The 467,486-nt window shown below is 39.9% G+C and overlaps 2 protein-coding genes across 2 annotated transcripts; one reads left to right on the top strand and one right to left on the bottom strand.

The window, feature by feature from the left end:
- The first annotated feature begins 73,291 nt into the window (after positions 1–73,291).
- On the top strand, positions 73,292–348,879 carry LOC126236773 (phenoloxidase 1-like). Its single transcript, XM_049946348.1, has 13 exons — positions 73,292–73,332; positions 165,426–165,584; positions 179,889–180,078; positions 187,340–187,563; positions 189,425–189,627; positions 238,794–238,944; positions 239,034–239,135; positions 251,351–251,515; positions 289,433–289,561; positions 310,606–310,794; positions 345,507–345,642; positions 345,958–346,181; positions 348,067–348,879. Exons 1-13 carry the CDS (start codon positions 73,306–73,308, stop codon positions 348,283–348,285), a joined length of 2,118 nt encoding a protein of 705 aa, XP_049802305.1. The 5' UTR covers positions 73,292–73,305; the 3' UTR covers positions 348,286–348,879.
- Positions 348,880–370,096: 21,217 nt separating this feature from the next.
- LOC126235229 (uncharacterized) lies at positions 370,097–370,699 on the bottom strand. The gene has a single exon (XM_049943960.1). The coding sequence runs from the start codon at positions 370,697–370,699 to the stop codon at positions 370,097–370,099; it is 603 nt and encodes a 200-aa protein (XP_049799917.1).
- Positions 370,700–467,486: the final 96,787 nt, after the last annotated feature.

Below are 467,486 nucleotides of genomic sequence, written 5' to 3'. Positions count from 1 at the left end.
AGGCAATCTTGAAGAAATGAGGAGAGCTATATGGGCTTTATATTTCCACACCGCATCCACGGATGAGCATCCACAACATGGTTTGTGCCCCAAAGGTGAAAACAGCTGGTGTAAATACAATAGGGGACTAACAACAGGAGAGAAATACATTCACCACCACAGTCTACCATCAGCCATCATGGCAGAAATAAAGCCCATTTTCAGAGATCTGGCTGACAGAAGTCTTCTGATGAAATGTCTTCACGGAAAAACGCAGAACCCCAACGAGTGCTTGAATAGTGTGATATGGCATCGTCTCCCAAAAACAGTGTTTGTCGGAATTAATACACTACATTTTGGTGTGTATGATGCTGTGGCAACCTTCAATCTTGGAAATATAACTAAATGCCAGGTCCTTCAAAAGTTGGGTATGTGTGTTGGTTCCCGTACGGTACGTGCTATGTTCTTTTTAGATCAGCACAGACTAAGGCATGCTGATAATATAATCAAGACATTAGTGAAAAAAGCAAGACAGGTGCAGAGGGGTGCCAAAAGAAGACTTGAAGATGATTATGAAGACTGTGAAGGGGGTATTAGCTACGGATCAGGAATGTTTTAATCTTCTTTCTCCGTTTCCCGTAAGTTTACTTTTTACTTCATCTAGGAACATTATCTCAGGTACTGGTCAACCTAGAAGTCTGAAATTTTTATGACGTAGTGACATAGGTCCCTATTACATACTGAAACAACGATTTTTTAATTACTTGATTTACAAAAGACTTAGGGGTGATAGTCTAGTAAAAAGCGATGGAAAAAATTTACTTAAAAATAAATGTACAATATCTCTGTAAGAAAATACTTTGACAATAAACTGTTGTTTCAGTATTGTTGTAACATATGAATGCACATACAGTAAAATTTTTACCTCTCTGTCTCCAGTAGTTTGTGAGAAAATGTTCCCTATAGTAGGCATATATTAACATTGCGGGGATAGGTGATTCCGTATCCCCTTAAATCATAAATATGTAAACCAATCTGACTCTGAAAATACAGTGCTGATCACACATAATTGAATTTGCACTGGATTCACCATGTGATACATTCATCACGTATACATGAATTTTCCCTAAGAGACAACCATTTAACATTGTGTGTAAGTATTACAATATTTTGAACTATGTCTATTTTATGTATGTGGTTAAAAGAACCTGTTTATTTTTAGAATAATGATTTCTTTAGATTTAATGGTTGTTTTGGGCACAAGCCATGCCATAAGGTATTTTATTGAACCACTTATATTAAAAGATTGTGAGAGATGCCTGCATTCCACAGTTCACTTAATATATTCTAAAGAAACCACTGACAATGTTTCCTGCTATCAGAAGAATGAGGTTAACTAAGATGCATTAAGTCAGTATTGAAGTAAACTTGAGTTTATGCACATACTATATAATTATGTACCCATCTTAACACGGCTCTGCAGCTACCATGATCAATTAAATATAAGGGCCATATTTTATTGTTAGTTATAAGCTCATTACACTTATTGCTCAATACAGCCAATGTAACCTTCAAATTGTATATCATGGAAAGCATATACTGTATATATCTAACTAAGATCACTTGGGAAACCAATTTTATTACTAACTTTCGGAACTGGAAATTTTATTATGATGTGTGTATTAGATATATTTTATTCCATAGTGACACAAAATCCCATGCATGCCATGCATGGACTTGTCTGGGGGGGGGGAGGGGGTTATTATAACAGAACGTAAAATCGTGTATGTCAGTAATTTCTTTACGTGTAATGTTTTATGTAAATATAGCCTTTGACTCCGAGTTTAACAACTAAGAGATGGTTATCTTTGGTCATGCGGGAAGGAAGTCGATCTTTGGAAGAGGTGGTTGATGGGCTTGGGATCGGTAGCGGGGGTTGGAGGAGGTGGTGATACAGATGTGGTGTAAAACAATGTTTTATTTCATATTATTGTAGAAGTGTTAAATGTGAATAAATGAATTAAATAGTGATGTGCAAAACTAATGTAACGTTTGCTCTCTAAAAATCAAAATACCACATCACCCTACAAACCAGTTAGTCTCATCCAAACACAAAGAAAACCACGGGAACATCACAGTGGAATCACCTCTAGACTTCACGAAGACAACAACGCAGCCATCGATATGAGTTAAGAACCATCTGTTCATACTTGTTAACGACCTCGGACTATAAATTTGAATCTCCTGTAGTGCCTGAAGTCATCATGTGGACAAAGGAGTAGGACAACTTATAGACTGTGGAAATCTTAGGAAGAGGTCTGTTAAAAAGTGTCGCTGCAGCAGAAAGAAAATACTTCTCTGCTCAGGGCCCAGGAAACTGGAATGCGGCGTCTGCTGCCAAGAGTACCCTGCCAATACACATCAGAAGGGAACAGTAATCTGCACAAATAAGGCTACAGATGAGAATGCCTAGGATGTAGGCAATATTAACTTATTCTGTAAGTGACTACACATATGAGTAACAAGATTAATAGTCCTTTAAATTAGTTGAAAATTAACAAGGTGAAATATCAGCACCTGCAAATCCAATTACTAGAGTGTATTCATCTATAAAAGGGTGCCTTGCCTTCAAGACACACTATGTTACAATTTCAATTTCATCAACTCAATTTATAATAGAGAATGCTCATACACTTGAATGGAATATAGCTTGGAACAACAAATTATCATCAGTTACACTGACCAATCACTCAGAGGCACGTTAATACGACAGGTCCAATTCCACATTAGCACAGGCGTGGCCTTACACCAACAAGTACCAATAAAAAAAACCAACACTCCACTAAGGTGTGAAGGAGCCGTGACCTCCAGGATTCCAAGCAGGGGTGCTATTGCCTCCAATCCGTACAGATGACGTAAAATTTAAGTTTGCAGAGTTGGCCTGGAACTTGCCAACCAGGTTTCACGAGACATCCACTGCTCTTCCTGCAACTCACTGCAAGCAATCCTTAATCCAGCTGCCAAGGCTTGCTACAAGCAATTTAACCACTTGTAGCTTCTCAAGGTCCATACGAGACAGCATTAATCTCTCAAAACCAGCCACGTACCCTCCAGATAACTTCCCAGGCCAGGGCCCACCAGAAACCAACAACACACACCTCAACCAAAGACGCTGGCTCTTGTCATATGATCAGGACCAATATTGGCAGCAGCCCAAGTAGTTAGTGGAACCAGCGGAATGCCATGCCCATGCAAATTAAAGCTGTCATGGGTCACAATCCTTTTTCATTATGAAACATTTCTGGGAAAAGATTTGTTTAAATGATGAAAACATTTTTGGCGGTGGTGACAAGTAGCTTGTTATTTTTGTCAACATCAGAGGTCAAAATGTCATCTTTCACTTTCATCTTTAAAGGCCAGACCACACGCAACAATCTGTTTTGAAAATGTCTGCGCATATGACATCTGCACATACAGATTGTTGCCTGTGAAGGGGAGATTGGCGAAAATATAAGATATGAGCATACATGGGAGTTGTATTTGGAGGTTTGAGCAAAATTGTTCAACCCTGTGATCACTAGTCATGTCAGTGCAGACAAATCTTATTGCATGGGCTTCATATCACAGTAAATTTTGTGTAAAAAATGTGTTTGAATCAATGGTTTCTTCAGGCTACTGTTTCTTGTCTGTATCTGCACTTTGAATTTTAGAATGGCAGATACATATCAGTGTTCTAAAGAGTTCATTGCTAAATTTAGTGAAAGGCATAGCAGTCAGACTTGTTTGAGGAAAATTAAGAGCAATGAACAGATCTACAGTGACTGAGATAAGAAGGCAGGTGCTTATAATTGTTTAATAGAGAAATTATGAGCAGTTCACCCCATGGGAGATGAGAAAGGGTTTTTTACTGACTGTTTACTGCAAAGAGCTAAGCAAAGTATATCTATAACAAAGTCTATTCAATCTGTCACCATGGTTGGTGATGTATATATGCAGGGTGATTTTTTCCACCATGTACAAACTTTAGGGACTGATCAGTGAGAGGATACAGAACAAAAAAGGTCTAATGAACTTATGTCTGGAAATGCATAGATTCCATGCTAGACCCATTTGTTCAGTCATGTATTGTTACAGACACTGTGGTCTACAACATGCTGAACCATGTAGCAACAGTTACAGTACACGCTAAAAATGGTATCCATGTTACTCAATGTATGTGTGTACATGCCGTAGCATGTTCTGTCTCACACATTCTCACTGGCCAGGCTGCATCTGAATAGTGTCAACAGCAGTGTGAATAAGCTGCTCCAGTGTCTCCACATCTGGAATGGGTTCTGTGTACATGGTACCTTTGAGACAGCCCCATAACCATAAACTGCATGGGCTGAGGTCTGGTGAATGTGTAGGCCTTGCTGCTGGACCCCCTCGCCCAACCCATTGACCAGAGAAGACACGATTGAGATGCATCCGGATGTTCATGGTGAAGTGGGGCGGAGCACTGTCGTGTAGCAGCCACATAACCCTTCAAATCATCAATGGCACATCATTCAGCAGGTTAGGCAAAGTCACCCGCAAGAAACATCGATAGTTCCAGCCTATTAGGTGATGTGGAAGGAAGACTGGTCCCAAAATATAGTTGCTATTTATTCCGGCCCACACATTCTGGCTGTACCAATGCTGATGATCACTGTCACCATATCACTGGGTCCTGCATACTATTTCACACATGACAATTGAAGACATCACTCTGCATAAAGGTGGTCTCATTGGTGAACAGGATGGATGCCACAAATCCCGGAATGATGGTTGCCTGGTCAAGAAACCAGAGACAAAACTGCTCCCAATGTAGAAAGTCTGTTGCTAGTAAGCCCTGCACATGCTATAAGTGACAAGAGTAGTAATAATTGTCATGGAGAATGTTTCACACGGTCTTCTGACTTAACCTGTACTGGCAGTCCAACTACCTGATGATGACATGGCAATCACCTTCCACAGTGATAATCACATTTTCCTTCAAGTCTGGTGTCCGAGGATTTCGGGTACATCCTTCATGTCTTCCTGCTTCCTGAAATGACCGTGTCTCAGACAAACATTGAATGTTGTGCTTGTTGTTGGCAGGGACAGATCTCCTAATACAACCTTGCTCACCACTGCACGTTGCCATTTGCCTTTCCATACGTAAACACCATGTCACCAATCTCTCGATTTGAATACAGAACCATTGTGTTCAACATCGTATCACATCCACTACAAGGCGAGTCAGCAAGAAAGTGAATCGGACACAACCTTACCAATTACTACGGCAGAAGGCACTAGGACATGACGCATGAGGAACAGTACCACCCTCTAGGAGGAAACCATGCATACTGGAGCTGTGGCTGCATGGTACAGCACGTATTAGACTGCAGTCTCTGTAACAAAGTGTGGGTGTCACCAGAACATCCGTGAAAGCACAATGAAATGCAGCATTATTCTGTAGCAACAAGTGCATGGACAATCTGCTTTACTCTTTGATTTTTATTAGTATCGTTTGTATTGGCTTAAATTTTTCAGTTGATTGGTGTTCGAGCTTAAGGAAATTAAAGTTTATTGCCTGACTACTATGGAGATAAGCTGTAGTTGGCTAAAGTGGTGATCCTGTATACTGAATTCCATTATAGACAAGCAAATACAGCATCCTTCGGTATCATCTACTGCAGAGGCGGCATGTCCGCTCAACACAGGGTTCTCCAGATTGGAGCCACATTGACAACTTGCGGCGACAGATATTAACGTTGCCTGGAGGCAAAAGAGCCACATACAAGAAGAGCAAGGAAGATGGCAATGTGTCTAAGGAACGTATCTGCTGGTACCACCGTTGCTTAGGAAATAAGGCGATGCGATGCCCATCACCCTGCAATCACCCAAATGGCGACAGTGGCTGGCGATAGGCACCGCTGGTTGCAAGCTGGAGCACCAGCACCTCTGCCACTGTGAGGTGAGAGCGTTGACGGGGAACTACTGGTGAGTGACTTTCTTCTTGACCCTCACTGTCCCGCCGTCTTTTTCTCACAGATGCTAGATCCAGCCATGCTTATCTGATCGACTCAGGCTGGTACGTCAGTGCATTGTCTGTAAGAAGTTGCGATGTGAAGCTTCCTCCATCTCAAAGCTCACAGCAGCAAACCAGACTTCAATAATTACTTATCGAAAATGCCAGGTAGACGTACATCTCGGTTTCCAAGATCGTTTACCATGAATTCTCGTGACTGCCGATTGTCAGACGCAATATTGGGTGCGAATGTCTTGTTTCATTATGCAGTTGAAGTAGATGTTGGCTCGTCAAGCATCCACTGGGGTAAGCAGAGCATTAAAGGCACCCTAGGAAGAGATTCTCCGCCTATGTTCAATGAGAGATAGGGAGTGACGCCACACGTAGCAAACTACAAATCCGTTCTGTGTGCACAGACAGTTAAGCACAACACGGTCCATCACATCAAGAATACACCTGGTCAGTCAGTATCCCAGTACTCGTGCCATTTAGCTCCAGATCCTTTCGCCACAGCGAAGGCAGAATTCGAAGAACTCTTGTGCTCGGGAGTCGTCCGTAGATCCGACAGCCAGTGGTCATCACCACTTCATCTACTAGAAAGACGGGACCTGGAGACCATGTGGAGATTACCGGGCACTCAATACCCCTACTATTCCTGATCGCTATCTGATACCAGATATTACAGATTTTATGCGTGCTCTGGCAGGTGCGACGCCTTTTAGTGTCATAGGTTGCTAGAAAACACATTACCAGATACCAGTAACTCCTGCTGATATACTGAAGACGGCTGTCACGACACCATTTAGCTTAGTCAAATACCTCTGTATGCCGTTTGGTTCGAAAAATGCGGTGCAAACTTGGCAGTGGTCTGTCGACGAAGAACTATCGTATTTACCGTATCGCTTCGCACCCTGGTCTTTTCAGTGTCTGAGAAATTGCACGAACTGCATCTAAAAACTGTTTACCAATGCACGGATGCATATGGCATTTCAGTCAATGAATCAAAGTGTTTACTTCGACGGAGTCAGGTGCCATTCTTGGAATACTCAGTGACAGTAGCCAGCATCAGCCCACTGCAAGATAAATTATCGAAGATATGGTTCAGAGCGCTAATAGAACGCAGTGATGCTAAAATCGTTATAGGCACTGAAAGCTGGCTAAAACCGGAGATAAGTTCAGCCGAAATTGTTACGAAGGACCTAATAGTGTTCAGAAAAGATAGGCTAAATACAATTGGCAGTAGCGTGTTTGTTGTTGCTTTTAGAAGTAGAACATCTTGTAGCGAAATTGAAGCAGATAGTTCTTGTGAGTTAGTATGGGTATAGATTCCTTCTCGGAAGCAGAAATAAAATAATTGGATCATTTCACCGACCTCCCAAGTGAGACAGCAAAATCTCTGACTAATTTCAAACACGTACCCGACTCACACAGTTGTAATTGGTGGTGACTTTACCCTCGATATGTTGGCGAAAATACTTATTTAAATCCGGAGGTACGCATAAAACGTCATCCGAAATTGTGCTAAACGCCTTCTCTGAAAATTATTTCAAGCGATTTGTTCATGAACCCACTCGGATAGTAAACGGTTATGAAAACACACTTGATCTCTAGCAGCAAAGAATCCAGAGTTAATAATGAGAATCAAAACGGATACATGGATTAGTGAACACAAGTTTGTGGTAGCGAGACTGAATACCGTTAACTTTTAAATCGTCCAATAATAATCGAAAAATACAGCTATACAAAAAAGGAGATAAAAATTCGCTTGACGCCTTCCTGAGAGACAATTTCCACTCCATCCAAATTAACTGTAAGTGTAGACCAGATGTGTTCGAATTAAAAAGAAATAGTATCGACAGCAATTGAGAGGTTTATATCAAATAAATTAACAAAGGACAGAGCTAATCCCCCGTGGTGCATCAAACAGGTAAGAACTAGAATGCAGAAACAACGGAAAACGCGTGCCACATTTAAACGAACACAAAATCTCCAAGACTGGCGATCTTTTACTGAAGCTCGAAATTTAGCGTAGACTTCAATGCGAGATGCTTATAACAGATTCCACAACAAAACTTTGTCTCGAAACCTATCAGAAAATCCAAAGAGATTATGCTCGTACGTAAAGTATGCTCTCGGCAAGACACAATCAATGCCTTCTCTGTGCGATAGCAATGGAAATGCTATCGATGGCAGACGGCAGTGCTGCTAAAGCAGAGTTACGAAACAGAGGCTTCTGAAATTCCTTCACTAAAGAAGACGAAGTTTTTATTCCAGAATTTGAATCAAGAACAGCTGCCAACAAGAGAAACTTCGAAGTAAATATCTTCGGGGTAGTGAAACAATTTAAATCAATTAATAAAAGCAAGTCTACCGGTCCAGAACCAATTCTTTTCCTTTTAGAGTATGCTAATACAATAGCTCCATACTTAACAATCGTTTACAGTCGCTCGCTCGACGAAAGATCTGTACCCAAAAACTGGAAGGTTGCACCGGTCACACCAGTATTCAAGAACGTCAATAGGAATAATCCATTAAATTACAGGCTCATATCATTAACGTCGATATGCAGTAGGATTTTGGAACATACATTGTGTTCGAACATTATGAATTAATTCGGAGAGAATGGTCTCTTGATACACAGACAACATGTGTTTATAAAACATCGCTCTTGTGAAACATCTCTAGCTCTTTACTCACACGAAGTTCTGAGTGCTATTGACAAGAAATTTGAAATTGATTCCGTATTTCTAAATTTCCAGAAGGATTTTGACACTGTACCTCACAAGGGGCTTGTGATCAAATTACGTGCTTACGGATATCGTCTGATTCAGTCATGTGCCTGGATTCATGATATCCTATCAGAGAGGTCAATTGATGGAAAGTCATCGAGTAAAACAGATTTCTGGCGTTGCCGAAGATAGTATTACAGGCCCTCTGCTGTTCTTTATCTATATAAATGATTTAGGAGATAATCTGAGCAACTGTCTTAGGTTGTTTGCAGATGATGCCGTTATTTGTCGTCTATTAAAGTCATCAGAAGATAAAAAAAAATGCCTAACGATTTAGAAAAGATATCTGTATGGTGCGAAAATTGGCGATTGACCCTAATTAATGAAAAATGTGAGGCCATGCACGTGAATGTTAAAAGGAATCCGTTAAACTTCGGTTAGAAGGTAAATGAATCAAATCTAAAGGCCATAAATTGAACTGAACATCTAGGAATTACAATTACAAACAACTTAAACTCGAAAAAACACATAGAAAATGTTGTGGGGGAAGGTGAACCAAAGACTGTGATTAACTGGCAGAACACTTAGAAGGTGCAACAGATCTACTAAAGAGACTACCTACACTACACTTGTCTGTCCTCCTTGCTGCGCGATGTAGGATCCAGTTCAAAGAAGAACAGCACGTTTTGTATTTTCGAGAAATAAGGGAGAAAGTGTCACGGACGTGATACAGGATTTGGGATGAGCATCATCAAACAAAGGTGTTTCTCGTTGTGGCGGGACGTTCAAATGGCTCTAAGCAGTAAGGGACTCAACATCTGAGGTCATCAGTCCCCTAGACTTAAAACTACTTAAACCTAGCTAACCTAAGGACATCAAACATATCCATGCCCGAGGCAGGATTCAAACCTGCGACCGTAGTCAGCCAGTTTGCCGTGGCATACGGAGCTCCATCGCAGTCTTTAACACTGGTAGCATGCCGCGACAGCGTGGACGTGAACCGTATGTGCAGTTGACGGACTTTGAGCGAGGGCGTATAGTGGGCATGCGGGAGGCTGGGTGGACGTACCGCCGAATTGCTCAACACGTGGGGCGTGAGGTCTCCACAGTACATCGATGTTGTCGCCAGTGGTCGGCGGAAGGTGCACGTGCCCGTCGACCTGGGACCAGACCGCAGCGACGCACGGATGCACGCCAAGACCGTAGGATCCTACGCAGTGCCGTAGGGGACCGCACCGCCACTTCCCAGCAAATTAGGGACACTGTTGCTTCAGGGGTATCGGCGAGGATCATTCGCAGGTGAGCGCCACAATCAGGACTGCATACGACCGAGGCACACAGGGCCAACACCCGGCATCATGGTGTGGGGAGCGATCTCCTACACTGGCCGTACACCACTGGTGATCGTCGAGGGGATACTGAATAGTGCACGGTACATCCAAACCGTCATCGAATCCATCGTTCTACCATTCCTAGACCGGCAAGGGAACTTGCTGTTCCAACAGGACAATGCACGTCCGCATGTATCCCGTGCCACCCAACGTTCTCTAGAAGGTGTAAGTCAACTACCCTGGCCAGCAAGATCTCCGAATCTGTCCCCCATTGAGCATGTTTGGGACTGGATGAAGCGTCGTCTCACGCGGTCTGCACGTCCAGCACGAACGCTGGTCCAACTGAGGCGCCAGGTGGAAATGGCATGGCAAGCCGTTCCACAGGACTACATCCAGCATCTCTACGATCGTCTCCATGGGAGAATAGCAGCCTGCATTGCTGCGAAATGTGGATATACACTGTACTAGTGCCGACATTGTGCATGCTCTGTTGCCTGTGTCTATGTGCCTGTGATTCTGTCAGTGTGATCATGTGATGTATCTGACCCCAGGAATGTGTCAATAAAGTTTCCCCTTCCTGGGACAATGAATTGACGGTGTTCTTATTTCAATTTCCAGGAGTGTATAAAGTGCAATAGCTACATCACGAAAGGTATCAGGTTATGTGCAGTGTCGCAAAAATGGAAGTGTTACTGCACCGCTTCAGCGAGACCTTGTGCTTGTAAATCGTTACGTAAATAAGTTAGAGGAACTGATAAACCAACGGAAAGGTGACGTTTAAAAAACGAAATCTTTCTAACGGCATGAAATCGTCAGTAAATAGAGAGCAACGAAAAACAGGTGATAAAGACACGACAGGACGAGATGTGAACTGAAAAAATAAGATAAGTGAAAGTGAATCTAGATCATATGTGTATCCTAACGAGAGAAACGTTTCTTCAAAGTGTACTATAAAGTCAACGGAACGAGGGCACTTGGAGAACAACAAATATCAAGTCTTTGTATTAAGTGATAGTCATGCGAAGGGTGTGGCACAAATAATAAGTGATAGGCAGTCCAATTTAGAGTAATGGTTCAAATGGCTCTGAGCACTATGGGACTCAACATCTGAGGTCATCAGTCCCCTAGAACTTAGAACTACTTAAACCTAACTAACCTAAGGACATCACACACATCCAAGCCCGAGGCAGGATTCGAACCTGCGACCGTAGCAGTCACGCGGCTCCGGACTGAAGCGCCTAGAACCGCACGGCCACCGCGGCCGGCCAATTTAGAGTAACAGGCATTGTCAAACCTCGCACTCCCCTTAATTAAATAGTAAATAATTGTGAAAACTTAGTTAAGACTGGAACATGCTGTGTGCTAATTGGTGGAGCAAATGACATATACAAAAATGAAAGCCAACTAGCGACAAGGGCACTTCAAACAACTTTTAAAAAAGCTGTCAGATCTAATTTTAAAGGTTCTCATTGTAAGTGTGCCACATAGACATGATCTAATCGAGGAATCATGTATAAACAAAGAAATAAAGTCAACAAATAATACATTTAGGAAGATCTGCTGTGCTTTTAAGTGTGCAACTTTTGTGTATGCAAACAGCTCAGAGAGAAATCATTTCACAATGCATGGACAGCACAGGAACTATTGTGGAAAAAAGATGATGGGTGAAAAGATACTAGAAGAAATAAACCGTATATCAATAGAAAAGTTCCCTAAAATCCCACTCCAAATGAGGGCAGAAGCAGAAGAAATGAAAACCTTAACAAGAGTAACATTTGCTGAAGCACCAAAAATGTCAACATCTGCTAGTTAATATTAAAATATCATCAGCTGCCACAGCTAGTATAAACAATCAGCATCATCCATTTCAAGTAGGAAAAGCAACAGAAACAAGAAACCTCTGGTACAACAGGATTGTTGGTATCCGGCCTTAATGAAAATTCCAAGTTAACAGTGTTATACGAAAGGAGAAATACCGTCAGTGCTCACCCCCCTGTTCTAAATATTATGACTCTAAATGTGCAGTGTCTCAAGAACAAATATTGTGAACTCGAAATTACAGTAACACCCAACCTGATGTCTTGTGTATTACTGAACACTGGTGTAAGGTCCATGAAATTAGTAGTATTCATATTAATCCATTTTAACTGGCAAATAATTATAGTAGGAAAATTGCAAAAGATGGTGGAGTCAGTATTTACCTTAGACAAGAGTTAGAATTTAAAAAGAGATGTGAAGAAGAGAACTTAAGTATTGAAAAGTTCTTTGAAGCACATGCTGTCCAGCTATATGGCCTAATGAAAAAAGTTATAGTCATAACAGTGTATAGGTCACCATGTGAAAACATGGAAGTCTTTTTTGATAAATTAGAATTGTTGCTAAATACTTTTTACAAAAAAAAGTTTTCATTCTTTGCGGTGATTTCAATATTAGTCTTCTAGTTGAAAGTCAACAAAAAAGGCAATTTTTGGACATATTAAAGAGTTTCAACATGTCACCACACATAAACAATTAAACTAGAATAACAAACACCTCCAATACCCTCACAGATAACATTATCTCAAATATGTCAACAACTGACATAGAGGTAACAAACATAGATTTAGGATTGTCTGACCACAATGCTCTCACCACTGAAATCCTTTTAAGGTCAAAGGAAGATAAATGTGTAAATAATACTTACAAAAGAAACTTTTCTGTGGACGGCTGTCATCAGTTCATAAGTATCTTAGAAAATGAATATTGGTTAGATGTTATGAAACAAACAAGTTCAGATTAGGCATATAGTGTATTTGAATCAAATTATATGATGAACTTTGAGATGTGTTTTCCAAAGAAACTGACCAGAATCAAGTCTACTGGACACATAAAGTCAAGTTCTTGGATGACTTTTGGCATTAAGAAATCATGTGAAAACATGAAAAAACTCAATTCAGAGTTGAGGGAGTGTGCAGATACTGATTTTATAGAATATGTAAAAAGGCATAGGAAAATATACCGCAGAGTAATTGCAAATGCAAAGTTATTACGTAATAACATGGAAATAAAACAGTCCAGAAATTAAAGTAAAATAGCATGGGAAATTGTGAGAATAGAAACTGGGGTACCTATCAGAGATAAGGAAATTATTCTAAAACATGAGGAGAATAAAATAGTAGATAAATATGCCATGCCTAATTATATAAATAATTACTTTTAAATACACCCCAGACATTAAGCAGGAATTTTGGGGAGCAGATTAAGATAGCAGCACCCAAGGCAGCCAGCAGTATGATGGCAGTCCCAACAAACGAAAAGCAAGATTTAAAAGTGATTAAAAGTCTGAAGTCCAAGATGTCAGCTGGAGTAGATGAGGTGCCAATAATACTAGTAAAGAAAACAGCTAATCGAATAGCGAAACCATTGGTGCACATAGCAAACTTGTCAATGGTTGAGGGGGTGTTCCCACAGAAACTGAAAATTTCTTAAGTCGTTCCCTTTGAAAAAGGGTGATAAGCTTAACATAGAAAACTACAGACCTGACTTACTTCTCACAACTTTCTCTACAGTTTTAGAGATACTAATGAAATATAGAGTCACACATTATCTTAATATCCATAATATGATAAACAGTAATCAGCATGGATTTCAAGCTGGGAGAAGTACCGAAACAGTTGTACTGGAATACACAAAAGAAATAATCAGTAAATTGGAAGAGGGAAAAAGTGTAATCACGATAAATCTAGATGTGTCAAAAGCCTTTGACACTGTTGACCACAGCGTACTTTTGGAAAAACTTGAAGCTATAGGTATCAGAGGACCGGTAAAAAAGTGGTTTGAGTCGTATCTGGAAAAGAGGGTGCGGGTGGTTGAAATTACAGCACCAAATATTAACCAAAAAATTAAACTAAGATCAGATCCAAGGGAGGTCACAGTAGGAGTACCCCAAGAAAGTGTATGAGGCCACTTTCTGTTCCTCATTTACATTGCTGATATTCAGGTGTCAGAGAGAAAAGCTAGAATCATATTATTTGCTGATGATACTAGTTTAATAGTTTAGTGATATGAAGCAGTCATTGTACAGTACTGTGGACCATGTCCTACAAAATATACAAAAATGGTTTAGTGCAAACAAGCTAACACTGAATGCAAAAAAACTAATTATGTGCAATATGGAAAAATAAGTGAACATGACAACCTAAATCCCACCATGTAGGGCAAACAACTTGAAAGAGTACAGAGTTGAAAATTCCTGTGTATTCACATTGATGAGAAGATAAAGTGAAGGACCTTGTGGTGAGCTTAGCACTAAAACTATATTCAGCATGTTTTGTACTTAGAATAATTTCAAGAGTTTGTAGTAATGACTGTAAAAGATTAGTATATTTTGGCTATTTTCAGTCCATTGCATCCTATGGGATAGTATTCTGGGGAAAAGAAATTGTTGTCTAAATGAGATTTTCAAATTACAAAAACGCGCTATTCGGATAATGACCCAGAGCCCACCTCAAACACATTGTAGGCCCCTTTTTAAAGCATTGAAAATTTTAAGAATTCCATCATTATACATTCTGAAATGTCTGTTAGTGATCAAAAGAAATCAGGACAAAATGAAAACTAATACAGACTACCATAATTACGATACACAGCAATGTAAAGATCTCCACTTACAAGCTGTAACAAGGACCCAAAGTCAGAAATATGTGTGTTATCAAGGCATCAAACTTTTTAATACACTACCAAAACATATCAAAGAGCTGGAAAATGAATGTTATAAATAATCACTTGCTTGACTAGTGTTATTACAGTGTAAGTGAATTTCTATGCTCAACTGTATTAGAATATAAAGAACGACATGCTTGACAAATGTTATTACAGCATAACTGAATATCTCTGCACAACTGTATATGAATATATGTTTTAATTTATGTGACAAATGAAATTACATCAATGAATATGTCTGTCAAGCACATAAGAAGATTAAGAACCACATGCTTAACAAATGTCACTACAGTATAAATGAATAGCTCTGCTCAACTGTATAAGAATATATGATATCATAAATGTGACAAATGCAATCACAACATCAAGGAATAGGTCTGTCAAGCACATAAGAAATTATGTTATAAAAACACTTATTAGTTGTATATTGTATTAAACATGAGATAGATTCATATGAATTCAGAATAGAAAATTTTTTTGTAAAGATATTATATAGTTGTTGAAATGTATCCTGACAAATTCTATATCACAAATGTTATCATTGGGATGATAATAAATAAATAAATAAATAAAAATACTAGATTGTAATAGGACACAAACGTACTTTCTTCAGCTCCCACGAACGCACGTCTCTAACACTAAGATCACACCAATCACAAATGATTCTGAGCATTAATGTCGTTTATATTAGTATGTCCTAAAGGCATTTTACAGCCGATGCATCGTTAAATGACATTTTATTGTAACAATTCGTATCAAGAATGACTTCTGTGATAAGTCTTCAATTTGCCATTGCCTTGAAATGGCATACTGTCATAACACGCAAGTTATAATACAGAAACAACAAACACTATGCTGTCTTCAAAGTAGAGAGTGTAGGACGTCACTTGACCCGGCCCGAATGCCAATTCTAGCTTCTGAATTTTAGGAGTCACTCATGTCGTGTGTGAACACACCACAGTTGCAGAAGAAGAAAAGAAGAAAATGTGTGAATTTCTGAGGGACCAAACTACTGAGGTCATCGGTTCCTAGACTTACACACTACTTAAACTAACTTATGCCAAGAACAACACACACACACACGCCCGAGGGAGGACTCGAACCTCAGACGGGAGTGGCCGCGCAGTCAGTGACATGGCGCCTCTAACAGCGCGGCCACTCCGTGCGGCCCAAATTTGCAGAGGTTTACTGATTGCACAGACATTTGCATGCTTTTCTGCACAAACAGATCATTGTGTGTTTGGACGGGTCTTAACATAACGAGTATCAATACTGAAACATCGATGTTTAAACTCTCAACAGCGATATTTTATAAATATCACAATGGCCTATGCGGACAAATCTACGTGACACATCCACATGCATCTACTGCAAACGTAAAGTTACACAGATGCGAATGTGCTCTTGGGATTACTTTTAAGAATACTTTGAAAGACTAAATCATCGCCGGAGTGGCCGTGCGGTTCTAGGCGCTGCAGTCTGGAACCGGGCGATCACTACGGTCGCATGTTCGAATCCTGCCTCGGGCATTGATGTGTGTGATGTCCTTAGGTTAATTAGGTTTCATTAGTTCTAAGTTCTAGGCGACTGATGACCTCAGAAGTTAAGTCGCATAGTGCTCAGAGCCATTTGAACTAAATCATCAGCTTCAGTTTGGAACCTAAAAAGGAGAACGAAAAACCCCATAAGTAATTCGTAGCCATATGAAGTTAAATTTCCCAGAGCCAGTTCCTACCGATTACAAAGGATCACAATTCTGACACTTTACAGAAACTCTTTCCTATGTTCTGCAATCTGACTTGTTCAGCTGATGCTCAACTGATTTTATCTGCTTCTGTTATCTTCGAAAAATTGTCCGTTGATGAAACGCATTTCAGGTGACACATTGTTCCTGTATGAGCAGCAAAATCGTCGAGAACTTTCTTCCAGTTAATGTAAGGCCTCGTTACTAAGTTCGATATACAAGTAATATCCGTTCTTTATGTACATATTTATAATTTTTGTCCGTGATAGTGTGGCGCCTACAGGACATTTCCTTCAGTGTGGATGCTCCAATATCGATCGAACTTCTGTGGGAATCAATAATTTACCGATAGGGGGTTATAGACGAGGGACATTGCATTGCAGCTTGCGATAATTTGGAAGTTTGGGTCTGTCAGAGACCGTGTCCTGATGTCCGAAGTAGTTAACGCAATCGCTGATAAGAAGCGGTAAAATTTTCGAGTATAAAAAAAATGGCTCCAAGCACTATGGGACTTAACATCTGAGGTCATCAGTCTTCTAGACTTAGAAATACTTAAACCTAACTAACCTAAGGACATCACACACATCCATGCCCGAGGCAAGATTCGAACCTGCGACCGTAGCTTTCGAGTTTCGCAATTGCATTTCCACAATGCTCTGTATGGCTGGAAGTCACTAGTTTCCCACCTGCCCTTTCCCTCCGATTCCGCTACTTCACATGCAATACGTCCGAAATATTGCTGACCATGTTTCCCGACAGTGTTGTAGTTAAAAACAACGCTACATTTGAAACACTCTCCCTGGTGTACCCAGAATTCACCAGCCAGCGGTAGTTTAGAGGCCACTGTTTGTGAAAACGTTTCTCTCGGAAAGTGACCCGTATAGCATCCACAGGGGTTTCAGCAAATGTTCTTTACAGCAGACATTTGTATGAACTTTATTCATATCTTGTCCGATTTCCTACTATTGTTCAGTAGAAAGTCACTTGTGTGCAAATTAATAACAATGCCAACAGAAGCTGATTTCGAATTGTATCAGAACGTAGTTTTTTGTCTGATAAATCAATACAATCGACTGTTTCTCTGCTGTACACACACTGAACTTATCGCACAAAATAGGTTACTCACATCATTCGCTTCCTGGATTCCAATCGACTATGAAATGTTGTTGCTGTCGCAGAGCACTGCTTCGAATATAATCATAAAATGAAATACGATGAGATCGTATCGTGCAACAAACGCCAAGTTTCTGTGGCGGCCTCTCAGTGTGTGACTGTGTACCGTACCTTCTTTCAGATACGGCTACCCATCACTCCTTGAGTGGTGGCAGGGGAGGGTGGGGGAAGCTAATGAAGCATGTTTCATTAGCTCCATGCTTTTCCGTGCTTGCCGTCGTGTGAAATATGGTAGGTTGGTTCAAATGGCTCTGAGCACTATGGGACTCAACTGCTGAGGTCATAAGTCCCTAGACCTTAGAACTACTTAAACCTAACTAACCTAAGGACATCACACACATCCATGCCCGAGGCAGGATTCGAATCCGCGACCGTAGCGGTCGCGCGGTTCCGGACTGTAACACCTAGAACCGCTTGGCCACTCCGGCCGGCGAAATATGGTAGGATCACTGACGTTGCTCGCCCTGGAATTTGTCTGCGGCATCCGAGGAAAACTATATCCAAACCGGAGTGAAGGGGCGGTGGTCAAGCTAACGTGCCACGTCAATATGCAAATGTTCGTATGTGGAATGAAGCAGGATATCCACTTCCATCCCGGCACCGTCACGTGGTTGGAGCTGGGTCCCACTATTGGCGGCGAGGTCAGGAGCGTCTGTTGGCTGCAACTGTAGACCCCCAAGACAGCTGGCAGCATCACAGTTGTACGAGCCTCTGAAAGAAAATAACTGAGAAGTTCTATCAACATATGCATACATGCGATGAGGCTGCAGTTGGTTTCTGCGTTGCGTTATGATACCGTTATTAGCTTGGGCTCCGTACATTATGTATTCTAGCAGTTGCATCACTTTGAACAGTACCCATGATTTCCTTCCATTTTTGTACATGGTAATGTGTACCAAACAACTGACGTAAAAAAATGTCTGTCTCGACATTGAGTACGCATGAGTGAATGCACGAGTGGCGTTATAATTAACATTTTATGCAGTGAATCTTCCATGAAATTTTTTCGCTGGAGATTTCGATCATATGGAGTGTCTCTGTATGGCGATAGAAAAATTAATAATGCATTTAACTTAATCTGCCTCTACGTTAGCTTCGACATGTGAGATCTAATGTCCTCACAAATCGTCCATCGAGTCCGTTTGCTTCAGAGTGGGTGCTGTTTTGACTTGTGATATGCCATTTCGTTCATAAAGAAGTCTTAACTCTTGCGATGAAAATTCAGTACCATTATGTAACAATTGGATGTGGCAACCCTTCGATTAAACAAATTCTTGACGAAGACTGGATTGTTTTCATAGAAGTTATAGATTATATTTGTATTCCACATGGAAGTTAAGGTGCATCTATGGAATCAGCCAGTAGCTTCCTAAAATGGTCCACCGTAGTTTATGTGCAAACGTGACCAGAGTTACGATGTCTGCCGTCATGGAAAATATTCCTGCCAGGGAAGTGACTGGAATTTTTGGCAGAAGTTGCACTACAGTGTCTGTGTTGACGTTTTCCCAACAGCAATGTTCTCTGCAAATGAGTTCGGTACATACGACGCCCCAGTGTCATCGATGTAGCATCTGAAGCATTTTCTGTGTTAGTACTTCTGTAATCACCATTCGTGTCTGACCAAATTCTGAATGACATTTTCACAGACATTGAGACCACGTCTCGTGTGTCAATCATTTGTGGACGATTGATTAATGTTTTAGCTAAAGACCACTGCGACTGAACGTATTTCTTGATTTTGGATGACACTGGATGCGGGTCAGGTTAACCCATGAGAAGACCCGGGGCAAGAAAAAATACGTGGCTCCTTGCTGACTTCATGTAAGCCTAATGAGTTCTGTGAAAGTACAAAAGGAAAGTTAAGGGAATATACATTGTTCTACGACATCAGCTACGCCCTGCATTAGATGATATTACATACCTAATGGAACTTTTCAAAGGCATAAAAAACACAGAAAGTTGCCCTATTAAATAAATGTACTTACTTTGTGTTGTCCCTTACGGCAGGTCTTGTCATGGGAGAAGCCTCGTCAGAGAGGTCCACTGCATGAGCGTCTAGGAAAGTGATTTCAGTGGTGGTTTCCCGTTGCCTTCCACCGGTGATGATGAAATGATAATGAGGACAACACAACACCCAGTCCCTGAGCGGAGAAAATCTCCGACCCAGCCGGGAATCGAACCCGGGCCCCTTGGCGTGATATATCAATGTAATAAATAAAAAAAATGAATACCTCAAAAATTTATCCTAGTTTTCATCCTAGCAAAGTCCTCATCATAGCCTGGAAATTGAGGGGACTGCTCACATCATGTTCAACTGACATCAAGGCAAGAGCGGAAATGCGTTCTTCTTGCATTTTAGCACGTAACTCTCTTTCACCTACCCAGTTTGCGATGGGTATTGAGAGTAAAATCCGGCAAGCATTAGGAAAAACTTCACTAAGATTATTTTCAAACATTAATTGTATAATTCGACTGATGAAACATTAGCAGCCTTTTCTTTAAGAGAACACTTCAGATATTCACTAAAATGAAGAACTTCAAAACGAAGACTTTCTTCATCGAGATCACCTCGGTATTTTTCAGAAGTTTTGACGTTTTTGTTAGACGGGAAAATCGACTATTTCGCAGTACTTTCCTTCTTCCTTTTTTGTGTCTGCTTGTAGTTTATCAACAACTGTAACAGATACCACACGAAATTTGGAATACACAGCCATTTCTCTCTTTTTTTCTCCATTCAGCAGTTTCCTAAAAAAAAAAAAAAATTGGGTGCGCACCTTTTTTGTGATTTGTAGCCGTGTTCACATGTAGTTAGATCATTTAAATTGTTCTTTGAGTAGGCTTCCGCGGCCAGAGTCAGTCAACATAAAAGTTTTCTGGATATGGTACCGCGTCATAATGTATAAAACTACTGTTGCTGGGGCCGGCCGAAGTAGCCGTGCGGTTAAAGGCGCTGCAGTCTGGAACCGCAAGACCGCTACGGTCGCAGGTTCGAATCCTGCCTCGGGCATGGATGTTTGTGATGTCCTTAGGTTAGTTAGGTTTAACTAGTTCTAAGTTCTAGGGGACTAATGACCTCAGCAGTTGAGTCCCATAGTGCTCAGAGCCAGTTCGTACTGTTGCTGGAGAAAAACGAACGTTTCGGCCACGGCTGCAGCGGCCGACCGTGGCCGAACCGTTGCTTTTTCTCCAGCAGCAGCAGTTTTACACATTATGACGCGGTACTATACCCAGAAAACTTTTATGTCGACTGTTCTTAAAATAGTCTAAATCTGTCGCTTAACACAGTTCCACAAATTCATTTTCTCACGTTTTTCCATTTCGCTGCATCTTTCTTCATTGTAGGCGGGTTCTATAATTCACCGTCAGTATTGTCATCGGTTTCGGTTTCTGACTGCCTAGTTTATCGCTCGCATTCAACACCGCATCACTTACACAATATTGTTGTACAATGATTTCAAAATCACCGGAACTTGTCAGACATCCTTTAGAAGAACTAGGAACAGACTCAGAGGTTCTGATTCAATGCAAATTTCACTAATGTTACCAATGGAGTAAAATTTCTTCGTAATATACGAAGTCGCTTTTGGCAGTTTCTTCACAAATGCAGCTGCTTCTCTCTTTCTTTTGTTGGCATCACTGGCAAACTTTGTCAGACGACAAGGTTTCATTTCGAGTCCCGAATGCCAGAAATGACATTAAAATACGTGCTGTGCACTAAGTGCATGGGCTAAACAATATCACCCCACTTACTAACCACACCCAATCTGGAAATAACTGTACTTTACAACACTCTAAAGCCTAAACAATCCTGTCGCACGAATTAACAGATCCACTTTGTAACAATACACAAGCGATACAAGCAGCAATCAAAAGAAGGAAGGGCGAAGTGTGAGTGTGTATCACAGCACACAAATGTGTTTGAAATAAATCGCTTATTATTGTGGTCAAAAAAATTCTGCCCGTCTCCACGCATACAAACCTGCTTTATGCTAATTTATTAAGATTCTGGATGCAACAAACGAAGAAATTTGTTTCATATTTTTACTCATAGTTCATCTTGGCATGCTCATTGTATCTTGTATGATTCTTTTTAGACAGCCAGCTGATCAAAGTGGAGCTAGCACCTCCCCTCCCCCGTCCACCTGGAGGCCCGGATCGAAATGTTTATCTTGCCCTATTTCCATTGATGATAGCAAGTCTGTGTTCACGTGTTGAGATGTGAGTCTCTAAACTACGTTTCAATCGTAAAGTCATTGTGGAAAGAACATAATTATTACAGGCAAACAAAAAATTTCCATTCGAAGGCCGCACTGTTCAGAACAGGTATGCCAATCACACAAAATCACCATGGGCATTAAGGAAATCATCCTACCGACGCAACAGGCTGAAGATCTCCATAGGGTAAGGCTCCAGCTCTCACCTGATACACGTCTACAGAGCGGCAACTTAAAGTGTTTATCTGTGTTTTCCACGTAGTATAGTTATTAAATTTCGTGCAAGTTTCTCTGTTTAAGAGATTTAATCTCCCGTTTTAGTACGTGTCAATTATCTCAATCTTTAGCGTAATAGCTGCTCACTGAACAGCTACGTCACTCATTAACTTATCAGCGTCCATTGGTGACACATCAGGAGGATAGCAAGTTTCATATCCAGGACTATCTGCTTTTATAGTTCACTTCTTCAATTAATCTTGCTGGGATTGCTGCGATGTGTGTATGCAGCTTGCGGACGCACGAGGAGCTGGCCGCAGTTCGCGAACAAGCTGAATGTGTTTCTGGCTACGATCAGCCACTTTCAGACGGATGCCTAGGCCTAGGGGTGTAGTGATGGCGTAGAATCTGGCGCGTCGCATGGGACACCTCAAGTGTTACTTGTTTTGCCCACGGGCTCTGCTTCCGAGGCACTTCCTAGTGCTCCCGACGTGGTGGATTCGCCCTCACAGCAGGGTGAGTGGCGGGTGGTAACGCGTTTGCGTCGCCCGAGACGGAGAGCCAGTGTGGAGACTGGTTGTCTGGCCTCATCCATATAGCATTCAGGGCTGAAAAGAAAGCCAATGTGCACTCGGTACTTCTGCCGGGGGGCCTCATATGAGATGTGAAGGCGGCCTTGCCTGTGGCTATCGAGCATGCAGGATGCAGTCGTCTGCATGTTGTGGCTCACGTCGACACCAACGATGTCTGTCGCATGGATTCTGAGGCGATCCTCAGTTCGTACAGGCGGCTGGCAGCGGTGGTTAAGACTGCTGGCCTCGCACACGGGGTGCAAGCAGATCTCGCAATTTGCAGCATTGTTCCCAGAGTTAATCGGGTTGCTTTGGTTTGGAGCCAAGTGGAGGGTCTCAACCAAGGGTTTCGTCGACTCTGTGACGGTCATAGTTACAGATTTCTAGACCTGCAATATCGTGTGGGGGTTTGTACGACTCCCCTTGATAGGTTATGGGTGTACTACACAAAGGAACCAGCTACTCGGGTAGCAGAGTACTTGTAGAGTGCGTATGAAGGTATTTTTAGGGTAGGCAGTAGGTAGAGGTGCTCTGATGAACATTCGCCAGTCGATATGCAGCAAGAGAACTCAAGCGGCATTCAGAATAAAGACACATAGACTGCCACAATTTTATCAGTAAACCGTCGAAGTACTCGTAATAAAGTTCCAAAATTTACTGCCCTCCAGGAAAGTTCTCGCATTCAAATTATTATTGGGACCGAGAGCTGGCTGAAATCCGAGATATTTAGCGAGGGGCAGTGTTCATAGTAACTGACAACAATATTGTTTCTATTGATGTCGAAGTCGAGTGTGACAGTGAAGTCATCTGGGCGCGTAAAAGAAGTGCAGGTGAAACCAAGTTAATTGCTGGATATCTTTCCCAACCACCCGATTTTGCTGTGACAGTTCCAGTCATTCAAAGGAAGTCTACGGTCAATAGCGCTTAAATACACAGATCATGCAGTACTGGTTGGAGCCGACTTTCACCTGCCGAGTATAGACTGGGATGTTTGTAGATTCATCGTGGGGGGTTACAGACGGACAGTCATACGAAATACTTTTGAACACGATTTCTGAAAATTGTCTTCAGTAGCTAGTTCGGTAGCCCAGAGGCAAGGGAAATATCTTAGATCTTGTAGCTACAAAGAGGCCGCACCTTATCGACAATGTCAGCACAGAAATGGGGATTAGCGATCAAGTTGTCATTATAGCAACTATGAAATCACCCAAGAAGGCTAGGAGAGTGTATCTGCTAGATGTAGCAGATATATAGTTATTAACATCTCACTTAGACAGCGAATTGGCATCAGTTAGTTCCAGTAAGACGGATGTAGAGGAATTATGGACAAAGTTTAAGAAGATTGTTAATCGTAGTCTGGAGAGTTACGTACCTAGTAACAGGATAAACGATGCAAAAGACCCACTATGGTTTAATAATGAAATTCGGCGGATGCTGAGGAAGCAGAGGCTGTTACACTCTCGGTTCAAAAGGGAACGCATAAATGACGACAAGCGAATGTTAGTAAAGATTCATGCGTCTGTGAAAAGATCTATGCCCGAAGCATACAACTACCACTGTCACACCTTAGCAAAAGATCTGGCAGAGAACCGGAGAAAATTCTGGTCGTATGTAAAATCACTAAACGGTCTAAGGCTTCTGTTCAATCACTTATTGACCAGTCTGGTGTGAAAGTTGATGCTGAAGTTTTAAATTTCACGTTCCAGCAATCGTTCACACGTCGGAATTGTACAACGTACCGTCATTTGACCATCGGACACACTCCCGTATGGACGATATAGTAATAAGTATACCTGACGTAGAGGAACAACTGAAGGATTTGAAAGCAAATAAATCAACATGTCCAGATGGAATCCCAATTCGATTTTACATAGAGTACTCTACAGTATTGGCCCCTTACCTAGCTTGCATTTATCGCGAATCTCTCCCACAGTGCAAAGTCCCAAGCGACTGGAAAAAAGCGCAGGTGACTCTAGTATATAAGAAAGGTGAAAGAACGGATCCGCAGAATTACAGACCAATAACCCTAATTTCTGTTTCCTGCAGAATCCTTGAACATTTTCTCAATTCGAATATAATAAACTTTCTTGAGACTGAGAAGCTTATGTGCATGAATCAGCATGGTTTTAGAAAGCTTCGCTCGTTCGAAACTCAGTTTCGCTTTTCTCAAATGATATATGAGAACTATGGATGAAGGGCAACAAGCAGGTTATATATTTCTAGATTTCCGGAAAGCATTTGACACAGTGCTGTTAACGAAGGTTGTTAACGAAGGTACGAGCATATGGAATAAATAATAGAACCCAGAACATTGTCCTCGACGGCGAGTGTTCATCAGAGACAAGGGTGTCGTCAAAAGAGTCCCAGGGAAATGTGATAGGACCGCTATTGTTCTCTATATACATAAATGATGTGGTTGACAGGGTGGGAGCAATCTGCGGTTGTGTGAAGATGATGCCGTGGTGTACGGTAAGGTGTCGAAGTTGAGTGACTAGGTAGATATAAGACGACTTAGGCAAAATTTACAGTTGGTTTGATGAATGTCAGCTAGCCCTAAATGTGGTAAAATGTAAGTTAATGTGGATAAGTAGGAATATCAAACCTGTAATGTTCGGATACAGTATTACTAATGACATGCTTGACACAGTCGCCGGCCGGGGTGGCCGAGCGGTTCTAGGCGCTACAGTCTGGATCCGCGCGACCGTTACGGTCGCAGGTTCGAATCCTCGTTCGGGCATGGATGTTTTTGATGTCCTTAGGTTAGTTAGGTTTAAGTAGTTCTAAGTTATAGGGGACTGATGACCTCAGAAGTTAAGTCCCACAGTGCTCAGAGCCATTTGAACCATTTGACACAGTCAAGTCGTTTAAATATCTGGCCATAACAACGCAAAACGCTATGCGTTTGAACGAGCAGGTGAGCACTGTGGTAGGGAAGGCAAGTGGTCGTCTTCGGTTTACTGGGAGAATTTTAGGAAAGAGTAATTTATCTCTAAAGGAGACCCCATACGGGATGCTGGTGCGACTTGTTCTTGAATACTGCTCGAGTATTTAGGATCTGTACCAGGTCGAAATGAAGGAAGACATCGAAGCAATTGAGAGGCAGGCTGCTAGGTTTGTTATCGGTAGGTTCAAACAACAAGTGTTACGGAGATGCTTCGGGAACTCAAATGGGAATTCCTGGAGGGAAGGCGACGTTCTTTCCGAGAAACACTATTGATAAAATTTAGAGAACCGGCATTTGAAGCTGGCTGACAAACGATTCTACTACCGCCAACATATATTTCGCGTATGGACCACGAAGATAAGATACGAGAATTTAGGGCTCATACGGAGGTATACAGGCAGCCATTTTTCCCTCGCTCTGTTTGATAGTGGAACAGGGAAGGAAATGACAAGTAGTGGTACAGAGTACCCTCCCCCATTGCAAAGAATCTGTGTAGATTCGGAGATTCTATGTAGATTGTGAGGTAACGGGCGAGTTGTGGCAAGTAACGCCCAGCAACGTATTTCTAAAATGTAAATGGTTCATCAGATTTTGTCGATTGACATGTCTTTAGAAAGCTATTACTGTAAACCTAAATTGGTATAAATTACAGGCATGTAACTTGAATAGTACATGAGTTATTGGAGGTCAAAGTGGCTGATTACTATCGATCGCACCAGGCCATAAGTACTCCACAGTTACACGAAAAAACGGTAGAAACATGCTTATAAATGTATTTATTCGTCTATGTCTTTGTTTGTATCCGATATATATTATTCATGAAGAAATTGGTTAAATATTTACTGTGTTTTAGAAAGCAAAGAGACATTAGGTTACTGCCCTAACTTTTGTTGCTATTCCTTTGATATATGTTTATTTATTTGTTTATGTATTTATAAATGTGTGTTAGAGCGTGTTTATGGTCCAGCCGTAGGGATATTTATTTAATTTCAAGTTATTTAATGTAAATCCAGTATTTCGAATGTGTTTCAAAATGTTTGTGAGTGTGCATTGGCTTGGGGACATGACAGGAGCGCTATCGCCAATCACAGCGCTCGTTACTAAGGGAGGCGACTATGGAAGTGAATGGAGAGGAGTCCTGGACAGAGCGGCGCGACGGACGCACAGTCGCGGGAAAGACTTGAAGAGTGGAGCAGTTTGCGCGTGGTCGAGAGAGATAGAAATATTTCGTAGTGCCGACTTGCACACTTTGAGATTTCCGTGGCTTCTGCAGTGAAGACGTAGTATGCGCTTAGAAGTGAATATCTCGCGAGCTATGTTGTTGCTCATAACTAATTACGTGAAGTAGGAATCTATTGTTTTCCTGTTATTCAACTTATTTTTATTTAATTGCTGGACCATCGACACCAATAAGTGTTTTACAGTAATAAAGGACATTCTTAAAGGTACTTCTGCTATCGTACTCATCATTTAAAGTCGTTAAAATAGTACCTGCGGAATTTATTTAATTGCAATGTTTCATGTATAAATGTTTATGTTACGTTCAAAATTCGCAATTGCCCAGTGATAGGAACCTTCGACCATTCGATTCTTGTGTATATCCATATTGTGTACTGTGGACTCGGAAGTATTTGGCTTGTAATGCGGCAACTACGTATCCCAGCCCCTAGACAACGAAACCAGCCAAAACTTTCAGTATTTCAACTCTGAGTCGGACGGTACGTAGCTGAGGGCCACCACATCACCTCATCATTTTTATCATTTGAAAGCTCACAAAATGTGGATGTAGATATGGTAAAACACCATGTCCTGCTGCGTGAAGAAGTCCGTAATTGCGTGCTGTACATCCTCGTACGACGGGAATCGTCGACACTTCAAGACCCTTTTTAAGGGAGCGAAGGCCTGATAATCACATGATCGCATAGGAAGAAATCAGGACGATAGAGCGGGTGCTCGAGTGTCTTCTACTTTGAGTTGACGCAACTTACGCGCTACGAGTTTTGTGATCTCTTGTCGTAGTTTTCCCGGACGTTTCGCCCCAAAGGCTCTCACATTCTTCATTCTAAAATGGATGTCTATCAGTGTGTTTTCTTCGGCAGCCAAGAAAGGAATGACAGCACGTTGGTCCTGTTTGGACGCATTAGGTAAGAATGTCGCCATATACACTCCTGGAAATGGAAAAAAGAACACATTGACACCGGTGCGTCAGACCCACCATACTTGCTCCGGACACTGCGAGAGGGCTGTACAAGCAATGATCACACGCACGGCACAGCGGACACACCAGGAACCGCGGTGTTGGCCGTCGAATGGCGCTAGCTGCGCAGCATTTGTGCACCGCCGCCGTCAGTGTCAGCCAGTTTGCCGTGGCATACGGAGCTCCATCGCAGTCTTTAACACTGGTAGCATGCCGCGACAGCGTGGACGTGAACCGTATGTGCAGTTGACGGACTTTGAGCGAGGGCGTATAGTGGGCATGCGGGAGGCCGGGTGGACGTACCGCCGAATTGCTCAACACGTGGGGCGTGAGGTCTCCACAGTACATCGATGTTGTCGCCAGTGGTCGGCGGAAGGTGCACGTGCCCGTCGACCTGGGACCGGACCGCAGCGACGCACGGATGCACGCCAAGACCGTAGGATCCTACGCAGTGCCGTAGGGGACCGCACCGCCACTTCCCAGCAAATTAGGGACACTGTTGCTCCTGGGGTATCGGCGAGGACCATTCGCAACCGTCTCCATGAAGCTGGGCTACGGTCCCGCACACCGTTAGGCCGTCTTCCGCTCACGCCCCAACATCGTGCAGCCCGCCTCCAGTGGTGTCGCGACAGGCGTGAATGGAGGGACGAATGGAGACGTGTCGTCTTCAGCGATGAGAGTCGCTTCTGCCTTGGTGCCAATGATGGTCGTATGCGTGTTTGGCGCCGTGCAGGTGAGCGCCACAATCAGGACTGCATACGACCGAGGCACACAGGGCCAACACCCGGCATCATGGTGTGGGGAGCGATCTCCTACACTGGCCGTACACCACTGGTGATCGTCGAGGGGACACTGAATAGTGCACGGCACATCCAAACCGTCATCGAACCCATCGTTCTACCATTCCTAGACCGGCAAGGGAACTTGCTGTTCCAACAGGACAATGCACGTCCGCATGTATCCCGTGCCACCCAACGTGCTCTAGAAGGTGTAAGTCAACTACCCTGGCCAGCAAGATCTCCGGATCTGTCCCCCATTGAGCATGTTTGGGACTGGATGAAGCGTCGTCTCACGCGGTCTGCACGTCCAGCACGAACGCTGGTCCAACTGAGGCGCCAGGTGGAAATGGCATGGCAAGCCGTTCCACAGGACTACATCCAGCATCTCTACGATCGTCTCCATGGGAGAATAGCAGCCCGCATTGCTGCGAAAGGTGGATATACACTGTAATAGTGCCGACATTGTGCATGCTCTGTTGCCTGTGTCTATGTGCCTGTGGTTCTGTCAGTGTGATCATGTGATGTATCTGACCCCAGGAATGTGTCAATAAAGTTTCCCCTTCCTGGGACAATGAATTCACGGTGTTCTTATTTCAATTTCCAGGAGTGTATGAGTTACCGAATTTTCCGTTGTCACATTAATTCCTTGTCTGCACGTCGGTGCTTATACATTCGCATCGGAGTCGCGCTACATTGCATACACGATGCAACAACGCCTTCAAAAGGAAATGTTTTCATTATCCCTTATATTTTGTCCAAATACAGATATCAATTGCTTATGAACCATAAGAAGAATGAATCTTTGTCGTCAATGCGTTCATGAAACTTCGTCACAGAAAACATAACAAAGAGAGCTTCCTTCTTTAATCTGACTATTATTCCTCAGAGAAATTGTCAGTGTTTTAGACACAAACGTGTTTGGCTTTTTGCTGTCTCTCTGACAAGACTGCACAATTCTGTTTTTGAAAGCATCTGCTGTAATATTTAATATTTTAGTCGGATCATACGTGGTGAGATATTTGACGTGTAGTAAAAGTTGCTTTAATTTGTCAAATTCACGTTGGCATTCATTCTTACAGACCTATTTTCTTCCCTTTCCTAACAATTATGTAAAGTGATTCACTTTGCATTCTGCATGTAGAATAAACTTTCTGTACTATTGATAGTTGTTTTGACCTACAGCAGCACGTAATTGCCTGAGATCGTTGAAAGCCGAAAGATTCTTAATTGCCTCAATATGTTCTGGTGTTGACCTGATGCCTTATTGTGACAGAATGTGTCTTTAAGTATTGGGCTTCTCGCTGTACCAATAAGCAGTTTTCCTTGTAACATTGTAAGGTGGCTGCTTGTGAAATTTGAAATATACAGTACTTTCCAAATTACTAAACAGCTCTTCAAGTGTTTTCCCGAAACAGAGATGTCATCTAGATAGTTCGCGGTGTTAGGAGATTTCGTAATTAGTTGTAAGTATCGCTAGAACAGACTTGGTGCGCTGGCGATAAAAGTCCATATGGAGTATTTGTGACCAAGAACTCCTGTGCTTCCTCAGTCAGAGGTATTTCTAAGTAGGGATCCCTCAAATCTAGTTTTGCGAAATACAAGCCACCAGCTAAATTAGATATTAATCTTCTCGTTTCGGAATTAGACGTAAATAATGTGGATATGGATGATGTGCACTGACTGTTGCCTTTAAATCAACGCAGATTCTCAACGTACGGTACCATTAATTTTTTGAACTACTAGTGTTACGCTTGGCTACTAGTAATTGGTTCTATGTCGCCTTTCAACCTAAGATGATCTAGTTGTCGTTTCGCTTTGTCCTTTAATGCGAACTGAATACTGTGTGTTCCCTATAGAATATTAAAACAGCAGGTAGCTTGAACGAGATCTTCACTTTGTAGTTTTTAATGGTAGCTGTAATTTCAGAAGAAAATGATACTATATTTTTGCTACTCTTTGTTGGGAACATGAGCGTGAATCTGATTCGCCCTTTCACGGATTGTGAATCCTAGTTTATTGAATACATCACTATCCACTAAATTTGTTGCTTTGTGTGAATTTACTACTACAATTGTGGTCCGTTTTGTAAATCGCTTGTCTGCAACATCCATTGTGAATTGGCCTTTGAACAGTATTTTTGTCGCTGTAGCTAAATAGCGAATTTTAAAACTGAGTTAATTTTGGCGATCCCATTTTCTTATAGGCATACAGATTAATGAGAGAGATACAGTAGCCCGTGATCATTTGAAACCTCAATGGTAGCTCATTTACTCGGGGTGACACAGATAAAGCTTTGTCATTAGCTGAGAAGATAGCGTTCTCTTTACACTTTACATTTTATTTGTATGCACATGTGCGTCTTGAACATCATTTTTATGATCAGTATTGTTAGTAGGAACCTCTTTCATGTGCTTTAGTGTCTTATTCTGTTGCTAAATTTGCTTATGTTGTACCTTTAAGATTCATTAACTTTCTTTTCGCAGTAGGTGCATTGTGCTTTTTTGAAGAAACAGTCTTCGTATTTGTGATTGACGTTATAGGGTGCACATGAACGTAATTTTCCTCTACTAGGCCTGTTTCCAAACTGCTGTACCTGTTTGTGCCCTGTGTCTTTCTCACACTGTTGCACTTAGAGCCTGCACGTGCGCTGTTACACTTCGTAAACACACTAGCATCTTTGAACTGTCACCGGGCCTACTTCAGTACACGGCGCATCAGCTCTGACAAATGCGCCTTGTATGCCCAGATTAAAGCAAACATTCCTACAATTACGGGTCAGACAAAAATTCTTTCTTTAATTTTTAATCGGGCGAGGGCATTATGAGCATGTCACGAATGAGAGAATCAGCATGATACTTTTTGCGCGTCTCGGCTTCGCTCAGAAATTTCAGTCTCTACAGAGTCACTGTCATTGTGCTATCGACGATTTGTGAACTCGACTGGGTTTTTCAAACACAAAATTTATGACTGGCTGCAATTATGTGCACTTGAGCTTCAAAATAAGTATCTAGCTTTTCTTTAATTCGTGGCTATGGCTATGGTAGTGTCACCAGGCCTACTTCAGTACACAGCTTCTGAATCAATTTAAAAATTTCCACGCCAGCTTTAGAAACAAGAAAACCTTTTGGATCAAAGTCACCTGTTAATTCGTGCACCATGAATTTTGCTTCAGTCCTGATACGTAATGTGACCAGGATTCTATTTTGCGGTTCTTAATGCTGGATTAGGAGGTGGCAGCATCTTGAAATTTTAGTGAAGATCTGTTTTCTCTTCTAATTTTGATAGCTGTGCCATCAAAGGATCTTGTGTTGTAGACAGTCATTGTATCAACACAAGCATTGGCTGCAATTTGTCTAATTGAACCATTTCTGAAAAATAAAATTCTGAACAGCATTCGAAATTCCAAGATATCTTCCTCATAAAGGAAAGAGCACTATAGCAATAGTAAAAACTCTGTAGTAATTGGATTCTATCTATCGTGTAGCCAGAAAAGTTTCCATTTCATTCGTTTATCTTTAGTCTGGTTTAAACTCCTTTTGTTGTCACTAACAATTTGTTAAGTTTTCATTTTTTCCATGCCGCCAGGTTTTAGTCTATTTTCCTCGTCGTCTCACTTTTAATGCGACTCTTTTTCTTTTTTCATCATCAGATATTTATATTTTGTTCGCTAAATGTACTTTGTGTCAACATAAACAGGTGGCAGGCAGAGAACCCCTTACGAGGAGTCAAATGAAAACCTTAAAAGTGTAATTAAAAGTCTACATTTCGTGGCTTTGTTCTGTGAGTTGGCAGCACCGTTACCAACGACGTAAGCAATGCCTTACAGGCGGAAACATACTACAGACAAGCGAAACGCGTTCCCAATATTAGATAGAAATGGATGACCCATTTGTGACAAGCACCAATGAAGAACAGCGTTTTGTCATGTTTACTGATAAGTGAAGGTACGAAACCTATTGAAATTCATCGGCGAATAAAGGTCCAGTATGGTGATGCTTGTCTATCATTGCACCAAGTGTTATGAGCGGAGGGAAAGTTTGGAAATGGCTTGACTTCTGTGACAGGGGAGCACCTGGGTCCGACACAGCACATTGTGACGGAAGAGTCTACTGCAGCAGTTGAAGCCACTGTGATGGAAAATAGTTGTGTGATGGAGGAAATCTGGACATTAGTCATGGCTCAGCACCTCACATCATTCATGAAATGCTTTACGTTTCGCAAAGTGTGTGCAAGATGGATGCCAAAGCACCTCACACCAGCACTCAAAAACCAATACGCTGACATCTGTGACGAACTTTTGAGACGCTTTGAAGCAGAAGGGGATTTTTTTTTTTTTTTTTTTTTTTTTTTTGCGAGAAGCATTATGGGAGACGAAATCTGGGTACACTACTACCAACCTGACACAAAGAGAGAAAGCAAGGAATGACACCATTCCTTATCACCAAAATCCAAATTTTCTACGTAGCCATCTGCAGGGAAAGTTTTACTGACTTCCTTTGGGATGAATGAAGCGTTGTCTTGGAACGCTGCACCACTAGGTACTTGTCAATAAATGACAATGGTCGCGGCAGCACCATGGAAAACCTATTAAGGTGTCCTTTTGACTACTGTACGTAATATTTGTCAGTTTGGTTGTAAGGGACACACAGGCTGAGATCAATAGGAGTACTTTGTGTCGTGCAGTCATCAAGGGTACACGAGTGGGCCTTCGGTTCGGAAAGCCCTTATCGATGATGTTTCGTTGAATGGTTCGACTTGACACTTGTTGATGTTGTTGGTCCCGTTCTTGCAGGATCTTTTTCCAGCCGCAGCGATGTCGGAGATTTGATGTATTGCCGGATTCCTTATAGTCACGATACACTCGTGAAATGGTCGTACGGGAATATCCCCACTTTATTGCTACCTCGGAGATGCTGTGTCCCATCGATCGTGCGCCGACTGTAACGCCACGTTAAAACTCACTTAAATCTTGATAACCTGCAATTGTAGCAGCAGTAACCGATCTAAGAACTGCGTCAGACACTTTCTTATATAGGCGTTGCCGACCGCAGCGCTATGTTCTGTCTGTCTACATACGGTATCTCTGTAACTGAATGCGCATGCCCTTACCCCGTTTCTTTGGCACTTCAGTGTATCTACTGTGTAAAGCAATAGTCCTGTTACACTCCCTGGGACACGCCCGAATCTGCTTGTACGTCTGAAGACATCTCTCTCCGTTCAGAAATTACATGCTATGTTCTGTATGTTAGAAAGCCTTCAGTCCAATCACACATTTGCTATAATATTCCGTACGCTCATATTTTGTTCATTAGGCGCCACCGCGGAATTGTGTCGAATATGTTTTCCCGTCAGGGGTTCAGTATCCATTTTCTGGGTAAGGGCAGTCCCCTTTCACCTTAAGCTCTGGGCATGCTTCAACGCCACTGTACGGCGCGGCAGTGGAACGTTATGTGTCACAGGGAACGGGGATCTTGGCTTGACCGCCCGGATCTACAAACAAACCCTCAATCACGAAGTGTGGTGAGAACTGCTGAGATGCATGACTGTTGAAATGGAACAGTCGTCAGAGGGCAACCTCTAAAGATCCTGCCGAACATTAGTTGCGTAAGGCTTACCTAGGCATGCGGAGCTCTGCCTTGGTGGACTTTTATTTCCCTAATTGCTCATGGGGCCGAGATGGAACTGTCGAAATTATCTCTTTCTCCTCTCGGCGGAAAGGGTAGGCCGCCGATCGGTACTAACACCCAATCAAATAAGAGAGTTCTAGTACCCAGTCCTTCTGACTCAGGAGTAAAGTCATTGACGACCATCATCCCAGTGGTCACTTCCCACTCTGCATTCACATACTGGAGGGAGGATTGCTTGAACAGACGCCACCAAAATGGATGGTGAGCAACGTTGTTCAGCCAGGTGTCTCTGTTTGACCACCGTGACACCGTCCAGAAATGGCTGGACCACATCAAATGAGCGAGCCATAATTCTGCTGACTTGTCCATCCCAAAGTCTTTCAGTCATCTTAGGTCGCGACCTGTATCTTGGTGGACTGAAGAGTGCCATTCAGCGATCCGAGACAGACGTGTGGCTCTACGCCGGTTTAAATGCTGCCCAACAGCAGACAACTTCACATTTCGAGTTATAAGAGCCAAGGCTCGACACGTAATTAACGAGAGAAAGAAAAGATAATGGTAAGAGTTCCTAGACTCCATCAACCGTTCCACTTGTTCTACAAAATTATTGAAAGCCATCCAGAGGATTTCTGGTAAACACAATCGTTCAGCAATAGCAGCAGTGGTGAAACAGGGGTGCCTGCAGACAACCTCCAGAGACATTGCTCAGACACTGGCAGAGTATTTTGAAAAAACTACTGCCAATGCTAGCCATGATCTGGCGTTTCGTCGCTACTGTGTGGCTGCGGAGAGGGGAAAGTTGGACTTCAGTTCCAACAATTCTGAGTATTACAACTACCCTTTCTTCATGTAGGAGCTGGAATTAGCGCTGTCTGAGACACATGATACTGCACCCAGTCACCATCAAATCCGGTACTGCATGCTACTACTACTGTCTCCTCTCACAATCGTTGCCCCTCTCTTGCGTCAAAGAAAATCACCTACCTATGTTTTAATTTGATATGGCAGTCAGGTCACTTCCACAACCCGTGGAGAGAGGTAACTTTCATACCCCTCCACAAACCAGGAAAGGACCTCATGTGTCCCAATAGTTATTGGAGTATCACCTTAACTACCTGTGTAGGAAAGACCCTGGAACGAATGGTTAACCGTCGTCTGGTCTGGTTGTTAGAGACCAGGCAACTCCTTAGCTGCTCTCAGTATGGATTCCAGAAATTTCGATCCACTGTTGACAGCCTGAGCCTGCTAGAGGCGGCTATTCAGCAGGTTCTCCTACTTAAACATCTACATCTACATACATACTCCACAATCCACCATACGGTGCGTTGCGGAGGGTACCTCGTACCACAACTAGCATCTTCTCTCCCTGTTCCACTCCCAAACAGAAAGAGGGAAAAATGACTGCCTATATGCCTCCGTAAGAGCCCTAATCTCTCTTATCTTATCTTTGTGGTCTTTCCGCGAAATGTAAGTTGGCGGCAGTAAAATTGTACTGCAGTCAGCCTCAGATGCTGGTTCTCTAAATTTCCTCAGTAGCGATTCACGAAAAGAGCGCCTCCTTTCCTCTAGAGACTCCCACCCGAGTTCCTGAAGCATTTCCGTAACACTCGCGTGATGATCAAACCTACCAGTACCCCCTGCGGGTCCGGGGTAAGCATAGGCCCGAGGTATTCCTGCCTGTCGTAAGAGGCGACTAAAAGAAGTTTCAACCGTTTCGGCCTTCCATGTGATTGTCCCCCTTGGGGTTTGACCTCCATTTTTCAAAATTCTACAGAAGTACGAGCCTTTTGGGGAAGGACGCCTTACGTGGTGTACCACTGGTCCTCAGTGCACTAAGACCTTGGCACTCAGCATTGTACCGGCGTTGTAACCATACCCACTATTCCTCAAATTGGGCCTAAACACCTGATGGGTTGTACAAGTTACGCCCATAGTGCGTCCCCATCTGCACCTACGATCATGATGGACTTTCCATGGCACCAGAAATCTAGCACGGTAGCCAGCCCGTTGTGTGGGGTCGTCATGTACCCTCTAGGTTGTAGCCCCCTGACAACACAGGGATCGTACTGCCGATACCTGAGCTGCACCCTCCCCACGTCGGCCAAGGAGTAGATGCCCATCTCCTTGGGGCATCAGGACTCCCGGCAATGGTCATCCTGCCAGGTGGCCCTTGCTGAGGCTGGGTGGCGCCCGTGGGGAGAGCCCCTGGTCGGAGTGGGTGGTATCGGGGCGGACGTTTCGCAGATGAAACGTCAACACGTATCGGGTCGCTCTGCGGCCGAGTCTTTCAAAAGGAAAGGTACTGTCTCTAGTTCTGGTTCTCCTGCCCTTTCCCCCTTGACCACTCCCTGGGAGGAGGGACAGGCCCGCCGGCTTGGGGCGAAGTACTTCCCCCGCTATTTGGTCTGTTCTCGAACCGATGGGGGGACGTTCGCCACCTCCAAGCCCATGTTCTTTGTTCAGCACATTGAGGACATCTTCGGAAAAATCGAGGCTCTCAGTAAGATGCGTTAGGGGTCCGTTCTTATAAAGACCACCTCCGCCACACATTCGGCGGCGCTCCAGGCGTGCGACCGCCTAGGGGATATCCCAGTGTCCATTGTCCCGCATCTGGCACTAAATATGACGCAGGGGGTTATTTTTCATCGGGACCTCCTGCTGCAATCTGATGAGGAGCTCAGGGCCAACCTGGAGCGCCGAGGCGTACATTTCGTTCGGCGAGTCCAGCGCGGCCCCAAAGACCGTCGCATCGACACCGGGGCCTTTATCCTCGCCTTCGAGGGGGACGTTCTCCAGGAGAAGGTAAAGGTGATGTGCTACCGGTGCGACGTGCGACCTTACGTCCCGCCTCCAATGCGCTGTTTTCGGTGTTTGCGCTTTGGGCACATGTCGTCATGGTGTGAGGCTGAGCCCCTTTGTGGCGATTGTGGGCGTCCTCTTCGTGAGGAACATACATGCACCCCACCACCTCGGTGCGTTAATTGTCCTGGCATCCACTCGCCTAGATCCTCAGACTGCCCCGCATATCAGAAGGAGAAGAAGATACAAGAACTCAAAACTCTGGATCGTCTCTCTTATTCTGAGGCCAGGAAGAAGTATTACCGCCTCCATCCCGTGCTGTTGACCACTTCGTTTGCTTCAGTTGTGTCTCCTCCTTCCGCGGTATCCTCACCCCTATCCTGTCCCCCCTCCACCTCCTCCCCCCATCCGGGGTCTCTGCCTCCGCCTCCCAAATCCCTCCCTTCCAAATCCTCCCCCCCGTGGCCCCCGCCCCATCTGCCCCAGGGGCCACCATTTCTCCTCCTCCTCCCCCCCCCCCCCGCCGCCTGAGAAGCGATCCTCTTCTCAGGCGTCCATCGGGGAAACGTTCCGGACCCCAGCTTCCGAGGTCCGGCGTTCCAAAATGGACCCCGCGCGTGAGGACCTTCTTCGGGTCCAGCCCACCATCCCTGTGCCTCCTCAGACTTCCAAGAAGGCCTCCAAGAAGAAGTCTCTATCCCCCTCTCCACCCCGGCGCGTTTCGTCTGACGCTCCATCCGTGAGTCGCTGCTCCCAGCCGTCCTCAGTTTCGCCGGGATGCTCTGCTGCCAGGCACTCAGCTGGCCTCTCATCGGCAAATGATGCTGCCCCTCCTACACAACCCAGAACAGCGGCCGCAGCTGGTGATGACTCGATGGAGCAGGATCCGCCTCCCACCGGTTGTAGCGTTCTTCCCTCGAAACCTGGCCCTCCGCAGCCATCGAGGTGACCAGCTCTCCCTCCATCTCGTTCCCCCTCTTTTTTGACTAGCGATGGCCTTGTTACATTGGAACATAAGAGGTATTCGATCTAATCGGGAGGAATTACAACTGCTCCTCTGCCTGCACTGTCCACTCGTCCTTGGTCTCCAGGAAACGAAGTTGCGCCCAACTGACCGTATTGCCTTTACCCACTATACCTCGGAGCGGTATGACCTCACCCCTGTGGACGGTATCCCAGCTCATGGTAGGGTCATGTTGCTCGTTCGGGACGATGTCTATTACCATCCCATCCCATTGACCACCCCACTCCAAGCAATAGCTGTCCGTATTACTCTTTCTGCTTTTACTTTTTCAGTTTGTACCATCTACACTCCATCGTCATCCGCAGTTAGTCGGGCTGACATGATGCACTTGATTGTTCAGCTTCCTCCGCCGTTTTTATTGTTTGGCGACTTCAATGCCCATCATCCCCTTTGGGGCTCTCCTGCATCCTGTCAAAGAGGCTCACTCTTGGCGGATGTCTTCAACCATCTCAATCTTGTCTGCCTCAATACTGGCGCCCCGACTTTCCTCTCAGACTCTACTCATACCTACTCCCACTTGGACCTCTTGATCTGTTCTACCACTCTTGCCCGTCGGTTCGAGTGGTATGTCCTTTCTGACACCTATTCGAGCGACCACTTCCCCTATGTCGTTCATCTCCTGCACCACACCCCATCCCCACGTCCTTCGAGCTGGAACATACCAAAAGCTCACTGGGGACTTTACTCCTCCCTGGCGACCTTTCCGGACCACGATTTTCTCAGTTGTGACAGTCAGGTCGAATACCTCACGGCTGTTATCGTCAATGCTGCCGAACGTTCCATTCCTCATACTACCTCTTCACGTCGCGTTTCCGTCCCCTGGTGGAATGAGGCTTGTAGAGACGCTATCCGGGCTCGACGACGTGCTTTACGCACCTTTCGCCGCCATCCTACGTTGGCGAATTGTATTGGATACAAACGACTCCGAGCGCAATGCCGTAGAGTCATCAAAGACAGCAAAAAAGCTTGTTGGGCTTCTTTCACCAGCTCCTTTAACAGTTTTACTCCCTCTTCTGTCGTCTGGGGTGGCCTGCGCCGGCTGTCGGGCATTAAGGCCCACTCCTCGGTACCTGGCCTGACCTCAGGTAATGAGGTCCTCGTTGATCCTGTGGCTGTCTCCAACGCCTTCGGCCGGTTTTTCGCGGAGGTTTCAAGCTCCGCCCATTACCACCCTGCCTTCCTTCCCAGGAAAGAGGCAGAAGAGGCTCGGCGACCTTCCTTCCACTCGCTGAATCTGGAAACTTATAATGCCCCCTTTACTATGCGGGAACTCGAACGTGCACTTGCACTGTCCCGGTCCTCTGCTCCGGGGCCCGATGCCATTCACGTTCAGATGCTGGCACACCTTTCTCCGGCGGGCAAAAGCTTCCTTCTTCGTACCAACAATCGCGTCTGGACCGAAGGTCAGGCCCCCATGCGTTGGCGTGACGCCGTCGTTGTTCCTATACCCAAACCCGGGGAGGATAGACACCTTCCGTTACCGCCCAATTTCTCTTACAAGCTGTGTCTGTAAGGTGATGGAGCGCATGGTTCATGCTCGGTTAGATTGGATTCTTGAATCTCGACGGCTACTTACCAATGTCCAATGCGGCTTTCGTCGCCGCCGCTCCGCTGTTGACCACCTTGTGACCTTGTCGACATTCATCATGAACAACTTTTTGCGAAGGCGCCAAACGGTAACCGTGTTCTTCGATTTGGAGAAGGCTTATGATACCTGTTGAAGAGGAGGTATCCTCCGCACTATGCACAGGTGGGGCCTACGCGGTCGCCTGCCCCTTTTTATTGATTCCTTTTTAACGGATCGAAAGTTTAGGGTACGTGTGGGTTCCGTATTGTCCGACGTCTTCCTCCAGGAGAACGGAGTGCCTCAGGGCTCCGTCTTGAGCGTAGCCCTTTTTACCATCGCGATCAATCCAATTATGGATTGTATTCCACCTAATGTCTCAGGCTCTCTCTTTGTCGATGACTTCGTGATCTACTGCAGTGCCCAGCGAACATGCCTCCTGGAGCGCTGCCTTCAGCGTTGTCTAGACAGCCTATACTCATGGAGCGTGGCAAATGGCTTCCGGTTCTCTGAAGAGAAGACGGTTTGCATCAACTTTTGGCGATATAAAGCGTTCCTTCCGCCATCCTTACATCTCGGTCCCGTTGTTCTCCCGTTCGTGGAAACAACTAAGTTTCTAGGGCTCACGTTGGACAGGAAACTGTGTTGGTCTCCGCATGTCTCTTATTTGGCGGCCCGTTGTACACGTTCCCTTAATGTCCTCAGAGTTCTTCGTGGTTCATCTTGGGGAGCAGATCACACTGTCCTGCTTCGCTTGTATCGGTCCATAGTCCGATCGAAGCTGGATTATGGGAGCTTCGTCTACTCGTCTGCTCGGCCATCCCTCTTACGCCGTCTCAACTCCATCCACCATCGGGGGTTACGTCTTGCGACCGGAGCCTACTACACTAGTCCTGTTGAGAGTCTTTATGCTGAAGCTGCCGAATTACCATTGACCTACCGGCGCAACGTACTGCTGTGTCGGTATGCCTGCCGGCTGTTGTCTATGCCCGACCACCCCTCTTACCAGTCCTTCTTCGCCGATTCTCTCGACCATCAGTACGGGTTGTATGTGTCTTCCCTGCTGCCCCCCGGAGTCCGCTTCCGTCGCCTGCTTCGACAATTGGATTTTGAACCTCCCTACCACCTTCAGAGAGGGTGAGAGCCCGACACCACCTTGGCTCCAGGCTCCGGTTCATATTTATCTCGACCTCAGCACACTCCCGAAGGAGGGAACTCTGGCTGCAGTTTATTGCTCATGGTTTGTCGAACTTCGTGCTCGACTTGCCGGTCACACCTTTATTTACACCGATGGCTCCAAATTTGACGATGGTGTCGGCTGTGCCTTTGTCGTCGGGGCCGCCACCCTTAAATACCGGCTCCTCGACCAATGTTCCAGCTTTACGGCCGAGCTTTTTGCTCTCCATCAGGCCGTTCAGTATGCCCGCCGCCACCGCCATTCATCGTATGTACTCTGCTCTGACTCACTCAGTGCTCTTCAGAGCCTTGGAGCTCCCTATCCGGTCCATCCTTTGGTTCAACGGATACAGCAGTCCCTCCATTCTTTCGCTGATAATGGTTCTCCTGTCAGCTTTCTCTGGGTTTCCGGCCATGTAAGAGTGCCTGGGAATGAGGCTGCGGATGCTGCAGCCAAGGATGCAGTCCTCCTGCCTCGGCCAGCCTCCCATTGTGTCCCGTCATCTGACGTACGTGGGGATGTTTGTAAGAGGCTTGTGTCGATGTGGTGGGATGCTTGGTCATCCCTCCAAGGAAACAAGCTCCGGGCAGTAAAACCGCTCCCAACTGCTTGGTCAACCTCCTCCCGACCATCTCGGCGAGAGGAGGTCCTTCTGACCAGGTTGCGGATTGGGCATTGCTGGTTTAGCCACCGCTACCTGCTCTCCGGTGACCCAGCCCCGCAGTGCCCTTGTGGTCAGGCATTAACAGTGCGCCATGTTTTACTGTCGTGTCCCCGCTTTAGTCACTCTCGTGTTGTCCTGTCCCTGCCATCTACTTTACCGGATATTTTAGCTGATGACGCTCGAGCAGCTGCTCGTGTTCTGCGTTTTATAACTTTGACTGGCTTGTCCAAAGACATCTAACCTTTTTACTTATTTTATCTACATCTTTGTCAGGTCATTCTGGTGTCCCACCTCCCCTTGAGTTTTACTAGATTCCATGTGCTCTAACAACAGTGACTGGGCGCTAATGACCTCAGTAGTTGAGCGCCCTTAAACCCCACCAAAAAAAAAAACCTACCAGTAACAAATCTAGCAGCCCGCCTCTGAATTGCTTCTATGTCCTCCCTCAATCCGACCTGATAGGGATCCCAAACGCTCGAGCAGTACTCAAGAATAGTTCGTATTAGTGTTTTATAAGCGGTCTCCTTTACAGATGAACCACATCTTCCCAAAATTCTACCAATGAACCGAAGACGACTATCCGCATTCCCCACAACTGCCATTACATGCTTGTCCCACTTCATATCGCTCTGTAATGTTACGCCCAAATATTTCATCAACGTGACTGTGTCAAGCGCTACACTACTAATGGAGTATTCAGACATTACAGGATTCTTTTTCCTATTCATTTGCATTTATTTACATTTATCTATATTTAGAGTTAGCTGCCATTCTTTACACCAATCACAAATCCTGTCCAAGTCATCTTGTATCCTCCTACAGTCACTCAACGACGACACCGTCCCGTACACCACAGCATCATCAGCAAACAGCCGCACATTGCTATCCACCCTATCCAAAAGATCATTTATGTAGATGGAAGCCGGCCGCGGTGGTCTCGCGGTTCTAGGCGCGCAGTCCGGAACCGCGCGACTGCTACGGTCGCAGGTTCGAATCCTGCCTCGGGCATGGATGTGTGTGATGTCCTTAGGTTAGTTAGGTTTAACTAGTTCTAAGTTCTAGGGGACTGATGACCTAAGATGTTAAGTCCCATAGTGCTCAGAGCCATTTGAACCATTTGTAAATGGAAAACAACAGCGGACCTACCACACTTCCCTGGGGCACTCCAGATGATACCCTCACCTCCGATGGACACTCACCATCGAGAACAACGTACTGGGTTCTATTACTTAAGAAGTCTTCGAGCCACTCACATACTTGGGAACCAATCCCATATGCTCGTACCTTAGTTAGAACTCTGCAGTGGGGCACCGAGTCAAACGCTTTCCGGAAGTCAAGGAATATGGCATCCGTCTGATACCCTTCATCCATGGTTCGCAAGATATCATGTGAAAAAAGGGCGAGTTGCGTTCCGCAGGAGCGATGCTTTCTAAAGCCGTGCTGATGCATGGACAGCAACTTCTCTGTCTCAAAGAAATTCATTATATTCGAACTGAGAATATGTTCGAGAATCCTGCAAGAAATCGATGTTAAGGATATTGGTCTGTAATTTTGAGGATCCGTCCTTCTACCCTTCTTATATACAGTCGTCACCTGCCCTTTTTTCCAGTCGCTCGGGACTTTACGTTGGGCAAGAGATTCACGATAAATGCAAACTAAGTAAGGAGCCAATGTAGTAGAGTACTCTCTGTAAAACCGAACTGGAATCCAATCACGACCTGGCGATTTATTTATTTTCAACCCATTCAGCTGCTTCACAACCCCAGGGATGTCTATCACTATGTCCTCCGTACGGGAATCTGTACGAGACTCAAACGGCTGTATGTTTGTACGATCCTCCAGCGTGAAAGATTTCTCAAATACTAAATTTAAAATTCCAGCTTTCGTTTTGCTGTCTTCCGTTGCCAGGCCAGACTGATCAGTGACTGGATGGAAGCCTTCACCCCCTTACCGATTTTACTTAAGACCAGAATTTCCTTGGGTTTTCAGCAAGATCTTTTGCTAAGGTATGCTGTATTGGCATATTCTTCGGTATCGTAATAGGCTGTCGGATCGTTTTGAACATGAGAATGGTGTCCCTCAGGGCAGTGTTTTAAGTGTTACCCTCTTTGTCATACCCATGAACAGTATCACGTCTATGGTAATGAGTCCTATACAGTGCTCCTTAATTGTGGACGATTTTGCTGTTTTCTGTTCCTACTCCAGTGTTGCTACAGCAATCTGTCACATGCAACTTACAGCGCGGAGGATAGCGGAGTGGGCTCCAAAGACGGGTTTTCAGTTTTCTCCAGGTAAGTTTGTGTGTATTCTTTTTAATCGTTCTCTTCGTATTTTTAACTTACTGACATGCTCATGAGGGACGCTATTCTACATTTTAGAGACTTCGTGAGGCTTGTGGGCCTCATTTTTTACTCAAAATTATCTTGGTTGCGACACCGGAGAGACCTGAAAGCCACAACCTTGAAGCCACTGCGTATCATAAAATGCCTTAGCCACAGGTCTTGGGGAGCAGATAGGGCGCGTCTGTTCCAGTTTTACAGTGTTTTCGTGCATTCACAGTTAGACTACAGACGCACAGTGGATGCATCCGCGAGGCCTCCTTATTTGGAGATCATCGACTCTGTTCACTTTGAGGGGATCAGTTTAGCCACTGGTACTTGTACGACCAGCCCCACACCCAGTCTCTGTGCTGTGGCTGGAGAACCACTACTTACAATTCGACGGCAACTCCTCATGGTGTGTCAGGCATGTAAGTTCCTCACAGCTCTGAATTCATCTGCATACCATATTGTTTGTTGTTCATCCCCCTCTGGAACGCCTTTTCTCCAACTGTCCACGAGCAACAAAGCCATTTGGGATCTGCGTGTGGCGTGTGCTGGAGTCACTTGGCGTGGAATAAGTACAACCGCAAAGGCAGGGTTTTGACAGTCTGCCACGCTAGTTACTGCAGAGCCCGACCATCATTTTAGACTTAGTGCAGTGCAGGAGAGAGTGCACCTCTCCTATTTTTAATGCGATTATTTCTGACATTTTACATGAGCATCACAACTTTGCAACTCTCTTTACAGATGGGTCTAAACAGGGGGACTCCGTTGGTTTCTCTGTCTTTTTTGAGCATCAAAACTTTGTAGCTCTCTTTACAGACGGGTCTAAACAGGTGAACTCCTTTGGTTGCTCTGTCTTTTTTGCAGATCGTGTCCTCAATGTCCGGCTACCTCAAGAAATCACTTCCTTCAACGCAGAATTATATGCAATCTTGCAGGCACAGGAGCAGATGAGACGTTTTGACAGTGCTAAATTTCTTGCCTGTTGCGGTTCTCTGAGTGTCCTTTACTCTCTACGACGTTTGTTCGCAGCAGATAATCTTACAACGACTGGGGAAGGAGGTGTCTTTCTGCTGGATACCAGGGCACATGGGTATTGCTTGGAATAAAAGGGCGGATCTAGCAGCCAAGAAGGTTTGTCGTGATCCTAGTTATTTCAGAGTGCCATTCTCCTGCCTGGCATGCTATCACCTCGCTGTTGAGGTATAAAGAAATGAGTCGATGGTAAGACGAGCGGCTGGAAGTGACAGACAGTGAGCTCCGTCTAGTAAAGCCCACAACGCAACTGTAGAGTACCGCCTTCCAGCCACATCGACGGGACGAGGTCCTTCTTACTCGTTTTCGCATAGGTCACAGCCATGTGACGCATGGCTTCCTGCTCTGGCGATAGGACCCTCCAATGTGTGGTGCTTGTGGCGTACAGATCACTGTGCGCCACATTTTATTGGAATGTGTTTTATTTTCCAACCAGCGGGCCGCGGCGGATCTGCCGAAAGATCTGCCCTCTATTTTACGTAACGTTGAAACGAATGTGATTCGAGTTTTAAAGTTTTGTGATTTTAGGGAGACTGTTTTAATGTGTTAACGGGTGACTGGCTCATCCAAATTTTTTTGTAAGTGGTTAGCCAGTGACATTTCCTTGTGTTTTTTTTAGGTCCTTTGTAATTTACTAGTGTTTTAATTTCATTTACAACTCCTTTTCCTCTTCCTAAACTGTTTTAGTGCATGTGAGATAGAGTGACTGTGTGGTCATTTCGAGAGCATGAGCGCGCAACAATTTTAGAGATTATCTCCACAGTCGTTTGTTTTAATGAGTGTAGGGGCGCCGATAACCTCGCAATTGAGCAACCAGAAGACCCAAACACTCTCTCTCTCTCTCTCTCTCTCTCTCTCTCTCACACACACACACACACACACACACACACGCTCGAATGTCTTCCGGAAGTCAAGAGACACGGTATCAATCTGGGCGCCTGTATTTACTGCTTCCTGGGTCTCGTGGAGGCATAGAACGAGCTGGGTTTCACACGATCGTTGTTTTCGGAACCCACGTTGGTTCCTACAGAGATTTTCGGCCTCCAGAAATGTCACAGTAAACGAGAACAGGATATTTTCCAAAATCCTGCAACTGGCCGACATTAGAGATATGGACCTATAGCTTTGTGCGTCTGTTCGACGACTCTTCTTGAAAACGGGAATGACCAGCGCTTTCTCCAGTGATCAGGAGCACTTTGCTCCTCCCTCTTATTCTCTCCTATTGCTGCTATCTCATTCCTTCCTTCCTGTTGCCGCTGTCCCTTCTAACTGTTACTAACTCTCCCTTCCTGCTTGGCATTGTCACAGATTCTATCTCTCATGATCACTGCTGCTAGAAGAGGGGCATGTTCGTTCGCATATTCCTTGTGGAATCGTACTGGTATCTGTCAGATGCAGTGACCTTCACTCCGTTGGGCGATTTCAGTTGCTTTTCTATTCCATGATCACTTATTTCGATATCAGCCATTATGTCGTTCGATTTGAAGGAGACACTGCAGTGCGATGTTCTTCTGTGAAACAGTTTTGGAAAGAGTCTTTTAGTATTTCTGTCTTTCCTGTGTCGTCCTCTGTTTTCAATGCCATTATGGTCACATTATCTAGTCAGATGGCTTCGATCCGTTCACTGATTTAACATAAGACCAAAACTTCTTAGATTTTTTTGTGATGTCGGTAGACAGAATTTTACTTTCTAATTCCTTGAACGCTTGACGCATGGCTCTTCGTACACTAGTTTGGGCTTCGTTTATTTTTATTTGTCTGTGAGGCTTCTGCTACGTTTAATTTGCAGTGAAACTCTCTTTCTTTCATAGAAGTGGCTGCCGAACCACGGCAGGTCTTTTCCATCCCTCACAACTTTGCTCGGCACACATCTGGCAAAACCGTATTGTACAGTGCTCATGAACTTTATCCGTTAATATACAACATAGCAGCAACATAGCAGCAGCATAGTGCTGGAGACGAAATTTTCCTGCTGACCGCCCCGGTAATCTGAAATCTGTTTGTTGTCACTTTTGCTAAGCAAAAAGATTTTCCTGCCTTTTATTCACATTTATAGCCGTATTCAGTGATGCTGTAACGGCCTTAATGATGACTGATTCCCTGTTCTGCGCTAAGTGTGTCAGAAAGTTCGGATCTGTTAGTCACCAGCAGGCCTGGGATGTTGTGTCCGTGGCTCAGTTCCCTGATTAACGGGCCAATGTAATTTTCGGATAAAGCATTTACAACAGTTTCACACATTTATCTGCTCCTACCACTCATCCTAATCACTTTAGTCACCCAGTATAAGCGTATAGCTCCACCTAAATCTACTAGCTGAAACATTCTCCTATCGGAGCACAAAAAATCGAAAATCGAATTTGTTTCTGTTTAAAAGACTCTGGTTGAAAAGTGAGGTACCAGCCGCTAAATCCTACTTTCCTCAGTACCTTTAAAAAATTTCGCAAAAATTTTGGCTTGCGAACATATTCGCGCCTTTTTTTTCTTTTTTTTTAAATGTGCATCTCACCTCCAAGAGTTCCCATAACTGCAACTTGCTCACACCTACTAGTCCATCGCTCATAGCCATCTACTCCCACTTGCCCATACTCACTCTCATTCAGCCCAACTAATTGTCATTCTCTCTTTGTGTCTCTTTAACTGTCACTATCTCCTGTCTCTCAGCCACAGTCTCCTTCCTTCTGTCCTACCACTACTGTCTCCTCTCACCCTCACTTTCTCCATCTTGTTCTCTCTTGCTGCTGCTATCCCATTCATTCCTCCCACTGCTGCTGTCTCTTCTCACTGTCACAATCTCCCTCTTCCTCGCTGTCACTGTCATAGACTCTGTTTCTCATTATCAAAGGCTCTCATCAGCTTCCACTTTCTCCTTCTCTTTACACCTCTTTCACTGGCATTGTCTCATTCACTTCCTAGCACTGTTCCCTCACTGTACACTGTGTTTCACTGACACTGTGTCCCTCTCTTTCTCTTACACTGTCATTGTCTCCTTCTCTCTTTCTATACCACAACTAATGCCTACTGTCCTCCAGTATTTATTATTTTTCCGTCTCTCTCCCATTGCCACTACCTCCTTTCTTCTCAGCAAATAAAAGCACGAATATGTTCACTTGCTAAAATTTTTGCAATATTTTTCAAGGTGCTGATGAAGGTAGAATGAGGCAGCGGGTACCGCACTTTTCAGGACCATATTCGCCTTTTTTGTGCTTCGACAGGAACATTTTTGCGCTGGTTTCCGTCACTTGACTATCTTTCGCACTACTTGGGATTTTACGTACATAGTTTAACTTCAAATCTATGTATCTCGGAAACGGATAAAGATACCAAGAAAATTTTTGAGTTTGTCTCAGATCGGGATCTTAGGAACATATTATAAAAATTAAAGCTACTTGCTGTGTTTAGCCGTCCTGGAATCTGCAGCTCAATTTTGGTACACAGAAACCATGTTTTAGGTATGTTTATCGTCAACGAATAGATATTTTTGAAAACAGGGATATGACACTCTCTGTATGAAAGCACAGAGAATGTACCGTTAAAATTTGAGCAATTTGCTGCGGTTAGTAATTTAGAAATCGCTGCTGACGTTCGAAAAAGCTGAAAAACGGCTTAAGACGCACCGTCGGTCACCTCTAATGCAAAAAGAACCAACCGATTTGCTCCATTTGCCTAAGTTGGAGGACGTGTGTAATACTCAAAAATTGACCCTGTACTGTAGGTCAGGGTTTGACGACCCTTTGGCTACACAAATGATACCTAGCCCAAGGTGTATCCAAACACTTGACCCTACCTTTCTGTAACCAACAGACACGAGGTATGAGCCCCGGAAAAATCCCATTTTTACGTGCGGCGCTATGGAACACCTGTCGCATGGGTACCATTAACATGACGTGGAAATTCACGCGACCACTATTGGTGCTTAGGCAGGATGTCTACAAAAGCATGCAATGACCACGTTTGATCCACCGTTAACACTTGTCTTCACCCAGATCATTTCGCTTTCGGAACTTGTGCTAAGCTCACTAGATATCGTATTTCTTGTAGTTATAAACACGGCCGCACCACTAGCGTTCAACCTATCTTTGCGATATACGTTGAGACCCTCCCGCTTGCTTATGTAGAATTTGTCGCTTACCACCATCATCAGTGATGACAACTTACAACAAAGGGAATAAAAATTTACTAAATAACTCGCTACGATCACGTTTAATGCTCGCAATGACTAAGCCATACACATCAGAGCGCTGAGAGAATGCGTGACGAAGCTGCGTATTGCGAGCCTAAACTCGACCGCCATCGTTTGTGACTCCAGCACTCGAGGCAAATTAGTCACAATAAACGCAAATGGGAAAAATAATTTCTAAAGTTTTGAAAATTCAGTCGCATTAAGAAACAGATAATTTCTCGCCCCATTAGAGAGGGCGCGCGCCCTCTTTTCTCTCCCATCAAAAGTCAGTTTCATAGATTTTTTAAATTTTTGTACAAAATGGCTCATTTTTAGAATATAACTGTAATTACAAAAAAAAGCATTTCTCGTAAAATTCTACACAAAAAGTTCTTGTTCACATCTTAAGTCAGGCGAATAATTTTGTAGGTATAAGAGTTGGAGCCGGATTCTGTTAATGCATACTTTTTGCAGCTATTGTTGCTTAGTGTTATGTCAATAGATGATATTAAGCAAACAGTGTAAACTCAACAATTGTTAAGTATGATACTGCGAGTTTGTTATCCTGGCATTACATTTCATCCAGGCAGAGACCATGGAGCATTGGAAACTCCATACACTATGTTTGAAAGTTATGCTCGCCATCTTCAATGCAACTGGACACTTTCCCTATGCTAAGGAGTGCCGGCTGTACCTCCAAGACATGGAATAGCTGAAAGAAACTAGGAAACCCGTGAGGTTTGATAAATTAACCAAGGGCAGCTTTTTCACAGTTTGACACTAGTTGATGCAGCTCAGTTATTTCAGAAAATAGTGCACATGATTCATTCATCTGAAGTTTTAAAAATTTGCTTCGTGTGTGAATTTTTTCAGTCAAGTTACTGGATGGATTCGTGACAATAACGAAGTGAAATTCTTCGTTATAAATGGTAGGCCTCTGATCCACCATGTCGTGTGGTCTAAACACGGAAACTACTGGTAACTTTCACGAAAGCTTAATATTCTGTATTCAGAGATATTATTAAAAAATTGCAGTTGTGTTTGACGGATGTCCAGAAAGTTCGCTGAGTACAAAAACTATTGAACGTCAAAGGCAATCGATGAAGCGGATATCACGACAAATTTTCCTTAATGGCGAGACATGATGTGTTGACTCTCAGCGCTTCCTTCTTTCGTATTAATCTGAGCCATAAAGAAAAGTTTGTTACACAGCTTGTAGAAGAACTATACGGTTTTGGTACTGAAATCAGTACTGCAGACGATAATGCAGATTTTCGCATTGTTGGAAATGCATTAAGTGCCGCCAAAATGTACCGGAAAGTTGTTTTTGTCCGTCGAGATGGTGATCTTCTTGTGCTGCTTATAGCTCTTGCTCCAGGCGACAAAGATATTATAATGAAGGAAGATAACGGCAGCGTCAGAACGAGGTGTTAACAGTTCTAAAGATACAGGTAAATCCTCACCCTTCTACGATTAGATGGAATCAATCTTATTTCTTCATGCAGTAAATGATTGTGACAGCACTTCGGCCTTGTTTGGTAAAGGGAAGTTGCAGTTTTTCCAGCTATTCAACAGATCCCCACATCTTCATAATATTCCACAAAATTAATGTTCAATGACCCAATTTCGTCTCTTGAAGCAATTGCAAAAGCAGGAGAAAAATTCATCCCTTATCCCTATAAAAAAGAAGGAAAGACTCGTTGTGATGACACCTTATATTACATCAGATTTCAGGTTTTTCAGTGCAATTGTGGGTCAGCAAGCAATGCTGTGGCAGTCTTCTTTGCCACCCACTTCTGACGCAGCATACCTCCACTCCTTCCGAGAATAATATCCACATTTCCAGCTATGGTTGGGAACAGCTTCGACCCCAGAAACGGGGGTTGAAGGGAATCAAACTCATCCCTCTCTCTCCAATTCACGTGGAACTATCACCAGTCCCAGACAGTATATTACTACTGATTTCATGCATCTGCACCCTAAGTTGCGGAAGAAAATGCTATAGTCCGATAAAATTACTTGGTAGTTGACACTTGACGGGCTGGAGCTGGTTTCCTCCAGTCAGAGCGCTCAACTTCAGGCTCGAACAGTTCGCAGTTGCCAAACTGCCACAACAATTGGTTAGTTCACCTTGTCTGGCTATCTTTCTTGTATTTGGATCCCGAATCCTGGACCTGGCCCTTTAATTTCGTATTGCATCACAAATGATAGCCACAAAACCATACACGCACTCAATGTGCTAGGATATACGTAAGCTTCATACACAGCACTAACCAAACACTAATGACCCTTCCGTACTAGGCGCGATTCAGCAGAGATCAGCTTACGTTAGAAAAGTTTCGCACATTACGCGAAGCCAAATTTCTGAAGGCTGTAATTCATCATTGCTACTGGAACGTTAGAGTTTACAGAATCGTAGCGGATGGTCAGCATAATAACTTGTGTAGAAAATGATAGTTTCGAAACATGTGAGACAACGAATTTTTTTAAAAATTTATAAACCTAATCAAAAGACTTTCATTATTATTTTTATTCAGTTAATTGATTTAAAAGTTTTTTTTAAATTTCTAATACTTTGTCGCGTCATTTTCATTAGGTACTGACTTTTTTATTTGCCCTTATTTCTCTTCCTGTTATTCTTTTTTTTCGTATGGAATCGTTTATAATCTTCAACAAAGTGCCAGCCAGGACTGCTCATCGGCTGGTAAAGCGGCAGACCGTGTACCAAGTCTGAGGTTTCAGGTAACCAATGAGTCATAGCGAAAACTTAGTTTTTCTTTAGCGTGAAACTGAAATTTTTCTGTCTTGAGCTTGCTCGTAGAGGTTAGCGTTAGTCGCCGAGAACAAAGCTATCGTGATTTTAGTCCTGTCGCTTATTGCTGACTGTTTTCTCGGAAACAATGCACTTCACGAGGTTGTGCTTAAGTCAGGACATAAGTTTAAATTCAGGGCTACAAAACGCGTCGTCCGCCGTTGTTCAGTCACTGGTCAATTCAAATCAGCTGTCGACAGAGCATCTCTGATTTCCGTCATAACTCGCGGCGACCGCTTCCTCATATGCTCCTCGTTACACATTAACAGCATTTGCGAAGTGACCGGCCGTTTTTGTGTCCCCTACGACCAAGCGGTGGCGGGCAGCGGCAGAGGATGCAGCGGCAAATGCCAAACGCCAAGTATCAAGTAGTTTTAATCGGACTACAGTGTGTGAAGGCTGTCTTACACTGCACAGCAATGTGTAAAAGCTGTAGAGGACAAAGCTGCTCTAACGTGACTCGCAGTGATCTGACAGAAGATTTAGAAGATGGTTACGTGCAGCAAGCTTAGCTGCTCAGCAGACATTGTGGTACTGTATTTTAGTTGTGTAGTAATTGTACATTCGAGTATGTTAATTTAAATATATTATAAAGACATTGGTTGTTAACTGATTCTACAATAATTCTCAATTTTCATAACAAATGATTTTGATTCCAATATTAATGTTAAGGTGCATAATACTGAATAAAACTCTGTATGGCGGAATTGTTCTTCATTAATAAATAGGAGCTTTAAAAGGAACAAAACATACACTCGCAATTCGAAGAAAAGCGTTTCTGATTAAGAGAAATTTGTCAATATCGAATATAGATACACGTGTCACGAAGGCTTTTCTGAAAGTATTTGTATGAGTGCAGCCTTGTACAGAAGTGAAACAGTTTACAAAAGAAGACAATAGAAGCTTTTGAGTTTTTGTGCTACGCAAGAATGCTGAAGATTAGCTGGGTAGATCACGTAACTAATGAGGACGTACTGAATAGAAATGGGAACAAAAATCTATGATGCAACCTGACTAGAACAAGGGATCAATTGGTAGGACACATTCGGAGTTTTCATAGGATCACGAAGTCATAATTGGAGGGAAGTGTTGGGGGTAAAAGTCTTAGAGGGAGACGAATATATGAATACGGTTAGAAGATTCAGAAAGACGTAAGTTGCAATACTTATTCGGAGATGATGAGGCTTGCACAGGATAGAGTAGTATGGAGAGCTGTATCGAACCAGTCTTCGGACTGGAGACTACAACAAGAACAACATGTATAATAGGCAAGAAATTGTGGAGAAAAAAAAAGAAAGATCAACGGAATTAAAATAGAAGTTGAAAATTATGCAAAACTCATAGAATAATAGTTTTTAATCATCCAGACAGGATGTCTCGAAAACTGGTTATTTGCTTAAACCACGCATACTACCTTCTTTGAGCAGAATTTCACTAGAAATATTATTTGTCATAATAGATGTCTTCGAAAAATGAACGGTGTTAAATAAAAATTGAAAAATGGTAAAAAATTGAACTATGGAGTGGGGAAAGGGATTCTCACCCGCTTGGGGAAGGAACATGTCTGTTCCTTATTACTACAGTGCCTATTAGTGTTTTCCCAAAATATCAAAACTTTATAAATTATTCCGCCAGTTTTTCCTAATTTTCCTTGAGTAAAACTATAGTAATGGTATCTAGCAGCCCAGCAAGTAAGAGTTGTTACTGTGCCAACATGGTAGATGACAGTCGAATCGTTCTGCGTGACTCATTTGTTTTTATCCAGTAACAATCAGTCTGAGGGTTAGTTTTGTGGAAATCATATCGTTTTTAATTGGTATTTTTCTTCTATGAGTCTCGTTTTTCTGTTAGCATCTGTAAATTTTTGAATGTAAGCACAAAACGTTATATTTTAAATCTATCATGCAGTTCTAAAGACATAAATAGACGGAAACGCCGGAAGTATGACGACAGTTACTTGAATTTCAGTTTTACGTGTAGTGCTATTGGAAATGAAAAAGAACAGTATATCACAAGTCCTGTCTGCTGAAAGCATGCTTCGTAATAAAATAAAACAACATTTGGAGTTAAGTTTGGAAAACAAAGTACGAACTCTTGCCATAAGTTATAAGAAATGACAGGACAGGAAAATTACTTAACAAGCTGCAATTCCTACATAGCCTCTTCTTTCGTCCGTCAAAGTTGCCTACCGTGTAGCAAAGAGCAAGAAACCTCACATCACACCGTAGCAGAAGATCTTCTCTGTACATGTTATTTACAATTATAGGTGCGCCACCTGCCAAGCAACTTGAATTCTTGGAAGCGTTTCTTTAAATCACTTTCTGAAGCAGTAAACGTCACTTGAAGTCGGCCAGTTAAGTCGAAATGTTTTCAAGATACGTGATCTGTTATGGCGCTGAGCACATCTCCCTAATTTAATGCAGCAATTCTCTCTAGCTTTCACGTGGGAATGTATTGAAAGGATGTATGAAATCAGGAAAAAACTTTAGACTTATCTTGTTCCATCCAACGGCCTTGGCACATTGATAACATCAGTTTCCGTCAGATCATAGAATTTAAGCACTGTCGGGACTGCCTAGCACTTAGATGGGCGACCGTCCGGGTCCGCCGAGCGGTGTTGGCAAGTGAGATACGCTCAACCCTCAACCCTTAACTGAAAAGTAGTGGCCCCGGTCACAGAAACACAACGGCCGGGAGAGCGGTGTGTTAGCCACATGTCTCTCCATATCTGCATCCAGTGACGCGTATCGGCTGAGGCTGACACAGCAGACGCTCGGCACCGTTGGGCCTTCCAAGGCCTGTTCGGGTGGAAAGTTCGGATTAACCCCATTCTAGAAAAACATTTGAGTTCTGAGAAGTTTGTAGGTAGTGAATTTATTTTGAAGATTACGTATCTTCGTGGCATCTGTGACAGTGTGGTCCTAACACAAGAGGGTTAGTTGCGCCAGGCAGTCATGTGCCATAATATGCTAGCATGACAACCCACTACAGCGTTATCTTTAGTGCAGCAGCACGCCTTTTTAATAAACTCAATGGCTGTTCGGCCGGACTGGTCAGCGAATCGACGAGTCAACGAATGGGTGTTCGTTATAGAGTTGGCTTCCGCTGTGAGGACACTACCTCTCTACCGCCATCCTGTCAGGGCCGCCTGCCAAGGGGTCCAGCTGTAGCATTGATGGGCCGAGGGTCGACCTGAGTACCCACCCCACAGCGACCGATTCAATGGCTGTCCGCCTGCACCAGACACCGGCAACCTGAAACAGTTCCGGGGTTCGTACCCTGGTGCCTCTGTCAGCCCACAACAGACCAACCATCAAACCCCCAGCTTCGCTTCCGGACGAGCCTACACGTCACTTAGCGATTTCGTCCAAATTTATGACGTATACAGGACCTGGCCAGAAATGAAAGAGACAGAATTGGAAGCTACAGATGGCCAAACGTTTAGAAAAAAATAAAAAATAAAGCATTTTTACGTGAGTCGGCTGAAGCATAAGCCATTTATGTTACGGTAGGTTCTACGTGGCCGTCGGCGCAAAGGAAAATGGAACAGACTGGTAACCGGTGGGTAATGGGGTCGAGTCCCTATTCGGATTTTTTTTTAATTTTCAGTTTTTACGTTACTTATACAACAAACGAACCGAAACAATGCATTTATTAATATTTTCGTAAAAGGTTTGAAAACGAAAGGTAAAGAAAAATTTTAGAGTGGAAATAAACTTAGAAGAAAGGATAGTACTTAACAGTGTCCACGTGGGTTCTAAACTAACTTTCCACCAAGGGGTTGTAAATAAAGTCTACTCACTCGTCGATGTCAATCAAAATGCTCTTTGTAACGTCATGTATGATAAAATATTTCATTCGTGTTTTATCTTTCCAGGTTGCTAGTATCAGCAGACCTATAATCAAACCATCGACCATCGAAGGACAAATGAGGTAGTCGTGAACGACAGGATATGAACAAAGTAACCCTCTTACATACAGTGCAATATGCTGTAACTCTTTTCCAACAGTCTACATATGATACACGAGAGTAGTGGCTCGTTTGGACCGAGGATTCAGAAAGCGTTGGATGAGTACGAAGCAAAATATAGGAATATCATCACTACTTCGTCAAAATCTAGAAAACTTACAATAATGGCCTTAAAAAAACTTTTTGACTGAGGTCATGAAGCACTACGTGCTGAGTTGACTGGTCAGAAGGACAAACAAATCCACAACTATACTAAGAGATTTTTCGAAGTGAAGAAGGAGACATTATTAACAGATTCCTCCGTATGCACTATGCTAGTGCAACCTGCGATCTCTCTTTTTAGTGTCAGGTGCGGGATTGGACCAAAATGCTACAAAACTCCTCTTATCTCGTCAAGAAAGAACAAAAAATCACATTCCGGCAAGACTGCATAGTTTTACATCACCAACTGTCCTCACCAATATTGACAAAATAATGTGTCACACGTGCTTCGCTGCCTAACTGTGCGATGAGAGAGGACCATTTGTGAACGTAAACCAAGTTAGTTCTCTACAGAAACTTTAAAACAGTCATGTCATTGTAATAATGCGGCGTTTGTGACGTGTGCAAGACCTCGAGAAAATTACTGTTCCCTGTTTTAACAATGAATATCAACCAGTCATGTGTATATCATCAACTGTAAAACAATAAAAAAATTTTATTTCATATATAAGATTGTCGTGTGCTCCTTACAATCCCTTCCTGGAAATTCGTTTGAATTCCAAATTACTCTTTGCTTTTCATTTGCATGCCTTTTATGAAAATATTAATAAATGCAATTTTATTTTCATTATAGTAACACAAAAACTGAAAGCAAGAAAAGTTCTCGCCCCTAGGATCCTCGTTCCGCTAGCCAACAGGTGCCTGGATACTGCGCTGATATAAACGGTCCATGCCACGCTCGATACTATGACGCTCTTCTTACTCTAGTTTCGTCCAGTTTAAGCGTTGTCAAGAATTATTCTAACCATTCTTACTTAGAGATTCCTATAAACTTTATTTCCTCACCCTTCATTAGCATGACACATCTGCAATTTGCACTACATAATATAAAGTCACTGTACATTTGGATAGATAAGTACGATATGGTCCAAGCATCTTTAATCTATAGACTATTTATGGTTCAACGCAGTGTTAAGAACAGTCCATTGTCTCCAGCAAAACACTTGCTTTTCTGCCTCCAGATGTGTACATTTGTAGGTGTATAATTTCGTAACGGTTTTTTTAGTTTAATAAACACAACAGGTACACATAACAGAGACTTAAGTATGTCAGTAATATATTCTCCACCACTATTTACAACAGTCTGGCAACGCTGGGGTTAAATTCTCGATTCCGCGACTGTAAAAATTCACGTGATTTCCAGGTAAAGAATTCGTCGAGCCATGTCCGCACCCCATTTTCATCCGAAACGACCAGGTTCCTTGTCGTTTGCACAATAGAGTGTGGAAAAGTTGAAAATCTGAGGGCACAAGATCAGGTGAATAAGGTGAACGCGGAGTGACATCCCCCCCCCCCCCCTCCAATTCTGTATAGTGTTTTTTGTCTGTCTAGCAGAATGCGTTGACATGAAACAGCATCACTTCACGCAGCACTCTTGGTCGTTGTTCTTGGACTGCTTCTGCCAAGACGTCTCAGTTGTCGACAATAGGCTGACGTGACGCAGTTCCTGCGCCTGGTGACTGCGGACCGCAGTCTCCTGTACGCAGTTTACTGCGAGGCTCACGGTGGTTCTGGCTGTTGGTAGTTCGAAATGGAGGAAAAGCTAATTGAAGCCGTACGTGTTCGCAAAGTTCTGTATGACACAAGCCACGAAGATTACTTGAAAACGAATCTGAAAGCTGAGAAGTGGGAGGAAGTGGCCAAGGAAACGCACATACGAAATGGTAAGTTGCATTGTAATTCGTTGTTAACATTCTACATTGACATTGTTAAGACACTGTAGCAAATTTTCGTGATGTGCTCTGTCCTGGTTATATATTAAGAGAATGACGTAGCGTTGCATCCCTGTCTGTCAATTTCATTCTTGATGAGACCATACACTTCTTGGCATTGATCACTGTTTAATCTAAAATAGTTCGTGAATTTTTCATCAACAAATTCCTTAGTTAAAGCGAATTCCCCATGACTTAGTCTTCTTTTCATGTACACACTTTTTTCTGCTTTTTGTTTCATCAAAGCGATGTAACACACCGTTTGAACTTATATCTATTAACATAGCAGAAGTAGTCGCCATCTCTGCCAGAGCCAAAGTTCCTCAGCAAACTGCGTATTGAAACTTCGATCCAACTTGCGATGATAGTCGCCGTGACTCACGCTGCCGTGAGGAATTTGGCGTGAGCCGCCCTGCGTCACCTCACGGGCCTGCGTCTCATCTTGCGGCCCGCCTAAATGTCAGCAGTTATAGTTTCACCTCGGGTTAGCTATTCGTAGTACGCCACACAGTCCCTGCTCAAACAGATTCATAACATTATCTTCTGTGAATGAGCGCAGGTCTTTGTACGGGGAGTTGCTGCTTTGTTTGGACTCAACCATTCTTTTCTCTTCCTTATATTATCATAAAGACATCATTGGTCGCCACAGTAACGATAAAGAGTAGGAATGGTCGGCGTTGTTCACCAGCCAATTGACGACGAGCAAGCAAAGATACTCACATTGCCACCCGCTGATTTTTGTGATTTTGGCTTAGAGTGTGCGGTAGTCATAACCCCGATTTTTGAACCTTCCTCATTGTATGCAATTTTCGCACAACGGTGAAATGATCACAGTTCATCACATTTGCCAGTTCTCGAGCAGACAGATTCTGCGGCCAATATAGCTACTGAAGAGTTTTTAGATGGTTTTAGAGAAACTAATGCATCCCAGAATAGTTAAGCATCTCAGGAATCAAAATTTCTTCAGCGAAGGTCAGTCTCGATTTCAGAAAGGTTTGTCAAGAGAAGACGCAATATTTGCATTTGTTGGAGAAGTCTTGGAATCTATCAACAAAAAGCTGAAGGTGGTTGGGATTCTTTGCGACCTAACAAAAGCATTTTAGTGTGTCAGTCACCATATTCTTTTACAAAAGGCTGCACGTCTCGGTATAAGTGGTTCATCAGGAAACATAAAGTTGTAGTGGACAGTCAAAATGGCGTCCCATTATCTTCAGAAAGAGGTACCATCACACGTGGAGTGCCCCAAGCCTCAGTTCTGGCCCCCTACTTTTTATTATCTTTTAAATGATATGCCTCTCTATACGGAATATTGTAGATTCACCATTTTTGCTGACGACACTACACTACTTATTCATAATTCAGTAGATAAACTTGAGGAAACAGTAAATAAGGTTTTAGGTGAAACAGTGAACTGTTTTAATATTAATGGCCTTTCTTTAAATTACACTAAAACGAACTACGTTCAGTTCCACACAACATTCAAACATGAAGAAATAGTAGTAAAAATAGGTGAGCAGGTGATAACAAGGGTGGGTACTTCAAAATACCTAGGCTTGCAGACTGACAGCAAACTGAACTGATCAAACCACATCCTGCAGCTGTGCAAAAGATTGAGTTCAGCAACTTACGCATTACACATTGTTTCTTCTTATAGAAATATGGAAACCATGAAGTCAGCCTATTATGGTTATTTTCACGCCATTATGGCATGTTGTTGTTGTGGTCTTCAGTCCTGAGACTGGTTTGATGCAGCTCTCCATGCTACTCTATCCTGAGCAAGCTTCTTCATCTCCCAGTACCTACTGCAACCTACATCCTTCTGAATCTGCTTAGTGTATTGATCTCTTGGTCTCCCTCTACGATTTTTACCCTCCACGCTGCCCTCCAATGATAAATTTGTGATCCCTTGATGCCTCAAAACATGTCCTACCAACCGATCCCTTCTTCTAGTCAAGTTGTGCCACAAACTTCTCTTCTCCCCAATCCTATTCAATACCTCCTCATTAGTTACGTGATCTACCCACCTTATCTTCAGCATTCTTCTGTAGCACCACATTTCGAAAGCTTCTATTCTCTTCTTGTCCAAACTGGTTATCGTCCATGTTTCACTTCCATACATGGCTACACTCCATACAAATACTTTCAGAAACGACTTCCTGACACTTAAATCTATACTCGATGTTAACAAATTTCTCTTCTTTAGAAACGCTTTCCTTGCCATTGCCAGTCTACATTTTATATCCTCTCTACTTCGACCGTCATCAGTTATTTTACTCCCTAAATAGCAAAACTCCTTTACTACTTTCAGTGTCTCATTTCCTAATCTAATCCCCTCACATCACCCGATTTAATTTGACTACATTCCATTATCCTCGTTTTGCTTTTGTTGATGTTCATCTTATATCCTCCTTTCAAGACACTGTCCATTCCGTTCAACTGCTCTTCCAAGTCCTTTGCTGTCTCTGACAGAATTACAATGTCATCGGCGAACCTCAAAGTTTTTACTTCTTCTCCATGAATTTTAATACCTACTCCGAATTTTTCTTTTGTTTCCTTTACTGCTTGCTCAGTATACAGATTGAATAACATCGGGGAGAGGCTACAACCCTGTCTCACTCCTTTCCCAACCACTGCTTCCCTTTCATGCCCCTCGACTCTTATAACTGCCATCTGGTTTCTGTACAAATTGTAAATAGCCTTTCGCTCCCTGTATTTTACCCCTGCCACCTTCAGAATTTGAAAGAGAGTATTCCAGTTAACGTTGTCAAAAGCTTTCTCTAAGTCTACAAATGCTAGAAACGTAGGTTTGCCTTTTCTTAATCTTTCTTCTAAGATAAGTCGTAAGGTTAGTATTGCCTCACGTGTTCCAACATTTCTACGGAATCCAAACTGATCTTCCCCGAGGTCCGCTTCTACCAGTTTTTCCATTCGTCTGTAAAGAATTCGCGTTAGTATTTTGCAGCTGTGACTTATTAAACTGATAGTTCGGTAATTTTCACATCTGTCAACACCTGCTTTCTTTGGTATTGGAATTATTATATTCTTCTTGAAGTCTGTGTGTATTTCGCCTGTCTCATACATCTTGCTCACCAGATGGTACAGTTTTGTCATGACTGGCTCTCCCAAGGCCATCAGTAGTTCTAATGGAATGCTGTCTACTCCCGGGGCCTTGTTTCGACTCAGGTCTTTCAGTGCTCTGTCAAACTCTTCACGCAGTATCTTATCTCCCATTTCATCTTCATCTACATCCACTTCCATTTCCATAATATTGTCCTCAAGTACATCGCCCTTGTATAAACCCTCTATATACTCCTTCCACCTTTCTGCCTTCCCTTCTTTGCTTAGAACTGGGTTGCCATCTGAGCTCTTGATATTCATACTAGTGGTTCTCTTCTCTCCAAAGGTCTCTTTAATTTTCCTGTAGGCAGTATCTATCTTACCCCTAGTGAGACAAGCCTCTACATCCTTACATTTGTCCTCTAGCCATCCCTGCTTAGCCATTTTGCACTTTCTGTCGATCTCATTTTTGAGACGTTTGTATTCCCTTTTGCCTGCTTCATTTACTGCATTTTTATATTTTCTCCTTTCATCAATTAAATCCAATATTTCTTCTGTTACCCAAGGATTTCTATTAGCCCTCGTCGTCTTACCTACTTGATCCTCTGCTGCCTTCACTACTTCATCCCTCAGAGCTACCCATTCTTCTTCTACTCTATTTCTTTCCCCCTTTCCTGTCAATTGTTCCCTTATGCTCTCCCTGAAACTCTCTACAACCTCTGGTTCTTTCAGTTTATCCAGGTCCCATCTCCTTAAATTCCCACCTTTTTGCAGTTTCTTCAGTTTCAATCTGCAGTTCATAACCAATAGATTGTGGTCAGAATCCACATCTGCCCCTGGAAATGTCTTACAGTTTAAAACCTGGTTCCTAAATCTCTGTCTTACCATTATATAATCTATCTGATACCTATTAGTATCTCCAGGATTCTTCCAGGTATACAACCTTCTTTTATGATTCTTGAACCAAGTGTTAGCTATGATTAAGTTATGCTCTGTGCAAAATTCTACAAGGCGGCTTCCTCTTTCATTTCTTCCCCCCAATCCATATTCACCTACTATGTTTCCTTCTCTCCCTTTTCCTACTGACGAATTCCAGTCACCCATGACTATTAAATTTTCGTCTCCTTTCACTACCTGAATAATTTCTTTTATCTCGTCATACATTTCATCAATTTCTTCATCATCTGCAGAGCTAGTTGGCATATAAACTTGTACTACTGTAGTAGTCATGGGCTTTGTGTCTATCTTGGCCACAATAATGCGTTCACTATGCTGTTTGTAGTAGCTAACCCGCACTCCTATTTTTTATTCATTATTAAACCTACTCCTGCATTACCCCTATTTGATTTTGTATTTATAACCCTGTAATCACCTGACCAAAAGTCTTGTGCCTCCTGCCACCGAACTTCACTAATTCCCACTATATCTAACTTTAACCTATCCATTTCCCTTTTTAAATTTTCTAACCTACCTGCCCGATTAAGGGATCTGACATTCCACGCTCCGATCCGTAGAATGCCAGTTTTCTTCCTCCTGATAACGACGTCCTCTTCTGTAGTCCCCGCCCGGAGATCCGAATGGGGGACTATTTTACCTCCGGAATATTTTACCCAAGAGGACGCCATCATCATTATGGCATATAGAATTATATTTTGGGGAAATCAGTCCCTGGCTAAAAAAGTACTGTGTGCACAAAAAAGAGCTGTAAGGATCATGGAGGTGTCCATCCTAGAACCACATGCAGTAATCATTTTAAGAAACTTGGAATCCTTACATCCACTGCGCAATATACATATATTCTCTTTGATGTGCTTCAGAAGGAAAGAAAAATCCATTTTTAAACAGAATAGTGAATATCATAGTCATGAGACGAGAAGAAAACATGATATCCACTATGAACAGGCAAATCTAACAAAGGAACCTCCCCATCGCACCCCCATCAGATTTAGTTATAAGTTGCCACAGTGGATAGGCCTTGATAAACTGAACACAGATCAATTGAGAAAACAGGAAGAAGTTGTGTGGAACTGTGAAAAAATAAGCAAAATATACAAACTGAGTAGTCCACGGGTCGCATAGGCAACATCATGGACAAAGTGAGCTCTGGAGCGTCTTGGTCCCGTGGTAGCGCGAGCAGCTGCTGAACGAGAGGTCCTTGGTTCAAGTCTTCCCTCGAGTGAGTCACTGTTATGGGCCTTCTTGCCCCAACATCCTGACAAGACCCAATTTTGTACCGATATTGCAAAAAACTGTTGCTAGTTTCGCTCAAGTACCTAAGTACGCCATTTGTTAGTTCAATTTGTAAATGCTGCCTCAATTAGTTTTATTTATGTCAAGAAGTTTACGTTGACAAGTTCGCCTCACGGATGGCGTTGCATGTTGCGTATCCTGCAAGCACCTTCTACATCTAGCGCCATCACTCGAGAAAATACCAGACTTCTCCAGTAGTACGGGGATAGAACTATTTAAGAAGAATAAGCAGTTCACGATTGAATACCGATCTGATTATGCGATTCTTTCTAAACGTAATACGAATAACGAGTGCAAGTTTGTATTGTCTGATGTGTTTACTGCGGATATATAGGGCGTGAAGTAGCCTATATAGTGGTGTTACTTCGACGACTAAAGTGTTATTGTCGACTTTTTGCCATCTAATCCCCCATGAACCATGGACCTTGCCGTTGGTGGGGAGGCTTGCGTGCCTCAGCGATACAGATAGCCGTACCGTAGGTGCAACCACAACGGAGGGATATCTGTTGAGAGGCCAGACAAACGTGTGGTTCCTGAAGAGGGGCAGCAGCCTTTTCAGTAGTTGCAGGGGCAACAGTCTGGATGATTGACTGATCTGGCCTTGTAACACTAACCAAAACGGCCTTGCTGTGCTGGTACTGCGAACGGCTGAAAGCAAGGGGGAACTACAGCCGTTATTTTTCCCGAGGGCATGCAACTTTACTGTATGGTTAAATGATGATGGCGTCCTCTTGGGTAAAATATTCTGGAGGTAAAATAGTCCCCCATTCGGATCTCCGGGCGGGGACAACTCAGGAGGACGTCGTTATCAGGAGAAAGAAATCTGGCGTTATACGGATCGGAGCGTGGAATGTCAGATCCCTTAATCGGGCAGGTAGGTTAGAAAATTTAAAAAGGGAAATGGATAGGTTAAAGTTAGATATAGTGGGAATTAGTGAAGTTCGGTGGCAGGAGGAACAAGACTTTTGGTCAGGCGAATACAGGGTTATAAATACAAAATCAAAACGGGGGAATGCAGGAGTAGGTTTAATAATTAATAAAAAAGTAGGAATGCGGGTAAGCTACTACAAACAGCATAGTGAACGCATTATTGTGGCCAAGATAGACACGAAGCCCATGCCTACCACAGTAGTACAAGCTCTGCAGATGACGAAAAAATTGATGAAATGTATGATGAAATAAAAGAAATTATTCAGATAGTGAAGGGAGACGAAAATTTAATAGTCATGGGTGACTGGAATTCGGTAATAGGAAAAGGAAGAGAAGGAAACGTAGTAGGTGAATATGGATTGGGGGGAAGAAATGAAAGAGGAAGCCGTCTGGTAGAATTTTGCACAGAGCACAACTTAATGATAGCTAACACTTGGTTCAAGAATCATAAAAGAAGGTTGTACACGTGGAAGAAGCCTGGAGATACTGACAGGTTTCAGATAGATTATATAATGGTAAGACAGAGATTTAGGAACCAGGTTTTAAATTCTAAGACGTTTCCAGGGCAGATGTGGACTCTGACCACAATCTATTGGTTATGAACTGTAGATTAAAACTGAAGAAACTGCAAAAAGGCGGGAATTTAAGGAGATGAGTCCTGGATAAACTGAAAGAACCAGAGGCTGTACAGAGTTTCAAGGAGAGTATAAGGGAACAATTGACAGGAATGGGGGAAAGAAATACAGTAGAAGCAGAATGGGTAGCTTTGAGGGATGAAGTAGTGTAGGCAGCAGAGGATAAAGTAGGTAAAAAGACGAGGGCTAGTAGAAATCCTTGGGTAACAGAAGAAATATTGAACTTAATTGGTCAAAGGAGAAAATATAAAAATGCAGTAAATGAAGCAGGCAAAAAGCAATACAAACGTCTCAAAAAGGAGATCGACAGGAAGTGCAAAATGGCTAAGCAGGGATGGCTAGAGGACAAATGTAAGGATGTAGAGGCTTGCTTCACCAGGGGTAAGATAGATACTGCCTACAGGAAAATTAAAGAGACCTTTGGAGAAAAGAGAACCACTTGTATTAATATCAAGAGCTCAAATGGAAACCCAGTTGGGTCTATACAAGGGCGATGTACTTGAGGACAATATTATGGAAATGGAAGAAGATATAGATGAAGATGAAATGGGAGATATGATACTGCGTGAAGAGTTTGACAGAGCACTGAGAGACCTGAGTCGAAACAAGGCCCCGGGAGTAGACAACATTCCATTAGAACTACTGACAGCCTTGGGAGAGCCAGTCCTGACAAAACTCTACCATCTGCTGAGCAAGATATATGAGACAGGCGAAATACCCTCAGACTTCAAGAATAATATAATAATTCCAATCCCAAAGAAAGCAGGTGTTGACAGATGTAAAAATTACCGAACTATCGGTTTAATAAGTCACGGCTGCAAAATACTAACACGAATTCTTTACAGGCGAATGGAAAAACTAGTAGAAGCCAACCTCGGGGAAGATCAGTTTGGATTCCGTAGAAATATAGGAACACGTGAGGCAATATTGACCCTACGACTTATCTTAGAAGCTAGATTAAGGAAAGGCAAACCTACGTTTCTACTTAGAGAAAGCTTTTGACAATGTTGACTGGAATACTCTCTTTCAAATTCTGAAGGTGGCAGGGGTAAAATACAGGGAGCGAAAAGCTATTTACAACTTGTACAGAAACCAGGTGGCAGTTATAAGAGTAGAGGGACATGAAAGGGAAGCAGTGGTTGGGAAGGGAATGAGACCGGGTTGTAGCCTTTCCCCGATGTTATTCAATCTGTATATTGAGCAAGCAGTGAAGGAAACAAAAGAAAAATTCGGAGTAGGTATTAAAGTCCATGGAGAAGAAATAAAAACTTTGAGGTTTGCCGATGACATTGTAATTCTGTCAGAGACAGCAAAGGACATGGAAGAGCAGTTGAACGGAATGGACAGTGTCTTGAAAGGAGGATATAAGACGAACATCAACAAAAGCAAAACGAGGATAATGGAATGTAGTCTAATTAAGTCGGGTGATGCTGAGGGAATTAGATTAGGAAATGAGACACTTAAAGTAGTAAAGGAGTTTTGCTATTTGGGGAGCAAAATAACTGGTGGTGGTCGAAGTAGAGAGGATATAAAATGTAGACTGGCAATGGGAAGGAGAGAGTTTCTTAAGAAGAGAAATTTGTTAACATAGAGTATAGATTTAAATGTCAGGAAGTCGTTTCTGAAAGTATTTGTATGGAGTGTAGCCATGTATGGAAGTGAAACATGGACGATAAATAGTTTGGACAAGAAGAGAATAGAAGCTTTTGAAATGTGGTGCTACAGAAGAATGCTGAAGATTATATGGGTAGATCACATAACTAATGAGGAGGTACTGAATAGGATTGGGGAGAAGAGAAATTTGTGGCACAACTTGACTAGTAGAAGGACCGGTTGGTAGGACATGTTCTGGGGCATCAAGGGATCACCAATTTAGTATTGGAGGGCAGCGTGGAGGGTAAAAATCGTAGAGGGAGACAAAGAGATGAATACACTAAGCAGATTCAGAAGGATATAGGTTGCAGTTGTTACTGGGGGATGAAGCAGCTTGCACAGGATAGAGTAGCATGGAGAGCTGCATCAAACCAGTCTCAGGACTGAAGACCACAACAACAACAACAACATACCATCTAATGAATTTATCATAGTTTACGAAGAAGCCCATGAATGAAAATGGATGATTACATAAAAGAGTGGTCTTTTGTCAAGAAAGGGTGGAAGCGTTGTGTGAGATTGTATTGTATTGTATGTTAACTGGGGACCTAGAAACGACGGAGAGGCTCCGTCCCCTCCGCAGCCTCAGTGGTCCACAACCCCACGACGACTACCGCAGTCCACTTCACCCCTCCGCCGCCCCACACCGAACCCAGGCTTATTGTGCGGTTCGGCGCCCGTTGGAGCCCCCCCCCCCCCCCCCCCCCCCAGGGAACGTCTCACACCAGACGAGTGTAACCCCTATGTTTGCGTGGTAGAGTAATGGTGGTGTACGCGTACGTGGAGAACTTGTTTGCGCTTTAATCGCCGACATAGTGTAACTGAGGCGGAATAAGGGGAACCAGCCCGCATTCGCCGAGGCAGATGGAAAATCGCCTAAAAACTATCCACAGACTGACCGGTTCACCGGACCTCGACACAAATCCGCCGGGGGATTCGTGCCGAGGACCAGGCGCTCCTTCCCGCTCGGAAAGCCATGAGTTAGACCGCACGACCAACCGGGCGGGCTTGTGTGAGATTTGTAGCTGTTTCATCTCAGTAACTCACAGAGGTAAGGCAGCTGTGAGGCATCACATTTCCACAAAGAATCATACAAGCAGATTCGCGGCGGCCTCGATGTCAAAGCCTATTTCTACATTCTTGATTGAAGAAGACTCCCAGGAAGAATTGGTTGCTGCTGTTGCAAAAACCAACAACGGGTTATAAAGTTGTCAAGCATCATCAATGCTTCCGTACTCTTGACTATACCGTGTAACTGAATGCAGCGATGTATTATGACTCCAAAGTCGCCGCAAAGCACTCTACAGCCAGGACCAAACTACAGTGATTGTTAAAAATATTCTCGCACCATACTCCGTGTCAGAATGTATAAAACCGAAGCAGGAAGTTTCATTTTACGGCATAGACACGGTTGCATCGAACCATAAGAATGAAAAGATGTTTCCTTCATTTGTTCAAAACTTTACTGAAAATGACGGAATCGAACAGAAGCCTTTGAATGTTAATTCGCTGAATAACGAAACGTCGGAGACAACTGAAAAGTTTTGTATAGACCCTTTAAGCCCACTGCAAATTCCGTTAGAAGTTAATCGCTTTTTATGGAGACAATACCAATAACAACTTGGGAGGACTTCATCGACACGACCAGCGGAATGTGTTTCATCAAATAAAAGAAGAACTAGGAAAATACTTAGAAGGTATTGGATGCCCTGTCCATATTCTCTACAATACTGTATCAAGCGTTGCTGAGTCTTAACAGTCGACGTTGAAATAATCGTAATGAAAATAGTTAATTGTTTTTCAATATACAGGGTAAGGCAGAGAAGCTGAAAGAGTTATGCTTAAAAGTTGATGTCAATCATCAGACTCTTCTATCTCACTCAAAAACAATATGGCTGACGTTAATGAGAGAATTATTAAGCTTCGGATGTCATTAAAACAGTTTTTTGACGCTGAAGACAGGCCACCTAAAATAATTTAACATTTTTTCAGTAGTAGGATCAGTGAAATTTACTTCAAGTTAGTACAGTCAAACTTGGCTTTGCTTGAAAAATATAAAAGACTTGGGGAAGAATAAAGTCTCGATAATTGAAATACAATATATATTGATCGATACTCAAACTTCGTCTAATCGAAAGGAAGACTGCCAATTTTACTGGTATGCAAACCAAGAAGAGTTTGAACAAATTAAAGAATTAGAACCCTAACCAAGAAATAATTAATTTGATTTCGAAGTTTGAGGAAGAGACACTGGCTTTCTATACCATGACACTTGAATCCATAGAGAAATGGGCTATTTCTTTCAATAAACATCATCAAGTATTTGGTTCGATGACGCTATGTGAAACACCAGATTGGATGATGATTGGAGACACTATTGTATACCTGATTAAAAATGGTATGAAGATTTCAGGCAGCAATTGTTTTCAGAAATATAGGTATCTGCAGAGCTTTTTAGGAACTAAACGTGACTCAGAAGAATGGAAGTCTAATCACTCCATGGAAGAAAGGTGGATTTATGTTCTTAAGGAAACCGAAAATCCTGCACGCAAATACCAGCTGCTGCATTATACGAGTATTTGTTTTCTATTCCCGCACACAAGGCCATTGTTGAAAGAGTATTTTCGCTGATGTCGGACCAGTGAAGTGGTGAAAGAAATCGACTGCTGGCAGCGGCTGTGGAATCCATCTTACTGTGCCAGTTTAACTACAAGCTAACTTACATGCAGTTTCATAAATATGTAAAAGGGAAAAAAAGACTTGCTGAAAAAGGTGAAATCTTACGAAAAATATGGTGTACAAATTACTGCCGTATCAAGTTCCATGTAACTGTGTTCTAAATAAAAAGTGATTTTATTACATAATTTTTTACTTCGTTTCTACATCTCCATTACAGAATATCCCGACGAAGTCCCAGTTAGATAAGGCAACCCTAAAGTGATCACATCCAGTCTTGCTTACCCGAGGTATTGTACAGAGGCACTGTTGTGCCTGAAACACGCCTCTTTTTCTCGACTTTCACGTTAGTGACCAAAGGCATGTAACATTGGTGCAGTCTCGTTTGGTAACTAAACATATGTTAAAAAACCCACAGTAAAGACAAGAAATCATATATTGAGGAAAAAATCTCTCTTTTCCGTAATTTTATTGGAAGTTCACCGGGGAAATATTTGGTCGATGAAGTGTAGACAACAGATATGAGCATGAGCGTTTAACAAGGGTTTCTTGTTGTTCCCATCATCTAGTGTTGGTAGCTACTACGAACGCCAGCGTCGGTTTTTCGAGTTCCGTGGGATGGGGACTGTTCTCCAGCCTGGCGATAATTGGGCCGTCTTATCTTAATCCGGTTAAACATGTTGTCGTCTGGGCCGACTATGCTGTTTCCCAAGGCAAGTGACTTCCACTGGAGGCCCGATGTTTCATAACACGCTTAGGGAAAGAAAATGGTTCAAATGGCTCTGAGCACCAACATCTTAGGTCATCAGTCCCATAGAACTTAGAACTACTTAAACCTAACTAACCTAAGGACATCACACACATCCATGCCCGAGGCAGGATTCGAACCTGCGACCGTATCAGTCCCGCGGTTCCGGACTGAAGCGCCTATAACCGCACGGCCACCGCGGCCGGCACTTAGGGAAAGAAACTTCTGAAAGTCCTGACAGGAAGTATCACCTTACAGCCATACCGGAACGTGGCGACATCAGCTAGCTGGAATTTACAAGGCGGACTTACCGAGATTTTATTGAAGAAAATATATTCCACTTGTTCCAGTGGAACTCGTGGTGTTCGTGTGTGAGGCATTCTCCTTTTTCAGTTCAGACTGTTAATCCGTATCGTTCATAGAGGAAATGCTAGAAATCGCTTAAGGGCGGTGTATTGACTGTTTGCGGTGTTCGTTTTCCATTCCAGTGGTCAGATCTTGTAAGGGATCCACAGTCCATTACTCAAAGATAAGCATATTTTACTCGCACAGGTCGAGGACAGGCCAAGAATCGAGAGCCAAGAACCGAGTGCGCCCAGCGAGAGATATTGTAGCACGTGAGATGCGGCAGAGCAGTGTGGAGTGATTAAGTTGTTATAATTGCGTAGCGGGAGGAGTAATAGCATACCGGATGAGAATGTGTCCCCAGCATCGTAGGTTGACACCCAGACACTCGAAATATACTGGTTAGTGATAACGTGTGTCCATCAAAATGTGGTAAAAAATACGGAGTGCCGATATTATGCGTTCGCGTCTATCGCTTCGGTCAGTGGACAGCAGTGAGGATAACGTATACAGATTGCTACAGCTGCGTGTGACGACATCGCAGTATACGAGGATGGTAAATTTCCAATAAGGACTGGAACATTTTTATTGCGCCGTAATGGTTGATAAGCTTGATTATTCTAAGGACCATATAAAGAATTTCAACAATGTTCAGCGTAGAATTCATTTTTGACAGCTTTCTGAATTGGTCTGAGTGTCGACTGCGTCTGAAAAAGGAGAAAACCGAGTTTCGAGCAGTTATTAAACACATTCGTTTGAAGGGTTGGACTGCTGCACAAATCAAAACAGAACTATATGAAATTCACGATGTCTCTGCACCGTCATTGAAGACCATTTGCGAATTTAAACGTGGTCGGACAAGCGCCGAAGACGATGTTACCACAAAGGAAGCCATTGAGAAAATCTGTGACATTCAAGAGACTATGGACATCTCAGGTGAGCGAGTGCATAATATACAGCACAGAGAATTAATAAGGGTGCGCGATTTCTCACGGTCGTCCGAAAGAGCATACGGCACAATATTTCAACACAATGTTTGGCTATGTTTTATCGCAATCAGTAAGACATTCATTCCTGATTTGTGACTGTTGATGAAACGCGGATCCATCATTACACCCCAAAGTCAAAATGGTAGTCAGAACAATGGAAAACGCTGGTGAAAGTGCAGCTGGTAAGTAAATGGCCACGGTTATTTTTTGGGATTCTCAAGGAATAATCCTCATACATTACTTGGAAAAAGGTATAAGCAAACTGGGCCTTATTATGCTTCATTGTCGATCGTCTGAAACTAGCGCTGGCTGAAAAAAGACCAAGGTTGACACACTCTTTCACCAGGATAATCTACCAACCTACACATCAACGATAAAAATGGCGGAAGTGCAAGAACTGGGCTTTGAACTGGTTCGTCATCCACCCTGTTTACCAGACTTAACCATAGGCAACATCTTCCCGTTCCCAAACATGAAACTTCGGCTTGCTGGGAAGAAATTTTCATGAAATGAGGATGTGATAGTTGCAGTCGACGAGTATTTTGCAGCGTTTGACAGCACCTATTTTTCCGATGGGATGAAGAAGCTGCCCGAGTGTGTAGCCCGCAAAGGAGAAGAAAGGTGAGTTGTTCACGAAACAAACCTTATTTTCTTGCTTTTTTACCATTACCGGACTTAACAAACCACCTTCATTTGACATGTACACCATGTGATCAAAAGTATCCGGACACCCTCCCCCCCCCCCAAAAAAAATACGTTTATCATACTAGGTACATTGTGCTGCCACCTACTGCCAGGTAATCCATATTTGGTGACTGGGTGTCACTTGCGTCATACGTTCGTACGCGAGATTTCCACACTCGTAAAAAACCCTAGGTCCACTGTTTGCAATGTTATAGTGAAGTGGAAACGTGAAGGGACACTTACAGCACAAAAGCGTACAGGCCGACTCCGTCTGTTGACTGACAGAGACCGCCGACAGTTGAAGAGAGTCGTAATGTGTAATAGGCAGACATCTACCCAGGCCATCACACAGGAATTCCAAACTGCATCAGGATACACTGCAAGTACTATGACAGTTAGGCGGGAGGTGAGAAAACTTGGATTTCATGGTCGAGCGGCTGCTCACAAGCCACATATCACGCCGCTAAATGCCAAACGACGCCTTGCTTGGTGTAAGGAATGTAAACATTGGACGATTTAACAGTAGGAAAACGTTGTATGGAGTGACGAATTATGGTACACAATGTGGCTGTCCGATGGCAGGGTGTGGGTATGGCGAATGCCCGGTGAACGTCTTCTGACAACATGTGTAGTGGCAACAGAAATTTGGAGGCGGTGGTGTTACGGAGTGGTCGTGTTTTTCATGGAGGGGCTTGCACCCCTTGTTGTTTTGCGTGGCACAATCACAGCACAGGCCTACATTCATGTTTTAACCACCTTCTTGCTTCCCACTGTTGAAGAGCAATTCGGGGATGGCGATTGCTCTTTCAACACGATCGAGCACCTGTTCATATTGCACGGCCTATGGCGGAGTGGTTACACGACAATAACATCTCTGTAATGGACTGGCCTGCACAGAGTCCTTACCTGAACCCTATAGACCACCTTTGGGATGTTTTGGAACGCCGACTTCGTGCCAAGCCTCACCGACCGACATCGATATGTCTCCTCAGTGCAGCACTCCGTGAAGAATGGGCTGCCATTCCCCAAGAAACCTTCCAGCACCTGATTGAACGTATGCCTGCGAGAGTGGAAGCTGTCTTCAAGGCTAAGGGTGGGCCAACACCATATTGATTCCATTATTACCAATGGAGGGCGCCACGAACTTGTAAGTCATTTTCAGCCAGGTATCTGGATACTTTTGAACACATAGTGTATCAGCTTAGCCATGAACAGAAGTAAATGACAGTGGTAGTGACTGTCCCCAATTGTGTTTAATGTGAATGTATAACTTTAGTTAGTGCTCACTTTCGCGACTTTCATTAATGCAAAATCCTCTGTTCATTGAATAAAGCACTACTAAGCAGTCAAAATCCGACTGAAACAACTTCCGCAGTGGTCAAAACCAATTAGCATTTATTCACTAGTGCACGGTAATTTAAATTAAAAGTTTAGGCTGATACATTATTCGGTCGCTAACAATACCAACACTCAGTCGCGGATGTTTCTGTCTGAGAGGCTGCTGAAAGCTGCTGGGTTGCTGCAGGGCACTGTCTAATGGCACAGGAGCACTGACAATTAGGTGACTACGCGCTGCCATGCGAGCTTCGTGGACTGCGCGATGCCATACAAGCTCCGTGGACTAAAAGTAAGTAACGGTTCGACCAGTGTGTTAGAACGTAGGCTATCTTATTTCCTAATGTTATCCATCTGCTGGGCCGGACGTTGTAATTGTGAAGATAATAGTCACAATAAATTTAGCATACTAGCACTAATGTTATACAAGTAATCCTCACTAACACGTTTTGGGAGTCAAGCTTCCATCATCTAGCTGTCTGCGTTAACGCTGCACTATAACTTCAAAAGCACACAAAATCATAAAATAAAAACATATAAGCGTATTCGGATGTAATGTCATCGTCTTACTTTCATAGTACGAGAGCCCACAACTAACACCATGCCCCACCGTTTTACGGTCAAAACTGCACAAAATTGTTAGAGCAGATTATCCTGAAAACGACTAGGAAGGTAGTAACAAACAAAAATAGCTCCACGAGAGTCCATTTCTGCTGTGTTAAAAAAGAGATCCTGTTATCAGAATAAGTGTGATGTTAAAAATGGAGATAGTTTCCGTCATTTCATTGCGAAAATGTTGGTTTCCAGGCATTTTCGATGCCACCTATACTTCTAAAAACGAAAACAACGTTCCAGAGCTTTTTACCCTGCTATGTTGGGAACTGATTTTATTTGCTAAGCTCTTCTCCCACTATTCACATCTCACGACCGCAACAAGTTACATTCGGATTTCGCAGAAAATTGAAAAATATAAAATTTAAAGAAGCTCTCTCTGGTCGAATTTTTAATTAATAATTGCTCAAAACAAGACATGGTGCATGTATCGCGAACAAAACAATACATATTAAACACGACATATGCTATGAATATTGGATGAATATGGCACTGTTACTCAAATAATTAATGAAAATCAGATTTGCCAAAAACGCGAGGAGGCAGATATTAATATTGTTTGCCATGTTTGTCAACGTTGTTAACAAAGTCAACACTGACATTATAATTATAATGGTTGGGAATATATCTGTAAAAAGCTCCTTAAAGATTTGGATGAATGCTCTCGTTGGTTTACACTGATATTTCACGTCTGTGTGAAACAATCGGATAGCTCTAGGAAACTCTTTTTTTGCTCTTCATGCTATGATCGGCCGCGATTACAAATTCGCATTCTATGGCAAGAGAAAAAAAGGCCATTGATAGTGCTGAAAAATTCTACATGATGCCAAAAGACTTTCACAGATCTGGCAGATATACTTTTGATATAGGGAATCTATTGAGCGTCTTAAAAGAATTCACGTGCAGGTAAAACAACGAAAAAAGTAATAATGAACATTTTCTTCAGGCAGTTGACAATAGCGCAAATATGTTTCACAAATTGATAACACAAAGCTGTTTGGTTCTGTTAGTATACTATAGGTTTCGGTTGCAAACGCGAACAAAAACTTGTTACACATTACGAAAATGGGAACATAGGAATGCAGCTATTGACACATTCATTGCCAAAAATACACCAGTCAGATTTTCGACACATTGATTGGCAATAATACACCAATCAGGTTCATGTTGAAAAATAACATTACAAGGTATCAGAAACCGACAAGAAGAGCTGCATACAAATAGGTGATGTATAAACATGTCAACTGCATAGTAGTGTGGAACACAGTGCTAGTGCCAAACACTAGTATGCAGTTGATCTGTTTATACATCACCTATATGTATGCAGCTCTTCTTGTCGGTTTATAATACCCTGTAATGTTACTTTTCAACTTGAATTTGATGTTACGATTTGTCGTGATTCTATAGTAGCCAATTGCAGAAGTGAGGGACGTTATTTCAGACGAAAAAACAACGTCCACAAAAGGTATAGATGATATGAATTTCACTGTAAGATTCTTATAAAGAAATGAGTGATTATCACTAACTGTGGTTTCCAGGACAAGAAATAACGAAATTTGTAGTATCATGGAGACTGATTTCGATGATGATAATATTGATGAGTCCGACAGTGATTAAATTTTTGAACATTTTTTTCTCTTTAAATAAATTGCATTTTTCGAACTTTATCCCACTTTCCTTTCGTGCTATTTAATTACAAAAATTCTTCAGTACGGTGTTTCGAGTAAGCTCTTTATTAGTCATATTAGAATTTGAGGTTTGCAGCTTATTCATTGGCTTGCAACACAGGCTTTCGTACGCATCTTTTCAATGACTTTTGAGTACCGTATTGAAACATTATCTAATTTGTAAGGTGCTGCACTAAATTTGCCTGATGTCATTTTTTTCTGCATCTGGGCAACTTATTTTATCATATTCAACAGTATTATTTTGTAACATTTTCATAACGATCTCAAAATAGAAGATGCTCATTGTTTTCCTCTCAAAAATCATTTTTGGACAGTAATTGACCCAAATCTACTAGTAAAACAGATTTTCAGACGGTTGCTTTGTTTTTTTAATTTTTTTCAAATGGTTCACCAGGTTTGCACTACGCTACAGAAGTCTGAAAAAACTTATTTCTGGTATCTTAAATCCATCATTCAACTACATTCCTAAAAACAAGATTTATCGCTATGATACAAAAAAAAAAATGGCTCTGGGTACTATGGGACTTGAATTCTGAGGTCATCAGACCCCTAGAACTTAGAACTACTTAAACCTGACTAACCTAAGGACATCACACACATCCATGCCCGAGGCAGGATTCGAACCTGCGACCGTAGCAGTCGCGCGGTTCCGGACTGAAGCGCCTAGAACCGCTCGACCACCGCGGCCGGCTCTTTAGGATGTCCATTCGTCCGGTTTTTCCTAGGACAGTCTCTTTTTTTCCCATAATGTACCGTCGTCCCGAAATTTTTTGGGAAGGACACTCAAATGTCCCGCTTTTTTGTGATTCCGCTTGGCTAAAATATTTTACGCTATTGGACGTCTAATTTGCAATGTACTGTGCATTGCGCAAGCATAAACGCAAGGAAACGCCACTTGTACAACTTGCTCTACAATCTTCGTTTACCTTCTGTTCAAGTTTTACACTGTTGATAGACCGATTCATGTTCACTAGGGAATTGTTTTGGCACATGTGGTCATTTTTATCTACCTCATTTACATAAATAATACGACAGAGCATAAATCATGAAGTACCAATATCAAATGCCTATTAGGCCTACTACAAGAAAAAAAATGTTAGGAAACAGTTTCAATTTTCATTCATATACTCCAGTTTCTGAAACATGAGATAAAAAAGTAATAAATGCTCCCGTTTCTTCTCCTTTCTCCTTCTAACAAACAATCTTGTCATCACTAATTCTGTAACTATTCCTGCCATTGTCAAAACTTATTTTCCGTTTAACTGCACTAACCCTGCCAGAATCTGCGGTTGAGTTATCCAGCATTTATTCTCCGGTTAGGAGTTATTATGTGTACTTACAACTCGTTTTCTGCGCTGTTCCGAGAATAGAATTAAGCGACTGCTAACCGGGGACTGTACAACTGGCCCTTAGTAGTGTAGCGATCTTTAAAAAATTTTCTCTAAAAATTTCATTCTCCTGGATTCACCGAGAAGATAATACGTTATTTTTCTTATTTGTTATTCCTGTTAGTCGTTTATTTCCACTGTGGTTGTCTGAATGTGTGGATTTAGCTACTACGTATAACAACGCTCATCATCTGCACACCCAATCAACCCCATAAAAAAAAAAAAAACTGCGATTGGCATTCACCAGTTCGGGTTTATTCGGCTCAGCTCGTTTAGCCTCGTTCCCTTTCATTTGCGGAAAGGTTTTAATTTCTATATGCGACGGGGACTCCCGTGGAACAGACATCACGTATGATATGAACGCATTCAAAAATCATGTTATAATTCGTTCAGAAGTCAACTTAAAATGTGTTCAAATATATTCAAAAACCAACAGGGTTGTGTTTCAAAATCATATGAACAATCGATAGACCTGATCGTTTTTGTGTGCACACTATCCTCTATGGATATTTGTATGAACTCGTTGAAAGTAGTCGCAGCAGGGGTGGCTGTTTGGGTAACGGGGTCTTTGGCTGTAGTGTACAGTCCATGCGAGTGATGTACGTCAATGGTTTATTCTCACCACTGGACGCCGAATCGTGGCAGTCAGTTCCCCCACTACAATAGTCCATCAAAACTGAAACACGGCGCTCGACTTCGGAGCCATCGGAGAGCTACTGCCTTTTAAGCGCTCTGTCCTCTACCATGGCGTCTGTGGTGGGCCTCGCAGAAGCGAAACTTTAGATGCCGGCAATCCATTGCTATGGTAATCGAATATAGCCATCTCTGCTACGACTTCTTTCGTCAAGTTCATGCAAATGCCCATACATGGCAGTCTACATATTAAAACGATCTAATCATGCCTGTTATTTCGTTTCTTTACTTTAAATTAATTATGATGGGATTTATTGTGAACCTATATGTATGTAATTCTTGCATGTATTTCTATATTCACCTTTTTCTAAATTCGACTACACCATTCAATGTAGCATACGTCACGTAAGAAGTACATGACTGGTTGTCAATGATGTAATGCTGTGTGGAATGGGCAGTGCGTACAGTGCGTATTCTCGAGTTATACTGCCTTATTCAGCAGTTGACGTTGTGCTTTTGTTGTTTTTGTTCCATTTACCGCCACCTGCCGCCATCATAGGCATAACGTTGTACTTTCTTGTTGTTGTAGCTTTTATTTTAGATTTTTTTTAGCCATATTACAATCTCTTTGTACTAAATCCTTTTGAATATGTACTGCTCAAGTACTGCAGTTCTTAAGGCCTGAAGATGATCTAAATTATAGACTGAAACCGGTTGCCAACATAAACTTCTCTTGCGATCAGAACTGTTCTACTGACTTTTAATATTTTATGCAGATCGCTTTTTACGCTCCATTGATTGAACGCTTGCTACAATTTTTATTTATATATCATAATGTTGATTAATTTTTCATTCTTGAGTACTTACATTGTAATACTGGTTATAAACACCGACTGCAGGAACTTAAATCGGTTATAATTATGCTGTAATTTTAATATTGTATTTTGTCCCCAATAGAAGTATGAAAACGTAAATAGAATCAGTCTTACATTATAAATATCCGACTTGACAAAAAATATTCAGGGTTTTGTTGTAATATTTTGAATTTTTATTGCCGACAAAATATAGAACATTTAAATCTCAGAACTACCAGGGACGTAACATAAATTTATTACTTCGCTTCCTATGATCTTTCAAAATATTATTAAATCAGATAAAAGTATAGCTACAGTGACCTAAAAAGGCATGGTGACTACCTATTACTTATTTTATGAACGACTGGTTAATGGCGAGGCCTGAAAAAGAGCTAGTTTGTTCCAGTGAGTGTGCACTTGTGATATCTGCAAAGAACGGCCTTTTCCATCTCTAAATTGCCAACACAGTACAGAGGTAAAGGGGGCAGTGCTTTCTAAATAGGCTGGCGAAGTGCGCCAGTCCGGTTGATGCCAAACGCCCACACCTAATCCTCGACCAAGAAAAGCAGACGGTTCGTTTAATGGCCGCTAACAATATCAAGTAAACTGGACTCAGCCACTCTTGGCTGTCAACACTTCGCAAGCCAACGAATCACGATGCACCATTCGAAAAACTCAAAAAACGCCATGAAGCTAGGCTCATAATCCACCAGAATCTGTGTCTTTTGTACCGAAATTAAACGAAAGTGGAGACAAGGAGTAACTTCATCAGTTGACGAAGACGCGAGCTAGGAGTCACTTGGTGGAGAACCGAGCTAGGAAGTACAGAGTAACACAGAATAACGGGAATGTCTGAAATGAGTAGTGGCAGCCATGTGCAGGTGGCAGCACTGCAGGTTAGTGACAGTTAGCGAGTAAACAGTCCGCCATTTCAGTAATCATGGATCAGTGTAATGGACAGCAGCGTATAGTAACCATAAAAATGGTTTTAAAAACAATGATAGTTTGGTAGCGGTGCAGAGGAAGTATCGCCGTTTTATAATTTAGGACGTCATGATCCCATTCCGTCGAAACACGCGATAAAATGTCGGATTAATAACTTTGAAGAGACTGGATCTGCCCTCAAGAAGAAAGCAACAGGACGACCAAGAAATGTGTGTTCTCCAGCGAACATTGATGTTGGACGCGAGTATCTTACGGAGCCCAAGGCGTTCAATTCGTAAGCAAGCAGCAGTGGGTGGAATGTCCCAGGACAAATTTCACAGAATTCTTCATTTTGATTTAAAATTTCATCCATACAAACTACAGATGATGCAACAATTGAAGGGCAACGATTACCTCCGGCCGGTGTGGCCGAGCGGTTCTAGGCGCTTCAGTCTGGAACCGCGCGACCGCTACGGTCGCAGGTTCGAATCCTGCCTCGGGCATGGTTGTGTGTGATGTCCTTAGGTTAGTTAGGTTTAAGTAGTTCTAAGTTCTAGGGGACTGATGACCTCAGATGTTAAGTCCCATAGTGCTCAGACCCATTTGAACCATTTTTTTTTTTTTTGAACAACGGTTACCGGTTTCGATTAAGATTCTGTCAACAAATGATAACAAAAATTAACAATTACAATTTCTAAACAAGTTGTGGATGTCAGATGAGGCACATTTTCGTCTCACAGGTTATGTAAATAAACAAAACCACCCTTACTGGGCAAATACAAATCCTAATGACGTTCATGAGCGCCCTTTACACCCAGTAAAGTGACATTATTGTGCGGTGTTTCATCACTTAGGATTATCGTACCATATTTTTTCGCAAATGAACAGGGAAACACAAAAACTATCAATGCCAATTGTTACATGGAGATGTTAGACCTTTCGTTATACTTGCATTGAACAACTTTCGAAACGTTCAAGAAGCCTGGTTTCAACAGGACAGAGCGACATCACACATTGCACGGCAGTCAATGGCATATGTGCGAGAATTTTTTGGCAACCGTGTGATATCACGATTTGGTAACATTCCCTGGTCCCCTAGAAGGCCAGATTTATCCGTTTGTAATATTTTCTTGTGGGGCTACCTCAAGAGCAAAGTCTACAAGACTTGACCAAGAATCCTGGATGAGTTAAAACAGAGAATTCGGGATTTAATTCACAGTATCCCAGCTGAGATCTTGCAGCGTTCAATGAGGAGAATTAACAGCAGATTTCACAAATGTATTCATACAAGAGCACGCCATATAAATGGACGTATTTTTTTTAAAAAATGATAAATGATATCAATGTTTCGTAAGTGGCAAAGTTGCAAGGTTTCAATTACTATGAATGCAATTTCTTTCTTTCATCACTTCTAGTTTTATTGTATTGTTGAAATGTGCCCATTTTTCTGTGTTACCCTGCAGACGTGCATATCTGGAACTTGAAACATCAGGGATAATAGTGGCTTAGGCAGGTATGTATTTCATACGCATCTGACACATTACAGGAAGTGAAGTGACTAAACCTGGAGTCACAGTGGAAGCAAGCAGTGGCGTCTCCTCGCTTCCGACAATCCGACTACAAACGAATTATGCTGTAAACTATCTAATTTCTATATCTGTATCATACTCCGCAAGCCAGCTAAGGGTGTGTGGCGGAGGGTACTTTTCGTACCACTAAGTGAGCCCTCCAACCCTGTTCCACTTGCGAATAGTGCGTGGAAAGAATGATTGTCAGTAAGCCTCTGTATTGGCTCTAATTTATCGAATTTTCTCCTCATGGTCATTACGCGAGATGTATGTGTGTGTGTGGCGGTGTTGGCGGGGGGGGGGGGGGGGGCTGAGTAACATATTGTCCGACTCTTCTTGGAAAGTGCTCTCTCTAAATGCCAATAATAAATTTCTCCATGGTGAATTTGGAAATTTGTGGTAAGGCCTTATGGGACCAAACTGCCGAGGTCATCGGTCCCTAATTTTACACACTGCTTAAACTATCTTATGCTAAGGACAACACACACACCCATGCCCGAGGGAGGGCTCGAACCTCCTACAGGGGTAGCCACGCAGACAGTGATAAGGCGCCCTAGACCGCGCGGCTACCCCTCACGACTCTCCGTGGTGAATAACGCCTCTGTTGGAGAAACTACCAATGGAGTCTGTCACGTTCTCGTGCCGACTAAATGATCACATCGCGAAAAGTTCCGCTCTTTGTTGGGTCTTCTTTATCTCTTCTGTCAGTCCTACCTGGTAGTGATCCCAGATATAAACAATACTCAAGAATCGGTCGAACAAGTGCCTTATAATCCACTTCCTCTGTGGACGAGTTATATCTCCTTAATATTCTTCCTATGAATCTACATCTGGCATCTACTTTTCCTACTATTTGTTTCATGTTGTCATTCTACTTAAGGTCGCTCTGGATAGTTACTCCTAGATATTTTACAGCAGGTACTGTTTGCAGCGGTTTGTCATCAATAGCGTACCTATACAGTAGTGGATTTCTTTTCCTGTGTGTGTGCGCATTATGTTAGATTTATTTACGCTCAGAGTCAACTGCCAGAGCTTGCACCATTCATCAATTCTCTGGAGGTCATTCTACAAATAGTTACTAGCTGCTGGCGTTGCTACTTTGTTATAGACAACCGCATCATCTGCAAACAACCTTAGAGAGCATGCAACGCTTTCTACTAGATCATTTATATATACTGTAATCAGTAACGGTCCTATCACACTTCCTTGGGGTACACCGGAAATTACCTTTTCATCTACATCGACATCTACATTTATACTCCGCAAGCCACCCAACGGTGTTGAGAGGTGGCATGAGCCCCCTCTCATATTTCTATCTTACGATTCTCCTCTCTAGTTGCATGCGGTGGGAAGTTGCTATTCCTTCACACGCGGACTTCCCACGCAGCGTCTCTCGTCACCCGGGTGGTCCAGTGACAGGCGGGCTCTTCTGACTTTGAAAGGGTAAGCCGACAGGTGTGAGGGGTCGAGTGAATGCTTTCCAGACGCCGACATTGTCAAGAGGCACGCCCGCAGAGGCCGGAAGTAGCGGCTGGGCTAGAGGTTCCGTTACTTCGCAGAAACTTAGCGAAAACACTTTCTGGCGGGCTACCAGCGAGGCGTGGGAATGACTTATGTACCCAGGCAGCTGTGGCGGGAAAATTCCCGCGCTTTCTGCAAAATAGTAACTGGGATTGGCTTGCTCAGGGCATAGCTCCGTGACGTAGCAAAATCAGCACAGAAATTGGCGCCAAGAATCTCCATTGGTGGAGTGGTAGTGCTCCGGCAATGGAGTGGAATTTCCGCCGGTTTTCGGGTTGCTGATTGGAACGTAACCACGGCCACTGTCGTGGGGGCGGGAATGTTGTGTGTTCGGCCTGTACGGGTGCTCTAGGTAGTCGGCAGTCGCCTTTCGGTCGAGGACGTCGAAGCAACCAGCCAACGGCTCCGGTACGCGAGATCGTGTCCTGGCAGTCAAGAAGACAGTTTGGTAATGTATGTCCGCAGCACCGGCAGACAGGGATTTTCCTAGGTGATAATCAGAGCTCAGCAGAGCACGCCTGTTCGTCTTTTTGTAACTTTGTTCTGTCTTGAGTAGCAGCAATTACTGTTGGGTTAGCTGTGTGTCTCTCTTGAGATTTGAGTGGCAAGGAATTGGCTCCACATACCACCTCGTCTTAAACCTCACGATCTAGTTTAGGGACAACTTCACCTTTACAGTGTTTGTATGAATCTCCAATTTGAGCCAATTTGATGTTTTATAAATATTTTCTGTGTTTCTTTTACTATTCTGTGTTTAGTCTTAATAAATCATATTGTTATTTTGGACAGAACTTTCATTCTGTTAATCGATAGAGCAACCCTATCATTCCTCACTATGCTAATGAAACCTTTGTTTATTTAACTTATTTATCAAATTAAATTATTGCAGGTGCCAAACTCTCTTCTACTCCACTAGCAGGGTTGATTAGAGTCAGTTCGCGTATTTTTTTTATCCTTGTGCAACAGCAAAAGTCGGAGTTAGAATAGGGGGGGCTTAGAGCATGATTTACATATGTGGATTCTAGTAGAATTTAGTGATAAATACACTGCTAGCCCTGGCACCTCGCATAATATGGCGACCCTGCCAGGATTGGATCTTTCCTGGAATCTTCTTATAAGCAAGCAGTAATATTAATAGGGACACTCAGAATTTTTTTTGCTTAATTTTTATTGATTATTACCCTAGTTCTTTTTCTTGTAGTTCCGCGATTAGTTTTTTAAGTAGCGGCGCATGATTACAGTTTTTGTTTTCAGTGTATATATTTTTTTTGTTCATTGTTTTTTGTGTTTCGTTGATGTGGTGTCCGTACCACATCGCACTTTGTCGGATTTGTGTGCGGTTTCTGTACCACATCAAATTGTGTTTGTGATTACAGCGTTGGAACAGCGTTGTTGAAATTTTATGTCTATGTGTAAAAATATATGGAGTAGATTAATTTAATTGTGCATTCTAGATAAATTTGTTTTTCATGAATGATAACGAGAAGTAAGGCACGACTATTATCGATCGAAGCTAAAACAAAAGAGGATAGAATAATGGATAAGGGGCAGTTTACTGACGGGAATAGGTTCGGAGATGAGATGGGCACATTTTTAGCAGGACAGGACGCCAGGGTCATTGATGAGGAAGGTGATTTGGACGCGATCTTAGAGCAGCGTTGCGGCCGTGATTATGATAGTGAGGTAGAGGATGAAACAGAGACAGTCACACAGGTCGAGACGGTAGCAGAAGTTTATAATCAAACGAACGAGAGCAGACAGGGGCCAGCTCGGCCACGTCAGAGCTCTAGCGCCCAGGTGTCCAGAGTTACATCACCCATGTGTGACGAGGATCTAATTGATGACATTAACCCAATACTGAGCTTCCTACGATCAATGAAAGAATAAGCTGACGAACAGCGTAAGAAGGAGAAAGAAGAAGCTGACGAACAACGCAAGAAGGAGAAAGAAGAAGCTGACGAACAACGCAAGAAGGAGAAGGAAGAAGCTGACGAACAGCGTAAGAAGGACACTCAGGCAATAATTTCGCATATAGGGAAAATTCGTGGGGAATTACTAACAATAAAGAAAGAATGTGGAGAAGCCAAACAAATGTCATTGGTAGCACAAAAAGTAGCAGGCCTAGCCAAAACGGCAGCAACAGGGGCAATGAAAATCGCAAAAGTAACTTCTCAACTCGCAGGTCGCTTGCGACGTACAACACAATCCCACTCAAAATCCCTAGCATTCTTAAAGACTCAAGGTAATATTGTGGTTACGAACATCACGAAACGAATGAAAGAAGTAGAGAGTCGGATAGCAACACTAGAACGAAACGGGCACACGAGCACTGCGCGTTCGGATACCAATGATGGAGTACACAGAATTGTATCTCCGAGGAAAAGCCCGCCGTGCTCTAGCCCAGTGACAGAGTGCGGAACTAACAATGCACACGCAGAAACAGAGAGTAATAGCTCCAATAATTGCAGCCCACTTAGAAGAGCGAATGCTGAATGCCACTTTCACTGTGATACAGACGTAGCACATCACAGTTATCAGCAAGTTAGATCAGGACACTCAGCAGACGTGCAAGTATCGGAAACGAGTGACAACACCAGTGCGAGGATCGGACAGAATTTTGATCACAATCACTTCCTGTCGATACTAAAATTCCAGAAATTCAAAGATAATGGAGGGTCGATGCATCCGAAGAGCTGGGTGATGCAATTTACAAATTCATTACCGTCGTCATGGCCAACCCAGGCCAAATTAGAATTCATGTGTGGACACATCGAAGGCCAAGCTGCGGAAAAGATGCGGGGCGTGGCAGTGACGTGTCGGACTTATCAGGAATTTGTTGGTGCATTCCTGCGGACCTACTGGTCAAAGGAAACGCAAGACAGGATTAAAGAGGAAATAATATTTTGTCCTGAACTGGAAGTGTCCGGGCATAGAAGCGCAACCAAATTTTTTGATGATTTACTCAAGAAGAATCAGTTTTTAGATAGTCCATATAGCAACGGAGAAATCATTAAATTTTGCTTTTCCAAATTGCCAGTTAGGTATCAACAGACACTTGTCGGGAAGTGTGGATCTGACATAGATGCATTCAAGAGTCTACTGCGCGAACTCGAAGTAGTCTTCGATAAACAAGACGCAAAGGACAGGAAGAAGGCGCAAAATAACAAATACCACGGGCCAGCAAGGGAAGACGACAACAGATCGCATAATCGCACTGGTCAGTTAGGAAACCAGGGTTACGGAAATCAAGGTTACGCTATTCAAGGTTATGGAAACCAGAGACACGGAAACCAAAACGTCAGGGAACAGGGTCAATCTAGACAAGCAATCTGGGACAGGAGGAATGACGAACGGCAAAGCGACCGTAATTGGTGAGAGCGAAATCAAGGACAACAGGAGAACCGGGAGATAGAAATTAGACCTCCAAATCCTAATGCACGTCAGAGGAGGGGGAGTCTAAGAAGGGATTGACGCTAGTCCATAGGACTCCACCACTTCTCTCACACAAAGAAGTTCGTGGAATAATAGTAGTTTAAGTGGTGTACATAGTAGAATAGACAAATATATGAACCTTTCTTCGGGGAACGATAATCGTTGCATTAATAGATTAAGATTGTCAAAGTATTAACACGCTGCATAAGAATTAACTGCTGTTAACGTTTTTTTTGTCTATGTTCGCGATCTCCTCTGTCTTTGCGATAAGAGGTACTACCTTTCCATGAGCAATGTTTTTGTCCTTTCCTATCTGGTGTCCATGTTAAGGGATAAAGATGAGTGACGAGTGTCGCACAAACGGGCGCATACAAGAACGTGCTCTCAGAAGCGTTCTGAGAAGTCGTGTTACGCTCCATAGCGGCCGCAACCAGTTCGTGAATCGTTCATACCAATGCTTGCAGGCACGCGTCAGTGCACTGCAAGATTGTGCTATATTGCGTGATTTCGAGGATGAATATGGGCAGTATAGTTTTTCGCAGAGCTGCGCCAGCATCGTTGTCTTGCAAGTCGGGGTGATCCTGTGAGCGTTTGACTCCAATGGTGCCCTAGACGAGAGAAATGCGAGCATAAAGCCTACCATGCCAATGTGCTGGTTGGGGATTTAGCGTGCTGCTCGTGACTGTCACAGATGAATAACCAGGGACTTATACTTGGATATTCGTGACATACTGTGTAGCTGGCGTGTGTTGGGCGACTGAATCCTCAACAGGAACCAGTCCTGGCTTGGTCGTATTACATTGCTTCTGGAAAGGTGTGCTTTGATCGCGAAAACCGCATCACATAGAGAAGGAAGTTGCAACTATAAATTTATTGTCGTGTATAGCCATGGCTAACCCAGTCTCTGGAGTTTCAGTGAGGCGTAATGATAACTCGGAGGTCATGTCGTACGGCGCGCACATCACTGTCGGCAATAGCGGCGAGCAGCGAGACATCTCAACGTAACAGGAATTATGTAAGAGTATTGTATAAGGTAAAAAAAAAAGGTACGATTACTAGGATAAGTTAAACTGGAGGATTTAACAATAACTAGATTAATATTGTGGGGGTTTTCTACCACAAGTGTTGTGTTTGGCGCGCGCCTGTTGGGATGTTATTTTTCAGGTCATCAAATCACAGACCCGAGATGGAGGGACGACCGGCGAGTGAACGTAGAATAGTTGCATGTCTTTATAGTTCAGTAAAACTTCAGCCTGCATAATAACATAATTTATTCAGAAGACATAGAAGGTAGATCGTTGACATATGGTAGTTAATTCTTGAGCATGTCTACTGTCGATCTATATAATTAATAGTAATATTAGTGCGGGCCCGCACATTTAGTTGTTCATCCATTACATAGCATCAGTTATCACACACCACGTACAATACTGAGATCGGTCTCTACACATATATCAAAATAAATTATTTCCATGTCTAGATTAGATGTTATAATGATTGCCATAGATTAATAACTATAAAAGTAAAATAAGAGTGTCTGAAATGACAGACCATCAATGTTTCATTATGTAAATTTATTATAACATAGAAGGTCATGGGAAAAAGTTAGGCATAAGATTTTTGTAAGAATTGTGCAGATGACGGGGATCGTGGCAATGCGGAGGCCGGCCGGAGCGGGAACAAGAGGTCTGCGGCTACCTGCAAGAAAAGAGCGTCAGCACCCCACCTGACGTGAAGGGCGAGCACATCCGGTCCTACAGGCTGACAGTCACGGGGCCTTATACCTGAGGGATTACGCGGGACCCTCGCCGGGCCACAAGCGAAAGTGAGGCTGGCCGTTGACACTGACACGCGACCCACACGCGACAGCCTGCTAGCTCTCCAGACGCGGCAGCCGTTTGGAGGGATTCCCTGCGGCAGACCACGTTGTCGTGAGTACACGAAGAAGATCACATATCGTGTCAGAACCTGCGCCTCATGTGCCTCAGGACAGAAAGGGACGCTCTATACTCACCTGTTTGGGTTTTTACAACTCACTAGCATTGGCCGATCTGCATACACAAAGCAGTATCGTGCCACACTAACAAATGTATGGTCTCATTTCTTACTTCTCCTCTCTATTAGAGAGCAGTTTTAACAATAGTCGCTCCTAGTTCGATCCTGTATGGATGACCTCACACACTTGTGGAGTCACTCCACGTGCCATCATCCCTCGTCGAACTGCAATATTGGGAAACGTAAAGTTCTGTCCAGCGAGAGAAGAGACCTAGACTAGTGATGTATCCCAACGAGTAGACCTCAGAGACAATTAATCGACGTGAGGAGAGCCTATCACTGTGTCTTCCTACCGTACTGCCGTGATCATATGCGTGGGTCTGACTACAATCTCAACAGCGTACTGCAGACACTCCAGAACTCCCTATTGCTGTTGCCACAACGTAGCAACAACACCCGACGTTTAGCCTTATGTGATGTCAGTACTGTGGAATTAGTGAAGTGCCACGGATATTTCTAACAATGTGATTTAGTGCCTCATTCTCAGCACAGTCGTGAACTTTGTGCAATGTGCACGCACAATTTGATGCCCCATGAACCTTGTTTTTTTTCTTAAATTTCTTTCTCTTATGTTGTTTTTGTAAGGTATGTTATACCTTGTATGCGTTTGTGTTTTACACTGTAACTCTTATTACAGATTACTGTATTGTTCTCCACATCATGTTTTTTTTTGTATTTTGTGTTTATTGTTGTGTGTTTGCAAACAGTGTGCCTGAAGTCCCCATAAACTGAAGCAGATACCACCACTGTCATTGTGAATGGACCATCAGTTCAGGGAACATTTTGTAAAGGTTATTCTTGCTGCAGGGAGACAGAATGAATCGGAGGTTGTAACTAGATTCTGAAAGCTCACAAAGAGATTGTTAACTTATATAGTATCATGTGTGAGTGAGTTCAGGTTAGTTTAATGATTAAAATTGTTGTAACATCTTGGGCATTTAATTGCGGAGCACTCCAACTCTGATTGTAAAGAATAAACTGCTCCATATTTGGCTCAGATGCCCGGGCCATATTTAGAGCGTGAATGTCTGCGTGAATCGGTGTTTGGGAAGGGGCTCCCTGGGTATGGATGTGTGATGTGAGTGTTAGTGTTCCATATTAAGAAGGTGAAGTTGGCTACATCATAAATAATCCTCCCTCTATGAGCTGCATTTTTTCAGTTGCAATGATTTTTTTTATAGAGTGCAGCATGTGGAGTCACTTTGTAAGATTGTTCTTGGGCGATTGACTCACTACCTTGCTCCTAAGTGAGCCAACCGCTCACCAATTACAATCTAAAATGGCGTAGGGGCAATGAGAGGTGGCATGAGCCCTCTCTCATATTTCTATCTTACGATTCTCCTCTCTAGTTGCATGCGGTGGGAAGTTGCTATTCCTTCACACGCGGACTTCCCACGCAGCGTTTCTCGTCACCCGGGTGGTCCAGTGACAGGCGGGCTCTTCTGACTTTGAAAGGGTAAGCCGACAGGTGTGAGGGGTCGAGTGAATGCTTTCCAGACGCCGACATTGTCAAGAGGCACGCCCGCAGAGGCCGGAAGTAGCGGCTGGGCTAGAGGTTCCGTTACTTCGCAGAAACTTAGCGAAAACACTTTCTGGCGGGCTACCAGCGAGGCGTGGGAATGACTTATGTACCCAGGCAGCTGTGGCGGGAAAATTCCCGCGCTTTCTGCAAAATAGTAACTGGGATTGGCTTGCTCAGGGCATAGCTCCGTGACGTAGCAAAATCAGCACAGAAATTGGCACCAAGAATCTCCATTGGTGGAGTGGTAGTGCTCCGGCAATGGAGTGGAATTTCCGCCGGTTTTCGGGTTGCTGTTTGGAACGTAACCACGGCCACTGTCGTGGGGGCGGGAATGTTGTGTGTTCGGCCTGTACGGGTGCTCTAGGTAGTCGGCAGTCGCCTTTCGGTCGAGGACGTCGAAGCAACCAGCCAACGGCTCCGGTACGCGAGATCGTGTCCTGGCAGTCAAGAAGACAGTTTGGTAATGTATGTCCGCAGCACCGGCAGACAGGGATTTTCCTAGGTGATAATCAGAGCTCAGCAGAGCGCGCCTGTTCGTCTTTTTGTAACTTTGTTCTGTCTTGAGTAGCAGCAATTACTGTTGGGTTAGCTGTGTGTCTCTCTTGAGATTTGAGAGGCAAGGAATTGGCTCCACATACCACCTCGTCTTAAACCTCACGATCTAGTTTAGGGACAACTTCACCTTTACAGTGTTTGTATGAATCTCCAATTTGAGCCAATTTGATGTTTTATAAATATTTTCTGTGTTTCTTTTACTATTCTGTGTTTAGTCTTAATAAATCATATTGTTATTTTGGACAGAACTTTCATTCTGTTAATCGATAGAGCAACCCTATCATTCCTCACTATGCTAATGAAACCTTTGTTTATTTAACTTATTTATCAAATTAAATTATTGCAGGTGCCAAACTCTCTTCTACTCCACTAGCAGGGTTGATTAGAGTCAGTTCACGTATTTTTTTTATCCTTGTGCAACGGCAAAAGTCGGAGTTAGAATAGGGGGGGCTTAGAGCATGATTTACATATGTGGATTCTAGTAGAATTTAGTGATAAATACACTGCTAGCCCCGGCACCTCGCAGTGTGTGGCGGAGGGCACTTTACGTGCCACTGTCATTACCTCCCTTCCCTGTTCCAGTCGCGTATGGTTCGCGGGAAGAACGACTGTCTGAAAGCCTCCGTGCGCGCTCTAATCTCTCTAATTTTACATTCGTGATCTCCTCGGGAGGTATAAGTAGGGGGAAGCAATATATTCGATACCTCATCCAGAAACGCACCCTCTCGAAACCTGGCGAGCAAGTTACACCGCGATGCAGAGCGCCTCTCTTGCAGAGTCTGCCACTTGAGTTTATTAAACACCTCCGTAACGCTATCACGGTTACCAAATAACCCTGTGACGAAACGCGCCGCTCTTCTTTGGATCTTCTATATCTCCTCCGTCAACCCGATCTGGTACGGATTCCACACTGATGAGCAATACTCAAGTATAAAATGGTTCAAATGGCTCTGAGCACTATGGGACTCAACTGCTGAGGTCATTAGTCCCCGAGAACTTAGAACTAGTTAAACCTAACTAACCTAAGGACATCACAAACATCCATGCCCGAGGCAGGATTCGAACCTGCAACCGTAGCGGTCTTGCGGTTCCAGACTGCAGCGCCTTTAACCGCACGGCCACTTCGGCCGGCACTCAAGTAAAGGTCGAACGAGTGTTTTGTAAGCCACCTCCTTTGTTGATGGACTACATTTTCTAAGCACTCTTCCAATGAATCTCAACCTGGTACCCGCCTTACCAACAATTAATTTTATATGATCATTCCACTTCAAATCGTTCCGCACGCATACTCCCAGATATTTTACAGAAGTAACTCTTGCCAGTGTTTGTTCCGCTATCATATAATCATACAATAAAGGATCCTTCTTTCTATGTATTCGCAATACATTACATTTGTCTATGTTAAGGGACAGTTGCCACTCCCTGCACCAAGTGCCTATCCGCTGCAGATCTTCCTGCATTTCGCTACAATTTGCTAACGCTGCAACTTCTGTGTATACTACAGCATCATCCGCGAAAAGCCGCATGGAACACCTGTCGATTTTGTTCCTTTAAGAATGACGTGTTGAGTTACGTATGTAAGGAAGTCTTGAGTCCAGTCGCAAATCTGTTCCGATACCCGGAAATGTCGTACTTTTTTCACTAAACAACAGTGCAGGACGGTGTCAAATGCCTTCGTCGAGTCAAGGAAGCCAGCACCAACCTGAGCGCCGTTGGGCACAGCGCTATGGATCACGAGGAGGAACAGAGCGAGCTGAATTTCGCAAGATTCTATTTGCGAAAGCTATGTTGATTTTTGTAGAAGAGATTTCAGTTCTCCAAAAACGTCATAATTCTTGAACTTTAAATTTGTTTCATAATTATACAACAGATGGACGTCAACAATAAAGGTCTATAATTGTGTGCATCTATCCCACGGCCCTTCTTAAAAACAGGAATGACTTTCGCTTTTTCCAGTCGCTAGGTGCCCTTCGTTGCTCAAGTAATCTACGACTAACTACTGCTAGAAAGGGAGCAAGTTCTTTGGCATTGTATTGTATGGAACTGAGGACCTAGAAAAGATGGAGAGTCTTCGTCTCCAGCGTAGCCTGCAGTGGTACACAACCACGCAACAGACTACAGCAGTCCATGCATCCCACTGACGCCCCACACCGAACCCAGGGTTACTGCACGGTTCTGGCCCTGGTGGACCCTCCCGGGAACTTCTCACACCAGACGAGTGTAACCCCAATGTCCGCATGGTAGAGTAAATATGGTGCACACATACGCGGCGAAAGTGTTTGCGCAGCAATCACTGACATAGTGTAACTGAGGCGGAATAAGGGGAACCAGCCCGCATTCACCAAGGCAGATGGAAAACCGCCTTAAAAACCATCCAAAGACTGGCTGGCACACCGGACCTCGACACTAATCCACCCGGCGGATTCGTGCCAGGGACAGGCACGCCTTCCCGCTCGGAAAGCAGTGCGTTAGACCACATGGCTAACCGGACGGGCAGTTCTTTGGCATAATCTTTGTGGAATCTGATAAGTATCTCATCTTGTCCTGGCGGTTTCATTTGTAAATTTTAATGTAGTACCGGTATACGCAATCAATCTAGCTAACCAAAGATTCTGTGTTATTCGTCTCCCTTTTTATTTGTTGTGGTCTTCTGTATGAAGGGTCGTTCGATGCATCTTCCTAAGCTAGTCTATGTGGTGCAAGACCCTTTATCTCTGTAAAACTACTGACCCCACTACATTTATTTGAAACAGCTTATCGTAGTCAAACGTTGGTCTGCTTCTGCAGGATTTAACTACTGCACTTCGTTGCACTGCCAAATTTACGATGCCTTCATATCTAGTGATATGTCATTTCAAGCAATCCTTTCTTTTGGTCAACTTATGCAATAAATCCTTTTTCTTCCCAGTTTGATCCAGACCCTCTTCATTAGGTATACAAACTACAAATGTAGTCCTGAGCATATTCTTGTAGTTTCATATTTCTAAAGCGTCTGTTCTCTTCTTGACTGAACGTTTTCTCGTCCACATTTAATTTCCATGCGAGGCTATACTACAGACAAATTTTATATTCGATATTTACAAATTTCTCTGTTTCTGAAAAGCTTTTCTTGCTGTTGCCAATTCGCATTTTACATTGTCCAATCACATTAATGTGACCATCTGTCAAAAGCCTGAATAACCATCTTTAGCAACAGGGACCGCTGTGAGATATACAGGAAGAGAGTCAATGAGGTTCTGGAGGATACCATTGCGCGAACTACGAAGTCTGTCTAAAATGTATCCGACCTTTGATTTTCCCGCGCAAAATAGAGACGATAGCGCGGCGCCACTGTACACAGTAAAGGAAGAGACCTTTATGCGCATGTGTCAATTTTGTCCCCGTCTTTCAGCGCATCAGTCGCTGCCTGTCGGTTACTGAGTGAGGTGCTACACGTATTCGTCAGATGACCGATTCTCTCAAGATGATTGATCGTGTTGAGCAAAGATACTGCATCAAATTTGGTCAAAAGCTTGGTGATACTCAAATCATAACATTTCGTAAGATTCAGCAGGTGTTTGGAGAAGATGCGATGGGTGTAACACAAATTAAGGAGTGGTTCAACTGATTCAAAAATCGCCGCACATCAGCGTAGAGTGACCAGCGTTCTGGCAGCCCCAAAGTGCTCCAAGTGCAGCTGTTGTTGAGAGGATGCAAAATTTGGTGATGGCAGATCGTCGTTTGACCTTGCGGGAGATTGCCCAAGAGGTTGGAGTGAGTAAAGATTCTGCACATGCAATTTTGATGATTTGAACATGCACCGAGTGGCTGCGAAATTCGTGCCCAAGTTGTTGTCGCTGGAACAAAAAGACCTCCATTTTGACGTTGCAAAGGACTTCTGGACACCACCAACACTGATTCTGGGTTTCTGAACACCGTGGTAACTGGAGATGAATCATGGGTGTACGGGTACCACCCAGAAACAAAAAGACAGTCGTCGCAATGGAAGCATCCCGAGTCTCCAAGGCCGAAGAAAGTGCGGCAGGTGCGAAGCAAAATCGAGGTGAGGCTGACTGTCTTCTTTGTTGTCTGTGGAATTGTGCATCACGAATACACACCGGAGGACAAACAGTGACAAAGGAGTACTATCAAGATGTTCTCCAGTGACTCCATGACACAGTTCGGCGCAAAAGACCAGACATGTGGGCGGCGAAAAACAGGCAACTGCATCACGACAACGTCCCCGCACATTCATCCCACTTGATCCAAAATTTCTTGGTCAAATATGGAATTACAGCCGTTCGCTAACCCCCCTACTCTTCAGCCATGACTCCTTGCGATTTCTGGTAATTTCCAAGACTGAAGACGCCACTTAAAGGATCCTGTTTTGAGAGTAGAGAAGAGATAATGCGGAACACGACAACGGAGCTGAGCGAAAAGGAGACTTCTATAGGTATTTCCAGTAGTGGAACAATCGATGAGCTAATTGTGTGCAGCCACAAGTAGCATACTTTGGAGGGGATTAGGGTCCCAACCCCGTCAGAATTAGAAATACTTTTTGTGGCCAAACGTCGGATACCTTTTAGATAGGCCTAGTATCTTCAAACTGACCAACTAATACTACACAAGGTACAGCGCGACTCGTGAAATTTTCAATATCTTCTCGCTCTCTTCATGCATACTATTAGTCCTAGAGAAAAAATGAGTAGGAGATATTTTCTAGCAAATTTAACGTAATTTAATTTTGTACTGGGATACGTTTTCGCTAGAGGCCGCGTTTTTCTAATTATCCAAGAAAACGTACAAAAGTGACCTTCCAACACACCCCATCCAAAAACTAGTCCCTTACCAAACAGGTTGGGCTAGTACACCACTGGCGTAATAGTGAACTTTCAAATTGTAAAATTGGCGTTTGTGTAAATTTTACCTCGCAGTTTTATGCATTTTACCAGCATTAAATTCTGCATCTACATCATACTCCTCAAGCTACCTAATGGTGTGTGGCGGAGTGTCCTTTGGGTAGCATTAACTGATCTCCCCTACACTGTTCCGGCCGTTGAGCGTCATGACGATAAAACACACACTCGTCAGCCTACACTATGCCACACGTGAATGGCTCGGGGAAGAATGTCGGTAAGCCTCTGTATTGGCTACCGAGCGAGGTGGCGCGGTGGTTAGCACACTGGAGTGTGTGTGTGTGTGTGTTGGGGCTTATGGGCGCTCAATATCGAGGTCATCAGTGCCCCAGCACACTGGACTCGCATTCGGGAGGACGACGGTTCAATCCCGCGTCCGGCCATCCTGATTTAGGTTTTCCGTGATTTCGCTAAATCGCTTCAGGCAAATGCCGGGATGGTTCCTTAGAAAGGGCACGGCCGATTTCCTTCCCCATCCTTCCCTAATCCGAGCTTGTGCTCCGTTTCTGATGACCTCGTTGTCGACGGGACGTTAAACAGTAATCTCCTCCTCCTCCTCTGTATTGGCTCAAACTCTTGGAATCTTTTTGTAGTGGTCATAACGCGAGACGTATGTGGGAGGAAGTATGTTGTCCGACTCTTACTGGAAAATGACCTTTCGAAATTTCACTACTGAACTTCTTCGTGGTGAATAACGCCTCTCTTCTAACATCTGCCAATGGAGTTTTTAAGTATCTAGGTAACGCTCTCGCGCCGACTAAACGATCCCATGAGGAAACGCGCCGCTCTTCGTTGAATCTTCTCTATTTCTTCTATCAGTCATGCCTGGTAAGGCTCCCACACTGATGAGAAATACTCAGGAACCGGCCAAAAAAAATGTGGTCAATATGCTTAAGGTCATCTGGATGATATACCATAGATACTGTTTCCAGCAGTTTCTCATCGGTAGTGGAGTTGTACAGCAGTGGCTTTCTGTTCCTACGTATCCACAAAATGTCATTTATTTACGTTCAGGGTCAAGTTCCAGAGCCTGCACAATTCACCAATCCTGTATCAGCATTCCGCAGGTCGATACTGTCTTCTGGCGTTGCTACTTTGTTACAAACAGCCTTAGGGGGCGTTCGCCGACTTGTACTAGATCACTTCTATACATTGCCAACAGTAACAGTCAAATCACATTTCCTTGGGGTATTCCGGATATTACCTTAACCTCTTTCGATTCTGTTTCTTGAAGAATGACGTGTCGAAATCTGTCTGCAAGGAAGTCTTGAATCTAGTTACAAATCTGGTCCGATACTTTGGGGGATCGCACCCTTTTTCACTAAAAAGCAGTGCGGGACGATGTCAAATGCCTTCCTGAAGTCAAGGAACACGGCATCAACCTGAGCGCCGTTGTGTACAGCGCTGCACATCTCAAGGAGGAACAGAACGAGCTGAATTTCACAAGATCTCTGTTGCGAAATCCGTGTAATTTTTACAGAGGAGACTTCAGTTCTCCAAAAATCTCAAATTCTTGAGCTTAAACCATGTCCCATAACTATACAACAGACCGACGTCAACGATATAGGTCTATAACTATGTGCATCTGTCCTGCGGCCCTTTTTGAAAACGGAAATGACTCGTGCTTTATTTCAATTCCTAGGTACCCTTCGTTGCTCAACAGTCTATAACAAACTGCTTCTAGAAGGGAAGCAAGTTCTTTCCCATAATCTTTCTAGAATCTTACAGGTATCTCATGTGGTCTGGATGCCTTAACTGCAGTTGCTTCTCTACTCCGTGATCGGTTATATCAAGATGTGCCATTTCGATGTTCGTAAGACAATTGAAAGGAGGCACTGTCTTACAAAAAATGGTTGAAATGGCTCTGAGCACTGTGGGACTTAACTTCTGAGGACATCAGTCCCCTAGAACTTAGAACTACTTAAACCTAACTAACCTAAGGACATCACACACATCCATGCCCGAGGCAGGATTCGAACCGTAGCGGTCGCGCGGTTCCAGACTTAAGCGCCTAGAACCGCTCGGCCACTCCGGCCGGCGCACTGTCTTACAATCGAGGTGGTTCCACAGTGTCGATTGGGTTTAAATCCAGGGAGTTTGGTGTACAGGGGATTAAAGTAAACTCATCCGGATGCTCTTTGAACCACCCATGGACACTGTGATCTGTGTTACACATTGCACTGTCCTGTTAGTAAATGCCAACGTGCCGAGGAAAAACAAACTGCATGTAGTGGTGCACATGGTCCCAAAGTATATATGCATACTTATGTTGATCCATTGTGCCTTCTAGAATGATGAGATCACTCACAAAATGTCATCAAAACATTCACAAGATCGTAACACCACCTCCTCCAGCCTGGAACACAGCGAGGATTGTTGTGGAGCATTTGCTTTCGGAGGTTTAACGCCGATGGAGCATAAAATGTGATTCATCTGAAAACACCTCCTGTCGCCAAACAGTGGACGTCTAGTTGCAGCACTGATATGCAAATTGCAGTCTTCGTTGCTGATGTGTGCATGAACCAGGGGCCTGATGCAGTGGCCTATAAACAGCAATGTTTGCTGAGTGTTGATATAGGAGGCACTGTTGGTAGCCCCTTGGTTTATTACGGCAGTCACCCACTCAACAGCTGCTCGTCTATTTGCCTGTACACAACCCCACAGTCACCATTCATCCTGTTATCTGCGACTCATTATGTATCACAGTTGCCTTGGTGCCAGTTTTGGATAGTGCCATTTCGTCATGCACGGCATGCTTTAACTATGGCTCCACGAAAACAATTTACAGACTTAGCCATTCTGTAAATGCTACCATCCTTGGCTCAAAAGCCAATGATCATACCCTTTTGGTCATCACATAAATTGCTCTGTCTCCACTTTACAACAACAACTGCACTGTTTTTCATGTCCCCCCGACATGCTTTATGTACCCTCCACTGCTGTTGGTGCCACCTGCTATCTGTGAGTGGTTATTGCATATTGACTTTGAACATAAGCGGTGATCACCTTAATGAGACTGGACTGTGTATATCCTTTCTACTTCTGCTTCTTTCAACCTTTACAACCGCAAACCTGTATCTGTACAAAGTGTAAATAATCTTGTGCCCCTGTGTTTTATGCCTGTTACCTTCAGAGTTTCAAAGATTGTATTCCAGACAACATTGTGAAAAACTTTCTTTAAATCTACAAACGCTATATATGTAGGTTTCCCTTTCTCCAGTCTATCTTCACAGATAAGTCGTAGATCAAAGTCGTAGGTCAGTATTTCCCTGTGTGTTCAGACTGTAGTGGTTCTAGTGGTATGAGCAACCACTACTTGTTGACTCGAGCCGTCTTTTGTGAGGTGTCTTGAGTTATTTTGATGATTTGGGAGACAAGAGTGAAGTTGTCAGCAGCTGTAAAGAAACAAATGCTAAACATAAACAATTCTTTATCAGTTCATTAAACTTGGACATTCATCTGTGTTTGTCCCCTTATCTCTCAAATGGGTTAACATCGACTCCTAACATTCCCACTAGTAGCAGCATGCAAGACATGCAACTTCCGGTGTGCAAGCGCTGCTGGGCAGATGGAGCACTGGGCTGATGTGATGGGCACTAATATATCACCTTTCATAATGAGAGGACGGAAGCACCCAAAACATATGAAATTGTAAAGGCATAGCATGACAGTGTGTAATACTTTAGAAACAAACAATTTGAAATATAAAAATTTACATTGGTCTGAGGTATCATTTACAATAAAACATCATAAGAGCATATATGAGATACTCCCAAGATATGAATCAAAACAAAATTCAAAAACATGTAATATAGCATTCCTATCTAAGTAATACAATATACACTTTTACATTCATTTTGAAATTTCATTTTCCTGTGTAAGTTATTTCTTCTGATGGTTCTCCAAAAAAAATGTTCGAATGTGTGTGAAATCCTATGGGACTTAACTGCTAAGGTCATCAGTCCCTAAGCTTACACACTACTTAACCTAAATTATCCTAAGGACAAACACACACACACATGCCCGAGAGAGGACTCGAACCTCCGCCGGGACCAGCCGCACAGTCCACGACTGCATCACCCTAGACCGCTCGGCTAATCCCGCGCGGTTCTGATGGCTCTCCACCCTCTACATTCATGTGGCATTTCGGGTAACACTGTCTTTTCAGTGCCTGAAACCAAACACAGTATAAGTTTCCATCCTAATGGATGAAATCACTTACAATAAATAAAAGTTTCTGCCATTTATGATGATGATTTACTAAGTAAGTCATGTTTCACTTCAGAACGTAGTTTTTGAAATAGGTCATTTCACCACAAAACTAGACAAAACATGTAGTAGAAATGATATATAAGTGATAGTATCAAGATGATGACTTGGATAGGCATAATCACCATATTATACATCACATTAATATCCTAACATTGGATAGTTTTCCTTTTCCTGTATATACAGAATTTCAAGGGCAACAGACAAATCTAGTATGAAAGCAAACAGGTAGACCAGCAATGACCTCACAAACAGAAAAATCCCGTGAGACAAAATGCTTGCTCACTCTGAAGTCTGCCTAACGTCTCAAGTCGCGAGTTTTTTTATTGCACGAACAGTCGCGGGGCGCATTTTGTGCGCCACTTTCGCTGCTCAGTTCTTTACTTATTTTCATATTCTCTCACGCTAGTATTAATATTAATTAGTTTATTGTTTTAAGAATAGATTTAGTATTACTCAAAATGATATTAACCATATCGAAAAAACAAATTTTATTGTGCAGTTAATACAAATAATTTATTATGGGTACAGTGGAAAATACTAAGAAATAATGTTACATGTCCAGCCAAGAACTGTCTATACACTATTGTTCACTTATAGAGGGAAAGAATGTTGAGTTGTTTAACATGGCTGTTAATTATACCTTATTTAGAAATCTAAACACACAAATGACATAGTTCAAAATTTTTTTATTATCGTGTCAGCATTGAAAATTAATATATTCGTTGTGAATGCCTACAGAAACCACATTGTAACAGCTTACATACAGGCCATGTTCACTACTTGGTAATTTAAGAGATGTCAAGATCCAAATCACTAGTCATCTGAGCCTGCAGGTGTTACTTGACATTTTTCACAAGTGTAACTAACACCCATATGCTTCCTGCAAAACAAAATTATTACAAGAATCACACTTTATATTGTTGTGTTTATATTCTTGGCCATTCCATAAATAAAACAGCGTCCACTTTTCTTAGCCAAATGCGTCTCAACCTGCTCAGATGGTGTCCGGTACCTTTGAAGGAAAAGCGATATGTCCTTGGGAAGGCACTGAATTTTGACTCTTTCTGTTATATGTGGTTTCACGAGGTCATAAGCCAGGTTCTCCAGAAATACTCTTCTCGCAACCTTTCAATTTTGTCCATTTGAGTAAAAAAGGATCTGGGCGTTGATACCAGCAATGTTCATTAGAGCGAGGAAGATTACACCAAAGGCCACCTTTTCATTATACGAGCCACAGAATATGTGTCACACATCTGGTCGACTGTACCAACGCCACCATTAGTGGCATTGTAATGTAACACAATCTCTGGCTTTCGAGAATCTTTATCGATCGTACCTGACTCATGCATGTTGACGACAACAAAACCTCTTTGTTCTTCTTCGGTACATACGAAACCAACGTCAAATCGTTTTTATATCCAAAGAGGAATGATCAAGGTACTCTATTTTTCTTAGGCAGGAATTCCAAGGGAATTTCTCGTTTATTCTTTCTGAGTGCCCCAATACATGTAAGCCTTTAACTTAATAGCGACATAGCCAAGGGGCAACTTGTATACCAATTGTCCATAGTTACATTCCTGTTGGGTTCCTCTATATGATGCAGAAGTCTGTGAACTATTTCCGACTCTTAATTTGAGACTGCGTAAGGTCCTTCAGGCTGCTTTCCACAATATACAAGGTTGCTTGTAAAAAATGTTTTCGCATCACAAGGTACAAAAATCTAAATGCCATATTTGGCAGGTTTGTTGGGGATATGTTGCACAAATCCACAACGACCACGAAAAGCTTGAAGTTTCTCCTCAATTGTTACAAACCCACCGATGTTGTACGTACTTTTGCAGTTGGTTCAGACTCATCCAGAATCGACTGCACTGCGGCCAACTTACCAGATCTTCTCCTCTCTTCTCTTGTGCTTTTATCGTCGAAACGAATACAACGCAGCCAGAATAGAAACCGCTTGTAGCTCATCACAGCTCTTACAATTTTGATTTCTGAAAAACAATGGTTCAAATTACTCTGAGCACTATGGGACTTAATTTCTGAGGTCATCAGTCCCCTAGAACTTAGAACTACTTAAACCTAACTAACCTAAGGACATCACACACATCCATGCCCGAGGCAGGATTCGAACCTGCGACCGTAGCGGTCGCGCGGTTCCAGACTGTAGCGCCTAGAACCCCGTCGGCCACAACGGCCGGCTTTGATTTCTGAACCATCGGTATTCCACAGTTCCATTACATTCGTGTGGCTAGCTTTCTTCATTCCGAGGAGGTAAAGTAACCCAAGGAGTGCCAGTATTTCACTTCTCGTCGTTTCATTTTTGTCTCTTTCTGTCTGGTAATCAGAAAATTCTGGTTTGAGATGAATATATTTGTTTGTATATTTCACAATAGTATCGATCATTTCCATGTTAATCATCTTGAGAAATCCAGAAATCTCGGTTCTCACATCCCTGGAAATAGTCTAGGGTACAAGAAAAAATTTTACAACATTTTTCCTTCTGGCTTTGCTTGTGGCAGAGTTAGTACTTTCCTTCCATTTAGAAGTTTTGTCTCTTCCCACAAACCAATCACCAACAGAACCTGGTCGACAATTGTTGTCTTCATTTTCATCTGACTTACTTTTGTCCACTTTCAGTGTCATGGTCACTACGAGTAATTACCTCCACTTCTTCATCAGTATCATCGTCCTATATAGTGTCTACATCTTTCGTAGAATCTGGATCTTCAGTCAAGAACCATTCGAGTTTCTCGTTAGTTAAGCGCTTTCTTGCCCTAAAATAAAAAATTATATTGAACATAGCAGCAAACTCAAATCCAATATGCAAGATCTTTCTCGTATTTCCACACAGTGGGAGGCGCATTCGCATTATGCTACGGGCCGTGGGACGCCCCAACTTCAGACAAGTTTCAGCTATGACGTAAAGCGTGATTTCACCAACCACGCCTTTCAAAAATTGCAATTAAGGCCATGGGAACGTTGTGTAAAGTAAGCACTAGAAGTAACAGCATTACACTAAATTCTCCGTTTAACAAATTCCTTAGCACCGACAATTACTGTACTGCACATAACAGTCGTCAGAACAATAATGAAGGAATACGTCGAGTTTCAAAGGTCTCCATTGTTGCCAACACATTGTATACGCCGATTAGATAAATTTGCTTGAGGATTAAGCTAATATTCTGCTTCAACCTACGTCCAAACCTACGTATCCAAACGTTTATTGCACTTCATTCCAATTTAACGTTTGTTGCGTGCAGCTTTCATTGTGTTCCAACTGTAAAGGTCAGCTGTGTATAATATGATTAAACATTTTATTTCCTCCCAGCGAAAACACGGCTACAGGCTGACCATTTACATGACTGTATGTTTACTGTCATCTTCATCAACAATTACTGTGGCCTTAATGATTGTAATACGAACACACAATCCATTTAGTATCTATTTACCTCGACCTCTTGTCACACACAAAATTACACTGCGCAAAGGAATTAAAGGATCACTTTTTCTAAACCCCGTAAGTTTTAAATTTGGCTCAAATGTGCCTACAATATTTCTCTGTAATGCGGTGCAAAAGCGTGGCGCCCTGCGACGCCACTCTCGGGTTCGCAGACGCTTCAGACAGCAAGGTGTCGGCACGTGAGACAAAAAGACAACAGCTCAGAAATTCACGTGACTTGTAAGGTGGATTAATGATGTCACATCGGCACCAAATTTCACCACATATCTGCCCAGTACCACAGTGGGCGTATCACGCGATCGGAAGGTTGTCATGTCCCCTCTTAGCCACATTTCACCCCTTCTCCTGACGTCTCTTCGATGGAGGGCTGAAACGCGACGCCCAGCATTGAAATTACTCAGTTTTCTTATGAGTGGCCGAAAAAAAAGTTTCCAGACGGACCCCCGCTCAGAATCGGCACGAAAAGGGCGCAGGGTGTGGCATAAAGGGAATCAATGAAACCACCACTTTCCCTGGGGCGTTCATTCCCACATATTTCACAGTGCGGTGAGCAGAAGCAGGTCGTTCTACTACTGACTCCCTCGGACGTTTCAACCTTTCTCTACGGACACTGAGGGGCTGCAGCCTCATACAACACAGCGTACCTTTTGGGCCGCAGTGTGGGCGCAATTTTTGCTCTCGTGTACAGGCTGGAACCAACAGGGACCGAACCTCTTTCTGGTGCTCGTCGCACTGTGAACTGCCGTTTTCGGTCGCGAATTGCGTGGAAATTGACGCCCCAGGGAAAGGGGTGGTTTCATTGACGCCCTTTATGCCACCCCCCTAAGCCCCCCTTTCCATGCTGATTTTGAGCGGCAGTGTGTCTGGAATATTTTTCTAGACTCCTCTTAAGAAAACCTCGTGATTTCAATGCTGGACGTCATGGTTCTGAACTCCATCGCAGAGATGTCAAAAGACTGGGTAAAATATGACGACCTTTCGAACGAGTGACACGTCGACTTTGGCACTGGGCAGAACTGTGGTGAAATTTGGTGCCATTGTGAAATTATTAACGCACCTTGCACATCACGTGAACTTCTGAGCTGTGGCCTTTTTTTCCGCATCTTGCTGTTTGAAGTGTCATAGAGCCACACTTTTCGCACGATTACAGAGGAAAGTTACCTTTGAGTCAGATATCAAACTTAGGCGTCGCACTGCGAGGGAAATACAGGGTCCTTTAATACTGTTGCACAGTGTACTTTATATCTGGCCTTGGAAAGAGTGTTGCATACTCCAAATTCTTTTTAGAGTTCTTTCACATAAGCGCACGATTTTATTGTGGAATATGGAGGTGGGTCAAAGTGGTAATAATGGGCAATAGTAGTACTAATACTAGAAGTAGTAGTCGTACCTCTATTGCTCAGATTTGTGGTGTTCAGTATTTATCTCCACAATGAATTTATAGCACCAGTTTAGTTCTGAGCCGTAAGAAATCTCAGTGGTGCCTGAGCAGATAAGGTGTCATAGGAGGAAGGAATTTCCCATCTCCCCTGATTTCACTCTGGCTCAGCAAGAGCAGATCATTATTATATATTTTTGCCCTTATGATTGATGGTGCGCATCTGCTAAAACACTTTATTTTCTCCAGGTACATATTCATGAATAGCGATGTTATTTGTCATACTCAAACGTGTTTCAGCCGAGTTTTGATATCGGCAGTGGTTTTTAGATAAGAAATGAGTTATGCATAAATAAGAAGACACTATTTATTATGTTTTCTGTTAATAATTAAATGCTGACGTGTAACTTCGCTTTTTTTCTTAACATGTGGCATCATTTCATTGGTTTTTACAAACTGATAGAGTTTTATTTGATAGTGCAACGTCTCTTCTGCGACTTGAACAATTATTCCGATTGTAAAGTGTATTGATCGGCTTAAATTAATTGTAAATCCCTAACTTCATTTAGATTCTGGTCACAGAAAAGAAAGGAACAAAAACTTTTAAATTGTGATTGTTATTAATTAATTAATGAAGTTAATTCATGCAGACTGACAAATTCCACGAACTAAATAAGCGCTCATGTTGCAAGTGTCGTGCTGTAGGTGTCAAAACCACCTACATCAGTTGCTAAAAGTATGTACGTGACAAAGCCCAAATTTTCAATGTGTGGTTAGCAATAAAATAGTATCTTCCTTATTTTCAAAAACGAAAAAAAGAACAACTTGCTGACAATGGCAAGCCTTGCTGAGACATTTTTAGGTAAGACAAATCACTGATTGGCCACTACAGAGGACCTATAAATTTTAAAATGTACCCTGCAGAAAAAATGCTTCAAAGATGTTATGGGCTCCCTTCTCCCGCTACGAAATCTGATGATGGATGCCTCATTTTATCGGGTTCTTAAGTTTTTTGGAATTACTGAACACGAGTATAAGGTGCCACTGATTTTCAGTCTTAACTGTACCTCACATCGTTCCTTGCTAGGCGTCCTTTCCATGACGACATGAAAGGAGCTCATATCCCGTAGCGGCCAAGATCTGCCATGAGAATTTACCATATCACTCCCTGTCCGAGTTTGTACCCCATCTCTAACCTCTTTTTTGACGGCTCTTTTAACCCAGATAGTCCTGAAATAAAATTTTAAAAATTTTTGGTTTATATTCTAATATTATATTATCGTTTGTTGTTATAAACACAGAAAACAGATTTTACAAGTACATTTATAGTCTAGTCACAATAGGTCTTCCTTCTGGAAGGATGGCAGGATAATATGACTACATTTTCAACAATATTGCATCAACTACAATTTTGTATGGAAAGACAGAAAACATGACACATGGAGAGCCAAATCACACTTGAGGCACTTAGTGGTGGTCTTCTTCTGGCACATTCCGCATTGCAGTTGCATTTTCTTGTTTGTTTTGCCATCTACTGGTAAATCAACAACATAATGTTACTTGAAACTTCCTGGCAGATTAAAACTGTGTGCCGGACCGAGACTCGAACTCGGGACCTTTGTCTTTCGCGGGCAAGTGCTCTACCGGCTGAGCTACCCAAGCACGACTCACGCCCCGTCCTCACAGGTTTAATTCCGCCAGTACCTCGTCTCCTACCTTCCAAACTTTCCCATAATGTTCTTTCCCATCATAGCGTGATTCGATTTTATTTACTCTGGAATGTCGTCCTCTGCTTTGGACAATCCTCTTATTTTCGTCAAGTATGGCAGTGGCAATACGGCGCCTAAATGTGAGATGATCAACTGGCTCCTCATTGCGCTTGGACAGATTCCAAGCATTTTGTTCAACAACCGATTAGATGAGCTATTATAGGAAAATACCACTTTTTTCCTCTAATGTATGTTCTATATAAGGATATATTTTGAGCTACGCAATCTATTCCACCCATATGATTATTATATGCTTGGAACAGTCTAAGTTGAGGTACTGACACTTTCTGTTTCTTCTCCCTGGAGAATCGGCCTATCAGTCTCTGTGGCAGAGCCTGGACGTAATTGGTAGCCAAAGTAACGACACTGGTATCATTCAACATGATAACTGATATTCCTGAAACAAAAGAAAGTTAATTAACATGTTGATTTATTTCAGAACATAACATTATATGTATATGTTTAGACTTTTACCAGGATTTTTATCTGAACAGGACTTGTGTGTTCCTCTTTTCTCCTTCTTGAATTTTTCTGGTGGAGACAAAATGCAGCTTTTCGGTATTCTGTTCCGGCGAATTGTCCCAGTAGCTTCAATGCCCCTTTTCTTGAGATCTTGCAGAAGCTGAACGCTGCTACACAGGTTGTCAAAGAAAAATCTGTATGGAATATTGTGCAGCAGCTGATCAACATATAACTCCATACCCAAGATCCTTGCCCTCATACTTTTCGCTGCAAGTTCTAGCTCCCTGATAGGGTTCCAGCATTACTAAACATTCATCGCCGGTACCTCCACACCAGAACTTATATCCATATCGCCGGCCGCGGTGGTCTCGCGGTTCTAGGCGCGCAGTCCGGAACCGTGCGACTGCTGCGGTCGCAGGTTCGAATCTTGCCTCGGACATGGATGTGTGTGATGTCCTTAGGTTTAAGTAGTTCTAAGTTCTAGGGGACTGATGACCATAGCAGTTGAGTCCCATAGTGCTCAGAGCCATTTGAACCATTTATATCCATATCGAATTGGTTTTCCTGAAACATATACCATTATAAAAACACTTGAAATTATTTGGACGTAATGCAATTTTTTAAAATGAGTTATTCCCCTTTGCTGAACTGTTTACACCCATGTCGTCCAAAATATGGCACAATAGACTCATCAACTGAATGATGGCGCTCATGTGGTGCCAGTACCGTAAGTCTCTCATTGAGCATGGATAACGATCTTCTGATTTTTGCAAATCTAGCATTTGGATCCAGTTCATCATTGTTGCAAACATGAAGAGTGTTCATAATAAAATCGAATCGGTCCCTTGATATGGCATTGGAGACAAGTTCATTATGGCTGTCAGTTTCTCCTTACCAGTACATCTTCCTTCTTTGGACCACAATATACCCACTAAGGATAAAAACAGCTATAAAAACCCACATTTCATTTCCAGTGCAGTCTCCCAATCCGTTCCTTTTCGCTGCATACTGATTGGTATATTTAACCATCAGGCTAATAACCTTTTCATCAAATAATTTTTAATAGTATTCTAAAGGACTTGTACCCTTTTTGTTAGGTACAGTATTCATTAGAGGCCAGTCTACAGCTGATTCAGGAATGCTGTCTTTTGTCCAGTTACAACTCTCTTCTTTCCTATAATTGTGTTTTGAAACAGAATCCCGTTTATATTTTTTTGAGGAAGGAGAAGTAGCTGACTGAGATATCTGATGCTCGTTACCAGTATCATTTCTGTTGCTGCTACACACTGAAGATGTACCAGGTATTTGTTCTTTCTGAAAAGAATTTGTTTCCAGTGGTGAATCTAGAGTCAAAGTCCGAAAATATGGGTCAGTAATCAAAACATTTGCATTTAGCTGACTTGCAGTTAAGTTATCTATACAATGACTATCCTCAGCACCTAAATCTTCGTCAATAATGCCATCTGTGGCATTCAGAGGTGGAGTAAGGGCCACATCTACACCATTATTAGGTAAATCATCGTTGCTGCACAGAATTTCGTATAGTTCATTTAGTGTAATTCTTTTCCTGCGAGTAAATATGAAAGATATCACATAATCCTACCATCCTTCTGGAAGGATGTTTAGAAATACGTCCCTAAATACTACCTATGAAACTGTTTTTAGATAACATTTTTACCACTGTATGTAAGATTAACCATTTAAGATGTTGTTAACATAAAAATAATTTAATTATAAGCATTCATAATAAAGTTTACTCACCTGTGCAAAACTATGTCAGTCAGTTCATCCATTGCTGCAGAAGAGTGATTTTCAAAGCACAACACAGACGACTGTAGCACCGGTATGACACTGTCTGGCTACACTATGTCAACATTCGACATAAATTTACGTTTCATTGTTTGAAAATTGTTCCACAACTCCAACAATGTTAGTTATTTTAAATATTGTAGTTCTATTCATACAATCCTTCTGGAAGGATCATAGGGTCATCTGGCTTAAATTGTAATCATTCCTTTTTCCACGTTATAATAGTATTTTGACAATGACAATTACGCAAAAAATATGTGGGAGATAGATATTGGGTGGATTGAATTTTTGCAGTTATTTCTGCTATTTTCATTTTGTTTTAATCCCATTGGAACTTACTTCGCAGATGTCCATTGAAAACTTCATTTAGATTTCTTGAAATGGGTACACAATACTGCACACGTACAAACTATTGGGATCATCCTTTAATAACTGGAAGGAAAACAGAAGAAGCTGTCATAAATGTTTAATTATAACGTAATTATTTTTTTATTTTCTGGTACATGCCTGCAGTGCTGATAAATACTGAAATACACGTACATGCATATTCTGCAAACCACTCTCTCTGCGTGGCAGAGTACTGGACACCCCGCTTCAGAAGCCAGAACAGAATGGCAGTCAATTTCCAGTTTATCAACACGCTGCAAGTATGTACCTGATAAAAAAAAAAAATTAGGTAACTTTGCCTTTGATGGGGCACCAGAAATTAAAAGAATGTGACTATCCATTGTGGGTTATTCGCAGACCGTTGAGGCGTAGCAGATTGATGGATTAACTGAATTTTGATCCTGCTTTAAAGGAGCGTAATTTGAATATTATTGCAATTGTTATTGCTTGAGTTAACAGGAATATATCGCGTTACCGTACATGAACCCTTCCACTCCGCAGTAGGTCACTTGAGGTGATAACCCCGCGCAGTGCTGTGTGCGCTCTTACACTGCTGCTTTCGGAGAGTTACAAAGATATCAAAGAAAAGTAAGGCTCACAAATTCTTGTGCAATCTTCACATACAGGGTGTCTTTGTGTCCTATCAGTGCCCTGTATCTCATTTCAACATGGCTGATCAACTGCATTTTGTGAACGAGTCTATCGGACTGCAGTGAGCGAAATGAAAGTTTAAAATACGAGTACCCACATGTTGATATCTTGTTACGAGTTCTACATCTACGTGATTATTCTGCAATTCACACTTAAGTGCTTGGGAGAGAGTGTATCTAACCACTTTCGAAACATTTTCCTAGCTCCACTATCGAATAGCCTGCCGTAAAAACGAACACTTAAATATTTCCGAGCGAGCTCCGATTTCTCTTATTTTATTACGGTTGTCACTTCTCTATGTGTGGGTGGGAGTCAACAAACTATTTTCGCATTCGGAGGAGAAAGCTGATGGCTGAAATTTCGTGAAAAGGTTTCGCAAAAACGCCTCTGTTTTAATGATTGTCGCCCTAAATCGCGTATTTGATCCGTGGTACTCTCTCCATATTTCGCGATAGTACAAAATGAGCTGTCTTTCGTTGAACTTTTTCGATGTCCTCCGTCAGTCCTATATGGTAAGGATCCAGAAATACTCTAGCAAAGGATGGGCAGGCGTAGTGTACGTAGTCTCTTTGGTGGATTAGTTGCATTTTCTAAGTGTCCTGCCAAGAAAACCGTCTTTGGTTCATCTTCCCCACAACTTTATCCATGTGATCGTTCCAATTTCAGTTGTTCCTTGTTGTAATACCAATGTTTCTAGTTGAACTGACAGCTTTTAAATTTGTATTATTTATCGTGTTACCTAAATTTAACAACTTCCGTTTAGTACTCTTGTGGCGGACCTTATACCTTTTCACTCTGGGCCAATACTGCCACTTTTCGCGCGATACAGATCTGTAGTCTACATTATTTTGTAATTCATATTGCTCTTTTGATGACTTTACTAGACAGTCAACGACATAATCAACTAACTGCAAACGATCCAACAGGGTTGCTCAGATTGTCTCCTAAATAGTTTATATAGATTAGAAACAGCAGAGGACCTGTAACACTTCCTTGGGAAATACCAGATATCGCTTCATCTACATCTATACGAAGAGCTTATTTCAATAGTGATACAAGTCCATTTTTTTTCATTTTGAGATACAGAGTCCCAAAGTTAGATGAGCGCTGAAAAATCTGCAGTTAAGGTACCAGAAATATTCAAGCATATGGCTTCTTGCTAGAGATGAACCTTTCTTTCTGTTTGTTTGGATCATTAATTTCAGAAGCATTATGGACAGAAAAGTGGAGGTAATGGACTTGTACCACTATTGAAATAAGCCCTTCATATCTACATGACTACTCTGCAGTAGTGCCTGGCAGAGGATTCTTCCAACCACCTTCAGACTGTTTCTCTACTGTTCCACCATTCTGTACGAGCTCTGATTTACTTTATTTATCCCTGTGTAGGTTGGCGACAAAAGAATATTTTGACATTCAGAGAAGAAATTTCGTGAAAAGATCCCGCCACAACAAAACACCCCTTTGTTTTAATGACTGCCATCCCAACTCGCTTATCACATCCAGGGCACCCTCTCCCCTATTTTGCGATAATGCAAAACGAACTGCCCGTTTTTAAACTTTTTCGATGTCCTCCATTAATCCTGTCTGTTAAGGATCACATACAGGATAGCAATACTCTAGCAGAACCCAACAAGCGTAGTGTAGGCAATCTCTTTAGTAGACTTGTTGAGTCTTCTAATTGTTCTGCCAATAAAATGTGGTCTTTTGTTTGCCTTCCACATCTATATGTTCGTTCCAGCTTAAGATGTTCGTAATTGTAATTCCTAGGTACTTAGTCGAATTGACAGCCTTCAAATTTTTTTGAATTATCGTCTAACCGAAATTTAACGGACTTTTTTTGTACTCACACTTTTCCTTATTGAGAGATAACTGCCACTTTTCGCACAATTCAGATATCGTGTCTAAGTGATTTTGCAATTTATTTTGGTCCTTTGAGGAATTTACTAGACGGTAAACGACAGCATCATCTGCAAAAAATATAAGACGGCAGCTCAGATTATCTCCTTGGGGAACGCCAGATATCACTTCTACTTTACTCGATGATTTTCGGTCGATTACTCCGTACTGTGACCTTTCTGAGTGGAAATCACGGATCCAGTGCACAACTGAAGTGACACATCCTCTTGTGAGGACCAGTGTCAAAAGCCTTTTGGAAATCTGGGAATACGGAATCAATTTGAGATCTCCAGTCGATGGCACTCACTACTTAGTGCGAATAAAGAGCTAGTTGTGTTTCACAAGAATGATATTTTATGAAACAGATCTTACTGTGTCTCAATAGACCGTTAATGGTTAAATGGCTCCAAGCACTATGGGACTTAACATCTGAGGTCATCAGTCCCCTAGGCTTAGAACTATTTAAACCTAACTAACCTAAGGACATACCACGCATCCATGCCCGAGGCAGGACTCGAATCTGCGACCGTAGCAGCAGCGCGGTTCCGGACTGAAGCACCTAGAACCTCTCGGCGACACCGGCTGGCTAATAGACCGTTACCTTCGAGGTAATTCATAATGTTCAAATACACTATATGTTCCAAAATCGTGCTGTAAATCACCGTTAATTCTATGAGTATGTAATTCAGCGATAACTCATTCTTTCTTGAGTATTGGTGTGAACTGCGCATTTTTTTTTTTTTTTAAGTTTTTGGTAAGGAACTTCCGTTGAGCGAGCAGTTACATGTGATTGTTATGTATGAGGCTATGCTATCAGCATACTCTGAAAGGAACCTTGGTGGTATGCTATATGGACCAGAAGACTTGCCGTTATTAAAGGCTTTAAGCTGCTTCGCTACACCGAGGATACCTACTTCTAAGTTATTCATGTTGGCAGTTGTTCTCGATTCGAATGCTGGAATATTTACTTCGTCTTCTCTGGTGAAGCAATTTCGGAAAACTGTGTTTAATAACTCCGCTTTAGTGGTTCTGTCATCGGGTAATATTACCATTGGTACTTGTGTTTTACTCGATGACTTTCAATAAGTTACCACAAACTGTGATCTTTCTGGCACGAAGTCACGACTTCTGTCACACAACAGCAACGATACTCCACAGTCACGCAATTTAATTAACAGCTGTTTGCAAGGAACGGTGTCAAAAGCCCTTTGGAAATGTAGATCTATGCAGTCAGACAGTAGCAGCCGACCGAGACAGACGCAGCAAAAGGGAAGTAACCGCTTTTGTGACATTTACGAGTTCCTAACCAGGAGCGAATTTTATTATATCATCTGTGTGCTTTAATAGTTTAGTTTCTTGAGTTTCTGCGTGTAAATTTAATAACTAACAGTCACAGTTCTCGCGTTTTCGTTTGCGTCGGAAAGTAAACCGATTTTGTGACATATTACAAGTTCCTAATCAGGGGCTAATTATTTAGTTTCACCTGAGTGCTTCGGTAGTTAGATTTTTTAATATCTGCGTATTATTAGACGCAGTTCCTGCGTTTTCGTCAGCGTCTACAGTAGAGTTGCGCAGCACGTGCCGATAGTCCGTGGATGACATCGGAAGTTCACTGAGGCTTTTTGCAGATGATGCTGTGGTGTATCGAGAGGTTGTAACAATGGAAAATTGTACTGAAATGCAGGAGGATCTGCAGCGAATTGACGCATGGTGCAGGGAATGGCAATTGAATCTCAATGTAGACAAGTGTAATGTGCTGCGAATACATAGAAAGATAGATCCATTATCATTTGGCTACAAAATAGCAGGTCAGCAACTGGAAGCAGTTAATTCCATAAATTATCTGGGAGTACGCATTAGGAGTGATTTAAAATGGAATGATCATATAAAGTTGATCGTCGGTAAAGCAGATGCCAGACTGAGATTCATTGGAAGAATCCTAAGGAAATGCAATCCGAAAACAAAGGAAGTAGGTTACAGTACGCTTGTTCGCCCACTGCTTGAATACTGCTCAGCGGTGTGGGATCCGTACCAGATAGTGTTGATAGATGAGATAGAGGAGATCCAACGGAGAGCAGCGCGCTTCGTTACAGGATCATTTAGTAATCGCGAAAGCGTTACGGAGATGATAGATAAACTCCAGTGGAAGACTCTGCAGGAGAGACGCTCAGTAGCTCGGTACGGGCTTTTGTTAAAGTTTCGAGAACATACCTTCACCGAAGAGTCCAGCAGTATATTGCTCCCTCCTACGTATATCTCGCGAAGAGACCATGAGGATAAAATCAGAGAGATTAGAGCCCACACAGAAGCATACAGACAATCCTTCTTTCCACGAACAATACGAGACTGGAATAGAAGGAAGAACCGATGGAGGTACTCAGGGTACCCTCCGCCACACACCGTCAGGTGGCTTGCGGAGTATGGTTGTAGATGTAGATGTAGATATCTGTATGGTTTTGTTTTCCACGGTGTTTAGTATGGACAGGGACTGTGATCGTTGCGTGCAGATACGAGCCGAGTTGGTGACACTTCGCTCTCAGCTTCAGGCTATGATGGCTTCGGTTACACAGCTTGAGGCTGCAGTGGATGGGCACCACTGTTGTGGGCCGACCGTGGAGATCGCACGGACGTCCAGCACGTCCGAGTCCTCCGATCGGTCCTCACCGGTGGCCAACCCAGTTACTGCTCGCACGGAGGCTGACCGCTCACCTGTGGTCGAGTGGGAGGTCGCCCCCGGGCGAAGCAGGCGGCGAAAGACTTCCCAGGCGGCCGCACGTAAGGCCTCGCCGGTTTGTCTGACAAACAGGTTCCAGGTGCTGTCTGTGACTGACACTGCCGCTGAGCCAGATGTTGTCGCCTGTCCTGTTTCAGAGGAAACCACCCAGCCTGCAAGATCCGGGCAATCACAGAGGGTGGGATTATTGGTAGTTGGGAGCTCCAACGATAGGCGCGTTGTGGGGCCCCTTAGGGACTTGGCTGACAAGAAGGTTAAAAAAACTAATTTGCACTTCGTGTGCATGCCGAGTTGAGTCATTCCGGATGTGGAAAGGGTCTTCCCGGATGCCACGTCGGTAGCAATGATGTGTGTCACTTTCGATCAGAATAGATTCTCTCTGGTTTCGAGCTAAATCTAAATCTAATCTAAAAGCCGTAAAGCAACTAAATACCTAGGTATTACAATTACGAACAACTTAAATTGGAAGGAACACATAGAAAATGTGGGGAAGGCTAACCAAAGACTACGTTTTATTGGCAGGACACTTATAAAATGTAACAGACCTACTAAGGAGACTGCCTACAATACGTTTGTCCGTCCTCTTTTAGAATACTGCTGTGCGGTGTGGGATCCCTACCAGATAGGACTGACAGAGTACATCGAAAATGTTCAGAGAAAGGCAGCACGTTTTGTATTATCGCGAAATATGGGAGAGAGTGCCACAGAAATGATACAGGATTTGGGCTGGACTTCATTAAAGGACACGCGTTTTTCGTTGCGACGGAATGTTCTCACGAAATTCCAATCACCAACTTTCTCCTCCGAATGCAAAAATATTTTGTTGAGACCGACAACCATAGGGAGGAACGATCACCACGATAAAAAAGGGAAATCAGAGCTCGTACGGAAAGATATAGGTGTTCATTCTTTCCGCGCGCTATACGAGATTGGAATAATAGAGAATTGTCAAGGTGGTTAGATGAACCGTCTGCCTGGCACTTAAATGTGATTTGTAGAGTATCCATGTAGATGTAGATGTAGAACCAATTTGAGATCCCCTGTAGTCAGGCACTCATTACTTCGCTTGAATAACGAGTCAGCTGTGTTTCACAAGAACGGTATTTTTACAATCCATGCTATGGGTCAATACATCGTTTTTTTTTCAATGTAATTCAAATGTTCGAACACAGTGTATGTTCCCATATCCTATTGCAGATTGTCGTCAGTGATATGGGTCTGTATTCAGCGGATTATTGCTATTTCATTTCTTGCACGTTAGAATGGGGGGTGTAGCTTTCCAGTCCTCGGGTACATAACTCTGGTGGAACGAGTGGCTGTAAGGGGAGGGTGGGCATAGTGGCCACGCAACGGAAAACATGTTTTTCGTTAAGTAAAAAATGATAGAAACAAATAAACATTAGGCATTAATGAGCTTAATTACACTCCTGGAAATTGAAATAAGAACACCGTGAATTCATTGTCCCAGGAAGGGGAAACTTTATTGACACATTCCTGGGGTCAGATACATCACATGCTCACACTGACAGAACCACAGGCACATAGACACAGGCAACAGAGCATGCACAATGTCGGCACTAGTACAGTGTATATCCACCTTTCGCAGCAATGCAGGCTGCTATTCTCCCATGGAGACGATCGTAGAGATGCTGGATGTAGTCCTGTGGAACGGCTTGCCATGCCATTTCCACCTGGCGCCTCAGTTGGACCAGCGTTCGTGCTGGACGTGCAGACCGCGTGAGACGACGCTTCATCCAGTCCCAAACATGCTCAATGGGGGACAGATACGGAGATCTTGCTGGCCAGGGTAGTTGACTTACACCTTCTAGAGCACGTTGGGTGGCACGGGATACATGCGGACGTGCATTGTCCTGTTGGAACAGCAAGTTCCCTTGCCGGTCTAGGAATGGTAGAACGATGGGTTCGATGACGGTTTGGATGTACCGTGCACTATTCAGTGTCCCCTCGACGATCACCAGTGGTGTACGGCCAGTGTAGGAGATCGCTCCCCACACCATGATGCCGGGTGTTGGCCCTGTGTGCCTCGGTCGTATGCAGTCCTGATTGTGGCGCTCACCTGCACGGCGCCAAACACGCATACGACCATCATTGGCACCAAGGCAGAAGCGACTCTCATCGCTGAAGACGACACGTCTCCATTCGTCCCTCCATTCACGCCTGTCGCGACACTACTGGAGGCGGGCTGCACGATGTTGGGGCGTGAGCGGAAGACGGCCTAACGGTGGGCGGGACCGTAGCCCAGCTTCATGGAGACGGTTGCGAATGGTCCTCGCCGATACCCCAGGAGCAACAGTGTCCCTAATTTGCTGGGAAGTGGCGGTGCTGTCCCCTACGGCACTGCGTAGGATCCTACGGTCTTGGCGTGCATCCGTGCGTCGCTGCGGTCCGGTCCCAGGTCGACGGGCACGTGCACCTTCCGCCGACCACTGGCGACAACATCGATGTACTGTGGAGACCTCACGCCCCACGTGTTGAGCAATTCGGCGGTACGTCCACCCGGCCTCCCGCATGCCCACTATACGCCCTCGCTCAAAGTCCGTCAACTGCACATACGGTTCACGTCCACGCTGTCGCGGCATGCTACCAGTGTTAAAGACTGCGATGGAGCTCCGTATGCCACGGCAAACTGGCTGACACTGACGGCGGCGGTGCACAAATGCTGCGCAGCTAGCGCCATTCGACGGCCAACACCGCGGTTCCTGGTGTGTCCGCTGTGCCGTGCGTGTGATCATTGCTTGTACAGCCCTCTCGCAGTGTCCGAAGCAAGTATGGTGGGTCTGACACACCGGTGTCAATGTGTTCTTTTTTCCATTTCCAGGAGTGTATTTACGTTCACGAGAAAATTTTCACTACTACTGTATTTTAGTTATTGTTTGTGAAAAAACAGTTTTCAGCATGCTCTGCGAAATTGCCACTTTGCCTTGTTGCTGACTGTGGAGCTATACATAAGTATGCTCTGAGAGGAATCTAATTAGTATCCAATCTGAACCGGAAGACTTGCCTGAAGCAAGTGATTGCAGTTGCTTCCTGTTGGCAATTCCGGTTTTCGAATCCTGGAACATTTACTTCTCATCACTATTTTCGTTGATTCTGCAACAATGCCCTTACTTGTCTTGTGTACCGTTTCTTATTATCTGTTAGGTATATCTCTCTCAATTGTCGTCAATACTATATCTTTGATTTAAGCTTGTCTGGTCTATGCTTACATAGCAAATTTTTATCAGTTTTTTTTAAACATGTTATTTTTGCGGAGTTGGGTGTTACGGTCCTGCTACAACGATCCTTGTATCCGCATGATTGCTCAGGATTAGTTGTTGTAAGGGGGTTAAGTAAGTATTTGCAACCATTTACAATTCCTTTGGGCTCCTGAGCTGATCGCTCGAAATAATTATTGGAGAAAGCATTTAGTACAATTTGGAATGCTATATTACGTCTACCACCGACTTTAAACAATTAGTTTCGAAAACCTGTCGGTGGCATTTAGGCATAATTTTTTTCAGATGACTGTCTCCTTCCTTCTTGTCAGATAATTTCATTTTGATAGACGTCTGATTTCGATTACAAATGTTAAATATCAGTACAAGTTCACAAAGTATGATTTAGTTTTCTGGATTAAGAGTAACTGTTTGTATAGGGGCCACAGTTGGACCAAAGTGCTCAATTCGTGACGCTCTTTCTCTTGAATAAATCATCTAGTTTTTCTGAAACTGTGATTCTTTGTTTGTCTGTACGTGTACATCATATCGTTTTACTTTTATGTCTTAGAATGTATTATACATTTTAACGAGAGTGTGGATGTCTGTCTTCCGGAAGTCAAGCAACACATCAATTTCAACATCTTCATCTACGGCGCTTTGGATCTCATGAACGAACAGGTCGAGGTGAGTTTCACAAGATCTCCATTTGCGAATTGTATGTTGATTTTTATGGTGGAGATTCTGGTTCTCCATAAACGTCATAATGCTCGAGCACAATACATGTTCCACAATCCTACAACATATTGTCGTCGGGCCTCTGCCTGACGACAATTCTTTAAAATGTGGGTGATACGCGCTTTTTTCGAATCACTAGGTACTTTTCGTTGGCTCAGCAATCTACGAAAAAATACTGCTAGAAGGGGATCAAGGCCGTTTGCATAATGTCTGTAGATCCCACAAATACATAATCCGTTCCAGCTACAATGCCACTGCTGAGAAGTTTTAGTCAATTTACTATCCCGCGGTCGCTTACCTCCATATTTCGTCATGTAAGAGATTTCCAAGAGAACTAGAATAAAAATTTCTACGTTTTGTACCTGTGATTCAAATTCGAAGTCAACTTCTTCTTCTTCTTCTTTTCGTTCTATACAGGATGACCGAAGTCATTTTCCCTACATTTCATGCGGTGATTGAAAAGTTGTTTTCCAGACCCTTTGATAGATTCTGTGACAAGAAGCGCTCCATTTAATTTGTTGGTTTGTAGTCGGTTTTTGGTTTTGATTCTCATGAGATTTATCTGAAATTTAACGTAAAATCTTAATAACCTAAAAAGCATGAACACTTGTTATTAATCAGTTTATGAGCTTAATGCATTACATATCTATGAAAAACTCATTCACAATCAACAGTTGAATGAGTTAAACTCAAAACTGAGAGGCGAAATCGGTCAATTCCTTGAATTTTTCAGATTCATGATTTAATACGTTCCACGTTTTATCTAGTGATAACTCCTTTTGTAGTGAGTGTGGGAGACAAGTCAAAACCAAGGGGAGACGTCTCCATTGGCCATCTGTAGTTTGTGCTAAATCCACATCTATGGGATGAATAACACGTGGCAAAGGTACCATTAATGGCATAAGCGAAGGAGTTGTATCTCTGAAACTTTGAGACAGAGCATTAAAGGTTTCAGAGCCACTAGTTTGGGTAGCACTTTATCACTTATGTCATCTTAATTTGATCTGGCACGAAGCCAGTAACATTTTAGAATTAACAGCACTCATTATTTACGACACATATAAATATACAAATATATAAAAAATATGAAACAGTAAAAATACAGTGTCACATATTAGCAGCTTTTATGTGTGCTAAGATCATGATATCCATCCCTGCTCGAAACGAGAAACATTCCAGTAGAAGTAAACAAAATGTTGGGATATTTCTGCGTAAAATTCACTGTAAGATAAAACCGAACGTACCACCTATTCTAGATTTTACAGTTAAAATAAAAGTACAGTTTACTCACCACAAGAAACTTCCTGCATCGATGACAAAAACCCTTAAGAGGGTCCTGGTAATTCTTTATTTCTGGTGTCCCAATGCTCTTCGGAAGTTTTACACCTAAATACATTTATGAATCATACACGTGATGAGCTACATTTTTTAGGTCAACGTCTTTCAGATTTCTTCCCATGACATAAGATCATTTCATGAAATGCAGACGTATTTCTGTATAGCGAGTTCAAATCTTGTCGTGAGAATCCAAGAACAAATAGTATATTTTTGCAAAGGAGTCGTGTAAACAGTTAAAAATTTGTTCAGCACTTAGAACTCCTCAGGTTTTTTTTTTTTTTTTTTTTTGGATAGAAAGCAGAATTAGAGTATCCAATTTTGCAGCACTGTCCTAACAACTGCGATCATTGGCAGCCAACGTGCCTGCGAAGTATGAAACAATTTATATAGTTCCAAGTTTAAAAACTCCTGGAAAAAAGCATTATGTTTAGCCTACTTCCACTGAATCTGACGTAAAATAAAACATATAAGATATAAAATGCTGCAATGCTTGAAATTTCTTTAAAGCCGCCTGCCTCTTGGCGTTCAGTTTGAAAAATCATAAATATTCCTCGCGAGGCCTTCACAAACCCTTGGAAGGCTTTGCACGTCTCTCTGGCGTACATATGCATCGAGTGGCAAACACACTTCATTACAAAAATTCCCGGGCAAGTACCTCGGAATCTGCTTGGCACCGAATTATGAACTCCCAGCTTTTGCTCCAAAGCTAGTAACATTTTCAAATGAGATGCGTCGATTTTGGAACATTTTTAGTAGAATAGGTCATTGTAGAGATTCTCTGCAGTAGAAGCTTTCTCAATATTTACGTGTCAATCATCATAAACTAATATAAGTCCCAAAACTTACTTTCAGTGCAACCTGTAAAAGGAGAAGTGATACAAAATTATAACCTAAGAGCAAATTTTATTTTAGGTTTTAGTTGATTTTATTTAGAGAGGAGCTTTTATTATTACTCACCGGAATCTTCGTCGTAAAAACGGATCACCACAGGAATTTTTTACAGTTCCAGTATCGGTGGATTCGTCCGTCGTTATGCAGAAAGTTGGCACGCTGTACCTTTTTCAGCATCACTTCTTTGTGTGACAGTCCAATCACATTAGAAACTATGGTCCATGCTTAGGGCCGTTTAAGAGGCATGGCCGGTACAACACCCGAGTGTGGAAAATTTCTTTCAACAAATCGGGTAAATGATCAGCTGCTAAAAATGCCATGTTCTGCTAAGAATGCTGATATTTCAGCTTTAGCAACCTTCCTCTTAACTGTTTGCGCGTTTGAGACAAATTGAGAAACTTAAGGTTGCCATACAGTAATTTATTCTTACTTTTTGAAAGGTTTTTAATATTTTGAACTTCAGACTCCATACTTGTGTTACAGTATCTGAATCCTGTACGGATCACTACCGCGCAGCAGCCAATTACGGAACTCGGGCACATTCTTTTAGAAATATTTGGAATATATACATAGGATGTTCAGTTTTACATATTTAGCCTCTCTCTAGAAGTTTTTTTTCGGCGTGGGTGACCGTTAGGTGCTAGGGTTTTCTTCCGATTCGCTAACTTCTCGTTGTTCACGCAATGACATGGATCATTTATAGAAAATAGATAGTAAATGAATACAACTGAGCATACTGCGACTGCGAAACACTTACTGTTAAGATTATCGTTTGTTGAAGTCAAAACCAGGCCGCTTGATGCGATGTCATTCTAAAATAGTTATTGGTATGACAGTTGTTAGTATTTAACAATTGCACCTGGATTTATGAGTATTGTATGGTAAACGCCAGTTAATTGTTTTCCAATTGTATGAGAATATAGTTTGAAATGACATTTTAGTGCTTTGAGATTCAGGTGGACGCCCTGTTTCTAAAATTTAATAATCCGAACTGAGTGCAAAACGTAACACGAAACAAAGTTATTCATTATTGTTAGATTTTTAATTTATTTTTCCAGAGTCAGACTTTGAAGCTTCATTTTCGACCTTAATTCTTAGGCCAGGGTCGGCGTCTCGCCGCTCGGTCTCTGGCTAAAGTTGTTGATTGACAGAGACTGCACTGTCTTTAATCATGAATCCGTAACAACTAATGAGCATTTCAGTAAACATATCCGGTGAATTAATTTATTTCCCCAACAAATGTGTGTAATATATTGTGATCGCTTCTCGGTTTTGGTTATTGATATCTTAATATCAGTGTCTTGAGTTTAATTTGCACAGCACTGAAAATGATCACTATGTGATCGAAAATCGATTCTGCTATCAATAAAACATCAATATTACGGCCAACGCTGACCTTCCTTTTAATTTAATATATATTTGGTAAAAAGAACTTAGACAGAATTCTCGTATGTTTGCGAACGATATGCTTTTGACTCGTACCCAGCGTTGCCACTTTGTGGAGAATTCCTCAGTCTGTGGGGAATTTCAGTTCGATTGGGGATTTTGTGGGAACTGGCATTATAGGGTGAATACGTGAGGATTTTAAAGTTTTGTTATTTATTAATATATTGCAGCTGTTACATCGATAATTTGGTGGTTGGTAAGTTTGTTGCTAGTGTTGATTCTAATGATTTTCAAGACCTTAAGTTCAGAATGAGTTTCATAGTGAAGATTTCAAGCAATATCATATAAACAGGATAGATAAATACTCTTTTATATACAGACATTAGTTAAGAGAGAAAATGCTGTTGAGAGCAAGCGTAAATCTCTGTTCCTCTTCAACATTCTGTTTGCTGGGTAGTTCTCTCTCGCCCCTCTTTAGCTCATAAAGCGTGTATTCTAATACGTTCGACTGTTTACGTTTTTTTTCTTTTCTTGAGAAATAATAACGATTTTGTGTTAAAATGGATAAACGGTTGCTGAAAGGTGTAGGTGAAAAGACAGAAACTGATCCTAAGGTAGATTACTAATTAAATCTGTTTGAATTCTTTTCAACAGCTCATATACAGCTTGTTCACCTTTTTAACGATACCTGTGCCTACATTGTGATTTGGAGTCGTCGGTGGCAATTCGGAAGTTACCCTGTTACTTTCCAACTTCTGCCAAACTTTACCATGTATCAATGTGTGACGGTATGTTAGTCATTAAAGCAGTAAAAGGTTTATTGTTGTTATTGTCTGTTTGTTGAGCGTTGGGAATGCACGTGATACGCGATAGCGAAGAAAATTTCATCTACGTCTTAAACGCCTCGAAAGCGTGTAATCCAACTGTAAAGGTTTAATAAATAAATTAAATATCATACCTGTCTTGAATACCTGTTTCGGAATCGGGTTACTTTAATATTATATTCTACGTTGCAAACAAGTACCATACCGTATGTGAACATGATCGACTTTGAACAGAACGCTTCCACAAAACCTTCTTAGTTCTTACTTTTGTGGGTTACATAAATTGCTACCATAACAAGGACCTTAAAAATAATACGGTTTGACAACTACCATTTTTGTCATCGGTTTGCTGTTGTGACGTCACCAAGGAACGGCGCATTCTAGTAAAAGACTCGGTCTAAGCATTTACGGGGAGTTTTTGACGTAAGAGTTTGTTTCTGTCAGATCATTTTGAAATTTTAAGCGCTTTTCTGATGCTGAAGTTTATTGTTAAATCACTTGTATGACATTCGATTGTAGATTTAAGCTCCATTCATCAGTAATTACCAGATCATAATCCATTATGCCATCTTTTAAAACTATAATGTGCGGCCTCTTTCGGTTAATTTAATGCCACAATTTTCGTTTTAGACGCTCACGTTTTCGTTCTGTCATTTTCAAAGTACTTGGCAACTGTCATAAGATGGTATAGCTAATTAGCTTTACACTGTGTGCCGAGGAAATCGTATTGCTTACTTCCGATGTTGCAGCGAAAATGGTTTAAGATAATTGTTTACGAAGAAAACCATTAGCTTTTCATATGTATTGAAAACTGTCTTAATACATGTTACTGCACTAATAAACAGCACGGAACGTCTGAAGAATATGAACGTCATAAAATAAAAAATTACAGCTAATTAAACTTAAATAGCAACTGCTACATTGAGTTCAGTAGAAGACTATAACACTGTTGAAAATTACACTTCGCAGAAAACAAAGCTAGTTCGTTTACAATTTTGTCTTGTTGGTAAACCTACATCCATTGCCTGAAATATGGAAAACTTGGCCATAATCAGCCGTGGAGATAATACGGAGAAATGTTGAGAACTCTACTTCCAAACATGCTATTGCAGTAGCTACGGAGCTTTCAATGCAGTTGCATCATGAATCAAAATTCCTGCACCGGAAAGACCGAATGCTTCGTACGAGCTGCAAACAGTACTCTTAAGTCACTCTAAGCGACAATAGCGCATTTAGTCTACATATTTTCACCCATTTGTTTCTTAAAAGCATTTAATAGACTTTCCAAAATTTCAGTTGTTGCATATCGGTAGTCTAAGGGCTCAGGAGACTACGCTTTTGAGACATTAACCACTGCCGTGACATACCGGGAAGTATTATTTCGGTAAAATGTATATATAAAATTATACCTGTAAATTATATCAAGCAAATTATTCAAGTTTGTCGCAGTGCAAACTGATACTTCCGGCGTTGTTACATTGTATTAATACACTGCATATTCATCAAGTGCTCTCGATAATGCTGTATTTTTTTTTTCGTATCAAATCGACAACAGTTACGTTGCCAGTGTAAGGCCGCTTTCACACTATACGGTTTTGACCGTACGGCAAAAAGCCGTACGAGTTTTAGCCGTGCCTGTGTTGCTTTCACATTACACGGCTTTTTGACGTGACCAGTTGTTGGTGTCTATTCAGTTTGCTTAATGTGTGTATCAAGATGAACCGTAAACGAGTTGTTGCTTTGTGGTTGCTTCATCGTCGCCGCAAAAGAAAAGGTCGTCTTTTGTGGGTACACCCCATTAACCAGAGAAGAGACGAAGTGGGTTTATTTTATACACTCTTTGAAGATTTGAGGAACGACGGAAATAAATTCTTTAACTATTTCCGAATGTCTATTACCTCGTTTGACGAATTACATAGAAAACTAAAGGATGTGTTACAACGACAAAACACACAATTCCGCAATTGCATCCAACCTGTTCAAATGCTGGCTATCACGTTAAGGTAATTTAATACATAAAAACTAGTTCTGTTTATTTACTTATTTATTTGTGTTTTACATTTTTATTACGCTCAGATTATGAAGTAGAAAAGTCAATATCAATATCAGCAGTTGAAACCAAAGAGTTTGTAGCAGGACTGACTGTACTGTCACTTTGTGGCGACAGGCTCTCTGCAAAAACGTTGTAGAACTGCGTTGTTGATGGTGGGCCTTCATGGCTACTTGTGGAAGGCGAAGGGTATGGTGGTGGCACTTTATTAATTCGTTGATAAGAACTGCGACCTTGAGAAGTCTGTAATGGTTGTTCGAGAAAAGTAGTTGGGTTTGGTGCAGCTGGAGGAGGACGAATCTGATGCGTATGGTAAGAGGATATTGGAGCAGCATTTTCCATAGGTGAATAAGAATAAGCTTGAAATCTATTATTATAGGGCATGGGAGGTGTGTAATGGGTAAATGGAGGAGGTTGAGCTGTCAATATATTTCTCCTTTCATATATATTTTCTATAACTTTGAGGACTCCCATCTGAAACTGAAGATAATCCTGTTCATCAAATTTTTCCAGATGAGGCTTCAGACTAAGTAAAAATGACATTTTGCTGCAAGGTTTGTCTTCTTCCAGAGCTCGTAATATTTTCATTTCGATTGCATCAGGTTTTCTATGTTTTCTGTTTGTATGGCACTCGCTTTTGGATGTTTGTTGTGTGGGTGCTGTATCAAATGGCCCAGAAACATTCTCAGTATTTTCGACGGAGCCCTGCGTTTCTATATCTTCTTCCAGTCTGGCGGTGCGTTCCGATTGAAAACTGTCCTCCGTCTCTCGAGCATCATACAGCTTTTTTAGAAACTGCAGCTGATCAGAATATACATACTTTTTCATTTTCTTTGCTGCTGAGCCACTTTTTTTCGCAGCTTGAATTTTTATGTTTGACTTCACAAAGGAGTCTCGTAGATTGGTCCACCTCCGTATTACTTCTATACCTACATCAAAAGAAAACAAAACTGTATGAAAACATTTTAATTTTGTATAGAAAAAAGCAAAACTGTAACAAAAAATGTCCACTGCAAACTAAATGTCACTGATTTTTTTTCGTTTTGTTCAGGTATCTGGCAAGCGGTTGTTCCTTCACTGACTTACATTTCCAGTACAGAATTGGGATTTCTACAGCAAGTAAAGTGGTTAATGATGTATGCACAGCAATTTGGTCATCACTGCGGGAAGAATGTATACAAAGACCGACCAAAGAGGTATGGGAATCAATAGCGGCTGGATTTGAACGTACTGCTAATTTCCCCCACTGCTTAGGAGCGGTGGATGGAAAACATATCCGTCTTACTGCCCCATTTAATAGCGGATCAATGTACTTCAATTACAAAGAATACTTTTCTGTGGTTCTGATGGCTGTAGCGGATTCCAACTACAGGTTCATTTATGTCGACGTAGGAAGTTATGGCAAAGACTGTGACTCTTCAGTGTTCAGACGGTCCAGTTTATGGAAGTCAATAGAAAGTAATTCCCTGGAATTTCCAGACGTCCAATGTCTGCCTGGTACGGAAGGTCCAAAAGTACCCTACTTCTTCGTGGGAGACGCAGCATTTGGCCTACACACGCATTTGCTCCGGCCTTTTGGGGGAACAAACTTGACAGTTGAGAAACGTGTATTTAATTACCGTTTGTGCAGAGCAAGGAGGTATGTGGAATGTGCTTTTGGCATCCTCACCAATAAGTGGCGGTTGTTTCACCGACCTTTAAATGTTCATCCAGATTTTGCAGTAAAAATGGTTAAAGCTTGCATTGTTTTACACAATTTTGTACGTCAGAGAGATGGATTTATAATTGAAGACACCACATCCTTCACTGGTTTGGAAGACTTAGCCCAAGATGCCAACATAAGAGGAGGACTGACAGCCAACGCCATAAGGAACACTCTTTGTAAATATTTTATGACAAATGCTGGAAGCGTGTCATGGCAGATGTCAAAGATATAAATTAACAAGCCTTTTCCTTTTTGTAGATTGTTTGTGAAAGCCTGCGACTGTATAGTAAATAGTTTTCTTTATAAATAAATTACTGCTACCACTCACGTTTTTAATCGTTTTGTTTATATTTTGTACGACGCGTTTCGGGAAATAATTCCGATCTTCAAGTGCGTTTTTTTCTCTAAGTTTTCATTATGTGTAGTGTTTTTTTATTTGTGAGGTCTTGTGCGTGTTTCTCTTATAAATTACAGTAAAGAAAACAGAATGCAAGACCTGACACATAAAAAGACACCACACATGATGAAAACTTAGAGAAAAACGCACTTAAGGCTGGGAATTATTTCCCGAAACGCGTCGTGCAAAATATAAACAAAACAAAAAAAACGTGACTGGTAGCAGTAATTTACTTATAAACAAACGATTTACTTTTAGAATAAAATTTATAACGTTAAATAAAAACTGTTTAAAACGTATTAAATGTAATATTAATATATTAAATAAATACTTACCAAACGCATTTTTATCTTTGTCTTCCATCTCATCAAAATCTTGCTTCAGTGCTACGCAAACTTCCCGCCAAGCATTCTTTGTAGCAATACGATCTCTATACGCATCTAGAGTTTTGTCCCACAGAACAGGTCTTACTTCCACCAAGGTTATCAAAAGTTCAGTATCAATTTCATCCATTCTTCTACACTTTTCAGTAAACAAGAATAAACACAAATGAATAAAACGACACTACAACGAACTAGTCGACGCCGTACGGCTCAAAACCGTCCAGTGTGAAAGCATGCACTTAGTCACGTAGGCCACTGTTGTCGAACTTGCCGTACGGCGACCGTCTGTTGTAGTGGCAAGACACGGCTGCAGCACGGCACGGCAGCGGCATTTTGCCGTCGCCGTATAATGTGAAAGGCGCCATACATTTCTTCACACCTACAGCCGTACGGCTTTTTGCCGTACGGTCAAAACCGTATAGTGTGAAAGCGGCGTAAACCTAACCCCTAACTCCCGTACATAATCAAATATTAAATGACTGTAGCAGATCAGCGCAATTCTAAATTTTCTTCATTGGGAGCTAATTGAATACTACACTCCAGGAAATTGAAATAAGAACACCGTGAATTCATTGTCCCAGGAAGGGGAAACTTTATTGACACATTCCTGGGGTCAGATACATCACATGATCACACTGACAGAACCACAGGCACATAGACACAGGCAACAGAGCATGCACAATGTCGGCACTAGTACAGTGTATATCCACCTTTCGCAGCAATGCAGGCTGCTATTCTCCCATGGAGACGATCGTAGAGATGCTGGATGTAGTCCTGTGGAACGGCTTGCCATGCCATTTCCACCTGGCGCCTCAGTTGGACCAGCGTTTGTGCTGGACGTGCAGACCGCGTGAGACGACGCTTCATCCAGTCCCAAACATGCTCAATGGGGGACAGATCCGGAGATCTTGCTGGCCAGGGTAGTTGACTTACACCTTCTAGAGCACGTTGGGTGGCACGGGATACATGCGGACGTGCATTGTCCTGTTGGAACAGTAAGTTCCCTTGCCGGTCTAGGAATGGTAGAACGATGGGTTCGATGACGGTTTGGATGTACCGTGCACTATTCAGTGTCCCCTCGACGATCACCAGTGGTGTACGGCTAGTGTAGGAGATCGCTCCCCACACCATGATGCCGGGTGTTGGCCCTGTGTGCCTCGGTCGTATGCAGTCCTGATTGTGGCGCTCACCTGCACGGCGCCAAACACGCATACGACCATCATTGGCACCAAGGCAGAAGCGACTCGCATCGCTGAAGACGACACGTCTCCATTCGTCCCCCCATTCACGCCTGTTGCGACACCACTGGAGGCGGGCTGCACGATGTTGGGGCGTGAGCGGAAGACGGCCTAACGGTGTGCGGGACCGTAGCCCAGCTTCATGGAGACGGTTGCGAATGGTCCTCGCCGATACCCCAGGAGCAACAGTGTCCCTAATTTTCTGGGAAGTGGCGGTGCGGTCCCCTACGGCACTGCGTAGGATCCTACGGTCTTGGCGTGCATCCGTGCGTCGCTGCGGTCCGGTCCCAGGTCGACGGGCACGTGCACCTTCCGCCGACCACTGGCGACAACATCGATGTACTGTGGAGACCTCACGCCCCACGTGTTGAGCAATTCGGCGGTACGTCCACCCGGCCTCCCGCATGCCCACTATACGCCCTCGCTCAAAGTCCGTCAACTGCACATACGGTTCACGTCCACGCTGTCGCGGCATGCTACCAGTGTTAAAGACTGCGATGGAGCTCCGTATGCCACGGAAAACTGGCTGACACTGACGGCGGCGGTGCACAAATGCTGCGCAGCTAGCGCCATTCGACGGCCAACACCGCGGTTCCTGGTGTGTCCGCTGTGCCGTGCGTGTGATCATTGCTTGTACAGCCCTCTCGCAGTGTCCGGAGCAAGTATGGTGGGTCTGACACACCGGTGTCAATGTGTTCTTTTTTCCATTTCCAGGAGTGTATATATGATATGCTGACTTATATGGGCTTATAATATGGAAATGATCCTCACACAAGAAGATACTTGAAGTCACAAGCAGCTTTTCACTTTTTATAACATTCAGAAACAATTTTCCAGAGTTGTTACAGATTTATTTCTACAACATGCGCATCATTTGTAGCTCATTTTTCACAATGTAATTTCCAAAACAGTGAGCTACTTGAAGCGACTTTTCGACTATAGTGAGAGTTTACTTAATCAAGATGTCACTGGCCTCACACCACATAAATGTTTCTATGTCCTTTCGAATTTCTTGAATTTGTGCTTTCTCTTGTAAATACTTAAATTAATGGAAAATAAAAGCATATTATGAACATGGAATAATGTAATTAATAACGTAGTCAAAACGAGTACCAGAAAACACTAAAAAATTGTATTAAGTGGGGAATTTGCGGGGTATCGGGAAATTTTTCTTCACAAATTTGGGGAATTTCACCTAGATTTTTGGGGAATTAGGAATATTGGCATTGGCAACGCTGCTCGTAACTCTAGGATGTGTACGAGAATTCTGGTACCTATCACAGTCCGTCAGCAATGAACCGGGTCTGTGTTAACAATGCGCCGCTGCCGCTTGTAAACGTTTCTCTCGTGCTTCAAGAGTCTGGGCTATAACACCATTCCCATTTGAGACTGAAATTATTTGTCATCGATAAAATAATCAGAAGCACTTCTTCCTAATAGGGCAAAAATTTAAAAAATCGTACAAAGTATTTTAAACTATAAATTCGTAAAGTTTAAAACATCAGACACTTTACGAAATTTCCTGATGTCTGTGGTACACAAACAAAATGAGATAAAAAGAGGACAGTCTTCCTTTTGCTAAAATGATTGTAACCCTAATGTGTTACATCCCCACATCCCTAACTGAGACAGGCAGGGGGTGCTAGATAGATGCTGATATCCGAAGGCGAAACATTTCCATGCTACGAAATGCAACATGTGAAATGCTGCATTCTGCTCTCCACTGTCTGCTAGATAAAAGAACGACATCACTTTTCTGTGTCAAGTAATCGCTACATTTGTAGCCAACGAGCTGATGTGTGGTAGCAATTTACGTTCCTGAGATCCTGGGATAAGGAGATAGTTTCTCGGTTTGACAGTGTTTTGTTGGTCAAATACCACTTATCTTTCGACACGTCTCCTTCCAGGTTAATGTATTTTGTCTGTAGTTTGTCTTCCCTTCCCGGAATGTATACAAAATACTCATCTACCGTTGCCGTAACTCTTTAAGTGGTCGCCAAATGTTTTGCAGCCAAATATTTCTATACATGTGCGACTGCGAACAGATGAGTCAGGGTGTGCCAGATATTGTACACGGGGGTGGTGGATATTTCATTTGCTGATACTAAGAGCCTCCCAGTTTTTTCGTTATGAAAGCACTCGTGTGAGTAAATGCATTATCCTGGTGAAAGGATACTTTTCTGCCAATTCTGACCGCTTCTCATATATTTACTATACAGTTTTCTTTGACAAACATCTGCTAAAGACCTGACGTTGTCAAGAGGACCCCCACTACACTGTCAACTTCTTTGTACAAGAATACGTTCGATGTAATTATATTTTGTTAAACCACTTGTTAGGTATAATAAACTGGCACAGTAGTTTTATTTGCATGTTTTTTTCCACTATGGTCTCCTGTAATTTATTACGGACCTGCGGCTCAACGTTGTCGGCAGATTGTTTTTTTCATTGTAACAAAATTCACCTAAATATTGTTAGTTGGTGTACCGTCGCACATGTGGTGCGTCGCAATATTTTCTGTGTGACATAATTTGCGCCGGGAGTATGTTAAGGATTGTGGTGGTCGGCGGGCGTCGTATGCAGGTGCCCGCGACCAGTCGGGCCGTGGCAGGCGAGTGTGCGAGGCAGAACCGCGCGGTTTCACAGTGAATTCTGACGCAGGTGTGTGTGACTGATCTTGGCGTGGCAAGCGTGTGTGCGAGACACGATCGGGCAGTTCCTCGAGAAGGCTTTGCCCAGAGTGTTGTTCGATAACGTTCGTTTCGATGTTCACGCGTGTGAGGCTTTCGTCTGTGTCACTAGTTCGACGTCCATATCCTCTAAAAAATACTGTTGCGTAGCAAGATCTGACACAGAGAGACATCCCAGCGTGGTCGTCATGGTGGTGATGTGAGTTTACCCTGTGAGCGGGTATGGTAGGAGACTTTGCTCGTTGGAGCCGCCCACATATTGCCAAGGTTATTTCGACTACACTGCAGAAGTTTCGCTGGGAAGCTCTTACACGTCCTCTGTACACCCCCAATCTCTCTCCATAGGATTTCCGTATTTTTGGTGCCCTGAAGGAAGACATTTGTGACCGTCGATTTCCTTGCTTCGGACGAAGAGGTGCGGGCCTGGTTGAAATAATGGTTTCGTAGGCAGCAAACGTTTTGCCATGAAGCCATTGACCGACCTTGCCCCACAGAGAGATAAATGTATTAACTGTTACGGCAAATACTTTTGAAATAATAAACAATTTAGTTACTTTTTTCATATATCTCATTTTCATTTGACTGTCCCTCATACTAACAAAGAAATTAAGACCTGATATTCAACAATCCTTGAACAAGCATAACACTATGTTAGAAATTCATTGTTGTCCAAAAAAGGAGTAAAAGTCCACTGCTACGTGTACCACTAATGTATCGCTGGGCACTGATGGGTCCAGTGATCTCTTAGACCACTGGTTAAGGCCCAAGCGACGCAACCGGGCACTTGGGGCGCCAAGCTGAGAGGGACGCCCACCAGACGCAGCCCTGGTGAAAAATTTACACACAGAATTAAAATAAGTCACTATCGAAAACAGTCCGTTTCCACACTCACTAGATTTAGGTTTATTTTTAAAGGTCATAAGAGCCCAAGGAATGACAACTAACGTATGTGTGAGGGCGGAAGTAAGGGAGGTATGTAATCCACGAATGATACATCATTTGTGAGCAAAATTGGTTTGGATCACCCACTCAAGGATATCGCCTTTAAATAAAGCCAAAAGACATTATCCATGAAACAAGATCTTGTGCAGTGTGTTCAGTATGAGGGGAAGCTAAATGCAATATTTGTACATTTAATGATGGCGTAATTCGACCAATCCTGCTCATAACAGTTACACAAAATTTGATGTAGATTGTTTTGTGCACGAAATAAGTACAGTATACCGTATTATGAATTATCTGGAACAAGATGAAAATTGTATAAAATTATGGTAGCAAGTGGATTTTATGTTAGCGCTCATTTCCAAGTTTACACGCATCCCAGACATCCAGGCAGTAAGGGTCACATATTTCCGTGACATTTCTGATGGCGTGGGGCCTACATATTGCATTCTTCAGGTGATCCCTGGTAAATGACTGACGCTAAAATAAACCAAGAACAATAAACAGTCCAGAATGCAGGGAGCTCTCAGTAAGTATTGGATTTTACATATTTTTCCAGAAATATCCTAAAATCTAGAGCTATATTGCTTTCTCATCATATACCGCGAGGAGCCACAATAAAAATGGATTGTGGGTATTTTCCCTGACTGTTTGCTAATCATGCGTACACAAATAAACATTCAATGACCCTTCAATGGATTATATACATTCCTTTGTCTGTCAGAAAGCTATTAATGTAACTGTAATTTTTTCTGTTTTATAATATAATTAATGTTCTTTCTGTTTATTCCTACAGCAACATTCAAATCTGTAATCCACAAGCCATCTTACTGTGAGTATTGGGTGGGGGGGAATGTTACTGCAGGTATCAGTATAATTTCACCTCTGGACTTCTTTACGGAGTGAGGTTATCTGGAGGCTCTGGACTTGCATACAGGAGGATGGTGGTTAAAAACCCTATCCTGCTGTACATATTTAAGTTTTCATGCTTTCCCTGAATCACGTAAAGCAAATGCCAAGGTGGTTCCTTCAAAAACGACATAGCTGTTCTCCCTCCTATTCTTTCACATCGGTGCTCATGTTCCATCAGTAATGACCTCATCATCAATGGGACATTAAAACCTAACTTCCTTCCTCCCATGTCCAATTTGTTAATGATGTGTGGAAGAACACTGGTGGATAAGCCTCATTACAAGGTCTAATTTCACTGATTTTTCTCTTCGTGGTAATTTCGTGAGACCTCTGTGTGGAGAGCGAGGTTGCTCAACTATTCAAGGAATTTGTGCTCTGAGAGTTTTAACAGCGAACGTTTTATTTGCTCAAAAAAATCAGATAAAAAATTCAGAATCTGTCCAAACGGATTCAGTGAGGTCCTTTCTGGGTACAAAGTTTGATGAACGAGGCCTTCCCATGCTATTTCGAGACCAGAGGTACCTCTGCATTGAACGTGACCACTTCGTTGTGAAGAATGAGTATTAGTAAATTTTATGATTATTGGCAATTAATCTTTGTTTTTATAACATTTTCATTGTTGTCCGTGCCAACTGACAATAAAATTGTCTGTCTGCTTATATATTTTTAGAAAATGCCTTTCCTTTTTTGTGCAGTGTATCCTGGTAGCAACAAGTACAAGTGGCATTCTTCTGAGTCTTCCGTAACGTTTCTGATGGAATGCACATTTACTAATGGGAATAGCTTGGATCCAGAAAACACAGGAGGTTTCTTTTACTGTGGCTGTGACTTGCCTCACCACATGCTATATTAATGACAATGTGTTTTGGACTGCCTCTGCTCGCTGTACAGGTGTGAGCACCTTCTACTTTTTCAAATTTGTGATTATTTTTTAATATGATTATTTTCAGAATTTTTACCTTCTGAAAAGAAAACACATTTTCTTATACTGTGTTTAACAACTTTTTCTTTTACGAGTCCTAGGGTTGTTGTTGGAATCTTTTTCTTTTCTTACAATAGTCACTTGAGTTTCAATACAAGCCAACGCCTTGGTTGAATAAGATCTAGGTATTCTTTTTGTTATGTTGCTGATCATAATTTAGGTCTTCAGTGTGTGTCATATTGTGCAGTTTTTGGTCTTGACCTTAGGCTCTATTAACCATTCTGTTAGTTTGTGTAGTCTGTGATTTTGGTCCACCACAATACTAGGTATCTCAGTCCCTTGCCACTTTTCCCAGTAGCGTGAATGATACTGGCTATGCGGTTGAGTGAGATACTTCTAATTCAAAGGTTTGATGGTATACCTGTGGTTTGTCCAAAGATTATCTACCAACACAGCTATGAGGTAGTCCGAATTGCACATTATACTGTCAGTCAGGCTCAACTAATTACTGCTCACATAATAACCACTTCACGTGCAAGTACACGAAACATGACACCAGTTCTGTACACCCTCCAAAGTTATCAAAATTCAGAGAATGATACAACTAATTGTCATATTCTTTTATTGCAAATAAGGACCCAAAACTGGAGTTCACAAAAGAGTTACTTCTTTTGTTCTTTTTGTTTGGCATTGATAGCCTTCAAGGGGATGCTAAACTGTCTAATTGAAGGAGTTTCTTACTTTATGTAAACAGGCTCCTTTGCACTGCAATGAGTAAATGTTATGTCTTAAGTTTTTTAATATAATGTGGTGTGTGTAAACTGCACTTCAGTGTTCATTGACAAAGAATGATGGACACAGTCAATGGATCATTACCAACACATTTCAGTTAACATTAATACGCCCATATGAATGATGGCTGAAGATGTCCTCACTTCATGAGATACTGCCCAGGAATTGCATGGAACCTTTAATCTGCCCATCGTCAGCCAATAAAATTTTCTGTTATCAATAACACTCAAAGCTTGTGCAGGACAGAATAGCATGGAGGGCTGCATCAAACCAGTCTCTGTACTGAAGACCACAACAACAACAATAAGACTCAAACTAAATTAGTTATGAGCACTTTTGCATGAGCAACCCCTGCTACAGAAATAAGTCTATTAAAAACATGCCCCAATACAATTTTTACACCAAAATAGGCATGTCATATGCATTATGGAGCTTGGTCATATTCGCGTAAACTATCTGTTAATGCAGAGAAGTGTAAAGTTGTGAACCTCATGAAATGTGCAAATATAACAATCTTTGATTAAATGATTACAGAATTGCAACAAATCTAAATGTTGTACAAATACCAGGAAGTAACAATATATGAAGCTGTAGTTAAAGCAGGTGTCAGGTTTTGGTTCGTTGATAGAATGTTGAGAAACTGCAGTTTGTCTACAAAGGAGATACCGACTGCTTAGAAAAAAAAAATTATACAACTATTATGGAAGTGTTGCTCACATGTGTGGCATTCATGTAAGGTTGGAGAAATGCAGGACATCAACCATATTCAAAGGAAGGTGGTGCATGTGTTTGAATGAAGTGAAAGTGTAACAGAAATGCTGAAAAATTTTAATTGGCATGTAATCGGAGAAAGAGACTTTATGCCACATGAAAACATATGTAGGGAATTTCATGATACAGCATACATCATGGAAACCATGAATAATCTTCAACACCATATGTACCAATCCAGAAGAAATCATGTCAGTGGAATTATACTAATAGTGGTTCATACAATGGAGATAAATATCATCATCTGGAAATGAAATTGGAAGAAACTTTAATAACATATCAGAGTGGCTCCTCTGGAATGGCTACAAAAGAGACAGATTTCGCACAGAAAAAAAAGTAGTTTCACTTTGATCTGTCTACTGTTTCCTGTAGGTCCTTAGGAGCAGTTTTGTGACGATTGTTTGACCACAACTGTGGGTTCTTTGATTGCTCAGTGAGGTGGCACATTAAACTGGAACACATGAGATATTAGTCTGCTTTATTACATAAATGAATAAAAGATTTATTTAACTTTGACACACTTCTTTGGTACTGAGTAATTTACAACTGTCACAGACTAGCAATGCATCACTAGAGGCACTAATTAACAAACTGTTCTCTCAGTAAAGAAAGACATTGAAAAATTTGGGGAGGGGATTAATGTTCAGAAAGGATGAATAAAATCTTTGAGGTATGTTGATGACATTGTAATTCTATCAAAGATTAGATTAGATTCAGTTTTCATTCCTTAGACCCAAAAATTAGATGATTCTCATGGATGTGGGATAAGTCAGAGAATATAACATAAAAAATAATAGTATTTGAATATACACTCCTGGAAATGGAAAAAAGAACACATTGACACCGGTGTGTCAGACCCACCATACTTGCTCCGGACACTGCGAGAGGGCTGTACAAGCAATGATCACACGCACGGCACAGCGGACACACCAGGAACCGCGGTGTTGGCCGTCGAATGGCGCTAGCTGCGCAGCATTTGTGCGCCGCCGCCGTCAGTGTCAGCCAGTTTGCCGTGGCATACGGAGCTCCATCGCAGTCTTTAACACTGGTAGCATGCCGTGACAGCGTGGATGTGAACCGTATGTGCAGTTGACGGACTTTGAGCGAGGGCGTATAGTGGGCATGCGGGAGGCCGGGTGGACGTACCGCCGAATTGCTCAACACGTGGGGCGTGAGGTCTCCACAGTACATCGATGTTGTCGCCAGTGGTCGGCGGAAGGTGCACCTGCCCGTCGACCTGGGACCGGACCGCAGCGACACACGGATGCACGCCAAGACCGTAGGATCCTACGCAGTGCCATAGGGGACCGCACCGCCACTTCCCAGCAAATTAGGGACACTGTTGCTCCTGGGGTATCGGCGAGGACCATTCGCAACCGTCTCCATGAAGCTGGGCTACGGTCCCGCACACCGTTAGGCCGTCTTCCGCTCACGCCCCAACATTGTGCAGCCCGCCTCCAGTGGTGTCGCGACAGGCGTGAATGGAGGGACGAATGGAGACGTGTCGTCTTCAGCGATGAGAGTCGCTTCTGCCTTGGTGCCAATGATGGTCGTATGCGTGTTTGGCGCCGTGCAGGTGAGCGCCACAATCAGGACTGCATATGACCGAGGCACACAGGGCCAACACCCGGCATCATGGTGTGGGGAGCGATCTCCTACACTGGCCGTACACCACTGGTGATCGTCGAGGGGACACTGAATAGTGCACGGTACATCCAAACCGTCATCGAACCCATCGTTCTACCATTCCTAGACCGGCAAGGGAACTTGCTGTTCCAACAGGACAATGCACGTCCGCATGTATCCCGTGCCACCCAACGTGCTCTAGAAGGTGTAAGTCAACTACCCTGGCCAGCAAGATCTCCGGATCTGTCCTCCATTGAGCATGTTTGGGACTGGATGAAGCGTCGTCTCACGCGGTCTGCACGTCCAGCACGAACGCTGGTCCAACTGAGGCGCCAGGTGGAAATGGCATGGCAAGCCGTTCCACAGGACTACATCCAGCATCTCTACGATCGTCTCCATGGGAGAATAGCAGCCTGCATTGCTGCGAAAGGTGGATATACACTGTACTAGTGCCGACATTGTGCATGCTCTGTTGCCTGTGTCTATGTGCCTGTGGTTCTGTCAGTGTGATCATGTGATGTATCTGACCCCAGGAATGTGTCAATAAAGTTTCCCCTTCCTGGGACAATGAATTCACGGTGTTCTTATTTCAATTTCCAGGAGTGTAATTCTCACTACCCTGATCATTTAAATAAGTCTTATTGCACACTTTCGCACACTATAAATTGCTTGGTTTGTTGAGTTATCCCAGAATAGGATCCCATATGACATAATAGAATGAAAGTGAACAAAGTATGCAAGTTTTTTTATATTTATATCTCCTACATCTGAAGTCATTCTCAAGCCAAATACAGACCTATTTAGGCACTTATTATTGAGTTGTAATCCCAGAAATTTAACACTGTTAACCTCTTCAATCTGCATGTCTCCACATGTTATACACATGCTAGAAGGAAATTTCTCACTGGTTCTGAACTGCATAGCTTAATGACAATGACTTAGCTTTAAACCATTTATTAAAGTCAATGACAATTTTAATTAGCAGCCATTTCTAAATCTGTACATTACTTTCTACTTATTGCAATGTTTGTATTATCTGCAAACAAAACAAACTTAGCATCTGGCAATGTAAAATATGGGAGGTCATTAATGTACAGAAGAAAAAGCGATGGACCCAAGATGGAACCTTGAGGAATGCCACATGTAACTAATTCCCATTCAGATGAAGACTGACTGCTTATTGACGGGTATTTTGCAAAAACATCCTTTGCTTCCTGTTACTCAGGAGAATTTATGTCAGAGAATGCTGTGATTCATACAGTCAAAGGCTTTTGACAGGTCACAGAAAATGCTAGTAGCCACTAATTTGTTATCTGTGAACTAAGTACATTCTCACTGTGCGTCTAAATAGCTTTCTACGTATCAGAACCATTAAGGAACCCTTACTGTGACTTGGACGATATATTGATTGCAGTCAGATGCTTAAGAAGACGCTTGAACACAACCTTTTTGAAAAAGCCGACAAAAGTGAAATTGGTTGATAGTTTGATGGCATCCCCTTATCCCTCTTCTTGTAAAGAGGCTTAATGTCAGCATATTTTAGCCAGTCTGGAAGTGTTCCTCTGCTAAGAGATTGATTACATGAATAACTTAAGATACAACTCAACTCGTATAAGCAATCTTTAATTAACTTCATTGATATGTTATCATAACCACTAGAATACTTTGATTTTAAGGATTTTATGATGGACAATACTTCTTTTAGAGACGTGAGCATCATTTCGATTTTACTGAAGTTATTTGTAGCAACGAAAGACTTGGAAAAGCAGTTGACCAGAATACCGAGAATTAGATGGATTGATCATATAATTAATGAGGAGGTTCAATAGCGGAGAAAAGAAATTTATGGCTCAGTTTGATGAAACGAAGGTATCAGTTTGGGCATTTAAAGTCATAATAATGTATCTACAAAAAGTGTGTTTTGAGGTGAAGGCAAAAGAAATTTTGCAACATCGAATAGGGGAGCAGAGAAATTTATGGCTCAACTTGATGAAAAGAAGGTATCAATTCATGTGTTTTAAGTCATAATGATGTATCTGCAAAATGCATTTTTTTGAGATAAAGGCACAAGAAATTTTGCAACATCAAGTAACTAATGAGGAGGTTGAATAGGGGAGAAAAGAAATTTATGGCCCAACTTGTCAGAAGATATAATTTTGGGTGTTTAAAGTCATTATGATGCATGTAAAAAATGCATGTTTTGAGATGAAGGCAAAAGAAATTTTGCAACATCATGCAGCTAATAAGGAGTTTGAATAGGGGAGAAGAGAACTCTATGTCTCAACTTGATGAAAAGAAGGTATCAGTTTTGGGGTTTAAAGTCATAACTATGTATCCACAAACTGCACATTTTGCAATGGTAGAAACAATATCGCTGCTACCACCCAAGTTCACATTGCTGATAATTGTGACACCTTGCAGTTCTTAGTGTGTATTTAAATCCACACAACAATTTCCCAGCTTGAACATTAAGACCCTGGTGAAACAAATTTGTTAAAATGGCCTGTTTCCTAGGTACTTCATTATGACCATAAACCGTCAATAGGACACATTCTGAGGCATCAAGAAATTGTCAGTTTGATATTGGAGGGAAGTGTGGGTGCTAATAATTGCAGTGGAAAACCAAGTGTTGAAGTGTTGAATACAGTAAGCAGGTTCATATGGATTTAGCTTGCAGTGGTTATTAGGGGAGAACAGGCTCAAAATGGGATAGACTTAACATGGAGAACTCCATCAAATGATTCTCCCTAATGAAGAAGAAAATGAAAACAACAACAGCAACAACAACAACAATAGGGATAAAGTACAGGGAGTGGAAGACTATTCTCAGCTTATACAAAACCCAGAGTTATAATTGTTAAAAGACCTGGGGTTGTGACCTATCCCTGATATTATTCAGTCTGTTCAATAAGAGAGCAGTAAAAGAAACCAAGAAGAAATTTTGAAATGGAATTAAAGTTTAGGGAGACTAATATTAACTTTAAGGTTTGCTAATGACATTGTAATTCTCAAACAATGGAAACTCCAGGTAGGAGTATCAATGTAGGAAAAGATAGATTGCTACTTACTGTAAAGAAGACACATCAAGTTGCAGACATGTACAGGTACAGGTAGCTTTCCGCCACAGCCTTCATCAGTAAGGACAGAAAAACACACACACACACACACACACACACACAGAAGCAAGCATACCTCATGCACACACGACAGCCAACTCCAGTATCTCAGGCTGGAATGCCAATTACAACTGACATTGTAATTTTGTGAGTGATGGCAAGGACTTGGTAGAGGAGCTGAATGGAATGAACTGTATCTTTGAAAGAGGATATAACATGAACATAATGAAAAATAAAACAAGTGTAATGGAGTGCAGTCAAATCAAATCGGGTATTGCTGAGTGAATTATACAATGAAGAGCCAAAGAATCTGGTACTCCTGGCTAATATCGTGCAGGGCCCCCCGAACTCGCAGAAGTGTCGCAACACAACGTGGCATGGACTCACCTAATGTCGGAAGTAGTGCTGGAGGTAACTGACACCATGAATCCTGCAGGGCTGTCCATAAATCCGTAAGAGTACGAGGGGGTGGAGATCTCTTCTAAACAGCTTGTTTCAAGGAATCCGAGCTACGCTCAATAATGTTCATGTCTGGGGAGTTTCGTGTCTAGCGGAAGTATTTCAACTCAGAAGAGTGATCTTGGAGCCACTCTGTAGCAATTCTGGACATGTGGGGTGTTGCATTGTCCTATTGGAATTGCCCAAGTCCATTGGAATGCACAATGGACATGAATGGATGCAAACGATCAGACAGGATGCTTACGTATGTGTCACCTGTCAAGAGTCTTATCTATATTTATCAGGGGCCCCACATCACTCCAACTGTGCACGCCCCACACCATTACAGAGTCTCCACAAGCTTGAACAGTCCCCTGCTGACATGCAGGGTCCATAGATTCATGAGATTGTCTCCATACCCGTATACGTCCATCCACTTGATACAATTTGAAATGAGACTCGTCCAACCAGGCAACATGTTTCCAGTCACCAACAATCCAATGTCAGTGTTGACAGGCCTAGGTGAGGCGTAAAGCTTTGTGTTGTGGAGTCATCAAAGATACATGAGTGGACCTTTGTCTCTGAAAGCCCATATTGAAGATGTTTCATTGAATGGTTTGCATGATGATGGCCCAGAATTGTAATCTGCAGCAATTTGTGAAAGGGTTGCACTTCTGTCATGTTGAATGATTCTCTTCAGTCATCATTCATCCCATTCTTGCAGGATCTTCTTCTGACTGCAGTGATGTCACAGATTTTGTTTTACCAGATTCCTGATATTCACAGTACACTCATGAAAAGGCTGTAAGGGAAAATCCCCATTTCATCACTATGTCGTAGAGGTTGTGTCCTATCATTCATGTGCTGATTATAACACCATGTTCAAACTCAACTTAAATCTTGGTAGCCTGCCATTGTAGCAGCAGTAACCAATCTAACAACTGTGCCAGACACTTGTTGGCTTATATAGGCATTGCCAACTGCTGCACTGTACTCTGCCTGTTTACATATCTCTTTATTTGAATACACATGCCTATACCAGTCTCTTTGGCACTTCAGTGTATTATGGAATGAGACAGTAAAAGAAGTGGTTGTGTTTTGCTAAAAAGAAGCTAAATAACTTTTGATGCCTGAAGGAGGAAGAATATACAAGGTTTGATTGAAAGCATTGTCACTAAACCCATAAAAATTACACTGAGGTCACGAAAGTCATAGAATAGTGATATGCACATATATAAATAGAGGTAGTGTCAAGTACACAAGATATAAAAGGGCAGTACATTAGTGGAGGTGTCACTTGTGCGCAGGTGATACATGCGAAAAGGTTTGCTGTGAGATTATGGCCAGACGACAGGAACCAACAGACATTGAACTTGGAATATTAGTTGGAGCTAGACCCATGTGACATTCCGTTTTGGAAATCATTAGGGGATTCAATATTCTGAGATTCGCAGTGTTAAGTGTGTGCTGAGAATACCATATTTCAGGTATTGTCTCTCACCATGGGCAGTGCAGTGGTTGACAGCCTTTGCTTAATGACAGAGAGCAGTGATGTTTGCATAGAGTTGTCACTGCTAACAGACAAGTACCACTGCATGAAATAACCCCAGAAGTCAATGAGGAACATACGATAAACATATCTGTTAGGACAGGGCAGTGAAATTTGGTGTTAATGGGCTATGGCAGCAGACAACCAATATGAATACCTTTGCTAACAGCATAGCATCATCTGCAGCACCTCTCCTGGGCTTATCGGTTGGACCCTAGATGAGTGGAAAACTGTGTACTGGTCAGATAAGTCCTGATTTCAGCAGGTAAGAGCAGATGATAGGGTTCGAGTTTGGTGCAGACCCCAAAAAGTCATGCACCCAAGTTGTCAACAAAACACTGTGAAAGCTGGTGGTGGCTCCATAATGGTTTGGAATGTGTTTACCTGGAATGGACTGTATAGTATGGTCCAGCTGACCCAATCATTAACTGGAAGTGGTTATGTTTGGCCACTTGGAGACCATTTGAATCCAACTGTGGATGAAATCTTTATGGATGGCAACGTGCAGTGTCACTGGGCCACAACCGATCAGAATTGATTTGAAGAAAATTCTGGAAAATTCGAGCGAATGATTTGGCCACCCAGCTCCCTCAACATGTATCCCATTGAACATTTATAAGACATAATTGAGAGGTTAGTCATGCATTAAAACCTGCAGTGGCAACAGGTTTGCAGTTATGAATAACTATAGAGGCAGCATGGCTCAGTATTTCTGCCAGGGACTTCCAAAGACTCATTGAGTACATGCCACATTGAGTTACTACACTACATCAGCCAAAAGGAGGTCCGCCATGATATAGGAGGTACCAAACTGATTGTGGCTTTGTGTGTGATGCTTGTGTAAAGACATGCATAGCACAGGAATTAAAAATTGTTAAAATACAATGCTGTTACATTTTACGTCTTAACATAAAATATAGCAGAAAGTAAAAAATACAAAAACAAATCTGGCAGTGAAATTACATTGATTAAATGCAAGCTGTATAATCAAAAAATGCCCAAATGGTAACTACTGTTTCATGAGGTGGAAATATTAATGATATTAATGTGGATTGGAATTCAAAAGCCCACAAAGAATCTTCTAGAAAGTTAATTTTTATAATTTGAATAATTCATAACCTAAAATGTTATTTAGAAAAATTACACATTTTTCAATCAGAAAAATTGGGGATACAAATTTACAGTAGTGCACCTTTGGCAGAATTGCATTTTGAGCCATTCCGTGCCAAGTGGTCTAATATCGAGAAATGTTCCCACATGACCATCATGGATTTTGATGAAATTTTGTATGAACATTCACACATGTTCTCAATGAACACTGGTAAAGCTTCAGTTTCAGAAATTCAATACTTGCAGAGATATAGTCACTTGTTTAAGACCATAGCACAGCTTCCAATAGTGCATCCTTGAATTTTCAGCAACTTTGAGATGAGATATATCTGTAATTATTTGCATGAAAGAAACAAAACTTGGCCATCTTATACAACTTTTACAGCTACTTAAAGTAAAATATTAAGGAAAGGATTTCTGAGCAATTTTCATATAGATAATTTGAAGCAAAGTTGGGCAAAAAAATAGCTGTTTAAAAAAATGCGAACTTTAGTTTTTTATATCTCCAAAAGTAATTGTGGGATGTACATGAAACTTTGCACACCATAACTCACCAACACAAGGTCTTAGAATATAAAATTTCATTCTCCTATTGCTTTCCATTATTTTACAAATGGGTATTTTTAGTCAAATTTTTCAAAAAAGTGTTTTCTCAAAACTCCTCTACACTCTGGTCATTAGAAAGAGCATATTCTAAACTATCTAGAAAAGTGGATTTGGTTTTGCAATGCAAGCATATAAGGCCCTAAAAAGTAGCATCATCAAAGAGGTGCACTGGAAGTTTGGACACATTTTTCTGGCACTCAAATTACACCTGAAACCTTTTATTATGCCTAATAAATGTTTATTAGTGCCTTGAATAATTGAAATAAAAAGATCTGGTAAACAGAGAATGAGACTGTCAGAAAAACATGAAAACTATGAGAAGTAGCCCTTCTGCTTTTATTGTAAGTGTTCATCTGCATAAAACTCTTCTCATTTGTAAAAAAATCATAAAGAATTCAATGAATAATAGCTTCATATTTTTTGTACTTCTCAAAATTGTAAATATTTACAAGTGGAAAATGAAGACCTAATTTTTGGATTCAATTGTATAAAACAACCCTTATCAGGCTTAGGATCCAGTGGAAAAGAAACCCACCCGTGGCTGTTGTTGCTAAGCTATCGGGTGTGGCCCCTATGGCAGTGGGAATGCTGGTTTTCTCAGGTGAAATGAAACTAGCAGTGGTTAAGCCACCATGGACCATAGCAACTCATTTATATACTTCTTTTCCATCAGTAAGCTATTGTTCATTAAACAGGCAACTAATAATTAGATGATTATGCAAATAAGTTTTACAGTTTACATTCATTCTTAATAATAATTGCGTGTGTATGTGTGTGTGTGTGTGTGTGTATGTGAGAGAGAGAGAGAGAGAGAGAGAGAGAGAGAGAGAGAGAGAGGGGGGGGGGGGAGGTGGGAATTAAGAAATAACATTGTTTCTATTTTTATTCTTTTGTTATTCGGACTTAAGCTAGGTCCTATTCATCAGGACTTCTTATTTCACTTATCCCAGACATTAATAAACATGAATAAGGCAAAATAAACGATTTCAGATATAATTTGAGTGCCAGAAAAATGTGTTCAAACTTCCAGTGCGCCTCTTTGATGATGCTACTTTTTACGGCCTTATATGCTTGCATTGCAAAACCAAATCCACTTTTCTAGATAGTTTAGAATATGCTCTTTCTAATGACCAGAGTTTAGAAGAATTTGGAGAAAACACTTTTTTGAAAAATTTGACTAAAAATACCCATTTTTAGCACTTTTTGAAAAATCGTCAACTTCACCCTAGATTTGTGAAATAATGGAAAGCAATAGGAGAATGAAATTTTATATTCTAAGACCTTGTGTTGGTGAGTTATGGTGTGCAAAGTTTCATGTACATCCCACAATTACTTTTGGAGATATAAAAAACTTAATTTCGCATTTTTTTTAAACAGCTATTTTTTTCGCCCAACTTTGCTTCAAATTATCTATATGAAAATTGCCCAGAAATCTTTTTCTTAATATTTTACTTTAAAGAGCTCTAAAAGTTGTATAAGATGGCCAAGTTTTGTTTCTTTCATGCAAATACTTACAGAGATATCTCATCTCAAAGTTGCTGAAAATTCAAGGACGCACTATAGAAAGCTGTGCAACAAGTGACTGTATCTCCGAAAGTATTGAATTTCTGAAACTGAAACTTTTCCAGTGTTCATTGAGAACATGTGTGAATGTTCATACAAAATTTCATCAAAACCATGAGGGTCATGTGGGAGCCTCTAGACCACTTGACATGGAAACACCCTTTTAAGACTTGTTCATTCTGGAATACCAACAATCCCTTGATATTTAAAAGAAATGAGTAAAGGTGTTTAATATTTGATATTAAACAAGTAAACAAGAAAAAGTTTAGAAAAGTTTTGAAATTAAGTTTATAGTTTGTTGGAGATTGCTGAGAGCTCTTTTTATCAAACATTGAGTGAATAGAGTCTGAGTAATTTGCTCTCCATTTTAAGTAGAAGACACTGTTAAAGACAACCTCGGACTGAGGAGACCAGGAATATACAAGATCCCATGCCAATGTGGGAAGTCTTATATTGGCCAGACGTGTAGTACAGTTAAAGACAGATGCAACGGACATAAACGTTACATGAGGTTGGGTCAGTCAGAGAAATCTGCGGTTGCTGAACACTGCCTTGACATGGGACACGGCATGAATTATGAAGAAACCAAGATCCTCTCGCATGCTTCCACATACTGGGACTCCATCATCAAAGAGGCGGTCAAAATACGTATAAGCAGTGACCTAATAAACAGAGACATGGGGTTTCACCTGAACGAAGCCTGGGAGCCAGCCTTGGTGGCACTAAGGAATCGTCAGCTGCAGATTAGCAACTGTACTGAATCAACGCAGATGGGAAGCCTTAGCGCAGATGCTTAAATCACGTGCCAACACATTGCGCGTGTGAACTGGGTCCGTCACTCCCAGCCACATTTTCCCATGTCGCGGCACGCTTCAGCAGACCGCGACCTGTTTCTCCAGCAGAGGGCTCTGGTATTCGATGCTGTCTATGATTGGTCTTTGATGACATTATGTCCCGCTGGCACCTGCGCTGTTCTAGGAAGCCAGCATATAAATTAACGAGCTTCTCAGCGACGCGACAGTAGCACCAGAAGATGGCGGGCAGTTGTCTCGCTGAAATATTGTGTGGTTTCTACAATATTATCCAGCGTAATTCCTGGGAACCTATCAAGCAGCAAAGTTTTCTTTTTTTTTCTGAAGACACTTTAATACCTGTAGTAATCCGAGGTTTCTTTGAAAACTGTTTGGTGTTGCACTTAGTAATTTTTTTGGGCAACAATGTTCAAAAAGGAATATAAATTTATCAAGAAATATTTTGCATTTCTCATAGTATTTGGCTCATTATATACATCTCCCCAATTAACATTTCTTAAACTTTCTCCGAAGTGCTCTTTAGATACTGGGATGAGCAGCTTTACACTCTTACTTAATGGTTTCTGAACTGTGCATCCTGCTAGGTTTTGTAAGTTAATCAATTTTGCATCATGGTCTGTTGATCCATTTATCACACAGACAGCATGTGTTACTTTTACATCCTCTTGCTGTACAAATACATTATCTATTATACTACTAGTGTCTTGAGTTATATGTGTAGGGAAACTGATTACCAATTCTAAGTTATATGTCATTAATAACACTTCTAGTTCCCTTTTCCTATCAAAATGCTTAGGAATTTTACATTAAAATCACGACCTATTGATAACATCTCCTTTGTGTATGGCATACAGCATAATAGGGAGTCAAACTTTTTTAGGAATAGCTCCCAATCTCCTAATGGGGTCCTGTACACTGTTGCTAATATCAACACTACATTATCTAGCTGTAGTTCACATGCATAAACTGGAAAGTGCTAATCGACACAAAATTTTCTTGCTTCTACAGTTTTGTGTTTATACCCTTGTTTTGTGTAAATGGCAACTCCTCCTTTATCCATACTAGATCTGCAAGAGTAAGAAACTAAATTATACCCATTTATACTGACACGTTCCATCCCCATAGTTACTTGGTGTTCAGACAGACAAAGTATATCAATCCCTTTCTTATTTTTGAGATCATCTGAACACACTAACAGTGCATCTACCTTTTTTTTTATCTGATATTTTGATGAAGTAAGTTCATACTACCCTTAGCTTTATCCCTATTTAGTGTACATGAAGCATCTTTTATTCTATTTTTCTTGATTGTTGCCTCTCTGGACTTTGGCTTCAACCTAAAAAACTTATCTGCCTGGTCCTGTTAAACACAGCTGTGGCCCCCTTGCAGTATCTGCTAATAAAGAAGTTATCTTTCCCCTTCCTATTTATGCGCAGGCATGTGAAGTGTATCCCCACCTACCAATAACATCAACTAGAACAACATATATGTGAGATTTTGCCAGCATCCTGTTCAGCTCAGTTTCAACATGCTTTACAGCAGTGTTTACCCAGGGCTGATCATGGTGCTGAAAGACCTCCACAAACCCACATTTGTGAGCCCACTTTCTGCTCATATTCTATACAGTTCACTTCTAGTACTAAGTCTTGGATTCATAGCCAGGCTGTTTCCTGCTCCCCCAACTATAATTACCTGATCTTCCTTCTCAGAGTCTGTGCGTAGCTGACCTACATTTTCTGTTACATGGCTAAGGCTAGCACTTGGTTTCACAAGACTTGTGACCTGGTATGCTGCACCTAATTTCTCCTGAAGCTGCTGGTTTACTGCTACTGGAAGCAGAATTCATCTTTTCTTAATCTGATTTCATTCCTACCTGTCTTTTTTTTAAAGCTAATATTCTGTTTCAATCTACATTCAACTACATCTGGATGAAGCCCTTCCTCCACTACTTCAGATAGTGAGCCAAACTGATTCACTAACTGAATATAGAAAGTTTTTCCAGTTTCCCTTTTTCACTCTTTGCTTGCTACCTTTTCCCAGCACCCATCTCTTTTTCCTCCCTTAGCCTACGTAATTCCAAATTCACATTTTCTAATTCAGCCTTAAGGGCACAAATTTTTGCCTCCAGTTCAGTGATTTTTCTGTCTTTTCTACATAGCCTGCATTGCCATTGAAGAGGTTCTTTATCTTCCCCGTTTCCTTGCTGCTACATTTTCCCCAATGAAACCATAACCTACAGTCTTCACAGAATGTCCCCTCCTTCAGATTTCTATGGCAATCACCACATTTGTCACACCCGGTTTGATAGAAAGATTTACACAAAAGCAGAGAATAACTCGGAACAAGAGCACTAAAGTTTTGTAACCTGTTCTAATACATAACTAAATGCTAATATAAAGAAAGTTTTAAACTTACTTTCAAAAGTTTTAATAAACTACCTAAACTCTGCATGAGAGACATTTAAATTTTCACCACTAAGTCTAGTCAAAATGTGCATGTGAGTTACTAATAACACTAACACAAGTAACTGCATGTGGACAGAATATATGTAAATCTGTGCACAAATGAAATGTGTGTATGTGTGAGTGATTTGACACACTGTTCTACACTGCTGGAGGATAAATTCATTCTTAGTTACCCTGTATGGTAGCTATAGCATTCTTCCAAGAAAGGCATCTTCTCCACAGTGTGTGTGAGCCAACAAAATAACTTCACTGAGTTTGTGTTTATTTTGTATTTTGAAGAATACTCTTAAGGAAAAGAAACTGTCCAAATTTAGCTGCCAAGGTGCAATGCAAGTGATTTTTAATAAATTTTATAAATACTCAGTTTCCTGCATGTGGAACCAGTTATAATAGTAATTTGTACAGCCCTTCCTGCCTAACACATGACCTGTCAAATAAGCAGATGTAGAGAACCTAGTGCCACACATTGCAAAGTCCAAAGTGCACACATGCAAATTTTATGCACTTACACCACATGAAAAATATCTCAAATCAATAACTTTTTGAGCAAGTTGCAGTTCATATTAACATCCAAATTGTTGCAAATGCAATTGTTACACAAGTGACTAGCAGAGGAAAGAATATCAAGGTAGTGTTTGATGTTATAGGTGACTTCCATCAATCAGGACTTTTAATTTGTTTATTTGAAATATTTTATAACAATTCCTCTTGCATGGTTCTTATGAACATGTAATAATATGTATATGTTGATAACAACTCGCCACATTTACTTGAAGTAAACTTCATAATTTTGTGACTTCCTGTTCTGTATAATTTCCTGAATCTGTTTAACCAGGTCAAAAATGCCATGAAATCAATGATGTTCTTCTTACTTGCAATTAGCACAACAGTCACCATTTGACCCACAATTCATGGAATTGTCAGAGCTATTTCCTGTTTCTTCAATGTTTCCACAATTTCTAATGAAATATCAACATCATTTGAATGAATATCCAAGAAATTAAGTAAGCAATAAGACATATGTAGGTCTTTAGGAGAAGTAGCTGACTTCAGTTGCATGCTATGTTCATCATATTCATCTCTGCAAAGTTGGAAACATTAAGTGGATTTTACATTACTGGTAAACTCTGAAACCTGCACAAAGACAGTTGCTATTAACAAGCATACACCAAGAAAACACAAAGAAAATTAATTCAGTTTTATCTCCAGTGTTAACACCTAGCGATACTGCAGAGGCAACTGCTAAATATTAAGGAGATTAAATGAAATTGAAAATTTGAGTTAACAGTAACTGTGAACAGTTGTGTCAGTGAAACTACTCACAGAAACTAAAGTTCACTTTCAAAATTACAATAGTGTTGTGCCATATTATCTGTTTACCTATGTGCTGTCAGGCAAAGACATGTGCCTGCCATGTTGCACATACAGTGTCTGCTACAGCTATGGTAGGGATGGGCAACTCTCCAGTGCCTGGAAGCTATAAATTTGATTATTTAAAACAATTTTTTTTAAAAAATACTTGCAGTGCAGTGTAGCAGCTAAAATTCTGGGACTGCGTTTCTTTTGGTGTATTCTTCCTGCATCAAAAATTTCAGGGTAGGTTTTGACATGTTGCATTGGACCACTCCTTTATGAGTATGTAATATATAGATCATCTCTAACATCAATTGATACCCTTGTGCAGTGCTTGTTCTAACCATTGATCAGTGGGTATCCATATAGGATGGACCACTGTGTACCTGAACTGTTTAGCCAGTGTTCATTAATGTAGAGCAGGGTTGCACAGACTGCAGCCCACAACCCACATGCGGTGTACCATTGATCTGATGGCAGCCTGTACTTTGCCATTCATTCTCATAATTTTTATTTTCTCATCTTCCAGTCCCTTGTGTAAAGGATAGTTCAGGGCATTGTGGAACTTAATTCTTTTGTTCCCAGTCTAGGGAGCATTGAGGCAGGGGGATCCCAATTTGGAATGATAAGTTCTCTCACACCATGTTATTTTTTAACCTGCGGCCCTTACACAATCACAGTGAGGGATTGGCAGCCTATGGTACTAACAAGTCTGTACACCCCTGATATAGAGTATGTTACAGTTGGTTTGGTGAAGCCATCCTTAAGTGATTGCTCATGAATATGAAGTAGAATTGTCTTATTTTTCTTACAGTGAGGTACAGTCCTTTCATTGTAATTTCGTTTTTTTTTTTCTTGTACCTTTACAAATTGCATGTTTGATTTTTTCTGATCAAGTCTACTAACAGTTTACTCTAAAACAGGAGGTACATGAGCTTCTGCATAATGACTATGCTGAAAAACAAGACTATTTCATTTATACACTTTGGTGTTGCACTAAATTAGATAAAAATATCTTCCATAGCCCTTTTAGCTGTAAACTCTGTGTTTTATAAAATCTGTGGCCCGTGCAAATTATATCTGTAATACCTTTTTTTTTTAAGAGTTTACATATTGTCTCAAAGTGTTTATATGCAGCACTAATTTCCTTGGTTACACAGGACTGCTTGGTAAATCATGTCAATGTGGAATGATAAATAGTAGTACATTGGTCTGACATAGGAGGCTCAGATGTTTTGTTAATTCTTGACAAGCTGTAGGCATTTTGTTTTTGTAACATCATTCGTGTTGCTCGGCAATGCAGTGAAACACCCCAGAAGTTAACTTACTGACTTCTAATAACTTCGCGACCTTATGAATTTCAGTAAGTGATGCACCTGGTTTGATGAATCCTGGTACACATAAGGCAGTTTCTTCATTAGTTTATACAAAGCTTTTCATTCAGAATTGAAGCTGCATGTGAGATTGTATGGGCCAGAATCAGTATCAGGGGTAGCATAAAATTATGATTGGATTCTTTTGTTACCCACCAGACTCATCTCTTGATGTAACCAAAAACATAAGAGAAAACCTCAGTTCACTTGTACCTAAGTTCCCCAATCATGCTGTAATTCTTGGTGCAGACTTCAATCGTCCAACAATTAATTGGAATTATTATAGTTTTATTAGTAGTGGATGTGATAAGACATCGTGTGAAATACTACTAAATGTATTTTCTGAAAACTATCTCGAACAGATAATTAGGAATCCCACTTGTGACAGACATATACTGGATCTAATGGCAACAAATAGACCTGACTTCTTTTGAGGATGTGCACATTGAATCTGGTATCAGTGACCATGAGGCAGTAGTGGCAACAATGATTACCGAAGTACAAAGGACAACTAAAACAAGCAGGCACATATATATGTTCAGTAAACTAAATAAAAAAAATCAGTAGTCTCATATCTCAGTGAGGAACATGAAAATTTCAACACAGGGCAGGAGCACGCAGAGCAATTCTGGCTCAAGTTTAAACGAATAGTTGACTATGCTTTAGATAGATATGTACCTTGTAGAACAGTCCATAATGAGAGGGAACCTCCGTAGTATACAGTCACTGTAAACAAATTTCTAAAGAAAAAGAGATTACTATGTAATAGGTGTAAAACAAACCTTAGGTTAATAGATAGAGAGACGCTGAATGAAACACATTTGGCTGTCAAGAGGGCAATGTGTGATGCCTTCGGTGACTACCATTGCAAAAAATTGTCAGATGATCTTTCACAAGACCCAAAGAAATTCTGGCTATATGTAAAGGCTGTTAATGGCATCAAAATTAGTGCCCAGTCCCTAGAAAATGAGACAGGAACTGTAACTGAGGGTTATCAAAGCAAGAGCTGAAATGCTTAATCCTGTTTTCAAATGTTCTTTTATAAACAAAAACCCAGAAGAACTGTCCCAATTTACTTCCCGTACCACTGAAAAGATGAATGAATTAAGTATTAGTGTCAGTGGTGTTGAGAAACAGCTGAAATCAATAAAACTGAACAAAGCTCCAGGGCCCAATGGAATCTATGTCAGATTCTATATGAATTTGTGGCTGACTTAGCTCCTCTTGTAACTATAATGTGTCATAAATCCCTCGAACAAAAAACTGTGCCCAGTTTGTGGGAAAAGGCAAAGGTCACACCCATCAAGAAGAAGGGTACGAGAAGTGATCCACAAAACTACCATCCAATATCCTTGAAATTGATACTTATTCTGAGCTCAAACATAATGAGATATGTTGAACAGAATGACCTCCTCAGAGCCAACCAGCATGGATTCTGAAAACATCAATCATGTGAAACCTAACTCACACTTTGCTCACTTGACATACTGAAAGCTTTGGATCAAGGCAGTCAGGTAGATGCAGTATTTCTTGATTTATGAAAAGCATTTGACTCAGTACCACACTGTGCTTACTGTCAACAGCACAGTCATATGGGGTATGAAGTGACATTTTTGACTGGATTCAGGATTTTTTGCTAGGGAGGACACAGCATGTTATCTTGGATGGAGAATGATTACAGATGTAGAATTAACTTCAGGTGTGCCCCAGCGAAGTGTGTTGGGACCCTTGTTGTTCATGTTGTATGTTAATGATCTTGCAGACAATATTGACAATAACCTCAGACTTTTTGCAGATGATGCAGTTATCTATGATATAGTACTGTCTGAAAGATCTTGATAACATTTCAAAGTGGTGCAGAGATTGGCAACGTGCTTTAAATGTTCAGAAATGTAAAATTGTGCACTTCAAAAACAAAAATAAATAAATAAATCGTACTGTCCTATGATTATAATATGAGTCACTATTGGAATTGGCCAACTCATAGAAATTCCTGGGTGTATCAGTTTGTAGGGATATGAAATGGAATGAACATATAGGTTCAGTCATGGGTAAAGCCACTGGTAAACATCAGTTTATTGGTAGAATACAGGGAAAGTGCAATCAGTCTACAAAGGAGATTGCTTACAAATCACTTGTGTGATGTGTTATAGAATATTTCTCAACTGTGTGGTACCTATACCAAACATGACTAACGAGGGATATTGAACATATACAGAGAAGGGCAGCATGGATGTCACAGGTTTGTTTGCTCCATGGGAGAGTGTCACAGAGATACTGAAGGAACTCTTGAAGATAGATGTAAGCCACCCTGAGAAAAAATTTACTAACAAAGTTTCAACAACTGGCATTAAATGATGGTTCTAGGAATATACTACAATTCCCTATGTATTGGTCACAAAGGAATCATGATAATAAGATTAGAATAATTACTGCATATACACCAGCATTCAAACAATCTTTCTTCCTGTGCTCCATATATGAAAGGACCAGGAAGAAACCCTAAAAACTGATACAGTGGAATGTACCCTCTTCCATGCACCTCATATTGGTTGGCAGAGTATAGATGTAGATGTATATCTTTCAGAATAAGATATATAATGCAAATGTTCCCATAGCTCATGTAGTAACATATACGAGGTGTAGCTAGAAAAAAACCGGACTAGTACTGGTGAAACAATAAAACGAATGCAATAAGGCTGAAAGTTGCATGGCCTGTCACGTGACTCTCGCTCCGCCTACTGCTCGAGTTTCATCTGCCTCCTGCACTCAGTCTGCCCGTGGCGTCTGTTTTAAGTAGTTGACGTTTTGTCTGTGTGTCGGAAAATGTTGAGTGTACAGAAAAAACAGCGTGTTAACATCAAATTTTGTTTCAAACTAGGAAAATCTGCAAGTGAAACGTTTGTAATGTTACAACAAGTGTACGGCGATGATTGTTTATCACGAACACAAGTGTTTGAGTGGTTTAAACGATTTAAAGATGGCCGCGAAGACACCAGTGATGACACTCGCACTGGCAGACCATTGTCAGCAAAAACTGATGCAAACATTGAAAAAATCGGTAAACTTGTTCGACAAGATCGCCGTTTAACAATCAGAGCAGTGTCTGAGTTAACAGGAGTTGACAAGGAAAGTGTTAGGCAGATTCTTCATGAAAGTTTCAACATGAACAAAGTGTGTTCAAAAATGGTTCCAAAGTATCTCACAATTGAACAGAAGGAACGCCGAAGAATGATTTGTTTTGACATCCTGGAAAACATTGAAAGTGATCCCACCTTCTTACAAAATGTTATTACTTGCAATGAATCGTGGTTTTTTACTTACGATCCCGAAACTAAACGCCAATCGATGCATTGGAAAACTCCTGGTTCTCCACGACAAAAAAAAGCACGAATGTCAAAATCGAAATTCAAGGCAATGATGATTGTTTTTTTTTGACATCAAAGGGATTGTGCACATTGATTGGGTACCAGAGGGACAAACAGTAAATCAGCATTACTACATTAGCGTCCTGGCTACCCTACGTGAGCGAGTACGGAGAAAACGGAACGATTTGTGGAGAAAAAAGTCATGGATCCTTCACCAAGACAATGCCCCAGCTCACAGTGCATTGTCAGTGAAGACGTTTTTGGCAAAACACAGCATTCCCATCTTAGATCATCCACCCTACTCACCTGATTTGGCCCCCTGTGACTTTTTTCTTTTCCCTAAAGTCAAGTCAGCTTTGAAAGGAACTAGATTTGAGACTGTTGAAGCAGTAAAAGAAAAAGCGACGGAAGTAATGTATGGACTTACCGAAAATGATCTGCAGCATTGCTATGAACAGTGGAAAATTCGTATGGAGCGGTGTAGAGACCGAGGAGGAGAGTACATTGAAGGAGATAACATGAAATTGTAAATAATTGTAAATAAATGTTTTTTCCAGCATCAGTCCGGTTTTTTTCTAGCCGCACCTCGTACCTGACAGACAGTCTTTCCTAAATGAAACTCCTTATCATCCCGCATATTTCAATCAATGGAATCCATTAAATAGGAAACAACTAATGTATATTTTATATATACAGGGCATTCAAAATGTAAATATTTAAATGTTGACAATTCAAAACAAAATGCCATGTATTGAGTGTTTATGAAGCCACACAAATCATTGCTTTGATTCTGCAGTCGTTTGAATGTAGGTAAAGGCAAACGGGATCTAAAGCTGCACAAATTTATCTGGAGAGATGTTAGTTTATTTGCCTATGGCAATGAGTGAAAGGAAGGGTATATAATGGTGATGAGACTATAAAAGTATGCATACAGTTGTGCAAGATGAAGGATGGGCTTGCAGGACCAGGATCCAGACCAATGAAATTATGCCACAGGTGAACCAAAATTCTATGATCTGATTGATGATTGGTGCTCTGACTGATGCATTTTCTCGTGCTGGATACATCACTACTTACATGATTACCGTATTTACATGAAAATAATGCACCATCGTATGTAATGCACACCCCAGTGTTAAAAAATTAGATTAATAAAAAAAAGAAGAAATTTTGGCTCATCGCTGGTAGGATATTTTAGTATTGTTGAAATTTGTTTTATAGCACTAGCTTTATTTCAAACAATAGTGAAGTATACATGAACTATAAAAAAAAACAATAATTTATTGTTAAGTTACTTATTATGGTAATAAGTGACATTTTCATTATTAAAACAGAACACCTAACTTCATTACCTACATGACATACAAATAAACATACTGTAAATTACAAGTGTTACTCATCATTATTCACTAATGTCATCATTACTGGAATCCTCAGAAGTATCTTCAGCAGAAATAGATTCATTTCCTCCTTCCCTGCCATCCTCGGTGTCATTCCAGAGCACATCATTTTCACTGGCATCCAGAGTATTTGAAATACAGCATTTATTGAATGATTTTATGATCATTGGTGCTTCAATGCATTTCCAGGCAGCCGAAACCCAATGCAGAATAATGTAGGGTACAATACGTTTAATTTTTCCTGTCAGATTCAGTTTGTGATTTGCTTCACAAAACCATTTTTCATGCTGTTCCTGAATGTAACCTTTGAAAGGTTTATGTATACTTATGTCCAGGGGTTGTAATACAGAAGTATTTCCTCCAGGAATAATAACAAGGTCACTGGGTAGGCTGTGGATCTTCTTTTTTATGTCGTCAGTGAAATGACAATGAAATGCATCAAGACAAACCATTAATGGTTGCTTGGAAAGCCCACCTGGACAGAGTTCCCACATGTGTCAGAGCCAATGAAGTATCAGAGTTTCAGTTACCCATCCATTCTCTTGATTCCAAACAATGACATCATCAGGGAATAGCTTTTCATTTTTTGGAGTCTCAGGGCTTGTTTCTCACTTGAAGATTAAAAAAGGGGGAAGTTTGTTCCCTTCTGCTGTGATTGTCACCATTACTGTTATGTTCTGTTTTTCACACCCAGATGTTTTGATGGTAACTTCTTTTCTACCCTTCTTGTCAATCTTGTAATTATATGTCATATCAAACCAAACTGGAGTCTCATCAGCATTGCCTATTTGGCCCATCGAAAAATTCTTCTCTTTCTGAAGTGTGATAACATACCACTGAAATTCTTGAAGTTTCTTCTCAAAATCCTGTGGAAGCTTTTGCCATCGACACACTGTTGCCCATATCGGGTATCAATCTGAACAGTGTTTTGGCAACTTCTTGACACCCATCGAATTCACACCCATTGACTATTACCTCTCTTTGCAAGTGAAACCTTGGCATGGGGGACAATGGCATGAAGATGACAAGAAACTTAAGACCACCATTGTCAACTGTTTATCCTCCAGCAGAGAACTTCTATGCCGAGGTATTTAAGAAGCTAATCAGATATTATCAAAAGTAAATGATGATTTTGTGAAAACAAAAGTGGGTTTGTAGGGAAGTAAAACCATCAATAAAGCTTTTTATAACAAACAAGTAAATAAATATTTGATTACCAAATGGCCCTTGATTTTTGAATATGCCTTGTATTTATTGAAGGATCGATGCAGTTTGAAAGCAAAAATTTTCTTGTTTTATGTTTTCAACAAATGCCAAGCTTTATAAGTATGCATATAGTTCCAAATAAATTTCCATGATACTTCATTCATAGCTGATAATGCTGACAGCAGGTCCAGGATATGCAGGATCTGGGCACTTAACAACGTTGCTACATAAGGACACAGAAATTAAATAATCCTAAAGAAGTGCCTTGGTTTTTTCTTCATTGTGCTACAAACAGCAGAAGTGAAAATCATGGTATGTGTAAATTACTTGGGTAGATGCTGCCTGGTTTTATAACTACACTGATATTTCTCGTTGCTGTGGTTCTCATGTAATAGATACTGGAATATATGGAATACGTCTTTAATTAGTGGTTTAATGATGCTGTGAAGATAGCTGCTACACATATAATCTTATGTTACCAGTACCCAATGATTATTTTGATCATTCCATCTGCACTTACACAGTGGATCTTATATCTGTTACTATCACAATTCCAAGCCAAATTAGGTAAATGTTTTGAGCAGTCCATTCCTGAAAACAAAATACTACTTTATCTTTGGTTTTACTTGGCAGACTTGGAGGAATATGCTTGCTCTGTAATAGTAACAGGCATTTCTAACAAACATCACCTCACATAAATGTCTAGCAATAACTTTCCCATAGTCAGATTCATCAAATTCTTGTAATACAGGCTTTCTTGTTGTGCAGTTCATCATTACTTTCGTCTGGTCATACTGTGACAAATCACAAAGTTCAGTTAATTACCATCTGAAAATTTAAAACTTTGTGCAGTTGTTTTCATTATAATAAGTAAATGCTGTCTGTTGTTAAAATATTCAATGTTAGTCTGTCCCCCCCCCCCCCCCCTGCCCATCCCCCATCCTATCTCTTCTACCCAGCAGCAAATGTTAAGCCTTGGCAATAAAATGTTTTGTCTGCAAATAGTGTTGTCAATATGCCAAAGTCAAGACAGAGAATTCATGACCTAAGCAAATCTGCAGATAATATTATCACTACAGTTGCAATTTTCAGCTGGTCTGCTTGTGCTTAACATTGCCCCAGATGATCTTTGGGGACAAAGAGTTGAATGTAAGTAACTATAAGAATTCAGGTTTAAGCATTTTGAAAGCTTTTTATGTTGCTTATGGAAACTTTATTTAACAATGTACACTACTTTGCCAGTCTTTTTTTAATTAAATAATTCCTTCTTTAAACACCTTTTACTGTCATTTCAGATATATGTGGAGACTGAAATTTGCTGTGTATGTCTGTAAGGTCAAATACAATTAATGAGTGCAAATAAGAACTGGCTTCATAAAACTAGTTCAAAATGAACACTAAATATTTATGTCTAATTTTTGGAGTGATATGGTGCAACAGTGTACTTAAAGTAAGTGAAACTCTGATAAATATTTCTCTTGTCATATAATACATGTGCTTCGTAAACACTGAAATATTAAATGATTTTTTAATGTGTAGCATGTGGGGTATTTCTACAATTCTTGAACACAGTAGCCTCAGAGTATATCACTATGTACTTTAAAGTTTTTTATATCTTGTCAATAGTGTAATATGGTGAACATATTTTCTGTACTTGTACTTAATATTGTTTTCATAGACCAATGAAGTCTTGTGCCACATAAGTAAATAAATATGAACAAGAGACCTACATTGTTTATCAAGCCACTGTTTCAGCTTTCTCCTCATAACAATGTTTATTTCAGGGAGAAGCTATTAAGTAGGATCATATTTTGATGTGATTCTCTGGGAATTATGTTTCTTTATTTACATGTTCTGTACAGAATTATTACCTGTACTTATAAGCTTGTGACAATAAATATTTTAATCTTACATACATATGACAGAGCAAAAACTTAAAAATTAATAAAATAAGGCAACAATTAGCAGGAATTCCCAGTTCTATAAGCAACATCAGAGTTTTAAATAAAAAGTTTTATTTGTTACTGTAACAGGATTCTTCTGTAGAGTGAAATGGAATGTTAAGCAGTTACTATTGAACACTTTTTTCGAGAGACATTACTTCTTGTGCCTTTGATATTATTAGATTGTGAATTGAATATTTTAGCTCCCATATATTTTACTCCCTTTTGTAAACTGGTGTGTAAACATAAACACCACTCACAGGTTAGGCCTGTACTGTACTGATTGACTGACTGAAGGGATCAAGTACAAGAAGGGATCTATGATTATGGGACATGAGATCAGCATGTCGCCAATCCCTCCAGCCGTTATTCTATCTACATCTACATTTACATTTATACTCCACAAGCCACCCAACGGTGTGTGGCGGAGGGCACTTTACGTGCCACTGTCATTACCTCCCTTTTCTGTTCCAGTCGCGTATGGTTCGCGGGAAGAACAACTGCCTGAAAGCCTCCGTGCGTGCTCGAATCTCTCTAATTTTACATTCGTGATCTGCTCAGGAGGTATAAGTAGGGGGAAGCAATATATTCGATACCTCATCCAGAAACGCACCCTCTCGAAACCTGGTGAGCAATCTACACTGCGATGCAGAGTGCCTCTCTTGCAGAGTCTGCCACTTGAGTTTGCTAAACATCTCCGTAACGCTATCACGGTTACCAAATAACCCTGTGACAAAACGCGCCGCTCTTCTTTGGATCTTCTCTATCTCCTCCGTCAACCCACACTGTTGAGCAATACTCAAGTATAGGTCGAACGAGTGTTTTGTAAGCCACCTCCTTTGTTGATGGATTACATTTTCTAAGGACTCTCCCAATGAATCTCAACCTGGTACCCACCTTACCAACAATTAATTTTATACGATCATTCCACTTCAAATCATTCCGCACGCATACTCCCAGATATTTTACAGAAGTAACTGCTACCAGTGTTTGTTCCGCTATCATATAATCATACAATAAAGGATCCTTCTTTCTATGTATTCGCAATACATTACATTTGTCTATGTTAAGGATCAGTTGCCACTCCCTGCACCAAGTGCCTATCCGCTGCAGATCTTCCCGCATTTCGCTACAATTTTCTAATGCTGCAACTTCTCTGTATACTACAGCATCATCCGCAAAAAGCCGCATGGAACTTCCGACACTATCTACTAGGTCATTTATATATATTGTGAAAAGCAATGGTCCCATAACACTCCCCTGTGGCACGCCAGAGGTTACTTTAACGTCTGTGCATGTCTCTCCATTGATAACAACATGCTGTGGTCTGTTTGCTAAAAACTCTTCAATCCAGCCACACAGCTAGTCTGATATTCTGTAGGCTCTTACTTTGTTTATCAGGCGACAGTGCGGAACTGTATTGAACGCCTTCCGGAAGTCAAGGAAAATAGCATCTACCTGGGAGCCTGTATCTATTATTTTCTGGGTCTCATGAACAAATAAAGCGAGCTGTTTCCGGAATCCATGTTGATTCCTACACAGTAGATTCTGGGTTTCCAAAAACGACATGATACTCGAGCAAAAAACATGTTCTAAAATTCTACAACAGATGGACGTCAGAGATATAGGTCTACAGTTTTGCACATCTGCTCGACGACCCTTCTTGAAGACTGGGACTACCTGTGCTCTTTTCCAATCATTTGGAACCTTCCGTTCCTCTAGAGACTTGCGGTACACGGCTGTCAGAAGGGGGGCAAGTTCTTTCGCGTACTCTGTGTGGAAACGAATTGGTATCCCTTCAGGTCCAGTGGACTTTCGTCTGTTGAGTGATTCCAGTTGCTTTTCTATTCCTTGGACACTTATTTCGATGTCAGCCATTTTTTTGATTGTGCGAGGATTTAGATAAGGAACTGCAGTGCGGTCTTCCTCTGTGAAACAGCTTTAGAAAAAGGTGTTTAGTATTTCTGCTTTACGCGTGTCATCCTCTGTTTCAATGCCATCATCATCCTGGAGTGTCTGGATATGCTGTTTCGAGCCACTTACTGATTTAACGTAAGACCAGAACTTCCTAGGATTTTCTGTTAAGTCGGTACATAGAATTTTACTTTCGAGTTCACTGAATGCTTCACGCATAGCCCTCCTTATGCTAACTTTGACATTGTTTAGGTTCTGTTTGTCTGAGAGGTTTTGGCTGCGTTTAAACTTGGAGTGAAGCTCTCTTTGCTTTCGCAGTAGCTTCCTAACTTTGTTGTTGAACCACGTTGGGTTTTTCCCGTCCCTCACAGTTTTACTCGGCACGTACCTGTCTAAAACGCATTTTACAATTGCCTTAAACTTTCTCCATAAACACTCAACATTGTCAGTGTCGGAACAGAAATTTTCGTTTTGATCTGTTAGGTAGTCTGAAATCTGCCTTCTATTACTCTTGCTAAACAGATAAACCTTCCTCCCTTTTTTATATTCCTATTAACTTCCATATTCAGGGATGCTGCAATGGCCTTATGATCACTGATTCCCTGTTCTGCACTTACAGAGTCGAAAAGTTCGGGTCTGTTTGTTATCAGTAGGTCCAAGATGCTATCTTCACGACTCGGTTCTCTGTTTGATTGCTCGAGGTAATTTTCGGATAATGCACTCAGTATAATGTCACTTGATGCTCTGTCCCTACCACCCGTCTTAAACATCTGAGTGTCCCAGTCTATATCTGGTAAATTGAAATCTCCACCTAAGACTATAATATGCTGAGGAAATTTATGTGCAATGTATTCCAAATTTTCTCTCAGTTGTTCTGCAACTAATGCTGCTGAGTCGGGAGGTCGGTAAAAGGAGCCAATTATTAACCTAGCTCGGTTGTTGAGTGTAACCTCCACCCATAATATTTCACAGGAACTATCCACTTCTACTACACTACAGGATAAACTACTACTAACAGCGACAAACACACCACCACCGGTTGCATGCAATCTATCCTTTCTAAACACCGTCTGTGCCTTTGTAAAAATTTCGGCTGAATTTATCTCTGGCTTCAGCCAGCTTTCTGTACCTATAATGATTTCAGCTTCGGTGCTTTCTATCAGCGCTTGAAGTTCCGGTACTTTACCAATGCAGCTTCGACAGTTTACAATTACAATACCGATTGCTGCTTGGTCCCCGCATGTCCTGACTTTGCCCCACACCCTATGAGGCTGTTGCCCTTTCTGTACTTGCCCGAGGCCTTCTAACCTAAAAAACTGCCCAGTCCACGCCACACAACCCCTGCTACCCGTGTAGCTGCTTGCTGCATGTAGTGGACTCCTGACCTATCCAGCAGAACCTGAAACCTGACCACCCTATGGCGCAAGTCGAGGAATCTGCAGCCCACACGGTCGCAGAACCGTCTCAGCCTCTGATTCAGACCCTCCCTCGGCTCTGTACCAAAGGTCCGCAGTCAGTCCTGTCGATGATGCTGCAGATGGTGAGCTCTGCTTTCATCCCGCTAGCGAGACTGGCAGTCTTCACCAAATCAGATAGCCACCGGAAGCCAGAGAGGATTTCCTCCGATCCATAGCGACACACATCATTGGTGCCGACATGAGCGACCACCTGCATATGGGTGCACCCTGTACCCTTCATGGCATCCGGAAGGACCCTTTCCACATCTGGAATGACTTCCCACGGTATGCACACGGAGTGCACGTTGGTTTTCTTTCCCTCTCTTGCTGCCATATCCCTAAGGGGCCCCATTACGCGCCTGACGCTGGAGCTCTCAACTAGTAGATGAATCCTGATAACACTGCTGGTTCTCCTCATTTGGCCTCACAGAGTTCAGTGCACCCTCCCAACATCAGAAAAATCTGGCGAGTTATCGGAAGTCAAAACCGGATCCTTTTGCACTAACATGTGTGATGCTAACTGTTTTGCTACAGAGCCAGTCATTCCCTTTCGTACAAGTACCAAATGCTTCAGCTGAGAGTTAAGATCACCTTAACTTCTAGTTTTGTTTCATAATGAGAAAGAAAGATTATTTATGAAAAAATATATTGGGATCACATGTACTGAAATTTTGTAGTGATTATAACAAGTATTTATTTATTTATTTATTTATTTTATTTATCCAATCCAATAAATATTGTATGGATATTGTCAAGGGTACATGTAAGCCATTTCAAAGAAATGGGGCACAAACAATATATACATAAAAAAGTACAAAACAAAATAATACAATGAAGTTAATAATAATACAATGAAATTAATATAGCCTATATTAATATAGCCAAGGTAGGATTTAGCAAGCTTGAAGACAAGAGTAGAAATTCTCAATTCTCAATCTTGCTGAAGTGTGAGCCCAGAATGATTTACCATGAGGGGCAATAAAATGGAGCCTAGAATATTACCAGGGTACTGCTGTGCTGTGAGGTTGCTGCAGGTGGCAATCAGAGGGGTCATGCTATGAAATGAAATGGCACTCCAGATCATCACTCCTGGTTGTCAGACTGTATGGCAGGTGATAGTCATGTGGTTGGTATCCCACTGTTGTCTGGGGCCTCTCCAGACATGTATTTGGTTTGAAATCTCATTGACTGGAATAGATTTGTCTTCAGTGATGAGTTCTGCTTCAAGCTAAGCTCCGACAACCACCAAAGATGTGTCTGGAGATGCCCCAGACATTGATGGGATACCTACCTGACTGGCACCCACCATACAACCCAACAGGCAGGAGTGATGATCTGGGGGGCCATTTCATTTCATAGCAGGACTCTTACAGCAACACCCTTACAGAATAGCAGTACATGATGATATTCTACACCAAGCTCGTCACGCTTTGTGGCAAACCATCCCGGGCTTACATTTCAGCAAGACAATTCCCACCTTTACATGGTCAGAGTTTCTACTGGCTGTCTTCATGCTTGCCAAACCCTATGTTGGTCAACAAGGTCACCAGATCTCTCCCCAATTGAGAACATTTGGAGCATCTGTTCCACTTGAATAATTCCTTAGTGGTGCATCATTCTTTATGTCCTAGAGTGTATTTTTTTATTTTTAGTTGTTGCACAAAAATATAGAGTGATAACAAATTATCAAATAGAAACAGCCAAAGTATGCTGTGTTCCAGATACTGCCATTACTAAAATGGGAAATTAGTCTTAGAGCATACCAGTAAACCCCCACCCACTATTCTTTAAAGAACTGAATTTCCTTGAATATAATGTCATATCCCATGTATGTCATACAGTGGTTTAATTTTGCAGGTACATCCAGTAATATATGTGGATACTGACTGAAAAAAAGTGTTGTGAATAGAGCTAGTAGTAAAGATGTAATAAAAAAATGTCATGCCTGATGCTGCAGTTTAATTGCATGAACAGTGAAAATGTACCAATAAACTTTTTTCCTATCACCATTTTGTGGGGTGTCGGCAGGAAAAAGTTTTTGAAATGTTTGAAATTGTGTATAAAGATTATTGGAACTCACTATGAACTCTCAATCTCAGAAACTGGATGAATATTGTCTGGGTAATTTGCACTCTGTGAGTTATGCTGCCTCAAGACATATTCACAGTTTCTAGCTGTAACACCTACTTGTTGTGTTTAACCTTTAACATAAGATTATAGCTCTTAGGCAATAGATTATGATAGCATTTTAAATTTTGAAGCTCGCTGAATAACTTCATGAACTATTGAAAATCAATTTTTTGTTCATCCTGGAAGATGTTAGTTAAGCTACCTGCAGTTGAGTCCATGCCCTGGGTTCACCATTTAGTAACATAGATATTGCTGATGACAACCATTTTTGTGTCTAGAGAATGTATTGTTCCAAATAAAGCTTGCTTGCTATCAACATGAACATCAAGACGTTCTGAGAAGTACATTTTAATTTGCTATCTGGTCATTAAGCACAATAAGTACTTTATCAGGGTCCTTATGATTGAAATGTGTGAAAATAGTCTTTCTTAGCTTCCTCCAATATATTGTTGATGTGAGACTAAAAGTTACTAACTGATTTACTATTGACCACAATGATTTTGCCATCGGTGAAATTTCTTTTTTTTATGATGGAGTCATATTATCCACATACATTATGAATGCAAGGGTGCAAAACTTGAACCCTAAGACACTCCATACACATTACCACATACTGCAATATGACATCTGGAACATCCATAACTGTCTTTTGCCTTTTGCCATCAAGATATGATTCTGATCATTTATGTTCATGTTCTTTGATTCTATAATTCTAGAACATCTTTAATAGTATCTAGGATTCACCACAATCATAGGATTTTGGAAGACCACACAATGCAGGATGAGATATGGAAAGACTCTGTGTGTATATTAACACGAGAAAAAGAAATCACAGAATTTTAATTTGCATACTATACTATAGTGTACGGCATTACGTGTCCTCAGTTATATCACCTGACATTAAATCAAACATTAAAATCTTTACAAATAATAATCCTCCTGTTATATATCCATAACATTATGCATTTCCTCTGGATATAAGGACAAGAATCTACCTCCTGCCCATCTCCCCCTACTGATGCAGTGTTAGACAGTCACGGAGAAATAAAATGTAACTGCCATACAGAGTAGATGTTGGAAGTGCATACAATGCTGATCCAATACAGAATCATGTCCAACTAGAACATTTATTTTTAAAAATTATAATAAACTCGGCTTTCATATAACACACTCTTGATATAATTTACTGATATGATAAATAAAGATTTGGACAAAAGTTATATTAGTATTTATATTATCAAAGTTGTGAACAAAGTCATGACAAGATTTATTGAACAGAAGTATTTTTCTTTAGGCTCAGAGGCCACAAATAAAACCAGTAAGAAAGCAGTCGATGCACCCAAGGGATAAAATGAAATTTTTTCATTTGGTGATGGAACGGCTCAATGAACCTATTTCTGTGCGGAAAGGAATTGATAGAGATACTGCCTTCAGTATTCCACCAGGGTACCATGTAAGTAAAATTCTGTTTGTCGAGTTAGTGTATTTTCAACAAGTGTGGAGAAATTTTTGTTATTTGCCTTGTGCCATATTGTTTGAGAATGTATTTTCATAACCACTCTGCTTTATTTCTTACTAAAATTTATATCTGCATCATTGCATTAAATAATGTCAGGTCTTCTGCATTTTGTAGTGAGAAAATTTTATTTGTGCTTTCATGGTTTATTTTTCTTTATTTATCGAAGGAACATTCTTAATTTTGAAACAGCATCATGTTTCAGTGCAATAAATGTGATGTCAAGTTTGACATTACTTATCAATCCCAATAAACCAAAATATATTCACTGACAGAAATTATTAACCAACCTCCAACAGAAATGTCTTTGAATGCTGTAATGACTGAAATGCAGCAATCGAAAATACTGTCCAGGGCTAAATAAGTGACTGTATGGAAAAATTTATAAATTTGTTCTTTAAATAATGCTGTTCTACACCCAAAAATGCATAACTCAGTTATACTATGTTATGTCTTGGAAAGAAAAATTTTCTCTTGGTCAAATGTTAGCCTTGGTTTGGCAGTTATATAAATAACTAAAAAGAATATTCCTTGTAATAATTTGGCTTTTGTTCTAGAATTAAAAATTAATTGCTGGCTGAGAACCTCTAAAAGTCATGCATGCCATCTTGTCAACAGAAGAAGTTACTTTCACATTTTCTGTAAGCAGTTTGTCTTTTTAGTCCATTGTTTTATTATTGGTGCGTCTGTGAAATTTAGTAGCATTCACAGATGTTATCACTGGTAATACATGCTTTGAAGTCATTCCATTATACATATTTACAAAATTCAACTACAGAATCATGAAAATGGCTTGATACATATTGTTCTTGGCAAACTTGAAACCATAGGTGTCAGCAAAGGGAGAACGGGGCAGGCAAGAGAGAGTACTTGCTCCCTCCCGGACTTTAGATGCAAATGTTTTATTGGTTACAGAATTTGTAAAAGTGACTGTCTGTGACTCAGCAAAACTGCAGATTTAACACTGCTGAGTATGCCAGGAAATTCTACGACTTACACAGTTTCTGTTTATTTTTGTTAATTTGTTTTCTTACTTGTTTTCTTATGCTGTTCACGGAAATTATGTTGATTCCTGGTGCAGTGGTGGTTTTGGTGGCATTTTACAGTCAAGATAACTGTGCTGAAGTAGAGCCCTCAATCTTTTCTTTATAGCTTCTTTGTACAGCTCCTGTTTAGCTGCAGAAAGGATCTGACCCAACATCATCACATGCTGATTCCCAGTACAACATAAACATGGGAGCAGTATATGCTTGTCATTTGTTCCCAATTCCCAAGTATTCCCCTTCCTCTTGCTGCTCAAAGGAGTCACAATAGCGTTCCAATATTTCTCTGTGGACAAAGAAGGCACATGATGGCTTACTAATTCTACATTCTGTTCTATGCACCAGAGGTATTGTAGTAGGCTTCGGAGAACATGACCATTTAGGTGTCCACATTTATATTTAACCTGGGGGCCAAAATGAACCATTCCTAAAAGAAAATACCATTTTATTCATTAGAAGAGAGGGGAAAACGAGTGAAATTCAAGGTTGAAAAGATGTTCTCTTCACAAATTGGGACCTTCTCAATTCTAAGATGTGTAACACCATTCAACATGCTGTCATAGTGCTACAAATTATGCAGTCCAGACGGCATTGCTGCACAATAATGTGACAAAGCGGAAAAATGAGAATTGACTGGGCTTAGCCCTAGACTGTTAAAAGTTGATTCTGCTGGCCAATTTGAGGATGCTTTTGTGAGATTTTCCATGTTCATCCAATCTGTACTGCCTCTAGGCTACAAATTACCTAACCACTGAAAAAAAATGTAGCCTTCAAAGCACACTGTGTTCTACTTTACTTGTTCCAGTCAACATTAAAAAACTGCAGTACTGTGGAACATGTAAACATACAATAAACAGAAAATACAATTACAGAAAGCATGAAAGTAGTTCGTACCCATTAATGTGATTAAGTGTGATATGTTATAGGTGGCATGAAATTGAATAAGACCTTTTAAATTGTTTATCCCTGTTTCTCCACATTGAGATGTCTAACAATTCTCAGTTGTTCTTACTTTTTTTCCTAGTTCAGTGTTTTAATTTTCAGTTTCAAATTAACATTATAGGAGTACGAACAAGTACTTATTGTGAACATTTTCTGGGCTAATTATGTAACTCATTAGGTACCCTGGATTTAATTGTACAAGGTTGTGACTTTTTGAATCAAGAAGTGCCATCCATATTCATATTAATAACATAAAAAGATGTACTTTGTATGTGCTGTTGAACTATGCTTACCGTTTAAGCATCAAAGTAATCTACCTTAAGAATACAGGGTGTTTCAAAAAGAATCATCTGATTTGGCACATCTTTATTTCTGAAATTAATAAACAAATTTAATGGATTTTGTTTTCTGATGAGCATGTCTTGAGCATGTCTTAAGTTACAGTTTCCACAGCTGCTGTTATGCGATGTCTCAGTTCATTCATTGTTGTTGGTAACAGAGGTACATTAACATAATCATGTACAGGCACTTCCAGATGCCATTATGGTGGTGTCCCATCCTGTTCTTTAATGAAGTTGTTCAGATCAGTCTCCAACTGCGGGAAAAGAAAGTTCTCAAGCATATCAAGATATGTGCTTCCTGTAACAGTGTTCTCAGCAAAGAAAAATGGACCATACTCCTTTTCCTGGAACGTACAGCTTTTCCCGTGAAACTGCACAAAACACATTACATTTTGGAGAGTCCTTCTCATGTTGTACAACTTCATGACGTTGTTCCATACCTCATATTCTCACATTATGATGGTTTACCTTTCCTTTTTAATGGAATGTTGCCTCATAACTAAACACTAAGCGTGGAAGAAAACTGTCATCCTCCATCTTGTCAAGAATGAAACTACAGAACTCCACATGTTGTTGTTTGTCACCTTTTGTATGGCTTCATGTGTAAACATTGATGCAACACACACTAGATGGACATCGGGGTATGTTGAGCTGTCGAGCTGCACGATGAATGGATTTCTGCAGACTCCTTGTGAAACTATGGTGGATGCATTCAACATGTGTCAGACACTCAGGGACAGCCCAGCGATTTGCCTTTACACAAACAACCTGTTTCTCAGAGTTGTTCATGCCATTGTCTAATGCTCTGTACTGTGGGAGGATCCACACATCATACCTAGTACAAAAGTCACACTGAATATTTATTATTGACTCGCACTGCGCAAAACATAGAACACAAAATGCTTTCTGTTGCCCTGACACCATTTTTACTATAACTGAAGTGGGCACACACTGATGCTACCTGGCAGGAACCATGTAAAATTTACAGTACACCGTTCACACACATATCTCAAATAACATAATAGTTATGTTTTTCTTTTTTTTTAACTGGATAATGCTTTTTGATACATCCTGCATTATGTGTAAAACTATCAGTCATTTGAGATACAAAATGTTTTGTGCACTTACTTTCTAGTTTTTGGGTTATGGCTAATTTTCAGACTCACTCACCTAGATATATCAAAACTGCCAATTTTTTAATCTTGCCCCTTCTAGGAAAAATTTCTGTGGTTGCCCATGTTTGTAACCATTTGTAGCATATGTTGTCATCCTTCTCTACTGCTATCAAAGATATCTGATTGTCATTCATTATTATTTGCTGAACAGCTTTTGGTGCCCCCCCAACCCCCCCCCCCCATCCTCCCCCTCCCAAGACCACTACATACCTATTTACATACCACTTAAGTTTCAAAGCATTCTCTGCTCGAATTCTAAATTCTTCCGTATTCAGACTCAGAGCTGAGGGTTTTTGCACAGTTGTTAAATACAAGCAACATGTTGTATAGTGTACATAACAGAGTTTGAATTTCTGTTGACAACTCCAATTTGAATTTAAGCAATTTTATTTTGTAATACCCTAATTTATCTATTCTTCACAATGTGATAAATTTAAAGTTTATCAAAAGCAACCTAACTGTAGAATGACAGCCAGTTTAAAGAAAAAGATTGATCACTACTCATCATAGAGATAACACATTGAGCTGTGGACAGCCACACTGAAAAGACACTGACACATTCAGCTTTCAGCCAAAGTCTTCTCCAGAAAAAGAAACACACATACATTCTTTCTCACAAAGAAGCACACCTCAGGCACAGATGACCACTGTTTGTGGCAGCTTGGATCAGAACGCCAACATTCATTCTGGTCCAAGCTGCCAGAGATGGGAGTCATGTGTGAGTGAGGTATGCTTTCTTGTGTGAATGAATGTGTGCATGTTTCTTTTTCTGAAGAAGGCTTTGGTCAGAAGCTAATTATTGAACTGTCTTTTTGTTGTACCTGTCCGCAACTCAAATTGTCATCTTTACAGTGAGCAGCAGTCTATCTTTTCCCTATATTGTTGCCTTCTGTAAATTTTTTTATTGTTCTCATTCTGGTTTTTCCTTTATTGTAATACATTAGGTGTGTACCGTATAGCTACAAGTAATTTGTTAAGTCTGGAAGCAAGTACGAGTTAAGAGACCAAAGCTCATTAAGAACTAATGCTTCACAATTAACAGTTTATTTAAACTATGTAAAAGTACAGATGGACCTAAACTACTTACCTCAGCAAAAAGTGCTCATATCTAAATATCCATAGATTGTTTTAGTACTTACTTTCAGAATGCAAAATACCAATACTACCATTAGGCCCATATGATGGTATCCCAGCTTTCAGAACTAATACACAGGGAGAAGAAAGGGAAAGGCTGGAGAAGGTTAAAAAGGAAGGGCAGGTCAGTCAGGCCCCAGGATGAGAGGTGCTCACCTTCTTCTGAGGTTGAGGGAAAATAAAGATTTTTGATCCACATTATTTCTGTAGTGAAGCTGGGCTAGTGCTTACGAATATTTATCTTTGACCTCACTCTCTCTCTAATACCTCCATTTTCATCTTTGCCTCCCCATGTCCTCAAAGCAGATGAGTCCCTCCCATCCTCTGGCATGACTTGTTCCTTTTTAACTTTTTCAAACCTATCTCTCTGACCAGGATGTGGAATAGTGTCCTGTATTTTTTTATATATTCCTATTGTCAGTACTGCTGAAAGTAAGTACTAGCCAGCAATTCTGTCTCATACTATCATAATTTTTGAGCGGGCTTTCCTTTTGATGTAGTAGAACGTTCTACTAAATTCCACTATTCCATAAATAATTAAATCCTATAACCTCCAACGAATTACAAATCTAAAGTGATAAATAACTGCAGGAGGCAGTAATCAAACTGCTGACATGCACCCTGCAGCCAGTAGCTATAACTGATACACCACAGCAATATTGATCCTTGAGTGTTTGGTTTGTTTTCTACATAGAATTAACTTGAATTTAGATTAATTACATGAATTAAGATTGAATCATTTTAAATACATACCATGTATGTCTGCGTTAGGTATGTTTGCAGGCTCTCATAAATTAAAGTCATGAGTACTTAGCATTTAATATCAGTGAAATAAGTAAGGATTATTATTATTATTAGTAGTAGTAGTGGTAGTATTATTATTAGTAGTAATAGTATTATTAACTCACCAGCCAAGGCAATTTTCCGATTTTTCTATATAAAATTATATATAATTATTTGATACTTAGAATAGATTGTATTAAATGAGTGTAGCAATAAAACCAAAAACTAACTTCAAAAATGATTTTTAATTAACATTTAATGTACATAATACAGAACTGTGAAAATTGCATTCTGTGTTATAAATACAGGAGAAACTTCTTGATAATTTTTTTGAGTGTAAGATCCATGCACAAGCTCAAAAAAATGGATACAAAAAAGTATATGATATGTTTAAGCGTGTGGGACAGACTTGGGAGCATGTAAAACACAACTCCCAGTGTTCCAGAGCAAAAGACAAATATTTACTGGGAAAATAGTGACTTCCAGTATTCTAGAATAACAGAAAAATTGAGGACTGTCAAAATACAAGACATATTACATATAAGTATGTACAAAATATAAGCACATGTAAGTTATAACATTATGTCTAGACCTGTAGCTTTCTTATTAACTTAGCCAGATTGATTGCAATCAAATAAACCATATTATACTTAATTAAGCATAAGAGAAAAAAGAGTTTTATGTAGGACACACATATAGACACTAAAGACACATATCTGAGATGCTATTAACATCTGTTGATTGATTGTACTGAAGTACACTATATTCTAGGTAAATAAGTCAAAGAAAATAAAATTCCATGCCCACATACACTAAAGAGCCAAAGAAACTGGTACACATGCCGAGTATTGTGTAGGACCCTGCGAGCATGCAGAAGTGCCGCAACATGATGTAGCATGGACATGACTAATGTCTGAAGTAGTGTTGGAGAGAATTTACATGAAGATTCCTGCAAGGCTGTCCATAAATTCACATGAGTACGAAAGGGTGAAGATCCCTTCTGAACAGCACATTGCAAGGCATCCCAGATATGCTCAATAATGTTCATGTCTGGGGGGTCTGGTGTGGTGGCCAGCAGAAGTGTTTAAACGCAGAAGCGCATTCCTGGAGCCACTTTGTAGCATTTCTGGACATGTGGGGTGTCGAATTGTCCTGCTGGAATTTCCCAAGTCCATCAGAAGGCACAATGGACAAGAATGGATGCAGGTGATCAGACAGGATGCTTACATACGTGTTACCTGTCAGAGTCAAATCTAGAAATGTCAAGGGTCCCATATCATTCCAACTGCACATGCCCCACACCATTACAGAGCCTCCACAAGTTTGAACATTCCCCTGCTGACATGCAAGGTCCATGGATTCATGAGGTTGTCTCCAGTCCCATACATGTCCAACAGCTCAATACAATTTGAAACAAGACTCGTCTGACCAGGCAATGTTTCCAATCATCAACAGTCCAATGTCAGTGTTGACAGGCCCAGGTGAGACATAAAGCTTTGTATCATGCAGTCATCGAGGGTACATGAGTGGGCCTTAAGCTCCGAAAGCCAATGTAAATGATGTTTCATTGAATAGTTCACACACTGACACTTGTTGATGGCCCAGGATTGAAATCTGTAGCAATTTGTGAAAGGGTTGCACTTCTGTCATGTTGAACGATTCTCTTCACTCATTGTTAGCCCCATTCTTGCAGGATCTTTTTCTGGCCCCAGCAATGTCATTGATTTGAAGTTTTACCAGGTTACTGATATTCATGGTACTCTCATGAAATGGCCATATGGGAAAATCCCCACTTCATCGCCACCTCGGAGATGCTGTGTCCCATCACTCGTGCACCAACTATAACACCACATTCAAACTCAAGTTAAATCTTGATAACCTGCCATTGTAGCAGCAGTAACCAATCTAACAACTGTGCCAGACACTTGTTGTCTTATATAGGCATTGCCGACTGCAGTGCTGTATTCTGCCTGTTTACATATCTCTGTATTTGAATAAGCAAGCCTATACCAGTTTCTTTGGCGCTTCAGTGTATATGAACATGGAATACATATAACTACACGCATTAATTAACAGGAGTACATTAGCAAATGGTATTTAGTTTTATCTTGACATACTCTGTTAATTAGCAATATTCCAAATATTCATTAACATGGTAGAAGTTATGCATTATTTGTTGATCTTTAGAGGATGTCATTCTTTTGATGAAATCTGATAATACATTGAAGAGAATTTTTGGTTTCTATAATACATTGGCCTGGTATATTGTATTTTTATGTACGTCCCTCTAAAAATCATACCTATTCTTTGTTTAATGATAGCTCACCACATTGTTTAAAGTTAAAAAGTTCAATGAGTCTTAATATTCTTACTCACATATTTTATTTATTTATTTTTAGCTCCTTGTTCCATAGATTAAATTCATGATACAAATTATGATGTGAAATGTGTCAACAAAACAAACATAGAAACTGTATATAAGTATGTATTTTTGAAAAAACTTCTGCTATCTGTGAGATATTTTATTTCCATGGGTAGACTGTCAAAGCCTTATATAGCTGCATATTTCAACCTTTTTTGTTCCAAAGTTAGATTTTTTAAAGAAGAATGCAGATCATTTTTCCTCCTAGTGTTGCACTTCTGAATATCTCTGTTACTCTCAAACTTAAGATGGACTGTTGATAACATATTTCATATTCATGAATAAATGTACTGTGAGGCTGTGATTAATATTCCCAACTGCTTAAAGAGATTCCTGCAATGTGTATACAAGTTAACTTAACACTTCAGTCTATTTTTTGGGTAATGAGTACTTTTGTGTAAGCGAGAAGTTACCCCAGAAAGCTCTCCACCCTGCTCACTTCCTAACTCCTGCCTTGGAGTACCACTGTTCACCACCTCTACAACAACTTCCAAATCTCCCCCACGCCCCCTCCTAGCTGACAAACCCTGTATCGTAGAACCACTACACTTACCCCACCCTCCAAATTTCCCTCCCACCACTGCACAGAATCCAGAACCTAAACAGACCCATAACACTGTCATGAACCTTTCCTCCAGAAGCCTTAGCCCCACAGAAATATCAGTCCTCTCCAAAGGCCTCACATTTTGCTCCACTCCCAAATTCAATCGTGCAGGACTTGTTAAAGTCCTTCTCTCCTTATCCTGGTCTCTACAGTGGAAACACTTTTTTGTCATTAACCCTACTAACCAGACTCAACCAAAGACCAATGTTGAACCCTGCCTAACTCAGTTCACACCTCCATCCAACCGTGATCCACCCTCACTGCCCCAAATCATCCCCTATTAACTTTCCAGAATTTCTTAATCTTGAACCTTTCCTTACCATAATTTCCCAAATCCCTCTACATGCAAAGTAACATTACATCCACAGAAAGAGCTGCAGTCCAGTATCAAAAAACTGATCCCGACCTTCTAATCCTACCTGTGGGCAAAGGCTCCACCACTGTTGTTTTGAACTGCAAGGATTAACCGGCAGAAGGACTCTGCCAGCTGTCACATACTTCCACCTACAAACCTTGCCACAGTGATCCCATTCCAGAAATCCAGCAGGATCTCCAATCACTGCTGAAAACCTTAGGCCCATACCAAATCTCTCCCCGGAGTCTATCTCTCTGCTCACTCCTACCACTCTCTGCATTCCTCTCTTCTACATGCTTCCTAAAGTCCATAAATCCCACCATCCAGGATGCCCCATTGCGGCCAGTTACTCTGCCCCCACTGAGAGAATCTTTGGTCTCGTAGACCAACACCTTCTACCTATTTCCCGGAATCTACCCTCCTCTATAAAAGATAGTAACCACTTCCTCCACAGGCTCTCCACAGTTCCTGTCCTTTTAACACACAGTGCCCTGCTCATCACTGTTAGTGCCACCCCCTTTACACTAACATCCCCAATGTCCATGGCCTTACTGCTATTGAACACTATCTTTCCCAATGCCCGATGGATTCCAAACCAACAACCTACTTCCTAGTCATCATGACCAACTATATCCTTTGAAGGCATTACCTACAAGCAAATCTGGGGTACAGCTATGAGCACCCACATGGCACCATCCTATGCCAACCTATTCATGACCCATCTAGAGGAGTCATTCCTAAACACCTCGAATCCTAATCCCCTCACCTGGTTCAGGTTCACTGATGACATCGTTGCAATCTGGATCGAGGGTGAGGACAGCCTATCCACATTTCTCCAGAACCTCAACAACTTCTCCCCCATTTACTTCACCTGTTTACTCAACCCAACAAGCCACCTTCCTAGATGTTGACCTCCACCTCAAAGATGGCTACATCAGTACTTCCGTCCATATCAAACCTACTAACCATCGGCAGTACCTTCACTTTGACAGCTGCCAGCCATTCCATACAAAAAAGTCCCTTCCATACAGCCTAGTCACCCATGGTTGTCACATCCGCAGTGATGAGCAGTCCCTCTAGAAATATACCGAGGGTCTCATTGAAGCCTTCACAGACCGTAATTCTCCTCGGAACCTTGTATGAAAACAAATCTCCTGTGCCTTTTCTTTCCAGTCTTCCACCACCACCAAAAGTCCCACTGTCCAACCACATAGCAGCATTCCCCTTGTAACTCAGTACCACCCAGGACTGGAGCAACTGAATTACATTCTCTGCCATGGTTTTGACTACCTCTCATCGTGCCTTGAAATGAGAAGTGTACTGCTCACTATCCTTTCCACTCCTCCTTCAGTGGTATTCCACCATCCACCGAACCTACACAATATACTTGTCCATCCCTACACAACCCCTGCTCCCAATCCCTTACTTCATGGTTCATACCCCTAAAATAGACCTAGATGCAAAACCTGTCATATATATCCTCTCGCCACCACCTACTCCAGTCCGGTCACAAACATCACCTATCTCATCAAAGGCAGGGCTACTTGGTGAAATCAATCTACAAGTTAAGCTGTAACCATTGTCCTGCATTCTATGTGGGCAAGACAACCAACAAGCTGTCTGTCTGCATGAATGGCCACCGACAAACTGTGGCCAAGAAATGAGTGGACCACCCTGTTGCTGAGCACAATGCCAAACATGACATCCTCCGTATCAATGACTGCTTTCAGCATGTGCCACATGGCTCCTTCCCATCAACTCCAGCTCTTCTGAATTGCGCAGGGCGGAACTTTACCTGCAATATATCCTATGTTTCCGTAACCTCCTGGCCTCATCCTTTGTTAGTCGTTGTCCTCACCCATCCAGCCCCCTCCTGTTTCCATCTCAATACTACACAGTCCTCATTTCACCATCACACCCAGTCTGTTTGCTTCTCTGCTTTTCTGCAACCTCTCCCTTCCCACCTCTCACCAGCCCTCCGTCTAACCTGCAGCACTTCACTGTCCACCATACCTACCCTACTTCCCCTTCCCCTGCCTGCCCCAGCCTCCTCCTTATCCCCACCCAGTTGCCACCCTCATCATGCACTGGTGCTGCTGCTCACAGTGTGGCTTCATTTGCTTGAGACTTCAGTCATGTCAGTGTGTGTCTGGAGGCCTTACTGGCTGAAAGCTTTATTTGTGGCAGTCTTTTTGTTGTGCCTTTCTGTGACTCAGTGTCTTTGCTATATGGTGAGTAGAAACTTTCCTTTTCATAATATGCTACATTCCGTTCTGGTTTTTTCATTGTTTGAATTTTACCTACTCCCCTAACTTCTTAAATCCAAGCCCACGGGCCTCACCACTGTTCATACCCTTGTGGCTGGGGTCAATGTTTCCGCTGGATGAACTTCTACCTCTGTTAACCAGCACCTCCAAACCATTGTACATTACCTCCCAACCAACATTCAAGACACTGCTCACTTTCTTTGCTGCATTTCTGCAGTTCTTGTTTCATTACTACCAGATTCTTTGTTGGACACTGTTGATGCGACCTGCTTATTCATCACCTTCCCACATGGACATGGCCTTGTGGCCATACAAGACTACTTTTCTCAATTTCCTTCTGATTCCAAAGCCACCACCTCTTTCTTAATGCTCCTATACAGTCACATCCTGCCCTTGATTATTTCACTTTTGAACACTGGAACTACAGACAGATCAGTGGTACTGTCATGGGTAGTCACGTGCCATCAAGTCCAATCAACACCTCTTGTCTGATTTACATTCATTGATGAGATTTTTGCAATCTGGACTCATGGCAAGGATAATCTTTTACTCCTTACTCCATAGTCTGAGCACCTTCTCCAAATCTGCTTCACCAGGTCCTTTTTCAACTCAATGAGCCACCATCCTAGATGTTGATCTTTACTTCTCAGAAGGCTATGTAAATAGGTCCGTGCTGCCCGGGGTAGCTGTGTGGTCTGAGGAGCCCTGCCACAGCTTGAACAGCTCCCCCCGCCAGAGGTTCATGTCTTCCCTCGGGCATGGGTGTGTGTGTTGTCCTTAGCATAAGTTAGTTTAAGTTAGATTAAGTATTGTGTAAGCCTAGGGACTGATGACCTCAGCAGTCTGGTTCCATAGTAACTTACAACAAATTTCCAAATACATCCATTTATATCATGTGTGCCAGTTATCAATTTAGACATCTGTCAACCATTACATGTCAGAAAGTCTCTTCCATATATCCTCACCACCCATATATCCCACAATTGCAGTGGAAAACAGCGATTGTTGAAATACGCTGATAAATTTACCAGAGCATTAATTTCCAGACAATACCCTGTCCAGATCATCCATGAACACTTCTCCCACACCATCTCCTCCTCTGACTGCAGTAACCCTGTTAACTAGACATTGATTGGTGCACCTCTAATCACTCAGTACCACCCTGGCCTTGAAGAGCTTAACCACATCCTTCACCAGGGCTCTGACAACCTATTGCTGTGTTCTGGGGTGTGGGATATCATATCCAAAATCTTACTCACAAAACACAAAATAGAGGTTCACCAGCCATGTGACCTACAGAATATCATTGTCCATTCCTATTCCAATCCCGCTTTCAATCCTGCCCTACTTTGGGTCATTATGTTGTGTTTGACGTCGTTGCAAGGCCTAGACCTGTCCCATACATCCACCTGCCACCTCCTGTCACAGTCCAGTCACAGGTATCTCCTACCTAATAAAAGACAGGACCACTCGTGAAAGTGGCCATGTTATATATCAGCTATGCTGCAATTGCTGTGAACCATTCTATGTGTGAATGTCAACTAACCAACTGAATGGCCACTGCCAACCAGTTGTTGCATATGCAGGGCACCACAGCACTCATAACTTCAAAAGTTGCTTCACCATTTGGGCCACTTGGATACTCCCTTCCAGCACAAGCTTTTCTGAATTATGTGGGTAGAAATTGTCTCTCCAGCATATCCTGCACTCTCACTATCCCCCCTACCCTAAATCTCCACTAACTAGTTTTCCACTTCCTCACCTTACATTTTCCTTTCTCCCCTCTATCCACTCCACTCCTTCCCCATCCAGATCATATACTGCCTTTTCTCCAACCAATCCCCCCCTCATGTGTTCTCGCTCTTTCTCTCTATTACTCTCTCTTTTTCTCTCTCTCACTCTCCCTCTTCCTCTCTCTCCCCTTCTTTTTTTCACCCTTCCCCCTTACTCTCTCCACTTCCTATCTCACTCTTCATCACCACCTTCCTCCCCCCTCCCCCCACCTTCTCCCTCTCTGTAAGTAAATCTCCTCACTACGGATCAATTGGAATGAAAGTAAATCTAATCTAATCTAATCTAATCTAATCTGTAGCCCTTATTACACTCTAGCCTCTGAACTCCTTTCATCTTGTTGTGCAGCTGCTGAGTCATTTGGTGAAAGACCTACCGCACACTACCCTGCTTCCCTCCTTTGTATTACGTGCTCTTCCCTAGTCCCTCCCACCTTCATCTATACAAGCAACTGCTTTCAGTAATCGATATCCAATAATTAGTCTTGTCACTACCATGAATGTGTATGTCCTGGGTATCTGTGTGGTTTTGTGTAAGAATGCGTGTACTCTTACTAGAAAAAGAGTAAGAGCTAGAAAACTAGTGTTAACTGTTTTCTATTACATGTTTCTGTGCATCATGCATGAGTTTTCAATAGGTAAGTAGTTGCCTTTCCCTTATTGTGTGTATTTGCCATTCAGGAATTTCTATTAGAATTATACAATCCAACTGCCAACTTACAGTATTCTGTCATATACATGAACTTTTACTTTTTTATATCTACCACTGCAATCTTTTACTACCATTTGGCCTACCTGTCTAATAAATTATCATTAATAGAAATAGTTAATATTTTCACAAGTAGCAATTATGTGATCTGTAGCTATTGCACTTGGTGACCTATTCTATTTGGGATAAGTAGAATCAAGTCTTTCAAGCCATTTTGTAGAATCAGTCTATGATGTATATATTCTTTTGTGTGTTCTCTACAGTGTTTATGTTTATGTCACTGAGAATTACTATACTAATATTAAGTCTTTTAAATGTCATTGTTATTCTCTTGGTATAATTATTATACACAACTAAAAGATAATGATGTGATATTGCAATACAGTCATCACAAAAATACATTTTCATGGCTGTTTTAGTATATGATTGTTCTGTATATGTTATAATACATTTGTTTATTGTTTGACCATGGACACTAGCTGACAATTTTCAGCTTATAGTATGGATGTGTCACTCTTAATGGTTAATAGAAGTGTATAAAAACTTGAAACATACATATATTTATACTTTATGTTTCAATACATCTCTATAGATTTACTTTTAACCCTTACTTAATTCTACTGTCATTAGCATTTTTTTCGAATAATATAAAATGATTAATTTGTAAATATTGCAGAGTGATCGTTTTCAAACTGTGGACATTGTCGACAGGAGTGGCTTTCCTGGAAGCCTGCAACAGGTTGATATTAAGCAAATAAAGCTGCCTGATATAACTTCTCCCATGAAACTTGATTGGAATGAGAATTTTTCAATATTCCTACCAGCACACCGAGAATATGCTGCAGAGCTGGTCAAAATTTTCATGGGTAAGGTATACTCTCAGTCAAATAGTAAATCTGTGTGTGATGATAATGTAATCACAGATTTGGTTTACCAAAAGAAGAAATAGCTGATGCAGTGTTCTATCACCTTAAGTTGATGTGGCAGTGTATGTGAGGTAACTAGTGTAAATTGTGTCTCATAATCACAGGATGCTACAGATCTTTCGTACCAGCTCTAATTTTTGAAAACAGTGTACCTGATCTCTTTTGTTAAAATATGTTGAGGCATATTGGTAAAACAGAATGGTGAACCTTTTGTTCTCTGAGGACTACTGGTAAATGAAAAGAACTCTCAACATCTGAATTTCAACTTGGAACATAGCAAATTTAAAAGGGTACTTTTCTGACACTTTGGTTACATCATCAAAAATTCCCTGTGCAAACCATGATTATTTGAGTAATTGTTGTGTAAATAAACAGGATCTTTTGAATGTATGTTAAGAATTGCAGTGTCACGGTAGCTTGTTTGATGCTTGTACTTACACACGTAGCACATGACATTGTGTATGCCATCTCATCTGGTGTTCTGAATACTCACGATATTCAAAATAATTCAGTCGCTATATTCAGTCGCTGTTTGCAGTAGTGTACTGGAACCACTACTTGGTTCTGGCCTGCTCTGATAGTCTTTCTTCTTCACCTGGCAGTTATGTGTGGGGCTGTAAGAGAGGTGGGGCTATAAGAGAGGCTGTTCTCCACTAACGTCCTCAAATCAACAAATACTCAAACATCAGTTTAACTTCTTCAACATCATAAACATCATTTCACATTAACATCTTGCAGAACACCAGATTAGTATTACAATTGCCAGAGTAGACAATGTTCTCTATGTGACAGATCATTAACCAAGGTCCAAATCAACAAATCTGATATCTATGCACAGAGAAGAAGCCATTCATGCATTGTCATCAGCAGAGCTATTCCATGGACTCAGCTCATCTCTGGAATGGCACCAGCAATGAGTAAGCAGCCCCACATCATGGCAGGTGGCGATGTAGTGACACCCGTACTCCTCTCCAGACCTATGGCTTCCATGGATTACCCTGTCTCTGCACATAATTTCCCACATTTCCCAGACAGTGGGGCTCTCCAGTCTTTCTGCCTAACTTACACTTTAAGAAATCTCCTGACATATTCCATTGACTAAGTTGTACCTTGTGTGAGACATGCTATTTTCCTACGAAAGAGCCTGTGACATGACGTATCCCACCATGGAGGCATGAGATGTCAGAATCATTGGTCTACATTGAGCTTGCATTGCTTCTTTTTAATATTTTATTAGTGAGACTCAGTGTCACACTTAACACATGTGGTTTGATATTAGCTATGTTATTATATTTTTTTGAGTACAAAAGAAAACTGAAACTTCATTATTACATTGTAATTTATTTTTACTTTTTTGTATACCTTTGCATACTTTTTAGAATGTCATTCTTTAAAATTTTATTTTAATCTACCTATGTAAGGAAACTAATGATATGAATATAATAGAGGGAAACATTCCACGTGGGAAAAATATATCTAAAAACACAGATGATGTGACTTACCGAACGAAAGTGCTGGCAGGTCGAAAGACACACAAACAAACACAAACATACACACGAAATTCAAGCTTTCGCAACAAACTGTTGCCTCATCAGGAAAGAGGGAAGGAGAGGGAAAGACGAAAGGATGTGGGTTTTAAGGGAGAGGGTAAGGAGTCATTCCAATCCCGGGAGCGGAAAGACTTACCTTAGGGGGAAAAAGGACAGGTATACACTCGCACACACACACATATCCATCCGCACATACATGTGTAGGTGAATTTCATGTGTATGTTTGTGTTTGTTTGTGTGTCTATCGACCTGCCAGCACTTTCGTTCGGTAAGTCACATCATCTGTGTTTTTAGATATATTTTTCCCACGTGGAATGTTTCCCTCTATTATATTCATATCATTAATTTGAACCCAACAATTACGTTTGTTATTGTCACTGTTGCATCTCGAAATCTTTCCTGTCATCTTATTTTCTCTTTCTGTTTTTACTCTTTGCCTTTACAAATGTCTGCTTGTGTCTGTGTATGTGCGGATGGATATGTGTGTATGTGCGAGTGTATACCTGTCCTTTTTTCCCCCTAAGGTAAGTCTTTCCGCTCCCGGGATTGGAATGACTTCTTACCCTCTCCCTTAAAACCCACATCCTTTCGTCTTTCCCTCTCCTTCCCTCTTTCCTGATGAGGCAACAGTTTGTTGTGAAAGCTTGAATTTCGTGTGTATGTTTGTGTTTGTTTGTGTGTCTATCGACCTGCCAGCACTTTCGTTCGGTAAGTCACATCATTTGTGTTTTTAGATATATGAAAGGAAACTGTATGGTGATGCATTCCTTTACAACATAATCTATAACTCGTTATTCTCCTGAAAAAATCATCATTGTTATTAATGCTGCTCTTCCTGTTTGGAGGATGCCTTTATAAAACTGTCTCTTAACTTCATTTTTGTAACAAATGATATGTTACCTTCATTCAGAGAGGAAGATATCCCTCCATTATTCAAAATACCTGATGAGTCAGTGTTCTACATAAAATTTAATCTACTCCCTACAACTGTAAAGGTCAGCTCATCCATGAGTCCACCTTACCTAGATATAAGTCATCTCATCTGTGAGTCTACCTAGTCTTAAAAAAAGTCAAGCTCATCTCTTCCGTAGGTTCACCTTGCCTAACCCAGGATGTCTCTGTTATGAGTCCACCTAGGCTATTTACCACCTAATCTTCATATATATATATGTGTTTCACTACCCATGATGCTACTTCATGGAGCATCTGATCTGCTTGCCTATTCTGTTTTGTTTTGGCTGACATTCTCCTTCATAAAACTACTGTTGAATTATTTATTTCTTCCTTTAATATTTCACAGTCTTACTCCCAGTAGGCTTACATTGTCCCTCTCCTTTTAAGCATTATGTGTTTCCTTCTTAACAATGGAGTTGCTTTGTAGCAATTTCATACCCCTTTTCTCCTGTTGTTCAATTTAAAGTTATCTGTACAAGGAGATGTTAGCATGTAATTCACTTCTGTCTAATGGGCTGGGTTTGTGTTGTGTATTTCTGTGTATTTGTGTGTGTGTGTCTGTGTGTTTGTGTGTGTGTGTGTGTGTGTGTGCGCATGTGTGCGTGTGTGTGCATGAGCGCGCACATGTGCATGCGCAAAAACCATTAGTCTCAAGACTTTTAATTCTTCTGTTCATTACCTCCCCTGTAAAAGTGTATAAAACCAGGTCAACATACACACATTGTATAAAAAGTAAAAAAATATCCCCATAAACGGACAATTAAAGTTGGAGTCCTACATCGCTTGAGACATTGTAATGACACTGTATTTTTGTAGACATATTTTAGTAATAATATAGGACACTTTTGGACCATTGTGTCCCTGAGGTTTCAATGAATTTCTTAATCATTTCTGTTTTATATAGGCATTTTTCCTTGCCTGTTACTTGATTCGCTAGGAACACTGCCTTAGGATGTGAAATTCCAACTATTTTATGAAGGCCAACATAAGTCAGAAAAAATTTACTTGTTTCCTTTTTCAATCCCAAATTCTGTGAGTGATCTTTCACTAATACTAAATCATAAATAGATAAGTTTGATGCACTATCATTTTTGTTAAAGTTGTGCAATCTTATATTTGCTTAAGTAAATTGTACGCCATCACTTCTTGCATATCATTGGGCTGTATTACAGTACCGGTAGGCAAATGAAACAGTTTTAGTAGATGGTCTCTATGAAAGGTTTGCCTAAAACTTCAACAGCTAATAAACCTCTAGAAAGGTGTGGTAGCTTATTTAAAATTGTTTGAAGTTCTGGAATAATCTGAGCCACAGAAGTGTCCCCATCACAGCAGAATGTTTTTTTTTTTTTTTATACAGTATGCCAGTTACTTTCAGACTAGTTTCCTCAACAATCCTCAAAATCTCCAGCCGTTTTGTATGTCCTTCATGTGTAAAGCACATTTTGGAAATGACGTTCATTGTTCTCTCTCATTTGCACTAAAGTATTGCTAAATTCTAAAAACTGTTCTCGTACCTCATTCCTCACTGTATCACATTGTTTCTCACTTTCCTCTACAGCCTTTTATTTATATGAATTTAATGATTTTTGGTAGTCTGAAATTCTATCACTTGTTTTTACTTTTGCTTGGCTTGATTCTCTGATTTGGGCATCTAAATCTTTTTCCAGCTTTTCTAAGTTGCCTTTGTATTTTCTGTGCTAGCAAACAATTCTGTTTTTGAATCATTGATTTTCCTGATCAACTCATTTGTGTTATCATCAATTTTTTTTTGCTTAAATCATCTCTTAACTCATTTCTTAACTCATTTGTTAATTTAACTAGGATATCACAGAGCCCTACGGGTGTTTCCGATGCCATTCTATGTCTTATTATTGGCATATAAGTATGGATATCCAGTATTCTCTTAAGAATTGTGTTTTGTTTAACCACCAAGTCTCCCACTTGCAGTATCACTATCATGTACAACTCAGTTTCTTTTCTAAAGAAATTGTGTGTAACTATTGAATATCTCAATCCATCACCCTAACTACTAACAGTACTTGTTTGGCACTTTAACGGCTCATCGGGTGTGTGGACTGGACTGTGAGAGTGGTAGGTTGTCCAGCATTGGCATAGTGGAGTGAAGTCTCATAAACACATGGCGTAGATTTCCCAAAGAGTAATCAAAGCAGGGACAGCTGCTCATAGACATCAAGCTGCTTGGATGGCTGCTCCTAATTTGTTGTTTTCCTTGATTTATATTTCATGAACTGTCATCTTTCTCCGTATTTTATTGATAATCCACTGTAGTCAGAGGGTTTTGCTGTTTTCTGACTGCTAACAAACAATTCTTCTTGACTTTGCCTTTCCAAAATATAATTTTTTTTGTACAGTGTTGCTGGTGTCTGTTGTCAGGGGCAACAAGTCCAACTTCTTAGCAAAATCTACATTTTTTAAAACATATCATATTTTGTGGTAATCACTCTCTTTCCACTGCTCAACTGTTATTTTTGTCCTGTCACAATAGCCAAGTGCAGTGTTGCAATGACTTTATTGATGATTGTACTTACATATATAGTACATAACTTGCATATGCTGTCTTTTCTGGTGTTCTGAAGACTCAAAATTTCCTTAAATAATCCAGAGGCTGTTTGCAGTAGTTGTCTGGACCCTCTACTCAGTTCTAGACTGCCATGATAACCATTCTTCTTCACCTGGCAGTTACGCGTGGAGCTTTAAGAGAGGCTGTTTTCCAACTATCATCACCATATCAACAAATACTTGGATGTCAGTCTAACTTGTATATTCTTCAACATCATAAATAACTTTTACATTAACATTTTACAGAACACCAGGTTAGTATTACAACTGCCAGAGCAGACAGTGTGCTCCATGTGACATCTTCACCCACAGTCCTAATTGACAAATTTTATATCTCTGCACAGAGAAAAAGCCAGTCATGCATTGTCATCTGCAGAGCTATTCCAGTGGCCAAGCTTATCTCTGGCATGGCACCGCAAGGAGTACGTGGCCCCACATCACAGAAAGTGCCAATGTTGTAACACATGTACCACTCTCCAGACATATGGCTTTCATGGATTACTCCATCTCTGCGCAAACTTTCCCACATTCCCCAGATAGTGGGCTGACTGGACCTTTACCGAACTTACTCATTATGAAATCTTCCAATATATTTCATTGACTAAGTTAAACATTGAGTGTGACATGCTATTGCCTACTAAATAGCCTGTGACACTACAAATACAACACAATAATAGGGACCACAAGAAGAATTAGTAGCCAGATACTGTGTGGAAAACAGCGTTTTGTCATAAGCAGGGTTACAAAGATGGGTGTTTAGCAAGTCCCATTTACTGTGTGTAGTACATAACAAATTAAACCTTACAAGAGGAAGCTAAAGGAAAGTTCTAAGACTGTATTCACTGGAAAACCAAAAAGGGTATTTTCAGCCATATGATCAGAAAGGTTTCCCTACTTTGTGTTCATTTACACATTTTCTTCACAATGTTTGACTACTAGTTCTTTTCAGTAATTGATTGGTTTAGATAACTGTGTGTGTTTTTATTTTCAGTGTCAGTGAGGTGGGGAAATGAGAGAGTGAAATTTGATTCTGGCATATAGCTTAATCCTTTTGAACAACATCAATCAGTATGGTAAACATAATGTGCCTCTCCAAAGAATGGCCCACAATATTACATACTCCCTGTTCTTAATTGATATGAGTAAGTGCATTAGTTGTAAAGAGAGCTCTCCATGGAATTCATCTGTTCATAGTCACTTACAAAGCAAGATTTGGTAAACTTTGGAGGACTTAACATTAGATGAGGTTGTTGTACTGTATCTAGTTGTGGATTGCAGTGGGTGTGAAGAATACACTCCATGGAATTCATGTGCTCTTAGTTACTTTCAGAGCAACATTTAGCATACTTTAACATCAGATAAGATTATTGCTAATTTTCCTAGTTTTGGAGGAAAGGGTGAAGCTCAAACTGTGAACATGATGACAGCCTATCAATTGAGCAATCAATTACTTGCAGCTAATTATCTGTATTCTAGAACTTAAATCTTATTTGATACAATCTGCTCCAAGCACTAATCATTCATATCTCCTTAGGCATGCCGAGCAAGTTTTATTTCCTTTAACAATTTATACAACTTGTATTTAGCTTTATTTCACTCTAAACTACCTTTAAATAACTATAAATGAACTGCTAGAACAGTTCTGAAATCTTGAGTCTCAATGTGTTTTGACATTTATATTTCTTTCATCTCTTGTATGGTGATTGTATTTCATAGATGGTTAGTAGGCCCTTCCCTTCTCTTTCACATTTTGGAGAAGAATAATTTGAAGCATACATGTACTCAAATACCGCACATTTTCCAGTATCTCCTATTATACCATAGAGATAAAAATGAATGCAGACATATACAATGTGCAAAAAGTAAATGTGATGCTATGATGGATTTGAATACAGAGTGTTATTTTATGTAGACACAGTAGACCCCAATTGGGTATAATATTATTTGATTTATAATGAGATGAAGGTAAACTAAACAAAGATTTCAAAATTATTTATCTGTCTCTAGTCATTGTATTACTATTGTTGTTCTTAAAATCAAAGTTTCAGTATGACTGACCAGAGGTTAACTTTCTTTTTTCTGGTTTTGTTAAAATAACTTTATTCCATTTTTTTCAGAGATGGAGAATGTTGAAGACCTTCTATCTGCTTCAGTTTACTGTAGAGAGCGTATAAATCCTTATCTTTTTGTTTATGCAATGTCAGTGGCTATAACACACAGAACAGATACACTGCACCTGCCTTTGCCTTCATTGGCTGAGGTTTTCCCTGACAAATTCATGGATAGAGGGATTTTTTCAAAAGCTAGACAGGAAGCAAACATCGTGCCACCAGGCTCAAGGGTGAGTATAAACCACATTTATTGCACTGTTTCCTATCTTGGAACTAAATTACAGTTTAATGGTACTAACAATAAATTACTCTGGAAATAATGACATTTCTGTTGTGATGGACATCAATCTGTGTTTGATATATTTTTGTTTTCAAGTAGGCAGATGGTTTCATCTGTACTTTTCCTGAATGATTTTCTACTTTTCTGTATGATCTGTAATATGATTGTTGATTGTAAAAACCAGTCATTTCTGTTGCATTTTGTTCTGTTGTGCTAGTGAGCAAAGGGTTTAAAGAAGTTTGATTTAACTGATTATTTTATAACAAGACTGCTGTTCACATTTCAATGGTATTTTTGAGTTACTATGTTTACTTATTATAAATGCTGAGTTACTATGTTTACTTATTATTAATGCTGAATTGTATGCTATCTTATTTAACCAGGTAATGTGAGATAAAAATTCATGTGACTTCAACATTCAATATGGATAGTGTTATTATTTCAAAAGCATGAATAATTTGTGGGTCTCTTGTCATAAATCATTTGATTTCCTTTTGGTTATTGATTTAAGATAACGCCACTCTATCACAGTGAATGCTGAGCTTGATTTTGAAGGGACTTTAAACCCTAACTATTCTTCCTTCTTCCACAATGAATGTTGACTATTACTAAAAGCAGCTACACTCTGACTCCACATTGTATTTTTGCATGATGTTCTACTGCCTGCCAAATATTTTCATATATTCTAAGTGAGAGTAAGGAGAGCTACAATGGAATTATTATTTCTTGTAACAGCTAGGAATTTCCACAGGTCTCTGCTTGAAGTGCAGTTTATATATACTGGTATTTACATACGTAACATTTCTACTTTGGCAAGGCTGTGACAGGTAACCAGCCATAGCCCTGTAATAGGAACAACCCTATCATTTTCCTGGAGTAATTAATGAAAACCACAGAAAACCTAAATCACCAAATAGTTGAGCTGCTGAGTCATTGATGGCCACATAAACATACTGAGAATGTTGCTGGCTTTTGGACAAATCCTTCTTTAGAAATATTGAGTACATATACACACACATACTTTCATACACATACACTTGCTTTGCTACATTGCTCTAGCTGACTATACTGAGCTGCCAGCTCACTGACAGTGAAGCGTGACAGGCAAAAGAAGGTGATAACCCTCAATTTAATGCAACTCAGACTAATCACTTTATCTTTTGTGTTTTTGAATGTACCACATGATAATATACAATATCTTAAAATATGCTCTTGTGGGTTAGCATTTTGTCTTCCAATCCCTTCATATACTGATGGATGGGCAGTCCTGTAAGAAGGAGGAGAGAAGTAGGTTAGCTACAGACAATAGCATGTTATCAGAGTGGACATTTCACTCATCAGTGGTGTATGTACAAAGTACTATACTGAAACTTCATGACAGATTAAATGCACACATATTGGTAAGTAGCCTATCAAAAGTTTCCAGCAGTTGGTTTCACAATGTTTATAGCATAGCTCTTTTATTTCACACCAGTACAGTAAGATATAAGATCTCTTCCTGTAGTTATCAATTTTAACAATTTTGTTTGAGGTATTTTTCCTTGTGAGCAACATCCATAACTCTCTGTCAGTGTACAATTATACCTCAGTTAGCATAACTCTTACTGACTGTTGACATGCTTTTGTATGCACCATAAAGAGACTGCTGAATCTATGTGCTATGTGACATCTATATTAAAAGTAAGGTCTGTGTCTTGTTTCATACTGTAGTATATTTTTTCCCACAGTGTAACTATGTACAGATTACACTTATTAGATTCCTAGTTCACAGTTATACCTTTTACTCAGAAAATATGTTTGACTTGGAACAGGTTCCTATTGAAATTCCAGTGGACTACACTGCATCCAACCTTGATCCTGAACATCGTGTGGCATATTTCCGTGAGGATATTGGGATCAACTTATGTCACTGGTACTGGCATATAATTTATCCAGGTCAAGGACCATTTCCAATGAATGGTACAGATCGTGCTGGTGAGCTCTTTTACTACTACCACCAACAAATTGTGGCCAGGTCAGTCTTTTTATTTCTTATAGGTATCTCAAATTTTTCTCTCAGATTTGCTACAAGACTGCAAACTGTTATTTTATTTTACCAAAACTATGTTTTCATCATTGTGCATATAAATATCAATGTATAATAGAGTCAGTATGACATAGTTTGCATTTCAGGGATCAGTGAGAGAATTTTCACATTGAAATATATAATTTCATAGGAGAAATATCTAATGATGAGCTACAAAAGTTAGTATCCACTACAGAAAAAATAAAATATAGGGTGACCAGCAATTCTGCAATGAAAAACATCCTTTAGATTTCCGTAGTTTTTGAGTGAAATTCTTCTTTCTTTTCTTGATGTGTTTGTTGATTTCTTAAGGGTCTCCTGAAAGGTTCAAAATCATGAAATGTTCAACTTTTACTTTTTTGCATGTTAAAAGTCTTCAAACTTTCCCCTTTCAGTTCAGAAGTCTGCAATTATTTCTAAAATATTTTTGAAATATGTTCTGCATGGGTGTGACCCACTGAGGCATTGGTAAACTGCTGTCAAATGTTGTACTCGTGAATCTACATGCTCATTTTGTACATTTTAGTGGTGTGAGACAAAATAAGTGTTGTGGCTAGCCTGTGATAGTTCAATATATATCACTTGCTAGATTGTCATGTGTTTCATGTTTATTTACTCATTTGTAATCCTGAAAATATTCATAGTGAATTCTGTTCATTGAAGTATCTGTTTTATTGAAGGATAATCATGGGTAAATTTAAAGTGACTAGAAATCCTCTGAAGGCTTTTAAGAAAAGGAAAAAATGTTAGACAGCCAAAGGTAGGTGTTATTACCATAAATAATAGAGATGATAACCAAGTTTGTGAGCCTAACTTTGCTAGTACCCTTGCCCATTGCAATGAAAGGGAGAAAGAAAGTACTTTGTAGAGGAAGCTTGGTTCAGTTAGTGAAAAGTATGAATGTTTTATTGACAAATTGGATGTGAATGAAATATTTAATATGTCAGTTCTCAATGGAATTTTTGCAAACTGTGTAAGATGTATTCAGCATAGTGAAGTCAGTATGGAACTCTATAAAAAATCATGTAAGTCTTGCCAGTGAAATGGAACTGAAGTGTATTAAGTGTTCATACATGACCACCTTTTGTAACAGTGTTTCAGTAACCCCAAATGAAGAAAATGGTAGCAAAATCTATGAACACAACATTAGATTTATTTATGCCTTGTGTACAATTGGTAAGGGTGCTACTGCAGGTGCAGTTTTCTGTGGCATGATGAGTCTTCCAAATCCCCAATGAAGTTTGTGAACTATCATAGATTTATCGGGTCTAAAGTAGAAGATGTCTGTATAGAATCTGTGAAGAAAGCTATGTAAGAGGCAGTAATAGAAAACAGTGGTAGTAGAGACTTGATTGCACTATTCGATGGTACTTGGCATAAACAGGGACACACATCTCTTCATGGTGTAATATCTGCCACCAATATGAATACAGAGAAAGTTTTAGATGTAGCAGTAATATCTAACCTTTGCTGGATTGCTTTTAAATCCTATAAATATTAACATAAACATTGCATAATATAAATTTGTTAGCACTCTATTACTTAAATGATGATATTGCTTCATTATGAAAGCTTGTATATTGGCAACTATTGCCACTATATAAACTTAACAAAATGTTCATAATTTACTTTAACATCAGATTTGAAATACTTTCATTACTGCAAAGATTTCTGCTAAGCAAAATGTACAATTTATCTAATGCAATTGCAAACAGTAACATCTGTTACCACACTGCCACCTATCGGACGTAAGAGGTAGCTTGCCTGTCACAGTGCCCAACTCCGTATAGCTGCAGACAAGCATTTGTATGGTTGGATGGGATCAGCAAAAGATACATGTCACCATTATTGTAAATAGTATTTTTGTTAATGGCATGCTGATTGGTTGTGATCTGCCTGCTGGTAGAGCTTGCTTTACTATTTAAATCTTTAATGTTGTCAAAATGTATGACATAATTTTGAAACATATGGGGTATGTTATCTATATGCAAAGTCTTACAGTTACGTATTTCATTAATACTGGCATAAAAAATATGTTTACATACGTCATATGCTTCTCTGTCATACTGCAGATCTGAAGATGACATCAGAGTTGAAACCTGTCATCAGTTCAAAATAAATATTTAAATGTGTGCTTGGATCTGAAGTATTTATTCAGATATTATTATTTACTATTTTTTGTTACTGAAGTTTTTGAAATTTTCACTTCTGCACTTTGGTTACAATATTTCTTTTGGTAATGACCTAATAGGTCTTACATAATGCTTCATTATTACATGAAGCTATTTCACATTTCCAGCACCATACAGCAAAACTTTTGTGTCAGAGTCATTTTCTGTCTCATCTGCCTCATATTGGAACAGGAAATCATTTAAGTACCAGTCTCTTATATTATGAAAAAATATTCTTGAAGACACTCTTCCTGTTTCTTCTTTTGCCAAGACAGCACTTTGTGGTTCTCAGCAGTACTTATCTTCATGATGAAGTCTTCTAAAGTGCAGCTCAAGATGTAAGACCCTTCTTGCCATGAATAAAAAACTGAGCCAAATTATACAGTGATTTTTTTGCTCAAATAAGCATATCCATATGGTTGCAACCCATTAAAAACACTGTCTCCTCAAAGTCCAAGATTCAGTTATTAAGTGGAGATTCATGATTGCCAGTAAATGATGTAAGAGCAGCTTCAGCATTACAAAATAATAGAGAAAATTTATGGTGCTCCTATAAATGTGCTGAGAATTGTGTTTCACATTTATTGACTGTTCTTAATTGGAACCTTTTCTTATTTTTTTCTCTAGTAAACTCAGTTTTTTATCAGTACCCATTATGATTGTATTTTCTTGTCTATCAGCAATATCAGTCTCCTCTTCAAATTATATGTCATTTTTAATTTTCAGTGCACATTTGTCAGTCTTAGATAAGTAATGACAGCTTTCACTAGTCAGTTCATTTTTCAAGCCACTTTCTATACATAATATTAGCATGTTGTTCCAACTCTACTATGAAAATGGCTCATCAATAGATGAATAAATGTCTTTGTAACTTGAAGTTCACCAGCTTCTGATTGAAAAATATACCAGAAAATTCTGTCAAACATTTCCAATTTTTTCTATTATCTGAAAAAATTTTGAAAATTGACTTATGTTAAATTTAAAGGTTTTAATTGGTGAACAGGTTATATTTTCAAATGACTTTTCTGATTTCATATTTCATCAACTTGTTTGACTCTTCACAATGCTCCAAAATAGCTGAAACAAATCTGTTACAATGTCTCTCAATTAAACCATCAGCAAACCTGCTGTTTCAAATTACACCTCAGCATTCCACAGAATTTGTTTTACATAGTAGTTTTTCGTTTTGTTTTGGTATTTCAGCTTTTGGCACAACGCAAAACATTTATCAATGCATTATTCAGTTTTGGCTAAAACTCATTCATCTAATCAATCCTGGGTCCCCAAAATTTAAATGGGAAATGGTTCCATCTCTGATATAAACTATTTATTACCACTACAGCTACAAATTCTAACAAAAGAAATGAATGAAAAGTACACTGGAACTCATGTCTTCTTTGCAAACATAGCTTCTTGATGAAAATACAAAAACTACCCAGTGATATTCATCCTCTCTGCTGGATCACTTGTCTGGTCTTGAGAGTGTTGGTCACTATATCCTCATGAATAAAACTAAGATTCTAATAATAAGTGGAATAGTAGGCAAGAGGCTTTAATCTTATCTGTGTGATATACAGCAGAAATGTATCATTGAAGGAATGCATGGTGGCTGAGTTACCTTCAGACTAACGCTGTATGGTGACTGAAATGCCTCAAGGTTCATTATTGCACCCTCTGGTTTTTTAATATTTATTAACTAGCCTTTTTCCCATGACTTTGCTTGATATGTGTTCAACACATATATTGCACACTTCTCCTCATGTTTCCTCTCTGTGTCCACCTCTTCTTCCCCCTCTCCCTGTCCAATTCATCCTCCCACCTTCATCTGTCCATCCCCTCTTCCTGACTCTGCCTGTTTCTCCATCTCCTCCTCCCTCTTCTCTTTGTAAATCTTCTCCACCTTTTCTCTCTAATCACACCTTTTTCACTCCTCTCTTTGTCCTTATGCCTTTCCCCCTTCTTCTGTCCATCTCCTTCTGCCCCTCTTCCTTTTCCAACTGCACACTACAACTCTACAGTCTGCAACTGCCTCCTACATCTTCACCTCCTCCCACTTCTCTCTGTCCATATCCTGCTGCCTTTCTCTCTGATCATCTCCTCCTCCCTTCTTTCTTTCTGCACAACTCATTCTCCCACTCTCTCTCTGTTGGCACTCTCCTCCCCCTCTCTCTACCCATCATCTCCTCTCCTTCTCTTTCTATCCATATTCTCTTTCCCCTTTCTCCATCCATATCATCACCCTGCCCCCCACTCTCTCTGCTCAGCCATGCCAATCCACATGGGTAATCCCTATGAGGCTTGTCAATACTACCCACCCAACATGCTTCTCATACAGGGCAGCCTACATGTGATCTCCTGTGGGAGCCAGGCGGTTGTAACACCTGAGAACTAATTCTCGTACAGCAAATAGGGGTGTGTGTACTAAATTTTAAACATCTGATTACTTTACAAATCAGATAAAGTGCTAAATATTTTCCTTTAAGTGTGAGAGAGAAGAAAAGTATCGGAAAGATTTGAAATTATGTTTAAAGTTTCTTGGAAGACACTAAGTGTTGTCATTATAAAACACTAGATGGATATAAATGAGGCGATTTGCACTCTATTTCAAGCAAAAGCTAGTTCTCCGCACATCTCAATGTTTATGATGTCATATCTCCTGAACTGTGTGTCATCAATGACCTAATTTTGCAGTTACATTCAGTGATACGTTTGGATATTGTCTAGGAACTGTGTTGTGAATAGAGTCAGTAATAAAGAAGTAAGCATGCTGCTAAAGTTCATCTGCATGAACAATGAAAATGTAGTAAGAGAGAGACTTTTTCCTTTCATCACTTTGTGTGTGTGTGTGTGTGTGTGTGTGTGTGTGTGGATGGGAGGGGGGGGGGGGAGGGGGAGGTGTCAGTGAGAAAAACATTTGTAAGGGTTTGAAACTATGTGTAATGTTTGTTGCAAGTTACTAAGTGCACTCATTCCCAAATACTGGCTGAATTAATTCTGAGTGTTTGTGCACAATCAGGAACGCTACCTCAATAAAACACACAGTTTCTAACTGTAATACTAGTCTTGTTGTGTTAACCTTTTAACATCAGATTATATGTGTTAATGAGTAGATTATGATAACATTTTAAACTTTTAAATTCAGTCTGTAATTATGTGAAATATTGAAAATGGAATTTTTTTGGCCTCGCTGCAGCTGGTACTGGGTTCCAGATTTTGGGTTCCAGACTTTGGGTTCCAGGTTCTGGGATGGCACTTTTGTGATATAGATTGACGACGTGCCATTATGAACAGAATGTGGAAAAGTCACCACATTTGCTGATGACACTACTGTATCAGCTAGTAATCCCTTGGGATTTTGCCTTAAGAATCATATCTGGCTGTGGGGGCAAAAAGCACAAGAAAAATGGCATTTTTTGGCTATTATCATCTATTTATTGCTTATGGTATAATATTACGGGGAAATCAGTCACTAGAAAAACAAGTGTTCTATGCACAGAAGTGAACAGTAAGAATAATGTGTGAAGTCGTCCCACTATTTTACTCCCTTAGTCGAATTTCCAAAAATTCTGAAGCACGCATTTTTTCTATTTCTGACTGTGAAACCAAATAACAGTTTTCATACTTCTAGCTTTAAAATTACCTTAATAGCAACATATTTTCAAAAATCCTCCCAACACCTACTTCACCCATTTAAGGGTGGAATTTCAAAAAGCCTCTTGCTTCATGATGCCTACAGTAAAAGATCAATACCCTCTTCAAATTTCAAGTTCCTATCCATAGTGTTTTGGGCCTGGTAATAATGAGTAAATGAATCAGACAGGCCATATTTCACACCATTGGGGGTTGAATTTCCAAAAACACTGAAACATGTTTTTTTTTTATTTCCAACTCAGAAGTATAAAACCAATTTACATAGGTGTAGCTTTAAAAAAATGCTTTAGAGTTCTTTAATAATGATTTGTTTTTACAAAAGTTTCACCAATATTTCACATTCATAGGAGTTAAATTTCCAAAAATGCTGAAACACGTTTCTTTATTTTGGACCATTAAACCAGACACAATTTTTTGTAGTTCTAGCTTCAAAATTACATGAATAGTGATTAGAGGGTTGAATGATGGATGCAATTAAGTTAGTTAAAGGTAGGAGTTTTACAGTTGTTAATGAAGTTAGTTAAAACGTGAAGGAATATTGGGAGCCAGAAGTCATATGTGTGTTACGTTCTGATGCATAGCTCAGTGGTAGGGTACCATGATGCAAGTGGGTAGGTGGAGCACTGAGTTAAGCAACATGAAGCAGAACACTGTGTTACTGACCAGTGGATGACGTGACAAGAAGCAGCTTGCTGCACTCTAGGATGTCAGCAGTAATCGGCTCACTACACCAGCTGAGCAACACCAGAATATTCCACTGACAACTGGGGAGGAAGAACCACAGACATCAGAGGCAGAAATCTGTATTTAAAGACCAGCAGCAAGCTTCTCATCATCAGCTGTTTTAAGGCATTGAGGTGATGCAGAGCCTTTGTCACTAAGTGCTGCCACCAGTTCGGAGTCATCACTGTCATCGTAGTCATCACAATAGTCACCGTTATAATGCAGATCATCTACTAGGGGATGCCAGAGTGATGTCACCACTGTAGTTATCACCGTCACTGCTGTTGGACACCATCAGCAATCAGCCACCTGTCATGAGAGTCATTAAGTGGGCTGTATTGTGGTAATTCACTGTCACCACCATCCTGGGATGCTGCCTCCACAAACACTGTGAACAGGGCCAGAGCTGGGGACCCTGATGTGCCAACACCAGACAGCTGCTGCTGGGGATGGTCGCTGTGAGGCAATCCCCCTGCTGCTGCCACCACGCCCCCCCCCCCCTCCCCCTCCAGCTGCGATCACAGCAGAGGCATACGGCACATGGTTCCAGCTGCTGTAGTACAACCCAGCAAGGTCATAGAGCCTCTACCGAAGCAGCGGATTCCAGTTACACCAGTGCAGCTGTAGTTGCAGCAGTGGGCGTATGTGTGAGCATCTGCTAGCCAAATTAATCACTGCCAAGGATATTATGAGTGGAGGCAAATCTCGCCTAGGGGGCCAACAACCAATGTATACAGTTGATCAATAAAAGCTGTTATTCTGTCATCATGGCACCATCCATGGTCACAACCATTCTTTTCCTCACACCCAGCAGAGAACTCATGTTCAAATATGGCAATGGGTAGTGGAGTCCTGTGCATGTTTACACCGGTGTCAGCAAGACTGCTGAGGAATTGTGGAGAACGGACCTCACAGAGTTAGGAGTCAGCAGTATGGGGCACCTACAGTGATGGTGTGCCACATTTCTGCCTGGATCATTTTTATATTCTTTTGGTATACTTTTCTCTTGATTAAATTGTAGTCATGGTGAATGAACATTCAGCTGCTGAGGTTATTGAGCAACTTAGGGATGAGGTAGATAAATTACAGATAGAGTTAAATGGGCTGAGAGTGGCAGGGAGGAAACAGTCACATCCCAACTCACCCGGCCTGGATGGCACTGCTGTGGGATTCATTACCCCATTTTCAGGGAAACAGGAGGGGAAATGTTTTTATCTTTCATGACAATTTGACTGCAGCCACCAAATTGGGGGTTGGAGTAAGGAGCATTTATTACATATTGCTAGGCTGAAATTAATGAGAGATCGTAGAGCACACATTATGTGTAATGAGAATTTCAGGAAGGGTTACTAGAGAGGTATCAGAAGAAGAACAGGGCAAGATATTGTCAGGAACAACTTACTACGGTTTTACATAAGCAGGATGAATCGACTGAAAGTTTCACTGATGGTATTCGTAAGATCAATGTAAGTACCTCTGAGCTAACGGATGATGACTGGGTTAACTCAGTAACTTTATGGGAAGCAGAGCAGAGGGGTCTTGATGCATTTTTGAGGGGGTTACAACCAGAAATGTCGAGAATGGTTTGTTTGGAATTTCCTGAGTATTTGAGTTAAAAAAAAAATGGTTCAAATGGTTCTGAGCACTATGCGACTTAACATCTGTGGTCATCAGTCCCCTAGAACTTAGAACTACTTAAACCTAACTAACCTAAGGACATCACACACATCCATGCCCAAGGCAGGATTTGAACCTGTGACCGTAGCAATCGCACGGTTCCGGACTGCGTGCCTAGAACCGCTAGACCACCGCGGCCGGCTAGTATTTGAGTGAAGCAGTGGATATTTCATTATCATTAGAGGAAACTGAGTCATTGGTTAGGTCACATGAATGGCGGACAGTGTTCATTATGGACACAAATTGTTTTCAGTGTGGGTGAAAGGGTCATGTGCAAAGAGATTGTAGACAGAAACATTGCAGCTATTGCAAGAAATTTGGCCACTCCGATTGGCAATGCCGTAACTGAAATCAGCAGCAATGTAAGTTTCAGTCGCAGGTAGATCTTATGGACAGTAGCTAAATGGTTCAAGGTTTGGGGTGTCTACTTTGGCATGGTCCCAATAAGAGTTAGTGCATGTAAGAAAGCAGTGGCAGACTTTTTTTTGATTGGATATGTGGGGAATAAATTACGTAAAATGTTGGATACTGGTTCTCAGGTATCAGTTGCAAGCAAGAGAGTATTTGGGGCAAATAATTTAAGTACACCACACAGAATGTTAAATGGCATAGCTGAGGGCATGTAAATTGACTTGGTGCTGGAGTGTTGAAGTTCTGAGTGGGGGAGCTTAACTTCCAAGTCGATGCAAATGTTTTTCCGATGGTCAGCAGTAGTTACAACATTATTCTCAGACTTGATTTCCTGGTTGCACATCATGGCATAATTGACATGGAATGGCATGCGGCAGAAATGGGTGGAACTTTGTTTGAGCTAGGCCCTGCAGTTGGAATACCTTTACTGTCACAAGGTCCGCCCTACGGGCAAGGAAACTGATTAAACAAGGTCTCTTAAAGTCAACTTGCAGGATCACATACTGAAAGGTACAGGAAAGGTAGTCTCGGTTGATGTCGGTACTGACCTGCCAGTCAACTGATTGTGTATTGTTGAACCTTCAGCAGATGGCGAAGTACTAGATGCAGTTAGTTGTTTTACATGATGTAGTGTGTCCTACATTTGGAAGGTAGATGGCATTAGTGTAGTGCCTGTCAGTATTGATAATTTTGACCTCGAGGAAGTAAAGCTGTTGCAGGGCCCCTGGTTGTGAATTTAGAAGTTTTGGATGAGGATGAACTAGGCCATGATTTTATAGCGAATTACATAATGCCAGGAGGGTCTGTTGACTGGTGAGTGCTAAGAAGTGAGGTTGCACAGTTATGCATTAACGTCTACATAAGAGGTGTTACACTGTCACAACAGACCAGTTACCATCTGCCCTTTGAAGTTAGTGCATACAGTGCTGAAGTCTTGTGAGTTTGCACTGTTTAGTGGGTATGTGGAATTATTTAATCTGTAGAGTCCATTACCTGTAGCACCTCTTGTTCAGCACCAGTTTTCTACTGGAAGTGAAGCACCCATCTACAAATGACCGTATTTAGTTCCAAGGCTTTTACATAACTGTGTCTGTCTGATACCACTAGTAAGATCTCCTGCACCTTTAGTTGGATGTACTTCCACAATGACTTCCATGCTAATGGGCATGCTTGTATCACATAGGATTCCAACAGTACAGCCAATTATGGAAGAGTTTCTAGATCAGCAACTTAGAGATGGCATAACTGAAACTAGTTGTAATCCCTGGTTTGCTCCTATTGTAATTGCAAACAAAAAATGACCAGATGCTGGCAAAGCATGTTGTTTTTTTGTGTCTGCCAGTTCCTCAACCAGAAAATGGTGTTGGATGTGTATCCTGTGGCTAATATAACAGAGACATTGGACAGCTTGAGTCAGTGTCAGTACTTCACAACACTAGATTTGAGTAGTGGTTACCATCAGGTGGAAGTGATGCCGGAGGACCTGCTTCTTGGCACCAGCTGGAAACTTCCAATTTTTCCGCATACCTTTTGTACTTAAAAATGCACTGTCAACCTTTCAGCACTTGTTGGATAATGTGTTGCACAAATTAAAACCAAAACAATGCATTGTGTACCTGGATGACATAATTGTGTATTCATAGGATATTACAGAACATTTGGAGCAGCTGTGGGAAGTGTTTGATCATCTGTGCACAGCACTGTTAATGTTGGATTTAGAGAAATACTTTGTATTGCAAGAAGTTTGGTATTTGGGTCAAACTATAGGGCAAGATGAAATTCATACCAATCCAAAGCTAGTTGAGGCTGTTCAGTATTTTCCAATGCCCACCAAGGTAAAGGAATTGAAATGTTTTGGGGGATCATGAATTTTTACCATAGATATGTTCAAAAATTTGCAGAAATTGCAAGACCTCTCAAGCAAATACCGCAGAAAGGAGTGGAGTTTCATTGGACAGCTGAGTGTGAGATGGCATTCTATAAGTTAAAAGATCTGTTGACATGTGGTTCTGTTTTTGTCTATTGTGATTTTGAAAAATCATTTATTCTTTCTTGTGAATTGAGTGATTTTGTGCTAGGAGTTATTTTGAGCCAGGAAGTAGATGGATGGGGCACCGCAATGCTATGCTTCACAGCAGCTCAATAATTCTGAATGAAATTATTCCACTATGAAGAAGGAAATGCTCTCAGTGATATTTGGAATTTGATACTTTCATTGTTACCTGTATGGCACACAATTTAAAGTAGAGACTGATCATGCAGTGCTTCAGTGGCTTTTAGGAATTAAGGATCCAATGAGTAGATTGTCAAGATGGATCATGCTGTTAAGTGAGTTGCATTACAAGGTAGTACATTGGCTGTGAAGGTTGCACGTTAACACACATGGGCTCAAGGTACACTCTATGGAATGCACAGGCATTGATGTAAGTGAATGGAGGGCACCACTGTCAGCGATTTGCTAAACAACAGCAGTTCTGTATGGAGGGTGGAGTATTATATCAAATGACGCAAAATGGGCTGCCATTAGTGATACCACAGAGCTTGTTGAAGCAAATGCATGATTCGATTTTAGTGGGACAGTCTGGCTGCAGAGCAGCAGAGAGAAGGGTAGCACATGTAGGTAGGACATGGGCCAGTACATGAAAAATTGTGTTCATGTGGTCAAAGAGCAGAACTTAACCACCAGAAAATTAAACTAGAGAGGTCACCGGAAGCTGATAAGCGCTTTCAAATGATAGTATTGGACATCCTAGGATCCCTAGCACAAACACCAGCTGGGAATTGTTACATATTAACCACTATTGACCATCTTTTTCATTGTGTTTCTGTGGTAGCTTTACTGGACAAGCAAGCCACAACAGTGGCTCAGGTACCAATCAGCCAGTGGATACTTCTGTTTGGGATACCTGAAACCATAATCACAGATCAGAGCGAAAATTTTATGTTGGAATTACAGCAGCAGCTATGCAGGTTGTTGCACATTAAGAAATTATGAATGAGCACTGTGCATCCTCAAGGTAATGCTTGCATGGAATGAGTACACAGAATAATTGCAAAACTGTTGAGTTTTCACATAAATTCCAGCATAACAGTTGAGACTTCCTATTGGCCTACTTCATTGCTGTCATTAGGGGTTATCCCCTAATGAAGAAATTTTTGGGCTCAAGATGACATTACCATTTAAGTTTTGCCACAAAAAGACATCTCATCAGTGAATGATTTCAGAGAGTGAAACTTATTTGCAGGCAAGTACAAAAAATGAAGATGGAAGCTTTTAAAAACAGGAAAGGGCACGTGATGTGACAGCAGTGTTACCTAAGTACCATGAGGGACAATGGTTTACGTTAGGGAATCCTTATGTGCTGAAGGGGAAATTGAAGAATGTAACAGAGATGATGTAGCCACTTAACATTAAACTGCAGCTCCTCACCCGCCCTTCGACAGTCTGTGTAAGCTTAATTTAGCCACTTAAGGGGGATATGGACACTTTGCCTCATGTGACCCCAGTTTCCATAGAAATGGGGAGGCGGTGGGGGGGGGGGGGGGGGGGACACAGGGAAGAAACAATGAACAAGGACGAGAAAAAGAAAATAGCATAGTAGGGCAAATCATCGGGAGGTGCTAAGACCTAGAACACAGACGTGGAACTGTCATTAGGATTTTCGTACTCCACAGGATGCATGTTCTTACCTTGGGATGGGAGAAAATGGAAGCAGCATAGGAGGAGCACATGTGGTCCATGGAGGAGGTATAGAGTACTGAGTTGTACTGCGTTAGGCATATTGTGCTATGGGTGTGTGGCAGAAGCAGTAAAGGTACATTCTGTGTCAGAAAGTGTCATGCTTTCCAAGCAGATGGATGTGATTTTGGATCACTAGCAGACATAAGGGTAGATTGCAACATTTGGGCACTCGGGAATGAGACTTGGAGATGGGAAGAAACATTCAGGAAATTGCACAGTATGATTTGTAATCAGTCAGGGTGTAATGGTACACAAGGAGCGTATTGTGATCGTAGTTTGCAAATCTACAGGTGCAACTATGATGGACTACAGAGTTGATCCCTTGGGTTAGACAAAAAAGTGGATGTTTGATGGTAAGATCCTAAAGATAGTGTGTGGTACAACCAATATGGATGTCATAGCTAATTTCAGTAAAGCATTAAGAGGAAGTTCAGAAGGAGGCAGAAAGCAATCAGGAGGCAGTGAATTTGCATGCAATCCAGCTCACTAGACCCAGCTCACCAGTTTGGAAAGCGATATGCTGAACAACACTCTGCAGCTTTGTGAGTTGGCCGCTACTTTAATGTCACGTATTAGGTCATCAGTGGAAACCTCCAATTGGACTTGCAAGTTTTTGGTGATTGCTTGGACATTACTGACGCACAGATAATGATTGCTGCATTACTATGCAGTTTTGCTGATAGCTTGACAGTTGCTCATATTAAAAGTGTGGAACTACAGGAAGCACTGTTGCACACCACACACGGGCACCTTACACTACTTCTACTAACAATTGTTAACATGTTTGAAAGAAATCCAAACTGTTGTGCTAGTGCCTTTGGGACTTATTGAACCAGCAAGGGAGGAGTACTTGAATATGTACTATTGCTTGGCTACCATTACGAGCCGGCAGAGAGGGCTCACCTGGAAGTTAGCACGCAAATTCCACTAATTTACAGAGACCACCATTTGGAGTCCTATGTCATACAAGCATGCCCATTAGCATGGAAGTCATTTTGGAAGTACATCCAACTAAAGGTGCAGGAGATCTTACTAATGGTATCAGACAGACACAGTTATGCATTAACGTCTACATAAGAGTTGTTACACTGTCACAACAGACCAGTTACCATCTGCCCTTTGAAGTTAGTGCATACAATGCTGAAGTCTTGTGAGTTTGCATTGTTTCATTCTGAAAAGGGGGTCACAGAATGTCCTAAGCAAGTATTATCAGAGGAGGGAGAATACTTCCAATGGATAGGACAGCACTGGTTATATGTGGTGGCAGAGCGGACAGTTGTTAATTGTACGTATTACAAGCAGGGCAAGTTAGATGGCACACTAAGGTTGGTTCTGCAGGGATTAATACTCACTGGAAGTCATTGTGAGATATCTGGACCCACTTTCCGCTTACCAGCTACAATAATGGGAACCATAGCCATCAGTATGATCCATTCCTTAATTTGTGTACCTTCCTCAGTTTTGCCCCCCGAAAAGCTTTAGTTTCTTCGTGACTTAATGATGTCATTGACAAGGACCCACTCACCTTTCTGGATCAGATGATCACCACCCAACATCGTCGTGTTACCATGAAACATCTCTTAGAGCATGTTAAAAGCTACAGAAGTAAGCAGCAACAACTATTGGTAGTCATTGGTTCACCAGCATCAGCCGCTTGTTTATTCCTTGTGTGATCAGAGTTAGATATTGTTTGTTCAAGAGAAGAGTGGCCCAAATTCCACCCCTGCCAGCCTTCAGCCTATGGGTTTGAACTGATCAAAATGCATCCCCTCCCCCTGTCAAGGCAGTGTAGTGAGTGAACAGTCAGGAAGGCAAACACAAAGTGTGCTTGAGGACCACAGTGAACAATGGTGTACAAAGAGAGAAATGTGGTGTAATTTGTAACGACAAGCCAGAATATATAGTTTCAAAGGAAGTGAAACATAAATATTGTACAAGTCCAATTGGTAAGGATTCAAAACCATGTAAATAGAGTCAAGTGGCAAAATGGGGCGATGCATTCTTTCTATAGAAGGGGGGATCATAGAGGGTCAAATGATTAGAGTGATCAAGTTATTTAAAGGTAGGAGTTTTACAGTAATGAAGTCAGTTCAAATGTGAAGGAATATTGGGAGCTAGAAGTCACAGCCGCCTGCCATGGGGCTCATTGCCTTCACAAATGCTGTGTCCGGGGCTGGAGCTGGGGTCCCTAGTCCACTGACACCAGATACCTGTTGCCAGGGGTGGTCACTGAGATAGGTCACTGACCTGTCCCACTGTTGCACAGCTCAGTAGTAAGGCCCCTTGATGTAAGTGGGTTGATCGAGCACAGAGTTAAGCAACACAAAGGAGAACACTGTCACCGACCAGTGGACAACATGACAAGAATCAGCTCACCAAATGTCAGGGTGTCAACATTGAGGGTGGTAATTGGGTCAGTTACACCAGTTGAGCAACACCAGAATATTCCACTGAGCTACTGGAGGGGAAGATCCGCAAACATCAGTGGCAGAAAGCTATATTTGAGGACTGGCAGTCAGCTCGTTATCATCTACTGTCAAGAGGTATTGGTGTTGCAGAGAGTTAAGCAACACAAAGGAGAACACTGTCACTGACCAGTGGACAACATGCCGCCACCAGTTTGGATTCATCACTGTCATCACAGTCATCATAGTGGTAACTTTCATAATGCAGATTATCAACTAAGATATGCCAGAGTGATGTCACCACTGTAGTCATCACCATCACTGTCATCAGACACCATCGGCAAGCAGTCGCCAGTCATGGGAGTCATTGCCTGGGATCTTCCTCAGATGCTGCCTCCGCAAATGCCATGTCTGAGACCAGAGCCAGATTCCCTGGTCTGCCGACACCAGACAGCCACTGCCAGGGATGGCTGCTGAAACAGGTCACTGACCTGTCCTACTGCTGCTGCCACCGGGCCCCCCAACCATGATCACAGAAGATGCCCACAGTGTGTGATTCCAGCTGCTTCAGTATGACACGCAAGGCCATAGCACCACTGGTGAAGTGGAAGGTTCCAGTTATGCCAACACAGCTACAGTCACAGCAGTGGGCATGCATGTGAGTTTCTACCAGCCATCTTCCTTGCTACTGACTACATTACGAATGGAAGCAAACCTTGCCCTGAGGGCCAACAACCAATATATTGCAGCTGACCAATGAATTTTATTTTATCAGGAGCCATCTGTGGACACACCCCCACCATCCTCTTCCTCACACCCAGCAGAGGACCCTAGTTTGAATCAGGTGATGGGCAGTGGAGTCCTGTGCCAGTTTACTGTGACATATTTTCAAATAACCTGACATCCCCTATTTCACCTCTTAGGGGTGGAGTTTCAAAAAAATCTGTTCTTAAATGATGCCAACAGTGTAAGATCAGCACCCCTTCAAATTTCAAGTTTCTATCCTTAACAGTTTGGGCTCGGCAATGATGAGTCAGTCAGTAAATCAGTCAGGATGTTGTTTTTTATATATAGAGGTTTAAGGCACACTCATTTATCTTAAAATAACTACTTTAAAAATGAAAAGAGCAGTATTTTCTATCATTTTCATTTAGTGTGACAAATTATTACACAGAAAGAACCCAAATTATGCAGGCTCTTTGTCACACTATAGCGGAGAGGCTGAGTCACAGATAGGCATAACAACAAGATTCTCACAATTAAACTGCAGTCTCAGGCAACTGAAACCACACTGCCATATCCAGGACTAGAGCCGGGTTCCCATTCCATCCTGGGTTTTCCATTGTTTGACTTTGCCTGCTGGCTCTTTGTCAGTTAATTTGGACTAATTTTCTTTGAAGTGGTACATGGCTAACAGCTTGAGTTTTAAACTCACATAGATGCCACTACAAACAAGCAATTACAGTCTGTTAGCACCAGAAATAGAAATTAATGGTCTTACTCTGAAAGGAGCACATGGTGAAAAATTCCTTGGGGTCCAATTGAATAAAAAATGAAAAATGGAAAATGAAGTAAAGGCAACCATTCACTTGTAGCACATCAATGCATGAAGCACAGAAAGGTAACATAAAAGAGCATTCACACATACTTTTGAGCATTATCTCTTTTTCATTTCATAAAAGTGTGCACATTCACACACACAACCACACAGGCAACCAAACATGCACTACCCTAGCCTCGGTATGAATGATTATTGATACTTGATTACTGAGAGCAATTGGTGGGAGGGAGGGATAGGGAATGTTGAAAAGAGGGGTAGTGGGATGGGGAAGAGGCAGATCACCAGACAGATGACTCTAGGCCTTCACAGCAACACAAAAGAGTAGAAAGAATAGAGAAAAAAGACATATGGGAAGAGGGATATGGGGGGAGGGAGAGGGAAAAGGGAGAGAAAAAGGAAAGAAAGTTGGATATTTAGGGGCAGAAAATGAGGGAATTGAGAAGAAGGAAGAGTGGTTGTAAAGAAATGAGAGGAGAGGGAGAGGGAGAATGTCTGTATGGAGTGAAGTGGTGGGAGAAGGCAGTGGTAAGAAGTTGGCTGAGGTTTAGGTCAGTGGGATTGTGAGATCACAAGATATGTTAGTGAGACAATGCCCATGTATTTCAGAGAAACTTATATCAGAAGAGAGTACCCAAACATCGCATATAGTGAAGCAGCTGTTCAAGTCATTTGTGTTGTGGTATGTTGAGCAAATGAATCATGAAATTTGAATTTTGTGACAGTCTGACCATGGCCATTCATGAGGAGTAGATAGTTGTTACTTGCCATGTCCACATAGAATGCTGTACAATAAGTGCAGATAGCTGACGCATAGCACTGCTGCTTTCATACTTGGTTGGGTAGGAAATGCCTGTGACTGGACTGCAGTAGAAGGTGGCTGGATGTCTTTTGGTACAAGTCTTTCATCTGAACCAACTACAAGAGACTGACTCATGGGGTTCAGGATTGGGAGTAGGATTGGAATAGGGACTGACAAGGATATTCTGTTCATTTGGTGGACAGCAGAGCACTACTTTTGGGGGTGTGAGTAGGATTTTGGGTAGGATGTTCCTCATCTTGGGGCAGACAAGAGGTTGTTGAAGCCTTAGTAGATTATGTATTTGAGCTTTTCATGGTCAGGGCAGTACAGGGTGATTAGCACCATCTGAAGAAGCTGTTCCAGCTGTTCCTGTCTTATACCCACAGGAGATTGCCTATAACGAAGGAAAAACATACCACTCTGACCCAAACCCACTGTCAACTTCTCATAGCTCCCTTGCCATTCCTTGTGACCTACTCTGCCTTCCATATTCCCTAAAACTTTCTGTATCCTCCATGGAATGTACTACTCCTGAGCATGCCAAAACACTATTGTCAACGTTTCTGCCAAACATCTGACCCCTGCAGAAGTCTCAGTACTTTGTGCAGGCGTCAACTTTAGTACCAAACCTAAATTCAAATTTGCTGGACTTGTGAAGGACCGTCTTTCCTTTCCTGACTCATTCCTTCTTCATCAAAAGCCCAACTGACAAAGTGTACAAAACTTCATATAGAATCTGGTTTTAAAATAGTTCCAACTTCTCTCCAATTGTGATCATCTTCCTCTTTCAATAGTCTCCCCAGTTAATCTTTAAGAAATTCCTCACTTTTTACCTGGCATCACCTTCCTTTCCTAAATCCCTTCCCAGTGAGTCCAACACCACTCCAATTGAACACATTGCTATCCTTAACATGGAAAACAACCCAGACCTTTTCATCCTTCCTGCAGACAAAGGCTCCACCACAATACATTGATCATGAATCATAGTGACTATGTGGCTGAGAGTCTCCAACAACTTTCCAACACATGTGCACACAAATCTGATAGCCATGATCCCATCCATGAGGTCTACTATGATCTTGATCAGTTCCTCAAAGTCTTATGTCCATCCAAAACCTGACACCTGAAACCATCTCTTTCCTCACTCCAGCAACCCCCTACACTCCCACTTTTTACCTACTCCAAAAACTCCATGAACACAACCCCAAAGGTCTCACTACTGGTTGTTCCATTGTGGCTGAGTACAGTGTTTCCATAGAATGAACTTCTGCCTTGGTTGACCAACGCCTCCAAACTACTGTCCATAATCTCCCGTCATACATTCTTGACACTAAAAATTTTCCCATTTAGTCATGGCAGGCTGTTACACCAACTGGTTTAAAAGTGTTTCAGAACAAAAACAGTCACAGTTGTGAAATTATTTCATGTCAATGATGTGTTTCACCCTTTTGGAGCATCATCAGTGTCTACAAAAAAAAAAGAAACCAATCAATTAAAGACAAATGAAGGAAAAGACCATGGTCCTTACTTGCATGGCCATGCAGACAGTGTAAACTAAAAGCAATAAAAACTTATTTAAAAGTAGCTGGATTCAGGGCCCATCAGTCATAAAACCACATATAATCTAAAATAGACACCAGTGTAACCAGATATATGAATCATCTAAGCCATGAAGTGGACCAAGTGAAAGGAGAGAAACAACCAAAATAACACAGAGAGAGTACAAATATGTGTCAGAAAAATTTTCCACAGTTATTGTATATTACTGTGAGCACACCAGCTGGCTCCACCATGGCAGTACAAAATAGGGCCATGCTTACAAAACCATTTTATGAGCTGCACCCGGCACAATGTCTGTATTGACACATACACAAACATTACTGTGGCAAATTGAAATACAGGTGCCACGTATAGTGCGGCACAAAGTACACAGGTGCTGTGCGTGACCGGCTTAAGGCACATTTTCCAAAAACAAAAGTGCATAAAACTAGAAATTAAAATGCATATAAGTAAATCAATGCAGCACACAAAACCCAAAAATAAAATAAAAGAATCCCATATAAAGCACAAACAACATTTAACACGATTACATAAAAAATGACAAATCAAAATATCTAAAACTCAGTCACACAGTGTAAAACAGCTAAATTTTTGAGTACATTCATAGTGTATGCATTCTGAATCAATGAAACTTCAAGGTACTAGGATTGGAGGCAGTCTTAAGCATCCCCAACAAGAGAGAAAAATATTCTTAGGCATTAAAATAAAGAAACATAAACTATAAAATGTAAAGGGGTAAAGTCATCTACAATAAAGAAAGTTGTTTAGAAACCCTCTTTAAAATACAATTCCTCCAACTGCACACACAAAAACCAACAGATTGAGAGAGATGCTGTCAACATAAAATGGTCATTGCAGCAACATTCAAAACACTGGTAACCTTGCCTCATAAGATAGTTGACCATTACTAATCATTTGATTGTTCAGCAGCCCTTCTTTGCCAACACTGAGATGTTTAACGATTCCCAGCTCCTCTGGTTGATAAAACTTCTTTCCCTTCTGAGTGAGGTGTAGTATCCTCAGGTTTTCTAGAGTGGGTGACTGGTGCCCACTGAACTATAAGCGCTCAGAAAATGTGGAATTTTGTTTAATCTGACCTTTCTTAGTTAACAAGTGCTCCCTGAACCTGGTCTTGAATCTGCCAGTCCGGCTTACATATGACTTTTCACAATCGTTACACCACAGTTAGTATATACCCAACCCTGCATGCCTATCTCTCTGGGAGCATTCATCGTGAATATAATTATACAGAAGCTTATTATGAGCAGTGCAAACAACACACAAATCCTGGTTTTTAAAGAGTTTAGCTAAATCATAAGAGAGGTTCCCCATGAATGGGATCTTCACAAATTTGGACCTTGAAAACTGTAAGATGGGAAGACCTCTATGCTCTGTTACTGATGTTTTTTTCTTTATATGGCCTACCAGTGATTGCAGGACTGTACACATTGTTTACAGCTATACTCCAACAAATGACTGAAGACACACAGTGCAAGTGGCACTATGAGATGAAGAGGTTGACACAAGACCAAAATTTGTGAGGGGCCTCATCATATCAGTCAGAAGACTGATGACTCAAAAAAACATTATGTTTATTCTATCTCCTCAAATCAACTTTTCATTGCTCCCTATCTTATTTATTTATTTTTCTGGCAAGTTCAGCTTTTTCAAGTCATCCCTTACATCTGCAGGCTCCTCTTCTTCCAAAGCCAAGCTGTTGATTGCTGGTAGCTTTGAACAATTTTGAAATAACTTTGCAGATCACCATGAAAGTAGATTTCCATTTTACACTTATTTATTTTTGCTGAACAAATTAACAGTGATCAGCTTTTATATGGTAAACTTCATACTTGTAACACAATAGGCCAGTAAACCATACAAACTTCACTGAGTCTAACATATTGCTCACATTCAGTGAATGTCCATTTGAAAATTTGTACAGGAGACTCTATACTTTCAACTTTGCTTTACAGTTGCACAGCAAGGATAAACATCACAAACATTGCTGTACATGAACTGACATGGAACTTTGCATTATAGCATAGATTGTTTTGACACTGTGGTAGAAATACTGGTTTGCTGTTGCACAGGTGAGATATTCTGAGAAAGAGCTTGTACTGATGGTAATAGGTAAAGCTTCAGTCTCCTCTTGGATGTAGAGTGGTTTCGATTATGTGGAGGTCACTTGATACACAAGTGTGCAGACTTTAAGGACAAAAGTAACTTCCACATGATTTGTGACTTCCAAGTAACATAGCACGATGAAACTTGGGCCATGCGTAGAAAGAACCACTACTGTATAGTACAGAAACGTGCACTGAGATGAACAGAAATGACACTTTTATTCAAAGACAGTAATTACACTGGAGTCAGTATGATGTATGATGGGCCCCTGGACATTACCAAAGTTCGAACATGGTTCTTAATAGGGTGTTTGATCACCACAGGTGGTAGTGCATACTCTTCAGTTGTGCACTGTCATCCATAGAAATGAAGTCAGGGCAGAATGCACACCTGAAAGGATGCACATGGGGAAGGAGTACAGTGTCACAATAATGTTGACTGGTGAGTGTACTGTGTTCAAAGATTAGGTCAGTACACCCATTTAACAATATGTCTCCCTGCACCACAACAGCTAGACCAACAAAATGATCATGTATGCCAATGTTCCTTAATACGTTACATGTTCCCACCTCTCACCATATGAGAGTACCATATTTACTTGAATCTAAGCCACACTTTTTTTCCGGTTTTTGTAATCCAAAAAACTGCCTGCGGCTTAGAATCGAGTGCAAAGCAGCGGAAGTTCTGAAAAATGTTGATAGGTGCCGCCACAACTAACTTCTGCCGTCGAATATATGTAGCGCTACACAAGCATGCTTTGTGGGCACAAAGATAAATACTGGCGCCAAAACCTCTGCATCGGTAAATAAATTAAAAAAAAAAAAAGGTAGAAGACGAGCTTTTTTTTTTCTCCGCCCCGAGTTTCGACCACTGCATTTTCATACATTATCCAACGAAGTAAATACAAATTCCGTATTGTTCATCTTCGAATGTAGCAGAATTTCAATGTACTACGAAAATCCGACTGGCAAGACTGTTATGGATGTTTGTCAATATGGCCAACTCTACGTTCCGAGTTTTTTCCTACCTGTGAGAAGAGATGGTTGCTAATAGGAACTAGATGAAATGTGAATCACATGCAGTATTCTCTTCACCATAAGAATAATACGAATATAAACATTTTGCCATGTATTCTTTCGTGTTTGTTGCTATCTCATTTAAATCCTGTCTGCGTAATAAACTACGAAACTAGAGTGAGACAACAGCAAACGCGGACGAATATACGTATCGTGTCATGTTTATATTTGTATTATTCTTATGCCTAATAGTGATACAGTCAGAAATGAAGCACGGCAACTGACTAGATTTTAAATGTAAGATGACTAATTTCTGTGCAGAATTTGATGTACTAAAGAAGCGGCCGCAAAGATTTTCAAACGGAGGAAAATTTTCGCAAAACTATCGTTCAGAACATGTTCTATCATACGCATGTTATATCATACGCATTTGGTTCTTGTTGATCATTATCAAAGAAAGCAGCAGTGTAAGTAACAACAAATAGCAGTCTCTTGCCATTGTTTCACTAATGAGACGATTCCTCTTTTCTTTTTTTTTTTTTTTAAGCGGCGGTAGCATGCACAAAAGCAAGTCATGCCGCGAGCGGCGACATGCCGTAAACACGCACTATCAAAATGCGACAAACAATGCATTACACAGTACAGTAATGCATTTTCAGCTTAGAGTGACGTAAACACCTATAACAAAGAAAACGGCACTTATCAGATCAAAGCAAAATAAGCAATCGATTCAAACCAGACGAAGCACGTGAAAAAGGAAGGGTACCCGTATAAATACGGACGGAGCGCCTGACGCATCGCAATGGCTACCTGGTAAAGCTTAACTGCTAAGCTTACGACTAGAACCAAACTACTGTAGCTGTATCGTCTTTCATTCGACCTAAATTGTGTCTCATATTACAATGGACCAACTTTGTTTCGATTTGGAGGTGCGGCCTAAAACTTTTTTCTCCCCTTGAATTTCGAGTCTCAAATTTCAGGTGTGGCTTAGATTCGGGAATTTTTTTTTCCTTTATTTCGAGTCTCATTTTTCAGGTGCGGCTTAGATTTGAGTGCGGCTTAGATTCGAGTAAATACGGTACATCCAGAATCACTACACACACTGAATCAATCTCATCTGAGAAGAGCGCAAGACTACACTTCTCATTGATGAAGTCCTATGCTCTTGGAGCCATTGCCTAAGGTGCCACCAATGTGCATGTGCAAACAGAACACAACATACTAGTCTTCACATGAAGAGATCAACTCCATGCAGTCATCATGCTCTGTGGAGTGTGAAATTGCATGCCTTACAGTTCTGTTAAATGTGGTTGAAATTTCACCCGCTGTTTGATATTGGTCCTTTCTTGCCTGTTGCACATTTTAGTACAATGTAGCTAACTTCCTCTCTTTTGGCGAGCAGTGCTTATGGTTCATAATGCTCCCCATGCACATGAAACAATCCTGTGAGCAATACCAAGCTCCTGGGCTACGCTCTTCACACTTCATCTTTCATCCAGTATTGCAATGTTTTTCCCTGTGAACTCATGCAGATGTTGTCTCCATACCACGTTGCAGCGGGGAACACCATCTCAGTGCACCATAACTGGTCAGTATTTAACAGACACAGTTTTTTTCCCATTCCTTCAGATGCCTCATGTTGTGGGTCCATCCCCATTTGGAACTGTATTCATGCTGATCATGTGACAACAACTTTCTGTGCAAAGGTGGGAGACCTCTAGCAATATGCACCTGCAAATTCCGTCATTTCCACCGAGCAGTTAATATTGTTGAGGGCTGAGATGGATGTCCTGTGCATTGGAAAATTGAGCTGAGGTGGTGACTTTTCATCTGAATGTTGTCAGATAGAGGCTCAAGAAAACAGTCACACATTTTGCTAGAAAACAAGCTACAGCACTCATAGCATAACACTCTGATGCAAACTTGGGAATCAGCAATTTTGCCTTCAGGTGAAAAACCTATTGATGCCAAGTGGGCTTTTAAGCCAAAAAGGGCTTACAGAGCATATAATTAGCCATAAAGTTTGTCTGGTTTTTAAGAAATTCTCTCTTTGATCTCTCAGAGTAGATACTTTTGTATGAATACATGGTGTCTGTTCTTTTGGACATGTCCAAAAGAACAGACATCATGTGGAATCTACAGCTATTATACATTACATGTAAATTGATGGTGAAGAAAGGGGGGGGGAGAAAGGAAGAGAAAGGGAAGGGAGTAATGATGTCAGCTGCATTGAGACATTACATGGAATCAGCAGTGATGAGCAAAAATGTATACCAGACCAGGATTTGAACCCGGGATCTCCTGCTTACTAGGTAGGTACATTAATCACTGTTCCATCAGGGACATATTGTTACTGCAATTGCATGGACTATATTGGCACACCTCATGGCCAGCCCACATTCCCACCGAGCACCACCTGTCTACAGTCTCTGTTGAATTCCTCCATGCTCGCTACTCTGATAGTCCCTCAGATGGTTGGGTGTACTTGTGCATCCACACCAAAGAAGGTGGACCCATTGCCCATCTAGGCAAATCAGTTATGTGACTGTGTGGTGACCTGATGCAGCTAACATCAGTAATCCCTTCCCTTTCTCTTCCCATCCCACACTGCCCCCCCCCCCCCCCCCCCATTTCACCATCAATTTACATGTGATATATCCTTTTAATTTACTTAAAAATTTCACGTCAGGTGAATGTATCCTTCTTTGGTCTTTCTTAGTTGTTTCCAGGTCTCACTTCTGTTGCTGATAATAGATGTTGTCATTATTTTCCCGAATATTGTCTTTCTGTCATTCCTGGTTTTATTGGCTAAGTTCTATATGTAGTGCCACACCTAATTTTAAACTTGTTTGACTTACTGGATATGTCATTATCATACTCATAACTTATATCACGTTCTAATAGCTCAAAAAGAGATAAATGTTCGACTGATTTATATTGTTTTAGAACTTTCTGGGTATTTTCCTTTAACACTATAAATTGGTTTTATTTTTTGATAGATTCAAGCTACAGAGTTTGCTTATTAAGTCCTACCAATATAGAGCAGATTCTATATTTATAATATCTTTTGTAAAATTACTTGGTAACCAGCAAAGAGTGCAATATTTAAATTTGTGTTTCTAAGAATTAATTTTATTCTTGGGTTAACTTCTTGTTTACAATGTCTAACAATGTTGTCAATAACAATATTATGATCAGTTGTTACTCACCATATAGAGGAGTCTTGAAACAGAGACATTCACAATGAAAAGACAGCTAAACATCCATGGACTTTCCTGTATTGTCATATGTACGTTAAATGATGTGGGTCAGAGACTTCACCCTTGTCGTACTCATCTCTTAATTGCCATTGATCCTGTTCTCTCTTTGCATGTATTAATTAAAATGTTGTTATTTAAATACTAACTTTTTATCTTTTTATTAAATGTTGAGAATAATCTTATCTTTCTATTGTATCCCACATCATATATTCACTCTATTAAAGCCTTTTTCATAATTACATATGCAGTACAAGTGTTAATTTGCCACAGTCTTTTAATATTCTCTTTCTAAACCCATTTTGTTCCTCCAGTAAGAAGTCAGCTATTCTTTTCAATCTGTCATTAACTATTTGTGCATATAATGTGTAGTCAGTTTTCAGCACTCTTATTCCTTTGTAATTTTTACAAGCATTTCTAGTTGCTTTTATATAGAGTGATGTTTCTTCTGCCTCTCTTCAAGAGTCAGGTATCATCTTCCATTCCCAACATTCATTTGATAAATACAACAGTCTCAGTTCTAACATTATTCTGCCACATTTAATAAGTTTTGCATTAATATTATGCTGTACGTTTAGGAATGGAATTTCAACCTCACTCTCAATCTCATAGGATAAGTTGATTTTGGGATGAATGTCATTTAAGGTAGTGTGAAATCTATGAAGCTCGTCTTTACTGTATGGCCATATAACAAATGTGGCACACATATAGTGGTACCAGCCAAAAGGATTTATCGGTGCATTATTTAATGCCTATGTTTCAAAATGTTCCATAAAAATGTCAGCTGCTACTGGCAGCAAAGGTGGGCCCATAGCAAGACCATCAGACTGTACATAAAATTCTCCTTTACATTTAAAATAGCTCATTTGTAGAAATAATTTGATCAGATCTGATGCATATGGGGCAAATTTCTCCACTGAACTCCATAGTATCTACCACTGGGATGTTAGTGAGTAAGGATATCGTGTTGCAGCTTACAAGAATGTCACTTGTGGATATATTTACCATGTATAAACTTTCTAAAAAAAATTCAAATTTTTTACATTAGTATTTGTTTCTCAAAACAGAGGTCTCAGTTTCTGTGACAAATTGCTTTCTAAAAAGTAAGTTGAAGGGTTAATTACATCGCTGTAGGCACCCTTCTTTGTGTATCTTTGGTAGGCCATATATTCAGAGTGAGACAGTTTGTTTGGGGCATTAGATTCTTGGCTCTAGAACTATCAATTCTGGAGTCTGATAACAGAATTTTCTCCTTATTTTTGGATCTTTGTCTACATCTGCAACTGAGTGGTCAGCATGGTCAACTGCCATCCGGAGGATGTAGGTTCCATTTATGATACTGCCAAGATTGTTTGCTTGGTGATGCCAACTGAAGAGCTGCTTAACAGAGTAGTAGTGGCATGAGGTCTGCTAACTGGACAATGTCTTGGAGTGCAGAATGCTAATCCACAGCCACCCATACTGTATCCATGTGACACCATTGGCTGATGGAAAACATGGCAGTCTGGTGGCCCTGATTGGCCCACCTGTGGCCAGAATGATGATGCTGACACTTGTTGATCTTCAGGAGATTATATGTTCTGAGTGAGACAGGTCTTCGTTTTGCTAGTTTCATGCAATAGAGTTATGCATTCTGGAATCTGATAACAGGTTTTTCACTTTCCTAACTGTTCTGTTCATCAGGTTATTTTTTAAGTTGTGGTGTACTCAATATCAGACAGTAGTTGTTCCCTCTCCTTTTGGCATTCCACTACATTTTTAGCAGCTGTAACAATTCTCTTATGTGCTTTGGTCACCAAGATGCTTTTGCTTATATTGACCGTATTAAGAGCTTTCCTTTTCTGCACTCATATATCAATTTTTGGCGTTTCTGCTTTCTGCAGACTTTTTGATAAAACTTGTCATGCTTCTTTGGCCTGAATCCTTAGAAGAGAAAGCAAGAGTGCTTTGATGGCTCTCACAGTCTCTTTAATGGGAAGTCTTTTATATGAAGTTGTGAAAGTCAGACTTTTGCTCAAAACTGAGATGGCTCCTTCATAGAGTTCCTCTAATGAAAGGTTCACAACAACTCATTTTGAATCCATAATGGTGTCTTTTTTGTGTGCACTTTATTCATTAGATTCTCAATTTACTTAATTCCTTGGAAATTTGATAATGTGCAGAACACTGAACATTATTCTTTCCACTTTATCTCAGTCTCCATATGAGATAGTTACCACTAGTGAAAAATGCAAAACAATCAAATTGTAGCTAATGTAATTTGAGTCCTTGACCATTTGCTAGATTCTTTCATGAAGAAATGCTTAGTTAGATCGTTTGTAAACTCTCTTGGCTTCCTTTGTCTGCACACAATGACTAATTCTGACTAAACTCTGGATGAAATGATTATCATGACACCAGGAGAGAAAATTCGGAGCACTAAGTAATTTACCTTTCCTTTGCACAGGTACCCTAGCTTTCTAAGGGCAGAATAAACTTCTTGCCAGTACAAGAACTTTATGTAAATTTACAGACATTGATGACTGTTATCTTCTAAGTTGTTATGCTGTTTCATGTTCCTCTTCAGTTTCTTAAAACTGATCAGTGTTTCAACCCCTCTCCTGCCATCTTTTTTTTGAACCTTCTGGTGGTCATAGTTGAACACTGTCAAAATCCAGTGCTACGTTAATTTATGTGAAAGATAGTTTTCCTCTGGTTATTCTGAAGAAGAGGTATTATTGGAAAAAATTCTTCCAGCTACTATAGGTGAATTACTTCATGGTCATCGGTTGTATTCCTCATGCACCACAGCTGCATATTTACTTCCTTGATGGCAGAAAGCCATGAAGCTGCAAGCCTGTATCCATCTTCTCCATTGCAGTTACATTTGTTCTTGGAAATCTCAACAGCTTCTTCGCCTTTCCCTCTATAAATGTTGGCTTCCTTGGACAGTACAAGTCTGTTGTTGAAATTAATGTCTTGGGCACAGTTCTCCTGACATTCTATTTCCAGGGATTTCACACTTGGTTTTGACTGCATGTGGCATTCACCCTCTTTAATACAGTCAATTACTGCTCTTCCTATTTTGCCTTTATACACTTTGCCACAGCTACACACCAATTAATGTACTCTAGCAGTATGAAAGTAACAAAATGCATACATTTTGCTTTGGAAAAAACATCTTATTTTGTAGGCTTTCCTGGCGAGACTTCGTGTTGAACAGTCGGGTTTGTGCCAGTTATTCATGCCTTTCTTGCACCATATTTCCACCTCCCCCTGTGAACCATGGACCTTGCCGTCGGTGGGGAGGCTTGCGTGCCTCAGTGATACAGATAGCCGTACCGTAGGTGCAACCACAACGGAGGGGTATCTGTTGAGAGGCCAGACAACCGTGTGGTTCCTGAAGAGGAGCAGCAGCCTTTTCAGTAGTTGAAGGGGCAACAGTCTGGATGATTAACTGATCTGGCCTTGTAACACTAACCAAAACAGCCTTGCTGTGCTGGTACTGCGAACGGCTGAAAGCAAGGGGAAACTACGGCCGTAATTTTTCCCGAGGGCATGCAGCTGTACTGTTTGGTTTAATGATGATGGCGTCCTCTTGCGTAAAATATTCCGGAGGTAAAATAGTCCCCCATTTGGATCTCCGGGCAGGGACTACTCAGGAGGACGTCGTTATCAGGAGGAAAAAAACTGGTGTTCTACGGATCGGAGCGTGGAATGTCAGATCTCTTAATTGGGCAGGTAGTTAAGAAAATTTAAAAAGGGAAATGGATAGGTTAAAGTTAGATATAGTGGGAATTAGTGAAGTTCGGTGGCAGGAGGAACAAGACTTTTGGTCAGGCGAATACAGGGTTATAAATACAAAATCAAATAGGGGTAATGCAGGAGTAGGGTTAATAATGAATAAAAAAATAGGAGTGCGGGTAAGCTACTACAAACACCGTAGTGAACGTATTATTGTGGCCAAGATAGACATGAAGCCCACGCCTACCACAGTAGTACAAGTTTATATGCCAACTACCTTTGCAGATGACGAAGAAATTGAAGAAATGTATGATGAAATAAAAGAAATTATTCAGATAGTGAAGGGAGACGAAAATTTAATAGTCATGGGTGACTGGAATTCGGTAGTAGGAAAAGGGAGAGAAGGAAACGTAGTAGGTGAATATGGATTGGGGGGAAGAACTGAAAGTGGTAGAATTTTGCACAGAGCACAACTTAATCAAAGCTAACACTTGGTTCAAGAATCATAAAAGAAGGTTGTATATATGGAAGAAGCCTGGAGATACAGACAGGTTTCAGATAGATTATATAATGGTAAGACAGAGATTTAGGAACCAGGTTTTAAATTGTAAGATATTTACAGGGGCAGATGTGGACTCTGACCAAAATCTATTGGTTATGAACTGTAGATTAAAACTGAAGAAACTGCAAAAAGGTGGGAATTTAGGGAGTTGGGACCTGGATAAATTGAAAGAACCAGAGGTTGTACAGAGTTTCAAGGAGAGCATAAGGGAACAATTGACAGGAATGTGGGAAAGAAATACAGTAGAAGAAGAATGGGTAGCTTTGAGGGATGATGTAGTGAAGGCAGCAGAGGATAAAGTAGGTAAAAAGATGAGCGCTGCTAGATATCCTTGGGTAACAGAAGAGATAATGAATTTAATTGATGAAAGGAGAAAATGAAGCAGGCAAAAAAGAATACAAACGTCTCAAAAATGAGATCGACAAGAAGTGCAAAATGGCTAAGCAGGGATGGCTAGAGGACAAGTGTAAGGATGTAGAGGATTATCTCACGAGGGGTAAGATAGATACTGCCTACAGGAAAATTAAAGAGACCTTTGGATGAAAGAGAACCACTTGTATGAATATCAAGGGCTCAGATGGAAACCCAGTTATAAGCAAAGAAGGGAAAGCAGAAAGGTGGAAGGAGTATATAGAGGGTCTATACAAGGGCGATGTAATTGAGGACAATATTATGGAAATGGAAGAGGAAGTAGATGAAGATGAAATGGGAGATATGATACTGCGTGAAGAGTTTGACAGAGCACTGAAAGACCTGAGTTGAAACAAGGCCCCGGGAGTAGACAACATTCCATTAGAACTACTGACGGCCTTGGGAGAGCCAGTCCTGACAAAACTCTACCATCTGCTGAGCAAGATATATGAGACAGGCGAAATACCCTCAGACTTCAAGAAGAATATAATTCCAATCCCAAAGAAAGCAGGTGTTGACAGATGTGAAAATTACCGAACTATCAGTTTAATAAGTCACGGCTGCAAAATACTAACGCGAATTCTTTACAAACGAATGGAAAAACTAGTAGAAGCCGACCTCGGGGAAGATCATTTTGGATTCCATAGAAATATTGGAACACGTGAGGCAATACTGACCCTACGATTTATCTTAGAAGCTATATTAAGGAAAGGCAAACCTACATTTCTAGCATTTGTAGACTTAGAGAAAGCTTTTGACAATGTTGACTGGAATACTCTCTTTCAAATTCTGAAGGTGGCAGGGGTAAAATACAGGGAGCGAAAGGCTATTTACAATTTGTACAGAAACCAGATGGCAGTTATAAGAGTCGAGGAGCATGAAAGGGAAGCAGTGGTTGGGAAGGGTGTGAGACAGGGTTGTAGCCTCTCCCCGATGTTATTCAATCTGTATATTGAGCAAGCAGTAAAGGAAACAAAAGAAAAATTTGGGGTAGGTATTAAAATCCATGGAGAAGAAATAAAAACTTTGAGGTTCGCCGATGACATTGTAATTCTGTCAGAGACAGCAAAGGACTTGGAAGAGCAGTTGAACGGAACGGATAGTGTCTTGAAAGGAGGATATAAGATGAATATCATCAAAAGCAAAACGAGGATAATGGAATGTAGTCGAATAGTCGAAGTAAGTCGGATGATGCTGAGGGAGACACTTAAAGTAGTAAAGGAGTTTTGCTATTTGGGGAGCAAAATAACTGATGATGGTCGGAGTAGAGAGGATATAAAATGTAGACTGGCAGTGGAAGGAAAGCGTTTCTGAAGAAGAGAAATTTGTTAACATTGAGTATAGATTTAAGTGTCAGGAAGTCGTTTCTGAAAGTATTTGTATGGAGTGTATCCATGTATGGAAGTGAAACATGGGCGATAAATAGTTTGGACAAGAAGAGAATAGAAGCTCTTGAAATGTGGTGCTACAGAAGAATGCTGAAGATTAGATGGGTAGATCACATAACTAATGAGGAGGTATTAAATAGGATTGGGGAGTAGATAAATTTGTGGCACAACTTGACTAGAAGAAGGGATCGGTTGGTAGGACATGTTCTGAGGCATCAAGGGGTCACCAATTTAGTATTGGAGGGCAGTGTGGAGGGTAAAAATCGTAGAGGGAGACCAAGAGATGAATACACTAAGCAGATTCAGAAGGATGTAGGTTGCAGTAGTTACTGGGAGATGAAGAAGCTTGCACAAGATAGAGTAGCATGGAGAGCTGCATCAAACCTGTCTCAGGACTAAAGACCACAACAACAACAACATTTCCACTATGTCTTGCAGTCTTCTTCAGGTGGTGTCTGATACTTATTCCAGTGTGGAACGAGTCCGAGATTTATGCCTGTGTTGTGCTAGGTGCTCCGTCTGCAGTCTGTGCCATGTCAGGCACTCTGTCCATTGTATGCACCAACCAATAGCAGTGACTGTAGTGCTATTATCCATTGTCAGTCTTGCTATATGAAGTTCTGAACGATGTCCAAGTCATGCTGGACATTTTATCTTTTATTGTGATCATTTAAGCCCTCGTGTGATCTAGGACATTCTGATACCATGGTGTGCCTTGTTAGGCATTCTGTCTGAGGTCCGTGCCTGCCAGGAGTGGCTGCAGTGTTATTTTCAGGCTGGTGGTGTTCAAATTGCTGCTTGATACTTGGTAGAATGTCCTCAGGTATTGGATCTGTTGTATGAGGTACCATTTCATTTGTGTCCTCTTTCGTGTACTGGGCTGTTTTCTCTAACTCCATCTTCATACCTGTGCCCCTTGGGCTTGTTCTAAATGGAAAATTTGGTCTGTATATTATTTTTCTACAGAACTCTACCAATCCAGTCAGTAACTCTAGAAATGAATGGCAACCATCAAGGTGAGAATGTCATTTCTCATCTTTCTTAAGGCCTAATTAATAATATTTCATTCGAATGTACAGTCTGTGGACAATCCATCACAGCCATCAGCCTTCATTGATTTTGTAAGAAATCCATATATGATTCCAGGATGTTATTGTCACTTATATGTTATTCAAATAAAACAGACAGTTTGGGGTATAATTGTGAACTTACTATGTTAAATAGATAAGGACACATATTATATTGTGAAGATGTTTGTGACTGCCATTTAAAATATACAAAATGGATTTATTGTTAAATTTATTATTATTTTACCATTATTCAAATTGTATTAAATAATATATGCCAAAATTACAGAAAAAGTGCTAGGAAAAAATACTTTTACATAATATTGAATTAACATTTTTATGAGAAACATTGTTGGACAAGTAAGACCTCATATTTATGCGAGTTAGTGCTATATAAGCACTCCGTCTTCAGGGCACAAGTGGCCCATCAGGACCATCTGACCGCTGTGTCATCCTCAGCTGAGGATGCGTATAGGAGGGGCGTGTGGTCAGCACACCGCACTCCTGGTTGTTACGATGGTTTTCTTTGACCAGAGCCGCTACTATTTGGTTGAGTAGCTCCTCAGTTGGCATCACGAGGCTGAGTGCAGCCTGAAAAATGGCAATAGCGCATGGTGGCCCGGATGGTCACCCATCCAGGTGCCAGCCACGCCCGACAGCTCTTAACTTCCATGACCTGACGGAAACCAGTGTATCCACTGCGGCAAGGCCGTTGCATGTGAGTTAGTGAGTTAAATTATATTAATTCTTATAACATGTGGAAGTTCATACAAAATCATATCTGGATTCACTGTTCAGCTAACCAGAATTGTAAAACCACAATTATAATTTGTGAAATGTGTGAGACCTTCCCTACTAATGACTGATCTGCTTGGTCTAATCCTGGTAGCTGTCCTCTCTTCAGGAGTCAGCTTTAATCAGTGAAGTTAGGCAATGGATTTTTGTTAATGTGATTGGGTGTAAGGTGCTCTCAAACTGTACCTGTGTGAGGTCTCTTTGAAACTTTCATATGACATGGGATTTACCATCTATGAAAGCAAAGTCATAGAATGGAATATGCAGAATTTATTTCATAGACAACATTAAAGTCTGTGAGGATTTGACATTCATTATTTTACAATCTCATTTCCAATAATCTTACATGGTTCACATTAACAATCACTTCTATTGGTTGGCAAGATCAGGAGACGAGTAATGATATCATTCAGGTTATTATTTTCTCTGTCATACTTACAGAAGCATAAAGTCATTTGGTAGGTACACAGTGATTGCATGGCAGTGAATGAAGACAACTCTCTTACTGGGGCAGAGTAAACACCGTAAGGGACACCACTTCCATCCAAATGAACGACTCATCATGCGTATCTATCCCTAGCATGCTGATGCAGCAATGTAATCTGACAATGAGCTGTGCTGGCTGGCATCAAACTGTAATAACTTGAGGTGCTCCTCTATCACTGCCAGTTGTATGTGCTCTCCGTTGCCCCTGTCTGACACTGCATACTCAATCCCTCTTATCCAAATGTTGATTTACTTACTTGGTTGCCCAATTTGTCTGTCTATCTTTCTTACTTGACCATCCAATTCTGAATGTCATGCCTGGCTGCAGCTTTACATGCAGCTCAAATTTCCTAACCAGTCTCCCGCTTTGCTGCAAACATTGGCCAATAGTATAATTTTGTGTAGTCTCTCAAGAATCTAGAATCGAGAATTTTTATTCACCATTCATCATTTTCCAATGAAATAAGCTTTTACATTGTAGTATTATGTAGGATATGGACATACAGAACACAATAATAAAATTAATGTCAGTTAACTGTAGTATACATATTAAGCAAAGCAATAATAAAATAGGCTACAGGAAAATTTTGAAGAGGTAGTGCCAGTAAGTTATACTATAATATAGTATCGTATAAACCCTGTGCAATAATAATTGGTTAGCATATACAGGACATAATTGTACAAAACATAGAAAAATAGTTTTACGAAACATTAACACAGCACATATTAATAGAAAAAATTATAGGAAAATTTGTTAAATGCTGATATCCTCCTCAGGCATTTCAAAGATTTCTTCAGTATAATAGTATGGGTGACCTGATAGCCAGCTGAACCACTTAACTTTAAAAATTTTTAGATCCATAGACCAAGCATAAATTGGTTAATTGTTGAAAATTTTGAGTCGGTTCACTTAGTGAGAATTTTCAGCCATGCTGACCTGTGCCTTGGTATATTAAAATTAGACTCAGCTCTGGAGTTGTGTATGTGAGTCCGAGTCCCCCCCCCCCCCCCCCAATCCCCTCCCCTCCAGCAGTGAATTTTGAAGTATTGATTGTAATGTACAGCATAGACACACATACGTATAAATTTATAATTGTGAGTATTCTGAGCCTAGAAAACAGAGGACATTGCTCCATGTGATCTGTTTTATACCTTATGTATAAGACTTTTTTGTATTTTCAAAATATTCTTGATGTGAGAGGACTGTCCCCATACAGTCAGACCATTTGAAATATGTGACTAGAGAGTCCAAAGCGTCTCATCCTATTGAATCCAAGCTCACTAAAGGAGGTGTGACACACAATATATTTTTTTATACATGTGATTGATGTATTCCTCCCAATGAAGTTTAGAGTCAATGCAAATACCTAAAAGTTTTACTGACTAATGTTCTACTTCATATGTCATTCAGTTGTTGGGTTTTATTGGGTTCCACATGTGTTTATTAGCTTTAAACCTTTCCAAGGCTGAATCAAGAGTTTCTTTTGTTATCCTACTCAGATCTGAAATTCTCTGATCTATGACAAGTAGTGTTGCGTCATCACCCATGACATATGACAGAGTGAGCTATGTTATTATGCAAATCATTGATTGCAGTAATGAAGAACAAGGATCTGAGAATAGTTCCTTATGGAACCCATTTGCTGATTTTCATTAAGGAGGAATTTACGTTCCTGACTGAGGCAAATTGTTTTCTGTTACTTAAAAAGTGTGCTCTCATGCACCCCATAAAGCTCTAGCTTCCTTAGCAGAAAGTCAAAATGCGATAGAATGCAGTGATACAGAGTTTTTGTCTTCAAGAGTTGTTAATGTTTGATCCTTAATTTCCAAAACAGCTGCTGTTGTTTTTCTCCCCTTGTGAAAACCAAACTGATTGTTACATGGAAAATTGTTTTCCAGAGCAGCTGCTGATCTGTGTGTAGCAGTGCTCCAAATATCTTTGAACATGTTGGCACAATTGAGACTGCTCTGTAGTTTTGAGGAAGTTGTTTGTCTCCTTTTTTAAAAACTGGAATAACTTTTGATATCTTGAGTGATTCCAGAAATACTCCAAATTCTACACATTTATTAAAAATAGAAGCTAATGATGTAGAGACTGAGTGTGTTGACTTTTTAATGATGTGTTTTGACAATCAACAGCAGAAAATATGGAAGCAGCTTTTATATTGTCAGCAGATATTATAGTACTCCACTGAGATATCTGGTCACCTGGCAGTGGAGCTCCAATCAGGTCTATTGCTGATGCCAGAAGGCGCTAAGCTTTGTGGAATTTTTTGAATTTAAGATAGTACCTGTAAACGTTCTCTCTCTGCTCTGTCCTTTGGGTACAGGTGTGCATATACATCTGGTACAGTATGAATATGTTTTCTCTGACTTCTGCAAGTTCTTGAGAAAACCAGAACAGCCTTTTATTTTTCAGTACACTCAGAGAGCTAACTTTTGTTACTGGTGAACAAGAATACCATAAATTTATGTATCACTTAAAAGAAGTTATCAAAGGCTATTGCAGATCCCCTTTTCCCCAACTGACAATTATATTATCAGTACCATATGTGGTTTTTCAATTTTAATTGGTTGCCTCTTATACAGTGTGAGGAGACCTTCTCCAGCAAGTCTGACTGTAAAATCTCCCTCAATGGAAATTTACTGTAATATTGTCTGTGAAGGCACTCCTACATGTAGCAAAGTTATTTGTACAATATAGGTCCAATGATCATAGCATATTCAGAAATGTCCTTTTGACTTGCCCCTTTGTGTTTATCATTTCTGTGTGAAAATTTCCATAGACAACAATTCTTGACTTATTCTTCAAGATTTTTCAATAAATAAATTCACATCTCCATCCAAAGACCAAAATAGACTAACTACAGCTACATTTTCATTCTCTAGTTTTACACAACTAAACTCCCCATCCAATTCTGAGCAATATGTAGATAAATCAATTCTTGAAAATTTTATCCTTCTTTAACTCTCCTGAGCTGATACTCTTGCACACTAAGAATAGCAGTTCTCTGAATTACCTCATGCCACTGGCAAATTTTTCTCATTCACTTACAGATGTCCGATGGTGTCCATAGGCTGGGCAGGAGGAAGTTGTGGTGGATTGTATTTTAACCATCACATCTGTGTCCACCACATTGTTCAGGGTGAGATCTGGTACCTGGCCATCCACTAACACAAAACCAGTCCTTCCAGTTTCTAACTGTCATGAGTTAACTTCCCAGCAATAAAAAAGTACTGCTACTGGCTTCCCAAGGGAGTTAACCCTGCAGCAGCCTCTTGGTACTTCACTTTTGTCAACATAGAAATAACAAGCATAGATAGTACTGCCACTGCAATCTTGATCTATCAGATGTTTTGATTCCAAGTGCTACTGTCACATTCTATCTGCCATTATCATACTACTCCATTCTGCTTGTCACATGGTAAGATGTGGCTAGGTAGAAAGGGTAGCCACTTCTTATGGCTCCCTGCTCACAATCTAAATTTTACACAGGTGGTGACATACTGAAAATCACTGTGTGAAACACCTTATTACTACTACCAAAGGAGTAAGGCAGCTGGGTTGGGCACACAGCCTGGAAGCCCAGGAGACAGACTGAGAGCGCTCTAATGCCAGGCACTAGACAGAGAGATTCTGCCTGGGAGATGTGGTATGGCCTGTATGGAAAGTGGGACTTTCAGAACGGCAACTGAAGTGCTACATTCAACTGTATTGCATCCTTCATTGCTTATGAGACATCATGAATTAAGTCAAATATTATGACCCCTCATCAAGAAGACAAAAGTTTAGAAACAATATCCATCTCTTCTGTATGGAGCCCAACTACAGTTCTTAGGTTCAGATTGATTATGGGAACTTCCCATTTAAGGAACGTGAATGATCCTGAAGTTTCATCAAGAGTGTCTACCTTCAATGCTCATCATACTGAAGACGGCTTAAAAACACATGCAGAATGTGAAGATCTGCCAGTGCTGCCATACAGAGGCCCACTGACAAGATATAAATAAAGGATGCTGTAGTCAGCTCCAATGAGAACTTGTGGAACAATAGGTTGTAAATTTTCCCAGGAGAGGGATCAATGTAGTGAGCTGTGATCCAGCAGTGTGGTGTGGTGGTTAGCAGCATTTTTTTTTAATTTAGCATTTATCATTTCTGGAAAGCTTTTGAAATATCTTATGTTTATAATTCTAGTGTAAATACTAGTATTTCAATGTCTGTGTAAATACTAGTATTTCAATGTCTGTGTAAATACCAGAATCCTGGACTATATGTGGCATGTAAGTAAATACTGGATCAATGTAAGTAAATACTGATCCACAGTGCTTTTGAAATATGGAAATTGGTGAAATTTTATGTTTTTCAACAGCTGACTTAAAGTCATGAAAATCTGTTTCTTCCATAATAATCTCTGTAAAAGGTGTCGTGTGTGTAGCTTGAATGATAGGGCAAACTGAATCATTTGGACATCACAGTTAGCCTCTTTCTTTTTTCAACGTGAGCAAAATCATGATTGCAAGACACTAAAGAGAGTCCTTTCACCAAAAACTTGTATGCTGTTTTGTAAGGTAACACTTTGCTATTATGTAAAGTACAGAAACAGAAACATTATTATCTTACATTTGTTCTGTCCACAGCAACTGTCATTCCACATTATTAGTTTATTTTTAAAAGTAAGTTCTGGTGTAAAAGCTTTGTGTGCACAGGAAGCAATTTCATTCCCATCCCTGCCACATACAGCCTCATACCAGAGAAACATGTGTCTGTTTTATTTATCACCAACATGAATGCAAAAGTTGTAATATCAGAGCTGCCATAAACAGTAAATTTCTCTGTACCTTCATGAAAGAAGAATATATTCTTTTCCTTCACTGTGTAGTCTCTTCTTTTCACTTTGAGCACTACCATCACCTCCCTTCCTTTGTTTTGGTGCAGTTTTTCTTTCCATTTTGTAATATTGTGTATTATTTATCTATAATAATTACTTCTGCAATGCCGTGTTGTTGGAAATGAACCACAGAGAAACTTTAGTAGTCAGTAATTCACACAAGGGCATGCCAAGACATTAACAGAGACTTGGTGCATGATTCATTATTTGAATATTGATGTTGATGTTAGACACAAGTGCCATTTTGTGATGGCTGTAAACACTGTTTCATGCTGTTTGTGCCAGAATATATGTTATTGGCCTTGGTTTTTACAGTGGAATTTCTTCAGTAACACAAATTTTCATTTTATGGCACATGATGCACTACTTACTTAAACGCCACACTTGATATGTGTAAAAATAGCTCCATCCTGGAGATCAGTTCTGTTTTGGCTGTATGTTGGTGTTCTTCTTTTGGATGTTCAGGAATTGTTCCACTTCCAAAATCATCTTTTTATCATTGAGCAAATGTTTGTACAGAATGGTTTGTGTATCCAAGGAAAGAGGAAAAATCGACAGGTGCCATGGCAGGAGACTGTGTACAGTGAGACAAATATGACAGTGCAGAGAAGCAGCATGTGTGACTGCATCCCAGGCAGAATGAGCTGGAGCATTCTTGTGGACAAAAAACTCTCCCTTGGGCAACTTTGTGCTATGCTTTGTAACATAACCAGTACACGTACAGATATGTCTCTAGTAGCTGCATCTCCATCAAATCTGGCTGAAAAGTTGGTGTCAGAAAGTAGGCTATCGTAAATGATATACTTTACACCAAGATTATTGTTGAGATACGTACATTGCACTTTGATCACTTGATGAACTAATGTTTATGGCCAGATCAAGTTATACTTAAACTATGCAAAGATAATTAATTTGCTAGCCATGTACTACACTCAGTTGAAAATCTACAATGTGACTGATCAGATGCAGTAACATAACTGTGAAGTAACCATTCACAAAAGTTCACATGTAACAAACATATAATTAAGGAAGTTCACAAAATTATATTCTTAACACACTGTCTTTCAGACCTAACAGTCAAATTACTATTAACATGATATGCACAATTTGTTAGTTTACTTAGTTTCATTTTCCATGGGTAGTTTGCATGATAAATCATGATGATGCAGAACGAGTCATATTACATACACAACAGAACTTAATTTTAAATATGGCTAAGTGCTGAACATTTATAAAGCTTTAATCAATTGAAACCCTGGGTAGGAATATCAACAATGTAGGGAAAGACAGATTGATACTCAGCATGAAGAAGACATACTACATTACAGACAGGCACACTTAAAAGACACATACATAAAGGTTTTGGCCACAGCCTTCATCAGTAAAAGAGAGACACACAACATTCATACACACAAGCAAGCACACCTCATGCACACATGACTGCCAACTCCAGCATCTCAGGCCGGAATGCAACTATCACATGGGATGCAAGCATCAATCTGGACAAGGCAGGGAAGGGGAAGGGATAGCAGCATATGGGTGGGGAGAAAGACTAACACTGTCTGGTGGAGTGTGCAGGAACTAGAATGCCAACAGGTGGAGTGTCAGGAGCTTGAGGGACAGGGAGTCAGAGAAAAAAAAGGAGCAAAAAACAAGAGGCTCAGGGAAAGAAGGCAGATTCATTGGCCAAGGGCAGCAAATAAACAGGTTGGGAGGCGATAATGGGGATGAGATGATAGGACAGAGGGGATAGAAACTGTTGGGTGGAGGGTGTGGGGCTGGTATGTTACCGTAGATTCAGGTCAGGATAATTAGGGGAGCAGAGAATTTGTTGCAAGGTATAACACCCCAAATATAGAGTCCCTAATGACATCCCTTTTGATAGCAATAGGTATAAAAATTAGTTATCCTGACCTTGACGGTAGCTACTGGCAACAAATTATTAACACTATTGAAAGTTTGACCAACAGGAATACTAGGGAACTAACAGCATCTATTTCACGCAAAGAATTAAATGAAAGACTATCAGGTGATCACTTAATCTACAAAGCATGAAACTCTAAATAAAGAATTCAAAATATATGCTTTACGAAGATTAAAACCCAGACGAGATAAAGTGATCAGAGATAACATTTATACAAGAAAAGTGTTGTAGCCGCATCGAGCTGTAAGTTCGCTGTGACTACAGTGAAAAAACTTCAATGGAGATGTTAATTCGTGCTCTTGTAGATGTCGCGATAGAAGCAACTTATTGACCGATACTAGATCGTTTCAGACCAATCTGGATTTTTAAAGTTTCTCAAGTACCATCTTGACGTATTAGTCAAAGTTCTGAAGACAAGTGATAGAACATTTACCCTTTAGCAAGGCAACAGAACAGATATTATATGCGAGGGAAAAGTAACTCGCCTGATACTTAACCAATTCAGGGACTTAGTCGTCATGATCTGCGATCATCATGAACATTGAAGGACACAGCAATATACCAAATGCCGACATAAACTCTACAGATAGACTTGAGTAGAAGCACACAGTCATGAAGAATTCACAGGTACACCATGTTGTCGGAAGCTGTAGTCAATGTCAGCATTGCTGATGTAAATCGTAGCTTCAATTCCTTGAATGACAGATCAGTGTGCTTTCTAGTGCAGTGGTGAGATAATTCAGAGTTTCAATAAACTCAGTTATAACTTTAATACTTCGTGTCATCTACTTCATTTAATTGAACTTTATTGTGTAACTGTGAAATACTTATTTTCTTGTAGAAGACCGAAGCTAAAGCTGATTGAGTGACATTATTAACAGTGAACAGTAATGGAACATTTTATTACGACACTTTCTGTATGTTATTTAGAGAATACATTGTCTCTGGATTTATAACATAGGTGTTGTTGAATTATCACTGTAGCAACGCATTAATGATGCTATAATACTTCACAAATCAACATCATTGTAAGACTATAGTGTGGCATCGGCTGAATAGTGGAATTTATAATTCGAGATATCATATTATCTATGTTTGAACATTCATTTGCAAACTGAGCATAAAAACTACTATTACCAAGTGTCGCGTAAGCTTGTAAGCCTGTCATGAACACATGAAGGATATTTCGTTTATTGTTTTAGAGAAACGGAATTGTTGTGGTACCAAGTGGTGCAGTTGCTGTGTGTGGCAGTAAAGAAAACAGACATCCTTCGAACACCATTGCTTCAATTATAAGCGAGGGACACTTATACATTTTGGTGTGCTGCTCCATTGATACACAGATATGTGTTAAAGGGAGATAGTATCTGAAGCTAAATGAACAAAGCGAGGAGTTTGTTTTAACAGTTACAGATCAGAGTTGTTGCGATTGACGGATGCCAGCCTGTGTCACCCAGACTTGAACAACCATCCCCATTGAGCCACATGCACACATGCCACAAAGGGTAACTCCCATCTGCACAGGTCAGAAAAACTGGTGGTGGAGGGAAGCATCCAAATGGATTTGATAGTGAATCATCCATTGAAATCAAGCGTGTTATGTTCAGCTGCCTGTTGTGCAACAGGGTGGTATATTTTCCTCTTGGCCAAAGTTCAGCAGTGGCTGTTCATCATGGTGCACAGCTGGTTGGTAGTCATACCAATATAAAAAGGAATGCAGTGATCGCAGTAGAGCTGGTAAATGACATGGCCGCTTTCACAGGTGGCCCTGTCCCTGATGGGGTAGGGTAAACCTATGACAGGACTAAAACAGTAAGAGCTGGTGGGTGGATTGAGCAGGCTTTGCACCTGTGTCTTTCACAGCGATATGAACCTTGTGACAAGGGATTGGGATTGGGAGTGACATACAGATGGGCTAGAATGTTGTGGAGGTTGGATGGGCAATGTAATTCCACTTTAGGAGGGATGGGAAGTATCTTGGGTAGGATTTCTCTCATTTCAGGCATGCTGATAGGCAACCAAAGCCCTTGTGAAGGATGTGGTTCTGTTCTTCCAGTCTGGGGTCATATTGGGTGATGAAGGGGACACTCCTTTGTGGCTGGTTTTTGGGAATGGTGGAAGAATTGAGGAGATGAGGGGAAATGGCATGGGAGATCTGTTTGTCGATGAGGTCTGGGGTAATGCCTGTTTGTGAAGGCACTTGTGAGACGAGACAGCATACTGAGCAAGGGAGTTTTTGTCACTGCAGATATGCTGTCCCTGGGTGGCCAGGCTGTATGGGAGGGATGTGGTGGCCAGGCAGTATGGGAGGGAATTTTTGATGTGAAATGGATAATAGCTGTCAAAATACAGGTACTGTTGGTTGTTGGTGGGTTTAATGTGGATGGAGGTGCAGATGGAGCCATCAAAGAGGAGGAGGTCAACATCCAGGGAGGTGGCATGCTGGGCTGCAGAGGACCACACAAAGTGGGTGGGAGAGAAGGTGTTGAGGTTGTAAAGGAACGAAGATAGGGTGTCTTGGCCCTGGGTCCAGATAATGAAGATATCATCAATGAACGTGAACCAGACTAGGGGTTTGGTGTTTTGGGAGGCTAGTTAGGTCCCCTCTACATGGTCCATAAAAAGTTTGGTATAGGAGGGTGCCATGCGGGTGCTGATGGCTCTGCCGTGGATTTACTTGTATAACTTCCCTTCAAAGGAGAAGTAGTTGTGGGTTGGGATAAAGTTAGTGAGGTGTGTGAGTAATGAGGTAATGGGTTTGAAGGCTGAAAGCCATTGTGAAAGGTAGTGTTCAATAGCAGTAAGACCATGGGCATGAAAGATATTGGTGTATGGGGAGTTGGCATCAACAGTGACGAGTAGGGATCCAGGAGGTAAAGAGGTGGCAATGGTGGACAGTTTGTGGAGGAAGAGGTTGGTGTCTTTGATGTGGGAAGCCAGATTATGGACAATTGGTTGGAAGTGTTGGTCAATGAGGGCCAAAATTCTTTCACTGCTGGCACAACACCCAGCCACAATGGGGTGTCCAGGATAGTTGAATTTATGGATTTTGAGGAGCATTTAGAAAGTGGGTATGTGGGATATCAAAGGGGTGAGGAGGGAAATGGATTCAGGGGATATGTCCTGGGAAGGGCCTACATTTTAAGCAGGGATTGGAGGTTATGTTGGACTTCTGGGGTGGGATCACTCTGGTGGAGTTATAGGTGGAGGAATTAGGTAATTGGTGGAGGCCTTGTGGCAAGTAGTCATTGCAGTTCATAACAACAGTGGTGGAACCCCCGTCTGCAGCTATGATGATTAGATCAGCGTTTGTTTTGAGGGTGTGTATGGCTGTTCTTTCCTCTACTAAAAGGTTGGTGTTCTGAGGAAGGGACCTGCCCAATCCACCCATCCAGCTCTTCCTATTCCTGTCCTATCATAGATTTGCCCTACTCCATCGTGGGCTGAGCCACAAGTGAAAGCAGCCATGTTGTTTACCAGTTCTGCTGCAATCATTGCACTTCTTTTTATATTGGTATCACTACCAGCTGTCTCAGGATGAAGGGCCACCACCAAACAGTGGCCAACAGCAAAGTATAACACCCTGTGGCACATCAGGCAGCTGAAAATAACACACTTGATTTCAATGGCTGCTTCACTACCCGAGCCATCTGTATACTTCCATGCACCACCAACTTTTCTGAACTGTATAGATGGGAGTTGTCAGTACAACACATTCTCTGCTCCCATAATTATCCTGACCTGAATCTATGGAAACATACCGGCCTCACAACCCCCGACCCAACAGTTTCCATCCCATCTGCCCTATCACCTCCTCTCCATTCTTGCCTACCAACCCGTTTATTTGCTGCTCTTCGCCAGTGAATCCACCCAACTTTCCCAAATCCTCTCCTTTTTTGCTCCTTTTTTTCCCCAAATCCCTTCTCCACAAGCTCGTGACACTGCCCCTGTTGGCACTCCAGTCCCTGCACACTCCACCAGACAGCATTTGTCTGTCTCCCCACCCATACACTGCTATCACTTCCCCTTCCCTGCCCCTATGTGATAACTTGCATTCTGGCCCGAGATGCTGGAGTTGGCAAGCCATGCGTGCATGAGGTGTGCTTGCTTGTGTGTATGTGTATGAATGTTGTGTCTCTCTCATTTACTGTTGATGGCTGTGCCCTACACATAACTTTTTACACAATACTATAACAGAAATTCTTCAACAGAATAGAAGGGGTTGTCAAGGAGAAATTTTCTTAGATTGTTTTCAAATTTTACTATGCTACCTGTCAGACATTTTAAAATTCCTAGGTAAGTTATCAAAACTTTTTGTTACAGTATTGTGGACACCTTTTTATGCTAAAGGCAACCTTAATGTGTCATAATGAATGCCATTTGGTCTTCTGGTATTATAATTATGCACATCATTGTTCCTTTTGAACTACAGTGTGTTATTTTCTACAAACTTCATGAGAGAATAAATATACTGTGAAGCAGTAGTCTGAATACCCAACATTTTAAAAGATGTCTGTAAGATGAGCGATCATGGCTGTGCACCACATATTACTCTCACAGCAGATTTTTGAGCAATTTAGACTTTCTTTCTTAAAGATGAATTACCACAGAACATTATTCTATTCAACATGATTGAATGAAAATATGCGGAATATGTCAACTTCATGATTCATCTCTTCCCAAGATCTGCAATGATTCTAATTGCAAATGTGCCTGAAATAAGTTGTTGTAGGTATTCCAAAATGTGCTTTTTTCAGTTTAAATTCTCATCAACATGAGCACCTAAAATTTTTGAACTTTCCATCTTATTTATTATTTCCTCACCATGTGTTGCACTTATCATTGGTGTAGTACAACTAGGTATGGAGAAGTGTGTCTTCTTAAAATTTAGGGTGAGACCATTTACGGAAAACCATTCAGTGATACTTTTAAGAACATTGTTTACTATTTCTTCTGTTTCTGTATATATGCTTGGATTGATTATAATACTAGTGTCATCTGCAAAAAGGACTACTTCTGTTTGTTGTATATTACATGGAATATTGTTCACGTATATGAGGAACAATAGTGGACCTAGAAATGAGCCCAGAGAACTGCATCTGTGGTTTCTTCCCAGTCAGAACAATGTCCCCAGATTACATTAGTTGAATTACTAAGTAAAACTTCCTGCATTCTTTTGGTTAGATATGAAATTATCCACAGTTGGATATACTATCAGTCCCATGAAACTTCAATGTATCTAGGGGAATATTGTGTTTCGCACAGTCAAATGCCTTAGATAAGTCACAGAAAACACCAGTCAATGCCATATTATTATTTAATGCTTGTAAAATTTGGTGAGTGAACATTTAAATGGCATTTTCAGTAGAACAGCTTTTCTGAAATCCAAACTGTGATTTGTGAACAGTAATTATATCTTGGGAAGAAACATAGTTCACAGCCCAATACTGTTGTCACTGTTTACATTAACTATTATTCAGGCTTAACACTGTTAATGAAAATACTTACAGTGCAAAGTTGTTAATTAAAAATGGCCACTGAATCACTGAGTCATCTTCTGAATGCAAAACTTTTATAACTTCCAATACATTTTCTGACTTGAAATATATATTACATCACCTGCAGTACATTTCCCTATATCAGTGAACATAGATCTTGCTTCTTCAATGTTCAAATGTGTGTGAATTCCTTATTTATTGTTCTTTATCAGATTTTCACAAATTACAATTAAAGTTTTGCATTTGTGAGTTAATGAGTAGTAAAAGAAGATTTGTTTGAATGAGAACAATAATTTCTATTCAATTATGCTGGCTAGTTTGCCTAGATATGGAATTAATGTTCCAGCGACAATGTTTTTACTAAGGAAGCTCATTACTTTGAAACTACAAGAGAGCAAAAGTCACTAACATGGTTTTGTGATTGTTGTAAGAATACTAGTAATTGGATACATGTTTACATAAAATGGCAACAAAATCTGAAATAACTGATATTTGTAACTAGCACAGTTTTTAGGTAAACTAATTATACTTATGGATTCTAAATAACCAAAAGACTGTAACAGACACTAAAGTTAAGTTGGCTAAGCCCTGAGTTAATATTCAAAATTTTAGGTACTGTGTCATGTAAATGATATCACTGTAGATATTTGCAAAAGAATAATAATTCTTTTTGATTTTTTGGGGGGAGGAGGGGGGAGGGGTGGGGGGGAGAAAAACATAACAGCTGGAAAGGATCCACCTGCTTTGTTCCAGCTTCATCTACAGCCTAATATAATCTAATCAGGAAATTTTGGTAGTATGCTCATTTGACAGTTTTCCCCTGGAAGCATCTGTGCCACCTAGCCGCTGTCTCATATGATGGTACATTGTTGCCTCACACTTCCACCATCTCAACATGAAATGACTATAGCAGTGTTGCTCCCCTTCAAATGCTGAAAAGAATTACTGTATGTGCTCCACTTTATTAATGTGCTGCACCATTTTTTCGTTGTTATTCATTTACAAACATACAAAAATTATGTATTATTTAACTGGAGAGATGAAAAATCTAGTCACCAAGTGGTGGCAGAACACACACATAAAAGACTGTTGTGACTGGCAAGCTTTCAGAGCCAGTGGCTCCTTCTTCAGGCAGAAAGGTTGAAGGGGAAGGGAGAAGGGTGAAGGAAAAGGACTGGAGAGGTCTAGGAAAAAGGGTGGATTTTTATCTATCCAGTTAAATAATCAATAACTGATTGTTTTCGTTGTTAAAACATTATGTATGTAACTTTATTTTTTCAGGGTGATAATTAAAATTATATGACAATCTCTCACATGTACACTCAAAATGTTCTGCCTATTTTAAAGTTAATTTTCATGTGCTACATTAAATGTTGATGTTTTTCTATTTGTTGTACAGAAATGAGTACACAGTGAATTTCTTCTGCAGTTAAGAATGAGTCCATCCCTAGAGAACTACTTCATATTTTTTTGGGGAGGAAAAAAAAATTAATAGTTTATATATTGCGATTTATGGCCGCAAAATTGCAGAATCCTTTGACGCTATTGATCATTATACTGAAACAGCAGTTATGTTCTAGGTGTGATGTCACCGCCAGACACCACACTTGCTAGGTGGTAGCTTAAATCGGCCGCGGTCCATTAGTACATGTCGGACCCGCGTGTCGCCACTGGCAGTGATCGCAGACCGAGCGCCACCACACGGCAGGTCTCGAGAGACGGACTAGCACTCGGCCCAGTTGTACGACGACGTTGCTAGCGACTACACTGATGAAGCCTTTCTCTCATTTGCCGAGAGACAGAATAGCCTTCAGCTAAGTGCATGTCTACGACCTAGCAAGGCGCCATTAGCCTTAGATAGCTTGTATCTAAAGAGTCTCACTTGTATCGCCACAATCTCCAGATGTCTCATCAAGAACGATGTATACAAAGGATGGATTAAAGTTAAGTAGTCCAGAAGCTACGTACTTTTCTTTATAGCATTCATTACGTATCCTGTTTCAGACCTCACTCCATCCTTCGTGAGTTAGCGCGTGCATCTTGGCCGCCTCTTTCAATTAGTGTGCGTAGTGTTGGCAAGTCTGCCGACACTACACTAGGTATCATTTTTCTGCTAGTATATAGAGTAAGCTGATAGCTTACATTAACATAATATACACCATTATTCTATAACACCTGCTTCTCTTCATCATTTTCTATATCAACTCATTTCACAATATTTATGATTCATCTTCATGATGCTATCTACAGAACAATCTGAATGGGTACATAGTGTCATTTTTAGATGATCTCTTTTACTCTCATGTATGGTATGCTTTTTAATTGTCCATCTGTGATGACTCTACCATTTTCATGCACAATGTTTTTGCGACTAATCTAGCTATTTTCATTAGGATCTATGAGTGATGGACTAATGGTGTGGTCACTGCCTTTACACTGAAGTATTGTTGTTGTCACTCTGTTATTTACATTCAGTTTTGGTATCTGGTTCCTGTTAAACCCATTGAAATTTATTTTGTTTTCATAAAATACACAGGCATTCTGTGAAATTTTGATAACTTAATTTTTGGCTCCAGAAGGTGAGAAAGAGACCTTAATCAACTGAGCGCAAGATCCAAACTTTCAGTTTCTATCCCCTTTTATTAGGTTTCATGACATTCTTATATCAATATATCTTTGCATATAACACTCATTTTATTATGGTCTCGTCATACATTTCACTTATTGTAGCAAAAGTGCCAGGGGAATCCAAGTCTCATGGAACACCCAACACTGCCATGACAAAACAAGTACACACAAAATTGTTCATGTCTTGAACTTGGTCATAAATAGTGTCATTATAGTGCACTGATAACCTTTCACAGAGTGGTTGGAGTCCAAGCAGTGCTCACACACATAACACCATTGCTCACAGTAATTTAAGAAGTCATTTCAGCTATGGAGATATGGTTTACTAATCAGCAATAAGGCCAGACACACACACACACACACACACACACACACACACACACACACACACACACACACACACACACACAAAAAAAAAAAAAAAATCGGTCTTAAAATCCTGATACAAAAGCCACAGAAAATCACATCACTTATAATATCTATTATGTATGCTGTTCTGCTGCTTTGGGTACACAAGAGGCATTCTGTCTATTTGTATGACAAATTATTAATTTTTGACATGTGCAGCATATGTTTTAATGTCAGGCTGTTCTTTTATTACTATAATGAAACAGAAAAGAAATTTCACTAGAAATTTTGTTATACAGGTATGACTTTGAACGACTCAGCAATGACTTAGGGAGGGTGGAGAGATTTATTGACTGGCACAAACCTATTAAAGAAGGTTATTTCCCTAAACTTGACAACATCCTTGCAAGTAGAGTGTGGCCTTCAAGGCAGGCAAATTCTAAACTTCAAGTAAGAAATTCTTTTCCATTATGGCACTGTACTGTAAATATCTGAAGTGTTACTGAATTAAATGCTAAATGCATGCCTGTATTTTGTAGGACATTAATCGGAAAATTGATCAATTTGAACTTGACATTCAAGACCTGGAGAGATGGCAAGACAGGCTTTATGATGCTATACACAGAAGAGCAGCCATTGATGTGAGTCAGTTTATTTACATTTAGATTGTAACAAATCCCTATCACAGAAACATTGTTTATGCACCTTAAATATGTAATATTTCTTTCTATCACCATTTTCGTTAACATTATTATTCCTTTCTTTATTTGTGTTTGTTTTAAGAAATCTTTGATGTTTCTGATGTACGTTGTTTTTACTTACTGGAAATCATCATTTCATGCATGATTTAATGTGGTATTATTCATATATTTCCTTGAAAGATTAGGGAAAAGGTATGTTCTACAAGTAAGATGAAAAGTTACATCATTTTAATGAACTGGAGGAAGGAGTATGTTCACTAGCAAACTCAAGTTTTTGACCAAAGCCTTTAATGAATATGTTTTGGAATGAATTGTTTAATATTGTGTCCCAGTTTGTACAGGTGTTTAATAGTTGCTTGGTACATTTTTATTTTATTTTATTTCTAGTTGTGTATGGTTTGGCATAGGGGGCTGTAGCAAACCTTCAGCTGTGGTGTGCATGCTTCAGTGATATAGACAGCTGTGCAATAGATGCAACCACAATGGAGGGGTCTTTGTGTCTATGTTCTTGAAAGAGAAGCAACAGGTTTTTCAGTATTTGCAGGGCCAGCAGTCTAGGTGATTGACTGATCTGGCCTTGTAACATTTGCCAACTTGATCTTGCTGTGCTGGTACTGTGAATGGCTGAAAGCAAAGAAAAGTGACAGCAACTATTTTTTCTGAGGGCGGCAGCTCTACTGTATGGTTTCATGTTGATACCACCATCTTCTGTAATATACTCTGGGGGTAAAATAGTCCCCCATTCAGAAATCTAAGTAGGCATTACTCAGAAGGAATTTTTTCATGAGGAAAAACAAAACTTGTGATCCAAGGGGCAGAGTGTGGCATGTTATATTCCTTAAGTGGATAGGCAGGTCAGGGAAACTACAAAGAGAAATGGATAGGCTGAAATTAGATAGAGTGTGAATTACTAAGAGGCATGACAGGAGGAGCAGGACTTTAGGTCAGATGAATATGGGGACTAAATACAAAATCAAATAGGTGCAGTGCAGAAGTAAGTCTAATAATGAATAAGAAAATATAAATATGGGTACACTACTCTTAACAACACAATGAATGCATTATTAAAGACAATAGTAGTATAGGTTTACATGTAATTAGCTTTACAGATGAAAAAGAGATGGAAAGAATGTATGATGTGTTATAAGCAGTTGTTCAGAGAGTTAAGGGAGACAATATTGAATTGCGATGGGGACTGGAACTAAATAGGAGGAAAACGAAGGGAAGGAAAACTGATAGGTAAATGTGGTACGCAAGAAAGGAATGAAAGAGGAACCGGCCTGGTATACTTTTGCAAAGAACATAATTTAGTCACTGTCAACACTCCAGTTAACAATAATGTAGAAAGGTCGTAAGGTAGCAAGAACTTGAGAAAATTCTGGTCATATGTAAAGCAGCTAAGCAGCTCAAAGGCTTTTATGCAGTCACTCATCAACCATACTGGGATGGTGATACAAGACAGCACAAGGAAAGCTGAAATTTTAAATTTTGCATTTAAGAAACCATTCATGCTGCACAAGTCTACAAAAATAGCATTGTTTGAATGTCATATAGGCTCTCATTTGGAGGACATAAAAATAGGTATCTGTACCATAGAGAAGCAACTGAAAGAGTTTAAAACAAATACATTACCAGGTCCAGATGGAATACAAATTTGAATTTACAGAAAGTACTCTGCAGCATTGGATGCCCCTGACTTAACTTGCATTTATCACAAATCTCTCACCAAGCAAAAAGGCTCAAGCAACTGGAAAAAAGTGCAGGTGACTCCTTTATGTAAGAAAGATAAAATGACGGGCCCACATAATTATGCATCAATATCCTTAACATCAATTTGCTGCAGAATTCTTGGATATAATAAATTGCCTTGAGACAGTTAAAGCTTCTGTCTACAAATCAACATGAATTTGGAAAGCATTGGCTATGTGAAACTCTGTTTTGCCTGTTTCTCATGTGATAACCTATAAAGCATGGATGGAAGGCAACAGGCAGCTTCCATATTGTTAGGTTTCTGAAAAGTTTTTGCTACGGTATCCAACTGCAGAGTTTTGACAGAGGTTCGAACATATGGTTTAGATTCCCAGATACGTGTGTGGCTTGAAGACATTTTAATTAACAGAACCCAGTATGCTGTCCTGAACGGTGATTATTCATCAGAAACAAGGGTATCATCAGGATGTCACAGGTAAGTATAGGACCACTCTTATTCTCTGACAGACAAGGTGAGCAGCAGTTTATGGCTGTTTGCTGATGACACTGTGTTGTATGGGAAGGTGTCATCCTTGAGTGATTGTAGGAGCATACAGGATGACTTAGACTGAGTTTGTAGTTGGTGTGATGAATGGCAGCTTGCACTGGATGTAGAAAAATGTAAGGTAATGTGGGCGAGTAGAAAAGATGATCCTGTGTAATGTATTAATATAGCATTGGTAGAGTGTAATATAGCATTGGTAGAGTGCTGCATGACAAAGTCCCGTTAACTAAATATCTAGCCATAACACTGAAAAACAGTATGAAATGGAATGAGCACAGAAGCTGGTATTAGGGAAGGTGAGTGCTCAACTTTGTTTCATTGGGAGAATTTTAGGAAAGTGTAGCTCATCCATAAAGGAGGCAGTGTGTAGAACACTGGTGTGATCAATTCTTAAGTACTGTTCGAGTATTTGGGATCCCCACCAGGTCAGATTAAAGAATGACATCAAAGCAGTTTAGAGGTGGGCTGCTAGATTCATTACTGGTAGGTTCAGTCAGCATGCAAGTATTATGGAGATGCTTTGTGAACTCAAATGTGAATCCCTGGAGGGACAACAATGATCATTTTGTGAGGCACTGTTGTGTAAATTTAGAGAACGGGTATTTGAGGCTGCCTGTAGAATGATTCTACTGCTGCCAATGAGCATTTCATATAAGGACCATAAAGAAAAAATGTGAGAAATTAGGGCTCATGTGGAGGCTTTTAGACAGTTGTTTTCCCTCGCTCTACTTGCAGATGAAGCAGGATAGGAAAAGACTAGCAGGGTTAAGTTGTACCCTTCGCCATGCACCATATGGTGGCTTGTGGAGTATGTATGTAAATGTAGATGTAAACATGGAATTAATGAACCCACTTTCAAAGAAATTCCACTGTTAATGAATATTTCTGCTGGTCCCAGAGGAACTTCCATAAAAACAGTGTTATTCCTTCTGATTTTAATAAACTCCACTTTCAGAAATATGTGCTTTTAAGGAATAAAAATGACTTTCTCCAATTTAAAACCAGTTTTTGCACATTTCATAATGTGTCTAAGTGAGTTTCTGCTGTTTTTCAGTTTTGTACAGGGTCACACTTTGTGTCGTGTAATTGCTATACATGGTAATCGATTCTTTTAATCAGCACATATGTAGATTCTCGTTTTTTGCTCAGTGATGCAAATTCCCCTGTACCAACACTGGAAATAGCTTTGAACAAATTTGAAAGCAATTTCTGTCCTGCCTACCACACAACCCTGGTCACATGATCTGGTGTCACAGTCACTGGAGTAAGAAGCGTGATATGGGAAGTGTAGTCTTCATTGTTGTCAAATTTATCAGTTTATTTTTGTGGAGTACTGCCTACACCACAGAAATCTTACAATTCAGCAAAAGCTAATGATCATTCATATTGTTGTAGACAACTGTAACGTAAACCTTTCCAACCTGAAGAAGTATGATTTGGCGCCGTCTTCATTGGGTGGCATACTCAAAAACAAGGGAACATCGTTAAATGCCAAAGCTAGTAGTTCCTGTGTATGCAAAAGAAAGAACATCCACATATCTGTGTTTAGTGATATAAAAAATATTCTTTTAAAATGGTTTCAAGGAGTGAGCAGACACACTGTAAGAGAAGGCTTGGGAGATTACCCTGAAAATAAGTGTTGAAAATTTCTGTTTATTCAGTGGCTGGTTAGATCATTTTTTTTTAAGTCATAATCTCTCATTTCAGAGTGTAAGTGGAGAAAGTGAGGCTGAGGAGGTAGAAAGTGTAGAACACCAGAAGAACACTATAATGTGATGATTGATACAGTGTTATGCATCCAGAGACATTTTCAGTGCAGTGGAAACTGGTATCTTTTCAATTTACTTCTTGCAAAAATCTGTTCCATTTGTTAGTTCCTTAACCATTCATCAAAATCATAATTAATCTAATGATGTGGAATGTGTCAATGCAAAAAAATTCCATGAAGTTGAAAAAGAAGTAAAGAAAGAACGATTGCACTATTGTGCGTAAATATTGCTGGAAGTGGAAAGATGCCTTCACTGGATAAATCAGAGTGTGTGATACATCCATCAGCCTTGACCAGTAACATCATATCATTTCCAAAGATGAAACACACACACAAGATTTTAAGATGGTGACCAATACTCATAACTCTTCCCAGTGGCTCTCAGATATAATCACAAAGTATGAAATTGCGCAAATTCTTATTTATACTTACAGAAACCCATGAGACAACTGTGAGACAATGGGGGTGAGAAGAGAGAAACTAATAAACATAGAAACTAATAGGGAAACTGTGGGAAAACTAAGGTTCTTGATAAGCCAAACCTGATATCTAAGCTAACTGGAAAATAAAATTAATAGAAACATATTGAAACTGCAAAAATGAAAGAAACAAAATGTAATCAGAAACCATGAAAACTAACAACAAACAGTATCAACAACATGAATTTAGCTATTTAGCTCATTGTGAATGAATTGCAAAAAGAAACAGCACTACACAGATAGCAGATTTGGGTAGTTTCCCTTACTCATTAAGGCAGATGCTAGACGACTCCCAATTTATGCCTTAGAAAATTTGATACACAAACAATTGAAATACTATAACACTCAGAACAAAGGTTACACAATTCACAAACAGGTGGTGCTCATGACTTCCTTCCTTTGGCCAACTGACAGCTGTGCTTATTGGAAGTCCATGTGGCAGCAAAATTTAAGAAAATAAACTTGCCAAATCTTTGTACAGTGGATCTCATAGTAGACAGGAGCAACACTAAGAAGTAGTAATAGTAGTAGTAGTAGTAGTAGTAGTAGTAGTAGTAGAAGAAGAAGAAGAAGAAGTAGTTTTCTGAAGAATGTCAGTTATCCTGAGGAAAAGTCATCTACTCCAGGTGCCTTGTTTCTACTTATGTCTTTCTATGCTCCATCACATTTTTATCACAGTATCATATCTGTCTGCTGTTTCCATAATATAGTCTTCAAATTCATTTCCTTTGTGTAGCCCTTCTATATACTCATTCTAACTTTCATCCTTCCGATCTTTGCTTAGTGGTAACTTTCTGTCTGAGACCTTGATATTTATGTGGCTGCTTCTCATTTCTCCAAAGGTTCCTTTAATTTTCTTATAGATAGAATATGTTTCTTCCCTTGGTCACTCATGCATGCTTCTATAGCTCTGCAATCCTCATTCAACCATTTTTATTTTGCCATTTTTCTTTGCAAAGAAGGGAAAACAGAAAAATGGAAGGAGTATTTAGAGGCTCTATACAAGGGTGATGTACTTGAGGACAATATTATGGAAATGGAAGAGCACACAGATGAAGATGAAATGGGAGATATGATACTACATGAAGAGTTTGACAGAGTACTGAAAGATCTAATTTGAAACAAGGTGCCGGGAGCAGACAACATTCCATTAGAACTACTGATAGCCTTGGGAGAGCCAGCCCTGACAAAACTCTGTCATCTGGTGAGCAAGATGTATGAGACAGGCAAAATACCCTCAGACTTCAAGAAGAATATAATAATTCAAATCCAAAAGAAAGCAGGTGTTGACAAATATGAAAATTACCGAACTGTCAGTTTAATAAGTCATGGCTGCAAAATACTAACATGAATTCTTTACAGACGAATGGAAAAACTGGTAGAAGCTGACCTTGGGGAAGATCAGTTTGGATTCCGTAGAAATGTTGGAACACGTGAGGTGATACTGACCCTACAACTGGTCTTAGAAGATAGATTAAGGAAAGGCAAACCTACATTTCTAGCATTTTGTAGACTTAGAGAAAGCTTTTGACAATGTTTATTGGAATACTCTCTTTCAAATTCTGAAGGTAGCAGGGGTAAAATACAGGGAGCGAAAAGCTATTTACAATTTGTACAGAAACCAGATGGCAGTTATAAGAGTCGAGGGACATGAAAGGGAAGCAGTGGTTGGGAAGGGAGTGAGACAGGGTTGTAGCTTATCCCCGATGTTATTCAATCTGTGTATTGAGCAAGCAGTAAAGGAAACAAAAGAAAAATTTGGGGTAGGAATTAAAACCCATGGAGAAGAAATAAAAACTTTGAGGTTCGCCGATGACATTGTAATTCTGTCAGAGACAGCAAAGGATCTGGAAGAGTAGTTGGACAGAATGGACAGTATCTTGAAAGGAGGATATAAGATGAACATCAACAAAAGTGAAACGAGGATAATGGAATGTAATCAAATTAAATCAGGTGATGCTGAGGGAATTAGATTAGGAAATGAAACACTTGAGGTAGTAAATAAGTTTTGCTATTTGGGGAGAAAAATAACTGATGATGTTCGAAGTAGAGAGGATATAAAATGTAGACTGGCAATGGCAAGGAAAGCGTTTCTGAGGAAGAGAAATTTGTTAATATCGAGTATAGATTTAAATGTCAGGAAGTTGTGCGGAGTGTAGCCATGTACGGAAGTGAAACATGGATGATAAATAATTTAGACAAGAAGAGAATAGAAGCTTTTGAAATGTGGTGCTACAGAAGAATGCTGAAGATTAGATGGGTAGATCACATAACTAAGGAGGAGGTATTGAATAGAATTGGGGAGAAGAGAAATTTGTGGCACAACTTGACTAGAAGAAGGGATCAGTTAGTAGGACATGTTCTGAGGCATCAAGGGATCACCAATTTAGTATTGGAAGGCAGTGTGGAGGGTAAAAATTGTAGAGGGAGACCAAGAGATGAATACACTTAGCAGATTCAGAAGGATGTAGGTTGCAGTAGGTACTGGGAGATGAAGAAGCTTGCACAAGATAGAGTAGCATGGAGAGCTGCATCAAACCAGTCTCTGGACTGAAGACCACATCAACAACAACATCATTTTGCCATTTTGCTCTTCCAGTCACCCTCACTTTTGCCTGCTTCAATTGATGGTTGTTTATATGTATTTTCTCATTTGATTAATTAAATTCAATATCTTGTGTGCTATTGAAGAATTTCAAATAGATCTTGCCTTTTTGCACTGTTGTTCCTCTGCTGCCTTCAGTATTTCATCTTCCAAAGTTACTGATTCATCTTTTATCATGTTCCTTTCCCCTTCTTCAGTCACACATTGCCTAATATTTCTTAAACCAAGTTAATAAATTATTCTCTGTGCAAAATTCTACCAGGCAGCTTCCCCTGTCATTCGTTTCTTCCAGCCCATATTCTATTATTTTTCCTTCTTTCCCTTTTCCTGCTCTTGAATTTGAGTCCACCATAACTACCAAATTTTCATCTGCATTGTTGACCACAATAATTTCTTTTATCTTATCATATATTCTTATAATCTCTTCATCATCTGCAGAGCTACTTGGCATATAAACTCATACTACTACAACAATGTATTCACTATTCTGTTCACAGTAGTTCTACTGCATTCCTGTTTTCATATCCATTATTAGGTTTTTTACTGTATTACCTCTGTTAGATCTTCTGTTGAAAAACCTGTGTACAGTTGGCCAGAATTCCTGTTCTGCCTGCACCACACTTCACTAATTCCCATTGCATCTAACTTTACATATTTCTCTTTATAAATTTGCTTAGCCACATATCTACATGGATAGGGAATCCAGAAGTGTATGCTATGACCCACAGAACTCCAGGTTTGTTTTCCTGATGAAAATGTTGTCCTGAGTAGTCCCCACTCAGAGATGAAAATGGAGAACTGTTTTTCTTCAGATTATTTTACCTAAGGGGTTCTATCATCATTAGATCACATATTAGAGCTGAATGTTCATAAAATATAATGGCCATGATTTTCTGTCCCCTTCAGCCATTCAAAGTACCAACATTTCAAGGCCTCAGTACAGATACCAATTTAGGTGCACTTATCTGTGTCAGTGAGGTATCCAAACCATCCCATCATGGCAAAAGTGCTTGGTTCATAAGGATACACAAGAGAGTCATTGAAGAAAAGGTATTTCACATGCTTTCTCTCTCTCTCTCTATTTTCTTGAGCAGTACAATTGTTGTGTTGTCTGAATTTACAAAACCAATAAAGAAATGTTAACCCTCAAATGGAATTGTGGGGTCCTTTTTGATACCAGTCAAACTATGCACATGTGCCATTTCCACTGTTGGTCACTCTATTGTTGGCAGTTCTACGTACCTTCTAGGCAGTTGATAGTGAACCTCCTGACAAACTAGCAGCATTGTCGAGTTGTTCTCTTTCTCAGTCCACAGCTGTAAAGTTTGGGTGGTGCCATTATTGACCCCACGACACCGTAAGTATTTCTGTTTTCCCTACGTCAAAAGTTTACTTACCAACGAAATGTCATTTTATTTTTAGGCTTAGTGAGTGTTTTCATTTATTTTCAGTGTTACTATGGCTTCGAGCTCTCATTCACATATGTCAGTGCTCGATCCAAGTTTTCCAGACTTTGTGAGAAAAACGCTAGAAGAACTAGAAGAAGGAGAAGAGGGTAGTGATGCAAATGATCTGGATGATGAAAATGACCCTTCTTACAACAGTGAACATGAAACTGCTTCAGAACAAAGTCGTGACTCTAGTGAATCAGATAAATTAGAGGGAAATAAACATAGAGGGGAATCATCTAGTTTCTATGGCAGAAATAGGTGTAAGTGGTCCACTCTAGAACCTCAAAGGAATGTAATGACACCTGCCCACAACTTGATAATAAAAGTTTCTACACTGAAAGGCCCTGCAAGCCGTTGGGGAAACTCATGCAGTCCATTGGAAGCGTGGGAGTGTTTGTTTACCAGGAATATGTTAGAAGAAATTGTGAGTCATACCAATGTGAAAATTTCTTCATATCGATCAAAATTTTCTGATCAGCAGCGCAGAGAACTACGAGACATCAACGTCAATGAACTTAGGGCACTATTTGGATTATTATACTTCAGTGCCATTTTCAAATCTAATCATGAAAATCTGGAGTCTATGTTTGCAACAGACCACACTGGAAGAGATATTTACGGTGCCACACTATCCATGAAGAGAGTGCTGATATTGCTTCACTGCCTAAGATTTGATGACATAACTAGCAGAGATGAGAAGAAGAAAAATGATCCTGCAGCAGCGATTTATTGGATTTTCGATAGAATGATTCACAATTCTCAGGCATCTTATAACATATGTTCACATGCATGCGTGGATGAAATGCTGGTTGGCTTTCACGGGAGATGTGCATTTAGGGTTTATATGGCTAGTAAACTAGCGAAATATGGACTGAAAATAATGATTTTAGCTGATGCTCAAACATATTACCTTCTGAATGCCTATTTATACCCTGGAAAAAGACAGTGATCGCGTTGGCTTGACAACAGAAGAAAAGAAATTTCAGAAACCTACTCAATCTGTCCTGAGACTAGCAAAGCCCATTTACGGTACAAACCATAACATTGCAGCTGACAACTACTTTAGCTCTATTGAATTAGTTTCGGAGTTGAAAAAACGAAAGTTGACCTATGTTGGTACATTGAGGAAAAACCAAAAGGAAATCTCACCCGAATTCCAGCCATCTAAGAGGCATGTGGAAGGTCCAACACTTTATGTCATCACAAATGACAGAACTTTGATTTCTTATGTCCCTAAAAAAGGAAAAGCTGTCATTTTCATTTCCAGTATGCATCATTCAAAAAGTACAGATCCAAAAACAGGAAAACCAGAAATTATTTCCTTTTACAATAGCACAAAAGGTGGCGTAGACACTCTTGACCAGAAGTGTGCTACCTACAGCAGAGGCAGACAAACACGCAGATGGCCTCTTGCTGTATTTTATGCAGTTGTGAACATACTCGGAGTTAACTCATATGTAACACAAACGTCCTGCATGAAGTACATACCTATTTCCCGGTTTGAATTCATCAAGACACTTGCCGGGCAGCTTACTGAACCCTATCTCAATGAGAGGCTGATGAATGGCAGACTATCAAAAGAACTAAGAGTAACAATCTCAGGACTTTTGAAGAAACCTCTCCCAAATCACAAATATCCACTCTAGATTCAAAGAGAAAATGATGTGCTCTTTCTCCAAGTGCCAGTGAGAAAAAGACAAACCAGTATTGTAGCTGCTGCAGTCGCCCAGTTTGCAAACCTGTTGTCTGTAAAGAGTGTGGAGAGGAGAATGCAGGTGATTATTGACGATTTGTGAAAAACTCTGTATCAATTCATATTTGATGTTCATTACATGTAGCTAATTTTTCAGACACTATATATTTATCTCGCAGCTATCTATTACTGTTTCGTGTTATTTCTGATACAATAAACTAGTTTGAATTTTTATATTGCATTTCATTTCAATGTTAAGTAGTGTTGCATAAACTTGTTTTCCTTTTTTGATTTTTATAGAGATTTTTTTTAGTTTAACTGAAGTTTTGTGTTGTAACACAGGCAATTAAGGAATTTATAAATAAATATTTCTAATGAAAGTAAAGTAAATTAATTTTCATGGATGAAATTGAGCGGTATCCTTTTGGACCCTGCAACACCATTTATGATACTAAGAAGTCACCACTCCGTTTGAGGGTTAAAACGAGGTACCTGACTATGAAGATAGTGAATGTGATAAACGAGTAATTAATTTTAGTGAGGTGATCAAAGGATAACCTAACAGTCTTTTCACCAATATTTACTCTCCTTCCTCATGTGCTTATTAGTCTCTTCTTCTCCTTTGTCTGAACAAACTTAGCAGTAGTGAATGTTATTGACCTTGTATGTTGTTTGCAATAGCTCACACCTACAGAAAATAAAACTGCAAAACCAGTAACGTCCTTGCAGCTACAATGCAGACCACTTATGTCATTTAGTGTTCTCCTTTAGATTGTTTTTATGTTTCACTATCACAGTTATATTATATTTCACTTTTGATGTTTTGAATATTGTAGGTGTCAAAGAAATAAGTAAATTAATTAAACTTTACACTAGTATCAAAAACATATGAAGCTACATCTACTCCTTCCTGAAACATAGGAGGTTTTGACTTATTGGCTACTTCCAACCATTGTTCCTCACTTTTCTTGGAGTCACACAAATAATGAAGTATGGTGAAAGACAGTCTGTCCCATCATCTGAGTAGAGAAGGTATGCGGTTATCAGTACTTGGAAGACACAGATGGAAACAAAGTCATGTGCACTCATAACAGTACACAATGCAGGAGAAACTGTCTGCCAGGCACTTAAGTGTGATTTACAGAGTATCCATGTAATGTAGATGAAGAAATATTCCACTCTTGTAGATAACTGTTACACAGACTTACACGAATCATCACTTGTACTTTTGTTTATGAAGTATGAATATTCTCCGTTTGCAATTTTTTTCGGTCTACAATCTCTGTATAAAACATCCAAGATCACCAGCATTTTGCACATGATTTTTACCTTTATACACATCATTGAGTAAACTACAAATGATCTGTTATTTGTAGCTCAATAAATGACCATTAGCATCAGTTTATGGTAAACACAGAACCTGCTTTCATATTGCAAGGAAAAGCAGCTACAGTGACACAGTAAACATCCCTAGAGTGATGTAAATTCTCATGCATATGGGATACAGGGGCCACCATAAATGCCAGGTTGCACATATTCTTATATTTGGGAACCTTGATCTAAGTGTCAATGCTTCTAGTTCTTGTAAGTTAAATTTTCAGAAGTTTCAGAATTTGCTTTAACAACTGGTTTTAGCTAATCCAGTGATATCTCTGAATTCTTATAAAATTGAGTTACATAAGTATTATGCTTTGTTTATCAAGTACTAAGTCTGAACCAATTTAAAATTATTTGTATTGCAACTAATATGAATAAAAAATTTACAAATGTTGATAAAAATTAAACTATAGAAGGAGACTTACAAGAAAGCTGCTAGCAGGTCAGGTTGCTTGTTACAAGTAGCCAATTCATGCTTTCATAAATATGTGGAACTAATTTTCTGTTAAAATTCTGCTATTCTTACAGGATAAGGGAAATACAGTGCCCTTAACTGAAAATACTGGCATGGATATTCTGAGTCACATATTACAGTCAACTATACTTTCTATTAACCAAAATTACTATGGCCAGCTGCACAACTTTGGGCATCTTTCTATTAGCTGGATTCATGATCCTGATGGAAGAAATCTTGTGAGTATTTAAAAGAAAAAGTATCATTTATCACCTCCTGTGGAAAGATTTTACAGATGCATAAAGGTCAGGGAAAGAGTTTCTGAAGGATTATGTATTTTTGAGTGATAGCTACAATGAAAAACTCTTAATATCATCAGAGACATTTGTGGAACATATTTCAGTCAATGATTACAACAGTTTACGGAATATACTGTAACAGAAAAATGTACAACCTAGCTATAGCAGAAAAAATACTGTTTTTAGATGAAAGCAGAACTCAACCAACAGAACCATGGAAATAGACAGTAAACAAGATTAGAAAGAGAAACAAGAGTAAGGCTGCTGAAGAAAAGCTAACTTGTATAGGTTGTAATCATAAAACTATGAGATGTGCTGTAGACAATTTAAAATCAACAGTTTGTGTATTGCTTGAAATAACACATGAAGCTTTTTATACATGTATATAAAATGGTAGCAGAATGATTCAGAATTGTAACTTATTACCCGAACAATACATGACCTGATCTTCTTGCTGTATTTCCTGATGCCGAGGGTTTCTTTGTAAAAAGGAGTAAATGACTAACACATTTTTTCGGTTTCAGTTTAACACCACTGTTTCATAAATGTCTGATCTTTTTTATAAAGATTTCAACAATGCAAGTGGTACAATGTAAGGTTACAATAGTTGGTTAATTAGACTTATAGTTAAAAGTTACAGATTCACAAAAATTTAATTTTCTCAGTACACTTTACAAAGTGCTTGGAAATGTTTTATCATAGATACTGTAGTGTTGGCAGAAGAGCCAACACCGTGTTACTAGAGGAGGCCGAAATGCATGCGTTTTAGCTCATGCACGCCGGCGTGAGGAGGGAAGAACTATACTGACGTGAGGTCTGGAACATGACAAGGAATTAGAATTTAGAAAGTGGACGTAGCTAGTTTGATACTTAACTTAAATCCATTAATGATGAATGTCGCTTTTAACGGTACCTGAGTCACAATATTAATATCAATAGTAACTGAATATGGCGCCTTGCTAGGTCGTAGCAAATGACGTAGTTGAAGGCTGTGCTAAACTGGCGTCTCGGCAAGTGAGAGTGTATGTAGACAGTGAACCATTGCTAGCTAAGTCAGCTGTACAACTGGGGCGAGTGCTAGGGAGTCTCTCTAGACTAGACCCGCCGTGTGGCGGCGCTCGGTCTGCAATCACTGACAGTGGCGACACGCGGGTCCGGCGTATACTAACGGACCGCAGCCGATTTAAAGGCTACCACCTAGCAAGTGTGGTGTCTGGCGGTGACACCACAGATACAGTTTTCAAAGATATGTTTCTTTGTTATGAAATTCTGCAAAATTAGTACAGTTAACAATAGTTTTTAATTAGACTTATAGTATGTTCTAAATACATTGAGATGAATTTTGCTGCCATATTTAAAGAGTCAAGCATGAGAGTTCTATGCTATACATCAGTTTTCCTTTTTGCGAAGTGTAATTGAATATGTTTTTGGATAGGAATAGTTACATGTTTATTTTACAGAAACACAAGTATTAACATAACAATAATATGTTTCTCAAAAAGTCTAATAACATTTTATAGTTCTTTGCAGCACCGGATGACAAATAATTAAGTATTAACAGAAGATCCAAGCTGTAACACTGCTTGTGTTTTGAGTCAGCAGCTACTAGCGTTTCAGCCCATGAAATTTCAAAATTTATTGTGAATTAAAAACTCAAAATGATATTTTGATGTTGATGGATTTTTAATTATAACATGCATTATCATTTTTCTCTAGAAAAGTCATATTTTTATTGATGAGAAAGCACATTATCATTCATCCTACAGGAAGGATGATCAGCACGTATGAAAAGAAGGTGAAACAGCTGATGAATTATGTGACATTGCTTTAGGGTTTATCTTTGCATGACTGAGCATTACATTGACATAATGATCATTAGAGATGGGCAATTACCTCAGCTGGAATATAATGAGAGAACATTTTGTTTTCGTATTTGATGAAGATACAGTTCATTATATTTCTCTAGTGGCATTTGTCATATAAAATTTTGTCACACACTTCAGACTGTTTTAATGGCATGCTCCTTGCAAATGTGGTTTACTTACATTGCCAGTCTCTAATCTACATGGGCAACATATTCTCATGAGCAGTTGATAGAAATATTTATGGTGCTGGGAAACGTCTCCATCACATATAGAACAGTTTGGGTATCTTGTAACTGGAATGTAGACCCACCTAACACCAGCCATATGTGTACAAGTTGGGCAAGAAACAACTACCAGTACATCAGCATGTTTGATTGTAGGCAGATCATAAGCGCCCACAATATGGGCTACTCCATCACCAAAGTAGCAAAGGCAATTGGCTTTTCATATGACATATGCTAATCATGTACTGTAAGTACCTTGATTTAAGGAATACCACTACTGTTATAGTCAACTGATGCTGATAACATTTTGTAGATGACAGGTGTCACATTCAACTGTCCCAGATTTTTATAGGGGATACATAAACAACATGGAGTAAATCACTCAACAGTTCAGTGATGGGCAACAAGAACCAATGAGCAGCCATACTATCTTAAAAAAAATTCACTATGACACAGACTTTGAGTGTGGATTCTAGGCTTCTGCAAACCAGTATATAAACAAATAAATAAATAAAATGCTGTAACAGTCATTGTCAGAACTCTTCATCTCTTCATCACAATAATTGGACAAAATCTATCAGGCCATCAGCTAACTGAGGTGCATTGGACATATCCGTATCACACTATGGGATACTGCAGATGCTGTGATGGCTAACTCATCCCAAAGAAACCAGTAGTGTGAATGACAGAATTAGAATGTTGATGAGCAAATGCAAAATCAAGAATCTCAGATGCAAGATAGTACTTGTGAATTGTTTCTAGCAGTTCATTACTGAAAAACAAATAGATAAGGATAACCAGTATATCTAGAAACATAGCAAATACAGTTCTGCAAAACTGTTATGACAGACACATATTGAAGGAATTCAAGGGAAACTTTACCATATGATTATCAGGAAAGTACTTTGTGTGAAAAATATGACCTGATGACCTGTTCATGCTGACACTGTTTAGCATTAATGGATCATATTTTTCACATTTGTAATAATAGGAACAGGATTTTAACAGAACTGAATCAGGTGCAAGTGCCAACTTGTTAGTGGACACAAGCATATGGTGGGAAAAATTTTTTATGTGCTTCTGTTCCGGCACATATGATTCAGAGCTGAGTCATCTGAACAATCAATAAAAGCAAAACAGCTAACGAAATCAAACCTAGTTGGTAAGTGTTGTTATGTGGCCATTAGGCCATTATCTAAGGTATGTTTCTGTGCTTAAGCGTTTGTCTTCTAAAATATTTTGTAAGTTGGGTGTACATTTTGTCAGGATCAACAATAAACCTTGTAGGTGATAAAAGACAACCAAATGCATGTTTCGGTAATTCTTGCTGATATTTACAATAGTATTTATCAGCTAGTGCTACTATTGATGGGATGAGTTGCCAGATGTCACCATATACCCCACTACAATGCAGTGCAAATGTCTTCACTTTTGACATATCAGTAAACAATGCTAGAGCCAAACAAAGTATTCTAAATATCGTGGTTCCCATCAAATTCATTCTTGTTACACTCCCAGTGTTACATGTGTCAACTGTAATGGTGAACAATTCACAGTAGGCAAATTATGTGTATTATAGAGTAGAAGGAGAATGGCTCACGATTTATGTTTGACAGAATTTCATTGTTTAATTATTTATTTGCTGTCATATCTCTGGTTGGCCACCTAGAAACTAAAAGCAAATTGTACAGCAGCTACTTCATTCACAGGAATGAGAATAAGAAAAGAAAAAAGTGTGTTAATTACATAACAAAATAAAATATAGGAATAAAAACTGATTGGATAACAGAAGTCTCAAATTTGTCTAATTCTAAATTAAATCTGTCCGCCCCTCGTGGTCTCACGGTAGCGTTCTTGCTTCCCGAGCACGGGGTCCTGGGTTCAATTCCCGGCGGGGTCACAGATTTTTCCTGCCTCGAGATGACTGGGTGTTGTTGTGTCGTCTTCATCATCATCATTCATCCCCATTATGGTCGGAGGAAGGCAACGGCAAACCACCTCCATTAGGACCTTGCCTAGTAAGGCGGTGCGGGTCTCCCACATCGTTCCCCTACGCTCTGTAAAGAAGCATGGGACTTCATTTTTCAAATTAAATCTATCATTTTGACCTGGATATCAGCCCACAGTATGTAGCCTACATATTACCAAAGCATGCTCTGGTTCTCCACGACATGTGCTGTTGGTTCACAGATGTGCAATCTGTCATTATTTTCTATGTATCCTCTTTTTCATATAATAATCTTTTTCTTGTATTTGACTGTAGTGGTATGATGCTTATCACAATGGTTACTTTGAACATTACATGGACTATCACGTCTTGGTATCAGCTCTCATGTTTTGTCCACAAAGAAGAGCTCTCAAGGAGCTTTCAGTTTTCTACAACTCCTGCAGGCTGCTTCCAGAATGTGACACAACTCTCATATTTCCCACTTTGAAAATTGAATGAAGTGGTGACCTGGAATGGCTCGCAATGGGTTCTCCATTTATCTGAATCTGTACACTCTGTGAATATTATGCTACCTGTTGCACATTATTTGTGAAAATGTACTTACTACTTTGAATTCATGACAGAGCTGTTTTTTACATGTAGTATCTCACTATTACCTACAATTTATATAGTACAGCAGATTGAGGTTGGCCAGTTATACAGACAGTATCATATCTTGATGTTTTTCATCAGTATGCTTAAGCTTACAAGCACTCTCTGTGGTTTCAGATATCACACGTAATAAAACATTTCAGCCTATTATGCCATGATCAAATTGTTTTCACCTAAGGAACCAATGTTTCATCCCCATCTGTGGAGTAAATTTTAATGGGGAATCATAGCTTCTTTGAATGTCCGATTCACACCCTGGCTCGTTATTGACTACAGCAAAATTCCATTTCTGCGTGCTTCCGCACAGTGGTGTGACATCAGATGTTTTGAATGCATGAGTGCAATTGGCCATGGTTGACTACCTTTGTCTGCTGTTGCTCTCAGCCCCATGGTGGAAGACTGGTAGATGTCTTCTTCAGTACCGGAATCCACATGTCATTCAATTTCATGCCCTCCTCCTTCTTGTTGAAATTCCTGGGGTGTTTTGCAGTATCTATGACTTTTCTGTACAGCCTTTCATGGTATCCACTTGGGGCTGCCAGTACTTGAGTCCTATCAAAATGAATGTGGTGGTCTCCTGGCTGCAAAGCAAGTTCTGCAACAGCTTGGAGAATCGTCACTTAAAAAAACAATGTGTGCATTTTTCCAGATGTAGATGTATCTTTTCCCCCTACAACCCTTGGTGGTTCTTACATCCTTTTAATCTGTAACTTCATTGTTTGTGTATTCGCATTTCTTTGTGTGTATGTGGAGGTGTTTTCATGTAGTCTGATACTACGGCCTTCTTATCTGAAGATAAGTTGTAAGTTATTGGAAACCACAGAAACCAGGAAGGACTTCAGTGATGGAAGTAGATGAATATGGAAAGAGGGAAAGGGTAGACAGGTCCTCAAGAAGTAAGAAAGGAAAAAATATATGTGGTTGCTAGGATCGAAGTAGAGAAAGAAGATAGCCCCAAAGACCGGAAACCCTTCCCACCCCCCCTTCCCCAGGATCCCTACCTCTCAGGTACTTGGGTAAGAAGACGGAGGAGGTATGGTTTTAAATCGTCTCCTACAGATTGGACATTCCCACCTTCACCCTTGAGATCCCCGAAGAAAATCTTGACAACCCTATGGAAACGGCAAACGGTGAAGAATCAGGCACACTTGTTTGTGAGGGTTGTTCGATAGGTGTGATGTGTGTTTTGTGTTAGTCATGATTTATCTGTTAGTGCAAATCATGCTTTACCTACACTACCCACCCACTTTCAACATCGATACAAACCCTCACGTGAACGTCACATATCTAAAATGTATAAAATATTATGTACCAAGTATAAAATTATACATCCCATTATCACAGTCATCTAATTAGTCACATAATATTATGTTTTCCACAAATATAATACTCCATTCAGTTTACTAAGAAAAATATGCTTCAATGACTTTAACTTGATTATCATAGATTCAGTGTGAGAATGGTATTCTCATGATTTCAGAAATTATTTTGTAAGTTATGTCCAGGTATGGCTCTCCCTACCAGGCAGCTTTCAAGAAAACCATTTTTGGAATCATTGTAATTATGATTCATATTAATAGAATATACAAATTTAATGACGTTGATTTCACTCAGACTTCTGCTCACAGATCTGCACCAGAAAACTGGTGAACAGATTACTTACAAGGACTACTTCAGGCAAAAGTAAAACCTAACTATACGTGGAGACCACATTGGCTGCTGTCGACATTACAATCAAAACTGCGGGAGAGAATGGCTGACTAGGCAGATTTAATCTATCTTAATTCAGGGATAATGTCCATACCAATTCCTACCTCATGTCGCCACCTAGTAAAGTTGGGGTAAGTTGGGGTGAGCCGGGACGAGTCATGAGGACAAGTAGGGGCACCCCTGGAATAACCGAGGAAGACGCAATCAAAATTCCTAGTGGGCCCAACTCTCTAACAACTGAGGACGACATAGTCATGTACCAGGAGCATTTTTGGGTGGTGTAATCAAAATTTCTCACTGGTATGTTTTTCTAATAACCTCTAAGTGGGGGATGATAGAATAGTGTAAGAAGTTGGGGGAATTTGGTGCAGGAAAATTTTACTACAGAAGAAACACCAAAAACAACTCAGGATCCGATGGTCGTCACTCCGCCCATTGACACAGAACGTTAACGTCCCTGGGAGATTAGAAGACTCCACCTGAATCCCATGGCTCTGATATTAACTTCACTTGAGCAAGTGCACACCAGTACTTCTCATTAAATTTAGTTTGAAAGTCTTCCCACTGCAAAACAATCACCACTTCACTAGGTAACACAACAACAGGTGAAGTTATTCATTTTTCTACTTGTTCCTGTATAAGTTTGACTTCTCTCCATAGGTCATCCATACCTCTCTTGGTATCACTAAGTTCAAAAGATAAAATAGGAAATATGTTCCTGGAAACTTTTCAATCTATAAGTTCTTCCACCTGTTCCTCCAAACTATTTACATTTATAATGTCAGAGTTCACTAGTTTCTCTCTGAAATTTCTTTCCACAGTATCTGCTCATGTATTAATGCATGTAATTTGTAACTGGATAATTAGTATCAACTTCTCTTGCTTATCAACGCTCTCTCTTACAGTATGTAATCTCTGCTACAGCATCGAACTTAACATTACATACATTTTCAAATGATCGTAATTTTTCATTGATTTTGATTTATATCTTATTACATTTTTCCTCAATATCACATTCTAACCTTGTTACTAAATCTTGGATTTGCTCATTCTGTTTCTGACTCAAATCAGTGAATAGTTGATTTACCTGAAAGTTTAAAGAACTCGTTAATTCTTTCTTTAAATCTAATTTCAAATTTTCAACTTTACTATTTAGTGTGTCAAATTTAGCCTTAGTAAACCTATATTTGTTGCTTGATTATTCAAGGTTTCACTCTGGTCATTTAGAACTTCACTTTGAGCATTTAAACTAGAATGTACGAAACCCATTTCTTTCCTTAGAGTTTCATTCTGAGCATTTAATTTAGAATTTGAAGTCTCATTTAATTCCTTTCTCAAAGCCGCTGAATCTGCCCTCTGGGCATCTAGTTTTTCACTTATAGTCGCAATTTGAGCATTTGAAGCTGCACTTTGTGCTTTAATTAAATTTTCTAACTCAGTCAAGTCTGGCATTTCTCTGCTGATTCTCATAGCCATGACTGGTTCTGAAGTTTCTCCAACTAACTGTACATTTTCCATGGTTTTACCAATTTTAGATCTAGTAAGCATTTAAAAAAATAATTATGTGTATAATAAATACACAAATACAATCTATTGAACAGTTTCTTCAAATTTATACTCAAACAAATATTGTTTTACGCTCACCCGGCATAGAGTTTTCGGCTGTGTCGGTGAGCGGGTGTGGAATCAGCACCGGTGAACAGCAACTGGTGCCATTGTCGTCGGTTGCTGGTTTCCGCGTTGGCATCACCGCGATGTGTGTGAGAGCTGTATTGGATCTTCTTAGTTGAATTATTCTCATTGTATCTCTTCTTAGTCTAATATGTCAAGATCTTCTCTCTGTTCTTGTAACGTTATTACTTTCTTATGTCTTCCGTTTTTTTGGCATCTTATAATTTTCACCATTTGAATTTTTAGGCAGAATCCAATTCTGTGAACTGGTTCTTTTGTCTTGTTTTGCTCGGTTGGTATGGCAGCACATAATATCTTTATGTTTTTACCCCAAAATACCTGTTTTCTTCTGTCCTCTCGTGGTCACCATGTTCTAATGCTTTAGACGACAAGAAGCGATGTGGAGCTGATTTGAAAACTTCCCATCTCTCTCCCATAGGTTGCCTCACTTGGTATGCACAGCCGATCTTCTTCTCTGGATTGCCAGCCAAGTAGATCTCCAAAAACTTCTTTGAAGAATAATGCTTGTTAAGGGAATTCATCAGACTCTCTCTCTATTCTTGAAATAATTTGGTACTCGAAGGATACTTTTAGTTCAGTCATGGTATATTTCAACTTCCACAAAAAAAGAAAAAAACACCATTTCTTATATAAATATTCAAACTCGTGTGAGTCTACCAAGTTGTCAAACATTAGATTATTTGGATACATTTACAACAGGATTGGTTTAATAACCACCAGAAAATATGAACATGTCTTGCTTCTAGCAAGTCCAACACATGTATTACTTAAAACTCTAATTTCATTTCTTCATTTGTTCTTAACAATCACACAGTCACTAAACCAGCAAAGAATAGCACAGTCTCTTCTCACATACACTGAAACTCTATGGATCATACAGTAGGTACTTGTTGGCCGCTGTTCGGCCGCTGCATCCACATTTTGCTCGTGACTGTTTTTAGACCTGCACACACGAACATGCAATGCGCAATAGGTCATATTTGTCTCTCTCACACTTCTATTTAAAATATCATGGGTTTGAGACAGAGGAAGGCCAAGTGGTTCTAGAATTTACGCAGAAATTCTCAAAGCACTACAAGCTGTTCTGTCAATCTCCCCACTTCTGTAATTGCCCTTGTGCTCTTGTAGTCGTTTTTTGATCATTCTTTTTGTAGTACCCACATATTTCTCCCACAACTACATGGAATCTTATAAATTCCTCCTTTTTCCAGCAGCTGGTGAGCATACTTGGTTGACTTTGAGTGATCTTGTATCTTACGGGTGGGTTTGTAGATAACCGGAATGTTCCCCTTTTTCAAGATTATTCTTATGCAGTCAATTCTTGTATCAGGCTGCATGGAAGCTAAATGCGTGCCAGAGTAAATGGATCTTGACAGATGATAGCTAGGGTAGTGTCACCGCAACACTGCACTCTCCTAGTGAATGTGCCAGTGCCTAGCAACATGAACACGATGGCCAGTAGTGCTCCTTATGGCCAACATAAATACTGCCACATCTCAACCACTGTCAGTCATGTACTTCTTCTAAGAGTGTCCATTACTATCTCCACCATACTACTGACTACTCATCGATGACTTCACTTCGGTATTGGTTTTCCTCTTGGTCTCGATTTGGATTGAGGCTTGCGCATGAGCTGTTGACAGCATTGTGTCAAAAGTTTGTTGCACTTTGCTATTGCATAGGTTGATACTGACTTCCTTTGTTGCATTGGGTCCACTGTTTGGTCAGTCCTGTTGCTAGACTTGATCATAGCTATGAGGCCCATCTGGAGGCAGTCTTCTCACCTTGTGTTGTCATCATTTCTCTCCTGGTTTTGTGACATTTGTGTCAGTATCCAGCTATGAGATCACCCAAAATCAGACGAGGATGCCCACAAGTACTAGAAAAAGCAGTAATTTATAGGATTCCACATAGTTGTGGGGAGTTGTACGTGGGTACTACAAAAAGAATGAGCAAAAAAAGACTAGAAGAGCACAAGTGTAATTGCAGCAGAGGGGAAACTGTCAGATCAGCAGTTGCGGAACACGCTTTACAGCTGGGAGATCACAACATTCATTTTGATTGGACTGAAGTACTGGCAGCCACAAGTGGATACCATGAAAGGTTATACAGAGAGGCCATAGAGATTGTAAAACACCCCAGGAATTTCGATAGGGATTATGAGGGCATGAAATTGAATGACATCTGGATTCCAGTACTGAAGCAGTCGTGTACCGGTCGTCCATCATGGGATGATACCAACAGCAGATGACAGCATTCAATACCAGCCAATTTTACTCCCACATTCAAAACATTTGATTTCCCACCACTTCTTGGGAGCACAGGGGAGCAGAATTGTGCTGTAGTTAGTAGTGAACGAAAGTGTACATCAGACATTCAAAGAGGTTATGATCCCCCTTGAAAATGTCATCCACAGATGGAGATGAAACTTTTGGTTTTAAGGTGAAATCAATTTGACCACAGCGTAATAGCCTGGAACAATTTATTAGTTGTGACATTTCCGGCTGTGAAAGTTTACATTTTACAATTTTAGATATAGTTGCTGCTTCCTTTAAACAAGACCTATATTGTTCCCAAGTATCATTCATGCTCTTCTCTCTATCGTAGGGCATCTTGATGTTGTTTCACTTCTGCTGGTTGTGGTGCCTAGTACCTCCTTGTAATTGGATAGGTCTTGCAAAATTCAATCCCAGTTCTTGCTGTGTCACCTTTCCAATCATCTAAACATTATGGAATATAATTATCTGTCCCTAAGTACATTGTAAACAGCGAAAACAATCCATTTTTGTCAACATAATTTAAGTGGAGAGATAAAAAATCTGCTCACCAACTGGCCGCAGAACACGCACTTAAAAGAAGGCTATAATTAGGCAAAGTTTTGGAGCCAGTGGCTCCTTCTTCAGGCAGAAGGGAGGATAACAACGGTCACCAGCTATTAGGAAACATAGAGCCTGGATTTCTGCAGAAGACAGCTTAGGGTCATCATGTGTCATATTATGTGCGTGTCTTTGTTTTAGCTTATACACACTTTTCAGTAGTGACTAGGCTGCCCTCTTAAGGTTGTGTTGTTTAGCTGTACATTTCTCTGTTTTTGCCTCCAGCATTTTCTTAATCTTCAGACAGATCATTTTATGGTCACTTGAGGTAAGCCCATCCCCACCTACCTGAAACCACTTCATTATTCACTGAAGTTATATCAATATTGTAGCTTGCTCTTGCTTTCTTCTGAAATGTGGTCAGTTGTTTGGATTATTTACCACTAGAAGATTGCATTCAATAGTTGTGTCAACTAGATTGCAGCCCCTAACATCTGTGAAGTCAGTATACCTAAGACCTGGCTGTACTTTTGCATACACTGTTGTGACATGCTGCCTCCTGCATGCTACCAGCACAGCTGTTTTCATGTGGGCCAAATAGGCCTCTGTATCTTCACTGAAGTGAAACTAAAAATTTATTATCAGTAATTATTTACACATACCAAATAACTCCAAACTAGCCAATTTTCATCACAAAGCTGACCAAATCTTAGTACAATTAATCTCCTATTAAATACAGGTATAGATGCCTTTAGATTTGGACCTTCTATTACTATCCTCCAATCAGCAGGTGCATTTGAATTTTTCCTATCCTCCATATATGGTATCTGAATCAGTGCTGCATCAAAACATTTCTCTTCTGCTAGTTTAAATAATTTGGCCATGAACACATCACTTCTCATGTGGTTTAACTGAATGATAATCAGGTTATTTTGTAGTTACTAAACATCTCAGTGTCTTGTATGAATCCTCCCATTTGTAAAATTCCATAAGACTCCATAAGCTATACAACCATGAGCTTATACAGGATCACAATACACACTGTCAGGATCAAATGGTGTATTTCTTATTTCAGACACTTTATAATAGATCCAAGAATTCTTTCATAACATGGGATCAATTGCAACTGCTAAGCTGTACTCAGTCTACAGCCTCTGGCATTGTAAATGTTACAGTTTTCATGTTTTGGGTACATTAATCTCATAAAGTGCCTTAATGCTATGAGTAAAGTATGTCAACTCTTCTAGTGTTGTTGAGTAAAACATTTAACTCCTCTAGTGTTATGAGCCTCATCGTATGTTCACATTGATTGTACGCAACCTGTGGGCTGACAAACTTTTGAAGCACCTCCTGTGCATATTCATCAGTGTAGTCTGGAATTAGACTGGATACTATCCATATAAATCCTTAATTTTATCTAGTTCCAACCATGAGCATGTTCTTCATAGCAACTTAGGCTTTACTTTCAAGTCCCCATCCTCTATTGTACTTTGATCTGTATTATCTTGTGTTATAGTAGTAGGGTGGGAGGGGGGGGGTGGAGGAGTGAGAATGATGGATAGAGTTCAGGGCAGGGACAGTGATTATAGAAAAGCAACTGGGAGGAGATGGTTGTGGGGAATTGGAACTGTGTGTGTGTGTGGGGGGGGGGGGGGGGGGGACTTGGGGGATATGAACTATCATCACATGTGTATATTTTTATTATACTTGGAGTAGTCTATTGATTTAAAAAGTGTGTGGTTTGCAATGTTGGTGTGCATTGTCGAGAGCAAGTCTGTTTCTGCAATATATGATTCCACATGAAACAGAATGAGTAGAGGTCATTTCTTTTTAGAGGGTTCACATTTTAGAACCTTTTTTAGCTTGAAATTTTGCAAAACTCCATAATGCAGGATAATTATCACATTCTGATCACTCTAGTAGAAATCTCACCTTCTCTGCTCCTGATAGCTGGGCCAGGCAAAGGGAACTATGACAAAGCCTACTGGAAATGTTATTTGACATGGGAAAAAGATGAAATGACTGCTTTCTCTTGCAACCTCTACAGATATGTGTTATATGGCTGTTTCATGAATGACTTGAAGAGTGCATCTTCCTCACCTGTTCCAATGGAGTGGCAGTGAGAATTTGGATTGTGGAGGGACACATGCTGGGGCAATCCTTGCAGTTCTGTGAACTGCTCTGTCTAGGTGGCTTTGTGGCTAATGCACTGGCCTAGTAAGCAGGACGGTTGTGTTCAATTCCCAGCCTTGGTACAAATTTTGGATCATCGCTTCCGTATATATACATAAAATCGTATCTGTATGTGACCAGTTAAGTCTCTGTGACTGTGCCATTTCAACGTATTAGTACCTGCTTCTGGCTTTCAGGCTGTGCCCCCCATTTACAATAGCTGCTGAGGTGCTATTCCAGAACATGAAGAGCCTCAGTAATTCTGTTTGTGTGTAAGAGGGAATCTGAATCGAGGAGGGAGGTGTGGCAAGGTAGCCTGTGCAGTTGTGTGAACCACTGTGCCTAGGTGACTTGGTGGCTAATGCCACTGCCTAGTAAGCAGGAGACCCGAGTTTGATTCCTGGCCTTAGTGCTTCAGTATATATACATAAAGTTATATCTGTATGAGTTTAGTAAAGTCTCAGTAACTGTTTTATTTGTTTGATGAAGCCAGAATGGCTAATGATTGTGACTACACCATCACATATATTGGCGTGATATGTATAATGCAACATGTTTCTACTGAGATATGAAGATGTTCATTACCAACCAAAATTAATTGCCTGATTACAAATAAATATTTTGGTCCAAGACTGGAATTATAATAAAGCAAAATTGTAAATACTCATGAAATTTAAAACATTCCAAGTGTACAGATTGTTCTATAAAATTTCGGGAGAACTGCTGGATGTCTGTAACTTGCTGGTACAATATTTCTGCACAGAGTCTTCTGGGCATCTTCAGGTGAATACTGATGAGTAATACGCTAAGCCTCCCTGTTTAAGTCCCACTGGCACATGCATGGTATTCCTAGTTGGCACACATTGGTTGAGCTCATGTGCTTCTGCTATAAGTCTATGCACTGCTTTGTGTGCATTCCATGGTAAAAGCTCACCTCTTCAAAATCAAAATGATTGTCTCTGCGTGGTAAGGTAGTGAGATGTCATTGATTATGCTAACCATGGTTTTTTTTTATAAACAGGTACCATGCAGATTTCTACTGAAAACCATTATCTCGATGCATAAGTGGTTCAATCAGTCATATTACAACTGATTCATTGGTGATTAAGCTCCAGAAGTTTGATGTGTAGACCACAATTTGTGTTTCATTATATTTAATTAAACGATCAGTAGAAATACAGTGTTCAGTGATAGCAGACTTATTTGCTTGCAGGAGGCAGGTATGCTACTGAGTTCCATAAAGTGATCCTGCACAGTGCACATTATTTGCCCTGTATAAGATTTGCTGCATTCACAACAAAATCCTTTAAACACCTGCTCTGCACAACTCTTAATCATTTAAGAAATTGAAAAAGTGCTGATATTCTAAAAGGAGGTTGAAAGATTACTTTTACTTTATGTCTTCTTAATATTCTGCCTATTGCATGTGAAACATTTCCAATATGTGGTAGACAAGCAGTCATTTTGAAGGCCTCATCCTCTTCCTTGTGTAGCATTGGCCCCCATCTGGTTGACTGCACTTTCAAATATGTACCACCAATTATGGAGCCACTTTTCCCACAGTTGCCACCATAGCATGAGGGTGCTGTCATGAATGATTACACCACTGCCAATGAAGTGCAAGCATCCCCTCTCCGGAGCTCCAGCAGCTGGTATATTTAAGTGCCAACATTCATGTACTGAGCCCATTTTGTGTGTTTGCCAGTTGAATAATGTCTACAAAGTTTCATATTGGATAGGGCTTCACATCTTCTGAATAGACATTTTAGTGAAGAATGACGGAGTTATAAATCTATATTGTGAAAAGGAAAGTTGCTACTCACCATATAGAAGAGATGCTAGTCATAGATAGGAACAACAAAAAGACTTTCACAATTAAAGCTTTCAGCCATTAAGGCCTTCATCAGTAACAGATGACAGAAAAACACACACACACACACACACACACACACACACACACACAAACGTAACTCGCACACACGACTGCATTTGCCTGAGACTGCAGTTGTGTGGGCGAGTTGTGTTCACATGTTTTTTTTTTGTGTGTGTGTGTGTGTGTGTGTGTGTGTGTGTGTGTGTGTGTGTGTGTGTGTGTGTGTGTGTCTGTCATCTATTGTTGACGAAGGCCTTAATGGCTGAAAGCTCTAATTGTGAGAGTCTTTTTGTTGTGCCTATCTATGACTCAGCATCTCTGCTATATTGTGGGTAGCAACTTTCCTTTCCATTATATTGTTACATTCTATCCTGGATTTTCCATTGTTAGATTTATAAATCTTTTGCGACTGTATGTATTTCTACATTCGTATCTACTGTTAGCAACTGATGCTGCCACTACAACAACAAAGTCAAGTATTATTTTTACTGTTTGTTATTAGATGTAGAATAAATTAATTTCTGAATTCACTGTTAATTAATAGCATTTCTTTCTCAGTCCAGTATCCACTAAAAAACCACACAGCATGCAAGGAAGATCTGACATTTGTATTTCTGTAGTGCTCTCTGTACTTATTGAGATAAATATCCATTGTCCAGGAACACAGGTTATAGGTTTTCCACTTCTGTTTGCAGGCTATTGGCATCTGAGATAGTATGGGCTTGGTGAATCAAGATCTTTAGAATGTCCATCATTTGTGTAGGATGGTAGCAACTAGTAGATTGTATTATTTTTATTATTTTTTTTATTTATTTTATTTATTTATTTATTTATTTCTTACACCATGGATCCAACTGTGACAATTTCACATGGATGTAGTGTGTGTCAATTTTTACATTGTCAATGACAAGTACTTGTACACTATGTTTACAGGTAAAGAATATAAAGTTACTTAACCACTACAATGATCCATAACACAATATAATGGAATGAGAATCCTTAGACCTACAGATTACAGGTATAAAACAAAGTAAATTAAACCTTGAAAAGGTCATATAACCCAGACTGTTAAATATAAGCAGTTAACACTAAAAGAGTTACATATGTGACAAGAATGTTCAGCTTAATGTTCAATTTATATGATAATACATCTTATTTTAAGGCCGTTTCTCACTGTGTTTCATAAACTCTTCCAAACTGTAAAATGACATGGCTAAAAGAAATTGCCTCAGAAGCTCTTTAAATGTAGATTTGTTGGCAATTTCACATTTGATTTCTGGAGGAAGAGCATTAAATATCTTTATACCAGAGGACTGTACACCCTTCTGCACAATCTTCAAATTTTTACCTTCAGTGTGGAAATCATGTTTCCTCCTTGTGTTATACTGATGGTATTCACTGTTACATTTGTATAAATCAGTGTTTTTACTTATGAAACACATAAGTGAGTATATATATTGAGAAGTAGTTGTAAGAATTCCCAGATTCCGGAATAGGCTTCTGCAGCTGCATCTAGGATCTACACCAGACATCACTCTTACAACACGCTTCTGAGCAATGAATATTTTCTTTGCAAGAGGTTGATTTCCCCAGAAAATAATTCCATATGCCATCAAAGAATGGAAGTAACCATAGTATGCAGCTTTTTTAATGCTTAAGTTTGCACTGACAGAGATGATTCGCATTGCAAAAACTGAAGAGCTGAGTCTCTTGTAAAGATCTAAAATGTGATGGGACCAGTTTACTCTACAGTCAATCTTCACGCCTAGAAACTTTGTTACTTCCACTCTTTCTATGACCTGTGTGGCATATTTAACAGTCATTTCTTCCTCAGTTTTGGCAGTTGGGGTGAACTGAATATAATTAGTCTTACTCAGGTTAAGTGAAAGACCATTTGCAGTAAACCATTTCATTAAATCTATAAGAATAGTATTAACAGACTCTTGAACATTTTCACATTTAAGACCATTAACCATTATGTTAGTATCATCTGCAAAGATGGTAAAATTGCACTGAATCGTTGAAGAATAAGGTAAATCATTTATAAATAACAGGAACAAAGGACCAAGAATAGAGCCCTGTGGAACTCCACAATTTATGTCTCTCCATTCCGATGAAATCATTCCACCACACAAATTGTCTGACTTATCTAAGACTACTTTCTGTTTCCTCTCTGTCAGGTATGACTGAAGCCAGTTATTTGCTACACCACTTATTCCTAGATGGTCTGCCTTCAGTAACAGTATTTGGTGGTTCACAGTGTCAAAGGCTTTACATAAATCACAAAATAACCCTGTTGTCACCATTTTCTCATTTAGAGATTCCAAAACCTTATCTATAAAAGCATATATTGCTTGTTCAGTTGACAGACCTTTCCGGAAACCAAACTGATGTTTGCTGAGAATATTGAATTTATGTAGGTGTTCTAAAATTCTAGAATACATGAGCTTTTCTAGTACCTTTGAAAACACAGACAGGAGAGATATTGGTCTGAAATTTTTAACATCAGTTTTCTCCCCTTTCTTAAAGAGAGGCTTCACGATAGCATACTTTAGTCTATCAGGAACAATTCCTTGCTGCAAAGAGGCATTGAAAATATGACACAGTATATTGCTTACAGAAGTACAACACTGCTTTAACAATTTGCTAGAAATATTGTCTACTCCACAGGAGTTCTTGGTTTTCATGGAGGCAATTGTTCTTTCAATTTCTGATACTGTAACAGGTCTAATATGCATTTGGATGATTTTGTTAGGGAAAGCATTTCGCAAAAAGGTCAGGGCATCATTCACAGAACCCTTGCAGCCTATTTGCTCAGACACTGACAGGAAGTGTTTATTAAAGATTTCAGCTATGATCTCAGGATTTTGCACAAGATTCCCTTCATGTTTGATTATGAAGTTTTCTACAGCTCTTTTTTTATTGTTCCCTGTCTCCTTGTTAACTATTTGCCAGACAGTCTTCATTTTATTATTGGAGTTATCAATTTCTTTTACATAATACAGTGCTTTTGATGTCTGAATAACTTTCTTTAGGATTTTACAATACATGTTATAATGGCTGATTAATTCTCTGTCCCTTGACCCTCTGGTTGCAACATAAAGTTCTCTCTTATATTTACATGACACTCGAATACCCTTTGTGATCCATGGCTTCTTTAAGAACGAGGAAATATTGTTCCTAACAAACTTTTTAGGAAAAGCTTCTTCAAAGTGGGATAGGAATTCATTTATGAATATGTTGAACTTTGTATCAACATCATCTACTCTGCGAACCGAATTCCAATCTTCATGCTGCAGCTTATGGTTAAAAAATTCCAGGGTCTCTTTGTTCATAAGTCTGATTGCCTTCCAGGATGGGACTGCTTTCTTGACAGGTCTGTAGTCATGTAGAGTGAGGAGCTGTCCATCATGGTCTGATATGCCATTTACTATTGCAGTGACAGTGAAGTTCTGGTATAAATTTGCATCTAAAAATATATTGTCTATCAGAGATTGACAGTCAGGTGTGATCCTAGTAGGAAAGTCAACCACTGATGTAAGATTGTAGGAACTCAGCAAATTCTGGAGCTCTACTTTGTTGTTGCATTCCATTGCGAAGTTGACATTAAAGTCCCCAAGTAAGATAATGTCATTAATTTTAGAAAATAAGGTTGATAGTAACAATTCTAACTGAACCATAAAGACTGTGAAATTGGTTCCTGGTGCCCTGTACACTGTAACTACTATTAATTTGGAACTGTTTAATGTCACTTCTATTGCACACACTTCAAACTGTTGGTCACTGCAATATTTCCTTACATCTACAGATCTAAAAGTTAAATTATTCTTAATGAAAATTACTACTCCACCTTTTCTCATGCTATCTCTACAGTAGTAGGTGGCAAGGGTATAACTGTCTATATGTAACATTTCAATTCCTTCTGTAATATGGTGTTCTGAGAAACATAAGAACTGAGCATTGTTCATAAAGTTTTTGTTATTTATGTTAACTTCTAATTGATCTAGTTTGCTTCTTATTCCCCTTATGTTTTGATGAAAAATAAGGATAAGTTTGAAACACTGAATGCCCAATTGTGCCAATGTTTTATGTTGTACCAAGGCATCTACAAATGGCAAGCAACTATCTTTCTCCATCTCCATGGTAAATTTAATTTTTTGATATATAGAGTCCAGATGCTGAAGGAGTTCAGATGCCTAAGGAACTCTGCGAGACTGTCCAAATTATGAGGCCAAACTATAGAACTCTCAGCAATATATTGCTAAAATACTGTTGTTTTTAAAATGGTTGAGGCAAGTGCTTGCTTCTCAATTCTTCCATAAAACGATTGGCCTCCAGGGGACACAAAGGACTCACTATAGTGACATTGTCAGGTTGTTCAAAAAAACTCTTTGTTGAATAAAATGTATGTTGAGGAGGGAGTATTCTCAAACAATGCTCTAGTGTCAGACCCAGACGTATTACCAATGAAATGTAATGACTCCATCACAGGCACATTTGTAAAAAGTGAAACAATGTCAAAACTGATCAAATTGCTGCTTTCAAGCTTAAGTGAGTGGAGTCTGCTGACAAAATCAGTCGAATTTCTTATATGATGTGGACACTTGCCTCCAATGGGTTTGAGTAAAGATATCAAGTATTTGACTGCATCATAGATGGGTGCTCCAATACCTTTTAAAGATGACTTACAGCTGCAGAAAGCAGGTTTTTACAGAATTCTGCTCTGCATAATCAGAACCATCCTGAGATCTTCCCATCCAAAACCAGTTATTTTGATATCAAAGTGGAAAGGTTTCACCACAGAGTGCACAGACTCACAGCAGAAGTGCATGTGTTCAAGTGATGCATGTTTAGTTACAACTAGGAACACCACCAGTATTCAGCTGAAGATGGCCAGAAGATTCTATCCATAAATATTGTACCAGCAATTTACAGACATCCAGCAGTTATCCCGAAATTTTATAGAACACTGTAGATACTCATCTTGACTTTCTTGTATGATTGATGCCTCAGTTCACCAACCAATAATCTGTTAGGGGATGATTCATGAGAGACCTAAGTCTGATTTGTTTCTCTGAAGACACTTCATTGTCAAGAAATAAATTGTAATGACAAATATCATTATAATCATATAACAGCCTGAATGAAATTGGGTACATTCTTCTGTAGCACCACATTTTGAAAGCTTCTATTCTCTTCTTGTCCAAACTGGTTATCGTCCATTTTTCACTTCCATACATGGCTACACTCCATACAAATACTTTCAGAAACGACTTCCTGACACTTAAATCTATACTCGATGTTAACAAATTTCTCTTCTTCAGAAACGATTTCCTTGCCATTGCCAGTCTACATTTTATATCCTCTCTACTTCGACCATCATCAGTTATTTTACTCCCTAAATAGCAGAACTCCTTTACTACTTTAAGTGTCTCATTTCCTAATCTAATCCCCTCAGCATCACCCGATTTAATTTGACTACATTCCATTATCCTCGTTTTGCTTTTGTTGATCTTCATCTTATATCCTCCTTTCAAGACACTGTCCATTCCGTTCAACTGCTCTTCCAAGTCCTTTGCTGTCTCTGACAGAATTACAATGTCATCGGCGAACCTCAAAGTTTTTACTTCTTCTCCATGAATTTTAATACCTACTCTGAATTTTTCTTTTGTTTCCTTTACTGCTTGCTCAATATACAGATTGAATAACATCGGGGAGAGGCTACAACCCTGTCTCACTCCTTTCCCAACCACTGCTTCCCTTTCATGCCCCTCGACTCTTATAACTGCCACCTGGTTTCTGTACAAATTGTAAATAGCCTTTCGCTCCCTGTATTTTACCCCTGCCACCTTCAGAATTTGAAAGAGAGTATTCCAGTTAACGTTGTCAAAAGCTTTCTCTAAGTCTACAAATGCTAGAAACGTAGGTTTGCCTTTTCTTAATCTTTCTTCTAAGATAAGTCGTAAGGTTAGTATTGCCTCACGTGTTCCAACATTTCTACGGAATCCAAACTGATCTTCCCCGAGGTCCGCTTCTACCAGTTTTTCCATTCGTTGTAAAGAATTCACGTTAGTGTTTTGCAGCTGTGACTTATTAAACTGATAGTTCGGTAATTTTCACATCTGTCAACACCTGCTTTCTTTGGTATTGGAATTATTATATTCTTCTTGAAGTCTGTGGGTATTTCGCCTGTCTCATACATCTTCCTCACCAGATGGTAGAGTTTTGTCATGACTGGCTCTCCCAAGGCCATCAGTAGTTCTAATGGAATGTTGTCTACTCCCGGGGCCTTGTTTCGACTCAGGTCTTTCAGTGCTCTGTCAAACTCTTCACGCAGTATCGTATCTCCCATTTCATCTTCATCTATATCCTCTGGGGAGCTGATATTAATGGTAAATCTTCCACATAGGACATAAATGGGCTTGAACCAAGTATGGAGCTTTGTGGGACGCCTTAAACTATTGTTTTCCAGTTATGTATTTGTTTATGAAATAAATATGTATGACATAAATGTGTGTGACATAACACTCAATTAACAAACTAGTTCTATAGGCAGTGACATTGGGAACATACAGTATGGAATAACACTGTAGAGAAAAAGATAAGTATTTTTATTAATGTGCAGATAGGCATCACTTGCGTAATCTGCCACATTATTTTGATGAAAAAACATATTGGTACTGGTCTAGAACACCACAACAAGTATCAAGATTCTGCTCCACAATGATTAGGTCCACATTTGGCTGAGAAATGTGATGGTTGGCCTGCACATAATATCACAAAACTTCTCACAAGTGGCTGTCATCAGCCCAGTATTATAAACAGTATAAACTGCTGATTCTTCAATTGACTGCTAAACTTTTACAGTGCACAATGGTCCATATTTATACAGTCTTTTGGATACCTGATGTAGACTAGATCATCTTCCCACATTACTTGATGGTTGGCTAATAAAAAGGGGCTAGCAGTATTACTTCCCAAATACCAGATGTCATTGTTTACACACAATGTGCGAAGTATGTTGTGCCATGATTATGATGAGAGACCACAGTATTGTTGTTGTGGTCATTTTATGACCACACATCCTTCATTATACAGGTCCTTGATGCCCCAGGTTGTGTTCTATCAACTGATACCTTCTTTTAGTTAGGTTGTACCACCGATTTATTTTTTTTTCCTCAATTTTATTCAATGCTGCCTGATTACTTATTCAGTCTACATATCTAATTTTCATTAGAGTTGCAGCTGTAGCAGCGCATCGAAAGCTAAGTACTAATTAATTGTTTGTGTATAGTGGTTTATTTATGAACTTTAGTAGTCTTCAACTGGAGTTTTTTGTGTTTTCTGGTGAAATAATTTCAGAAGAACCTTTTGGGAACTGTTTTCAGCTTCGCTACTGTGTCATTAGACATTTGATTCTCTTTCTGTATTAGTCTTTTGTTATATTCACATTTGTTGTTTATTAATACTGTTAATAATTGTAGTTACTTCCCTTGTTTAGTAAGTTTGTGATTATTGTAGTCAGGTTTTTAACATCTTCTTATTGTAGTAGCGGAACTTAGAAAAAGTAAAATTTTACCATGAGTGAGAAGTGTGGGCTTTGCCGTAGGTTCGCGAGTAGTGGATTGCGGTGTGAGACTTGTTCGAATTATTTTCACTGGGGGGAATGCAGTGGGGAAGCCAGTAGGCATTCTGGTGAGATCCTCTCCTGGAACTGCAGGTTATGTAGTAAGAGTAAGGTGATAGAGGAGCAGGAGCGTAAAATCTGTGCCCTTCAGGTGCAGTTGAAAAACGCACAGGAGGAGCTAGATAGGATGAGGAGGGAGATGGGGGTTGGGGAATGGGAGCTGGCTGTTGGCAAGAGATCTGCAAGGAGATGAAGATTTTCAGATAGTTTTACTATTGGTGTTTACAATAAATATGACCAACTGTCAGAGTCTAGTGGAGAGGAATCTCTAGTAGCTGTAGATGTAGGAAGTATGCAGCAGACCTCAGTAGTTACGGTGGCTAGAACAGTTGCAAAGTCGAAGAGGAAGAAGAAGGTTCTGCTGTTAGGTAGTTCTCATGGCGGAGGTGTAGGCCAGCAGTTGCAGAAAGTGCTGGGGAGTGAGTACCAGGTCACCAGCATTGTGAAGCCTAATGCAGGATTGGCTCAGGTGACTGTTAACATAGGGGGGTTATGTAGGGATTTTACTAAAGAGGATCAGGTAGTGATTGTGGGTGGGGCTGGTAATAGTATTGATAGGGATGGGGAGTATGACATAGATGGTGACCTGGAAAAGATAGCCACTCAGACTGGCAACACGAATGTGCATTTCGTGGAACTGTTTCAGCATGATGATCAGCCTCATCTTAATACAGCCGTCAGGCGTAATTACATGAGACTTGGGGGTGCGCTGATGACAGGAAGCATGGGTCACATTTCAGTGGTGTCGGTGGAGTCTATCAGCAGGACGGGTTTCACTAGACATGGCCTGCACCTCAACAGGTATGGGAAGGGAAGGTTGGCAAAGCTTATAGGTGACAGCATAGGTGGAGTTGGTGGGATCACTCCTGGGAAAATTCCTGCAGTAGTGGGTGTTAGAGCTGCACCTTTTTTAGATTGAAGTCAGCTGATAGGTATTCCTGCTTAAGGGAAGTCTCTCTAACAAAGGAACCACTTTTGACGAAGCTTAGGTATCCGAGTAATGAGGCAATTAGTATATTTCATCAAAATATACAAGGTATTAGAGATAAAGTTAGTGAACTGCTTATAGATGTTGACTCTGAAATTATTGGTATATCTGAACACTTCTTAAATAAGGAGATAATTCAGAGGCTTCCTTTACCAGGATACAGGTTGGCTGGCAGCTTTTCGAGGAGCTCTTTGCGGTGTGGGGGAGTAGCCATGTATGTGAAAAACGGCATCCCATTTGAGTCAATTGATGTTTCAAAGTACTGCACTGAAAAGGTGTTTGAATGTTGTGCAGGTGTGGTTAAATTTAACAGAGCGAAACTTCTAACTGTTGTTATTTATAGATCCCCAGACTCCAATTTCACAACATTTTTGCTAAAGCTAGAGGAGGTTCTTGGTTCACTTTATAGGAAATACAAAAAGTTAGTTATATGTGGTGACTTCAATATTAATTGTATAAGTGATTGTGCAAGGAAGAGAATGCTGGTAGACCTCCTTAATTCATATAATCTTATGCAAACCCTATTCTTTCCAACGAGAGTGCAAGGGAACAGTAGAACAACCATAGACAACATTTTTGTTCATTCCTCATTACTAGAAGGGCATTCTGTTAGCAAAAAGGTGAATGGCTTTCAGATCATGATGCACAAATTTTAACTCTAAAAGATTTTTGTGCTGCAACACGTGTTAAATATAGTCATCAGCTGTTTAGGAAAGCTGATCCAGTTGCTGTAGAGACCTTTGTAAACCTTATCAAGGAACAAGAGTGGCAAGATGTTTATAGCGCTGATACAGTGGACGATAAATATAACGCTTTTCTCAAGACTTTTCTCGTGCTCTTTGAAAGTTGCTTTCCGTTAGAACGTTCAAAACAGGGTACTAGCACAAACAGGCAGCCTGGGTGGCTGACTAGAGGGATAAGAATATCTTGTAGAACAAAGTGGCAATTATATCAAAACGTTAGAAACACTCGAAATCTAAATGCAGCAGCCCATTACAAACAGTATTGTAAGGTGCTTAAAAATGTTATTAGGAAGGCAAAAAGAATGTGGTATGCAGATAGAATAGCTAAGTCTCAGGACAAAATTAAAACCATATGGTCAGTCGTAAAGGAAGTGGCTGGTCTGCAGAGACAGGTTGAGGATATAGAATCAGTGCGTAGTGGGAATGTCCGTGTTACTGATAATAATAATAATTTTATTGTCGTTCAGCTGATTACAGCAATAGACAAACTCAAGAGCATGTATTTCTACATAAACTACTAGCCTATATCGAAGTGAATTGGTTTACATAAAATAGATACACGTTAGAATACAGTATTTTCATCTTCAAAGAATTCATCAATGGAGTAAAACGGATTGTTCACTAGTAGCTTGTATAATTTAGCTTTAAAGATATTTACAGGCAGTTCTTTAAAGTCAGCACTTAGTCTATTAAACATCCTTAGTCCAAGAACCAGGTAAGAGTTATGCGATTTTGATAATCTATGACATGGTACGTCTACAGACGTTCTGTTTCTATAGTATTATGACTATGAATATCACTTCTCAACACAAAATTAGACACATTGTTTCTAATGTACATTAAAACATTGTAGATGAATATGTTTACTACTGTAAGACACTGCAATTTAATAAACAGAGGTTTACAATGTTCTGTTTTATCAGAATCCGTTATTATTCTTATTACTTTCTTCTGTAAAAGCAAAATTTCATTTACATGACAGCTACTACCCCACAGTAAAATTCCATAAGAGATGATGCTTTGGAAGAAGGCAAAATATGCTGATCTCACATAGTCATTGGGAACATGTCTTTTTAAATTTCTAATTAGATAAATCACTCTTGAAAGTCTAGCCAATATATTTTTAATGTGTCAATTTATTGTCAACAGTAACACCTACAAATTTAACAGTTTCTAATTCCTGGTAGTTAGGAATCTCTCTGAGGCTAAAGTAAAGTGTCTGGGTTTTGTTTTCATTTAGCAAGAAGCCATTAGCTTTGAACCATAATGAGGACTGAGCAAGGGTATTTTCGGCCAGTGTTTTCAGTGTACCTAGATCAGAGCTTTTATGTAGAAAAGTTGTGTCATCAGTATACAATATTGTATGAGATTTTATGAATAAGGGCAGGTCATTAATCATTAGTATAAACAGTAAAGGTCCAAGCACCGACCCTTGAGGCACTCCGTACCTAACATTAACCAAATTTGATTTCTCCCTACCAATGCACACAACTTGTTGACGGTTCTCTAGAAAAGACCTGAACATATTTATACTGTTGTCATCAAAACCATAGTAAACTAGCTTATTCAGCACAGTGTCATGCTCTACACAGTCAAAGGCTCTGCTCAGGTCACAAAATGTAGCCTGGGCATAGTCCCTAGCCTCGAACACATCTAGGACTAATTTTACGAGGGAGTCCATTGCATCTGTTGTGGATTTACCTTTCCTAAATCCAAACTGTTTATCACTAATTATATTTAGTTTACCCAAGTAGGCACTAACTTGCTCATACATAATCGTTTCTAAAATTTTTGAAAAAACTGGGGTCATAGATATAGGTCTGGAGCTAGCGGGACAGTTCTTTTCCCCTTTTTTGTATATGGGCACAACGCTAGAAATTTTTAGTATGTCGGGGAACTTACTTTCAACTAGGCATTTGTTAACACAAAAGGTTAAAGGATAAATCACACAATCAATAACATCTTTCAACAAATTACGTGACATATCATAGTAATCAACACTAACTGAAGGTTTGAAATTTTTCACTATTTTTAGGATATTATTTGGGCTCACTTCTGTGAAAGTGAAGGTGCTTGGGGGAAGCTTTTCAAAGCATCTGTCCATAATACTAAGTGCATTTTCAGGTGGTTTGATTATTGAACTAATTTCTTCTATGGACTGAATGCAATATTTATTAAATTCTTCTGGGGTAATGGCAATTTCCTCTTTGTGTTTAGTGTGTGCAATGGAGTTTATTACACTCCAGGCCTTCTTGCATTTAGTGTTAGATTTTTCAATGTTTACTATGTTATGCAGTTTCTTTGCTTCATTTATTGCCTTCCTGTACTTGCATATTTAGCTTTAGCATACAGGTCTGTATACAGTTCTGATTTACTGGTTTTGTACAGACTAGAATACAGCATAACAGTATTTTTCAGTTGCCCTAACTGTGGAGTATACCATTCCTTCGTTTTACTTCTCTTGTAATTACTACTAATATTCACTGTACATTTTTTCAGAGGAATGCTATTTTCAAATACATTTAAAAAGATGGAGAAAAACTTTGTGAATACAATATCAGCTGAACAGTGTTGAAGCCTAATAAAACATATGTCCCAACTGAAATAAGTGAGGGCATGTCTAAACCTATCCATCCTCTCTCTGCTCACTGGTCTAGTAATCACAGTTTTAGATTCTGGTTTGGTGCAGTCTGAAGTTACATTATTAAGACTAAGATAAACTGCATTGTGGTCTGAGAAAGGGAAACTAATTAAATCAGTGGACATACAAGTTCTCTTAATATTTGTAAATATATTGTCTAGACAGGATGAGCCTCTGGTAGGTTTGCAGTTAACATAGTACATGTTAAATTGTCGAAGCACATTTTTGAGCTCTGTCACAGTTTTTCTGTCCTGCAGGACATCAAAACTTGAAATGATATCCCCTCCAATGACAACATTGTATTGTTTCCATTTCGGTATACATATGTACATTAAGAGTTCCTGAAGTTTCTCCAGAAAGATATGGGGGTCACCACTAGGTGGCCTGTACACTACTACTACTACCATTAGCTTAAGGCTCTCAATTTCTAGACCTGACATTTCAAAATGCATTTCATCACAAAGGGTATTGCCCAGATAGCACAGTAAGCCGGTTTCAAACTTGTTTCCAGATGTAAAGTTCAAGTATATAAGCTTGATCAAAGCTGGAATATTCAGGCCTGTTAGTTGGATTCAAGCTTGAAACAAACATCAAAGTTGGCAGAGTATTTCAAGCTTGACTTATCAAGTTTGGCTCCAGCTGTATCTACACACGTGGAATACAGCCTGGTATTTACAGCTTGTTTTAAGCTACATAATTATTAATCTGAATTTATTGAACCTAATTAATTAAATAAATACCAGAATGGAAATGGTGTGAAAAAATTATCAAGATGTGTATGTTTAATTTTTTTATTTTCAAAGTGTTTAAAATTGTTTTATTTTAAAATTTAATTATTCTGAAGCCCCTCCGGCCCCAGCACACAGACCAGAGCAGGATCAAATATCGCTGACTTCTGCCGGTATAATGATCCTGTAAAAGGTAAAAGAAAATGTTAGCCATACCTAAACATAAAAAATGTAAAAAGTTTAAACTGATCAACCTAAATATAATTTATGCCCCAGATTAACAAAATAACTTCAAACTCACTAATGCAGTAAAAATCATTAACTAGTATAAACGTCACTGAGTAAGCAGCTGCTTCTGGTGACTTCATTCCAAAGAGTTTTTAAAGTAATTTGAAATAACTTTTTGTTTGAAATTTTTAAGGTAAAGATGATATTTGGGTGATTTTGCGATGACTTCATGAAGAAGCCACACGTCACTATTTCTAACAGTTTCAGGGCCATTTAAACTGAATTATAAAGAAACAAGTACTTGAAATCATATACACCTCGTACTGTAAGCTTGTAAGGAAACTACAGTTTAGAAAAATCTAGACATTTTATTCTATCCACAATTATTTTTTGGTGAGTAAAACTGAATCAAAATGAAATAAAAGATGAAATCGAAATGATTTTAAGAAATTACCAGTTCAGTGGAACTGAAATGTAGAAGAACAAAAAATGTTCTCCTTGTCATATTTTAATATTGCCTTTTTTTAGATTTCAGCCACATTACAAATAACAATAAAATTAAAAAGTACCTGTAGGCCTTGCAGTATTATTTCACCTAGGGAACAACAAAATTAAGAGCAGATGAAGAGCAGTCAAAGCTACGTAAATAAAAAAGACTGACACCTATGTAGTGACTGGTTCTTGAGCACTTTTTCCCGTTCACCATGTTATTACTATTTGTATTCGCAAAGACACTTTTCACACTTCACGATTATTCATTCATGGTGTGACACACGCGAGTACTTATAAGTAAACAAATGTAATAGGGCGATATATATAAAAAGGTAAAATAACATTAAGTTTTAATTTATTGGTGCTGAACAACTTGTAATATGTATTCTTAGCTGGTAATCCATTTCACTTTCATCCAGGCTCAATTTTTCTACGTAAAAAAATATATTATTTCTTTACGTTATGTAATAATATTTAACATTTGTAATATTAACGTACCACTAGAGAAAAATGCACCAACGTACCTGTAATACACTGTATATCTTCTTCAGACCCAGTGTAGCAGTAAGGCAGGGGACGCCACACACTTTCCGAACTATTTTCCAGTATAAAACAAACTTCACAACAGTCAACAATCATTAACGCACGTCACAATAGTAAAATGGCCGTAAACCTAGCAGTCAGTGCAAGGCTTATAAACGCTTGTGGCGCTTCCCGTGGACATCTATGGAAGCTATGCTGCGCGTGCATCTGCTGTACAGCCTTCCAGGGAAATTACAGTTTGTGGAAATACAGAAGCGTCCGATCTTACCCGTCGGCTTTGACCCATGACGTCACAAATACCGCGGAAACGACCATAAACAACAATTCCAATATGGCGGATATAAAAACATCGAATACGTATTGTAAACACTGAAATACACAAGTTTCACAAAAAGCCTAATGACTGTAACGGGACAAGCGTGGGAAATTGGGGGTTTTTGGGTGGGGAGAAACTAAATATGTCGTTATGCGGTGGGGGGAGTCTGCAGTGCCCCCCCATCCCCCCACAGGCTTCATTAGTGTCAAATCAATATTTTCGAATCATAGGCGGCCGCTGCCGCGGCCGCATTCCAAAAAAAAAAACTCCCAACCTAACCTCAAGTGGGCTACGCTACAGATCAATATGTTCATCAAATTGCTTCATATTACGTATACATGTTCTTTAAACAAGAGTACATCAAACCATGTATTAGGTTTTCCGCGCCGTAATGACGTCACACACCACAACACGCTTACGTCACGGGTCAAAGCCGACGAGTAAGATCGGACCTTTCTGTTGACCCCAGTTTGTTTCAAGCTTGGGAAAATTATTTTAATTCAAGCTAAATTTTTACAGCTTGATGTAAACTGAGAAACAGGTTGATTTTTCAATCTTGAATTTTCAACTGAACCTAAACTCAATATCCGCCACGTTTTCATTTGAAAATTCGTTGACAATTAAGTTTTTATCTGCCATGCCCTGAATATTGAGGTAGCATATTTTAAACTCTACTTTAGGCATTTCTTTTTTTTGCGTATTCTCTTAGTTGACATGACCTACTGTACTGCATGAAAGTTGACCAGGTTGTGTCCTTATGTTACTAGAACACCCAACCTGGTCTATGCATACAAGTTTTTTGTCATCTCAGTTGAAACATAATCCAAACACATTACTGGTCTTTTTTCCTTCTCTAACTTATCCAATACTATTCCGATAGTTGTATCACTTAAAACACGTTTACCTAGATAACTGAAATGTTGACCATGCTTGGTATGCCATTCTCTGCTACAACTACTGGTGTTAATTAGGGAAACATTCTTAATCGTTTCTGCTGACGTCGTTTGCTCCGGCCATTACCACTACAAAGTCTCTGTCCGCGAGGACTGTGCTTTCTTTCGTGATTGATGTTGAAACATCTCGTAAACCAGCTCCTAATTTAACAGTACCTTCTATTTCAAACTCGTTAATCACACGAGGTCCGCTTTCCGTTAACATAGCTGCTAATCCTCGGACGTAACTGTCTGAATAAATCTTGACTTTACGTTTTTTCTTATACCTTCCTTGGCTGTTCGCTAAATTTTGAGAGTCCTGCACCACCTTATCAGATGAGTGTGCTGATACAGTTTCTATGTCATCTGTGTTTTGAAGCGAATTATATTTGTTATTTAATGGTAACACAAAGTCCTGCCTGTGTTTATTGTTAATATGTTTGTAAGCGCCCCACTTCGATTTTACAGTTACCCATCTACTGCTAGGCCTGTTGTGAGCCGTTTTAGTCGTAGCTTCACAGTCTGGCAATCCTTCCATAGGTTTGGGGATATTAAGACATACCTGATGACCAATCTCTTCCAATTTAAGCTTGAGTCTTCTGTTTTCATCACTCAGAACTTTTGTGTCCTCTTGTAGCTCAGCAATGATTAACAAAGATCATTTTCAGAGGATGAAGCACCGATTTTCACATCTTTGGTTTTTGTTTTACCACGCCATTGCTCCGACTTGTGTGGATTTAATTCATATTTCTCGTACAGTTTTTTTAATTCGTCCTGTAAGAGTCCAATAATTGTAATATATGATAGGTTTTCCTTTTTGATACTGTCGGTCTTCCTTGCTGCATCACACGTACACGTTTCTTGACCATTAAGGGATGCAGCCCTTTGTTTACAATGCGCACAGTTCCACATAGTCGCACAATTATCGTCGCTTCTCAGTGAAGGATCAACCTTTCCGCAACGAAAATGAAATTTATGGTTACACTGGACACAGACGAAGCCACTTTAAACAGGTTTCGTGCACTTTTTGCAAGATAGACACTGTAAAACACTATTTTCGCGAACTTCTATATTCAATACTTCCGCAACTGACGCCATCTTGGAACATATATGTACAGTATTTAATAATCACTTTCTGAATATAGCAGGTGAACTAAATAGAAACCTAGTCCCAACAGGGAATCATATAGCGCTCTTAGAAAAAAGTGTTCCGGACTTTTACCTGAAATGCTCCTCCATGATACTGACAAGAGGGAGATTGAGTTAATAATTAAATTACTAAAGACCAAGAACTCTCATGGATATGATGGGGTATCTAGCAGAATACTGAAGTATTGTCCTATGTATGTTAGCCCAGTACTTAGCCATATCTGTAACTTTTCCTTTAGGAGTGGTTGGTTTCCTGACCGATTAAAGTACTCAGTAGTGAAGCCACTTTATAAAAAGGGAGACATTGATAATGTTGACAATTTTAGACCTATTTCTATGCCATCGGTGTTTGCTAAAGTTATCGAGAAGGTTGTATATACAAGATTACTGGAGCATTTAAATTCACATAATTTGCTGTCAAATGTTCAGTTTGGTTTTAGAAATGGTTTAACAACTGAAAATGCTATATTCTCTTTTCTCTGTGAGGTTTTAGATGGATTAAATAAAAGGTTGTGAACGCTAGGTGTTTTCTTTTATTTAACGAAGGCTTTTGACTGTGTTGAGCACAAAATATTACTGCAGAAGTTGGACCATTATGGAGTAAGGGGAGTAACTTACAATTGGTTCGCCTCTTACTTTAAGAACAGAAAGCAGAAGGTAATTCTCCGCAATATTGAGAGTGGTAGTGATGTTCAGTCCCAATGGGGCACTGAGTGGGACGTTCCCCAAGGGTCGGTGCTGGGGCCACTGCTGTTTCTTATTTATATAAATGATATGCCTTCTAGTATTACAGGTGATTCAAAAATATTTCTGTTTGCTGATGACACCAGCTTGATAGTGAAGGATCGTGTGTGTAATATTGAAACAGTATCAAATAATGTAGTTCATAAAATAAGTTCGTGGCTTGTGGAAAATAATTTGATGCTAAATCACAGTAAGACTCAGTTTTTATAGTTTCTAACTCACAATTAAACAAGAACCGATATTTTAATCAGACAGAATGGGCATATTATAAGTGAGACGGAACAGTTCAAGTTCCTAGGCGTTCGGATAGATAGTAAGCTGTTGCGGAAAGCCCATGTCGAGGATCTTGTTCAGAAACTAAATGCTGCTTTATTTACCATTAGAACAGTATCTGAAATAAGTGACACTTCAACACGAAAAGTAGTCTACTTCGCATATTTTCATACGCTTATGTCATATGGTATTATTTTTTGGGGTAATTCTTCTGATTCAAAAAGGGTATTTTTGGCTCAAAAACGGGCTGTTCGAGCTATATGTGGTGTAAGTTCGAGAACCTCTTGTGTACCCCTATTCAATAGTCTGGGAATTCTGACATTGCCCTCACAGTATATATTTTCTTTAATGTCGTTTGTTGTTAGCAATATTAGCCTATTCCCAAGAGTTAGCAGCTTTCACTCAGTTAATACTAGGGAGAGATCCAATCTGCATGTGGAATGCACTTCCTTGACTCTTGTGCAGAAAGAAGTGCAGTATTCTGCTGCATCCACAAGAACTCAAAAATCTTAGCAGTAGCCTAAACTCTTTTAAGTCTAAACTGAAGAGTTTCCTCATGGCTCACTCCTTCTATTCTGTCGAGGAGCTCCTGGAAAAGCTAAAAAATTAAGCAAATTCCAGTGTTACATTGTTGACTTTCTTTATTTAAACTTACGACTGGTCACCCGAATATATTTTTTTTATATTTAATTTTATCTGTTTCTAATATCATGTTATAATTTCATGTATTGACTCGTTCCATGACCATGGAGACTTCTCCTTAATTTGGTCCCACGGAACAATAAATAAATAAATAAAATAAATAAAAATAAAATTAGTCTTGGGTAGCACTGTATTTCAAAAGTTTCTGTTTCTTGCTTGTCTGAATTGCTTATTTCTGTGCTTTACTTCTGTTTTTCCCACTATAATATAAAAAAGCTGTGTATTTTGCCCAACAATGTGTTGTTTTAATCTATTATTAGCTCCTATGTGCTATGTGGGAACTACATGTACTAACACAAACTTGTTGTATTCATCACATAAGCTAGTAATGTAATGTGGTGGTTCTTGTGTGTTATTATACAAACTTCCAACCAAAAAAAACCACAGAAAAAGGGTCCCCTGATAACATCATCTCACAGATGAATATACAGTAACCTGTTGTCCAATAACATGTGGCTCTTTGTTCACTTGCAACCAGTACTTTCAGCAAGTCAGTGCACCATCCTGTCACACTCAGATTGTATAACAGTTTAAGGAACACTCCACGAATATGGGAGTGCTAATGTGATCTTATGAATAAACTGATGGTAGTCCAGCTGAGCACATATAATGACAAGGGCATGAGAAGCAGGTCTTTTTTATGACAAATCCAAGCAACATGTTCCACTGTCTTACAAATGCCTCCATCAGTTTAAAAACTTCTGTGGCACACTCTTACAAGACTGATTCTGACACACCAAAACATATAGTTACTAGATGCTATTATAAAATAAAATGATGAGGGCAAGTTAATTTCAAAAACTTAACAATTCTTTATCTAAACATGCAATCAACATAATATAAAATAAAGCTATTTCAATTTGAACTGCAATCTTTGGACTGCATTTTGGTATGTATCACTGAGCACACAGAAATCCAACACAAAATATTATGATTCTATTAGTGGACAGACTCATAATGTAAGACTTCTTTAATGAGTAGAGGTTCATGCATTTATGTCAAAAAAGGCAATTACCAAAAGTTGTGATTCCAGATACCTTCTTTGACCATGTACAATATGGTGACCATGATGCCACTCATAACAGATGTGAACAAACATAAATCAAATATGAATATTTAACTTCAGCAACAAGCTGAAACTAATGGAATGACCACAAGAAGTGGGGTGTTTGGGGCAGGAAAAGCTAAATATATGCCAATAGAAATAATGACACCATTCAAGAGCAAATATTAACCCAAAAATCAAGCCTTCAAAATCCTCAAAATTTAACATAAAAAAATGCAAAAACAAAGACCATTTGAAATTTCACTTGACATTTGTAACTCAAACAACATGCTGGAAACCCAGACACAAATCAAAAACCTACTACCCTAAATGTCAACTGACCTCTTTGCCATTTGAAATGAAACCCAAAGTACCAAAAACCAATGCAATGAAATCGTCAAATCCATTATCCAAATCTTCACTTACCCTATATACCTGACACACTAACTAAAATCCACTCATATAACTGACATGAAATATGTAACCCAACCTTTGATTGTAAACCAACATTCGTGATACCTTACAAACACAATCCAAGACTGTCACCAAACACTAACAAGAAAACCTCCAAAATTCATGAAAACTTGCATCATCATCAATTTTGATACACACAAACAACTATTAAACATAAACACTCATACCATAAGTACTACAACAACAAAACATGTAAAACTGCATAAAACTAACTAACTGTAGGAACTTGATGATGACGATGATGATATGGTGGTGTGGGTGCATGACAGCCACATCTTTAGCATCCATACCAAAATGTAACAAGACAAACGTGGATAAAGGTCACAAAACTATTAAAATGGAAACTGCAGATAAAAGCATAAAGAATGTCATAAAAACTTATTTGTAGGCACCATTTGTTTGCCCATTATACCAAGCGATGACCAGCTCATTTCTCTGTCATGCCCATTGCTGACAAAAAGAGAAAAACACTATTAAATTCCCCACCATAATAAAAATGTGCCACTAGTAATACCAAGCAAGAGCATAAATCAACCACCCACAATAAACCCGCAATATACAAAATCGAAATAACTCACTACCAGACCAATACAAATTCTTCCAATGACAGCTGTACACACACAGCTAACAATGTCAGATGAGTCACTAAGATACCTAACAAACAACTTCATAACTTAAATGTTCAGTGCAAGAGAGTGCCATAAAATAGTACAACACTCCATCTACAAACACGATCTGACTCAAAAGAACTGTGCCTTGATGGTGTTACAAAACATGGCACAATTGCATCACATGTCAAAGATGGGTGGAATCACAACTTTTGGTTGACAGTGTTATCTGATTTACTTATAAAATCCACTTTGTGCCAAGAGTATTTACATTCACTAAACATTCAATTTTCTTATTTATTGATTGTTTCCAAACTTTTCATCATCTCCTCAAAATTTAGAGGATTATGAGCTCTACATAAGTTTACATAATGTATTCAAATATTAAAATTTATGTCTTTCAGTGTCCAATGATATTTCTTCCTTACCACAGTCTAACATACTGTGTCCTTACTGAGATATTGCTCTCACTACTCACTATTTACATTAACCTCTTTCTTATAAATTTTATTTGTCAGCTTATACAGCCTATCTTCTTTCAAAGTAATCACAATTAAGTTTTCATCTTTACCAAAAGATTTTTATATATTGTCTACCTTTACAATTTTATGTTTTCCTGCTATTTTAACATAACCAATCAAATTTCTATCAATTTATTTTACATTCTTCACTTCAATTGGAATTGTGTCATTTTAAACTGGAAAATAACAAATCATATTTTCTATTACTGTAGCTCCCAAAACTTAACTGTCTGTCAGTTTTACATTTACAGGCTCTTTTAAAGTTATGTACTTATAAAAAATAATTTTTGGTATTAACAATATGAGATGTGCAATGATTGTCCAATAGCAAGTCAATCTATATGTTTTTACCTGACTCAACATCATTACATGCCATGGTAGGTTTTACCTCCGTTAAAAGCTCCTCATACCAGTTCTGTTCTGCTGATAGCCACGACGTCCTAAATGACAACAACCTATTGAACCATACTCTCATGCCCAGTTGTTTTAGCCCTGCTACATTGATTGTTTTGCTTATTTTACCAACAACCGTGACTGTCTCCTTGATCATGTTTGTCAAATATCCATGAATCTGTGCTTTTCAGCATTGGACTTTACAACTTAACTTCCATCCTTGTCTTTTAAATCCACCATTTGAATTTTACTTCTAATGTATTCAGCTGTCTGATCTTTCTTTCAAAACATTCATGAAGCCCCCAATATAGCTCAAAGATTCTGACATGGTTCTCCGCATTTGGTTCAGCTTCTCCTTTTCTGTCGCATTCCCACCTGCAAATATTAATTTGATCATTATTTTTTTCAAAAATACTGAAGAACGATGCTGTGTCACTGTAGCTCTTTGATATCAGTTTGTCCAAATTGTTTCTGCAAACAATTTGTAGTGCTGTCAATTCCTTGGAATGTATTTCATCAAAAATTTTCATTATTTCAAATGCAGTTTCCTTATCATTCACAAATTCCAGGTGCTAGTTCTGAATTGCTCCATATGTGTAGTTCATTGTGACTGTATTCTCTTCATCCCAAGTATCTGTCTTGTTCATACTTATTTTTGCTATTGAAGACACTATATAGCATTTATTAATTTTCAGCTTCATTTCCACTTATCATTTCCAATTCCCATAGTCCCTTTGTCAAACAGCAGCATCTTAATGTCAGCCATACCCAATTTTACAAAGCACACTTTTTCGAATAATGAGTTTCTTTTGTTTAAAATCAAGTACCAGTCACTGCTACTGTATTTATTTAAGAATATTTATTAACAAGAAGATCAGTACAGCATACATCAAACTGTACACTGTGATCACATGTGCTGAACAGGACTCATTGACTGCTGTGCCTGAAACATATATACACTTACTGTTGAGTACCCTCTTGACACTGTCAGTACTCTCAATATAAATGTCCCACATTCCAACACCAGTCAATCTTTTCCGTTCTCCACATGCGAATTAAATGAGAAGACGACCTAATACATGATACGGTGATTAGTGCCTCTGCCATGCATTTTACAATGTGGCTTGCTGTGTATGGGTGCAGTTGCAGATAGTGTGCTGCGCATGATGTGTTTAATGTCTTCTATTCTGTAGATGATATGAATGCTACACATATCTGCTACAGCTGACTTAAACTGCTACAACAAAAGTATGGCCAACAAAATTTTTTTTCAAACTATTGAGATTATGTTTTGTCACAGAAAGTGTCCAGTAGCAGCTCTTGCTTGGGCTGCAACAAAAAGAATTCAATCTAAGCAAGTTATTAGTAAGACATAAGTTTGATTTGCACTTGGAATGAGATCTTCTCGGGTATAAGGAATTAACTGTGTGTGATACAATTGTGTATTTTAAATGGTGTTTCATACTATATGAGCTACCTCATCATGACAGAATTCAGATTTCATAAGTCTTATTGACACCAATAGCAAATGGCATCACATTCTTCGTAGCTTCATTTCTATTAGTTTCAACATTTTTTTTAAATTGACCACCAAAGAAGTGTCAAGTCTTGCAGTAATGTTACTGTTTTAATTCCTTATTCTTTCATTTGTATTGTATATTATAAACTGTACATTCAGTTATGTAGTTCTGTTTTTCAGGAAGGAATTGGCGTAATGGGAGATACGGCAGTGGCAATGAGAGATCCAGTTTTCTATAGATGGCACAAATACCTTGATGATATCTTCCAAGAACTTCAAAATATGTTTGCAAGGTATACAGTTCAACAGGTAATAATTTGTGTTCATTGAATAGATCTTGGAACTCTGTATGCAATAGGTGAATTTCACTTATGGGTAATTAGCTTAATGGTAGTTGCTTTGTCGGGAAATACCACGCATGCCACCTCAGAGAGGGAAACAGTCCAGCCTGGCACCTGGGCAGGATTTGTTGCCACCTATTTCCAATTGTAATAGGAGAAAAATGTGTGAGCAGCCATTCCACCAATAATAAGCTCTAAACTACTGAGTACAGATTCCCACACAAATACCTGTATTAACCATAGTGAATTACTCAGCTGTGGGAGTATGTGAACATCACCTCTTGACACTCAAAGCATGGAAAAGGTCTTCTCGCTTGATGTTTGGTTCATGTTGGTACAATATTGGTGGCTAGTTGTTAGTGAACTGGAAAGCACATGAAGCCAGTTGTCTTCTGTTTTGGGATCTTTGGCTGATGTTTGTTTTATGATTTTTCGGATGTTTCATGAATAGATTCACACTCCATTCCTTTGGATGAAGGCTGAGTCACTTATGCTGACAAAATGATCAGAAAAATCATTAAACAAATATTGGCCAAAGATCCCAAGATGAAAGCCAACAGGCAATATAGCTACAAGCAGCAATGAAACCATCAAAAGTTTTGTAGCACATGAAATGTATAATAGTTGAGGCACAGTATAGATCAATTCAGTATCTAAACTGGCCACTACTCAAAAGCTGAGTCAATTGCCACTTGGTATTGGGGTCTTCACTTGAAGTTTCCATGCTCTGTTCCAGCAAATAATGCTCATAACAGAAATAACAATGTTCAATATACTGTCTGTGATACTTATACCTATACGATACTATAACAGTTCACCTATATTCTTATGTTAAGCAGTGAGTACAAAGTTTGTTGACAAGTAATAATTAAAGGCACATCTGAAATATGCAAATATCCAAAACCAATAGATTGTGGAGCAAGTTAAATAACAATAGAACTCAATCTGCTTTGTTAATGACTGCAGTGTTTCTAAAAGACTAATAAGCCACCTGATTTATTACAGGATATTAATAAAATGTAAACATATGGAATACATGACTTAAACATATGTTTATTTTTTAAAAAAAATTATAGCTTATATGGAAGCTTAGGAGATGGAGTTTCCAAAATACACCTCAACTCTTGCTCGATTTATTCTTTATCAAAATATAAAGAGGGTTGCCACAGGTTCAGGAAATCAGAGAGTATTCAGGGAATTTGAAACATGTCAGGGAAATTAGGAAAATATCAGGGAAATTTGAAAAAAAAAACACTGGAAAAATCTCATATTTTGTCTCAGTAGATGGTTTGTTTACTGAACTGTCATACATCATCACTGGCTCGGTGCAACTGAGTACGTGTGTTACTTCCCTACTCCCTCAATCCTACTGCTTCTTCCCTTCCTACCACCCCCCTCAGCCTGCAGTCAGTGCCTCTACCACTTCTTGCAGCTGGCTTAGCAGCTGCCAATGAGAGTTAGGGAGGCATCAAGAGTGATTTGTTTGGATCTGATTCTCAGACTGTAGGCACAGTGGCCTGAGACAGCAGTTGTGTGCATGAGTTACGTCTGTGTGGTTGTGTGATTGTATGTGTTCTCTCATTTTCTGACAAAAGGTATGGCTGAAAATGTAGTTTTGAGAGTGTGATTATCTTTTCTACATGTCTGTCTGTGGCTCTTCATGGTGAGTTGCTATGTATCCTCATTCTTATTGATTCTCAGAGTATTTGAACAAGTTATCTGTTGTATGGATTAATCACCGTGATTTCATTTCATCAACAAGCTGTCTCTGGCTTGTGGCAACTGGCTGGACAAAGGAGTGAATTTCCATGACGGGCCAAAATTGGAGGCCATTTCTGCTGGTATTTGTAACAGATCGGGCCTGCCAATCTGAAGCACATTAAGTTCCCACTAATGTGCTGGCCCTTGCTGTCGGATCTAGTGTCACCAATCTGCCTGTAGGCTGGGTCTGTTTATGTGTGTCGTAATGCAGCGGATTATCATTGTTTATCCATGGACCCAGGAATGTGGTGCTCCTCAGCAGGCCAGAGACAAAAGATGATGGATTTCAAGAACTGTTACTGTCTCACCGCAAGTGTGTTGTACAGATGGTGTTTTATATGTACTTTATTTGTTCTAGTGCATTTTGACACTTCAAAAGTAGTTTATATGTTAAAAAGTATGAATGATAAGAAGAAGAAAATTATAGCAGTTTGAACGCTATGTACTCATATATTTCTCAAAAGAAAAATCACGCAGTACCTATAAAATAATAGATATAACACAGTGGGTAATAACTGCCAATAAAGAACATAATAGAACCAACATTTTGTTGGCAGTCACCTACAGTGTTGGTTTACACAATTCTTCCACACCTTGTACACTTCTTTCAAGAGACAAACTTGGTTTCTGAAGTTGGTTCTGAAATCAGTGAAGGTATTTAAAATCCATTTTGCAACACCAGGGAAATGCATATTTTTGTCACCAAATGTGTTTCATTTTATTGAAATAAAATAACATCAGTGGTCTTAATGAAACACATATACTGTATGGTGTGCTTTCTAAATCTACAAATAGTTCATTACAAAAGATGTTGATGTTAGTACTAAAGATTTTTGCTCACATAAGGAAACACCGTCTGCTTTTGAGTTTTTTTTAGATATTTCTTCATTTGCACTGATGTTTCTCATACCGTAACTGCAAAGACATTGTCAAATTACATCTTAATTTACCCTTGAGATCTCAACATTTTGTCAGGGAAAAATGCTAAAGCTTGTCTGGAAATCAGGGAAATATCAGGGAATTGTGCTTGGGAAACTTGTGGCAACCATGATAAAATACTTAAATTGTATTGTAATTCACAATTTTAAAACAAATGCGATTTGTGGTTTTATTATCACAAGAATTACCTTCAGATTTTTACATGATTATTATATTATAGAAAACTTAAAAAGGCATGTCCTGAAGAAAACACACTTCAGTTGATAATCTGCTGAATGTGTTTTCAAAATAAACAAGATTGATCAGATTACCTGTACTGATAAATGCAAACATTATAAGTTGTAATTCCATAAATAATGTCTAGAAGAAACAATAGACTTTGTTCATGAAAATCATTGACATCTGATCTGTTTTTATTGTGACTTTTTTGTATTTAAGGTTCCACAGGGCTCACATGCATGCACAATTCTGGAGTTATGGTTAAACAGTGTCCTCTTCTTATAATGGCTGCTTGGAATGTGGCTGCTAGCTGCTTAATCAATGAATAGCAAGTATCCAGAATCTGCCTATAAAAGTTTTTCTGGTGCTCCCAAGCTGCAAGATTCACACATGTGCATAGCCATCTGAGTTTTTATGGGGGTAATATCCATGTAACCCTTGTTTACTGTTTATGGTATTTTATTTTTGAAGCTGTTGCTGTAGCCATGTATGCAGTATTTTCCCGTGCTGCTGTACTGGTGTATTTTATGAAGGCCTTGAACAGAAAAATATTACAAGTCTATGTACATTTCAAATCACTGTTATTAATATAAACACAAAGATTTGAGAGTTAGTATGATGCAATAACATAAAAATTACTTTCATTGTTTATCAGGAGCAGCACTTTGAATTAATTTGACTCCATCATTGGCAGGATGTGCAAAGTAGATGATAAAACAGAAATTCCTCAGAGGAAGAAACTATATCCAGAAACTAATTTCTGTTGAATGTGTGAGTGTATTTCATTTAGAAAACCCCAAATGAAGGTACTTCATCATAATATAGAACTAGTAATATTGTTTTAGATTAAAACATATGAAGAAAATTAGTGCCTTTTGTCTCTGACAGGTTTTCTTGGTAATTGTGGTGTAATCTCCCCACGGAAAATTACCCTCTACCACGCAATAATTAATAATTATCAATCAAATCATCTACATTTATTCACTTTTGGAAAGTATCTGATCGGATTTTCTAGTAATATATGCGCCGACAGCTTGTCGACGCCAAGGTATTTTTCTAGTACGATTATTCTTTGGGAGAACAGAGATACATATATTTATTCTCCAGGGTTGTTAGGGAGGAATAACGAGGACAGCTTCGGAAGTATCTGTTGGAAGATTGTCGGGCTGCTAAAAGAGACATATTTGCTCTTCTTCTCGCTAAAGCAAGCTATTAACGTTTGTGCCACTAGCGGGTTATTTGGAGAGAGAGAAAAACTGTAAACGCAAATTAAGTAAGACTTGGAATCTACAGAAAACGGAACATGTACTGGGGATGGATTGAATATACAATTTTTCCTCAGAAATAAGGTTTGTGACCCTTTTATTCTAGAGTGAATGACGAATGAGTTCTCTGTCTGAATCATTGATGATTGTCTTGGCCCTGTAATTAGTGGGGAAGTTTCAGTTGTGACGAAGAGAGCCTGCAATCACCGCTATTTTATAAAATCGTCCAAAAAGGCTTCGGACACATCTGAAATTCTAAATCTGTTGTAAAATGAACGAATGGTTCAAACGATCGATTTTCCCAACTGAATGCAGCGCTTAACAATAATACACTCCTGGAAATTGAAATAAGAACACCGTGAATTCATTGTCCCAGGAAGGGGAAACTTTATTGACACATTCCTGGGGTCAGATACATCACATGATCACACTGACAGAACCACAGGCACATAGACACAGGCAACAGAGCATGCACAATGTCGGCACTAGTACAGTGTATATCCACCTTTCGCAGCAATGCAGGCTGCTATTCTCCCATGGAGACGATCGTAGAGATGCTGGATGTAGTCCTGTGGAACGGCTTGCCATGCCATTTCCACCTGGCGCCTCAGTTAGCCAGCGTTCGTGCTGGACGTGCAGACCGCGTGAGACGACGCTTCATCCAGTCCCAAACATGCTCAATGGGGGACAGATCCGGAAATCTTGCTGGCCAGGGTAGTTGACTTACACCTTCTAGAGCACGTTGGGTGGCACGGGATACATGCGGACATGCATTGTCCTGTTGGGACAGCAAGTTCCCTTGCCGGTCTAGGAATGGTAGAACGATGGGTTCGATGACGGTTTGGATGTACCGTGCACTATTCAGTGTCCCCTCGACGATCACCAGTGGTGTACGGCCAGTGTAGGAGATCGCTCCCCACACCATGATGCCGGGTGTTGGCCCTGTGTGCCTCGGTCGTATGCAGTCCTGATTGTGGCGCTCATCTGCACGGCGCCAAACACGCATACGACCATCATTGGCACCAAGGCAGAAGCGACTCTCATCGCTGAAGACGACACGTCTCCATTCGTCCCTCCATTCACGCCTGTCGCGACACCACTGGAGGCGGGCTGCACGATGTTGGGGCGTGAGCGGAAGACGGCCTAACGGTGTGCGGGACCGTAGCCCAGCTTCATGGAGACGGTTGCGAATGGTCCTCGCCGATACCCCAGTAGCAACAGTGTCCCTAATTTGCTGGGAAGTGGCGGTGCGGTCCCCTACGGCACTGCGTAGGATCCTACGGTCTTGGCGTGCATCCGTGCGTCGCTGCGGTCCGGTCCCAGGTCGACGGGCACGTGCACCTTCCGCCGACCACTGGCGACAACATCGATGTACTGTGGAGACCTCACGCCCCACGTGTTGAGCAATTCGGCGGTACGTCCACCCGGCCTCCCGCATGCCCACTATACGCCCTCGCTCAAAGTCCGTCAACTGCACATACGGTTCACGTCCACGCTGTCGCGGCATGCTACCAGTGTTAAAGGCTGCGATGGAGCTCCGTATGCCACGGCAAACTGGCTGACACTGACGGCGGCGGTGCACAAATGCTGCGCAGCTAGCGCCATTCGACGGCCAACACCGCGGTTCCTGGTGTGTCCGCTGTGCCGTGCGTGTGATCATTGCTTGTACAGCCCTCTCGCAGTGTCCGGAGCAAGTATGGTGGGTCTGACACACCGGTGTCAATGTGTTCTTTTTTCCATTTCCAGGAGTGTAATAGATATAAAGATCTTTTTACAGCAAGCCAGCCGCTGAATATTAAGACGAAGGGCTCCACCAGAGATTCTATTGGGCTGAGATCACGTAATTAAATAATATATTTAAAACTGTATATAGATAAAGGACAGAGAGAGAGAGAGAGAGAGAGAGAGCGAATGAAATTAGAGGAAGTACGCAGAATCCTCCATTAGTATAATTGTTTGCCTGTCTTATCACGGATCAGCCTAAAGATAAAAACAGGAGGCCCTTACTTTGCTGTACAGGTTCATGTGTGAGAGACATTACACCAAGTTAGCGGCAAGCTGCATTCACATACTTTCATCATTTACACAGTATAAATCCCATTATAATGGCGACCGTGACAGGACTCGAACCTGCAATCTTTGGATCAGATGGAAAATTATTACAAACTAGTAAATGGCGTATTATTTTTCCGCTGTGGAAGGCCAAACAAAGTCCGTTGGTGTGTTTGTATACCTGAGGCGCAAATAGAGAAACTTGTATGGTTCACTCATTTAACCTGGGGGCATTTTGGTGCGACAAAATGTGCAGACAAGATAAGTGGGTACTGTTATTTTCCCAACATAAAGCGCAGAGTGCATGAGGTTTTAAAGAAATGCATAATCTGTCAAAAAACAAAGCCGGATTCAAAAGGGAGTAAGCACCCATTATGCTCTATATAAGCCCAAGAACCAAAAGAATTAATTTCGTGCGATCTGTGTGGACCGTTACCTACTTCAAGAGGTGGTGTTAGATATGTGTTGGCTTTTCTCGATGTGTGTACGAAATACGTAAAGCTATACCCGATAAAGGCGGCTACAGCCAAAGTAATTGTATTAAGATTGGTAAGGGATTATCTTCCGCATGTTGGTACCCCTAAAGCGATCATAACAGACAATGCCAAGATATTCACGGGACTCCAATGGAAACAGACTTTGTCCCAAGTTGGTGTGAAACACATACTAACATCATTTTACCACCCACAAGGCAATTTGGTTGAGAGAATTTTTAGAGAGTTCAATCGATTTATGAGGACGTATTGCCATAATAAGCAGACTGCGTGGGCAAATTATGTGGAAGAGTTTGAGCAGATATACAATAACATGCCCCACTCCTCAACTGGATATACACCTCACGAATTGATGTTCGAAGCAAAAGAGGAAAACTTCTGGACTGACCATATGCCCAAAACTCAGGAAACTGAGATGCCTTGGGAAGAAAAAATAAGACAAGCCATCATAAATATGACGAAAAAAGCTGATCAGAGAAAACAACAATTTGACAAATTAATCAAGAGGGTACAGACATACCGGGTCGGAGAAAAGGTACTAGTCAAAAGACATACCAAATCATCCTTAATAAAGAAAAGTATAAAGAAATGGGAGTTACTATATACTGGCCCATACATTATCCTACAAATTCCGAATCCTGGGGCTTATCTATTAGCATACCCAGGATCGAACAAAATAAAAGGGTTATTTTCCCATAACGACTTGAAAAAATTTAATGGAGATTAGAAGATAGGGAGGAATGGTGTTGCGAGTGACAGAGATGAACGCTCGTAAAAAAACATAACAATAAACTGTGTGTGTAGTGTTAGAAAACTTTAAATTGAAATAATTAATCAGTGACATAGACTATAGAAATAGTGACTAACTATTACTATCGAGTGTTGCAAAGAAGATAGTGGAGATAGGCTTCACCTGTGTTTAGGTGAACATGGAACTTTAGCATTGCTAATGTCATCAAGATTGATAAAGGATCTAACTGACCTTCAAGAACAATGAAATGTTTCCCATAAATGACGCTGGATAATTAAAAGAGGTTCCGAGTGAAGGTTCATATATAATTCCAAGTGCACACTTAGATGTGTAAACATGTGAAGGGGTGTGTTAAGGCAGTGAATCATGAGTGACGGTTAACGCCGCAAAGATAATTTCCCGCGCAAAACAGTTGACGTCGGCGCGAGAGTTAGAATCGATATAGAAGACACAGATATGCTTTGTAAGAGACTCGCACCAAACGCGAGGGTAAACTGATTCATGTTGAACTTAAAAAGGAAAAGGTGTTATAATTAGAAGTTAAGAGTTTTTAATTTATTATTGAATGTTTAAAGAAAGTAATATTCATAGAATTAGTAGTTATTTAATGGATCGTGTTTGTTTGGAATTTTTGTTTGAAAGAGAAAAATCCATTTCCATATATGTGCATGTGTGAACGCCGTATGAATCAGAGAATAAATGAAAGAAGTGAATCCGCATTCCTCAATGCTAATAACTTTTACATTTCAACAATCAATTGGAGAAATAGGTGTATTTAGGATAAAAAGTTTTTGAGTATAGATAAATTATATGACTTTCAAGGAAATGAGGGATTATGTCTTTGTATAAAATGAACCACACTTCCCATTATTCTATGATTTGAATCCAAAATCTACTGTAAGTTGCATGAATCCTTTAAATTACGAAGAACAAATCACTGACAGAAATGTGTCAGAACTTTCGGACTTATAAGCACAAGTGGGGATGCAAAGTCCAAAAGAGTATTCAAACTAGAATAAATATGAGGATGTTTTGGCAACAGCATTAGTTAATGGTGAAATTCCTTGAAGTACGTCGTAAGAAAAAGGATGCATGAAGCCATAAGGATTTTGCTTTCAAAAAGGAGAATCTTGGACGGTGCAACCTAACCAGTTCTCTTACAGGAAGATTTTCTCCTTTGGTCATTGCCAATTCTTTCAGAATGAATGTTGCATGTGAAATCGGGTATCCCTTTTCCTTCTACTCTTCCCATTGAGGGCCACGTAGAAGACCGGCTACAAAGTGGGCCGCGTAGAAGACCGACTACAAAGTGGGCCGCGTAGAAGACCGACTACAAATGTGGACGTCGGGGACATGCAAGACCGGGGGGGGGGGGAGTTTTAGCACCGCAAGAGATTGTCCTAGGAACAAGATTGTAAAACGAAAACTTACGTTATTTATTGTAAAATGTTTTTTTTTGCTAGAGGCACAAATCACTCTTCTCCAAAGCGTTATATAAATCGATCCCTATCTTTCCTTTAGAGATCTATTTCCAAAATTATTATTTTTTTTTTCTATAGGCTTTCCTATCTTCTATGTACCGTAAGCTGGGGGTCTAGGCTTAAGAGGTTTACCAAGGTTTCCCTGCTTAAGAAAGTTCCCGAATGGGTAGACCCTGATAACAGTTTCATGAAAGATCATCTTCCTTGGTTGTGCACAGCAGACATAACACCTTGATGCACGTAAAAGCAATACAGCCGCGATACCTGTCTCTTCATTTCTTCTGTTTTCAATATTTCTTTTCTTCGTCTGTCTTAAACATAATATTCTTTTTCAGTCGGAGGACTGACAATTATCACTTCCGGGTTATCCACACTAATAGATAGCTCGCGAAGTGTGTTCGGCAAATAAAAATTAAGCTCACAAACTTCGCTCGCTGCGAGGGGCGTTGTAATCTCCCCACGGAAAATTACCCTCTACCACGCAATAATTAATAATTATCAATCAAATCATCCACATTTATTCACTTTTGGAAAGTATCTGATCAGATTTTCTAGTAATATATGCGCCGACAGCTCGTCGACGCCAAGGTATTTTCCTAGTACGATTATTCTTTGGGAGAACAGAGATACATATATGTATTCTCCAGAGTTGTTAGGGAGGAATAACGAGGACAGCTTCGGAAGTATCTGTTGGAAGATTGTCGGGCTGCTAAAAGAGACATATTTGCTCTTCTTCTCGCTAAAGCGAGCTATTAACGTTTGTGCCACTAGCGGGTTATTTGGAGAGAGAGAAAAACTGTAAACGCAAATTAAGTAAGACTTGGAATCTACAGAAAATGGAACATGTACTGGAGATGGATTGAATATACAATTTTTCCTCAGAAATAAGGTTTGTGACCCTTTTATTCTAGAGTGAATGACGAATGAGTTCTCTGTCTGAATCATTGATGATTGTCTTGGCCCTGTAATTAGTGGGGAAGTTTCAGTTGTGACGAAGAGAGCCTGCAATCACCGCTATTTTATAAAATCGTCCAAAAAGGCTTCGGACACATCTGAAATTCTAAATCTGTCGTAAAATGAACGAATGGTTCAAATGATCGATTTTCCCAACTGAATGCAGCACTTAACAATAATAATAAAGATCTTTTTACAGCAAGCCAGCCGCTGAATATTAAGACGAAGGGCTCCACCAGAGATTCTATTGGGCTGAGATCACGTAATTAAATAATATATTTAAAACTGTATATAGATAAAGGACAGAGAGAGAGAGAGAGAGAGAGAGAGAGAGAGAGAATGAAATTTACCAAGTTAGCGGCAAGCTGCATTCACATACTTTCATCATTTACACAGTATAAATCCCATTATAGTGGGCCATGACAATACCATGTTTTTAATATTTTTGTACTGAGAGCAAAAAATATGAAGAAGGTGCAAAATATTTAAATTACTACTTGAGTACTTCTGCGGCTGAGTAAGACATAATCATCATACCATATGCCTGTCCTATAACAAACTTTGATTTCTGACATTCTTTTCAGACCAAGTTCTGTAGGCAGTAGACATTTTAGCAGTTTCCCTAAGAAGTCGCAAAAAGTGTAAAGTACACAAGCGGCAAGACGCAGTCAATACCTTCACTGCACAGTGCCGATGGTACTGTTACCGACGACTGTGCCGCTAAAGCAGTGTTATTGAACGCAGTTTTCTGAAATTCCTTCACCAGGGAAGATGAATGGAATATTCCAGAATTTGAAACACGAACAGCTGCTAGCATGAGTTTCTTAGAAGTAGATACCTTAGGGGTTGCGAAGCAACTCAAATTGCTTGATACAGGCAAGTCTTCAGGTCCAGATTGTATACCGATTAGGTTCCTTTCAGATTACGCTGATACAATAGCTCCCTACTTAGCACTCATATACAACCGCTCGCTCACCGATAGATCTGTACCTACAGATTGGAAAATTGCGCAGGTCGCACCAGTGTTTAAGAAGGGTAGTAGGAGTAATCCATCTAACTACAGACCTATATCATTGACGTCTGTTTGCAGTAGGGCTTTGGAGCATATACTGTATTCAAACATTATGAATCACCTCGAAGGGAACGATCTATTGATACTTAATCAGCATGGTTTCAGAAAATTTCATTCTTGTGCAACGCAGCTAGCTCTTTATTCGCACGAAGTAATGGCCGCTATCGACAGGGGATCTCAAGTTGATTCCGTATTTCTAGATTTCCGGAAAGCTTTTGACACTGTTCCTCACAAGCGACTTCTAATCAAGCTGCGGGCCTATGGGGTATCGTCTCAGTTGTGCGACTGGATTCGTGATTTCCTGTCAGGAAGGTCGCAGTTCGTAGTAATAGACGGCAAATCATCGAGTAAAACTGAAGTGATATCAGGTGTTCCCCAGGGAAGCGTCCTGGGACCTCTGCTGTTCCTGATCTATATAAATGACCTGGGTGACAATCTGAGCAGTTGTCTTAGGTTGTTTGCAGATGATGCTGTAATTTACCGTCTAGTAAGGTCATCTGAAGACCAGTATCAGTTGCAAAGCGATTTAGAAAAGATTGCTGTATGGTATGGCAGGTGGCAGTTGACGCTAAAGAACGAAAAGTATGAGGTGATCCACAAGAGTTCCAAAAGAAATCCGTTGGAATTCGATTACTTGATAAATAGTACAATTGTCAAGGCTGTCAATTCAACTAAGTACCTGGGTGTTAAAATTACGAACAACTTCAGTTAGAAAGACCACATAGATAAGATTGTGGGGAAGGCAAGCCAACAGTTGCGTTTCATTGGCAGGACACTTAGAAGATGCAACAAGTCCACTAAAGAGACAGCTTACACTACACTCGTTCGTCCTCTGTTAGAATATTGCTGCGCGGTGTGGGATCCTTACCAGGTGGGATTGATGGAGGACATCGAAAGGGTGCAAGAAAGGGCAGCTCGTTTTGTACTATCACGTAATAGGGGAGAGAGTGTGGCAGATATGATATGCGAATTGGGATGGAAGTCATTACAGCAAAGACGTTTTTCGTCGCGGCGAGATCTATTTACGAAATTTCAGTCACCAACTTTCTCTTCCGAATGCGAAAGTATTTTGTTGAGCCCAACCTACATAGGTAGGAATGATCATCAAAATAAGATAAGAGAAATCAGAGCTCGAACAGAAAGGTTTAGGTGTTCGTTTTTCCCACGCGCTGTTCGGGAGTGGAATTCGTAGACAGTATGATTGTGGTTCGACGAACCCTCTGCCAAGCACTTAAATGTGAATTGCAGAGTAGTCATATAGATGTAGATTAACACTATTGCAGACTTGAGTCTGATGTTTTTGTGGGTTATTTCTTCCATAGCCTCCTTTACATTAGCTTTCTGTAGTCATTATTTTTGGTAAAATTACATATGTAGACATCAAAATCCATAATTTTGATGTAACTTTTAGAGGTATTGAAATATATATGCCTCAATTTTAGGAAAATGAAGAACATTGGGACTAAGATTTGTTAATCTGTCTTAAATTTAGAATGTAGAGAGATTCTTCAGACCCCTACATATTACTCCCACAGGGCAGTGAAGATAAAATTTGACTTACAGCAGAATGTGTGTGGAAGAGTAGTAATGCGTATGGAAGAATAGTAATAACTCTTGTGCACCACCTAGCTTTCTTATTTTGCATTCCATTTCTGGATAGGATATGATAAAATAGTTGCCCTGAATGCAATAAATCCAAATGCTCCTCTGAGCAACATGCCACAACGCTGCACATGGTCACAAGAGGGTCCAATTTGCATGATATTCCAAGCACAGATGGGACTAGAGGCATTTGAGCAGAGCAAACACCAAGCAGGGGTTCATATGTCATCATAGTTGTGCATTTGTATGTTTTCTGGTGCTTGAAAGTAGTTCTCTGGCTGTTACATAAACAATCCTTGTGGTGCTGATGATCTATTGAGCAAGTAGATGTGCATATTCTGTTGAGTAGACATGTTTTTAAAGTACTCTTGTTTCTTATGCAGTAGTAATTTCGATAGTGGAGTGTGATGTTTCACTCTGTAGCAGTTAATCTACCAGTGAAACAGAAAGAATTCTGCAACTGAATTACACAGTCAACATATTTATCTCAAAATAGAATAGTGTCTGTTTGCATTATATCTGTACAGAATACAATATGAGCCTGAAAAAATTAACAACACAGTGTCTGCATTGTGGAGATCATCATTTCTCAAGATAAGTAAACCTCATTTTGAGAGCACATTACTTTTCTCACACATTTGTAGTTGTAATAGCAACTGTAGCTGAGTGACATGTAAAGTGACTGACCCCTTTCATCAATGAAGTAAAATGAAGCTGGTACTGGTAACCTCATGCAATGATTGGCTATAAGGGATGAAGTGGAGATTCTAATAAGTTCACTTTTGTTTGTCAAAACCAAGGAATACAGGGTTTTAAAGGAAGATTATGGATCTGAACTTCATCGTTGCAGTAAAGAAGGACAATAACTTCATGGGCTTCTAAATTCATTGATAACCAGGTATCAGTATACACAAGTATGAACCACAATTCACCAAGCCAAAAGGCCATTCTCATGCTTTGAGTACCAATTAACTGCACTATTTTGGGGGACTGTATTGTCAACCAGACAATTCAATAACCTTCTTTTTTAAATTGTTTTAAGATTTGTTTGGAGAACTTTCCACACACATGTAGGCACTTGCCACTAGTGGAAATGAATACATTTGGTATTCTCCCTAGGATATTGTATTGTGTTCCCTGAATGTGTCTACCTTGTATACTTTCCAAATGAATGTACCATCTTTGACACAGAATTACACTTGATATTGAAGAAACTTGAGGAAGGATATGTGATCATGCAATGGCGTTCATATTACATTCAGAATTCCTGACTATTAGATGTAAGTATTCAGCAGAAGAGTAGCTCCAGTCCACCTTGAATTTTATATTTTCACCAGACAGTGATGTGGAGATGGCAGAGTTTAGGTCTGCATGCTTAGCCCAACATTGAGGGTATCATGGGCACCGAAGTCTGTGGCATTCATTCACGTCTGACAGATTTCTTCAAGAAGAAGAACCGCCGGGATGTTAAACATATCAGGGTATATATTAACAAAAATAAGCAACTCATAGAAACTTGACATGTATACTGTATTAGCAATAATTGTTGCTGCACTGCTGTGTAATATTCGTGCTTACATCAGCTAAATATAAACCAATAAAACCTAAATAAGGTTGCTACTTCTAAAAGTTATTGCTTCCTTACTTGTATTGAACAGCTGCTGTTTATCTTCTATTGATAGCTTAATATTTATGTGAATACATTTGTATTTTTCAAGGACAATAGTCCTCTGCATCTGTAACAATAGAGATGTTTCCAACATAGCACTGTTTATCATGCAGCTTTATAATGAACTATGCTATTTTCCTTGAAGCTAAGAGGATTTTTCAGTACTTCAATCTATATACTCAGATTATTTGTAGAAATAAAGGTTTTAAATTCTCTTTTGAATTGGTGGAGACTTCCAACTTCCTGCTTCATATTTGATGGGAGCACATTGAATACCTTTGCATATTGAATACATTTGCACCAGAGTATATAGCACAACTCTCAATCCTATACAAGGCAGTAAGGTCTACATGAAAATTATTATAGTGTCTTGTAAGAAGTGCAGCAGTAAAATAGACAGTTTTAAAACCTCCACCAATGATACAGATTTATTCACAGCGATATAAAATACAACATGAATTTACAATGCTCACAATTTAAAATGCCAATCACTTGAAAATGACATCATGTAAGTGGACGCCATTTTCCTTCACATACATGTCAGATCTTTTACAGAAGTTAAACATCACATTTTGAAGGAATTCAATTAACTTCATCTCAAATTTGATCCTTCAGTGCCTGGATGGTGTGTGTTGGATCACACCAGAAGATCTGAGTTTTCTAATGGCCCGAAAGGAAGGAATCACACACTGAAAGTTCAGGGGATCTTGGAGGCCAGGAAATGTCCCATCACTTAGACAAGAGATGACCAGGAAAGATGTTGTATAGTGTGTTTATGGAACACTGCAAGGCATGGCATGTTGACCTGTCTTGTTGGAAGAATGTGTTTGCAGTTACAGGAAGATTGACAAGCTGTCACACTAGGGGGTTCAGCATGTGCACGTAATATTCTAAAAGATCCTATAACTCCAAATGAAAAAAATAATGTCCTATAATACCAAATGGTGATACATCACACCACACTACCACTTCCTGATTGTGAAGTGGTGCTTCATAAAACATTTCAGGATTTTCTCATGACTAGCATCTAAAATTTTGCTTGTTAATAAAGCTTGACTTATCAAAATTGGCCCTATCACTCAAGATCAGATAGCTGAAAAGACCTAGGTTGTCATTCGTGAGCTCCAACAATTTCTGGAAAAAGTGTAGTCTCTTTTGTAGATTACCTGCATTCAGTTTTTGCAGTATCTGAATTCAGTGTATATAAGCAGTATGCTCTGCTGTAGAAGGGAAAAGAATGAAATCAATGGGAAAATGTTCCTGGCAGAGCACAAAAAAGGCAAATGTGTTCCTCTTCAAAAGACTCTGACAGAAAAGTGGGGAACCAGCTGCCTCAATTCTCATTCCACCTTCCTCATCGAAAATTTTGGAATATGTTCACTTTTTTGTGCTGAAAGAGAGAAGCAGAGAGGCGATGACACTGGAAGAGGAATTCAGCAGACAGGCAATGATGCTGGAAGAGAGAGGCAATGATAGTGAGAGCGAAAGAGAGAATAGAGAATGTTGATGGGAGAGAGAAAGTGGCAGTGAAAGGAAAAGAGAGATGGTTGAAGACAATAGTAGTGGGAGTGAAAGAGAGATGAGATATTGAACTGTGTGAGAGACAGTTGCAGTAAAAGAGAAGGAGAGATGGTTGGAGATAGAAGCAGTGGATATAAAAGAGAGAGAAGACAGTGGAAATGAAAATTACAGATGAGTGGAGCCCAGACACAGGCTTGGGGAGTTTGGTCCCTCCCAGACCAGTTAACTTTAACATGTAGGTATAGGGGAGTGTGTATTTTGGACCAAAATTTCAAACACATTTGCATAAGGAAAAAATAAGCCAGGAACCCACCTCCCTCAGCATTACTGAACCGCTGATGTTTGGAGGAGTGGTGGAGACAGCATCAGTGGGAAAGAAAGGCAAAAGGATACAGTGTAAGTGAGAGAGACAGGAGACGGTAGTAGAGGGATGTACTGTAAATAATTGGGAGGAAAGGGAGACAAGAGGGACAGACATATATAGACAGTGTCAGTGAAAGGGAGATGTTGAGTATGAAGTCTTAACTGCAAAGAGCAACTGGGTGAAAGGACTTAGAATTTTCTGTGTTAAAAAATGCGCAGATATGTACACATGCCAAAATGTTTGGTGAGGGAGGCAGAATGAGGACTCAGAGAGCTGTTTCCCCACTTTTCTGTTAAAGCCTTTTAAATAGGAACATATTTGCCTTTTCTGTGCTCTGATAGGAGTAGTTTTCCATTGATGTTATTTGTTTAAGATACTTGTTAGGTGGCAGGCAATGGGTGGAATTCACCAACAGATGCCTCTAGATCACAGCAGGTCCTGTGTGGAGCTTTCAACACCACATGGACTACTAAAGAGCAGCCTCAGAATTTGCAATGGCAAGTCATCAAAGAAGAAGCAAGACAAAAAAGAATGTGTAAAACCGTTTCTGAAATGTCCTCAGTTTGATTCAGTGTGAATTTAAGGTCTGCTCATACAGATTTATGGAACACAATTGGTAATAATATGTCATGAAAGTGAATTGTCTTCTATAACAGCAGGAAATTATTTCAAAGAAGTATAAATAGAAGAATAGTTATTAAGTAATATATAGCAAGAATAATCCAACATCAACAGATTTTCACAGTTTTGCAAACCTGGATTCTCTCATGTTGTGACTGTTTGTGAAATAAGAACCTGCAGTGAGAAGTTCAAGTTGGAAACTAAGGAAGAAGAAGCAATTTAATAAGAAGAATAAAACATTATTTTTGTGTTGACTCTCACACTGGCTCAAGAAATATTCAAGAATACTTTATTTATGACTTGGTTTCTCTAGATCCAAGTGAACAGTGTGTAAAAGTGTTAATGAATGCAGACATTGTTCTCACATATGTGAGGACTGGCATACAGTGAGCAAGGATAGGCATTGGCATGAAATAAAAGTAACTAAAGACTTTGTGATTTACAGGGGATATGATGTACATTGTCTTTCCTCACGGACTTCACAGGATGTAATCAAGACTGACTACACAGAAATTGGTTAAACACCTAATGTCTCTTATTATGCAATGTAATTGAATGGTTTGTGTGGTGAACTCAAGTAAAATGACTGACATCAGCACAGAAAAATGCCCTTGCATCCTATTTAGATAATAAAGGATCACATTGGGCAAGATGGTTTCACCTCAAACAAGCAGTAACCAGTCTCTATGAGCTGGGGTGGAGGATGTGTGGTCATGGGTTTCTCATGCTTGCAGTGTCTCACTGAATCCATGATATGATTTGTCATTGCCATCATTAAACAATTCACATTGGTAGGTGGCAGTAGTGTAATGGATTATGTGTGTATTTCAAAGTGTAGATAGAGTATTGTTGCCATTTCAATGACTGAAATGTGGGAAACCACAACCTCCTGATGTTGTGTCTGTTGGCAGTCTAGTCCCACAAACTCCACCAGACCGCATTTCTCTCTCTCCCTTATGCTACTATCCCTTCCTAATCCCAGCTCCCTCCAGATTGCTGCTTGCATCCCACGTGATAATTGCATTCAGGCCCAAGATGCTGGAGTTGGTGGTCATGTATGCATGAGGCATGCTTGCTTGTGTGTGTGAATGGTGTGTCTCTCTTTTACTGATGAAGGCTGCAACTGAAAGCTTTATGTAAGTGTCTTTTAATTGTGCTTGCCTGGAATTTGATGTGTCTTCTTTATGGTAAGTAGTGGTCTGTCTTTTCCTAGCTTGTTAGGACTGAACTCAGTTCACTAAAGAGACTATGAAAGCTTTCTCATGTCCATGGAGTATCCCTCAAAGCATTTAAGAGTGAGGGAGTGGTACACTGTTTGGTGAGTGGACAGATCACCTGCAAAGGACTGTAGACAAACAAACACATGATCAAACAGTAGATTCCTGTATCATTCACGTTAGTAGATGCATCAGGTGCCCCACTTCATCTTATGTAATATACCTCACATTAGAATATTGCAACATCTGCTTGAACAATGCCCTGCTGTCAAGCAGAATGGTTCATGTACATGAGCTTCGGTGGTTTTTGATGTACTGGTTGCATACTTTTACTCGTTTGTTGAGCAGAGAATATTGGGAGCAGAAGCTTATGATCAGTTCATAGAATACTGCCTGCTGAGACAAGCCCTGTCTCTTTCTCTCAGACTATTCAGCTTATAGCTTATAAAAGAAATAAACATATAATGTATTGATACATTGCATGAAACTTGATGTTGATTCACTAGAAGGACCAGGTACAGCCTCCTTGCCCATTTTTTTTAAATAATGTTAACAGTCACTATACACATAATTGCACACAGATCAACACTATGTTCACAATGGCTACTCACTGCTGCAGTGCACAATATTATTACATAGCTAAGGTTGGCATTGAGCATGAAGGTCCCAGAATGGCACAATGTCAGCTGACTTCCAGCATTTGCAGAGGGGGCATGGTAAGGTGTGCAACAAGTAGTTTGTAACAAAGCAAGTGATTCCTTCCTCCTGTTATACTTTTATCCTCACCCATTTTTCGCCCAAGTATCTTCAATAGCATCATTTTTATGACATGTGAACAGTATGTAGAATTCTCAATTACAGACACAGGGTTTTTCTAATTGAAGTTTAGAATTGATTACGATCTCTTGCGTTATCAGAAGTCCCTGAATTAATTAGTTTGCCTGAAAATTGTAGTTGTTACAAACATCAATAATTTCAGATTTAAAAACCATTGTTCATTTGTAAACGTATACCTAACTGTTAATATCCTGATAAAGTATACCAAAAATACCATATTCTACAGACTATAAGACACATGTCTTCCTTTGAAATATTGCCTCCAAATTTCAAGTGCATCCTATACTCAAAATTAATGTGAAAATGTCCAGTATTTGATTTAAAATTCCCACCAGTCTTAAAAATGGCCATATATTTAATGCCACAAGAAACCTACCTCTATCTAGCAATATTGGATTCAACTGACAGCAGCAGTGCACCGATGTGACGAACTTGAGTTGTTGGGATTCACAAGCTTGCTAACAGTGTCTCCCTCCCACCCCACCATCACAAACATGGAACACTGTCTAGCTTATGATGTGTCATTGCAGTCTATGGTGCCAATGAAGTGAAACTGAAAATGATTTGTGTTATCAATAACAGTACAATATTTTTGTTATTAGCTTATTTTCTAATGAAAGAAAGTAAAAAATTTTCATGTGATTTGGGCTATAAATCAAAAGTAATAACATTTGTAGAAGAACATGGAAATAGAGCATCTGAGTGGCATTTTGCCCCTCTGCCAACAGAAGAAACCATTCGTGATTGGCGGGCTAATGAAGAAGAAGGGGAAAAAAAATTAGGAAGACTGAACATGCAGAGGACTGAATGCAGAGTCGCCAAAACTAGAAGATAATGATTTTAAGGGATTTTAAATGTCAGTTAAGTCTTATAAACTGAGATTTTTTTTAGTCTGCCTTGGTAGTCTGATAATAAAATGTTATTTAAAAAAACTACCTAAATATTAAGGTGTCTTATAGTCTGTAGCAACTTATAGTCCATAAAATATGGTATGTATATATGAGGGTAAGTCAATTATTGTCTGCAAAGTAGTTATAACATTTTATTGTAATCAAATACGAAACTTACAAGAACATAATTTTTCGACATAGTCTCCTTGTGTTTCAACGCACTTGGTCCATCGTTGTACAAGCTTCCATATGCCCTCATAAAAGAAGGTTCTTGGTTGAGCTGTGAGCCAGGAACACACCGCTTCTTTCAGTGTTTTGTCAGAGGCAAATCAACGCTTAATGCTTGTTTGAGTGGACCAAACAAGTGATAGTCAGAAGGGACAAGATCAGGACTATATGGAGGTTGATCAAGTACTTCAAATTTGAGTATAACCTTGGACTGCTGTTGTTAGCCCAAGTAATGATGTTCAAAATATCACATGTCAATTGGGAAGGTCACTCAAGTGGAACACGGGCTTGTTTGATTACCTAGTGTTGTATACACCATTAGCAAGGTTTACGGAATCTGTGGAGTAACAGCTCGTTTTTGATGTTTGAGTCATCTGCAGATTTACTTTGCCTGTTGTATACCTTTCCACAATACACATACACAACTGTTCCTTTGAAAACAGTAGTTGCTTTCAGTTGTAGGTTCCTGAAGCCCAGCAACTGCCTTTCTGCCCTCATGATCACTGCATCTACATAATACTCTGCAAGCCACCTAGCAGTGTGTGGTGAAGGGTACTTTCAGTACTCTAGCTGATCCCTCCAACCTTTCCAACCTTATTCCACTCGCTGGGTGGGATCATTTTCTGTTCATAATAACACACTAGTACTTGCAGCCTTTTCTTCAACTACTTAACGTAATATCACAATTAATGTCTTGACACTGTTTAGCAATTCCTCACACAAAGAAAATAGCATTGTTAAAATTTTTCCTTTTTGTTTTCTTTATATGAGCTCATGTAATTAATTTCCAAAAGTAACTACTGAATTTCAACTGTCAGTGCAGAATTTTTTCCTCTTAGGTGCTTCGTAAATGCTATGCACTTTGAATATAGTTTTGGATGAAATGTACTGGTACGTACATCAAGTATGCTTAGAATGCATTACAGATGAAGATATTACAAGTAAGAATGAAAATAAAATGTAGGCATATTCTCAATGGAGTGGCCAGTTACACAATGCTCTTTCACATTCTTTACAGAATTTGTGTGCTAATTTCAAGTTGCTTTAATTATGTGAGACTTTTTTTTTTTTTCAGTTGGACTTTCCGGGTGTTACAATCTCTTCTGTGGATGTTGTGTCCAAAGGGGCACCAAGGAATGAATTTGCTACATTTTGGCAAAAGAGTGACATTGATCTGTACAGAGGTCTTGACTTCACACCTCGAGGATCAGTATTTGCCCGTGTCACTCATTTGCAACATGCTCCATTTAAATATATCATAGAGGTGGGTTATTATGTTTAGATCTGTTTTTATGTATTAAATGGTTCAAATGGCTCTGAGCACTATGGGTCATCAGTCCCCTAGAACCTAGAACTACTTAAACCTAACTAACCTAAGGACATCACACACATCCATGCCTGAGGCAGGATTCAAACCTGCAACCGTAGCAGTCGCACAGTTCCAGACTGAAGCGCCTATAACCGCTCAGCCACCACGGCCAGCTTTTATGTATTATAATTTTAAAAATATTAGTTGCTTGTTGCAATTAAAAGCATGAATGTGCTTTTGTACAGTTGTTTGTTAGATGATAATTTTGTTGTAGGGAGATTTATTTTCTTTAAAATTTGTTAGTTACCTATATAGATGGTGTTCTCTTCAATCCTTATCAGAAGCTAAAATGTATTATAAGGTTAAAGGCATTTTGGGGCCTTACAGCTAAAATAATTCATTAAAACAATAAGTGCTTGACCAGTATTAAATACTGTTTTGTGCATGATCAGTTTCAAGATTTTACGTTACAGCTTTAAACTAGTGCTTAAAATGAAGAAGTGAAGCTGAATGTGCTTTTTCTTACCAAATGTAGTGACATATCAAACTTCTTTGCTTTGTTGTCTTGAGCACAAGATCTTAAGTTTGTGCACAACAACTTAAAGTCTGTGTGCATTTGCTGTGACATATAGCTCTTTGCCACCCGTCATCCACTGTGGCATGATGGTTATAGTCACTGGCTGACAATGCCCAGGTCACCAGTTGAATTCCCAACTCCTGCAATTATCAGTAAATGTGTCTGATCCCTGGAAGGTTGTGGGACTTAGAATATTGTAATTTGCTAGAACCTTGCTTGTATGTACAAATAGGAGCACTCTCTGTTGAGGCAGGCTGTTTGGCTCCATCTGTACATTAGTGTGTGCTCAGTAAACATGCTTTCTGTGTGAAGTGTTGATTATTATCAGAGACCCTTCTCTAATAACTGGTACTTCATTTTGTAGTCCATCTGATATACCTTAGTGGATATGTTTGGTATCTGGAACATAGAGATCACCTTGGCTCCAAAAAGGCTGAGCAAATGCTTGTTAGACTGGCCTGTTTGTTCACTGTTCGATCTTATAAGTTATGCTTTTTGAGGTCTAGCTTAGCTGGAGTATGAAATATAAACAATCATATTGGGAATGTGCAAGTATTATGGCATGGCACAAGAGATGAAAACTTATTAAGAGTTAGCAGCAGTGGAGAAGTTTCATGAACATGTAGAATCTCCTCTCAGATAGAAGAATATATCTGATACAATGCATAACCAAGTAAATAAGTAACTATGTAATCTGTCTCTGAAAAAAGAGGAGATATCAAGAATAGGTATATTCATAATAAAAATAAAACAGTATGTCTGGCATGAAATATGGTTTGACAGCCATGATGTAAATAAACACATATATGTAACACAACATGACACCTCACAAGGAAGATTATATGTTGGCCATTAAATCATCCCCCTTGAGGTAAACATAGCACAGTCCATAAAATGTGCTGGGAAATACACACATTGTCCTGATCATGTAGTATGTCCTGGAAAATGTCTGTGGCAAAGCTAGTTGTAGCCATAGTATATCCTTTGGTGGTACTTACTGGAAAACATGAGCAGGTTTGACACAGTTGATAGAGATGGTAGAGTGATTGCCATTTGCTAATATGTCCAGAGTGTGAGCTTTTCATTGTGGGACTCTTGTGTGGACCTATGTTCAGTGGTTAAAATGAGGGTTTCACACCATCTATACAGATGTTTATAGGTCATGATGTATGTAGCTGGGAGGCCTTCTACATTGTGAAGCTTGACAAGGGTGGATCAGTGAAATCTGTTCCCTCAACTGATGAATGAAATCACAATAGTTGTGGTCAGAAAGCTGGAAGGACTGTGTGTCTACAAACTCTCCTGGAATCTGCAGTGCCTTGCCATAAATTGATGAGGAATCCGAGACTGGCTTTTAAGTACTCCTTAGACAAAGTGAAATCGCTGGTGGAGCTATGGTCTGATTTGTTTCATGATACATGAGTATGGCCTTTCAAAAACTGTGGCAGTGTTCTATCATACCATCAGTCACTGGATGGTAGCCTGGGGTATTGTGGTGAACAGTACTGCAAAAGTTGTTGATCTGAGCAAACGGGTCTGATTGAAAATGGTGTTCATAATCTGTGGTGATGTGTAGAGGACAATCAAATTGAGAAATCCAGCTTGAAATAAAATGAGAAGAGAAGGTTTTTGCAGAGATGTTATCAACTGGCAGTTCTTCCAGGCAGCAAATGTAGTGATCAGTCATAATTAAAATATAACACTGACCATTTGATGGAGGAAATGGTCCTATGACATCGATTTGAACTTGGGCAGAATGCGTAATTGTGTCAGTGAAGTCCCCCACTGGTATGTACACTTTACTTCATTTACACTTGACACATATAAAAGTCCATTCTTGCCAGTCTTTTGAATTCTATGCCGAACAAATCACTGCGAGTCTAGGTGAAATGTTAGTCTGATGCCAGTATGACAGAAGTTATGCAAACTGCCAAAGGTGCAGTTTTGGAATGTAGTAGGCAAACATGGAGAAGGTTTCCTAGTTGAGATGTCACAGTAAAATTTAATGTCTGCACTAGGAATATTGACTAATCATAATTCCCAGCTTGATGTATCTGTGGGGAGATTCTGCAGTTCTTGATCAGTCTCTTGTGCCTTGGCAAGTTGAGTGAAATTGATGGCTCTTTAGATGCTGTTGACACAAGAAAGACTTTCAGTTACTATCTTGCCAATTCCTGAAATATACATCTACACCTATACCCTGAAAAACCAACCATGAGGTGCATGGCAGAGGGTGCATCCCATTGTACCAGTTATTAGGATTTCTTCCTATTCCATTCGTATATGGAGTGCGAGAAGAATGATTGTTTAAATTGCTCTGTGTGTCTGCAGTAATTATTCTAATCTTATCTTCATGATCCCTATATGAGTGATATGTAGGGGGTTGTAGTATATTCCTAGAGTAATCATTTAAAGCTGGTTCTTGAAACTTTGTTAACACACTTTCCCACGATAGTTTACATCTATCTTAAAGAGTCTTCCAGTTCAGTTCCTTCAGTATCTCTGTGATACTCTCCCATGAACTGAATAAACATATGACCATTTATGCTACCCTTCTCTGTATACATTCAACATCCCCTGTAAGGCCTATCTGGTATGGGTCCCAAACACTTGAGCAATATTCTAGAACCAGTTGCATGAATGATTTGTAGATTAATTGCACATCCCTGGTATTCTACCAAGAAACCTAAGTCTACCACTTGCTTTACCCATGACTGAACCTGCGCGATCATTCCATCTCATATCCCTACAAAGTGTTACACCGAGGTATTTGTATGAGTTGGCTGATTCCAACAGTGACTCATAGATATTATAATCATAGGATAGTATGTTTTTTTTTGTTTTTTTGTTTTATGAACCGCAAATGTGTACATCTCTGAATATTTAAAGCAGGTTGCAAATCTCTGAACCACTTTGAAATCTTATCAAGTTCTGACTGAATACTTATGTAGCTTCTTTCAGATAGCACCGGTACTTCATTGTAGATAACTGCATCATCTGAAAAAAGCCTAATTTCAATATTAATGTTGTCTGAAAGGTAATTAATATGCAACACAAACAGCAAGGGTGCCAAATCACTTCCCTGGGGCACACCCAAAATTAGTTTTACATCTTACAATGACTGTCCAACCAAGATAACATATTGCATCCTCCGTATCCAAAAGTCCTTAATCCAGTCACAAATTTAACTTGATACTCCATATTATTGTGCTTTTGATAATAAGTGTAGGTATGGTGCTGAGTCAAATGCTTTTTGAAAATCAAGAAAAACAGCATGTAACTGATTGCCTTGATCCAAAGCTTTCAGTATGTCAAGTGGGAAAAGTGTGAGTTGGATTTCATGTGCTTGAAGTGCTTGAAATACCTGCTGGTCAGCATTGAGGAGGTCATTCTGTTTGACATACCTCATTATGTTTGAACTCAGAATAAGTTGAGATTCTATAACAAAGTGATGTCAAGGATATTGGGCAGTAGTTTTGTGAGTAACTTCTACTACCCTTATTGTAGGCAGGTATGACCTGTGCCTTTTCCCAAGAACTTGGCACAGTTTTTTGTTTGAGGGATCTATGATAGATTATAGTTACAAGAGAGGCTAACTCAGCCAAATATTCATTATGGAATCTGACAGGGATTCCATCAGGGCATGGAGCATTGTTCAATTTTAATGATTTCAGCTGTTTCTCAACACTATTGACACAAATAGTTATTTCATTTGTCTCTTCAGTGGTACAAGGATTAAATTGGAGTTATTCTCTGGGTTTCCCTTTGAAAAGGAACTTTTGAAAGTGGAGTTAAGCATTTGAGCTTTTGCTTTGGTGCTCTCAGTTTCATTTCTTGTCTCATTCACTAGGAACTGGACACTAACTTTGGTGCCACTAACAGATTTTACATAATTTCTTTGGGTTGTGTGAAAGATAACTTGACAACATCCTGCTGTGGTAGTCATTGAAGACATCACACATTGCTCTCTTGACAGGCAAACACTTTTCATTCAGCATGTCTCCATCTATAGCCCTACTCTTTGTTTTACACATATTACACTGGAACCTCTGTTTCTTTAGACGTTTATTTACAATGACTGTATACCATAGATGTGCCTTCCCATTGTGAACTTTTCTAGTGGGTACATATCTATCTAGTGCATTGTCAATCATCCTTTTAAACTTGAGCCAGAGCTCCTTTACATGCTCTTGCCCTGTACTGGAAGTTTCAAGTTCCTCGTTGAGATATGACACTACTAATTTTTTATCTAGTTTACTGGACAATATATCTTTCTGGTTGTTTTAGTTGTTCCTTTGTACTTTGATAATCATTTTTGCTACAACTGTGTCATGGTTACAGATACCAGTTTTGATATGGAATCCTTGAAGAGGATCCAATATATTTCCATCATGAGTGGGGTTCCTAGCTATCTGTTCTAGATAGTTTTCAGAAAAGGCATTTAGCGAAGTTCCACAGCATGTCTTATCACATCCACCTTTAACAAAACTGTAATTTTCCCAATTAATCTCAGGTTGATTCCGTATTTCTGGATTTCCGGAAAGCTTTTGACACCGTTCCTCACAAGCGACTTCTAATCAAGCTGCGGGCCTGTGGGGTATCGTCTCAGTTGTGCAACTGGATTCGTGATTTCTTGTCAGGAAGGTCGCAGTTCGTAGTAATAGACGGCAAATCATCGAGTAAAACTGAAGTGATATCAGGTGTTCCCCAGGGAAGCGTCCTGGGACCTCTGCTGTTCCTGATCTATATAAATGACCTAGGTGACAATCTGAGCAGTTCTCTTAGGTTGTTCACAGATGATGCTGTAATTTAGTGTCTAGTAAGGTCAACCGAAGACCAGTATCAGTTGCAAAGCGATTTAGAAAAGGTTGCTGAATGGTGTGGCAGGTGGCAGTTGACGCTAAATAACGAAAAGTATGAGGTGATCCACAAGAGTTCCAAAAGAAATCCATTGGAATTCGATTACTTGATAAATAGTACAATTGTCAAGGCTGTCAATTCAACTAAGTACCTGGGTGTTAAAATTATGAACAACTTCAGTTGGAAAGACCACATAGATAAGATTGTGGGGAAGGCGAGCCAAAGGTTGCGTTTCATTGGCAGGAAACTTAGAAGATGCAACAAGTCCACTAAAGAGACAGCTTACACTAGACTCGTTCGTCCTCTGTTAGAATATTGCTGCGCGGTGTGGGATCCTTACCAGGTGGGATTGATGGAGGACATCGAAAGGGTGCAAAAAAGGGCAGCTCGTTTTGTATTATCACATAATAGGGGAGAGAGTGTGGCAGGTATGATATGCGAGTTGGGATGGAAGTCATTAAAGCAAAGACGTTTTTCGTCGCAGCGAGATCTATTTACGAAATTTCAGTCACCAACTTTCTCTTCCGAATGCAAAAATATTTTGTTGAGCCCAACCTACATAGGTAGGAATGATCATCAAAATAAAATAAGAGAAATCAGAGCTCAAACAGAAAGGTTTAGGTGTTCGTTTTTCCCTCGCTCTGTTCGGGAGTGGAATGATAGAGAGATAGTATGATTGTGGTTCGATGAACCCTCTGCCAAGCACTTAAATGTGAATTGCAGAGTAGTCATGTAGATGTAGATGTAGATGTAATTGTTGGATGATTTAAGCCTCCACTGATGATTAAGTATGACTGGGGAACTTACGTACAAGTGAACTGAGGTTTCCTCTGAAGTTTTTGGTTACATCAGGAGATGAGTCTGGTGGGTGATAGAAGGATCCAATTATCGTTTAATGCCCACCTCTGATATTGAGTCTTGCCCAAACAATCTCACATGCAGCTGCAATTTCTCCCACAGTGGGTCTGAGTTTCTAGCTTACTGTGGATGTTCCCTCTGAAGTTCTTGGTTACATCAGGAGATGAGTCTGGTTTGCAACGGAAGGATCCAGTTATCATTTAATGCCCATTCCTGATACTGAGTCTTGCCCAAATAATCTCACATGCAGTTGCAATTTCTACCTCGGAGGATTTGAGTTTCATGTTTACTGCAACAAGTACTTTATTTTACAGGTCTGTCTTGATCACACAGTTTTTTTACACTTCCCTATTACCAGTTTTGGTTACTGCCATCTTCAGATCATAAAATATTCTGATGTAGTCTCAACCTCAAACTAAACATGTAGGTAGATAGTAAGTAAAATTTGTGTGATTAAGATGGACCTGTAAAATAAAGTTTCAAAAATATGATCACAAACTTATTTTCGGACTGTATGTCTTCAATTGATAAGCAACATGTACATCAACACCATTTCTCATTTGCCTATTCTTTCGATATACACTTGAAATTTTCCCCAAAAATTTCACTGCTATCAATTTCAGGTATATGTCTGGCATTTGTGCTAAACTGAGTGATGAATACCAGCTGCTTAAGTTGGAGAGGCAAGCAATAGTTATCGTTTTGATGGATGCATAAGTGAGTGATTTATGAGCTGTGAAAACAGCAAACTCTCTAGCTTTCAGTTGTGGGCAAAAGTACCTGATAGCCTTCTAGAGAGTGAGGAGTTCTCTGTCGTATTCTGCCCACTTTGGCTGTAATAGAGACAGCTTGTGTGAGTAAAAATCCTGTGGCTGCCATGTGCCATCATGGAGTTGCTGTAATGCTGCATTGATAGCTATTTGGCTCACATCCACAACTAGTGAATGGGGTGCATCAAATTAAGGGTGAGCAGGGGGTGCTGCGTCCACTATTCTCCTCTTTGTCATGTTGAAGACACAGCTCATGGCAGCTGTCCACTGAACTCGTGAGTTGCCTTTGATTTTCAGACCAGTGAGTGCTGCAGTCAGCAGAATTTGTAGCTAGGCCAAGCATGACAGATGTCAATGCTAGAAGTTGAGCATGCCAAGGAAGCAATGTAATTCTCTATCAGTATTTTGTAAAATGGCTTCCACTTTTTCAGGTAATGGTAGTGAGCCCATAGATGAAGTCTGGTGCCCTAGGAAGTTGCGTTGTGACTGATCAAATACGCCCTTAGCTGTGTTCAGAGTCATGCTATACTGTTCTAATTGCCTGAATACTTCAGTTGAGTGGTGTTTGTGGTGATCCACAAAGGACAAAAAGACAAGAATGTTATCCAAGTATGTAAAACAGAAAAGATGACTGAATCAATGAATCTTTGTCATGGTTACACAGCATTCTGCAGGCCAAATGTCATGAAAAGTCTCTCAGTTAACTCAAATGGGCTGATGATGGCTGTCTTTAGTATATCTTCTTCCACCACTGGGATCTGAGTGAATGTTTTAGTACAGTTGAGAACATTGAGTAAGGTTGCACCACATACAGCATAATTATAATCACATGTCAAAGGCATTGGGTAGTGATCTTGCACTGTGCACATTGAGTGCACTATAGTCTCCTGGACTCCATGCACCACACTTCTTTGGCACAAAATGCAATGGAGACAACCATGGGCTATTCGATAAATGAATAATACCCTCTTTGAGCATGGCATTAAATTATGCCTTCACAGGGAGATAAACATCTGATTCTACACAATACAGGCAATGCATCAGTGGTTCTAATATGATGTATTTTATGTACTGTTTTGTGACATATGTCTTTACACACTCAGGAAGTCATGAAAAAGGCTGGAAATTGCTGCTATAATTCCACATACTCACCCCTGGCTGCTTGCACAGTCTTGGCTATGTACACTGCTGTGCTATGTCAGAAACCTAAAGCTGTCAGGCCAGTGATGCTGTCAATGATTTGCTCATTCCCCATGTCTGGTAGCAGGTGGTAGTGTGCTGGGAAATCATCTCCAATGATGGGTTGTGTGATTATGAAATTCCATGTACGGAGATGACACAGCTGGAGGTCTAATTCCATTCACTGTGTACCTTATGTCAGCACAATCAGCACAGAAGAGTTGTTCACTGCAGACAAGCAGAACATGGTTAGAGGTCAATTGCCATGTAGTAGGATTCATGGAAATATACATAAATCTGGTCCAATTTCCACTAAATACTTCCAGCCTGACTTTTAATCACTTATAAAAAGATGCTGTGTTTGTGCACAGCAATTGGATGATGCATCTGTCTGCTGCTACATGAAGCTTTCACTGCACTGATGTGGGTGGGGATCATCACATCCATTATCTTGTCACCCAAGTCAGCCACTGCATTCAGGGGCATCTGAGTTTGTGGAGCTGTTATTATCATTACTTGTGGAGGTAGCTGAGTGCTCCATAATGCATGTAACAAGTTGTTGGCTACAATGCAGCTGTCGACTATGCTCCTAAAGCCCCTTAGATACTGCAGTGGCTTCTGGTTGCTGATATCTTCCTGAGTCAAAACTTGCCTGATGTGCTATCCTTGAGATGCCAACATACTATGGATCAATTTTGCCCTCAGTGTCTCATAGGAGTTTGTTGTATGTGGTGTGGTTATTCCATCTCAATCTCTACAACATACTGATGGTCTAGTTCACTCACCACTATCACAAACTTCAAGGAATCTGTTGTTGACTCCTGCATAATGAAAACCAGCTTCTGTTTTGCAAACCGAATCATAGGAATGTGTGTCCAGAAAGGTGGTTATCATGTGCCAGTCTGGATACTTATGGTTTTGTCACGTCCAGCGTATCAGCTATGGTACAAAGCTTGAGTTCCTCCTGTGCTGCAGTGCAGGTTAGATCACATTGGAGTCACCATCTTCTGGGCTGGCTACTTTATCTACTGTCTGACCTTATAAGTTGCATGTGTTGAGGTCATTGTACAAAATATAAACACTTATACATGGAACAAACCAGTTTTATTGCATGTACAGAAAACAGAAACTTATTAAGACTCAGCAGTTTTATAGGAGTTTTACAAACATGTAGTGTCTTCTCTTGAAATACAAAAACAGTGGTAATTTAGTGCATAAACAAGCAACTAAGTAACTCAGGAATATATATCTGGAAAACAACAGATAACAAGTCTAAGAATAAGCATATGCCAAGTAGAAATAAAACAGCACATCCGGCACCAGGTGCAAAAAATGTTTTGACAGCTGTATTCTAAATAAAGACAGACAGATACACACACACACACACACACACACACACACACACACACACACACACACCAGTGCACACACACACACGTGTGTGTGTGTGTGTGTGTGTGTGTGTGTGTGTGTGTGTGTGTGTGTGTTGGCACACAATGAAAGCTGTATTCTAAATAAAAACAGACAGACACACACACACACACACACACACACACACACACACACACACACACACACACACACACATCAGTGCACACACACGCGTGTGTGTGTGTGTGTGTGTGTGTGTGTGTGTGTGTGTGTGAGTATGTTGGCACACAATGAAACTGCACATGGAGGACTGTAATCTCAATTGCTAAAAGTTGTTGTCTTCACAGGCACAAAGCCAAATACAAGCAGTACATTCCTCCTGTTACTTGCATTATAAAGATACCTGTGGATATGGAAGTATTGGTGAGTCAGTTGCAATCAGCAATCCATTAGTGTTTTTGGATAGGTTGCCAAGGATCCAATAAAATGGCTAAAGGCACTCAACTATGTTGCTAAATGCAGCAGGTGGATTGACATGACGTACCTTGCCAGTATCTACTTTTAATTGCTTGGTACAGTCCAGCACTCTTTTGAAAATTATGAGGAAAGGTTCAAAACTTACAACAGTAAGGAAACATCTGATGATAGCCAGAAGTGGGACTGTATAGCCAAAGAGTAACTGAAGAATAAATCCCAGTGACTGGTAGTGATAACAGAGTCATATATATACATACTTTTGATACTCTGTCACTAACTGAACCTGAATATGATGGATTTCACCAAGTGAACCTGAATATGATGGAAGGTAACAAAACTTCACTCCTTGGAGCAACTATTTAATAGAAATAGAGTCAATGATGGTCTAGAAGAAGTAAGAGCCATTATAGATTTTGCAGCCCTTTGCCAAGTTTCTGTTGTGAGAGTCTTCCTCAGAATGTGCTCCTACTACAAATGCTTTGTCAACATTTTCAGTTGCAAGGGCTAGCCACTGCAAGAACTGCTAGACAGAGACACCAAACTCTCTTGGTATGTGAAGCAAGAAAGATCTTGCTTGTTTCTTGAAGAAGTGCTGACATCTTCACCAGTCCTGGCATCTTTTTTTATGGTAATGCCAGATGGAACTGCACTGTGCTGCAAGTGGTTATGGGATAGGTACAGTTCTAATACAAATCCAGAAAGTGCTGAAGAGTGACTGCTTATGCCTCCAGACCACTCTCCAAGTTCAAGAAGAAATACTCTGTGATTGAAAGAGAATGTCCTGCAATTGTTTGGGGAATCAGTAAGTTCTTATCCTATAAATATGGTTGACCATTCAGGTTTGTAACCAATCAGCATTCTTTAAACTGTCTGACATACCTGAAGTGCAGTCTGACATGACTGAAGAACTGATCAAGATGACTGGAAAAATGGACACTGAAGCTTCAAGAATACATCATCACAGTTATATACATAATTGACGCAAACACAAGGATGCTGACTGATTTTCATGGAATCCATTGCAGGAACATAACAGCACTGATGATACTCCATTCTTTGCAGTTAATCAAAGGAAAGGTTCAACTTTACTGAAGACCATAGATGCCTTAGAGACAGAGAAAGCTATCATATGGATAATTTAGATTAATAGATGGAAGATAGTGTGTAAGTACGAGGGTTGTTTTTTTAAGTAAGGGCCATTTTTATTTTTAAAAAAGATACAAATACTTTTGTAAAAAAGCTTTTATTTTCTGATTCTACACACTTTTACCTATTTTCCTACATAGTTGCCTTGTTTATTTAAGCACTTGTCATACCGTACAACTAAGTTTTTAATTCCCTCTTCAAAGAATTCGGCCGCCTGCTCCGGCAGCCAAGAGTTCACGGCCGCTTTCACTTCATCGTCGTCATTGAAGCGCTGCCCGCCAAGATGGTGTTTCAGGTACCAGAAATGTGAAAATCGCCAGGAGCAAGGTCAGGGCTGTATGGTGCATGGTCCAAAACTTCCCAGCCAAAAGAATCAATCAAATCCCGAGTCTTTTGGGAGGTGTGAGGCCTAGCTTTATCATGCAGGAGCAAAATTCCTTTTGTCAGCATGCCACGCCTTTTGTTTTGAATTGCTCTGCGGAGCTTCTTTAGAGTTGCACAGTAGGCATCTGAGTTGATTGTCGTTCCTTGTGGCATAAAGTCCACTAGCAAAACACCGCACCGGTCCCAGAACACAGTTGCCATAATCTTGGGCTTTGACAGCGTCTGTTTGGCTTTGACCTTGACGGATGAGGTTGTGTGTCGCCATTCCATCAATTGTCGCTTGCTTTTGGGAGTGATATGGGATACCCATGTTTCATCTCCAGTGACAATTTGACTCAACATGTCATCCCCTTCTTCCTCGTAACGAATGAAAAAGTCCAATGAAGTGGCAAATCTCTTCCCTTTGTGGTCCTCTGTTAGGAGTCTGGGTACCCACTGAGAACACAGTTTCTTAAAGTTTAGGTTTTCAGACACAATTTTGTACAAAACCGATCTTGAAACTTGTGGAAATTCCAAAGAAAGAGTGGAAATTGTGAATCTTCTGTCCTCACGAATCTTTGTTTCGACTGCAGCCACCAAATCATCAGCCACCTTCACTCATTGCATTCAAGCCATAAACCTCTGTTAACTGACGATGAATTTCTGCAGCTGATAGGCTTCTCGCGGTCAAAAAACGTATCACTGACTGTATCTCACAAGTGGCAGGCGATTCAATAATCGTAAACATTATGTAGTAGCACAGCGATGCGTACACGTCAGCTACAGAGCTGCAACTTGCATCAGTGTGAACGGGAAGGATGCCGGCAAGTGGCGCGGTGTCTTGTTGTGGCGTCCGTGTGAACAAGGGGACTATATGCACGAACGGCCCTTACTTAAAAAACAACCCTCGTAATGATGACCTAATAGAATGGAAATGGTTGCTCATTTGCTCAGCTTACTGACAGCCAATCAAACTTAAATATTGTTGTGACATGATTAAGACATCAGAGATAGGGGTAGATCATTTATGGAAGCAGAATAAGATGTCGACCTGTCTGACAGCCACTACATAAACCACTATAGGGAGTGACAGTGACAGAACCATGTGCTTCATTTACTCCCAGTACTTCCAGCATCAATTCCTCCTGCAGTGGCTCCATGTCACTGGATTAGAACTGACCTCTTGGTGAGGTTTCCTGATTGAAAAGTTGCACAAATTATTAATAGTGTGCACTGATTATTTCACCCACTACACTGTCACCAAGGCTACAAGAACTGCTGAAATTCTGGAAATTTCGTGGTTTCTTCTCAAAGACATAATTTGGAATTCTGGAACAGCACATACAATGATTTCTGGTTATGGAAAAGAGGCAGGCAGGGAAGATGTCAGAAGTAATTTAACAGTAGAATGATGTCTATGGAAAGACTGCTGCACACCAACCAGAGATGACTGACAGCACAGAATATTTTACAAATTTATTGGCAGATATGCTCTAAATCAGGCCTAGCCAAACAGTGCTCTGTGAGCATGAGTGCTGTGGCTGCACTCTTGCCTAGTGCTCCAATCACAGTGGTGATTTGAGCTGACATCTGAGGAGGAAGAAGAGCAAGAAGGCTGCAGCCAGACACCACTAGAGAAAATCTGTCACCTTGTCAGACACCTAGCTGTTTGCTGACAATAATACTTGAATTAAATTAGATTTACATTCTTCATTATGTATACTTGTACAGAAAAAAGTGGAGAAGCTTCAACATTCAGTGTTGAATGGGAATTGCATTACATTTTGTATCATTTGAAGGCCACACAATGAGCTTAATGTATCATCACAACACCAGCCACACGAACAATAGGAGCCACTTTTCTTCTGATGAACAACAGTGGATGCTGGCTGAGCTGAAGGCAGCCATTAGGGGAGAAAGCTGAGTCAAGGTTAAGTAGGTTGGTGCCAAAATTTTGTGTGGTCGACATCAGCAATTATTTGAATTCATTTGGCAACCGACAAGATTCAAGCTATCTGTCTGTAGAAAAACCAGCCAAATTTGCACTTAGAATCATTACAAATATTGGGAGAGATAAATCAGTAATTTGACATAATTTACATATTTTTATTCAATAATGTATTAGGGAATAATGTTCTGGGATAACTCATGGTTAACAAAAAAGTCATCATTACTCAAAAATGTGCTGTAAGTATAGTATGTGGTGCTCACTCATGATCATCTTGTAGATATCTGTTTAAGGAGTTGAACATTCTGACTACTGCTTCACAGTATATTTATTCCCTTCTGAAGTGTGGTGTAAATAATCCTCTGAAGATCAAAAGGAGCAATGATGTACATAATTACAATACCAGAAGACAAAGTGTTGTTCTTTATGACACGTTAAGGTCATTTTTAGCACAAAAAGGTGTGCACAATGCTGCAACAAAAGTTTTTGATTACTTATCCAGTGATATAAAATGTCTGACAGACAGCAAAGTGAAATTTGAAAACAAATTGAAGAAGTTTATCCTTGAGAACTCCTTCTATTCTGCAAAAGAATCTATATTGCTGTAACGTATAAAAGTTGGTAGGTATGTATTACTGCCTCACATTTGCATATTAAAAACAGAAACTTATAAATGTTCAACATGAGTGGGATCAAAAGTATGGCAGCACTGCCAAAACATGAAGGATGTGCATCACATGGCATGCCCACTGTCGGTATCTGATAACGGAAGATCAGTTGAAGTAGTTCAGTGAGTGGTGGCAGCCATGTTTGAGTCAGTTGCTGTATGTATTGTCTGAAAGTGTGGAAGGCCAGTTCGAGCACCCTAATAGTATGTTTAGCAAACACAAGCAACCTGTGTGGATCAAGAGTGAAGTGGCATGTGGTCAGAGTGCACAACAATTTTTCCATCTGGCAGTGGATCCCAACGTGCATTATAACAGTACACATTGCCACATGGCAAACCCCATGCAGGAGCTCCTGTATACATGGGGGTGGGAGGTATTGGAACACCACTGTTTTCACCTGATATGAGCCCGTGCTATCGAACTGTTTACCAAAGTGAATGTATCTCTTCATGGCACTTGCTACAACACAAGAGAAGACATTGTCCATACCATAGGATAGTCCTTGAGAGACACTGACAGAGATAGATGCACTGACAGTGTATGCTGCCTTCCATCTCTTGGGGAGGGAGGGAGGTATGTGATCCAGATGTGGAGCAGTTACATTGAGGGAATCTAATACAGGAAATGTCTGTCAGTAACATCTGGTATGAATTATAAACATGTTGTCACTACTTTTTATCCGACCCATGTATTTAGAAAATAATTTGCAATGTGAATGTAAAATGACTCATTTCACATCATTACAATTTATAGTGCAACTACTCAATGTAATATGAAACTAATGAACTAACTAACAGCTTCAAGTTCATGACAGGGAATATTTCCAAGAAGTCCAGGCAGTCATTTGTGAATGAAACATGTACAGCTATGTTTCAGTAATTGAAACATTTCACCCTGAGTTCTCATTCAGATTTCAACAGCTATACAACTGAAAACTGATTTCGATTTATATGTTAGACTATTCTTGCTTTTGACTGCTGATGTACGTCATTACTTTCAAATCAACCTGCTAGACATACACTGTAGCAACCACCTCAATGACCTGTTTGCCTAGCACCAGGATTTACAAGACTCTTATGAGATTTTACCTCAAGAGCAGTATATTTGTCTGCACAGACAAGTTGCTAAAGTTGTTTCAACATTTGAGTCAACACATGCATGCAGATTTACTGTTTTTCTGTTATGAAAGCGTTGAAGTCCCACAAACATTCTGGTTTAACTGATTTTAGTCTGGGTAATTTCATATGTTTGACAGTATCATAAATAATAGTTCCAGAGTATTACCTCTTCTAAAATCTAAGTGTGTAGAAGTTTATAAACCTCATATTTTAATGTCAAACAATGGAAAATCCAGACTGGAATAATGGCAATGAAAAGGATAGATTACTACTACGACTGTACAGGGCACTACACACTGAAGTTTGAATAGCTTGGCTCGAGCCCCCATGTGCTGTGGCATGAAAATATACAGGGTGAAAAGTATTTAAACCAACAAACTGTGAGTGGTTGTAGGGGACATAAAAACAAATATTTTTCCCTAATGTCATTTTTTCCTATGAGGATTATTTAAACTGGCAGAGGAAGATTTCTCTGGTGGCAAATTAATTAAACCAACAAAACAAATTGAGGAAGCTGTCTTGCAGCATATGGAGCAGATCCTTCAATCAGCACTTATGCAATTGCACGTAACATGGGGACAAATCATATGAATGAAAGAACAGTCCTTCGAGAGCAATTGTTACGTCCATTTCACTTATAGTGTGACCAAAACCTGAAACCAGTTGATTATCCACCCAGAGCACAGTTTTTGCAGTGGTACCCAGAACAGTGTGAAATGCATCCTACACTTCCATCCTCTGTGTTGTTTACCAGTGAAGCAATGTTTGGGTGTGATGGAGTCTTCAACATGCACAGTTTACATGTTTGGATTGAGGATAACCCACATGCCACAGTTATTAGCACTCATCAGGTGCAGTTCTTCATTAATGAGTGGTTGATGTTGTTGGGGACTGTTTAATTGGGCCGTATCTGCTACCTAGGCCATTAAATGGCAGGCACTACTACAATTTTCTCACCTGAGCATTGCCATAATTGCTGGAAGACATCCTGCTCCCTACAGGACAACGCTTGTGGTTCCAACATGACAGGGCACCGGGACATTTCAGTCCTCGTGTGTATCGATTCCTGGACCGACGGTTCCCAGAAATGTGGTTTGGCAGAGGTGGTCCTGTATCATGGCCAGCTTGATCCCCATATATGTCCCCTCTGGACTTTTTTGTGTGGGGAGAGATGCACAACCTTGTTTAGGCAACTCCTGTTGCATCAGAAGAGGAGCTGGTTCCTTGGATAGTAGCAGCAGCAGGAACAATTCTGGATACTCCTGGGGTTTTTGCCCATGTCAGACAGAACATGATCTGACAGTGTAACCTTTGTTTACGTGTCAATGGAGGCATTTTTGAAAATCTACTTTCATTGAAATTGGGTTGTGTTAATGTGTCGTCTCTTGGTCATAAAAAGATGGAAAAGTGTTTGTTGGTTTAATTAATTTGCTGCCAGAGAAATCTTCCTCTACCGATTTAAATACTCCTCATAGGAAAAAATGACATTAGGGAAAAATATTTGTTTTGACGTCCCCTACAACCTACCAGAGTTTGTCAGTTTAAATACTCTTCACCCTGTATATATTTGTTACACTCAGATTAATTGAGTGGCCCAGAGATAGGGCTGGTCTTAAAGTTTGACTACATTTTTCGTCATAGGTTGCCAGCTCACACCTGTCATCAATTCAGTTTTTAAGCTGAAGTAAATTATAACAAAACCATGCAGGCAGGTATTTAAAATATTGAGTCACTCACATTGATTTATAATTTGAACAAGTAGTTTATTTTTCTTCAATATATTCACTAAACACTTAAAGTGCAGTCTGAGGGGCTCTTACATAAGGGTGGCCATTAATAACTGATGCTACAACACTTCACTATAAAATTCATATGTCCTGATCATGGCACTCAACAGCCTGTTCACAATTCACAAAATACACTTTTGTCTGCTGTCCTAAACCACTATATTGCACTCCACTTGATTGCTTCCGAACATTGCTACATACATACTTGTCCCTGAACATGGCTACCAACTCACTACTACCCACCAGCTGTGCTCAAAAATGGCTGTCCTATCCACCCTCGAAATGACCGCCTAACTCAAAATAATGTTTCACAAAAATTATGAATATTCTAAAGGTAAACACAAAAACACATATGATATATTGATAAATATGGAAATTTTCTGGGAAATAACAATGTAAGGTCCAATTTTCTGTAAGTGCCACCATCTTTTCGCAAGTAATGTTCTTGTGGCCTGATATTGCTTTTCCCAGATTTTTGATACTTAACATAAATAAACAAATAAATATACATACTTAATTATTCATCTACCTCTTTCAACTTTAGAATGCTGCCACTAGTTTTGTCTCCTTAGATTTATTTATTACCAAAAACACAGTTTCTCTCAATCAGATCCCATATTCCAACCTCTCATTCAAAAATGGTACAGATTATTGGCTATGATTGCTCAATGCAGCTCTACTAGCCACATCCGTAAACACTTTGTTCATATTAATCGGCCAAAGCATTGCCGAAATATTAGCTTTTGACCTTTCATAAATTTACAATTTTTAAGACAACAATAACTTTTAAAGTATTGTATATTTTTGTGGTGTGTCTAGATAATTTAGCTTTATATATTCTTCTGTCCATGAGTGCCAACTTGTACCTCTGTGTCACTTAGTTTTGTTTTTATCAATTTTTCTCTGGCATATAAATTTCTCCAAGTGCACAAACACGGGCATATGATCCTGTGCCAAGTGCTCAGGTTTTTCCAAGGCCACATAAATGCTAGCTGCTTGCCATGGCCCTATAGCAACCTCCAGACATATGCTCTGCTGCAGGAAACTGCCACTTTAATCTTCCCCCCCCCCCCCCCCCCCACAGCTTTTACGCTCACTCTGCTCACCGTATAGAGGAGATGCTAAGTCACAACTTAATGTTAAATAGGTGTCTGCAAAGCTTTTTGTAGTACTACTCTTTGTATTAACATGAGCTACTGTACTTAGTTAATGAAGTAATACGAGTCACTGATTTGGCAGAAAAAACCACATGAGATAATATTCTGGTTATGAAAATATGCTATAATATTCATGTCTTAGAAATAGTTGCACTGTTTCATGGAGTGCAAATCTTGGCCAGCCCTGCCCTAGATGTATGTTGACCTCCAGTAGAGAGACTGAGATGTGGTACTACCTGTTGTGACCTTCACATACAACACTTCAAAGCAAGACACTACATGATTAATGCATTTTTTTTCCTTTTCTATGGATGAGACACTGAAACAATAGTGGATACATTGTTCTGCTCCATTCTAACACTGCTGAAGATAATGGCATCAAACAGTTATTACCAGGACTGGAAAAGCAAGACTGCGGGCCTGTAGATGGACCGTGGATAACCAGGATAATTGCTATAACACCAAACATTAAGCTGTAAACTACAACTCAAGCAATGTAGTATGGGTTTTTACTTCACTTCACTTATTTCCTGCTGCTCTTATGCAGAGCACAGGGCTTTGACTTGATTTCAGGCAAGGATCTTCAACTCTGCTGATGTTTTACCCTCCTTTTTTATCTCTTCCTGGACTATACTCTTCCATGATATCTTTGGACTTACTTGTTTCCTTTTACCCTGTGGGTTGCACCAGAGAGCTTGTCTCTATACAGCATGCTCGCTTTATTGGGGGATGTATCCTTCTCTTGGTTTGGATAGCGATAGGTTCTTCTCTCATTCATGTCCAATGGTATTTGGTGGAAATCACAGTTGGCTTTTTAAGAATATGCCTCAGTCCTCTATTGAGGAAGACTTGCAAAATCTTGGGGATTGTAAAGGTAATCCTCCATGTTTCACATGCATACAGCAGCACTGCTTTCATGTTTGTTCTAAATATTCATAGTTTAGTCATTATGGAAATCTCTCTTGCCCTTCGTAATGGATACAGCTGGATGATGGCTCCATTTGCCTTTTTGATTCTTGCTCTGATATCAGCAGTATCTCCTCCTTCTTCAATAACTACACTCCCAAAGAGTGTGAACTCATTTACCTTTTCAACATCCTCATTGTTCACTTTCAGCTTTCTCGTATCTCTTGTATTCATTTCATAATCTTTGTATTGGCGGCATTCACTTTCTGCCCAACAATCTTGGCCACATGTTCAAGGCCTTGCAGCTTTCCTTCCATGGCAACATTGTTCTGCAAGACAGGCAGATGTCATTGGCAAACTCAAGACCTTACAATCACTCAGTCAGTCCCCATTGCATCCCTCTCTTCTTCTTATCCACAACTTTCCTTGTCACTTCATCCAGCACCAGAAGAAAGATAGTTGGAGATAAAACACATACTTCACCAACTCCAAACTTTATCCTTATGGATGACTTGGCATGTGTGGCCTTTGCGATCTTGTCTGGTACCACATACTTTCTCAAAGATTTCCACATATGACTTCTTTTAAGGAGTGGAAGGCCTTTTCAAAGCCAACAAAAAGATTGTGGAGACTAGTGATGAATTTGTTGATTGTTCAATATTTGTTTCATCTGTGTAAGAATGGTTACTACTAAAACTGGCTTGCCCTTTTCTTATTGCAGTCATTTTACACCTTGTTTCTATTATGGATTATCCACACCAACAATTTTCTTGGTATCATAAGCAAGGAGATTCCTGTCCAATTATGGCAGTTTATGATGTGTCCTTTTTGGCAATTTGAAGAGGAGTCCTTCTCTCCACCCCTGTGGTATTCGCTCCAAGTTCCAGATTTTTATTGAAAGAGGTTGGAGAAGAAAAAGAGGCTGTGACTGGGTTAGTGGTCAGAGGTTCTTGTGCAATGTTATCTGCCCCTGGGGTCTTTCCATTCTCTAGCTACTTCATTGTTGTCTTGGTCTCTTCCTATGAAAGTGGTTCCAAACTAATTGAATTTTCTACCATTTGAAGATCACCACCTTCAGGTTGTGTTTCTTTTTCAGACTCCCCTCATCATCTCTACTGAGCATATTCCTAAAGTGGTCACACTATCTTAACAGTTGTATATCATCATTGGCAAAGAGATGTCCTGCTTACAGGTCAATTGTGGACCACTTTTTGCTGAGTGGTCTTGTGAGGTCACAGAGCTTCTTCATTTTGCCAGCACCTGCTATCATTTCTTAATCAGTTCTGAGACACACTTCCTGGGATCAGACATGAACTCTTTTTCACCTCCACGTCTTTAGCTTTTTATCTCTCCCATAGTTTAATCTTCTGGAGCTGTGTCTTGCTGCTGTTCAGTTTTAGTTTTACTTTGCTTCCTTGTCTGATACAGTTCCAAGTTGTTTCTGACTTTCATTCATTACTTCTTTGGTCTCTGAAGCTAATGAATTGTTATTTATTTATTTTTTTCACCTGCTGTTCTTACAAAGGCTGTTTTCATCATCTCCCAGTGTTCTTCCAGGCCCTCTTCTTCACCCATGCAAAAGCCCTCAAACTGGTTTCTCAGTTCTAGTTTGAGCTCTTGGCTGCTACTTTCATTTTTCAACTTCTCAACATCAAATCTCTTCATTTGAATGTGGAAACTTTTTCTCATAGTGGCTGCTCCCATTCGTTTTCTCATGTCTAAGAGAAATTTTCTTCACATACTGCTAAAAGCCATATCAGTTTCTTTCTGAGTGTGAAGATTTGCAGACACCAATGAAATTTCATGACATTCTTTATGAGGGAAGACTGTCACCAATAATTAGAAGATTATTGGCATAGAAATCGAGTAAAAACTCTCCATTATTGTTCATGTTGCCCACTCCATCTCATTTCATCACTTACTCCAATCTGAGACTGTCTGCACCCACCTTTGCACTAAACTCACCCATCATAATTAAAGTATCTATCCTGCTGAACTGGTGTTTTTTGGAGTTCCGCATAGAAATTGGCTTTAAATTCTCCATTAGCTTCTTCAGTTCGTGCCTAACACTGCACTATGGACTCGTTCCTCACTCTCCTTTTGAGTATTATCAAGAGAATTCTTGAAGTCATGGGCTTCCATTTTATCAAGTTGTTCTTAATTTTTTTATTGAGCAATCTCAGTTCCAGCACATGTGGGTCATCACTATTTAGCTTTCCAAAATACAGAAATATATGCCCCTCAAGGTCCTCATCTCTCCAAATTCATTCCATCTCATTTTGCTTTCTCCTAGGATCTGCTACTGCTCTGAATTGTGATTATTTCCCAGCTTGGTATAAGGTTCAGACATTCCAAAAGCCAATAATCCTGTCCTTCATCATGACAAAATGTTGTTGTTGTTAGGTCTGTCAGGCTTCTGCCCTTAATTTCTTTAATATATTGATTTTAACCAGTTGCAGACTATTAGCCCCCAACAGCTGATTGCCATGATGGGGCTGCCACCCCTTAGCCTTGGCACTTGCTCCCAACCAAGATGTTACAGGTGGGGAGGGAATGTCCTGCCCTACAATCACCAGGGAGTGGTTTGGTTACTCTACCAGTACTTGGTCATCATAGCCTTGTCTGTGGCAACAGCATGCACCACTGGAAGGTGAGGTTGACATTTGCACAGGAGAGGCTATCTGAGTTACATCACTGTACCTTACACCTGTGCAAAAGGTTGGACTAGAGGAAAAAAGAATACTTTAGCCAGTACATAATCTACATTACATATCAGATGTGACCTACAATGTCAAGAAGATGATCCTACATTGAAGAGGTAGATGTGGAGAGATGTCATCCATGTCTTTCGAATAAAACCATATATAGTCCTGAGGTGCTGATCAAAGATATGGGCTTCCAATCTAAGGAACGGCTAGATTTTCCCAATGACCATGAGCCCTTGATGTAAAATTACAGGCATCACAAGGATACGAAAATCTGACTAGAAAATGAGAATCCACAAGTGAATCTATATGAAGGGCCATAGAGTAGATCCAGAACCCAGAAGCTCTAGTCCACTCAAAAACAGTGGGTCACTATTTTTCTGGGAGGAGAAGAATTTCCACTTGCTGTGTAGAGTCTGTCATAATGTAGTGGTTATAATCACTGGCTGGCAGTGTTCAGGTCATTGGATGAACTGCTGCTTCCTGCACCTCTTATCACTAAATGTTGGTGAATTATGGAACATTTCCAGATTAATTTATTTGTGGAATATTGTAATTTACTAGAGCGTTCTGTGTAAAATAGGAGCACTCTCTGTCTAGGTGAGAAATTAAGATCAGCTGTACTTTATGTATGTACTCAATAAGCACACCTTCGGTATAAAAAATTAGTTATTGTTGGACATCATGCCTTCATAACTGGTACTTGATTTCAGACTTAGCATGACAATAAGTCTTTTTCTACATCATTTTCAATTTCTTCTTCTTCTGCATGGAATGAAGTGCTACTGTGTATCAATTACAGATGATCACAGTATTTTAAGAGACACCATGCTTTTGGTGGAATTTCATTACCTTCAAAACTGGAGCAAGTTTGTCTGCTTTAGATCCAGTGAAAACCTGAATCTGTGATAGGTAAGTATGTAGAACTGGGGCAGACTAGCAACAATGAGTAGCATCAAGTTGTTAGCCACTATGTATGGTACCCACCCATTTTCATATGTGGAACGTTTCGTGGGGCAGCATCACAAAGTGCAAAACCTTGATTCAAGGATGCTACAAACTTGCACTAAAGACAAAAAAGGTAAGAAATTTGGTAGGACATAAGTGCAATAAAAATATCTTATTCAGCTGCATCACTTTGATTTATAATTTTGGCTATATGGAAAAGTGATCAACAGAACATTTGAGAATGAAACTGGCGATATAGAAACCAGTCACACCAATGAAGGTATCCTAACAGTGCTTATGTAAAGACCATACATCATCTGGATGGAATACATTATCTTTGGTTGTAAGTGTTGTTGGCCATTCTGAGTGGTTTTCACCTGATGGTACATAGTTTAGTTAGTTACCTGTTTTGTTGGTCATTAGCAAAATATAATGATGCAAAATGAGTCAATGTCAGGCTATGTAACACTATTCATGTCGAAATTTTACAAATGGGTGTATATAACAGTTAAAATACTTGTATTTAGCTTAGTAGCAAAAATTTTTATAGAATTCTTGCTCTACATAAACTAAAATTTTCTAAGTATTGCATAGGAGATATGCCTTTTTTGTTTTGTGTCTTTATAAAGGCGGAAACTTTAGGCAGTGCATTCTAAAATAATTTTCAGTGAAAATTGCTGTTTTAAGCTAAGTGAATATGTAATTAATAGTTTTAAAAAACCTTTTTATACTCTCTGAATTCATAAAAGGAAAATAATAATGTGAGCAAACAAATGCTGCAGCCTACAATCAAATACCTTGCAAAAATTGTCTCACAACCACAGAAAGTCTGTGGTCAAGTATTATCTGGGAACTTTCATTAGCTTGTTCCAGAAAGTAAGGATGAAGTAGTGAGATTATATTCATAGGAACTAACATATAGGGTTTTGCTCCACTCCTCATACTTAAGTTTTGTGTGCTTTGTCTTCTGTTTCTTACCACCATCTGATGGTTTTAATCTAGCATGTGAAGATAGACAGACATTTAAATGATTCATGCATTTGCGATTGAAATGGTAGTAGAGATTAACCCATATACACCCAAAATACTAGGGACTGTGGACCATTAAATGTAACAAAGTAGTCAACAAAGCTGCTCTGGTAGTCTCCATCTACATCCATACTCTGCAGACCACTGTGAAGTGCACTGCAGAGGATATGTCCCACGTCACAAGTTATTAGGGTTTTTCCCATTCCATTCATGTATGGATGTGGGGAAAAATGATTGTTTAAATGCCTCTGTGCAGGCTGTAATTAATCTAATTTTATCCTCAAAACCCCTATGGATGTGATATGTAGTGAGTTGTATTACATTCCTACAGTCATCATTTAAAGCCAGTTCATGCAACTTTGTTATTAGACTTTCTTGGGAAAGTTTCTGTCTGCCTTCAAGAGCCTGCCAATTTAGTTCATTCAACATCTCAATGACACTCTCCCATCAGTCAAACAAACCTGTGACCTTGTGTGCTGCCCTGCTCTGGACCTCAGCCTCCCCTCCACAAAAAGTGAACTGTAATAATCTCTGGTGTAGACAAATCATTATTGCAATATTAAAACATTTTATATACTTTGTTTTTATCGTTACTAAAATCTTAGACATCTGCGGCACATTAAATGTGGGTGTGATGGTAAGTCATATTTAGAGAGGCTTGAAGAGACAGTAAAAGACTGTGATTCCTCCCTCCCAGGAACAACCCTGGATCTGCACCTGGTGGTAGTTACAGCACTGTGGGGTATTGTTAAGTCCCACTGTAATGATTTTTTACCAAAAAAGCTATCAGACACTGGTTGTTTGAGGTGTTCTGGGTGCTGCTAATCCAGAACTTTGGAACCAAATGGCAGTTATACTGCTAGTAAAAGACAGTAGCAGTCAGGACTGTGCAACCTGTGACAATCTTGTAATAATATTATTTTTCTTTGTTGTTGCCATTTAAAAAACTGAAACACAAAGTGAGCAATATAAGTTGAGCACAGTATTAAATAGCTTAATAGCAATGGTATTAGATGTGTTGTAAAATGAGGCATTTGTGGCGTCTCAGTTATTATTCATGAAAACATCACCATGATAGTATTCCGCATTATGTGCTAAGTGAAAAGCATAGCAAATTTAAACAATTGCAATGTTGTAAAAGTGGAGCGAAGCATTGGCATTTACGAGATGAAGATTCATACACACCTATTTGTAAGAAAACTAAGACACAGTGTGATTGGTGTAACATGTAACATTCTGATTTCCAAAATTAATAATCATGTTACCAATTAATTTCTAAAGAAATATACTTCAAAATGTAATCCCAATGACAACTTCTTAATAAATAAATATTTTCAGTGTCCATAAGACAGAAATGCCTAAATTATAGAAGTAATAACTGAGAATCACTCTTATACTAAGTTAGTTAGTTCTATGTTTCAATATATCATTTCTATGATTAATCGTAATGCTGCAGAATGAATCAATTTACATTCATATATAAATATGACTAGATGTTGATCATTCACAAGCCTTTTTTTGAAATACAGACATGATTTAATAATTTATACCCATCATCATTTACATATTACATAAATAGAATTCTTCTGCAGAATAGGAGGAGTTGTCAAGGATAAACTGTTTCAATTTGTTTTCAAATTTAGGTTTTCTGTCCACCAGACATTTTGTATCGTTTGACAAGTGATCATAAAGTTTTGTGGCAACATTGTCTACCATTATTTGTACTAAAGGTAACCTTAATGTGGCATAATAGATGTCATTTTGTCTTGTGGTATTGTAATTACATACATTATCGTTCCTTCTGAACTGTAGTGGATTTCTTCTAATCTTCTGACAACTTAAAATGTGAGTGTGGGTGTGTTTTATACTGATTTATTTGCCCAAGCCACATTCCACTTCTTTACGAAGTGACTTACTTGGAACTTTGCAGCCCCTCTTCTTTATGGGATAGTCGGCTGCTGGAAAATCTCTTGATTTCTTCTCCATCAAATAAAGCTAGGTACAGGAACTTTTAAGCCTCTTTCTACTTATAAAATGAGTAGACAGACAAACTTTCCTTTTCGTCAGTTAACAATGTATTTGACTTTCATGCACAACATAATTCACTCTTTCAACATACATATGCAACTTTCTGTAAGTACCTTGTACCGTCAAACATTACAAACAAAATGAGTTACAGTTAAAAGAAAGTTGGCTTGACTACAATGACTTTCTTAAAATGAATCCGAAAATATATCTTACCTCTACCAAGGCTGAGTCAAGAGTCTACAAGAGTACTTTTTCAACTGTTCTTGTTTCACATAACAATAGTCAATGGCACAATAAGCACAGAGCGGCATAAATTCTCCATGGCTCTTCCTTACACATGCACTAAGACCTCTATGGATTGCCTGACAGGTACTTGTCGGTGCCGTTCGATCACCACGTCTACTTTCTTCCCACGATTGATTTTAAACCTGCACACACAAACATGTGACATACAGTAGGTAGGATTTTACCATCCCACACTCGTATTTAGAACATCGTGTGTTTGAGATGGTAGAAGGTTGAGTCGTTCTGGAATAATTTACACAGAAATTCTCGAATCACTACATATAACCCCCCCCCCCCCCCCCATTCGAACATGTTATATTTTATACATAATCATTATGCATGTAATATAACTCATAATAACAGTTCATATCTTAACAGCATACATTTTTTACATAGTTTATATACGTATCCCTCCTTCGATAACAATTCTCTGTCCTCTCTGGAACAATCTTTTGCTTATTATTTCTCTGTTCTTTTCGTTTTTTACTTTTTTATTAAGATGTGAGCATTTACTCATGGTATTAGTCAGCATTATTAATATTTATGAATTTTGAGGACTCTTTTTCTTTTGTTTATTTCCTTTTTCAATCAAACACTGCAGGTGTTTATGACACATGAGTAATCTGTTTTTTATTCTTATCTTTTTTGTACTACCTTTTTCCTAGTATGTACTATTTTCATTAGTTGTAGCTTGGAGGAACTCTGGTCAAAATGAAAGTGTTCTTTTGACACTCATTTACTTCCACGAAACATAATAATGCTAGTTGTTCATAGAATTTACACTTTCCAGAATAATTTCTATAAAATTTTTATTTTGTCATTATACTGTCCCCTTCTCCGAGGATCAGCACCTATTCCTTGGTTGTGGGTTGACCTTATGAGAGCACTTCCTCTTTCCATTCTGGTAGGTACGCTCCTTTTTAAAACATCCTTGTTTTTTAGGCTACAGTTCATCCTGTCTCCATGTAGGTATGTCTGCCCTTTATACTTAGTGAATGCTGGGACGCACCCCTTATCCTTTCTGAGTAGGCCTCATGGTTCATTACCTTAATATACATTTCTATGTGTACCATAATTAAGTATCTTCTGGTAAAGCTATAAATCTATTTTAAACTTCCAATTCATTCTTTAATATATCATTCCCTCCCTAGACTCCTCTTCTACTTATCAACTTCTATACTTTCAATAGATATTATGTCTATATATACTATTTACATCCCACTACCCTTCAGTTCACCAGAGTTTTTATTGCACTGACATTGCTTAATGATCAACTGGACTAATTCTACTCCTACTTTCATTTTCTTTCTTTGCTCACACCTCTCTCTTATTTATCCATTACTCATTACTACTGTATAGTTGTTCAGAACCATCATAACACCCCATATATGTGTGCATAATTCCCTATGTACACATCTTTTCCCCTACACCACCTGTCGGTTCTCACATCATGACAGTCTTTGTCTTATATAATTTAATGTTTGTGTAGAAGTGTATATTTGTGTATATGTGGATGTGTGTTTGTGTAGTCTGATTCTTCGACCTTCTTATCTAAAGATAAGATGTAGGCTATTAGTAAACCTGGAATCAGGAAGGACTTCAGTTAAAGAAGTTTGTGAATATGGGAAGAGGGAAAAGATAGACAGGTCCTCAAGATGAGAAGTAAGAAAGGAAAAAATAGATGTGGTTGCTAGGATCAAAGAAGAGAAAGAAGACAGGAAACCCTTCCCACCCCCCCCACCCCCTTCCCCAGGATCCCTACCTCTCAGGTACTTGAGTGAGATGCTGGAGGAAGTTTGGTGTTAAATTGTCTCCTACAGAACAGACCTGTCCCACCTTCACCCTTTGAGGCCCCCAAAGGAAAGCCTAGCAACCTTATGGAAATGGCAAATGAAGAAGAATCAGGCGCACTTGTTTGTGAGGGGTTGTTTGGAAGGTGTGATGTGTGTTTTGTGTTAGTCATGATTTATCTGTTCTTGTAAATCAAGCTTTTAGCTACAATACCCACCCCTTTCAAAATTTATAAAAAACCCTCCCATCTATATCACATCTCATAAAAGGTATAAAATACTCTATGCAAAACAGAAAAGCTATACACTTCGGTATAACAATTGTTAAGTTAGTTGCATCATATTACATTTTCCACAAATATAATGCTCTATTCAATTTATTTTGTCTAGACCAGGGCTTCCCATCCTTTTCAGCTGGCGGACCCCTTCTTCAGTCGAAAATCCATGGCGGACCCGTAGTCAGTCAAGAGCACAGTAACCTCAAATTTCAGAACAAAATCCATGGGAACTGAAAGCTTCTTAATTCCCCCCCCCCCCCCCCCCCCCTACCCCCTGAAGTATCAATAGTCTTTGGTTTAGAGATGAAAGAAAGCAACTTGAAATTAACGATCCAATTTGAATTCCCACTGTATCCAGACACTTACTAGTGGATTTACTCCCTTTGTTCAACACACTATAGCCTCATTAAAATTACTTGGTAATTGAAATTTCACACGATGGAGCTTTCTTCCTCCAAGAGCAATCAATGTCTCGTCCAATCTGTTCGCTGTTGACAAGCTGCCGCTTATGGTCTGTTCACTTCCACTATTTGGCTACTGTTGTGTAAGGAGCATGCATAATTCGTAATAGTCGTGTGTATGTGTGTGTGTGTGCGTGTGTGTGTGTGTGTGTGTGTGTGTGTGTGTGGTTTTTCATGAAATCGGAAGAAAAATGTTCAAATGTATGTGAAATCTTCCTTTGGTCGTCCTCCCTCCTCATTCATTTCAACTGGAAACTTCCCTTTTTGTGAAGGTGATGCAGCCTTCTTCAGTGATCCTGACTTCAGCCACCGAGCTGTGTTAGAAGTAATAAACTGGTCAAAAATCGACTTACGAAACAGGTAGTGCACTGACAATGCAAGTTTAACATTTAATGATGCCTGGGGACACATACGTGCCAGCGAGTGCTGTGATTGGTCGACAATGATCGCTACGCGCATGCATAAAAGATTACAGCGCATCTTGCGCCGTGAGCCAGCGCACAAATGACCCCCGTATTGTTGCTAAACAGTCAATCAGAGAAGCCGCATTCTCTGGCACTAAACTGTGTATACCTTCTCACTTAGGACCCGCAAAGGCTGCTTGAGGACATGACATGAAGTAAAAGTACACGTTTTTCACACGAAAAAAAGTGATGAATTTGATTTTCACATTTTTATGCAACACTTTTACTCATTATTTTACACGATTTGGTGAAAGGGGGCCGCGGACCCCCTAGAAAAAGCCGGCGGACCCCTAAGGGGTCCGCGGACCACAGGTTGGGAAGCCCTGGTCTAGACATTACTGTTTTTTCCTTCTGTGATTCTCTTAAGTCAGTCTCTATTTTATGGGCATATCCCGTTTTTTAAGCAATAAGATTGCAGTATAGTTTTAGATTTTAAAGGAATTAGGTGCAGGAAATTATTTGGAAAAAACACCAAGAACAACTCGGGATCCGACAGTCATCACTCTGCCTGTTAACTCTGAATGTTAACATCCCTGGGGGATAGATGACTCCACCCTGAACCCATGGATCTGATATTAACCTCTCTTGTGCACTGGGAGACCAGTGATTTTCTTTAAATTTCTTTTGAAAGTCCTCCCAAGCGGAAAAATTCTCAATGTTTACTGTACCCCATTCTGAGGCTTCCCAGAGAAGGTACCCCACAGCAGATTTGATCTCCTTCGAATCTTCCCAATTTTTTGGTAATGCTTGGTTATACCTTTTTAAGAAATGTGTCAGATGTACACCTCCATCTGCCTTAAATTTAGGGAATTGTCTAGATAACCTTGAATTAGCTCCCCATTGTAAATCGGTCATAGCTTCACTGGTTAATACAACATTAGGTGAAGAAACCCTTTTTTCTACTTTATCCTGGATAAGCTTAATCTCTTTCCACAGGTTGTCCATATCCTTCCTGGTATTATTAAGTTCGGAAGAAGGAATAGGTGATACGTTCCTGGATGTTATTCTCTCGGTAACTTTTCGATTGATAATTTCTCCAAATAGCTCCTCCAAACTAATTGCATTTATAATATCAGAGTTAGCTATTTTCTCTTTGTAATTCCTTTCCCCATTGTCTACCCGTGTACTTACACCTGTAATTTGCTACTGAATGATTGGCATTAACTCACTCTGCTTATCTACACTCTCTTGCAAAGTATAAAACCCATGAAACTTCCTGGCAGATTAAAACTGTGATTTAACTGTGAATCTAATGAGTTTAACTCAAGACTTTGAGCATTTAATTGAGAATTTACCAACCCTAGAGTCGCACTCTGAGCTCTGATTAATTTTATCAACTCAGCTAACTTTCATGGCATAGCCGGTTCTTGAGTCTTGTATATTCTCCATACTTTTATATGCCTTAGCCCGAGTAAGCATTTAAAACTAACTTTAAATATGATAATGACACAATAAAAGTTCACTTGACAGTGTCTTGTACCACTTCATACTAAAGTAATGAGGTTTTGTTTCACGCTCACCCAGTGTAGAATTATTGTAGTGTAGGTGAGCGGATGTGGAGGGAGGTCAGCACCAGTGAAGAGCAGATGGAGCTGGCTGTGTCGGATGTGGGTTGGTTGCCACGTCTGCATCCCCGCGATGTGGGTGAGAGCTGTATACTCCTCGCACTGGATCTTCTTGGTTGAAGTGTTCTATGCATACTTCTTCTTAGACAATTACATTGAAATCTTATTTGCTGTTTTTATTGTTGTGAGTTTTTCATTTCTTCACAGTGTTTCCTTTCAAATTTTGCTCCATTGGATACTTAAACATGTCTCGGAGTACTTTCCTTGTCTTAGTATGTTTGGTTGCTATGGCAACACACAACCACTTCTTTCCCCATTTTTGACTTATAATTCCTGTTTTCTCAGTCCTTTCACACAGGTCGCCATGTTCTAACATTTTTTGAAAGTAGACATACAAACTTTCCTTTTCATCAGTTAATGATGTTGACTTTCTTGCAGAACATTATGCACACTTTCAACATACATATGCAACTTTCTGTAAGTACCTTGTACTGTCGAACATTACAAACAAAATGAGTTACAGTTAAAAGAAAGTTGGCTTGACTACCATGAATTTCTTAAAATGAATCTGAAAATACATCTTGCCTCTACCAAGGCTGAGTCAAGAGTCTACAAGAGTATTTTTTCAACTGTTCGTGTTTTACATAACAACAATCCATGACACAATGAGCACAGAGCGGCATAAAAACTCCATGGTTCTTCCTTACACTTGCACTAAAACCTCTATGGATTTCCCCAACAGGTACTTGTTGGTGCCGTTCAACTGCCGCCTCTCTTTCTTCCCGCGACTGATTTTAAACCTGCACACACAAACATGTGACACACAGTAGATAGGAGTTTACCATCCCACACTCATATCTAGAAAATCGTGTGTTCAAGATGATAGAAGGTTGAGTGGTTCTGGAATTTACACAGAAATTCTTGAATCACTACATTCTTTACAACAAGCTACATAAGAAAATACACAACTGCAAATTAGTACTCACATTGCACAACTCCTCAAAGAGATGTCTACAAGGTCATTGTGAGTGAGCACCACGTATTATTGTTACAGCATGTTTTTGAACAATGAAAACTTTCTTTCTTAAACATGATTTTCTCCAGAACTTTATTCCATAGGATATTATTAAATAAAAACATGCAAAATACAATTATGTACTCATATCCCTATCCCCAAGGTTAGCAATGATTTGAAGTGCTAATGTGGCTGAGGGGATTAAAAACATGCTTTTTCTAGTTTGAATTCTCATAAATATGAGTAGACCTACATAAAAATTTGGAAGTTTCTATCCTGATTATTATTTCCTCACCATATGTTACACTTATCATTGGCATAGTATCTCTAGATGTGCAAAACTGGGTATAAATAATTCAAAAGCCAAGATTGCTTAAATATTGTTTACTGGATAACTGGTTTCAACACACTAAAGGTGCCATCATCAGATCTGAGTGTAGATTAACATTTATAAACCATTTAGATATAACGATACATGATTCAGACCAGCTGATATAAAACCATTGTCACAAAAAATATCAAAATCATTTATAAATGTTAGTCTACATTCATATCCTATGATGACACCTTTAGTGTGTTGAAAAATATTATCCAGTAAACAGAATTTAAGCAATCTTGGTTTTTGAATTATTTCTACAACAGAGTGACCGCCCCACTACACACTATGTGTTCACTGCATAACTGGGTATGTTGTGTCTTTTTTAAATTGAGAATGAGAAAATTTGCAGGAAACAACTGACAGACACAAAAGAGATTTGTTTGATATTTTAGTGGTGCCATTCAACAGAAAACAATTAAGATATATACCTACTTGTATTCTTTAGAAAACAGTCAGTGCAATGGTTTAGTAAAGCACATACAATATTGTGGCCTGACAGTATGACACAGTATTGTGTATGGCTAGTTCATAGATTTCAGTTTCAAAAAATGCTGGTAATATATTAGAAATTTGTCCTGAAGTGCTAGCCATACACAATCCTGTGTCCTACTGTCAGGGAGGCTTGACATGTGTCAAGAACCACACAATATTGTACAACCAAAATAAGAAATGTGAAATAAAACTGAGATGAGCTTCCTAGAATATTGGCAATTTTGTAGCTACATTGGCAGTATAGTTGGGAAACATGTGTCCTAAAAACTGTGGATCTATTTACATTTGTTACAAAAACCTTTTTTTCAGTTGCCCTGCATGCAGTTGTTGATCAGAATTACAATTTTTCTTTTGTCAGTGTGGGTAGTTGTGGCAGACACTCTGACAGCACAGTTTTTGAAAACTTTGTTTTTCTGAAAATTCGTACAAGGCCTCCAGAACAATTATCATGGACAAACATGCCCTTGACCTCACTTTCTGACTTGTGATGAAGAGTTTAAATTTCAAATGTATCTGACACACCCTTTTCCCAAATCAGCAGCCTTGGAAGGCAATTTTCAATAAACAAATAGGTTTACAGGGCCAGTCATGTGATAGAAAATGCTTTCCATACACACACTCAATAGTGGCAAGTCTTTTTAAGTTACAAGTTGATACTGCAGAAATCGTTGCCTTAGTGGTATATCTACATAACTTCCTTTGAAGTGACACAAAATACATACCTACTCACTGACAGAAACTAATTTCTGACATATTTCATTTGTCATGAGTGGTACAGTAACAATAATTCACATTTTTTGTAAATAACATGTTAGTAGCTTAAATTATACTACAACAGCACCATTAGTTTGCACACGTGTATTATAATTTAAACTGAACTGCATTTTACATTACATATATCTACATACATACATGTATACATTCATTACATACATCTAGTTTGATGTAAAATGAAACAATGAATTTACTTATAAATAAATGAAATACCTATTTCTGCCCATAGTGCTGCCTTCTTTCATCATATTTTTATTATCAACATGTTGCGTCTTGTGCAAAAATACATTGTCACACAACATGTCTGTTTTCCTGTTTCTTTTGCCATCTTGCCAGCACTTGCCCACTGCAATCTCTGTAGAAAATCACAACCAATCAGCTGGCTGCTGCAAGCAAGGGTGGTGTACCATCGGTGATTGCCTCCTGTTTGACTAGGACACAGCATGCAGCACAGAGACCCCAGCAGGCACCCGTGTGGGCTGCCTGCTCACTGTTTGTTGGAGCTTAGAACTCTTTTCCAATCAGACAGGAAACTGGCTGGACTAGAGACGAGCAGATGTCTTCCATCATTGTTTTCATCCACTCAATCCTTCTGGAGATGATGCATAAGGAATGATTTCTGTTTTGCTCCATTGTGAGCGATGCGGATGCCTCAACATACTACCTAGCACAACAATTGTCTTCTTCTGCTCCTTTGAGCCCTTTTGATGCCCTCTGTCTTAAGAGGGTTATCAATTATAAACAGCTATTTATACATTTGCATTGTAGTTACAATAGTAGTAGTCACCAACAGCAATGTGTTAAACTTATTCATGTGCTAAACGACTTAAATGACAAAATGCTTAAATTGTACTGAGGGTAAGTACATATTTGAAACAAGACATTCATAATGGGTTATGTAATTTTGTTCTCGAATTGAATCTGAATTCACTGCTTTGAATTTTACCATTATACATCATCAAAAGTAACATCAGGGTGTTTATGAGCTATTGGGAAGAATTACAGGAAAATGTTAATTACTTTTTTGTTTGTTTTCAGCTGTGGATTCTCTACCTTCTAGCCACTATGTCAGAAACTAATCAAGCACTGTCTTAATTGACCTTAGACGTTGTAACTGTGCATAGTAACGAAGTCATAATACATTGGTTAAGAAATTTAGTACATGTTTTACCCATTTTTTAAAACCTTGTAATTTTTATTTTCTGTTTTGTGCCCTTATACTAACTACATCTTTTTTTTTTTTTTTTTTTTTTTTTGTACAAAACCTAGGTCAACAATGCTGGACCTCCTCAAAAGGGTACGTTGAGAATATTTATGGCACCAAAGTATGATGAACGTGGAGTTCCGATGTTATTTCGAGATCAGAAACATCTCTTCATAGAGCTTGATCACTTCACTGTGAGGAGTAAGTATTGCTGAATGTGACAATATAGCGATTAGTCCTTGGGGATTGATTCCTAACTCAGTGAATGAAAGCCAGGTACTCAGTAGTAAAGATATAGTCTAATATTGCACTAACAGAATTACTCAGTAATGACTCTCTAATAATTATTTAGTGTTTATGTAGTTTGGAAAAAGTTCAGTTATTGAGGGTCTTTTCTTTCTTACTTGAGGTCTTGCATGTTGACATTTTAATTGTTTGATGGACAGGCACCACAATAAAGTGTGGAATCAATGGATGTGACTTTATGCCATTCTTACAGAATATACAATTTTCTAGTGGATCCTGGTTGCAACAAGTATGAGCGACACTCAATAGAGTCATCAGTAACAGTTCCATCAGAACGAACATTTAGTAATTTAAATAGTTCTGACCCAAGAAAAGAAGAAGGTTTTGCTTACTGTGGCTGTGGATGGCCACAACACATGCTTATCCCAAAGGGCACAACTGAAGGATTTCCAGCAGAACTGTTCGTCATGATAACCGACTACAATATTGATAAGGTACATTATTAAGATAACTTTTTATTATCCCTACTTCAAATTTACATGTAACATCTAGTGATACCACATTTGAAGATGATGAAAGGTACTGTATTACAACCATAATGTTTCTGCAGCTTTGTTATGAACACAGTATAGCTAGTTGATCAAATTTATTTTATAATGTAACAGAGAAATCATATGGCTCCTGTGTTTGTATATGAAACATAGACTACCATTTCAACATCTTTGAATGTGTTATTTATGGCTATCAAAATGGATTGGTGATGTTTCCAAGACACAGGGAATCTTTGTCATTAGTCACCACTAGACTGACCAAAGACAATTACTCCAAAATGGGATCAATACCTAACTGTAATTGCACAAAAAATTCAATGATGCCTGCAAATACAATGACTGCAGAAGTTATTGCTGCCTCAGGCATTTCAATTTCCTAGAAGATTTTATATAAAGGGCCATCCTGATAGTAAATAATGTTTCCACACATAGTCCATGCACCTGTCTTGTGGCAGCCTCTCATTGGTTTCTGGTGTTCAGTGATGTGGCAGTTGCCACATGTGGCTGTAAATTGAACACTGTCATATGGTAAGTGGAGAGCTAGCTGTAACAGCAGTTGTGCTGATTGCAAATCTTGCCGAAAGTGAGGTACAAGGTGTTATTCATTTTCTGCATGTGGAAAATGTTGACATTCACCACTGACTTGTTCCCATTTATAGTGAAGGTGTAATAAATGCAGCCAGTGTTCAAAAGTGGTACATAATGTTTAAGAATAAGCAAACAGATGTTCATGATGAAGAGAGATCAGGGTACCCTCCAGCATCGCAGATGCACTGAAACGAAAAGTGGATCACATCATTTGAGAGAATTGACCACTCACAATTAGCTACATGTATGAAAAATGTCATGAAATGTCTCTTTCAATTGTGTGTGAAATTAACACTGTGGTATCACAAAATCTGTGCTTGCAGTTGAATATGAAATTACCACTAGGGTATCATAAAATCAGTGCACAGTGGGTGGTATGCATGCTCACAGATTATCAGAAGGCTATGAGAATGGGTGCTGCGTTAGCATTCTTGGAGAATTACAGAAGAGACGGCAATATGTTCCTTGACCAGACTGTTACAGGAGGTGAAACATGGCTGTCTCATAACACCCCCACATTGATGCAACAGTCTATGGACTGGCATAATCCTCAGACCCCAAAGAAGTCTCGCAAGTTCAAACAACCTGCATCAATTACAAAAAACTGATGGCTTCCATACTCTAGGAAAGTGAAGGGGCTCTACTCATTGATTTCATGCCCTTTAACACAACAGTCAATAATGTTGCTTAGTGTGCTACCTTTGAACGTCTTTGCCAGGCTACAAAGAACCACTAAAGAGGCAAGTTCTCATGTAGACTTGTTGTGTTGCATGACAATGCATGTCTATATACTGCCCAGTGGTGTCTTCCTGTTTGAGTTATTTGAGTGGGACATCTGTGAACATCCTCCCTACAGGACCTTTCCTTCTCATCCTGTCTGATAAATCTCCCCTGACTCATGGCTCTGGGAAACCTTCCTTAAAGATTCTCATTTCTGAAACCTCACCAGTCCTCTTCCTTCATCCTTATTTCTTTCCCTGCATCCCTGCTCCCAGAAGAAGGAACCACTGACTCTGAAAGCTCATGCATTTCCACATCTGTTATGTGTTTTCTCCTGCCATCCCTTGTTGAACACTTTTTTTATTTATCCATATTATATATTCAAACACTGATTATTTTCATTGGAAATGCAGATAGGTTGTTGATGAGAAACAAGTAAATGAAATTTTGATTTGAGTCTTTCACATGACAACAATTATAAACTGACATAGACAAATGGGTGTGATTTATTTTTCCATAGGTAGAGCAACCACCACCAGAGGGATGTCAGCAGCCTTTTAGCTACTGTGGATGGCGCCGTCGCCTCTTCCCAGACACAAGAGCAATGGGATATCCATTTGATCGAATGCCTCGTGCTGGAGTCAGCACCCTGCAACAGTTTCTCACACCCAACATGAAAGTGGTTGATGTCAAAATAAGATTCAACAAAAAAGTTGTTGCTTCACGTTATGCTAGTTGAGCCTGATGTACAATATTCTAATGTCTGAGGATACCAGATATGTGTTGCTGTGTGTTATACAGTTCCCAACAATAATTTATGTGTGAGCATTAAACCGTAACTCTCATGGGCATGAGTAATTTGATGTAACACAAACATCTGTACATCCATAAAAGGTTGTAATAACATTCATTGCACACAAACAAATAAAATAAAATACATAAGCATGGCAAGGAAAGTTCTTGCAGAATGTAAGTAATTTAGGAGTAAAGGAGGCCACTCACCAAATTATAGAAGCATTGAGTCAGTGACAGGCACACAAAAAAGAATGAAAACTTGACCTGCAAAGTTTTCATCCTTTTTGTGTGTCTTTTGATGATTCAGTGCTTCTGCTTTCTGGTGAGTAGTCACCTTTACTCCCAATTGGGAGTTAATGAAGCCAATCACCAGATAGTAGAAGCAGTGAATTTTTCATCTCTCTCTTTCTCTCTTGCAGTAATGACTATGTGAAGCATACTGTTATTGCATATGCATGTTTAGAATTAATAGGAAATAAAATACCATAACATTGCCAAAGTACAAATAGTGGTACAAAATAAATTTTTAATTACTAAACATTTATTTTATTTCACATTTAATCAAAATTATTTGTACCATTCCTATGAAAGACATGCTTCAAATTATGTTTTGTTTGAGAAAAAGAATAAACTTTGTAATTATGTTTTATTACAACACAATGCTAGTAGGAACAGTAATTAGAACAGTAATGAAGGAAATGGGAGTTGTGTCATTGTTTTTTAATTAAAGTACCTTCTATATGTTCTCTGAGGAAACAACATGTAAAAAATAAAGGATAATGAGAACATACATTTTTACTGTGCTAGCAGTGGACATGACATTAATATGATAAACAAAAGAGGGGGAAATAGGAAGAACATGATATATAAGGAAGGCAATAAAAAGAGGGATGGTATATGAAGTTGGAAAGGAAAGGGACCTAGGATGCTATGATGGAAAAAGATGCCATATAGAAAGAGTGAGCAAATAAGACTTTAAGAATATTGCTGTTGAATGCAGATTAGAAGCCATATTAACTTGTATATGGAGAATTATTGTTCAACAGTACAAGTGCATCACCATGTCCCCCCCCCCCCTTTTATCCTTTTTGAAGCATAAAGCTGTATTGACAATAAATGATGGAATTTGATTTAATGTGAAGAAAATATTATAACGAATATGTAGACTTCCATAATTTACTTGTTAGTAAACACTGATACAATGGAACCATGATCATAAATGGCAGTCTCAGTGTGAACACTTTCAAAAGATGTAATTCTTTTTTTTTTTTTTTTTTTTTTTAATGCAGAGAAATACTAAACTGTAGTATAAAGCTGCAAACAAGAGTTTTTTCTGTACTTGATGGTTAACCTGGTGCAAGGTCAGCTGTCATTTACTGTTACAAAAGCACCATCAACCTGTTCATTTTCTTTTAAACATAATTACTTTCATTTTAAATGTGTCACTGTTAGCAGATTAGGGATTTAGATAGTTTCTGGTAGCTAGTCTTAGCTGGCTCTGTTGTAGAGGCAAAGTAGGCAGCCAATTTTTTGCAGCTCCAGATTTGTTGACTGAAATGAAGACAATTGCAAGCTACTAGGTTTTCTGTCCATGATGCTATAGAACTTGCTTGTGACCAGTATAATTACGTAAAAGCGGTTCTTTCAGTGCTACATGCAACATGCAATTGTAGCACATGCCAGTCAATAAATTTTGATTGTACCTGCATGCAAAATGTAACACTTTAAAAAAGAAACAAATGTCTCTATTCATAATTCTGTCACTATGTTAATTTTCTGTCATTCTGCTATTTTTTATAGAATTCACAAACTGTTCAATTATGAGTCTAATGTAATGTTGCAATATAAAATTGTGTTTTTGGCGGAGGTAGTTAGACTAAGGGATTTGGGGATATTTCAGAAGTGCTTCATATCCAAAACATTCTTTTTTCTGTGAGTGGTTGGTTGATTTGGGAGAGGGGACCATTTTCTGTGAGTGCTTCGAAAGGGTATTTATAATTCCTCAGTACTTTTTCCGTCAAAAATATAGTGACATTTGATGTAAGTATTTTGGAGCATCTTGCGGCTACTTTATGCACATCCCACAATATAAAAAATTTTGGCATCTAAGAATCCTTCATTTATATGCAACACACCACTCGATTACAAAAGAGGTTTTTGTGTTGTTCATACTTAGTGATGAAGGTTGGAAAAGTCACAGTGTAAAATTTTACAAAATGTTGGTAAAATATGGACCTGTTGATTGTAGAAAAATGCTTCAAATGAGCAACGGCACATCAGGTCTTACACTCTGGACTCATGTTGTGGAGTAGTAGGGCTATAATGCCCACCCAACCATCTGGTTAGAACCAAATGTCCTTTCCTTAGGTCATTTCATGAAAATGCTGAAATAGCTCATTCAACAGTTTGATTTTGATGGGACATTAAAATCTACACTTATTTGTGGGAAAATTATTGCAATTGTGCCCAGTATCAGTTTATACAACATACCTACATACAGGGGTTGCGCAAAAATATGAGAACACCCAAGAAATGTTTGCTTGAACAGAAATGTAGATGCTAGCCAGGTTATTGTATTTGCACAAATGGCACTTGTGCAATGTCCTCAATACATTACAAGTGACAGTTGTAGTCAGAAGTAGTGTTATTGTGAGTGCATTGTGTCATAGCTAAGTGAATTCAATTGAGAGCAAATTGTTGGTTCTCATATGGTGGGTGCTTCCATAACCAAAGCAGCTGAAGTGTTTAGTGTTTCAAGAGGTACTGTTTTGAAAATTTATACTGCATACAGGACAGCAGAAAAACATCATCTGCGAAGCCACAACATAAACAAATGTGTATGTTGAGTGATCATGACAGATGGTTATTGTAGAGTATTGTGGCAAAACATAAGAGGGTGACAGGTGCAAAAGTTGCTGCAGAACTGAATGTCAGCTTTGAGAACCCTGTCAGCACCAAGACGACAAGAAGGGAGCTCCATAAGTAGGGAAATACAGGGCAAGTTGAAATTCCAAAACCACTCATGGGTGATTAAAATGTCCATAACAGGAAAATGTGGTGATGAAGCCATAAAACCTGTGCTATGGAGCAATGGAAAAAGTCATTTGACTGGATGAATCATGTTTCAGTCTCTTTCAAACATCAGGTCAAGTTTACATCCCAAGAGTGAAACATACTGAGGGTTTGGTGATTATCTGGGTGGCAATATCACGGTATTCCTTGGCCCCCATGGTTACTCTCCAAGGTCATATTACTGCCAAGGATTATGTAAACATTTGGCTGATTAGTTCCATCGAATGGTACAATGTTTATTCCCTGATGGTAATGCTGTGTTACAAGATAACGGTGCCCCTGCTCACCCAGCTCACAAGGCCCAGGCCTGGTTCCATGAGCAGGAAGATGAGTTATCACATCTAACGTAGTCACCACAACAGTATATTATTGAGCACTGTGGTCTAGTTTAGATAGAACAGTGATGTTCGGTAGCAACTGCATTATAGTTTCCTGTACTTGCCACTATTTTGCAGGAAGAATGGTATAAGGTTTCCATGACATCTGTACTGGGCCTGAATTTATCCATTCTGAGATGACCGTAAACTGTTTCAAACGCCAAAGGATTGCGTACACCATACAAGGCATGGTAATGTGTTGTGTTTCTGGCGTTTCCATATTCCTTACAACACTTGTAGATACTTCACAAGCCACTGCACAGCACATGGCAGAGAGCACCTTGTACCACTACTAGTAATTTTCCTGTTCCACTCAAAAATAGAACAAGGGAGAAACAACTATTTATATGTCTCCAGACAAGCCCTAATTTCTCTTATCTTGTGTTCATGGCTCTTATGTGAAATTTAGGTCAGTGACAATAAAATTATTCTGGAGTGAGCTTCAGATGTTGGTTCTTTAAATTTTATTAGCAGTGTTTCATGAAAAGAACATCTTTTACCTTCCAGAGATTCCCATTTGAGTTCATGAAGCATCACTGTAATACTTTCATAATTATTGAATAATTATTGAACCATCTAGCAACAAGTGTCTGAATTTCTTCTAAGTCTTCCTTTAATCTGACTTGGTTGGGATCTCAATCAATCAAGCAGTACTTGGCAATGTGTTGAACTATAGTTCTATATGTGGTCTCCTTTGTGGATGAGTTATGCTTTCCTAAAATTTTCACAATAAACTGAAGTTGGCCGGTCTCTTCCTCTGCTGCTCTCCTTATATGCTCATTTCATTTCATTTTACTTTGCAGTATCATGCCTTGATACTTAATCAAAGTGATTGTGTCAAGCAGCACATTACTTATGCAGTATTTGAACACTACAGAATTGTTTTTCCTACTCATCTGCATTAACTGCAAGCTGTAATTAATTACAACTAGAAATTTTGTCTAAAAAATCTTGTGAACTCCTACAATCACCCAGTGTGACATCATCAGTAAACAGCCACCGTCTGCTGCTCATCCCATCTGTCATATAATTTATGTGTATGTATATAGAGAATAAGAGTAGTCATATCACATTACCCTGAGACACTGTTGATGATACCCTTGTCTCTGTTGAACATTCACCATCAAGTAAAATGTACTGAGTTGTATTACTTAAGAAATATTTCAGCCAGTCACATATGTGGGAATCTAATCCATATGCTTGCACCTTCATCAACAGTCAGCAGTGGGTCACTGTGTCAAATGGTTTCTGGAAATCTAGGAATATAGAATGAAGCTGTTGTCCTTCATCCTTGAGTCACAGAATATCCTGTAAGAAAAGGGTAGGTTGAGTTTTTCACTGGTTTATGGACAGAGGCTTTTCCGTCTTAAGGAAATTTATTGTCTTTGAAGTCAGAATAGGTTCAAGAATTCTGCAGCAACCTGATGTTAAGGATATCAAGTGGAAATATTGCTGCTGTGAGGGTGGCTTTAATATAATGCCTGAAACTGTTTTGACTGCTCATGCATATGAGCTGTTAGTTACGTGTTCCACTGATCAATCTCACGGAAACAGTTGTGATGTGCAACATGTCAAATACAAAAAATTCACACATGAATCATGGTGTGTGTGTGGGGGGGGGGGGGAGGGGGGGGTTCTCTCTCTCTCTTTTTTTAAGTTTAAAATTTTCATTACCTACCCCATTCCCTCAACTAGCACAAAATGCATATATTATACTAATAGATTTAGTTATTCTATTCAAGAATTCATCTATGGCATAGAAGGAGTTGTCAAGGAGATATGATTTCAATTTATTTTTGAAACTATTACTGCTGTCTGTCAGACATTTTATTTTATCTGGTAATTTATCAAAACATTTTACAGCAGCATATTTTACCCCTTTCTGTGCCAACAATAGGTTAAGTAGAGGATAGTTTAAGTCTTTCTTTCTTCTGGTATTATAATCAGAAATCTCACTTGTTCTTAAACCAGTCCATGTTGTTGATAGCAAATTTCATTACAGAGTAAATTTACTGTGAGGCTGTTGTAAGAATTCCTAACCTTTTAAACAGATGCCTGCAAGATGTGCAATTATGAGCCCCACACTTTATTCTAACCACTTTCTTTTGAGCAGTGAATACTTTTTTTCCTAAGTATTGTGATACCCCAAAATATTATTCCATATGACATCAGAGAGTGAAAGTATGTAAAGTATGTTAACTTGCTAATTTCTGTATCCTTAAAATTAGCAATTATTCTCATTGCAAAAGTTGCTGAACCTAGTCGCTTTAGGAGATCCAAAATATGAATTTTCCAGTTAAGAATTTCATCCATATGTACACCCAAAAACTTAATATGCTCTACCCTGGCTACTGACTTCTGTTAATGTTTTATATTTATTGGAGGAACTGTACTCCTTTCAGTAGAAAATTAGATGTACTGTGTTTTTTCAAAGTTCAGAGCAAGCCCATTTGCAGAAAAACAATCAATAACTTTTCCAAAGTCATTATTTGTATGCTTTTATTTTACTGGGTTAATAATGATATTTATAGGATCAGCAAACAGTCAGTTTAGCTTTTTTTCTTAGATAAGAAGGGAGATCATTCACATATGTCAAGAACAGTGAACCCTGTGGAACACCTAATGTAATTTTACCCTACTTAGATGAAGTGGGAAACTTCTGAAGATCACTTAATCCTTATAAAGAAACTTTTCACTTTCTGTTCTGTAGATTTGACTTAAACCACTCATATGCTGTTCTATTCATACCATAGAATTGTAATTTCTGTAACATAATGTCACGGTTCACACAGTCTAATGCTTTGGGTAAGTCACAGAAAATTCCTGTTGGTGACATTTTACTATTTAAAGACTCTATTATGTGGGCAGTGAAATTGTAAATTGGTGTTTTAGCAAAACAGCATTTTTGGAATCCAAACTGTAATTACTGTAGAGGTGGATTAACCACTCTACAGTACATTATTTTCTCTAAAAATTCTGTTAGCAAGGATACTGGCCGGTAATTATTGGCATCTGTGATGTCCCCTTTTTTGAGGAGAAGCTTGGAAATGGCATATTTTAACTGTCTGGAAAAATACTGTTAGTTAGTTATGCATTACAGATGTGACTCAGAACATCAGCTGTAACTGCTCCACACTGTTTTAATATCTAGTTAGAGGTGCCTCTACTCCAACAGACAATTTTATTTTTCAAATATTTAATGATTTTCCTTATTTTACAATAGGTTGTTAGATGAAAATTAATTGTAAAGGATTTCTCAAAACTGACTCTTCCATGTACTACTTGGCTTTTTCTTTTGAACTATTCTCATCAATTTTTTCATGTAAACATAAGAAATGGTTGTTAAACACATTAACTATTTGCATACTGTTGGTTAAGATGGTCTCATTCTCTTTAACAGTTATACTACCTTCCCCAGTGTTAACTTTTTCTGTTTCTCTTCTAACAACATTTCATACTGATTTGATTTTATTGGCCAAGTTATTAATTTCATCTAATGTACATATTTTTTGATTTTATGACAACTTTTCTCAGTATGTTACAATAATTTTTATAGTGTAAAATTATTTCTGGGTCTTTAATAATTCTTGCTGTCTCATACAATTTTCTTCTTCTTTCTGAAGACACTTTGATACCTGCAGTAATATCAGGTAACCTTGAAAACTGTTTTGTGTTACATTTAGTAATATTTTTGTGGCAACAACGTTAAAAAAGGGATATAAATTTATCAAGAAATATGTTGCATTTGTCATTAGCATTTGGCTAATTATATGCATCTCCCCAATCAACATTTCTAAAACTTTCTCTGAAGTACTCTATAGATACTGGATTGGCCAGCCTTACACTTTTACTTAATGATTTCTGAACTGTATGCCCTGCTAGGTTTTGTAAATTAATCAATTGTGTAGCAAGGTCTGATAATCCATCTATCACAGGGAAAGCATGTGTTAGATTTACATCCAATTTCTGTGCAAATACATTATCTATTAGATATTGTCACCAGTAATGCTGTTTTGTGTGAACACTAAATATAACATTGTGAACTGAATTCTGGTTTCTTTGGCAGGAACTTCAGAATTTGCTCTTTCATCTGTACACTGATTGTCATATTTACTGTCTGCCTCCTAGTTTGCAAATATAGCTTTATTTGAAACCTGTTACCTCAATTTCTCAAACTAAATTTTGTAATTCAAAAAGATTAGTAATTTTCAATTGTGAATTTAATTATGTACCATTCCAACAGTACAGAAAAAACACTTATAATTGCTGTATGTCTCATAAACACCAGTGGTGATTTCCACAGAAGGTCAGTACTGGTTCAAGTTCTGTGACATCTAGTCTGTGGGTGTCACTGTGCCAATAAATTTGTTAACAAAAGATAAGTGGTGCCATGTTCACGACTTGAACATTAATGTATCACAGAAAATGTCTTAATCATGCAGAGAGAGCCCAGCAATTTTTAAGTGAAGTCATTTGTATTTTGAGAACCTGAGTCACACCCATTCAAGCAACAGCAAGATAAAAGTTTATTATTATTCGGTGTGTTTTTGTGTAGGCAAGGTAACATAGGAACATTTTAGGTGCATTTCATGTAGCATTAGTCTGTTGTCAGAATTAGTGGAACATAATGTGCATATACCATGCCTTTTCAATAACTTTTCTTAGAAGTGTGGAGTGGTTTATGTTGTTTATAACTACGGCAAGCTCTCTACTTTTTCTAGCCAACATTTCCCTCTTCCTTTCACAAGGTGCTTTGTCCTTATAGTGATGAATAGTTTTTTATGTGGCTGTTTGGTGGCCTTTCTAATTAGCTTATACAGAAAGCTATTTTCAAAAAGTGATGTGAATCTATGATGGAATAGATTAAATTTTATGTCAGCATTTGATTCTTTATAAATTTCACTCCAGGTTATCTCTTGTAAAGTATTCTTAAAAACATTTGTTCTTGAGTCTTTAATTACCCCAAGTGATTTCCACAGGAAGTATCAGTACTATAAGACACTATATTATTTATCCTAGCTAACTGTGCATCATGATCAGAGATTTAATAAAAAAAATACTTAACAGTTATGCACAAGCATCATTAAAATAGTACACTTTGTTAGCACAGGATATCAAGGAAAATTACACCAAACTCAATACTGCTGATGGAAATATGCAGGACCTATGTGAATGCTATTAAGTTAACCATGTATTCACATTTGTGTAGGTAATAGTTAACTGATTACCTTCAAACTAAGTATTTCCTGATGTATCATACTGTTTTTCCTGAAGTTTAAATCCATTTATATCTTTTTGTAGAATTTATGAAAGTGATGTCATCTTCATAAAGCACAGTTTACATGGTCATTTGCTACATAAGTTATTTAAAAATACTACAAATAGTAGTGGTCCAAGCACCAGTACTCAGGTAATGTAGCATAACTTTCAGAATATGATTTTTGGTTGTCTTAGTTTAAAATTGTTTACTGTTATCCTGCCTGAGGGATATTTCTGAGTACCTAATGACATAAAATTACAGTTTCTCTGCTAACATTCAATAATTTATGGAATCAAATGCTTTGCTTATGTCAATATTTTTAAATATCCTAAAACAATAAGTACACATTTTAAAATATATTTTGCAATATACCTAAACACAGTCCAAAACCTCATCATAAATGATCATTTCCTCCAGTTTCCTTCAAAAAGGTACAAGTATTTGGTTTATGAACTGTTGTCATAAGGTGGCAAGCCCATTCTCAGAAATAAAATAATACGTAGTGTATATCATTACATAAAGTCATACCATACAACATTGAAGCTATCCTTCTTATATAACACAACAATGTAGGAAAAGATAGACTATTGCATACCGTAAAGCTAACATGCTAAGCTGCAGGCAGGCACAATTAAAAGACAATTACACATAAGCTTTTGGCTACAGCCTTTTAAGAAAAAGAGAAGCATGCACCATTCCTTCATACAAGCAAGCACTCCTCTTGTCCATTATAATTATCCGGGCTGTTATGCCGTGGTCGGTTGATGAATTCCGTATTGTTTCCCAATGTTTCATCTCCGACTGCGGGAGACATCTTCAAGGGGGTCCGTAGCTTGATGGAAGGTCCAACACACACACTGGCTCGCTACAGTGTGTGTGTTGGACCTTCCATCAAGCTACGGACCCCCTTGAAGATGTCTCCCGCAGTCGGAGACGAAACGTTGGGAAACAATACGGAATTCATCAACCGACCACGGCATAACAGCCCGGATAATTATAATGGACATGATATTTCCAGCCGTGAAAGTTTAAATTTTAGAAGCACTCCTCTTGCACACATGACTGCCAACTCTGGCAGCTGGGGCTAGAATGTGCTTATATAAAATATGTATGAATCAACAAAATATAAACAAAAAGAAAAATCACCAGACTTCATAAATATCATATAAAAATTAACCTTCCTTTAAGCACAGCAGTTCACAAGGATCATGACCTTGGGAGCTTCATCATTACATCCTTGCATACTATGCTTTAAGCATTTGAAATGGTTGGGTTTCAGCAAAATGTGATGCTCTCCTTCAGACACTTGCAGGTTACAACCCATTTTTCTGCCTCACTTCAGTCACATAATCTGTTATTCCTCATACAGGGTAAGGCTCTCACTTGTAAACACCACTCTTAGGGCCCCCCACCCCCCACCCCCCACCCCACGCCTCACCCATTTCCAATAAGCCCTCTTGGAGAGCAACTTGATCAACAGTTGGGTAGCTTGACATGATGCTGCAAATTCAGTAGAATGACACTGAACTGATATGTTACTGCAAAGGCTGTAAATGCTGTTAATAGAAATACAACTCACCACATCGTGAGGAAGTGGTGTCTGATATTCTGTGGATACATTATTTGTCGTAGCGTGGCAATGTTGTACATAAAACAGATTTTAAAAATTACTTCCACTATTTTATTAGCTTCAATACTGCTGTAGATGTGAGGAGTACTATCTAACCTGATGAAAACAGTGGATGTTATAGCTCAATACAGAATTCTTTGTGATCACATCCAATATTGTTAGTAAAATGGGTTGTTTTTATGAGTTCCAGAATATCCCACAAGTTATGCTGTGGCTGTGTGGGTACAGTGTCGCACACCTTGAAAATTGGGGTAACGGATGCCGTTATGTGGTTACTAGTCAATGGGGAAAATAATCAAGGAAGTAATGTGGACAGCACATGATTCTTTATTGTGTATCACAATTAACCTTTTTTATTAACAACTTTGAAGAAGCCATATTAATGGAGTCACATAAAAGTTACTGAACAGGCTGGAGTTATCTGTAATTGTTGATTTTCAAAAAAATATGTTAATGTTAATGATGGTAAAAATAGTGATAAATGAATTATCTTGTGGAATATTAAACATTTGTTGAAGTTGGTGTGAAGTAAGAGTGAGGCTTCAGAGTTGAAGAACTTTCCTACTTTCTTTTACAACATCTTTTCTATTTCTATCAAGATCTGGTGCAAATTTCTAACAGAAGTCAAGCAGTGTCAGAAAAGCTTTAAGTTGTCTTCTTTTAGAATGTTCTGAACACTTTTATATAACCCTGCATGCCACAGATATACTTTTTTGCCTTTGGCACTTTCCTTCAGTCTTCTATTATTTCTTTTCTACTTCTGTCAACATCACCAGTCTGAAATATTGCTCACAAGGAAAAGCTTAAGTAACTGCAGAATTTTTCCAAAACTGCAATTAATGAACTACTTTTTTGCTTTTGCTATTTCTTCTGCTTCCTTTCCTCTCCTCATTACTTGAACTTCAAACTCTATTACTCATACCTACTACATCATCAAAACATAATTTTGTAACAGACCTTGAAAATCGCTTCTTTGCATACGTTTTCATAACATGTTTTGCCACTGAGAATAAATATGAGTATAGGTGCAGTTATTCATAAATTAATGGCTGTAATGAAAATCAATTATTTTCTTTAACTTGCCATCTTCATCTGATGCATTTGACATCTTTGTTGGCTCTGCAACTGGAAGTATGATATGTGATATCTCTGCTTGCAGAATGACATTCAAATTTTATTTTAAGATAAGTACATGCAATAACCTGTTCCAGGCACTTTATCTTTCAAATTGGATATGTATAAGACACACACACACACACACACACACACACATACACACACACACACACACACAGCACCATTTCAATACTCAATCAGGCCTGAGCCTCAGAACACACAGTACAGCACCTTTCCATGATTACATAGCAGTTTCAAACTTACTAGAAAGAACAAAGGAAAAATATATGTCAGAGATAATAAGTTGCAGATTAAAATATGGTCCAAATTATCAGAACCTATTGATGTCTGAAAATGACTGAAACAAGGCTGCAGTATGTCACCTATCTTCAGGAATTTATGTGGAGCAGTGGCCCTCTGAAGTTGGAACTATAACTGTGGAGGAATGGAAATCATTACTGATGATGTTGATGATTTTGCCATCAATAGCGACACTAGATTTGAAGTTCATATCAGTGACAGAGCAGGTATGAGACAGGGAGATAAATTTAAATAGCCAGTGACATATGGTGAAAAATGTGATTTGGGTAATATAGAAGAAAAATAAAGAACATACGAAAGCAGAAAAGTAATAGAATGCATGAATTCATTTTGGTGGGAAAAGAAGATTTCTAACAACAGTAAAAAAAGAGTGTAGGTTAATGGTTGAATCTGTCCTATTGTATGGAGCATAACTATGGATTTTTAATACTGACCTCAAAAGAATACTATTAGCTGTGGAAATGGATTATTTACGAAGGGGCATTAGGATATTGAGGGGGAGGGGGGGAATCTAATTACAAAGTAAGAGCTAGTATGAGGGCAAACAAAACAGTGATAGATAGAACTGAAAGAAAATAATTAAGATCGTATGGACGTTAATTGAGAATGCCAGATTATAGATGGCCAAAGAAAATTTTTGAATCGAAACCGCCTGACAGCATCTATGTGGCAGACCATGATGTTCCTGGAATGACCACATCAACAAAATGAAGGAGCATTATGGTAACTGTAAGGAGGATGGCCTGAATAGAGAGAACTGGTAGAAGATAACAAGAACACAGCAAACTGTTGTTACTAATTGATCTTCATATTAATTTATCTTATAATAATAAGAAGAAAAAGAAAATGAAGAAAGTCCTTTAAATAACAAATGAGTTACTTGTCAATTATCTTTTCTGAAGTTGGTTTGAAAGTTTATAACTAACAGTTTTAGTGTCAATGACTTAAAATGTAATTACAGTTGGATCACCAGATTTTGAAAGAAATCCAATATATGAAAAATAATTATGTTACTGGTATTTTAAAAGTACTGTAATTAAATTACTATTTTTTATGCTAGATTCTACATCTACATCTACACCCATTCTCCGCAAGCCACCTGACGGCGTGTGGCGGAGGGTACCCTGAGTACCTCTATCGGTTCTCCCTTCTATTCCAGTCTCGGATTGTTTGTGGAAAGAAGGATTGTCGGTATGCTTCTGTGTGGGCTCTAATCTCTCTGATTTTGTCCTCATGGTCTCTTCGCGAGATATACGTAGGAGGGAGCAATATATTGCTTGACTCCTCGGTGAAGGTATGTTCTCGAAACTTCAACAAAAGCCCGTACCGAGCTACTGAGCGTCTCTCCTGCAGAGTCTTCCAATGGAGTTTATCCATCATTTCCGTAATGCTTTCGCGATTATTAAATGATCCTGTAATGAAGCACGCTGCTCTCTGTTGGATCTTCTCTATCTCTTCTATCAATCCTATCTGGTACAGATCCCACACTGTCGAGCAGTATTCAAGCAGTGGGCGAACAAGCGTACTGTAACCTACTTCCTTTGTTTTCGGATTGCATTTCCTTAGGATTCTTCCAATGAATCTCAGTCTGGCATCTGCTTTACCGACGATCAACTTTATATGATCATTCCATTTTAAATCACTCCTAATGCGTACTCCCAGATAATTTATGGAATTACTGCTTCCAGTTGCTGACCTGCTATTTTGTAGTTAAATGATAAGGGAACTATCTTTCTGTGTATTCACAGCACATTACAATTGTCTACATTGAGTTTCAATTGCCATTCCCTGCACCATGCGTCTATTTGCTGCAGATCCTCCTACATTTCAGTACAATTTTCCATTGTTACAACCTCTCGATACACCACAGCATCATCTGCAAAAAGCCTCAGTGAACTTCTGATGTCATCCAAAAGGTCATTTATGTATATTGTGAATAGCAACGGTCCTATGACACTCCCTTGCGGCACACCTGAAATCACTCTTACTTCGGAAGACTTCTCTCCATTGAGAATGACAGGCTGTGTTCTATTATCTAGGAACTCTTCAATCCAATCACACAATTGGACTGATAGTCCATATGCTCTTACTTTGTTAATTAAACGACTGTGGGGAACTGTATCGAACGCCTTGCGGAAGTCAAGAAACATGGCATCTACCTGTGAACCCGTGTCTATGGCTCTCTGAGTCTTGTGGACGAATAGCATGAGCTGGGTTTCACACGACTGTCTTTTTCGAAACCCATGCTGATTCCTACAGAGTAGATTTCTAGTCTCCAGAAAAGTCATTATACTCAAACATAATACGTGTTCCGAAATTCTACAACTGATCGACGTTAGAGATATAGGTCTATAGTTCTGCACATCTGTTCGATGTCCCTTCTTGAAAATGGGGATGACCTGTGCCCTTTTCCAATCCTTTGGAACGCTACGCTCTTCTTGAGACCTACAGTACACCGCTGCAAGAAGAGGGGCAAGTTCCTTTGCGTACTCTGTGTAAAATCGAACTGGTATCCCATCAGGTCCAGCGGCCTTTCCTCGTTTAATAGATTTTAATTGTTTCTCTATCCCTCTGTCATCTATTTCGATATCTACCATTTTGTCATCTGTGCGACAATCTAGAGAAGGAACTACAGTGCAGTCTTCCTCTGTGAAACAGCTTTGGAAAAAGACATTTAGTATTTCAGCCTTTAGTCTGTCATCCTCTGTATCAGTACCATTTTGGTCACAGAGTGTCTGGACATTTTGTTTTGAGCCACCTACCGCTTTGACATAAGACCAAAATTTCTTAGGATTTTCTGCCAAATCAGTACATAGAACTTTACTTTCGAATTCATTGAACGCCTCTCGCATAGCCCTCCTCACACTACATTTCGCTTCGCGTAATTTTTGTTTGTCTGCAAGGCTTTGGCTATGTTTATGTTTGCTGTGAAGTTCCCTTTGCTTCTGCAGCAGTTTCCTAACTCGGTTGTTGTACCACGGTGGCTCTTTTCCATCTCTTACGATCTTGCTTGGCACATACTCATCTAACGCATATTATACGATGGTTTTGAACTTTGTCCACTGATCCTCAACACTATTTGTACTTGAGACAAAACTTTTGTGTTGAGCCGTCAGGTACTCTGCAATCTGCCTTTTGTCACTTTTGCTAAACAGAAAAATCTTCCTACCTTTTTTAATATTTCTATTTACGGCTGAAATCATCAATGCAGTAACCGCTTTATGATCGCTGATTCCCTGTTCTGCTTTAACTGTTTCAAATAGTTTGGGTCTGTTTGTCACCAGAAGGTCTAATATGTTATTGCCATGAGTTGATTCTCTGTCTAACTGCTCAAGGTAGTTTTCAGATAATGCACTTAAAAAAATTACACTGGATTCTTTGTCCCTGCCACCCGTTATGAACGTTTGAGTCTCCCAGTCTATATCCGGCAAATTAAAATCTCCACCCATAACTATAACATGGTGGGGAAATCTACTCGAAATATTATCCAAATTATCCTTCAGGTGCTCATCCACAACAGCTGCTGAGCCAGGGGTCCTATAGAGACATCCAATTACCATGTCTGGGCCTGCTTTAACCGTGACCTTCACCCAAATTATTTCCCATTTCGGATCTCTGTCAATTTCCTTCGATACTATTGCACCTCTTATCGCTATAAACACGCCTCCCCCTCCACTGTCCAGCCTGTCTCTGCGGTATACATTCCAATCTGAGTTTAGGATTTCATTACTGTTTACGTCTGGTTTCAGCCAACTTTCTGTCCCTAGTACTATATGGGCGTTGTGAACGTTTATTAATGATAGCAGTTCTGGGACCTTTCTATAGATGCTCCTGCAGTTTACTATTAGCACATGAATATTGTTATTCCCTGTTGCATTTTGCCTACTCCTACCTTGCTGCGTCTCAGGAGGCGTCTTGTCGGGCCTAGGGAGGAAATTCTCTAACCTAAAAAACCCCCATGTGCACTCCACACGTACTCCGCTACCCTTGTAGCCGCTTCCAGCGTGTAGTGCACACCTGACCTATTCAGGGGGACCCTACATTTCTCCACCCGATAGCGGAGGTCGAGAAATTTGCACCCCAGATCTCCGCAGAATCGTCTGAGCCTCTGGTTTAAGCCTTCCACTCGGCTCCAAACCAGACGACCGTGATCAGTTCTGGGAACGATACTACAAATAGTTAGCTCTGATTCCACCCCACGAGCGAGGCTTTCCGCCTTCACCAATTCCGCCAACCGCCTGTACGAACTGAGGATGACCTCTGAACCCAGACGGCAGGAGTCATTGGTGCTGACATGAGCAACAATTTACAGTTGGGTGCACCCAGTGCTCTCTATCGCCGCCGGCAGGGCCTCCTCCACATCTCGGATGAGACCCCCCAGCAAGCAGACAGAGTGAACACTGGCCTTCTTCCCCGACCTTTCCGCTATTTCCTTAAGGGGCTCCATCACCCGCCTAACGTTGGAGCTCCCAATAACTAATAAACCTCTCCCCCCATGTGCCTGCTCGGACCTTGTTGAAGGAGCAGCCACATGTCCACTCACAGGCAGAGCGGGCGATGCCACACGGCCAGCCTCCACATTGACCCTCCGCCTCGTGCGCCGTGAACGCCGCTGAACCCGCCACTCCCCTTGGGCAGAGGGTGGCCCAACCACGCCCAGTACCCGCGAAGATGTCTCAACAGCAGGGACAGTGGGTGAAGCATGTAACACCTGGGGTGTACCATGCAACGCACCAGACTCCCCACTGCCGCTACACTCCGAGGCAGCAGCCTGAAGACGGCTGACTGTGGCCATCAACACGTTCAGCTGTTCGCGAACAGTGGCCAGCTCCTCCTGCGTCTGTACACAGCAATCATACATCCTATCCATCCTAAGAAATCAATTTACTGTAGAGAGTTAATCAACTTTTAACTAGACTGCTAATTCACTAAAGGCGGCTGACTAAACTGACTGAACTGTGGTTGCTAGCCACTTCTTGTAGAAAACAATGAAAATAGCACTACCTGTCTCTGGACTGTATTGAAAACAAACACTAGCACTACTGGCTCTATGGTTGACTAAAGGGACTCTCTGACTGTATTCAAAACGAACACGAAATCTATGGAACACTATTACTAGCACTCGACAATTAAAGCTTCCTAAAAGCAAAAACACACGGAAGAGGAAGTGACAAGTAAGAAAAATACGATTAATACTTAAATTAATGAAGCTCGCTGCACAGCAGACGTGAAGCGGACGGCAGTTACGACGACACTGACACTACTGGCACTATGGCTGACTAAAGGGACTCTCTCTGACTGTATTCAAAACAAACACGAAATCTATGGAACAATATTAATAGCACTCAACAATTAAAGCTTCCTAAAAGCAAATACACACAGAAGAAGAAGTGACAAGTAAGAAAAATACAGTTAATACTTAAATTAATGAAGCTCGCTGCACAGCAGTCGTGAAGCGGACGGCAGTTCAGTTACGACAACACATTAAGTTTGAACATATATTCTGTGTGTGAGTGTACAAAACTATTTTGTGTATGTATTGAAACTAAACAAAATGTGAGAGTACAATTCAAACTCATCCTGTCATTTAGTACATTTATGGAGTCTATTGGTTTGTTCAGCATGTAGTGCAAGTGATCCACTGATCACTTCCATTAGAAACTCCTGTATCTTGTAATTCAGTTCTCCAGTTTCTCTCATGTAACTGTTCTCTTTGTCCACTCTTGTTCAGAGGTGGAAAGCTCCTTGCGAGATCTTAATAGTATTGTATCAGCCAGACAAGATTCTTTTTTCATTTTTCTTTTTATGAGACTACAGTGATCAGTGTATGAATGCATAGGTTCCTTTTAATTTATTACTTTGAGGTCTTTCTCAGTTTCCCTTCATATTCTCTACTGTTTAAATACTCTATATTCACTTTCATCACAATAAATATGTTGGCTTTATGACTACAGTTATCTTTGAGAGCTCCTTTTAGATTGGTGGACATTGGCTAGTGCTGTCATTAGCTGCCTGTTACTCCCACAGTCTGAGCCTTGGCCATTGACTGCAGCCCACTGCCCAACTATCCAGATGCCTTTAACAAAATGAAACAACATTAACTGGCAGCTAATATACAATATTTAACAATCAATTGTATGGATGAGAAGTGATTTTGTGTTTGCATGCCAAAAACAAGAATACCTTTCCACACCTATAAAATTTATATGTAGATAGATTAAGTGCCATTACACTTCTTGGCTTTTATTACATTTTACTTTAAACATTTCCAGGGGAAGGTATGGATTATGAATGCAATTTATTGGTCATGAGCTCCAGATTCAAACTGAAGAAATTGAAGAAAGATAGGAAATTATGAATATGAGACCTGGATGAGTTAAAAGAAGCAGAGACTGTTGAGAGTTTCAAAGGGAACAATAGGTAATGACAGACTATATCAGGGCTGAGGAATGCAATAGAAGATGAATGGGTAGCAGTAAAACAGGAATGGGTATATAAGTAATGGAAGAATGGATAAGCAAACATAACTGGAGGAAAGATAGATGTTGCCTTTTGGAAAATGAAACAGACCTTTTGACAAAAGAGTGAGGTGTGCAGTGCATGTTTCTTTGCCGCTTTCAAATCTGTCGTACTGTGGGCCAGCTTACTCCTGTGCCCACACATTAAGTCCACAATGTAGGCACAGTAATTAAATACAAGTGGTTACACATAGCACATTTATTTACAGCATTATGCATACACCAAGCAGTTATAATAATTAGACTGGAAATGTTCGCACTGGCGATCACGTGTCCATAGTGAATGGCTTGACCGCTTATCCTGGAGGGTATACACTCCTTGGTGATCGAGCGCACATGACAGACTTGTGGCCATGGAACACAATGTGTCCAGCTGAGTGTGCAAATGTTCTATCACACACACAGTTGCCATTTAATTCATGGGTGTGAGAAACATAGCAAATGAGTGGTGGCTGTCCGATTTGTACATGCAAAGGTGGGGAGTGCGTGCTGTGGTCGAGCCACGTGCATCACCATTGGCAAGATCACAGAATGATGCAGGCGTCCATTGAGTAACATTGGCTAGCTTGCACTGGTATCTATCTTTGTGTCCTGCACACCCTTTGGTGACACATTGTTGCCAAGCTTTGGGCTAATGGTACTTTTGCGTCGGGGCACCTGCGAACAAATGTTGGCCCATTGACTGTGTCATCTGCAGTAGATGCTATCTGAGACTGCCAAACACATCCCCCCTTGGGAAATGGAGCTTGTTGGTCCAAGAGGTGAAAACATTGCATTTGCAGCCAGCATATATTTGTGCTTTGCACATTTGTGATGCTATCTATGCAAATGCAGTGGTGGCGGTACATGACATCAGCATTAGCATGAAGGCAGCAGTGTTTGATATCACGATGAGCTGGTGGGGCATGCAGGGGTGTGTTGCTGTTGTAGCAGTTCTGCCTGCTTTATTTATTTCTTCGTTTGTTGCCCTTGATGATGACATACTGCGTTGCTACACTGGCTGAAAAATGGGTTGCGGACTCCAACACTGACTTCTGTAAATAATGTAGGTGACAGGTGCACAGTTGCATTTCACAGTACTTTAATTTCACTGTTCATGACCCTATAATAATACACAATTATATGGCCAGTGCACTATTCTTTAACTTTAAATAAGCCTCATTAATAGTTTTCAAACAAACTCTGGTCAACTGCTATGAGAGATATGAAATGAAGCGCTGGTGAAGACGCACAGTTCCTAACACTGAGTTCATACACAAGGTCTCATTAACCATGGGAAAAGAAGTAAACAAAACATTCATGGAGATGTACTTGTCATAAAACACTGTTTTTTTGTTTGACAAACCTGACACAGAAGCATGACGCAGCACTTGATCTGGTCCCAGCTCTCGTGGCAGTAGAGACTGTGGAGAATTTAACACGCACAAAAACACTTTGTTGTTGAGGCTCAAATGCAGCTTCTGGAGCTGTGGTAAATACACCTGGTGGCACAGGATGTGGTATCCAGAGCTCAATGGGGATGCAATGTGGGAACCAGCAAAGCAGTCAGTCTGGTCTCGATGCCCAATGTGGCAGTGGCCGAGACTCGTGACAATGATTCCTGGTGCTTTGATGGGCAAACAGCTGGTGAGAAGGGTAGCAGTGTCTGGAGCTTGACTGGAGATTTGTTATCAGCTGGTGGGGTGGCCCGCCAGACATAGTATCTCAACGGCAGGCAGCGGGCGCTGTGCATGTTGGCTGCTGTGTGCGACATGGTGTGATTATGACACAGCACAGGCAATTGAAGCTCACACAACAGCAAGTGTGAGTGATGTAGTCCACTGGCTGCTACAGTGGGGCTGGCCAGTGCGCCTGTGTGGGGCACAACCTGGGTGGCTGTCTGGGTGGGGCAGGGGTAGGCTGGAATGCATGTGGCTGCTCGGTGACAGCTAGTGGCATTCATGAGTCACTGGAAACTGCTGGGGCGAGCTCTGCCTGGCCGGTAGCGTGCAGAGTGTTGTCCATTACCATGTCCTCCACTAAGTGAAAGAAGTGTGCAGCAGTGGGTTCTGTCCAGATGTAACCTGGTTTGACCCTATCACTTAATCTCCAATGTCTTCCCACTGTGAGTTATCACACAGTGTCATTGTGAGTAGTGTGACCAAAGTTTTGGATGTACTGCATCTGTGCACAGCATCACATGCATTCATTGCTGTAGGTCTGCATGGACAAAGGCTTTGCTGGTGTCACGCCACAGCAGTGGGTGTGGTCAGAGGCCAGCAATGTGACTTGACAGGCATTCTGCTAGTGGTGGGGCCAAGGTGTCATGTGGCAGTGATATTTCCTCCATAAATTCTATGGGAATGGTGAACCAGTGACTGTACATGAGGTCTGCAGGTGAGACACTGATCTCTTCCTTCGGTGTCACTCACAGGCTGAGAAGTATGAGCAGTAGCGTTCCATCCAAGTGATTTTGTGGCATATCAGGGACACCTTCACTGTCTGAGGAAACTGCTCGACCATACTGTTGGATGCCAGATGGTAGCTTGTTGCCCAGTGTAGCCATGTGTCACACAGTCAGGTGATGTGTTTGAACAGTGCCCAGTTGAACTGGTAGCCACGGTCCATAGTTATGTGGCTGGGGCAGCTGAAGTGCGCCACCCAGGTGTCAAGAAAGGCAGTAGTGACTGTCTTGGTGGTGATATCTGCCATGAGCACTGCCTCTAGCCAGCAGGTGAAGCAGTCCACCATTGTAAGGAGGTAGCACTTGCCTAGGGATGGAGGAAGCAGGCCCTCAGTGTCTGTGTGGACATGTGTGAAGCGGCGTGTCGCATCAGGGAAGGCACCACTGGCACCACTGACTTTGGAATGCTGGCATGCTGTGCAGGCATGTGCTCACTGAGGGCAGTCCTTCCATAGTCCAGGCGAGATGGAAAGTGCTGCCATAAGTGACACTGTAGTGTTCCACCCAGAGACAGAGCTGAAAGTGCTGCACCAGAAGTTTTTCAGAAGAAACGGGCAATGTGTGTCTGTCATAACTGCACACCAAATCTTCCAGAAGGAGCTGCGGATGGGCACCAGTTCTAGACATAGGCCACGGGAGGAATTTTGTTGGAAACTGTCCAGTTCTCCATTGCCCTCCTAGTCTTGTGCAATGTCCTTGTAGTTCACCACAGAGGAGATGACTGCAAAATCACGAGAGAAGCAGTTAGCAATGATGTTGTCCATTCTATGTCCATCCTATGTCAGATGTGCTCTGTGAACTGGGACATATACTTCAACTGCTGTAATGTAATTGACACAGTGAACAGTTGCTGTTGTTCGTTCAGAAAATATGTGTTATAGGTTTGTGGTCAGTGAATATAATGAAGGGGTGGGCTTATACCAATGAATGTAAGTGTTTAACTGCCTGATACACGGTGAGCAGTTATGGTCATATTACGGTCATAAGCACTCCAAGAGCACTGCACAGCTGACGACTTTCACGGGGAGAAGCCGAGTGGCTGCCAGCTGCCTTCAATGTATTGTCGAAGCACTGCATTGATAGTGGTCTGGCTGGCATCCACAACAATGGCTAACTCTACATTGTGTATTGCATGAGCAAGAAGCACCGCTTCGATGGGGCACCATTTAGATGCAATAAAACTGCTCCATTTCATTTCATGAGTACAGGTAATGGGAGCCCTTTCTTTTGCCATGGGACCACGTTGCTCTGCAGTCACAGGTTCGAGCACCACAGCAGCATTATGCCGATGGCACTGGTGGAAGTTGACCATCCCAAAATAACAACGTAGGCCTTTGTGAGTCTCTGGCCATGGCATGTTCAGGATCACCTGCACTTTGTCTGGCAGAGGTGTAGATCTATTATGGGTTATTAAATGACCGAAAAACTCAATCTCATTCACAGTGAATACACATTTCCATGAGTTCATCACTATGTCAACTTCACTGAGGTGCCAGAAAACAGTTTTCAGGTGGCTGCAGTGGATTTCAGACATCTTCGAGAACATCGACCAGGTACGTGAATCAGCATGGTAACCATTGCAAGATGCCATCCAGGAAATGCTGCCAAACCTGGGTAGCATTCATAAGGCTGAAAGTCACGAACATGCTGTCAAAGAGCCTGAAGGGAGTGGTAATCATTTTTCTTTCTATATCCTCAGGTACCAAGGGGATCTGCACCTATGCCTTCAAACAGTTGATTTTACTAAGCACAGATGCACACACCAAGGCATGGCTAAAATGCAGCAGATGTGGCGCTGGATATCTGTCTGGCACTGTGCTTGAATTTAGTTTATGGTAGTCCAGCCATGGCCACCACAAATTGTCCTTTTGGGCACCAAATCTAAGATGGAAGACCACAGGCTACTCAATGGTTGCACGATGCCTTGTTGCAACATTGCCTCAAACTCGGCCTTTGCAGCTGTGAACCTGGCGGGGAAAGGCAACATGGGTGACTTGAGATGGGGGGACTGGCGATAGTGATGATATGGTGGAATGTTCGAAGCTTGACGGCCCCTGGCCCCTCAGATGGCCGAGTTAACTCCGTAAATTTGTTTAGAACATCTATGAATGGTCACGAGCATGCCACAAGTTTAACAGTGAAGGTGGCGGCGTACTGTTGCTGTCCTGCTATCTTCAGACCCGTCATAGTGGCATCCGTAATGTCTGCAAGCAGCTGGTAGTGTCTGAGGAAATCTGGACCCAGGGTCATCTTGTGAGTGAACCTCGATGCGAATGTGTGGCACAGTCGGAAAACCACATTCTGAAGATGAACGTGTAAGTTTTTATTGTGGAATTGTTTTTTGTAGTGTGGCACAGTGTTTCAGCCTTCCTATGATCTTTTAACATGATTTTGGGAAAAATCGATAAATCCAACCCAGTGTCCACCAGGTACATCACACTCCCCACTCTGTTCTGCCACAAAAGATGCTTCAATATATAACTGCAACTGGGTGTGTCTTTGTTTGGTCACAGCTGGCATTTGGGTGCCAGCAAAGGGTGCAGCACATGGTCGCTTCACTGGCAAAATGGGCGTGATACTAGCAGTCGGTGCTTGGAGTCTTCTGTGATGACAGCGGGATACCATTAGAGTAGTTGTTCATGCAGTGCTGGCTGTGTAGTCCACACCACCCCTAGCCTGGTCTGCTGCTACTGTGATGCCTGCAACCCTCTTGCCATGAGCATTTCAACTGGTCGATGTGTTTGCTGAGTGCTGCCACCTGGATGGCCACATGAAGGGGTCATGGGGTCAAAAGGGGACAGCTTAACCAACACATGTCCAGTGCTGGTAGCCGCTCCAGCAGTGGTGAAGGGCAGTGGTGTGGCACTGTTTTGCGTGGGTGAGTTTTTATGGGCTGACTCATGTTGTGCAGAGTCTGTGTGTGTGGGCTGTGCCTGCAGCTCACCTTCCAGCTACCTATTACAAGCTAACAGCTCTTCTAGTTGCCTTTGGAGATCCTCTGTACTATTGTTCAAAATTAAGGACTTTGAACTTATTTTAAATGAATTACCCAATTTATCAACTGGGTTGACACCTTCAGTTGTCATAGGCATACCTTATATAGGAGAACCTCTAATTAAGTGTTTTGATGGCCTGAACAACCTAGTGTCAACTACAAAGTAAATCAGGAAATAGTTTCTAAGAATTTAATTGGAAATGCGCTACAAAGAGTAAGTAAGCATAACAAAAAGGCTGTGGAACCTCAGTACCAAGTCAATGATCTGGTTCTTATAAAACATCATCTTCACAGCTTAACTCTGAAGTAAGAGACTCATAAGTTTTTCCTAAAATATGAGGGACCTTACTGGGTACAATGAGTGATCCATCCTAAGATGTTATTTTTAGTAGATCCCGCAACTGGATTAGAGAAGGGGAAATACAATGTAAAGAATGTAAAATTGTATATCCTTTAGGGATGTTAACATTCTGAGTTAACTGGCACAGTGACGACCGTCGGATCCTGAGTTGTCTTTGGTGTTTCTACCAAAATAGTTTTCCTGACTCAAATTCCTTTAAAATCTAGAATTATCCTGTAAACTTATTGCTTAGAAAACTGGATATGACTATAAAATAGAGAATAACTTAAGAGAACCACAGAAAAAAGTGATATCTAGATGAAATAAACTGAATAGAGTATTATATTTGTGGAAAATATAATATGATGTGACTAGCTGAACAGCTGTTATACTGTAGTGTATAGATTTTCTATTTTGTGTAGAGTATTTTATACCTTTTATGAGATGTGATATAGATGGGAGGGTTTGTATAAATTTTGAAAGGGGTGGGTATTGTAGCTAAAAGCTTGATTAACAAGAACAGATAAATCATAACTAACACAAAACACACATACCACCTTTCAAACAACCCTTACAAACAAGTGTGCCTGATCTTTCATCATTTGCTGTTTCCATAGGGTTGCTAGGATTTCCTTTACAGACCTCGAAGGGTGAAAGTGGGACAAGTCTGTTCTGTAGGAGACAATTTAACACCAGACCTCCTCCGGCGTCTCATTCAAGTACCTGAGAGGTAGGGATCCTGGGAAAGGGGGGGGGGGGTGGGGGGTGGGAAGGGTTTCCTGTCTTCTTTCTATTCTTTGATCCAGCAGCCACATCTATTTTTTCCTTTCTTACTTCTCATTTGAGGACCTGCCTATTTTTCCCTCTTTTCATATTCACAAACTTCTATCACTGAAGTTTTTCCTTATTTCCGTGTTTACTAGAAACCTAAATCTTATCTTCATATAAGAGGCCAAAACATGAGACTACACAAACACACATTCACATATACACAAATATACACTTCTACACAAACATTAAACTACATAAGACAAAGCCAGTCGCGATGTGAGAACTGACAGGTGCTGTCGGGGAAAATGTGTGAACATATGGAAATATGTGCCCATATATAAGAAGCTATGAGTGTTCTCCATTTGAATGTACATAAGCAGAGGTGCACATAAACAAAGAACAGTGTCAGTTTTAAATAGAGATTAGAATAGGCACAATGAACTCATGCGCAAAGAGAGACAAAAGCATATAAGTTTATGGAACAAAAATGCTACATAACGAACAACTATAAAGTAGTAATGAGTAATGGATAAATAAGAAAGAGGCATGAGCAAAGAAAGAAAACGAAAGTAGAAGAGTAATTAGTCGTGTTGATCATTAAGAAATGTCACTGTAATAAATACTCTGATGAATTGAAGGATAGTGGGACGTAAATAGTATATGTAGACATAGTATCTATTGAAAATATAGAAGTTCATAAGTAGAGGAGGACTTTAGGGAGTAAATGATATATTAATGAATGAGTGTGAAACTTCCTGGCATATTAAAACTGTGTGCCGGACTGAGACTTGAACTCGGGACCTTTGACTTTCGCGGGCAAGTGCTCTACCAACTGAGCTACCCAAGCACAACTCATGCGCCGTCTTCACAGCTTTACTTCTGCCAGTACCTCATTTCTTACCTTCCAAACTTTACAGAAGCTCTCCTGCGAACCCTGTAGAACCAGCACTCCCGAAAGAAGTGCTTTCCCGCGAAAGGCAAAGGTCCCGAGTTCGAGTCTCGGTCCGGCACACAGTTTTAATCTGCCAGGAAGTTTCATATCAGCGCACACTCCGCTGCAGAGTGGAAATCTCATTCTGGGAATGAGTGTGAAGTTTAAGACAAATTTATATCTTTACCAGAAGATACTTAATTATGGTATACATAGAAATGAATACTAGGGTAATGAACCGTGAGGCCTACTCAGAAAGGATAAGTGGTGTACCCAGCATTCACTAAGTATAAAGGGCAGGCAGGGACCTATGTGGAGATAGGGTGATCTGTGGCCTAAGGGGCATTTCTACCAGAATGGAAAGAGGAAGTGCTCTCTTAAGGTCAACCCACAAGCAAAGAATAGGTGCTGATCCTAGGAGAAGGGGACAGTATCATGACAAAAGTGGCAAATTTTATAGGGATTATTTTGGGAAGTGTGAATTCTATGAACAACTGGTATTATTATGTTTCAAGGAAATAAATGAGTGTCAAAAGAACACTTTCATTTTGTCCAGAGTTCCTCCAAACTACAAATAATGAAAATAGTACATACTAGGAGAAAGATGGTACGAAAGGTAGAAATAGAAAATAGATAACTCATTTGTCATAAACACCTGAAGTTATCGATTGAAAAAAAAAGGAAATAAAGAAAAGAAAAACAGTCCTCACAACACCTAAATATAAGAAAAGTTGAGTAAAAGCACGGGTAAATGCTCATGTCTTAATAACAAAGTAAAATAAGAAAAGTGTAGAGAAACAATAAGCTAAAGATTCTTCAAGAGAGGACAGAGAATTGTTATGGAAAAGAAAGATATGTATATAAACTTATGTAATAAATGTATACTGTTAATATATTAAACGATATTATGAGTTATATTATTTGCATAATGATTATTTATAAAATATCGCATGTTTGATCTGAGGGAAAGGGGGGGGGGGGTATGTAGTGATTCGAGAATTTCTGTGTAAATTCTAGAATCACTCAGCCTTCTACCATCTCGAATGCACAATATTCTGGATATGAGTGTGGGATGGTAGAATCAACCATCCAAGCGTAAAAGTAACTTCAGGCATGTGGAGACCTTGCAGTTTCTATAATATAATAGTATAATGTTGACACAGCAGACAGTATGAGTAGTAACCTCAGATATTTTGCACATGCAGTTTCTATGATGATGTTTTGTCTCAAAACCTCTTCACAAATACTCAGTATCATCTTGATTAGTTTTCAGAGCAATGCTAATACTGACTACTTGCTTTGAATTGTTCAAAAATGTGAAACTAGGCACTTCTCAAAATTATAAAATATAATAAAAAAATATTTGATTGATGCATAAGTCCATAGTATTTTTCCAATAGTTTAATAAACACAACAGATACACATAAAAGAGGCTTTATTCATCAATAATATATTCTCCTCCAATAATTACAACAGTGTGCCAACTCTGGGATAATTTTCTGATTCTCTGACTATAGGAATCATGAGCTTTTGAGTTAAAGAACTCATCATGCCATGCTCAGATCACATTTTCAACTGGAAAGGAAATTCCTTGAATGTTGTTTAACAGAGAACGGAAAAGATGGAAATCTGAAGGTGCAAGATCATGTGAATAAGGTGGGTGTGGAGTGACTTCCCACCCCATCTTCTGTACAGCATTTTTTTTTGCAGTCTAGCAAAATGCAGATGGGTACCATTGTGGAATAGTGTCACTTGATGCAGTCTTCCTGGTCACTGTTCCTGGGTTGTACCTGCAAGATGTCTCCATTCTTGGCAATCAATGTCAGCAGTGATGGCTACACCTGGGCAAAGCAATTTGTAGTACATCACTCTGCCGCTCTTCTACCAGATGCCTAACATTATCGTTTGTGGACGCACACAGATCTTTGCACAGGGAGTCACTGCTTCATTTGGGCTCAGTCCTACCTTTTTTAAATCATGTTGGCACAAAGGCACCATTTCTCATTGCCAGTAATGATACAGGATAGAAATGGTTGATGCTGTTCATGAATCAACAGACAACAAGCAAGTAGACATGCACATGTAGCCACCCAGTGATTTTTGTGATTTTGGCTTAAAGCATGCAGCACCCATACACCCAATTCATTAATCTTCCCACTTGCATACAAATGTTGCACAATGGTGGAATGATCACAGTACATCCCATTTGCCACATGACATGGATCATTGTGGATTAATGTACTTAAACAGTCTTCATCAAACCCCAAAGGTCTTCCTGAATGTGGAGAGTCACTAGTGTCAAAATGATCCTCCTTAAAATGAGAAAACCATTTTGTTGCCATGCCCTGTCCAACAACATTATCCCCATACATAGCGCAAATGTTTCTGACTGCCTCCCCTGCTGACATTTCTCTACTGAAGTGAAAACAGAAGAATACATCAATTTTTATGGAGTGTACACTTTAAAAGTACAAGCAGTCCAGGCAAGAAGGAAATAGAAACTGTTGAAATGGAATACTACAGTAGAATTCTGAAGATTTGATGGGTAGGTTGAGTAGCTTATGAGGGGTAACCTTGATGATCATGAGCTCCACAGGCATATCTTGTTAATATTACTAAGGTCCACAATAGGTATATTATTATACATTTATTATGTCGAGCAGTTTCATTGAGTTAACGTCACCTGGTTACACTGCCAATGACCCTCATCAAAAATTCTCACAACTCTGTGGCAATATAATCACTCTAGAAGTCTAATTGTCTTATGTAACACTAAAGACAAATCTTGGAACATGACTATCACATGAACACTGTGCCAATTGTCTGGTAGAAGTGCAGCAAGCAGTGAGTGCAGGCAGTATGCACACCGCTATGACCTGATGTTCACTGATCAAAGCCTGTTGCGTCATTGTAAATGTACATTATTACAGCTGTGGTGGTTCTGATTAACATTATGTTAATAAAGAAGTACTGAATAAAACTGTGCAAAAAGGAAATTTATGGCACAACTTGATGAAAAGAAGAATTTAGTTGATAGGGCATCTCATAAGACATGAAGGAATCATCAGTTTGAAGAGTGTTGGGATAAATTAAATGGCTTACACTGAACAGATTATTGTTAAAAGCTGTGCCAGAACTGTCTTTGCACTGAAGATCACAACAACAACATGGAATGTCAGAGTAATTATAGCTTAAATGCCACTGTGTGCACTATAGTTAATTTAATGTCTGCAGTCTGTAAAGAAGTAATATGTAGGATGTTGTAATGTACTCCTAGATTCCTCACTTAAAGCTCAAATTTTGTAAGTAGACTTTTATGGGATAGTTTGTATCTGCCTTTTAGTGTCTGCCAGTTCAGGTATTCCACCATCAACATCATGCATGTGTCAAACAAATAGGTGACATTTTGTAAATGAACACACTTTGTGCACCATGATCACAGTGTAGACACTTTTATTGTTGCAAGATGACCACTTTCAATAATGCTATGCTGCCATCATCTGACCTTATGGAATTTGTTACAAAACTGATTGAGTGAGGTGGCACAGTGATTAGCACCCTGGACTTGCATTCGGGAGAACTACGGTTCAAACTTGCTTCCAGCCATCACGAATTAGATTTTCCATGATTTCCCTGAATTGCTTCAGGAAAAAGCTAGGATGATTCCTGTGAAAGGGCATCACTGACTTCCTTCCCCATCCTTCCCTAATCCGATAGGACCAGTGACCCCACTGTTTGGTCCCCTCCCACTGAATCAACCAACCAACAAAATTGCCATGTTCCATAAGATCAGATGATGGCAGTATAAGATTGTTGAAACTGGTCAACTTGGAACAATAATAGTGTTTACATTACAATCACAGTGTACAAAGTGTTCCTTTTTTTGACTATACTGATAGGCCTCAGCGCAATTTGGCATGGGTCACACATATTTGAGCACTTATGTTTTGTAAGCAATCTCCTTCATAGACTGTCTGCACTTTCCTTTTGTTCTTAATTGCTACCAATAAACTACAGACTGTCAACTGTCTCACCACCCAATTAGCAGGTTTGATCATTCCATTTCATAATTCTACAGATTGTTACTCTCATTGACTTGTATGAGTTACCTGATTCTAGTTCTGACTCATTAATGTTGTAGTCATAGGATACTTTTAGGTTGGGGCATAAGTTCGTGGCATTTTTGTTTTGCATGTCTGTATTTCATGTGTTACAGGTATATTTATCAATTGTAATATTTTATTTGTATATTGTTGTTGCTTTCTGACTTTAAATTTTGTCCTCTTGTCATGTGGAGATAGTTAATGTTAATCAGAACCACCACAGCTGTAATAATGTACATTTACAATGACGCAACAGGCTTTGATCAGTGAACATCAGGTTATAGCGGTGTGCATACTGCCTGCACTCACTGCTTGCTGCACTTCTACCAGACAATTGGCACAGTGTTCATGTGATAGTCATGTTCCAGGATTTGTCTTTAGTGTTACATAAGACAATTAGACTTCTAGAGTGATTATATTGCCACAGAGTTGTGAGAATTTTTGATGAGGGTCATTGGCAGTGTAACCAGGTGACGTTAACTCAATGAAACTGCTCGACATAATAAATGTATAATAATATACCTATTGTGGACCTTAGTAATATTAACAAGATATGCCTGTGGAGCTCATGATCATCAAGGTTACCCCTCATAAGCTACTCAACCTACCCATCAAATCTTCAGAATTCTACTGTAGTATTCCATTTCAACAGTTTCTATTTCCTTCTTGCCTGGACTGCTTGTACTTTTAAAGTGTACACTCCATAAAAATTGATGTATTCTTCTGTTTTCACTTCAGTAGAGAAATGTCAGCAGGGGAGGCAGTCAGAAACATTTGCGCTATGTATGGGGATAATGTTGTTGGACAGGGCATGGCAACAAAATGGTTTTCTCATTTTAAGGAGGATCATTTTGACACTAGTGACTCTCCACATTCAGGAAGACCTTTGGGGTTTGATGAAGACTGTTTAAGTACATTAATCCACAATGATCCATGTCATGTGGCAAATGGGATGTACTGTGATCATTCCACCATTGTGCAACATTTGTATGCAAGTGGGAAGATTAAAGAATTGGGTGTATGGGTGCTGCATGCTTTAAGCCAAAATCACAAAAATCACTGGGTGGCTACATGTGCATGTCTACTTGCTTGTTGTCTGTTGATTCATGAACAGCATCAACCATTTCTATCCTGTATCATTACTGGCAATGAGAAATGGTGCCTTTGTGCCAACATGATTTAAAAAAGGTAGGACTGAGTCCAAATGAAGCAGTGACTCCCTGTGCAAAGATCTGTGTGCGTCCACAAAAGTTAATGTTATGCATCTGGTAGAGGAGCGGCAGAGTGATGTACTACAAATTGCTTTGCCCAGGTAAGCCATCACTGCTGACATTGATTGCCAAGAATGGAGACATCTTGCAGGTACAACCCAGGAACAGTGACCAGGAAGACTGCATCAAGTGACACTATTCCACAATGGTACCCATCTGCATTTTGCTAGACTGCAAAAAAAAAATGCTGTACAGAAGATGGGGTGGGAAGTCACTCCACACCCACCTTATTCACATGATCTTGCACCTTCAGATTTCCATCTTTTCCGTTCTCTGTTAAACAACATTCAAGGAATTTCCTTTCCAGTTGAAAATGTGATCTGAGCATGGCATGATGAGTTCTTTAACTCAAAAGCTCATGATTCCTATAGTCAGAGAATCAGAAAATTATCCCAGAGTTGGCACACTGTTGTAATTATTGGAGGAGAATATAGTATTGATGAATAAAGCCTCTTTTATGTGTATCTGTTGTGCTTATTAAACTATTGGAAAAATACTATGGACTTATGCATCAATCAAATATTTTTTATTATATTTTATAATTTTGAGAAGTGCCTAGTTTCACATTTTTGAACAATTCAAAGCAAGTAGTCAGTATTAGCATTACTCTGAAAACTAATCAAGATGATACTGAGTATTTGTGAAGAGGTTTTGAGACAAAACATCATCATAGAAACTGCATGTGCAAAATATCTGAGGTTACTACTCATACTGTCTGCTGTGTCAACATTATACTATTATATTATAGAAACTGCAAGGTCTCCACATGCCTGAAGTTACTTGTACGCTTGTAGATGATCCTCCTTTCAAGATAACATGTTCATTCTCACTACCAAGAGATCCTCCATCCTGTCACAAATTTTTTCTGACACCCCATATTATCACGCTTTTGTTAACACGTGTCTGGGTCATGGTACTGAGTGTAATGCATTTCAGAAGTCAAGAAATACTGCATACACCTGACTGGCTTGCTCCATGGCTTTAAGGGTGTCATATATATGAAGAAATATAAACTTGGTGTTGCATGAAAAATGTTTCCAGAATTCATACCAGTTAATATGGGACATGCCATTCTGTTGAAGATACCTTACTATATTTGAACTCAGAATATATTCTACTATTCTAATAGATGGATATCAAGTATGGTGATCAGTAGTTTTGTGGTTCACTTCTGCTAGCCTTCTTGTGGATGGATGCAACTTGTGCTTTCTTCCAATTACTGTGAAACAACTTTTTTTCCTTTTTCTTTTATCAAGGAATATATGTTATATTATGGTTAAAAGAGAATATAACTCAGCAGCAAATCCTGTTGAATATAATAGGGATACCACAAGATCCTGGAGCTGTGTCCAGTTTCAGCTATTTCAACTGTTCTTAATACTACTGACACTAATATCTGTATCAATCATCACTGAATGGTATTAGAATAATACAGTGACAGTAGTTCTGAATTTTTGTGGAGAATTATTTGAGGACAACTTCAGCCTATGTGCTTTCACCTTGCTGCTTAGCCTTCAATTTCAGTTCTAGTGTCCAATACTAACTTTGGTGCCACTGATGGCCTTTACCCATGACCAGACTTTCTTTCTTCATAATATTGTTGTAGAATTTCTTGGTGTTTTGTGAGGGTCATTCAATAAAATTCCGCTATGGTTTGTAGAGTTTCTGTATCTATACACTTATAGTATGTTTTACACCCATGTAGACATTTTATAGAAGGTGAATACCATGAAGGATCTTATCCAACATGAACTGTTTTACTGGGTGCATATGTATACAGTACCCAGTGCATGGTCAACTGTTCCTCCAAACTTCAGCCAAAGTTCCCATACATGCTCCTACATGAAACTAAATGTTTCAAGTTCCTCCTTGAGATGTGTTGCTACTGCTTCTTTATCTACTTCAGTGAACATGTAAATCTTCCTACTTATTTTAATTGTACTTTGTACAAAGTATTTTGTTAATTATGTTGTTGCAACTGCCTTGTGGTCATTGATACGAGTTGGTACATGGACATTCTTAAAGAGGTCAGTTTGCCATAAGATATAAAACATTTCCATTACAGTAAGCTTCAACAGAAGGGACCAAAATTGTATAATTGTGTAGCAGCATATACATACATTTTCCAAGATTTTTCCCTCCTTTAATGCTGTATGTGTAACAAAGACTAACATATTGATTAACAGTAAAATTCAACCTCTGTAATCATAAGCAGTATATAGCAATATAGCAACAGCTTATTGTTAATACAGTTTACAGTTGTTGCTCTTTCATAATGTGTGCCTCAATTCCTCCTATATCCCTGAAGGTTTTCCTCCATGTTAGAATCCACAGAATGAGATGAGTGAATGCTTTTTCACTTTGAACATAGTGATTGAAATGTTTCAGAACTGTGATAAATAATGAAATTTTGATGGAAAAGATAATCCAATGAAGCCAAGGGCAGCAGTTGCTGTTCAGCTGAAATATACTGCAGGTTCACTGCAAGCAGGTAGGAGTCGTGACCACAGGTTGTGTGAGGACAAGATAAAAAATTCTTGACCTGTAATCTAAAAACTGATTTTAGGTCAACATATCTTTAACTTTCTGTCTAATTCATTTTAGATCAGTGAACATTGTCTACCATTTTCCTAGTTAGTACATTCCAGTCAATGTATGTGACAATGGGAAGCCTGCAAAAGAACTTGCTACACCAGCTGTAATATCCTATTGAAGTGAAATGTTTTACACTCACAAATTTCCCTCTGTGTGAAACAGGTGAAAGTCAGAGTCAGAATTGTCAAATAAGGTGATTTTTCAAACAGTTTATTGTTCAATTACTTCAGTTTTTCTATTGCCAAAACACCTTTGTAGTCAGATGTATTGTCATGATAAAATACATGAGTTTTTTCCTTCTTATTTTGTAATATATGCTTATGCTTAAGTACTTTTGCATCCTGATATTTCAAAAAGTTGCTCATTATTCATCAGATACTGGTTTACGCTCTGTTAGACAAATCATATGAAGAATCCCTTTTGCACCCCAGAAGCTGAAATTGTTATCTTTCTTTACGGAGGTCACTGCTTCAGCTGCCATTTTATTTCTGGCAGGAATCTGTAGACCCACTGTCACAAATCAGCACATCAGATAGTTCCCATTTATAAAATTCCCACACTCAGAGAAGTTTATTTTTACATTTGTTCTTGGTCACTGTTCAACATATATACCATTCATCTTATGCAATGTTTTATCATTGTCAGTTCTTCATAATGTACTCTTCCCTCTGGTGTGTCATCTATTTAATACACCTTTAATTAGCAATCAGCCAATAAATTATTGCACACTTTCTAGATTTTTTTCTGAGGTTATAGTTTCAGAGCACCCTTAATGTGAATCATCTACAGGGAAACTGTGTCCACCCCATTTGAAAACAGCAGCCCATATCTTAAAAATGAAGCAAATAAAAAAGACTGCTTGCAAATCCACTACAGCTTTGGATTACTTTCACCAATGACTGCAGGATTTAGAGTTCCATGTCCACCAATAATGAAGTCATCAGAGTCAGAGCACAAGCTCAGATGGTAAAAGAAATCAGCCATATTCTTTACAAAGGAACCATTCCAGAATTTGCCTTAAATGATGTCAGAAAATACAAATCTGGATGGCTGGATAAGGCCTTGAAATACTGTCCCCCAATATGATTGTCGAGCGTCTCGCCACTGTGTGACCTCACAGAATTCCATCGGTGATCAACTGTCTAAATAAACAATTTTTGGACGGTTTTGTATTCAGGATTACATAAAGAACAGAAAAAAGACAAGAAAGAAAAACAGAATAGAATAGGATAGGATAGAGATGAAATGAATTTATAAAAATTAAGGGCATCTCACTGCTGGGCTAAGAACTTCTCGCTTAACATCACATACAGAACATATTAAATGGAAAATTCTGTACAAGCACAATACAAAATAATTATAAAAGAATTAACATTTCATTACGGAACTGAAAAAGGGCTCTCTAGAACATTGTTTTACTTATTTTAACTGTTCATTAAATTTTATTTGCAATTTGATGCTATGCTCTTTAGCTGAGGAATAACTTATTACTTCATTCAAGCTAAAAAGTAAAATGCCCTGGAGAATAAAACTGGTATTTATAGAGAAATTACGGGGAAAATGTAAGTCCTATCTGTGTCTTTTGAACTAATAAGAACTCAGGAAACCATAAACAGCAAAAAACTGTAATATATAAGTGGCAGAAATACACATTTGAATGGATGAAGAAGTTAGTATGGTATTTGAAATGCAAAATACAACTTGTTGCAGCTCATCATTTATCAAATGAAAAATTCTGGATTTATCTATTTCTTTATTATTTAAAAATGGAAGCTCACTGCAGATAGTATAAGTGAAAGAAAAAAGTGCCTACTAATCTATAACTCTAATATTATCAAAGATAACAAACATTACTGAATATATTTAGGCATATAACAAATAAATGAAGACCCAATTTAAACCTACTTTAGAGAATACAAAGTTAAGAATTTGTCCTGTTAAAATTGGATGTACTTGAAAAACAAAACAGAAGGGTGGCATTGTTAAAAAGAAAATTAGGTAGGACCATATGTTGAAGTTTAATATAGTTGAAGGACAGTAGTGGAAACTTTCTATGCAAATATGTGTAAGTTGCTCAGATATAGTGAATTGTTTTTGGTAAAAATGGTTATATGAACATTGTTGTCAAACTTAGAAGGAAAACTTCAAAAACAGTAAAGAGCTATAAATGATAGCTGTTAATGACTTAAAAATTGTGGCTGCATTTTTCTTTTTTTGTCATTAACATCAGTGTCTGTTATCTCTAGAAACATGTTAGAGACCGAACTGAATGAAACAGACATGGCTACAAAGAGTAAATAAGGAATAGGGAACTTAGAAAAACTGAGAGAAAATGTGTTTCTTGTCTCCTTCAATTTACATGCTTCACACTATGACTTAATATTTTCCAGTTATTGAATGGAAAAAAACAAGTAAGTGTACATAATTAAACAGGTTTGGTGAAATTAGCAAAGCTGGTTTCCTTGGTTTCCTGTGTCTTAGTGCAGAAGCAGTGTTTCAGTATAGCTGCATACATTCTCCATCATCATTCCAGCAAATATGATGTTTTCCTAAATCGTGTTTGCTTTATAAGAGCTATGACTGCAAAATTTTTATCTGTAGGCTGCAGCTAATATGATGACCTAAGAGCTCAGCTGATAACATTACTACTGCAGTTGCAATTCTTGACAAACGTCTTGGCAGACTAGTCCTATTTCACCTAAGATCTGGGAACTACAAATCTGGTCCAGTGCATTCTATATGATTTGAAATAACTTGGAAGATGCTCTGTGAATGAAGTGATTATTCATTAGTAGTTCATGTTTACTTGAAACTCTACAAGAGTAAATTTAATTTTAGTATCCAAAAACTTGTTTCACATTTAGTTTGATGTGTTTCCAGGTGAACATCTATATGAGAAGACTTAGTACTTCCTGTACAGTCTAAACATTTGAGCAGAAAAATTTTTGCATATAAAGTTTCCATTACTGTCCTTCAACTACATTAATAAAAATGAATGTGGGCAATAAGTATTTGCTTTTGATATTCATATTGGTATCTTACAACAGTGTACTTGAAGTAAGTTTGCCTGTAAAACATAGACTTATATTACAATGCACACGTATTTTTTGTATGTTAAGCTTATTTCATGTGATAAGAACTAGACAAAGGAGTTATATGATACAACTACAATTTTTGTGCTACCAGTATACAGTATCTTTCTGGCTTGTAAACAAACAATTTTAAATTATTACTTCCTTGAATATATAATTAACGTTATAGCAAAACATTTTTGAGTACTTAATATATTTTATGTATACTAATGAAAGTGTAGAATCTAAAAGTTGTGTTATTGACTTCAGTACAGAAATGCGACCAATCTATCTTCTGTTTTAGTAAATTTATGAATCTTTCAGACATAATTCATGAGAAGAAGTTAGATATGTACAGAAATGCCGGTAACTGATATGCTCAACAGTGTGGCTATGGTTTTAAAATAATTCTCCATCTTAGCTGAGACAAATTCTGTGCAATGTCTCTTTGAAATAATACACATATATTAAATGAAAAAGACCAAAAAAGGAAAGTAAATGTTGTATCATTTTAAGAAAAAATTTTGATCTGGTGCAGGAACTTCATTGTAGATTATACACATATCTTACCACATTGTACTGTAGTTCTTTACTAAACCAGGGTAGTACTAATTAATTGTACACTGCTATGTTTTGTTTCAGGCACTGAGACCAAAAATAAAGCGACAAAGACAACCAAATAGATATTCAGTAGATAAACTCAGACACTTTTATTGCTTGCTGGAACGTCTAAATGAACCAGTTTCTGTACGGAAGGGAATTAACAGGACTATAGTATACAAAGTTCCAATGGAGTATTTGGCAAGTTAGGCTTCTGTTCTTAAATATAATGCATTTTAGATTTCTAATATTCTACTGACACATTCTGTATACAATACCAAACAGAACAAACATATTGTATATGACTCTTTTACTTTTTATTTACCTGCACTATTTAAAGGCTAAAATTCTTATTTTGGTAGCCTAAAATATTAGAAGCTTAGAGCCAAATGTACATTTTTATCTCACTTGATTTTCAGTTGGATGCAAATGCACAGAATAGCTCTACTTTATCATACTAAAAATGCTTTTATGAGAATGTTAAAATATATTTATCTTTCCTCTTCTGCAATCTCATATTTTTGCTACACAGCTCAGCCTTGGCGTTTCATTCCATAAAATATATTTAAGAAATTTTTTTAATATAAAGTGTATGCTGATTATGGTTTGTATATATAATATATGCCGATTATGGTTTGAAAAAAGTCTTGCATTTGGGTGAATTCTAAATTAAGTACATAAGATCACACATTAAAATCAGTTTATCTAAGAAAGAGTCTTTTCTAGAATTTTCATATGTGTTTTACATCTGGGGTGTCTCTCTTGAGGCACCAACAGTACTCCATAAGCTTGTCTACATCCCAGCAACTCTGGTATCTCCTCTCTGTCACCTAATATCTCTATGAAAATGCTCACCCTGCTGCTCACTATAATTTCTACAGTTGTCAGTGAAGTACTCTAAATGTGAGCTGAAAAACTGCATCGTCAGTGACATATGAGCACCAAGAACTTGGGAGTTTTGTGAGAGTTAATCAATGGCGTTTTCAAACTCTGTGCTCCTACAGTTGCAGAGAAAGTTTTTTATTATTGATTTCAATGATACTCACACATTCCTGTCTGTATCCTCCATACTCTGATTGAATAGTGGATCATTCATAAGCTCCGTGGTCTAAGAACAGCCCAAAATTTCTGCGTAAAGTTTGGCTTCATAGACATGTGAGAATTTCTGTTTTAAGAATGTAAGCTACTACTACTACTTTACTTGTACACTGTCTTTATTAAGTATGATATGTAGAGATGGCAGTAGAATTTCCTGAGGCTCCATGAGAGCTTTAGACTTTACATCATGTGAACCTAGTGTTGGGGCAGGTCATGCTTCCCTGATGCAGGTCTACATGGTGGTTCTTATCTGCCAAACTGTCCCATAGGCAAAGAAAGCAAGGATATTTAGTGTAGCCACCTCATAGACCCAGCAGTGTGGCCACAGCCTGTAACAAACAGTGTTAATGTGTATGTTGTAAATTATATTTAAAAATTTAACATATTAAGCATACTGTGTACTAAGCTCAAAAACATGCAATGTGTGAATGTGGATCTGGGTTATATCGGCTTATTCCCCCAAACCACCTTCCACTTCTTTACGAGATGACTTATTTGGAATTTGCAGCCGCTCTTCTTTACTGGATAGCCGGCTGCTGGAAACCCTCTTGTCTTCTTCTCTGTCGAATAATGCTAGGTACAGGAGTTTTTAAACTCTTTCTACTTATGAAATAAGTAGACATACAAACTTTACTTTTCGTCAATTAACAATGTATTTGCCCTCCACACAAAACAAAAATCTCACTTTCCACTTGAATATGTAACTTCCTGCAAGTCTCTCATACTGACATTAGAAACAAATTGAGTTACAGGTAAAAGAAAGTTGGATTGAATACCTTGACCTTTCTTAGCATGAATCATAAAATGAGTCTTGCCTCTAACAAGGTTGTGTCAAGAGTTTTTAAGAGTTCTTTTTCAACTGTCTTTGTTTTAATAACAATAGTCAATGACACAATAAGCACAGAGCTGCATATAAACTCCATGGTTCTTCCTTACACACTCACTAAAACATCTATGGATTGCCCGACAGGTACTTGTCCGTGCCATTCGACTGCTGCATCTACTTTCTTTCTGGGACTGATTTGAAACTGGCACACACAAACATGTGACACAGTAGGTAGGATTCTACCATCCCACACTCATGTCCAGAATATCGTGTGTTGGTTATGGTAGAAGGCTGAGTGGCTCTAGAATTTACACAGAAATTCTCGAATCACTACATATCCCCCCCCCCCCCCCCCCCCAGATCGAACACGCAATATTCTATACACAATCATAATGCAAATAATATTACTCTTCATAACATTTCATACCTTAACAGTATACATTTTGTACATATGTTTACATACATGCCTTTACTTTTCCCTTGCCATAACAATTCTCTGTCCTCTCTTGATCAATCTTTCACTCATTGTTTCTCTACTCTTTTCTTATTTTACTTTGTTATTAAGACATGAGCATTTACTCATGGTTTTAGTCAGCTTTACTAATATTTAGGAATTCTGAGGACTGTTTTTCTTTTCTGTATTTCCATTTTTTTTTTTTTTTTTTTTTTTTTCCCCCCGATCCTAAACTTCAAGTGTTTATGACATATGAGTAGTCTGTTTCCTGTTCCTAACTTTTGTACTACCTTTTTCCTAGTATATACTATTTTTGTTATTTGTAGCTTGGAGAAACTCTGGCCGAAATGAAAGTGTTCTTTTGACAATCATTTATTTCCATGAAACATAATAATGCTAGTCGTTCATAGAATTCACAGTTCCCAGAATAATCCCTATAAAATTTGTGACTTTTTTTCACGATACCCTCCCCTTCTCCCGCCCCCCATGAACCATGGACCTTGCCATTGGTGGGGAGGCTTGCTTGCCTGAGCGATACAGATAGCCGTACCGTAGGTGCAACCACAACGGAGGGGTATCTGTTGAGAGGCCAGACAAACGCGTGGTTCCTGAAGAGGGGCAGCAGCCTTTTCAGTAGTTGCAGGGGCAACACTCTGGATGATTGACTGATCTGGTCCTGTAACACTAACCAAAACGGCCTTGCTGTGCTGGTACTGCGAATGGCTGAAAGCAAGGGGAAACTACAGCTGTAATTTTTCCAGAGGGCATGCAGCTTTTCTGTATGGTTAAATGATGATGGTGTCCTCTTGGGTAAAATATTCTGGAGGTAAAATAACCCCCCATTTGGATCTCCGGGCGGGGACTACTCAAGAGGACGTCGTTATCAGGAGAAAGAAAACTGGCATTCTACGGACTGGAGCATGGAGTGTCTGATCCCTTAATCAGGCAGGTAGGTTAGAAAATTTAAAAAGGGAAATGGATAGGTTAGATATAATGGGAATTAGTGAATTTCGGTGGCAAGAGGAACAAGACTTTTGGTCAGGCGAATACAGGATCATAAATACAAAATCAAATAGGGTAATGCAGGAGTAGCTTTAATAATGAATAGGAAAACAGGAGTGCGGGTAAGCTACTACAAACAGCATAGTGAACTCATTATTGTGGCCAAGATAGACACGAAGCCCATGCCTACTACAGTAGTACAAGTTTATATGCCAACTAGCTCTGCAGATGACAAAGAAATTGAAGAAATGTATGATGAAATCAAAGAAATTATTCAGATAGTGAAGGGAGATGAAAATTTAATAGTCATGGGTGACTGGAATTCGGTAGTAGGAAAAGGGAGAGAAGGAAATGTAGTTGGTGAATATGGATTGGGGCTAAGAAATGAAAGAGGAAGCCGCTTGGTAGAATTTTGCACAGAGTACAACTTAATCATAGCTAAAACTTGGTTCAAGAATCATGAAAGAAGGTTGTATACATGGAAGAACCCTGGAGAAACTGACAGGTTTCAGATAGATTATATAATGGTAAGACAGAGATTTAGAAACCGGGTTTTAAATTGTAAGACATTTCCAGGGGCAGATGTGGACTCTGACCACAATCTATTGGTTATGAACTAGATTAAAACTGAAGAAACTGCAAAAAGGTGGGAATTTAAGGAGATGGGATCTGGATAAACTGAAAGAACCAGAGGTTGTACAGAGTTTCAAGGAGAGCATAAGGGAACAATTGACAGGAATGTGGGAAAGAAATACAGTAGAAGAAGAATGGTAGCTTTGAGGGATGAAGTAGTGAAGGCAGCAGAGGATCAAGTAGGTAAAAAGACAAGGGCTAGTAGAACTCCTTGGGTAGTAGAAGAAATATTGAATTTAATTGATGAAAGGAGAAAATATAAAAATGCAGTAAATGAAGCAGGCAAAAAGGAATACAAACGTCTCAAAAATGAGATTGACAGGAAGTGCAAAATGACTAAGCAGGGATGGCTAGAGGACAAATGTAAGGATGTAGAGGCTTATATCATTAGGGTCAAGATAGATACTGCCTACAGGAAAATTAAAGAGACCTTTGGAGAAAAGAGAGATACTTGTATGAATATCAAGAGCTCAGATGGAAACCCAGTTCTAAGCAAAGAAGGGAAAGCAGAAAGGTGGAAGGAGTATATAGAGGGTCTATATAAGGGCGATGTACTTGAGGACAATATTATGGAAATAGAAGAGGATGTAGATGAAGATGAAATGGGAGATATGATACTGCGTGAAGAGTTTGACTGAGCACTGAAAGATCTGAGTCGAAACAAGGCCCCGGGAGTAGACAACATTCCATTAGAACTACTGATGGCCTTGGGAGAGCCAGTCATGACAAAACTCTACCATCTGGTGAGCAAGATGTATGAGACAGGCGAAATACCCTCAGACTTCAAGAAGAATATAATAATTCCAATCCCAAAGAAAACAGGTGTTGACAGATGTGAAAATTACCGAACTATCAGTTTAATAAGCCACTGCTGCAAAATACTAACTCGAATTCTTTACAGACGAATGGAAAAACTAGTAGAAGCCGACCTCGGGGAAGATCAGTTTGGATTCCGTAGAAATATTGGAACATGTGAGGCAATACTGACCCTACGACTTATCTTAGAAGCTAGATTAAGGAAAGGCAAACCTACATTTCTAGCATTTGTGGACTTAGAGAAAGCGTTTGACAATGTTGACTGGAATACTCTCTTTGAAATTCTGAATGTGGCAGGGGTAAACTATTTACAGTTTGTACAGAAACCAGATGGAAGTTATAAGAGTCGAGGGACATGAAAGGGAAGCAGTGGTTGGGAAGGGAGTGAGACAGGGTTGTAGCCTATCCCCAATTTTATTCAGTCTTTATATTGAGCAAGCAGTGAAGAAAACAAAAGAAAAATTCAGAGTAGTTATTAAAATCCATGGAGAAGTAATAAAAACTTTGAGGTTCGCCGATGACGTTGTGATTCTGTCAGAGACAGCAAAGGACTTGGAAGAGCAGTCGAATGGAATGGATAGTGTTTGGAAAGGAGGATATAAGATGAACATCAACAGAAGCAAAACGAGGATAATGGAATGTAGTCGAATTAAATCGGGTGATGCTGAGGGAATTAGATTAGGAAATGAGACACTTAAAGTAGTAAAGGAGTTTTGCTATTTGGGAAGCAAAATAACTGATGATGTTCAAAGTAGAGAGGATATAAAATGTAGACTGGAAAGGGGAAGGAAAGCCTTTCTGAAGAAGAGAAATTTGTTAACATCGAATATAGATTTAAGTGTCAGGAAGCCATGTATGGAAGTGAAACATGGACGATAAATAGTTTGGACAAGAAGAGAATAGAAGCTTTCGAAATATGGTGCTACAGAAGAATGCTGAAGATTAGATGGGTAGATCACATAACTAATGAGGTTGTATTGAATAGGATTGGGGAGAAGAGAAGTTCGTGGCACAACTTGACTAGAAGAAGAGATCGGTGGCTAGGACATGTTCTGAGGCATGAAGGGATCACCAATTTAGTATTGGAGGGCAGCGTGGAAGGTAAAAATCGTAGAGGGAGACCAAGAGATGAATACGCTAAGCAGATTCAAAAGGATGTAGGTTGCAGTAGGTACCAGGAGATGAAGAAGCTTGCACAGGAGAGAGTAGCGTGGAGAGATGCATCAAACCAGTCTCAGGGCTGAAGACCACAACAACAACGACGTCCCCTTCTCCTAGCATCAGCATCTATTCCTTGTTTGTGGGTTGACCTTATGAGGGCATTTCCTCTTTCCATTCTGGTAGGTACATCCCTTACAGATAATCCCTATTTTTTAGGCCACAGATCGTCCTATCTCCATGAAGGTATACCTGCCTTTTATACTTAGTGAATGTTGGGTATGGCCCCCTTATCCTTTCTGAGTGTGCCTCACGGTTCATTACCCTAGTATACATTTCTATGTATAGCTTTATTTTATTTTATTTTAGTTGTGTTAAATGCCAATCAAAATATTTCCTTGTAGTACCCCAAGTGTTATAATATTTTGGGTCCCATAGAACTGATATTAACTTTTCTTAAGCAGTGGCAGACCAGTACTTCTCTTTAAATTTCTTTTGAAAGTCTTTCCAAGAGGAAAAAATCTCAATATTTACTGTTCCCTATTCTGAGGCTTTACCTAGAAGGTACGCCACAGCAAATTCAATCTTCTTGGACTCCTCCCAATTTTTTGGATAAGCTCGGTTAAATCTTTTTAAGAAATGGGTTGGATGTACCTCTCCATCCGGCTTAAATTTAGAGAATTATCTAGATAACCCTGAATTTGCTCCCCATTGCATCATCACTTCACTAGTTAACACAACATTAGGTGAAGTTACCCTTTTTCTACTTTGTCTTGGATAAACTTAATTTCTCTCCACAGGTTGTCCATACCCTTCCTAGTATCATTAAGTTCGGAAAAAGGAATAGGTGATGCGTTCCTGGATGTTATTCTCTTGGTAACCTTTCTTTCCATAATTTCTCCAAATTGTTCCTTCAAACTAATTACATAATTCTAATATCAGAGTTAGCTATTTTCTCTTTGAAATTCCTTTCTACATTAGCTATGCGGGTATTGACACCTGTAATTTGTGACTGAATGATTGGCATTAATTCATTATGCTTATCTACACTCTCTTTCAAAGTATTCATTCCCTGTCTTACATCATTATATTTAATATTGTATACATTTTCAAAACATCCTAACTTTTCAGTAAGTTCTGATTCTACATTACTATAATTGTTCTCAATGTGAAGTTCTAACATTTTCAATAAATCGTGAAAAGTGTTACTCTGTTTCTGACTAAGATCAGTAAACGTATGATTTATATGAGTGACCAAAATTTGTCAACTATTTATTTAAATCTACTTTCAAATTCTCTACTTTATTACTTATGGCATTGAATTCAGTCTTCAAAGCACCCATGCATTTGCATAGATTACTAAATTCTTTGCTTCGATAGTGAACTTTGGCATTTAGCAAACCTAAATTTGTCGTTTGAATATTTAGTGTTTCACTTTGAGCACTTTATTGAGAATTTACTAAGTCTAGTTCTTTACTTAGAGTCGCACTTTGAGCATCTGAAGCTTCACTCTTGGTATTTAATTACAAACTTGATGAGTTTAACTTAAGACTCTGAGCTTTGATTAAATTTATCAACTCAGCCCAGTCAGGCACGTCTTTGCTAATTTTCGGAGCCATAGCTGGGTCTTGAGTTTCCCCAACCTGTTGTATATTTTCCTTACTTTTATATGCCTTAGTTCTTGTAAGCATTTAAAACTAACTTTAAATATGATAATTACACACTAAAAGTTCACTCAACAGTATCTTGTACCACTTCATACTAAAGTAATCAAGTTTTGTTTCACACTCACCCAGTGTTGAATTCTCATTGTGTAGGTGAGCAGATGTGGAGACAGGTCAGCACTAGTGAACAGCAGCTGGTAGCGTCAGATGTTGAAGCATTCTATGTTTATTTCTTCTTAGACAAATATGTCAAAATCTTCTTTGCTGTTTTATCATTGTGAATTTTTTTATTTCTTCACCATTTCTCCATTTAAATTTTGCTCCATTGGATACTTGAACATATTCCAATGTCTCGGAGTAATTCCCTCATCTTATTACACTCCTGGAAATTGAAATAAGAACACCGTGAATTCATTGTCCCAGGAAGGGGAAACTTTATTGACACATTCCTGGGGTCAGATACATCATATGATCACACTGACAGAACCACAGGCACATAGACACAGGCAACAGAGCATGCACAATGTCGGCACTAGTACAGTGTATATCCACCTTTCGCAGCAATGCAGGCTGCTATTCTCCCATGGAGACGATCGTAGAGATGCTGGATGTAGTCCGGTGGAACGGCTTGCCATGCCATTTCCACCTGGCGCCTCAGTTGGACCAGCGTTCGTGCTGGACGTGCAGACCGCGTGAGACGACGGTTCATCCAGTCCCAAACATGGTCAATGGGGGACAGATCCGGAGATCTTGCTGGCCAGGGTAGTTGACTTACACCTTCTAGAGCACGTTGGGTGGCACGGGATACATGCGGACGTGCATTGTCCTGTTGGAACAGCAAGTTCCCTTGCCGGTCTAGGAATGGTAGAACGATGGGTTCGATGACGGTTTGGATGTACCGTGCACTATTCAGTGTCCCCTCGACGATCACCAGTGGTGTACGGCCAGTGTAGGAGATCGCTCCCCACACCATGATGCCGGGTGTTGGCCCTGTGTGCCTCGGTCGTATGCAGTCCTGATTGTGGCGCTCACCTGCACAGCGCCAAACACGCATACGACCATCATTGGCACCAAGGCAGAAGCGACTCTCATCGCTGAAGACGACACGTCTCCATTCGTCCCTCCATTCACGCCTGTCGCGACACCACTGGAGGCGGGCTGCACAATGTTGGGGCGTGAGCGGAAGACGGCCTAACGGTGTGCTTGACCGTAGCCCAGCTTCATGGAGACGGTTGCGAATGGTCCTCGCCGATACCCCAGGAGCAACAGTGTCCCTAATTGCTGGGAAGTGGCACTGCGTAGGATCCTACGGTCTTGGCGTGCATCCGTGCGTCGCTGCGGTCCGGTCCCAGGTCGACGGGCACGTGCACCTTCCGCTGACCACTGGCGACAACATCGATGTACTGTGGAGACCTCACGCCCCACGTGTTGAGCAATTCGGCGGTACGTCCACTCGGCCTCCCGCATGCCCACTATACGCCCTCGCTCAAAGTCCGTCAACTGCACATACGGTTCACGTCCACGCTGTCGCGGCATGCTACCAGTGTTAAAGACTGCGATGGAGCTCCGTATGCCACGGCAAACTGGCTGACACTGACGGCGGCGGTGCACAAATGCTGTGCAGCTAGCGCCATTTGACGGCCAACACCGCGGTTCCTGGTGTGTCCGCTGTGCCGTGCGTGTGAGCATTGCTTGTACAGCTCTCTCGCAGTGTCCGGAGCAAGTATGGTGGGTCTGACACATCGGTGTCAATGTGTTCTTTTTTCCATTTCCAGGAGTGTATGTTTAGTTTCTATGGCAACACGTAACAACTTCTTCTCTTATTTTTAACTTAAAATTCCTGTTTCTCGGTCCTTTCACACAGGGTGCCACATTCCAATGTTCTGATGACTTAATGTGTGAGTGTGGATCTGGGTTGTATCGGCTTATTCCCCCAAACCACCTTCCACTTCTTTACAAGATGACTTACTTGGAATTTGCAGCTGTTCTTCTTTACTAGATGTCCAGCTGCTGGAAACCCTCTTGACTTCTCCTCTGTCGAATAACGCTAGGTACAGGAATTTTTAAACTCTTTCTACTTATGAAATAAGTAGAAATACAAACTTTACTTTTCATCAATTAATGATGTATTTTCCCTCAATATACAATAAAAATCTCACTTTCCACATGAATATGTAACTTCCTACAAGTCTCTCATACAGTCAGACATTAGAAACAAATTGAGTTACAGTTAAAAGAATGTTGGCTTGAATACCATGACCTTTCTTAGCAAGAGTCTTGCCTCTAACAAGGTTGTGTCAGGAGTTAAGAGTTCTTTTTCAACTGTCTTTGTTTTAATAACAATAGTCAATGACACAATAAGCACAGAGCTACATATAAACTCCATGATTCTTCCTTACACACTCACTAAAACATCTATGGATTGCTTGACAGGTACTTGTCGGTGCCGTATGACCGCCGCATTTACTTTCTTCCCACGACTGATTTTAAACCTGCACACACAAACATGTGATGCACAGTAGGTAGGATTCTACCATCCCACACTCATATCCAGAATATCATGTGTTCAAAATAGTAGAAGGCTGAGTGGTTCTAGAATTTACACAGAAGTTCTTGAATCACTGCAGCCTTTTAAGTCTCCATATATCTTCCAGCTGTGATGGTCATGTTTCAAAGCAGTTAACAAACATAACATATTACTGTGTATTTTACTCATTTGTACTGAATGACCCACTGGAAGAGAAACAATCATGTTAATGATATGGATTAAGAATGTGGGGTGGTGGAGCTTCCAAACATACACTTGATTAATCTATGAAAAGCTGCCACTCAGTAAAGACATATGTTATAACGAAAGCTTCATTGAGGCCATTAATGTCATGACAGTGAAACACAGAAGCATCGTCATACTTTCTGAAATACTGTTGAAACTCTTCTTCATGACTTCAATACCAACAGAAAGTTGTTCCACGAGCTAACAATCTGTTTTCATGAAGACATGATCCTAGTACATGGGCTGATTCTTTGGATGAACACAAATCTTGTATCAAATCATTTAGTTCAGCTTGGATTAGGGGTTTTGGCTGGCATGAATCTGCCGGAGCTTGATATGCATCAGCAATATTGTCAATAGCGCCTTCATGTGTTTCGTCATTGGGGACAAAAAAGTCACTCTGATTATCAGGGAATGTTGAAATCAGAATTCCTGATCCATGAGGCATTGGTCCTATGGCAAACAGCACTTCTGGATATTTTACACGCTCTTTGTTCTTTTGGTTCATACTGAAAAGTAAAGGGAGTTACATTCATTAAGATATTCTCAGTAAATTAATTTAATTATGGTCCTTATTCTAATTAAAAGGTACCCTCAAAGAGACATATTATGAACATGAAAATCAAAGTCATTAACTTAGCCTGTAAATATGTCATGTAGAAATAACACTCGCAGTATGCTCTCTTTCTTCCCTTGAAATCACATGTACATCAAAAGTGAGACACTTCTGTTGCTTTTTACTCCAGCACCAAAGAATTTCAACACAGGTGGTGCTTGTCTTCATCACATACTTTTACTTAAAAATATGTATGATACATTTTTGTCACAAAATGAGTAATTTTTAACTTCCTGTGTGGCATGATGACTTTATTACAAATCTAGGAAACTTGGTCAGGATTATTTTTGCACTTTCAATTAATTTTGAAACATGGTTGCTTTTGCTCAAAGAGCTCAAGTTATACTAGCCTGCAGATAGGTACAAGCTAGAAGCAAGGTAAAGTGCCACCTCCATCTTTGTATACAAAGGTGCCAGGTATGACTGGACTTACAGATTCATTTGAAGATCTTAAACAAAAGACAGATACTTCAAAGAATCATTTCATCCTTGTTAATTACTTTTATTTGAATGTCATAGAAGTAATTGTGCTGTGTGATAATAAACTTAAAAATTTCAAACACTTGAATGGATTATATGCCTAATAAGCTACTTCATAAATGGTGAGGAAGTGAAGAAATGTGTGACTGAGCAAAGTGAGTTACATTTTTGAATTCACTGCACACTAAATATGTCACCTAAAAGCCCATGACTTCAGAAAAATGTTTTGGAACACAGACCAGCATTGTACACAATTGACCTGAAACTACATATTGCTTAAGATGATGACTTCAAACAAACTAAACACTGAAGCAGAAGCTGGACCACTGATCTTAGCGCACAACATTGAATGTGTCAGATAGCTCTAAAAATAAATGATACTCTGGTAACAAGTGCATGTAGTGTTGCAAACCTCCTAAACAAGTACTTCATTTCTGTAACTGACAGCTTGGGGTTATCAAGTTTGGTGAACAGTGCAATGGAGTATTTGAGACTTTAAAAATAACTTAAGTAAAATGGAAATGACACCCATGTCTCCCAAAGAAGTAGTGTCTACCATATAATCCTTAAAATCTAAGTATTCTAGTGGGTATGATAACATATCAACAAAGTTAATCAAAGAGTGCTCTTGCGAGTTGAGTTATATATTAAGTTATTTGTGTAATCAATCTCTTATCAACAAAACATTTCCAGACTGCCTAAAATATGCTGAAGTTAAGCCTCTTTACAAGAAGGGGGATAAAAAGATACCATCAAACTATCGACCAATTTCACTTTTGCAAGATTTCTCAAAAATATTTGGAAAGGTTGTGTTCAAGCACCTCCTTAGGCATCTGACTGCAAATACTATATTCTCCAAGTCACAGTTTGGGTTCCTTAAGGGTTCTGATATAGAGAAAGCTATTTACACTTACAGTGACAATGTACTTAATTCATTAGATATTATGTTAGAGGCTACTGACATCATTTTCTGTGACCCGTCAAAAGCCTTTGACTGTGTGAACCACAGCATTCTCTAATGTAAATTAGAATATTATGGTGTCACCTGCAATGCTGTGAAATGTTTTGAATCTTATCTAACTAACAGGAAACAAAGGGTGAAATACCTCTGCAGTAAGCAGTTAGTCTTCATCTATCGGGAATTAATTACATGTTGTGTTCCTCAAGGTTCCATCTTGGGTCTGTTGCTTTTTATTGTATACATTAATGACACCTCGTCTGTTACATTGCCAGATGCTAAGTTCGTTTTGTTTGCAGATGATGCAAACATTGCAAAAAGTATCAAATCAAGTACAGATTTAGAAATAGCTGCTAATCAAATTTTCATTTACATTAATAAATCATTTAAGGCTAATTAACTGTGATTAGACTTTGGAAAGGCCCACTATATGCAGTTAAGAGATTTTTTTCCAGCACGTGTATAGCATATGAAGACATGCAGATCAAAGAGGTTGGCAGTGTTAAATTTCTGGGATTATAACTCGATAATAAATTAAGTTGGGAACAACATAACACAGAATTGCTTAAGCTCCTAAACAGGTCTGTATTTGCAGTGAGAATAATGTCAGATGTAGGAGATATAAATATAAAAAATCCTCCATACTTTGTTTACTTTCATTCTACTTTGTCATACAGGATCATATTCTGGGGTAACTCATTAAACTGAGCAAAAGTTTTTAGCATGCAAAAGCATGTAATAAGAATCATTTGTGGTGTAAATTCAAGAACATCATGTAGAAACCTGTTCAAGAAACTTTGTATTCTAACAACTGCTTCTCAGTATATTTTTTCTTAATGAAATTTGTTGCAAGTAATGTATCTCTATTTTCAACCAATAGCTCAATACATAGTATCAATACCGAGAATAAGAACAATTTACATAAAGACCTAAAATCACTTACCTTGGTCTGGGGTAACTCATCAAACTGAGCAAAAGTTTTTAGCATGAAAAAACATGTAATAACAATCATTTTCTGTGTAAATTGAAGAACATAATGTAGAAACCTGTTCAAGAAACTTTGTATTCTAACAATTGCTTCTCAGTATATTTTTTCCTTAATGAAATCTTTTGTAAGTGATATATCTCTGTTTCCAACCAATAGCTCAACACATAGTATCAATACTGAGAATAAGAACAATCTACATAAAGACCTAAAATCACTTACCTTGGTCCAAAAGGGGTCCAGTATTCAGGAACACACATTTTCAATAAATTGCCAACAACCATTAGAAACATGGTTCCAGATAACATATGGTTTAAACAGAGTTTGAAAGACTTTCTGGTAGACAACACCTTCTACTCTATAGATAAATATCTTAACAGGGTCTGCTAGACCAGATTAAGTAAAAATGTCTGTTAGATTTCAGTTTTAACAGCACTTGGTCACAACAGTCAAGATTAGGTATTTTGTGTATGATAAAGTTATTAGAAGTGCATAACAGTGTTTCATTCTGATAGCATATTAATTCTGTAAAGATTAGCAGTTCCAGTTTACTATAATGTATTCAGCTATGTTGACTATCTCCTAACAAATGACCGGGGTAGTGAGGTATTATATTCAAATGTTTTATATTTTTTACATTATTCTTTCTGACTTACTGCACATGCATGAGAATCATCTCACTTTTTGGGTTTATAGAATGAAAACTGAATCCAAACTAATCTAGAGGAGTCAATTGAAGTGTTCATAATGGGTCTCTCTATTCAGCTGGATGTTATTATACTGTTTAGGGCATAACAGAAATATATTGCTGGACTTCAAGGATTATAGAGGATTTCTTCATGAACAATTTGAGAATGTCCAGAAATGCCATCTGATGACACTACAGCATATTAAAAGTACAAGGGAAAATGGCTGCTGCTAGGCCACTCTTTTAATAAACATCATGAGGAGAACTGATGAACTGTCGACTGAACTGCTTGCAATGGACCTGACAGTATTCAGGATGTTGTATGGTGTCTAATGCACCAACATCTGTCATAACAGAACAGTAGAAACTGCTTAGCACAGTGATGCCAAAGGCATCAGCACTACAGCTCACATTTCCTGATGAAGGACTGGTCCAGTGGCAGGTGTCCTGCCATGTAATATCAGCATTCTGCAGCACTGACCCCTTCCACAAACTCTCAAAGTTTGTCAGTATACTTTTGTTACAGCCTCTTCAACAAGCAGAATATATGCAAGGTATCTTATTGAGTCATATTTTATTCCAAAGAGTCATCTTGCACTTACCATTCTTCTGCATAAATTATGTTACTGGTATTGTAGTTTATTTTTAAAGATTCAAATATGCAAAGAACAAACGGCATCTTTTGGCAAATTTTTCACTTATTGGTTTCACTAATATTGCACATTTGTGCCTGATGTGAATTTTTCTGGGTAGGTGGTATACTAAAACTACCCTCCACAGTTAAGCATGGCTCCTAAACCATGGAGTATGTGAGTGGTTGTCACATACAGATCATCACTAGGGATAAAAGGTGAAATAAGTAACAGCAAAAATCCCAAGGTAAACTAAAGTTTAAACACAAAACCTTCATATTTTTTGCCTGGCACACAAGTAATCATAAATATTTTTATGGAAACTGTCTTGATTTTCTTTCAACAAAATGGTTTAAGTAACAACATTTGTAAATATTAGATCATGTGCTCTATAAACCTTGTCTAGTTTCATGAAACTTAATGGCAATTCTTATGTAGGCAGTATATTTTCAGACAAAAATGTTTGTTACTTGTCTGTTCAGACCAACACCTGAAGAATCAACAATTAAGTGACAGTTGTTCCTTTATGTCACAAAAGAATTCTCTATTATTAACATGAAGAGGAATATTTTTTAAATTTTTTATCTATTTTTTTCCAGCTGAAGCATAAATGCTTTAGGGATATAATTTACAAGCAAATAAAAGAACATTGATCTTGAAAAATAAAAGAACATTGATCTTTATGCATACCTTCTCCACTGTTACCATTATCACTGAAGCTCTCCATACAGTTACAGTAAGTAATTTACAAAGTGCTGTAGAAAACACATGCACATTCACACAAGCACAGCTCACACACACATGACCACCGTCTGGCCACTGAAGCTGGACTGTGAGTGACTGTGCCTTATGGGAGAAGCAGTATATGGATGGTGGGAGTAATGTGGAGGCAGGAGCAGGGAGGGTAAGGGATTGCAGAGTGTATCAGGGTGGCATGTAGTGCTGCTTGTGAGGATAAACAGGGATACATTGGGGACAGGGTAGGGCTGCTAAATAGAGTTTGGAGGATTGATGGACAATGTGGTGTGGGAAGTGGAGTGGAAAAGGAGAGAGGTAGAGGAGAGGAAAAAGCTAGTGGGTGTGTTGGGGGGGGGGGGGGGGTAGAATTATGTGTAGTGCTGGAATGGAAACAGGGAAGGAGATAGGTGGCTGAAGGACAGGGACTAATGAAGGTTCGACCAGGGAGATTATGGGAATGTGGGATATATTGCAGGAGAGTCCTCACCTGAGCATTTCAGAAAATCTGGAGTTGACTGGAAGAATCCAGACGGTGAAGGATGTGAAGCAGTCACTGAAATGAAGCATGTTGCATTGGACAGCATGCTTAGCAACTTGGTGGTCCAGATTTCTCTTCGCCACAGTTTGTTGGTGAACATTCAGGCAGATAGCTTGATGTTTGTCAAACCTACATAGAAAGCAGCACAATGGTTGCAACTTAGTTTGTAGATCACATGACTGCTTTCAAATGTAGCCTTGTGTCTGATTGGATAGGTGATGCCTGTGACTATATTGGAGTACATCGTGGTGGGAATATTTCCCTTTCCAACTATATTCTCTATGGACTCCACAGTTTCTGTTCCTTTACCACATGATGTGCTGCCCATCATTGTTGACACCACAATTTTCTATACAAACATCTCCAATTCCCATGGTACTGCCACTATTGCACACTACGTTTCCCAACACCCAACTGACTCCAAACCCACAACTTCCTTCCTTACATTATGTTGAAGGCATGATCTACAAACAAATTCATGGTACAGGAATGGGCATTCTCGTTGGACCACCTTATGCCAACCTGTTGATGGGCCATCTGGAGGAATCCGCCATACTCACTAAGAATCCCAAACCCCTCACCTGATTCAAGTTCATTGATGATATATTTGTGATCTGGACTGAGGTTGAGGATACAGTGTCCACATTCCTCCAGAACCTAAACATCTTCTCCCAGTTTGCCTCCTATGATCCTCCTCAACCCAACAAGCTACCTTCTTTGCTGTTGACATCAACCTCAAAGATGGTTGCAACAGTGCCTCATTCCACAACAGACCTTCCAACCACTTTGGCAGGTGCCACCCATTCCACACCAAGAAATCCTTTCCACACAGCCTAGCCAGTAACAGCCATCACATCTGTAGTGATGAGCAGTCCTCTCAAAATATACTTAGAGTCTGAATGAGGCTTTCACAGATCAAAGTTACCCTCCCAACCTTGTATGGAGAAAGGTCTCCCATGCCTTGTCTCCCCAGCCACCAGTCACTTTGCACATTTGGACCATCCGACTGCACAGGAGCGCTCCCTCTTGACTCAGTACCACCCAGGACTGCAGTGCAACTGAATCAAATTCTCCACCAGAGTTTCAACTACCTCTCATTATGCCATGAAATTAGGAGTATCCTATCCACTATCCTTTCCACCCCTGTCACAGTGGAATTTTGATGACCATTGAATGTATGCAATATCTGTGTCCATCCCTACTCCACCCCACTCCCAACCCGTTGTCTCATGGCTTATATGCCTGTAATAGAACTAGATGCAAGACCTGTCCCACACATTCTCCCACCACCACCTACTCCAGTCCAGTCGTGGACATCACATATCCCATCAAAGGCAGGGCTACATGTGAAAGCAGTCATGTGATATACAAACTAAGCTGCAACCAATGTGCTACTTTCTGCATGGGCTTGACAATCAACAAGCTGTCTGTTCACAATAATGGCCCTGACAAACTGTGTCCAAGAGGCAGCTGGAGCACCCACTTGCTGAACATGCTGTCCAACACATTGTGCTTCACTTCAATGAGTGCTTCACAGCCTGAGCTATCTGGATTTTTCCCACCAAGAACAGCTTTTCTGAATTGGGCAGTTGTGAACTCTTCCTACAATATATCCTGCATTACTGTAAGCCCCTGGCATCAACCTCTGCTAGTCCCTGTCCTTCACCCACCTATCCCCTTCTCTGCTCTCTGCTCCCACTCCAGCACTGCACAGTTTTCTGTTCCACCAATGCTTCCACTAGTCTGTTTCCCCTCTCTGCTTCTCTCCTTTTCTGCTGCCCCCACACCTCAAAATGGCAGACAGCACGTAACGGCCCTACCCTGTCCCAGCTACTTCCCTGCTTCTTCCGACAAGCAGCACTATGTCCTCCCACATACCTACCCTTTTACCCCACCCTCTCCCTGTCCTACCCTCCTCCTTACTCCCCCCACCCACAGACTGCTTCTCCTATTAGGCACAGTTGAGTTGCTCACAGTTTGGCTTCAGAGGCCAGAGACAGTGGTCATGTATATATATACGCACGCGCACGTGTGTGTGTGTGTGTGTGTGTGTGTGTGTGTGTGTGTGTTCTTGTATGTGTGTGTGTGCTCTCTACTTTAAAGAATATCTTTTGCCCGAAAGCTCAGATATACAGCAGTCTTTTTGTTGCATCTGTCTGTGACTCAGCATCTCCTTTTCATGGCAGTCTGTCCATTTTGTAATATCATCATTATTCCACCCTGGGCTTTCCATTCTTTGATTAGACCAGATAAATGTTAGATTGTATTAATTGGTTCCTGTACTTAGATTGAAATGATAACCACTTATGCCATGGGACTGTCCTTATTGAGTAAGAATGCAAAGGAAACCGATTCCTATTGTTAAATGCTGGCAGCAAATCATGGCTTATGTCAAAACCAATGACACTTGTCACATGGGGTCAGTAGCCATTCTTGGTCCCTTTTGGCATCTGGTTGAAGTGGAGGATGTTACTACCCTCTCTCATGGGATAAAAGCATGGCTTGTGATTTACAGCATCATCCCTAGGACTGACTGTGACTCTCTGGTTTAGAGCAGAGTGAAAGTCATAAGCTAGAGGCTCCATTGACTCTCGGTCAATCTAAGCAGCAGAGTCATTGATCAGTGCTATTGACTATAAAATAACAAGTCAGGCATGCACTATATTTCTAAATCAGCTTCCTAGGTTGCATAGGATGTACATAAGAAGTTTTAAGTTAGAGTAATCCCACTAAATAGCAAACAAACTGTCATATGTAGTACATAGTGGGAACAATGGGAAATCATGTACAGTTAGTCAGTTATTATTATGAAAGGGAATAAGCATTAATGAAAGTAAAGAAGAAAATTTAAACATTATATCAGATAACTGTGGCACAGAGGTACTACCACTCATTAACAGTGTAAAATTACTCAGGACAAAAAACTGATTGAAACTAGATCTACCATAAACAGCAGTGAAATAGCTAACTCAGAATGGAAAACATACTAAATACGACTGACAGTGGCATACATAAGTTAATGCAGATGAGTAGGAAATCCTATAAAGATTGAATACAGTAATAGTGGTATACTGTTTGACAAAGCTACTTCTGTTAAATATATATGTGTAACATTGCAAACTGATATGAAATAGAATGAGAAAGTAAAGTCAGTAGTAGGGAAGGTGAATGGTCGAATTCAATTTATTGGGACATTTCTAAGAAAGTGTAGCTCATCTATGAAGGAGGCAACATAGAGAATGCTGGTACAACCCATTACTGAGTACTGTTTGAGTGTTTGGAGTTCGTGCCAGGTCAGACTGAAGGAAGACATTGAAGCAGTTCAGTGACATGCTGCTAGATTTGTTACAAGTAGGTTTTGATCAACATGTGAGTTTTACAGAGAGGCTTCGTGAACCCATATGACAATCTTTGGAGGGAAGACAACATTCTTTCCACAAAACACCATTTAGAAAATTTAGAGAAATGGTTTTTGCAGCTTACTGTGTACAATTCTGCTGCTGCCACTGTACATTTCAAGTGAGGATCACAAAGACAAGAGAAATTAAGGCTCATACAGAGATATATAAACAGTTATTTTTCCCTCATTCCATTTGTATATGGTATGATGGGCATGTAGTATGCAGAAGGGGGAACATAGCTCTGAATGCACAATTCTAAGCCTAAGATATCATAAACAGATGTGGGCATGTACTATCAAAAGCCTCATGAAGTGATGGTTTCCATCCAGGATAAGTGTCTGTCATTCTTGAATGGTTAATTTGGCATAATGGACACAGCCACCTAGATGCAACAGGTTCTCACACAATATACCACTGAGTTTATTTATTTTCAGTCCACTAGATAGTGGTGTATTTTCCTCGAAAGTCTTGATTTGATGAAAAAAAGCGTTGTTCTTGTACAATCCTGACCCAAAAATGTTGAGTTGCTGCCATTTCATCTGCTGTAAATTCAGCATGTAAAACCACATTGCCAATATATTTTCTTTTCAATTAGAGAATGTGGGCACTGTTTTACAGTAATTTCTATTAGGAAATAAACCTTTCAATATCTATTAGTGGCTAGGGTATCTCCATAAGGAGGACCTGTGGTACTAGGTGCAAGTTTTTAGTTTCCACCAAAGGAACTTGTGATATTCATCTGGCCAGTGACAGGGATGTTGTGAAAACCAATGTGACCCATGCTATCACATGTCTGTTGTGTGAGGCATTTTTCCTCGTGACAGATGATCTGCAGGATTGTCTCTAGCTGGACAGCAAGCATCTCCATTGGGATGGTGAGATGGACTTGTGACTTTCTGTGGCACTGTTATATACAAAAGTTGCTGAAGTGTTTGGACTATACCTTAATCGACCAAGGGCCACCATGGAGTCAGTTGCTTTGCTTATTCCCATGTTGGTAGTACTGAGGTAGTAAAGTAAAAGTCTCATCCCTATTAATATGCCAGCAGTTCCTGTCATGGCTGCATAACACTCCCCATGGGTCCTAGTCTGGTTTTGCAACATATCAATTGGATGCAAAACTCACTCTTTACAGTGCATCTGACATACAAGACTGCACCATATTCTTGCTCAGAATCATCACAGAAAACTTGGTGCAAATGTTTCCATCTTCAGAGATTTTGGTATTTAAATATGCAATGGGTTTGGAAGAGCTGATGTCCAAGTGTGACTCTGAATGGCAGAATGCTGAAACAAAAGTTCATCTCACCCTCATCCATGCAACTAAGTATCCAGAAACAAAATTTTATTTATTATGGGTATGAGGTTTATTTAGCCTAGGGATTATAAAAATTAGTCACTGCTTGTAATAAGCTTCTTATGGTTGCTACTGTCTGTGATATTTTATCAGTGGGTTCATGCTGATCCACACAAAATATATCACTTGCTGTATCCCAGAGAACTCCCAGCATCTGCAAAGTTAGTATGATCTTTCATCCGTTTGATTTATATTTTCCAATCAGATACTGAGTGTTCATTGATAATTTTGACACAGGCAGCTGAAACTGACACGAGTGATGTCAGTTTATAGTAATGGTTTATCACTACATTTTCATCTGCAGCACCTATTGCAAATCATCAACATAAGTGTTATAGTTTCATTAGGCAATTGCGGTGGAGCACTATGAGTGGTATGTGATTGACAACTCCTTAATTGCAGCTGAAAGTAGGTATGGACTATGTTCATGCCCAAAAGGAATATGTTTGAATTGGTAAGCAGTTCTTCTTTGTATGCCGATTACTTCATTTCCTCTGTGATAGTGATCTCTGTAATAGTAAAAGCTTGTTAGGTCTCTAACATCTGGAATAAAAACTAACTGCAAACAGACTTGGGAAATATCTGTAATGATAGCAAAATGTTATATTCAAAAACACATGAGTACTAAAGCTACTTTGGGGAGAAGGTTAAGCCCACTTTCCAGGACATCGTTAAGTGAGGGGTAGCCCTTTCTTGTGAAGATGCATCAAATATGACTCTCCAATTCATGATTCCGTATCTCTTTCTCATAACTATTTGATGAGCCAATAAAAGATGTTGGTGGAAATTTGGGGTTGGAGTTGGATCAGTGTCCCTTTAGCTATTCACTTCAATCAGTAGCTTAATGGGAAGATCATCATTTCCTTCTGTGGGATCAGCCAGCAGTTCATTACAGATCAGCCAGTAGTTCATTACTAATGTGTGTCTTTTGAACTCTTGAGGTACTGACAGATGTCTCAAAAAGGAATGAAAACTCTTGAAAATAGTAACTGTAACTTGAGCATTGTTCTATGTAGTTTTCAACATCTGATGGGCCAGTTGGCGCAAGTATGATATAGTAAATGAAGACTCAAAGGCAGTGACAGCCAGTGGGTGATTTGCAACAACTTCCACTTTTAAATTACAGATTGAAGTTCTGCTGGAGAAGGTAGATTTGCTAAACACATCTAAAACACAATGTGCAAGTTCAGGGTGACAAATATTGAACTATATGAAACAAAATTGTGATAACTTCTGAACGGTTTGCATTAGGATATTCAAATTGCATGGTTAACCATGGGGAATGATGGGAATTAGTTTGCACATTGTTGTTTGGTTTAGTGATGAAACCCACAGTCATTTTAGTGGGTTCGTCAATAAGCAAAACTGGCGCATTTAGGGTACTGTGAACCACATTTCATGATCAACAAGTCTCTTCACCCTCAATAGGTGACTGTGTGGCATGCAATGTCCATCACAGAATAATTGGTGCAATATTCCTTGATAGCACAGTGACTACTGAATGATACATGACGGTATTGGAAGATGATTTCATCCCTATTATCCGAAAGTGGCCCTGATTTTGACAAGATGTGGTTCATGCAACATGAAGCTTGACCCCATCAAAGCAGGAGAGTGTCTGATGTCCTGGAGGAGCACTTTGAGGATCACATTCTGGCTCTGGGGTACCCAGAGGCCACTGGTGTGGACCTTGATTGGCAGCATTATTCTCCAGATCTGAACACCTGAACACATACAACTCCTTTTGGTGGGGCTATATTAAAGACAAGGTATACAGCAATAACCCAAAAACCATAGCTGAGCTGAAAACAGCCATTCAGGAGGTCATCAACAGCATCAATGTTCCAACACTTCAGCATATCATGCAGAATTTTGCTATTTGTCAGTGCCACATCATCGCCAATGATGGCAGGCATGTCAAACATGTCATAACTAAATCCAAATATCTAGCGATGTTTACATGTCGAATAAAGTGTGCATGCCATAGTTTGTAAAAAATTTAAATTTTTTTCATATAGTTCAATAATTGTCACCCTGTCCATTTTCACCAGTGGGGCCCTGTTACATACACAAGGACTGTCTGCAGGTAAACAAATCCTACACAACTCTGATTCTCATTGCCAGCTCAGTTGTGTTTGGCAGGAGTTTTCACTGCTGTAGAGTATCAAAATGGGCAGAGAATACAGGATTAAAACTCAATCCATCAAAAATCCAAGCAGTACTGTGTAGTCATTTTAGACTCATTAGGCTGAAATATCAGGAATCCCTATCATCTTCAATCCTAAATGGGACAAATGTCAGCTTCTCTCCCCTCAGCCAAGAGTCTAGGAGTAATAATAGATGAAAATCTAAATTCAAATGAGCACATAACTGCAATGCGCAAGAAGACACCAGCATCTATCCATCACCTACCAAAACTTAAAATGCTCTCCCCTCTTAACCTGAAAAAGAATCTTCTACATACACCTATACTTTCAATCATTCATTACAGCTATGTTATCCTACAAGGTCTTTCTCAAGAAAGCTCACAGTGCCTGGAACTAGTTATGAATGTCTGTGTTTGTTATATCTGTAATGTTCAGTTTTTTGATCACATTTCACCACCATATGCATAGCTATCCTGGCTATGTGCAGATAAGCATATAGATTTCCGTCCCCTCTCTCTTCTCTACTTTCTTACCAACACACACCGTTCCTCATATCTCTCCTCAATCTTGTTTTGTCTGAACAACATGGCAGAAACACCCATTCCCACCAGCAAAAAATCATTTCAGTCCCACTCCATCATTGAGCCACTTTCTCAGTGTCCTTCCCAGTAGCAGGAACCCCTCTTTGGAGTTACCTCCCTCCTTATGTTAGAGAAGTGCGTAACATGTCCAGCTTCAGAAGACAGTTAATGACATATCTTCTGAAGCAATAATAATGGCTACCATTGTCTCTGTATACACTCATTACTGCTGTCCTGCCTTCTTTGCAATCAGATACTTATCATTTCCCAGTATTCTTAAAATGGTTCAAATGGCTCTGAGCACTATGGGACTTAACTTCTGAGGTCAGCAGTCTCCTAGAACTTAGAACTATTTAAACATAACTAACCTAAGGACATTACACACATCCATGCCTGAGGCAGGATTTGAACCTGTGACCGTAGTGGTCGCCCGGTTCCAGATTGTAGCGCCTAGAACCACTCAGCCACTCCGGCTGGCTCCAGTAATCTTAGCTGAGGCTGTTTCCTTAAATTTCCTTCCTCCAGAACTCTCTATATTGGGGAACATCTATTTTGTACATCAATAAATTCTACCACTATCACTATTGTTGTTACGGTCATTATTATTATTATTATTATTATTTTCTTTCTTTTCTCAGACGTTATGTCTGGTCACAAATGGAAAGTGATGCAGACCTTGATCAAGTGTGACTTCCTTTTAACTGTACGGTATATGTTATATTGCATTTAGGAACTTTCGGGTAATTGAACGTGTATCAATAATTACGGATTTCTGTAGTTGTATATATAAGTTACAACTACAGAAATCCGTTGTATATATAAGTTATACATGGAAGAAGCCTGGAGATACTGACAAGTTTCAGATAGATTATATAATGGTAAGACAGAGATTTAGGAACCAGGTTTTAAATTGTAAGACGTTTCCAGGGGCAGATGTGGACTCTGACCACAATCTATTGGTTATGAACTGTAGATTAAAACTGAAGAAACTGCAAAAAGGTGGGAATTTAAGGAGATGGGACCTGGATAAACTGAAAGAACCAGAGGTTATACAGAGTTTCAAGGAGAGCATATGGGAACAATTGACAGGAATGGGGGAAAGAAATACAGTAGAAGAAGAATGGGTAGCTTTGAGGGATGAAGTAGTGAAGGCAGCAGAGGATCAAGTAGGTAAAAAGACGAGGGCTAGTAGAAATCCTTGGGTAACAGAAGAAATATTGAACTTAATTGATCAAAGGAGAAAATATAAAAATGCAGTAAATGAAGCAGGCAAAAAGGAATACAAACGTCTCAAAAATGAGATTGACAGGAAGTGCAAAATTGCTAAGCAGGGATGGCTAGAGGATAAATGTAAGGATGTAGAGGCTTGCCTCACCAGGGGTAACATAGTTACTGCCTACAAGAAAATTAAAGAGACCTTTGGAGAAAAGAGAACCACTTGTATGAATATCAAGAGCTCAGATGGAAACCCAGTTCTAAGCAAAGAAGGGAAAGCATAAAGGTGGAAGGAGTATATAGAGGGTCTATACAAGAGCGATGTACTTGAGGACAATATTATGCAAATGGAAGAGGATGTAGATGAAGATGAAATGGGAGATAAGATACTGCATGAAGAGTTTGACAGAGCACTGAGAGACCTGAGACAAAACAAGGCCCCGGGAGTAGACAACATTCCATTAGAACTACTGACAGCCTTGGGAGAGCCAGTCCTGACAAAACTGTACCATCTGGTGAGCAAGATATATGAGACAGGCGAAATACCCTCAGACTTCAAGAAGAATATAATAATTCCAATCCCAAAGAAAGCAGGTGTTGACAGATGTGAAAATTACCGAACTATCAGTTTAATAAATCACGGCTGCAAAATACTAACACGAATTCTTTACAGACGAATGGAAAAACTAGTAGAAGCCAACCTCGGGGAAGATCAGTTTGGATTCCATAGAAATATTGGAATACCTGAGGCAATATTGACCCTACGACTTATCTTAGAAGCTAGATTAAGGAAAGGCAAACCTACATTTCTAGCATTTGTAGACTTAGAAAAAACTTTTGACATTGTTGACTGGAATACTCTCTTTCAAATTCTGAATGTGGCAGGGGTAAAATACAGGGAGCGAAAGGCTATTTACAACTTGTACAGAAACCAGATGGCAGTTATAAGAGTCGAGGGACATGAAAGGGAGGCAGTGATTGGGAAGGGAGTGAGACAGGGTTGTAGCCTCTCCCCAATGTTATTCAATCTGTATATTGAGCAAGCAGTGAAGGAAACAAAAGAAAAATTCAGAGTAGGTATTAAAATCCATGGAGAAGAAATAAAAACTTTGAGGTTTGCCGATGACATTGTAATTCTGTCAGAGACAGCAAAGGACTTGGAAGAGCAGTTGAGCGTTATGGATAGTGTCTTGAAAGGAGGATATAAGATGAACATCAACAAAAGTAAAACGAGGATAATGGAATGTAGTCGAATTAAGTCGGGTGATGCTGAGGGAATTAGATTAGGAAATGAGACACTTAAAGTAGTAAAGGAGTTTTGCTATTTGGGGAGCAAAATAACTGATGATGGTCGAAGTAGAGAGGATATAAAATGTAGACTGGCAATGGGAAGGAAAGCGTTTCTAAAGAAGAGAAATTTGTTAACATCGAGTATAGATTTAAATGTCAGGAAACCGTTTCTGAAAGTATTTGTATGGAGTGTAGCCATGTATGGAAGTGAAACATGGACGATAAATAGTTTGGACAAGAAGAGAATAGAAGCTTTTGAAATGTGGTGCTACAGAAGAATGCTGAAGATTAGATGGGTAGATCACGTAACTAATGAGGAGGTATTGAATAGGATTGGGGAGAAGAGAAATTTGTGGCACAACTTCACTAGTAGAAGGGATCGGTTGGTAGCACATGTTCTGAGGCATCAAGGGATCACCAATTTAGTATTGGAGGGCAGCGTGGAGGGTAAAAATCGTAGAGGGAGACCAAGAGACGAATACACTAAGCAGATTCAGAAGGATTTAGGTTGCAGTTGTTACTGGGAGATGAAGCAGCTTGCACAGGATAGAGTAGCATGGAGAGTTGCATCAAACCAGTCTCAGGACTGAAGACCACAACAACAACAACATATATAAGTTTGGATGTAGTTGTATTGCATTGATGTACTGGTGGATATTGTGTGCTATGACTCCTGTAGTTGATAGTATAATTGGTATAATGTCAACTTTATCCTGATGCCACATGTCCTTGACTTCCTCAGCCAGTTGGATGTATTTTTCAATTTTTTCTCCTGTTTTCTTTTGTATATTTGTTGTATTGGGTATGGATATTTCAATTAGTTGTGTTAATTTCTTCTTTTTATTGGTGAGTATGATGTCAGGTTTGTTATGTGGTGTTGTTTTATCTGTTACAATGGTTCTGTTCCAGTATAATTCGTATTCATCATTCTCCAGTACATTTTGTGGTGCATACTTGTATGTAGGAACGTGTTGTTTTATAAGTTTACATTGTAAGGCAAGCTGTTGATGTATTATTTTTGCTACATTGTCATGTCTTCTGGGGTATTCTGTATTTGCTAGGATTGTACATCTGCTTGTGATGTGATCTACTGTTTCTATTTGTTGTTTGCAAAGTCTGCATTTATCTGTTGTGGTATTGGGATCTTTAATAATATGCTTGCTGTAATATCTGGTGTTTATTGTTTGATCCTGTATTGCAATCATGAATCCTTCCATCTCACTGTATATATTGCCTATTCTTAGCCATGTGTTGGATGCATCTTGATCGATGTGTGGCTGTGTTAGATGATATGGGTGCTTGCCATGTAGTGTTTTCTTTTTCCAATTTACTTTCTTCGTATCTGTTGATGTTATGTGATCTAAAAGGTTGTAGAAGTGGTTATGAATTTGCAGTGGTGTAGCTGATCTATTTATATGAGTGATTGATTTGTGTATTTTGCTAGTTTCTGCTCGTTCTAGAAAGAATTTTCTTAAATTGTCTACCTGTCCATAATGTAGGTTTTTTATATCGATAAATCCCCTTCCTCCTTCCTTTCTGCTTAATGTGAATCTTTCTGTTGCTGAATGTATGTGATGTATTCTATATTTGTGGCATTGTGATCGTGTAAGTGTATTGAGTGCCTCTAGGTCTGTGTTACTCCATTTCACTACTCCAAATGAGTAGGTCAATATTGGTATAGCATAAGTATTTATAGCTTTTGTCTTGTTTCTTGCTGTCAATTCTGTTTTCAATATTGTTGTTAGTCTTTGTCTATATTTTTCTTTTAGTTATTCTTTAATATTTGTATTATCTATTCCTATTTTTTGTCTGTATCCTAGATATTTATAGGCATCTGTTTTTTCCATCTCTTCTATGCAGTTGCTGTGGTTATCCAATATGTAATCTTCTTGTAAGGTGTGTTTTCCCCAGACTATGCTATTTTTCTTACATTTGTCTGTTCCAAAAGCCATATTTATATCATTGCTGAATACTTCTGTTATCTTTAGTAGTTAGTTGAGTTGTTGATTTGTTGCTGCCAGTAGTTTTAGATCATCCATGTATAGCAAATGTGTGATTTTGTTCCAGTAATATTGTATCCATAATTTGTATTATTTAGCATGTTGGATAGTGGGTTCAGAGCAAGGCAGAACCAGAAAGGACTTAATGAGTCTCCTTGGTATATTCCACGCTTAATCTGTATTGGCTGTGATGTGATGTTATTTGAATTTGTTTGAATATTCAGTGTGGTTTTCCAATTTTTCATTACTCTGTTTAGGAACTGTATCAATTTAGGATCTACTTTGTATATTTCCAATATTTGTAGTAACCATGAGTGGGGTACACTATCAAAAGCTTTTTGGTAATCAATGTATGCATAGTGTAGTGACCTTTGTTTAGTTTTAGCTTGATATGTCACCTCTGCATCTATTATCAGTTGCTCTTTACATCCTCGTGCTCCTTTGCAACAGCCTTTTTGTTCTTCATTTATAATTTTGTTCTGTGTTGTATGTGTCATTAATTTCTGTGTAATGATTGAAGTTAATATTTTGTATATTGCTGGTAGGCATGTTATGGGGCGATATTTAGCTGGGTTCACTGCGTTTGCTTGATCTTTAGGTTTCAGATAAGTTATTCCTTGTGTAAGTGTATCAGGGAATGTGTATGGGTCTACAATGTAACTGTTAAATAATTTGGTTAGATGCGCGTGTGTTGAGGTGAACTTCTTTAGCCAGGAATTTGCTATTTTATCTTTTCCAGGGGCTTTCCAATTGTGAGTAGAATTAATTGCTTGGGTGACTTCATGTTATCACTTAATGTTATCACTTCAGGCATTTGTGGTATCATCTTGTATGTGTCTGTTTCTGCTTGTATCCACTGTGCATGCCTGTTATGTTGTACCGGGTTTGACCATATGTTGCTCCATAAGTGTTCCATGTCTGTTATGTTTGGTGGATTGTCTATTTTAATGTGTGTGTTATCTATTGTCTGGTAAAATTTCTTTTGGTTTGTGTTGAATGTTTGGTTTTGTTTACTTCTATTTTCACTTCTTTTGTATCTTCTAAGTCGTTTGGCCAATGCTTGTAATTTCTGCTTCTTTTCATCTAATTGCTCTTCCCTTCTTGTTGTGAGATTTTACCTAACCTTTTTCGTTTTTTTTTCTGACATTTCATTTCTTATAAATTGTGTTAGCTGTCCGATGTCTTTTCTCAGTTTTTCTATTCTGATCTGTAGCCTGTGTTGCCATGCTGGTTTTGTGGGTTTCTTCTGTGTGTTGGTTGGTTCTGATCTCTGCCTAGTGTGTATATTTAGTGTAGTGAGTGCTCCTATATAAACCAGTAGTTGTAACTCTTCCATAGTTGTGTTTTCATTTATTTTGTTGTGTATGATTGTGTTGATAGTTTTTATTGTTGTTTTGACTTGTGGGTTATTTGGCAGTCTATGCAAGAATGGTCGAATGTCTGTATTTGTGTCTTTGTATTCTATATATGTCAGCTGAAATTTTTCTTCTATATCTAACATGTGTGTCACTTCTTGTTCTATTTGTGCTTGTTCTGGTGGCTGTCTCAAGATTTCGTTTTCCTCTGATTGTTTAATTGATGCGTGTTGTTCTTTGTTTGTTTGCTCTGGGATGTTTGAGTCCATTACTGTATTTTCTTCTTCTTCTGACTGCACATTATTTTGTTCCAGTATTTGTTGTACTTGTTGTTTGATGTTTTCTAATTCTGACTGGGGTATTCTGTTATTTTTGATTATTACACGGATCTGATCAGCTAGTCGTTGTTCTGTTAAAAATTTTAATTCTGGGTATCTGGTAATAAATGTTGTGTATACTTGTGATCTGTATCCAGTTGTGTTGGTTCCTAGGTTTGTTGCTTGGTAATAACAGAACATGAGGTGTCGATTAACTTCATCTGACCATCTCATCCTCTGTCTTTGTTTTCCTTCTCGGGTGATTGCAGGAAGCATATCCTGCAAAACACCTCTATTTGGATTCAAATTATTTTCCAGTTGGCTAGCAGTGTCGTTACCATTGTGGGCGGGCATAGAGTTCAAGCGTCGTCCCCGACCATGACGGCGCTTATCCGAGGCTTCTTTAGTTCTGTCCTGAACCAACTAATCACACTAAAAGGGGTGTTAGCCCTATTAGTGGTTTGTTCTTTTCGTCGCCTTTTATGACTGGCAGAACATACCGGAGGCCTATTCTCTTCCTGGGCCTCCACGGGAATTATTATTATTGTTATTATTATTATTATTATTAGTGACAGAAACAGCAGTGGCAGAAGTACTACCAGTATTAACTTCATTAGTTCATAGTATTATATACTCACTTTGTGTCTATAAACATTTAAATCATTTTAATAATATTTTCCACATTAAATTTGTTATTTCTTAGGTAAATATGACATAAACAAGGTACTGAATGTATGAAACCTTGCTCTGTTGTAAGAGAGGGCCTGATAGCTCCATCAGATCAGGTTAAGTAAATAAATAAATAAAATATCCCAAATTGCTGCAGCCTGACTTGCAATGGTTTTCTTGCAAAAGAAGCAAAATGCTCTTGCTTTCTTCTGACGGCCTTTTACTGTGTGACCCTGTTTGAGGCAAGGAAAGCACCTATTATGGGATTAACGGGATATCAAAATCTTGAAGCAGTCATGAACATCCTTCGCCTTCTTGCAATCTTGCACTCAGTGGTCAAACTGTTTACAAATCATACACTAGGTATGTACCTTTTGTATGTCCTGACTTACATTGAACATTGATGATTGCTATGTGTCTTGCTATTGTAGCTGGTCTGCAAGTTTCCCACAGATCTTTGGGACCATCAAGACCCCATCTACCTCTTCTAACAAGAATTCCATCAGTTTCAGGATATTCCCCTCTGACAATCATTTTCCCTCTATATGAATTATCCAGTGTTGACATATGTTTTCTGAGAAAGCTTGAAGTATCTTTGGAACTAAGAATGAATCATAAGCCTTTAAGCTCTCCCCTAGTGCCTGTAGATCCTGGATGTGCTTATTGCATTCAGTAAATGTTAAGTTAATAAAATCTAGGAAATCAGATGTTATAGATGTGATGTCTTCCACAAAGTCAAGTTGCACCTGTATAATTCTATTTCTGTCAACATAAAATGAACATAGAATTTCCTTGGCTTGTTCATAAGCAGCTGCACTTACAATAATGTCTTGTACCAAGTTTTTGGGTTCCCTTTCCAGATATCTCAAAGAAATACATATTTGTTGACCATTGAAAAAGTTCAGGTCTGCATCAAATGAGGATTCAAATTGTTCTCAGAAACGAGTCCAGTGCTCAATGTCACTGAAAAACAGCTATAACTTGATTGGTGGCAGCTGAACACCGCAACTGCATAACCATGTCAAAATCTTAGAAGGTGTCCTGTTGCCTGGGGCATCTGAAAGTCTTCCTCAAATACTGTATTTTACCTTCAGGATCTCTCACTCGACAGAGTTTATATAGTCTTCACATGCAAATCCATCAACTTCAGATTCCACTTTGTCAAGTTAGTCTGGATTAGTACCGTCCAAGGTTATTAAACTAGCAAAAGTTTTCTGCAATGGACTGCTAACATATTCTATCTCATTGTCTGGCAAGAAATCATCAAATTAATTTGATTAAAGAAGCACATAGCATTGGAATGTTATGTTCTTTGTTTACATTTCAAATTAAAGAGATAGACTGCTACTCAGCATAAAGATGATACCTTAAGTTGAAGACAAGCATGACAAAAAGACTTACACATTATATCTTTTGACCAAAGCTCTCTTCAGCAGAGAAAACACATGCATATTCATGCAAGCTAATACACCTCACACACACATGCACACTGCCACCAGCAGCTCAATAGCAATCTAGAGTGGGGCAGAGAAGGGGTAGCATAGCAGAATACAATTGGGGGGGGGGGGGGGGGGGGAGAAGAGCACTTCCTGGCAGGACATGCAGGGACTAGAGATTGCCAGGTGCAGCATCGAGAGGTAAGTGTGTAAGTGTGAGGAAAAAATGGGAGGGGGGTGGAAAAGGAGGGGAACAGAAAAGCAGGGGAGCAGAAAAGGAGAGGGGTAAGGAAGGAGAAAGGATGGGGGCGGGGGTGGGGGTACCTTGGCAGAGGATGGCACTCAGAAAGGGTCAGGGAACATGAAAAGAGAGGAGGTAATAGGGCAAGGGAGCAGAAACTGTTGGTTAGAGGGTGTGGGGACAGTAGAGTGAGGCTAAGATAATTTCGGGAGTGGAAAATGTGTTGTGAGGATAACTCCCATCTGCACAGCTCAGAAAAGCTGTTGGTGAAGGGGAGGATGAAGGTGGTAAAGGGATGAACTAGCATGTTCCCGTTCCCAATCCCAATTCAGGTGCAAGACCTGGCCAATCCATCCACCCACCCAGCCTCAATCTACAGTATGATAACCTTCTGTCCCTACACCCTCCACCCAGCAGTTCCCGCCCCTTCATCCTATCATCTCCTCCCTTTTCACATTCACTCACCCTCTTTGTGTGCCACCAATGCCAGTGTGCCTACCTGTACTTTCCCTTCCCTGCTCCTGCCCTTTTCCGCTCCTCTCCTTTTCTGTTTTCCGCTTTTTCCCCATACCTCATCTCCTGATACTGCACTTGGCAGTCTTTAGTCCATGCACACCCCATCAAACAGTGCTCATCCATTTCTCCACCTGTACTCCGCTATTTCTCCCCCTTCCCCACCCCTCTAGATTGATATTCAGATGACAGTTGCATTCCTGTTGAAGCTGCTGGTCGTAGCACTCGTGTGCATGAGGTGTGCTTACTTGTGTGAATATGTTTGGGTGATCTTTGGTGAATAAGACTTTAGTTGAAAGCTATAATGTGTAACAGTCTTTCTGTTGTACCTGTCACCAACTCAATGTATCATCTTTACAGTGAGTAGCAACCTATCCTTTTCATATTGTTGATATTCCAACCTGGAGTTTCCATTGTTTGAAATTAGAGATAATTTTTGCTCATGTAAAGTTATGATTGCAGCATTGCTAACAATTGGTTACACTTCATAAGCCTTAATGTAAAAATTCCTCACTAGAGGTCAGTCATACTCTGGAATGTAATTTAATAATTATTCTTCAACCCTGTACTACACTACTACAATATTATTCTGATGACTAGGATTTGTGCAAAAAGTTCATATAAGTTGATATGAGGGCCACACTGAAAGTAATGAGCAATAATTTTTAAAATTTTTATTTTTTATTTATTTATTTTTATCTTAAGCTACATACTTTCTGCCACTTTTCATCATAGTTCCCATTTCTTTGCCTATATTTTTCCAATATTTTTGCTTGTATGAAAATAACATTATGATACAACTCCTTTCCAGCTTCCCAAAGACACTGATGCACTGTTGGGCAAATATTCTCCACCATCTTGTTACTATGGCCTTGCACCTTTTCGTTAACAGAATCAAAAAGATGATAGTTGGAGGGTGGAGGTTGTGAAGGAGTCTTCCACTCAAATGTTCTCATATTCCCCACAGTGACATGAGCAGTGTGAGGATGTGAGTTATCCTGTTGCTGGATGATCTTCTTCCTCAGAGTGAGAGGGGGGGGGGTGTTGGGGAGGGGGGGGGGTGCTGTGCTTTGCATGACGGAGCTTCAGAAGCGTTTGGCTGTAGCAGACAGCATTTATGGTTTGTCGGTGCCCAATACTTTCTCATCACATGACACTGTCTTTATTTTCTTCTTCAGTGGCAAATCTAAGTGACACCATTCCATTTTCTAGTGTTTTACTTCAAACTCATAATGATGGAATCACAATGCTCATAAAAAATGATCATTTTCATTTTGAAATCTCTGAAGAAAGTTTCAGGTGATGGCTCTTTCTTAAAGTTTGTGGTCTTTGGTCAATAAATGTGGAACCCACTGGGCAAAACTTTTTAATAACCTAAGATTTGAATCATTTTTTATTGCACAATGCCATACTGCAAGTTTTGCAGTGATTTCATTCACTGTGACATGCCTGTCTTCTCTAATGAGCTGATTAACTCTTTCCTTGTTGCCTTCCTTGGAGGTAGTTCAAGGGCAACCACTACTAGGCTTATCATGGATACTCATGTTTCCGTCTATGAAATGTTTCACCCATCTCCTAATACAACTCGTGCCCATGAAGAACTCTCCATAGGTACACTGAAGTCTGTGACAAATTGCAGCAGCAGATTTTCTCTATTTAACAAGTAATACAATGATGACATACTGTCAAAATGAAATATTGATGTCAGCAACTTTGGAAGTTCTGCCTGTGGTCACATCACAATGCTTAAGTAACTTAGCTGAACGCATGTGCTATGTGTTACACATGAAGAAAGTCCATTGTTTGGACCCTCAGAATTAATGTGTAAGTCATCTCGTATTATTGTAGACATCCCAGAGATTCCAAAAGATACTGTCCATGGCACTTTTCCTGGCTTTCAGCACCAGAAAATGTGTGGGAACTATTAGTAAGTGATATAGTGTCAGTCAACATATAACTTAATTTTACACAATTTTAGTTTACACAATACATACAGATCATGGAATATCTGCCAGGTTAGCAAAGAGCACTAATGCGCTGCTTTCTGGACTCGGGCAGGCTCATCAACCATGGATTGAATCCACCCGGTGAATTAATGATGGGGGCTAGTATGCCGGCCAGCCTGGATGTGGTTTTTAGGCGGTATCCCACATACCTCTAAGTGAATACCAGACTGGTTCTGCCTCAGTTACATGACTCACAGACATCTGAAAACGGTCGCACTATTCCATGGCTTACATTAGACACAGACAGCTGGGGTACACTAATTCTGTCCTGGAGGGTTTTAGGTGGCGGCAAGAAGGACATCTGGCCACCCTCTGTAACTAACATTGCCAAATCAATAGTAACACTGCCTACCCCTTGTGGAGCAGGAACGAGGCCTGAAGAAAGGAAGGAAGAAATACGCATCATGTAAATTAAATAACACCATTAGCTATAGATGCAAAAGTGCCAATACAAATCAGAGATGCCATTTAAAGATCCCCCAAAAAGTGTTGCTCTGTCTACAGGAAGGCAACAACTTTAGAAATTTTTCATGAAATGGAGGGAGAGTTGAATACGATTAGTGTCCGGTAAAAAGATCTGCAAGTGACCATAACCTATCAGGAAAAGGATAAGATAGCCGCTCACTGTAAAGATGACTTGTTGAGTTGCAGATAGGCACAACAAAAATTCTGTTCCTTATTAGAGCTTTCAGCCAAAGCCTTCCTTAGCAAATGAATAACACACAGCTTCACACATGGAAGCGGACCTTGTGCACACATGTACGTTACCACTGGCATTAAATAATAATAATTTTATGTTTGTTACAGACAGATCGATTTAAAGGTTTGGAACTAATTGATAGGTATGATTTAACTGTTGGTGTGGAAGAAGTTGATATTAAACCAATAATCTTGCCTAATATAAGTACTGCCATGGAACTTGATTGGAAAACAACTTTCTCTATTTTTTTACCAAAGCACCAAAAATGCGCGGCACAGCTTATGGAAATTTTCTTGGGTAATGTATATTTTTAGTTATTTACAAGCTATTTAATAAACCACATTTCCTGCAAAGGCCAACAAGTTACACAAATTAATGTGTTGCTATTTGTTGAAATTTTTCTTATATGTATGATGTGCATTAGAAAATGTAAGACGTTTTTGAGACCTTATTTACATTCATTATTGTGTTTTGTCTACATAATCAACATATCCATGCATATGTGAATTTGCACCATTGATACAATGAGAAACAACTTTAATGTATCATTAGAAAGATCTCTGATATGTAGAAGATACTCTCATAATTATCAAATGGTAGAAAATAATCCAAGTTCAAAGAGAAAATTCATTTGAATGTAGGGTGACAGTTCATTAAGTTGATATAGGTATAGATACCAAACAGGGCATTTTGAATTACGAAAGATTACTACCCACACATGTGTGTCAGTTGTTCACTTATGAATGTGTGTGTGTTTTTCTAAATCTGAATAAGGACTCTGTCTGATAGCTTAGTTAACTTTAGATGTACTTTCAAATGTGCCTGTCTGCCATTCAGTGCCTTCTCTATGTTGTAAATAGCTATCTACCCTAATTTGTACTGTTGTTATTCCATCCCGGTTTTTTGACTGTTTGATACAAACAGTTTTAAAATTCTTATTACTATCTTCTGGGCTTTTGGATGTTTATTTATTATCTTTTTTGCATATTGTCACCAACTGGTGACTTTTGCAAATGTCTTAGCATTTTATACAATTTTTGTACAAACAGTAGGAGTTTGCAATTGACATATACAAGATGCACTTAACAATATATGGTACAGTACTTAATAATGCAACATACAGTTGTTACATAGTATAGGTATCTGAATTTACAGTATGTTGTTACAAAAATAATATGTATTACAATCACCTCAGAATAGTACATCATATAGATAGAAGAGTTAGGATTACATGTAAGAATAGCTATATTTTAATATCTGTATTCATTCAGTGAGTACAAACATTTGAGAGTTAAGAATGATTTTAATTCCCTTTTGAATACTTTACCTCTGTGGCATCTTATAGCACTTGGAAGTTTGTTAAACCATATCTGACCATTAATCGAAGGATTACGATCTGTTGTCTTTAGTTTAGTTCTATTTCTGAAAGCAATCTTTTTGTCTTGTGTTATGGGTATGCACATCAGAGCACTTACTTTCATTATTTTTATGGTCCCTAAAGAATGTTATTAATTTGTACAGATACAAGGAATATACTGTTACATATTTGTGTTGTACAAAGGTTTCCCTAAATGAATCTCTGTATCCTAGTTGACGCATGGTCCTGATTGCTCTTTTCTGCAGTGCTAGGATCCTGTTCATGTGTCTATCAGCAGCACATCCCCATACCTCTATGCCATAATTAATATATGCAAATATTGTTCCATAATAAGCAGTTTTTAATGTTTGTTCAGAGACTAATTTTGATAGTTTGCTAATTAAGTGCAATGAACTGCTGATTTTGTTGCATACAAAATTGATATGGTCTACCCATCTAAGATTTTCATCTAGGTACATCCCCAAAAATTTACATTTGTCAGTGTCTACTTTTTTGATGCCACTTACATTATCAACACAGGTTTGGTATGAATTACCAAGTTTAAATGGTAATAGCTGGGATTTACTAATTGATCATGGAAGTAAGTAGTTATTTGACTTAAGCCATCAGTTGCAGCCAATGTCAAGTCATTAGTTTGTTTGCAAAAGAACAAAAGGAGCTATCATCTGCATAACTTACTAATTGGTAGTACAGAGGTGCCTCTAAATCATTAATGTAGACCAGGAAAAGGAAAGGGCCCAATAAAGAAGCCCTGAGGTACACCTTGTTTTACTGTTTCTTAGCTAGATTGGAAATATACTATGGCAGGCACCTCACTTCATTCATTTCACATTCTGCCCTGTATCGTGAGTCCAACTTGTGTTCTACATTACTTCTGTATCTCTTTTTCTGAGTGCATTCCCCATCAACTCATTACTAATTAACAGAAAGTGTAATTGTCTTTGTTTATAGTTGTTTGACACCACCAAATACAACACTGTCAATGATGAGTATTTTGCACATTATACATTATGAGTGCTACCCATTCTCTGTTCCTCAATGATATATTATCTTTACCTTACAAAGATGTGCTGCTTTCCATCACTCATCTATAATTATGTTTCTGGCTGCCAGTACTGTTGACTTCTGCTATTGCCCCAAAAAATGAGGTTCCTGTGCCGACAGAAGTACCTCACAGAAGTTGTAAGTTAGAAGTGAACTAAAGAATCTTAAATACTTAGTTCCAAACTCCTGTTCATTAACAAAACCTATAGCTGTGAGCATGACCAAACAATATAGACACAAAACTATCATATAAAAAATACTACACAGAGGACAACAAAATTGACTTATAAGTCAGTTGCCCAAGCAGTTTATATTTAATTATACATGAGGTCTTGTAGGTACAGTACCATTGCTTTTCAAAGAAAACCACTGTGGGACAATATTTCACTTTGTTGGTGGAAGCCAACATGGTCTATGCTTGGACATTATCTTCAACAGTCTCCTGGGAGTTTTTTTAGGATATCATTTCATAGCTGTGTGCTGTGATCAGAAAAGAGGATTCAGAGCAGACAATGATTTTCATTTCCACATTACATGAAAAAAAGCAAAACAATGAGTTCCACTATTACCTGTCAGCCAGATATTAATTGACTGTGATGCTCATAATTTCTACATTTGTTAGAAAATAGCTAAAAGTGCTTTGATAGTAGTCGAATGTTACATGAAACACCAGTGTAGGATTGGACACTTAATGTGTAACATGTCTTATGAATACTGTTTGTAATATTAAGTTTCATTACCATACCAGTTAAATGTTTATAACTGTAGTAATTACCAGTGACAGTAGATTACTTCTCCTCTTTCACCAATAAAATATAAGAGAATGAAACACATGCAAGATAATGAAACACATCCAAGTTCTTAGAGCCAACATTAATTGCTGTTCACAACCTCTGTCTAGTGCTGTATAACTGTCTTAGATGTTTGTTAGGGGAAATTAGAAACACACTGTGTATGGCAGTATTTATGAATGAGAAGACTGTTATTAATAAAATTCATGTGTAGAAGATATTACACCATATATATTGGTATTAAAAATAGTTTCACATGTTGTTATATTGTTAATAACTCAAATTTTAAATAAAATAAAATTTTTAAGATTAAAAAAATGAAAAATGCAAAGGAATCTACTAACCCATGTAGAGAAGAGAAGATTGGTCTGTAGTATAAGAGATGACAGAGTCACAATAACAGAGAAGGAAAGTTGCTACTCACCATATAGCGGAGATGCTGAGTCACGACAGGCACAATAAAAAGATTCACAAAATCAGCAGTACACACACACACACACACACACACACACACACACACACACACACACACACACACACACACAAACGCAACTTGCACACACGTCTGAAGTCTCAGAGAACTGAAACTACACTGAGAGCACCAGCACCAGTGCATGATGGGAGTGGTGACTGGGTGGGGGTAAGGACAAGGCTGGGGTGGGGAGGGGGAGGAATAGTATGGTGGGAGTGACATGTGGATCCCTCCCACCAGCACCAGCTTTTCTGAATTGCGCAGGTGGGAACTTTCCCTGCAATACACCCTCATTCCCGTAACCCTCCTGGCCTCAACCTTCATTAGTCACTGTCCTCACCCATCCAGCTGCCTCCCTGTTCCCATTCCAGCACTACACAGCCATCATTTCACCACCACACCCAGTCTTTTAATTTCTTTTTATTTCTCTCTTTTCCACTACTTACCCCTTCCCCCCTCCGCACATTCTCTCCTGCCCTCTGTCTAAACTGCAACACTTCACTGTCCACCACTCCCACCATACTATACCTCCCCCTCCCCACCCCAGCCTCCTCCTTACCCCCACACAGTCGCCACTCCCATCATGCACTGGTGCTGCTGCTCACAGTGTAGTTTCAGCTCTCTGACACTGCAGACGTGTGTGCAAGTTGCGTTTGCGTGAATGTGTGTGTGCGTGCGTGTGTGTGTGTCTCTACTGTTGACAAAGGCCTTAATGGCCAAAAGCTATGATTGTGCGAATCTTTTTATTGTGCCTATCGTGACTTAGCATCTCTACTATATGGTGAGTAGCAACTTTCCTTCTCTTATATTGTTCCTTTCCAGCCTGGATTTTCCATTGTCTGATTTTAGATGACAGAGTCATTAATTTTTGGTGTCCACTCTTTTCTATGTGCCAAAACAGAATGGCAAAGGCCAAAATAAATGTGACTCTCAAAAATGTAGGCAGCAGAATCAAACAGTGATCTGAATAGTGGGAGTTATGGCACAAGAAACTATCAGGGAAATTGACTGGCATATGTTGTTATACATTCACTTTCTATTTAATCTTTTAGAGGTCTCATTTCTTCCAAGTTGTTTCTATTTCATTTGCCAGCAAACACATAACACACAGAAAAAGAGATTTATTCAGTTTCAGTACCAGAACTCCCTTGTTTTAAGAATTAATTTTCTTTCGTTGGGTGTAGTTTCATTCTAGCCCTTTTTTTCATGGAAAGGTTAACTGAAGTTTATCAAGTTTCTGAAAATGTTCCTAAATTTTTTCCCTTCCTGTGTTTTGATATTTCTGATGATGAAGGCGTGTTCCTCCAAAACACATTAAATTAGACATTTTGTGTCATGTGTGGCAGTCTACATTTTTATTTTCTGGTTGAGTTTAGCTATGGACTCATATAAGATCATGAATAAATTCAAAAATTGATACCAGAAGTTACTGTGAATTCAGTGAAATGCTCTGAGCCTCACAGGAAACCTATGTTGCTCTTTAATGACCAGATTTAAATAAGATGCTTTTTCCTTCACCAAAAGAACTTGCTAAACAATAGAGCTTAGAAATACGTATTTTGGCGTGCATTGGTGTGAACTGAAAACTTAAATTCCATGCTCAGATGATGGCACAGACTTATTTGCAAACTATGAAAATGAGTAGCACAGTATTGCACTTGAAGCATAAAACCTTTCAAAATTATTCTAATTGTCATTAGAATACATCTGAAACTCTTTTGCATAGAAGAGATATTCTCAGTGATTGAATGGTATCTCAGTCTCACAATCTAAATTCATTTGGTGTTTTGTGCATAGAATATTAGGTCAGGATTGAAACAAAGTTAAAATCTTTGTTCAGCACTGTTAAACTGTTGGTGTAATAATCTGTCAAAGCTAAATAGTATGATCACCATGGACAAGTGTGGAAACTGTCACAGAGAATAGTGAGAAATGGTTGATTGTGTGAAGTCTGACTACATTTTATTCATGTAGGATGCTGCAATGCAATCTGCTTTGAAGGAGATATAGCTGGCCTTTGGCATTGTAGTAGTTTTGTCTATATCTCTATGGTTATGGAGTAGGAGCAGCTTGCCTTAAAACCCCTAATTGATCCCACAGTAGAACATGCAGAATTACAGCAGGTGAGAGCAGCAGGTAGTACTAGTAAGGTTGTTAATGATTACCTGAAGACAAACTTGCATTCTTCTCCCAACCAAATTTAAATCAGAAGGAAAAGAGTCCTCAAATATTGTGTACTAGTGGTCAATAGTGCTTAGAATTACTTTTTATGCTTAAGACTGATGTTCTGTTTACCACTGTTTCATAGAGATATAAAGAGATAATATGCTTGCACTCATATGTAACATGGTATATTAAGAGATTACTTTCTGTGCTTTAGTATATTAAAACAGACAATGCGTCTCTTTTCATTCCTGTGCCTTGGCACTGTTGTATTTGGTGCAATATGTGTGCAGAATTTTCAGGTATATTTTAGTTTATTTAGCTGCTTAAGATATATATTATTGCTGCAGTTACATAACATCTTTTTTGTTTGCAAATATAACATGTGAAAATAAATTTAACATTTTGTCACCAGTGACAGTATAAGATTTTTGGGCTTCAAACCATTTCCCTAAAGAGGGGGATAAAATGATGAATGCTGCTTGAATTGCAGTTCTGGAATAACATAGTAAGCCAGTCAGCCAAATCAGTGTAGTTGTTCACATGTGTGTGTGTGTGTGTGTGTGCGTGTGAGTATATTCTGAAATGAGTAGCTTTGGAGCAGGACACCATCTCAAAGCTTTGCAATATTAGGGAGTTGAAGAGGGAGACAGTGTGTGTGTGTGTGTGTGTGTGCGTGTGTGTGTGTGTGTGTGTGTGAGTGTATATTCTGAAATGGGTAGCTTTGGAGCAGGACACCATCTCAAAGCTTTGCAATATTAGGGAGTTGAAGAGGCAGACAGACAGGGGTGAGAGCAAGGAAGGGAAGGAGGGGGGGGGGGGGGGGGACAAATGGCTCTGAGCACTATGGGACTCAACTGCTGAGGTCATTAGTCCCCTAGAACTTAGAACTAGTTAAACCCAACTAACCTAAGGACATCACAAACATCCATGCCCGAGGCAGGATTCGAACCTGCGACCGTAGCGGTCCTGCGGTTCCAGACTGCAGCGCCTTAACCGTACGGCCACTTTGGCCGGCCGGGGGGGGGGGGGGGGGGACAGCTGGCTGTACTGTCAAACATGTTAAATCAGCAAGAAGTGTAATGATGCTGCAAGTTGGTTAGCTTCAGTCTAGACATAACCATCAACTTCAGTGCCCAGCAGACTGTGGAAAACAGTGTGCAGACAACTCATGGAATAGCCAGAGGGGGGGGGGGGGGGGAAGAGTCAAGGCTGAAAAGTCCAAAAAAGTGCTTCTGCTTGGGAGTAGTTTTGGGAGGAGTACATACAAATCCATAAAGAACTCTTATGTAATAACATCAAGTAACTACCAGTTTTGAGCCAAGTGTAAGGCTCAGCAGTGTCATATTTGATGCAGTTTCCCTTGGGGAATATCTTGGTAAAGAAAACTGCATAATACTTATTGGAGACTGTAATGTCAAGTATGCAATTGAGAATGATATCACACACATAACCAAGGTTGCCAAGTTTTTCTAAACCAAAGTTGGGATATTTTGTCACGTATGACACTTTTAAACCGAACAAAATTGGAATTTTTAATGTGTGTCTTTAATGTAAATTTTGCCTCAGTGAAGCATGCTAAACTACGAGAGGCATACGATACACTGGACTGAATAGCTAATTATTTTCATCTTTATGAAGCCATGGGGAGACCTTACACCATTCGTCATTAAAATTGGTTATCAGTTTCACCTTTTGCTTCTTTTTTGTCACTGATATTTCATTAGTTTCACTGATGATGGATACACCACTGTAAAAATGCTTCACCAACTCTTTCCATCAATATCCAACTCGCTAGTGAGTTCATTGTAACTTAGCCTACTGCAAACCCTGCCCTCACATTCACTGCCATCAACAAGCCACAGCTGCTTCTGCAAACAGAAGTCAGATGTAAAAATTGATTAAATGATGTTTTCAGTTGAAACTATGCCTATAGCAATCGGATTCTAAGCTGCACTCTTCTAGGTGCATGTATTCCATTTCTGTGATTTCTAAATGACATCTTGTTATGCATGGTGTATCTGAAGAAATACCTTAACATTTTTTAATTTCCTGTAGTGATATGAGGAGCTCATCTTTATAATTTAACAAGCTTCTTAAGTTTTGCTGGAAAATATGGTGGCTGGTGCACTTGATGTGAACAGACGTATTTAAGGAGCCATATGAGAGGTGAGCTGAATATCTAGGAAGGTGGCTTGTTGAGTTGAGAAGGAGTGAGTGAAGTGGATTTAGGAGTAGGCATTGAGGTTATGGAGGAATGACCAATGGTTTCCTTGCCATGAATCCAGAACCTGAAAATGTCATCAATGTATCTGAACAGGTGTGGGGTTCTAGGAATATGTCAGGATAGGATGGTGCCATATGAGTACTTTTGACAGTACTATGGATCTGTTTGTAGATTTGGCCTTCAAAAATGAAATACTTGTGGGTCAGGATGTGGTTGACTAGGAGGATTAGAAAAGAGGTGGTGGGTTTGATATCATGACATCAGGAAGCCACTGGGAAAGGTAGTGTTCCATGGTCACAAGGCCATAGCCATGAGGAACAGTGGTGTATAAGGACACCACATCCACAGGACCAGCAAGGATGGGAGGTTATGGACAACAGTTTTGAGGTGTTGGTCAACAAAGGCAATGTTTTGTTTTGCAGTAGCATTGTACCTACTCACAATGATACAACCAGTAGGGAGACCTTTGTGGCTGGATTTACAGAGTTTGGGGAGTACTTAAAATGTAGGAGTGTTTGGGATTGTTGATGTGAGAAGGAAATGGATTCAGGAGCCAGGTTTTGTGATGGACTTAAGGTCTTGAGCGGTTGCTGGTCATGTTGGATGTCTGGGGTGGGACCTCAGTTACAAAATTTGTATACTGAGGTATCCAAAAATTGGTGGAGACCCTTAGTGGCATAGCCAGTAGGATTCATGAGAACTGCAGTGGAATTTTTGTCTGCAGGAAGGATGATAAGGTCTGGACTGGTTTTTACGTAATGGATAGCTATGTGTTCCATAGGCGTATTGCTGGACCCACTGGGGAGGGATTTAGGAAAGGAATGTGAGTAATTCCTGATATATTACCATGGGATGACTGGGTGGAAGAGGAGAATCATGGATGCAGGGAGGCTGGGACTGTTTTAAATGAGGTTGTTATGTAAGGTTGTGGTCGCCATTTTCAGTGAGGCACATGGCAAAGAAATGTCTCCACATAGGGAATGAGTAAAGGAAAGAAGGACATTTGTAAGTCCAGTGTGGTTGAACTTAGGCTCGGGTCTAAAAGTGAGGCCTTTAAAGTACTGAGACTTCTGATGGGGTCAGAGTTTTGGCAGAAAGTTTGACAATGGCATTAAGAAGCGTGTGTTCAGAAGCAGTGTATTTTATGGAGAGTGGAAGAAGTTTTTGGGGATTTGGAAGGTGTAGTAAACCAGCAACATGTGGTTGTTGAGTTATGAAGTGTTGATTGAGAGGAAGGGAGAGTTGGACCAGAATGGCAGGGTCTTGCTTGGCTTTGGTAATACCATATGGGCATAAGATAGGAGCATCTGGGACAGCTTCCTCAGATACTGGTGGGAAATTTGTTCCATCTACAGAAGGGCAAGAGTTTCTATTTCATTGATGGTGTTAGGAAGTTGTCATCACAGAGTAGAAGGATTTTGTGAAATGAGTAGAAGCTGTCAGACATGGTTTGAGCTTGGACTGCATGATTACGGAAGACCAGACAGGCAAGGGTGAGGGATTGATGGGTTTGGAAGAGGTGAAGGCTCTTGTAGTAGGCTGGGTGACAGCTCAGGACGCCAATTTAATGGTAATACCGTTAGATGGGATACCATGAGCTAGACAGTATTTCAGAAAGAGGCTGTGTGACTGGAGTTTTGCTAGGGCAAAGGAGAATTATTACAATTGGTTGTTGAAATTGGCAGAAGTGAAATGAGCAGGGATTCATGGTTGGGAGACACTAGGAGTGACTGAAAAACTAATTAAGACAGGTGTAGAATGAGAAAGTGAAAACTTGACGTCAAAGTGTTATAGCAGAAATATATGGTAGGCACTATGGTTGGTCAGGACAGTCTGGAAAGATTGTGAGGGTGATGCGGGGTAGGTAGTGCTGAGAAATAATTGTTAAGAACAAAATTTATATTCTGTGCCATTTCTGAGTTAATTAGCATTGAAGTTAGCCATTCAGGCCTTTGTACACACAAATTCAAGCAGCCTGCTGGAGATGGTGTCACCAAATGTGTTTGTTATTTGGTTTCCTAAACCAAACAAGAGAGCAATACAAAAATTAGATATGGAATGGCAGTAAGACTCAAACTCAAGTCAAAGGCTGAACAGTCTCAAGCACTAACATCTGTGTCCTGAGAATGACTGACACTAATTGTATCTGGTGGGCCACTTGAAGTTATGCAGGCAATCGCCTGAATGACTAACTTCAATGCTAATTACCTCAGAAATGGTGCAAAATAGCAAATTTTTTGTTAACAATTATTTATCAGTACAAACTACCCTCCAACATGCTTACAAACTTCTAGGACTGTTTCCAGCCACCCTGCATAGAGAGCTATTTACAAAGTTAGAAGGAAGGTCAGAAAATGTTTCAAAGAAACAGGAAGTAGTAGGCCTGCCCATAAATTAATATGTTCAGTCTCAATATTATGAGGAGCAAAGTTGCTACTTAGCATATAGCGGAGATTCTGAGTCACAGATAGGCACATCAAAAAGATTTTCACACTTAAAGCTTTCGGCGAATGGCCTTTGTCAACAACAGACAAACACACACACACACACACACACACACACACACACACACACACACACACACACAAACCTGCCTGAGACTGCAGTCATGTGTGTGAGTTGCATTTGCATGAGTATGTGTGTGCGTTGTGTATCTATTGTTGGCAAAGGCCATTGGCTGAAAGCTTTAAGTGTGAAAATCTTTTTGTTGTGCCTATCTGACTCAGAATCTCCACTATATGGTGAGTAATAACTTTTCTTTTCATAATATTGTTAAATTTCATCCTGGATTCTCCATGGTTTGATTTATGTTCAGTCTCAAATTGATATGCATGAATAAACATGCACGACTGATTAACCAAGTTGGCAGTATGAGTTGTGACAGTTCACCTGCTTTCTTTCTTTCTTCATTTGTTATCCTCAGTGTTGGCATACTGGCTGAAAAAATAGGGGGTGGAAGTGCAGTACGGTCTACTGTAAATGATGTAGCCGACAGGTGCACATCCCCCCATATACACATTTAATGTGGCCAGTACACTATTGTTTAACTTTTGATAAGCCTCATTAATAGTTTTCAGTTGTGTATATTTTAAAGTTTTTGAAAGCTGTTTCTACATTAGTCTCTTGGGTACTGCCCACATATAACTCTTAAAGCTCGCTTCTGAGCAATGAACAATAGATGACCATGAATATATGTGAGTCATGGAAAATTCCTACAGATGTGTTGACAGACATTGAAAAACATGTCTAATGAATACAAGAAATCATTTTCATGGGGAAATCTGTAAATGGTCCTTGCCACTTTGCTCGTCCCACTTGTCTTTTTTTCATGGAAAGATTGTAGAAAGAAGATTAGAATAATCACAAGTTAAAGTAAGACTCATAAATAGTCTTTCATTTATTATCCATGCAAATCACTGTGGCTGTGTGGCGTTGGTGTGCAACATGACGTTGCTGCAGCGTTGCAGGTCAGCTTGCACAAACACTTTGCCTGTACCGTGCCGTGTCAGCACGTGCAATTGGAGACCAGCCACGTTTGCGTGTAAACATTCTGCCAGTGGTGGGGCGGAATGGTTGTGTGGCAGTAGTGCTTCCTCCACAAAGTCCCCTGGAATAGCCAATGACTGCTTGTACATGAGGTCAACGGATGAAATGTCGATTTCCTGCATGGGAGTAACTCGTAGGCTGAGCAGTATCAAGTGAAGTGCCTCTGTCCAAGTCATGTCGTAGCAAGTTAAGCCAACTTTTAGCATTCTGTGGAGCTTTCTGCCATGCTGTTTGACGCTGGGTGGCAGCTTGTCATTTTGTGCAGCTGCACTCCACACAGTCGGGTGATGTGTGTGAACAGCACACAGCCGAACTGGCGGCCGTGGTCGGTTGTTACATTACTGGGGCAGCCGAAGCGGGCCACCCACGTTTTGATGAAGGCTGTGGCAACTGTCTCGGTGGTGACGTCTGCAATCGGCATCGCTTCTGGCCAGCGTGTAAAACAGTCTACCGTGGTCAGCAGGTGTTGCATCAGGGAACACTTTGATGGGTGCGTGGGTGTGTCTGCCAAACTTGGTGCACCAGCATGCAATGCAGGTGCGTGCCCACTGACGGCAGTCTTTCCACATCCTTGGCCAGACGAAACGTGCGGCCACAAAGGACATAGTGCTGTTGACACTGGGGTGTGAGAGTCCATGCACATGGTTGAAGACACTGTGCCAGAATTTCTCAGGGAGAAATGGCCGCTGCATGCCTGTCCAAGTGTCATACCAGATCTTGCGATCGGGGCCGAGCACAGGCTCCAGATCGAGTTGTAGGCCACTGGAGGCATCATGGCAGAGGCTATTTAGTTCGTCGTCACTTTTCTGTATGTCAGCAATGTCCTCAAAGTTCACCGGAGGAGAGATGACAGGAAACACACAAGATAAGCAGTCGGCCACGATGTTGTCAATGCCAGAGATGTGGCGGATGTCTGTGGAGAACTGCGAGATGTACTCCAGCTCCCAGAACTGGCGTGGTGAACACTTATCGTGACTGTTCATGAACGTGTGCATGATCGGTTTATGGTCCACGAATATAATAAAATGACAAGCTTTGACAGATGGGCAGAAGTGTTTCACAGCCTCGATTATCGCTAGTAGCTCATGGTCACAAGTGATCCAAAGGGATTGCGATTCTGAAAGCTTCCTGGAGAAGAAGGCGAGAGCCTGCCAGCTGCCACCGATGCATTGTTGTAACGCCGTGTCTGTAGCTGTCTGGCTGGCATCTACTATGACAGATAGTTCTGTGTCATGCACTGTGTGCGCAAGTAGCGATGCTTCTGCAAGAGCGCTTTTTGAATCGTTGAAACTTTTTTCCAGTGTGTCTGTCCAGGGAATGGGAGTCTTCCATTTCGCTGTCAGGCCTTGTAGGGCTGCAGTCAGATGTTCCTGGATGGCAGCAGCATTCGGTATGTGACGTCGGAAAAAATTCAGCACCCCAGGTAACGATGTAATTCCTTGTACATCTGTGGACGAGGCATCTCCATGATTGTTCGTGACTTTTTGGGAAGTGGTTTGCAGCCTCTGGGGTTGATGAGGTGTCCGAAGAATTCTATCTCAGCAGCCCCAAATACGTACCTTACCAGATTGATGAAGATTCCGGCTTCGCTGAGATGCTGAAAATGGTTGTCAGGTGTTGGTGGTGGAGCTCAGGCAACCTTGAAAACACCAGGATATCATAGAGGTACGCGAAGCACCACAGTAGGCCTTGTAGCACACTGTCCAGGAAACGCTGCCAAGTCTGGGGTGCATTTCGAAGTCCAAAAGTCATAAAGAGTCTCTCAAACAATCCGAAGGGTGTCGCTATTGTCGTTTTTGGAACATCCTCAGGTGCCACGGGGATCTGTGTGAATGCCTTCACACAGTTGATCTTGCTGTGCATTACTGACTCTGCCAGAGTGTGACTGAAGTCCTGCAGGTGTGGTACCGGATAGCGATCTGGCACTGTTTGCGCATTTAGTGCACGGTAGTCGCCGCATGGACGCCACAGATTGTCTTTTTTTTCGAGCGAGGTAAAAGGCGGAAGACCAGGGACTGCTTGATGGGTGGATGATGCCTTGTTGTAGCATAGCCTTGAATTTGGACTTAGCTATGGTGAGCAAATTGGGGGCAAGGTGACATGGTTGCCTTGAGGTGGGTGGACTGATTGCGATTAATATGTGGTGTACCGTGAAATGTTTGACTTCTTTCAGTGTGCCAGGTGGTCGAGTCAATTCCGGAAATCGGCCTAGTATGTAGACGTAGGGACCAGAGCACTGCACTGGTTTCACGTTGAAGAAGGCAGCCTGTCGCCACTGTCCTGCTATCTTCAGACCAGTCATAAAGTCGATCAGCTGGACATTCTCTGTGTCGGCTAGCAAATTGAAGTGTGCCAGAAAGTCCGCAGCCAGGATTGGCTCGTTGACATCCGCCACAGTAAATGTCCACGTGAGTATGCAGTGCAGCCTGAGGTTCAACTCTCGGTAGTGTGTGTCATACCTTCTTATTGCGGAATTGTTAGCCACGGACAGTTCCTCGGCAGATCTTTTGTCCCTGAACGTAGATCACAGGTATATAGACAGGTCGAAGCCCATGTCTACTAGGTAGCTGACACTGTCATCCTGCTCTGCTATGTAGAGAAGCCTCGATATGGCACTGCAGCTGGGTGCGTCTGATTCTGGCTGCAGTTGGCATTTGGGTGTGAGGACACGGCCAGCAGTTTGTCAATTAATTGCCAAACTGGGCGTGGTACCAGCAGTAGCCATCGAGCATCAGTTCGGACATCAGTGATGTACCACCAGGCTGGCTACTGTAGTTTGGATCACGTCGTCAGAAGCTAGAACGGCTGTTGCTGCAGTTCCTGCTGTGCTCTGGCAGTGAACGCACCAAGCACTCAACCTCCATGGTTAGTGGTGCCACCTGGGCAGCAAAGTTGTGAACTTTGGTGTGGAGCTCGGCGTCCACTGCAACACGACCGGGGACAGTGTTTTGACGTGGGCTGACTGCTGGTGCCGGGTCTACAGTGGCACAGGCTGCAGAGGCAGCAGTGTATGGTACCACTGTGAGCGCGTTGGGGAGTCTGTCGACCAGGTACGCTATGTCATCCAACTCCAACTTGGGCTGGGCCACAATCACTGCTTGTACTTGCGTTGGCAGGCTGCACACCCCAATGGCGTGTAATAGTGAATCCAGGACCACACCGGGCTGTGCCAGGTCCCGGAGATGGCACAAGGTCTGCGAGGGCCTCCTGTCACCACATTCTTGATGCTGCATCAGCTGATGCACCCGTTGCTCCTGTGATGCTGAAATATGGCGGATTGGACCATCCTTAAGCCACTTATAAGAGGACTGTGTTGGTGGGGCGGTGATAATGTCTCACACTTTGACAACGACGTTCTGGTCGAGCTGGCTTATGATGTGGCCGAATTTCGTGAGCTCACATGTCACATTGTAGCTATAGAACATTGACTCCACTTGGCTAAACCACAGGAACATATTACGTGGCCAGAATGGCGGCAGCCTAATTAACATACGTCTCATGCTTGTAGTAGGGTTTGCCGGTTCAAAGGCGGCATGCTTGTGGGAATTTTTGAGGGCTGGCTCCTTGTGGGCTGTTTGTGCCCATATCTCAGCCTCCAGTGCCTGGTTGCGCCTTAGTAGGTCCTTGACTGTACTTTCCAGCTCCTCTGCAGTTGTCTTCTTACTCAATACAAGACAAATTCACACATAATTTTAACACAAAAATCACTGTTTAGTTTGCGTTTACACACGACTGTCTTTCACAAAAAAAAAAAAAAAAATCATCATTGCGTGTGGTCATAAGCTTAGATAAGCGGTTCACGGCATGGTAAACGGTAAAAAGAAATGTTTGTCACCACGAATTGGCCTTCATATCACGTTGGGGTTACCAGTGTGGGGGAAGTGCTCATAATTCGCTTACGATTATTTGTGCGATGAGCCAACCCTATAGTCATGCCCATGCACTCTGCTCAGAGGAGGCCAAGGTGACTGAATACAAATGAAATGCTGGTGTGAGGCAAACATGTTTATTACAATGATTGAGATGCATACAATCAAGCCTGATATAGTCCATCGCCGACTGTGTGACCGTGGTTGACCACTGAAGGTGGAGCGGTGCGCGTTCTGGAGGGTGTACACTCCACAAGACATCATGTAGCAGTCTGCTTGTGGGCAATTCTCTGTATGGCTGGCTCCCAGCACTATCTGTGGATTGTGGAGTTTTTCGCGGGTGAGGTGGAAGCAGCTACATAGACAGATGGGCCGGCTTCTCCGTGTGCTCATGTGGGGAGCCCACGATCGCTCAGCCCACATGCTTTGCAGCGAGGCAGGACAGCTCTTCCTGCGATGCATCCAGTGTGTTCCGATGCCTGGCTTGCACTGGTTCTCACTTTGTCTTCACATGTCCGGAGCACACTGCGCTTTTGGCTTTCGGCTAACGATAAATCTGTGCGTGCACACAGCAAATGCTGTGTCGGACGTGATAGTAGTTCTAGCATTCACACGGCTTTGCGGCAGGCCACCACAATATTATCTGCAAGACCATTGATATACAACATGAACAGCAAGGGTGCCAACACACTTCCCTGGGGGACACTAGAAGTTACTTCTACACCTGACAATGAATCTCCATCCAAGACAACATGCTGAGACTTCCATACCAAAATCCTCAATTCAGTCACAAATTTCACTTAATACCCCATATGAGCATACTTTTGACAGTAAGTGCAGATGTGGTACTGAGTCAAATGCTTTTCAGAAATCAAGAAATAATGCACCTATCTAATTGCCTTGGTCCAAAGCTTTCAGTATGCCATGTGAGAAAGGTTTGAGGTGGGGTTTCACATGATAGATGTTTTCAGAATCCATGCTGATTGGCACTGAGGAGGTCAATGTGTTAGATATAACTCATTTGTTTGAGCTCAGAATATGTTCTAAGATTCTACAACAAATTGATGTCAAGGACATTGGACGGAAGTGTTGTTGATCACTTCTCCTACCATTCTTGCAGATGGGTGTGACTTGTGATTTTTTCTGAGAACTGGGCATAGTTTTTCGTTCAAGGGGTCTATGATAGATTATAGTTACAAGAGGGGCTAACTTGCTGCAAATTCAGCATAGAAACTGATTGGGATTCCATTCGGCCCCGCAGCTTTGTCCAACTTTAACAATTTCAGCTGTTTCCCAACACCATTCTCACTAATACTTATTTAATTCATCTTTTCAGTTGTACAAGGATTCAATTGGGGCAGTTCTGCTGGGACACTAGCTTTGATGCCACTAACAGCCTTTGCATATGACCATAATTTCTTTTGGTTTTGTCAAATACAATTTGACAATATTCTGCTACAATCACTGAAAGCATCACACATTGCTCCCTTGACAGCCAAATGCGTTTCATTCAATATCTCTCTATCTATAGACATATGCTTTGTTTTACATCTATTGTGCAGTAATCCTTGTTTCTTCATAAGTTTCTTTACAGTCACTGTACACCATGGAGGGTCCTTCCCATTATGAACTGTTGTACTGGATACATACCTATCTTGTGCATGGTCAACTATTCTTTTAAACTTGAGGCATAGTTTCTCTACACACTCCTGCGCTGTGCTGAAAGTTTCAGTTTTCTCATTGAGGTATGACATTACTGATTTTTTATCTAGTTTACTGAATGTAATCTTTCTGCTTGTTTCAGTTGACCTTTGTACTTTGGTAATCATTGTTGCCACAACCAGCTTGTGATCATTAATAGCTGTTTCGATATGGGCATCCTCAAAGAGGTCAGGGCTATTTGTTGCCATTAGTTCCAATATATCTTCATCATTAGTGAGGTCCTGAACTGAAGTGTATGGGTCATCTGGGCAGAATGGCTCTCACACATTGTTAGGTTCATGTGCTCTGAGGTGGGCGGAGGAACTATGAGAGACCCCCCCCCCCCCCAAAAAAAAAAAAAAAGACACACAAATATGCATTCTATTACACTGCAATACCTAAGTTGTACAGCAACTCGTTGGACGTGTTTGTGGACAGATAAAACTAAGCAGTGGCTTGTCAAGATGCATGTTCCTGAAAAGAATGACAATAATACTATGTCTGTCCTAGGTGCCACACTGTCAATCACTGTTGTAAACACTTGTTCCTATGCAAAGGCTATAGGCAACTCCACTTGTAGACTGAGTCTCACAGGCTGATTTTCAATATGAACTGTAGCTGTGAACAGCAAACCTGGAACTCAATAGTAGAGTTGCCACGTACCAATCCTGAACATGAACCTCCATTGTTGCCTGAGGTTGCTGATTGGACCATGCTTGTGGTTGGCATCAAACTTCAAAGTACTACCTGTGGGGACAGTTGGAAACTCTCAGCATGCCAGCTCTGGTTGCATCTGTTGATGAGGACACAACTCTATCTGTTCTAGGTAGCTTTCAGAGAAAGCATTTAGTAAACTGTAATTTTTTCAATTAATTATTGGATGATTAAGATCTCCACTGTTGATTACACAATTACTGAGGAATGTAGATGCAAGTGAACTGTGGTTTTCTGTAAAGTTTTTGTTTACCTCAGGGGATGAGTCTGGTGGGTGACAAAAGGATTCAGTTATCATTTTATCCTCACCCCTGATACTGAGTCTTACCCAAACAATCTCACATGCAGCTTCAATTTCTATCTTGGTGGATTTGAGTTTCTTGTCTACTGTCACAAATACACCACCTCCATTTCCCATTTGCATATCCTTTGTATATACACTCAAATTTTCCCCAAAAATCTCACTATTATCAATTTCATGTTTAAACTAGCTTTCTGTACCTAGTATCATGTGAGATTTGTTGCTTTCAAGGAGTGCTTCAAACTCTGTCACTGGTTGTGAATGCTTCAGCAGTTAGCAATTACGATTTTATTCCTCTCACCTGTGGGAGGCATTTTTTTTCAATTTTACACTGATATGTCTGGGTTTCCTACAGCAATCATTATCTCAATTGGATAGAGAGTTGCCTAATGTAAAAAACCCTTGTGTCCAACCCACACACAGTCAGCTACCCGAGTATCAGGCTCTGATGTGTAGTGCAGTTTAAAGAGAGTTTGAAAGACTTTTTGATACACTACTTCTTCTACTGCCAGTTGTTGGAATGACCCATTTATGATCTCAGAGCTCAGATGAAAGGCATCATTTGTCCCAACATGTGCCACAATCTGCAATACCCAAGTTGATCTCAGAGCTCAGATGAAAGGCATCATTTGTTCCAACATGTGACACAATCTGCAATTGGTTGCGCCTTGTTCCCTCAATGGCTGCTGGAATAGCTCTTTCAACATCTTGAATGAGGCACCCCAGCATACACACTGAGTGCACCCAGTGTCCTTTCCTGTTGCTTGCTGTTATTTCCATTAGGTGTACCATCATTCACTGTATGCTTGAACTGCCCATGATTAATAGATCCAACCATTTGGTGTTTGCCTCCTCTTGACACCTTACGGAACAGGTTTCCCCAAAACAGGTGAAGTGAGTCCTGCCAGCTCAGTTACAATTTCAGTTTTAATGAAAGACAGCATTTCAGACTTATTGCTTAAGGGTTTTGGCACAACACCCTGAGTCCTCCCTGGTTCCTGTCCACCCTTTACAGGATGCCTAGATATACCATTGGCTTGCCACTCGCAGTCAGGTGGATGAGTAAAGACAGATCCTGTACTTTCTGCAGAGGAGGTAGGATCCACAGGAAAGGATAATACTTGAGGTACCTTTGGTACCAGTATCAGAGGTACATGACTTGCAGGAGCTCTTTCAACACACCAGTTTTCAGCATGAATTAACTTATGTGTGGTAATTGGCGTTGAGAAAGGTACAAAGTAATAAATCTTTTTTACATTGTTAAATAACTTTTTTTGCACAAGTGTATAAACATCTTACACTTTGAGCTCAACATCTCACTCATTATGGAAGGATACTGACTCAATTTTTCAGGTAAGCAAATGGTAAATTGGGGTACATACAACGGTTACCAAACATCATTGTCATGGTCCTTAACTCAGCTAACAGTGTGTTTATAATTTGTGTAGTTTGTGTAGTGGCTGATGTTGACAAATGAATGAGCAGTGTAGCACAAGCCTTTACAGTATGCCACTCACAGTCAGGTGGATGAGTGATAACAGATCCTGTGCTTTCTGCAGAGGAGGCAGGATCCACAGGAAAGGATAATACTTTAGGTGTCTTTGGTATTGTTGGTGTTAAGAAATATACAAAGTAACAAATATTTTTTACATTGTTAAATAGCTCTTTGGCAAAAATTTGTAAGCAAAACAATGTTGTGCACTAGGAGACTCTACTCCCCATTGTCATCCTGATTTAGGTTTTCCACTGTTTCCCAAAATTTCTTAAGGCAAATGACTGGATGGTTACCAGTATAAGGCCACAGCTGACTATCTGGCCCATTCTTGCCAAACTGAAGCCCTAAGTATGTTAATGATGGTATATATGCATTACATTTTCTTGTGAAACAATACCACAACCTGTTTAATATCCACGTAAAAGAGGTACCATAAACTGGGGTGTATAGGGATACAAGGGTGAGTAGGTACATCAGATCATGAAAAAGTTTTATTTGTCACTAATTCAATATGAAATTATGCGATTGTAGTGATATCTGGCATCTGGAACACCTTATGAATTTGTTCCTTGTTTACAATCATCCTTAAGTCATTTCAGAAGTTGGCAACCACGTCCAAACTCATCAGCTGTTTCTGTTGTAGTTTTTTGGTGGTAATACTTTTGCTGTACAAGTGTGAAATAATTTAAAAAGTCTCCAGGTAAATACTACTATATATAAGACACACAATCAGAGATTTATGCTACAATTGTGTTTTTATAGACACCGCAAAATTTTTTTCTCTTATGCTGTAGTTCTGTTTTACATTCAATGGTGAATAGGTGGAGGATGGTTAGGAAGTATCAGTCTGATCCTAGAGGGTGTCACCACAAACATGCTGCACAAGCCATCAGAAAAGTGATATCACTCCAAAATGCTTCAAACAAATTAAAAATTTCAAAATCTGCATTGCAAAGGTACAGCAAAATGTCTAATGAGAAAACTAGAAACAGGAAAAAGAAAGGAAGCCAAACAGCCTTTGAAGTACTTACTGCAGTGATGATTGTAAAAGGTGTTGATGCTTGTGCAATATGGGGATATCCACTAAGCACCTTTGACTTACAATGTTTTGTGAAGTAGCATTTGAACAAAGAACGAAGAATAATGAAACAATTTCAAAGCCATCTTTCAGGTCCCAACTGGGCACTGTGTTTCATCAATAGACATAAAGATACAGCTCCACAAATATGACAAAATGTATCCCAAAGTAGGGCTAAAGTTAACTCACAGGATACTGTTAATTATTTTGAAGAGTTGAAAATAACTCTTGATGGTGTTCCCCCAAAGCAAATATTAAATTATGAAGAGATGAATATGGTGGCTGATCCTGGAAGGAGAAAACTTCTCTACAAAAGAGGCTGCAAATACCCTGACAGGGTTATGATTCAAACAAAATCCAATATATGCGTTATGTTTGCTGCTACTGGCAATGACACACTATTGCCACCTCACATAATATACAAAGCAAAACACCTATATGATCTATGGAGTGAAGGTGTTCCTGCTGGGGTAAGGTTTAACAGGAGTAAATCAGGTTGGATGGATGGCAGCTGTTTTGTAGAGTGGTTTAAGTCTATAATGATACCTTATTTTCATTGCTTTGAGGGAAAGAAGACATTATCTGTGAAAACTTGAGCTCTCATCTGTCTCCAGCTGTCATAGATCTGTGTGAAAAAAATGTCTTTGGATGTGTTTTATTACTACTGAACTCAGCATGCATTACACAACCTCTAGATGTTGCAATGTTTAGGCCATTGAAACATGTTTGGCAAAAGGTACTGGAGAACTGGAAGAACAGAACTAACAACAGATATTCAGAGATTTATATGAAGTACTTTGCTTGCCTTTTGGAACAAGCCCTTGACAAGTCGTCTCCAACTATGAAGAAAAACAGTTGATTGGGTTGCAATTTATCCTTTCAATGAGGACCAAGTTCTTGAAATGTTACCATCTGAACAAAGGACAGCTCTGTTAATAACAACCTGGTTGATTTCTTAACGAATCAAGGGTAGCCTGATGATAATATGCTAAAACTAGGGAGAAAAAGGAAACTGAACGTACCGCCTAGCAGGAGTTTCCATGCACATGACTTTGCAAACTCAGTGGATGAATCAGAAGATGAAGATGAAGATAGTGATGGTGACAACAACAGTGACCACAGATTTGAAGAAAGAGAAGACTCCTCACCTAATCAGAATGGAGAAGAACAATCTACTTATCATGTTTAACATGCCGGGGAATAGGAAAAGTGAAATTTGAGAGACTTAAGAGAAATCCAAAATATTTTATTGGGAGAATTACCAAAGTTGTGCTTGAAGGAAAACATATGTGACATCAGTTTTGAGACAAACCTCCACAGATGATAGTGTTTATGTTTTCCCAAATGTAGAAGATATATCTGAATTTGATTTCGTTCAGCTAATTCAAATCACGAAAGAACCATTAGTAAGATGAGGCAGACTTATGTTTAAATGGTGTTTTTATATTCTACAGGTTAATTTGTATTTTACAGAAGTATTTTTGTATCCCTATTGACCCCAAGGCGTTTTGCAATATGATTCTGTGTTTATATTTATGATAGTTCCTATTGATTCCATCCATGAGATTAACAGAGACATTTTTTAATTGCTAATTAGTACAACTTATATTCAGCTATCCAAATATACTTGATTTCTAGGATTAGTAGTAATACCATCTTCCTCTGGAATGAGTAAAAGATCTGTTGTAGTTTTTATTTCTGGATTTATTATTTAAAACCCTTAAAATCTGTCCCTATTTACCCCTGGTTATGGTACACAAATGAATAAAACTACTACTACTACTTCTGCTCAGAAATAATGTTCATAAAATTTAAATTCTTATTTTAATAATTTCTAGAACAATTGGGAGTCTGGATCAGACAGGAATGAATCGTGTACAAATGAAGCTTTAAGAGTTGATTGTGCTAATAATCCATGAAACCTCAAAGGAAAATCATAAGAAATGAAACTTAAACACAGGCAATTTGATAAAGATTGTATAATATTCATTTTGGAAAAAGAAGTTACTTCTGATATGGTTTTCAGTTTGTTTGAATCCTATAGTGAATATATCAATATTGCTATCAGTTGGATATGCACAGCATGGCAGCAATTTTATATTCTTACTGTCAAGGCATATCCAGTGTACATGTGATTATATATTAATTTACTGTAGTCTTAGTTTTTTCTACTGTTAAGTAATGAAAAGGATAATGAAACAATTTCAAACATTATAAATAACTGCTAATTAGTATATGACTCTGGGTTATTAGCTCTGCAAATAACAAATGTTATTCAGATATTTTATTTTTATTTTCTTGTGTGAATTTTGTTCCAGGACTAGAGACAATTGACGATTTCACATCAGCTTCTGTTTACTGCAGAGAGAGAATCAATCCTAATCTCTATGTGTATGCAGTAGCAGTAGCTTTGTTTCACAGACCAGATACACAAAACTGGCCTCCTCCATCCATAGCAGAGATATTTCCTGACAAATTCCTAGAGAGAGGAACGTTTTTAAAAGCTAGACAAGAAGCAAATATCTCACCAGCAGAATCAAGAGTGAGTGTTGTTCTCATTCATCACATGTTCTATGACTTGTTACACAAAATTGTAACTTTACTTACTGAACTAAAGCTACCGTCTATTCAATAACTGAAGTAAATAAAAACTTGTGCAAAATGACTTTTCAGGTTATTCATCATACAATGCAACCAACAAATTAAGAACAGAATATTTGCAATATAGATAATAATAAAATATCAGGTATCCATTGCCCAAGGCAACTTCTTTTCTTTAAACAGATAACTTGTTGCATAGCTAATGGAGAGGGGAAATATATTTCCAGACTGCTATCTAATGACAGATTACCTAAGTGGAAACAAGATTACTTATTAATGGTAACATGTTTCCTGGCTGCAAAAGGTGACGTCACTAATAGGAGGGGGAAAGTTTTAAGTACATTTCAGTCATGATTAAGGGAAGCATGAAGGGTGAGTCTCAGTATCCAAGCCAGATGTTCGTATGATGCAGCAGTTAATACTAACAATGTAGCAATGTTTATGGACTGCTTTGTGGGGTATAAGTGTGAATGGGTTATTCACCAATCTGTACTGTAGACAGCATGGTGATTCAAGTTTACAGTATACTTGATCATACGTATTACAGGAGACACAAAGGCTGACTGATTGTCAAATGACAGTATAGACTGGAGACCTGATGGAACGATTGGTATGTAAAGTGAAGTGGTCAAGTTCATGCCAAGGTTAGACTTTCAGAAGCAATCAGATCTGGACTGTGACTGCTGTCAGCTTAGTTGTGCTGAGGATTAGCAATGTTCCCCTGTATCATCAAATTCTTAGGGTTCAGGCAGGCTAGCAAATCATGAGTAGTTTTGTTGGAGGCTCTTCTGCTACATTTAGTTTCTGGAATATTGGTATTCAGTCACAGGTGAAAGGAAGTAGAGGAGAGAGTGTGAATGGAAGAGGAAATATGAAAAAATAGTGGACTCACAGAGGTGAGAGCACAGAAGAAAATGGAGAGACCTCTATTCCAAATGGACCCAGATAGATACTGGAAATTGTTGATGTAAATACTGTAAGAATAGAATCCTGTTTCCAGTTAAAATTGTGTGTCGCTATGTTACAAACAGGAGCTCTCATCCATTCTTCTTCTGGTTCATTAGACCCTTCAGAATCACTTGTGACTTGTTTTGCACATCTTCTTTCTTCCCAGTACCTCTTCATTCTTTCACTTCTGTTTCTGTCTTCTTCTGCTAAGACAACTTTGATTTTAGTGCCCGGCTACCTGTGATCATCCACCAATCCACCAACTCCTTATACTTCTCCCTGTCCTGTACTATTGCCTGCAGATTCCTTTCTTTTACTCCTATGACCTTCCAGTCATCTCTGACTTCCTTCACCCAGTTGTTTCCCGTATGAAATGTTGCATTCCATATCTTCTTAGTCAACCTCTTCTCACCCATCCTCATGATGTGCCCAGCAAATCGTAACCTCCTCTTCTGTATCTCACTCGATATGGGTTAAATATTTTCATACAGTTTCTGTCATGTTCTGTGTATCCAGATATCCCCATGTTTTTTGGTTCCCCATATGTCTTTCAGAATTTTTCGGTCCCCATTCTCCAGCTGCATACAAGCTCTCTTGCTGAGTGTGATCATTTATGATGCATACAGAGCAGCATTTCTTACAGTTGCTGTGTAATGTCACAATTTGACATTCTGTGACAGATTTTTCTTGCCATATGTTGTTTCCACCGCATACTGAAGCTTCTGCAAAAGCTGTGCCCTGTCTTCTGTACTACTGTTGCTCTGTATGCCACCAGTTATCTTCTTCCCCAAATAGCAAAAACTGTTGACTTTCTCAACCACTTGGCCATCTGTCTTCCAGTCAGAGTCAGTGTTCAATGTCTTGGTCTTCTTATATGCAAACTTCAGTCAGACCTTTTCTGCTGCTTTGGCTAGATTTTTTAGTGCCGTCTTTGTCTCTTCTTCTGTCTGATTTAAGAGTGCCATGTCATCTGTGAATGCCAGGCAGTCCACTGTTGCATTATGTTTGACCTTTTACCATATTTGCATGCCTTTTATCTTCATGTTACTATTTAGTTGTCTCCACTGTCCCACCACTTCATCCAAAACCAGGTTAAATAAAATTGGTGACAGTCCGTCCCCTTACTTTTAGTGTGCTTTTATTTCAAAGCTGTCTGACAACATACTGCAATGCCTAATTCTGGCAGGAATGTTGCTTAATGTTTCCTTTATTAATGCATGTGTTGTAGCATCCAGTCCTCTATCTTCTAACACATCAGGCAAGTACTTCTGTCAATTGAATCATAGAACTTTTGAAGTCCACAAATGTCACTATTGTTTTTTTCCTTTCCTGTGTCTGTGTTCTAGTATCCTTTTTATTTCAAATATTTGTTCTGTGCAGTTCCTCCCTTTTTTTAAGCCACGCTGGTACTATCCTATTGTCAGCCCCAGTTGTTCTTCAACTCTGTTCAGCAAGATTCTTGACAAAACCTTGTACCCTATGTTTAAGAGAGTACTTTCTTGTCCCCTTTCTTGTATGGTGGTATTATAATGGCTTCTTTCCAGTCTACAGGTATCTTCTTACTTCTCCAGATACCCATTATTAAATTGTACATACTTCTTTCCATTTCAGGTCCACCCCACTTGATCTCTTCAGCACAGATACTGTCACTGCCTGATGCCTTGTTTTTTTTTTTTTTTTTTTTTTTTTTTTTTTTTTTTTTTTTTTTTGTTGAGGTTTTTAACTGCCTCTGCTACTTCTGCCCTTGGTGGGTACATTGTCTAGACTATACTGACTTTTGTTCCTAGAGTGTAAGTGTGTCCACTTTACTGTTGGTGCTTCTGCATTCAGCATATCCCTAAAATACCTAGCCATTTCCTCATACACCTCTATCTTGCGAATTTTTATTGTGCCATCTTGTCCTATTATGAAGGGTTCTTTTGCCTTGAAGCCTTTAATTCTGCTTGTCATTTCCCTGAAAAAGATACATGATTTGTGTTTCTTGAAGGCTGTGTTTGCTTCTTCAAGTTTCTAATTCCATCTGCTTCCTTTATCATTTCTGATCGTTTTGCTAGAAATTTTTCTCACATTCTGGAATTTTGACCAGTCTTCTTGCTTTTTACAGGACTGCCATTTCATCCATGCTTTCTTCCTGGTCTTGACTGCATTCTCACATTCATCCGTCAGCCACTCATGCTTCCTTTTCTTATTGTTAGTGGCCAGTTGCACTACCTCTTCTTCCATCATATCTCTCACTCTGTTCCAATCACCCAGAAGATCTAGGTTGATTCTGTGGTTACTTATGGTCCTACATTTCCTTGCTCTGTTGGGTATTCATTTGCACTTTATTTTGACAAGGTAGTGATCTGATTCCATCCTGCTATTTTTCCTCGGTTTCATTTTGATAATCTCTATGTGTTTCCTGTCATGGATTGCTACATGGTCTAGCTGATTTTCCCCAATCCTGTTTCCAGGGCTGACCCACATTGTTTTCTTGCTTGCCTTAGCTTTGTAATGGGTGGTCATTATTCTCATCTTGTGTCTCCTACACAGGTCCACTAATCTCTCACCATTCTTGTTAGTTCTCTTGTGGGCTGGATAATCTCCCACAGGGCCTCTAAACTTCCTTTCCATGCCTATTTGTGCGTTAAAACCTCCTAGCAAACTAGTGACACCTCTTTTGTCAACATCTGTCACTACCTTATCCAAAGTGGACCACAAATATTAAGTTCCTGCTTTGACTTTTTTGTTCTTATCATTTGTTGATGCATGTGCATTTACTATTTTATAGGTTTTGAAACTTCCTGGCAGATTAAAACTGTGTGCCCGACCGAGACTCGAACTCGGGAACTTTGCCTTTCGTGGGCAAGTGCTCTACCATCTGAGCTACCGAAGCACGACTCATGCCCCGTACTCACAGCTTTACTTCTGCCAGTACCTCGTCTCCTACCTTCCAAACTTTACAGAAGCTCTCCTGCGAACCTTGCAGAACTAGCACTCCTGAAAGAAAGGATATTGCGGAGACATGGCTTAGCCACAGCCTGGGGTATGTTTCCAGAATGAGATTTTCACTCTGCAGCGGAGTGTGCGCTGATATGAAACTTCCTGGCAGATTAAAACTGTGTGCCCGACCGAGACTCGAACTTGGGACCTTTGCCTTTCGCGGGCAAGTGCTCTACCATCTGAGCTACCGAAGCACGACTCACGCCCGGTACTCACAGCTTTACTTCTGCCAGAGTCGTGCTTCGGTAGCTCAGATGGTAGAGCACTTGCCCGCAAAAGGCAAAGGTCCTGAGTTTGAGTCTCGGTCGGGCACACAGTTTTAATCTGCCAGGAAGTTTCATATCAGCGCACACTCCGCTGCAGAGTGAAAATCTCATTCTGGAAACATACCCCATGCTGTGGCTAAGCCATGTCTCCGCAATATCCTTTCTCTCAGGAGTGCTAGTTCTGAAAGGTTCGCAGGAGAGCTTCTGTAAAGTTTGGAAGGTAGGAGACGAGGTACTGGCAGAAGTAAAGCTGTGAGTACGGGGTGTGAGTCGTGCTTCGGTAGCTCAGATGGTAGAGCACTTGCCCGCGAAAGGCAAAGGTCCCGAGTTCGAGTCTCGGTCAGGCACACAGTTTTAATCTGCCAGGAAGTTTCATATCAGTGCACACTCCACTGCAGAGCGAAAATCTCATTCTGGATGTATAGGTTTTGTTTCCTATTTTCACTGTCAGATATGACAGCCTGTCATTTATGCCCTTCCACTCAGTGATACTATCCGAGTATATACTTTTCCCTTTCCCTTTCCTCCTTTATATTTAGTTAAAGAGATAATATGTATTTTTATAGTTAAATGTGACTTTAATTTTTTCTGTGGCTCTCTGATTCTGTAAATTCTTACTTTATGAATGATGGGAGCTTGCTGAGACCTTTTCACCAAAATATGGGAAACCACTCTCAATCCAAGACTAGGACACAAGTTCTAAATGTAAATTATGTCTGTCTTATACTGTGGCAGGGTAGATCAAATTTCAACTAATAATAATGATATCGTGTGACACAACAACCTGGAACAAGTCTTTCAATTGGGTGCCACTTCAGCAACTTGTGTGTCCCTGAGCCAATGGAATCTGGAGTTCCCAGGGAGTTATTTGTGCTAGTACTTAATTGGTCCAACATTATTATTGTTGACAAATGTTATTACCTTATAAATATGTTTGATAGTGAGTATAAGAATTCAAAAATCTTTGAAAGAGCCCTTCAAGATGACATGTTATTTATTTTATATGATATTTTTATTCTTTATTTTTTACTAACTAAACAGTTTACTCATATGAACTGTATTACTCTAAAAGATGATTCTGCAGGCCAGTGGACAGTGGAAGTAATCAAAGTAAAATATTGCTCTTGTCTTCAAGTTATTCAATGTAATGAAATATGGTAATGACTCCATTTCAGTGTTCACATCACCCACACTGTCGATGGGTGTACCACATTGGCAACACTGGTTTCAACCCAGTCACTGAAGTTGAGCAATGTTGGGCCCAGCTAGTGTTTGCATGGGTGACCATCTGAGGAAAACCAGGTGGTTGGTTTTAAGGATGCACAAGCCACTCAAGTGTCATTCAGTTGAAAGACTTACAGCAAACAGTCATGCCACATGGCTTTTTTTATCATTCATATTACCAGTACATGTTTTACTAAGCTTTGCCAATGTTGGTAATAAACTTGCTCATATCATGTATTCATGTACACTAAAAGGCTTTCATATGCAGCATTCCGTAGGTTGGTGGTGTGAAATGTCAGCCAGTGATTCTTGGGACTTTTAGGAACAGTATCTTACACAACAAATATAAGAAATCATGGCAGAACTTGGACAGCTTCCATGTCAAATATAGAGGAATACATGTTGAGACAGAAAAACTACTTTATCCAAATCCCTTACATTATGTGGAAGGTCTCAGGAGAGAAGATTGTCTTGCCATATTATGACTCTGTTGATGACTTCTGAGATAGAGTGCTGAAGATCCACAGTTCCCAGCTAACATGTTATTTACAGATGGGTAAAATAATAATTAACCTTAATATTCATAAATGAGCAGATGCAAATTCTTCAGGAATCATAAATGCAAGGCACTACATTAGCTTTAGGGTCAATTTATGGGCAGTAATTTGTGTTACAGATTTTCAGGACTATATCATTTGTACTTTTAGTCAACACATCAACAGATTCAGCCTATCAACAATTTCTGAATGATAAATTACTGTGCTAATGGAGAATGTGACCCCTACAGAAAAACAGTTGGTGTAGGTTACACACAGTGGAGCTCTACCCAATTACTATGCTACGTACTACAAAGTCTTACACAAATGCTTAATTAGTCATGAGTTGATGGGTTGGAGTGAGGGGCGAGGGAGTTGTACTACAGCGTGGCCTCTCTGCTAATCTGACTTGAATTGATTGTAATTCCGAATATGGAGGTTTATAAAAGTGCTGATGTATGCCACATCCATTGACAACACAAACATTACAGGAGTGTATGTCACAAATATGGGATTAATTATGAGGACAGCTAGGTGAATTTACATATGTTCATGAAGGTTGTGTGAAATTGAGTGTTAACTACCTGGAACACACCCTGCAGTCTTAACAGATCAATGGTTATCATAGGACAGAAAACGCCATAGCCCAACAAATTTTTGTGGACCCCTTTAAAGGATTTTTAATTTTGACTAATAGTATTTCCTGGAAGAATATAGGACACTTTTTAAAAACGTTCTGTGCTTCTAAGCATAATAAATGCTATCTACTCCAACAAGAGTGTCAGAAAGAGGAATACTGACTTCCTAAACATAACAATTGTTCAATATGCAGAAAAAGGAAAGAACTCAGCTTGGCTGTATGGGAAATGTGTTTCTCACTGTCTTGCTACATATGTGCTCAAATTGTCCTCTGGGCTAGCACATGCAGGACTGGATCTGCAGAATGGAATAATGGGACACGGAAACATTCTCACAGTTTCTTTATTGGAACTGGACACTACTACATTTAACACAAAATAGGACTACATACGATAATGTTCTAACTTAAGCTGTCCCAGAAAAAGCACTATTCTTTTCTTGTCAACACTACTATTCACATGCACAGATCTGGCATGTATACCAAAGTGAAACTAAATACTAGGTTGAAGGTGTCCGTATCATTTAATATTCATGATTACAGGGACACTGTCTGTATTTGGCTTAGAGATGGCAGATACCAAACCACGAATAAGTCATTGTGGGGGTTACACAGTGGGTGCTCACAGTTTGAGGCGTGAACACTATTTATCACACACGACCCTATCGTCAAGCCTCTAAATAATCTGTAGTTTGCAAATATGTACCTGGCAGTCTCTATAAGTTAGACAAATGTGTCAGCACATAGTTATAACAAGCTGGACACACACAGTGTTATTGTGACAACAAAACACCATCATGCACTCATAATACAAAAGTGACAAAGGATGAATTTTCTATAATCTTAACCATGCATGACAGAAACAGTGCAATTAAATACTCTTGCTATAGTAGTGAGGGAAATGGCTTGCTATCTGTGAGGGTACTGTTACACACTAATACCATAACATACATGAAATATAAAGGAAACTGGCAAGCCGTGTATGAATTTACTTTATAATAATTACAGTGGAGCAAGGCAATATATTTAAATTCTCTCTGTACCATGGAGAAGGAACTGAATGGTTATTGCTGAGAAGACAGTGAACATGTGCACTTGTTCGATAATCTGCATAGCAAGAGTGATGCAGTCCATCAATCCATAGACATTAATACAAGGTATTCCATGTGGTGGATGTAGTAAGCAGTGAAAATAAAAATCCTTTGCAGTGCATAGGGATCAATTGCAAAACTTGGCTTTTATGAAGAGTAAATAAAACACCCTGCCACAAGCTCTCAATAAGGCTTACAGATGGCAGCGATTACAGTTTGGCCAAAATATGTGGTACTGACTTACCAGCATTGTCTTCACTTAATTCATACCTATCTGGAACACTGGTATGGGAAGGCATTAAATGTTAATTCTTCTAATACAAAACACTCCAGAATTAAAGCTCAGAAAAACATTATCTTGCTTAAAGGAATATGTGAGTCGCTTGGTGATGGCATGGGAAGTGATGCACAGGGAGCACTTTCTGCAGCGTAGCTTTCCAGGAAAACCACCGAGCTGCAGCAAGGAAGTGCATGGTGGAGAGAGACTCCATTTCTTGGGTCTGCTTTTGCTGATGACCTGCTTTGGCATTGTGCAATGTGTCATCTACTGTCGACATCTGCTGAAGCACGGCAATGGGTGCATATCCACTGTAGTGTGTCAACACACAGTTCCCTCCCTGTAAGAAGGAGACAGTGTGTGTGTGTGTGTGTGTGTGTGTGTGTGTGTGTGTGTGTGTGTGTGTTTGTTGGCAATGGTGGAGGCAGTGATGTGGTGACTACACATGCTGCAGCCTTCGCTCTGGGGAGCAGCAATATGTTGACGAGGGCCTGCATCAGCTTCAGCAGTGAAAACAGAGGTTGGATGACACCTATGGTCTCTGTGGTGGACAGTAGCATGGATTCAGTGGACCAGCATGTGCTGCAGTTACTGGCACAGTGATGATGTGTGTGGCAGGCCAGGTGATCTTCCACGATGAGCCTGGGGCAATGGTGATGACACCGCACACACCACCAGTCAGTGCGGAAGGGCAGTGTTGCACTACCGTCTGTTGATGCAGTGCAGCATAGTGTGATATGGAAGTGGGGTTTGGCAGGGGAAGCAGTAATGTACCAGGGAATGGGCAGGTAGTATATGGTCGAGGCATATAGTGTGCCCCCTACGGGTGGTATACTATGTAGTGTCTTATGTTGGTTCTTCGGTCTGTGTTGTTAGCACCCTGTGTAGGTAGGCTGAATCATGTATCACTATGGTTGTGTGCACCAGTGTTGTGGTTGTGCTGACTGATCCCTCGGTGCCAGGGTTTAGATGTGAGGGTCTGCAGTTTTGGCCACGGTACAGTCATCGGTGCTTGGTGCCATCTCAGTCTTGATGGCTGCCGCCATGCAGGGCTCGGGGAGTTGAGTATGAATCAGGGAGATCACAATGGTGGTGCTATGCAGCTGCATGAAGGATTCTTAGTACTACATGAAAGGACAAGATGCAGACCCGAGTGCATCTACATCTACATCTACATCCCTACTCCGCAAGCCACCTGACGGTGTGTGGCGGAGTGTACCCTGAGTACCTCTATCGGTTCTCCCTTCTATTCCAGTCTCATATTGTTCGTGGAAAGAAGGATTGTCGGTATGCTTCTGTGTGGGCTCTAATCTCTCTGATTTTATCCTCATGGTCTCTTGGCGAGATATACGTAGGAGGGAGCAATATACTACTTGACACTTCGGTGAAGGTATGTTCTCGAAACTTTAACAAAAGCCCGTACCGAGCTACTGAGCATCTCTCCTGCAGAGTCTTCCACTGGAGTTTATCTATTATCTCTGTAATGCTTTCGCGATTATTAAAAGATCCTGTAATGAAGCGCGCTGCTCTCCCTTCGATCTTCTCTATCTCTTCTATCAATCCTATCTGGTACGGATCCCACACTGTTGAGCAGTATTCAAGCAGTGGGCGAACAAGCGTACTGTAACCTACTTCCTTTGTTTTCGGATTGCATTTCCTTAGGATTCTTCCAATGAATCTCAGTCTGGCATCTGCTTTACCGACAATCAACTTTATATGATCATTCCATTTTAAATCACTCCTATTGCGTACTCCAAGATAATTTATGGAATTAACTGCTTCCAGTTGCTGACCTGCTATTTTGTAGTTAAATAATAAGGGAACTATCTTTCTATGTATTCACAGCACATTACACTTTTCTACATTGAGACTCAATTGCCATTCCCTGCACCATGCGTCAATTTGCTGCAGATCCTCCTGCATTTCAGTACAATTTTCCATTGTTACAACCTCTCGATACACCACAGAATCATCTGCAAAAAGCCTCAGTGAACTTCCGATGTCATCCACAAGTTCATTTATGTATATTGTGAATAGCAACGGTCCTACGACACCCCCCTGCGGCACACCTGAAATCACTCTTACTTCGGAAGACTTCTCTCCATTGAGAATGACATGCTGCGTTCTGTTATCTAGGAACTCTTCAATCCAATCACACAATTGGTCTGATAGTCCATATGCTCTTACTTTGTTCATTAAACGACTGTGGGGAACTGTATCGAATGCCTTGCGGAAGTCAAGAAACACGGCATCTACCTGTGAACCCATGTCTATGGCTCTCTGAGTCTCGTGGACGAATAACGCGAGCTGGGTTTCACACGACCGTCTTTTTCGAAACCCATGCAGTGGTGGAGCAGCCCCTAGCTGGCATCCAACCAGAGCATCATGTGTGTGCACTTGCTGAGGTCCCAATTTATGAACAACTGGTGCTGTCTGTGTTACTTGCAGGGTGCACTGAGCACGGGTGTACCATTGAGTTATGGAGGTGCTGCACAAAGACTGGTGTGCAGTTTGTAGGCAGTAGACGGTGCTGCTCAAAGAGGTCACCTGGGATGGTGAGCAGCTGCCTCTACACAAGCTTAGTGATGGACATGCACAAATAAGCTTTGTAGGTCACCCACAAACCTAAGAGGACTAGAGGCATATTGGTAGACCAAGTTGCAGAGTGGCTTGTAAGGGCAGCATTTTTTATTGTGATAAAGTGCACCCAAGTTTCCATGAGAGTCTAAATGAACTGTTGTCTGCATCCATCGTGACATGGCAGGGGCATGAGACCTGCTTGTCTATAAAGGCCTTGGCCATTGTGTCCACAATTATAATGGACAGCAGCATGGCTTTGGGCCACAGGATAAATCTGTCCATGGCCATTGGATGATGGTAGGAGTCATATGACTTTCACAAGTATGTATGAGAAGTGATGGTTCACAAGGGAGAAAGAGGCAATGGGGCCATGCACATGCCTGCATACTTTTAATTGCTGGTGTGGGACGCAGTCATGGGACCAGCTGCACTGGCTACTGGAGTAAACAAAATGCTCCTGAATGAGTGCAGTAGACACACAGTTGCCATGGAGCCACCTTGCAGAAGTGTGAGGGATACTAGGGGTGGACACACTCTGAAATGGGCCACAGGTATCCAATACTGGTGCAAGACATAATAGTCCAGGGGAATGGTAAGGATGCAGGATTATCTAAGGCAATCAGTGACTATGTTTTCAATGAAAGACATGTGCCACTCATTATTTAATACCCTGTATAATATATTCCTGTTGTCAGAACTGGCAGTGTCAGATCTACTTTCCCTCCTTGAGACAATACCTGTTGCCATGGGGCAGTGGTCACTAGAACCCAGAAATGAAACCCATCCACTGAAGGGCAGAAATACCCAACTGCCTCATACACACTGAGGAGCTTGCAATCACACATGGCTCAACACTGCTGTGACTCTGCGAGCTTTGCTAAGAAAAACACCAGAGGCTGTGAAGTTCCCATGATGCATTGCTGTAGGACTGCATCTTTGGCAGACTGGCTGTAACAATTGTTGTGGTATGGTCAGGTGGGGGTACGCTAGGAGGGCACCTAGTGAGAGGTCTTGTTACATTTGGCCAATGTTTTTTTTTTTTTTAAATGTAGTACCTTCTGTGCAAATAATATTAAGTACATTTATATTTTGGGCAAAAATGAGTAGAATCAGTAGATTAATGACAATCAATTGTTCCCCAAGAAACAGAACTAATATCTGACAGTGTGTTTTCTCTGTTACTGTACCATAACTCATTATGAATCAGCGTTGGCTCTATTTTTATAGGATCTACTGTACATGAGAAATGGACGGAGAAATAGATAAGTGACAAACAATGACCTGAGTATGTAAATTAGATTATAAATTATGATATGAATATAATAGAGGGAAACATTCCACGTGGGAAAAATATAAATTATGCTGTACCTGGTAGATATATGAAGATCTAGTTGACAATGTAAAAACTCAAATGGAAGGTTGTATGTGTGCCAAAATCATCAGATATTTGGGATTATTATGACTACAAGAATATTGCATGATGCCTTGGTAGATAATTAGAATTGTCTTATATTTTCATTGTTACTATATATCCAATGGATAAATGGAACCTGGTCATTACATCTTCAGCTGAAAGACTGATTTTACTACAATCACAGATTTCATGTAACCTGTCACCTGCTCCAATTATACTGATTCCATGTACAAAGCTGACTCAATCCTAGTCCTCTTGAAAACCAGGTGATTCATATGTCTCATTTGAAGTCCTATTCCCGTCTTGATCTGTAGTGATTTTAAATGACATGCTCAGAACTGCATGTATACAGATTATTGTAATTTAGAATTCTGAAATGATGATCTGCTAGTTGTTTCAAATTTTCCAGCATTTGCTTAAAACAATACATCATTAACATACATAGACTCTCATTGACAATATGTGAACTATGTTCGAAAAGTGGCAAATTTTCGCGTATTAACACAAGTTATTCACACTTATTTTTCTTGATCATGACTGTTTGTGACGCTCACCATTATGGCTATTTATAAATTCATCCTGTAGAGTAGGAAACTGTCTATGAATAATTTATAAAATCATAAAATATAGCTCAGTTGATTTACAATAATGGAGAGAAGAGTAGTTATATGTAGTAATTATGTGTATTATGAAATGAAGTCACTTTATTTCATTAATCAATAGGTATTATTTAAATAGCTTTTATGTTAGTTTCCATTTTCATGGATGGAGTTTCAGGCATGAAAATTTATTGTGGCTTTTGTATCAGAGTCTGTGAAGATTGTTCCAGAAACAATATTTTATACTTCAAACATTTTAATGAATAACATATGACTGCAGTAATGATATAGGCCTACATTTGTTAGGAGTGAAAATTTTGAGTGTACCCTGTCTTATAAATATTAAATATTTCTTTGAATAAAATGTTTCTTGAAAGAATTTTTGTGTGTTGATAATTAAGTAAATAAATATCAGAAAAATATAGCCCATAAAGGAATTTTGATGTTTTAGGTAGCAGTTCCATATAGACTAGACACATACTATTATGAAAAAAGTTAAATGTAGTTGGATAAGTGGAACAGTTTCACCTTGTTAAGTTTCACACTCTATCTTAGTAACATCCCTAAAAGTCATACAGCTATTTACCATTAATTTGGTATACATTTTAATACTTCAACTTGTTGCAGGATTCCAACTCTCATAGCAATCTGCTGATGTGCAGCCACAATAAAACAAATTATTCCTCTGTCATGTGTGTATAACTTTCTTTGCGTAATCATTAAAAGTACATATTCCAGATATTTATTCATAACTATTTAGACATGGAGTGTGAATAATCATTCCTATTTACTGTATAGACAAACTGGTATTAATTATGCCTATTTGTTAATACCACAAACAGACATCGTTTAAATAACTGCCTCTCTTGACTTCTTTCAGTTTCATGAAGGTTTTATTTTATGATGGAAACCATAATACATGATTTGACTAAATAAGGTAATGAGCTTGTACTACATGAGTTATTTTCAGAGTCATCATGATGCAACAATTGCATCTGGTGAGTAATTGACAATAAGACAAATTAATGAATAATTTTTCTGAAAAAAAAAGTACAGATGGTGCTTAATTTTCTGCAAAGTAGAATAAACTTGTGTTTTCATATATGTTTTTCAACATTGGTTGCTTTGAACAAATAGAGCTGTTATAAACTGATAATATAAATATCTGATATTAGATCATATGTTGAAGTTAAGTGAAGAGAAGATATAATGAAAAAATAATTATGTTTTAGGGGCTTAGATACAGAGCAGTCCATGTTGTACTAATTTGTTTCTCAGATAACAGAACAAAGGTGTAATCATACAATGGAAAATCCTTGATGAAATAATGACAATATTTTAATAATATTGTCAGAACAAAGGCATGTTTTATTTATTAGTAACACCCACTTCACCTGTTATAGGTTCCTATTGAAATTCCTATGGATTACACTGCTTCTAACCTTGAGCCTGAGCATCATGTGGCTTATTTCCGTGAAGATGTTGGAGTTGGACTGGTTTATTGGTACTGGCATATGACATACCCACAAAGAGGACCTCCTGAGGTTTTAAGAAAAGATCGTTCTGGGGAATTATTCTATTACTTCCATCAACAAATCATTGCCAGGTTAGTACAAATTTGTTACTCATGGTTCAGACTTTATTTCACTGACAGTACACTGCTGTAGCATAAACTATGTATTGTGAAAGCCCGCCCAGTTAGCCTTGCATTGATTTCCAGGCAGGAAGGCATGCCAGTTCCCGGCACGAATCGCCCCAGCAGATTAGTGTTGAGGTCTGGTATGCCAGCCAGCCTGTGAATGGTTTTTAAGGCGGTTTTCCATCTACCTCAGTGAATGCAGGTTGATTCCCCTTATTCCGCCTCAGTGACACTATGTCAGTGATTGCTGTGCAAACCCTTTCTCCACATATGCATACACCATCATTACTCTACTATGCAAACATTGGGGTTACACTCGTCTGGTGGGAGATGTTCCCAAGGGGTCCACTGGAGGCTATACCACACAATAACCCTGGGTTCTGTGTGGGGCGGCAGTTGGATGAGTGGACTGCTGTAGCCTGTTCTGGGGTTGTGTATCACTGTGGGCTGTGGCAGGGATGAAGCCACTCCATCATTTCTAGGTCCCCAGTTCCATACAATACAATACAATACAATATGTGAAAAACAGTTAGTAATGTACCAGTATGTAAAAGGATTTTTTCTTTTTTATTTCAGTAGTATAGCTTAGAGGTCATATATCGTTTATAGAGCTATACAGGACAAAAATACTTGGTGTTAATGATTAAAAGAATGAATGTCTCAGTTTTACACATTTACTTAACTTGCAATATGTTGCTGCTTTATTAGTGGGTGTAAAGCAGTTGATGAAATCTATATTGTTTGATTAACTTTCCATGAAGATTGTTAAGCATTACCAAAAGGATGGGTCAGCACTTTAATTAAAATAGTGTAAACAACACACTGATTTTACAATACAATATTACATATCCAGAAAATATCGACATTGCTTCTGAGGACAAAATTCTGCTCAAGACTACCATGATATAGAGCTTCAACTATGTGCCTTAAATAGATTAACAGTAATATGTAACACATTCTCTCATTGTTCATTACATGCTTTTTACAAAATTACAATCAAAATTTTCTTAATTTAATAGATTTAGAAATGGTTAAGGCAGTATTCTATTACAGAGTTTTCTGCTTGATAATTATGCTACAAATTCATAATACTATCACACAGTTGATTACATAATAATGGACATACATTAATTACTGATTACTATAGCAAATTACTATAGGTCCCAAGATCCATACAATACAATGTATTGTGAAAAACAACTAGTAATGTCCCCCATGAACCATGGACCTTGCCGTTGGTGGGGAGGCTTGCGTGCCTCAGCGATACAGATGGCCATACCGTAGGTGCAACCACAACGGGGGGTATCTGTTGAGAGGCCAGACAAATGCTTGGTTCCTGCCTTTTCAGTAGTTGCAGGGGCAACAGTCTGGATGATTGACTGATCTGGCCTTGTAACACAAACCAAAACAGCCTCGCTGTGCTGGTACTGCGAACAGTTGAAAGCAATGGGAAAATACAGCAGTAATTTTTCCTGAGGGCATGCACCTTTACTGTATGGTTAATGATGATGGCGTCCTCTTGGGTAAAATATTCTGGAGGTAAAATAGTCCTCCATTCGGATCTCTGGGTGGGGACTACTCAGGAGGACATTGTTATCAGGAGAAAGAAAACTGCCATTCTACGGATCGGACTGTGGAATGTCAGATCCCTTAAACGGGCAGGTAGGTTAGAAAATTTAAAAAGGGAAATGGGTAGGTTAAAGTTAGATATAGTGGGAATTAGTGAAGTTCGGTGGCAGGAGGAACAAAACTTTTGGTCAGGTGAATACAGGGTTATAAATACAAAGTCAAATAGGGGTAATGCAGGAGTAGGTTTAACAATGAATAAAAAAATAGGAATGCTGATAAGCTACTACAAACAGCATAGTGAACGCATTATTGTGGCCAAGATAGATACGAAGCCCACGCCTACTGCAATAGTAAAAGTTTATATGCCAACTAGCTCTGCAGATGACGAAGAAATTGAAGAAATGTATGGCGAAATAAAAGAAATTATTCAGATAGTGAAGGAAGATGAAAATTTAATAGTCATGGGTGACTGGAATTCGGTAGTAGGAAAAGGGAGAGAAGGAAACGTAGTAGGTGAATATGGACTGGGGGGAGGAATGAAAGAGGAAGCCGCCTGGTAGAATTTTGCACAGAGCACAACTTAATCATAGCTAACACTTGGTTCAAGAATCATAAAAGAAGGTTGTTTACATGGAAGAACCCTGGAGATACTGACAGATTTCAGATAGATTATATAATGGTAAGACAGAGATTTAGGAACCAGGTTTTAAATTGTAAGACATTTCCAGGGGCAGATGTGGACTCTGACCACAATCTATTGGTTATGAACTGTAGATTAAAACTGAAGAAACTGCAAAAAGGTGGGAATTTAAGGAGATGGGACCTGGATAAACTGAAAGAACCAGAGGTTGTACAGAGTTTCAAGGAGAGCATAAGGGAACAATTGACAGGAATGTGGGAAAGAAATACAGTAGAAGAAGAATGGGTAGCTTTGAGGGATGATGTAGTGAAGGCAGCAGAGGATCAATAGGTAAAAAGATGTGGGCTAACAGAAGAAATATTGAATTTAATTGATGAAAGGAGAAAATATAAAAATGCAGTAAATGAAGCAGGCAAAAAGGAATACAAACGTCTCAAAAATGAGATTGACAGGAAGTGCAAAATGACTAAGCAGGGATGGCTAGAGGATAAATGTAAGGATGTAGAGGCTTATCTTGCTGGGGGTAAGATAGATACTGCCTACAGGAAAATTAAAGAGACCTTTGGAGAAAAGAGAACCACTTGTATGAATATTAAGAGTTCAGATGGAAACCCAGTTCTAAGCAAAGAAAGGAAATCAGAAAGGTGGAAGGAGTATATAGAGGGTCTATACAAGGGCGATGTACTTGAGGACAATATTATGCAAATGGAAGAGGATGTAGATGAAGATGAAATGGGAGATATGATACTGCGTGAAGAGTTTGACAGAGCACTGAAAGACCTAAGTCGAAACAAGGCCCCGGGAATAGACAACATTCCATTAGAACTATTGACGGCCTTGGGAGAGCCAGTTCTGACAAAACTCTACCATCTGGTGAGCAAGATGTATGAGACAGGCGAAATACCCACAGACTTCAAGAAGAATATAATAATTCCAATCCCAAAGAAAACAGGTGTTGACAGATGTGAAAATTACCGAACTAACAGTTTAATAAGTCACAGCTGCAAAATACTAACGCAAATTCTTTACAGACGAATGGAAAAACTGGTAGAAGCGGACCTCGGGGAAGATCAGTTTTGATGCCATAGAAATATTGGAATACCTGAGGCAATACTGACCCTATGACTTACTTAGAAGCTAGATTAAGGAAAGGCAAACCTACGTTTCTAGCATTTGTAGACTTAGAGAAAGCTTTTGACAATGTTGACTGGAATAATCTCTTTCAAATTCTGAGGGTGGCAGGGCTAAAATACAGGGAGCGAAAGGCTATTTACAATTGGTATAGAAACCAAATGGCAGTTATAAGAGTTGAGGGGCACGAAAGGGAAGTAGTGGTTGGGAAGGGAGTGAGACAGGGTTGTAGCCTCTCCCCGATGTTATTCAATCTGTATATTGAGCAAGCAGTGAAGGAAACAAAAGACAAATTCGGAGTAGGTACTAAAATCCATGGAGAAGAAATAAAAACTTTGAGGTTCGCCGAAGACATTGTAAGTCTGTCAGAGACAGCAAAGGACTTGGAAGAGCAGTTGAACGGAATGGATAGTGTCTTGAAAGGAGGATATAAGTTGAACATCAACAAAAGCAAAACGAGGATAATGTAATGTAGTCAAATTAAGTCTGGTAATGCTGAGGGTATTAGATTAGGAAATGAGACCCTCAAAGTAGTAAAGGAGTTTTGTTATTTGGGAAGCAAAATAACTGATGATGGTCGAAGTAGAGAGGATATAAAATGTAGACTGGCAATGGGAAGGAAAGCGTTTCTGAAGAAGAGACATTTGTTAACATCGAGTATAGATTTAAGTGTCAGGAAGTCGTTTCTGAAAGTATTTGTATGGAGTGTAGCCATGTATGAAAGTGAAACATGGATGATAAATAGTTTAGACAAGGAGAGAATAGAAGCTTTCGAAATGTGGTGCTACAGTAGAATACTGAAGATGAAGATGGGTAGATCACATAACTAATGAGGAGGTACTGAATAGAATTGGGGGAAGAGGAGCTTGTGGCACAACATGACTAGAAGAAGGGATCGGTTGGTAGCACATGTTCTGAGGCATCAAGGGATCACCAATTTAGTACTGGAGGTCAGTGTGGAGGGTAATAATCGTAGAGGGAGACCAAGAGATGAATACACTAAGCAGATTCAGAAGGATGTAGGCTGCAGTAGGTACTGTAAGATGAAGAAGCTTGCACAGGATAGAGTAGCATGGAGAGCTGCATCAAACCAGTCTCAGGACTGAAGACCACAACAACAACAACAACAACAACAACAACAACAACAGTGTACCAGTATATAAAATGATTTTTTTATTTCAGTAGTATAGCTTGGAAGTCATATATTTTTTATAGTGTTATACAGGACAAAAATTCTTGGTGTTATTGATAAAAAGAATTTAAGTCTCAGCTTTACACATTTACTGAACTTGCAAATATGTTGCTGCTTTATTGGTGGGTGCAAAGCAGTTGATGAAGTCTGCATCTACATCTACATCCATACTCCGCAAGCCACCTGATGGTGTGTGGCAGAGGGTACCTTCAGTAACTCTATTGGTTCTCCCTTCTATTCCAGTCTTGTATTGTTTGTGGAAAGAAAGATTGTCGGTATGCCCCTGTGTGGGCTCTAATCTCTCTGATTTTATCCTCATGGTCTCTTCATGAGATATACATAGGAGGGAGCAATATACTGCTTGACTCCTTGGTGAAGGTATGTTCTTGAAACTTCAACAAAAGCCCATACTGAGCTACTGAGCGTCTCTCTTGCAGTCTTCCACTGGAGTTTATCTATCGTCTCCGTAGCACTTTTGCGATTACTATATGATCCTGTAATGAAGCGCGCTGCTCTCTGCTGGATCTTCTCTATCTTTTCTATCAACCGAATCCGTTACGGATCCCACACTGGTGACCAGTATTCAAGCAGTGGGTGAATAAGTGTACTGTAACCTACTTCCTTTGTTGTCAGACTGCATTTCCTTAGGATTCTTCCAATGAATCTTAGTCTGGCATCTGCTTTATCGATGATTAATTTTATATGGTCATTCCATTTTAAATCACTCCTAATGCCTACTCCCAGATAATTTATGGAATTAACTACTTCCAGTTGCTGACATGCTATATTGTAGCTAAATGATAAAGGATGTTTCTTTCAATGTATTTGCAGCAATTTACACTTGTCTACATTGAGATTCAATGGCCATTGCCTGGACCATATGCCCATTCGTTGCACATCCTCCTGCATTTCAGTACAATTTTCCATTGTTACAACCTCTCGATATACTACAACATCATCCGCAAAAAGCCTCAGTGACCTTCCAATGTTATCCACAAGGTCATTTATATATATTGTGAATAGCAATGGTTCTATGACACTCCCCTGTGGCATACCTGAAATAACTCTTACTTCGGGAGACTTCTCTCCCTTGAGAATGGTATGCTGAATTCTGTTATCTAGGAACTCTTCAATCCAATCACACAATTGGTCTGAGAGTCCTTATACTCTTACATTGTTCATTAAAGACTGTGGGGAGCTGTATCAAATGCCTTGTGGAGGTCAAGAAACACGGCATCTACGTGGGAACCTGTGTCTATGGCCCTCTGAGTCTCGTGGACGAATAGCACAAGCTGAGTTTCACATGATCGTCTGTTTCAAAACCCATGTTGATTCCTACAGAGTAGATTTCTAGTCTCCAGAAAAGTCATTATACTCGAACATAATACGTGTTCCACAATTGATCGATGTGAGAGATATAAGTCTATAGTTCTGCACATCTGTTCGATGTCCCTTCTTGGAAACGAGGATGACCTGTGCCCTTTTCCAATCTTTTGGAACACTATGCTCTTCTAGAGACCTACAGTACACCGCTGCAAGAAGAGGGGCAAGTTCCTTTGCGTACTCTGTGTAAAATCGAACTGGTATCCCATCAGGTCCAGCGGCCTTTCCTCGTTTGATAGATTTTAATTGTTTCTCTATCCCTCTGTCGTCTGTTTCGATATCTACCATTTTGTCATCTGTGCGACAATCTAGAGAAGGAACTACAGTGCAGTCTTCCTCTGTGAAACAGCTTTGGAAAAAGACATTTAGTATTTCAGCCTTTAGTCTGTCATCCTCTGTATCAGTACCATTTTGGTCACAGAGTGTCTGGACATTTTGTTTTGAGCCACCTACCGCTTTGACATAAGACCAAAATTTCTTAGGATTTTCTGCCAAATCAGTACATAGAACTTTACTTTCGAATTCATTGAACGCCTCTCGCATAGCCCTCCTCACACTACATTTCGCTTCACGTAATTTTTGTTTGTCTGCAAGGCTTTGGCTATGTTTATGTTTGCTGTGAAGTTCCCTTTGCTTCTGCAGCAGTTTCCTAACTCGGTTGTTGTACCACGGTGGCTCTTTTCCATCTCTTACGATCTTGCTTGGCACATACTCATCTAACGCATATTGTACGATGGTTTTGAACTTTGTCCACTGAGATAAAACTTTTGTGTTGAGTCATGAAGTACTCTGAAATCTGCTTTTTTTCACTTTTGCTAAACAGAAAAATCTTCCTACCTTTTTTAATATTTCTATTTACAGCTGAAATCATCGATGCAGTAACAGTTTTATGATCGCTGATTCCCTGTTCTGCTTTAACTGTTTCAAATAGTGTGGGTCTGTTTGTCACCAGAAGTTCTAATATGTTATTGCCATGAGTTGATTCTCTGTCTAACTGCTCAAGGTAGTTTTCAGATAATGCACTTAAAAAAATTGCACTAGATTCTTTGTCCCTACCACCCGTTATAAACGTTTGAGTCTCCCAGTCTATATCTGGTAAATTAAAATCTCCACCCAGAACTATAAAATGGTCGGGAAATCTACTCGAAATATTTTCCAACTTTTCCTTCAGGTGCTCTGCCACATCATCTGCTGCGCCAGGGGGCCTATAGCGACATCCAATTATCATGTTTGAGCCTGCTTTAACCGTGACCTCCACCCAAATTATTTCACATTTTGGATCTCCGTCAGTTTCCTTCAATACTATTGCACTTTTTATCGCTATAAACATGCCTCCCCCTTCACTGTTCAGCCTGTCTCTGTGGTATACATTCCAGTCTCATTGTTTACATCTGGTTTCAGACAACTTTCCGTCCCTAGGACTATGAGGGCATTGTGACCATTTATTAATGAGAGCAGTTGTGGGACCTTTCTATAGACACTCCTGCAGTTTACTATTACCACATTAATATTGTTATTCCCTGTTGCGTTTCGCCCACTGTCGCGTCTCAGGAGGCATCTTGTTGGGCCTAAGGAGAGAATCCTCTAACCTAAAAAACCCAAATGTGCACTCCACACATACTCCGCTACCCTTGTAGCCGCATCCTGCGTGTAGTGCATGCCTGCCCTATTCGGGGGACCCTACATTTCTCCATCCGATAGCAGAGGTCGAGAAATTTGCAACCCAGATCTCCGCAGAATCGTCTGAGCCCCTGCTTTAAGCCTTCCACTCGGCTCCAAAGCAGAGGACCACAATCGGTTCTGGGAACAATACTACAAATAGTTAGCTCACATTCCACCCCGTGATCGAGGCTTTCCACCTTCACCAACTCCGCCAACTGCCTGTATGAACTGGGGATGACCTCTGAACCTAGACGGCAGGAGTCATTGGTGCTGACATGAGCAACAATTTGCAGTCGGGTGCATATTGTTTGATTAGCTTTGCATGAAGATTGTTAAGCATTATCAAAATGATGGGTCAGCACTTTCCTTAAAATAGTGTACACAACACACTGATTTGATAAGACAATATTACATATCCAGAAAAGATAAAAATCTCACATTAGATCGACATTGCTTCTGAGAACAAAATTCTGCTCACGACTTCCATGATATAGCTTCAACAATGTGCCTTAAATAGATTAACAGTAAGATGTAACACATTCTCTAATTGTTCATTACATGCTTTTTACAAAATTACAATCAAAATTTTCTTAATTTAACAGCTTTAGAAATGGTTAAGGCAATATTCTATTACAGAGTTTTCTGCTTGATAATTATGCTACAAATTCATAATACTACGACACAGTTGATTACATTATAAAGGACATACATTGATTACAAATTCCTATAGCATTTCAGAATCAGTTAAATACGAGTTGTTAAAAACATAAATGTTAATACAGTGACACAATGAAATGTGATACTGAAAGTAATCTGTAATGAATGGACACAAATGTGATAAGGGTATCATAGACTCTGGTTGACACAAGGTGATCATAGTATCACTAGATTCAGAGTGTTTAGTCACATTCAGCCATGGTACGAATGGGGAAAAAAAAAAAAAAAAAAAAAAAAAAACACCCCTTGTACATATCTGTTTATGTAAGACATGTGAATAAGACAGAAAATCATGTGTATGGACGCTATAAATAAAGTGACATGGATCTTTACTTTTTCTGTCCAAAATGTATTAGCAAATTGCAATAATGATTCCAGAATACATTTTCTTACAAAATGAATCTTAATATGACAATTAAGTGCAACTACATTCAAAATATAAATGAAATTTTCAAACTGCTTACAGCAGCATGCTTGCTTAAACAAGATTAGAAAGTTGTGTTACTTAGACAATTGCTCTTTATGCAATTAATAATAATGTTTCTCCAATATATCACAGTAAATCAAAATTCTGTTT

Source organism: Schistocerca nitens, chromosome 2 (genome assembly GCF_023898315.1).
Source record: "Schistocerca nitens isolate TAMUIC-IGC-003100 chromosome 2, iqSchNite1.1, whole genome shotgun sequence".
Lineage (NCBI taxonomy): Eukaryota > Metazoa > Arthropoda > Insecta > Orthoptera > Acrididae > Schistocerca > Schistocerca nitens.
This window is presented reverse-complemented; position numbering and strand designations above follow the sequence as displayed.

Coding starts and splice junctions, on each gene's coding strand:
- LOC126236773 (XM_049946348.1), top strand. CDS start 73,306: ATGCCATACAAGCTCCGTGGACTAAAA. Junction 187,564..189,424: donor TCGTGCCACCAGGCTCAAGG/GTGAGTATAAAC, acceptor GACTTGGAACAG/GTTCCTATTGAAATTCCAGT. Junction 346,182..348,066: donor CCGACTACAATATTGATAAG/GTACATTATTAA, acceptor ATTTTTCCATAG/GTAGAGCAACCACCACCAGA.
- LOC126235229 (XM_049943960.1), bottom strand. CDS start 370,699: ATGCTACCCAGGTTTGGCAGCATTTCCTGGATGGCATCTTGCAATGGT.